The sequence below is a fragment of the Anolis sagrei genome, chromosome 3 (assembly GCF_037176765.1).
Source record: "Anolis sagrei isolate rAnoSag1 chromosome 3, rAnoSag1.mat, whole genome shotgun sequence".
Lineage (NCBI taxonomy): Eukaryota > Metazoa > Chordata > Lepidosauria > Squamata > Dactyloidae > Anolis > Anolis sagrei.
The window spans coordinates 227801626-228378341 of NC_090023.1; the positions used below are offsets into that span (position 1 = coordinate 227801626).

The 576716-nt window shown below is 38.6% G+C and overlaps 1 protein-coding gene across 3 annotated transcripts; it reads right to left on the bottom strand.

Moving 5' to 3' along the window:
• Positions 1–14996: 14996 nt before the first annotated feature.
• Positions 14997–460120, bottom strand: LOC132770706 (glypican-5-like). Of its 3 annotated transcripts, XM_060767937.2 has the most exons (9): positions 459526–460113; positions 417693–417857; positions 333210–333904; positions 286212–286345; positions 283649–283708; positions 281068–281193; positions 201541–201661; positions 119753–119903; positions 14997–20753 (listed from the first exon to the last, which is right to left on the bottom strand). In XM_060767937.2, the coding sequence occupies exons 1-9, from the start codon at positions 459710–459712 to the stop codon at positions 20563–20565; spliced, it is 1830 nt and encodes a 609-aa protein (XP_060623920.2). In that variant the 5' UTR covers positions 459713–460113; the 3' UTR covers positions 14997–20562. The 3 variants fall into 3 exon arrangements, with proteins under 3 accessions (XP_060623920.2, XP_060623921.2, XP_067322043.1); XM_060767938.2 differs by lacking the exon at positions 283649–283708 and having other exon boundaries at positions 459526–460112; XM_067465942.1 differs by lacking the exons at positions 14997–20753; positions 119753–119903 and adding an exon at positions 131048–131353 and having other exon boundaries at positions 459526–460120.
• Between the last annotated feature and the right edge of the window lie 116596 nt (positions 460121–576716).

Here is a 576716-nt window from a genome sequence, read left to right on the forward strand (position 1 = left end):
GGCTCCTTCTTTGGAGGCTTTTAAACAGAGGCTGGATGGCCATCTGTCAGGGGTGCTTTGAATGCAATTTTCCTGCTTCTTGGCAGGGGGTTGGACTGGATGGCCCATGAGGTCTCTTCCAACTCTATGATTCTATATTCTATGACATTGCAGTCATTTCTGCAGTCAAGCTGTATTTTTTTAAAAATAAATGTCTAATTTTTGAAGATTTGTGATAGCACCTCTTTGGCCACTTTTGGTGCACTGTTGCTTACAGTTCTTTTAGTTGTTTCCCTGTTTTCTTTATTTCAAGCTCTATGGTCTTCTCTATGATTTCCTTTCTGTAGTTTTATCTCTATGGCTCATCTCTATGTTTTATTTCCTGTTTGGAATCAGTCCAGATGGTCCATGCTGTAACAGAATGTTGTGATTATCAAGTTCTTAGGTATGTTGAACAATTTTAATTCTTGTGGTTCTTATAGCTTAATTTTTAACAAATTAATTCATTTTACCCTTTGTAGTTGGTCTCACCAGATAGTTTCATCAGGCAAAAAATTCTTGAATAGTTCCACTAATTAGATTTTTAAAGTCCTTTTTTAGGTCTACAATTTTCCAATGGAAAAAACATACAGATTACCTCTCAGAGATGTCTTGTCCATGTAGTTGGTATGATTGCAGCAGATTTAAGGACATCTTTTAATTCATTGTTTATTTCTTATATAAATGTAGTATCTTAAGAGATTAAATGAAGCTGCTTCTGCCTGCATCTGCCTGCATAACAACGTTGGTCCAGTACACCATGTCTCTCTCATCCTATTTCAGTGGGGAAGGTGAGATCCTTCAAGTCTTGAGGGATTTGTGTCTGTTCTTTTTCATTCTGAAAAAGTGTTTCTCAACTCCACTGATCCCCAGGGACATCCCAGTGCTCATCCAGTTCCCCAAGATACTGCTCACAGCTCCATTATTCTCATGGAAAGTTCTATTAATTTTATTCTTAACCATTGAACCTACTTCTCAAGATAGTGGCTCCCAAATTAGGTCTCTTTTAAACTTAGCAAAACTATAAGGTATACACTGGGCTGGATAAGAATTAACTCCTTATTGTGTGTGGATGGTGCATAGAAGGTAGATATAATAGAACCTGTCAAGAGATTCCGATTTAAACTAGGAAGACAGGTTCTGTTTCCATAAGAACTTCCTTACTCACATTGAGCACTTGAAGAGCCACCTAAAGGATTTTGACTCTTGAAGAAGCCTAATCATTTTTGTCATTTTTTCACACTGCTTTCTTAAGAAGCCAGTAAAAAGGTTTTGACTCTGAAGTGGAAAAACGGGAAAAGAAAGAAATTACTTTAGATTGATAGCCTAGAAGTAGCATGTTCTTGAAGATGTAGAGAAGCAGCATGGAATCACAGACTATATTTGTGCTCATATACTATGAGGGGAGTAGCTATGTCAAGATGTTTTAGCAATAGTCTTGTGGCCCCTTGAAAACTGAGAAATTTGATTTACCATACATTTTTCTAGTCTACAGACTACTCCACCAGAAGCACTCCATGATTCTGATAAACCAGGTCACAATCCAATAAAGCTTACGCCAAATGAAATTTTGCCAAATGAAGTGGGCCTGGATTCTATTGCTAGTCCTACTTCAAGCAGGTCTACTGAATTAGTAGCAATTATGGGTTTATTTATTTACCATTCAACAGTTCATCGAATGAGTGTAAACAACAGGATTGCCATGGCCTGCAATCTGTGAAAGTCTATTCCATATAGAACTTCTTAGATTTTACAGTGCTCTTTGTTGCTTTTATTAAATCAAAGGACATTATTATGTATGATCCAGTGCAGAACACAAATAATTTGGGCCTTTCAGACATTTGGAGCTACAACTCCCATAAGCACTGGTCAGCATGGTCAGTTGACAATGACAGTTGTAATCTAAACCAAAGTACCTGGAGGCACCAAGTTGCCTACTTCTGATTAAGACTAGTTATATTCTTAGACTGTGGAGAACTCAGTTCAAATATCTGCTCAGCATTGAAGGTCAGTGGCAATGCTGACTAGGGGATTCTGAAAGTTATATTCCCAATAAATAAATAAATAAATAAATAAATTCTCAAAACTAGTCAGGACAACTTGATTCCACATGTATCTTCAGTTCATTGGTTGAAACATCTGATCTTGTGGATCTTGGGTGCCTGGATCCAGGTTGATGTAAGCCCAGTTCCACAATGTGTTAATTGTGATCTGGCTCTCTAGGCTAGACTCCTGTTGAACTTCATTAGAACTCCTGTGGATTCCAGTCTGACACAGAAGATAATAATAGTAGGTGTAGTGAAGTTTTGGGATTTCATTAGAAAATTCCAAATGTATCAATGAATATATAGATAGTAAACAATACAAAATTAACATATGGGATGCAATCAGAGAAATAAATACGCAAGATATACAATATTTTGTTTTATAGCAGTTTAATACTATTTAGTTTTTTTTCCTTCACTGAACAAATACAAAGCCATATCTTTAAGCAAAATGAAGTTTAGACAAATATAGAATCAAGGTTTGTAGTAATCTTGGATTGGAACATTTAATTTCTTATCAAAGGAAAATAATTTTGTGGATGGCAAAGGAGATGGTTCCTTCCCCACAAATAAAATCAAATCGATGATATGCTGTTTAATAAACTCATCATGGAGAAGCTGAAACAAATTGGACAATAAACTGCAAGGAAATAAAAAATTTAATGGAAAACCTAAGTGCTTTGCAAAACGGCTGCTCATAACTAAGTCCAACTCAGTTCAGAAGCACCTTCAGGTAAGTGGTTATAGTGCTGAATATTAATATTAAGATGGTTGTACTGATAGCGAAAACTACTTCAATTGCCAATATGTTTTTAAAAAGTAGACAAAAAAATCAGACTTTCATCAACTTTTGACAACTGGATGTAAGGCAGGTAGAGCTTGCTCTATTTCTAAATGAGACCAGATGGCTCTTACGTTTTGTCATATTATAAGGACCTTAGAGACACCTCTAGTAAAAGGTTTTGAGTTCACTGCCTTCTGCTTCTCTTCACTAGTGTTTGTTTTCTCCTTCGTATAAAAATGACAGGTCTGCTCCAAGCAAACATGTAATCCATTTGTAAGTGCTTTTCTCAAAAGCAGGATTTTAATCCATAAAAATAAAACATGTATTTCTGGCATACTTTTTCAAGGCAGCACATTGCAAAACAATATTAAAACACGGTAAATTTAACCTCAGAACTGTTGACTTGATAGGTAACAAAGCGTGGAGTTTCCCTCTACTGATTAAAAGATTTGGTAAAAAAAAGTGAGGACTCACCTAATTTTCTCCAACACTCCCCCTCCCATATTTTCACATATCTGGTTATGACAGTTCTCTTCTTCCTTACTAAAACACTTTGAAGTCGTTGCAGGTATGTGTTGACATTGTTTCATTGAAGGGCCTTGGATTGAGAGAATTGCAGTTTACATCTGTTTAGTTTCTGTCCCATAATACCCTGTTTGGGACATAATGTTAGTCATAGATTTATGCCTGTCGGTTCTCTACAAGTATAATTAGAAACCTCCAAATTTTGTTTTTCTGCAAAAATTTGGAAAAACAGATTATAGATTTTTTTTACAGTCATGAATAAAATGCTTAAGACAGTATGTTTGTATATTTAGTACCCTGCAAATACGCTGGAATTCTGTTGGGAGATTGTGTATACATAACCTGAAGTTACATATTTGCAACTGCTATGAATTCATGATCCTTGCATGGCCCCTAGTTTAGCCAGTAGAATAAACAAGGGTATACTCCCCCGTGAACAATGAAAAAACTGGCTGATGTTCCCACCCAACTGTTTGTGAGAAATACCTGGTATGAGGGGATTTGTGTCCTTTCTCTGCTGCCATGCTAGAGATTGCTCATGGGGAGTGGGGATGAATATGGGAATGTCAGGCAGCTGCTTCTTGATCAATTAGGGAATGGACTTCTGTAAATCCCAGAGGCTTCTTATTGGCAAGTGTGGTGGTGTTTGGGCCACACTGGAATTCACTACTTAGTCATGAATCACAGCACTGCATAGTACACAATGGTTGTATAGAATTTTGGAGATTATTTCTAAAACAGCACATGACTTGTTGCTATGTAAAAGGAAGACAGGGGCTGGAATTCACAATCACAGTTATGAATGTGTAACTTAGATTGGTTCATATTCACATTCTCTATGCGTTCAATAAAGGTCTGCCAATCTGGACTTTCCATGCAGCAGCCACCGTGACTGACAGGGGTCTGCTCTCCTATTAATAAGTGCAGGTGGCAATTTGGCAGTCACGCAACCCATGAGCTAAGAAGAAGGAAGAAGCCAGTGTGAGTTGACTGCAGATGACTGATTTTAAAATTTTATTTTCATAGTAGTTTCCAGTTCCCTCAAATGTTGTTACAATATCTCTTCCATTGCTGATTCTAAATATTTTTAAGCAGAACATATTTTTGGTAGTTTTATCCTTGGCACAGTATTTGGATTTTCAAATTAGGTTATTTACCTTCCCACTCTCCCCCATACAATGAGTTGTCTTTGTCATTTAGAAGGCCAAAATCACAAACTATTCTACTTCAAAGTGACAAGTACTCAGGTGAATACATCTACAATCTATGAGAACAAGCCATGAAGAACCTAAGTTCTGCATAATCATACATATAGGGTTTGCAAGAACAAGTCATGGTCAAAATTGTCCAAAGCTTAAGCACAAAAGGATATTTGAGCAGAATCAAATGCCAGGAAGTCACAAAAGAGAATAATCTGAGGAGGAAGTTGAAGTTCAGGAAAGGACAGAGCACGGAATTTCTTACCCTGCCAGTTGTAGATTGTTGAGCCATACTTTTGCAGCAAAGCCTTAGCTCTATCAATGTATAGCTAATCATAAACCAGCACAATTGGTCTGATTACCACAAAACAGCTTCAGATTCCCTGATGTACAGTAGAAGGGGCTCTTGTTAGGGAGCCAAATACCTTCTTGCTGTGATCTCCTCAGGAAGAACAACAACGCAGACACAAAGCTATTCATTCCAACTGGAGGAGTTTTCTTTCTTTAGTTGCAGTAATAGTATAAAACAGTATGAACAATAAAATCTCTATCTTCATCCACCTACTCTGATTGAACTAACACAGTATTACGGCAACCTATATACAACAGGTTCAGCACTGGCCACCAGATCCCAATTACTATAACACCTGCAGTTAGGCCTGAGACACTGATCTTGTTATCACTTAAATAAATTATGTGTAACTTTCAAATCCTGACATTGTGAACAGGTTAAAAAAAGGCAACATGGTATAGTAGTTTGGGTGTTGGATTAGGACCCTAAAAACCAAGGTTCTAACTCTTGCTCATCCGTGGAGGTGCATTGAGTGGCCTTTGCCAAGTCACACTCTGTTAGCCTCTGAGGAAGGCAAAGGTAACCCCTGTTTGAACAAATCTTGCAATTCCTAGCTCCCCCCCAGGGGGTTGAGAAGGGTAGGGTACAAATATCTGAAATAAATAAATAATAAATTTTGTAATCATCCACCCCCAGGGTCACCTTAGGGTCTCCATAATCTGGAAATGACTTTATAGCACACAAAACAGTATAAAAACGCTCTCTTGATTTCTTTTGTTGCTATAAATATTGTAATGTTGCAGACTTTACTGTAGATCTATTTATTTAAAAATGCACCCTTTCCCAAAGTAGGATTTCAACTTGGTTGAAGAGTTATGGTTGAAGAGAAGGTCTGTTTTTGGTACTGCAAGGACCATAAAAACGTGCCAGGTGAGATCATCTGGAGAAGCTAGTCCATAATTGGTTGGTCACCAATGGGAAACATCTCCCCTTAGCAACCTTTTGTGTTGCTTTCCTCAGAGGGGGCACTAAGAACTGGGTATCTGAAGAGGTCCATAATGCTTGGGTAGACCTGTGATCTTATCTTGGTCTCATGTAGAAGAAGGCTTTATATATTGAACACAGAAACTTAAACTGATCCCAGCAATACATTACTAGATCCCTGGATTAAATATACCACCTGGATCCCTATTTTAAGAGGATGAAAATAATATCAGCCAGTCTTCCTAAACATAGAAAATAATCTGTGTCCTTAATAACCACTTCTCTAGAGACTGCTTTCTCTGACAAAAGAAACCTTGTTTTTTCTAGTTCAATCACAGTTTGTTATATGTGTTTTGTTGTTTATTGATTTTTGAAGATATTTAAAGAACTCTGTGTTTTTTCTTTTGTAGCACAAGGCACAAAATAGGGGAATTTTCCACATGAATACGACCCAGCCCAGTTGATTAATCTAATGCAGAGTGACAGGACAGCAGTCTGTACTTGTGTGGCAACTGGAAGGACAATCTTTATATAATCTTAAGAGCAAAACCTGCTTTTAAAAAACAAAACAAAGCAAAACAGAGGCATGAAATCAAAGCTGGCATTTTGTGGGTTTAAATACTCACTGTTTCCATGATCTTCTGCTGTGTGGAATGTAAGCCCTTCCCATTTGTCTGTTTTAAAGTTAATGTTGAATCTATCAACAATCTCAATAAATGCAAACTGAGGCCCCTTTTACATTGTCATATAATCCAGATTATCAAATCAGATAATCCTTATTATATACTTTGAACTGGATCATGCAAAGCAGATAATCTAGATTGTATATGGCAGTATAGAAGGGACCTCCGTTTCTCGCCCATCCTCAGCAACCAACACGCCTCCTACTTACTTTGATAGTTTAAGATAGATAACTTGTCTGTTTTTGTTGTCAATTTTCATCTACTGAAACTAGTTGTATATTTTGAAAGGTGCAAAACACCCATGTAAATATGGAGTTAGATTGAGATGAAAGCCATGTCTAATATTAGAACACAAGACCTGCTAGATCAGACTAATAGCCATTTGTGGTCAGCTGTGTTTGTCTGGCAACAACCATGGCGTGTGAATAAAGTTGAGCTTGGAAGTGTTCATTTTTCATGACAACTACCATGGCCCACCTTATCTGAGCATTTGGGAAGCTTGAGTATGAAAACACATTTTCATGCTCTTTTATAATGTTAGAGGTCACTAAACCTTTTTCATGTCACATCAACATAATTGCTCAATTGCATTGCGTTGGTAGCATATGCCAGTGTAACCACTAATCATTATATCACCACCATGTGAAGTTTTCTAGATGTTGTTGAAGGTGTATTAATGATCCTCTTCTCCAAATCACCTTGGGTACTCAACAACAATTGGAAGGCTTGTAGGCAAAGCAGTATTTCCATTAGACACCAGTTAGGGACAAGGGTGCCCTAGAGTATCTTTTCGCTGCTCATGAGCATCCAAACATGAAGGAGAGTATACTTTATTTCTTCATGCACGGAAGTTCAAGAGCATTTGGATACACTCCCACTCTCAAATGATGGCTGGGGAGAGAGACCACATCTGCAAGTGCCTCTGCACTGCCATCTTCCCACCAAGCTTAAGCAGTGGGGTAAATTAGTAACTTCCACTCCCTCTATGGAAACTATAAGTATGCAGATGGAGAACAAAGCTCCACTAGTATGCTGTTAGATCTCATCCTGAGTGCACTTGATGAACTGAATAACAAAGGAAGTATGTATAATGCAGCTTCCCAGCCTAGGAAAGATCAGGGAAATCTCATCCCTTGACTGCATTGAAGCAAATTTGTATAGTGTGAAAATATTATAAAGAAAATGCATGTTGTAGAGAAAACTTACGATCACCTTGATAGCAAGATGGAGGACGGCTCAGAAAGTTGTGTGGCTTAGAAACTGGTCCGTGCAAGGAATACTGGACAGGAAAGACCCAATCTTTTGTATACAAAGAATTGGGATTAATAAGTATAATTCTGCTTAGCCATTGCTACTCGTATGTTTTTCCCAAGGTTCAGAATATTTTTTATCAAGTCATCAATGTGAATACACCCTGCCAAAAAGATGTGGGCTGGAATCTTTCTGGAGGTTTGTGTGATCATAAGCAGAAGTGGGAAACAGCAGGGTGAGGATGCTCAGTGCCTATTTGTATTGTGAAGTTTTTAAAAATTGTGTCAGAAGTGACTTGAGAAACTGCAAGTTGCTTCAGGTTTTGGAGAATTGGCCGTCTGCAGGGACATTGCCCAAGGGATGCCCAAATGTGTTACCATCCTGTGGGAGGCTTCTCTCATGTCCCCATTATGAAGTACAGCTGGCAAACAAAGTGATGTACAATGGGCCCAAAGTGAATTGGGACTGATGTGTGATATCCCAGATACACATCATGCTCATGATGCACATTGGTCACACTTAAGAGTGACCAATTACATATCTTCACAATTCAATTACTAGGTTCCTTAGTGCCTCTACTGCTTAAGCACACACAGACATACTTTGAGTGAAAAATCATACAGGATTCTGGACTTCTCTTAGAATATGAAAATAGCAGTGATATACCAATTAAGAAGCCCCTGGTTTCAGTGGGTTAAACCGCTGAGCTGCTGAACTTGCTGATTGAAAGGTCACAGGTTCGAATCTGGGGAGCGATGTGAGCTCCTGCTGCCCCAGCTTCGGCCAACCTAGAAGTTCAAAAACGTGCAAATGTGAGTAGATCAATAAATACTGCTCTGGCAGGAAGGTAACGGCACTCCATGAAATCATGCTAGCTACATGACCTTGGAAGTGTCTACAAACAATGCTGGCTCATCGGCTTAGAAATGGAGATGAGCACCAACCCCCAGAGTTGGACACGACTGGACTTAATGTTAGGAGAAATCCTTTACCTAATCTTTACCCTATACCAATTAAGGCAAATCTGTCATGTGGATATCTGATCAACATTTGGTCAGATGGCATTGCCATTGCTTTCTTGAGGGACTGAGAGAGTGACTTGCCCAAGATCATTCAATGAGTTTCCATGGCCAATTGTGGATTTGTTCCCAGTTCTCTCTCAGCTGGAATTCAGCACTCAAGCCAAAAACATAATGTAGTTTGTGCTGCAAGCCACACCTGTTGAGATTCTCTCTGCTATACAATCACGATCCTTACCTGGAAGCCCTTTGGTTGTTTCTTTTCTGATCTAAGTTACTTACTTAACAACTGGTATGCCATAATCTTGATCTGTAAAAAGTAGGAAATATTTAGCTAGGTCTGAAAACCCCAAATCTGGCATTCAAGGATCCAGAGCTCTTTCTCAAGGCTCCCCCTTTTGCTTCAAACAGATCTAAACAGAAATATCTGTGAAGACCCATTTATGGATGTCCTTACTTAAAACATCACCTCCTTTCCTTTATGCCATCTTTTTATTGTATGCATACATTTAGAGAAAAATAGTAAGGTAGCCAGTGACTTGAAATCTCAGAGTTCATGTTAAGAGTACCCAATGTGCATTTTCTCCTTTCTTGTCCATTATGAAAATTTTGCTTCATCATTTCTCTAAAAACTTACTGAAATTGAAACTCATCCCAGTACAGCCTATGTAATCCTGGGAATAACTGGATCATAAGTTGTACCTGTTTCCTTCTGATCCCACTTCAAACCATGAAACTTCTAATATACTTGAGACAGTAATATCTACTGCATCAATAGATCTAAAGAAGGAGGTGCAGACCCATGTAAACTTATTCCTAGGTGTTGAAGGTGCTGTATGTTTCCTTCCCTCTCACCTTCCCCTTTTCTTTTTTCTTTTTCTTTTTTGTGTGATGACATCACTATCTCTTTGAATTCTGGTTTTCAGAAACCTCATAAACTTTGGTCCGATTTCCCATATTCAGAGCCTAATTTATCAAATGATGGCCCATACTCTAAATTGCCTACTTAGATATTTAGTAACATCTCTTTGCCAGACCTTCCCAAATCTGCTTTACCAAGCAGCAGCTGTACTGGGAAAAGGAGGTTTGTTCAGCTTCTGATCTGGATGCAAAGAAAATGTTTCCACCTTTCATCAGTGAATAAGGCTGCAAACATCATTGCAACAAGGGTCTTGTTTCAGATTCTCACAGTCTCACCAGCTGTCATCCTCTTTGTATCCCAACTGGCAGTTATACAGACTTCCTTCACCCAATGCAGCCAAGTGCTTAGGTGCCCCAGGGGCAATAAGATGACATAACCTTACTGAATATAGAGCAGTTACAAATCCATACCTATACATTACAAATCTGTAACTGCAGAACTGAATGCCAGATGATATTTTATGCATCTGTTTTGTTTAACATGTATTGGATTACTTATCAGTTATTGATAGATTTATTTTCTATTGCAGGCTTTACAGCAATATTTGCTATTCCCCAGCACATGGTTTTTATTATTCCATATAGGAAAACCTGCCCCACCCCCTCCAATAACTATGTCAGTGTGGTTCATTTGGACCAATCCCCCAGGACGTTTCTCCTAAAGTTCAGAAACATCTTCTGTTTCTGTATGCTCAGAATGAGTGTGAATTCACAATGTGTCTGAGACATCACCCTTTAGTAACCTTGAACCAGGTGCGCTGGCTTTCGAGTATTCTTTGAAGTCTGCTTAAAGCTAGAACTATCAATACCAAATTGGGAGGGAGGGAACACAGGAGAAGAACATAAAAAAGCACAATTATTAAAATCAAGTTCCTAATGTGGAATATAAAGAAACAAGCTATGACTCTTAGGATAGCAAGGCAAGTGGGAATAGATCTTTTGAAGTGAAGAGAATCTAAATTTCATAGTGAGAGAGTTCCAAAGATTGTGACAGCCACTTAATTAGGGGATAAATGCAGAACCTTCCATTTAAAATGTCTTTCTGAGGTAGCAGTTTGTAGATCAAGCATTCTTCTTCCCTAAGCAGGGGAGAAATGCTATGCACGTATCTTTTGATTTAGGTCATGAAATCTCCCCGGTCCAAGCTAATCCACAGGGTCTATTCTGCGTAGGCAGTGAGCTAAGAGTTTTACATCTAAGGAATGATCAGCCACTGGGAAAATAATCAGCCATTAGAGATACATTGCAGCTACAAAATTTATTCCTAGTGCCACTATGCAAAGCTTTATGTAGTATGGGTGAAAATATTTTGTATAAATGAAACATCATGGGGGGAAAGAGTAACTGAAGAACCCACAGAGTCAAGAGTTGAGTCATACAAGAAAAACACCAACAACTTCTGGTTGATCTCAGTATCACAAAACCTGCCAAATGTTTCTGTATTTGTTGTCTAGGTTCTGCGTCCTGGATCTGTACACAAGCACAAAGAAAGATCTGTTATTTCAGTTTCTGACATCTCCATGTAGGTCTGGAAAAGTCTGAAACATCAGAGAAATGCTACCAGCTAGAGTAGAGGCCACAAGAGCTAGATGGGCCATGTTACTGAAGGATTGTATTTTTCCATATGATTTGTTTGAGGTCTGCTAGTGAGGTCCTTGTCTCACCACCCACCACCCTTGCATGTACACCTGGCAAGAATTTGAGAGAGGCCCTTCTCTGAGGTTGAACATTTTTTATTCCTGCATATTTATTCTTGAAGAAAACAGACCTTATACAACGAGCTCTTTCTCCCACCCTGAACATTCCACAGAGATATAAACCCCAATTTTCCTAGTTCCAACAGACCTCACAACCTCTGAGGATGCTTGCCACAGATGCAGGCAAAATGTCAGGAGAGAATGTTTCTAGAACATTATAGCCTGAAAAACCTACAACAACCCAGCAACTAAATTAATTTCTATGAAGAGTTGTTTCAGAAATCAGAAAATCCAGAATATGATTTGAAATGAAATCCTGATTTCTTTTACAGGCTTTTAGTCCCCCAAATGTTTATGAATGGTCACAATCCACAATCCACTGGTTTTGTTTCACTGACTGGTTTGGATCTATTAGTGGAATTGGAGGTTAGCAATTTCTGCTCCCTCAAATATCATTTAAAATGCCAGGAAATCCTCTGAAGAAGGTTTTTAACACAAATCATAGAATCATAGATTTGGAAGAGACTACAAGGGCCATCCTGTCCAACAAAACAGAGAGCAATAAGAGGTGAAGGAAAGTCCCATAGCTCTGATGGATGGAAAGCTACGAGAACAGTGTTGCATTTGGAGCTCTGCTCATACACCAAAATGCTGATTATGTTCACATACCCTTCAAATTACACATCAGCAGTAGGACATGTATTGCCAAACAATGCCAAGAATGTTGTCCATATGGGAAAATGTATTGTGGAAGAATAGACAAGGTAGGAGAGGCTCAAACAATTTGCTTTTACAGACAGGCCCGTAGCCAGGATTTCGATTTGGGGGGGGGGGGGGTTAGTTTTTTTCAGGGGGGGATTTCGGGGGGGGGGGGCTGAGTCTGAGAGAAAGAGGGTCTACCCTAGCAAACCTTTTGTATCGTTACCCCAATCCCCCCATGCATATGGGATATATTGAGTATGGTGATCAGATCATGATATGAATAAACATAACAGTTTAAATAATCCAACGGTAAGGCCTTTTCGCGAACCACCATGAGAATTTCGGGGGCAGGGGCACAGAAGCCCCTCAACCCCCCCCCCCCCTTCCCGGCTACATGCCTGTCTACAGAGTAATATGGAATTCTGCCCTTTGATGAACCCCATTGCACTTTGGACAATAGAAGTGATTTGAGGACAAAGGGATATATTTTCAAGTGGAATGACAGACATTTAATCAGCATTTCTCCTAACCATGTAGAACAATTGCAGGATGTGTATTCATTTTGGAGAACTTGTCAGTGCTTTTGAAATGTTCATATGAAGTTTCTAAATGACTTTTTAAAAAGACTGATGTACAGTACTTTATTGTAAGACTTGTTCATTTTTCTTAACTCGCTTTACAAATGGCAGTTCAAGGCATTTGCTGTTCATGTCAGTCAGTGGATGCTCTAATTCAATGGATTAGACTCTAACTTGCAGAATTGCTGACTACTGAACAAGCTGTCTAGGACTTCTGGGAGTTGGAGGCCCAAACATCTGGAGGGCTGCAATTTGAGGATGCCTGCTCTGGTCTTTCCCTTTTAAAAGAGTTTTTTTTTTTTTGCATACTTGCATTTCAGCAAATCTCTGACTGCAACCCAAGTTTGTTTTCTATCTATCTGGGTTCTGAACAAGAATTCTGTGATTCCCATCAATAGGAGTTGTTAATAAAATAGAATATATTTATGTGTCATATTGAATAGTTGCCTTTGGGGTGAGAAGGGAGAGGTACAAGTGCGGTAAATAAATAAATATATAACGTTAAACCTTTGCTGAATTCCAAACCCAAACTGGTGAAATGAAGTAGAACTGTTTAAAGAGATAAATATTAGGATCTCCAGGCAAGTGTTGGATCACACTCCACAAGGTGGTAGTAGAAAAACCCAACAATGTTATCCACATTGCTATGAAAAATACCAATGGTATTTGCATGGTCTCCATGCATGAGCAAATTTTGATCCTGTTGTCATGTGCAAAAGCTGCCAATCCAATCATTAGAAAACCACAATAGAATGTGTACTGTCTAAACCACAGAACCACACAAAAGGCTAAAAATACTAACACTTATTCTTAGATAGCACTGAAAAGCATGGCACAGGGCTATAATGTTGAACAGCTATCAAAAGAAACAAATAGAAAGCAATCAACTTAATATGGTGATCAGGACTTCCTCCCTTCTTTTCTAGCTAGAGCAGGCATAGGCAAACTTGGGCCCTTGATGATAGTATGATAGCTGGGTCCCTGTGCTGTGAGAGTGATGCTAATTTTGTAATGGCGGTTATGAATAAGGGAAGGGAAAACGTGTCTGACCACATGGTCGAGAGAGGGGGCAGAGTGAGACCGGCCAGACTGAGAGACGTAGGGGGACAAACTCAGGAAAATAGTTCGTTGTTGTATTAGAAGGAAGGATAGAAAAGAGGGGAGAAATATGAGGAGTGGTGTAAAATCCATCTCATCTACTTTATTGACCAGTTTCAGACAATGGGGCTAGCCATGACTTTTTTCCAGGGAGATAGAATTATTGCCCAACCTCCTCCAGTTTGTGGGCAGAGTAGATGTGGTCTGGGAACAACATGGAAGCGTTTAATACTCTTTTGGGTCTGATTAGTGATTTCTATCCCATTTAAGGTCTTCCCAAACCGTTTCCCAAACTGTTGCTTCTCATTTTTCATTGAAGACCTGTTACATTCCTTCACTGCTATCTGTGTCCCCCCTTGCGTTAAATTGCTTCAGTGGTATCATCCTGTGTTCCGCAATTTGCGTTCCCGAAGCACCGTTCCAGAAATAGCGTAATGCTTGTTGCACTGGGACCCAGCTATCATACAATCACCAGACCCTCCAGGTGTTTTGGACTTCCACAATTCCTAACAGCTGGTAAACTGGCTGGGAATTCTGGGAGTTGAAGTCCAAAACACCTGAAAGGCCCAAGTTTGCCCATGCCTGTGCTAGAGGAGTGTGTGCAAAATTAAACTGCTGGAAAGGATTACTATTTCAGCTTGTATCTTGCTGCTGAAGCCAAAAGAAAACCCTGTGTTTTCTCTCTGTGGGCATTGCCAGATATGGGTTCATTCCCGATTCTGGTTAGATCTTAGTGTGCAGTTTCAGTCTTTCTTTAAACATGTTATGTTTAACTGTAGCCTTGTAAATAAGGTTTCAGTAGCATGTTTAAGTTTATAAGGCTTATAATTCTTTCTCTGGGTTGTCACTGTTTAAATTTTATCATGCACATTGGTACATATGGCAGGACCAGAGCAAGGTATTTTGTTGCCTACTCTTATTGCGTATGAGAACGTCTGCAGAATCTTTCTATTAACACTACTGCTAGGATACTATCTTCCCTTTCTGCCAAGAGGGTCAGGCTAGGATCGGGCCAGCTAGGAGAGTCCAGGGCAGATCAGGCGCTCTCTCAAAGCTTACTGCCCCTCCCTGCAGCAGCCTCCCGAAGCTTCCCTCTTCTAGACATTGTACCAATGTAAGTGTATGTGTGTGTATATTGAAATGGTGGCATAGAGAAGATCGAACAGGTAGCATTAGAAACCAAACAACATAAGGAGAGAATTATTATTTTCAAAATGTCTATATTTATTAAAATGTCCATTGTAATTAAGACAAGTATATATATTTTTCATCAGGGCAGACTTGATTAAGTCGTTATGCACTCTTTAAATAATTGGGAGGAAAGACTGCAAAATGACCTCCAAGAGATTTTAGATAAGCATTATGGTGCAGATTGTGATAGAGACAAAAAGTTACACATAGAGATTGTGATGGAAACAAAGGACTAGGATAAGCAGAACAGAAATGAACAAGCTTTCCTCAAGAACTGATTCATTCCCAAGCATACTTCTAATTAGTATTTTCTCAATGTCAAAACAAAGGAACTAGAATCATAGCTCAGAGCTTGTATTGATTTGTATCTCCTTTCATCTCTCAGGGATAGGAACAAATGGAAAATACTCATCTCACTCTAGTTGAGTATCAGTTTGACTAATATTTCTTGAAGGAAGAGTCATGTCTATCCCCTATGATCAAATTATAGGTGCTATCCTGACCCAAAGTGTTTCTGTAGCTCTATCAGCCAATGGCAGTTTATTGGATTTGTGTTCCAGTTTTCAGCAGAGATTTGACTAAGTTCTAAGGTCATAGTATCCCTTGCAACTCTACAACCATGGGAAGCTAGGAGTAAAGTAAAAACAGAACACATAAATGCACTCACCTTTAAAAGGTAATTGACACCTGTAGGTAGTAGAGAAGGATTGGTTTCCCCCAGCAAAAGACAGATCTATTGCAATGCAAGGTACTGAGGGAAAGGGATTTTGGTCTTGTTTGGAGGATTAAGCTTTCTAAAAGATGTGTTCATAAAGTAAAACTGCTAAAACTATTTTTTTTGACATCAATCAATCAGCTGCTTGCATTTTTGGATTTCCCTTGATGGGTGTGGTTGGAATGGGGGCACACCTGCTATTCAATTTTTAACACAACATCACTGATTCAGGTAGGTTTACAGTACTGTGACCTGGCTCTTACAAACTCAACATGAAATCCTGGATTCCTAACCATGTGACTTTCCTACATACATTTGAAAGTCAGAAACACAGATCAGTAAGACTTAGCATGGGCAAGAGCGATTCTGAATAGACCATTAAAAATCTTCTTGCTGAAAAACATTTTATTAGAGTACAATAGCAAAGAATGTATAAATTTAACAATACATTCCATCTCTCCTTTTCTCCCAAATTAAATGTTTGTTCTTTAGGCAACATTCCACACTCTTACTAATTAAGTGCGCAGAAAGGTCATGGTGGACAAATTACGCCTTCTCTTGCAACAGCCCAAGTGAGCAAATGTTAATTGCTTAGCAGGCAACAAAGGATTGTTTTCAGTTGACAGAGTTGCCTTCAGTGCAAATGGCGCTACTGCAAATTATTAGTTAATGGTTAAAAAGCTGGAGTGCTGTGATAAAAAATACAAGAATATGTACCTGCATGATGATTTTAATGCATTTTACAAAGAAATACAACAATTGGTTATTACTCTGTAATAGCATTTCTGTGTATTTCATTAAACTGCTAGGGAATTCTGATTAGTTGTAGTGTAGCTACCTGAATTAAATTAAGTCTCTCATCCTTTTATCTTTTCTGACAAATGGAAATCCCTGTTTATTTGCATCACTTGTCTTTTAGGGATCGCACAATGATACAGAGAAAGCCACTTGTTGCTTCCCTTCAACACATGCAATCTTGAACAAGCTAAACAATTACAAATTTATCTCCAAAGTGTGGTCTTACAGAGGCAGTGAAAATATTCCTTTTTTTACAATGTGAATTTCCAATAGTTGGATAACAATACTAATTTTAACAAACAGAATTTTATTTTTTAATTATTTAATTATTTAATTTTAATTATTATTGTTCGGAAAAAGAAAAGAGCTTGTCTAAGAAAACAAAAAAAACCACAGATACACGTCTAATACAGTATCAGTATAGGTGCAATACAGTATTTGATACAGTATCTGATAAATATTCAATAATGCAGTATTGATGATCAGTTAAGGGCAGTATAGAGTAGTGATTAAAGCAGCAGTTTTCAACTTTAGTCCTCTAGGTATTTTGAATTTGTTTCCAGAATTTCTCTGCATTGACTATATTGAATGGAACTGGGAGATGAAGTCTACATCATCTGGAGGACTAATGCCTGAGAATTCCTGGACTGCGAGTGTTGGACTGGGACTTGAAAGGGTCATTTAGCCACAAAACCCACTGTCTAGTCTTTTGTGGTCTCTTGCTCTCAATTTTTCTGTCAGTGACCTACATCACTGGAATGCCGAGAAGATGAAGAGGAGAGAAGAACACAACCTTGAGCTCACTGATGATAGAAGGTGTGGAAGAAATGTAATAAATAAAATAGATAATAACAATGATAATAGCTCAACAAAATGTCTTTCCCTGCCCACTTCAATTGTAGTTGCTAAACTGTGAATGCAGCTGGTGTTTTTTAAAGAACCTCTTTGTTGGGACATATGTCTGGGTGTGAATTAGAGAACAAGACCTTTCACAAAGCTCTCATACAACTGGGTGAACAAAAATAAATCCCATATTGTTAACTCTATGCACTCAAAATTACTCATCTTCACATAGAAAGTGGCCAGATGGCTGCAAGAGCTTTTAAAACACTTGATTTGTCTTCTGGTTTAGAATTCTTTTAGATGTACTGTTTCAAAAGTTTCATTCAGCTCCATGAAGGGTTCAACTTTATTACACAATCAAGCCAAAGATGAGCATTTCTAGCTTCCCCTAATTTTAATGGGATTGCTTGACTCTTCATAACAATCAGTGGAACAAAAGTGCTTATATTTGGCTGACTAATGAACAAAATGTTAAAAAATGAAGACACGTAAAGAGAAAACTATTAATTGCCCTTTATATCGGCCTTCTGAAATCTGGAACCTGCAGATGATTCTTTGGACTTCAACACCCCTGAGCCCCTCTAACCAGTATTGCCAATGGCAAGTAATGCTGGGAGCTGGAGTCCAAAGATAGCACAAGATTGTTAAAGGTTGGCATATATAGTCAGGATAAATGGAGCATAATACATAGAAAGGATGTGCATATAAAAGGTTCACTGAAGTGAATGGCTACTGCATGGGGGTCAAAAATGTTGTGTGCATCAAAACTGAAGCACCTTGAAAGGAAGAGTTGTTTAATCGTACAATATTTTTATCCTACATGTATTTGTGCACTAGAGTTAATACATTACACTGGATTTACATTTATGTGACTCAAACTGCTGAAATAATTGCTCTTATACTCCTCCACACACACACACACACACACACACACACACAAAAGTCCAAGACAAATATTTTACATTATATCTTATAAAACTGTACACTGTATTATTAATTACTGTGAAAACAATGAATCCGTTTTGTGAATTATTGGCTTTGTTAGCAAATATAAATCTGAGAAATAAATTCAACATTAATCCTACCGAGAACAGACCCAATTAAATGAATGGGATTTGATAGCTTCAACTAATGTCATTCCCGCTGATTTCTAGGTAGGGCTAATGCTGGATTTAGTCCCCTTTGTTATAACTCTCAGTTCTACTCAGCCTGCAGTGTATATATTTTCAATATCATTGTAAAAACAGCTCTCAAAAATACATATATTAGTCCTACCCTATCTCATGGTGGTTTTGTAACATCTTGTCACACTGTAAAATACATCAATTTTGTTTAATAACTAAAACAATTCATTAAGATGACATGTGGTGGACTGAGAAAATATATATTAAAGTAGCCTTCTCCTAACCTGGTGCCTTCCAGTTATACTGACTCCACCTCCCATCAACCCCAGCCAATACAAGTCTAGGTACCAGGCCAATGGGAGCTGTATTAGAGAGAAAGCAGCAAATAACAGAGTTTATCCTTCTTGGTTTCTTTCATGTTTATTTTTTCCTGACACAGAACAATAAAACATAACTGCCCAGCAACTATGAGTCATACTGGACATTCTTGATTTACAGTGCATCAGTGTCCCTTGTGGGTTAAAAGGGGTGATGGTTATTTAGATGTGTGTATTTTATTCCAGTTCAGCAAAGGCAACTCACATTCCTTTGGCAACAGGATTAGATTCTGCCCCCATCTGTGCAAAAGGGTTAAAGGTGGGATTCTTCCCATAGTGAGGCACTCTAAGGGCCCTTCCACATAGCCCTATATCACAGAATATCAAGGCAAAAAAACCCACATTATCTGAGTGTGGACTCAGATAACACAGTTCAAAGGAGATATTGTGGGATTTTCTGCCTTGATATTCTGGGATATAGGGCTGTGTGGAAGGGCCCTAAGATTGAATAGTGTTGTTTAGTTATTTATGATGAGCTCTAAAGAACTGAAAAGTGTCTCACATTTCCCTTCTTTCAAACAGGATTGAATTCCACAGCTGCCAATCAAGAGTGTTGGATTAGGGCTTTTGTCATCTTTACTGATGCACCATACATGCATGATGAACTGAATCAAGGATCATTCACTGAGACCCCTTCCACACAGCTGAATAAAATTCCACATTTTCTGCTTTGAACTGGAATATATGGCAGTGTGGGCTCTGATAACCCAGTTCAAAGCAGGTATTGTGGGATTTTCTGCCTTGATATTCTGGTTTATATAGCTGTGTGGAAGGGCCCTGGGGCAATAATGGTTATTGTTCTAGTACATTTTTTCCTGCATTTTTCTATTGTCCAGCTGTTGCGCAATCTATTGCATGTGGAAATTTCCTCACATGACTGTATTCACAATAGTTAAATCCAGCACAGCTATGTTTGTGGGATTTTTCACTCTAGTCATACCCCATTGGATCTTGGCATTAAATTTCAGCTCAACAACTACTTTTGTCTCAAAAATCTAACACAGTCCCCTCTTTCACTTTTCCATTTCTCAGATTTTTGCAACACAGTTGAGTCTTAAGCATGTAGCATGAAGACCGTGGGCACGGAAATGGTTCTGGATATTCCAAAATAACTCAAGAGGTATTTTTATATGTTGCTATATGGTTAAGGCAACTATACTGATACATTAAACACAGCATATGGTTTGTATATTGCTTTCTACATTCTAAACGTTAAAAATGAAAAAGAGATTCAAACAAGCAATGAATTTCTCAGAGTTTTATCCAACTTGTAGTGAGTGCTGCCCTTTTTGCTTCGAAGGTAGTGGTGGATCCCTACAGATAAAACTTAATCAACTGTACTTGAAGTCTGATTATTCAATGGAACTCCCATGAAAGAAGAAAGAGAGGAGAAATAGTGACATATTAATTTACAACTTTAACATTCTTAATTGTATCTATCACAATAACTTAATCTACTCAGGTTTCCTGTCTTCATCTTCTTTACATCTTGAGTAGATGAGATGTTATCAGTGCAACAATCTCTATACGCCATGTAGATATTTAGATACTTGCTGTTAGCCAGTCCTGCCTAATATTTAGCACTTCTTATACTAACATACCACATAATACTAGAGTGCACAATTTTAGAGAGTCATTTGACTTGGTTTCAGTTGAATAAGGCTGTGGGTATAAATGACAGTGAACAGAAATTGCACAGTTGCTGCAGAATAACGCAGCTATGACAAAAAATGCCACACAACTGCTGTGGCTGTTATCATGAAGAGCAAGGAACTTGACACTTGACTGCTCTTATCTCCTTCCGCTTTATGTTTAGGAGATGACTTTATAATCACTGTTGCTGTGTCGTCCATCTTTTTCACAGTTGTTGTGGATCCATTCCTGTCGCCTGGATTAGCTCCGAGAATATCTGATAGAAAAACAAAAAATAAACAAGCAAACATGTTATTTCCTTACTTAGAAGATAATGGCAATATAATGCAAATAAAATGTTGTCTTTCACAGTCCCACTGCAGTGATGTTTCCTGAATCCAAAATACACAGAGCATGGAAAAATTATTTTCAAAGAAAAGCATGCAAGTTTCCCTAAACTGTGGTTCTTGGAAGCTAGATGACAAAAACATAACTTCTGGAAGCCCTGGAAATAAAAAATACAAATTCGTTAAAGAAATGGCCCCTGACTTTTTGGGCACATGTGAAAAATGTGAGAACGTGTTGTATGTATCCATAGAAACACAGCTAGTCAATAACTTAAAAAAAGGGCACAAGGCAGACAGGTTAGGTCTGAGGTTACAAATCTTTGCTGTCACCTTGTTCAGCAGTTGCAATATAGTAAACTGGATTTACCTAACTGCTGGGAAGTCATCTTTACAAGAATTCAACATTTCCCTCAAAACCTACCTTCACAGTCTGCCAGCCTTTTAAACAAATAGAGGCATTCTGTTACTGTTTTCTGAAACAATTATAGTTTGTATTGCAATAGCAAATTCCTGGAAGAAACAGGTAGAGTGGGTTCCAGGAACATAAATGTAACTGGAGATCCTTATCTGCTAGTCAGTTACTGCAGAGAACTTATCAATACATTCTTCCTGGATCACAAATATCCGTGCATACTGTCTGGGAAGATGCCCCTCCCCCCATATCTCAGTAGTACATATCATGGAATAAATGCAGTCCCCCCCCCCCCTTAAATTCACCAAATATCAACATTCATCTGCTGGAAGACTGAATTGTTAGGATGTACTCAAGATTTGCTGTAAACAATGGTTTATATATAATAGCATGGGGAAAGTGGCAGCTCAGTTTCATTCATTGGTATTTTGATTGCAGACACAGTTCCTTTTTGGTTAAATGGGAATTCATTGGCGTGAAGGGGGAGAAAATAAGTGAAAAATGGACATTCCTTCAGATGTATGACCTTATCACATTACTCTGAGGATTCGCCATGCATCATGGCAAATCCATAGGGAGCTCAAAGGGGCAGTGAAGAACCCGTCACTCCACACCTCGCCTCTAACGACTTACCCCGATCCCCATCCCGTGGGGGAAGCATTGCCACCCAACTTCCCCCCATTGCTCTTAAGGCAACACAGGAAGTCTCCCATGTTATTGCAGCAGCAGCATGGGCCGCTTGCTTTCCTCTTGGAGCCCAGTTGGAAATTGGTGTGCATCATGGGAAGGGCTCTGTGGTGAAAGGGGAGAAGTGGTGTAGGATGGGTAAATCAGCCCATCTGATGAGATCGGTGGCATAAGCAAATGGTAACTGCAATAAAATGATGCCATGGACTCGTGTCCAGCAAATTATACATTTTTCATGATATTTCTCTCCATTATATTTTCTTGGTTTTCATGGCTGCTGAGAATGCCCAGTTTTCATTGTGACAGTTCCCTCCCATTAAAGTTTCTTCTTTGTGCTTTTGTAGACCTCTTCTTGATACACCCCTCCACACCTCCTCGGTGGTATTATTTTGGCTATGTAAGCATTGGTGCATAAGAAGAAGAAATAATTAAGAAGAAACAATGTAAATGGGTGGTTTTCTGACCACAGATGGCTTCTCTTTCCATCACTGTCATTCATTGTAGTAGAGGCCCTGTCCCTTCGCTGTCTGTTATATCTTTTTAGCCTGCTGACTTCAGCTCTCTTGAGTATGTTGATTAAATAAAGACTTCCACTAAGTTAAATGTATTCCTCTCTTTCACTTGCCCATATCCAGTGATGTAACTTGATTGGTTTCTATAAATTGACTAGGCTGGAATATTTTAATTCATTTTTTTGCCTGATATTAACTTAACCAAAACGTCACAGGTAAGATTGAATGCTATCAAGAAAGAAAACGGGGCCATTGACTTTTAAAAGCTTTTCCCTCAGTGCTGACTGCTTAATGCACTACATAACAAGCGTTAAATAATGCATTAGGAAAGCCCGCCTTTAACCTTCTAAGAAAAAGACTTCCACGTTAATTTTCTCTTTCACTATGGTTTCATAGCAAAGATTATTACATGGAATGGTATGCACAGCAATAGAGAATTGAAAATCTAAAAAGGTTAGATGTGCAAGCAGGGCATTTTGTAAACCACTCTTTAAAATTAAGTGCACGGTGCTAGAAAAATTATTGTATGCAGACTGGACCCTTATTTCATTGCCAAAACCAAAAATTAACAGTGTTCTTTATATTTAATGGGAATTATCTCTAAGGAAAAGAAAATGATGCAGTTATTTTGCATTTTAGGAACTAACATCTGGTAGAATATACAGTAATACTAAATCTCAAACCCACCTCATGCTATTACTGTAAACAATGGCTGAGCCATATATCAGTGATGGCATGACTATATTCTATCTCAATCCCCCAAACCCACGTTACAATCCAGCCACCCATAACAAGGGACAGAATTCTGCATTACTCCTGAACAGGACACTGAGGATTACCTGGCCAGCCTTCCCCTGCCACTCAGCTGCAGCCTGGAATCCACAGAACTCTTATCTATCCCTTGGTACAACTTCCTAAATTATATGGTCACTTTGGGGGGCACCCATGGTCATGGCAATGGCACTATGATTGTAGATGTGAATACCAAATAATGAGGTTAGTGTATCGTCCTAATAGCATGGCAGCCAATGTGTAAATGCCATCTATATTGATTTTTTAAATTTCTATCTTTATATCTTGCCCATTTATCAAGAGATCTCAGTACAGCAAACAGATCAAACAACCTGAATAAATTAAACAATCCCAGATTAAAAGCAATGAATAATTTACATAACTTGTTAAAAGCCCACAAAGGCCAAAATAGTTTAAAAAGCTATCCTATCCTATCCTATTTGATTTGTCATCGATCCACTCCTAAGTGATCAGTACTCAAGTTTCTTTGCAAATGAAAAACATCTTTAGTGAAGTGTTGTTGTTCATTCGTTCAGTCATCTCCGACTCTTCGTGACCTCATGGACCAGTCTACGCCAGAGCTCCCTGTCGGCCGTTACCACCCCCAGCTCCCTCAAGGTCAGTCCAGTCACTTCAAGGATGCCATCCATCCATCTTGCCCTTGGTCGGCCCCTCTTCCTTTTGCCTTCCACTTTCCCCAGCATAATTGTCTTCTCTAGGCTTTCCTGTCTCCTCATGATGTGGCCAAAGTACTTCAACTTTGTCTCTAGTATCTTTCCCTCCAGTGAGCAGTCGGGCTTTATTTCCTGGAGGATGGACTGGTTGAAGTAGAAACACAAAAATTGTGACTAATCAAAAAATTGTGACTAATCTCCTCAATGCCTCGTTCTTCTTCTTGTGTGTCTTAAAATAGTTCCTTACCTTGGTGACTCCAATGCAAACCTATCATAGGGTTTTCTTGGCAATGTTTGTTAGGAATGAGCTTGTTCCTCCCTTTCTTTGAGGCTGAGATAGCGTGACTTGCCATGTTATCCAGTGAGTTTTCATGGCTAAGTAAGGATTCAAACCTGGTCTCTAGAGTCAGAGTACAAAACTAAATCATCACAAAGCATATTGACTCTCAAGTCCTCAGTCCTTAGGGATAAGAAGTACCAGAACCATAAAAATACAAAAGGATCAGAATCAGAACTGCGCTCTAACATTTCTATCCTAGAATGCCTGAAAAACTGCATAAGGCCCAGTTCATTTGTTGACTAATTCAATTATTAATTTATATAGTAGTTAGTTAATTTTCCAGTTTTCTAATGGTTAACATTATCAAACCTAAAGTTCCAAGCTCTGGAATTAGGTCACATTTCCCCATATACATGTTATTAGCATTTTTAAATATCTATTTTAAGGATATGGAAAGTAAGGACTTTGGGACAAGACAACTTGCACTATAGCAATCCTTGCCTAAAGAGCTGTTGGGCTAAGATGATTGTTGCAATTTATTACTTTGAGACATTTTTAAGTGAACAAACACATATATACATATTACAGAAGAGACCTGAAGATTACAGGTGAATGTTTAAATCCTATGTTGTATTTTACTTATGTCTTTCGATGAGGGCATTTAAAAAGCCATTGGCTGGCATTCTGTTTGGTAACTACGATGTTGGAAATCTGCCTTAGACTGTCACAATTCATGTGTAATTATTATTGTTCAGAATCGAGCTATGGATCTCTCCAACTACAATTTAGGGACACTGATTTGGGAATAAGTAAAAAAAAACGGTGGTGCATGAAATCCAAATAGGATATATATCATACTGTCTGAGTATGTACTATGGCCTTGATAAGTTATCCAAGGAGAATAAAAGTCACGATCTCCATCTGGAAGGAAATGTAAGCATGTTTATGGTGATACTCAGTCACTTGATGAGCTCTCCCCTGATCAAAGAGACTGTTTTGGTTGACAGCTTTGTGAGAAAATTAAAGAAAAGTGCAACCTGGTGGAACAGGCTCTTAAATTATAGTAGATGCTGCACGACTGTTATTACATTTTTATCACCTTTGGTATCACTAGCTGAAATTGCTTTTACATATCCAAAACAAGGAGCCCTCAAAACAAGGTAATAGTCATGAAATGTGCAATTTTCCAATAGCACCAAACTATTTCCAAATGATGCATTATCCTGACATAATGACCAATACTAATTATTTTCAAAAGTGGCTGTAGGAGACAAATGGGAGAAATGAAAGATTATGCCTCTTAGGATGGAAGTGGAAATTAGAGAACCCTCAAACTGTCATGCCTCTAGAATTCATAATGCAGATCTGGGGTCCTAATGATTTTTTTCTGCCAAAGAATTGGTTGAGGAAGTCAGTTGATATTTATTAATGCAGTAGCACACAAGATTAATAAGCATAGTATGGACGCTCTTTTCTGCAAAGTGCTAGAATATGTATTTATTTGTCTTTACAACAGAAAGGTCTCAAGGGTTGGTTCTGCTTGTAGTTAATCCTTTCAGCTAATATAGCGCAAGAGAAAGATATATAATAAAGAAAGAAATAATAGGAAAACTGAATCTCCAATGTTAAAATTAAAAAAATTAATGGCGGTAGGAATGTATAAATTTATCAATTTCTCCACTCTGTTACCTTCAGTTCCTTCCTCTTTCCACACCAATCTTTGATTTTTTTTTATTATGAACTTCCCATTTATACATTGTTTCTCTCTTGGGTTCAAGCATATTTTTCTTTAAATGCACATTAGAATCCCCCCCCCCCCCCAAATACACCTTTTGTCTACAGCTCCTCATTTGAAGTACTGAGAAATCCACTGGGTAGCTATGCTCCGATCTGATAGTGATACAGATAAATTCGGTTTGTGTGGAATTACTGTGAAGCTCCTCAAAGGCTCAGGTCAATTTGTAAGGTGTCTATTTCTTCTGAAGTGTAGCGTGCGATTCTATACAAATTTATCTGAAGTCCAATTTAATTAAACTGGGCTTTGAGTTACAGTACAACTAACTAAAATGTTACTCCAGAACCAGTAATTTATTCATACACTTAAACTTCACGTAATAAACCCAAATGTAAGTTATTCTGGTGTTGCCTGGGTGTTGGAGGGGCCACTTGCTGCTTGCTTTCTCTCTTCCCCCTCTCTGAAAAGGCCCACAACACAATGTCTCTGGCAATTGTGGGTAAGCTCTCTTTGGACCCTTCCACATAGCCATATAACCCAGAATATCAAGGCACACAATGCACAATATCCGCTTTGAACTGGGTTACATGAGGGCCCTTCCAGACAAGCCCCATATCCCAGGATCTGATCCCAGGTTTTCTGTTTATCCAAGATTATCTGGCAGTGCAGACTCATATAATTCAGTTTAAAGCAGAAAATCTAGGATCAGATCCTGGGATATAGGACCTTTCTGGGGCCCCTTCCACACACCTATATACAATCCAAACTGAACAGAATTATCTGGCAGTGTGGACTCAGATATTCCAGCTCAAAGCAGAAATTGTGGATTATCTGCCATGATATTCTGAGTTTTATGGCTGTGTGGAAGAGCCCCGGAAGGGCTATGTGTTCACACTACCATATAATCCAGTTCAATGTTGATTTTATGCAGCTATGTGGAAGGAGTCTTTGAGGCTCTTTCTTTTCTTTTTCCATTTCCCCATATACACCATATCTCTCTCTCTCTCTTTCTGTCTCCATTCCTTCCTTCCTTTTTCCCTTTATTTTCTTTTTTCCCTTCCTTTCTGTTCCCTGTTTTCTCTGTCTTCCCTCCCCATCTTCCCCTTTCCATTCTCGTCCTTCTTTCCCTCCCCTTACTTCCCCCTCATACACATTTCACCTAGCAAGAGCCAATCTTCTTCACTCCCCTTATTTTCCTGTCACATGCCAGAGGACCACTTTACCTAGCCACAGCCAACCTGCTTTCTTCCTTGTCTTTTCCTCTGCTCTGGGATCAATCCAGAGCAGAGGAAAGTTGGATAATGAAGAGTATGTGTGTTAGATTTGGTTTAGATCTATCAAACCATGTAGGAGCTTTTGTGATACAAACCAACCAACCAATCATCAACCGACATTATACACACACATGCATACATACACATACACACACATCTCACACCAGAATCCTCTATGCACTATATTGCTATGTAACCAAGTAGCAGCCTCTCCCTCCTCATACCAATTTATCAGTAAGCAGCAGCTGCATTTGAAGGAGATCTGTTCCTTGCTCATTCAGAAAAGGCTGACTAATGTTCCAAGCCCCTCATGCAAGCATTCTTCATTGTGACAGGCAGAAACTGGGTCCCTCTTGCAATTCTTCCATGAAGAGAAAATTGCTCATATAGAGTGGAATGAGAATGTTAGTCAGATGCTTCGTGATATAGGAACTGAACTTCATCAATTACAGAAGCTGCTGGATGGTAAAGAAGAATTAGGGTTAGACCTATATATTGCTCAAAAAGGTATATGCAGGGATTATGAATGCAAAGCAGTCACAAATGCACAACTCTGTTATGCATTTGTAACCACTCAGCCAATATTTCTTACATTAGATTTCATTCATGAATCGATGTCAACTTGTCCCACTCTTTGACAAAACCAAATATTAGATCTCCCTAAAGCATAGCATATTACAGCCCCGCTTTGTTCATTTTTCACTAACACGAAGGCTTCTGATAAGACAAGAGTGGTATTTTTATTGTTTCTTTGTCATTTTAATAACCAAAAAAAGTGGAATAGCTGATAAAAAATGTGGCCACTCTTATCTTTTTAAACAAATAGTGTGAGAATTGTAAAAATGCCAAAAGACAAGTAGTTTGGTGGGCTAAACTGCTCAGTGTACATATGTCCTTAGTTAAGCTAAGGACTATTTTATTTTATTTTATTTTATTTCATTTCATTTTATTTTATGTAATGCTGGCTTGATTCTTTGCTCTTGGTGAATGCCACTCAAAATATCAGCTAAACAGAAATGCCTCTTGTTTATTTCTGCTCAAGTTACATTAAATAATAATCTTCAACTCTGAGAATATCCAATCACCAATTATTGTGTTCTCAACACGTATTCAATCTCCCTTGGTTTCTTTGCCTCTCCCTTTGGATGATGCTTATCCAATACAGGACTCTACTATCTCTAACTATTGTTGTAATACAAATAAAGCTAACAACCTCTTATATTGTGGGTCTTCTTTAGGGAACTGACACATGGAACGTATATATCATTTACAACGCTGTATTTTCTTCTCCTATGACAACACATAAAACAGTTTTATTCTAGACCTGTGCTGAATATTAAATTGTCTTTGAGGTGGCATAGTAAGAATGACTGCCAGTGTTTTTATGTGCTCACTGATATATAACTGTCAAAGCAAAAGATGGTGATCGGCACATGGAATAATAAAATTGCATTCGTTCAAAAAAAGGGGGCAGAAAAGACACATAAAAACTATTGTGTGGTAAAAAAAAGCCACTTTCTTTCTTCGGGAACAAATAAATATTTGAAAACCAGATGAAGATATTAAGTTGTATCATATGTTTTATAAACAAAAAATAAAGAGCAGTTTAGAGCCTGTTTGAAAGGCAGATTGAAATAAATGAATGCAAAAGAATGCAAACATCTGTCTGAAACATCTGTTTTCTTTTTTACCAGACACAGACTACCTGAGGTTTTAGACATTAAACCGATAGAGGCTGCTATCAAGGAATTAGAAGACTATGACTTGGTGTAGTGGTTTAAACCACTGAGCTGCTGAATTTGCCGACCAAAAGGTTGGAGGTTCGAATCTGGAGGGTGGGGAGAGCTCCCTCTGTTTGGCCCAGCTTCTGTCAACCTAGCAGTTCAAAAACATGCAAATGTGAGTAGATCAATAGGTATCAATCTGGCGGGAAGGTAATGGCACTCCATGCAGTTATGCCAGCCACATGACCTTAGAGGTGTCTATGGACAATGCCAGGTCTTCAGCTTAGAAATGGTGATGAACACCACCTCCCAGAATCATACATGGCTAGACTTAATTTCAAGGGGAAACCTTTACTTTACCTATAACTTGGAAGGGTAGTTATGAAGGAACAAGGCATGATCCTCTATTTCCAAAGTCAAGATTGCCCATGTCATTGAATTTCTGATTTCTGTGTATGGTTTGAAAGCTGAACAATGAAACAAGCAATCACAATTAAGAAGAGAATCATCACATTTGAAAGGTGGTGCTGGGAAGAGTTCTGCCAAAAAGACAAATAAATGTGTCCTAGAACAAATCAAGCTTGATCTCTCCACTGAAGCCAAAATGACTAAGCTGAGACTCTCATGATTTGAAAATACAATGAAAAAAACAAGGCTTATTAGAAAAGTGGTTGCACTGGTAAAAAGGTTGCATAAAAAGAGGAAGTCCACAGCTTGATAGACTCATTCAAGGAAGCCACTGCTTTGTGTTTGCAAGACAAAAGCAAGGCTGTCAATAACAGAGTTTACAGAATTGCCTTAAGTCAAAATTGACTTGATGGCAATTGACAACAAGAGACCTATCAGTGTTTCACTGTGTGGAGGTACAAAGATGTATGGCAAACCACCATGCATAAATATCCTGGCACACATGTGGGAATTCCTGTGAAAAGGAGGCCAACAAGTGGCCTTAGCTTTTTGGTGGCTTCCAGATGCTGCTACCACTAAGGAATCAGTGATACTACCTCCCATTACCACACTCCCAGACACTGAAATCACCATCCCACTTCTAATTTTGCCAATTCCACAAGCAAGAGGGTACTTTGCCCTGCTTTTTCATATGACTAATATGTGTGTATGTATGCACTACCATGTTCTTGCACACTGAAGAAGCTGCCAAAGCCCATTTTGCAGTGGCCTCCAAATGAATGCAGTGGTGGCAGCAACCGTGATCGTAATGTATCCCTGAATGGTTGCCAGTGGATCCTTCAATGCTAGGAAGCTGCTCTACACTGTTGTAAAACATGAAGCCTCTAGTTTCTTGAATATAATTTCCACTGAAACTCAGGACCTTTCTACACTGCCATATAAAAACCAGATTATCTGCTTTGAACTGGATTATATGCCAGGGTAGACTCATATAATCCAGTTCAAAGCAGATGATGTGGATTATCTGCTTTGATAATCTCGTATATAGCAGTGTAGAAGTGCTAAAGGAAGCGTTTAAAGACTGTGATATAAGCAAGCACCTGACAACAATGCTATCCATAGTTTGACTTTAAATTTCTTTTCTTCATATAGAAAAAGCAATAATCCAAATCCTGAATGTACTCAACTACAAACAATGTCCATTAAATTTAACAAGTGTTTTGGGGATATCAAGAATTTAGGTGTGGCTTCTATGGCTACACATAAATACTTGCTGCTAGTTGCAAACAGTAAGTGTTCCTGTTGCTCTGAGAACTAGGAAGTGGCCACAGGCCAAGCACTGGAGACATCTGCTAAATTTTATTCTACAGCTAGGAACTGAAACTTTAAAAAGAAAAATACTAGTAATGATTCAAAACACTATAACTGTTGACTTCATCCTAATGATCTCATTAGCTCTGGGCCACAAACAAGCTTCTCTTCAGCTAAAATGGGATAGATTTTGCTTTTTTGCTGGCAATGAACATATTTTCCTTTTAATTCGCATGGCTTAATGCACAAGTCAACGTGAAGGGTCATTAAATAGCTAATGGAGACCATTTGGATTGGAAAATGTAAACAATTCCTTCTTCATTCCATTTCCTCTTCCATGTTCTTCAGTGTTTGAGGCTAAGAAGAAAACATACATTTGATGTTAATTACTGTACATATGCAGGTATATAAGTTCAGAAATTATAGTAAAGAAATCAATGCAGGAAACCTAGTGTTTGATTTATCCATGGTTCTGTACCTTAAAACTTATCTGAGTTCTGTGTAGAGTAGAGAAGAGCAAGTGCTTAGTCCATCTTGGGAGAACCCAAAAGAAGCACAGACCCCCATCTATTCTCTCCACCGCAGCATCATTCCTGACCTTTCTGAATGGATGGGAAAATGGTGGCAGTAGATACTCCATGGCACTTTACCTCAAAGGTATTATTTTTATTTTGAGAGCAATTTCAGCAATAAAAAGGGAAAACAGACAACTCAACAAAAGGAGAGTATGGAAAAGGAGGAGAATCTCACCCAGACATCACTTTATTGCTGGCACAAAAGCAGAATAGACCCATTGCAGAAAGGAAAGTTGTATGATTGTGAACTATTGATGGATTTTGCTCATCAATAGCAAGGGATGAGTTAGCCATGGTAAGGAGGCGGATCCACAGTGGGATGCACATGACATAGTTCAATAGGGAGAGTCACCAAACGTGTTGGTCCAGTTTTAAAGCCGGCTTGCCTTTCTCATGCCATAAAGTCCAAAACATACAATTTCCAGAATGCACAGTGCTCTCTCTGTGTGCCTTTGTGCCACTCCATTCCTTTTCTGTCTTTCATATTCATGCATGGAAAATGGAACAGAAGGACAGTGTGAAGAGCCTATAGCATCTGGGATAATAGTAAAGACTTCTCACCTCCTGTAGATTTAAAGAAGGAAACCCTCCAGAGCTGAGCTCTTTATTGAACTGGGCTGGCAGAATGTGTTCATAGCAAGGATGAAAGAAAAGCGTATTCCTCAAGTATAGATAGTGATCACTTTTTGTGAGGGGGTAAAGAAACCCCAGGAGAGTAATACTTCAATATTTGAACTAAATGATTTGCACGGCTTCAATATCTGAACTAAATGATCGAAAAGAAAGCATCACCAGAAGCAAGCAAGCTCTGGCATGCAAAGTTTAGCTGCAGTTTCTCTCAGGCACTTGTTTTGGCAACTATTCAGTATTACCTTCCCCCTCATCCCACATTGACAGGTTTATCCAGTCAACCAGAACCTTCACTCTGTCACAGTTGACAGTTATTGATGGAGGGGTTGTTTAGAGCCTTCAGTCCATTGAATATTTGTATTGAGAATAGAGCATTTCATGTAGAAATATTAAACTAGTTAAAGACATTAATTATTAATAGCATGCTGTGAAACCAATGAACACTTCTCTCATCTAGCCGGATGAAGAATACCCAAATCAACATGAATGTAATGGAGGTAAACAACCACAAATGAAAAATAAACTTATTTTGGAACAAATGTTGTACAGAATAAATTTGCATGAATTCACTGCTAGTTTGTACACATTGATATGCTTGAGCAATGCCTAGCTGCTAATATGAAAGGGGAGGGAAAACCCATTTTGACAAACAGAACATTTTCAGTTGTTAGTTCCCACTTCCGGAATGACACAGAATGACAAGACTGTCATTGGGGTGCAGAAATGTTTTCTCTATAAGCTTCACAGGCAAGGGTGCTATAATGCCATGCTCATAACAAGAAATAGTGATCTCTGTTTATTTCATTCTTATATGAGAACAAAAAAGATATTTTTATTGAGTGAAATTAAGAATGTTTGTGCATTTTTTTTACTTGGAAGGCAAAATTGTGCACATCCTTTGTTTGACAAAAATATTTTGCTCATAAAATATTACATTTTGCATTATACAAATGCCAGTTGGCTTGTTATACCTAAAATACCTTGTTATACCTAAAAAGCACAGAACCAAAAATAAGATTTTTGTCACTGTCATTCATTCATGAATTTTTTCCCAATAGCTGACAATGACTCAGATGTTACATTGGGAATATTCCCAATGTAACATCTGAGTCATTGTATATATCTCATATACATACGGATGCTTGCCTGTCTTCACCTTCCAATGGTCCTCAACCTGTGGGTCCCCAGATGTTTTGGCCTTCAACTCCCTGAAATACTAGCAGCTGGTAAACTGGTTGGGATTTGTAGACCAAAATATCTGGGGACTCACAGGTTGAGAACCACTGATTTAGACCAACAGCCCCACACCAAACCACAGCACTTTTGTGTTGTTAGAGAGCAGGAGAATGAACAGGTATGCATACAGTTATTTTCTTGTAGTTGCATGCACTGTGACATGTATCTGCAAATATCTCCAGGGTCCTCAGAACATGAAAGTGATGTCCCTGTAGTGTGTCCAGCTAAATGAAAATAGCCAGATACATTCTTTCTCATCAACTTGTTATTTGACAACACATAAATTGTTTTTGGGAAGATGTGTTGTTCACAAGATAAAGCTTCTGTGTAGATGTGGATTTTAGTTCTTGAATTGTCAGTACAAAATTTTGATGTCTTCAACAACCAAAAACAAGACTTCACAATTTCTGAGGATGCATGCTACAGATGTGGGTGAAACATCAGGAGAGAATGCTTCTGGAACATGGTCATACAGCCCAGAATACTCACAGCAACCTAATGATTCTGGCCATGAAAGCCCTCAACAACACAAAAACAATTAGTTCAGATAGTGTTAACTCCTATGTCTCCAATTATAATTTATTAACATGTCAGCAAAACCAATTGATGGCATTTCTTGATGTGTTAAAACACTTTTTCTGATCAAGGATGAGAAATTGTGTAAATAAAATATTCTTTACATTCCTCTTCATGATTAAAGTTTTATCCAGGAGGCATGAAACTGGAAATGGACAACCTTAGAAACTAGTTCTGTGCACCTGGGGAGCCAGCTAGAAAATGTAATGTGTGCTTATGGCCTATTAAAGCAAAGTGACTGCAATACTAAAGTCAATGGAAAACATGAAACCATGGTTTAAAATTTACAAGAAGGAACTGTAGTGTAGAAAGCATTGAGGCAATTCATTTTGAACTAAAATATGTTCTATTCTAACTTTGGTTACTTAAAAACAGGATTTGAAAACATGGCTTTATTTTTGATTGCTTTGAATTCATTCTCAACTTAGGGTGACCCTATGGTGACTCTATCACAGGATTGTCTTGGCAGAATTTATTCAGAGGGAGGTTACTCTTGCCTTTTTTTTTGAGGCTGAGAAAATGTGACTTGCCCAAGGTGGGCATCAATGCCTGAGCAGGGATCCAAACCCCAATCTAGAGTCATAATTTCAACACTCAAACTGCTAACCATAGTTAAAATGAACCATAAGTATAAAGATAATAAATAGCAATCACCTTATATTATTGTTAAATAAATATAAGGGAACTGATGCCATATAAAGCTATTAAGGCAACTTCCATGCAGCTAAATAAAATCCCACATCTGCTTTGAACTGGAATATATGACAGTGTGCACTCAGATAGCCCAGTTCAAAGCAGATATTGTAGAATTTCCTGCCTTGGTATTCTGGATTATACGGCTGTGTCAAAGGGCCCTAAGATCAAATTTGAATCCCCTTATTTTAAAGACCATTATCTGACCTTCCCAAAAGAAGAAACAAAATAACGAGATGTTATGCATAGGATTGAACTTCTGTTGGGAAGACTTGCACAGCTCTCTACTCAGCCAAAAATTTACTGTAATAACTTAAACAGTTGCTATTTCAAACCAAATAAATTTCACAGGCTTGTTGTGAGGATAAAATGGGATTAAAGAAACGTCGAGGAGATCATTGGTTTAAAAGGAGGCAAGGGAAATATCCTGCATCACCCTGAAAATGCCATCATAGAATATTGTCTAACTATACGAAAACAGCGAAGCACATTCTCGCCCCTCCCTCTGTTCTTTCAAAACACATTATAATGGAGATTTATGCTAAATTTCCTTTGACCAGAAGCTGGTGACTTGGAATGCCCCTGATATCACTGTAAGAAGTTTCTCCATTGTGCTCAGGTTGCATTGTAGTAGGTGATATGTGGTTAGGGTTAGTGTGAGTTAGGCTTATGCCATCATAAGTCATGAAGAAGAAGCAGACAACATTTTGTTCTTGCCAGGTGATCTGTCTATGGGGGATATACAAGGACAGAGTAAGGAAAATTTACCTTTTGGGGGTATAACTCCATGAATTTCCCAGCCAGCATGGTGGCAGCATAGGATTTTGAGTGTTCTAGTACAAAAGTAAGGCTTTCTAATGGAAAAAACCACATTTATATTAGAAACGTTATGACTATGGGTACGAAGATGATTGTGCTTGCACTTAAAAGCCATCTCAGACCATTAAGAAGCACATTATTTTACTAGTTTTTAAAGAAGAGGTAAGAAGATCAACTTATAACATTTATTTTCAGAATGGTCTTTAAAAGCTGGTGAAAGTCATAATTAACTTAACAAAGAACTGATATATGTTTGTGTTGGGTTCTTTTAGTCTCTTTTTGCCTTTCTGTTTTATTATGTAAAGTACATCAATACACCTCCAAAGACATAAATTATGAAAATATCTATTAAGAGACAGAAATTCAGGGTACTTGATGAACGCATGGGGCAAAATAATAAATAAATGGAATGCTTGTGAATAAAATATGTGGTTCCCTATTTTGAACTCTTTTCAGAAAATCAACAAATGCAACATTGTCAAATGTATACTACAAAAGTATATACGACAATACATTAAATAATACAAAAGTATACGACAATCGGACAATACATTATACTACACAAGTTAACTGCTAGATAAAGCAACGACTTAACTGATTCCTCACGTAATACTGTCAGTCTGCTTAAACTAAGAATTTCATAACTATGAGGAGCCTGAATAAGCAACTCTCTTGGTGGTCTCACATAGTAACTAGAGCACAGATGGCATAACTGAGCCTTTCTCAACCTGCTGTCCTCTAGAATCTAATGTTACTCACAAATTGTGATCCATGCAATGATGCCATGCTGCAAGTTGTTGGCCGCCTGTCTGGTGAGTTTCCAGGAAATAAAGAAACAATTGTAGTCAATCAGCACAGCTAATGTCATACTGACACCTGGCAGATTGAGGAAAAAAGATCCTACTGGTTCACCACATTAGATAACAAAAGCGCTGCTTTAGATGTCCATGGGTGCATCTGCACTGTTGAATTAATACACTTTGACACTACTTTAACTGCCATGGCTCAATGCTACAGAATTCTGGTATTTGAACTTTGGTGAAACACCAGCACTTTTTGGTAGAGAAAGCTACAACTCCCAGGATTCCATAGTATTGAGCCATGGCACTTAAAGTGGTGTCAAACTGCATTTATTCTACAGCGTACATGCACCTTTGGACAATAACTCTCCTGGTCAGTATGACAAATATTCAGGGATTATGGGGCTTATAGTTGAAAACATCTTGAATAAACTATTATTAGCCTCATCACACTACAAAATGGATCCACTTTAAAGCTAGTTGCTACCTCCTGCAGAATCCTGGGATTTGTAGTTTAGGGAGGAGGATTTAACAGCTTCATTAAACTACAAACCCCAAAATTCTGCAGGAGGCAGAAACCGGATTTAAAGTGGATTCATTCTCTAGTGTGATGAAGGTTGATATAAAGACAGGTGAGACAGATGCATTTAGACCTCTTATTTTGTAAAAACTGGAAAGACTGGTCTTTGACATAAAAACAGTAATAAAATCTATGTATATTTTGATTGTTCAATCAAAACTAGGGTAAGAAATTTGACTAGCTGAATGATTCAGAGGGCAAACAGGGATTTCATTAGTCTCAGAGAAAGGAAAGGTAAAGGACAGTTTGATATCCAAGCCTTTCTAAGTCTGATGAACTTTGCTGTCAAGGCCACTCTCTTATAGGTATGCCAAGCTGTCTAGCATGATAAAAGAGATTCTCAGTCCTTTTGGGTGGATCAACCGATAAGGCAGGAAAGCAAATTTGGCTGAGAGCAGAGTGAACTAATGAATTGTTAAGAGTGTGCCTGCATGCATTATGGATCTTAGTAAATAAACTGTTTCACATCACTGAGCCAATAAGTAAAAGCTGCAAAATAATGGCTTGCATTCTGTATAATCAGCTAACCCCACGAGTTTGTGGTGCGTCTCTAAGAAATCTCTACTTAGAGTATCATGAAGGGAATGGAAATTAGCATGAGGGGAAAATTCTTCCCTGGGACTGTGAATTTCATAACGACTAGAAAAATGACCCCATTAACCCCACCTTCAGAGGCCGGTCTGTGGAATACTACCATGTTAATATCTATGCTACGAGATTTGATAAGGAAACAAATATGTCTTATTATGCAGAGAGCAACCAATGACCTCTTAAAATAAATTATGTAAATATGTATTAGGAGACTTTGGAATTGCAGATTACTTATGGATTATATAAGGAACTGACTAGCTAGCAATTTTTTAAAATATGGTATGCCAGGAAAGAATTAGCTGAAGATACAAAGTGCACTGATCTCTGTAGATGACAATGAACTGGTTTAACATTAGGCCTAAATCAAATTTTTAGGAACAATTAGAGGAGGCTCATTAAATCAATGGGATTTACATAAGTGTTACCAAGTTTCTGTTGATACAGCATTTCTACTCAATTTGGAACAACAATTTGATTTAGGTCACAATATAAGAGTGACCCACACCACTTTCTCCATGAATGTGAAACTGATATTTTAAAGAAAATGTATCTGATTGATTTGTTACTGGTTGTAAACTGATGGAAAAGATATGTTACTGAGGTTCAGGGATGCTTAAAAGTGGTACTTCACTTTAATACATTTTTATAATATGAAGTTTTTCCATTTACAATTTTAAAATGTAGGTGCCCATTTTTTGAGTAATTTTGTGAGTGCTTAATTCATATTTTGAAAAAAGACACAAACTATTTAATTCTGAAACAAATTCTTTTGATCTTATATTGAAATTATTTTAATGCTTTCTTAAAAACATGGTAATATGCCTTTTGGGCCCTATTTATCCCCATCCTTTAAAAATGTGTGAAATCTCATATATGGCGGGTATAGTAGAACCCCAAAGAAGGGAAACAAATGTAAAAGAGCAAGTAATGGAGGGATGTGAATGCTTTGTACCCCAGGCCACATGTGTCCCCAAGTAATCAGTGTACTCTCAGCCCCCATATTCCACACTCCCAGTGATTCCCAGCAGTTTTCACATAAGCCTTTCATCCAAAATATTTTGGAGTTGGGGTGGAGGTAGGGAATATAGAAAACTTGGCGCCATGACACATAGGCTGGATCTGCACTGCCATATAATCCAGATTATCAAAGCAGATAATCCACATTATCTGCTTTGAACTGGATTATAAGAGTCTATACTGTCATATATTCCAGTTCAAAGCAAATAATCTGGATTTTATATAGCAGTGTAGATGGGGCCATAGAAAGCACAAGAGCCTGTTCTTTGTTCAATTTTCTAAAATTGAGGAGAATGGGGGCCATGGAGGTATAATGTAGACCAGGCCTGCACATCCTGCAGCCCTCCAGCTGTCGTGGCCTCCATTTCCCAGAAGCCCTAGCCAGCTTTTCCAATGGCCAGGAATTCTGGGAGTTGGAGGCCAAAACAGCTGGAGGCTCACAGGTTGTGCAAGCCTGATGCAGAGGGTATGTGGCCTTTGACCCTTTTGAAATTTCCAATGTCCAATATCATCTGATACAAATTACATTGTTCCTTAAATTGTATGTTGCTCAAGATAAGAACTTAACAGACGTTATTATTATTCATGCAGATGGCTAATTCATACAGTCCATATTCTACAATTGTCCCTGTTTGGCAGAGGTAGTTTCAATTAATCCTCTGCTTCTCTACTTTCTCTCCTGGTTTTAACATGTGCTAGTTTCTTTCTCCTCTTCTCACTTCCCCCTTTTTCCCCCAGCTTACTTCAGTTGCTGAAAACTGAGCTCAAAATGAAAAAGCAGTTCAGGAGGAGGAAGAAAGTAAGTAAGTAAGTAAGTAAGTAAGGGGAAAGGGCTTATTTGTTTTTGTTTTTCTATCTTCAGACTTTCCTAAATGTAGCACTTGCATTTTGGATTTGTCTGCTCAATAGGTTTGTGTATTCTTGTGCATTAATAATTTTTGCTGTCTCGTTACGTGGTCACAACTTTTTCACAACACTCTGGTGTGGCTCAGCCATACATGTCCCAGTTTGTATCTGTGAAATATTGGAAGGTATACAATTTCTACATGCAAATTACTTGTATGTATAATAGCAAAATGCTGTTCACATATATAGTGTCGACCCTCCACTTTCATGGGAGTTAATGGCACTGCACCTCCTCAACAGTGGCATCTGCTGGTGTGATAGATTGGTCCAGCCACAGACCTGTTCTGTCATGTACTCACACGTTTGGGCCACCCAATGGGGGTGGGGAAGAGGATGGGTTGTGACAGGGGAGCAGGAGAAGGGAGGGTGAGTATTATGCTAGGTTCTGGGACTGATGACGAAACTGTCATTGTGATTAGAGAAAAACAGCTGCTGCAGCCCCTTCTTTGCTGCCTTCCCACCTCCACTCCCATTTGCCCTGGCTCTTTCCTCCTACTCCTCCCATTCCACTCCCACCTTTTCTCCCTCCCTGCACTTCACGCTCCTTCCACCCACCCAAGTAAGTGAATGAGTATGTGCCTTCCTAACTCCTTGGATTCCCTCTGTCCCATCCACTTCTTTCCCTGTTGCCCTGAGTGAATGTAGACCCTTTATTTGCAGCCCACTCCCCTCACTCCCCTGTCCCATCCCCACTCACTCAAGTGAGTGAGTGTTCAGAGAATGCTTGCATGTGTATTCCCTCTCCCTGCTCTTCCTGTCTCAACCCCTTATTGCCACCTGACCAAGCAAGTGAGTGAGTTAATGAGTAAGTGAGAAAATGTGCATTTGGCTAAGCTCAGCCACCTCATCACTTTGATTTCCTCCTAGTGACCAGTGTTGTTGAAGACCCTGTTAAAATGGGATAGGTTGCAGCAGAAGTGGCAGCAAATATGGTAATATATGACTAATCAAATCTGTGAATATATAACCCCAAAATGTGGAGGCATGTTTGTAATTTATTCTGTGTAACAGTTTCAAAGGTGTATATTTTGTTGCATGGAATAGGAATCTCTAGATCTGGATGCACAAATAATATATTTACTGCTTACATAAAAATGCTTTCTATGTTGGAAAATTCATAATATATGTAGCTGCTTGGGTTGGGAGGGGATAATGTGCATTTCCAAGACAGCTGGCTTCAAGTCTTCTAGCTCTTTGCTTCCCAGTAACTTCCCCAAGGGGTGGTGCAACCAATATTAGCTGCTCTATACTTCAAGAAAGATTTTTTCCATTGCTTAATCTCTGTATAACAGATTTTCTCACCCCAGCATTCCCTGACAGAAAAGCAACAGAGCAGCTGCAGCTGTCATTCACTGATGATTGTAAGAGTGAACTCATAATAACATCCAAGGGGAAAAAAATGTACAAAACCACCTATGATTCTCAGAGCAGAGAATGACAGAACAATGACTCCTGTCTTACTTCTTAAATCAAATCATTTTTGTCCACAGTGGGAATGACCACTGCCTTCCAAAAGCCTGTACACACGATCAAAGAAAATGGCAAATATTGTGTTCAGTAAATGACAGAGTTAAATTGCAAGCATCTCCTATAAAAACTGAGTTGACCCTGGGGATATACTTGGCGCTCATCCTACAGATCTGCTATCACTGTACATGAAAAGATGCAAATAATACAAGCCTGGCAGGCAAAAGAAACTGCTGAGGCACAAAAATGCCCAATCTGTTGAGTAGGCACAAAGATAAGTGAACTGCCAAGCATGCAGGCCAGGACAATGTGCCAGGTTCTCGATGTGTTTTGGCTCACAGCTCTTATTAGCCATAGCCAGCATGGCTAATGGTAAGAGACCATGGGAGTTCTAGACCAAAAGATTTGGAAAGCCAAATTATCTTTGCTCCTGAAATAAAGAGAAATATGTGATATGGAAGAAGAAGGGACTTCTTTGTTTGCAGTAACCTGCTTTTCAGTACATTTGCTATGAGGCTATTTGTTCAAGAATATGGGTTTCCCTTCATCAGATGTAAATCTGATATAGTTCCACTAAAGGCTTCTGGCCCAGCTTACCTGTCTGAATGTATATCACTTTATGAACCATCTAGGACTCTAAGATTGTCTGGGGAGGCCCTGCTCTCGGTCCCGCCTTCTTCGCAGATGTGCTTGGTGAGAATGAGAGACAGGGCTTTTTACCAGTGGCCCCTCGGCTATGGAACACTCTTCCAAGGGACATTATATCTGTCCCCTCCCTTCTAATATTTCAAAAAAAAAAGTCAAAACCTGGATCCACGGAATGACTGGACGATGCGATTAGAAAATGATTTTAGTAAAGAGATGCTGAGGACGTATGTTTTTATTGGTTTTATATGGTTTAAGTTATATGTTAAATGTTTTAAATTATATTTTATGTTGCTGGGGGCATCGAACTGTGCCAGTTGTAAACTGCCTTGAGTTACCTTTGGGCTAGGAAAGGCAGTATATAAATACGGTAAATAAATAACTAAATAAATAACGAAGCAACAATGACTATCCAATTCAAAGCTGACTTCCACCTTTCATTCTCTTCCAGCTCTAAGGCTGTAATTTAAGGGTGGAAATCTGTCCCTAGTTACTGGGGGATGAGCTTGTTAGGGGCATTTGGAAAAGTGTAACCATAGTGTCCAAGTGCTACAATTCCTAACCATACCAAAATTATGATTGTGGATAGGTTCACACCACAGGAAACACATGGCATTTGGACTCCCTATTGTTAGTGGTTTTCTTTTCCAATCCATAAGTCCCCACCAACACATTTCTAATGCCAGAGAAGGGTATTAGTCATCTGTTCTCTTCCCAAGGGCATAAAGAACTCATTTCATTGTATACTTTCATTTTTCTTATTTTCCCTAGGCATTCTTCCCTCTACTGCAGAATAACAGATGTTGGGGCAGCCACTCTGAATTTAGACTAATTTGCTAAGAAATTACTTTCTACAATTAAATGTTTGTTTCCTTGGCCAGAAGGTTTACCTTATTTATCATTAAACCAGACCACACCGATGTGTATCTGCCTACATTTATCCTAGGCAAAGCCAACATGAAACACTAATCCACAGTTCTGTTGGGAATATTCAGAATTTTTTTTAAAAAAATCAATAGAGGGCAGACATGTGAATTCTTTGGGGTTTCTTTTTCATGCTCATGAAGAGATTCACAGGTTTAAAAGGAAGTCTGCAGTATCTGATAAGTATCTCTTTTTTACAATGCTAGAGTGATTTAAAACCACCTGAAGCTTTTTTGAGGCCAGGTGGGAATCAAAATGTTATTGTACTACAATTCCTAGTTTCCTATCCAGTATTACCAATGGGTGATAAATTTAATATGTGTGGAGGGTTATACAATTCCCATCATTTAGAACATGTCAAAGGATGAGGGTATAGAATGCATCCACGCTGTTCTGTTACTACAATTTGACACCACTTTAACTGCCATTGCTTAATTCTATGGAATCCTGGAAGCTGCAGTTTTACAAGGTATTTAGCCTTCTCTGCCAAAGAATGCTCGTGCCTTACCAAATTAAAAATCCTAGGGTCACATAGCATTGAACCATGGCAGTTAAAGTGGTGTCCGGCTGAAATAATCTTACAGTGTAGATGCACTCGTAGAGGCATAAATGATGTGGATGCCAGTAATGATAATGCCATTTTGTCATACACTATAATTTCCAGTAGTGTTTACTTAGCAGATCACTAGCATGCCTACATTCCAAAGACACACCAGTGAACTAGATAACATGACAACCTTAGGAAATCAGGGCAATAAGTGATAAATGGTGCAATCTCATGCATATCTAATGAGAAGCTCCATTGAGTTCACTAAGTTCTCATCCTGAATCAGCACAAAGCACACTGATTAATTAATTGGAACCAAGTGAAGCCAAGCTGTGGATAGAGAAAAAAACTTGTTCTCTTGAGAATATATGAAGAACCAAGCTGGATGAGACCAAATGCACATCTCATTCAGGCTTCTGTTTGTAGAGCAATGAGCCAATTGTCTACGGAAAGGCCAAGGAATGATGTAAAGGGAATTGTATCTTCCAAAAAATTTTCCATGTGAAGATACACAGACACGCATTCTAAGTATACTTAGTTTTTCTCATGACATTCTTATCTATTTCCCTGTAATAGCTGGCAAATCAACATTATGTTGGTGAAATACTGTCATTTCTAGCTAGCCCTCTAAAAGAGTCAGAAAATAGTCTTCAAGAAATTTGTTGTATGTATCCAGTTTACAATGGTGTTATGCTGGTGCACCAATTTGCTTTTGCTGCATTAATGGTGTCACCAACTCCTTAAAGCAGTGTTTTGTCAGCTAGCTGGTAACTTTTTTCTTATTATGCTAGCAATAAGTACTATATTTGTACACACTGGCTACAGTTTTCTTTCTTTTCTGGGAGTCCTCCAGAGTGCAATGGCAGATGGCTCAGGGATTGGCACAGATCCATATACCCCCACTTTGAGTAGGACTTCTCTGCAGGATGCAAATATTGCATGTTCCCTACCCAAAGGACTTGCATTCTACAATAGACAAAGGAATGACTGTAGTATGTGTTAATCATAATGTAAAGGCACAAGCAGAGTTCCACAAATGTGATTATTTCTCTCATGGGCTAAAATTCTATTGCTAGTGCTAGCTAAAATAAAGATATTGAATAAATTGAATTTATTTACACATTGACTCATCAATCAGAGACTAGATGAATGGGTCTACTCTACTTGTATATAAAGAAAATATTTTAGTCATGTAGTGGCACCTTTTTGGATCTGTCAATACCATCAATGTATAGTTTTATTCATTGGAATTGCAGAAATAGCTGGGTGTATTTTTGATTACATGATGGGACAATGTAGAAGCACACTTGTGAAGAAGGAGGAGGAAGAGGAGCAAGAGGAGGAGGAGGAGGAGGAGAAACAGCAATCAGTTGCATCCTGTTGGCATTCAGCAGAAGGATGGTTAGTGCAACCACTATGCAACTATATGACTGCAAATTTACTGCTGATGCTAAGGTCCAAAAATCAGGATGACTGTGCAATTATAAAAGCAAAACAATCAATGGGATGAATTCTGTCTCTCTGTGATAAAAAAGGAGTGGGAGAACAAGCAAGCTATCAAAGTAATTGGCTTAGACTGAGCCAATGCTCATTACAGAGTGTTGAGATATGCAGCATAAAATAACTTGATACTATATGAATGCTCATTTTTTAGAAATATAAAAATGTATTAGCTAGGAGAAGAGTACATCTAGTGGTCTTCCTTCCACAAAAGATGAAATGATGAACAATTCAGTTTTATGAAACTTTATAAAATGCCAGTAATAACCTGTTGTGGGTTTCAATGTTAATTTTAAAGATCTGTTCATGGTGCTGAACCTATTAATGATATTTTTGCACAGAAATAATACTTTCCATGCAAAAGAAACTATTTCTGGTGCTGTATTTTGCTAAAAAAAATAATAAATGTTAAATTTGCACAGAATACATCTTGAATTGGAAATAGTCTTTGAAAACCTACTCACAGTGGGAACAAAATAGCAAAATCACTTCTTATTTCCTTCAAGAAAAAAATCCAGAAAATTACATCTCCAAGTGGGACCTGTTTACAGGGAACTGATGTCTCCTGAGCCACCTGGGCTTATTCACCCGAATGTGTGTACCACTGGAAAGAAAGGTAGAGTTCCATCCCCACATCTATTATGTGGTCTCCAAGAAAGGGTGAGAAGAAAAACAAAGCATTGGCTATTTGGAAATGTGGAAATTGGAATATTCTGAATCCACCTGATTCTGTTAAAAAACATCTGGACCATCCAAGGTACTGCCCTTTGCTTAAATTTTGCTGAACTATGCTGAGGCAAGGCAGTGGTTGCTAGATGGGATTGGGCCATTGGGCTGCAAAGAGCGACATAGTTTTGACTAGCAGCCCTTATGGGAACCAGATATTAGATACAGGGCATTGGATATGCACAAAAATGCCAAAAAGACTTGAAATCCTATGGCATATGACCAATGCCAGACTCCCAAACCAACAAAAAGAACAACAACGACAACAACATGGCCCAAGTATGCATTGGTCCCTGCTCTGAAACACTAGCTAGTATAAGAGGAGGAGAGGAATGGTGAAAAATGCAATCCACTAACACCTGGAAAGACACAGTTTGCCCATCTTGATCTAGTAATAAACTGAAGATATATATATGTATGAGATTTACTCTACACAAATTGCCTTTAGCATATGAATTGTTTATAATTGTACTCTGGTAATAGCATTTAAGCTGCTATAATTAAAATGTAAGCTTCTTTTATAGCATCTGAAATTTATTCCTTTAATTGTGCTTGGGTTTATATCATTTTTAAAAAGGCCTGCCAGGGTGAGGGGAGAGGAGCTGTAGTAAGCACTAAAACTAGAACAAACTCCTTCCAATAAAGAATAGAAAAGCAAAATAAAATAAATCAGATCTGTTTTAATTCTACTTGAGTAGATTTTAAAGTTCAGGGACTAAGCAAGCTTCAGATGGAATAACTGTTATAGAAGTGTTTTTTGGTTTCAAATGTCAGTTTTCACTATATCAATTGTCATTTGAGATTAAGGTTGGCTTTACAAATCAGATTTTATTTGTTATTAGTTTGAATATCATATCCTTTTACTACATGGAAACACTTTCAGGTTTTGATGAGAGGCAGGCCCGTAGCCAGGATTTCGATTGGGGGGGGGGGGGGCTGAGTTTGTTTCGGGGGGGGGGGGGCTGAGTCTGAGTGAAAGAGGGTCTACCCTAGCAAATCTTTTGTATTGTTACTCCAATACCCCCATGCATATGGGATATATTGAGTATAGTGATCAGATCATGATATGAATAAACATTGCAGTTTAAATAATGCACCAGTAAGGCCTTTTTGCGAACCACCATGAGAATTTCGGAGGGGGGGGGGGCTAAAGCCCCTCAAGCCCCCCCCCCCCCCCCCCGGCTAGATGCCTGATGAGAGGGAATGGTTTGGAACAGTTAGTCTACTATCCTTACAAACCCATTGAGGTTTGTAAGAGTAACTTCAAAGCAGTTATCCAAGGTGCTGAAATATATCCCTGGAAATAGGCTTGGCACCATGAACAGTTCTTTAATCCACAGCATTTCAACCACTTCATTGACACTGGAGCAACAAGTCATCCTTGCTTGAATCACATTTGATCACTCTTGTTAAACAATTGTTGCTGATATATACGAATCTTTAAAAGTGAAGGAAAAATGTCATTTCTGAAGCTATTTTGTTGCCAGTGTAGGCAAAACATGCTATTCTGCTCCTGCCTTTCAAACCCAGAGGAGATAAATTGCTACTATTCCATGCTATTAAGCATATGTTGCCACTCATACTGTATACCCAAGCACAGATTGTGCCTTAAAGGCTTGTTTTGATGATGAGGCCAAGTCACAGCATTTCTCCACATGGAGTCACAATGACTGTGTGTGTGGCACTATATCAATTTTGGGACAGTTGCACACCGTTCTTTACAGCTAGCTACCTCTCTCTTTCTCTCCCTCCCTCCCTCTAGTGACTGCTAGAGAAGTCCTTGCATCTAGTCACCTATCAAATTGGAAGCTTATATGAGAGCTTTCTTTTAACCCACCTAAGAGAATACAAATTGTTTACAAATAGAATACGATTGATCATTGAGTGTGCCCTACAATGTAGGCTGAATGAGATAGCTGCCTCAGACATAGAGTAAGACTTTAAGCAATTGTTAGCAAATTAATTCATAATGGTTGTATGATTACTGACACTAACAGAGAAAAGTATCTTTGTGTTAAAATATTTAGCCAAAAATCACTTGTAGAGAATGCCTCCCACGTCAGTAGGGAAATCCACTCTAGATTTTTATCCAATCTTTAAATGAGTTCTCCAAGATGTTGGAAATTATTCCTAAATGAGCTCAACCCAATGGGTAGCTCAATTAAAACTAAACCTAATTTGGAATGGACATACTGCCACCAGCCACCACTGCATTTTGGTATTACAGATTTTGTAGTGTGTTAGTGAGTGGAAGAGAATTTGGCCTTGTTCATTGTGTTGAATCACTTACCATTGTCATTGCTAATGTTTTACCTTCTTTTAAGTAGGACTAGACATCTCTATCAGAATTAGTGGATTTTCCAATAAATTCAATTGGAAGAAGGCTGTATAAGATGTGCAATTCAGAATCAGCAATGTGTATTGATTTGAGTGTTGGATTAGTCTAGAAGACTAGGATTCAAATCATTACTTGGCCATGGAAACATATTGGGTGACCTCAGACAGATCATGCTTTCCTGAACTCAGAGGAAGTCAAGTGCAACAGTCCTCCCTGAACAAATTTTACCCCAAAACTTCATAGGGGTGGCCTTAAAATCAGAAATGATCAGCAACATGAAGCCCTCCAAATGCTTTTGGACTTCAATTCTCAACAGCCCTTGCCAATACAGCCAAAGGTGAATGATGCTGGGGACTGAAGTCCCACAATATCTGAACAACCCACACACTCCCTAGCCCTGCTTTAGAGATTGTGATAAAGGTTAATTATCTCTTATCTGGAATTCCCAAACACTCCAAAATCCAAAACTGTCCACATGACTGGCAGAGATAGAGATCCCTTTGTTCTCTGATGGTTCAATGTACAACAACTTTGTTTCATGCACAAAATTATTTAAAACATTGCAAATGAAATTGGCCTAGGTGTATCAAGTGTATATGAAGCCTCTCTAGGTCTCTCTTAAGAGAAAGAAAGCAGGATATTAATCATCATCATCATCATCTAAAATCTGGTACAATCCAAAATACAGAACACTTCTGTATTTTGGAGAAGGGAAACTCAAATTGTATTTTCTTATATATTCTGCATTGTCCTAGGACTGCAGACTATTAAATCAGACAAGCACTTGTGACTATAATTACCCTTTGATAATTGGGATTATATTCCATTTTGTATCTATGGTGTCTCTCTAGAGCAAACGTGGCTGGATGTGTAGTGTTCATTAGGAATGAACTTATCAGTGTTTTGCTCTGACACCAATTGTTCCTGCTATAGCTCCTTTTCATTTTAAATGGAGCAATGATTCGCATTAGAAGTAGAAATAATTCCAGCGCTACACCCTAGAGATTAAAGGGACGTGATTTGTGTTGCAGTCAGAGAACATGAGATACACTTTGCTAATTGCCGATTACCAAAACAGCGCAGGCATGATCCGTAAACGGGAAATAGCATTAGCATCAATACCACATCAATAGAGAAAATGAAACGGCAAACAGAACTACAGCTGTAGCTGATGAGCCCCACTGTGACATTCATTATTTATTGCCGCAATGAGGGTTTGATTTTATTCAAATAGCTGAGCTGACTCTTTTGTATTTCATTTATATGAGTAAAAATGAAAGGAACAAACCATGGGGAATTCATTCACAACACACACACACTCAGAGGCAGCCTATCCCTTGGACTGCCTACAACTTGCATTCCATTAAGCAATATTAAGATAATTGGCCACCTAAGATTTTTGCATCTAAGATTGGTCCACTTTCACACCAGCTTGTGACAGCTTGACACTACTCAATGAGCGAGGTCACACAAATAATTTGTTGTACAGTGATTATTACATGAGGCTGTTCAACTCTGTACGAATGGCACCAGAGAAGAACTGTGAAATAGTCTTTATGGCCCTGCCTTTAGTAATAATACCTTCCTTCTTTGAGTGGGGAGGGGGGGGGGGCTTTTGCCTCCCCCTGTACCTCATATTCTTAAATCAAATAATGTCCTAGCATGGTGTTGTCCATAGATGGGACTGTGAAAGTGGAAGGGCAATTTTCTTTTTCTTATGAAAATGATTCAAATGGATAGCAAGAACTTGGAAAATTGGGAAATCTTCAGTTATCATTGTCATTGAGTGTCTGATGTTCATCTTTATCCAGCCCCGGCTTGTGAGACTTCAACCACTTATATATTGCAGTGGGCCCTTGGTATCTGCTGGAGTTTATCTCTAGGAACTTATGTGCATCCAAAACCCAAAGATGCCCAAGTCCCATTATATACAGAGGTATATTAAAATGGTGCCCTTTATAAAAAATGGTGAACATCTCAAATGAGTGCTGTAGGGAGCCAGAAGATGTGAAATGGCAGAAGGCTAAAGCAGAATATTCCTATGCATCAAGACCAAAAATGGCTTTTGGATCTCTCCCACCACCCAATATTGTTGACTGAATGAATCTCCAGGTGCAGAGCCCATTGATACTGATGGCCAACTGGACACAATTTTAGGACTGTGATATAATTTTCACTTCAATGTAAGCATCCTATGGAATCCTGGGATTTGTAGTTTGTAGCTGTTTGGCTGAGAATTCTAATATCCCATAAAACCCAAAAATGGTAAAAATTCAGTGTTATGAAAGAGACCTCCTTCTTCACTTTCCATGAATACATAACTTTTTGGGAACATTTGGCACATCCAGTGGCCAGGGGAAAGGGGAGATGGTTAGGGAGCATTACGCTATTGTTCTGAGGCTAGACATACAAAGAAACAAGTATCTTGCAGGATGTCCTATAGGTCCTCCAATGTTTCAGGAGGATGATCCTGTGCCCAGCTACAGAAACACAACCAGACATAGTCTACCCACTCCTGACCTCCCTCAAGCACTAAGTGGCTGGCTACATGGGGAGAAGGTCCAGTTAACACAGAGATAGCTAACAATACTTGGGGAAGGCAAAAGAATTAGTCAACCTGTCAGGTCCATGCAATATTTCAGCTACTGTTTGCATTTTCCCCCTGAAGCAGTATATTTCTTCACATCTTCAGAATGTACTCCTGGGGCCTTTCACAAATGAACACATGGTTTCATGCATATCCCCCCCCCCCCCCCCCGCATCCGATACTTTGCAAGCATTCCAGATGTATGGATTTCAAGGTGAAATTTCAATCCCATCCCATGGGCAATCTTGAGAGGTATGAAATTGGTATTTCAATTCACTGAAATATGAATCCAAGAAATCTCTCACATTTTGGTCATGAAACCTCTGAGGTTCTTTTCCTCTAAAAGGAAAGGGACACCCATAAAGTTATAGATATTCAATTCAGAAAATGCATCCTGACATACAGTAAATTGTGTAGGTGTGTTATCCTAATTGAATTGGCAGAGGCTGCAGTCCTTGGAAATAAATTTCACTGAACTTCACAGAATTTGGTTCTGAGGAGACATGTATAAGCCTACACTACTTTTGCCATAGAATAAAAGATGTCCAACTTGTTTTTTTCTGTCTTTCTTTGTCCATAAAGTCTGAATTGGAGGAAACTTAATTTGGGAGTCTGCACTCTGAAGGTAAGTCATTCAACTCTGGATCCTTGGGGCAATTCTCACACCATGCTTCCCTGCTTATTTTCTCTCTGGTGGAGCTCTTGTGTAATATACCCTCAGGAAATCGATACATGCCACTAGTAATTTATTAGGCACATGTCTCTAATCCTGCTGTTCTATGACATCACTTCCTGACCACATAGAACAAAAATATATAAAAGTAAATGGCAAAAATGAAAGGAATAAATTGGCTCCAAATGTTTATCCCTGCAAATTGAAAACACAAAATAGAGACAACACTGCTCTGCAGTTAAATATATGCATTTCCTGAAAGCTCAATTTATAAGCTATTTCCTATGCTAATGTAGGGAAATAGCTGTGAAAAGGATTTGTCTTCATAGACACTGAGTCATACCTTTTGCAGTTCATTTTTACTATTCCTGACTCTGGCTGTATCCACCCTGCAGAATGATAGCAGTTTGACAGCAAATTAACTGCCATGGCTCAATGCTATGAAATTCTGTGATCTGTAATTTTATGGGATATTTATCCTCTGTCAGAGAGTTCTGGTACTACAACAAACTATAAATCTCAGGATTCCATAGGATGGAGTTATGGCAGTTAAAGTGGTATAAAACTGCTACAATTCTGCAGTATGGTTGTTTTCTCTGAAAATGGCAATAGCTCTCCCTGGTTTCAAAGCAGGATACATGCTTCGGTCTACCTGAAATGGGTCAAAACCTGTAGTTGTTTGCATGCAGGGCATGCAATCAACTACTGAACTACATGATTATTCCCCTTTTCAATGGGGAGCAAATGAAACAATTCATCTTCTAATCAGAATTAAGATCCTTTGAAAATGGGAGTGGAGATGCCATGTCATAAATTTTGCCTTTCAGCTGTAATCCTCCATGTGAAATGAATGGTAGGATCTATGCTATTGTGATCTGAGCATATTACTGTTTATGGGTAGGCTGCTTGCTAAATTGTTTTGTGTGCTACATTATCCACAAATTGAGGTTTGGCAGTCAAAGCAGATTTTACCTGACTACTATGGCTGCAGAAAAATGAAGTAATGTTGCATACTTGCACAGTATAATCAAATCTTAGCAGGTTATGTCTGCAGAAAGAAATGAGCTAATGATGGAAACTGGAAAATTGATAGACCTGCAATAGCAACAAGAAATTAAAACAAGAAAACATGTAAGGAAACCCAGAAAAATACACAGGAAGTTAAATTGTTGAGGATGTTTTTCTTAATCAGAAAATGTGATTTTCTTTTGATTATTAGTGTTGATATTCAACCATATTTATATGACTGAGAACTAAAACAAGAAAACAGAGGGTGAATATTATGTATCATAAATTTAATTTAGTTGGACACCACTCTAACTGCCATGACTCAATGTTATGGAATAATAAGAATTGCAAATTCACAAGATCTTCTCTGTCAAATACTGTTGGTTCCTCACCAAACTACAAGTCCCATGATTCCATAACATTGAACCATGTTGGTTTATGTGGTGTTGAACTGCATTTATTCTACAGTATAGCTGCACCCTTACAAACATTTCACAAAATGCTTATTAAATACAGTCTACATATAATTCTTAGTCCCAATTAGAGCAAGCCCACTGATCCAATGGAAATTTGGTAAGTAAACACTTTCATAGTTCCATAGATTCAAAACATCTGCTCTAGTTAAGTACTAGCAATTGATTTTAAAATCTTTCAAAAATGTACAAATCAGAAAGTTTGTTTAAGCTGGATTGATAATGTAAAACAGTAACTCAACTAAAAATACCTTTGAAGGCTATATTTTCACATGCATTTTTAAAGTCCATATGCATTGCAGCCTTTAAATAAAAATACATATTAGCATGCAGAGAATGCCACACAGTTGCAATTCAACTTCAAAATTGAATAGACAGAAAGCAGAGCATTATGGTGCTAGTTTTCACACCATATTTGAGGGAAGAAGAGAAATACCCTATAGTAGAAAACATATCTAAGCCTATCCATCTGTTACAAATCTACATGTATGACCGCTGTCACCAAACATAATGTGTTATCTAAAGGGATCCTAAAAAAGACTGTACTAAGGTTTTGGATGTATCTTCAGATATTTCCCCAGTAAAGACTTCAGGTTTTTGTCTTTTTTTTCTCCAGGATACACATCTGTGATCTGATTTTCACCCCCTGCCAGGCACCGCTGGATTCAACACAATCTGTGGGGATTCTGGACACAAATGTGATGAGGTCCTTTAAAAACATTTGTTATTCACATATGGGTTGACATCCCACACATTTTCATGGAAAGTTGGAACCAATTGGCGAATCTTGTTTTTCCCCAAAAGATTACTGGGTTTGGTCATTTTGTATAGAACTTAGTGTGAATCATAATTTAAAGATGCTATAAATTAATTTTTTCACTCACTCACTCACTCACTAATTTATTTAATATATATGCTATCTTTCTCCAAATATGGGTCTCAAAGTGATACCAAACAATAATTATTTATTTAAATCATTAGAAAACTCATCAGCATCCACTGACAATGCCTGCTAGTTTTCCTTCCAGATATAGTCTTGTAACTGAGATTCTGAACTCTCCCATTGTTCTGACATCTTCACCAACGGGATAGTTGCTAAGGTCCAATTAGCATGTTGGCAGAATATAAGCCATCATATCTTTCCACTTCCTTCCTGCCTGTGCAACAGTATCTGTGAGCTCCTGGAGAGTCATAGAATTTGAAGAGACCTCATGGGCCATCCAATCTAACCCCCTGCCAAGAAGCAGGAAAACTATATTCAAAGCACCCTTGACAGGTGGTTACCTGAAATTTGCCTGTATAGAGCTTACTAAAGCCAAATTCCCTGGTCCAGAAACCCTAAAGAGAGTAGTTCTCAATCTTGAGTTCTGAGATTTTGGATAAGCTCTAACCATTGGCCATGATTGTCTCGGTTCTGAGACATGGAGTTCAACACCTTGGAACCAAATTTGGGTGTCACTATTCCTGGCTTCATGAACATTCAATCCTGTGAGTTACTTATTCCAACAAAACTCTACTTAGTTACACTAGTGTGTGCATCTTTGGAAAAGCTGCACAAATAGGTATCCAATATATACAAGCTTATACATTGTTTAACTTAACTGCATAAGTTGTAAGGTGGGCTTTTGGATGCAATTGCATCACTCCCACTGCATAATCACTGTAGAAGTGCTCCTGGGAATAGTACAGCTGGTCTTCTACATCCAGTGAAGACAAGTACCCTTATATTGATGGATACAGGATGCTCCATCTTCCTTGAGTGAAGAAAGATATCTGGGATGTATCTAGGTGCACCCTCACAACTGGTCAGATAGATGGGACTTTCCCAGCAACCAAGTGTGCAGCTAGAAGCAGGATTGGCAGTTGCAAGTCCTTGTCCCACCCTCCGTTGTTGGCAAGAGAAATAAAAATATCCTTCTCCTTATTCCCTGACTGGATGCTAGGCCTGGGTAACAATGGAAAAATTTGTTTCTAAAATCGATTTGTATTTGGGGTTTTTTTTTGTTTTGATATTTAAAATAATTACAAAATTTTCCCTTAAAAAAGTTCGGTATTTACGAAATTTCGTAAATGTGAAAAAAATTACAAAACATTAACGAATCGATTTCCGAAACAATAACGAATCGATTCGTTAATGGCGGACGCGACCGTGAAATACGCTAAAAAACCTCCAAAACCTTCTGAAGCTTCCCTCTCCCTCTGTTGTTGACTGTTGGTGTGATATTATAATTTTTTTTCACTAATTAAACCATAAAACTGGCCCAGACATGCGGAAATAATAACGAAACGACCTCAGAACAATAACGAAATGAATACAATAACGAAATACGAAGCATTTACAAAACGTGTTTAAAAATTCGTTTTTTAAAAAAATTGCTCCAGAATGGTTCGTTATCATTTTGTAATTGAAAAAATTAATGAATTATTAACGAATTACGAATTAACGAAATGAAACCGCCCAGCCCTACTAAATAGATATCCCTTGCTTAAGGGGGAGCAGTCAAACCAGGAGATGTCACATTTTATGCAAGGGTAACTAAGTAACTAATAAAATTAGCAATAGTTCTCTGTATTCAGATCAAATGTCACTTTCTACCTTTGCTTCTTTTTTGTCCTTGAGTTTGTTTGATTGTTTATTATTTGAAATGCTTTATTATGTTATGTTCCTTAGGAATTGAATGTTGGCTGATTTTTTGCAGGCCCGTAGCCAGAATTTTGATTTGGGGGGGGGGGGGGATGAGGGGGTGAGGATCTACCCTAGCAAACCTTTTGTATCATTATCCCAATACACCCATGCATATGGAATATATTGAGCATGATGATCAGATCATGATATGAATAAACATAACAGTTTAAATAATGTACCAGTAAGGCCTTCTCACAGACCACCCTGAGAATTTGGGGTGGGGGGTGAAACTCCTCAAGCCCCCCTCCCCCTCCCTATCCCTCTTGGGGGATAGGGAAGTATAGAAATAACATTTTTATTATTTATTTTCTCAGTCAACCAATGAAATATTTTGGCTATTGAAAAAAGGTTTCTGCACCACATTATTTCCTATTTTATGGTATATTGCACACACACATACATACAAAACTATGAATGCAAATCTACATTGCAAGCAATTAGAGAAACAGCTTCAGGAGGAAAGTTGCTAATCTCTATGTGAACTTTACTAGTGTTATAAATCAAGAAGAACAAATTACTGAAATTAATCATTTGTTTCCAAATTGATGTAGAATGCAAACAAAATAACAGTATGTAGCTCAGCAGGTTGCCTTTGAAAAGTGAGGCTCCATAAACAGGCTCCATAAACAGTATATAGTTAAAGCAGAGAAATACAGGGAGAAGTAGAGCTTTTTCTATAGCCCAAATTTAGGAAGAAACGTAACATTTAAAAGACTCTGCTGAAGGTCTTAGTCAAGATTTCTGAATCAAATCCAGTCTTGGACTAAATGTATCCTTCAGCATTTAACTGGATCATGTGGTGCAAAATAATCTACAGTTCTTTGAAAAGCCTCCTGATAAGGTAACCTTATCTTGGATTCATAGCACTGTCCTTGCCTCCGGATTTGTAAAAAGGATATAGTGTATTTGTTTCATTGGGGTAAGAACACATGAGAGAATAGTCTAGTGAAGATTAATTGCATTCCTTTTGACGTGGGATTCTTCACTAAATGTGTTTGTTCCCATCATTCTGTCTAACTAAAATGACAAGTCCTCTGATAAACATGCAGACTTTGTATAATTCATCAGGAATTTAAACAAACACTGTCTCGAACTTTTAATTCCCTTTTCTTTAATCCCACGGGCATGCTCCAAAATAACAGTGTCTGACACAGAAAAAAGCAAGGCTGTTTGGGGGATGTTAAGCCTTAACAAAGCTCTTTAGAACAGCAATTAGATAGACATCTTAAACACACACATACAGAGTGCATCTGGGTTTAATGGCCTGAAGCCATGTTATTAAAGGACCAGACATTGTAGTTTATATGACTTGGCTATTTGTTTATTGGAATATATAACTGGCTAATTTTGCAATTACACTGACAGGGAGAAGATGAGGCTGGGTGAAGGTCAGCTGGACCAGAATGAAAAGCAGTAGGAGCATTCATTTAAGTATGAGGCTCGCATGTCACCTCCCTTGACTCTCTTTTTTGTTCAGAGAATGCTGATACTCATATTCAGAACAAGTCATGATTCTGATGCATCCACACTCAAATCATGGAGGAAAAGATAACAATGCTCTTCAAACAATTATAAGCTTTAACCTAACTCCTATGTAGGCTTGTAAAGAGTAGCAGTCATTGCAAACTCATTCCCCTTAATTCAAACTCTGTTAAACAGTTGTTCCCAACCTTTGGGCCACTAAGTGTTTTGGACTTTAGCTCCTACAGTTCCTAAGAGCTGGTAAGCTGGCTGGGGTTTCTGGGAGTTGAAGTCCAAAGCATCTGGAGGCCCAAAGGTTGGGAAGCACTGCTATAAGTCATGCCTCTACAGAACAGAATGTTTACAGGGGCAGGTTCAAGTTCAAGATTCTCATATTATGAATATTATAGCTCCTGAAATCCATTGTCTTGGCACATCTCCATGGCTTGTAGCAGAATTTTGAAGGTTTGAAATCATGGATATGTTTTTCAATTCTGAATTGTTAAAACTGCACCTCAGTGAAAAAACATATTTTAGTCAATGGAAAATAAAATATGCCGAGGTCATTCTTAGGACATGTGTTCAAAATGCAGACATTGCAAAAAGAGAAGAAAGAAAGAAAGAAAGAAAGAAAGAAAGAAAGAAAGAAAAGAAAAGAAAGAGGCCAGGGGAGGATAGAGAAAAAGTTGTACCCAGCTATGTTCTTACAACCGGACACATAAAAAGAGTGGTATCCTTCTGGACTTTCTGATGATTCCTCAGAGGTTCTGAGCACCCAGTTGCTGGAAAACACCCAGATGTTTCTTTATTTCCTCCATTCTGTTCTGGCTACTAGAAGGTGGTTGTAGATCAGTGGTTCTCAACCTCTGGGTCCCCAGATGTTTTGGCCTTCAACTCTCAAAAATCCTAACAGCTGGTAAACTGGTTGGGATTTCTCGGAGTTGTAGGCCAAAACATCTGGAGACCCACATGTTGAGAACATTGTTGTAGAGGATGTCCTTCTGACAAAGAAGCAGATTGATTATGTGGGGAGATAGGGAAGAGCAGAGCTACATTTGGTAGAGTCTTACACTTCACCAGATTGATATAAGATCTCATTTTATTACCATCTTTTATTGCAGAATCTACTGCCACCTCATCTTGCCTCATCATAGAAGATGAGTAGGACCTCAGATATTTGGGGGGGGGGGAAGGGTTTCTTCTGTTATTAGTGGTCTCCTGGCTGATGAAGTGAGTAGCTTTGTTTGTAACAGATTGTATTGTTCATTGTACTGTATTATATTCTGAATCATTCCACTGTGCCTTGGCTTTAAATAAAAACATGTGTCAACTTCAAGAAATACATTCTCTAACTTATTAAAAACAACATTGTTATCTTGTATAATAACCTAGGTAACCTTCATCACTGGTAGGGAGTTCTTACACAGATCAGTGGATATCTAGACCCCTAAAGATTGTAGCCTTGTAGCTAAATCATAGGCACCCTGCCCATATTTTGTGAATGCTTTCTATACTGTTTTGGAGTCACAAAGAATGCGGCCTTCTGAACTCAAACCTTTACTGTTTGAATGTAATTATTTTTACGATCTAAAGACAACTACTGTAATTCAGCTCGCTTTCTAGTCAATACAATGAAAAATGCCATTCCCATTTTAGCAAATGGCAGCAGAAATGCAATACAAGGAGCAAAAACACTAATACAGAAATCAATATCTATTACAGCTTAAATTACATTTTAGTCCTTTAGCAATCCTTTAAAAAGCTATGGTTGATCCTGTTTGTATTAGAAATCATTTCAGTGTCTTTCAGGGTTTTCATTTTGTTACTTCAAAACCTGGCACTTAAAAGCCAACCTGCCAACTTCACCTCATCACCCCACTGCCTTCATCTTCCAAACCAATGTAGACATGCCCCCATCCTCAAGTCATTGCCTTGCTATATTTATATGGTATAGCAGCTGAAAACCTTGTGACATGCGAGTGATTGCTGGCATCCAGACCGTAATGAAATGTGATTGTGATAGCTTTATTGACAGAGATCTTGTATTACCCTTTTCTGTGTGAGATGTTAAGTACAGTTGTGATAGAAATCCAGGGCTCAAACAGAAATGTTTATCAAGTATCTTCGCCGTCTATCTCAGATAGGGTTTTTGCAAAATTTGCTCACATTTCCTAATGCCATTCAACACACAAAGATGTGGTGAATGGATTGAGTTCATTTTATATTAGTAATGATGGTTTGACTTGGCCTAATGTGTTGTGGATTTGCATACAATAGTTTACCATGTCAGTGTTTTTTGAGTTTTATACTGTTTCAAAATGCAAGTGCAATTTGAATTTTCCTAATTCAAATAATAAAACATTCTCTTTTTTTAAAATTTCATTTGTTTATCAAACAAAATGTATAAGTTTACATTCTTCCCTCTTTTTACAATATCTTAGACAAGAGTATGCCATAAAACATTCTCAATTGTGATATTGTCAAAAATAATTGGTTGTAAGATAATTGGTCCTCTTTTCTGGGTGCACAACATGAGCTGTGGGGCATTAGAGTTCTTTTCCCTTGGCCACCAATTGGCTGTGAAGGAGCATCAGGGATTTGGGCTGCCTTTTTGCAACTAGACAATGAAGAGCAGCTTCCAACTCAGACCGAATTCTCTGGCTGCTCTTCTTGTGCAAAGTCCCTACCCGTAGATCTATAAGGATACAGACTTTGCATAAGAATACTACCTTCTGTAATGTTTCTGAAATATGTATCCAAGTGCCAATGGAACATATAAGTTGAAATTGTCATTATGTGTCTCCAAGTCATTTCCAACATGAAAACCTTATGGCAGTGGTTCTCAACCTGTGGATCCCCAGATGGTAAGCTTGCTGAGATTTCTGGGAGTTGTAGGCCAAAACATCTGGGGACCCACAGGTTGAGAACCACTGCCTTAAGGTGTATCTATCATGGACATTCTTGGCCTGGTTTGTTCTGAAAATACTTACTACTGTTTTCCTCTGAGGCTGAGAAAGAATGATTTGTCCACTTAGTAGCTTCCCATAGCTGAGCAGAAATTTTAACCCTGGGTATGTAAAACCCTTGTCAAACTCTAAAAATACTATATCACACTGGATTGTGTAAGTCTGAATATTTATTTATTTCAGTTATATGCCACCCTTCTCTCAAAACAGGACCCAAAGTTCAATACTTAACTAAAAGTTACATTTGTCTAAAATAGCTTTCTGTTTTCCAACTCTCAGAAATCAATCTTCATAACACAGTTCAGAATAGAAGGCAGTTCTAAAACTACTCATGAAACAAACAGATACATCTACATGAAACAGAATATGGATGATCAAACTGGGGGTGTAGGTTTTAACTGGCCAGTAAAATCTACAAAACATTTAAGCTAAACTTTGCCTTCAGCTGTACTATTTGACTTCCTGAGGTTTTGACTGAGCCCATTAACAATGTCTTTACGAAACATTAGCAAATAATTTCCAATTAAAATGAAAACACCAGTTAATTGATTACATATACATCAACCAGTGCTATAAAGCTCTTATGATTGATTATGTATTTTTAATTCTTGTAATCTCTATGAAGTTAAATTAATCACTACTGTGGAATCATATTAATATTAGCCTCTTGTGACATGTCTCTGCTTGTTTACTATGCCTTGAGGAATCATAAAAAAATGATTATTAAAGTAACTGGAGTTGGTGTGGATCACAAGAACACTCTGATGAAAAGGAAAAGAGATTCATGCAGAAAATGTATCCTGAAAAAATATATTTTGAAATATGCATATTGATATTTATTAGAAAAAATATTCTTATTAGTCAGCCGCTTACTTAGAGTTAAGAGCAAAAGTGTGGAATATTGTAAGTCAAAAGACATGAGATATCAAAGTGCGACTGGGGCTGGCCAGCAAAACCCCCCCACCTAGACGGGGCTCTAGTTCAGTGTGCTTTGCATGTCGAAGTCTAAAATGCCTGGAGGGCTGAAGTTTGCCCTTGCCTGTTCTACCTACAAGGGATTATCCAGGTTGCAAAACGTAATGCGGATGGAGGTCTGATCAAATTGCTGGATGCATTCACTTAATGAGCACATTCTATAAGAAGAGCTGCCAATATCCTACTCAGCAGGCAACTGAAAGAAGATGGTAGATATTGATTGGTGCCTTTAGGAGGGGAAAGAAGAAACCTGTTTACAGTTCTCATTAGGACACAGCCTGCATATGTTCTCTGAATGGCTAGAGATGGTAGTAATAATCATTGTTTGGTCACAGAAACATGCTATTTTTTCAGCAAAGCTGTACAAAAGTTTTTCCACAGTTGCTTTTTAAAGTGCCACATATAAAACAGATTATTTAAATTGCATCCCCCTTTTTGTGGCAAGAGAAAAAAAAAAACCTAAATGTTGCCTACTGGGGTGATGCCTCATCTCCAAAGCTGCCTGCTCAAAATGCAGAAACTAATTCTCCTTGACGTGTTAAATGTCACTTAGTCACAATGTGTGATATTCTTTCTTGGATGTGAAATAAACAGACTGAGCAGCTGCAGACATTTTGTTCTACACACACACACAAAGTTCTTGAAGGGAGTGATTTAAAATGTGTAGGTAGTAAAGGCACAAAGTGATATAACTACATTTGTGCAGTGATGATGTCTTTCAGCATCAATCTGAAAAAAGCATGAAGTTAACTTGGTGAGCTAAATATCACTAACACAATGCCCATATTATAAGCAGAACTAAAAGGCAGACAAATCACACTAATGACATTCCACACTGTGATTTGGCCTTTAAAGTATAGGTTGAAAGTTTTTTCTTGAATTTGGGGGGGGGGGGGATCTTTTGCCACCACTACTAGTAGGTTGGACTATATTGCAGACATGGTCACATGGTCTTTCAAAATATTAGACTGATTGTTACAACATGCTACATAAAGTGAATCTGACTCCAACACAGTCACAGAAAATACTTTTTAAATAATATTTCAAATAGAGGAGTAAGATGGATTTGCAGCATATATGAAACAGTCTCCCTATTTAAAAACATTTCAGCTCATTATAATTACCATAACTATACAAAAATAGCACATGATATGAACTGACACTAGATGCAGGAGTTGCCTTCCTGGGACTACTAGTGGGATATTGATTAACAATCCTCTTGCCATATAATGATCAGGAGTTTTTGCTCTCAACCCCCTGGCTACATGCCATTTGTATTCTGACACAGAAAAGTTTAAATATGAAAAACAGCAACAAAAAGTTGCCATCTTTGAATAAATTCATTCCCAAAATGGCTCCAGCTCTCAAATCAAATGTATTACTGTTATCTTCAATTCTGAAAAAAGTATTCTTATCAGAATGCAGAGTTTTCTTATAGCTAATTCTGGTTATCATCCAAACTGAAAATAATGGAAGCTTATCTGTTGGAAACATGCCAAGAACTGGTTTATACTTCAATTTACAGGTTAAAGATTTACAAAGAAGAACCCTCCAAAACTTCCAATATAAAAACAATTTAGCAGTAGAATTTGCTGATCCCATCTGTATTAAATCAATTATGCCCAATGTAGCTTAAACCGAAGTAACATACTTTAAACTTCAGCCTAAAGAGATTAGGGAATTTCTATATAGATTTTCAAGAGAAATGTTTGAGCAGATATATGTTGGTCTGTATACCTCCTGGAATGTTTATCCAGCATTCAGTTCTTAAGTTTATACTCAATGGAAATATGTCACATTGTGTCATCTCATTACCAGTTTTATTAGAGGAAACTCTGTAAGGCAAGAAATATTACAGGACTTCTTTGTAAATGGCAATAGTACACTATTTTGGCAGTCACTGTTTTCATCTTTTGTTCTCTTCACCAGAGAGTGTGACTTGCCCAAAGTCACCCACTGGATTTCCATGGCCAAGCAGAAATTCAAATTGCATTTATGTATGTCTGTATGTCTGTATGTCTGTATGTATTTATAGCATTTATATTCCACCCTTCTCACTCCAAAGGGGACTCAGGGTGGAGCACAACAAATAAACGGTAAATATTCAGTGCCAAAACATACTAGACTATGGGTCCTCAAACTAAGGCCCGAGGGCCAGATACGGCCCTCCAAGGTCATTTACCCAGCCCTCGCTTAGGGTCAACTTAAGTCTGAAATGACTTGAAAGCACACAGCAACAACACAATCTCACTGAATCCCACACTTCCCACTGAAATACTAATAAGTTTATATTTGTTAAAAATTTTCTTCATTTTAATTATTGTATTGCTTTAAAGTGTTTTTTGCACTACAAAATAAGATATGTGTACGTGTGCATAGGGATTCATTCATGTTTTTTAAAAAAACACTTTGCTATTGAACTCTAGCAGTGATAGAAGCAGAGCTCAAACTGTCCAGTCAGATTGAACCTCGTTTCACCCCACTGGATGGCTACCCTTACTTGGTTTGTTTTTTGTTGCTGCGGCAGCCAGCCATGGAGCCCTGAAGATCTTCTGGCCATTGCCAGAGGTTGGCAATGGCAGCCGCATAACAGGGAAAGGAGGGAACAACCCCTCCTTTCCCCAGGGTGTGTGACACCTTTATTGATGTCAACACAGGTGTCTGGCAATATAAAGGCACATTCTACAGCTATATGGCTAACTGCCTCAGTGATAAAAAAGTTCAGATAAGTTCCACCCCCTTTTACCTTCACTGTGAAGTGTTACAGGGAAAAGGGGATGGTGGAATTGGCCTCTGTAGACAGCTGAACAGATTCAAAATATAGCTGGTCCTGCTGTCCATACCAACCTCCAAAGTGCAAGGTTGCTCGGAGTATTTCCCAATTTCTGCTATTATGCTATTATGTTTTTTTACTTTGCATTATAGGTTGAAGTCCCTCAGCATTGTATGGATGTTCAGGAATGACCTCTGGGGTTTCCAGTCAGTGTAATGGCCTCATCAGTCAGGGTTTGGGAAGCATCCTAGGAAACTTCCCTTCCAGTTCAGCAACAGATGGGCACACTGCCAATCTCACCACATTGTTGGACTTCCAGCAGAAGCCCCACTCACAATTGGAGTGGAAGCATCATACAATGCTTTCCTCTTGACATGGGAGCTTGCCCATGTTTCGCTGGCTCCAATGTAGCCAGCATAGAGCCTTGCCACTTGAGTGGCACTTCCCATGTGTGATGGGGAAAGCATCACTGTGAGGGAGTGGCATGCAGGGTGACAGATATGCCCTGTTGCCTCTTTGCTTCTTCACCTGGCTCATATGATAAGGTTGTTATTTTTTCCCCAGAAGTTCTTTTTTATTAGAACTAATCAACGAACCTCAGTCTTCCCTCATATCTTAAGAAAACCAGTAGTGATTATTGCAGGTGATTTTCTTAATACTATTTTTCCTACTCTTTGCTTTGTTTTATTGTTAGCATTCCTCCAATTGTATCTAATTTGTAAATTATTGTTGCAATTTTTTTTCAAAAAAGAAGAAGTGTGCAAGTATTAAAACAAATAAATACTTTATCCTCATTGCCTTGTAGATGATAAAATGTCTTTCCTATTAGCATAATTTACAGCTCACCTGTCGTTCGCTTGTTTATTCACAGTTTACATTTATTTTGACTATATTCTACTTTACTCTCGATGCATAAGTATTTTATGGCAGGAGTGAAGCAGTATTAGATAGCAAAACTATATGTGATATATTGAATGAAATATCTGAAATGATGATAAAGTGATTCAAGAGCAGCAGGAACAGACAGTGGTTTTAATGCTCGCTATTATTTTATGGATGCAATCGGAAGAGATTAGGGTTGCTCGCTGCAGGGACCTATTATGTGCAAATAGCTATGGGGCATGGAAAATACTGTACAGATGGCACTGAAATTAGAGTGCAACAACACAAAGATTTGGGCTAATGTCTCCATATTTCAAACACATGAGAACATTGCCAGCAAGGTGATAAAGATGCCTGTGGCTTTGAATGGGAAGTGGGGTGGGGAAGAAGATTGCAGTGCAGGCAGATCTACTAAACAGATCACAAATAACATGATATACTGCCGTTAGTCATGAATTTTGGCTATATCTTAATACAATCTATAATTATCTCAGTAGAGTCTATGAATGCCAACTTAGTGGCATGCAAATGCATAAACTAATTTTATACCTGCATGTGCTACATTTGGTCTCTGGTATTTCCTTCTTTCCGCCATCTTTACAAAAACCCCAGATCTGTAGTAATACTGTTGAAGCCCACGTCTCACAATTCCATGTCTACAGAAGCACCTGGCTGTTTCTGTATTCAGACATAAAATGACTTCAGTGGATTTTATTGGCTGATATAATCACAATGCTCCTGCAATTCTCTACTAAGCACAAAAAGATCATGGTAGTGGGGTGGAGGCTTCAGCAGATAGGAAGAGTAGATCTGGGTAGTGGTGGTGATAAATGGTTAGGCATAAGAAACTACCATGCTACACTGAGCCATGCGGAATTGCAGCCTGCATATGTTTGAAGCACATAATATATATTAGTAATAAAGAACAAGTGGCTTCTGAAAAGCACTTTTGTAATAACACAATTCAAAGCTGCCAATTGAGGTTTCTGGAAATTCCTAGAAAGGATTAGTTATGATACTCAGAACTGAAAGAAGAGCTTCAACAGAACTGAGTATCTTGCTTTCATGAGAGAGCCTTCAATTTTTTGATCCCTTGATAAACAAAGACTTTGGTGAAAACTCTACTTTCTAATGTTTACTGCTGTTTTATTTTCAAAGCTAATGGCACCAGAGGCCATATTTTCAAAATGTATTTTGCAGGTTTACATTTTCTCAGGCTCCAATATTTTGTAGCTTGCCTTCAAAGTTTCATTTCTCAAGCAAGCAGACTCTTCCCAGTCCAAAAAACAAGATTTCTTATTCTCACTCTTGCTGATTCATAGTGTTTGGCTTTAAAATGAGTTTAGGTTTTTAGCATTTTCACACCTAGAGAGCTGGCCTTGAGATGTCTAACCCTCCCCCCCCCTCCCAATATATAAGTTACCCTTTCAAGCCAAAATCTAATGAGAAGTGGCTTTTTGAGGGTATTTGTGAGTGATTAGCCAATGATTAATTAAAAAACAGAACATATCTTCATAATTCACAGTGTAAAATATGTCTCAGGACTTTATCACATGAACATGGCAAACTGGTATTGATGTAGGACTGTCACCTTTTTTGTGTTGTTGCATACAACCTATTGTTAGTTGGTCACCTCCTTTCCTGTCACTTACCCCATGAAAGAATGAGGTCAGATCCACTTCTGTGCTGGTATACTAGCATTGAATTGATTTTAGAAGGTGGGATTTTCTGCTATCTATGTTCATGTAAATGCAGTGCGACAGAGGCTTTGCACGATAAAGCCCCAAATCCAGTATACAGATCACATTTGGGATTTGACACTGGTTTCCTAAATAGTACCTTTTTTTTGAAATTTACCCTTTTCAGATAGATTCTTTGACACATTTGAAGAACAGGTAAATGGATAAGATGAAATGTAAACAAATGCTGTTATTGTTATCCATATTGCCATACTTCCCAGACTTTCATATTTGTAAGACCATAAATACTCTGTTTCTACTGTCCTAGGAACTGGTACACTATAGGTGCCCATTGCCTACAATTCTTTCTTTTTTCAAAATTTGCTGCAGACATGCAGACAATGGCTCCTGGCCTGACACAAGTCCATGAGGCACCACCTTGAAAAACATTACCCGAGCATCTGCAGATTCAACCAAATACACAAAAAGTGCACTTAAGACAGAATATATGGTCTTCCAGTATGATATCTCTATAGGGCTCAGGTAGCTATTGATATGAACAACTTTTTGTGGTTATATCTTGCTATAGTTTTCTTTAGAACAAAGTCCTATATGCATTAAAGATAGCAAAATTATTCTACAGTGTTCTAATATATGCTCTGGGAGGAGACTTTTCTCTCAAGGTCCATAAGCTTTATTATTTCTAATTTATTTTTAATTTCTACATTCTACTTCAGTTCTATTTTAAACCTCCCTTTCCCCTCTCCCTGACATTTAATACATTAATATGTTAAATACCCTCTTGATGGATTGTCCCCTTGTCATGGTGAGGGGGGTTGCATGTTCTGGGGGGGGGGGCACAGGGGAGGTTCCAGACCTAGCACAATCCAAAGACCTCAATGGTGGATCAGGTGGAAGATAACATGGTACATGTTGCAATGGCTGTGAAGGCTGCAATAGATTGAGAAGCCACCATCATAGTGTTAACCATGCTGCTGGTTGGGATCCCCACTCTGTGAAAACTGTGTGTTGATTGGTTGTGAATTGACCTCCACACATTAAAAAAATCTCACACATCTTCCAAGAACTTGGAAGCCCATCATACTGGGACAACAAGGAATTGCCTAAGTAAGTAAATATGATGACTATAAAGAAACATTTTACTTAACAGTTTATTTTTAGGTAGACCAAAGGGCAATTTATTTATGAAAATCCCAACCATGGTAAACACTAACTAGAGAATGACAAGCCATTGTATGAATATCTAGCATTTGCAAAGTATTAATACTGTATTCACAGTTTCACGTGGGCTATTTTCTGCCGTTTCTAATATATAACTTGATAAGACTGGCTGATGTACTCCTTGACCTATTAAGCATGATCACCGACAGTAACAAATTTACTGGATAGTATTGCTAATGATTCAGTAAATGTTAACACAGCCTACCACCATGCACTGACATTTATGAAACTTACACTGATATATTTTAGTTTCCATTGTGTTAGAGAAACCTACTAATACCTTTCACGGTCAAGTCGGCATGATGCATTCATGTTCAAATCAGCATGATGCATGATTATCATTAACAATGAAAATGCCACTTGTTAGGAGCCATTCACAGTCTGCATTGCTGGCCTTAATTTGGCCTATTAAATTTACTCAAGTATGGTAAAACCTTACAGTACATCATGTAGATAAACTCTTTCTTTCTACATACAGCACAGTAAAATAATATAGCTGTGTTTTTAGCAGCTATGTCATAGGAGGAAATATTTTTAGTTCAGTTTCCTTGATTTTCCTGAAATGTAAAAATGTCAAGAAAATCTAGAAAACATTTTTTTAAAAGATGCATTCTTGTTTAACGTAAATTCTGCCAATATAATCAGTTCTTTCCTTTAACTGTGTGCTCTTACATAACTGGAGTTTCACATTCACAGTTATACTGCATAATGGTCTTGTTGCCTTGAGGCAGAATAAAGAGTTGTTGCTTGTTTTGCTTGTGGCTAAATAGGGCAGGAAATAGAGTTTAGTTCATGAAGTCTTGCAAATACACTGGGAGTGTAATACATTTGTTGCCACTGCTATTTTTAGCTATGGATTTGGAACTGATGAAGCCACAATATTTACTAGGGTTTCTTTACTGAAGAAAATATTCACAATATAAAATTTTAAAGACACATCTAGGGTTAATGTTGGAATCACAGATGCCTTAAAGGGCCAGACTCAGAGTTAGTTCCAAAACAGAGTTCATTAAAGCAAAGGAAAAAGACTCAGAGACACTTAACTCAATGCCTCTGGTCAAAACTCAAAGATAAAACCAGTCCTGGTTCAAAAGGTAAACAAAAGTATAATCTGGATTATCCGGATAAAAGAACCAAATCAAACACAGAATTCCGAAGTCACACAAAGAAGGCACAGCATGCAAATGGTTAACAAAACAGAGAAGCTGCAGGGAAGAAAGTATAGTCAAGCGAAGTCCAGGGTCGTAGCAAGAGGAATCCAAAGTAGCAAAGTTCCAAAGTCCACAGATGCAGCGTTGTAGTCAAGCCGGTCCAAGATCAAGGAAGGGGGAAATCCACACTCACGAGAATCCAATTCGAGATGAAAGCACACACGAACAGGAGCAGCAACCTGCAGATCCCAAACCCAATGCCGAACATGAAACAGGCAGCGACAAGTCCAGACAGTACCCAATGCACGAACGTATACCAACACCTTGCCTTCTGCAAAGATCCCCCATTTCTGAACCCATTTTTATTACACATCATCATCATCATCAGAAGATGAACTGACCACCACCCCATGATTATCCCTTGCAGCTGCTCCCAACTCTTCACGTGAAGTCCTACGCCCATCCCTTCATCTTCTCCATCTCCTGTCAAGACTTAGATTCCCCCCAAGACTCAGTTGTATTCCCCGATTGCCAGTCTTCACTTCCAGAGAATCCCATAAATGTATCACTAGATGTTGGCTCCGCACAAATAGCTTGCACTTCTTTTACCTTAGTCCAATCCACAGTGTCATCCCTGTTTTCCCCACTCTGTGACCCATCATCCCCAGAGAAACCCTCAAATGATTCCTCATCTGTAGGTGCCGTAAGTATATCCTGAATCCTCTTCCTTTGTTGCTCCTCATCCAATTCCTGCTCTCGAGTAGCCCTCTTTCTTCCTTTATTCCCATCCATTGTGTCTCCCTCTTCTCCTTCACTCATTGACCCTTCATCCCCAGAGAACCCCTCAAATGAGTCCTCATCTATAGGTGCCACAAGTATATCCTGGATCCTTTTCCTCTGTTGTTTCTCACCAGACTACTGCTCACGAGTAACCCCTTTTCCCCTTCTGGAACCCATACTACTGCTTGCAACGTTACTTAGAGGTTATACTACAAAAGCTAACAAATATATGTAGGCATTATTTTTTTTTGCAAATCAGTCTTGCTAGCATTTGTTCAATGGAGGATTAGATAATATTTAGACCAAGATCCAGTACACTTTAAGCATCATGGAAATAACAAATTACTGATGTATAACAAATTATTCAATGATTTTTTTCATGTCAGGAGGGACTTGAGAAACTGCAAGTTGCTTTTGGTGTGAGAGAATTGGTTGTCTGCAAGGACATTGCCCAGGGGATGCCATCTCATTTCCCTGCATGGGGAGCTGGAGCTGACAGTGGGAGCTCATCCACACTTTCCCTGGATTTGAACCTCTGAAAGCATATAGCCTATAGTTTGCATAAGAGCTTACTAGTTCCCAACCACCCAATTCAAAAAGTGTGTGGAAAGGTTATGTATGTGCTTAGAGAATATGCTTACACAACCCCTGGAAAAGTACAAAACCTACACAATCTATTTTGCATTTGTGTAAAGTCTCAACATGATTTTGGCTTCGATATGAATTAGTATGGATAAGCTAGACAGCTACTATTTAGCAAACATGCATTCAATGACCATCTGAAATTGTTTTTACTTGTTAAGAAAGGATCTACAAGCCAAATCTGGAATTCAGTGACATTCTCAGAAAGATTGTTTGTGGCAGTAAGAGCCAAATATGATGATGCTCTCAGTGACCTATTTTTTAAAAAATTAGAAGCAATTCTTGAGATAGGAACCGCTATCTAGTTTGAAGGAGGATAATTGTAGAGTTTTCTTCCTACCTTTCAGTAGCTATTCTGGTCAGAGGAAGGATGGAGCTGTCACATGGCTGTGGTTGAGTAGTCTTAGGAAAAGTATTGTTCAGGGATGTACCGAATACCTCCTTGTGCACTGCCCCTAAAATACTGGCGTTACTTCTGTTTATACATATTATCATTATGTGAACTTAACAAAAAAAATAGCTGGAACACAGATTTTTAGTACATTGCCACTGGCTATTAGCTTCTAGTTCTGGTTTGTGTCAAATCGTGAAGCCAGCAAAAGCAGAAATGAAAAATTGACATCAACCTCAATAGGATACTTAAGGTGATGAGAATCTTGAGGTATAAGGACAATGAGCTCTATCTCTATTCATATTGTCAAACTACCGATTTGTAAAACCCATCCTTGCACCCTCCCTCATAAGTGTAATATAATAGTTAACTTTCAAAATGTTCTTCTATGATCAAAATGGCCTCACTACCTCTGAGGATGCTTGCCATAGATGCAGGTGAAACGTCAGGAGAGAATGCCTCTAGAACATGGCCATATAGCCCGAAAAAACCTACAACAACCCAGTGATTCTGGCCATTAAAGCCTTCGACAATATATGATCTTCTGTGTCAAGATAAGTGCATTCTACAGTGTTCATAAAGCATTTTAAAAAAGCACAAGTTAGTCCTTGTAGTAGACTAAACTTTTGCTATTAAGAGAATGTCATGAAAATCTATGAAGTCTTGGAAAAAATCAATGCAATGCAAACAAAGATAGATAAACCCAAGGTCTGCATGCATCTATCTGCCTATATATCAGTTGCTTCACTCCAAACCCCACAGGATTTTTTTTTTAAAAAATCTCTAAATGGTTCAACTAGAAAGTATTCCCACAAGCTTCAATTTATTAACCTCTCATTAATAATTAATCTATTGGCAGTCAAGCTGATTGTTATTTGGTATTGTACATCATCCAGCGTAATGTTGTGCTTCCAGACAGGCCCAAAACAGGGGACCTGTCTCATTTTTACCTGTGGCATTCAAATGATGCCTCAGGTGAAAGAGAATTAATTCAGAGAAAATTGGGTTTTCCCAGTTTGCCCCAGATAAATAAAACACCTGGAAAGATCTGGATCTTTCCAGGTGTTGGGCCTGTGGAACCTAATGGAGTGGGAGTGGGAGGGCATCCACCCCTTTCCCACCAGCCCTCTATTTCCCCCAAACAAACTAACCCAAGGTGTCTGCCAGCAGCGCAGGCCCCTCTGCAGAGTACTCCCGACATGTCATTTTCACACACACACCCCCAGCACAATGCACAAAAATGACGTCACGAGAACTCTGCAGAATGATGTGCACTGCCAGCAGGCCCCTCGGGTAAGTTTTTCTTTTTGGGAAATGGGGAGCTGGAGGGGGTTGAATGCCATCCCGGTCAACCAAAGGTTGCTGTGGGATGGTATCTAGCCCAGAGTTATGTTGGCATTGGGGACAGAAACCTGGAAGGAAGTGGGTTAAAATAACTTACTCCCTCCTGGTTTTCCACCCTGTCTGAAATGACCCCAGGACCCTGAAAAGCAGGTTCAAATCCTCTCTCAGCCATGGAAACCAACTGGATTATCACTGAAAGAGTATGGCATTTTTCCTTGACTTTAGGTTATATATATCCCATAACATGCTGACACTTGTGCACATTGGTAATGTATAAGAGGAGAAAGGATTTAGACTAGATGGGACATATTTTGTTGGGTGTGGATAGAAGAAACCATGGATACTGATCCTGCAGATGCCAGGTTCAAATTATACTAAAATGGTATCCTCAAGAAGATTTTGAAATGGTTTGAAAAATAGTGTTCCAGAAATAAGAAGTGTGATGCGGATCACTGTGAAGAAAGAGCACCAAAGCAGCTAAGAGGATACACTTCTTTTGTATAATAGAAGAAACAAAAGTGGGCAGATGAGTAGAGGAGAGACAAGTTACATTATTTATTAGTATGATGACTGTAGGATGGAGAGGAAGTGCACTTTAAAAGTAATGAGGTCTTATATATGGCTGTGGAGCTGCTTCTGACCTTCTTGAATATATGGGTAAGAAAAAGGCAGTGGTGGGCAGGGGCAACTGACCGCCTGGAGTGGCTTTGGTTTCCTCTCTTCATATAATGACTCTTGACTTATCCACAAGTTATATCAAAATCTATGGTCCAACACTTATGTCACTGTACCATGCTGAATCATCTAAGGACTTCATCACATTGAGATCTAAATGATGGGCGATAGCGGGGTGATTCACCAGACAGCATGGTCAATTCGGTGGGCAGAATGGGAACCGTGACCTCTCATTGCCCCCTTACCGATCCCATGAGGGGAAGTGTTGCCACCCAGTTTCCCCCTGCATTCACCCTGCTCTATGGACAGCATCCTAACGCGCTGCCAGGATGCTAGAAGCATGGAGTCCTGCTGTAAATAGCCCTACGTTATTTGATGGGCTCCGGTAGGCTCCGTGCTTGCAGCGTCCTGCAGTGTCCTAGGATGTTGAAATTTGTTAATGTGATGAGGTTTTAAGGCAACTTTTTTGTAAGGTGGTTTCTATTTTTTGGTATCAAGGAAAGGTCAGCACAGTAGACTAGACACAAGCTAAACCAGACACTTCATTCTGATCAAAAACAGAGGCAACATTAAATTCCCATTTCACTTTTCTTGATGGAGATTTTAAAAAAAAATTCCATAAGATTTTTCACTGTTTTCTCTCAGTCTCATGGCACAATCTAGCAACATCTAATCTCACTTTGATTACCAGAAGTTGCACTGAATTATTTAAAATATATGTCTCATCAGTTTCTCTGAGTATCCTTTCAATGCAAAAGCTACACATTCACATTAAGGGTGTGTAAATCTGTCAATTTTGCCTTTTCCCACATATAACAGTTTGCAAATGTCTATGTTCTGTGATACAACTAGTATGAATGTTTTGCTCATCCCTGATTAAAGTAAATCACAATGAAAAAGAGGGAGGAGGAGATGAGATGTGAAGAAGATGTGGATCATCTTAATCCAACTAACTAAATTTTTGATTTAGAAATGGAGCACATGGGGCATATTCACTGATTTTTTTAAATCAAAAGAAGCACTAAACAAATCTCTTCTATGGCTTCTTTCATGACAAAGGCCATCAGGTCAGGGTTAAATAATTTTTAAGATTTCCTTGTAGTTGCTGGAATTATGCTTACACACCTGCTGAGAGCATTAATCAAGGACACCGACACAAGGCTCACTCCTGCAGGTCTACTGCTCTCCCCAGCTTTATGAATTAATTGCTGCAGCAGGGATCTGGCTCGTAAAGTCTTCTAGGAACAAAGGGCCAGCTGCTTGTTCAGTGGCAACAGAATTTATATTAGCACCAGTCCTTTCCAGGGGAGCTGGCCTTACAAGCCTTCTCTTAGAAAAGGCTCAGTTCCCACTGTTGTGATTGGATTAATTCATGTTTTTCTGCATCATCCAAGTGGAGTGTTTTGATACAGTGTAGTCCCCAGTTGCATCTGGCTTACAAAGAAGACGAGAATCATGGTTTATGAAGAAATGCCATAAGAATACAGTTTATCTCTTTTGAGTTCCCCTGAGAAGAATTTTTGTGCATCAAATTACAATATTTATGTGTGTGAAAAGGCCAGGTGAGTTGCTCCATAATGTTTTTCAGGAGGCTATCACATCGCTATTATGACACTTTAACTTCAATTAAAACACTCTCTGGAGTTCTAAAAACACCTTGTTTGTAGTTCAGTGATGCCAAAGAGCTCTCTACCTGAGAATTCCAATATCTTTCCCCAAAACTCCGAATTTCAAGATTACATATTATGTTGTCATGATAAAGTGGAATAATAACACCATAACAGTGTAGTGTGATATTACCATACTGTACGGACCATCAGAGAAAATGCTATTTAATAATTTAATTTTATACAAATTACAATGGATTTAATTTAATAGCTTCCAAAGACTTCTTCACAGGCCTCCGTAGCCATGTCATTTTGCTGGCATTTGCTGGCAAAAGGGAAGGCATAGGACGTCTCATGGTGCCCTGTGTGCCCTCCCTCCTTCCCCCCCATATGGTGGGGACACAACATCATATGAGATAAAGGGCAGCACTGCACATTGCTTTGTTATCATATGGGGGAAAAGAAAAGGAAGTGTGGGAAGCTCCATTGGAGTTATCAGAAAAACACTTTTCTCTTCGTTGTGGAGGAGGAAGCATCTTGTCACATTTCCCCTCCACTTCGGGAGCAATGTGGGTGGGACCAAACCAGCATCATCTAACGATGTTTGGCAGGACCCATCTAAAAGAAGAAAAAAGGGCACAAAAAAGCCCCATGTGAAGAGGTTCCTAATCATTCTTTGCTTCTTTTCTCAAACTATTTAAAACATGTATTTATTCTGAAATGCGAATTATTCCCATGCACTCATTACCAACTTTTTGACACTTTGCTGGCTCATCTTTCTTGCTAATTCTATAATCTGCCACATGAAACTTACTTTATTCCAGCCTTCCCTTTCTCTTGAACTCATTTCCCTGTGAGCCTTCATCTCATCCTCTACCTCTTTTCTTATTGTAGTTATTAACTCAACTGCGGAAGAGTGCATTAATGTATGTTTAATTTTTGTGTTATTTCTAGATTAAAGTATCACCTTCCTCACTTCAAATGGGATGTATTCTGCCATACCTGAATCTGAGTTTTCCAAATAACGTATTATTTCTATAATGTGAAATAAATATTAAGAAACCAAAGAGACTATTAGATGGACAAGGATGTTTCTTTTTCTGTGTTTGGAAACATTTATGTCTTTTTAAAACTATCTTTCTGTCACCCCCGCCCCCTTGTGAAAGTCTCTATTTAAGGAAAATCTAAATACAGACATGGGAAAAAATCCTCTCTACCCAATGATGAAAGCCTTCTAATTTATATGCTGTCTGCATGGTTACTCCTACCCAGTAACCTAGAAAAATAAATAGCATCCTAAAGCACTCAGAGAGAACAACAGCAAAAGGCCATTAACTGTAAGAAACCCTAACAACTGCCTTGAGAGACATTCTAGTATCCATTACCTTCCTCTCATCCAGTGTGTGCTTCTTGTTTGTTGTAATTAGGTGCACTTTAGATTTATGCAAGAGTGCTTTTCAGGACAAGAGCACATTCTTAATCTTGTGCCGTTGGGTACAGCCAATATATATGAACTACTAAATTAGGAAAGACCTTTTCGGCACCAGCAGATAGTTTATGATTGAGCAGTTCCTATAGTAGTAAAGCAGCCATCTGGTTTGCTGGAATATCTACAGCCAGGATGATTTCAACTGATTTCTTACTCGATGGCAACTGAAAAAAAATTCTGAGAATCTTCTGGGAAGCACTGCATTTACTCATGTATAAGTCTAGGAATTTTAGTTTAAAAATAGTTCACCAAACTTAATTTATTTACAGGTTCTGTACCTTAACTCTTAACAAAAAGGAACTACCACCTTCTTGGAGTAGAGTGGCAAAAATCAAAAGTTTACTCTGTCCTGGAAGAACCATCAGATCCCTCTAGTCTCTCCACTGCAGCACTGCTTCTGGTCTTTTCCAATGCAGGACAATGACAGCAGTAGAGGCTTGAGACATCTGAACGCTATAGCAGCACGGGTGGTTTTCCATTCTCCTTGACTTATCCATAGTCATATCAAAAACCATAATTTTGACCTCAAAGTATTCCCTTGATTTATATTTGAGGTGAATCTATTGATGAGTATATGCTGTAGTTCATGTTCAGGCTCCAGTGATAATAATGGGAGAGAACAGAAGAAAATTGGAGTATGTCCAGGCAAATTTCCCAGTAGAATGTTTTCTTTCTAGACGTTGACTGTTACACAGCATGCCCATTGATTTCAGCCATGCAGTCAATACTGCTGTTGCAAGATGGAGCAAGAATTAGAAGCAATTGCTATTTGTGAGAAAATGAAATAAGAGATATACACTGAGATAGTTTCAGTAGCCCCATCACCTTGTGGTTGTCTCCTTTGGAGTGTCATGGCATCCTCATACTAAAGGGCAAGGCCACAATGAATATGGAGAATGGGACTGCTGCTCTTATTATGGTAGTCAACAAGGATGCCCAAGTCCATTTGAATATCTGAGGCTACATATTTATTTGTATATTTGTACCTGCAGAATGTTATATTGGGGTACAGTATGGAAGCAGTATTTCCACAAGAGGGAATGGAGAAATCTTTTTAATATGCATGGATTATTCTGCATCAGAAGGCACTACAGTTTTAAACAATGTACCCCAAGGCAGGTATTTGCTCACATAATATAAAAATAAAGGAAGAGGGATACATGTACCTTTGTTGCACCATAAAGAAGAAAGTGTTAGCAACTTTTAATTGCCACTTAATCAAAGCATTCAAAAAATAAATGATCCTTTAAATAGCTTAAACATTATAGGCTTATTTCCCTAAAGGGCTCAGCAATAGTGGGCCATTTCATGATAAAACAACTTCTAAAGTGTGTCTCGTTTCAGAAGTATCATGAAATCCACAGTGGGATGAGTGCGAAATAATTAGAAGTAGATGGGTGTGTTAGGAACATCAGTTTTGCAACTAATATATAAAAAAAGATCTGGAACCACCTTCCTTTTCAAATGCTAGACTTCTAAGTGACATTTGTAGAGAAAAGGACAGGAATTCAAGTATACCAACCTTTAAAAAGCTACCATCTCAATTGGCTTAGTGGGTTCTCAATTTTTGTGAAGGCTAGAGGTGTAGGACTTTTTCAAATATGGAAAATTAAACAAACTCTTAGCCTAAGAGGAAGTTAGTCGCAAACCTCTGTATAAGTTAACCTCAACATATCTATTTGTGTGATGTTGGAGAAGCAGGAGGGTGAATGGGATGCATCTAGCTATTTCCCTGTAGCTGGATATGCTGCAAGGAGGTCATTGGCAGAGGCCCTCCTGAATGGTCTCTGCAGATGCCTGTCACAGTGTTTCCAGCTACTGGAAAATAGCTGGACACATTCCCTTTGTTCTCTGATAATATAAAAATGGGCATGTTGTGGGGCTATGCTGCTTACAAGGTGGAGTGTTCTGTGAGATTTCTTTTGCCTCTCGGTAGATGGCTGGGGGCATAGCTACATGAGACACATGCATCTCTTAATGCACAACCTGAGTAACTGCTGTCAGGCAGTCACAAACATTTTTATGTGAGGTTGTGTGAGGAAATCTGGAAGAACAGATTTCACGGCTGCCAAAAGTGTCCAAGGTTGCACTGCTTTGCCATAGGGTGTGGGGAAACTGCTGTCCCACACCCTGCATTGCCAGGCTCCTCTGGCAGCTGATCCCATGGGGAGAGCATGGTGTGTGCATGGAGCATGCAGCTTCTCCCCATTAAAGTAAATGGGAACATGGGAAACCTCCCATGTTGCTGCAGTGGTGGCGGCATGCCGGTTCTTCCCTCCTTCACCCATGGAGCCAGCACAATGCTGTATGTTAAGAGTTGGCTGGCTCCATGGGTGACCAGGGCTAAATCAGCGCATACTGCCAATTTTAGCTCCGTGTGACAAGGATGTACCTGTGTTGAAGTTGTTGAAGCAAAAATATCTCAAAAACTAGTCCTTGTGTTCTACAGAAACTGAGTAACTTTAGTTTTGGAAAAAACATGTGTCATGTGATACCTAACTTTAATACTTCCCAATCTTTGATGAGATTGCTCCAGTTCCTTTGCTCACTAAAGCCTTACAGGTCTGAAATGGCTGCTCTAAGATTTAGTAGTGTCAAGCAACTGGAGAAAAAGCAGTATATGTATCCCGCTCAGGATGTCAGGTACCATATGAATAAAACATACTTTGCCCCTTGTGAGTTGTTTGATCTTCCTTCACTAAAGGAATTGATGGAATATCTTAATCTAGCCAATCCTCTTTAGAAGGTCCATACAATGCAAATGTGAGATCTAATATGCTGGTTTCCAAATAAGAAACGTAATGCTATGGTGTATTTCCCTTTATGAATGGTAATAATGATAGCAAACCACATTTTCATACAACTGTATCATGTACATGAGGGACACTTTATAATAAATCAGAGCATGCTTTTTTAAATAGCCGTAGTCCAAAAAATCACACACATAACAGCATAGACTCACTTTCTAGCATACAGCTGAGCAATTAATCAAAGGATCAATAGGGAGGATGACCCTTGGGCTTCCTTCCAAGTCTGTGATACTATAAAACTGACAGAACTTGCCCTCACTAGAGTGTTGCTACGGGATTCGTATGCAGAAATCTGAAGCAGATGTGCAACCTTCAATTCTATATGTCAGGACCTAGCTGTTCGAACTCAATCTGCAGTACTTTAATCAGATGATCATCATTTGTTAAGGTATCCAGTTATATAAGATGGGGTCTGCAAATGGATCATCTTTACTGGATAAAGATTTCTGTCCCTGTCCTGCCTGTCTTATTGAAACAACACCAAGTTTTGTAATAGATATGATGTCAAACCATTGCCTTCTTGCCAACAAATAGGGCTATTATTGATATGGGCTATGAAGTCAGCTTACACTTGTGGTGATCCTATGAAGGAGAGCCCTCCAAGATAACCAACTATAAATAAACCTGGACACATTTTACAAATTCAAGGCCAGGGTATTGTTTGCTTGTTTATTTCCCTCAATCCACTAGTAATATATATTCATTTTCACTTCAACTTTACCAAGTTTATTTATTTACAAAGCTCTGCCCAAACTATTAGAGATGTATTGGCATTCACTTCATCCAATCTCTCTGTAAGCAAGAGGGCATTTTTAATAAGCTCTTCAGAGATGGAAATGTCCTTTGTGGTATGTAACAAGGCAGCACAACATCACACTAACTGGTGAAAACTTTTCAAACTTTTCTTTACAATGTACACTAAAGTAAACAAACAAGCCCAAGGAGACATTACAACTAGAATATGAACAATATTAAGCAAACAATAAATGTAGCTTTCAATCAGTTTGATAGTCATACATAAGATAACCTTCCGCTGCTTGAAATCACACTCTTATCGACAGTGCACCATCACACCATCTAAGGACCCCATCACATTGAGGTTCCCAAGCAGGGGGACAGTGGGGCATCCTTGGGGGCAGCAGTGCAAATCCAGTGGGCAGTGGGCAAACCCATCGGTACACGCCCTGCATCACCCCCTTCCCCATAATATGGTGGAATGCATTTCTGCCCGGCTCCCCCCCCCCCCCAATGTTGTCCCTGTTCTATGAAATAAAAACATGGGAAGCCTCATGTATTCTCAGAGTTCCATCCTAGGACATTTCCAGGACTGAGCCCTGCCAGAAGTAGCCCTGCATTGTGTGATGGGGTCCATTAGGCTTTGTCCTGTCTCCATCCTAGAAGCGTCCTACAACACAGCTAGAACCCAATGTGATGAGGTCCTTAATGTCTCAATTTGGCAGAGATAGCTCTGATTAACTCTTTATTGTGATACTTTTTCAGATACTTTTAAAGTGTCCCTGTTTCTCTCCCATTTTCCCAAATACCTCCTTTGTCTTTAGCATATTTCATTGGCTGCAAACTGAATTCAAAGTGCAGAAGTCACATGTGCTATACTAGCAAGAGAGACAGGAGAGGAGGAGGTGGAATCTTGCCCACCCCTGTAGGCTCAGGTGAAATCAAATAGATGCAGCATCTCCTAGTTTATGTTTCTGATAAGGGTATGTGTAGATGTCTACCGTTGACATATGAAAACAATCTGAATGATTCCACTAAAAGTTTAGTGATTGGTATGTGCATTGCAGCTGTATGAGATTACATTTCAATACAAGATCAAATTATATAACTGAAAAATGCATCAGTATGGACAAACCAGCATAAAATCAGTGATTAGATATGCTCTTATTGCAATAGTATTTTGCTACATAAAATGCCACTTCAGATAAATACCTGAAAAAATACCATGTTTTTAAAAGCTCAAACCATCTTTTTACACACCAGAACATTTTAAAGCTTGCTCTAAAATAAACAAATTACTTGGATGAAAGTCAATAGAACAAAAAACAAAACAAGGCTTTTAGTACTTAAGAGTGGGCTTAATACTGGCATATATGTATATAATTTCCCGCACAACATGTTGTCTTTTTATTTCTTTGCTTGTTTCAGACCAGTATGTTTGTTAACCTGTAAACTGTAATTTTACAGCTATTAAATAAAAATGCATTTAAAATATTTAAACCCTTCTCATGGGATTAACTAAATGTTTTAAATACCTATAATACGTTAAGTGTAAAACAGAATGCAGTATTTTCTCTCTGTTATTGTATTTACAAGAATAGACAGCAATGACTACCATTTCTTGAGGAATTCATGTCTTCATACCAACATTTCTTCAGGTTGAATTCTGAAAAAATGATTTAGTCATAAAAGGCAGTGCATATATGATCACACCTCAATCTTTTCCTAAGAAGGCAGCTTGCTTCTTAATTGTTTTTGCTCTAGGATAAAGAAGTAAAGAAGAAAAAATATATTTGGCCATAGACTAAAGGTAGAAAGGAATAGGAAAAAAAATCACATTATAGATGGATAGATTCAATCAAGGAAACCACAGCCCCAATTTGTAAGACTTTAACAGGGCTGTTGACAATAGGAAGAGGCAGAGATCTCCTATTCATGAGGTCACCAGAAGACCTCATGCCTCTGACACGATAAATAAATAAAATAACTAGAAGAAAAAGCCAACTTCACACCAATTAACAGCATGTAAACTGTGGACAGCAGATTATCAACCTCATCAAATGGGCAACATTGCCTTCAACTTCACGTGAGGCATCACGCAGCATTTATCTACTTCCAGCAGACCTCCATGCCTGAAGTGGAAGTGGAAGTGTTGCAGGAGGCAGCGACAACAACACAGGAGGCTTCCCATGTTGCATAGGAAATAATGGGGGTGGTGTGTGTGTGTGGGGGGGGGGGTGGGGGTGGACAGCAACACTTCCCTCCTTGGGATGGGGTAAGGGGGATAGTGGGCGATGTGGGGTGATGGGTTACCCCCGCTGGGCTCCACCGGATTTTCCACAATATGTTGCGAATGCTGGCCTTAATTTGACAAAGTCCTTATACTCCAGAATCTGCACTGCTTCTCTATACTAGGTGCTTATTATGTGCTTTCAAGTCAGCTCTGCTATTGTAAGGTTTTCTTGACAAGACTTATCCAGAGGAGGTTTGCCATTACCTCCCATTGATGTTTGAGTTGCCCAAAATCAGCCAGTGGGTTTCTAGGGCTGAGCAGACATTCAAATCCTCATCTCCCAAAGTCCTAATTCAACATGTAAAACACCACACAATGCCTCATATTCTATGCCCTGTTGTGCCTGGTATACATCTTCCATCTATCTACATACTGTTGCTTACAGAACATTTCCAGACAGTGTTCAGATTTCAAAGAGAAAATCAGTGTCTTCTGACATGCCAAAAAACATATCATCTAGGTCAGCGCTCAGTGTTTGAAATAAGGTGGTGGTTTACTTCAAAATTGATTTAATGTTCTTATGAATGTTTTGGATAATACCAAATCTGAGAAGCTTAGAAATAATAAGAAAATCTTAATACCCCTTTGCCATCACAGAATAAGCATTCTTTTTCCTGGGATGTTGGGAATATATACAACCCATCAGAGGTTGTTGGTTTACAATTCCTGTCAGCATTGCTAGCATAGTCAGTAATGAGTTAAGATGAGAGTAGTTGTTCAAAATATCAGAATGCCATAGATTACTCCTCCATAACATAAAGGATACAGGAATGGGAACTGGTCGAAGGATAGCCTTCCTTCTCAATTTGTAGGTTATGTTTTTATTCAAAGCTGACTTTCTTGTATTTCTTCCCCATGAAGCTGAATAGTAACATAAGGAAAAATAACTGTGTTCATGAGTACTGACAAAATTATTTTTCATTTTGTTAATACTCAGCTTAATCATTCAGGGTGGTTCTATACTAGGCATGGGCAAACTTTTTTGCCTTGGGGCCGCATTGTGGGCCAGCCAGGCACACGATGTGTGGGACAGGCCCAGGAGGGAGCTGGGTAAGGGTCTGGGAATGGGGCGGGGCAGGAGGGAGCGAGGCAGAGCCTGGGTCATCCTCAGATTCTGGCATAAGGACAGGGCTGCTCACCCCATGCAGTGATTACCCCAATCCTCCTCCCCAATATTTGTCCCTCGATCTTTGGACTGTGCTCTCAATTTATGCTTGGAGGAGGGCAGGACAGGTGACATCTGAGAGTGCTCCAGAGGGCTCTCAAATGCTACCTTCCTTCCTCAAGCCATCCTCCTGGCATAAGAACAGGGCCGCTCGCACTGTCCTTATGCTAGGAGGAGGGCAAGGCACACATTGGCTGAGAGTGTTCCAGAGGGCTCTCAGTTGCTGCGTACCTTCTTCCCCTGTCCTTTCTGTATAAGGATGCAGAAAGGAAAATGAGGAGGGCTGGTCGTAAGCATTCCTGTTCTACACAAACGTTATAATCCAGTTTGGAAATGGATTAAAACAAATTGGTTTTGCATACAAGAATTGGACATGGGGGAAAATTTAACAATGCAGTTAATGCAATTTATAATCATCAAAAAGCTAAAGTGAAAATAAATGGACAAATGACACAAGAATTTGAGATATCAAAGGGTACTAGACAAGGATGCCCATTGTCCCCATTGATCTTTATAATGGCAGTTGAGATCCTAATGAAGAAAATTAGAGAAGATGAAAATGTTAAAGGAGCGAAAATTGGTAAATTTGAATATAAAATACGGGCATTTGCAGATGATTTGTTAGGAACGATTGAGGACCCAGGTAAAAACTTACAAAATTGGCTAATAAAAATAGAGGAATTTGGGAAAGTGGCAGGATTTAAAATGAATATGAAGAAAACGAAACTTCTATTTAAAAATGTAGAAAAGGAGAAACAAGGAAAGATCCAAGAACAATTTGGGGTAAAGAGTGTTAAAAAAATTAAATATTTAGGAGTCTGGATTTCAGCGAGAAATGGTCAACTTTTGAAGAATAACTATGAAACAGTTTGGAAGAAAATTCAAAAAGACTTACAAAAATGGAGCTACCTAAACCTATCACTCCTGGGTCGAATATCCCTAATAAAGATGAATGTTTTACCGAAACTCATATTTTTGTTTCAAAACATACAATAAGAAATCAGACCCTATTTAAAAAATGGAAGAAAGATTTATTAAAATTCATTTGGAAAGGGAAAAGACCAAGGATAAACTATACAAATCTAATTGACAAAAAAACAAGAGGTCTGGGCTTTCCGGATCTGAAATCTTATCATGAGGCATGTGCTTTGTTATGGATAAGAGACTGGATGACTTTAAATAAGGAGAAATGCCTAAATTTAGAAGGCCATGATTTGAGAGTAGGTTGGCATGCGTATATCTGGTATAATAGAGAAACTAAGGAAAAAAACTTTGGAAATCATTTTGTACAAACCTCCCTACTAAGGACATGGTTGAGATATAAAACTTTCTTTTACAAAACTACACCATTATGGATCTCGGCAATGGAGGCCCATCAAAGGAGACTTTTAGGATGGAGAGTATGGCCAAGATATAAGGATATTTTGCTCAAAGGAAAAATGGAAATTAAATCTTTTGAACAACTTAAGAGTACTTTTGGAAATATAACATGGCTACACTATATACAAATTAAAGAATACTTTAAACAAGATAAGAAAATTGGTTTTGACTGGGAGGAAAACACATGGGATAAAGTTTTAAAAACGGAGAAGAAAATAGTAACAATACTCTATAACAAATTGTTACAATGGCTAACGGAAACAGAACAGGTGAAAACATGTATGATTAAGTGGGCAGAAAATTTAAGAAGGCCCATTCAATTCAGGGAATGGGAACAAATATGGAACAAAAAGTTGAGGTATACATATGCCATGGACTTAAAGGAAAATTGGTATAAAATGTTCTATAGATGGTATCTGACCCCTAATAAATTAAGTCATATGTACAAAAATGTCTCAGACAAATGTTGGAAGTGCAGTGAACAAATCGGTACATTCTACCATATGTGGTGGACATGCAAAGAAACGTCTAAGTATTGGTCATTAATACACGAGGAGATACAAAAAATATTGAAAAGGAAGTTTAAAAAGAAACCGGAGTATTATTTATTAGGTTTTACAGACTCAGACTTAAAATTGGAAGAGAACGAAGATATACTATTGACATATTTTACTACTGCAGCGAGGATTATTTTTGCCAAACATTGGAAAAATGAACAGATTCCTATTATTGACGAATGGATGGATAAGGTTAAAGAAATAAGGGATATGGATGAATTAACTTTTTTGATGAGAAAAAATACCGGAAAATCGTTAAAGAGAACAGATTGGACCCTTTTTTATGACTATGAAAAGAAAAACACAGAAAAGCATTAAAGGATAAGAATATACAAGCTAGTTCGAGAAGTATCGAGAGAAGATCCTGGAGTGGAAGTCATTTTAGAATGGTGTGTGTTTTTGCTTTTTTGGACTTTTTTTTTCATTCATTTTTTTCCCTTCATTTTTGCTCTTTTTTTCTGATTTTTTTTGGCCTTTTTTTCTGGCCTGTCTTTGGGGGGCAAGTGGGTTTCCTACTTTTCTATTTTCTTTATCATTGTTCTCCCTCTTTCCTTGTGTTGTTGTGTAAAATGTTTAATAAAAATTATTTTTAAAAACAAAAAAACAAATTGGTTTTGCTATGCACTGCAGTACCAAAGTACTGTATATTCATTATATGTATATTACCGGAATGATTGCATCTATTCCCTTATTTTTCTACATGGCTAATTTTCCTGAGAAAATCCATTTGGTAGCCTAATTGCACAGATCTCAAATTGCACCCAGGCACACACTGTGTAGGACAGGCTCAGGAGGGGCCTGTCACACAGCATGTGCCTGGCCACCTTCCCTCTTCTGATCATAGAGTTGGAAGAGACCTTGTGAGCCATCCAGTCCAACCCCCTGCCAAGAAGCAGGAAAATTGCATTCAAAGCATCCCTGACAGATGGCCATCCAGCCTCTGTTTAAAAGCCTCCAAAGAAGGAACCTCCACCACACTCCGGGGCAGAGAGTTCCACTGCTGATCAGCTCTTACAGTCAGGAACTTCTTCCTCATGTTCAGGTGGAATCTTCTTTCCTATAATTTGAAGCCATTGTTTCACGTCCCAGTCTCCCGTGAAGCAGAAAACAAGCTTGCTTCCTCCTCCCCATGACTTCCCCTTGCATATTTATACATGGCCATCATGTCTCCTCTCAGCCTTTTCTTCTGCAGGCTAAACATGCCCAGCTCTTTAAGACACTCCTCATAAGGCTTGTTCTCCAGGCTCTTGATCATTTTAGTTGCCCTCCTCTAGACACATTCCAGCTTGTCAACATTTCCCTTCAATTGCAGTGCCCAGAATTGGACACAGTATTCCAGGTATGATTTGACCATGGCAGAATAGAGGGGTAGCATGATTTTCCTGGATCTAGACACTATTAGTTTCACAGAAACTAAAAGTTATTGTTTTGGAGTAGGTAGTCTAATTAAATGGCAGAAATAAAAAAAATGGCAACTGTGGAAACAGACTACATTCTACTATATATACAACTTTTCTTGCAATCTTTTTTTGCTAGTTGCTCAGGTCTTGATTTACTTGTAGGATTGGTAAAATGATATGATAAAACAGCATGGCTTACATAAATAAAACCAAAAATGAGCTGCATGCTAAATATAAATTCAACCGATACAACTAAGCTAATGACTCCAAATATTTCCTTGGGCACTAATTAAATTTACTGACCAGAACAAGGCAGATTGTAGAAACATAACTCTTGTTTTATCATGTCTTTTTAAGGATCCCAAGTGCTGTTGCAGTGATAAAATGATATGATCTAAGAACTACAGCACAGCTATATAAAGTGCATCCATGCCAGCAATTCTTGTTTTCTTTGTGCAGAGATCATTTTTGTGACCTTCGAACCATTAATACTGTCTATTTCTACATAGCCCACAATCCTGAATAATATAGTATTGTTATTGTTTCTGATCCCAAATATTTCCATAAAATGCATTGGATAGGAAAAAAAATACACTGGTTAGAACTGGGGAAAGTTAATTCTGGATTACAATTTCTAGAACTCGCAGCCAACATCCCAGCATAGAACTGATGGGAATTGTAACCAAAAGTAACTTCCCCAAGCCCTGTTTTTACATCTGTTATTTTTTGAGCAACTTGAACTGTGCCAGAATAGAATCATAGGTGGGTGGGGTGGGTCATTGTGTAGTACTTACTTACTTACTTACTTAGGCGATCCCTCGTTGTCTGAGTAAGATTATTCTCCAAGTTTAGTGTCCTGGCGGTGGGTACGTGGGTGACTGAGGAGCCCTATTCTTGACCTGCATGTTATCTCGCAGTGACGGCATTGGTTTCCAGGTGGAAGGTGGTCCCAGTCGGAGTTGGCTTGACACACCTTCCTCTTGGCACATTTCTCTCTTTGCCCTCCATTCGTGCCTCTTCAAATTCTACAGCACTGCTGGTCACAGCTGACCTCCAGCTAGTGCGCTCAAGGGCCAGGGCTTCCCAGTTCTCGGTGTTGATGCCACAGTTTTTAAGGTTGGTTTTGAGTCCATCTTTAAATCTCTTTTCCTGTCCTCCAACATTCCATTTTCCATTCTGGAGTTTGGAGTACAGCAACTGCTTTGTGAGACTGTGGTTGGGCATGCAGACAACATGGCCTGTCCAGCGGAGTTGATGGCAGAGGAGGACCACTTCAATACTGATGGTTTTTGCTTCTTCCAGCATGCTGACATTTGTCTGCCTGTCTTCCCAAGAGATTTGCAGGATTTTTTGGAGGCAATGCTCATGGAAGCATTCCAGGAGTTGAGTGTGACATCTGTAGACAGTCCACGTTTCGCATGCGTATAGCAGGGTTGGGAGGACAATGGCTTTGTAAAAAAGCACCTTGGTCTCCCTACAGATGTCCTGGTTCTCAAACACTCTGTTAGAATGTTTGAACTTGTGTAGTAAAGAGCAAATAACTCAATTTATATGGCAAACTACAACCATTGTGGGAAAGTTATAACATAAAGACAACATGCTTGTTTTTCAATGGAGTGCCTAGTTTCATTAAATCAGTGGTTCCCAACCTTTTTTTGACCAGGAACCACTTGATCAGGGACCACTCTCCAGCATTAGTACCAAAAGGGTTACGAATCAGTTTTTGGTCAACTTTAGATTTGGCTTGGTTATTTGGGGTGTTGATTCAGAAAACTGGATTTCTGCTCTCCCACAGAAAACCATATTTAATAATCTAGAGCTGATGTGGTCTATCCAATGTAATTTTCTGAATCAATATCCCATAAACCCCAAAGAACAGATATAAAAACGAAGACACCAAGAATTTTTTTTTTGTTTGGGCTGTGTTATTATCAGTGGATTTTGTTAATGCTCATGTTAAAAAAGAGAAGGTGAGGGGGCTGATGTTGAAAAACAAAACAATAAACAGAACATGAGACCCAAGAAACTGTCCCTAACAGCTTCAACAACAACAACAAAAACAACAACAACTTTGGGGAACTAAACAGGGCTGCTTTCCAATTAAAGCTCTCGCGTTTGGCAATGGGGGTAACAACAACAACAACAACAAAAACAACAACAACAACTTTGGGGGATTAAACAGGGTCTTACAAAGGGCTACTTTCCCAGTACAACTGATGTGTGGAAACTAATAATAAAAAGAGTTACTTTGGGAGACTCTCCTTCTCTCTCTTGCTCTCCTCCAATGGTGCCAGGGAAGCCAAGAGAGGGTGCGGACAATGGCACTGGCCTCCTTCCTTCCTTCTCTCCCTTTCCTTCTTTCCCTCTCACTCTCCGCCAATGATTGCATGCACCTCCCGGCCACGGACCTTATTTTAGAACTTGTGGCCCACAGGTTGGGAACCACTGCATTAAACAGATATTAGCATAAGGCTGAATTGTTTTCTTAAATCTAACAATAACATAACACTTTTTTTAAAAATCCTTCTTAGAGTTAAGCCTGAAAATGATTTGGTCTTGGTTTAAAGCTGTGATTTTAGAGGATACAAATAAAAGATGACACAACAGCAAGATGCAACTGTGTTCTATTATACACAACTCTCCAGGATGTCAGGAAGATAATTATACAGTAACCTTTTCTCACAACCTAGAGGCTATTTTGCTATCTGGAAAGCATTTGACCATTTTGCAGATTTAGGAATACTGTTTCCTCCCAGAAGCTTAATCCATGCAGAGCTGTTGAGAAGAGAGGTACCTATTAAGGAAATGCACACTGAGGTCCATGGGAAACTTTATAATAAGCTGTTCCAAAGTCACTATATGTCAAATCCTCTTCTTGTGGCTCAGCTGATATCAAAGTACCATCAAGTTAGAAATGAACCGAGATTTTCATCTGGTAGGACATTTCCCCAATATGACCTACAGAGCATCAAAGAATTCTAAGATGCTACTGCACCCTCCTCCATGATATGACACTTCAGTGGCACACTATCATCATATTGAACTCTGAATAAGTGTCATTACAACCAAAGGTGAGATGAGATTAGCTCCTGGACACCTGCCAAAAGGTAGGGATGCTCTTTCTGGATTTCTCTGTGGCTTGATTTGCTTGTTACTACACACATCTTTTCAAATGTTCCACAATAAATGTTATTAGTTTTTTAAATAAATGGAATGGTTATGTAGATAAAGCAGAGATTACCATTATTTAGGGGAAAAGTTACCCCACTTATGCCCATCTCTTTAAAAGGTTCTTTTTGACAATTTCCCATGTTACTTCTTACCACCATTGCTTACTGAGACACGGAGCTTAAATTTGGCAATACATCTGAGGAGCTGTACTAACAAAAGAGAAAGGTTCCTTATGCAACTGGCTTCAGTGCACATTCATATTTTATCATATGTATCCTAAGAGGATAATTTTTAAAGGGCCGGAAAATAGTGTAGAAGCACCTTTCTTCATGGGAAGTAAAAACGGCAGTGTGCATTCAGTAAGATAATAATGAAAAATTCAGAGATATCAAAAACTGCACAGCAGCCATATCCCGGAGCAAGATGCCACCAACTTCCACAGTCAGAATCTGTTGCCTCTGGTGCTCTTTGAACTTCAAAAATCCTCTTATTTTGTTAGAGAGGCTTTCCTTAGCAGGATGTTCAGAGTGCAGGTGTCAAACCAATACTGGGGGCAAAACATGATTGCCATAGCTAGACCTAAAGCTGAAGCCAAGGGCACAATGACTGTTCTGTCAGTAGCCAACCAAAACATGTTTCTTGGATGCGATGTGAGCTTGGGAAGAAAAAGGAAGCAGACGTTGGTTGGGAAAGGAAATAAGAAGTGGTGGATAAGAGGCAATATTTAAAGAGCTGAAATTTGTGGGTAAGTGAAGATTCAAACCAGTATGGAAGCGGGAAGCTGGTTGGAAAAGATGGAAAGCCAGGGGCTCTTTCACAGAAGACAATTATACCACAATGATTGTATTTAACAAGGGATCCTGAGATTTTTGTTTTGTTTTGTTTCTTTTTTTGGTGTGGTGAGTCACTTCATTTTTCCGGCTGAATATTCTAAATAACTATCCCTAAATTTCAAAACCCAAAATTTCTTAGGACTTGTTATAACAACCACAGTCAAAATACAGTGGTTTAATTGAGTTATGTGAAAGGACCCCAAGTGCTACTTAAACCTTTGCTTTTGTTAGAGACCCCAGTGGGAGCCATGGGACATGTCAAATACCAACACAGTTCATTCCACAACATGCCTCTTAAGGCGCATCATCAAAGCAACCCATAATTTGATGTTTCCTTTATCATGCAACTGCTAAATGTATATGAAGAAGTAACGAACCAAAAGCTAAAAATGGGTTACTTCTTTTTTCCCCTCTGTTTTTTTAAAGGACAAGTAAATGTTAAAAAAAGTTCTCTTTTTGTTCTGGTAGGTGGTAGTTAGCCAAACTATTCCAGCTCCAGAATGAGGAAATATTTAAGTTTACAAGTAAGTTACTACTGCAACGGTAACAGTAAAAAAAAATATGTTTGCACATTTTCATAGGTGAAAAAGTGAATACAATGAGTCCTTGGTATCACTGCAGTTCCTGGTCTCCCCACAGATACTAAAATACATAGATGTACAAGTGCCACTATATACAGTGGCATAGTACAATGGTGTCATTTATATAAAGTCAGAAAATCATCCTTTGCTTTTTTTCTTCTTCAAACTATGGATGATGGAATCGTATGCAGAATTTATGAATAAGGAAGACCAATTGTGCAGTTCTAGGCAGCTTTAATGGAAGTATAGAGTGCAGATCAAGAAAAAGAAAGGTCCTATAGTATTCTGCTGTAGGCTTGCTATATAAAGAATATTCACATCCCACAAGGAAGGCTATATCAACACATCTTGACATGTTACAAGAGATTTCAGGCCTTTTTAAATGGTTCCCACTGTAGAGTCTGTATATATATTTCATAATGCATCTTCTCCTTGAATGAAGCACTATTCAAAAATGCATATCATCTTTGTTCAACAGGAATTACACTCTGGAAGGAAGTTGTTAACTGTGATGACATGGGAGGTAAGGGCGATGCAAGAAAGAAGGTTGAAAGGTTACACTCACATACTTTTCTTCAAATACAGGTAATCTTACAAATGTTAAAAAATGTTCTTAAGTAATGCTGCACATTCCACAACAGATCATTTGGAGACTAATAGCATTTTATCCAGACAGATTACATTTTTCAAGACAGTTTACATTACTGCATTATGCAATACAGAATAACCTTTTTTTTTCTTTACCTACTAGAAGAACTGCTTTTCTTGCCCTGGCTGTATTTGATCAAAGCACATTTAAAGTGTACTTGCAACAACTCTACTATTATTGCTGTCTAACACTTAGTTACTCAGAGATAACTGCTACATTTTTCCAGCTAAGAGGACACATAGCTGATTACAAAACTGTCCCAAGCCAATCACATCATATTATCCCATGGGGGCACGTTATTCCACTTGTTGATCCATTTATGCCTTCAAATACGAAGATTAATAGTCTTGGTTGGCATTAACTGTGGTGCCTCCAAGGGACATCTTTGCTTCTATTCCATTTATTTTGCTTGACAATATCAAATTTCTTATTTGTCCCAGACAGCTCATTTGAGAGGAGCCATACTTCTGAGTGTGAAAGGTATTAATGTGCTTAGTAAATACATATTTCAACTCCCCCTGCTTTCTCTTCAGCTTGCTGTTCCAAAGAGGCAAAGACACTTATAATGGATTCCCTGACTCTACGATATGTAAAAGGAAGGAATCTTTATTTTTTAAAAAGACCACATAAGATTTTCTATCAGAAAATGCTTAATAATAACTTCCTGATTTGAGAAGAAATACTATTGAACCTAAATACTGTAAAGGAACCCTCTGATATAGGAAGCTAAGCAGCAACAGCTCTGGATAGTATTTAGATGGAAGATGGTCAACTAATATCAAGTACTGTGTCTCAGCAGAAGGAACCAGCAAGTATTCTTTGTCAAAGAAAATCCTATGAAATTCATTTAATTTCCATAAGTTGACAGGCAACTTGAATGAATTCACACACAGTACTGAGCCAGAAATGGGATAATTTAAAATAAATTAAAATAAAACAATCCAAACTCCAGTAAAGCTTTATCTATCATCACCCATACACTGCACCCAGCTTTCATATATTAAGGCAAACAGAATGGCCAAGACCCTACATGATCACATAGCTCTGCATGCAGTTCCACATCCTCCCATAATTTAGTATCTGTCAATGTCAAGGAGGGACTCCTGCTGCTATCAATGAGCAGCAGGGGAGGAAAAAAGTAGGGAGATGATATAAAACATAGAGAAGCATTGTTTGAAGGGGGAAAGAAAAATGTGGGTGCACTCTCAAATGGAGCGCACCTGCATCTACCTTTCCCCAGGAAGTGAAAGCAGTAGCTTATCTGCTCCTCCTACCCTTTCCTCTGCTAAAGCATAGTGAGGGCTTCACAACTGGTGTTTGGATGGAGCACAAGGGTGAGAGAATACCCCTCTACACATGTCCATAAAGATTCTTACACAGGCATAAGTCACTAAAAGGCTGCTGTATTATGTAACCAAAATTAAATGGTCTCTAATGCTAAGCTTATAGAAACACCTTATGTCAAATCTTAGGCGCCATTCAGAAAGTGTTCCCTACTCCTCACCAGTTTTCCTGCTGCTGAAATACTCTAGTGTAGGTTTGCACAACCTGTGGCCCTCCAGGTGTTTTGGGCTTCAGCTTCCAGAATTCCTGTCTATTTCACAAGATGGCTAGGGCTTCTGGGAGTTGGAGGTCCAAACACCTGGAGGGCTGCAGGTTGTGTAGGAATACTCTGTCTTAGTCTAGTAGGTTAAAGGTAATCTTTGATCTCCATTTACTGTGAAAATATTCAGAACATGTCTTTCAGCCATTGCTCTATTGATGTGATGCCAATGCTACCAAGAGTCCAAGAAAGCTGGAGCAGGAATCTCTGGTCTGTATAGTTCTACATTGACAAGGTATTTTGATTATATCAATAACACAATGATCAATCAATCCCGAGGTGGTGGTGGAAGGGGTGCTGAACTTTCCAAATCTTCATTTTCTCTCAACAGTTTTTCCTATTTTTTTTCTCTAGGGGATTATTCTTAGTTTTAGAGAAACACAGTATGGAGAGAAAGCTGGACCAGGAGACTCCTCTAATTTAATTTCTATCCTTTCTCTATGCAGATCTAACTTGGATCACATCTACATTAGCCCAAAGTCTTGATTGCAAGACTTGCTTTTTATTATATGCATTAAAATGAATGATTGGCAATCACTGTGTAAAAACTGGCATGATTTTAGTGGTATCAATGCTTACATCAGTTTGTGAAGATGCTTTTCTAAGCAAAACCAAATGTATCTTAAGTTGGACACAATAAGCATTCTCCTTGGGTAGTAAAGTTATACACTGCTCCAAATAATTATTACTTTAGACATTGTGCATTCCAGCATATATTGGTGGCTTGGAAGGTTAAATGGGTTGAAGGATTGAGGTTAATTGAAGTGGTATTGTTGCTGGGAGATATTGCCATGGAAATGAACTATGTGAATATACAATTGATGTACTCCTGGGTATTTAGCATCAATTAATTCATGCAAAAATGAGGAAAGAACTTTAAAATTATTTTATTATAATAAAAACATTGCTTCATGTTGCTTTCTCTCATTGCAAAACCTATAATAAGATGCACTAATGTGAACTTGAGGATACAGTGCTGACAGAATTACATCCAGCTGAGACAGCCCTACTTTTTCTTCTGTAGCTATGGACAGTATCAACAGTGTGAGAAATCATACTTTTTGTGACTTAAGCCTGCACTGAGATAAATTGGATAGGCAGATTAGAAAAAAAAAAACCCAAATTAGAGATAACTACTCTCAGGTAACTCAACTTGTCTGTCCTCCCTCTGGTCAGAAAAGAGCACTGTAATCAGAAAAGCACTGAGTTTTCTATCCTTCATGAGGCAGATACAAAGAAATGACTTGTAAAAAGTGCATGGGGATTCAACATCTGATTGCCTTTGTGTCATTGGGAGATCACATTCATTACCAGTCCATTATAACCTCAGATATTAGAGGCAAGCAAAAAGAAATGGACCAAGAGGGTATTAAAAAGTAGCCACATTTTTGTTTTAAAAAATCATCGAAAGGCTGAAAATGTTTTAATGAATATATCTTTTCCTACATGCGTGCTGTGATTATAAATCAAAGAACGGTGGTAAAACGTTCAGTGGCTATGCTCTCACTTGCTTATAAAAACTCCTATCTTGCTTATGTTTAGCTGTGACACTAGTAATTTCTCACAAGAAGAAAGGTTTACTGGCCTTGTCCTTTGACAAGTGTTGGGAAAAAGTTTGATCACAGTAATGGAGAAATTAGCATGGCCGATAAGATATTCTAAAATGTAACATTCTTAAGATAACTGTCATCAGTGATTGGTTCCTCTTTATTATATATGTCAAGCAGAACAATGAAACACCGATGCCTTTGCAATTCCATACTTGATTCTGGAATGGCATTTTAACTTGAGTGATCATAGTATCATTAAATAGAAAGTTTCAATGTAGGGCATGGAAGGGCAACTGGTATCAGTGAACCATCTGAAACTCCTGGAGCTTTTCTGTTTCTCCAACTTCTGAACCCACACTTAAGATGAGCATAGGTTTGGGGCACCTTTTGCTGCTAAACCATGCAAAAAAAAATCTATTGAATGCAAGGAAACATACAAAATATTCTCACATAGAAGAACAGCCACAGCTCCTGCCAGCAAGTGTTGTGTAGCCACCCTTGTCTGCTGCCAGCTGATGGAGGCCTTGCAGCTCTTGCCGACAGGCATACTGGTGGGTGAAAGCTCACTGTAAACAAGATGTGTGAGGGGATTACAGGTGATGAGAGAGAACAGTGTGTATGTAATGGTAGGTTTGCTGCCACCACCTCAAATTACAGTTTGAGGAATTGTCTTGTTGTAGTACTTGAGGCAAAATGTCCCTATACACCGGCTCTTCCTTTTGGCTCCCTTTCTTATGACTGAACTGTGGAGATGTGGAGGCTGACTGGATCTAACTTTATCTGATAGATCAAGGCTGAGGCAGATTAACAGTAAACTAGATAACAGGTTTATTGAAATATTTGAAGCAGACAACTCATTACTGAGAGGTACAATGCGTAGTTTGTTTCTGAAGCACAGACTTATCAAGCAAATGGTTTCTTTAGAAGGAGTAACTTTTCCTTAACGTGAGTTACTTTCCTCACACTATCCAGTAACATGTAACACTGCATTTCTATGACCAGCCGCCCCTGGCTGCCTTTCAGAGTATCTAGGATTCCCCTGGACTACTCTGAACTGTAGGGAAATAAACCCACATGTATTCTGTCCTAATACAAGTAAAAAAAAGTCTTCACTTTGACTACCCTATTCAAACTACACAGAAGCCCTTGCTCTTTATTATTCCCTAACAGTCTAATTCCTAGCTCACTAAGAAACTCTCTTCTCCCTGTCTGAAATCCTCATCCTTTCTCTCCTAGATCAAATCCTTCTCTCTCCCTTCTGTCAGAAATGACAGCCTCTTTACACTATCCTTCAACTCCTCCCCTTGGGTCTGAACCAATCAGGAGTTAGCTGACTCCTCCCCTTGCCTCTCTGCTTATACCAACATGTCAGCTATCCTGAGCTGCCTTCCCAACATGGAGGCCAGCTCACTGACTTCCAGGCTGTAGCCTATGAAGCAAAGGTATGAGTTCATTACACTCACCTATTCATGCACATCTCCCCTCTAAGCTTTGGAGAGGTGATTTGGCAGATAAACTCATCCATCTCGGATTAGCCCTTTCTTCTGAGCTACGGAGTGATGAGGCAATTCAGCGGGTGTTGCCCTCTCACATAACAGTCACACTTGTGAACTAAGAGTGTGACTATTATGCAAGAAATTGCACAAAACCAAAAATGGGACCCCAAAAATCTCAAAGTCACACATGCTGTTGGATTATATTTCCATTATCCTCAGTCCTCATGGATAATCAAACATGGTGATAGTTGTTGTTCTATAACATCGGGGGACCCAAATTGGGTAAAAAGTAAAAAAGCACTGACCATTATGTAAATATATATATAGTTGGACCTCTGTATCCATGCATTCTCCATTTATGGATTCAATGGCCTTTTAAATGCCTAGCTGTTTTAACGTCTATATGTTTTATGCTTTATATGCTTAATTATTACATAGTCTTATATTGATGTATGTTATTCTTGAGTTATACTCATATTTATTTATTATATGTTTTTATTTTGGTTTTAATTCATTTGATTTGTTATGTGTCTTATTATCAGTTATGTTGTTACATTTGCTGCAAGCCACCCCGAGTCCCTTTGGGAGATCGGGCAGGATATAAATAAAGCTTCGTTCATTCATTCATTCATTCATTCATGTGAGACAAGTGACTTTTGGGCGATCTGGGTTTCCATAAGATCTCTAACCTCATGGAAGCCTGGAATCTCAGGGAAGCCCTTCCTTTTGAAATATTTGTGGTGGGATTCTGTAGACCTGCTTCATATGTACTTGAGCTGACTTCATAAAGGAGAAAGTTTCCCCATATTTCTGCTTAAAAAAAACTGGCAACCTTAGCTGGGGTGTGTGTGTGTGATGCTTTTACTCACTGGAGCTTGAACCCTCTTTCAGCAGCTCTATAATATCTGGATTTGAATACTTGAACTGTCAAGTTAATTCCCTTTGACATAAAAGAAGACCAAAACAAAATACCTCCGCTACTTCCTTCAGAAAAACTTCATTTGTCAGGGAGATAAAAACCCAGAAAACAACGAAATTATTTTAATGGGATAGTTTTAATTACCAGCTCCTGAACAGTCTTATGTCTAAGTTTCTTTCAATTCAGATAATAAGCACTGCTTAGGAAGAAGGAAAACAATGGAACACTTCAGTAAATCATTTTCTACCTTCATCTTGGAGAGAACAGAAAACATTCTTGTATCAAAAAACTTTTTGTACCCTCCCCATTCCCTAGTGAGAATTAACTCTACTATTTATTTACATCTATATCCAATAAAATAATGGGGAAATATAATTATTCCAAAAAGGCAGTTACATTACATTTCTTTGAGATGTCAGACTGCATAATCTGGTCTAAATCCTGATGACTTTACATTCAATTCAGGCATAGATATGTCTCACTCTGAAAATATTCTGTTCCCTCCAACAAGTTTAATAACACAATACACTCTACTATCTTGTTTGTATAATTGCGTTTGATCTCATCCTTGTTTCCAGCATGCTGAAGTACAGAATCATTTAGCAGTGAATGGGTATTTAGACTGCTAAATTTAAAGCTGCTATAGTTCCTAAGATACTGAAACAATAATCATGGTTTCATTTAACTGACAAAACCTATCAAGTGTTAGTTGCTTCTTCCTATTTACTAAACCACTGTTGTTTCACGGTTTTTTAAATGAACTATTCTATCCAAATACATTCCAGGGGTATAGACCTGTGAGCAGGTGTGAGAGCATTGCCTGAACTATGAGCTCTGCCCTGCAATGAAATGTTCTTTTACCCATCCATTTTATAGCATTGGAAAGAGTAAGGTATTGAAATTTGTTCATACCATTAACTTGTACACTTGCCTTGTTCACATTCACTTTGTAATATTGCCCATCCCATTTCTGTGGAAGCCAAAACTGTATTTCTAAATGGCCAACTGAAGTCTTAGGTTATTGCAATGCAAGAAATTTGAGAATCAAATATTTAATTTGAGGGTGAAGAATTCTTTTTGGAGAGGTCAATGGTTCCAGTGATAGTATCTCATTACTTTGTGATCCCTGGTTGAGTTGGATTGTGTAAAAGGCATATGAGGTAGGATTTTGAGGACCTGTCAAATTTTTGCAAACAAATTTCACCCTGTTGCATCAAAACCATAAATCATGATGTATTCCTTCTTGGGCTTTTATCACAGGTGCAACTCTCTTTTTACCAATACAAATCATCCTGCAGACAGCGGATGGTTACATATGCAGTAACAATCATATTTGTTTACCATGACTGGTTGAAATCACACATGAAACAGCTAAATTTTCATTGGTTTGTGTGCCAATCCACTGGTTACTTAGTCATGCCAACCTTACCACTATTCAATCCTAGTTTGAATTAGAAATAGAAAAAAAAATTAGCTGGATCACAGTCAGGTTCAATTCACATTTGGGGATAACAAACCCATTAGATTTAACTGATGAACTGACCAATTTCAGGTTGTCATAGCAAAAAATCATACTGAAGGAGCTATAGATTGAGGCAATAAGCAGGCATGAAAAGGATAATGGTTTCTGGATATCTTGAAACCACCAAAAGTCCCTCTTTTGTTGTGAAAATGTTTGCTAAGTAGGCCTGTAGCATTTATTAAAAACTCTTTTTTATCCGTATTGGTTTTATGTTATACAACTTCAGCATATATTGCTCATTGAGAAAATGCAGGAATACCACATAATTTCACATTCTTTTAAATAGGAGATTATTCGTGTATTTTTAGTTCTTTCTAAGTAGTTTACTTTCCTAGCAGGCTTAGGGAAATGTGATGAACAACAGCTTATAAACTCCCCCTGCTAGGATAAAAAGATGAAATGGTATGCTTTTGTCACTGAAAAACATTTGGCTGACTCTAAAGAGAGGCTCTAGGTGTACTACTATATTGCTAAGGGAATCAGTTTTGCGGCAGATGTTCTTTTCTTTATGATGCTGTTATTTTGGTATCTCACTGCCATACAGAGGAAGAAGAAAGCAACTCTACACAGGAGTATGTATTGTTATAACATTTACACTAACTGCACCAAAAGTCATCCAATAAAGACTGTTCTGCCTTTTAAATGAATGAAGTAGAGACACTTTACATTGGGAAGCCCACAATTGCTTAAAAATTACCTCCCAACGCTACTACTAAAAAAGGTAGATCACAAATGCATTTTTTAATGAATTTTTCTCTAGATATATTTTTGAAGATTGGGATATTTGGACATGCCTATATAATTTAATTCCAATTTAATAATTGGGTGTTTTATAATAACAGATGGCCAGAAGGAGTATGGAAAGGCTGCTTGGGAACAAGGTACTTCCATGCTCATACCAAACACCACTTGTGTTCCCCAATTAACTTTGGCTGCATGGATCTCAAAGTATGAGAGTATCTCAGCTCTTCCTACTCTCTCCTTGCAATAGGTTAAAAACCAAAACATGTACAAGGTAGTATTCATAGAGTGGAAAACTAAATGTGTTGCAAATGTTTAGATAAGCAGCCAACTGTAATGAGTTTGCAATGGGCTGGGGAGGTCTCTGAAATCTGGTCTCCAGCTGACAATTGAGAGGTTAAAAAGAGTGAGGAGAGAGTCAATTTGTGAATGGATGGCTTCTTCTAAAGTGGCACCCAACTGACTTAGGTAATAGATGTTTCAAGTTTGTGTGATTCATTCCCACATAGTTAATGGAAATGCTTTGGTGCTAAATTCCGGTTTCTTAGTCTGGGACTTAATACAGGTAGACATCTATCTGATAAGCACAGATCAGTATACAGTACTCTTGACTAAGCTCACTCTCATCCATTAAATATTTGCAACAATTGGGCTGTTCCAATCTCCCTTACACACATTTCAGGGAGGCCATCTCATTTTTATTTTCACTCATTCTCATTATCTTAAATTACTACAATAAAAAGGAAGATATAGAAAATCTCATTTATACTAGACAAATTAAACTTGGACCAATTTAAATTTGCTGCAATAATCGGTTTCTTATGATGGTGCTATTCTTTGGGGATCTTGGCAGATTTCGGAGCACTGTCAGCCAGGTCAGGAGGAAATGGTGGACCTGGAAGGCAGTGCTGCTGAGCAGAGGTTTGATATGTTGCTGATGCAAGTTAAAAATAATAAAGAAGATGGAATCTCTTGAAGTGAAGGATAGGACAGAGAGTAGAGGACATCTGAGATATAATGATGATGATGGCATTTGAAAGGTAATTCTGAGAGTGAAAGAATGTATTTAAAGAAGACTTTACACTTGAAATATCTGGCATCAAAGATTTTTAAAGGATTCAGTCTGATTTCTTATTTGTTCTTGTTATATAGAGGAATAAGTTGGTGTTAGTGGGACTTAACCCTAAAGGAATTTTTTCAGACTAGACCCAAAATGTGAAAGATACATTATATTTGTCCACCTTTTTACTTCGACAAAAAGAAATATGAACAGTGAAACCAGTTTGATTGGTTTGGTGCTTTCAGCTTTTGAGCTCAGTCACTTTACCATAAGTGGACTTGGCAGTTCTGTTGTGACTAACCAATTTCACATTGTCCTTCCACTTGAGTGTGATAATGTTAGATTGGAAATTCAGGGATCTAGGGACAAATCTCAATCCATGTGATTCTAGTCATTTTCTTTCTTACTAACCAACTTTGGGGGATTGTTGTGAGAAGAAAGTAGGGAGGTAGTTGTCCTACCAAACACAAATTTTTGATGGGAGCACAGAAGAGGGCCCTCCTGGAGGCTGCTCCAAAACTGTAGACAGGTCAGACTGGTGTCCTCCTTGTTGTCCTTTCAAAGGCAGCTGAAGATCTTCTTGTTTTGGGAAGCTGCTTTGCAGGCTGACTGAAGTCAGAGAAAGTATCTTTGCTGTGCCATTTATATTTTTCCTTTTAACAGTTTGGTTTTTCACCAATTTAATTTTATTAATAGTTGAATTACATTTTATTTTTATCATATAATTACTTATATTGTTTTTGTATTTTATATTATTTTGTTTTCTGATTTTCTGTTGTGTTTTTGTGTTATATTGTATTTTCTGTATTGATAGGCGTGTCCTCATGTAAACCGCCACGAGTCCTCTTTGGGGAGATGGCGGCAGGGTATAAATAAAGATGATGATGATGATGATTATTATTATTTATAAGCTGTCTTGAGGCATGAAAAAGGGCCGGATATAGTTGTTGTGGTTGAAGTAGTAGCAATAGTGCATATTTAATGGTTTTAAACTGTTGAATTATACATTGTTTGATTGTATTTTGTTTTAACTCATTACTCTAAGTTACCTTGGGAGTAATAAGGGCTATATTGTGTGATTCTGACTGCACAATAAAAATAAAAATAAGCTTATTGTGGTATAAAAATACAAAAGCATTATCTCTTATCTTACAAACTGTAATGAGGCTGGATGGCCATTTGTCAGGGGTGATTTGAATGCAATATTCCTGCTTCTTGGCAGGGGGTTGGACTGGATGGCCCATGAGGTGTCTTCCAACTCTTTGATTCTATGATTCTATGATTCTATGAGAATGAGAAGTCAATGTAAAGCTTTCTAGTGATGTAAAATTGTAATAAGGGAAAGTACATTTAATGAAACAGCCCCACTTTTCTACTGCAACGTGTTACTTTGGGAAATATCACAATGCTGTTCACAGCTGTTACGGTAAGGAGGGAATGTGTCCATGTTACTGGAGCACCCATGCTGTTATTGCCTTCCTCAGTCAAATTATGCACATTTGGAGAAGAAAGGGAAAATGTGTTCCTCTTTCTCAGATAACTAGGCTTAACATTGCCTATATTTTCATTTTATACTAATATGATTTCACTACTCCTCAGAGTTTGCCAGTCAGATTGCTAATGCTGGCTTAGATTTAGCTAACTGACACGACTAGTTAGTGTAGAATGTGGGTGAGAGGTAAACATTTGGATGAATACAGAAGCATATCTCCTGTGGAAAAATGACGTTGATCCACATTATGATGCAGCTCTGGGGCCCAACGCTGTACTTGCAAGAAAATAGGCACATGAATGAACACCACATTCTTCCCCTACCCTCTCACCAAAAGAATAAAACAGGAAGCCATTGTGATGTTTTGACATGGCCAAATATGATTGGCTAGGTTCTCCATCATCATATTCATTACTGGTCTTACTCAGGCAAAGAAGAGACCTTTAGAAGTAAATCAGCACATCTGTCTTGAGAAATTGGAAAGTGCATTCATCAGGATGGATTGCAAACTTCAAGAGAAACCACTGCTAATTCTTCTATGAAACCATATTATACAAACCTACCATCACATCATCTTCTAAGAGACATTGATAAGGCACTGTTTCTCACAATATTCAAATTCACAAGGATAAAGTAACTAAGCAGAAAACCTTGAAAAAAGTATTGAAACTAACAAATGGGCTTCTATCCATAGACAATCTACTAGAAAGTCCTTTTTGACTGACTGCTAAAGAATCTAAATCATATTATGAGACTTCTAATTTTCATGTCAGAGCATTGTGTATTTGTCTGGGTGTTTAACAATTATGCAGAAGAAAACCTATCACTTATTTTGATATATTTGATATAAGATCAGCAACTGCATTTATGTTGTGAAACCTTCTAACAGCAGAAGCAAGCAAAACCTGTGATAACGTATGTATTTGGCACTGTGTAACTAGCTTCGGCTGGTTCAACTGGAATGTGTTTACTTTTCTTTCAAAAGATAAAAATGAAAACAATATGAAAGAGGAGTTGCAATGTATGGCCCACTGATAAGAAAAAATGCCACTGTTCCAGTGCTCCCCTGTATTCAGCATGACTTATTTGCAAGTAAATGTATTTAGGTCTGAGATGTCAAAATAGATGTCATAATCATGTGGCAACATTACATAGGGGACTTGAATGGGCTTTTCCTCAAATGGATATGCAATACTGCAGGCTAATAAATCAATCTTTAATAATATCCAAATTTAATTTTAGAAGCAATTTTAGAAGCAAGGTGGGAGTGCTTTTCTAGTGCATCCATTAGCATTTTTCCTTGCTGCATGTTATTTAAGAATTTCACAGTCACTCAGACAACGAGGGATATTTAAAGGCATTAACACTGGCAATTTTCTCTAATTTCTTTTCCGCATAAATCTCCTTAAGTGTCTATGTCGTAACATTTTAGAAGACTAAAAACCTTGCATTCTGAGACTTTAATGGGGAAATGTTAACATGCATACAATCTTAACACTCCCAGTTGTTACCACACATTGAACATGACCTTAAAAGAAAATTATTTCATATCTGAAAAGTCATTTCAGAAGTTCTATGAACTGAGGGCTGGGATAACATTTAGATTTAACAGTCATGATTAGGTAGACTGCAAGGATCTGGTGCTTGCTCGTATCTCTTTCTATGAGAACACTTTGCATGACTGAGATTCATTTCATTATCTCTCTCCCTACCTCCATCCATGCAATGCCCCATGGAAATATTACCCTTTCTACCATGAAAACTGCTTGTGGAAAAAAAAAAGGTCTCCATGTTACATTTAAAACTCTGTTTATTTAAAGGAATACTGGGCACTTACAGTATTTAAATGTAGCAAGATCATTTAAGCCAGCAGTAGTTTTCTCCAGATGTTGTTGGACTAGTCATTATAACCAATAGTGAAGAATGTTAGGAGTTGCAGTTGAACAGTACCTGAATGGCTACGTACATGTCACCATGTGGTAAGCAGGCTGGCAGACCTGCATTCCTGACTGGCTTCTCTTTCCAGTTGGGAGCCATTTATTATGGAACAGGAGCAACATTGGTCTTTTGGAAAGATTGAGGTTCTGTCTACACTGCCATATAATTCAGTTTTGATCTCATCTTATCTGCTTTGAACTGGATGATATGGCAGTAAAAAGCAGAGAAGATGGGATGAGATAATGGATTATATGGCAATGTTGATCCAGCCTGAATTAGTTTGTGTCTACAATGTATAGTGGGAAGCAAGGTTAAAATACTAAAGGGGATATTCCCTGTATTTATGAGCTCAAAAATTTGAGAGAAAACAGACAAGTGGAAGTGGAGCTGGTAGAACAGCATGTGTCTTTTTCTCAGCTGTGTCACTGTGTCTGCATGTGAGGCTCAAGAGATGGAATAAGAAGAAACCTCGAGGAGAGGCGGGTAAGAACTATAACAACAACAACAGTAACAATAATGACAAAATTACCATCTGTCAGCTGCAAAAGGTCACCCTACTTGGATCTGCACACATTATTTGCTGATACATCACACAGTCCTAGATATTTGACATGTGATAGAATACAAAAGCCAGCATAATGATCTTGCTTGCTGTGTACTAATCTTGTTGTGTATACTGTATAATAATAACAAACCATAACTCAGTGTCCATATTTTCATACAAAATTCCCCAAGTTAAAAACATTAAGAATGCACTACTGCATCCAACCAAAAGACCAACCAGTCCAGTATCTTGTTCAGGGCATTCATAGAATCATAGAATCATAGAATCAAAGAGTTGGAAGAGACCTCATGGGCCATCCAGTCCAACCCCTGCCAAGAAGCAGGAATATTGCATTCAAATCACCCCTGACAAATGGCCATCCAGCCTTTGCTTAAAAGCTTCCAAAGAAGGAGCCTCCACCACACTCCGGGGCAGAGAGTTCCACTGCTGAACGGCTCTCACAGTCAGGAAGTTCTTCCTAATGTTCAGATGGAATCTCCTCTCTTGTAGTTTGAAGCCATTTTTCCACGTCCTAGTCTCCAAGGAAGCAGAAAACAAGCTTGCTCCCTCCTCCCTGTGGCTTCCTCTCACATATTTATACATGGCTATCATATCATTCAAATGTTAGTTTTTAACTATATCATCTAGAATTCCCCGATAACCATGGCCAGTGTGGGAGATTTGGGGATTTGCAATCTAGAACAGTAATGTTCCCAGCCTCTGGTAGTCAACCAAACATCTATAAGAGACCAAAAGCAGAGCATAAGTGTACATGACAGATTTTTGTTCATTTTCTCCAGGATCTATCTCTGATACTACAGGCGATGTCTAGCCACTACGACTAATAACCATCAGTTGCCTTAGACTCTATGAACGTTCTTGATACCATTCAATTTGTTAGCAACCCATCATAACGGCTGTCAGTTCTCAGGATTGTGGATGAATGGTCAAGGAACAACTGTGCTTTCCTGGGTCTCCAGGAAAGCAGTCTTGAAACGGCACAATGGGTATATGAATAGGGTCCCCTATAATATTACAATCTGGAGTCACCCAGTGAAGCTGAACAGTGCTTTATAAATACTGAGAGTTCCATGACTAACAGAAAGACAGGTAAATGGTTTTAATGAATTAATTTCATTATAAATTACACAAGAAAATGTATTTGAAATTGCATTGTTTGGATACAGTCCTACTCCTTATCTTTGGGAGTAAGTCATGAACATTATGGGATTTCTGAGTAAAATGCACATAAAATAAAACTGCATTCTAGCTATTTTCTGTCACGGCATTATATTACATCCATAAGAAGCAAACAAAAGCAAATTCAGTAATATGTGAAACTAGCTTCTTTTTCCAGCATCACGAAGGGAATTTTTAATTGATGATTTGATATTTAACAAGATGCAGAGACTTTGCACATGGTTAGTCAATAGTTCACTGCTTTACATAAATGCTTTACAAATGGTGACAGTAATTACAATTCCTGCAAATGGTTATTATCTGTCTCTTCTAAATTTTCCAGACTAAGTAGAAATTTCATGCATACTGAGTACATTTACACTCGCTCAATTCATTCTCCCCACAAAATGGCTTTATAAGGTAGGACTAATATTAATTCCAAACTACTATTTAAATATTATATGCATCAATTTATCATAAGTTAGATATTAAAGAAAGTGAGTCTGCACTGCAAGCATATTCAGTGTTTGCATAATCCTTCAGAGAAATTTATTGCATTTTAAAAAATTTGCATATTCCTTTGCAAATTTTGATTGGAAATAATCTGTGCAATGATGCTTTTTCAATGTGTGCACATATTTATCCATACTGTCTTTTAATGTTCCATCTTTGCCAATAAATATTTTTCTAGTTTATAGAATTTTTACACACTTTGCAAAATACACCATGATTTGCATTTGTAAAATAAATAAATAAATCATAGAATCATAGATTTGGAAGAGACCTTGTGGGCCATCTAGTCCAATCCCCCACCGAGAAGTAGGAAAATCACATTCAAAGCATCCTCAACAGATGTCAGTTTTCTTGTGTACCAACTCATTTTTTTAAATACTGAAAAATGGGCATGCTGAGCATGGTACCTGTCTTTAAAGGAAATAGTGTGGTTGTAACATTTAGGAAAATCACCCAGAATCTCTATTAACAAACTGATAATAATCCTTTTCATTCACAAATGAATTCAGATGACTCATCTTCAGAATCCAATATAGGATCTCCCAGAAGACATCTTGATTATGCATGCAAGAGCCAGAATTATGCCTCCATTAGAGAGACTGAAAGAGATATATATATATTAGGCTTGAGCGGTTTCGTTCGTTAATTTCATAATTCGTTATGAATTCATATTTAAATTAGCTTACGATCCAATATTGAGCCATGCAGGAATAGTGTGAGGAGTAAATTAGATTCGAAACAATTTTTTCAATTTATTTCGTAATTATTTTGTAATTATTTTGTAATTATTTCGTAATTATTTCGTAATTATTTTGTCATGTCTGGTGCAAGTTTTATAGTTGTTGTTTGTTTTATCACACCAACAGTCAACAACAGAGGGAGAGGGAAGCTTCAGAAGTTCCCCCTGTCCCATTTGGAGGTTTTTTTAGCATATTGCGCAATCGCGTCCACCATTAACGAATCGATTCGTAATTATACGAAATTTCGTATATTTCAAAAAATTTTAAAGGCAAATTTCAGAATTATTAAAAAAAATGAAACGCAAGGGCCCCCTAAAAACAAAACGAGTTTAGAACCAAATTTTTCCATGGTTACCCAAGCCTATATACACACACACGACACAGAGATCCAGCTAACTTACTAACTTTCAGAGTTTACATAAGCAAAAACAGTACATAAAATTCTTCAAGTCTACAAAAGATCTTTGTCAAATGGACCCATGGTCTAACTCAGAAAATGCCATTTTTATATGTCTGGCTCATTGCATTCAATGATAATTGACTATTGTACAAGGTTTTTTTTCATGAAGCAATAGCAAAATTGTTGTATTTGTTTGTGTACAGCTGACACTAGATGTAGGTGGATCCACTCCATGGAATGCATATGAAAGGGCTTTTTTTTCATCAGTGTATTAACTTATTTCAGTTTAACTGCATCTCACTTGTTAACTGAGCACTGGTAACGATGAAATATTTACTTATACATGTACTTTGAACAGCTAATATCTTTATGTGTCAGTTTTGGACAATAATTTGGTGGAAAATAGGCTACAATTTGTCTTTGGAAAAAATTTGAATGATTATTTTTAGCAAGTAAATGCAAATAATTACAAGAACAATGTAGGTATTTCCTATATGAGGAATAATACGATACTTACCTGATCACTGAAGCAACCTGAGCATAACTTCAAGTATAGATTTAAGGCCTCATTTCTTCAAAAATATATCCAATTCAGGAGTTCAATTCTTCTATTACCTGTATACTTCTAACTCTCCAATATATACTAGATCTATTTGTTTTTAAAAGCTATATCTAGCTTTTAAAAACAAATTCTCTTCCTGAGTAGAAAAACTGACCAGGTAATATTCACTTGTTTAAACAAAATACAAACCCATCTTTGATCAATAAAAATGTGCTATGCTCTCAGGAAGCACAACATCAGGAAGTGGGAATTTATTTACCTGAAATGAAAAACAGATTGTAGACTTCAGGGATATATCCATTTTGGAAGATGAACAAACTGTAGAGTTGACACTGGGCACTTGGGCATAAGAAAAAAGGATTTATCTTCAGTATCAGAATGTAATTCAATATTGGTGTCTTCCTTGCAGGGTTTTATGTCCCTGCTGGACTCCCATGTGGTTTTCATTTTATTAGCCAACAGGAGCAAATGCAGGAAACAGCAGCAAAATAGTTCAGGGGATTGGGACAAATGAACAGTGAAGTCACACCAATGACACAGTCCTCAAATCAATTACTTTGTTGCTGAATTTTGTAGGATTACACCCAAGGCCCAGAAGTAAAGCCTAACTGTTGTATGTTGACTTGGAAGTTTTAGTTACTTCGGAAGGTTTCATTTTCATACAAGGACTGGAGTCTTCATCAGTAAGCAGCTACTACCTAATTAGATTTGTCTGACAATTGCTAGGTTTTTTTTTTTAGTTTGGCCTCTTTCTCTCCTCTTTCCTAATGAAGATTGCTATCTCCTCTCATATTTCTACTTTACAATTCAGTTGATACTGAAAGCTCTACATATTGAAGCTTTACCTTGATTAACAACCAGCCTGGAAAATAGTTCTGAGCATCTGAAATATTGGTTGTCTCAATAAAATTGGGATTAGACAAGTGTAACTTCCAGTCTGCATATAGAAATGGCCTCAAGAGTTTATATGTGGCTTTTCCCTTAAGCTTCAGGTAGAACTTATCCAAAGTAGTAGAAAAGCACTCAGCTCTTGATGCTTTTATATTTAACAATTATTCCTGCACGTGGATTCATAATGTGTACATACAAACAGAAGCATATAATACTGAAAGTATAAATTGGATTTATTAACTGAAAATAGAAATATATCTTGCCAATAGTTGACAAGACTGACGAGATCATCTGAGCATCTATTTAGCAACTTCAAATCACTCATTTGTTCGAATGGTTTTTTAATCAGCAAACTAAACTTGGATTAGACAAACCTTCAAATACTGAATGACTTCAAATATGGAACTATCCCCTATAATATATGATATAAAGAAATCAGTAAAGGAATTGATCACTTCCCCTGGAAAAAAAGCCAATACAGTGCTACTGGCAACTACAAACTTTGCAAGGAAAAAGGGTGGGAAAAGAAAAAAGTTTGTCTCTTTCCAGTTCTGTAATAGGGCTGGTGGTTTTCATCTCAGTAAAGTAGTGGTTCTGTGTTTTAATATAAAACATTAAGGAGCTGACTAAAGTGTGAACTCTATCTCCAAAATAGCTTCAGAACAATGGACAGCTTTATGGAGTTTCACTGAAAGCCTAGAGTAGACTCATTGTCTTACTGAGATAGAAGATACCAGCTGCCACTGCAACCTTTTCTTTCAATAAAAAAGAAATACACTTTCCATGGTAATTTATTAACTTTATTTATACCCCGCTAACATCTCCCGAAGGACTCGATGCGGCTTACAAAAGGCCAAGGCCCTCAATAAAACAACAACATAACAAATACTCATAAAGCAAAAATAGACTCCTAAAGCAAAAATAGTTGTCTAGATGTTAAGCAACAGAAAAGTAAATAAATATTTCTTTTAAAAATGTCAAGAAATACTCGAATGACACAACAGTCCTAAGTGATGGATGATGGATGATCACCCACTGCTGACTTTCCTTGGTCAGGGCATGAAGCAGGGGACATTCCTTTCCATAAAGGATCCACTGGATCTCCAGCTTTTAATATCATTCCATTGAAATTAAATTCACCATACTGCTATTTTAGGTTTATCAACTTGTCCTTGAGTATTAAAGGAATTTTGGATTCACTGAATGCAAGGTTACTCCAATATGTACCCAGGAAACAGAGGGTCACTTGCCACACAGTATCACCATGTTGACAGCCATCTGATGAATTTAGGACTACACTGTAAGTTATTATTCAGAATAGTTCATTTAATTGCTACGAATAAATGCTGATCCAAACTGAAGGGTGTCCTTTCTCAATGGATTACCAGAATTTTCACCACAAGCTTTTTCTATGATAAATCCCTGATGGTGATCTCTTTCCAAGCAGAAAACAGGACCATTTTGATGAGACATTTGCAGAATAATTCATTGGACTTGAAGATAATTGATTTGTGCCAAGAGGGAGTTTGGCTGTTCACGGTTTGTTAAATTATTTTAATATTCAGTTTGAATTTCATATCTTTTACTTGCTGACCTCTATTAGATTTGTATGCCTCATTGGTACTGCTCCCTACTGTTGCCTACAGAGCTGTTTGAGAAAATTATTTTTCTTTGAAAATATATATAGACTAGCAGGGGGGATCTATTGCCCAGAACTAAAGAAGCATCTATTTTCAGAGTTTACAAACTGCTGTTTAAAAATATCAAAGCCATCTGTAGCCATATGAAAAGCAATGAACATTTCCTGCGGTGGTGAAATCTGTCCTTAGATTATTTAACAGTGTAATACCATAAATAGAAAAATGAAAAATAGCTTTCCTCTCCTGATGAACATATGGACACAGTCCATTTGCAGCACAAGTATACAGCCTTCATGTAGGTTTAGCTCAACAGTAAAGTTAGAAAAATGTTAAGAATTTGGGAATGGCAACTCCCAGAACCTCCAGCCATTAAAATCATGCTAGCTGAGGGATTCTGGGAAGGATAATAATTCAAAAAGAACTTTTTCCAAGCTCTGTTTAATAGTCATACATAAAGGAAGCCTGTGGTTAGTTCCAAGTAGAAGTGTGTTGCATTGAGCAAAGAGAGGGGATTTGATGAATATCAATAAAGGTTGCAGAGAAGTCTCACTCCACTTTTAAGGTTCCATTGCACAGCCTATCAACTTGCCTGCACATAACTATCAACAGACAGGGGGAAATGCATCCATCTGCTATGCTGAATGCACAGGTGCAACCTTAGCATTAGCAACATTGAATAAGAGACTTCCCTAAAGGAAGGAATGGGCTGAAAGGAACTTATGTTTCAAATAGATGTATTTGGGTTAAAATCACTTTTGTTTTATTTTAAGATGAAACTTAAATTTAAATCCATCACCATTATGCATCTTTGCCAGTGCTTTGGGGCTCTAGAAAGGAGAAGCTTTCACAACCTTTTCAAGAAACAGATACAATGATTGACAGGGCCGGATGAATCACTTCTTTGGTGGATTCAGAGGCAAAGGCTGATGTAGGTATGGGTAAATTCTGGAGATGGGGTAGTAAACCTGGCTGCATCCTGCTGCTGGTGTATTACAGAATTCCTCTGAAAACAAGGTGTATAGAGAACACATACTTGTTTTAGATTCTGCTCTAAAACAATGTGTGAGGTTCCCATGTGCCTTGTTTTCAAATACATTTCTAGTTATGCTGCCAAACTTTGGCACTCTAGGGAAACCTTTGGTGGTGACAAGGGCAGCTGGTGATGGCAAGAAAAAATATCTGGGGATCAGGTATGGGCAAACTTTGGCCCTCCAAGAGTTTTGGACTTCAACTCCCACAATTTCTAACATCCGGTATCTGGCTGGGATTTCTGGGAGCTGAAGTCCAAAACACCTGGAGGGTCGAAGTTTACCCATGCCTGCTCTTCATGTTATCCACCATGACAGTGATGGAAAACTCAGGTCCACTTCAAATTACTCTGTGCAGGATACTCTAACCGTGGTTTTTTGTGACTGCTTGCATTATAAAACCTTTTGTTATTTATGTATGTCTTTAAACTTTTTCCAATTTATGGAAACCCTAGAACAAATCAATTACGTAGTTTTCTGGGACTGAGAGTGATTCACTCAAGGCTGCACAGTGGTTTTCATGGATGAGTGAGGAATCTAACCCTGGTCACCAGAATTATAGTCCAATGCTGAAACCAGTACAATCCACACTGTCTTACACTATAACACCTACAGCAGTGAATAAAGACTGGGCTCTTGGAAAATATGTCCTAGTTGGTAAATCATATCTGCACAGTGAAGAAATATAGTGCATTGGTGAAGTGACATCTTGGTATCAATAGCAACACTTCCTCCTGTATCTCTGAATGTGTTCCTGTTTCTAAGCAGACTGATGTATGCCTCTCTTACCTCTTATCTTCCTATGATGGGTGGAAATTTTTATTTTGTCTAACCAAAGAAAGACTGATCATGGTTCATCAACTCTAGGAATCTTCTTAGCATATTCTGAGTATTACAAGTATGCTGATATGTGTAACAATATTGTAGGTAATGGCTAGTTTGCATAGCCCTTCTCTTCCATTTATGGGACAGGCAATAACAACAATATGGCTAGTGTGATAACAGTCTGGATTGGAAATGAAATTCTTCAATGTGCTATCCATTTATGTGACTAGAGAGCCATGCATATTGATACTGTCCAGCATATGTCAGTGTGGAAACTCTGTAAGATGTAGTCCAAAAAGTAACTTCTATGAGCTCTTATTGAGACCTTGTGATTGTTAACTAGCAAGATCTGAAATGGCATTGTATTTGCAGTCATTTGAACATGGGTATAACTTTCTACACAATCCTGGACTGCCTTCTACTACACAGCAAGTTATTTTAATCCAGACCATAGCTCTGGAAGCAAGTTTTTTAAAAAGTAAGAAAGGGGGGTGGTTATTTACATACTTTCTACATAATCCACACGGGGGCAAGGCCAGCATGGCCAGTCTAGTATCCTATTGATATATTATGCTCCACCGGTCATGTTGTGGGATTTTTCATTTCCATTCCTCTTCATTTATGTTCCAATCTCCCATACCCAGTCAGTTAAGCTGTCTGCTTTCCCATAAACAGTGCCAAAAGTAAACCCATTCTGCTGATAATTGCACTTGATTAATCTGTAGTTAGTGGGATGGTAATCCTTCCATTCAACAATCTAAGATGCCAAATAAGGGGCTAAGGGGAAAGTTTTAAATTAAAGTAGGGCATTAAGTTCTTTCTGAACGGAATGAACAATTGACAGTGGCATGACACTGAAATAATTTGTAAGGATTCTAAAGACAGAGTCAGAAACAAACACCTTATTAAACACAGAAACAAAAAGACCTGTGTTTCCAGAACAATGTGAGATATGTAGAATTCTAATGATAGAAGTCAGGGAAAATGTAAGAGCATTCAATGATATGCTAATCTGCAAGGAAGCTGGAGACCTACAGAGATGAGGGCCCATTACCTATGGCATGCTTTTAACAGATGTTCTCCTCCTTGAATATTGATGAAATAATCATTACCAAAGAAGAAGAAAAATTAGCAGCTGTACAATTACATATTTAGATACATACATGCCTTAGCACAACTTAAGAACATGGCACATGGGACTGAAGACTAATTAAGGTGACAATTTATACGGTATATTGCTGTTGAGTGGATGCATAGAAGTGTTAGCTGGTAAGAGCATAATGAGGCTTAAAAGGTTCATGGTACAAAGAGGGAGAGAGATAAATAGACATAGACCTAATAATAGCATTTGTGAACAACGAAAGAAATACAATAATTTTCTACAGTTGTTGATATGTAATATACATTAGGCAAGGAGATGTCAACCTCCCCCCCCCTTCTGCCCCAAATAAAGTACTCCTGTACATTTTTGCTTAATAATATTGTAGACCAATAGGCTACAATATTGTGTGATTCTGGCAGTTGCAATCCAAAAAAAGGACGCCCTTGTTTTAAAAAATATATTAATGAAGAACCTATTCCCCAAACATGGATCTATATGTAAACCACTCAGAACCACCAGGGTACAAGCCATAGCTACTAATTGGGAATCTTCGCAAAAACAGAAATAATATTTTAGAGGGGAAAATTTGGATAGCTACTTTAAAGTTTGGGACCCAGATCAGATTCAGGGCCAGGATTTCTGCATAAGCTATTCTTGCCATGGGGTTCACATGTGCTCCATTAATTTAAAGCCTGGCATTCCAGAGTTGTACTCTAGAACTCAAGCTGCTGTATCCTGCTAGCTTTTAAGGACATTTGCCGTTAGAAGCATCATGACTTGTGTTGAATCTGGCAATGCCTGGTAAGGGACGGGGAACTCCTTGCCCCATATTGCCCAACTTACCCTTAATTCCATCACATGGGGGGGGGGCATGAACTGCCTGGATCCCCTCCCCATTGTTGCTAATGCAACACAGGAAGCCTCCCATCTGATGAATCATAGAATCATAGAATCAAAGAGTTGGAAGAGACCTCATGGGCCATCCAGTCCAACCCCCTGCCAAGAAGCAGGAATATTGCATTCAAATCACCCCTGACAGATGGCCATCCAGCCTCTGTTTAAAAGCTTCCAAAGATGGAGCCTACACCACACTCCGGGGCAGAGAGTTCCACTGCTGAACAGCTCTCACAGTCAGGAATTTCTTCCTTATGTTCAGATGGAATCTCCTCTCTTGTAGTTTGAAGCCATTGTTCCGCGTCCTAGTCTCCAGGGAAGCAGAAAACAAGCTTGCTCCCTCCTCCCTGTGGCTTCCTCTCAAATATTTATACATGGCTATCATATCCCCCTTTTATGAGGTCATAAAAAGCATGCCAGACCTACCCTTCAAAATAAATAACTTTCATTCAATGCTTTCCCAGCTATAACAATACATATAAACAGAAAAAGGGAGATCACTGATAGAGAAAGGAAGGGAAAATCTGGACCAAAAAAGCAAAAACAAAAACTGCTATAGTAAATAGGAAATGCCCCTTACCAAGAGACAATTGCACTACTATGAGCACCATCACACCTATGTTTTTGGGGTGACGGATGTGTGCTTCCATGTCAATGTGTTGTTGAATTTGCAATAGGTTTCTGTTCCAACTTAAAACAGTTATCCAAGGTGTTGAAACCTAACCTGCTCAAATATATTCTGCAATTTTAAGGAGTTCCCTTACAATTGGGACTAAAATCCAGAATGTATTATCATTCTACCAGCTGCGTAATATCACTGCTTTTGGGGAAAGGGTCTATAAAATCTAAAGGGTGGCATGTTTCACACCTGTAGCAGACCTGTTTATGAAATAGTTTAATTACTTTTGGCTCAACAGTACCATTAATTATGAAACTTTTAAATGTCTACTTATTACACAGAAATGCTGAGAAATCCCCAAAGAGCTAAAATGTGTTTCACTCAACTGTATAGATTCAACTGAATATCCCTGTGTGAGTCTGCAGTTGTAATTAAATATATTTTGCATAAATATCTAAATGGTGGTTTTAGAGCTAATGATTGCTTTTGCTATAAACGGCTTATTGGCAATTATAGTAAACAAAACACTGGCTTTTAAAAACATCTTAATGGAGGAGATTAAAGAAACATAATGAAATGCATTTATAATAGCTTTAGATACATTGTTTTAAGGAAAATGCTTGGTAGGTGCATATTAACAGAAAAGAATGTGCCTATTCGAATTTGATACCAGTTAAACAGGATGCGGCTATCAATGAACTCAACCTTCTATTCTCATTAAGAAACATGAAAGTACCATCCTTTAGAATGGATGCCATGCGTGCCTTACCCTATAGTTCTACATCACTACAATACTATTAAAAAAAAACCATGGAGAGGCTACTCCACGAGCAGTGGTTCTCAACCTGTGGAGAAGAAACCACCTATAGTGGTAGTTCTCAACCTGTGGGTCCCCAGATGTTTTGGCTTTCAACTCCCAGAAATCCTACCAGCTGGTAAACTGGCTGGGATTTCTGGGAGTTGTAGCCCAAAACACATGGGAACCCACAGGTTGAGAACTACCACTATAGGTGGTTTGTTCTTCACTGTATAGTGAAGGCACAGTGGAAGTTACAAAAATCAAAGTCCAAAACATATGGAAGACTGAAAGTTGACAACTGATGATCTGAACATGGTTGTTTCCAATAATGTTGGTTTGTTCCAGTGGAATGGAAACTAGGACCAGTACAATTTTCCCTTACCGTATTTCAACAGTTCCTTGTATGTTTCTTACATCTCAAGAAGCCTGGAGGAAAATTTGGGGCCACATAGTAAACTACTGTGGGCGTGAGTGGGGAGGTTGGAAGGTTAAAATCATTTGCTTACACTTATTCAGCTATTTATTAAGTTTATGCTTGTGGATCACACTAAATACACTTGTTCTTACTACATCCTGGAGGGCCCAGGTGCACCCACATCTGGAAAATAACAAAGAAATAACTAGTTGACTGCACTAGAGATGTGACAAATGTCCCACCACATGGACATAGACCATGATTGTAAGATATCTAGTTTAGGAAAGTTTAGGATAGTTGTGTAATTGTTACTGCCTATCTTTAACTAGATATCAGAATAGCATATTTGCCTGGCTTTATTTTAAGGGTTTTTTTCTTGATATGTGTATGTGTACTAGTATTAAAACATGTACTCTACTAGCCCCATCCTTTTTCTTACACACAAACATACATACACATTAGTAGTGGTATTGCCATATAGATCTAAATTATGGACTACAAAGTAAACAAAATGGGTAATTATAAAATCAGAGGACAAGCAACCATCAACATATCAGGAAATAACTGACATTAAGCAAAGTAATAAAATATGCACATGTTCCAGAAAAGAAAAAACTTACCTAGGACACCATAACTTATCACAAACTTACTACTGAATATGAATATTTACATTCCTTCAGTATGTTCAGCTGCATAATAGTGAACCTTTCATTGCTTTGTTGTGCTCAGAAGAGATGTTCCTTGTCCAATATTAAATCTACTCAAAATGTTCTAGTTGCTTGACCTTGTTTCCTTATGCCTGGACCCCACTGAACCTTACAATGATTGCGCATATTTTTTTTCTTATACTATATTAAATCATTCAAAAGAGCCTAATCTGAATATAATGTAAATATAATGTTAATCTCAACTAGAACAAACACATGTAGTCAGCAGAAAGAGTGCTGCATTAATTCATTGGTTGAATAGTTATGTTCTCATTTGGGAATAACTACTGGATTGCTGCTAGAGGTGAGAAACAAAAACTCCAAGATATTGTTTGACTCCAGTTTCAATCAACTCTAGCAGGTATGTGAGGAACACTAGAAACTGCAGTCCACAACATCTGGAAAGACATCTATAGTAAAATTAAAGATATCTGAGGCAGGGGGGAACAATGAATCCCACCGCTGCCACCAGTATAGTAAAAATTAGCTGCAGACCATAGGTTAAGTAAATCAATGACCGATGTTATTGGTAGTATTAGCTGCCACCACCTCAGCTTTATTGGTCTGAGGAACCAAAGGTGTGAATGTGTTGTAGGTAAAGGTGTGTTTGCCCTGGGTATCTTCTATTACTCCTTAACTGGCTGACTGGACTTTAAAAGTACTTGACAGACTGAGGCTTACACCAGCTAAAAGTGAACTAGAAAAAGTTTATTGAGCTTTAAACAAACATCTACTCATAGAATGAGCGGTACAGAAGCGTAATTCAGTTGCAGAGACTTAGTTAGATTAAACAGTTAGTTCTACTGACCATAAAGCTTTTAAAACTGTGAGTTTCCTTAAACACACTGTTCTATCCTTAGAAACAGTATCTCTTAGAGAACAGACTCCTGTCTGTCTCACACACAGGGCAATAAGATATCTTAAACTTCTCCTAAGTTTAATAAGACAAATCTCTCTTTTACTGGTCCTCTCAACACAGTAAAACCCTAGCCTTTGTCTCAACCTTATTCCCTAACCTTAAGGCTCACTTTAAAAACTCTTCTTCCCTGTCAGAACTCTATCTAGCTTCCTCTCCTAAAAATTCTCTCCTTCTGTGTCTGATGTCAAGACATTTCTCTCTCCTGTCAAAAACTGACAGCCACTTTCCCTCTCTCAACCGACTCCTCCCCTAATTGCTCTACCCAATCAGGAGTCGGCTTGACTCCTCCTCCTGCTGCTGCCTGTCTTTCCAGATGAAAGCTACTGATATTCAGGCTTCGGCCTGGTCGCCTAAAAGGTAGATTTCACTACAACATCACTCCCTGATTTATGCCAATCACTCCCTGATTTATGCCAATGTATCCTCTGAACACAGTGATTATGCTTATCTAATTGCCACTTTTCTCTTCCTCTTAATGCATATTCACACATTCCAATACTTGCTCACTATTTAGTTATCATCAAAACAATTTATTCATGTCATTAGCTATGAAGGTGGGGAAAAGCTTCTCTTCCCTGCCATGTTCTTTTTGATGATTTACATATATTGAAGCCACAGTGGCTAAAGCTCTTGTGATGTTACCCCATTCTTACACAGAATATGCAGTATCAGCTATAACTTCTAGTACCAGAGGGACTATGGAGAAAGTGGTGAGGAGATGAAGCACTTTGGAAAACAGAAGTCATAATCACTAAGGTGGGATGTTCTTCCAGCTCAATAAACTATCATTCACTAAACTATTGCAGTTCAAGACAAATAGCTTCAAGTTAAAAGCTGAAAGTGTCTTCTTTGATACAGCCCTGCTGGATGCTTCTAAAAAGGCACAAAGGGGGACCTACAATTGAACAAGTGATTAGACAGTTGGCCCTCCACTTTCTCAGAAATTAGAGGGAAATGGCACATTTTAAAATGCTTGTTTTTAATCTGAGGAAACACCACTCTAGAAATCTATATGACTGTATAGTCAACTTCTGCCATAGGTTGACCATATAATCATAGTGGTGAACCTGCAAATGCCTAGAGAAATGTTCTTTTTAGGAATCACTAGGTCCTCTGGAGTGACTCCAGACTGACTTTATGGTCAACTTCTAGTGGAAGATGACCATAAAGTAACACTGAAGGATTTAGAGGGCTACCAGAAATTTAGAGGGCTAACTGAACAAGCATGTTGTTTTTTTTAAAAGAGGCAAACTCTGTGTTTGGGAAATGTACATTTTGACAATTTGGTACCACTTTAAATAGATCCAAAGTTTACAGCATTATACACACAGACACAAAATGAAATTGTTGAAATTTTGAAAAATCATATCACTGTTAAAACTAAGGAACCCTTTAATTGGATTACTCCCACTTTTTCTCTTAATTGCATTGAGATATGCAAAACAGATTTACAGCCAGAGGCCTAAACACATAACAGTACTTTAAAGTTAATTACAAAATACCATTATAATTTTCTCAAGATGGAATTTTTGCTCTTAATGATACAAATCCAAAGCATTCACTACAATATATTTGGTCTACATTTTTAGTAGACATGGTTTGTACTGAATCACTGCACTGTTAGTTATGAAACATAATTATTTAGCTTCTCCAGCCCTTCCCACATCCACGGCAGCATCAGGGGGTGGGTGGAATGTAGATTTCCTATGCTGTGCTTATGCTGATAAGCTTCTCTATTAGCCAAGTTTTAAAAGCATTTCATTTTACACTGCTGAATGTTGAAATGACAATAGAGTCATGGAACATTCTGGCAAAGCATAGTACATAAATAATGCAATAGTCAATTAAAACATATTTAGTAGCACCTGGGCGCTGTTTAATTTATACACAGTTGCAGTGAAAACATGCTATATAAATCACTTAAAATGTAAAATCTTGGTTGAATGTAGCATGGAAATGACATACAGTATTGGTCAGAATAAACACGAACAAAGGAAAAAAATTGAATAAGGAATTTTTGATTTAAATACATATTTGCTTTTCCCAAGTTAAGTACAGAACATAAAAAAAACAAACTAGTAATTATTCCCAGGCAAAGATATAATACTTAAAACAAAAACAAAAAAACATGCAACTGAGATTTTAAAATAAAAATCATAAGTGAATGACGAAACTTGGGTTTGAGCATTGTATATACAGATTCCTACTATGTCCAGAAAAGCAATACTATGTGGTGGATCAAGTGTGATCTGTGGACCCCGATGTTCATGCAATCAATTGTATGATAGTGATCCCAGACATCTCTTATATCCTCTTCCTTACTCAAAAGGAATGGGGAGGGGAAATCTATTTATCACCTCAGAAACTCTCCAGGAGTGGAAATTTAGCTTCTAATCAAAACCATGAGAAAACATCAAATCGTATTTCTGTGTTTGTGTGTGCTTATTTTTAGCATTTGGAAGATATATATACTCTACTATGGGTCTTAAGAAATTGAAAACCATCATTTGGATCTATCCGTGTTGCCCATCTTTATACTGGGAAGCAGGATAGATAGATAGATAGATAGATAGATAGATAGATAGATAGATAGATAGATAGATGATAGATAGATGATAGATAGATGATAGATAGATAGATAGATAGATAGATAGATAGATAGATAGATAGAGTTGTTAAGCAACAATGTCATTAAATACTTAAGTCATAATAACTGTGCCCAGACATGGTTTAGAGCAGTGGTCCCCAGATGTTTTGGCCTACAACTTCCAGAAATCCCAGTTAGTTCACCAGTTTAACACCTGGGGACCCACAGGTTGAGAACCACTGATTTAGAGCAACCTAAATGAGTCTAATGTGGGCTGATGTATAGTATTTTCTTCATTTAACTAAAAAATAAATAAGAGTTAAGCCTCCACTTTTAGTTAGCAAAAGTTTTCCGTTTTGTCAAAAGCAGGGATCATGATTTAATCCTAAGTACTGCGAGTTTCAACAAACCAACATCCCAACACATGGTTGGACATTAACTTGCTTGGAAACATTTATAATTTTCTTGCCAATGTAGCCATTGAGACAACAAATCAAAGCAGCCCCCTTCCCAAACAGTTTTGGCATGGCCAGTGAGATTAAAATGCAGTTATTATAAACCCATATCACCCCACACTTTCAACAAAATAGCAAGTTGTAATGAAGTAAATTCAGAAGCCAAAGTTCTGAACTCCTGTTTTTCATGGGAAAAGAATGAAGGTGACATGTCCATCAAGAGGATTCTAGACTTTCCAATGAAACACTAAACCATGGCTATTTTTTTGAAATCAAAATATGGCCAATTTTGTAGACAAACACAGCACTCAGGAATTTCTTAAGCAATTATATGCAAAATAAGTAATCCTACCTTTCGTGTAGGTTTTGTCACCTGACCCTTGACATCCATCTTCATCATCACAGTCTCCGCTTGATTCCACCCCTTCATTCATTCCTTTTCCACTGCCACCTTCCCTGGTGCTCCATCTTTCTGATTTTAAATGTGTCCTCTCAGTTGCCAGCTATGTGTAAAAAGATACATAATAACATGTTGATAATGGTGTAATGATTTTTTACCATTCAAATTGTGAAGAATGAAAATAAGACTAATAGATTCATGATGTCATTGTATTGTATGGTGGTTACAAGCCATTGGCATATCAATGCTACTGATGCAGTAAACCCACTCTAGTCAGGACACAAAAAAGATTGAGGTCAAAGTCTTGTAAATTTCTGTTATTCCATCAGGAACAGTATAAAATCCCTGAATGGGAAATGTCCAATAACTGAGGACAAGAAATTTTAGTTTCCTGGATGCAAATCTAGAGCTGGAAAATCTCATCTTTCTTCCTGTCTTGCCAGCACCAATCTTTTTGCTTGATCTTCTCTTTCACCTGTACCTGTCTACTTGCTGGATATACTGAATGTTGAATCAATATACTTCTTTTGGGGTATTAGACCCTATGGGTTATTTATTTATACTTTCAGAACCCAGCAAGTGTGTTGATCAGATTTCACACAATGGTAACCAAAATTCAGCAGGAAAACCCTAGAAATAAAGCTAGCTGTGATTGTGACTCCTTTCACAGGGAACCTTTACATCATTCTGAATCACCAACAGAAGGGCAAAGAAAAGATCAATATGTATTGATCTGTTCTGAATAATTGAATGAATCTGGATTTAAAGCCCTGAGGTTCTGGCACCAGTATTAAGGAAGGATTCAGAACAAAAGACTGATAGCCAGGAAGCATTGCTTGTTCCTGATATATCTATATCTATATTGCTGGTTGGATAGGCTGGACTGTAGCATGGTTGTATGACTGGAAGAGGAGAAAGAACAAAGACTGAATGGCTCTTGGGAAACTGGTGGGGTGATAGGACACTATGTTCCATTTATCCCTTTTTTACCGTTTCCAGCCAACACTTTAAGGATAAAATAAATGTTTTGGAGTAAATGAACTAAAGTGAAATGTAATCTTTGGGAAGTTGCCATAACAGCATGCGAAAATTAGAGCCAAATTCTCTGTGGAGCCCTAGCCAGATTGGCCAATTGTCAGGAATTCTGTGAGCTGGAGTACAAAACTGAAGGAGGAACAATGATTGGGAACTACCGAAGTCATATCTGGGGCACACTAGATACAAAATTGTGTGGATTTTGTATATATACATCATTATTAGATAGATAAACAAAAATAATAATAATTGAAGGGATGAAAGCAGGAACACTTGCATGGTTTTAATTCTAAAGACAGTTTAATTTTAATATAACTTTCTGATTGCTTTCATCATATGTAATTTTATTTAAATCTCTTTTTATTCTATAAGCCACTCTGAGTCCCAGTTTTGGGAGGAAAAGATGGTACATAAACAGAATGGTTAATTTGTTGATTGACTGTTCTTCTCTCTTCCTGACTGAGTCCTGGCAAAAGTAGTCTCCATTTGCATTTCAAGTCTTCCACTGGTAAAAAAAAGATAATTATTACTGAAATCTTTCAGATTTAAAATTTTCTTTGGCCTTTTGGCCAGTTTGTTCTTCTTTTGGGATGAATATTTTGATGGTACAACTATCCCATTTTCTTCAATATAAATATATGTATAATATAAATGTACAACATAAATTTGGAAGGATTATCAGTTTTTCCCTGTTTTTCAAAGTTCTTTTTCCCTATCATAAAGTAGATTTTTTTTCACAATTATTTTTGTATTACAGTTCCTTGTAGTACTGATGTGACTCACTAGCTGTGTTTAAAAAAATCTTACTGAAGACCAGTTGGGAATCTGCATCAGAAAAAATAGACAATGAATTTCTTGTGCTAGAAGCATTCAGATAATGGAGGAGGTAGGTGGCAAGATTTGATTCATAATGACTCCGTTGACATGTATTTGCATTACCCATCATTCAATGAGTCACTGCAATCTTTTATGGGAGGTAACAAAAGTATGCATCATCAACAAATGTTCTTTTCTTTTGGAGAAATATTGGGTAATTATTCAGCCTTATTTTACAAAGTTCATAGTGTCACACTTTCTATAGATTATTTCATTTATGAGTATCGGAGGCATGATTTGTGCCAAGAAGACAATATTCAATTGTTGTTCAATTTTATTTTTAAACAAGCAGCTTGATGTTAATCATCGCTATTATTCATGATCTGAAAGCCTGATGTCATGCAAGAATGGCAGAACAAAATTGCTTTCTAAAACCTTTCAGTACATGATGTAGGGTCACTGAATTGCCTCACAGACTTCTGCTTTCTTTGGGCTGAAACAGTATTAGAAGGAACCACAAAGGTCATTCAGACCAAACATCTTCAAAAGCAGAACATTGAGTGGACAGAAGCCTAGAATAACTTTATACATGTAGTGGCCTGATGCTTTACAATCACTGGTGGCTCATGGTATTAGCAGGGAGGTCCTTTGCTGCTTGCCACAATTATGTATTTAAGCATCCCACTCTGCCTGGACCATGGCCACATCTTTTAATAACAGGAATATAATTATAATGATTTTTTTGTTTCTGAAGAATCAATGCATTATAAAAAGGTAAATTTCTAGTGCCTTTTGTCAGTGGACAGTATTTTTATTTATTTATTTATTTACAGTATTTCTATCCCACCTTTCTCAGCCCGAAGGTGACTCAAGGCGGCATACAAAATTGGTAACAATTTGATGCCACAACATATAAATATCAATTAAAAATATTTAACATAGCATAATAAAAATCCATATAAAACCATTAAAACTATAATCATCAATGTCTTCCAGTTAAACTCATTATCCATTAGCATTGTTTAAGCCGTTCCTTGTTCGCTCTTTCATAGTATCGTGTTTATCTATTACGCTGCATTTCCAAAAGCTTGTTCAAAGAGCCAGGTTTTTACTTTTTTCCGGAAAGTCTGGAGAGAGGGGACCAATCGAATATCCCTAGGAAGGGAGTTCCTGTGAGAAGGTCCAGCATCCCCCATAGGCAGGGGAACATCATAAGCATGTTCATCCATTCTGCTGGTTTTCTTATGATAAACAAGTCTCAGGCAGCCGTTTGAAGTTCTCTCAGCAACTCCTTTATTTCTAGCATGCCAGCAACTCAAGTCCAATCGAGCCTCCTGTTCCCCTTCCACTCTCCCTATTCTATCCACTCCTTCCCTCCCCCCTCCCCCTCCCTCCTTCCAATTAGTCCACCTGTGTCTCCTTGCTTGCTTTGATTCAGTGTCCTTGAATCCTGCAGGTGTTTTAAAGGAACAGCTTCTTTCCAACTCTAGGGTGGGACCCTCCACTGGCTCCCCTTTACAGTTCCACAGCTGAGGGCCCACCAATGAGAAGGCCCTGTCTCTCATCCCTGCTTGTGAACCTGTGCTAGAGATTTTCATCTGATCAGATCCATCCTCTTCTTTCTTCTTTTCTACACTCTTTTTGGCATGTCTTCCAGCAAATGAAGAAGACACAGTGACATGGCAGAAGAGCTGGAAATTTGTCAACATTGTCAGTGAATGTTTATTATCTGTGCATGTAGCATCAGTGTTTGAAATGTACACTTTCTCATGTCTGAAATTAAAAAATGTGCAGACACAGTGTCCATTCTGTAGTTTCACAAGAAGATAAGCAAATGTATTGATCAAGACCAGATATATTGAATGTGAACAGGGATGAAAACCCCGATCATTACATTTCCTAGTCTAAGTACTCTTTCACATGCCACACTTGCATTCAGTTAAACTATTGCTGCATAAGAAGAACACTCAGTCCTAAATTCTATTTAGCAATTAGTTTTCAAAATGTCTTTTATCTTGCAGTAACCTTCAACATGAGTAATCACAAGGTTTTGTACTTAAATTTCTCCAGAAGACAATCATTGCAAAAATGAGAACAAACCAGACTTACATCTTCCTCCTTGTTAATTATCTACAAGGAATGAGTGGAGTCTTGGCTTTTACTTGCTGATTTGTTCATGGAGGCCAAAAAGACATTTTGGCATGGGCCATTTAGTAACCAAAAGCATGATCTTTTAAAAGGACTTTGGCATTTAATTTTCTTTTTAATCTGCTGTAATGAATTATGTATTGGCATCTAGCAGAATGAGTAGATGCTGCTGTTTTGCACCTGTTGGAAGAGCACACCCTTCTGCAAAGTCATATCGAGCTTAAGTAGTTTAAGCTTAAAAATAGAAAAAATGGAAAACTGCCTCATGAGGAAACTTGTAATGAAGTTCTCATCAGGATATGAGAGGACTGGGGTCACCTGTACCATTAAACTGGCATTTTTGTAGAGCTGTCTTGGCATTTTTGTTGAGCTGTCCTGGCATTAATATGTATTCTGCATCCAGCAACTGGAACTCTTAAGTATACCACTCCTTTAGGCAGATATTTCTCCAAAACTTACCTATGCATACATGGTCTCGATTACATGCTGAATAGTGTTTTATTATCTTCCCTCATATTACTGTAGAGTACACCATATCCTGCCCTTCTCCCCATGGGAACTCAAGGCAGCTAATATCTACACAATCTAATGACAATTTAAAACAAAGTAAATATAAAAAAAATAAAAAAAACAATTAAATATTACTGTGTGGATATAAAGTTAAAATACAATTAGTAAAGGTAAAGCTTTCCCCGACATTAAATCTACTCTAGTCTGACTCTGGGAAGTGGTGCTTATCTCCATTTGTAAGCCGAAGAGCCAGCGTTGTCTATAGACACCTCCAAAGTCATGTGCCTGGCATGACTGCATGGAGCGCTGTTACCTTCCCGCTGAAGTGGTACCTATTGATCTACTCACATTTGCATGTTTTCAAACTGCTAGGTTGGCAGATGCTGGAGTTAACGGCAGGAGACTCCCTAGATTAGAACCACCAACCTTTCAGTCAGTAAGTTCAGCAGCTCAGCAGTTTAACCTACTGTGCCAGCAGGGTCCCCCTGGTACAACAAATACAAGTTAGATATCTGACAGGTCTGTAGAGAGAGACAGTCCTTCAAAATCCCAGGACAAAAGCCATATACAACTTTATAGGTCAAAATCAGCACTTTGAATTGTGCCTGGAATGGTTTGCCAGGCGCCCCAGATTTTAAGGGACAGTTCCTTATTTTGGGAAAATGTTCCATGTCCCAGGGTATCACTAGCCAGGATGTCCAAAGAAGAAGGGAAGTAGGAAGAGCTCAGGGAGGAGGGAAAGGGAAGGGATGGGCCCCTCATTGGCTGAGGCCCCAGGACATTTCTGACCACTATTCAAAGGCAGCCCCATATAGAGCACATTGCAGTGGTCCAACTGAGATGTAACCAAGGATTTTACCAATGTAGGCAGATCTGACTTCTCCAGGAATGGGTGCTGTTGGTGCTCTAGCTTTAACTATGCAAAAGCACTCCCCATCAATGCTGGGGAGTGCCGGGACTCTAGGTTCAGGGCTAAATCCAGGAGTACTCCCAAAATACGAACCTGTATTTTCAGAGGGAGTGTGACCCCCATCTAGAACAGGCGGGATCCCTATTCCCAGATCTGTCTTTTGACTAACCAGGAGCACCTCTGTCTTGGCTGGGTGATGCTTCAATTTGTTCACCCTCATTACAGCTGCAAGGAACTGGTTTAGCACAGGAACAGCTGATTTATGGACTATAGGGTGAGGAATTCTGGTAGACTTGGAGATTAGGTTCAGTTCCTGGGTGTTCCTGTGAGTGGAACTGCCTCCTTCCAGTATGCACAGCCAGATGTTATCAACATATACAGTGAAAGGAAACTGGTGTTATACCCTTGCCTTTTGTTGGTGATATGTGAATTTAGCTAGCTAGGGTTCTATTCTTGGGGAAAGGGTGGGATATGAATAAAATCATTGATCAATTTGTTGGATTTAGAGTTTAAAACAATACATGGGGAGATTACATGCCTTGTTGTTGAGGAAAATATGCTTCTTGGCAGGTTTTAGAAGCACGATTCTCATCCTTTAAAAACAGGGTTACATCTACTTTGTCTCTATAATGTATTTTATTAAATCACTGTAGTCTGGAAAACATCAGTGTACCACTTTGGTTTGGAGAAGAAGTCAGGGCCCTAGGTCTGAAAAAATGGCTTGAATTCATATGGGACTATCATAATTCTGGAAGACCCATATGATACCTAAGTTATCCATCAGATATTTCAACAGTTATATTAAAGTTCCCTGATATTATCCAAAGGTTATGAGCATCCCATACTGTCAAATAATACTTTCTCTGAAAAGGAGGGAAAGAAAATCAATTTTTATAAAAATAGTTCTTTGAACAGTCTTGATATTCTTGATAAAATGCATGGCATTCATTTCCCTACAAAGCATACACTGCATTCCATACTTATTCTTTTCCACATCATTGTTAACGGCTGTAATTCCAGAATCGCCTACTATAATGTAAGGCCCAGTGAACTCTGCAGGGACTTATATCTGAGTAAACAGGTATAGATTCTGGCTGTTAATCTTTTCATCATCTTGCAGACTTTCAAGTCTTCTACTTCAGAGGCTCTCTATCTGTAACGTGATTTTTTTTAGAGGTAAGAGATAAAAAAGAAGTTATATTTTCATCTATGGGAGCTTTGGTGCCTGCAGGATTCCTATTACTCTATTTCAGTCCAGATTTTAGGTAGCAGGCGCTTGTTTTAAAACAGAGAGGTGATCTATCCAAGGCTTGGGGGCACAACATACCATCACTAGATCACAGAGGAGCTCCCTTCCTTGGGTGACTCTACCCCCAATATTTAATTTTTAATGTTGATTGATTAACTGATTGACTGATTAAAAGATTGGGGATATATTTTGTAATAAATTTTCTTGCATTATTCATATTCCATTCTTTCCTAAAAGCTGAAAGTCAACCATCCAAGCGCTTCATGAGGCCCAGGGCAGATATTTTTCAAAACTGAGTGGGAACCATGAAGTAAATCAGATGTTACTTTGAGTTTTTAATAATGCTTTCCAAATTTTAAAACGGCCCAGCAATGTTGTCACTTGAATCTCTGAAAGGTTTAAGGCAACATTTTTATTATTTTTTATAAGGATGAGCTTTTTATAGTAGTAGAACTAAACACATATTTCAAAAAACACACATTCACGTTTATATTTTTTTGCACACAAAAGGAATATGGTTTATTTAAATCCAGTTTTCAACAAAATTAATATGAAAGATTATTTTTCATTATAAGCAGTTGTTATGGATGGGAGCTACTTTGCAATATAGCTGTTGTTGTTGTTGTTGTTGTTCTGTACCTTTAACTCACTCCTAATGTATGGTGTAGCCCTATCCCTAGCTATTCTTGGCAAGATTTCTTCAGAGGATATTTCACATTGCTTTCCTCTGCAATGGAGAGTGTGTGACTTGCCCAGGGCCATTCAGGAGGTTTCCATAGATGACCAAGGATTTAAATCCTGGTTTCCCGGAGGTCATGTGCAACACCGAAACCACTATACCATGTTGGCCCTGATAAAATAAAACAAAAATATTTATTTGGGAGGCTTTCAGACAAAGTAGAGGAGGCATAAGGAGTCTAAACTGGTGATGTTGCACCATACATAGACAGTGTGATATGCTTTTGTGAACTACAATACTCAGAATTCCCTAACCAGCATGGTGGTCATGCTGGCTGGGGAATTCTGGTTATCACAGCCCAAGAGAAAACATTATTCAGGCACTAATGTTTACAGGGAGAATGTTGCACCAATGCAGCCTATCCTTTTTTCTTGCTCTCATGGAACTCTACATTGTTACAGGAGTTTGTGACATCAAAGGGAACCCTTAGATTTCAAGAAAGGCTGCTCCAAAGAAGGGGTGAGAACCCTTTGAGATTAGGTTTCAATTCCCATAAGTCCCAGTAATCATTAACAATGATAAGAATTGAATTGTGTCTCAGACTCCCAGAGACTGTAAGGCAGGGATGTACAGGTCTGCATCATCATGCAGGGAGCTCTATGGTGGCAGATACAATGTTGAATAGGGGAAATATGTTCCAGATTTTCATTTTTAAAAATTATACAAAGTATTGTACCTTATCCCCAAATAGTCTGCCACCATGAATAGCTCCTTTAAGATTAAGTCTAAATCCAAGAGTGGATTCATCACCTTATTTTCCTGGGAGCCACCAGATGCCACTGCATTTTGAATTATAGTTCCCTGAATCGCTCAGTCAGTACGGCCAGTGTGGGTTAGGAGATTCTGGGATTCACAACCTAAATTAGTAATATTTCCAAGCACTGTTTATATATAGCATAAAAACCATTTGTTTCCATATACAGGTAGATGTCATTTGGAAAATTATAAAAGGATTTCCAGAGTCATAACTTTAACCCAGCTGGAAAGTCTACACAGAATTTCCTGACATTTTCTGCAAGGATGAGCACATGCCTCATTTACAGAAGATCACCTTTTCAGTGCTAAAAATTTCCAAAGGAGAAAGTCTCAGGAAATAGCACAACCTCTGCCTGAGCACTTGAAGAGCCAGTACTAGTCAGAAAAACCATGCTGAATAAGCAGATCAAAGGGATGGCTCACCTGAATATGATACTGTATTTCTGACTGAAGAGATCTGAAATGCTTGTTTCTCTCTCATTTCTGCTAGGTCATTTTTAAAACAACTTTTTCCATCTGATCCACTCAACTGGATTTTTTTTTTGCCTTAAGCTATACTATGCTACATCTGCTTACCCAGTATTAGTCTTTATCAATCACTATGACCCACTGCCATCTTTTTTTAAAAAAATGGTTTTGTCAGCTGTTTTCGATATTTTTTTAATAATAAAAATCAAGGCTGCTGGGAGTTATCAAGCATTATTTGTTCACTTTTTCAGAACAGGTACATTGATATAAGCTGTTGAGAGTACAGGAAAAAGTGATGGATCCTGCTTCTTAGACAAGCAGCAACAGTAAAGCTTATTGTATTTTCTACAGAACAACACAGAGGTTATCAAAGGATAAATGCTGGGTATGTTTTTATTTTATTTTATGGGATTCCTACTTGAGCCTATCAGTTTGAGTGATAAGGCTCCTTCGCATTGATAATACACATTTTAAAGTAAAAACTAAAGGTAACACTTGATCAGACTTTTATTAAAGTTTATTACAAGTAGAAACTAGGCAGCCAGAAGTGAACACCACTGAGTTCAATGAAGCATAAACCTACGTAGCTAGCCATACAATTGCAATCATGTGCCATAAAAACAAATAGTGAGATTATATTATTCCTGTTTGGTTTTAGAAGCCAGTCTATATTTATTGTGTTTTAATTTTTGTTCCATGTATTTTAATATGTGTATGCTTTACTATGTGATTTTAAGGAATGTATTTTAGCATAATTATGTATTTTTACTATGGTGATGATTATGATTATTATTCATGAAAGAATTTCAAGGCAGAATATAAGCTACTGAAAGAAATCATCATCGTCATTGTCATTATCAACTAGGAGATTATAAATAGAAAACCTTTGGGGTATGAATGTGGAATATCTTTGGAGATGGAACATAAATATTAATAGTAATACTGATGTCCACAAAAAATTGTAGCATCCTTTCTAGTATTCAGGTATGATTAGCAAACAATAGAGGTCTGTCTCTCAGCCTGGTAGTTTCCAGATGTTTGAACCTTAGCTCTCAGAGGCGGCCCAACCCATTAAGCAAAGTAAGCATTTGCAGTATAGTTGATTTTGCCCAGGGGCGCTCTTGAGGCGCTATTGAGGGAAAATAGACCTTAACATATGTGAGTTGTAGTTACTGGGATGAATAGTTCTCCTAAAATCAAAGAGCATTCTGAACTCCACCAATGATGGAGTTGAACCAAATATGGCACACAGAACTCCCACGGCGAACAGAAAATATATATCATTGTTGGGGGGGGGGGGGAATACTGTTTGCTTACCGTTGAAAATTACCTAGGGCCGCCTCTGTTAGCTCTCACTATTTTTGACCACCAGTCATGCTGTCTGAGGCAAATAAGAGTTATATTTCAAAGTATCTGGAAAGACCAGGGTATGGGAAGGCATGAAAGAGGTTGGTTGTTGCTTTCATGCTCTGATGTGTTTCTTGGAGGTCCTCAATTATCCATGATTAGAATGCATGGACTACATGAATCTTTGGTCTAGCCCAGCAAGATGATTTCCAGTCTGGAAAAGGATCCATATTGTCTGTGGTATTATGAGAGCTATAGACCAGTGTGTTACCAGTATCTGTTTGGAATATGTCCCTGAATGTACCATGGAAACAAAAAACTGTGAAAATAGCAAACCCTATGGAAAAGAACAATTTCCACCAGAAGTTACCATGCAGCAATGCCTCACAAATTCCTATAAAGATATCCTTGCTAACAATAAACACCAAGCTAAAAAACAGAAACCTGGTAAGCATGGTTTTATACTATTCCAAATTTCTAATGAGAAAAATGTATCCAGGACTGTGCCACACCTCCACCCTATCGAGTCTACATGGATAGGAGGGCAAATGGATTTCTAGAAGACATTTATGAAATAAAGGCTGATCAGCTTTGATTTGTGATAAAGCTATCCTTCTTAAGCATTCACACCTGCCAGCTTTAGTCTTCTAATAACTGGGCAAGAACATTCTGTTTGATCAGACTTAAGAAGTGTGAAATGAGAAGCGTCTGCAATCAGGAGGCTCGTTTCACTCCATCACTCCTTGAATGGCACCATTTTGAGAAGGCATGTTCTGGTGGGTTAAGTGAGTAAACAGCGGCTCCCTCTAAATTGTCTGATGGAGGCGAACAAAACGTCTCTCCTTTTTTGTGCTCAGGCGGCAATTACTTTCCTTGTTTGCTGAAGGAAATGTTCAGGACATGCTCGAGTGCATGTTAATTCTCTTCCACGTGTTTGGATAATTATCTGTTTCCCAGCTCTGCATTAGGGTGGATCATTTTCGTGACAATTTGAAAAGTTTGACATTTCTTGCTTCAGTGCGAGAAAATAATCTTGCCCTTTCTAGTGACAAAGTCTTGGGCAATGTCAAATTAATAAAACCACATACATTGTTCTATGCTGTGCAGCTACCAAGAAAACAAATGGCTTTATCTGAATATCCAATTATATAAGGAAATTCATATTGAACAGCAAGTCAATGCACTTTTACCTGAGACTAAATCCTATTGAGTTTTCACTAAATTCAGTAGGGTCTAGTTTTGAGTACACACTAATAGTATTGCACTATAAATTCATGTCAACACTTAACATTCCCTGGATCTGGTCAGAAAGCCATACAGTCTTATCAATAAATTTTGCAAATTTGTCTTCAGAATCTGAGTAATCAGTGTTTTAGTTGGAGACTTGTACAGAAAGGAGAATGTTTTTAAGCAAGTCTGAAAAAACATGGCAAAAGGTATTGAAAATGTTATGGAACAAAGGTTTTCTTCTTGCTCTCTTTCTCCAGCATGACAATGTGGATGACGAATCATCAGAATCAGAGGTGACAGCAGAGAAAAGCAATGGGAAAATGCTAAATGGCCAGAGTCAGTGTCCTTATAAAGGAAACAAAGTCATCATATTGGCATTGTCTCATTTCCTTCATAAGGTATTTCCCTCCAGACAACTCAGGTTTTAGGTTCTTAGTCTCAGGAAGGCAATCACCCTATTTGATCTCGCCAGCCATTATGCTCCATTTCCTCTGGCCACTTGGTTGTAGGGCCTGGGTCTGCCATTCACAACGTGCCACTCATTCTGCCTGGTGGCTCCCATGTTCAGGCTTCCGATGCCTCCTACCTTCCACTCTGACTGTTCACTTGTAATAATGCATTTGCCCTTTCCCACATCTTGTGGTACTCCAGCATTTCACTACCCACTTTATTCAGCACAGTGCCTCACCAGATGTTCAATGGCATTGGTGGGGGGTGGTGGCAAAGATCCATTGGATGGTTATTGATAATGTTCCCAAGTGATAGTGGGAAGCAGCATACTTTATTCAAAAAACCCAGGGCCCTTCATGATTTGTGAAGTGATCACGTTCTTCTGTTTTCTCTTTTGTTTTGTTTACAGGTTCAAAAAAGCATGCAAGTCAGCCAAGAAATGGGATTAATTTCTAAATATTTTCGAGTATTCCTTCTATTCTCAATTTAATGGCCGTATGGGGAAAAAATCTGTGCACACACAACTATGTAAAATATCCTTTTAAACACCATAAAAGGACAGGATAGGCCAACCAACACAATCCTAGTCTACCCATGGGCCATGCCAACACACTGATGGAAAGGTGGAAAGGCACACAAACAATACGACTGCTCAAGAAGGGTCACACAGATGTCATGCTCTATTGCCCTCATCAGATGGGGGAAGAATCAGCAGCATGCTTCCCCTGTGGGATCACCTTGCGGGTAATCTGAGCGATGCAAGGGGTGGAGTGACAGGGTCCCCACACTCCGCGGCAGTGGTTGCCGGATTTGTCACAATGCGTTGCTATTCCGGCAACCAGTGTGAAGAGGTCCTATATGTTCTGTCTCACTTGCAGAGGCAAAAACGGTGCACACCAACATCTTCTTCAAGGTCAAACAGACAAAATATCCTCCAGATTCAAGTGCGTTAGGGAAGAGAGGTTAATGCTTGCAAAGCATCATATGTGAATCTGAATCTTTCTTACAACATGATTTCATTGATCCATACAGCCCATTGTTGCATATTACAATGAGCTCAAGGGTCCAAATTGCTAGGTCTTTCATAGCTAAGCTGCCAGAGATCTTTTAACTAGAGATGCTTGAGACTGAAACTGGAACTTTGTCATGCATGCTACCCACTAAAAATATGGAGACTTATTCATCAATTCAAAAAGGTGGCATGAGACTGTATGAGTGGGGACATACTGTACATCCCTGCCACTTGCATGTGCCATATGATCTCCTTTGGGTGGCACGAGTGCAATGTATAGAGAATTGATGTCTGCAAATAAAATTCCACACTGTCCCTGAAGAGGCGTCACTTGTCCAGAGAAGGGGTCACATGATGTGTGTGATCTCACAGGAGGAGTTTGGGATACTTCTCTGCTCTGGGTTTAAATTCTTTCATTCATGCTTTCCTAAATGCTCAAATGAAAAATAGAAAAATATGTAGAAGAGAAAAGCTGTAAAGACACAACTGAATTATATGTGCTAGCCTGTTGCTGCATCTTACTACTACAAAAAAAAATACCCAATGTAATAAAATTATACTACTATATATCTAAATATAAAAGTTTAATATCTTGTTAATATGCAGACATATATCAGCACAGCCAGGAAATATAGTCAGAACAAGCAGGTCCAGACCAGGCAAAGTTATTCTGAAAGCTGTATTTTTGTCAGGCAGATTTCCTGTATTAATAATACTCAGCAATGTAAAAAAAAAAGCTGTATTTGGGGAAATATATGACGGCTTGAGGTTTTTGTTTTTTTAAACTATTAAATAAGCAATTTCTTATCATGGGGAATAAATGCAGACCTAATCAACACTGGAATTAAAACAAATCTACATTATTTAGCCTGTTTATTTAAATATTCACAAATATCAGATTGTACGCTAGCTCTTCAGATGGATATGCAGCTTGTATGGAAAGTCACAATTATTTGTTACAACAAAGGATCATTTATGCAAAAAAAGATGAGGGCTTCCATACAGTTAACTTGTCAGTAATATTAATGACCCACTTTTACATTAGGCAGCCTTGATTTAGCCTCAGGCAGTTCTCTTGCAGCTACTCATTAAATGCCAAGAAAGAGATGGCACAGAGAGATTATGATTTAAATAAAAAACAGTGTACTTTACATTTCTCATGTTCTGCAGTGAGTAATAGCTTTCCTTCATTCCCTTTAGTTTAGGGGCTTTATCTTGAAGCCATGGCTTCATTGGGTACTTCTGCACCTGTGGTACATTTGTGGGCCTACCATGTACCAAAAGCAAGGCCATAATAATTTTTACTCCTTTGTTGTGATATTTTAGAGTGAAGTTTATTATAAAAAATGGTGTGTGACTCCAGATGCATAGAATTTAACCCTTCTGCTTGTTTCTTTCCTTTGTATTACCTCAATTTGATGCATATCAGATATACTGGATTATTATTATTATTATTATTATTATTATTATTATTATTAAACTTTATTTGTACCCTGCTAGCATCTCCCAAAGGACTCGATGCGGCTTACAAAGGCCAAGGCCTCGATACACAACATAACAATACACCTAAAGCAAAATTAAACAATTAAAGCAATATTAAAAACAACACAACAACAGCAGTAAACAATACACCAAAACACAATAAAAACTGGGCCGGCCAGAGTAAAGGGTACAGGATTAAAAGTGCTGATGTGACAGGTGATGTGTACGGATTATAAGGCAAGTGCAGTGTGCAGTGTGCGGCAATCTTAATTCTAATAAAGTGCTTCTGGATCACAATTTCATAATTCCACCCCCTCACACACACACACCAAAGTGTAGTCATAGGCCAACACACTGGGGGAGGGTTGAGTTGGGTAAGGTTATTTATTACTTGTATTGCTAAGTTCTCTATGCACTTTGCAGTTTAAGAAATTAATATTGTAATACAGTCCTCAAACTCAGGGTAGAAAGGAGTTCTGAGTGAATTTTTTTTTAAAGAAAACTCTGGTTTAAATGGACATCAATGCACGGGTCCTGAAACCTTTTAAAGTAGAGGGCCGATTTATGGTCCCTCAGGCTGTTGGGGAAGCAGACTATAATTTGAAAAATAAAACAAAACATGAACTATTTCTCATGCACACTGCACATATCTTATTTGCAGTGCCAAAAAACAATCAAATACAAATGAAAAGCATTTTAACCAACATAAACCAACCAGGATTTCAATGGGAAGTGTGGGCCTGCTTTTGGCAGATGAGATAATTTAAGTTAATTAGGATTGTTGTGTGCCTTCAAGCCATTTCAGCTTAGAGCGATCCTAACTCTAAAGTTTAGAGCGGGACCCAGACAAATGACCTTGGAGGGCTGGATCTGGGTCTTAGTTTGGAAACCCCTCTGTAATATAAGATTATACTCCCAATGTGTATTTAACCCTAAAATATTGAATATTTTAAATGCCAAGGAACTAGCACATTCAAGGGACCTGGGAGAGAGGATGAAGGAGTCAGAGAGTAGTTGCATATTCACACTAACACAACCAGCAGACGATGAAACTTTTTCGTGGGGATCCTGTTTTGATGGGAAGTTCTGAAACTTGGCCAAGGTTTGGATGGTGCATATATGCATTGCAGAGGGTAGCTTTGACCTGATTCCAGGATCTACAATATTCTCAGCTTCATGGAGGAATCATCCAGTGTTGTGTGTTTTCATATCCCTCCCTGCCACAACATGCATGTGTAAATTGTCTGAGCACCCATTCATTTAATCAGCTTTGTTGTGAGATGTGATTTACACTTAGGTGCATGGATGCTGATTATGAGCGCTATTCCGGAGTATCTCTTAATTTTGCTTATCCTAGTTTAAAGGCTTTAATATGTGTGCATTTTAATATGTGTATTTGATAGAAATATGTTTTAGTATGTGCTTTTTATGGAATGTGTTTCATTATGAGTTATTTTAACTATGTTGTTTGTGCCTTGTTTTGAGCCCTAGGGAGAAGCAGACAACAACAACAACTACAATAATAAATCAGTCATAGTAGCAGTATTTCACTTGTGCAGATTTGATTATTCATGGATTTGATTAATTTGTTCTCTCTAGGAATCTCTGAAACCTCCAGCACAACATTATGGTCAATGCCTGGCAGAAGTTTACTATATAGTTGGGTTGGAGGATCTAGAGATTCCTAGAGAGATTATTCTATTAGAAGTTAACCATGCAGTCAAGATGAAAGATCTAGGTAGGTGTTCTCTCTGATTTAAGAAAAGGTGTTTTTATCATAGTTTGACCACTTTCACAGAGATCCTGTGCCCAGTGAATGTGAAGTAAATACTTTATTTCCTTTTCAAAATATGCTGTCACCCTGAGATTCTTCTCTTCTTCACCCTTCCACTGGGGACTAGAGATTAAGGGCCAGGTTTTGGTAATCTGGGTGAAATCTTGAGATATGGGAACTCTAAATCACTGCAGATATTGTCATTTACTTTAGGGAACTTTCAAAGAGTTTTACCAAGAAATACAATTCATGCGATTCCAGCTATCATGGAATAGAATGCTAGCTAAATAAATATTGCCAGATTATAGCTACAGGGCAGAAGTAAATAAATGTTTTTCTTTTTTTTAAAAAAAAATCCAATTATGACAAAAACCATAAATCAGAATTGTATGTGCCTCTTCTTTCTGGCATTCTTTCCTGAAAGACATCTATTTCAGGCATCTACTAGCTTTGCCAATCAATTTGTTCTAACAGTGATGGTATGTAGTTCTACACAGATACTAAAATCAAGTTAGGAAATAGATTATACTGAACCATTCTGCATCAGAGCACCTACACAATCGCTACAGGAATCCATTCAAGGCTGGGATGGTGACCACAGGATCCACTGATTGCAGGTGGAAACTGAACACAGGAACCACAATATACGGGGCTTTTCCCAGTAACTGATCTACTGAGATGTGCCGATGTGCATATCCATGTCCATTTGGAATCATCCAGGTTTGGAGCCCTGAATGGGATATATTCTGATTGGCTACAGCAGGTTTTCTGGTTTGTGTTGCCAGCACGGTGTGTACAGTGCTTCTTCTCCTTTTTTGCCATGGAGCCACCAAAGAAAGTACATGTTGGGTTGCATGGCAAAAGGGGAGAGGAACCGATGTAGGATGGGCAAATTTGCCTATATAATGGGGTCATACATCAAATGCTTTGTCATAATGCTATGGAATTGTGCAATTTGTAGTTTTGTGAAGCATTTATCCATCTCTGTTGGAAATCTCTAGTCCCAGGATTCTATAGAATATAGCAATGGCAGTTAAAATTGTGCCAAATGACTACAACTCTGCAGTTTGGATGCTCTCTATGAATGCATCTACACCATAAAATTAATATTGTTCGACACCAGTGTAACTGCCATGGCTAATGCTATGGAATCCAAGGGATATTAGTTTTACATTATTTTTAGTTTTCCTTGACAAAGAGCATGGGTGCCTTACCAAACTACAACCCCTGGGATTTCAAAGCATTGAGCAAGGGACCTTACTTCAGAAGCTCTGCTTGTTCTTAGTATTGGAGAAAGATACACCAGGCTATTCAAAAAATACTAAAGATTAACTTCCCAAAACCCCCGGAAACATATCTATTAGGAATACAAAACGAAATCAAACTGAATAGAAATCAAGAAAAAACCCTATTTCTGCTAAGCACAGCAGCAAGACTGGTGCTCGCTAGGAGATGGAAACAAAAAGAAGCCCCCAACTCAGGAGGACTGGATCTTAAAAGCTTTCGACATCATTCAAATGGATGATCTATCTCAGAGAATTAACGGAACGACCAGAAGAACTGACTGGACAGACTTTAAGGACTACATAAAAACAAAAGAAGTACCAATAATAATTGACCTGACCTGCATCTAAACAAGGAATAAGAAGGAAGAAGAAATACCAGCTAGAAGGATGAATGAGGGTGTATTCTTATTGAATAAGAAAATTTCCTGGATTACCTTGGGAAGTCACACCACAGAATGGAACTGAAGACTCAAGGGCACGAGGGTGGAGGGTGGAATGTGAAGGGCTGTTATCTGGTGTGGGGCACGAACTTCCTACCCTCCCCATACCATCCACCCCCCCCCCCCTCATACCCTCCCTCCCCAGCACGTTTGCTATCACCGGACTGTTATAAAACATAAAACTCAATAAAAAATTTTTTTTAAAAAAAAGAAGCTCTGCTTGTTCTTGAAATCTGATCAACTTCATATTCTACACTGCTGTAGGCCATTTAATATTTGCATATTTGCATTAATTTTAATGTCTGCAAGGTGACAGTTGCCCTTTATTTAACATTGAGATGCTGCATTAAAAAAGAGGTGGGGGAACAGCACTGGTTAAATGTTACAGTCTTAAAAAACATTTCAAATTTTCAGACCTCAAGATTAGTTTTCTTTAACCCCTGAGCATCACCCTATGTTTCCAGGGGATCCACTGGCCTCTCTGTCTCCAAAATATTTTGATTCTCACTCCACAATGCTCCTTCTCCAGACCCACTCCCTTCTTCAGTTGTCTTCAGCCTAAAACGCATCAATTCTCTCAATACACTCAAGCCCTTATGTAATTTTCCAGCTTTAGATCTATTTATATTTGTCTAAAGTCTCAGACCTGCAAATATAGGAAACCTGGGGCTTGTAAGTGAACAACCAAGTTCACAAGTAGCAATGCAATCCTGGAAAGTATTGTGGAAAATAAGTTTTTCTCAGTGTGAAGAATTTTTTTTGCTATGCTGTTTTGAGCAAACACCATTAACCCAAATTTTCCTGCAATGTTTGCTCAAGAGACTACTTTAAAATAAAATGTCACTTGCTGTAATTTCCTTATTAAGCTTCCCCAGTTACTCCATCATTCAATATATGGATGCATGGAGAGATTAAACAGATATTACATTGTTTATACAGCACTTAATGAATCAGTATATTTTTAACAAGGAAGCATAGACTAATTGTACTCATTAGGTAGCAGTATTTTCTTGCTGCATTCCTGAGAATTTTTTCTAAAATGCTACAAAACGAGACACATTCAATGTATATTAATGTATGTATGATGTCCGTGTGTGCGGACAGAGTGGGGAGTGAGTTTTCTAGAATAACCAATAATGTGAACCTTAATAAAGGAACTTCTGGTGTCAGGTTTTATCTTTTGGAAGGCTTGGATTAATATGAAATGCACAGCTGAGGTACCTGTGGTTTGAAGTGCTTGAGTGACTCTTTTAATTGCCGCAATCTGTTGTTCTTCTCAGATCTATTTGGAAAGGTGTTCAGTAAGGCATGTGTTTTGCTGATGAGCTGTTCTACGTCTTGTAAAGCTGAAATGTTTTGGCTCGTGTCAGATGTTGGCACTGCTGATACTTAAAGATTTAAGAAGAAGAAATGAAAGGATGAAGCCTGAATGCTAACAAAGAGAGAAACACAAATACAGTAATAGCTCTTTGAAGTATTAGCATGAGGTAGGTTGTTATTCTGTGGTATGCTTTCCTTAAAAAAACAGAACCCAGAGAACTGCCTGAAGAAAACTACTGACATAAGGTTTGTCTATGAAAGTGGTTCCCAACCTGTGGGCTGCGGCCCAGCAGTAGGCTGCAAGAATGAAAATCCGACTCACGAACCTCCTTCCTCTTTTTTGAATTTAATCTAATTTGATTTATTTCCACAGAGCTGACCAGCCCCACTCCTTTTGGTACTAATGTTGGAAAGTGGTCTCTGGTCAAAATGGTCCTCGGTCAAGTGGGCCCTGGTCTAAGTGGTCCCTGGACTAAGTGGGCTCTGGTCAGGTTCCCAGAAGCTCTAGCCAGCTTGTTCAATGGTCAGGAATTCTGGAAGTTGGAGGCCCAAATAGCTGGAGGGCTGCAGTTTGAGAATGACTGGTGTAGAGCATCCCCTGTGTTTAAACCACATTGATATTTTAGACTCCCACTTGTCAACTAAAGCATTTCCAAGTAATCTTCATTAGCTGACAATCCTGGCAGAGTGGTGAATGTCTAATTGTTCTTGATTGTGTATCAGTCAGGATGACTAATTTTAAGGAAGAAAAATAAGATAGAGTAGAAACTGTTCATACTCCAAATGATATGCAATTCTAGTCCTACTGTTTTTGACACTTAGAGTGGAAAGGGCAATGTAAGGCTTGTGTTCTTAAAATCAGCACTAAGTATATTAAAACATATTATAAATATTTAATATAAAACAAATACATACTACTTAAACTGACTTCACTAAATGTTCCTGGCTCTAAGGCATCCAATAACTTCCTCATCTTTTTTTCTAACCAGTGGTCTAATACACATTGAATAGAAGGAACATAAGAAAAGTCCATGAAATTTCATGTTGCAATCCCAGGTGACAGCAGGATTGAAGAGAAACAACTGGAAAAGCTGACACAATATGAGGATTTAAAGCCCGAACTGCAAAGACTCTGGCACAAGCCAGTCAAGATGGTCCCAGTGGTGATTGGCACACTGGGTGCAGTGTCTAAAGACCTTGGCCTGCACTTAAACATAATCGGCACTGACAAAATTACCATCTGCCAGCTGCAGAAGACCACCTTACTGGGATCTGCATGCATTATTCGCCGATACATCACACAGTCCTAGACACTTGGGAAGTGTCCGACATGTGATCCAATACAACAGTCAGCAGAGTGATCTTGTCTGCTGTGGACTCATCTTGCTGTGTTAATAACAATAACAACAACAACAACAACAACAATAACTTCCTTTAAGAATATGGAACACTGCCACCAGTTGAATCTGACACTTCTGAATGAGACCATTTGTTTTCTTCAAAGTACAATGATAAGAACAGTTGGGGATCTATTGTATTTCCTTCTGCTTTCAAAGGTAGTCAAGGTGTTAATATTCCTCTCCTAGCTTTCTCCAACTATATTTTAAGACTATGCTCTTGACCTGTTCAAATTTATGTCAATTTATTCTATTGCAGACAGAAAATGCAACTCCCACATCAATAAAAAAAATTAAATGAAATTCTCTCCGGTAACAATAAGATGTGATCAGTATCTTCTCAGTGCTGAATGAATAATTCCACTAGCATTAAAATAAACAAATTTTAAACCCTTACTCAAAGAACCTGAAGTCAGCCCTCTAGGTTAATTAGTTTCTTTGCAGCTTTTGGAAGTGAGCCCCTTCAAGCAGAACAAGAAAAGTCAATAATGGTTTAGACAAATGATCAAGTGGCCTGATACGGACACAACCTGCTTCCTTTAAGTCTGAAACATTTTACCAGCAGTCTGTGCCCTTCCATTGCATGCTTTGAGACTGTCATCATCCTAAAGTTCTTGACTTTACATTCCATCTTTATGTCAGAATTGCTTACACTGCACTCCTTTCAAAACCCATTTTTCATTTTTCCCCATAATCTCAAATATGCCTACATTTCATCAAGCCACATCAAACCCATTTTTGTTGCAGTATTATTGCTTGTTGGGTGCTTTCATGTTGTTTCCAACTTATCATGACCCTAAGATGAATCTAACACCAGATTTTATTGAGAAGATTTCTTCAGAAGAGGTTTGCCTTTGCCTTCCTCTGAGGCTGGAAATGTGTAACTTTCCCAGTATCAGCCAGAGGTTCTCATAGCTGAATGTATATTAGAACCATGTCCTCCAGAGTGAAGTCCAATGTTCAAACCACTACAACACAATGGATCTCTGTTGCAGCATTAGTGGAAGTTTATTTTGTACTTTTGGCAGGCTCAATTCTAAATGGTACACAGCATGTTCTCGGTAAGAAATATGACAAATGCCCTCTGATTATAATCTGATGGTGAGAATAATATGTGATTCAGTATCACAATAATTAATATCAGCTGAACTTCTGCATCAGAACATAGCTCTGCACTTGGAGTTCCACATCTCCCCTATATCCATGATAGCCCACTGCTGCTGTTATATTATATATTTTTGTATAAGTCAACCTCATATATCAGACAAGAGCAGCTTTTAGATCCAAAATTATGGATTTTGACAAGACACATAGATAAGTCAAGGGACATTCCACAGAGAGGTGAGAGCACTAGTGTTCCCTCAGGGGGGCAGCCACCTCTGGCCACTAGTGCCACTTTTTAAGCCATACATTGCACTGTGGTGGAGAGAATGGCTTTTTTAGGTTTCCCCAGAATGTATGAAGCATTCATTTTGTCACTCTAATTAAAGAAAGGGGTGGTTTATTTTTTGATATGAGTTAAGGTATAGTACCTGCATTAACCTGTGAAAAAGTTGACCTAGGTTTTTTTAGTTAATTTTTTGATGAACATTTCTAGACTAATACGTAAGAATACATATGCCGGGGGAAGTGGAGACAAATTAGATAAAGGAGAAGCAACAGGTCTTAACTTGGTCTGGGAAAAAGGGAATTGGATACAATCTCAAATGAAGTGCATCTGCTTTTTCCTCTCCTTTCAAGCTGAAGGCAGCTGGATATTCATAATACGACTTGCTGCCTCCTCCTCCTCCTAGAGGAGTGCCTAAAACAGGACTGATATGGAAACTACTCGTAGATTATTAAAACTGTTTTTTTCTCTTTTGCCATATATCACATTTTCAAATTTCTACTCTGAACTAAGGATGGATGACTTTATCTCGGTTATACTTTTAAGACTGAACAGAACTTTAAAAGCTATAGTTTGTTCTATTTTTATTTCTTCACTACATTGCAATTTTTTAATCTGTGAAAATATGCATTTATATTTATTTTTAGGTAAAGGTAAAGGTTTTTCCCTGACATTAAGTTCAGTCATGTCTGACTTTGGGGGTTGGTGTTCATCTCCATTTCTAAGCTGAAGAGCCGGCATTGTCCGTAGACACCTCCAAGGTCATGTGGATGGCATGACTGCATGGAGTGTCATTACCTTTCTGCCAGAGCAGTGCCTATTGATCTACTCACATTTGCATGATTTTGAACTGTTAGGTTGGCAGGAGCTGGGGCTGGGGAGCTCACCCTGTTCCCCAGATTTGAACCGCTGACCTTTCAGTCAGCAAGTACAGCAGTTCAGCGGTTTAACCCACTGTGCCACCGGGTTATTGAAATCAATATTGATGTTAAAACACTTTCTTTTTTTACTGATTAACATATTTATTTTCTAAAAAATATGCAAAAATTAGGTCCCCCTCTTTCTTTAGCTTATTATTGCAATGTAAAATTCATATGATGACAACTTGGCTCTGGCATGATTTCTTACTTTAATGCAACATTAGAATATGTGGTCTAGATGGCAGCTCCCATTTTTTATCAGAACAGGTATCAACCAAGCAAATAAAGTTTCCTGGCAGAGGCATGGGACTATTTGAACGTCCAAATCTTAGTGCTCCTCAAGCTCCCTTTTTTGTTTTCCAGTCCTCAAATACATTCAACTACCACTTTATTCCCCATCCCAGCTTCACTTATTTCATGTTTCCCTGAAGTCATAAGACTGTGTTCCAATACCTGACACACGACAAAGCTGCCTGTATCATTGTGTGAATCAGCTAACAAAATAGAAGTGGAGAGGCTATAGCTTCCTGAGTTCTTTACTTCATCATCACTATCCCAATATCATATGGATGATGGTGGAAACCCTCCTGCGCTGCTGTTAAATATTTTCTCTGCCCTGAAAGACCTCTTTGAATAGTGCATAAGTTTCAAAATTGCATAGGGAATGAATAATTTAACACATCTTAAAACCCTGAATATCAGTAAATGATGTTAAACACAGGGTTTTATTTCACCCTTACTTTTGGAAGTTTAAAAAATCCATGTCATATGTAATTTTTCAGACAAAACATAGTGTAATTTCCATAGAAAAGGAGTCGGCATTTGATTTTTCCTCATAATATAAGGTCCTTCCTATATGAAATCTCATGGTACAATATACCATAGGTCCAAAGAAAAATTGAGGATCTTCCTGCCTAACGGGGTAAGTCTCAATAAAACATGTGCGGTGCAATCTTCAGATCTCATATTTTGTATAATTAAGCACCGCAATGATATTATGACTAGCTATAATTGCATTATTTGTTTTGATCTTAAATTTGCTGGCATTTGAAGAGAAAGATATAATTTAAGAAGCCTTAGAGCATTTGTAGTTTCCTTTTTTATTTGGGTGGAATTAATGGTACAAAAGTAGCTTATTTTGTACAGTTAATAGCACCCAAATATGTTAGGCATATGGAGTGTCCCAAAATCAGTCTTGGTTATCTCCAGATAGAAATATGTCAGTCTGAAACCAAGGAAGAAGGTCACACTGTTAGATGGCTCAGCAGAGACAACCCAAACCATAGAAGTCCAAAACTATCTTTGATATTACAGCTAATGCTTTGCTATCTCTATATTTTATTTGTTTAACTTTAATATTATGTATATAAAAATTGGATGGTTTCCTGTTAGTGGCATATACATATATCATTTATTAAAAATTACACACGTGTATAGAATTTTTAAAATTATTATATATAGAGATTCACTACCACTTTCAAGCAACAACCAAAACTCCTCCAAGACTCAACTTTCTCTTATAGCCACAACTTCTTTATGGTCACTTTAAGGCCAGTAGAGAATCAGGGATGTTGGAGAAGTATCTAGTTGTGTTCATACATCCAAATACACAGTGCCCTCCATAACTGCCCAGGTGTACTTGGATATCTCAGAGCTTCTCTAAGTGTGGGTCCTGGAGGTTCTCTAAGTGTGGGTCCTGAGTAAAGAAAACAGGGGGTGCATAATTGTTCTGCCTTATTGGAACTCTTTGATACAGCTCATAAGATAGGATCTTAGCATTACATTAGGATGTCTTTGACAATTAAAAAAAGTCGATATAGTTGCATTACAAATAAATAAATTAGTTAAAAAACAAAAGTAGAGTGAGCAGATTCCTCCAGGTGTTCTTAAAATATTCCCATTTAGCCCTTCCTAATATAGCCAATGGTCAGGGACTAGTGGATTCTGTAGTCTAACAAGATCTGGGAGGCCATGGGATTCTACTTATGCCCTAAAAGTATAAAATAAAGCTTTCTATCTTATTTTCTTTCCCTGACCAATATTTGCATGTTCTTCCCTAGAACTTAATATCAGACTATGTTTTTTATGCATTCTTTCTGAATATATTACATCTCCATCTGGTGTCTGTCTGCAGCACTAATCTTGGCTCTACCATATTTCGAATTGGTGGCTGAGATATTTATGGGTAGGCATTTATAGCAATGAGAGCCAGTGTGTTGTAGTGGTTTGGGTATTGATCTACAACTGGAGACCAAGGTTTGAGTTCCACGATAGGAATCCTATGCTAAAGGCAAGGGTTTAGTATGAATCAGAAATGACTTGAAAGTGCGCCAAAGGAACAATATTTAAAAATAGGTTTATAACGTGTATTGGACAAACTTAGGACATGTGGGATATATACCTTTTTTTCTAGATTCTTGAGATCCATCAATTAGATCCAAATGCAAAGTAGTTGAACGGAGAGACAGAACTATTCAATGAGCCTTTAAGCTATATTCAAATCATAGAATCTTAGAACTGCAATGTTGAAAGAAACTCAAAAATAAACAGTTCAATATCTTGTCAGTGCATGATTCTAACTCTAAAGCAAAACTGGCAGATAAGAAATGCCCACCACTTATCACTTTGTCACACCTGGGGCTTTTGGCCCCTTGCTACACTTTGGGGATGGGGATGCCAAGTGCCATTGCCCCATTGTTTCCTGAAGTGGTGAGGAAGCATCACAAGTAGTGTTTTTGGGTAGCTTTGACACAGCTACCCACATTTTCTCCCCTTTTCACCATTTGATAGGGACAGGATGCCAACATGCCCACATCCTTGTCCCGTTTCTTCCTTGTGATGGAGAAAGAAGGGAGGGTGCATGGGGTGCCACAAGCCACTCCATGTGATTACTGGCAAAACAGAACAAGATAGTGTGTGTGTGTGTGTGTGGGGGGGGGGGTGTCATCTGTATGATGAGGTCTTCCTTGAGGGAATCTATTTCACTGTCTAACACAATGGTTCTCAATCTGTGGGTCCCCAGATGTTTTGGCCTTCAAGTTTCAGAAATCCTAACAGCTGGTAAACTGGCTGGGATTGTTGAGAGCTGCAGGCCAAAACACATAGGGACCCACAGGTTGAGAACCACTGGTCTAACAGCTTTTATTGCTAAGACATTCTTTCTAATGTTTAAACAAAATCCTCTTTCCGAACTCATTGGTTTATTGACATAACCTCCAGAATACCAGAAAACATGGCAGGCATTCAGATAGTTGAAGATTGATTATCACGTCATCTCTCGATATTCTCTTCTCCATGTCAAGCCCCAACCTGCTCTTCATAGGATTTGATATAGAGACCCTTGTATATGTTCTTCAGAACATATTCCAGGCAGCTTTGTCAATATTCTTTTAGAAGAAGGCAGCTCATCAATATCATTTTTAAACTGTGGTGATCAGAAGTGTATATAGTATGCCAGGAAAGGTATAGCTAAAGCAGACTAGAATGGTACCATTACTTCCTTTAATCTAGAGGCACTATACCACAGTTGATATAGTTGATACAGCCTAATTTGTAATAGCAACCACAGCAGATACTTCTTGTTCTTCTTTTACAAGAGGATGATATGGAATATTTTTTGGCTGACTCCAATTTACAGAAACCTCACCTCCACTATTTTTCAAAAGTTACAGTAAGAAGTTTTAAGATTACATCTTCAATTTCCTCAGTGCAGTTCATCTGGCCTCAGAAATCTGAATTAATTTAAAGCAACTTGATGTTCCCATATCATCTCTTTATCTATCTTGGGCTGCATCATTCATTCTGTTTTCACCAGGAATTAGTTCCAAGCTCTGTTTCAAACATTCTGTTTTGAGAGCTTTGGAAGAAAAGGAAAGGTATAAATGTGATAATCTTGGTGCATGAACTGCTCAAATTTGATATTACTTGAAGTCACGGATTCTGACTTATATATCAAGGGCTAGTATAGCTGTGTGAAGACCCGATCAAAGATAACTGATAATATCTTATAGGTGAGGCTCACTAAGGCTAAGAAATTTTATGTAGATGTTAAATTATTGGATATCACAAATCCTTGCTGATTGACTGCAGTTTCCAGAGATATCTATTAGGAGATCCTAATCTAGATTTAAATCTTAAAGCTTTTCTCTCCCAAAGAGTGACATAACATTGATGTCTTTGTTTCTTTACTTAACATTAGAACATTCTCTGACCATCTTCTGAATTTGAAACTTTTAATAGATGCCCATAAGTTACTGAGAAATGTTCTTTTACATATTTATCACAACATTCCAAGGCTAATTTGTCAAATGAATATTTTTGCACTGCACAAAAGTTCATAATTAGCACTTTTATCCCTTCAGTATACATACAAGAGTAAGTAGAAAAATATCAGAAAAAAATCAAGACATATTTCCTTAGGACAGCAAAAACATAATTAATGAAACACTCACACTAATAGTAAGTCACTATAAAATAACCTTTGCTCTTCTGTTGCCAATCTGAGCTGAAAACTGAAAAATATTTTTATTATTTAGTTTTCTATCCACATAGTTTCCCCAGGCACTTTAGCCTTAAAAAAAGATACTTTAGAACAAATGACTGTTTCTTCTCAAAGCTTTAAAAATAGTTAAACTTTACAGAAAACAAGAGCTCATAGTTGTTTAAATGGTAAAATGGAGTGCTGTGTGTGTAGTTCAATAACTTTTCAAACAGAACTATGGTGTACCAATGTGTATTAGACTAGGGACCTCATCAGATGGAGGTCCATAAACGAGGGGACAATGAGGAATCCATCAGGCAGCACCCTGCATCACCCCCTTACCATCCCACAGTGTTTCTCATGTGCCTCAGCTTCATTCTGCACTGTCCCCAGCTTAGTCAATGAGAACATGGGTAGTCATACATATTCTTAGGGCAGACTCTCAACACACTGCTTAGATGCACCCATGACAGAGCCCCACCTGAAGTAGTCCTGCATCATGTGATGGGCTCCATTGGGCTCCCTCCTGGCTGTGTCTTAGCAGCATCCTAGGATGGGGAAAAATCCCTGTCTGATGAGGTCCTAGATCAATGTATACTTTAAGAAGCACAGTATTGCCAGTGTTAATAACACAGGAAGAGAGTGAGAAACCAGACTGATTTCCCAGTTCTTCCTTTTCAGATTTTAAGTGATTGGGCCTATCAGTTCTGACTGTAGATAGAATATTTGCAAATGGAGGCCATATACGCAAGCCTCTGTTGCTAATAAAGAATTTGAGTTGATGCTACTAGTCACAAAAGGAAGATACTTTGCAGGTTGCTGAGGGTTTCTAAATATTAAACACACTTTACAACTAGATATTTCACCAGCTGCCACACATTTCTAAGTATTAAATATTTTAAAAGTTTCCCTTCATAGCTGTTGAATGTCTCCATTTTAACTCTTCATACATTTTTTTCTGGATGTACTGATTAAACCTTATGAGAACTCAAGGGGCTGTTAAAACCAATTAAAATTTGTTGAGCCTTGCCATCTCTTCAGGCCAGAACATTTAAACAGCCCTTTTGAAAATACACCTAGCAAGATGAGGGGAGGGAAAAGACATTACAGGATGGTTCGAGTGGGAAGCCTGGTTGTGTGGAGCCATATATCTGTCTTCTCTGAGAAAGCAGTTTGCTGAAAAAGGCATTAGAAATCTGGCTGTGCATCTGTCCACTAGGAAAGAAGACAGACTCCTTTCTTTGGGGAAAGAAACACAACCAGGTTTTGGGTGCTTCTCTCTAAATAGGAAGGAAATTTACTTCTTTCTCTTAGTACAGGCTCAGGGTAATGCACAATGATATATGTTTTGAAAAACCATTAATGCAAACATTGAAATACCTAGGTAAATACTTAGGTAAAGGTAAAGGTTTTCCCTTGACATTAAGTCTAGTCGTGTCCAACTCTGGGGGGTGGTGCTCATCTCCATTTCTAAGCTGAAGAGCTGGCATTGTCCATAGACACCTCCATGGCCATATGGCCAGCATGACTGCAAGGAGCGCCTTTGTGTCCTTAATTAACCCCCATTAAAAAACAGAAGTTGAAAATACAAGTTATAACATAATTAAAAGACATTTCAAACACAATAGAATAAAGATCATCCTATCCCTGTTAAAAACTCTGCCTGCTGCCACTCAGTGTTTCCTGAAATAAAGAGGTCTTCATCTGCTGGCAGCAGGAAAGGGGCCAACCAAAACACTTGGGAAAGAAATTCCACAACTTAGGAGCAAGTACTGAAGCCCCTTTCACACAGCTTAATAAAATCCCAAAGTATCTGCTTTGAACTGGAATATAGGGCAGTGTGGACTCTGACAACCCAGTTCAAAGCAGATATTGTGGAATTTTTCTGCCTTGATATTCTGGGTTATATGGCTGTGTGGAAGAGCCCTGAGATAGTTCTCTCTTGTGTCCTCAACAGATGTGCTCAGAATTGAGATAAAGCCTTCCCTTGCAGAAACTAGAGCAAACGTTTTATGCCATTCTCTTATGATACTCATTTTGAAAAGGAAATGAAAAGTAGCCCAAAAGTAGTAACACCCTGCCAAACAGAGTGGGTTGTGTTGTTGGAGGTTTTTCAGGTTGTATGACCATGTTCTAGAAGCATTCTCTCCTGACGTTTAGCCTGCATCTATGGTAGGCATCCTCAGAGGTCACAACCTCTGAGGATGCCTCCCACAGATACAGGCAAAATGTCAGGAGATAATGCTTCCAGAACATGGCCATACAGCCTGAAAAACCTACAACAATCCAACAATTTCTGGCCATGAAAGCTTTTGACAATACAGAGTGGGTTGTTTTCAAGCAACTATCAAAAGTACAGTAAATTAATAGCTCATTTAACACTGCAAAGGAACATTGGAAAAGACTGATTTAAAAACTAGCTTCCCAAGCACTGATAGTATTTTCGAAAGCCTTTGGGAAAGGTTGATTTGAAGATCGACCTTACTCAGCCCAGGACATTAGACTGTGAGTGAGCCTCAAGAATATTTTCCAAGAATATTTTCACCACCAGTTGGCACTTTTCCACTCTTCTCACTTCTCTGTTTTATTTTATATCATAGGCCCTGGTTGGTTAGTCATGCTGCATCAGTCTATTATCAAGACAGAGAAATTTCTGCACAGAGGAAGAAAATCAAATCAATGTTGTCTACTTGAACTAAGAGCCAGCAGGAATAGAAGCTTTTGCAGCAGAAGCAGATCCTCCCTCAAGTAATTCAAATATATAAAAAACCAATTTATTCTTATAAAGTATGAAGTATGGTACTAAAAATTTTGCAATGGGATCAAGGAGAAAATCTGTCATTGTAAAAGTATATTTATAAGACACTGTAAAAGAGAAGGTGCCAGCCAATGCATACTATATGGTGTGTAAATGTGTTATAGAAACCCGAGGAAAGGAAGTTATGGATATCAATTTCATTCCCCTCTCCCCCCATATCTGGTGTCTGCTTTGTGCTGAAGAACAGGACAGTATTACCAAATGATTCCATGGGGTTTGCTTATTCACTTGCATGCTGAGGATAGGAGAAAATGACAGGAAAGACTTATATTTCCTCTCCCATCCAAATGGGCTTGCGAGATCCATCTTGCTTTTCCTTGTAATAAACATTTGTCTGAGTTTAATATGGCTTTAAAAAGGCCAGGCACAATCTTGCTTTAAAGTAAGATAAACATATTTTCTGCTTGGCAGAAAACAGATAACATGAGCACACTATATTGTATTAATATAAAAGTTTGAAGCCACTAACATCTCTACCCTAGACAGGGCTGTTGTGCCCCTTCTATGCTGCCATATTAAATCCAGATTACCTGCTTTGAACTGAATTATATGAGTCCACACTGCCATATAAACCAGTTCAAAGCAAATAATCTGGATGCTATATGACAGCGTAGAAGGGGCTGTATACAAGCTGTATACAACTTAGACAAGCTGTATACAATTCCCAGATATTTCAGGGTCAAAATCTGAAATGTGCCCTCAAATTCTGATTTGCAAGCCTCTGGGGTGAATCGGGGGGCATCAGGGCAATCTTGGCATCCCACGCCATACCTCACTGCCAGCTGATGCTTCCCCATTACATGTGGGGAAGCATTACCACATGCTTTCCCCCTGAGATAGCCCATTTTTCCAAATGGAACACGGGAAGGCTCCCCATGTTAACAGCGCTGCATCCTATGATGCTTCTACCACAGTAGACCCATGGAGCCCTGCTGAAAGTGAGGCTACATCATGTTATGAGCGGTGTGGGGCTCCGTGAGTCAATTGGGCAGAAGTATCCTAGGACACTGAATTTCCATCATGCGATGAGGTCCACAAATATGAACAAGAAACTATTGAATGGTGGAATAAAGTCAGTGAATTGTGGAAACTGGAACACTGAAAACCTAAACAAATTTATTCCGAATGTGGGCTAAAACTCATATAACCAGGAGAAATGGCAATGCAGAGAAGCTGCCACGTTTCCCTATAGGGTTTTAATGGTTAGATCCCTGGTGATTTTATATAGGGCACCCATGACAGGTCCTAAGTCAAAACAATAATGCCTACTTAAACTAACTTTTTTTTTTCCAAGATGGCGCTGTGAACACACACAGCACTGCCAGCTCCTGGGGCGAGATCCAATTGCCCCCGATTTTTCCCCTCACGGCCTCCCCTTCCCAGCTGTTTCCGGAGGAGGTGAGTGAAGGCCCGTTCAGCCGTCTGCTCAGCCCCCCCCCCAAGCCATCGGGAGGGGTGAAGAAGAGGGAGCCAGCTGTTGCTGCCCCATCCAGCCACCGGCCCTTTCGCCGTACCGGGGAAGGGCCGGCTGAGCTCCAGGCCGTGCCATCTCTGCCCCCACGCCATCGGGAGGGGTGAAGAAGAGGGAGCCAGCTGTTGCCTCCCCATTCAGCCACCGGCCCTTTCGCTGCACCGGGGAAGGGCCGGCTGAGCTCCAGGCTGTGCCATCTCTGCCCCCACGCCATCGGGAGGGGTGAAGAAGAGGGAGCCAGCTGTTGCCTCCCCATTCAGCCACCGGCCCTTTCGCTGCACCGGGGAAGGGCTGGCTGAGCTCCAGGCTGTGCCATCTCTGCCCCCACGCCATCGGGAGGGGTGAAGAAGAGGGAGCCAGCTGTTGCTGCCCCATCCAGCCACCGGCCCTTTCGCCGCACCGGGGAAGGGCCGGCTGAGCTCCAGGCCGTGCCATCTCTGCCCCCACGCCATCGGGAGGGGTGAAGAAGAGGGAGCCAGCTGTTGCTGCCCCATCCAGCCACCGGCCCTTTCGCCGCACCGGGGAAGGGCCGGCTGAGCTCCAGGCTGTGCCATCTCTGCCCCCACGCCATCGGGAGGGGTGAAGAAGAGGGAGCCAGCTGTTGCTGCCCCATCCTGCCACCGGCCCTTTCGCCGCACCGGGGAAGGGCCGGCTGAGCTCCAGGCCGTGCCATCTCTGCCCCCACGCCATCGGGAGGGGTGAAGAAGAGGGAGCCAGCTGCTGCCGCCCCATCCAGCCACCAGCATTGGAAGGAGCCGACGAACTCATCAGGCTTCGCCTGCAGCAGGAATTTGCAGCCGCCATCTGACTCTTTTTCTCACTATTTTTATTTTCTTTTCCTACTTTTTCCTTTGGCTAGTTGTATTTTTATTTTTATTTCATTAGTATAATCATAGTTAGCTATATGTTATATGTTTTTAATTGCTGATTATATTAGGAGGTGCGAGGAGCAACAGGAGTATTGATAGGAGAGAACAGGATTGCCTGAGATGGTGTGAGTTAAGAAGCCCAGGAGAGCGCATGAGTTGTCCGTGATAGTAGCGAATTCATAGGAAGGTGCGGTTGAGTTGTGTGTGAGAGAATGTATAAGTTTGGTTTCAGTGGGCTGAGAGAAATGTGGGAGGATGTGAACAGTGTGGGAGTTGTGGAATGCCTGGAGGACTGACTGATTGTGCTGTAAGTTGGAGGTGAGTGAGTACTGATAAGAGTGGTTGGTGCTAGTGGTGAGAGAGTGAATTATTGACATAGGAATGGCTACAGCGGACCCTTATGCGAAAAATGATATTTTGCACTTTTACGACCTCCTGAGGGACTCGTTCAACCATGTGTTGTTTCAGCTCAGGTTTTTGAACGAGAAAATGGACCATCTCCTTAGAGGCTTTGCCTCTTTCTCAGGAATTACTGTGCAATCTAACCCTCCAAAGACTGAAAACTCTCTCTGTGCAGACTTAGCTAAGGACTTGTGCCGGAATGGGGAGGAAAGCACTTTAGAGCATTCGGATCATAGGGTGGAAGGAGGGAGGGAGGGAGGGATTAATGATGAGACATCTGAGGGAAAAGGAGAATCTCTGGGCACACATAGGAATGGAAACATCCGGGAGTGGCAGCGGACTGTGCTGGCTACTCAGAGAACGGCCAATAACACAACATCCGGCCTCATGGATCAGCCCACTGCACTTTATGATCGGAATCAACATCTCCCCACGGACAGTTTTGCAGTGGATATTGCCGATCTAATGATAAACAGAGGCAGATGGACCTCCAAGAGGGCAGTCTGTAATTCCTTGGCCCAAATCCTAGGTAAAAGATCACAGGATATAAGACTAAAAGCCATAGTGTGGTTGTGGAGGGATTACCAATCTTCTGACCGCTCCACCCGTCTTCAAATTTCACCTGAAGACAGCACTTGGCTTGGTGAGCTAATGGCTAAACAACCTGGCCTAAAGAAATGGGGCATCACTATTAGGAGGGTAGTTGTGGACCCTCACATTCGCCCCTTGTTTGATCCTGGGGCTTTGTTCCACCACACTCCACCTGGCCCCCAGGCGAACTCCACAACTAGCTCACCAGTTACGGCCCCCCCTCCTGGTTCGTATAATTTTGAGACCCCATCTGCCCCGGTCGCCTCCACTCAGCCAGTCACACTTCTCCGCTCGAGAACGCTCCCTTTATTCAGCCCACTTAGCTCCCTTGATACCTCTCTATCCACCTCAACATCAGAGTCATCCCTACCAAATGCCCAAGGGAGATTATTCCCCAGCCCAACTTCCTCCCCTGAGAGCTGACTAGATTCTGGTCGGGCGGGGGGGGGGGGAGGGTTCCAGAGAAAGGGGGTGCTATCCGAGTTGTGTGGGGAAGGAGATTTGCGGATCACAAACATCCCAGGGAGAAGCGCAACAGAGTCTTTGCGACCCTGGAAAAGGTGGGTAGTGGTAGGCTCCTTGGCAGCCCCCTTGGTCTCAAGGTCCTGTTGATTAATGCCAGATCCGTTAATGGTAAGACCGCGGCCATCCAGGACTTGATCCTGGATGAGAGGGCGGATCTGGCATGCATTACCGAGACCTGGTTGGACGAGGTGGGGGGTGTAAACCTTTCCCAGCTGTGTCCTCCAGGTTTTGGAGTGCATCAACAGGCCAGACAAGGGGGGCGGGGAGGAGGGGTCGCAGTGGTCTTCCGGCAATCCATCGCCGTGACCAGATGCGTTGTCCCGCAAGCTTCTGGGTTTGAGTGCGTCCACTTGAAGGTGGGGAGCCGTGACAGTGTGGGGTTCCTGCTGGTGTATCGTCCACCCCGAGATCCAGCAGCTTCCCTGTCTGAGTTAGCGGAGGTGGTCTCTAATTCGGCCTTGGTCTCCCAGCGCCTGGTGGTGCTGGGAGACTTTAACATCCACGCCGAGACCACTTTATCTGGCGCAGCTCAGGACTTTATGGCCACCATGACGGCCATAGGACTGTCACAGATAATATCCGGCCCCACGCATCAAGCTGGGCACACTCTCGACCTTGTCTTTGTGGCGGACGACGAATTGATCAGAGTGGAAGATCAAAACATCCTTCCAGTGTCATGGTCTGACCATCATCTGATCACATTTAGACTTACTGCGACCCTAAACCTCCGCAGGGGTGGAGGACAAATTAAGATGGTCCGCCCTAGGAGACTGATGGATCCGGATGGATTCCTGAGGAATCTTAGGGTTCTTCCTGCCTTGGAGCCTGGCGATTCTATCGACGCCTTGGTAACTCTCTATAACGGGGAGATGGCCAGGGCGTTAGATATGATCGCACCCGAACGCCCCATCTCGTTGCGTCGTGACAGGCCATCTCCTTGGTTCACCGAGGAGCTGGCTGTGATGAAGCATACGAGAAGGGGGCTAGAGCGCAAATGGAGGAAATCTCGAGATGTGTCTGATCGAACACGGGCTAGAGCCTCTCTTAAGGCATACTCCGTGGCCATACGGGCGGCCAGGAAGTCATTCACGACCGCTCGTATAGCATCTGCAGCAAATAGATCATCGGAGCTGTTTCGGGTCGTGGGAGAACTCCTCCACCCACCTGCGGTGGAGGAGGTCCCTGACGACCCCGCAGCTCGGTGTCGCGATTTCGCACACCATTTTGCAGATAAAGTCGCCCAGATACGTCTCGAGCTCGACTCCAATTCCATCGCAGTGCCAGGAGAGGTGACGGAGGCACCTGCTTGTCCAATTTTGTGGGATTCTTTTAGGCTTGTTCTTCCTGAAACCGTGGAGGAGATTATTGGGGCTGTGAGAGCGACCACCTCATCTCTGGACCCATGCCCATCTTGGCTCATTAAATCAGCCAGAGGGGGGTTGCTTGACTGGTTTGTACCGATTGTCAATGCATCGTTGGAGCAAGGAATTTTTCCATCTAATTTGAAGCAGGCCGTGGTTCGCCCACTTATCAAAAAAGCTTCCCTTGACTCCACGGTGCTGAATAATTACAGGCCGATCTCCAACCTCCCCTTTTTGGGTAAGGTGCTGGAGAGGGTGGTCGCCTCTCAGCTCCAGGGTTTCCTAGACGATACCAACTACCTAGATCAGTCACAGTCTGGTTTCAGGCCTGGTCATGGCACCGAGACAGCCTTGGTCGCCTTGGTGGATGACCTCCGCAGAGAGCTGGACAGGGGGAGTGTGACCCTGCTGGTTCTCTTGGACATCTCAGCGGCTTTCGATACCATCGATCATGGTATCCTTCTGGGTCGTCTCTCCGGGATGGGCCTTGGGGGCACGGTTTTGTCGTGGCTCCAGTCCTTCCTGGAGGGACGAACTCAGATGGTGAAGCTGGGAGACGCCTGCTCGGACCCCTGGCCTTTGACCTGTGGGGTCCCGCAAGGCTCTATTCTGTCTCCCATGCTTTTTAACATCTACATGAAACCGCTGGGAGAGGTCATCCGGAGTTTTGGAGTTGGGTGCCATCTCTACGCGGATGACACACAACTCTACTACTCTTTTCCACCTAATTCCAAGGAGGCTTCTCAGGTGCTAGACGAGTGCCTGGCCGCTGTGTCGATCTGGATGAGGAAGAACAAGCTGAAGATCAATCCCGACAAGACAGAGGTCCTCCTGGTCGATCGTAAACCGGATCGGGGTATAGGGTGGTCACCTGTGTTGGACGGGGTTACACTCCCCCTAAAGCCACAGGTCCGCAGTCTGGGAGTCCTCTTGGATTCTTCGCTTACACTTGAGGCTCAGGTGTCGGCGGTATCCGGGAGGGCCTTTGCGCAACTGAGGCTTGCGCGCCAACTGCGACCATACCTCGTGAAGGCTGATCTGGCCGGGGTGGTCCATGCCTTGGTCACCTCTAGAATGGATTACTGCAATGCGCTCTACGTGGGGCTGCCCTTGAAGACGGCTCGGAAACTTCAATTGGTCCAGCGGGCAGCAGCCAGGATGCTAACCGGGGCTCATTATCAAGAGAGGTCTACCCCTCTGTTCAAGGAGCTCCACTGGCTGCCATTTATTTTCCGAGCCCAATTCAAGGTGCAGGTGCTCACCTACAAAGCCCTAAACGGTTTGGGACCACCCTACCTGCGTGACCGCATCACCATCTACGAACCCACACGCTCGCTTCGGTCATCTGGAGAGGCCCTGCTCGTGATCCCACCCACGTCGCAAGCGCGCTTGGTGGGGACACGGGACAGGGCCTTTTCTGTGGCGGCCCCCCGACTTTGGAACGCCCTCCCAAAAGATCTCAGACAGGCCCCCACTCTAGCCGTTTTCAGAAGGAATTTAAAAACTTGGCTGTTCCGTTGTGCCTTCTCAGACTAGGAATCCCCACCCAAGTCCTAGTAGCACCTTAGCATAACTAATTGTCGCTGCACACTGCACTTTTAATCCCACGTGCCTCCTGCCATTTCAGCACTTTTAACCCTTGTACCCCAGTGCGCCGGCCGAACCAGTTTTAATAATGTCTTGATGTACTGCTATTGTTGTTATTTTGCTTATTGTTTGATTTGCTTAGTTATTGTGGTGTTATGCTATTTTGTTTATTGCTGATTTGCTTGCTATTGTGATGTTATGCTCTCTATTGTATTGTTGTTTTGAGGCTTCGGCCTGTGTAAACCGCATCGAGTCCTTCGGGAGATGCTAGCGGGGTACAAATAAAGTTAATAATAATAATAATAATAATAACCCAAAAGGAGACTGTGGAAGGCCCATCATCAGTCATTATGAAATATTTCCACGTCCATGCCATTGCTGCCAAGACTTGACCCCAGGATGTCTTATGGGAAAATTGGAGCTGTTTCCTACAATGGTCCAAATGGCATGATAGGTTCAAGTGCCTGTCCTATGATGTACTACCTTCTCTATGTTCCTGGCTTTTGGAGCACCAAAACTGTATGAGAGCAACATTACTGATTTTAATAATTCTAGTTTTAATTGTTTGGTTTTAATTGTAATTTTTTATTGATATACAAGTGTATGGCATCACATTGCTGCCTGTTATAAGGCCATGCTGAGTCCCCTCAGGATGAGAAAGGTGGGATTAAATATGGTAAATAAATAACAAAAATAAATAAAATGTTTTAGCATTGATCCTGGAAGTCCTTCTGCTAGAGGATAATAGCATGAGATACAAGCCCAAGCTTTAAATCAGAGGTAGGCAATAGGGACCAAGATACCTTAACATCAACCATAGTTGCAAAGAGGATGCAACTGAAACAGGTAGTCCAAAAAGCGAAACATTTATGCATGGATAACATCAACTTTATTTGTTTTGGAAATTAGTGCACATTATTACAAAAGCAAGCAAGCTGCTTAGGGTGAATACATTGCAGAGTGAATTCAATTTGACAGCATTTTAACTGCAAGATTTCAATGCTATGGAATCACAGAAGTTGTAGTTTTACAAGATCTTTAGCCTTCTCTGTTAAAGAGTGCTTGTACCTCATCAAATTACAACTCCCGTGATTTCATAGCACTGAGCCATAGAAGTTAGTGATGTCAAACTGCATTATTTCTACTGTGTGGATGCACCTTAAGAAACATGCTTGTTTTGTAATCAAGCATTTGGCTGATAGTTTGAAAAAGGGAATAATATACTATGTTGGAAGGGGAACTGTGATATAATCCGATCCACTATTTAGCAACACACTGCTTAGGATCATACTTATGACTCTGAGGTCCCTTCTACACTGTCATATAATCCTGCTTTGAACGAGATTATATGACTGCCATACAATCCAGTTCAAAGTGGATAATCTGGATTTTATATGGCAATGCAGAAACAGCCTGAACTTAAAAAAATTAATAATTTGGCTAAACAGTATAATTTTTCCAGTGGTGTAGGGCATAGACTTCCTATGAGAATATGGCATGTCTCATTAAGAGCCACATCCACGTAATGAGATGTATTCCACACTGGGCATGCATATTCAGCAGCAGAGTAGCAAAAGCGCAAGGGCAGATGTCTACATTGTATATGGCTGTGATCATCAGGTTGTGCCAGTCAGCTTTAGTAAGATATTATTTCTAGCATCCACCTGTATTACTAAGAGCACCAAAAGCTTTGGAGAGCTTCTGTTCAACTATTTCAAAGATCTCTGCTTGCGTGGTGATGGCATGATCTTCAGCATAGATGAGACTCTCTGACCCTTCTGGTAGTGGCTGATTAATTGTGTAAATGTTAAACATTGATAGAGCAAGCACACTCCTCTGAGGCAGGTCATTCTTCTGTTTTCGCCATCTGCATCTCTGACCCTGGAACTCAGCAAAAAAGCTCCTGTTTTGTAGCAGATTTCATTTGAAGCAGGTGAGGTGGTATTCCTTTGTGATACTATACATTTTTCTCAGGAGGAGGCAATGATTTACAATATCATAAACTGCTGACAGGTCTATGAAGGCAGCTTCTATAATCTTCTGTCTTTCAAAACTATCTTCTATGTGCTGAGTCAGGTTCAATCAGTGGCTCAAGCAGTGGCTGAGACTGGGCGAGAAGCTCCCTCCTGGGCACACAGAAGACTGAGCAACTTGGAAGGCACTGAACAGACTGTACTCTGGCACCAGGAGATGCAGAGCCAACCTTAAGAAATGGGGTTTCAAAGTGGAGTCCACTAAATGCGAATGTGGAGAAGAGCAAACCACAGATCACCTACTACAATGCAGTCTGAGTCCCGCCACATGCACAATGGAGGACCTCCTTGCAGCGACACCAAAGGTACTCGAAGTGGCCAGCTTCTGGTCAAAAGAAATTTAGCATAATGCCAACTTTTTTGTGATTTTTCTATACATTATAACTGTATTCTCAATTTGCTTCTGACACAATAAAAATAATTTAATTTAGCATTTATTTCATAGTTTTACTGCTTTTCCACTGGATCATAATGAATTGGAAAGATTGTCAGTTGAGTAGTGGGGGTGGGCAGGGGGGGGGGAGAAATATCTTTTCTGGAAGACATTTAAGTTTGATAAAAGAAATATTGAGACTATAAACCGCACTGCAATTTCACAGCAATAAGAATAGGGTCAATTGGAGTCATTTAGATTTTCAGCATCCACTGTTTCAATCCTTTGTAAGTGAATACATTAATTTAGAAAATTACATTCTTCCTTATTTTAGCATTCAGCATAGAAACTAAATTACAGAATGTCAACCTGAAACTACTAAACAAAGCATTTGCTAGTCCTCAAAGTATAAAAGAAAATGCCACATTTGACATCAAAATTTCAAAAACAGGTACTGTATTCTTAACAAAGATGACAAGTGTTTTCAAAACCACTCAGAAAATATACATTTATTCACCTACTTTTTATTAATAAGTGACACAATTCTAAATCATTCATTTGATCTCAGAAAGTGAGAGGGGGGAAGCACCAAAAAGTGCTATTCTTTTCTTACCTTTCTTCATTTTGTCTCATTCTGAAAAACAAGACAAAACTGAAACAAATTTGCCTGGCTTTTTATGTAACACAATCAGGATAATTTAAATGAGAAGTGAACTATATTCTTTTCTTTTTCAGTTTCCCAATAGAGCTTTGTTTTTGTTATATAATGCAATGGGATACTTATGTGGTTTCCAGATTTGTGCACATATTAATTTCTGTACAGCCAATCCTTCAGTTCAGCATTAGATCTCTCCCTATAACTATAAACATTATGGGCATATCTCTGTTAATAAAGCATTTGACAAAGAAGCTTATTTTATGAGAGCCTTACTCAGGGCCTTGTTTTATTTTTGTTTTTTCTGCTGTTTTTTTTGTCTCTTCGATATTGGCTTTAGGAGGATTTTAAAGGAAAGTTAGAGAAAGATAGGTTTTGGTATTGGGGCTGCAGCAACACTGCAATAAAGTCTGAGTTGCGAAAAATGAGATACGACTGTAGTGTAGTGGTGTGCTTACATACAATAGGAAAAGTAAAAGCCTGCCTCTAAAATCACTTACTGAGCATGTGTTAAGTGCAAAATAGAAAGAAAAAACCTTCACTTGCCCAGGTTACCCTGTCCTATTCAAAAGTCAGAGATCTATTTACTTCACCACCAAAATGGAAATCATATGAAAGGTAGAGGCTGTTGAAATAATAAAATAGATCCAGAGATGTATTTTCAGAAGAAGCTTTCAATGGTGTTAGAAGATTCAAAATGTTTTTGAATGTATGCTTACCTGACATGTGCATAATATTAGTTTTGAATAAAATCTTTGCTGAAATGTGTTAAACCACTGTTGTTTTTTGTGGTGTAGAAACTTTTCTTTCCATGTTATTTCTATGCCTAATACCAAAGTCTCTGATAAAGAAGTAAAATCCAAGAACAGAACTACTTTGTTAACTGACACACCTGCATATAAATGAGAGAATTTTAATAGCTTCAGCTCTTCATGTAATATTATTAGAAGAACCGAACATAGCACATATGGCTGGCATCTTTTTACTGAGTTATGGTAATATAGGTGCAGTTTATGTTACTGTAACCCCTTTTGTTATTTTTAAAGTTGGAATTCTTTACCAAACATGCAATGACAAAATATTCCCCTCACTCACATGACCATTTTTAGTTCATCTACACTGTAGAATTAATGAAGTTTGGCACCACTTTAACAACCATGGTTCACATGGCATCATGGCAGTTGTAGTTTTAGAAGTGTTTTAGACTTCTCTTCCAAAGAGTGCTGGTACCACATGATATAAGAACCCCCATGATTCTATAGCATTGAGCCATGGCACTTAAAGTGGTATAAACTGATTAATTCTCCTGTAGAGATGCAGCTTCCGTGTCATATGCAGTGTATGTCTCGAGTGCTCCTTCAGCATTCAGATTAGCCATGTATTTGTATAACAGAATGTTCATAGCAGCTCATGTTTTCAAGTTCAGTGTCTGCACACAAGCTTTGAAACTGAATAAGTGTTGACAAAAAGTCCAGAGCAACCAAGGCATCCCATTTACGAATGGAATCCCCAATTTAACATTTCTGACTTTTTTTATCCACGTTGCCACCACTAATTAGATTAACATTACTGTTCTATAAACTTATTGCCATTGTTTAGTGTTCTTTTAATTGCAAGTTAAATTTAGCTAGCAATAAAAATCTTAGATCTGGATTTCCAGGGGTCAAGGCGTTATCTCTTATAGAAGGTGCTAATCTTTCGTTTTGCTTCTGGCAGTATTTAACTTTTCTGTCAATACATCTTCTTGTTCCTCTCAATGTGAGTCAATATCTGCTGAATATTTCATGCTACCACTAACTGTTGAGCACCAAATAAATTTGCTTCCTGAGGCAGTAAGAAGTGAATAGAGGAAATATAAATGATCTGTGAAATACCTCCAATGCCACTTGAGTTTATATCCACAGGTGAAAAAGCACAGATTTCCACCTTGTTCCAAACTGTATCTTGTGATTACATACTATCAACAGTAGACTCTGCAACTGACATTGTCAGTAAAAGACAAAATAACAACCACCACCAACTACCAACATGCGGTTTCTTTTATGACTGCTACAGGCAACAGCTCTCAAATCTGTAACTCCAGAATTGCTTCATTAAGATCCTGCTGAGTGAAAATGCTCAGGGATCCTAAGAACAATAAAAATTGCGATGCTATTGGCATTTCTTTTGCCATGCTAAGGTATGTTGCATTCTATCCATCGAAAGCAGAAATGCCTAAGAGTAATGTCATAGCATCACTGTCTACATCTCTATAAAATAATTATAAAGGTTTTATTGATAATACCTTTTGTATTCTTGAAAAAGTCTAGAAATTTAGTTTAAATTGCTTTAAAAATTTGGATCAACTTATGTATGGATCAATGTAAGTGCTGTGCCTTAAGATTTATCAAAAAGGGAACCATGCCATTATCTCAGTAAAGTGCTGAAAGGCAAAAGCTAGATCCATCCTGAAGAACGTAAAAGAAACACTGATTCCTTCTACCCTCTCTGCCATGATACTCCTTTCTGGTCTTTCTGAATGCCTGAGTGAGGAAATGGCAGCAGCAGCTATTTATCTGTATTAATCTATGGGCATATCTACTCTGACCATTTAATGCAGCTTCAGGCTGATTCCACACTATATTGGCTAGGAAATGCACATCGCCAAAGCATACTGCAGAGTGAATTAAAGTGTTTCAAGTTCACTGAGCCAAGTTGGAAGAAAATCCAAATTAAACCTCTTAATGTGCATCAGAAAACTCCAAATGTAAGCCACAGCACACAACAAAATAATTTCCACAAAGTGCGAAGCATATTGTAGACAGGAGCATATTTTAAATTTGAAATTAAGGAGTACTTCTAAATTTAAAATTTGATGTGGGGGCATGGCTGCACAGCAAGGAGCTAACTGACTCCTTGTCACAGGTAATTGATTACCTCCACTGCTAACTATCACTTCTCAATATTTCTTTTTTGAAGATCAACTATATACTCTGATACAACCTCATCTTCCTTTCTCTTTTAGTTATGGAGTTTGAAATGTACTATGATTTTACCTGATTTAGCTTTTGAGTTTGCAAAATTTTCTCAAAGAATTCACAGGTGAACCCCGAAATGTTTGTGGCTAAGCAACATCAGCCTATGCTCAGGGTAGCAAAAATTATTAAGGAGGTAATGATGCAGCCTGCAGTGAAGGACAAGTATCCACTCTACTTCTCTTCTCCCTCACTGACTTAATTGATTGCAAACTGCACTCTGAATTCAGTTTGCAGCAACTGAAGTAAGCTGAGCAGTACAAGGAAGAAAGAAAAAATGGGTAATAAGTGGGGTGATGTGGGATTAATCGGTATGTTGCCTGTTAAATTGGGATGGTTGAAGGGTGTATTCGTCACTTGTTTTAGTATTTATGAGAGCCGTCTTGAGGCCCTAAATAAATAGACAGATAATTTTTTTTCCTTTCTCCCGTATTCAAAAAATTCATCCTCAAGATTCGGAATATGAAAAATCTTGAGGATTTTGCTAGATACTTCAGAAATAATGATTTTTTTTTGTTTCTAGAGGAATACTGAAACATATTAGGTGTTTAAATTTGAGACTGAGTTTTTCCAATCTTGAAGTTTTGGTTTCTCACAAGTTTAGGGACCTCTTCATATGGAGGAAATTTTGGTAGCAATTCTGATTCCATAGCAGCTTTGCCACAGAGCCTGCTGGCTCCCATCACACACTGGAGAAGTACTTCTAAGTGGCTCCATGGCAAAACTGCTTCAGAAGATTCCCATGGTTGCACTGCTCTCAACAGTTAGCAGATGCTTCCTCCCATGTGCAAAGGTAGGAGGGGAAGCTAGGATGGTGTGAGGCATGGGGCAATGGGTTCCCACAGGCACTGGATGAATACCACCAGAATCACCATGATCTGCAGTGATTCCAGCAGCACCTCTGAAGAGGTCCTAAATCTCTTAAATCTCAAGTTGCAAATCTAAAGAAATTAGCAATTTTTGGTACATTGTTATAAAAATAATCTGTAGGAAACTTGTCACCCATCACTCATTTATCTCCATTAATAACTTAATTATGCAGAAAACAGTGACTCAAAAATATTGCAGATGAATCCCTGGCTTTGGATTTATTCATGATCTGATCTTTCTGCAACTAGTGTCTCCAAGATTTATTTGTCAATTTTAAATAAAGATAGAATCTCATGCTATTTTATAAGCTCATAAGCAGTTTGATGAAAAACACGGTAATTAATACCTGATTGCTAATGAGGCTACAACACAAAAAGCAGACATTGTTGTCCTTAGGACAAACACAACATACTGACGACTTGGAACTGAGCTCTTGCTATTCACTTGTAGAGGAGGTGAGATCTTTTGGATAGCAATGCATAAGACAATGATACTATCACAAAGTAATGCAATAGCCTGTACCATCACTATTAAAAATGTTAACAAGAACATTTACTCCTTATTCATGGATTACCCATTGGTATTTATTGCATTTTGGCTTTCTGGGGGGAGAGATTTGGAATCAATCTATTTTAAGAATTTTTTGCTTTAAATGTATAAAAATATCAAAATGGCTCTAAATATCAAAATGGCAGAAATGCAAGATACTTCACTTAAGCAGAAAAAATGAATTACAAAGATACAGAATGGGAGATGCCTGGCTTGATAGCAGTGTGTATGAAAAAAATCTTGGAGTCCTCATGGACAACAAGTTAAACATGAGCCAACAATGCCATGAGGCGGCAAAAAAAAGTCAATGAGATTTTGGCCTGCATAAATGGGAGCATAGTGTCTAGATCCAGGGAAGTCATGCTACCCCTCTATTCTGCCTTGGTCAGACCACACCTGGAATACTGTGTCCAGTTCTTAGTACCATAATTGAAGGGAGATGTTGACAAACTGGAATGTTTCCAGAGGAGGGCAACTAAAATGATCAAGGGTCTGGAGAACAAGCCCTATGAGGAGCGACTTAAAGAGCTGGGCATGTTTAGCCTGAAGAAGAGATGGCTGAGCAGAGATAGGATGGCCATGTATAAATATGTGAGGGGAAGTCATAGGGTGGAGAGAGCAAGCTTGTTTTCTGCTGCCCTGGATACTAGGACACGGCACAATGGCTTCAAACTACAGGAAAGGGGATTCCACCTGAACATGAGGAAGAACTTCCTGACTGTGAGAGCCGTTCAGCCGTGGAACTTTCTGCCCTGGAGTGTGGTGGAGGCTCCTTCTTTGGAGGCTTTTAGGCAGAGGCTGGATGGCCATCTTTCAGGGGTGCTTTGAATGTGATTGTCCTGCTTCTTGGCAGGGGGTTGGAGTGGATGGCCCATAAGGTCTCTTCCAACTCAATGATTCTATGGAGAACATATAAAGTAAGACACAATATGGAATTAGTGGAACATTTCTTTTTCAAAAGCAGTGGTTCATGCTAGTATGCATTTTTTTTAAGTTCCAAGATTTCACTATTGTGAGAGTAAGAAAAAGCCACAAGCAGCATAAATAAATGTTTCCATTTTAGGTACAGCTTTTAAATGTTTTTGGCTTTCTTTCTCAGAGCACGCCTCTGTTGCCTAATGGGTCCTATTACAAAAACGTAGTGGTTTTGTACTGATGAAGGTATTTGAATTACAGAAACACCAACAACACAGCACAGACATCAATAAACTTAGCATTGCCTTAGATCCTGCTGTTGGGCTTTCTAGTTTTTACCCATCTACTTTTGAGGAACAAAAATATGGCAACATACAGGAATGTAAAGGCAAACCTGCACAGTATTCTAACTTCTAAAAAGAAATCTGTAAGTACTTTATGGATCAATACTGCTCAGACCATTTATTTTGTACAGAAAAGCAGCTGCCAATTAATATTGTAGTCATGAAGAAGATGTGCTGTGGATGAGCTCATTAGTCTGCTTCTTTTCCATGCCTTTGCTAAAGTGAACATAAGGCCACAAAAGCTTTTGATATTACACATTTGCTGTACATTCCAGACACAATAAAAAGAATTCCAATACATTTTTTTTTTAAAAAGTGAGTTGCTTTGAGTCTCCTTGTGGAGAGAAAAAGTGGGGTATAAATAAACATAATAATAATAAATGCAACATTCACACTTGCCTCAAGCAGGCAAGAGTTCTTTCTCCCACCCTGAACATTATTCCACAGATATATAAACCTCACTTGCCTAGTTTCCAACAGACTTCACAACCTCTGAGGATGTCTGCCATAGATGTGGGTGAAACATCAGAAGGGAATGCTTCTGGAACACAGCCATACAGCCCAGAAAACTCACAGCAACCCATATCCTCTTATATTCTATGTGTTTAGGCCAGACACATAAGTCCTACCATTTCAGTGGCACTATTGCTGTTGTACATCTTCATTACATTGAACTTAATGTGTGATAACTGGGGCACCACCTGTTAAAGTTCATACAGTATTCTGGAGCAATTCTGTGGAATGATTTAAAGATATCTTTCCCCATAGTTTGTTGACAATTTCCACAGAAAGGAGGAAACCATGAAAATAAACAAAATCTGGCTATCAATATTTTTAAAAACCCTCTAAAATCAGGACAGTAAATAAAGGGCACAAACAAAAACTGGGGAATTCCAGACAAAAATCAATCAGGGGCAGCTAACACCTCCCAACAAAGGATCCTCCAAGCAACAATCAGCCAGGCTTTGAAGCTACATCATTAAATGCTAATCAAGGTGGCCAATTGCAACATTCACATTTGCCTCAAGCAGACAAGAGTTCTTTTTCCCACCCTGGACATTCCACAGATATATAAACCTCACTTGCCTAGTTTCCAACAGACCCCTCAACCTCTGAGGATGCTTGCTAGAGATGTGGGTGAGACATCAAGAGAGAATGCGTATGGAACATGGCCATACAGCCCAGAAAACTCACAGCAACCCAGTGATTCTGGCCATGAAAGCCTTCAACAACATATTAAAAATAATAAACCTAATAATAATAATAATAATAATAATAACATCCCTTTACATTTTTGCTGCAACAGACTAGCAAATCTTCTCTTAAACCCCACGTTTTTTCTCCCCTAAAATGGATTTTCAAGTTATTTTTCTTCCCTTCTGCACCAAGAAGTATGTCACGGTATTGGAAGTATAAACCAGCAGGTCACTAAAGTTCAGTATGTGTTAATTTGAAAATTACAAACTGGATCTATTTGAATTAGCAATTGCAAAACTGGATTATACTAAGCATCCTTAGGTGGTGCCATGTTTCTAACTCCAGCATTTCAGAAAGAAACAAGGTCTCAAAACTACACATTCTTATAAACTGTGAATTTGGGGAAAATAGATAACATAGTTTCAAAAGCTAGGAAGGCTATATTCCCATGCTATCAATGTTTACATTTTAGCAAAGTAGCAAATGTTGGGAGGTCAGAGTGTAACTGTACCTACAGAACACACTATTACTGAGATCACCAGTATGCAAATAGAAGGGAAGAAACTTGAAAGTGATGTAAATTGGTAAGGATTCCTGCACCCTCATGAATATGGAGAAGGAATGTACAGAATCTTAATCTCACTCTTTCCATTTCATTCTTGTGTGCTATGCATGTGCCCCTTTCCCTTATAGTGAATACAGAGATTCTTTATATGAAAGGCTGCAGAATTTTAATGAATTGCAAAATATAGCTAATTATGAGGGGAAAACATCTTCTGCACTTTCTCATGCAAATTAGACAAATTAATTGGTGTTCAGGGACTCCTCCTCCCTCAAAATGCATGAAGACCTTGGATGGAACAGTGTGCATGTGGAAGGAGTAGAAAAAAGTGTCTAACAATTCAATATATTGAGAGTAAATAAAGTTGAAAAGGAAGGGGCATCTCTTTAAAACAAGTTACATAATTCATTTTAAATATGTTGGACAATTCTTTTGATCTCTCCAAAGCCAACTCACTGCTTTTGCAACTTTCCCATGATGAAATTCGAATCTTGATCCAAAGTCCTTCACACACAACTGTACATTGCTGTCTCTTAGCTTGTGTGTTTGTTTGTCATCAATACTAGTCCATGCTTGGACGTGATGCTCAAGAATAGCCTGGAAGGGCTCACACTTGATATTTTTATTTCACTCAATGGCACTTTGACCTCAAGCTGCCATCTTGAATTTGTTACCAAATCCCGGGGGTTGATTCAGTTTTGAGCACTGATTATGAAGGAGTGGGCTGTGTGGGAGAAAAGATGTCCACTACAAGAAAAACCTAGAGGACATCAGTTTGATTTTAAGTTTAACTTTGGGAGCACAAGGGCAAGTCCAGATATTTTATTACCAAACACAGGAAAGAACACAAGAAGCTCACTTCAATAGGTGACTAATCCATCTCCTGAAATACATTCACCTCTGAACAGCAGTAATTTACCAGGGTTTCTGGCAGGATTCTCGGCCTTACCTGGAGACACCAAGTTTCAACTTTTGATTTTGGAAATGCAAAGCAAATGCTTTACTAATTACTTACTCCCTCCCCAATGCTTAAATTCTGAAAGAAATTACCTTTACAGTCTGACTTGTGATTTATTTATTTCGTATCAAAAACATTGCATAAATTAGTATAAAACTGATAAAAATAGAAGGAGCACAAACCAACTGCATTGTCTGTAGCCTCCAACAATTCTTCCTCTGTACATGAGGCAGGACATTGTGGACAAGCATACAGATGCGGAGTTGTCTGTTTTGCTCCACAGTCACACAAGGAGGAGTATTCTTTTAGGTAGTGCCATTTTGCCAGGTTATTTTTTGATCTGCCCACCACTTCTGAGTCTGTTCAGGGACTTCCAAGTTGCCCATTCTTGGTTTACCCCTGGAGGCAGACCCTCATGGGGGGGCCATCCAATTGCTATGTTCACCTGCTTTGCGTGGACAGACTTGTGCCAAACAGGGCAGTAAGACAAGGCCAGGGCTGATGTTCTTGAAAACCTGGACAAAGTGTGAGCTTGGAATAAGAACTTGTGATGCAAGCTCTAGATTTTAACTGGGTGGGGATCTGTGATATGATGGCAGCTCATGTCTATACAAACAGATTGCCGCCCTTCTCCTGAGCCTGCGATATACTACCACCTTCTCTGGTTTTCTTCCATGGATATGTGCATGTTCCCCCAGCCAGGAAAATACATAGTTCCATCAAACAGTTCCATCAAGATGACTTTATTGATTAAGAAAATAATCATTACATCCAGCCTCACCACCACAAGTACCTAAAACCTAATGCTTGTATAGATTCTGAAATCTGAGTAATATGAGGCTTGGTGAGAAGCAAATTACTAACATCAAAGCAATCTTCAGATCAAATTATCCAGGAGGCATGACCACAAAAGAAAATATTTGAAATTACAGACCAGGTTTTAAGCAAAATGGGATATAGTGGTATGAGTGAGATTCAATTCTAAATTCCTTCTCCAGGAAAATAAGCTGCATGCTTCAAAGAATCGTTTTATGTTGAATTAGACAAATTTAATTTGTCTCTTTCTCTTGAGGAATGCTAGAATCAATAAAATAGCAAAGGCTTGACTACTAATATTCAATGTGCATTGAGGCACATATCACGCTTTTTATATTTGGGGAAAAAGAAGAGAGTGGCAACACACATGAGAGCTGTGACTCCTTGTGATTCAGCCAGAAGAGAAGACTAAGGTTGCGAGCAGTAAAGATGTCTTTACTGTGTGTCTCTTTTCTGGTGCAGGACAGCAATGAACCAAGGCTGTCAAATTCAGAAAGGCAAATGAAGGTACATTTCTTATTCCATACTTAGTTTCTACCTGGGCAAAGTGTGAGCTTGGCATAAGAACTTGTGTTTTCCAGAGGCAACTCTGATTAACTAATTCACTAATTAATCTTCACAGTATCCCCTAGAAGGCAAATACTGGAGGGGAATTTCTCCTCTTCAAGAACAGGACGAGTGAACTGTCAAGATGTAATGAATTCCAACATTTAAGGGAAATAAGATCTCAAAATGAAAAATGAACATGAAAGCGATGGAAAAATGATAAATGCTACATTTTTATCAAGGTAACACAGTTCAAAGCAATGCAAACTACTGTTGATATTAACTGAAGAGAAGAGAGAATGCCCTACGGATATTACAGCTGGCTTAAAAAACTGATTGATCTGAATGTTGCATTTAAAAAGATGCCACATAATGTTTTGACTGACAAGGAACAAGTTTTGTTCTGCTTTTTTAAAAATGACAAGCTATGAATCACGAACAAATGGCACTGTGAAAATGATAAATTCCAGAAGATTTTAAAGGGCGATGAGATAGATCCATTAGCTAGCATATTCAGAGCATGAAAATATGTGGGTAAGGCAGGCGTGCTGATCTGCTGCCAGTTTGGCAAAAGTGGTGAAGGAGAAGAGTTCTACAAATATCAAACTTTGGATTGCTAAAAAGACAAACAAAAAGTTCTCTAGAGCAAATCCAACCTGAACTCCCCAAAGAGGTCAAGATGAATAAACTGAGACTATCATGTCCCCGGTGGTGCAGTGGGTTAAAGCACTGAGCTGCTGAGCTTGTTGATAGAAAGATCGCAGGTTCGATTCCTGGGAGTGGCATGAGCTTCCGCTGTCAGCCCTAGCTTCTGCCAACCTAGCAGTTCGAAAACGTGCACATGTGAGTAGATCAATAGGTACCGCTCCGGCGGGACGGTAACGGCGCTCCATGCAGTCATGCCGGCCACATGACCTTGGAGGTGTCTATGGACAACGCTGCCTCTTCGACTTAGAAATGGAGATGAGCACCACACCCCAGAGTCAGACATGACTGGACTTAATGTCAGGGGACTACCTTTACCTTATCATACTTTGGTCATATCATGAGAAGACATGATTCACTAGAAAAGACATTAATGCTTGATAGGTTGAAGGCTGTAGGATAAGATGAAGATGGAATTCCAACTGGATAGACTGATTCAAGGAAACCAAAGCCCTGAGTCTGAAAGATCTGATCAGGGCCTTTGATGATAGGACAACCTGAAGAAATCTGATTCATAGGTTCACCATAAGTCAAAGTCAACTTGATGGCAGTTAAGAACAACAATACATGCAAGAAGAGTGTGTGTGTGTGTGTGTATATACACACTACGCTGAATGCATATGTGAAAATTACAAGGAAGAATAAAGATATCAAGGTGCTTTGTCCAATAATCCTTTTCAGGCATTTTATGTCAAATATCTACATTTCTAGAATGCACAAAGAATAATGAATAAAGATTTCGCTTTCAATTAGTCCTCTAAATATGAAGGCAAGAGCAAAAGTGATGGGAAGCCACTGAACTCACACTGCTCCAATACACAGACATTTGGATACTGCCCACTTTATCTGTACCTGAAGAAGGCTAACTGGACATGAATATTTTGGAGAAAGGCTACAGCTTTGTAAATGTACAGCTGTTGTTACCTGATAGATAGTACTGTTGCATGCTTACACTGTAGAAGAATGCTGACAGACTACATTTTATTTTGCCCTTTTGAAATTTATTCAATATTTCTTTCAAAAATTTGAAGGAATGTAACATTTTATAGTGTTTTCAATCCCTAAACACAATTCTGAATTGTTTCATAGCACTGTTTTACACTGTATATTTCTTTCAATGTGCTCTTCCATCTTCTTTGCCAACTTGAGTTTGGTTTAATGATTTTAATATAACTGAAGGGCAAATGCCACAATTCCACAGTACACTTCAATCTTAATAGCTTAGCAAGCTTTCCTGAGCTATAATCAATCATATTTGCTGTTGATTAAAATTGTATGTTGCTTTAGACCTCAGGCATGCACACTACCAGGGTCAGTGCTATTGGCTACAAAGGAAGCAGAATCAGTCCATCAGGGAAATTAAAACCTTCCTAGAAATGATTATTACAAAGCTGATGTTGATTAAAGGAAACATCATGAAATAACTCAGGTTTTGAATCCAAAATTTATAACCTCTGGAGGAGAATATGACTGTCAAACAGATTATCCTGCAAGAGTGGAATTTATGACAAGTGTAATTCTCTCAACTAAAAAAACGTGTTCTAGTAGAGAAATTATTCCAAACCTTTTGCAGTTCATGAAAAAAAGCCTTTCTTGATTCCAATGTGTTCCTGAGAAGGCCTTAAGTCATTGTGGTAATACCCAAGAGAAAGCTAATTGGTATCTACCATTTATTGTTACTTCTGTGAAGAGGATTCGTGCTGTAGCAGGAAAAGTGGGTTGATGCCCCACAGCATATCTACCTCATACGGCTGTTTGCATGGATTATAAAATTAATCGTTGCACGGGCCTTTGAACACGCAACGAATTCTATAAACGGCATGTTATAATCTCCTTAAATAAGCAAAAGCCCAGCAGGTGAGAATTTAAAACCTGGACAAAAATACTGCAGCTAATTAATGTTCTCAGACAAAGTTATTGAACACTGCATACTTCTGGCTAGACAGAAGATCAGTGTCCATTCTCTACCCACACAGTGTTTGCTAAAACAAATGTTAAAAGTCTCCATTTTCCTCAAAGGCAGATGCACACAGACAGTGAATAAGGCCACTCAAATGTTTCAATCAAAAGCTCCACAGGATTCTGCTGGCCTTTATCCTCATGTATGAGCAAGAGCTTCCTCTTCACTTTAGTGTCAGGAACAAACAGCACAGTTGATGCCAGAGATGATCATATGGAACCTCTACTCAGAACTGAAAGGATTGGAGAAGTTCTTTTTATCTCTGTTATTTTTCTTTTCTTTTTAAAAATCTAGCTGGCTTCAAGCCTAGGCATGCACACTGGAATTTGACTTATACTGTATGGTTTTGGGGAAATGCAGATGGTGAAATGGGACCAGTGCTTTATAATCCATGTCTCATTGAAGGTATTTAGGAAGCTCATCTTGTGTTTTGATTTGTCATTTGGTCTCTATTAATTTTCCACTATTCCATCTTGTTATATTTATGTCTTACTTCTCCCAGTGTTCATGCACTCCCCTATTATTTAAAATGTACATTGCCATCTTTGATCAACTCCACAAACTGTAACTTCGCACACACTTCTTTCCAATCATATCCAATACTTCGCTCTCTCTCTCTGTATATATATTGTTTCCACCAGCTCACTTATATATTGAATCAGGATTCCCTCTTTGAGAAGGAATAATAAATTTCTAAGGAGTTTTCTAAAAATACAAAAATTGACTGGACATTTCCATTATTTTCTCTTCCTAAGCAAGAAAGTACACCTCCAAAGCATTTGTAAATTATCTGAATATTGCTTGTCAAAGACATATCCTTCATTTGTCCCAACATGGCAGGAGCAGTCCCATTTAAATATCTGCCATCCCACCTTTTCAGCTGCTTTTAAAATATCCCAGCATCCCTCTATTCCTCCCACTAATCCCCTTTATTCTGGTTTACCTCAGACTAAGTATAAACATAGTCTGCACTCATTTAACTCAATATGAGGGAAAGGGGGAAAGCAAACTGCTGCAAAGTCTCCTAGCTTGTTTTTCTCCCTCATTAGAGTGTTTGCTGTCTTCTTGGTCACATGACTCATTTTGCATCTGTAAAATAATGTGGGGTATGCAAAGCTAGGTGTGCCTCAGTTAACACTGAAGACTCTCATGACTTTGGTGACAAATTTCTATTTTCACAGGAGAATTTTCCAAACTTTTCAGTCTTGCATATAAACTAGAAATTATGCAGGAAAATTCCCCCATCAGTTTAAGATCACATTACACATTAAGTTAAAGACCTAACATGCAGCTGCACCCCACTTTTTATTTACTATGGATGTAATTGTTTGGTAAATTTGTTGTTGAAGAGAGCAATGCATGAATTTAGCAAGTTTCTTTCTGTTGCAAAAAAGTCTTGAAAACTTTACAATTCAAATGTTATTAGCAGTTCTAGAGGTGCAGGTAGTATCTTTGCACAGAAGGCAGTGCTTTCTACAAATAAAATAATATCTTTGCAGAGAAATATTATCTTATGTGCATAAAAAGCTATGCATGTGCAGAAAATACTTTTTCTGTACCAAAAGATTGTGAATTTTGTGCACAATAAGTCATGAATTGCAAATATTCTGGTCAGTTTAAGATCTCCTTTCAGGGGAACCCTTCAAGAAACCTAAGAATAAGTTTTGACCCCCCCCCCCCCCCCAGAAAGTACTATTCCTTCAATCTATATATTTTACTCAGAGTTTAGTATTCCCTAATAGGGTAAGGACAAAACACATGGGGAGGGAAAGCTTAAACATTCTGCTAATGCACAGCTCTCCAGATATTTGCTGTACTCCCAAACATGGTACAAATTCAGTTTGTGGTGAAAAGAAATATTCTAAGAGGAATGGGTGTTGGTGAAGAGCTATATAATGTTCTTTTCTGCCCATGGTAAGAGCCCCATGCATGTGTTGTTAGAGAAAAAAGTAATGGTGCAGCAGCATGCAATTACTGTAGTGCACAAGTTGACCTTTACATATTTACTGTAGTGCACAAGTTGACCTTCAGCACCATGCCAGCTCAGCGGTCAAGGTGTATAATAAAATCAAATCTGCTCCCATTCATAGGTCTCATCACAAACTGAATTTGCACCGTGTGTGGGGATGCTAATTATGACCTATAAAGAACTATATGGTCCAGATCCAAGCTACATCCCCTGGTAAGAAGCTGCCCAGACTTTGAAATCATCAAGAGAGCTCCTTCTCTCAGTCCCATTACTTTCACAAAAGGACTCTGGAACACCATTCACACAGATGCTAGAATGGTGGTAGAGTATGTGTGTGTGTGCACGTTTTTTGGATAGCATAGGGAAGATTTAACACCCCTGTGGCGTTTGTTTTGCTGTCTGTGCCCCTGTTCAGAAGATTTCTCCTCACTTCCTGTCTCTGTGATAATTGGAATGTGAAACAATGGGCTTGTTGTGGAAACAAGGATTAGTGAGAAAGCTTCAGCAGAGACATCTTTTCCCCACTTCTTCCAGGAGTGAAGTTCCCTTCCAAGGGATAGATTTCTTTCACTTCCTGTTGTCTCACCCCTGTTCGTAAATATGTGTCATTTGAAAATCAGATGTTTGTAACTTGGGGAATGCCTGTAGTGAATTGTTTTAACAGTTTTTAATTTATTTTTAAATTGAATTTTAACATAATTGGTTTAATAATTGTTCTAGTGTAATATTTGCTTTCTGCATCTTTTATCTGCAATTCTTTTAAGTTGTGAGTCACTTTGAGTCCTGAAATAAAAGCAGGGTATACCTGAATGCAGCAGCAACAACAACAAAAACAGTTGTTATTTGCTAATACTTCTAGAAATCCCAATCATGCATTATTTGACTAAAGTTGGAAGAAATCAATATATTGCACTTTCCTCCATTTCCCACAATTTTAACACAGGCCATATAAGGGAAATGTTCCTTTTTCAAATTTTATTTAACATGTATAACTTGAAGAAATGGGATCCCTGACAGGTGGCAAAAAAATCTATTGGCATTACTGCTGAAGTTTTCATATATCTACCACCACTCTAAATTCTTAAATAGCTACGATTACTCAAGAGAATTTATTCCCACAGAGAATCAAGATCCTCAAGTTGATCTCCATCACTTTTAAAATGAAAGGAGTATATAAAGTGGCTTGGGTTTAACAACCTCATTTCAATACAATAATTACTCCTAAGCCGCAAAACAGATGTCTCTTTTGAAGGTTTGCAGTCAATCTGAACACTTCATTTTTATTTATTGTATGCACCTGACTCATCTTGTTACCTGGCTGACTTCCAGACACATTTGCAAAAATAAGTGCTAAAACACCAAAGAAGTGTCTGTTCTCACATGATAGCTATCAAAATGTTGAATAGCTTGTAATACATAAGACCTTAAAGTTAATAATTGCATTGTCACCATTTTGTGGATTTATAAAACAGAAACCAAGTAAAAAGCACATTCAAGCTTGCTTAGATTAGGGTAGGAGTTATGTGCCCATCCAGATGTTACTAGACTACAGCTCCCAGTATTCCTCACCACTGACTATACTGGCTAGAAGACCCGCAGTCCAAGAACATATGAAAACCTGTATTATACCCACTCCAGCTTAAATTCAAAATCATTTACTAGCTCTTTCATCAAGGCTACATGGACCTGCTGATGTCACTCATGTGTCATTATTTATTTCCTAAATGGAAATTCCTCTTACTCTTTAGTGATGCTAGTTTTATCTTTAATCAATTTTGATCAAGTGAAAAAAAATCCCGCTTAAAATATAGCTAAAGCAGATTTAAGATCTTCCATTTATATGGAGTATATGTTTGTGAATGATAGTTTTCATCACAAACACATCTAAATGGGAAATATAATTAAATATGTTGATTTTCTGCTTTCAAGTACTTGTGTATTGTATGTGCTGGATATAGTGGTTTGTGTATATCTGATTAAATAAGAAAGGTATTTAAGTCATGATGTAATAATAATAATAATAATAATAATAATAATAATAATAATAACTTTATTTATACCTTGCCACCATCTCCCCAAGGGGACTCGGGGTGGCTTACGTGAGGTCAAGCCCAACAATATAGCAATACAAATATACAACATAGGAATAAAACAGTAATATATATATATAAATAAATAAAATACAAGAAACAATATAAATAAGCACAACAAACAATATAAAATCGCAATAATTGAACACAAAAATGTTTTAATCACAGTGGGCAGGGCCGGTTGCAAAGATTAAAAGTTTAAAAACACTGGGTGAGAGAGCAATGTAATGTATCTGGTCAGGGGATCCGGGGGGGGGGGGGGGGGAAACAAAAATAGGGTTTAATTGCATTAGCCAGTAAAATAAAGAGCTTTCGAGGGTATTTTTTGCAGGTCAGGTCAGGGATTTTTGGTCAGGTCAGGGATTATTGTTCATTCAGTCATTGAAGACACACTGGAACAACCAAATGGGGATAATTACCCTAAATATCCTAAAGATGCTTGATTCTCTCTATCTTGGAAGTTAAGCAGGGTCATCCCTGCAAAGAGATCTTGTGCTAGCTTTGAACTATTACAAGATTTCTTTGCATACTTATCCATACTAGAAGATATCTGGATACAAGGGTTGTAGCTTGGTCAGATTCTGAGTGCTCAGAAGATGAGGAAGGGGATGCTGGGATAGATTCAGAGGGCCCAGAGGAGGATAGAAGTGGCTTGGAGAGAGGTGTTTTGGAAACTCCTGACAGTTCCCATGAGAATCTGCCAAAACTACAGGCTGAGAGAAATGTGTGAGAGAAATGTCTGTCCAAATCCAGGCACTTGGATCTTCAGAGGCAGAGCATACAACAAAGACAGATTCGCTTTTTCCAGAGGCATAGAGATAAAAAGAGGAAAAACAGGCATGTGAGGAATGATGTCATGGGAGGCATTAAGGTCTTTTAAAGTGGTTTCAGTTGGTACAGTCCTTTGTGAGACCAACATTGTATTCAGGTGAACAGCTCTCGGTTTTTGGTCCTACATTTTTTGGAATTCATGTATTCAAGTTTCTAAGCTTGTTCCTATTTCTAATTCATGTATGGCATAGATTGGCTGCCTTGGATTCATGCTATCAGGTTTATGGATATACAGTATCTTTGGATTGACTCTTGAAACTATATTGAAAGGATTTGGTCTCTTGGCTATCTTGGAAATAACTTTTGGAACTTTACTTCTCTTCTTTGGATTTGCTTATTTTTATATACTTTTTGCTAAATAAACTTTTACTTACTGTGTGGTTTGTGGTGAAAAGGTGTTTCAGGGCTCTAGTGCAACAACAAGGGTTAAGCAGGCCAGCAGAGATGCTTGCTGGATCTAGCCACTCTCTCTCAATCTTACACAGCCTAACTACACAAATATATACATCGTCTGTTCTAGAGAAGAACATGAACTTGGATGTTAGTCAGATGAATGTTGCTTTGGATTGCTATATCAAATTTTAAGTGGTTCTACCAAACACTCCATCTGGGCAAAAGATAGGTATATTTATAGAAGACTATATTCTTCTAAGTTATATTCTACAGTTTATTCAAATGTCATTCCTATTAGTAATGAGGAGGGCAATCTGGGCAAAACCTCTATAGATGTCCAAGCTCAGATAAAGTGTATTATTCTCTCATATGTGGAGGCTCACCTCTGCCCTGAAAAGAGCCTTCCTTCTAGTCCTATATCCAATTCCTTCAACCATTGCTTTTTTAAAAAAAATCAATGAAAGAAATGTATATTTTCTATGAGTATCCCACTGTGAAATTCCACACAAATAAGGACAACATACCCAATATATAAATTTAAAGTCAATTTACAGAAACTGGCAACTGTATATGCTCCATTATATTCTCTCTCAGCAAATGGCTGATATTGTAGAGCCAGGGGCAAGTATCAGTGGCGCAAAACACTCACCCACTCAACCAAATTCAAGATTTCCAAACCCAGGCAAGTTATTTTATTACTGCAAATCCCAGGAGTACCTCTCCCCATCACTGGCAATAAATATCCAATCATAAATCAAAGAACTAAGCACCGAGGACCACTTCACATGCACAGCTGGAATTGCCACCCAGGGAGTGTGGGGACCTGGCATCCAGCACCCCTCACCATCCTGGCTTCCCTCCCTATCACATGGGGGGAAAGCCTCTTTAAGCCAGCTAAACTTGTGGAAAGACAGGGAGCCTCCTGTCATGTGCTGCCGGCAATTCTTTGGTGGCAGCAAGGTTTTCCCCCCACTTTTGACATGGAGCCACCCTAGAAGTACTTTTACTGTGTGTGATGGGAGCCAGTGGGCTCCATGGTAAAAATGGAAAAAACTTTTGCCACAGCTGAAATTAAGCCCACACGAAGAGGTCCTGAATGTCTGTTCAAGACACACACAAAAATCCAATTTGGCCATCTATTCTTTCTCTATACAAAAACCACAAGACAACCAATATTTGTGTTGGTTATGAGATCTTCAAAAGATTAGACAGCTCTCTTGACCTGTGATGGACATGTAATATTTTACAGGTGTGTGTTTGTCTGAGGTGTCTGTGTATAATGCAAAATCAGTCAGAAGGCTTTTTCATCCAGGAAATGTTTCAAGAAAGCAAGCTTTCTCCCACTTCCCTTCCCCAATTTCAGATGACTCCTCTTACCTCACTTACATCAGGGCTTCTAAAACTTTTTTCCACTCCTGGCCCCCTTCTGCCCAATATTTTTTGAGACTCCAGGTATATAGGTAAATAGATACAAAAATCAAACATTTACTGATAACAAATCAAGCATTTGCAGGCCTTGTTAAACAGGCAGACACACATGATATATGACCTTATCAGATGGTCACTGGCATCACTCTAGTTCATATAGGGGTATGGGGAATCTGGCACTGTACTCCCCACATTGCCAGGCTCCAGCAGAGGGTGATTAGATGGGAGGAAGTGTGAGCATGCATGGTGTGCGTGGCTTCCTCCCATAGATTCTATGACAACACGGGAGCCCTCTGGCAGCAGCATGCACCAACTCTGTCTTCCTTCACCCACAGAGGCACACCAGCATCGTGTGATGGGAGCCAACCAGCTCAGTAGGTGACCTGAGCTAAGATTGGCTGCCAATTTTAGCCCTTCATGATTAGGAGGATAGTTCCAATTGGTTGCAAAATCTTTCCCAATTTTCCAGAGAAGCTTTTTTAAAGGAGGCAAGTGATTGTGAGGACAAGGAAGAATGGAAAGGAAATGCTAGTTGCACATGGAACCAGCAATAGAGATATAGCCTATTGAGAATTCTATATGCATCTTGTAAGCCTGAGGTCACATACTTAAAACTAAGTATTTTAGGTCTGAATTCTATTTGTAGTTCTGACTGGAGTAGAATGGATCAATACTTACATAAATCCCATTGGTCTACTATCAACAGCGTGCCTTCAGTTAAGATAATATCCCTTCAAAAGAAAACTGAAGCTCACTTTAAATGACTTTTCAAAAAATGGAAGAGTAATAAAAATTGCATTAGATGCAAATGTTTGATAGCAACTATTTAAGTCAATAGTATCTGAATGATAAAATATCCAAATGGTCCTTACCCTTTTGAGATGAAATTATTTCTAACCATTTCAATGGGTTTTTTTTTTTGCATATATGTTGTTTTTCTATAGATCTGTGAGCCTTCCCATTACACCTTGATGCATACATAGTGAGAGAATGGGCACTGTGCCATGATGCATCATATAAAATTGTGGCCTTGAGTCATAATATTGTTAATTATGGTGTGTGCAAACTCTTTGATTATTTTAATTCTGGACTTCACTGCTCAGAAATATTTCTAATAATATTAAAAACAGTTCTGCACAGTTGTTAGCTGAGATAACACTGTTGAATTCTTCTTGAAATAACTATATTATGAGGTGGATAAAAGGATGTCCTAAAGCTTCTTAATCATGGAGATGATTAATTTTGAATAATCAGACTGAAATATACATGTAATAGACAGATGTCAACTCTGTGATTCAACCCTCAATTAAACAATTTAACAGTTCATAATTTAATGATGTGTTCAATTATAGAAAGAATATTGCAAGATTAAATTAATGTGACATCAAATATAAGTGTCAATTCTGAGCTCTTCAATTTATATTCCCCAGAAAATGAACATTTGCAATATGTAGAGCAGCAAGGTAGAAGATATCTACTGTCTACTCAGTAAACACACGTCCATTGCTGTCAGATGGGCTCGTTCCAGTAACTTTCCTTTTCTAGCAATTGGTTCTTGTAGTTCTGTCTATGAAGATGAATGTACCATGGCCTACACTATTGGTGTCACTCTGTTAGAGGAAATGATATCATGCATGTAGACATCTAGTTCTAGAACACAGTTTGGAAAAGTTAATTTTTGGAGGTGCTCCTGACCACAAGCTCTCACCTTGTCTGTGTTCAAATGGAAAACCAGTTCAACCTCCAGTTGCACAATCACATGTTGATTGTGTAACTGGTTAAAGAATTGTTTGCACAATCAATTATACAACCAATTGTACAACTGATTGGTTGAAGGGTGGCATGTTTGGAGACCACTAGAATAAATGCACTCCACTATGTACTCAAGCTTTCCCCAACTCCATTAATATTTCATATATGCAACCAGCAAGAGAGTGGCTGACTGTATTTGATGTGGCTCGCATTGTATCTTTGCACACAATGGAAATCATGGCTGGGATGATGACATAAATATGGATGGCAAGGGACATCATGCAAAGCTCTTATAAAATGGAGAAGTCTTATTTCAGAAATCATTTATAGTTATTGCAATTGGTTGTTTCTGCAATGCTTTCTATGACACTTGTTCCTCACTCTGCCTTCCAGGATCTTAGCTTTAGTAACATCATTGTATCACTTATCTTCATTCTATGTAATTTACAGGAAAATATGACTGGACTCTTAATGTTGGTATTTACTTAGGTTTATAGTTATACAGGGATAGTCAAAATGCATAGGCCAATAAGCCATTCAATTGAATGGCTTATTGGCCTATGCATTTTGACTAACCCTGTATTATTCTAGCAATTATTACAATAAAATTACTGATAAGGCATCTAATTTATTATGATAAACTTGACAACTTCATATATTAATTAGTGTTTTCATAAGTAGTTGGTGAACTTACCAATGTTGAAACTTTAATTTATACCTATGTTTTTGCATGCTGATACTCAATATGTGATACAAATGGAACTAGTCTACAGTGAATGGAATACTTATTATATAAATATGCATTCATTTACTTAATTGCAGCCCACTTTATCCTGAAGGTTAGGATGCAAGGTGGCTTTCAATATAATTAAAACAGGTTCCAAGGAAAACACAATAAATTATGCATGTACTATTAAAACACCAATTAAAATCATATAAAATGTCACACTAATAATGGAAAAACAGTAAAATATTGGGGAGGGGGAGCAGGAAATCCAGCACATCTTATTATAACCTCTGTTTGTATAAGGCAGTCAATTGTTGAAGGCCTGCCTAGATAGAAAAGACTGCCAGAGGAACATCAGAGAAAAGGAAATCTTAACCTCTGTTGAAAGGGAGGAATCATCAAGAAGATACTGAGTACACCAAAATATGCATAATGACATCTCTTATATATCTCAAAGTACTCTTATTCTTTAAATAGTTTGGATCTAAGCTATACAGGTATTTTCTGGCCATAACCATCCATTCGAATTTTGCCCAGAAACAAACTAGCAACCAATTGAGCTGTTGTATCAGGGCAGCTATGTGTTTCACAAATAGCCCCAATCAACTCAGAGTAGTCTAGCTACAAAAGTGTGGACTAGCTGCAGTTTCTAAGCACTCTTCAAAGACAGAACTATGTACACTATATTCCAATGATCTAAACAGGATCCAGAGCTCATGTGTCTCTGTGGTCAGATCTGATATCCATAAATGAATGCAATTGGCACACCAATATCCATTTTGCAAATGAACTCATGGCCACTACCAAAACCTCAAAATTCAGTTTCAGGACTGTGAGACTGCTTTTCAAAAGGAACACAGCTTCATAAAGCAAACCTGTATAAGTTGGACCCCCTCAACCATGTGAGATAAACATCTCTTATTTGTATTGCCCAAGAAGATGACAGAGCATGGCTACTTGAAAATCGGGAGGCATTATTTTATGGGCCTACAGCTCTCAAAATACCCCATTTAGCACAGACAGTGTTGTGGTTTGTGAATCCGATGTTTCAGAGGATGAGGAAGGGGATTTTGTGGGGTCTCAGGAGGCGGTTTGGGGGGATGTAAATGGCATGGAGAGATGTGTTAGTTAATTTTCTGGTAGTTCTCAAGATGTTAAAGAAAGAGAAATCTGTTCCCATAAAAATCTGCCAGAGTGTGCTTGTGAGAGGAATGTGGGGTAGTGTGAGTCTTTTCCTTGGTCAGAGTGATTGCAACTGCACCACAAGAATGTGAAAGAGAGACAGACTTGCTTTCCCCAGCAGCTTTGAGATAAGCAGCGAAGAATCAGGTGTACAAGGAATGATGTCATGGGAGGGAATTGAGGCTTTTAATTGGGCTCCAAGTGTACAGCTCTTTGTAAGAACAACATTGCATATCAAGCAAAAACAAGTCTTGAGTTCTGTGGCCTTGCTTTAAGTGTCCAAGTTTCTGGATTTTGTATCTTGTTCAGGTTCTCTGGGTTAAGTTTAAAGTTTCTCGATTTTAATTGCTGTTTATGTCTTCGTGGTTTTTGGCCTGGTTTATTCTCTATTTTGTTCTCAAGTTCTGGATATAATTTTGATCAAGTGTATGGATTTTACCTTGTTTCATTGGATTGCCTTGAAGTGCCATTCCAAGTTTTTGAATTCCTATGGTTTGACTCATGAAACTGATTGTCACCTATACTCAGCAACTTCGGAGTTTCTGTATTTATGTTTTGGATTTTTTATTGTTCTTTTTGATTGTGCTTTTTCTTATCTTTTATATATATATTTAATCGTCTTTACTTTGGATTTTCCCATCCCTGCATGGTGTCTGGGTGAAAAGATGTCACACGGCTGGGACGTAACATATAGCCCCTGACAAAAAAACTTTCTAAACTTAGTACTATTCCTTTTTCATAAAGTTTCATGAGCCTGTTTAGTAACCATTAAAAGATGTCCTCTATGTGTTGTAGATGAAACATAGTAGTTTCACAGCCATAGAATTTATTTACAAACTTGCAATAAAGTCATAAATGTAAAACTAGCTATTTTAACCTTCAAATCCAGAAAATCACAGAGCTAAAGAAAGACAAGTAATTTCAAAATACAATAATCCCTTTAAAATAAAGTAAACGTACTAGTTTTATTTCAACAACACAAAATTCAAATGGATTATTATTATTATTATTATTATTATTATTATTATTATTATTTCCAGGTCAAAGATACATGTATTTTAAGGTAGCTGTTTCATTTTATGCCTATGCCTATTAAGCATGGGAGGGGTACTATGAGGTATTTATTGATGCACTCCGATTTGTATAACAAAGGAATATACCATTTCACTTTCCAAAATTAAACATAGAAAGGAATTTTGAAATAAACATTACATAGAGTTAAATATGTTTTAAAAACTGAGTTTTAATTATCAGTTCATTGAAAAAATACACTATTAAAAACTGTGAGAATCTGTAGGATATTCTATTATTTCAAGCATGGGATGGCTGCTTGCTAAAACAAGGTGCCTTTAAAAATATTCTTTTCTTCATCAGTCATGACCCAAGGCATCAGCACCATGGACAGTGAACTTGAGCTAGATAAATATGTTTACAGGTCTTTCTTTGAGTACACCCATATTAAAACTCTTGGATATATTCTTTGTTATCACATTGTCTATACAGAAGTTTTGTAGGGAGAAGCCATGTCTGACACGAGAAAGGAAGGATAAAGGAAAGAAAGTCTAAACATTCATTTTTCAAGTTAAATGTCCACCCCTTAATTTTATCTTGCACTCTGGAATAATGATTGAGAAGACGTTCCACTTTCATGGATTGCAGACGGTACTCGAAGTCGAGGAGAAATTTTAAGCTCGGCTTTCATCTTAATTTTTGCTCAAGAATTGTCAATGTGTTCCAGGAATCTTTTGGCACTCTTAAGGTTGGGGCTTTAGTTATCTGCTCCCTTTTTGCTGCTCTTCAGTGGCTTGAAGGGGGAGGGCTGGCAGGAAAGGTTAGGCAGCATTTTACGTGGAAGATGAATAAACATCATGCTGAATCAAAGCCTGGAAGATATGGTGCCACGCTCTTTGAACAGAGGGGCTCCTGTATCCAAATTGCCCTTGCTTGGTCATTTCCCCCATCTATACATCAAATGCAAACTATTGTTTGATTGAAACTGAAATGTAAATGGCTGAGAATGGGAGAAGTGTCTAGGCAATGAATAGTCATGTCTTGAATTACAGCCCAAATAATAGGTTTGTTTCCAAATATAAATATTTGGAAATTGTAGGAATGAGCAGTGGGATCATAATCTTATAATAAACATTGAGACACAAATGGTCTGTAGCAGCTTTTTAAACATGAAAATTGTAAAATGCAGGAGGAATTGCTGTATAATATCAAAATTTGTGCTTCCTTGGTAAAAACCTTTTAAAAACAATTCATAAAAGCATTTGAAATGTAGAATTTTTTTTACTGTTGGTGTCAAGAATTTATTGGACCAAGAAGGTAGTCAATTAGGAAGTTTATTTTTTAAATGAGATTATACAAAGACCATGGAATCATGAAACACATTTAATATCTTTCATACATCATCATATATTTTCAGTCCTTGGATATTTCAGGCTACTTTTCAAACAAGTGCAGCCAGGCCTGTAGCCGAGGGGGGTGGGAGGGGGGTGGGGTAGGAGTTCACCCGTCCAAAAAAAAAATTTTCAGGTTAAAAAAAACCTGGTTTACTCATGAATTTTAACTGGTTAACCAAATCCCCATGCTAAGTCTATGAGATGCAAAAAATTAAGAGTCCCTCCAGAACTGCAAGCACTATCTCAAGCAAATATTGACAATTTATTCACACTGTCATTACTTGCAGCAATAGCCGATGTAGTGAAGCAACCAAGTTGGGGGGTGGGGTGTTGAATGCTCTCATTAAGGAGGCCAGACTTGGTGGAGGTGGTTGACAGGGGCAGAGCTGCAGGCTATTGAAGGCTGCTCTGCCGCCTGCTGTACTCTTAGCTTCAGCATGACCTGTACCCCCCCCCCGAAATTTTCAACTCCCCCCCTCAAAAAAAAATCTACCCTCCCCAAATTTTCAACCCTCCCTGAATTTTTTTTCTGGCGATGGCCCTGAGTGCAGCTGTTTCTAGTATCTCCAAGATGCTAGAAAAAAGTTAGTAAAAATAACTAAAAATGTAAAGCAGCCCTCTAAGCATCTTGGTGGGTTTTTTAGGGATGCATATTTTGAAGATGACTAGTTTCAATCTATACATCATTGTGGTGCATAAGGGCAGTTTACTCCAGAACCTTGATAAAATTATCCAACCATCCTTGAATCTAGAAGATTTATCTTACAATGTTCTGCAACAAGAATTTGTCAACATATATTCAGATAGAGACTCCATGAGATAACACAGCCCAAGTCCTTCACTGACAGTGCCAAACTTTGCACCTTTTGCCATTTATAATTCATTCTGGTCAGTCTATCAGCCTTAAATGCACTTTAAATGTGGCACTGATTCAGTAAAACAGAAATCAGTCTTCTCTATATTATCCAGTTATTACTTTGCTCCTCTGCCAGTTCACTTCTGTAGGAAAGCTTTTTTTTTTTTAAATCAACTGAGAAAGGCTTCATGAGTGAAGAGCAAACAAATTAGAGAACAGAAATACTATAATGACTTTGAACACACTGAAATAGTTGAATGCTTCAAATTCATGAATTTACTGTTAAGGTTAAATTGTTGTAAGACGGCACCTCTCCTGAATTTCTGCTCACACAGGGTCCAACATAGATCCCTCTCACAAACTCTGTACAATGTCATTCTCAGGTACCACGTCTACACATGGCACCTGGGGTTGTATCATTTTGCTGGTAGTTGCCAGCAAAAGTGAAGGCACACAGAGCGGCTCATGGCATCCCATGCGACCTTCCTCGTTTCTCCATCATATGGTGGGGATGGGACAAGGCACGTTGGTTCCCTGTCCCCATCATATTGCATATTGCCCTGTCACCCTTTCCTCCATCATATGGGGAAAAGGAGAGGAAAATGTAGGTAGCTCAGTTGGAGATGCCCAAAAAACACTTTCCTCTCTGTCATGGAAGAGGACGCATCTTGAGACACTTCCCTTCTCTTCAGGAGGACTGTGGGTGGGGCCAAGCCAGCGTTGTCTGATGATGCTAAAAAAAATTTAAAAGGGCACAAAACGTCCTGTACGAAGAGGTCCTTACTTTCATTTTTCGAGTTTGGTAGAAGTTGAAACCAACTTGATGACAAGTAACAAGAGCTACAACCCAAGAAATCACATAGAGGAAACAAGAGTGTGGAAGAAGAAGGAGAGAAATCAAGCTGGGAATGGTCACCTGGACCAAGATAATTCAAAGTATCTATTTGAAAAACATCACCCTACTGTCACCACAGGATCTTCTAATTAAAGTTTCAGGACATGGTAGAAGATAGAGAAGCTGAAAGACTTGACACTTTGTGGTCTCTTACCTGAACCAATGATCAACAATTGATCTCTGCTATCAACCCTACCGTACTAATGGAGATGGTTCAAACTCTGAGGGTATTTTGAACAAAGTGACCTCTGCTAGGATCTCTCCAATTTCAGCACATCCACTCATGTGTGTTAATGGGGAAAGATATCTTTAAATCATTCCACAGAACTGAACTTTAAGAGGTAATTCCTCAGTTATCACAATTTAAATTTCATGTAATGAAGGTGTACAACATAAACAATGCTACTGAAATGGTAGCACTTATGTGACTGTCCTAAACACTTGCTGGGTTTTACATAGGGCAGCCATGCAATGTGCAGAATATAAGAAGATATGATTAGAATCTGGAGTCTTCCAATCTACATTCATTTCTAATCAGTCAACTGGATATGTTGTACTTATCACAGACATATTTTTCCTACATTTCTGAATTTGGAGCTTTGCCTGGGTGCCACCCACAAAGGTCTTAGAATCATAGAGTCATAGAATCATAGAATCAAAGAGTAGGAAGAGACCTCAGGGGCCATCCAGTCCAACCCCCTGCCAAGAAGCAGGAATATTGCATTCAAATCACCCCTGACAGATGACCATCCAGCCTCTGTTTAAAAGCTTCCAAAGAAGAAGCCTCCACCACACTCCAGGGCAGAGAGTTCCACTGCTGAACATCTTGCTTGTACTGGCCTTTAGTATTATCTTTCTGTCTCCTACGATTAATTCTATTTTCTCTCCTTCTAGAATCATGGATCTCTCTGCTTTGGTCACAACTTTGTGAAGTTTTTGATTGGGATTTTCTTGTTCTAGTGTAATCTTTTTCTAGACTACAAGAAACTTCACTTAGGTTTGCTACAAGATCTGGCCTATCCTTGAAGATGAATCCTATTTCATAGGCTCCATCTGTACCAACCATTCATCGCAGTTCAAAGCTAGTTTCAAACTGCAGTAGGCAGACAATGAACCCCTACAAAAGGACATGAAAGAAAGTCCTTAATGTACATCAGTACTTTGCCATTTGTGTAATCACCACCCAGGCTCTCAAGCTGGTTACAGGATTTCCTATGTGGTCATCTGCACAACAAAATTACTTTCTTCAATACTAGTCTGAAATTGCATTAAATGAGCAGTGTAGATGGGGTCTTAAATAGTTTGTTCAGGTAAGAAAAAAATCAACATGCTGAGGATATTACATGACAGCCTACATTAAGTGTTAGCCGTCAGTAGGAATTGAATGTAATCTGCATATTATTATGGACTTCACATGATCTACACAAGCTGCTGGATTGTATCCCCCAAATAGGCTCGGCATCTTAGATAGATGGGGAAAATTACTTTAAAAGTATATAGTTTCACACTTTTATGAAGGGATGCCTTCAAGAAAAAAAATATAGAAATCAGATTATTAAATGGAAGCTTTCAGCATCTCTCCCCATTTCTTGATTCTCTTCTTCCTTTTCTACTCAATCTTTTTTGTTGCCTATATATAAAAGTGCACCGTTCAATTTAATTCACTGTGCATTTTGATTCAGTTAATATACCCCACCATGAGGTAGAGTTGATGGTTGTAAAATGAATCGCAGCAATTTTTTTTTAAAAAAATCTTTCCTTTGCTTCTTCCATGTTCTTCCTGCTTTTACACCAGAGTAAAATTAATTAGCCACCAAATACACATGGCTGAGTCATATTAAACAAAATTCTGCTTATATCATTTGTCATCATTTAAATAATGTACTTGAATAATGCACATTTTAAATCTTTAATTAAACACTTCAGCTGGGGCCATTTCTAAGTAATGGAATCCTTTCTTGGTCTGTCTAAAATCAAAGAAGTGGGCAGGTAGAAAGTGGAGAAAATAAATAAGATGGATAAACAGAAGTATCCCTACTTAACAATATTTGCAGTAATAGCAGTTGCTACAAGCAGAAGAGAAATCTTAAAGAAGCAGAAATTATGTCACCACAACTCCTCCCCCCCCCCCCCCCCGAAAAAAAAACACCTTCCCGGCACATGTTGATGCTATCAGAAAAATATGGAAATACCTGCATGTTAATTGTTAGGGATTTTATAACACATTTTTACCTTGCAGGCAGCACAAATAATGTGATTTTGGGATTGCTAAAGGAAAATTTATCTATATTTGCTATGGAAATGTCCAATTATGGACAGACCAATGCAGGGGCATTGGTCACTGCCACAAGAGCATGCCCTACACAGTTCCTGTTGCAGTTTTAGATCACTTAGTACCCTTGCATTGCCCTGAGAGAAAGGTCATCATTTAGGAACACTTCTGTATATCCTTCCATGTGCAATCAGGATGATCACTGATGCCTCTGGAGAGCTCATTTGGCTTAGCTCACCTGTCTGGACTCACCTAATATAATATTCAGAGGGGTGGGGCGTTATCCATTCATTTCTTAGCCAAGCTACTGTATACGAGTATACTCATATATACAATGACTTCATGTATTAGTTGAGGGAGCTTTTGGGGCAAAAATAATGGGTTTTGATATGACTTATTAATAAGTTGAGAATAATTCCATAGGGAGGGAAAAGAGCCAGTGGCACTATATGGATCCAGTTGCTTCCATTTTCCTGTCCAGGCATTGAAAGAAGTCTAGAAGTAACATTACACTTGAGAAGGAAGTCAGTGTTTCTTTTGAATTTTCCTGGGACAGACTAAGCTCATACCTCTTGTCACTGGCTGTGCTACAAAAAAACTTACATTGGCATGAGTTAACCCAGGTATTTGGGACTCATACATGAGTATATACAGTAGATTCTAAAGTATGTTGAAATAAAATGAATGCACGGAAGATGCAAAGTACCATTTTATTGATTATAGACAGATGGTGAATAGATTCTGCAATAGAAATAAAAGCAAAGACAGTTTTCTCTTTTCCCTCCAGCTAAAAGCACATGAATGATGCATATGTCATCTCTGGGGATATATGGGGCCACTTATGCTCCTTGTCCACAAAATCTCTCAAATGATTATTTAACACTCCCTCATCTAAGACTAATAAATATCTCAATGGTTTGGGACTGTGTATCCCATCAGAGCTTACTTTCAAGAAGCCAGAGTACACAGAGAGGCCCTTCCTTGAGATCAGTGGAAGTGAGAGAAAAACGTTTCCTGTTTGCAGAGTGCAATAGGGAAGCTAGCACCACCACATATCAGCTACAAAGATGTTTGGGATGTGGGGTTCACCTTAAAACATGTACCAAGGTTAAAAGAAACCCATGCAGAGAAGGCCTGCCAAAGTAATTGCGACAAAAAGACCAGCAAAACAGATTCAGAGAGACGATATGTTCGGAAAGAGTTAAGTGCACAAAATACCTCCAGCAGAAGAAGCCTCCTCCATTTTTTTCTTGGAAATTTATCTCCAGAGAGGGCCTTGGGAACCCACTTTCCCAGGGCACTAGCATAGGATGGCCATTGAAAAGTTCCTCTTGGAGCAAGATGGGAGTTGAAGCTTTTCTCTCTGTGTGTTTCTCAGCCAATAAAAAGCCTGGTGGTATCCATAATCTGATTGGCTGATAATGGACACAACCGGTGACTACAATCCCCAAATCCTCTCTTGCAGTATGTCTTGAAACTTAAAATAATTTTTAAAAATCAGTAGATTGGTGATTGTTTTGAAACTTGGCAAGCCTGCAGTTGTAAATGGGGTATACAGCCGAGGTAGGTTTCATACAGACAGGTTTTTAAATGGCTGAGTATTTAGCCTTTAAAGTTTTCCATTGTAGTCAGTGGGCCAAATCTCTGCTGAATGAAGCGGCATTACCCTTCTCCTTTCAGGTAATTTCTCAGTAAACAAAGTGAGGGGTCAGACAATAATGGACCCAAAATGGCATGTGTTTTGGCCCAGATGCATATGCCTAATAAGTATGCATAGAATTAGAAGTGTAAGAGCTGAACTGCTTGCAAAAAATTAAAAAAAACATGACCATTACAATTGGCAAACTGCTTATTTTGTCCTTTGCAATGTGGACGAATATCAAAATGCTGGGTTTTTTTTTAACAAAACCAAAAAACTGATTTTCAACATCTCTTGATTACATAGTTATAATTAAAATAAAGCTGATTTCCGACCAAAATGTCATCCAAATATTTTACACTACTACTATTATGGTAGATTAGATAGCACTAAAACTATCTAATTGGGGAAGGGCAATATAATATAGTCAAGAAAATAATCATAATATATGTTTTGAAATTCCTTGTATCTGATCTTGGCAAGAACGGATTTAAAATGGAGAGCCCCTTATCACAAACCTTCTCTGTGACAGTAAAAAAAAAAAAAAAAACCTCTCAGGCATCATCAGCCATTTTCCTGGCATACTGTTGAAAACCACAAAAGTGACTGCTGATTATAAGTTAGGGCTAATTCAGGAATGAGGATTCCTTTCAGCCTCAACTGGCTACCTTTCCCCTAAGTGAAATCTGTTCTCATAGTCAATTAAATTGGCTAGTAATACTAGAATAGCTTGGATGAGGATGGATAGATAAATTTGTTTCCTGCTCACTTCTCTTTCTCATAATATTCCATTCATGTTTGTATTCTGTACTATTTGTATTTTATTCTGCAAAAAAGAAATAAATCCAGTTCCAATTTATGCATATAACAAAGTACATATCAAATCAGTTTACTTCAGAATTCACAAACACTGAATTCCATTTTTTGTTGTTGTTTATTTGTTCAGTCGCTTCCGACTCTTCGTGACCTCATGGACCAGCCCATGCCAGAACTCCCTGTCGGCCGTCCATAGGTATAGTTAATCTTGCATCACACAAAGAAGGAAAAAAATGACATCAATTTTTTCCAGAAGGCAGCCAGGGGAAGCAGGGAGGAGGCTAGATACCTTTGCAATTAGCTATGAACTAACACAAGGATTGAGGGTCACACACAGCACATGCAGCAACAACAAACTCAAAATGGGCAACATTTGACACAGTTCTAATCGTGCCCTTTGAAATAATGCCAGGTTACTTTTGAGAGCTACAATTCCTTGAATTTCACAATCAGACTGGCCAATGACACCATTGAGGTATCTACCCTCCACTTCTCTTTCAACAAAAAGAATAAAAGACCTTATCCTTGACTGCTGCATCTCTCTTTACAATCAGACTCTTAAAAATAGTAATCCAGAGATGAGGGCAGGAACGTCAGTAAAAAGAGGCTGATCAATTATTCCTCTGATGTCTGCTTTTGTGACCTTATTCTCTCCTTTAGAGACTGCACTATGAAGCTAGGGAGTTTGTCTGACCTTTCCTTGCACTTACATCATAGCCATTTCTTCCCTCTAAAAAGAATACATGATTTATAACATGCCCACAAATGGCAGCACACTGCTTCACAGCTTCTACTCTTTGTATAATACAATTACAGTCAGAATAATTCCTCAAGAATGGATCAGCAACCAGAGCATGATGAATATTTTTTATTGTGAACAGCTGAGAAAGAGATATGGCTATAATGATACTTAATTGAATAAAGGTTTGGCTATTTAGGCCCAGCCTACCCAAATTGACTGGCTATTCTAGAAAGGTCATATTTTAAAAATGCTTTGCAAGTGAACATTGAAAGTTTGATTCCTTTTTACAGGTATTTGATTAGCCTTTTTCATTGCTCCCATGATTGGAAAGAGGTACTTGCCTCACAGAAAACCAATTAGAGTCATCCAAACTGAGGGTTTTTTTTGCCTGCACAATGATTTTATTCCGTGCTCGAATCTTAGGAATACAGGATGCGAGTCAAATGACCTTCAGGTTCATTTCTGCAGTTTAATTTGGAGGCAGGTACATTTTATTAAGAGTGATGTATTCTTTAATTTTAATCTTTCCTTTATCTTTTAGTACTTAGATGCCCAAACCACAGCATTCCTTTTTGAATGTAGCTCTTGTGGCTCTGACTCAATATATACTTCAGATTTATTAAGATTAACTCTTTTTAATGAAAACATACAGAGACAGAGCATGGAAAAAGTATATATAGAAAAGCCCGCCAGGGCAAATAATTCTTTAAAACGTTTGCAAGAGAAATGGCAACTATATATTCTTGGACAAGAATAATATGCTGGTCTTTTTAAAAGCAACCTAACACATAGTAATACAAGATGTGGATTGGGAGTTTTGATTTAAAATGTTATACTTGTATTTAAATGAGACAATATTTTACATGATTTGTGTCCTGGGGAAAAATATTCTTGTTTTTAAACTTTGAAGTGCATTAGTGATTCTTAGTTTAATTATATTCAAAGGTAGTATAGTTTCATACAAAACAAAGAGAACATCTATATTTCTCAGGTACATAAAATCACATTCTTAGCATTAGATGGTGTAGGCACTCAATACATTTGAGACAAGCTGTTAAATAAAGAGTCTATAGAGCTTTTAAATATATTACTTCCTTAGAAAAGCAATATGCGAATCCACCTACAATTTCCTGCCTCTGATTAGTAACAAATCTACCTGCTATTACAAACGTCATGAGGTAACAAATCCATACAATTTGTTACTCTTTGGATGATGTTGCATGTAAGCCTGATTCTGGGAACAAAGTAAAATAAAGTCAGCTGAGCTGATTTCAGAGAAAGGTCGTTAATTTGCTTCTGGTTTTAATGACAGAATGTGATGCTACAGACATTGTAATGTGAGTGGATTGAGCTCCCCCTGTCAGCTCCAGCTCCCCAAGCGAGGGTATGAGAGAAGCCTCTCACAATGATGGTAAAACATTAAAATATTCGGACAGCTCCTGGGCAACATCCTTGCAGATGGCCAATTCTCTCACACCTGAAGCGACTGGCAGTTTCTCAAGTTGCTCCTGACATGAAAAAAAAATACTGTAATCTTTTACAGGAATTAATTTCATCACAAAGCAGTAAAAGAGAAGCTGTTTGATCAAACCAATTCTTTTGTTATACAACCTTTGGCACACCTGATATTTTCTCTATTGCAAATATCAATGAAATGAAGGCCAATAAATATACTCTGAGGATCAGAATTCACCCATTCAAACAAAACTTACTTCCACATTTAAACAAAAGCAATGAAAGGAACAAGAAGCAAAATTCATATCCACACATGTCCATGAAATAGAGGTACTTTGCTGTGTACAAATTAGTTCCCTTTGTTTCTCTTTATCAGAAAATGTGAGGTGTACATTCAAGCTTTTTCACTTTGTTTAATTGTCCTGACATGGCAGACCCATTTCCACCACCTCCACAGGGAATTTTGGTCTGATTGATCACTCTGTCCAACTAACCCAGTATGTGGCATATCCAATTACATCAGCAACTTAGCAACTTCCTCTCTTATCAATTAGACAGAATAGATTCCTCCCCTTATTTTATTCCTCAGTGAATTCTAATTAGATTCATAGGCAGTTTCTCTTTTAACTTGCCCTGGAGGTTGCAGCCTCGATGCCATCCATTCTGAGTTCACTCAACATTCTCCTCATTACCATGCACTAGATCGCAACAGTCTGATGTCTATGGTGATCAAGGTTATATTTGTGGTTCTTCATTCTAATTTGATCATATTTTGTTCCTTAAGAATGGTATATAAAGAATGCTGAAGTCATCAAGTCAAGAAGTGTATCTTATATTTTATTTTCATATGAATAACAAAACTATGGTCGGTTGTCTCTCCAAATAAAGAGTGAGACTACTTCCCTGATTCATAGAAAATTGTATACATGCTACTATTAATTCAGATTTGCATAGTGAAGGTAAAGGTTTTCCCCTGACATTAAGTCCAGTCATGTCTGACTCTGGGGGTTGGTGCTCATCTACATTTCTAAGCCGAAGAGCTGGCATTGTCTGTAGACACCTCCAAGGTCATGTGGCCAGCATGGCCGCATGGAGCACAGTTACCTTCCCGCCGGAGCGGTGCCTATTAATATATTCACATTTGCATGTTTTTAAACTGCTATGTTGGCAGAAGCTGGGGCTGACAGCAGAAGCTTACACCGCTCCCCGGATTTGAACATGTTACCTTTCAGTCAACAAGTTTAGCAAATATAACATTTAACCCACTGCGTCACCAGGGACTCTAGCAGATTCTCATACATGCTTTAATTAATGTGCTAATAGCCAGACATACCTGATGCTAAGGACTTTCTAAAAATGCCTTTTTAAAGATATGCTAGAGACAAGATACACCAGTTCTATACAAGGCATTATAGATACTTTTGGAGCATAAAGCTTAGCTCCAATAACTAGTCCCAGTTAAAGTAGATCTGTCAAATCAATAAGGTTTAATTATACCAATAAGAGTTACATAAATGTTAACCATCAATTTATTTGATAGGTCTTCTCCATTAGGGACTAACAATTCAATTTATACCTAAGATTAAAAAGGTTTTTTTTACAAACAGAGGACAACCCTACACCTATACTACACTTAAGTCAATCCTCTGATAAATGGCTTGTAGCTTTGACTTTAGATAAACATTAACTTTATTAATCTGTTTTAAAAATATTTGTCATAGCTATGGGGGCTTGATCAATTTGATCAACGTCAGGAGAGAATGTATTTAGAACATGGCCATACAGCCCAAAAAAACCTACAACAACCCAGTGATTCCCGCCATGAAAGTCTTCGACAATACATAGACTCTATAATATTGAAAAGGAGTATATCCAGCATACATTGGGTGTATAGAGAATGATGCTGTAAATTTACCATACATAGCATGTTGTAGTTCAGCGTGATGGTAACGTTGCTAATACTGGTAGGAGGGTGAAGAGGGCTGCGCAGGTGTTGGAAGAGGAGCAGCAGCGAAAGAGGATTAGAGAGATAATCATGGCTCCGAGTGATTCTGAAACCTTTGAGGGCTTCTCTGACTGTGAAATGGGGGATGGGGAGGAAAGCAGGGGAGTCAAGCAGGCTACTTGCGAACAAGAGTCTGACGAGGAGATTCAAAGGAAGCGTATCCGTGATATACTTAACGCTCCTACAGAGGACAAGGACTTCATGGGGTTTGAAGGGAGTGATGGGACTTGGAGTGACATGGGGGAGGAGGATGGGCTTGATTGGACCCGTGTACAGGAGATTAGGGATATCTGTAACCAACCCACCTCCAGCGATGACTTCAAGGGGTTTACAGGAGAATGGCAACCGGGGAGCACTTGGCAAGATCTAAGTCTTGACAGACGCTGGCAGAGGTAGAGGGATGGACGCTCGGGTTCAGCTGCAGGGAATGGGGCAGCTGAGAGCAATAATGAAAGGGTGAGGAGCACCTCATCTTCTGATGAGGAACTTTAGGATAAAAGTGGGTTTTGTTTGTATGGATCTTTGCAGAAGGCAAAGTGTTTCTTTTGGGGTGTGAATCTTTGTTCCTGCCACAATTCTTGAGCTTGGGTCCTTGGACTACAGATTCCTGTGTTCCTGTGTTTACTTCTTGTGATTCCATGAACGACGACTTCTACTCTACCGCTTTGACTCCGGACTGTTTTGGACAACACTTTTTGCCTCTTGGACTTGGTCAACTTGCCTTTGGAATGTTTTTGGACTCTGTTTTTGCCTCTTCCTAATGTGCTTTTGAACATTTTGTGAACTGTGTGAGTTTAAAGTGGATTGCTGTACTTTTTTGTTAAACCGGATTAAACATCAAGATAATCCGGGTTATATTTTAGTTGCTTATATCACCTTGTTTTTGATACCAACTCGTTGGTTGAGCTTGAGGCACTGAATTTAGATGTTTCAAAGACTCTTTTGTGAACAATAAAACTGTGTTTGGACCTTGTACTCTGTGTTTGGCTTTACTGAGGCTTCTGGGTCTTGACATAGCATGAGCCTACACAACTCTACACAGAAGTAAGTCAAATTACGTTTAATAGACTTGTTTCTGGGTAAATGTGTATAAGCTTGCACCCTTAATCGTCTTCTGAGTGTCAGCTTTTATTCATAAATTAATCCAACTTCAAGCTAAAAACCTTGAGAAAATGGCTACATGTGTTTGATGTCCTGCTGAAAGCTTAAAAGGGAAATTTAACTTCTTTGATGCTTTCATCTCTAAAGAAATCTCACTAAAATTATGATCAAAGCAATTAATAGTACTTAACAACAAATCATCTTAAGGCAATAATAAGCATTCTGCTGAATCCAAGCAATCAATTACATTTTACAAATCTTCATATGGGGCGGGGAGGCAGAACTTTATTTAACTTTTTTTCCCCAAAAGGTCAATGAGATGTCAGTAGAAGCACAACTCATATCAAGGAGCAATTCGGTGGTTATTATATATTATATATTATATATCATAGGGCTGGGAGGTCTTTTGGTTATTGTGGGATACATGGTTATATTTGGTTATTGTGGGAACCCATAAAGTGTACACATCACATCACCTCTTTCCCTTCAGTGTACAACACTCTCATATGTACATATAACCTAAACCTTTTCCTCCCCTTCAAGCTACCACAGAGCACATGTTTCAACCTCTTTTTCTGGCTCACTGAGATCATCTTCAATCCCCTCCTGATTCTACTAGGAAATGGGGCATGCTGAGATGACTTCCAGCAGCCCAAATTAACTGGGTGTCACCCCTTTTTTGCAACAGAAATGGCTGATTATGCTAGAAAAAGAGGTTCACAGAACATTATGTCCCTTGTGTGGCACTATTCATGCCAACTGATCATTTTAGGTATAGCACTGAAGAACACAGTTTGACCATTTTTGATATACCGCATATAAAATAATGCATTTATTTGTGGCATTGCTACAAGACACATCTCTTTTTAAAGGTGTAATGAACACTAGTAGTTTTCCTCATCCTTGCTGATAATGGGTACATGGAGATACTCCTCCAAGCATATGTTCAGTTGTAACAGAGTTGTCATAATTTGGGCCTTTTTTGGGAATAATTTTCCTGAAAACATTTTGGGATCAAAAAGATGTGTATTTTGTGCAATATACATTTTAAGTTGTTTTTGCTTTGGGGCAAACATTTTCTTTTCTGTATCCTTTCTCCCCCCCCCCCCCCCCACCTTTCTTTCTTTCTTTCTTTCTTTTTTCTTTTCCTTTTTTTGCAAAATAATCATTGTGGTAAAAAAAAAAAAACAGACCACTGAAATGCACAAAAGCACTTATCAGCTATTAGGATTTTTGGGAGTTAGGGGCCGGTGCATCTGGGGACCCACAGATTAGAAGGCATTGCCTTAGGATCATGAGAGGGGAAGGGGGAAGCCCTAGTGGGGTCCTTAAAGAATTGGTACAATGTGTTATTTGTGTATGGAGTTGTTATGATTTAATATGTTTAATGCTTTTAAATGGTATTCATATGCTTATTGTTTCTAGTAATTTTATGTTATGTTTTATATGGTTTGTATAATTGGTATTGAATTTTTGCCTAGATGTATTGTATTCTGCTCTGAGCCCCCCGAGGGATGAGAAGAGTGGGATAGAAATGAAGTAAGTAAGTAAATAAATAAATAAATACTTGCTCAGCAGGGAGAAAACTATCAAAATTGTTTGGAAATATGAGAATAGTGTAAATAAAGATTTTGACATTTTATCTCTGTACCTATATACATATCTATATAGAATGGAGGTTGCCATTTACCCCCCCCCCCCCCCCAAGAAGGACAATAATAGGAAGACTATAGGCATTGGGAAAAGCAAAGGGGATACGAGTTTGGCCTCTGTCCACCCCTGTGTCATTAGCTAAACAGTAGCCCTTAGTTTGTCCATATTTTTCTATTTTACTTCCCTAGTTCTTGCTATACTCTGTTTTCAAGGCCAGGGTTCAAAGAAGTCCAAATGACTTAAATGGTATAATTAACATTTTCCTTTTGTATGCCAACATACTCCTTTATTTAAAGAAGGCACTTCTGAAACTCTACTGTTTTTTTAAAAAAAGAAGGTGTGCCAAGTAGTATCAGAATAATCCTTTTTGAAGGGACAGGGATCCTTGAATGTACAAAATTAATCATGTTCTCTGTCATCAAAAAGTACTCTTAAGATGACCTCGGCTTAAATCCCAGAACTGAAAGCAAAAGAAATTAATTTGAGCCAGGAGTTTACATGATATACACTGTTCATCTCCACACTAATCCAGACAATCAATATTACAGCCAGGAGCAGTTGTCAAAAGTTGTTGTTGTTGTTCATTCGTTCAGTCGTCTCCGACTCTTCGTGACCTCATGGACCAGCCTACGCCAGAGCTCCCTGTCGGCCGTTACCACCCCCAGCTCCCTCAAGGTCAGTCCAGTCACTTCAAGGATGCCATCCATCCATCTTGCCCTTGGTCGGCCCCTCTTCCTTTTGCCTTCCACTTTCCCCAGCATAATTGTCTTCTCTAGGCTTTCCTGTCTCCTCATGATGTGGCCAAAGTACTTCAGCTTTGTCTCTAGTATCTTTCCCTCCAGTGAGCAGTCGGGCTTTATTTCCTGGAGGATGGACTGGTTGGATCTTCTCTTGTCCTTCCTATTCTGTTGTCTTCTTCCACTTCCATGCATTGCTTATTTAAAAATAGTTCCTTATCTCTTCTGGCTAACCTCTGGAATTGCGCATTTAACTGGGCATATCTCCCCTTTTCACTGTTTCCTTTTGCTTTCCTCCTTTCTTGGGCTACTTCCAGTGTCTCAGCAGACAACCATTTTGCCTTCTTGGTTTTCTTTTTCTTTGGGACGTACTTTGTTGCCGCCTCCTGAACAATGTCGCGGACTTCTGTCCATAGTTGTCAAAAGTTACCTATTCTTTAATGGTGAATGATTAGGGAGGAGATGCTAGCCTGTCATTACAAACTCTGTAGATGCCATTATCAACACGTTCCTAAATTGGACAAGAAAAATAAGCTTACATTCAATGAAAATTGACTGATGCTAAATCTAGTAGGTGGCCCTGGCTAATTTGGATTGACACCATCTATGCAACTTGAAAAAGTAATGCATGAAAGTACCATAATAGCATTGTGGTACCATAATATTTTCAGCAGTGAGTGACTGAAGCGCTACACAGACTATACACAGCACACAGTGCCCAAGTAAATCACTTAAGCAGGCACACATTCATCATTTTTCTGGCACACCTACTGGGAGATCATCTTTTCTTTTGAGCTGGGAAAATTTTAAAAAAATCACCTTCAGCAAAACTTTGTAAGCTACCTTCTGTAGATCAACAGGTCCCCACAGGGCCTTAATTTGTGCAAGCTGTTTCAAAACCTTAGGCACTGAGCCATCAAAAATACAGTTCAATTCCATAGAAAGTACTCTGGGGATAGTATGTGACAAATGTAGCACTATAGGAATAATGAGCCATGATCAACATCATAAGCAACTATGGAATTTGCCTGGGCTTGCTGCAAAATTGCTTGGTCAGTCAATACATATTTAAATATATAATAGTTTGTTCTTTGCAAAATCCTACTGCTATGTCATTCATTTCATGGTTAGATCATTCACATCCAGGTTTCTTAAAGGACTGAATAAGAAAGTTAACTCTGCTGAGGTATTTGTCATGCTTTGAATGAAAGAATGGAAATGAGCAACCACCTGAAATTTTTTACAAAAAAGTATTGCTCGCTCAAAATATGTTATTGTGAGATTCAGTGAAACATTCAAAATAGAGACAATATGATTTTTACATTGCTGTCAGTAGTGCTGCCAGTTTCATGGGCTGGAGGACAATTTTCTGCAGTTGAGAATCAGTTGCACTCATAGAATCATAGAGTCGGAAGAGACCTCATGGGCCATCCAGTCCAACCCCCTGCCAAGAAGCAGGAATATTGCATTCAAAGCACCCCCGACATATGGCTGTCCAGCCTCTGTTTAAAAGTCTCCAAAGATGCAGCATCCACCACACTCCGGAGCAGAGAGTTCCACTGCTGAACAGCTCTCACAGACAGGAATTTCTTCCTAATGTTCAGATGGAATCTTCTTTCTTGTAGTTTGAAGCCATTGTTCTGCATCCTAGTCACCAGGGCAGCTGGAAGCAAGCTTGCTCCCTCCTCTTTGACTTACTTTCACATATTTATACATGGCCATCATGTCTCTTCTCAGCCTTGTCTTCTTCAGTCTAAGCATGCCCAGCTTTTAAGCCGCTCCTCATAGGGCTTTACGTTTCCACATGAATCATAGCCCTGACTGTACAGGCCAGGCAGGAATCATATCAGCTAATCCCTACTTTCAGAAAAAGCTCCTGAAGATATCATTGGCAGTGTAGATTTCAACTTGGGCAAGGGGGACAAGGGATTAATCATATCAGCCCCAAAACTCAACTACGTACAAATACTGAGCAAGTAATAGGCAAAATTTACAAACTCTTCTTAAAACCTAAGATGGAAGAGCAAGTTAAGGATTGTATGACAAAATGGGTTAGAAATTTTGAATGTAATATACAAATAGATGAGTGGGAATGGATGTGGTCAAAAGGTTTAAAATTCCATTTGTGTTATGATTTTGCAAAATTTTTAATAGATGATGTATTTTCTGTACATGATACCAGATAATAGTCTAAAATGTCTAAAGTTTCAACAAATGCTTTCTAGAAATGTGCCTTTATATTATATATGGTGGACTGGATAGGTGAAAAATATTGGGCTAAAAACACAGTCTTATGTAAAAAACATTTTTTAAAAAAAAGATTAAGATTCAATCAAAACTTGAATGTTTTGGGTGTAATGGATAATCAGTTAGAAAGGAACCATGGAGTAATTATTCAGTATGGCTTATGTGTGCCATGGTTTTGTTTTGTTTTTGTTTGAGCTTGTGGGGCTGATTATCTGAGAGGAACAATGCCTGCATAAAGCTTTTAGCATTTGCTGTTGTGATTACTTACTTGATTAAAATGTTGCAACTTATCAATTAAACTGCTGATGTGTGGGTCCAACCCTTTGACTTTCAGTTCTGGATTATCAATTTGTGCCTTCAGTCCATTGGTCACCACTCGGTTTGTGTAACTGCAATTGAAAAGGATAAGCTGCAGTTAGAGACAATAAAAGTTGTAAAATGGTTGTTTAAGTTGAGTATAAAATGCCTTTTCAAGGCCCATGCCTCAGAAGCATATAGCAAAAGCATTTTCACTTGTGGAGGAGAAAGAAATGGTCTGAGCCCCTGTAACAATAAAAGCAGTTTCTGGGGGGGAAACGTTTTCATACATAATGACAAAAGTAATCCCCAATTAGTACATATAAATTAGTAAAAACATTGTGAAGCTTCCCAAAAAAAAAAAACCCCAAAAGAAAATCAATTTAAAACATAATCTATTTTTTACATAGAAAGTAATTGTGTAAACTAAAATCATAATAACTTGAAGATAAATACTTATTGTGCAAATCATTGTTCTATGTGATCTGAGTTGTAAATACATTCCAAAGAACTGTGATTCGTATGCAAATTCACAAAAACGATCCACCTTGAAAACTTTCAAAATATATTACTTTCCACAGCCAAAAGGCCTAAAATTGTTTATCTGTGATTCAAAGCTGAATATATTGTAAAAGCTGACCTAGCTGAAGAAGGTGAATCCAGTAGCAGCTAAAGTGTCTGCATGATGAGGGTTCCCTGTAGAGTGGGCTTTTGGTATCTAGCAGGGTTTGGTTCCAGACCCTCCGTCACCCGATACAAAAAAAATGAGTAAAATGGTGATCCTCATATAAATTAGCTAAATAAAGGTTTGTTTTTTGGATTTTAAAAAATCAAGCTGTGGATGATTGAATCTGTGAATACAGGATTTATGAACATGGAAGACCAACATTGTAAAATGCTTTCGTAAGCTTCTAAACTAAGTACTGGAGTTTCGTGGAATTCTACCATATTCCTTTACTTTGGAATCAAAACTAATTATTTCTAAGGCCCCTGTCACACAGCTGAATAAAATCCCACATTTTCTGCTTTGAACTGGTTTACATGGCAGTGTGGACTCAGATAACTCAGTTCAAAGAAGATATTGTGGGATTTTCTGCCTTGGTATACTGGGATATAGAGATGTGTGGAAGGGGCCTGAATGTTCTGCTATAAAAAGAAGCAAAATTTCAGGGGGAGGGAGAAGATTCTTAATTGGGAGGGGTAGCACCCTCATTTCCCACCTCACTGCAATACTTGAACTCCTAATCTCCTTATGGTCTTCCTTGTTTTTCTGAAACACATGTTCACTAACCAACTCATGAATAATGAGACCAGACACAAGAAATGGGATGAAACAAGGACATCTTTATTAACTGTTATCTCTTTAATTTTTATTATTATAAGCAAATCTAAGTTGGAGGGAGGGCAACTAGTGAAGGAGTGGCTGGGACAATTGGTCTTACCCAGATCACATACCCCAGTCTCCCCTGGATGAAAACACTGAAACTCGTGGTTGCTCACAAGCCAGTCAATACATTGGAAGGCTAACCAGAATGTGTAAGTCCCCAGGTCACATGGCCCCTGGGCTAAGACCCAGAGATCAACTGCAAGGTCAGGAATTTTATCCCCAACCCAGGATCATATAACACAAGAAGCAGTTCCAAATTCCCATCCTACACAACTGTTCCAGAAGGTGCATCACCAGATCCTATCTCCCCCAACACCTGCCACGAAAACCTAGTTTACTGTCAGCGTTTGGATGTAACTGGCATACATAATATGGTAAACTGCTGAATCATTCAAGCCTAGCCACATGATAAAGTGCTGTGTCACCCTAGTCATCAGGCAAGTGGCTGATGCAATGAGAGAGAGTATAAAAGCAAATATCTCCAATGTGCTCAGTGATGATGAACTGATGATGGATGATAGTGATGATGGATTGATGATGGACAGAGAGAAAGAGAAAGAAAGTATGTATTGTATATAGCTGTATTATTTATTTCTATCCCGCTTTTCTCCCATGATGTGACTCAAAGTGGTGTACAGCATGTAAAATCAAGACAATTACAAACCAAAAATATGAACATGAACCTCGACAAATGAGAAATTAACAATTTAAGACATCAAAACCTTATCAACTCCCATTACCCATGAAACCTGGCATAAAACTAACATAGCAACATAAATTAAAAACATACTAGTTAAAACCCATATAATGTTCTGCATCTATTGAAGATAAAGCCTTCCTACATAAGGAAAGAACAACTGTGTTTGGAGTCTGTGTTGTTCTTTCAGTGTAATTCCTACACTACACAGAGGGAACTTGGATCCTAGCTGGACTGGGGCTTGGAGTTGTTTCCAGTACTCTGCTAAGGTGAACACACCACCCTTGTCTGGTCCTCCATGGCAGTGTAGGGCAGAAAGGGGCTAGATTGGTATTTCCTAAATCATCCCAATATCTGTTGACAGAACAACCAAGACTGTATCAATCAGTTGCAATAAATATGTATAAATGAAACAATTAAATAACAATCTACCTCAGCCCTCATTTAATGCATGCCAGTTGTAAACAACTTAGGGAAGAGTAGTCTGTGAAACATCGAAATGGTTCATTTTGTACTCTTCTTCAAGAAATAAAGTTTGAACAATTTCAGACTAGAAGCTAATTCCTTAAAAGTGACACAAGTGTCCTTTATCACCTATTTCTTTTGATGACGTAGATGTCTATTTATACTATATTTTTGTTTTGTGTATTTTAATATGTATTTTATGGAAATATGTTTTAATATGTGCATTTTATGGAGTGTTTTAAATGATTATGTATTTTGATTATGTGTTTTAGCAATGTTGTAACCTACCTTGAGCCATGAGGAGAGGCGGGTAAGAAATAAAATTATTATTATTACTAATATTACTATTACTATTATTACTACTATTACTATTACAATAGTGTTCATAAAACAGTTCCACTTCCTTTTAAAGTGGAACTTGTTAAGTTGCAATGCTCTTAATGATACATCCAAGAGAATTCACTAATTTTCCAAGTCAGTGAACCTGTAAGAGATATGCAATATCTCATGGTACAAATCTCAGTGAGCCCGGACGTTATTATGCATCTTTCAGTAGATCACAATCACCTTGGGCATAGTACTTATGCTATAATATATTAGAATGTCTGTGCACAAATGACCAACAGTTGTCTCAGATAATTGTATCAGGTCCTCTTCATTTTGCTTTGTTCTAGCACATTATTCCCCTCTTTGTTTTGTTGTGTTATTACAGATCAGCGCTTTTCCTTACTTGATATCTACAGGTATTCAGCTAAACTCTATCATATACAAAAGAGAGACAAAAGTCATCTGACTGGGACTATAATATTGATATTATTTGAAATGACTACTAATATTTAATGGATACTAATGAGAATAGCCACTTTCACTTAGCAGAATACATCAAGATATACATTTGTGCAGCATATGTAGGGCCGATTAAACTATTTGACAGCTAATATGGTACAGTGACCAGAGTGTTAGACTAAGGACATCATCCCATCCCATTCCATGACACACTGCAATGTTCAGTGGGGCTCCATCGTAAAAGGGAAGGCAAAGCAGAGTATGCCACCATGGCAGCAACACAGGAGGCTTCCCGTGTTGCTTTGGATCAACAGGAGAAGCTGGGTGGCAGTTGCTTCCCCACATGTGATGGGCCTCCGATGAGTTGGGCAATGTGGTGCATGGGGTGATGGGTTCACCATGCCCTGGATGGGCACTGCCAAAATTGTCACAATCTGAGGCAATTCCGGTGGCCTTTGTGAAGAGATAGAAAGACTAGGATGCACATTTTCACTGATCCATCAAGCTCACTTGGTGATCGTGAACATCAAAACCAGAAACAAAATGCTTCCAGGCAACAAGGCTTTCTAGTATCAAAATAAATCTCTTCCAGCCCACAAAAAAACTCCATGATTCCAGTTTCTTCAAGACCACCCCCATGTTTTCTCTCTATTCAAGAAAAGAAAACCCATTCCTACAACAACATCAAGATTCCAGTTTTTACGCCCCGCCTTCCAAACACACCCTTCAATGCAGACAAAGGAAATATCCCACCTCCATGTTCTCCTCTCCAAGAAGGCAAAGGAAAGCCTTCCTTTGAGCAATATCAATACTTCACTTTTCTTCTCTCCCTCCTCCTATACATTTATTCATATCTGGAAAAAGCATGGTAAATTTCAAATGTTGCTAATGGGGGCAAGGCAAATTGGGACTTGAATACACTAAGTACACTTTATACTGTGCATTCCAGGCAGAGTTAAATAGCAGATCTAAGTCAGCCAAAAATAATTTTGGTCTTTCATACACAAATTATCATTTTCCAAAAAGTATTAAGAGAGGCCTATACCTTATTTTTAAACACACAAACATATACCAATATATGTTTGGGTGTGTGTATGTGTGTGGGCACATGGTAGTTTCAATGGAGGAGCCACATTTCATATTTAGCATCATTTTGTAATCATTATACTGAGCATGCAGTATAAAGATTTGCGGGAGATCTAAGACCATGAAATACATCAGTGGAAAGCCTCCAGTTTCCTAATAGCCTATTTTATCACTCCACAAACAGTCTGTTTCTTACCTCCAAAAAAAAGGGGAATTCAAGATTTATGTCACAAAAGCATCTGATTACTCTTACAAAGTCTCTTGATTAAATACCTTATTTCCATTAAACTTAAAAATCTAAATAACTAAGTCCATGGATGTAGCTATTTGAAGTCTACAAACTAATTTGCATTTTATACAACTGTAAAAGACAAGGCTATATTTTGGTATGAACAGAGCTTGAAAATGGTTTTGAAACAGGCCCATGTAGAACAGCATAATTTCTTTCAAGCTGTGTGCTCTTTCAGAGGCTCTGAAAAGGCTGTCCATCCTTTGCTAAACATATGCAGATTAATATATTTAAATCCCTTCCGGCTCCCCCCCCCCCTTTTTTTTTTTTTTTTTTTTTTGCAGAGGAACTGCTATTGACCACAGAGAGACCGCTCTGGAATCGGTAATTTGAAGACTGTTACCCTGAGATATGTGTGATTGAAGGACTTTAGGATAATAGCTTTAAAACACTCATGGGGAAAAAATTAAATATTAAGTGAAGTACCATGATACCTAAAGATCCAAAACAGTTGGGGTTTTTTTTAAAAGCCTAGCACAAAATTCAAAAAACAAACAAAAATAATTATCAGAAAAAGACAAAATATAACAGAAAGCAGAGGGATTTTAAAACATAATCTGTTAATTGCTAAAATGAACTATTAGAAATTAGATTATGGAAATATCAAAATGGGTTTATGTGTAAAATAATTTACAACTGTGCTTTATAGTGTTTAACAATGAAACACTATATTTGACGCTTATTGGAAATACAGTATTCACTATTCACACAATTCATAGAAAGAGAAAAATGCTAAAATTCTTCAGAAAATATTGAAAAAAGATGTGTGTGTGTGTGTGTGTGTGTGTGCGTGCGTGCGTGTGAATAACCAGCACCAAAAAATGAACAACGTCAACATAGGAACATGACATGCATTACATTTAGGTATTATGAAAGACTGTCAAAAGTGGAGTTTAGAAACCAGTATTGAATGTGACAACTAAAACAGTATTAAACATTTCTATACTTAAATGACAAAGGAAAAAACTAAAATAAGTATTAAAACCACCTAAGACTGTGACAGCATCTTGCACTAACAAGCTATTGCTGCTGCACAAAAGCTAGTGACTTTGACAGTAATTTTGGGGTGCTGGTCAGCCAGAAGGTAATCAACATAAACCTTATGGATCTTCCTGATGAACTTTTAAAAATTGGACTTATAAAATGCTTTTGAAGGTCTCAGTAAAAAAAAAGTATAGTAAAACGTGCCCCACAGTTTCCACTGTCTCAGCCTCACAGGGACATAGGCGTTCATTGTATGGTACTTTGTTATATCTTCCCTCCAGTAGAGCTGAAGGGAGTACATTGAATTTAGCCTATGTTTTGGGATAATATATTGCCTAAGTTGTTTCTGAATGCATTGATGAAAAACTGCACCGCTTTATGACAGGTCTGAAAAAAGAGGAGTTACTCAGCAAGACTAAAAGAAATTAAATCTATGCTGTGGGAGAAGACTCTAGTCCACAAAAATTACCCAATATTTCTTAGCCTCAAAGGAGCTGCAGGTTGTTGGTATCTTTTCCCTACAACATAAAAACTCAGCTCTTGGAAGAAAATAAGTAAACTCAAAACATTAGGCTTTGAACTATTTTGAAAGAAAAACAGAAACTAATGGTATAAACTTCATTGTGGCTTAAAAAAGTGTGATTATTAAAGAAATCTTCTTACAGTAACTTGATAGAAAGAGTAGAGAAGAAAGGATTGCAATATCTTTAAATTTAAAACCTAGCTCTGCAATTTGTACTTAATAGATAGCAATCTACATATACAGGAAAACATGAGACATTGTAGAATTATTTATTGCTATATTTATATTGCTTGATTTCTCCTGTTTGATTTTTTTTTAGTTTGAGAATAATTCTAGTCTCAGAGGTTTAATGGTAGATTGCTTAAATCGAATTCAGTTGATGGTAATTTGTTAATCTGGCAGCTAAACCAACATTAATTCTACCTAGAGCAGGCTCATGGAAATCAATAGTAAGTAAGTAAGTTGTGACCACAAGTGCAATTCATTTCACTTTAAGTAGGACTTAAGACCCTTCCAGACATGCCTGGATCCTGGGAGGAATCTCAGTTCTTGCAGGAATTGAGGCCTCACACCTCCATCAAACCCTGGGATTTCCAGGGATGGTGGTGATGGTGACTACATGCTTTCCCGGGTCAAACAGAGGTTGACTGAGAAGGACATGGAGCTTGCCCTCCATGCACCCCCAAAACTTCCCTGAGGGGCCTGGCTGCATGCTCAAATTCCTCCCTTGAAAGCTTCTGGTGCTTAATCAATCTGGAGTTAACTAGGAAATCCCATTTTACTATGGATTACTTCAGGTTTACCTGAGGCATCCTTTGGATGTGTTGTCAAAGGCTTTCATGGCCAGAATCACTGGGTAAGTTTTTCATTCTGTATGGCCCTGTTCTAGAAACATTCCCATCCTTTGGATGCCTCAGGTAAATCTGAGACAGGTCACAGGTTATAGGCCTGTCTGGAAGGGCCCTTAAGTCTGTTTGCTTCTTTTAGATTTTGTTTTTTCTCTATTTTTGTACATACTTTTATTATTATGTGCCTCCATAAACACAGTAAGAAATGCATTGATTGTGACAGACGTATATTTTTGTTTTTATTTAGAGTGAGTCCAGTGCTTGATAAGGAAACAAACAGAAGTAATTTCTATGCACTTTAAATATGCATTGAGATTATGCAGTTACACTGAATTATTATAAATTAACTTTGAAAGAAAGACCGGAACCCCAAATCAAAGTTAATTGCACTTCAATCCTATTTCTGTTTCTTGCCTAGAAATAACATATTAACAGATACATGCTAAAAACTACTTGAAATCCAAAATACATGGTTCACTGTACACTGAGTGGTGGATTTTGCTGGAAGGGACTCTTAATGTTCAGGTCTCCATTAATATTTATAAAAAAGTAGATTGAACTTTGAAATAAAAGTTACTTAGCTTAGAAAAGGCAGAGGAACGAGAGACCAGATTGCCAATATCCGCTGGATAATGGAGAAAGGCAGGGAGTTTCAGAAAAACATCTATTTCTGCTTCATTGACTATTCTAAAGCCTTTGACTGTGTGGATCATAATAAATTGTGGCAAGTTCTTGGTGGGATGGGCATACCAAGCCACCTTGTCTCTCTCCTGAGGAATCTGTACAAGGTCCAAGTAGCAACAGTCAGAACTGACCATGGAACAACAGACTGGTTCAAGATTGGGAAAGGCATACGGCAAGGCTGCATACTCTCACCCAACCTTTTTAACTTGTATGCAGAACACATCATGCGATGTGCGGGGCTGGATGAATGCAAAGCTGGGGTGAAAATTGCTGGAAGAAACATTAACAACCTCAGATATGCAGATGACACCACTCTGATGGCCGAAAGCGAGGAGGAGTTGAGGAGCCTTCTAATCAAGGTGAAAGAAGAAAGTGCAAAAGCTGGGTTGCAGCTAAACATAAAAAAAACAAGATTATGGCAACAAGAATGATTGACAACTGGAAAATAGAGGGAGAAAATGTGGAGGCCGTGACAGACTTTGTATTTCTAGGTGCAAAGATTACTGCAGATGCAGACTGTGGCCAGGAAATCAGAAGACACTTACTTCTTGGGAAGAGAGCAATGTCCAGTCTCGATAAAATAGTAAAGAGTAGAGACATCACACTGGCAACGAAGATCCGCCTAGTCAAAGCCATGGTATTCCCTGTAGTAACCTACGGATGTGAGAGCTGGACCTTAGGGAAGGCTGAGCGAAGGAAGATAGATGCTTTTGAACTGTGGTGTTGGAGGAAAGTTCTGAGAGTGCCTTGGACTGCGAGAAGATCCAACCAGTCCATCCTCCAGGAAATAAAGCCCGACTGCTCATTGGAGGGAAGGATACTAGAGACAAAGTTGAAGTACTTTGGCCACATCATGAGGAGACAGCAAAGCCTAGAGAAGACAATGATGCTGGGGAAAGTGGAAGGCAAAAGGAAGAGGGGCCGACCAAGGGCAAGATGGATGGATGGCAACCTTGAAGTGACTGGACTGACCTTGAAGGAGCTGGGGGTGGTGACGGCTGACAGGGAGCTCTGGCGTGGGCTGGTCCATGAGGTCACGAAGAGTTGGAGACGACTGAACGAATGAACAACAACAAGCTTAGAATATTTCCAATTAGGTTGAATAGAGCTTTTTTCAAAGATGTACATAATTAGTTTTCTTCCAACTTTTGCTTAAATGAATGTACAGAGAAATTGTTTTTTTCTTCTTCAAGATATGCATCATAGTCGATAAATATGGGACTACAAAGTCAACCCTTCTCTGTGTTATGTGACTCTACCTAGTCAAGCTATTGCCAACTGAAATGCTGTAAAGATATAAATAAAATATTGCATTTGAAAAATAAATTTCAGAGCACAGAATTTTTGGCAGATTTTCCTGGATTCTTCTCGTTTTAGGAATGCATTATTGCCTAGGTAGGGTGGTCTTTGATGATCGTGAGATTAGACTTCTGCTCCTGAGACTTTCTGGAGGAAACACATACACTTTCAAAAATGGGGCAAGAGGAGAATAATTACACATATTTAACTGTTCACAATTATAGATTTTCTACTTGCTATATTTATATTGCTCAGGTAACTTTATTTCTTGGATGTCTAAGGTCTATTTCTAATGGCTCAACTGAAGTTTTAATTTTCTGAGGGGAAGTTCATTTCATGTAGAGGGGCTAAGGCTTGAGTCCCCTCTGGGGTAAGAAAGGCATGATAGAAATGTTGTAAATAAATAAAATAAATAGGGTGCCACATCCATTCTTTTTGATATCTTGAGATGCTAGAATATTCTATTGAAAAAAATACCTATCAGTTACAATGCAATTAAAGAAATCTGTGGGGACAAAAACCAGCACATTTTTCATTGTTTCTAATTATTTTTAACAAGATCTGTATTTTATAAGACACATGTTTGTGCTTTAAAATATTTTTAACAAATATTTTTGTTTAATATTTGTTAAATAAAAATATTTTTCAAACTAATAAAATTTTCACACAAAGACTCAAAATCCCAGGTAGCATGATAAAACCTTTGAATTTTTTTTATCTGGGAATGCAAGCATGAAATACGATTTTATAAAAAATAAGCTAATCAGTATTCATAAATTCCAGAAAAAAGCTATCAAAAATATTTCAAGAGGAGTCTCCAAATGTGGTAAATGAGCACAAAATAAGAAACACATTCGCCTCTAGCAAATACCTGATCAAATTGGAAAATATTCAAAATGCACTATGCTGTCACTCAATAGAAGGAATACTTTTTCCAGGGCTTTATATTTGCATCTTTCACCAGTTCTAAATTCAATCTAAAAAGGAGGTCAAATAGAAATGAACTTATGCTGAAAAAGAAATGATTTAGGAAGCTAATATACTTGGCCAACATTTTTCAATCTTTCCATTTATGGCTGATTTATGATTTATTAAGATTGCTCTCTCATACAGTTTAGAATTTCCTTTTTCTACTTGATTCTTCAGGATACTCATATTGTCAGGTTTATATTTTAAAGTTTGTTGTCACAAATGTGAATAACATCACAGGTTTAACATTATTCATTGCAAATGAAAATATATATTAATTACAGAACTAAATAAAAAGGTTCTAAATTTAAGAATCCTTTTTGAAACCATTGCATTACCAATACTTCCCTGCATTGAATAAGGAACTCATAAAATTATGCAAACTGAAACTACAACCCTTGTGTAAATCCCAATAAATGTGTTTTCTATCATTAGGATTAGGAAAAGGATTAAGGCCAATAAGTGTATTCTCCTAACTTTTGAATGGATGTTGACTTCTGGCATAAACACCAACAGATTTCAAGCTATGTGACTAAAATGAGTTAAATGGAATACAGGATTAATACTTTCATAGATTTTCAAACTCCTTTTTTGTTATTTAATAGCTCAATACATTCTTAGCAAAGCTCTGGAGATCCATTATTAGGGAATGGGAGAATGCAGATGGTGCCTGAAAAAGACAAGTAAAGTGAACACTCACTTTTTGATTGTATTTATTGCTTCCACAACCATAACCAGCAAGTGACTCATGAGAGATTACCAAGACTCTAGATGACAATGACAGCTTTAATGAGAGATTCAAAAATTACTCAAGTTGTTCCTGGGGTGGCAGGTGGTGCCGACTCAGTTTATTTTCTCTGGGCAAATCTGAGTTCACAGAAAAGTCACATTCTTCTCTGGTACATGGACCTCACTGTGTTTGATTTCAGAGATTAAAATCGTCTGGGAATGCCCTGTTCTTGGTCCCGCCTCCTTTGCAGGTGCAACGGGTGGGATGAGAAACAAGGCCTTCTCACTGGTGGCCCCTTGGCTATGGAACTCCCTCCCTAATGACATTAAATCAGCCCCCTCCCTCCTAGTCTTCAGAAAAGGTAAAAACTTGTCTGTGGAATCAGGCTTTTGGAGAATAGCGCAGTGCAATTAACAGATCTGGAATATATGGAATGACTATGGAATGGCTTGGACTATAATTATAGATGGTGTGATTTTAATGTGGAATGTAATTTTTTTTAAATGTTTGGTATGTTTTTAATTTTAATCTAATTGAATTGTAATTTTTTGGAAGTGTATATGTTTTAAGACATTGAATAATTGCTTCTATGTAAGCTGCCTTGAGTCCCCTTCAGGGTATAAATTGAAGAAAGGCAGGGTATAAATTGAAGAAAGGATAAATAAATGATAATTGCTCTACCAGTTCCTATTAGATTTGCCGGGTTGAATACTAGGTAACTCTTGTGTACCTTTATGGTTAACAGATCATGGAGTGAAAAAAATGTACCTCAAAGTTTCACCAGCAGAACTAGATGGCCTTTCCTTCTGCACCCCTTCTTTAACCCATCTTGTAGCTTCTGCACCCCTCTCTCCACAAAGACATTTACTGACTAGGAAAGAGCAGGGATGTGAGTGCAGTTATTTTCCTCTAGATGCACAACATGGAATAATGACATCAGTGCTATGTGCCCAGCATGGCTTCTCTACTTTTCCCTACTACCACCACCTCATTTTCCACTGCACAATACATAGCCCTGTTGGCAAGTGGGAAGCAACAACTAAAAGAAAAATGGGGTCAATGGAAAACGATAAATGGAAAATAAATTGTGCCATTCCTTCTGATGGTTGTTTACAATGATACTTTCTGCTCCAGTCTCTTTCTGCCCCAGGCTTTCTGATTCAGGTTGAGTATGGTTCACATACTAAATGTACTAAAGGTACATGGGCCCTGTGCCATACTCAGCCTGGGTACTCCAGTTCCTATGAAACCTAGGGGAAGGTGTTATGGAATAATACTTTGGGGATTATGGGTGGTGAAGCCACCCTAGGGATGATCACATGTGGGGAATGTGACCTAAGCCTCCCATTTCCCAATTTACCCTCCAATGGCTTTCTGAATCAAATGCAAAGTCCTTCAAAACCTGCTAGATCTCTCTATCTCTCCTCCCTCGAGCTGCTTGAGTATGGGGATGTAGGAGCAGCGGGGGGGGGGGGGGGGGGTTGTCGCACATGCGGAAAGGGTGGCATTTTCATTGGTCAGCCAAATCAGTTCTTCTGCTCACATTCCTATTCAGAAGTGAGAGAAGAGTATGGCCATTTTAAACGTTTATTTTTTCCTTGTGTTGGCTTATTATGACTCTCTCCCCCATTGACCTCCAACCTAGCTTTGGTGGTGAGCATTATCAGACATACTTAATTAAAAAAGAAAATCAATATGGTTACACATCTGCTAAAATCCAGGGTGTTGAAAAATACGTTATGGGGTTTTATATTTCTTTTTTTTGTCATACTATAATTTTAGGGAATTGGTTAAAATTTACTGGAAAAGTATTTTTTTTTTTTGCCATGCATTATCACAAGGGCCTTCCACACAGTCCTATATCCCAGAATATCAAGGCAGAACATCCCACATTATCTGATTTGAATTGGGTTATCTGAGTCCACACTCAGATAATGTGGGGTTTTCTGCCTTGATATTCTGGAAAATAGTGCTGTGTGGTAGTGCCCCCAGACTACACTGTCAAACAGCAGACTGTGTGCTACATTGCAGTGCAGCTTTCATGTGTATACATGTCCATTTATGCACAAAGAGAAATTTGCCTCTTTTGTCTTAGAGACTTGCCCTCTAAACATCCTGCAGATGGAGCCATAGCCTGACAAATGTGAGCTCTAGCATTTACTTGAGATGCATAACAAAAAATTAGGGACATCCTAATCAGTAGGAAAAAAATGAGATTTGAGCCATAGAACACAAAGTCACACTTTCAAACAAACTATGGGTTGGAAGAGGCCAGCTGAGCTGCTATTTGGCTGAGGATAATGGCTGCCTTCTATTCCAAAATCATCCAGGAAGAAAAGAGACAATGTTAAGGTAAATTTGTCATGACTGGGTGAAAGCTAACATCTGATTTATGTTGTATATGAACTGAGCTGCTTATTGAATAAAGCAAGATGCACAGTCCCCCATCTACTTGGGACAGGAATGACAACAAGTACTTTTTCACACAATTTGAAGTTAATTGGGTTGTTGAAGGTTTTTCGGGCTGTATGGCCATGTTCTAGAAGCATTCTCTCCTGACATTTCGCCTGCATCTGTGGTAGGCATCCTCAGAGGTTATGACCTCACAACCTCTGAGGATGCCTGCCACAGATGCAGGCAAACAACAGGAGAGAATGCTTCTAGAACATGGCCATATAGCCCAAAAAACCTTCAACAACCCAGTGATTCCAGCCATGAAAGCCTTCGACAATACATGGAAGTTAATTCATTACATTCACAGCCACAAGATGTGGTGATGACCTCCGCCTTAGATGACTTTCTGAAAGGCTAAATATTAGGGCTGGGCGGTTTCGTTTGTTAATTTCGTAATTCGTTATTAATTCATTATTTTTTTTGATAACGAAGCGATATTGAACCATTCAGGAGCAACTAAAAAAGGAAACAATTTTTTCCAATTCGTTTAGTAATTGTTTCGAAATTGTTTCGTAATTGTTTCAAAATTGTTTCGTTATTATTTCGTTATTCTTTCCGTATGTCTGGTGCAAGTTTTATAGTCGTTGTTTGTTTTATCAGTGATAAAAAAAATTATCACACCTACAGTCAACAACAGAGGGAGAGGGAAGCTTCAGAAGTTCCCCCTGTCCCATTTGGAGGGTTTTTAGCGTATTGCGCAATCGCGTCCGCCATTAACGAATCGATTCGTTGTTTCGAAATTGTTTCGTAATTTCCGAAATTTCATAAATATTGAACTTTTTAAAAGAAAAATTTCAGAATTCTTTTAAATAACGGAACGCAAAACCCCCCTAAAAACGAATCGAGTTTAGAAACAAATTTTTCCGTGGTTGGACAGCCCTACTAAATATATATGTACATGCTAAACCAATTGTTTTTTTTTCTCACAAAATGACTACACTTGTAGGTAGAATACCTTTCAGTGTTCGATGTCAGGAACAAACAACTTAAGCTGGTGATCATAGGAAATGACCCTAGACAGAGCCAAACTATTTGTCCATCTAGCTAGTTTACTTTGATAATAACCAGCTCCCAAGGGTTTAAGGTTGTGTTCTTTCAATCCTCACCTGATTCCTGTTTATCTTTTTTAAGTGAAGGTATCAAGCATTGACCCAAAGCCATTTTGATTGTTTATGTATGGGTCTTCCTTCATATTTTGTTACTTGTTCATATCTTGTTACTTGTGGCATGTGTTTAGGCACTACTGGGCATTTATAAATGAATCTCTACCTAAAGATCATTGCAGTTCTGTCTGCAGGCATCATCCCAAACTTCAGCCAGAAACAAATGTAATATGACAATATAAAATGAAGTGCAGTGCAAAACAAATGTAATTAATCTGTCTATCTCTGTATCTTCCTGTAGGTTGCAATAGTTCAGCTTTTAAGCTCACCTACTAGAACTGCAGAGCATGTGAATTTACATCATTATTCTTTAGGTCATTTTTCATTATGGAGCAGACATTCCATTCTGCCCATCTACTTCTCTACTTATTAGATGTTCCTTCTCTGGCTTTTGTCCTGGACATGAGTGTAATTATTATCAAAAATTAATAGGTTCCATGTAGAACTTGATATTCAGCAATATAATGATCTGTAATGTATTTCTTCAAAGAATGCTTGAACCCTTTGTTCAGGCTTCGGATGTAAATACAAGCAAGTGCTTGAGTGTGAGAGTCTGTGGCATTTGATCAATATTTTTATTAGTTTACATTTTGAAAAGTGAAGCATGTTCCCCACATCAAGAGAAAAGTTTTGAACTTGCCTTTTCGTGTAAATGTAACACCATCATTACTTTGACTCCCTGCTATGCTTAAAATCTGTGCTGAGATTTTGTAATCATCTCCAAATTTCTCAAAGTAATGATGGTGTTACATTTGCACAGGGAAGGCAAGTTCAAAACTCAACCTTGTATACCTGAAATAAGGCAAACCCAATATATCTGAGAGATACAGAAACTTCACTTTTATTAATATTATACAAAAGCATCTACTTTTAGCAACCAGGATTTTTTTTTTACTGTTAACTATATTATAGTTGATGAGAAATAGATTACCGTCATCAGAGCGAGCCAGCCAGCCAAATGACAATCTGCTTCAAATATAGGACTCTGAGTCTGCAATCTGATCTTGGAAGCACCTGTGTGGTGCCTCATTGTCTTTATGAAATTTCATAAATGTGCAAGCATCCATACTAATGGAGGAGTTGAATGAAGGGATTGAGCTCATACCAGCTCCAGAGATGACTGCAATAACTCAGGCACTATATTGTGACTTAAAGACATTTCTCCCCGTCTTTCATATTCTAACTTGTGCTGAACCAGGAGGTATAAAAACACGTGATACAAACACACACACACACAAACAAGATCCTTCCAATTGGATAGCAACTGGGTCATAGGAGGAGCAGCATCAGAATTCAGGTAATTGCTTTTATTTAGACAACATTCAAATTCCTTCATCACTAGAACAACAAGACAGCACTTTTCCACAATGAGAAGAGCTAGTTATATATGCCAACATCAAGGTTCCATGATGCTACTAATCCAGAGCCTCTGAATAACAGGTGGATGGGATCATGCTTACTAGGTGTGGAGATGGCCTCATAGACAAAAGAGTCAAGCCTGTCTACTTGATCTACTATGGCAGAAATGCAAAGCCTCCTTTTATCTCTTCCTGACTTCAGACTACAACACACTGCCAGCACTAAATGAACTTGGTATTCAAAATGATGAGAGGTATAACAAATATTTGACATTTTTATTGGTTTAAAAATATTTTGAGTATCTTTCCATCCATAGTTCTTGTCTTCCTTGACTCAATTACACATAACTGGAGAAATAAACACATGCATTTGTTAGATGCAAATATTATATTTTCAAAGTTAGACTGTTTTGAATGTGTACTTTTACTGCCATCTCTCTCCAAAATATATCAGCCCTTGGTGCTGACCGTACCTCGCGAAGGCTGATTTGGCCGGGGTAGTCCATGCCTTAGTCACCTCTAGGTTGGATTACTGTAATGCGCTTTACGTGGGGCTGCCCTTGAAAACGGCTCGGAAATTCCAACTGGTTCAACGGGTGGCGGCCAGGATGTTAACTGGCGCCCCTTACAGAGAGAGGTCAACCCTCCTGTTTAGGGAGCTCCATTGGCTGCCGTTTACCTACCGAGCCCAATTCAAGGTGCAGGTGCTTACCTACAAAGCCCTAAACGGTTTGGGACCTGCCTACCTGCATGACCGCATCTCCGTATATGAACCCACGCGCTCCCTCCATTCATCTGGAGAGGCCCTGCTCACAATTCCACCTGCGTTGCAGGCTCGTTTGGTGGGGACGAGGGACAGGGCCTTCTCTGTGGTTGCCCCCCGACTTTGGAACACCCTCCCCAAAGACATTAGACTAGCACCCACGCTAGCAGTCTTTAGGAAGAATCTGAAGACCTGGCTATTCCGATGTGCCTTCCCGGAATAGGATAACCTCCAGCACTACGTCCCAGAAGCACTTTATTAGAGCTTAAGACTCTCTGCACATTGCACTTGCCCAGAATCCTCACCTCTTACACCCAGCACAATTTTAACCTGTATCCTTCATTGGCCTGGCCCTGGTTTTATCGCGTAATAGTGTAATGTTTTGTTGTTGTTATTGCTTATGTTTTTAATTTGCTTGTATTATATTGTTATTGTCTGTTGCTGTTGTTTGAGGCCTTGGCCTTTGTAAGCCGCATCGAGTCCTTCGGGAGATGCTAGCGGGGTACAAATAAAGTTTAATAATAATAATAATAATAATAATAATAATAATAATTGGTGGAAGGGTGAACAGAGGAATACCTACTACTTCCCTTCTTATAGGGTGAATTTCACCAACAAGGAGAATTGAGGATTTGCTGCTGTTCGGTTGTTCTCACTAAGGACTCAAGACTCAAAGTGCCCTCTCTCTGATAAGCAGCAGTAATTAATCTCCCAGCAGTACGATAAAGGGAGTGGAAATGAAAAGTCTTTTATTGGCATTCTCATTATTTAATGATAATTAGACCCTGGAGTGTCATAACTGCCCCCAATTTTTATTTTACAAACAGGAGGCAGAGTCATTGCTCTTCCTACAGCTGTCTTAAAATCTGTTGCCAGCCGGCAATTGAACAGAGAGGTAGAAACGCAAGGACATACCTCTGGTTCACATGACACAAAATGACATAGAATCTGGGTACATGCAAACACTGAAGCATTTGAAGTTAAATTATCTTCCCTGCAAGGTTTTCATTTCAGGAACTCGTAGGTGCAAAAGTCCCACTGTATACAATAGCATAGTAAAATTGTGTCCCTTATGTTCAATGGTGAAGTCAAAGTTTGCTTTTAGAATTTTGTGGGGGATATTTTAAGCCACAGGTGTTTGAATCTGTGGATATTCCAGTTCTCAAAGAATGAAATTTAATACTCCTACCTGAAGAAAATCCATTCAGATGAATCTGATGTTAATCACAACTAAGTTCAATGGGTCTAATCAATGTTCAGCCCAAAACATTACAGCAATCAAATCCAATTTTAAGTTGCAATTCAATTATACAAGTGTTAGAAGAACATACCCAATCAGATGGATATTCTGTGATGTAACAATGACTTTCAAAATGTGTTGTCTTATGTGAGCAGCATAACTGAAGACAAACAAATTCCATAGCTCATGTCTTCAAGGATGGGAAAATCTGTTAATTTTACTTTCTCCTGCAGTCAAATTTTTATATAAAATTCTGAATATAAAGATTTTTTTTCAAAAAAACCAAACAAACAAAACAAAAACAACAAACAATCATACCCCACAATTTTACTTAATATACACAGGCATAGCTATTCCTCCATGAGGGCAGCATTCTGTTGGTCCTCTCTCATATCTACAATGAGAACTCTGATGTCAAGGAGGGGAGGAGGGGAGGGGAGATACCTAATTCAATGTTACAACTATGGTTAATTAGACTTGTGTAGCTAGAGAAATCTTTTCATTTTGATACCTTCCGCCTTGATTAAAAATCCCAAAATCAAAATGCTGGTTCTCTCCATTTTGAATACAAAGACATGTGTGTAAAGTCATATCCAAAACAAACTGATATCTCATTTATCTTTCCTCCTCTGACAATTCATTTAAATCAGGATCTAATAAATTCTGTTCTTCAAGCATGGACATTAACAACTCTTGAAGAACTACTCCCTAAGGCCAAGTACCTTCACAAAAAGTTTTCTCCCCCAATGGCAGTAAAACTGTGAGTCCCCAGGTATTTTGGCTTTCAACTCCCAGTAATCCTAACAGCTGGTAAACTGGCTGGGATTTCTGGGAATTGTAGCCCAAAACACCTGGGGACCCACAGGCTGAGAACCACTGGGATAGACCATCCATTGGTTTCTGCTTACCATGTTTATACACCTGGCTGATTGTAAACTTAGTGTATGTGTGTCAGTATATTTGCATGTGCCTTCAAGTCACCTGTGACTCCATGAATTTCACTAGATTTTCTTAAGCAAAGAATACTCAGAGGTGGTTTCACCAGTCCCTTCCTCTGAAATAAAGCTTATAGCACATGTATTGATATCCCTGGACCATTTGACACAGGAACAACATCTGTGACAAAATGTAAGGCTGCGACTCTAACATAATAACTTTTCTTCTCCTGTGTGATTTTGAACTTTTTTGGCTGATGAAGAAGCCAACAAAGCTAAAAAACCAATTTTCTTCATTTTGGTTGGCCAATAAAAGCATTGATGTTTTGTGGAATTGGCTATTTTGTTGCATTTTGAGGCATGACCAATATAGCTATTCCAGAATATATTTCCTAGATCACCTAGTATTTGTTGGTGAGCTCCCACCCAACTACTATCAATGGCTCGCCTTGCTGAGTTTCCATGATTAGACAGGATATGGAACCTCCTCTATTCAGGTGTTACCTAGGTTAGCCAGTGCTAAACCAGGTTTCCATTCCAGCATGCTTTAGCTGTCTTTGTTTTCTACATTCTTGTGAAAACAAACAGGTCTGAACAGGTCTGACTCCTTCAAATATCCTGTTGCTACTGTTGCTAATGCTGGACTAGATGATTCAAGGTGTGGATACTAATTTTGCTGAACACTCTTCTTTGATAATTTAAAAGAGGAATGAAGGTAGATTTTAATTTCAATTTACAGATGAATATGCAATGCATTTTCAATAACGATAGTCACAAAAGGGATTCAGCCAATTTAATTTTCATAATACTGTTTTATAATTAGTACCATAATCACTATAAGGAGAACAATAAAGTGTAATTCTGAAATGCATCTAAGGTTGAAACATTAGTTTAATCTTGTTTTTCTAGTAAAACTATAGCTTGTTCTTACTCTGACAAGATCCTGTAATATTGATTCTGCATATTGAACTGATATTCTTTTTTTAAGCCTCACTATGTCCATTAATATAATGTTGTTTGAATTGCTATATGGCAGACTACAGAATGCCCTGTGGAAATCAGGAGATATTTCTGGGAAGAACCAAAATAGCCCGGTGCTGCAAACAAATACATAATATTTAAGCGTGGAGAAGTGAAGGGGTTTCTTTATACAGCATAGTCTAATGTATCAGTTTATACAAGAAATATTTGTTAAATAAGTTATCCTTTTGTGAAACACGACATTGAATATTTAGAAGCAAGCTGAACCTTGAGCTCCTCCTAGTGTTGAAAAGCTCCATAGCCATTACATTTGCTACATTTTCTTTTGCCAAAGGGTCTCTGCCCTCAATGCTCCCATTTTAATGGAAGGCATTATTTTCCACGCCTGCTATATACAGAAAATAAATAGCAGAAGGTGGGTAGGGTAGATTCATTAGTGAGTGTAGATAATGCAAATGTGAACTTGAAGTCCGTTTAAGTCATATCCAGAAACTGGAAAACTATAAAAGAGCTAGGAAAAAATCCAGACCAAAGAAACCAACAAGCTGAAGAATACATTTAAATCTTTGTCTCCACAGATATGCCAATAACTATCACATTTTCTTCCCCTGAATAGTTTAAATTAAATCTTAAAGGAGGGATAGACATACTAATAATTATGCAATCCTGCATACTTATGTGCCATCAAATGCCAACTAGGATTTTGTTCTCTACCCATTTTTAAGTGCAGGAACTAAAATTCATTGTTTCTTCAGATTGTGCAGTTGACCAAAATGCAGCTACCATATAGTCTAGTTTTTGATTTCTACTGATTTGGCAATACACTTCTTTACACAAGGGAGGCTTTGAAGCAAACGTGATAATCTCTATTGCATAACACCTAAATTATCCTGCTTCTAGTCTGCCTCCTCCCTGTAATTAATCTATCCCTGCTATGGACAAACAAAGCCCATCAATAGCTGCCAATTCTACAATGTTCCTCTTCCATACTTTGTGTTATGGGGCTGTCCTGTGCTTGCATACTAGCATTGAAGTGACATCAGGAGAAAGGATTTTCGTTCCCTCCCTCTTCCTTCCGACTTGCTATTCCTGAGCTGTATTACATTCACAGTTGTATTTGTCTTTTTAAAATTAACTGTAGTTGGAACTGTGACATTGCTTTAAAATTATTTTACAAAAATTATGGAGCAGTGGACAAGGATATGTGGAAGTATGGGTGTGGGCACAACTGCATGGATAGAGAGATGTGCAATAAAAAGGATGCTCCAGCCAATAATTAACTGCAATTGGGAAGCACATGACTGGAATGGATTGATGGCTTTGTCCATACATACAAAATCTCAATCCCAAATTGGGTATAGAAATGCATGGTTTTTTATAGTTGAAGACATACAGAAAAAAACATTTCGGTGACAAACATACAAATCAAATATTTTGTGAAAAAATGCAGATTGTGGAAGAGATGTTAAAAATGTGAGAAACTGATATGAACTGGAACTTGATGGATCATTCTTCCCTATGCTTATTACAATAGAGGATATGTCTTTACCAGAACCGTAATGTATTGTTATCAGATTAGTTTCAAATGTCTCCTTCCTCTTTTAATTTAAGTTTTAAATGTCCCTATGCCTTCCCAGGCAAAGACACACTTAGCTAGCAACAGCGAGATATATAGCTTACAGGATTGTTCCTGGACGATTTATTGGTGAAAAAAACTGTATTTCGGGAGAGCGAATGACCTCTATAACCTCCACTGGTTTTACAGCATCATCAATCAACACAAGAGGATGGCAAATATTTGAACACCGATGAGATGAATTGCCACATTGGTCTCTTCTCCCAAGCAAGGTGACACATAAGCTGGACTGGTTCATGATGGCATCAAGTGTTCCAGGCCACACACAAGGTCGCCCAACTAGTGGGATGGTATGGATTAATCATCAATAAAAAGGCAATAAGAGACAAACTGGATCTTGGGGGAAGTAACTTTTCTATTGTAAATGGAGTAGAAATTTTACTTCTTGTCTTTTGTTGATTTTTGCCCTGGTCCCCACTTGAAATATAGTCTATAGCAGGGGTTCCCAAACTAAGGCCTGTGAGACAGATGTGGCCTTACAAGGTCATTTACCTGGACCCCACCCTAAACTTTAGACTTAGTGTCACCTTAAGTCTGAAAGAATCTGAAGGCACACAAGAACAACAATCCTAACTAACTTGACTATCTCATCTGCCAAAATCAGGTCTATACTTTTCATTGAAATAAGTTTATGTTGTTTAAAACCGTTCTTCATATAACACATTGTATTGTTCTGTCATTGTTTTTTGCACTATAAATAAGATATGTGCATAGGAAGTTGTTCGGGGTTTTTTTTCAAACTATAGTTTGGCCCCAGTCTGAGGGACTATGAAATGGCCCTCTGCTTTAAAAGTTAGAGGACCCCTGGTCTATAGCAACTGCACTGATATTCCTCTAAACCTTTTCCACTCACAACACCTTTCTGCCCTGAGAAATTTTTACATGATTCCAGGTATATAGGTATTAAAATAAGTATTTTAAAAAATCAGACATTTGTTGATAATAAATCAGCATTTGCAAGGCTTGCTAAATGGACCGTTTTCTCTCTTTTTATGAAGTACAGCTACAGCATTTTCTACAGAATACACTGTTACCACTGCATGTTGCTAACATATTTGTGTAGTAGTTCAAAAAACTTTTTCAAGAAAATACGTGAACCCAAGATTGACCTAATTATTATTTTACTGACACAAAAACACAGTATGTCACAGCAAATGAGATATATATGCTGGATTCCTCCTCCTCCTCCTCCTCCTCCTCCTCCTCCTTCCTCTTTTTATTGGAGCACCATTTAGTCTCAAGAGTCTAACCATCTTGACTGATAGCATAACATCCAAGATAAAATATAGTCCTATGATATCATCACTTTTCTTATTCAGTATGATTTTTTTTTAACATTTTGCCTGGTGAAGAAGCCAGAGAAGCTTCAAAAGCCTGCATGATGCATTTAGTAACTGTGCCTATGTTCAGTGGTCTCAAGTGCAAGGGGCAATTCCAACATGGGTTGTGTTATTCATAATGACTACTTTCCAGAATTGGCCTACATAGCACTGTAATCATGGTGCTTACACATTTATTTATTTATTTATTTAGCAGTTTTGTATACCGGTCTTCTCACCTCCATTCGAGGGACTCAGGCCGGTTTCCAACATCAATATTACAGACAGTAATTAAAACACCATATTCTAAATCACACTAAAACATTAAAATAGCAAAATACAGTCATATAATTACAGTGGTCAGTTGTCATCAAAAATCATTATTCGTCATCATCCATCCATATCACAGGATCATGGCTCATTCATCGAATGCCAATCCCCAGAGCCAAGTTTTCACCTGTTTCCTGAATGTCAAGATAGAAGGAGCAGTTCTGATCTCCAGTGGAAGGGAGTTCCAGAGTTGAGGGGCCACCACTGAGAAGGCCCTGTCTCTCGTCCCCACCAGCCGTGCCTGTGAGGCCAGTGGGATCGAGAGCATGGCCCCTCCAGACGATCTTAGCAATCTTGATGGTTCATAGGGGAGGATACGTTCGGACAGGTAAATTGGGCCGGAGTCATTTAGGGCTTTATAGGTTAAGACCAGCACTTTGAATTGTGCTCGGAAGCTGACTGGCAGCCAGTGGAGCTGGCGCAACAGAGGAGTAGTATGCTCCTTGTACCCCGCTCTTGTTAGTAGTCTGGCTGTCGCACGTTGGACTAATTGAAGCTTCCGGGCAGTCTTCAGAGGCAACCCCACGTAGAGAGCGTTGCAGTAATCTAAATGGGATGTAACCAAAGCGTGGACCACCGTGGCCAAGTCAGACTTCCCAAGGTACGGGCGCAGCTGCCGCACAAGTTTTATTTGCGCAAAAGCTCCCCTGACCACCGCTGAAACCTGGGGCTCCAGGCTCAGCGATGAGTCCAGGATCACTCCCAGGCTGCCACATCTTTCAACTCTCATACAGGATTCCAAACATTGTTAACAATTCCCACTAAGAAGTAATAAAAGAAACATCAAAGGCAATTCAAAAAGTACAGAATACATTTTGCCCCAAACTAAATGATGCTGGCTAAATTGTCTAGACCAGTGCTCCTCAAACTCTGCTCCTCCAGGCATTTTGGGCTTCAGCTCCCACAATTCCTAACAGCTGAGAGTACCTTTCCCTTGAAAAGGAATGGCCCTGTTTTTAGAAATGGACCTCTAGGCCAATTGTATCTGAAAATGCTCAAAAATACACTATCTTTGACATTAAGTTGCTTTTATAAAAAGTCAACTAACAGTTCAATTTTTGGCTTATCTGTTGATAAGTGTGTGTGTATGGGGGGGGGGGGGGTTGCCATATCCTCCAACATTTCAAAGCTGAAAATTGAGACAACATGTGGCCAAGGAATGTCAGGGTGTGATGAAGAAGGCAAAAATCATTAGCTAGGAAGAATACACACATTAGAAGAGGCTGCCCCTCCTCTCATCCCACTGAGCTAAATGAGTGAACACTACTAGTTCATTTTCAAATCCATCTGCAACAGATGGAGTAAGCTGAGGGTAAAGGATGAAAATAGTGGAAGTAGACTGACCTGCTGACATGACAGTTTTTATGGAACTGATTGACTGCTCCTTGGACAATGACTTAAACCGGTGACTGTTGACTGTTGATTGCTTTTATACTGTTTTATACTGGGTTTTTTTTTGCTATATTGTTGTTTAAATTATATATTTATGTTTTTGGTTGTGGGCACCAGGGGATGCCGGTTTGTTAGCCGCCCTGAGTCCCTCTGCGGAGGTCGAGATAGGACGGGATGGGGTATAAATGTCTGAAATAATAATAATAATAATAATAATAATAATAATAATTGAGGTATTTTAAAATCCACTGAAAAAAGTGGGGTGACAAACTGGAAGATTGAGAAAACAAAGGTAGGGTGAATTACATCCTATGGATTTAAGTTAGCATTTGATGTAAGAGTTATTTATGCTTCCAGTACAAAATCGGATCCACAACACAATTCTGTTCATGTTTATACAAAGTAAATCCCTCAGATTTCAATTGGTTTTCTCTCAAGTACCTGTGCCTCAAACATCCATTGACTCAAATCCTACTGATTTTTCCCAATGGCAATAGAAACAAGTGGTGAAGGGTGAGCCAACACAAAGATGAATCCAAGTAAACCAGTGGATTTATTCTTACCAGGATTCAGGACACAGACAGAAACAGAGAGCAGCAGAAATCATATTACAGCAAGAAATAATTAAGAAATGATATTAGAAACTGTAAAAGAAATGGTCAAAATGTAAAAGGAAATGTCCACTATATTTCATCTCACACCATCCCACATAACTACACTCTTCCAGTTCTCCCTTTGTCATAGTCTGTTTCCTTCCTCCTGTTATCTGTTTGTCTTTTCTTGCATTCCTTTTTTCTAGTCTTCCTTTAAAATTTCATTGGCATTCAAGCAAGTTTTTCTTCCTTTATTAGAAAGATCTGTTCCCAAATTGATACACACATATGTGTAATGGTGTACTGATAAGCCTGCAGTGCTGAGCTATCTTTGTGGGAGAATGGCCAAGATACCATAGTAGGGTTTCCTTTTCAGGAAATGTCATGTGATTCTTAGAAGAAACAATGATATTTTCTAGCAGAAACAGTGGGGAAAGAGGTCACATACTTGCTCTGTCCCATGTACTTGTTTCTTTAAAAAATAAAAAAATCAATTTCTTTAAGACCACACACCTCCATAACTATTTAAAAAATGAATGCACTGTGTTTTTAATTTTGTGTCTGTTTTTCAATTATACTATGAACCAGTTTGAGACCAGTATTGGGGAAAAACAGGATATAAATACATGAAATTAAAATAAATAATGTAACAACAGGCAACCACAGTGAACTCTTGGTATCAACTGGGGTTTGGTTTCAAGACTACCCTCTCTCTCCAATTAAATACCAATATCTGGGGATGCTCAGGTTCCATCATTTACAATGATTCAGCAAAATGGTGTCATATAAAATATCAAAATGTAGCTTTGCTTTTGGTATTTTTTTTAAATAATATGGATGCATAATCCATGGATATGGGGAACTGGCTATATTTGCACTTGGTGGAGATGGCAACCTCAACTCTTTCGTACTAATTGCAACATGCTTTCTATATTTTGGCTTTTAGGATAAAGCATGTTTTATTCTGATCTAGATCTAGGGCAGGCATCTGTGAAATCCTGGAGGGCTACATCTATCCACTAGGGCTGGGCGGTATCGTTTCGTTAATTCGTAATTCGTTAAAAATTCATTATTTTTTTCTTAACGAAGCGATAACGAACCATTCTGGAGCAACTTAAAAATGAAACGAATTTTTCAATTCGTTTCATAAATGCTTCGTATTTCGTTATGTATTCATTTCGTTATTGGTTTGAGGTTGTTTCGTTATTATTTCCGCATGTCTGGGGCAAGTTTTATAGTTGTTTTTTGTTTAATTAGTGAAAAAAAATTATAATATCACACCAACAGTCAACAACAGAGGGAGAGGGAAGCTTCAGAAGTTTTTTTAGCGTATTGCGCGATTGCGGCCGCCATTAACGAATTGATTCGTTATTGTTTCGTTATTGTTTTGTATTTTTTTTACCATTTACGAAATTTCGTAAATATCGAACTTTTTTTAAGGAAAATTTCGGAATTCTTTTAAATATCGAAACGCAAAACCCCCCAAAAAAGAATCGATTTTAGAAACAAATTTTTCCGTTGTTACCCAGGCCTACTATCCACCATGCACCCACTAATAATTTCATTGTCAACAGCAGTTGAAGGCAGCCCAGTAAAACTCACTTTTCCTTTCCTTCTTCCATGGATAGATCTAGACAGCCCCTGTCTAGACAATGTTTTGCATAATCCCGAATTAATTTGCCAGAAACCAGAAAAACCCTGGTTTGTGGCAAATTAATTAGACAGTGGATTTATCCTGCGCCTTCTTGGAAGGCGTGGGATAAACTCACTACTTCTGCAGTCCAGACACCATTCCCACAATTTTTCCAGACTAACTAAATCTGGAAAACTGTGGGAATCCCAACCCCTTCGCCCAAAGCCCTATTAAAAGTAAAATAAACTTACCCAGCCTCCATGAAAGTGTTTCCGGAGCTCTCCTGGCACATAGAAATGATGTGCCAGGAGAGTGGGGGTGGGAGAGAAACTCACTCCCCATCCCACTCTCCTGGCGCATCATTTCTACATGCCGGGAGAGCTCCAGCAACACTGTAATGGTGGCCGAGTAAGTTTATTTTACTTTTTAAAGGGCTTTGGGGTAGGGGGGTAGGGTCTCCAGATGTTCTTTGGGGCCAGTCCCAAAAGAACATCTGGACACCCACCCCAGAAAGTGCATGTTTTCTGGGATGGGTGTGGACAGGCCCCCAGGAACATCCACTTCTTAAAAACATGGATGCTCTTGGGATAACGGTCTGGCTAGAAAGGCCCCCAGTCTGCTCTCCTGCTTCCCTTTAAAAACTGAAGAAAAAAACACTACACCCACCAGTAGAAATATTCTAATCTCTAAACAGTTGCTTATTTTCTGGTGTTCTGGAGATCCTGGGTATGCTATGACATATTGTTTAAAGTTGAAAGACACCAGATCATCTCTGTGGTCATTTTAAGATGAATGGAGCTGATCCGAGATGGCACATAATGTGGTGCTAACATGAAGTCACTGGATAATCCGCTTTCTCAAAGCTCCACATTTTTCAGGCCTAAGTAATCAACTGTGCCACATCCCATTTGGGAAGTGGATGGCATCTGCCTTGCACCTCCTCTAACTTACCTTAGTGATGCTTATTGAGGACCAAAATGGCACTGAACATTCCTTGGCACTTGGAATGTTAATACTCAATACACTGAGGAGACTGGAGTAGAAGAGGAGCTAACTTTTTATTGTCAGATGATTTCTTTACCCCTTTTGTACTTCTGTGTTGTGGATTGTGAAGAATCTGATGCTTCAGGGGATAGGGGAGGGGATTTTGTGGGGTCTCAGGAGCGGGTTTTGGGGGATGGAAGTGGCATGGAGAGATGTGTCAGTTAATCTCCTGGGAACTCTCAGGATAATAATAATAATAATAATAATAATAATAATAATAATAATAATTCTTTATTTCTAGACTGCCCTCTTTCCCTTAATGGACTCAGGGCAGTTTACAGACACAAAACAAAAGTGTGAATCTGTTACTAGGTTGGAGTGGCTACAGCTGCACCATGAGGACATGAAAGAAGGACAAACTCACTTTTTCCCACAACTTCGAGATAAGCAGTGAAAAAGTAGGTGTATGAGGAGTGATGTCATGGGAGGGAACTGAGACTTTTAAGTGGGCTTCAAGTGTACAGCTCTTTGTGAGAAAAAGGTTGCATTTCAAGTGGAAACAACTTGTTTCTGGATTGTGTGTCTTGTTCATGTTTTCTTGGTTAAGTTGCAAGTTTCTGGATTGTAATTCCTGTTCAGGTTTTCATGGTTTTTGGATAGATACCCTAGATATGCATTAGGATCTCTGATATTTTTCTTCATCTCTTCCCAAGTTATTAAAAAACCTTATAGGGGAGAAGGTGAGGAAAAACACTGACTTCCATCCCTCTGTAGTTCAAATAGAGGTCAGCTGTACCAGCACAAGATCATCACTATTATACATATTGCTACGTCTCTACAGACATCACTGTTGTCTACATGGTGTTAAGTTTGGTAAAATAGGGTTTCAGGGAATCCTTGGGCCACAGATTGTTACATACTATGCCTAAATGTCCAGGTTTCAAATTAAAATTCAAGCCAGCTTGCAAGATACCTCATACCCATTGCTGTTTTTAAAAATCAAATAAGACATCACACAAGCATAAAAATTGTACGAGGAAGTCAATAGGAGGATCCAGACATGGTATTAGGGACATTTAAAACTTTTGACTACATTATGATCCCAGTCCAAATGCAAATTGTAGGGTGATCAGTCTAGATCTGGACTATAATAAGAAGGAAGATATGCTGTTCCACACCATTCTTTCCTCCATACCTTTAAAAAAATTCACACAATTGCTAATTCCATAAATGACATATCATCACTTATGGTCTAGTTTGGTCCCCAACTAGACACACAGTTTGGCCTGAAACTTCATTATAAATGTAAACATATAATGCTGTTTAACTGCATTGAGCTTTATCATATAAATTTCAAATTGCAATATATTGCAGTGTAGATGGGGCCACAGAAATATATACAGGGATATGTCTACATCTATGATTGCATATGGTTTTTGTTTGAAAAGAAAAAAAACATGTAGCTTTGCCTACAAAAATGGATATATAACATAGTACAATATTCCATCAACAGATTTTCCAATACAATCAAATTGCATATTCTCATGAACTTGCTTATAATCTGTTTCCTCCCTCATCTTCCTAGTTGCTCAGCTGGAGATGAAAATTATTGTAGTTTAATGTTGTGTAGCATCTGTATAACTACAAATTAATCAGTGACAAAAAAGAATAATGATAATTAGTTTCATCCTATGTGGCATTTTTGTTACCTAATAATTGTTCAAGCAGGGACTTTCATAAGCGCCTGCACATATATAATGTCAAAACACCATTTCTTCCATTTTTCTCTGTTAGAATTTTTACAATATTCAATAAGATACATGAAAATGTTTGCAGTTAATTGAATCATTTTTGATGTACTCATTCTGTATACTCTGAGATAACAGCCACATTATTAAAATGTACCTTTTTACATATTAAATATAGTGAATATTCACACTTCAAGGCATGTGCTGGCAATAATGTAATTTAAAAAATAATAATCTTTGTGTAACTGCAATAAACAAACTCATGAAGAATGGAAGGATAGGTCTATATATTCTACAAATAGCTGAATTTGGAAGTCAAGAGAAACTAATATTTTAGACTACATGTTCTAAATAAGTCCACCCAGCATACCTACTGGTTATATTCACTGGGGGATTCTGGAATTTATAGTCCAAAAATAATGGTCTGCATAGGATTATACTCAGGAAATACAAGTAAATCAAAATTGACATGCACTGGTTTATTTCAGGGATCTGTTACAGGAATGGGTTTCCCCTCCTTCAGTAGCCCTTTCAAGGGTTGAGAGTCGCCCTTCAGTAGCCCTTTCAAGGGTTGGGAGAGAAGATGCATGATGCATGTGAGAGGAGAGGGAGGAAACATTCAGGTGCAGAAAGGTCAGTCGCACAACACTGGATACTATCCACAACTGCTGTGATGAATTAAATAGACCAAAACAAATTACACAACTGCTGTAATTTGTTTTGCTCTACTTATAATGGACCAAAACAAAACTGTGCATTTCCGAGACCACACCTCAAGTAATCCAGCACACGTTTGACAGCAGATATTCTCAGTTTCGCTTACTGGTTTTCTGGACTGGATGAATACTCAGTCTGAAAACAGAGAACATAGGATTTATTTTGTTTCAAATTTTAAACAGATCACCCTGGGTTATGCCACAAGAAAAATAGGCTCGAGTTATCCTTTGATTTTTCTATTCTCAGATCTCTAAGCTCACAAAGCATACTACAAACCACACTGAATGTAGGACAACATGCTTGCAGACTTGTTCATTTTTGGATAAAATACATAAATATGTGCTTGTGTGTGTGTACACACACATACACACACACCCCTATGATACTGCAAGTCAAATGTACAATATTGTAATTGCCGGGGATCCACATTTACAGCTATAAACAATGAAGTATTTCCGAGGTGCTGCAGATCAGGATAATGGCAAACTACATCTGCAGCATATTCCTGGTTGTAGGGTTGCCTTGGAAGAAACAGTTATAGTAGGATTCCAAGGAGATCTCTTCAGCTGCCAAAGAGGAAACACTTTGATTGAAGGACTGCCAGGTTACATAGGTAGGTTTGCAGAAGCACTGTTAGTTGTAACTATGATGACAGAGCGCTGTCATCCAAGTTACAATGATGACAGAAGACTTCTGCTAAGGTTAAAATGACATGATTCTTAATATCTCGATGTGGCAACAGGATGTGTGAGAGTTTAACATACTAAAAATAGGCCCTCTTTGGAAATACATTTAATGCATTTCTTCACCACATGCTAGCTAAATAAAAATGGTGCAACACAATTTCTTTTGAAGAAAACACATATTCCAGAACAATTTAACATTCTGAAACATAAAACTAAACCAGTGAAAAACTAGCAAGAACAAAAAAAATGGTGATCACCAGTTTATTTGTTCTTGCAACTGGTAGACAACATTATGGAACAACAGTATAATAAAAGTGGGATAAGTGAATGTTTAACTGATTACTAGCTTAGGAATACATTGGAAAAAATGTTAACCATTGTAATTTTTCATTCCTGGGCAAAAACCAAAATATAAGTGTTTTTTTATTGTCATGGTTTTACAAAGTTTTTGTTCAAAACAATATGTTAGTGTGCATGTGTAGCTTACTAATCTTCCGTTGGAATGTCCTCCATTCTCTTTCTCTAGACACCACAAGGCAGTAGTACTTCACAAAATTATGTGAATTACATGTCTGGACTACCAGTGTTTGGAACCTTGCAATTCTATCTTTCCCAAATCAATGGCTCAGTAACATTATGGTAGTGAAATCATGTGTATGTGGACATATGGGGGAGACATATTACTACCTACCTACTTTAGGTTTTGTAACAGAACATTGCATAGTTCTGTTTTTTTTCTGGAGTTCTGAAGTGCAGTGAAAATATTCCAGGCCATAACACTTTCCCTCTGGTGACTAACTTAATATCTAAGTTTCAGATTTTGATGAATGTGTTTTTGAATATGTTAAACCTTTCTGTCTTGGTTCTGGAAAGTTTCTTGAAGAATCCTCCTCCACTAATAATAAATCTGAAGTCAGATCAGTTCTCCAATTAAAGGACGAAGCCAAAGAATGCATCTGGCTCTTTTAAAAAGATAAACCTTGGCTCTCCCACAATAGCTATGAAGGTATCAGAGTTATCGCTGTCCAAATACCAGTTGAAGACTGATATTTTGGGAGAAAATAAAGACCCCCCCCCCCCAAATAAACCCAAATACTCACAGAAACATGCTTTCCTTCATCAACAAGCACAGCATTCCAAAAAGAAGCAGGGCATTTCTCATATGATTTCTGAATACCAGAAATGGTCCTCACACATACACTTTACTTGAGACAAGAAGCCATATTTAGGACTGAAGATGTAGAAAATGAATGGGGAAAATGGTCAGGCAAGGCTTCATTTCATCATTCTATATGTTTAACCTATATGATAAAGGTATTATATGTAAAGCTAGATTAGACTCAGAGGAAGAAGGCATGAAAATCGAGTAAAGAACACAGACAATTTAAAATATGCCAATGACACTATAATATTAGTAGAACATAGCAAAACTTTTCCATAACTATTGAAGAAAACCAAAAAAGAAAATGAAAGGCAGAAAACAAAATGAAACAAAATGACCACAGATGATTCATATAATTTCAAAGTAGACAAGGAAGGCATTTGAAATAGTTACAGTCGTTAATCAGAATGGAGACTTCAGTCAAGTAATCAGAAAAAGATGAGAACTTGGAATGGCAACTATAAATAAATTAGAAAAGATTCTGAAGAATCAGGATATATAATTTAATACTACAGTCAGGAGTTTCCATATAATTATATTTCTCATTTCTATATATGATTGTAAATGATGGATAGAGAAGAAAGTTGATAGGAAGAGAACCAAGTCAGTTGGAATGTGGTACTGGAAGAGTTCTGCAGATATCATGGGCTGTCAAAAAGATAGATAAATCAGCCCAAGAGGAAGTCTTCCTTAACACTCCCTAGAAGTAAAGTTCTACTTTGGACATATTGTGATAACCATTACTCACTAGAAAAAACAATATTCGATAAGACTGAATGCATAAGAGAAGAGGAAGACTGCGCTATATGTGGATTAAGTTAAAATCAGGGAAGCCAAGTCCTAAGCAGGGTTGTTGATAACACTATAAAATATTATTTTTGTTTCTGGGTTATAAATGCCATTTTCTAATTGTTTATATAATAAAAACATGGAAAAGTTGGTTAAACTGCAAAAACTTTGTTTTTGTGGGACATCCAGCAGCACATTTTGCCATGGTTTTTCAATAAATATCTCCTCGAGTCTCAACCAATTCAACATAGTTTGTGGCAGCCACAATAGCAAAGTTTCTGGATTATACTGCACAATTAAACAGAAATAACACTTTAAAACCAGAACCAGATTTTTTAAATTGTTACATAGTGTAATAAAGTGACTTGAAGCTTTCTCATTCATTGGCTCACCATAAGGCAATTCTGGCTATAAAACAGCAAGTAGAAAAACATGGCCTATTTTGTCAAAATATTATTGAGCAAGAGGTTTTTCAAAAACCTTTTCCATTGTAACACAAGTTAAACTGAGAGATACTGGTAATTGAACTGAATTGCTAATTAAACTGCTGAGCTATGAGGCCTTCACACATTTGGTGTTGGGAGAAGGGAAAGAAGAAACTCTGGATCTGGTTTTGATGGATGTGCTGCAAAAATGCTTTTCACTGTGTTTTCCTGTCCTGTTATACCTCTACAATAAATAGCAGTCTGTAGCAGTCATATCACTATGCCAACAAGGACACCATTGTTACCTCTATTGGCCACCTGTAAGTTTGTCTTTTCGACAGTGTAGTATTGAACTGGAACATTGTGAGAATATCAAAATGGTAGCTTTCTATTTGCTGGCTGCTCCCATTTGGCAAACTTGAGACAAGACATAGTATGGGAGTGGATGCAACAGTAGTATTGTTGGGTTTTCAGTAGCTATACTGGTTTCTGATTAATTGTCCAATTAAGAACATAGGCAATATAACGGCCCATTCCTCCACCATTCCTTAAAATTTGCCTTTTAGTACAATGAATTGCAGAGTGGATATGGAATCTAGTAGGTAAAAAGCAACTTACCACATTACACAAGATGCCCTCAGTGTAGCTAATACCACTTCACTTCAGTCAGACATCAAATCTTGACTATGACTTGACAGGATTGAGAGGAGAATTGGACTTGTGGGCTGGGTTCTCTCTACCCCGCAACGTGATGATAGTCTTTATTCTTTGTCATTTCATTTGTCATTACATGCGGAATAATTTATTTTGGATTTTTTTGTTTAATAAGCAGAGTTTTGGGTAGCTCTTGTAGAACTGGTGGAATTTTAATAGGAAGCCACCCAATCCTAAGTGTAGAGAGAAATATTATCATCTGGCACATATTTTTCCTCTGTTGTTCAGACTGTTCAGTCCATAAAAACAATATCATGCATTTATATAGCATCTTTATCCAGAAAAGCCAAAGAGTAAAATGCTTTATAAAATGTCAGGTGGGCAACAAGCAATATTACAAATGGGGAAAAGTGGGCTTAAATCCATTTCTGCACACTATCTTCTGCATTGTTGATCCTGGAAGATGAAAAGGAAAAAAAATCCTCCCATGTTGAAATAGAAAACACTATCTGTACAGAAAACAGCATTTTGCCCATGCTGGTTCTTTTTCTTTTAATATGTTTATTGAATTTTAGTTCAATAGTCCAGCAAACAAACAATAGCAATTCATTCCACAGAACATCACAGAAGGGAAAATCAATGAAAAACAGTCAAATGCTTCAAACACTCAAAAGTCTTGGGACCTTGGCACCATATTGTTCAAGAATCCTATGGACATAAAAGCACAGCATTCTAAAGGTGTGCATGCACTTCAGGAGGCAAGATGAGATCTTGGTTTTCATTAAAAACAGCAATAAAAGAATACTAGGGGTACTATAAAATATATCAATTGGGTTTGTGTGTCTTATATCTCTGATCTGGTACATCAACTTTTCCATTAACACCAGGCATCACACCCTAGTTCTCCAGCTATTCACTGATAAAGAATATGAACTTTAGCCATCTCCAGTCTAGGGGATAAATAAATAAATCAAATTAATATTTCTCCATTAGAAAACTCTCCTCCTCCCATTCCTCACCATCACGGTGACACTGTGTCAACTTTTAAATGCACTCTTGAAACTATTTTACTTTAGAAGGCATTTTTTAGTCATAATGTCCAGTGATTTTGTTTGCTTGCTTTCTGCTAATGTTCTTATTGTTGTCATTATGCTGTTTTATTGCAGTTGTATGTAGTTTTTCTAAGACTAGCTTCTGAAAAAAATGACATGCATGTAATAAGGCATTCTTAGTGTGATGACCTGCAGAATTGCAAAAAACAAGTCAATGTCTGAATAAATAAATATTCTCTCACAACCCAATTTACATCACAGACTGACTACAATTTAAAATGGATCACTGTCTCATCTTGATATGTTTTATGGTATATGTCATTTCATTTCATATGCTGTCTTAGTAAAGCTTTTGCATATGAAGAAATATTTCAACAAAATACTGAATCCTAGTTTCTGACAGAAGTGTCAGTCTCCCTTGAGATGTTTCATTCTACACACCTTTGAGAGAGAGTTTGATAACATTACATTTTAACTTCTACTACCAGAATTCTCCAGGCAGCTCTAGAATTCGGGTGGTTGAAGTCTAAAACAATAATTTATCAGTGGGTTGTTCCAGGTTTTTTGGGCTGTACGGCCATGTTCCAGAAGTATTCTCTCCTGAAGTTTCACCTGCATCTATGGCAGGCATCCTCAGAAGTTGTTGGCAGCCACAAAAACAAAGTTTCTGGATTATACCGCACAAATAAATAGAAAAAACCCCTTTCAAACAGAAACAGTTTTTTTTTCCAAATTTTGTTACATATTGTAATAAGGGGACTTGAAGCTCTCTCATTTGTTGGCTCATCATAAGACACTTCTGGCTTTAAAATAGCAAGTAGAAAAACATGGCCTATTTTGTCAAAATATTATTAAGCAAGAGGTTTTTCAAAAACCTGTTCCATTGTAGCCTTAGTTAATCTGAGACATCCTGGTAATTGAACTGAATTGCTAATTAAACTGCTGAGCTATGAGGCCTTCACACATTTGTTGCTGGGAGGAGAAGGGAAAGAAGAAACCCTGGATCCAGTTTTGAGGGATGTGCTGCAAAAATGCCTTTCACTGTGTTTTCCTGTCCTCTTATATCCCTACAATAGGTTTATCTCTCTGTAGCAGTCATATCACTGTGCCAACAAGGACACCACTGTGACCTCTATTAGCCACCTGTAACTGACTTTTTGACAGTGTAGTATTGAATCACAACACTGTGAGATAATTTATATATTTTTTGATCCAGATATTCCTTGAAGACTCATGAGCAGAGTTTGGAATACCACCCGTGATACTGGGAATAGGAGACAGGATGAAAGTCTCACCCTGAGCAGAAGACACAGGATTTGGTCTCTTGTACAGTGAAAAAATTATAATGCTAATTGTTGATGCATTGTGTAATGCATTGACATCTCCAGTGAAGAAATTATACACAAAATTTAGCTTGGCTCCTTAAAAAAATGAAGTTTTTCACATGCTTTGTTGTGGTTTATTCACAACTAATAACACCAGTTAACCTAATCAACTTTAAACAAATAACACCAGCTAACCTAATCAACTCCAGGGAATGAATTCCGAATTTTAGTGGAACAAATGAAGAAAGAATTGGGCTATAGACCATTACACAAGTGGTAATAAAGATAAGGCTGATCATAATGTGTTCTTTTCTGGCTTATTGGTCTTAATTACTATTAGGGACTTTAAAGGTGAACTACTGGTGTAAAATTAATAATGATGCTTTGATTTAGAATGAGTTATGCATATAGAATACTTAGAAATTGATAGTCATTGCTACCTTTTAAAAATAGCAACACAATTTCTATTAATTTCAGTGCCTGGCTCATAATAGTCAATTTGTATAAAGATATTGAGCACAACAGTTGAATCATTAGGCCAGGATGAAAATACAAAAGACAGATGAAACCTATGTTTCTGGCCAAAGGTAAAGACCATTCATGTTTTAGATAACTTGAAAAAAAGGAAAACCTATGAGGAGGGAAGCAAAAGGCAATTTTGACACATAACAGACCACACTGATGAGCTAGTCAAAACCTTTCATAGCATCCAACAATCACCACCTTAAAATTGGGGGATTGTTGTTGTTGTTGTTGCTGTTGTTTTTATTTATACCCCGCCTTTCTCCCTGCAGGGATTCAAGGCGTCCAACACTCCACATTAAACAAGTTTAAAAGGTGCAATACAAAAGTTAAAAAGCTATTAAATTGTAAGTGTGGTAAAAACATTAAAATACAGTAAATGCATTAAATTGTCTTTAAAACTCATATCTTTAGTTTCTGTTCATGTAAAGGACATAAATGGTTTGCAGAATGGTGAGAGGTCCTTTTATTCTTCCATTAAAAACATGAAAAGGGATGAGTTTTTGTCACCTTAAAGACAATTTGACAACCCAGTATATTTTTTTTAAAAAAACCCTCATAAAACAGCTGGATTTAACAGTGGTTGTTTCCAGTGCTGTTGTATACTTCAGATCAGAACCGTAGCTATGTTCTTAGCTTACAGGTCTTATTCCTAGATCCTATGCCTCATATCAAATATGCAGACTAGGCTGTCAAGAGTTTAAGTCGCCTAATTAGGCTGAAAAATGTGGTATAGAAATAAAGCAAATAAATAAATAATAAAATAAATAAGCTAGTCCTCCACCTTTCATCCTCCAGTTGTTTTGAACTTCAACTCTCAGAAATCCTAGCCATCTTACCAGCTGTTAGAAATTGTGGAAGCTGAAGTCCAAAACACCTGAAGGATCAAAGATTGGGAACTACTGCTCAAGGCTGATCCCTATCAGACATGCTACTGCCCATCAGTACATCTCTCCTGACAAGGTAAGATTCCCCCCCCCCCTCCCCATAGATTCAGCTTGCTCTACAATCAGTGGATCTTTATGGCCAATGTCCTAGCCTGAAACTGGTTCCTGGGATGCATATGGAGATGCTCCACAGTGAAATGGTTCCCTTTACTCCACAGACTGACTCAGTTTAAATGACTGCATAGAACTGGCTGCAGATGCACCCTAAAAAAAACATTAAATTGACAAGGTATTATGGACTAAGAGAAAATCTCTGTAAGATGATGTATAGATGATACATGACACTAGAAAGGCTAGCAAAAATGGATCCAAAATTTTAAAATGTTTGCTGAAAATGTCAACAAAAAGAAGGAACTTTTATCATATGTGGTGGACATACCCTAAAGCCAAAAAAATCTGGATTGCAATACACAAGAATATTGAAAATATCCTAAAAAGTAAGATACCACTAGAACCAGAAGCATTTCTGCTGGGATTTACAAATGCAATATTGTCAAATTCTTTAAACCTTTTCTATATATGGTGACTGCAGCAAGGATTGTCTATGCCTATTAGACAAGAAAAAATTCCCACTCGCTCAAGATCTATGGATTACAAAAATGATGGATCTGGCGGAGATGGACAAATTATGTTAATACAATGACCAGACTGTGCCACATTTGAAGAGTGTCAGCCTTTTATTTACTTTTTTAAAAGAAGAGAAGAACTAAAAACATAATGTTTTTCATAAGAATAAGAAATAATCACCTTAGGGTTGCCATAAATTGGAAATGACTTGAAGACACAAAACAACTTGACTTTCTAAGTTCTGAATGCTGACACCTAAAAATGCTTGAGAGTCTTGAACTGAGGATTCTGACAGTACTCCAAGCACATGATTTCCAAACAAGCAGGCAGAGGGAACTAATGATGTACATAATTGGAACTACAGATGGCCAGATGGTGAACTGAAGCTATCAAGTCCATCAAGATCAAGTGACATGAGGAGCCAATACAGGCCCATCCAATTTTATCTAACTGCCCTCTCTGGCCTGGTTCCCCACCATTGCTCCATGGAGACCAATTTGCTAGACTGACCTCGGGCTGTCTTTCTGCCATCAGAACAACTGCCCTATGTACCAGGCTATAGCTCTGTCCAACTTTCTACTACGGGTTTTTAAAGTCATCAAGGTTGAAGCAGGTAAGTCCCATGTGTAGTTCTCTCTCTATAATGTATAGCAGCATATCTACTTCTGCAGGAGCTAGCTTTTTAAGGACTTCTGTAATCATGTCTAAGGAGTTAACTTCAACTACTTTAATAGATTTCCCAAAACAATAAAAATATGTTTCCCTCCCTTTTCCTTATTATAAGCACCCAGAACAGTTGTTTTGTGTTTTTGTTTTGTTTTTGCCATAAGCTTATTTTAATCAGCTAGCAAACTTACCCACTATTCGTATATAGTTCCAAGCCTCACACACTATCCTACATTCAGCTGGAAGAGAGATTTTCCTGCAACTGACTTAGGCACATGGAGTGGTGAACCAGTGTGGTAAGTGCCAAATAAAATGGAGATATTTTTCTGGAATATTTTAAAATTCTTAAGCAGTAAATGATAAATACATAACAGCAAAACTGTACTTCCCGATTATTGTCAAAACAAACTTTGAGACCAAGGACACTTGCACAAGGATAGAACAGGAAACTGTGCATTTGAAAGCATTTTAATATTTAAAATTGTAGATTTTTCTTGCATGGTTCAAAGAGAACAACCACACCAAGGAGCTATGTTTGGAATTAATATGGCCAAAGAAAATCTGCTGATTGGCAGAGAGCACGATGAAGCTGACAGCCAATTTTTTTCTGGGATTGTTTCAAAGAGTCATGCAGTACTTGGATTAAGAGCTTCCCTGAGGAATGGATCTGTCACTGCTGATTAGCTACTCAACATGATCCTTTTTTATTACAGAAAAAGCCGAACTAAACCTTACTAGTGGTTGACACTATTAGACTCTGGCCGTCACCACACTGCACAATTCTTATTCTTCTTTAATGTCTGAAAATAAAGCGTTCTTCTAAAAAATGTCTCAGGAGTAAGTAAAAGCATAATCATTTGCCAAGGATGTCCAGATGACTCAGTTGCATATAATTATTTTTAACTGCCAAAGAATGCATCCAATTATTAGTCTCAACTAAAGCAGATTTATCACACTAATGGAATTTACATAGGTGTTAACTCACTAAGGACCTCATCAGATGGAGCAGGGGGAAAACAGGAAAAGCAGGGGAAAGCGAAGGGAACTCTCTTAACTTGTTCCCTCCCATCTTTCTCTGTCTTCAGGAATGGCCATCCATCCACATATTTACTGTGCTTTTTTCATCTTCTCCCCACTTTACCTCAATTGGTACCTGATTCCTGATAGAGTTCTTCAGGCTCCATTTCCATGTGCTGGGAAATGGAGTATGACTGAGTCCCACCTGCAGTGCCTTTACATCATCCGATCACCTCTGAGGGACTCCTGTGGGGTTCCATTTCCCAAGCACATGGAAACAGAGCCCAACGACCACGGGATGAAGTCCCATGTTCTCATTGATTCAATGAATCTATTCTAGATGGGAATAATAATTGGTTTTAGGACTAAAATCCATATTTTCCCCAAAGCAAAATCACTGTGTGGAAACTATGGTTCTCACTACTGTGCTGGAGTTATAGTGAAGGCCACAGAGGTTTCTCCAGCTAAATAAAACCAGATTCCCCATCAAATCACAGCTATCTCCTGAGAAGGAAATCCAGTGTGATGATGTCCCAGGGACAAAAAAATTACTTTATTTGTTACTTTAGAGTAATATAAATTTTAACTGCCTTCCAGTTGCATCAAAAATATAACTCCAAATGTTAATGTTATTGTAAAAATGTTGGTTTCTTAAGAATACAATAATAAATCATCCTATCCTTCTGTTTCTCAGTAGAATGAATGCACCTTAAGAAGTAAAATCAAAGACTGCCAGTGAGTTTTGTTTAGGAATTATCTCCCTTTCCAGAGTAACTTAAATATGGGATGCAAAAGGAAAATGTGGCATGTCTGTTTCATTGATTAATGAAGTGGATCTTCAAGTGATGAAATGCCTATGGCTTCTGGAACAAGCTACTGCTGCCACCATAAAAATACATAACAAGCTTAGACACTAAGAATTATTACCCCATATGCAACTATTTCTAGACTTCATATGCCATTTCACAGGTAGTCAAGAGAAGATTTTATATATGATGGGTAAACAGGTTACTGATCATTTCAAGAGAGAATGGAGGATCATAGGACATGGGTTTTGTATACAAAAGATGGAAGAAATATTTAAATTTAATCAATGATCACTCCAAGAATATTAATGAATTTGAACAATAAGGATCTCTGTGATTGTAGAAGTCTGAAACAATTGATAGTGCAAAAGGAAATTAAGACAGAAGGATACATTATTTTAAAATGTTAAATCCAATCTACATTCCTGTGCAGTTAATTTGCATACACAACTGAGTTCAGTGCCAATTTCTCTGTAGCAGGATATTTGCAGAGAAAGTACAAATAAAAGTATCATGCATATCTCTGTGATATTTGTCAGTAATAATATATATGATGTCTGTGATTCTTACCAATAAAATGAATGCAGGTTTATGTTCTGGAAATGTATTTATTTATGTCTGGAAGCAAATGGATCTTCACATGGATTCATTATAATAAATGCCATTTGTATCAACCAGAAAATTCAAATGGGAACAATGTCATGCTTCCTGCTTAGAGAACTTGTCTGTATTTCCAGGTGGTGTTTAATTAAAACAGATTATGCTGAGACATCACACTCACATATTTCCCTTTGTTGTTTTGCTGTAGTTTAGTGGTGGTTGTTTGCAACACCTGGGGTAATACAAACCAGATGGATCACCTGAGGCATTCACATGAACTGTTATGGCCTTATGTTTGTGGCAAAGCATAACTTGGACCTCTAAAAATACTTTCACTGAATATAATACCATTTTCATCTGATAGAGTTGAGCATCCCTTATTCAGAATTCCAAAATTATCCACGTGGATAGCTGACATAGTGACACCTTTGCTTTCTGATGGTTTATTGTACAAAAACTTGGTCACAAAATTATTTTAAAAAATTGTATACAAAATTGTCTTCAGGCTACCTTTATAAGGTGTGTATGAAACATAAAACAATTCCTTGTTTAGACTTGGGTCCCATCTCCAAGATGTTTCATCATGCTTGTACAATATATGCAAATATAGGTATTATAAATTTTTAAAAAATCCAAAATACTTCTAGTCCTATGCATTTAGGATAAGCGATACTTGAACTATATTAGTATTAAATATTTGAACAAAGAGTTTCTCCTCCTTTTTCCTATGTAAGGGAATACTTTATTGAAACTTATATTTTTTTATTATCAGCACCCTTCAGATGCTTCAGGTTATAGAGGTGACCAACCACAGTCAACATGGTCAATGGTACATGATGAAGATTGAAGTCACAAACATGGTAAAGATTATAACTTTGGGGGTCTGGGGACTGTAGTCTTCATCATTATCAGTGAGAAAAGCTCCTATATTCAAACACACAAAACTTCATAGAGAAGGGAATTAATCAATAACCTCTTACCACTCTATATTCCAATTAGCTTCAATGAAAATGTATCACTATAATCACAATTCCTGTTTCTCTAATACTTTTATACAAAACAAGAGGTGACGGTAGAGCGTGCATGATTATCACTGCTGCTAATCAAGTAGTCTCAAGAGTTATAATAGCAAAGAAGATACTAAGTACATATGTTGCTGGCAGAAGATCTCAGGTTCAAATGCATGTTATTTCCAATTGAGAAAGAATAATTTCATAGGAAAGACCACTCTTTGAGGACCTGGATGGCTATTGCTTACCACAAGAAGACAATATTTAGCTAGATCAGTGGTTCTCAACCTGGGGTCCCCAGATATTTTTGGCCTTCAACTCCCAGAAATCCCAACAGCTGGTAAACTGGCAGAGATTTCTGGGAGTTATAGGCCAAAAACATCTGGAGACCCCAGGTTGAGAACCACTGAGCTAGATGGACAATGAGTCTGAACCTTGTACAAGGCTACCTCCTATATTCTTAAGGATTCTGAACATGGTGAGAGGCTGTAACTTCCCTTGGGCTCACCAATTAATGCACTCTCTTTAAAGCAAAAGAGGACTACTGTGAGAGGACACAAGGTTTCATTATCTTCCCAGGAGACCATGCTGAGACACAGCCACAACCAGAACTGCCAACCCCCACCCCACCCCACACCCCTTAAGTTACATGTAGTAAGCCTAAATATCTCCATTTTCCTCTGTAGTTCCTCTAAAAATGGGGATGGGAAATTCATTTGGAGGGCCATCTATCAGGAGTGCATTGACTGTATGTTCCTGTACAGCAGGACGTTGGACTGGATGTCTCTTGTGGTCTCTTCTAACTCTACAATTCTATTTTATTCTATTCTACCTTATGATTTTGAAAAGCTAATTGAGCCCAAACCCTTCCCAGAAGCTAACATGACTAGACCCAAACTACTGTAATTTGTATATATCATGTTAGTACGATTCGTAGTCAATAATGCTTGGAAAGGTACAATGCAGTAGGAAATGAAAAAGATTGTGTTTCAGGTGGATATACTCATTCCAGTAAGTTCTAATTTTGCAAGTTCAGTGAAGGGCTGTTGAGAAATGGGTGACTTGGAGGTCTTTTAATCAGAGAGTTACAGTAAACTGAAGTCAGCTTTACATCAGTTAACAAGTGCTATTCTGACAGAAGAACAACGTGTTGTTTCCTCTGTTGGCAATTAATGGATGACAGTCAAAAAGAAAAGTAACACTTTCAGTTGTGCTGCAAAGACTATACAATATGGTAGTCCTGATTACCCAACACTATTATGGAAGCTATTACTATGTGTCTGACAGAGTGTGCAGCAGTCATTTCCTTGAAGCATATTGTCAGGTAAAGAACTACAGGCAGAAGGAGGTGAAAATTACTTTGGAGTGTATAATACTTTATTGTTCTTTGCAGTAAAAGCTTCCTCTCCTTGAAGAACTGCATCTATTTAAATCTCACAGGACCAAAATATTTTCCAAGTCAAATTTTATCTCCCCAAAAACGTTTATCTGTACAATATTCCATATGTCTACACACCTGGCTATTAAGGACTGTCATTCCAATTGACAGGGGACTGCTTTGCATCACAGCTTGTGAGGACTTTGAAAAAAATGCTTCCAGATCACATCTCTCATCACTGAAAACCCAGCCACCACTACTCATAAATGTCTGCAATTAAAGTTATTTGTTTGGACTTCAATTTATCCCATTCTAACGTTTTCCATAGCCTTTGAAGGCTATCCCAGTTCAGACAGTGTACCTTATAGGCAAGTTTGTACTTTAGTACTTCCCATTTTAGAAATTAATCATAGATTTACACTAATCATAAATTACATAGATTTACACTAATAATAAGTGAATTTTATGCTGAAACCCAAGGTTAGCTGAAGGGTACAAACTTGAGAACTGTGGCGAGAAGGATGCACGAGGAAGCAACTGTTCCAGCATTCTGACTTCCTGTAAAGCAATAATCCATCATAATCCAGTTCTTTTTAGTATTCTTTTGACCAATCTTCCTCAACCTGACATCCTCCAAGTGTGTTGGGAGACAAATGTTGTTCATCACCATTAACCAGTATAGCAGCAGAGAAATGGAGTTGCAATCCCACATTTCTGGAGAACACCAAGTTAGGGAAAGCTGCTTTTTTAATCCTTATTTTTCTTTAGGACTTCTTTGAGCATAATTGCTTCTAAAGCCTCTACAAATTTTTGCTTAAAGCACTGTGCTCAACATAAGGCACTAAAACCCTCACTCTTCCCAGAGAATTCTGATCTCACACATATCTTAAGCATTAAGAATGTAGATCTGAAAAGTCAGGAGGAGAAAAGTGCACACCTTCCTTTTCTGCAGTGAGGCCCAATCCATGCCCACCCCTACAGACAAATTAAACAGGACAGCCTCTGTCCATTGCCATTCTTTATAATCCATTTTGCTCTCTTTTAGCACCTGTTTTTGACAATGAATTGTATTTTTAAAATGAATACATATTAACATTCCGGAACGGGTGAGCTTATTAAACTCTCAGCTGTACTGCCTCAATATTAAATGCAGCTCTATCACAAACAATCCAAACAACATTTTCCAAGTTGCATTCAAGTTTAACTACTGAATAAAATAAGGGAGACATATATGGGGTGTGGAACAAAAAACATTAAATCACTTGAATTGGGAGCTTTTACTGAGTTCAATGGCAAAAACCTGCCAAGGCTGAACATGAACAGTAATCTAACTTCCACCTGCAAAGTCATACCAGCAGAGAAATTATTCAAACTTTTCAAACATTAGGCTTCATCCATTTTGTTTTTTTCCAGATTACTTAGAACTATCTAAATGGAAATTGTCTTGGTTTCCATTTGGAAAAACCTAGCACTCTTCTCTTTAGCTAGTATTAGATATACTGGTGTGAACTCAGGGCTGAAGAGACATATGAGGATAAACCAGATGAACGAAATGGAATCTAAGGAATGCAAAGGATATATTTTCTTATTCAGATTCAGATATTAATATAAAAATAGTAATGAAGAAGATATAGTACTTTTCAAGTGTTGTAGGGTCTTCACATTATTGGATTAGTAAATCTTACAATAGGTTCGGGTAGTAAAAACAAAGGGAGAATGTTATCAAAGTGCAATTACACTTTAGACTTAAGGCACTTTGATACCACTTTATCTGCCATGGCTCAGTATTATGTAACCCAGGGTGAGGCAACAGCACTCTTTGATAGTGAAGGCCTGTAGACCTTATAAAACTACAGCTCCCATGACATTGAGCCATAGGAGTTAAAGTGGTATCAAGCTGTATTGATTCTACAGTAGTGGTTCTCAACCTGTGGGTCCCCAGGTGTTTTAGCCTACAACTCCCAGAAATCCCAGCCAGTTTACCAGCTGTTAAGATTTCTGGGAATTGAAGGCCAAAACACCTGGTGATCCACAGGTTGAGAACCACTGTTCTATAGCATAGATGCACCCTCAGTGATGATTTTTGGTGAACTTCTCAGATTTCCACCTGCATCTTAATCCCATTATTGTTTCAGAACATTTTGCAACATTTTTGTGTTTTCTTTCTTTTCTAATGCATTTATTTGTGAAATTCATTTAATTTAGGCAACTTCTCCCCACTGACTAAAAGATGTTTCTGTGCATGTTTTCACATTTCTGCACATTACTATCCCTATTTTAGAAAACACACATTGCTCTGTGTACATTTATTTCTCAGGAAAAAACCCCCACACATTCTTCATAAATATATGAATGTTTGAGCTGTTTTAATTCCTCAGAAGTCTGAGGGGTTGTGAAAATTCTACTTTTGTCAATTTTTAAAAAGTAGTTTCTGAAATTTCTTTGGATTCCATTCCTGAAGTTGTTATACTGACATTATCATAATCACAAACCATTAGTCAGGTTCACTATCAATGATGGAAAGTGCAGTCTAAATATGTATGAAGAACTACACATCCCACGAACATCTCACATCAATACTGCATGAAAGCACTAGCACCACTATCTTCCTTGGGAACTGAGAGCAGCACAATAGAAGCTTTTCCAAGGTCATTAATTAATTTGTGCCATAGTTTATAAGAGATATGAACTTGAATATTCTAGTTTTACTTTATTTTTTTATTTCCAACATTTCTAACCTGTCATTCTCAACCCGAAGGGGGACTCAGGGCGGCTTACAACGGCAGCAATTTGATGCTGACAACATACAGCACATTACATACAACATTATACAAAAGACAAAACACTAGATTAAAATACATTTAAAACATTATTATCATGTAGCAGAATCCAAATCTGATTTAACAACTGACAACCCAGTCCAAAACCTGTCATAGTCAAAATTCCAACATTATGATTACTGCCAAACCTACTGTCCAAAGCCCTGATCCATGTTTTGAGTTTCTTTAATCTCTTAGTTCTAAAATCCTTTCAGACATTGCTTGTGCAAACTCGGTTCTCTGTATTTTTGGAAATAATTTTAAGAAATTAGTTTATTCAGATCCAGTTTTGTAGAAGATGTGGAAACCAAAAGAACAGGTTTAGTATTAGTAATGTGCGGGTAGTGAGTTCGGTTTTTTGAAAAAAAAACTTTTTCAAGATTTTGTATCTGTCAAAGTTGTCTCTGCAAATGTGCTCCAGACATTGTTATTAATTTGGTAACTTCATTTTTCTTTCTCCCATTCTGGACAGAACATCCTAAGAAAGTTCTCATTAGCAGCATGAGATTTGACAATATCTCTCCTTGTCAGATCTCACTCACCTCCCTCCTAGAGTTACAGAAATTACTTTTCTTTGGGGAGCTGACACATTATTAACAACATATCATGCATAATTTTTTGATAAAATAGGATATTGCCTCCAGCATCCTTTTATTAAAAGGCTTAACCTTATACTATTCGGAGATATTAATAAAATACTTCCCCATAATTACCAGAAATAAAAAAATTGAATCCAAGATATCACTGGAGCTTTAAACTGCGGCAGTAGCAAACAAGTTCCATTGATTTACAGTACAATCTCCTGTATATCTACTCAGATGTAAATCTGGTTTAGTTCAATAGGACTAACTCCAAAGAAAGAGAGCACAAGATTATAGCATAAAGGTCACAGAAAGGCCCATATTTTATGCTGCTAGTTATTGAAACCAGGAAGGTTTTTTTTACCTCACAGGAAAAAGGAGCTTTAAAGGTTTAAGAAATGAACTTTTTCCCCATTCCAAAGAATATAAAATTGTAACCTAATTTTTAAAAAAGCAAAGCAAAATGAAAAAGGCAGTATCTCACCAAACATTTCACAGTCCAGTTGCTCTTACAGATGGCCTGGTGCCAAGAATGCATGAATGTTAGCCAGATGTCTTCAACAAATGGTTTTAATGACAAACTTTCATATGACTATCACTTGACAAATTCCCATTAGACATGCCTGACATTGCTCCCATGATGTAAGGTAAATAACATTAAGCTACATTTTACAGATGGGGCAAGGAATTGTGAAATGTAGTAATTTCACTACACTGAGGTGACCGAGGGCCAAAGGAGAAGTGGTGTTAAATTGTGTGAAAGGAATGGCCAAGCACTTTTAAAATGTAAATAGTTAGAGCAAGGCGCAATATCAAGATGCAACAGACATCCATTACAATCCCAAAGAAAATACTATAGTTCACTTGTTATCAGGGAATATGTTCCCACTGTTGGTCACAGAAGCTTCTCTCATGGGGATAATAGCTGCTCAAAGCGGGATGGGTTTCATCATGACTACTGGTGTGAAAAATGTTAGTCCCTTCCCCATATGATATGAAGAGAAAGCTGAGTATAAGCTGGAAAAACTTTGTCACAAGTTCTGAAACTCCCTTTTTATATACATTTGCTTACAATCTGTTGCATCCTTCTGTGTCTTTATTTCATTCAGTTTCTTTCACAGATGTCACAGAGGTACTTAATCTTTTCACTATTGGACTATTAGGCGACTTGATGATGCAGTTTTAAAAGTGAGTCTCTTACATCAACCAATAATATAATGCTACCACTGCCATTTTGTGGAGTTTTCTGTTGCAAATTCTACTTGTGTGCCATTTGAAAGTCAATATCCCAAAATATGCCTTAACTTCTTATATCTTGATTTCCTACTGCCACCAATGTCAAAGGAAATCTAGCATAATGCCAAGTTTTTCACTTTGTTTGTGGGTTTTTGTGTACATTCTAACCGTTTTCTCAATTTGCTTCTGACACGATAAATAAATAACCAGTGTCAAAGCTTGGAAAGCTGCTTTTCAAAAGGAATTCAACCTGCTATTTATTATAGTGATTGAAAAAGTAATGCATTATCATTATTTATTACAGTATTAAAGAAATAATGTGTCATTCATTGCTTTACTCACTGTGGTGACTTATTAAAAAGCGTATTGTCTCAAAACAGGATTTTAAAAAAAGAGAGGTGCATAAAATATGGGGGGGGGGGGGGGGAGGAATCAAAATATTTCCCAAAAGCATCTTTTAAAAACAACTCTTACAATTAACTATAAAATGTTATTTCTTAGACTTGTAAAGTAGCATTGTTCCCATTTGTTACAGTACATCATTACCAAGAAGTGTAACAAGTCCAAAGTAACTTGCAACTTGATAATTAATAATTTTGTATTAATTACTTAAGAAAAGGTTATCTGCTAAGCAACCAGCTCCAGGGTCTAGGATTACAGGTATATCTTAAAGAACTTCAATGTGTATAAAAGTTAAAATGAATATGATATTGTTTATTTAAGATTGATTATTGGTGTTCAGTCCATAAATGCTAGATGTTATCAATGTACTTCACCTGAGAGATGGCCAATTGCTACGAGCTGGAAGACTTCATTGGTCTTCTATGTGACCTAGAAGGGTTGCAATCTTTTATTTTTTTAAAAAATGGAGTCTTAATTTTTATCCAGTAGGTAGTCTGAAGTGGTTCTCTTAAGTGGAGGAGTGCCACATTTTTTCCTCTGCTAAACAACTCTTACCATCAAGAAGTTCTTCCTTATATTTAGGTGAAATCTTTTTTTCCTCCCATTTACATCCATTATGTTGACTCTGCAGGGCAGCAGAAAAGAAGCCTGCTCTGTACCAGAGAGTCATAGAATCATAGAATCATTGAGTTGGAAGAGACCAAGTGGGCCATCTAGTCCAACGCCCGCCAAGAAGCAGGAAAATCACATTCAGAGCACCCCCGACAGATGGCCATCCAGCCTCTGTTTAAAAGCCTCCAAAGAAGGAGCCTCCACCACACTCCAGGGCAGAGAGTTCCACTGCTGAACAGCTCTCACAGCCAGAAAGTTCTTCCTAATATTCAGATGGAATCCTGAAGGACCCAGGGAGCATGTTATAATTTAATGGTATTCAGTCATATCTACAGTTTCTGGTATATGTGGTCCATCTGGGAACATATCACCCATGAATATGCTCTTTTTTTTTTTTACAGTATGACCTGCTGTAGTACCTGCTGCTGGGGAGAAACAACAGCAGTGGGTTTGACAGGGCACTCTCCAAGCAGCTCATTTGTAGTTGCAGTTATAGCAGTGTGGCTTCATTAAATGCTGGATAATACATAAGTCATGATTCAAGGGTTGGGTTGTGCTGGCCTTGACCTGCTGCCTCATTGTGGATGTTGAGGAAGCAAGAGAACCAGGAAAGCACAGTCTTTTGTACCACACACCAGCAGTTTGCAGCATTCAGGCATTTTCTTTTGAAGCAACTTACATCTTTATGGAGAAATAGGCAAACACAAATGTAACTATAAGTGTAACAAGTTATAAGAAGTGTTAGAATTACAACTGTTCATGTTTACATTTTAAAAGCAGTTTTGGAATTCGGGGCTGGTGTGAGAAAAAGAATGTTAGATCAGAAGGACCTCTTGGCGTGATACGGATCCAGAAGGATTCTTACATCATATCACACCACCAGTTGTCATTATAGATACTGGGGAAGCTGAAAAACATCCAACACAGCAGGGAATTATAAACATCCCTCTCTGCTGTCCCTACTACTTACAGAGTTGCTTGTGCAGCCATAGCTGTCCTTCATCACTTCTAACAGAAAAGAAAAGAAAATAGTAAGAATAAGCCCCCAAGAAAGACAGAAAATATTTGAATCACATGACTAAAAGTGCAGTAAAAGTGTTCCCTTTAGAGAAGGTGGGGGTTTAATTCTTAATGTACAAGATGTGAATCCATACATATCCTGCCAAAATTTTCTTAAGTGCTTGTTCTTTTATCCCATGATTCATTGAATTATAAATTATGGCTCCCTCACAGGTGTCACGGTTAAATAAAAAATAATGGAAATGTTTGCAAGGCCTCTTTGAGTGAAACGATCTATTACGAATCGACAGAGAGCAGATAGAACAGAATGGCAAACATCTGTGGTACTGGATATGGAGGCTGCTTAATTACGCTGTGCCAGTTTTCTCCTTGCCATCAGCGTTTGCCGAGTGGGAAAGACCAGCAGGGTTCCGAAAAAATCACTCAGCAGAATCCCAGCTGGAACTCTTAATATCCCCCTGGCCTTTGAGAACCGGATTCTGCTCGCCAACAATTTAACAATAGAATTATGGTGTTCTTTTCTTATGTGCAAGCACAAAGGGTGTTCTCAGATGTGAAGCAAAGAGCCATAAAGCAGCCTACATTTCTTTGCTGCAGGACAGTCTTAAACAACTGAGCTAAAGATGCTTTTAAAACCCCATTCAAGCAAACAAATGTATTAAACAGATCCCTTCCCTAAGCAACTGACTTGTTCCTTTGAAATGTAAGCATTTATCAGATAATGATTCCTTTGTGTATAACAGTTCTCTGCTTTTAGTATCTATTGCTCCTGGCTGCAAGAAAAGGAAGAATGTCTTATCCTTGCTGGATCAGACCAAAAGTCCATCTAGTTCATGTAATTTGAAAAGTTTCAGAAAGTGAATACGTACCAGAATTTATCTGAGGAGAGAATGCCCTGCATCCTCCCTTGAATGGGATGGAAAAAATATTCTTTATGGGTTGCTATAAGTTTTTGGGGTTGTATGGACATGTTCCAGAAGCATTGTCTTCTGACATTTTGCCTGCATCTATGGCAAGCATCCTCAGAGGTTGTGAGGTCTTTCTTTAATAATATTCTTTATTTTTAGTCAAAAATGTGTTATCTGACAGTCAGGAAAGGATCAGTGAGAATTATTTTACAATTTTTTGCAAAGTAATTGTAATTTATCTGTTGAATTGTTGGTATCGAATTGTGCCGGTTGTAAGCCGCCCTGAGTACCCCCTTGGGGGTTGAGAAGGGTGGGGTAGAAGTGTCCGAAATAAATAAATAAATAAATATTCAAGTTTGCTCCCTCCCTCCCTATGACTTCCTCTCACATATTTATACATGGCTATCATATCTCCTCTCAGCCTTCTCTTCTTCAGGCTAAACATGCCCAGCTCTTTAAGCCTCTCCTCATAGGGCTTGTTCTCCAGACCCTTGCTCATTTGAGTCGCCCTCCTCTAGACAGATTCCAGCTTGTCAAAATCTCTCTTGAATTGTGGTGCCCAGAATTGGACACAATATTCCAGATCAAGTGGTCTAACCAAGGCGGAATAGAGGGGTAGCATTACTTCCGTGGATCTAGACACTATGCTCCTATTGATGCAGGCCAAAATCCCATTGGCTTTTTTTGCCGCCGCATCACATTGTTGGCTCATATTTAACTTGTTGTCCATGAGGACTCCAAGATCTTTTTCACACGTACTGCTCTCAAGCCTCCATTCTGTATCCTTGCATTTCATTTTTTTCTGCCTAAGTGGAGTATCTTGCATTTGTCACTGTTGAACTTCATTTTGTTAGTTTTGGCCCATCTTTCTAATCTAATCTGTTAAGATCGTTTTGAATTCTGCTCTGACATTTCTAACATTTCTAACATGAGGAAAATACTCCAGCTGTGCAAAAACACCCATAATTATTTGTCATCACATGTGAGAATGAAATAGGAGAGGATTTACATTCCTGGCTCCAAGTCTATCTGAAATATATGAAGACATAAATACGTTACATGCATACACAAAAAGGGAGAACCTGCATGACATCATTAAGAATCCAAAGTAACCTAACTGCATGAGAGGTGTAACCTGGTCATTAAAGAGTTTGAAATATTCCCACCGTTAAATAAAGCAAGTCATTTCCACAGCTACACTTTTTCTTTCTTTAGCTTTTAGTTTCTAATGTGTCATATTTCCAAGCGTTTGGTCAGGCCACAGTGTGAAATTAAACTGTTTTCCTCAAAAATGCAGGGAATAATATTTATGAGCATCAGTGCTACTGACAAGATTGTAAATGTATTGGTATTGCCTTTAATCCATCTTCACACATTCAAAAAAGCAGCATGAAGCTGTACAGACAGTTCACACTGTATGGAAAAGATATTGTGCATGCATCAACTGCAGCATGCACCTGTTAGTTGGAACATATGAAGAGATTTATGTTCAACTTGCCATAACTTATGAAGGAATGAGAGTGGAAAGGGAATACTATTCTGCTAAGAAACTTGATCTGTTCCAGATCAGATTCCAGCAATGAATGAAGTTTTAGTCAATTTAATGGTCTATTACTTTTGAATTTCTCATGTTCATACAGGATTCCTCTTACAGTTAACTGATGGAATGAAATAAAAAACTATAATATGCCATTTTTGTTGCTTTTCTTTCTAATAATGTGGCTAACTAATTCAGTGGGAGGTAGTTCCAGGAACAGAAAATTTCATTTTAGCAACCAAATGAGATGTGTAATCTTTAATAAAATCAATCATACTTGCATTAAAAATGTTTGCTCATTTCAAAAATAGACACTTTAAAAAATCCATACAAACAAAGCCAAAAAGCCTAAGTGAAACATTTTGCCATCTGGAGTAGTTCTTTGTTGAATCTAGAGTTTTATTTTTAAAGAGAGATATATTTCCATTTCAAACAAACTAATAAAGGAAGAAGAAAACATAAAATGAAAGATACGGACATGTTTTAAAGGAAGATAGCTTTAGCAAAATATTGATCACTGAATCCAATCAGACCCTCTCAGAAGAAACCTTTTCTGGCCTGTTTTTTGTTATTGTGTATTCAACCCAATCCAGAGGTAGGGGAAACCAGGAGAACTTTGGTAACTATGCCGAATTATTATTCAAAGGGTTTTTGGTATTTATTTTAACAGAATGAGACAATCTACATATACAAACCCTTTAGAGCACAGCTTGCTATATACACCATAACAACTATGTGAGTTGAGCATCCAGGATAATACAAAATTCTGTTTTTGGAAAGATTACTTAATTACAGTATAAAAAAGGCAAAAAAGTCCAATCCATACACATACATAGTAAGTTTTAAACATGCTAACTTCTGGCTGCCCCTGACTCCAGACAACTGTGCTTGTTTGATACGTGTGAATATTGCCTTCCAGTGTTCCATCTATAATACTAATATACAATATATAGATTCAACTGGAACATGTCACAAGGAGGGCATGATGATATATCTAGGAACCAGTTCTTATAAGAAAATCTTGAAAAGAGAGTGGAAGCTTTATTTTGCCCACCCATCAATGAAATAACACCAGACAACTGTGTTGGGATAAATATGGGCAACTTTTATTAAAGTGTTATCTATTAAAACTTTCTTCATGAACTGCAACCAGCTAAGAGTGGGGGTTCGAACTTGATGGTGTGTAAGTAGAGGCAGTGGCAATTCCAGACCCATTTCTCAGCTGACATTGGGTGAGACACCTGGGTTCCCTGCATAACTCACCATGAGCCCTAATCAGGGCAATCGCCTAGGAAAGCTGCATAGAGTATTCAAACCCCAGTTCAGAAACTTCAGGGATTAGAATTACCTTGCAGCTCCAAGGCCATTTCTGTTCACCCACACCTCGGTTGATGAACTCCCTGGTGGAGGTTTCCATTCCTGGCCTTAACCAAAATGGGTGCCTTAAGTGCACACACTGAGATGTAAATTGTATCCCCTTATTCTGCATGACAGCCCTATTTAATGGCACCACCTAATGCCAATCAACCCATTAATCCCAACAGTGTAGGATAGGCAAAAAAAAAACCCTATGAAAGGAGGGAAAAAATACCTCCCCGGCCCAAATGCGACCCCTTGGTGTAGGGTGGGAGGGTGTGCCAAAGTTTGCTAATCCAGTGCTGAGTTGAGAAGGGTGGACACACAAAGTGTTGTGCTCCACCCCCTTTACTTGGTCTCTTCACTGGGGTGGGCAAATAGCCCTCCCCTTCTAGGCATGGCCAGAAGGGAAAACCCAATTCCCAGTAGGTTCAGGCAAAAGCAAACTCCTTACTTGTGCCTTCTTCCTCATCAATAACTTTTGCCATATTAACCACACTCTGATGTTCTTTCCTCCAACACTCATATGGACAGCTAGTGTTAATTAGAATTTATATTGCCACAAGTTTATTTCTTTTAAATAAAGAAGAGTGTGTCCTGACGTAAGTTCCTTGTTACACACACTTATCCATCAAGGGATTTGTTTTGCATGTATTACTTCATTTATACACTGCTTTTCTTTCAAAGATGTCTAAAACTGTGTTTTAACATGTTCAAAAATTACTTGACCTTCTGTATCTGTGGATTCTGTGCCCATGGCACCAGCTATCCATGTCTTGTGATTATTGTTTTAAAAATCTAAGAAAAAAACTTGATTTTGCCAAAAAACAAACCTTGATTTAAAATCAAAGAAATTGTGAATGCCTTGTAAATATGAAAGTGCACAACTATGTTGGGTGTATGTGTGTTCATTATCTTTGTTTTATTAAAATTTCAGTTAATAAATTGTAGCCTCAAGAATGTTTTCAGTGAGAGAAAGGAGAAACAGTTGCATGCAAGTTTCTGCAAATGTTAATTTCCTTTTACCTTTTTTGCTACAGACATATATATCAAGACTTTTTAAAAAATCATGAAATGTTAACAGCATGCCTTTCCTTCTACCTGACTAGACTTATAGCAAGACTGCAATAAACCAGCCCAAAACATGGAATAGAAAGAATTTCACAGATTATTGATAATGCTTGTACATTACATAAACTCTTTTCTTTAAGTCCCAAGGAATAATTTATGGGCCTGAAATAATTCAGTGACCTGGTGTTTGGAAAATATTCCCATTATGCAGGAATTGAAATACTTTGCTCTATCACCTTAAAATATGACTCTCTGAAGAACTGAAAGTGAGACATAGCAGGAGACATAAGAGAAAATAGGTAATGATCAGGATCACAGACAACCAAGTTAAAATCCAAACAGACATGCTCTTGTAAAATGGCTTAAGCTACACAGGGACATATCTGTCAATAGAACCCTAAATACGCCCACACAAATCCATCTGTTACACATTTTGGGAGGAATGCTTGTGGCTGTACTGAAAAATAAGACTATATAAGCATCTTGCTGCATGTATGATATTGCAACATCTAACATCTCCTAAGAGAGCTACATATCTGTGCCTGTGTCAGATTGTAGGTACAGATGTATAGTTTATAGTCCACTACTGGAGTTGTGTATCAGCCAAATTAGACCTCCCCTTTAGAATCTGTGCAGCAATTCTAAGCAAAGGATACTTTAACATTAATACTACCATCATGGGTAAGCATTTTTGTTTGGTTTATTTGTTTCACATGAACTGACCTAATTTACATTTTATAAACCTATTATCAGATTGAAATCCAAAATATGTATTGGAGTCCATGAAGGGAGAGCAGATGTTCTTCAAAGCCTTCAGTCCAGTTCACCAAATGTTCCTGTTTCTATTACAGTTCCCTCTGCAGTTCTGGGCAGATAATAACCCCTCCCTTTCCTTTCATTTTTTGGAAAGAGTTGGGAGGAGGACAGTAATATGTTATGCTGTCTGCCAAGCTTTCTTGTTGGTGCTTCTACCTCGCTTGGGTCCATTGCAGGGAAATAAGCTACTAGGCTCAAGCCAATTGCTTTCAGTCTCTGTGTTACCAAGGTTTCAACACTTAATTGCATTATTAGAATAGCTACTCAGCCCAACTCACAGAGTATAGCAAAGGATAAATGTGTATTTTAGAAATGTTGACAAAAATTACATTACCAGAGCTACCTGTGGCCGAGGTGCAATGGATTAAATTCTTGTGCTGGCTGAACTGCTAACCTGAAGGTCGGTGGTTCGAATCCATGAGATGGGGTGAGCTCCTATCTATCAGCTAGAGCTTTTCATGCAGGGACATGAGAGAAGCCTCCCACAGGATGGTAAAACATCCAAGTGTCCCCTGGGCAATGTCCTTACAGATGGCCAATTCTCTCACACTAGAAGTGACTTGCAGTTTCTCAAGTCACTTCTGTCATGGAAAAAAAACCAGATTGACCCTATAAGCAGTATGACTTGAACACCCATTCCTTCAAGTTTCTGCTGTAGGTCAGAAAGTAAAATAGCTCTGCACATAAAACAAAAATATTTTCTAATCAGTGATATCTGAAAGTATCCTGTCATTTAAAAGAACTGCTGCTGTATAATAACCTCTGCTACTATCTTGCTAGATCTTTGTATCATATATGGCTGCCACAGTGAATCTTCTGAATAAAAGTTTTGAGCCTTTTAGGCTATCTGAAGAATGATGTCACATTAACTGCTTTTTTGCAGAGAATGCACCAAATTTCTCCCTGTGTGGCAATTCTTTTAGAATATGAGAATCAGTGCATGGTTCTTTGGGGAGCCAGCCTTCATGCACTCTCAGATTAAGGCATTTGTCACAGTAGAAGGGTAGCACACCCATTATTGTGTTTTACAAAGGCAGCAGTAACTATTCTAGTTGGTGTGTGAGTGCAGTTTATCACTTTTCCTGCTTTACACCTGAAATGTGAATTTTCAAATTAAGTATCTTGTTAACAGAGAGCCATAATGGTGCAGGGGTTTGAGAGCTAGACTAGGACTTGAGGAAACTGGGATGAAAACTCAATGGCAAACTCGCCTCTGAACAAATGTTCTTAAGAAACCCTGTGATGGATTTCCCTTCAGGCAGGGCCAGCCCGAGGTAATTTTCAAGTGTAAGCAAACAGTATTTTGGTGGCGCCCCCCCCCCCCCCAAACCAATCACTGAAAAATAAAAGGTAAAAGGTATGGCCATGTTCTAGAAGTATTCTCTGCTAACATTTCACCTGCATCTGTGGCAAGCATCCGCAGAGGTTGTGAGGTTGTGATACTTGCCACAGATGCAGGCGAAACGTCAGGAGAGAATGCTTCTAGAACATAGCCATACAGCCCAAAAAACCTACAACAACCCAGTGATTCTGGCCATGAATGCCTTCGACAATACACTCAAGAGGAGTGCTTGGGAAGAAGGGGAGGAGGGGAAAAGCCGGGCAAATCTCCCTGCAAAGTCCCTCTGGATTGAAATATGCCTCCTCGCCCTGCAGTGCTTAATATCCTCCTCCTAATCCGTTTCTATTAATGTGCCCAAAAGAGATCTGGGGTCTGAAAGAGGAGGAAGAGAAGATCAGCCTGGTGGGTGGGGTGGCGGTAGAGAAGCCAGCAAGGAGCGCCTCCTCTTTCTGCCCCTTCTGTTTCTCTCAATCTCTCAATCTCTCTCTGTGGCTCACATTGGCTCACATTAGCTCCATCCTGCCTTTCATTCGGACCCAGGGCCTTGGAGAAGGATGGGAGGGTGAGAAACCTCATGGGGGTCTTCTTCTCGAGCTTGGCCTCATCCCCATCTAGCCCCAACATGTGGATGCAGGAGAGGCAGGTGCGCAGCTGGAGGAGCTAACCACCGGGCGGTCCTCTTGCCTCTCTCTCTCTCCCCGCAGGAGACCAAGAGATGCCCATGGACAAGGCAGGTCCGCTCCGAAACCAATGGAGTCAGCCCCGCATGCTACCTGCCCTCTTGCTCCTCCTGCTCCTGGCCTCGGGGAAGACAGAGCAGGTCCTGCCAGAGGAGGGTGAGGGCGCAGGGTGCCTCCTTGCCATCAGTGGACAGGAAGATGCTGCTGGAGCTGTTGCTCAAAGCCTTAGTGGAGACGGACAGCGGCCTCCTGCAGGTGCCCTCGCCTCCCCTCGGGGCCGAGCAGGTCATCACCTGGTGGTACACCTCCCCTGCAGACGGGGGCACCTCAAGAGTGCCCCTCCGGGATTCACGCTATGCACAAATGCGTATCTTCCCTATTGCTTCAGCTGCCCTACAACAACAGTTTTAATAAAACAAGTCCTTGATACTATTTATTGCTCAAAGAAAGCCAAAGAAGATCTTCAGTGGGGCATTGTTAAGGCTTTAGGGACCAATGGATAGTCACAGTGATACTCTCACAATTTGGCAGAAAAAAACCTTTTGAATTCCCAAGCTTCTTGATCCAAACAACTAATAGCATATGCTAGGCTCTTTGAATGCAAGCCTGTCACCTAATTTAGATTTTCTTGAGTTCCTCACTTCAGATATAATGGATGGTTCGTGTAGTCTCTTTCAACTCTATTATTGTATATGGTAGAGTTGAAGGCAAAGTACAACATTCTAACAGGCTTTGAAGATGGTTTCCATCCCATGTACGGACACAATTGCAGACCAGATTTACCATTGTAGATGTAACAGTGAAATATGACTTGGTCAAATTAACTATACTAAGGAGAGGAAACCATGGGGCTTATATTGCCCTAACACAAAACCACAGTTTGGATACATATATGAATCGATTCAATATCAGGTGATGAAACAGAGAAAGATCTTTTCCAGAGCAGCCTTATTTAATACAAACTGAGTGTGAAACTATGAACAAGCACATAAATTACAAGCTAATGAGAAAACATCCCAAATACATCTCCAAGTAGACTGTGATAAATCAATAACAGCAATTATGAAGCAAGCATGGGAATGACCAAGCAGATCAGATAAACACTTTACCAAATATATGAAAACCTCAGATGTCTGTATGATTCATAGTTCATTTCATTACAATCCTCAGGCTGCTCTTCTCTTATCTGAATTATTTCAAATACAGTGGAAACAATTACCTGGGAGCGCATAAATGGAAAGGCATTACAACCATAACATACCTGAGAAATCTTTTAAAACTTTGCTTTTCCACCACACATTGAGCTAATTTATATTTCTGCTGACTTTTTTTCTCCTTGGGGATTATTTCTAAATGCTTGTATTAAAATGCCTTTGAAATACAAATTCATCCGTCCATTTAGATGTGAATTTACACAACAATACCCCTTTCATAGTAGGTGGGAAGAAACAAGACAAATGGCAGTTTATTCCCATACATGGATAATCAACTAGTGAGAAACCATGGTAACCATCAACTTAAACAATTTAAAGGAAAATAAATTGGTGCTATTTGTAGTCACCATTTGTACACCACAGTATACATACTAATGTCTGCATCACCATAATAAATAACATGCTTCATCTTAAAGCATGAGGTACATTGCAGTGGTAGTGGTGGGAAAACCACTGACAATTTTTTAACCTAATCATCATGCCCCATATTCAACAATTTCCACAGGAAGTAAATCTGTGCCAGAGGTGAGAAGAACCTAAGAATTTTTAATTCAATACGAGAAGATGAATATCACCAACAAGGACTAGGCATTTTGAGACTCTTTTAGAGAAGAAATTAAGATTTTCATTGCAGAAAGACACACAGAAATAGTCAATTAATCAATAGAAACAGAAGATTGTCTAAACTATTTTATATATCAAAGAAAAATTTAGCTACAATCCTATATGCCTAGGAATGCTTTGAAATCAAATGGAAATTGAAATTTCATGTTTTTTTCAACTTTGTTTTACTAAAAGTTTTGTTTTTCTTATGAACAGACACGAGTTTCTCTGGGCTGAGAGGGGTGGTATATAAATGTGGTAAGTAAGTAAGTAAGTAAGTAAGTAAATTAAATAAGTCATTCTCAAGAGGTGTTAGGAAGAGTCAAAACTCTCAAGGATAAATGATCTTCCCATCAATGGTAGTACCTTTCTATAGTGGTGGGATTGTGTGCTTTTGTGAAGTGAGAAGCTAAGCTGATGACAGCAGTGCTGCTGATAGAGTCCACCACACCAGACAGCTTTCTTTGGAGGAGCCAAACTAATTGTGCCAACTAGTTACTGAGCAGCAAAACTAGTGGAGTGTGTCACTGGGATGGGATTTCTTGGAGAGAACAGCAAAGCCTCCATAGTTTACTATGTCCAAAAGAAGGCATGATAAACTCTCTTTAAATATCTGTTATTCATGACAAGAAGATCAAAAATGAAGAAAGAGATAGTGGGTCAGATAGCATTGAACAAGCTACTGGAGTACAGCAGAAGACAACTGAGAGTAACATTGTGGTATCAAATGTGTAATGCTTGTTAGAGCACCATGATTCCACATAAACTGCCATGGATACACCCTATGAAATTCTGGTGTTTGTAGTTTGCACTTCCCCCACCTAAACAACTCAAAAGTAAATTACACATGTTTAAAGTTAAGAATTAGGCCCTTTACACACAACTGAATAAAAACCCACATTTTCCGCTTTGAACTGGAATATATGGCAGTGTATACTCAGGTAACTCAATTCAAAGCAGATATTGTGGGATTTTTTGCCTTGATATTCTGGATTATATGGCTATGTGGAAGGGCCCTGAGTCACCCTATAATAAACCTTGATGAGTAATCAAAATATTAAAAAAATATCTGGCTAAAAAATCCTCTAAATTCAGGAAGTAACCAAATTGGCCATAATGACCAGACTAAAATATTGCACAAACCATTAAAGGTGTGAGTGTGTGTGTGTGAGGGGGGGGGGATCATGTGTGTGTGTCTGTGTGTCTGTGTGTATACACACACACACACACACACAAATTAGAGCTGGAAAATCCCACTCACAAAACTGTTAATTGTAAGAAATTCCTTTCCCGTAGCAAAGGCATAACTACTTTACATTACAATTATATTGAATGAATTCCATCATATTTTGTATTTTATTATAACCTTTTAGTTACTTTGTATGGGGTAGGGCTAACCTTAACTGAAAGATGTGGGGATAACCCATGGCCAATTCTGCCTTCTATTGTAGTTGGTGTTCGTCTTATGCATTCTGATGTCATATATGGTGAGGTGACAACAAAGTGGACAGGAATCCAGCTAGCATGCAGATGTTAAAATACAGAAAATCAAATATAACATAGAATGACTACATTTGGGATCCTTAAAAATGTAACTGGAATCAGTTAATTTTCAAACACAACATTCTGAAGTATACATACCATTGAAAATAAAAAGTAGGCATACAAACCCAGGAAGCAGTCTGCATTAGGTTATAAGGAGGTGACGGGAAAACTGTATAATTCAGATAGACTATCCTTTGTTCATTCTAAAAGTCTGTTTGTAATCAGCTGCCTCTGCAGGTGATAAGAGAGTTTTGGGTCTTTTGCCAAACCTCAGTGTGTGGCCACCATATGAAACAAACTAATTCAGTCAATTTGAAAATTAAAAGGATGCCTGGTTTGTAAGGGACGTAGGGAGGGTTGATAAGTATGTACACTTGCCTGATATGGAAAAAGTAGTTTTAAGAACATATAGTTACTCCCATAGAAACCCTTGGAGGCAAGAATTCATCTTCTAGAGTGTTAATTCTATTTCTCCTTATGAAAGAAGAACTGTACAACAATACAGAACCAAACAAGCTATTAAGGAAAATGTATAATCCATTTTACCTGTCTCACCAATCAGACTTGAAAATGAAGTCTGTGCTTCCCTTCCAATGATCAGTCCCAAAACAAGTACCCTAACTGTAAAATACACAACTGAAGACAATTATGTGTTATGATGGACAGATATATTTCACCGCTTGATGGTGCCCCACATGTAAATATGTGCTAAATGTTCCATCTATTGTGACTTCAGGCTCTGATTCAAATCGAGAAGTTGGTAGTATTAGCTATATTAAAGTAGAATTTTTTGCTATTTTAAAATAGGGTAAATATTATTCAAATAACACTGTCAGTGGCTAGTATTAATTGTGATGGCTGAGTAGAGAAAAATGCCTCTGAATGTCAGTTCCTCTAAAGTGGGACAGGCTTTTTAGGACCTCATCAGATGCCCAAGGCCCCAGTAAGATCCACCAATGATGCCAGCTTTAGAGTCCTCAAGGTAAGCAACTGGATCTGGGAACCATATGCAATTCTAAGTTCTCCATAATACCACTTGATGTAGGGTCACCGTGGGATATTAAACGTGAAAACCAGGTACCATGTTGGCGGCTTGTATTATTTGCCTTTCCAAGACACCTTCAAAACTGAAAATATCCTTGGTTATAATTCTAATGCAGCCACTTACTATTTATGTTGATTGCAAATCTCACCTTATTCATTCATATCTATAGAGTGAATGAATCCTTGTATACCATAAAGGATATGGGTTCATGTTTAGAGTGCTTTATTTGTTCTCAAAGAATGCTTAACCACATTTTATCCTGGATTTTACAGGATCCCTTAAACCATAATGTTAATGTACATTTATGAGAAACGGTGGTTTAAGAATCAAGCAGTGCACAGCTATAACTCTTTAATCAAAATGAGAGTCAGTGAGTTGAAAAAAAACTCTCATCTAGAACTTTAGCTGAAGAAAATTTCAAAGGAACAAAGAAAGGAGGAGAATGGAGAAAGACTTGGAGAAAAGTAACAAAGGTATCTTCCTGGGCCAACAAAAACTGATTTTTCCAAGGAAGATTGTTTGATTCAAGCAATAATGGATACTTCTGAATGGCTGGTACATTTGATTCAAGTAACAAGGAGTACTTCTGAAACCCTTGAGAAGTGGAGATACATAAAAACTAAAGAAGATCAGGGCAAGGAGAAAGTGGTGTTTAAACTTGTTTTCTGGCACTATATAATTTCTTTTGTTCACCCCCATCCCTGGTTTTCCTTGCACAAGATTCAAGCAGCAGGGAAAAAAGATCTTATAGCCAGCCTGCTGGTTTCTCTAGCCTTTTAATTTATCACAGAATGCCCCTGGGTTCCAGCAGTAATATACCTGGGCTTAGAGGCATAGTGGAGGAATTTAAATGGTTGCCTTCAGCCACATAAATAGCAGATGTAACAATCCAAACATTTTAATTCCATTCTCAGAATAGGTCCTAGAAAACTCTCCATTCCCTCTAGCAGCTGCACTTAGTCATAACTAATCAGCAGTCTTTCAGGGATGGTTTCCTACTATTGCTACTCTCATTCAGAAACCTCCACGAACCTTAAATGGCTCCTGTTAATAAAGCAAGAAAAATACTACCCTATTAAAGCATAAATTGGGCCCCTTCCCTAGCAAAGCTTTTTGAAGATGACTTTTTTTTCAAAAAAGCACAAGACAAATTAAACATCCCTTCTCACCTCTCTCTAATACTCTGCCCTACATCTTGCAATGCTGGCAATTACACAACTCCACCGTTGTGTGAGGATGGGAGGAAACACACCAAAAGGCTCTGGCAGCAATACAATCAAAGCAGACATTGGGGCACATATCTGAGCACAGCTTGATGTCTGAAAGAATTACAAAAATACTGCATGGATTCAAGACATTACTGTCTCCCTTCTTTATGCCTAACTATGCCAGATGCTTCTGGCTTGTTTGCAAATATTTGCAAATAATTGGACAAAAGGTTGTTCTCAGTTCAGTTTAGGGCAGATTGAGAAAATCTCTTTGTTCTATGCATATTTAAAATGATACATGTTAGATTACAATTCTTTTGAACAAGATTTTGTAACTATTTCAATGATTTCTGAAATACCAATATTTCATATCTTTTCCTCTGTTTCAATATAGGGCACGACTAGTATTCAATTTCTGTTTGTGGGCCTCCCATTGGTATCTCGTTGGCCACAGTTTTGACATAATGTTGGACTAAATAGGCCTTTAAATAGATCCATCTTAGCTCTTATTCTCTTATGAGGCTGCTCAAAAATGTTTCTTTTAATGACAGCCATAGTTTCTCATTCAATATCTAGTACAGTACTGGCACATATTTAAGACCTCCCTGAACCATCATGCAAAAGATTGTTTATGGGATTGTCTATACCACCAAAAAACAAACAGACACAAACAAAAAGCAAAGACAGCTGCAATCAAATTATTTAGCTCCAGACTGCTCCAAATTCAACCAGTTAATGCTATACCTACCTGTAATATACGGCGCTAAAATGGTATTGCTGTTCACACCACAAATTCAAATCAGCACTAATATGCAATTTACTCAGGAGTAAGCAATTTACTCTGCCCCATTGTTTAGGCTGGCTCCTTCTCTGGTCATTTTATCACCATTATTGGGATATGGGCACTACTACCAGTCCTCTGGGCTGTCATGGGCATACTGTTGATTCACTACCTTGTGACACAGCTGCTGGAGTCCCCACACATTATTGCGGGAGGCATGGGGAACCTGGCAGCCCACACCCCACATTGCCCGACTCCAGAAAAGGGTGATCCCATGGGGGGAAGCATCGATTACATGCCCCTCATGGATTCCACTGTCAACACAGGAAGCTTCCTGTGTTGCAGTGGCAGTGGCATGGGCTAGCTTCACCCTACTTCACCCATGGAGCCCCATCGGTGTCATTTGATGGGAGCCAGCAGGCTCCGTGGGTGAGCTGGGCTAAACTGACATATGCTGCTGATTTTAACCCTTTGTGATGAAGTCATAATTCAGGATGGCATGTTCTCCACAGATGCAGCAGCAGATGAGATTGGACATGGCCTAGGCAAGGGGTGGGGGAACAGTTATTCTCTACTTGCTTACTTATGGGTAAAGCATTCATCTCCTAATTGGAACAGGGATTGTGGCATCCACACACACACACATACACACACACACAAATAAAAGGATGTTATACAAAGTATATACATCCTAGCAAGTAGGACAAAATGGCAATTTGTCACCCCAGCAACTTGTCCCTAAACCACCCCATTCTAGATTGTCCATATGTAGGAAAACACAATAGATCAAAATCTCTTGGGAAATATAAAGCAAGAAGTGAGTTTTTGTGTATTATATCAAAGTCTAAAATAAATGCTTTCACTGTCAAAGGAGTCGTATGTCATGTGTCAAGCTCAATCAGCTACAGCCAATTTGTATTCAATTACAACTTGCCAAAATTTCCCAGCCAAGCTGACCAATGAGCAAGTTAGTCGGAAGATTCTGGGAGGTGTAATCAGAGAAACATTCCTAATTTTTGTCTAACTCATTCCTAACTTCTGTCTAACCCAGACCTGGATGTTGTGACATATCATGTGTCAGTTGCAGTCTGCAGGTGTATCACATGAACGTAAGGAGAAAAGACAAAAATCTTGGAATTGTTTGTTATTATCTTGCAAATCATATAATTTTAAAATGTTTGTCACCAACATGAAATGTTTGGAAAGCTCTGGTCTAATCTATGATGCAGTAACAATAATTCCCTACCAATATGCTTTCACCAGTATGATAGAATTTCCAGTAAACCTGTTTTAAAAAATGTCTCAGTGTGAGTATTGGTGCTACAAATTTAGGAGGTATCATTCCTCAAATATTATCATAGTCAAAAGCTGATAATTATACAAGGGCTAGTGAAAAAAGAATGCAGCTATTATCAAATCATAGTTAAACTGCATACAAAACACTTTGTTCCATGGAAGCAATTTTCTTGCTGATTCGTAAGTAATGCTGGTTATGACCTTTAAAATCCTATATGGTTCAGGTCCAGGCTATTTCGATGACATCTTCTTGTACAAACCTGTCCAGGCCCCGAGATATTCAAGGGAAGCCTTTCTCTCAGTTCCACCCCCATCTCAAGCCTAGTTGGTTGGAACGGGAGAGAGGGCCTTCTCAGTGGCTGCCCCTCAACTCTGGAACTCCCTTTTTCCCAGGGAAGCCAGAATGGCCCTCTCCCCTCCTTCCGGCAGCAGGCTAAAACATTTTTATTCAGGCAGGCTTTCAAAGAAGAAGGTTTTCAAGATCAAGTCAGGGGGTGCTGTGGTTTTTAGCTTTGATTATGTTCTTATTGATTTTAGTTGTGAAATTTTAATATCATCTATATTAAATTCTGTTTTAATGTTTGTATACTTTTAGATTTTAAATTATATTGAAATGCTTTTACTGTAAGCCGCTTTGAGTCTCCTTGTGACGAAAAAAAGCAGGATATAAATAAACAACAACAACAATAATAATAGTAATAACTATGTTGTAATAACTGCAACTGGCTGAAAGGAATGATGAGATCAAAAAGCAAAAGAATGCAAAGAGTCACAAAAACTATGCTGAAATATGCAAGAATGAAAGATGTGAAAACTTGAATGTACATATAATGGAATCATAGAGTTGGAAGAGGTCACAAGGGCCATTCAATCCAATGCCCTGCCATGCGAAAACACACAATCAAAGCACTCCTGGCATGTGGTTTTGATTTCTTTTCCAATGCTTGCGGGGAAAAAAATCATTTTTTGAATATGTCCTAAAACCCTTCCCCCAAACAGGCATGGTACCAGCTCTTTGGGAATTCTAGGAGCTGCAATCAAAAATATATAAATTTCCCAAGTTCTGATTTCTTTTGAAAGTTCCCAATATGGATTCCATGGATTCTGAGCATCCTCTCTGGAAGAAATAGTCTCAAAAAGTAATGCGCTCATATTTTGATCTTAATTGTAAGTATCTGAAATAGGGTCCAGGCAGACACAGACAAAGAAACTGACCTACCTGCACATTTGGTAGCTGTCTGTCCGGCCATCTGTCTGGTCATTTTAATGGCTACAATGGAAATGCACATGTTCTACTTTTCCTTTAAGGCAGAAAATGCTGAGATGTATTTTGCACTTAATGATCAATGGCTGCCACCACCACTCCAATTATTCCAAAACCTAGAATCCAGTCCTTCATTATTTTAGGAGGGAAAAGTGAGCGTTGAGTCAACTCTCTTTCAGTAACTATGTAATGATATAGACAGAGCAGCCAAGCCAGCTTCTGGATAACTCTGACTTTTGGTATAATCATATAACTCAACTTCTGGCTATACTGAATAATTTTGTTAAAAGACTCAAATCATAGCAATGGAAGTAATCAGAAACTTCATAAAAGTGGGGAAAAACTTTTGAATAGCTCCTTTTTACAGTTGAACCGATTTTCTGAGTTAGTTCAATTATTTAAATAAAATAACCCATTCTTTTTCTGCAGTGGAGGGGAGCAACAGATTTGCTCTAAGCAAGGGACTGCAAAGGCAAAAAATTCTTTCTTGTCTGACAATACTTCTTAAGTCCATAGAAATGGGTTTGAAAGATGTAAACCTGAATAATTGTTTCTTGATCTTTCTTTCCTAGGAAAGCTTCAGCCTACATGGTCATAATTCCTGTAGGCTGGAATTTGGCTTCCCCACAGGGGTTTTGGTTTTTAAACACTCATGTAATATTCTTTTTCTTGGACCAAGCTTAAACTGTATATAGCTCTGAAGGTCTGGAACTGGGGAGCATGGAGACAGGGTGCCCTTTATGCCATGGGGAGGAGTGGACAGGGTTACTACCAAAATTTGAAAGATCACAGCTTGGAAAGTTTCTGTTTGAGCTTGTGCAGGTGCAATAACTCCATATTGTGTGCATTCACAGAGGCCATGGAGAAAAAATGTACATATGTGTTCCTATTTTTGTCTGGGAAATATTTAGTGGAGCATGCTGTATGACAACTCTTGGCATATAACAGCAACATTTTAGCATTGGGTTGTAAAAGGCTTACCACTGCTGTTCCTGGGCTTTCTGTATAACACACCTTATGACTTGAAGAAGAATTAACATTTTTGTGTATGAAATAAGATCTTAACATGAAGGAACAGAAGGCATCATTGCCAAAGTCTGCAATCCCTCAAAGCATACACAGCAGAAAAAGAGGTCAGCAGACTGTCATTTCTCTTAATGTCCCCTATAGAATGATGATTGAAAAACAAACCTCTCTATTGTTCTTGTCTCTCTTAGAAGGCAATTGAGAATGGTTATCTTTTTCTCCTTAACATTTTGTCCACATGGTTCAATCATTCAGATATTTTACATGCTAAATGCCATAATGGTTGGGGGGGGGGGTGTTCATGAAGAGAATTCTGTATGCATGAATAGAACTTGTAAAATTAAGTTTTGGACATGATGGGTGGAAGGTTTTCAGAGGTATAAATCAAACACACAAACATCATAATTGCTGGGCTCCAAGCCTGGAAATAACTTTGACCACCGCACCACACAAGAATCCAGGAATATAAGCAAATGGTTTATTGTAAAGCACATAAAAAGCATATAAAAGATCAGGAATAAGAAAGGAAGATCTATAATCAAAAAAAGTTTAGCAACAGGTGATAACCAAACAAATGTCTCATAAAGTTCTAGAGATGGCAAAGTCCAGGAAGAGCCATAAATCACAAGTACAGCATAAGTCCACAAGCAAGATGGTATAATTAGTAAAAAAAATTGAACATGAACAGAGACATAGAAAACTTCTAGGATAATAACATCTAAAACCAAGGCTTGACATGAGCCAGGAACATGAGAACTCAGGCTTAGCTTCTCACTCTAACACAGTATTAAACTTGTTGTTTAATAGACACCCATGAAAGCAATACTTTCCCAAGCATTTTCTCCACAACTTTCTGACTGACACAATCTATTTTTGGCTATGATTGGCAAACAAAGACTTTTGTTGATCGCCTTGGCTACAGGTGGTTTCTCCTGGGAACTCTCCTTATCACTCAGTTCTTCACTTGATTCCTTATCTGCTGTTGCTACTTCTGGATCCCCTGGCTGGTCTCAAGGCCCTGCACTTTCAGAGCCATTTTTTTTCACAGAGAGAACCATCATTTCCAAGACCTGAATATACAAGACTTGAGGGCCCATCGCTTTGTACCACAGGAAAGCCCACAATTCACTCTAAATCATTAGTTAAACCATCAGTGTCTAGCTGATCTACAACAATAATTCCAACTCATCATTTATTTACTTAAATGCTTTCTTCACCACAGCAACATTTTTGGATTCCACATGCTTTGTTTTAATGCAGCAGGCCACAATAGATAAGAACTGTTCAGATCTAGATCTGCAAAGCTCTCATGCAAGCCAACAAAACTTAAGTCAAAATTTAAGCTATAAATTTGTCCTACACTTGTTCTTTATGTGCTCCTGCATAAACACACCTGATGGAAAGGAACAAATGGATAGCAAGTGATAGTATGATTTGGTGCAAATTTTTTCACTGAATTGCTGCTACTTCCAAGATTTGATTACAGATTTTTTTTCTAACCAGTTGCTGCATTTTCAAAGACTATGTGGTTAATCTTGTCAATTGAGGATGGTAACATTTAAAAAAAAGAAAAGTAGGATCAAAATCTATAGAGCATGCTGTCATCATTTTTAATTTTAAAAATTAGACTCTGATTTTGAAGCACTCCTTTTCTCTCTTTTCCTTACTACTCTTAGCACACTTCAGACAATAGATTGTTACAGCTTGAATCCCGAGGCATCCAGAAATCCAAACCCAGGTCTCTGTAGAACCTCCAGTGACAAACTGGATCTCAAATCGTTTCAGACTTTTGCTTATTTTGAGATAATATTTTCTCATTCTGAAGTAAGGATGTAAATCTTGAAAATTTTTAATCTCACAGGTATGAATTTTACCATTTTTCTTAACTACATTTTTCAAAGACTAGGATTTATTCTGTATCCAAGATATTTATTTGCCTTTTTGAAAGGAAAACATCAAAAAATCTCAGAATCTATTCTTCTTAGGATTGTTGAATACTTGAGAAAGCCATCATTTATCCACTTTGGAATATTTTTGCATATTTTTTTCCTTCTATTCTGAAGTAACTATATTATGTAGGTCAGTGGTTCTCAACCTGGGGTCCCCAGATGTTTTTGGCCTACAACTCCCAGAAATCCCAGACAGTTTACCAGCTGTTAGGCTTTCTGGGAGTTGAAGGCCAAAACATCTGGGGACCCACAGGTTGAGAACCACTGATGCAGGTAGTTATTTGGCGTATTCATTTAGTGTAACATAATATTTATCTCTCACTGCAACTATTGTTTATATTTTATTTATATTTTGATTCTATGAGTGGATATGGGTTATTCAGTCTTACTGAGACATTTGATGTTGATGTCAAAAAATCTTTTCACATGATTTCATATACATGCTCTGAGAGCCTACCTGGTAACATGCCCCAGCTCTCACTTTCTTGTGGATTTCGCATCTTCTGTTCTACACAGTGTGAGTTAAATAAATACATACAGCAAGAGACTTTTTGCTACTCAAATAAAGCCAAATATGAACTTTCTACATGAAAGTACCAACTACAATAAATAATGATGGATTCTTGATTTTGTATCAGCAACCAGATAATTCATGTGCATAGATGGATCTCTCATGAACTCTGTTTCCAAGTTACTTCAACAAAAACAAAAATGGAGAGCATAATTATTCTAATTTCATTGTTCCTTTATGCATTTCATAAAGTTGTCTGCAGAGTAAACCATATTTGTTTATGGCATCCACTAATTGATACTTATGCTCTTTAGAAAAAAAGTAGCATTTATAAATAATGCATGACGTAAATATGAAATGAAATAGCATGACACAATATTCATAAATAGAACATGTCAGTCATTAAAGAAAGCAGATTTAAGTTCTGCAAAACAAATCAGTACATTCAATTGTACTTATAAATTTCACATTAAATCAAAACTGGCAGCTGCTACTATTTAAGGACCATATGGGAGTAACATTTCATTTTACTGGAATAACATTAGTCACTACAAGGGGAGAGGTTGGCAAGATAAAAAGAATATAAAAGATACCTAACTTATTTAATAAGTAAAAATAATCATAATTTCAACCGTTCTGCTCTAAATATTTTAACCCAGTTGCTTAAAGTTGTTACAATAGTATAATGGTTAAATGTAGCCCTGGATTGAATTTCACTTGTCATAAACTAGCCTTAGTGTTTCATTACAAAAAATCCTCTTATTCTTGAGATCTGTTTAAAGCAGTGGTTCAACTTGTGGGTCCCTTGATGTTTTGGCCTTCAACTCCCAGAAATCCTAACAGCTGGTAAACTGGCTGGGATTTCTGGAAGAAGAAGGCCAAAACACCCGGGGACCCATAGGTTAAGAACCACTAGTTTAAAAGATTACAGAGTTAACCTATCTGCCTTGCTTTGATTCATGGTGATGATCAAGATGATCAGAGCAACACTTTCTTCTGTGGACTAAAGGATTTAGGAAAACCTTGGTGGTTTGGATCAGGGTATGGGAGGTGCAACCCTACTGGGTGACATCATCGTGTGTGAGAGAGAGAGAAACTCCATGAATAATATTGCTGTCATGCCTTTTTCTCCCCATTTTTGTTACAGAGAGAGAGAGAAATTGAGTTAAATCCTTACAATCCTTCCAAAGCTGAAGAAAATCTCAGTTTAAGCTCACTATCTTTCTGGAGTGAAGTGAGAAACCTCAATTTATATGGCATCCTGCCAAAAGTGACCCCTTGAGGAAAGGGGAAGGTTGAGGGTTCGGAGCTCACCCCAATGACCTCTGGGGTATTTTTTAAAGAGTAAAGTTTTTAAGTGATGTTTTCAATGGTGGCCTTTTGCAGACTAGAGAGAAAAAAATAAAGGGAATATTTAGGAAATGATATCCTTTGAAACTGCAACTGCAGTGAAATCTAATGATCACCTTAGGAAGAGTGCAGAATCCTCACTGAACTTGATGTGAATCAACTCCTATGATAGCACCGCTATGGGATCAAAGGAAGAGCCCAAATACAAGAGGATTGGCACAAGAGGCAGGCACTCAAACTATTTTTGCTTCATGTCAGTTTCATATCGATTAAATCCTTACATATTTCCAGAGTTTCCATGAGAATATGACTTGTAACTAGAAAGAGCCTTGGTGTGACCATGCAGAATGCTGGATTGATCTGATCTATCAGGGCTTTTATGTTTTCAAAATAGGTCTATCAATAGGCCTATTTCAAAATCTCCAGTTAAGAGGGGGTTTTGTCTGTTCCCTTTATACCTATCAACATTTCTTGATTAGCCACTGCTGGGGAGTAGCATTTCAAATGAGAAAAACAGTCCATCTGGACTCTTTAAGCATTTATCACTCTCTCCCTTTGACTATATTTTAAATATGCCTGATTATAGTTTTTCACTAGGTGTCACTTTAGTACTATAAGGACAACTAACAGCCCTGTTCTGATGATGGTTGAGGGGGGAAAACAAAATCCCTAAATTCAGCTAAACTATATTAAGCCATTATTTCTCAGGAGACATGGATTGATCTCTTTTAGCTAGGAGCAAAGCTAAAAGAATGTAATGTACAGGTGGTCTTTTCATCCCTCCTCCCTGTTGTAAGACACGGACCCACAAGAGCCAGAAAAATAGTACAGGTCAATGACTGGCTTAGAAAATGGTGTCAGGAGGAACGCTTTGGCTTCCTCGACCATGGCCTGCTTTTCCAGGAGGATGGCCTACTGGCAAGGGATGGGGTGCATCTCACACAAGTAGGAAGACACCTTTTTGCTCACAGACTCGCAAACCTCATTAGACGCACTTTAAACTAGGTCCACTGGGGGAGGGGGACAACAGCCTTGCGAACACTACTTTACCCATAATGTCTGGGAATTGCCAGAAGGCTAAACGGAGGGCTGCACAAACACAACAAGGACCAAGTACCAAAAGCACAATAATCCCAATTAAACAGCTCAAGGGAAGATCTCAGGGGCTCACATGTCTTTACACTAATGCACAGAGCATGGGAAATAAACAAGACAAACTCCAACTTTTAGCACAACACCACAAATATGATATCATAGGGATCACTGAAACCTGGTGGGATGACTCCTGTCGCTGGAATGTAGATATCGAGGGGTATAACCTCTTTCACAGAAACCGAACAAAGGGGAGAGGAGGCGGAGTAGCCTTATATCTTAAAAACTCTTATGCTGCAGAAGAGATTCAAGACAGCAATCTGGGAAACCAGCTTGAAATCATCTGGATAAGAATCAAGGGAACTGGGACTCAAAAAGATGTCGTTGTAGGCGTCTACTACAGACTCCCAAGCCAGGAGGAAGAACTTGACGAAGTCTTCTGCCAACAGTTGACCAAATAGGCACAGAAAAGAGATGTAGTAGTCATGGGCGATTTCAACTATCCCGATATTTGCTGGAAAACAAACTCGGCCAAGAGTACAAGGTCCAACAAATTCCTCACTTGCCTTGCAGACAATTTCATGGTCCAGAAGGTAGAAGAGGCAACAAGGGGATTGGCTACTCTTGATCTCATCCTAACAAATGCGGAGGACCTGATCGATGCGATCGAAGTGGTAGGATCCTTAGGGGCAAGTGACCATGTGCTCCTGCAATTTGAGGTACAAAGGAAGGCCAAAACTAAGACAAGTCAAACCCGCATTTTGGACTTTAGGAGAGCTGATTTCCAAAAAATGAAGGAAACGCTGAGCACAGATACTAAAAGACAAGGGAGTTACGGATGGATGGGAATTTCTCAAGAGTGAAATACTCAAGGCGCAATTGCAAACCGTGCCAACAAAGAGAAAAAATAGGACAAGTGCAAAGAAGCCAGAATGGATGTCCAAAGAACTTCTAACTGTGCTAAGACACAAAAGAGACATGCACAAGAAGTGGAAAAAGGGAGAAATCACCAAAGAAGAATTCAAACAAATAGCCAACACCTGTAGGGAAAAGGTCCGCAAGGCTAAAGCAAAAAACGAGCTCAGACTTGCCAGGGACATTAAAAACAATAAAAAGGGCTTCTATTCTTATGTCAGTAGAAAAAGGAAAAACAAGGAGGCGATAGGACCTCTTCGAGGAGAAGATGGGGCAATGCTGACAGGGGATAGGGAAAAGGCAGAACTACTTAATGCCTTCTTTGCCTCGGTCTTCTCAGAAAAAGAGAGTCTTCAACCTCAGCAAGATGGAGTGGATGAGGGATTGGAGGACATCCAACCCCAAATTGGGAAAGAAGTCGTCCAGGAATACCTGGCCGCTCTTAATGAGTTCAAGTCCCCAGGGCCAGATCAACTACACCCCAGAGTATTGAAGGAACTAGCGGAAGTCATTTCGGAACCATTGGTAACCATCTTTGAGAGTTCTTGGAGAACGGGAGAAGTTCCAGCAGATTGGAGAAGGGCCAATGTGGTCCCAATCTTCAAGAAGGGAAAAAAGGATGACCCAAACAACTACCGTCCAGTCAGCCTCACGTCAATACCGGGCAAGATTCTGGAAAAGATTGTTAAGGAAGTGGTCTGCAAACACTTAGAAACAAATGCAGTCATCGCTAATAGTCAACATGGATTTATCAAAAACAAGTCATGCCAGACTAAGCTGATCTCTTTCTTCGATAGAGCTACAAGCTGGGTAGATGCGGGGAATGCCGTGGATGTAGCGTACCTGGATTTCAGTAAGGCCTTCGACAAGGTCCCCCATGACCTTCTGGCAAGGAAACTAGTCCAATGTGGGCTAGGCAAAACTACGGTGAGGTGGATCTGTAATTGGTTAAGTGGACGAACACAGAGAGTGCTCACTAATGCTTCCTCTTCATCTTGGAAAGAAGTGACAAGTGGAGTGCCGCAGGGTTCCGTCCTGGGCCCGGTCCTGTTCAACATCTTTATTAACGACTTAGATGAAGGGCTAGAAGGCATGATCATCAAGTTTGCAGACGACACCAAATTGGGAGGGATAGCCAATAGTCCAGAGGACAGGAGCAGAATTCAAAACGATCTTGACAGATTAGAGAGATGGGCCAAAACTAACAAAATGAAGTTCAACAGTGACAAATGCAAGATACTCCACTTTGGCAGAAAAAATGAAATGCAAAGATACAGAATGGGTGACGCCTGGCTCGAGAGCAGTACGTGTGAAAAAGATCTTGGAGTCCTCGTGGACAACAAGTTAAACATGAGCCAACAATGTGATGTGGCGGCAAAAAAAGCCAATGGGATTTTGGCCTGCATCAATAGGAGCGTAGTGTCTAGATCTAAGGAAGTAATGCTACCCCTCAATTCTGCTTTGGTTAGACCACATCTGGAATATTGTGTCCAATTCTGGGCACCACAATTCAAGAGAGATATTGACAAGCTGGAATGTGTCCAGAGGAGGGCGACTAAAATGATCAAGGGTATGGAGAACAAGCCCTATGAGGAGCGGCTTAGGGAACTGGGCATGTTTAGCCTGAAGAAGAGAAGGCTGAGAGGAGATATGATAGCCATGTATAAATATGTGAGAGGAAGCCACAGGGAGGAGGGAGCAAGCTTGTTTTCTGCTTCCTTGGAGACTAGGACGCAGAACAATGGCTTCAAACTACAAGAGAGGAGATTCCATCTGAACATTAGGAAGAATTTCCTGACTGTGAGAGCCGTTCAGCAGTGGAACTCTCAACCCCGGAGTGTGGTGGAGGCTCCTTCTTTGGAAGCTTTTAAGCAGAGGCTGGATGGCCATTTGTCAGGGGTGATTTGAATGCAATATTCCTGCTTCTTGGCAGGGGGTTGGACTGGATGGCCCATGAGGTCTCTTCCAACTCTTTGATTCTATGATTCTATGACATCCAAGGAAATGGCTAATTCTTAATCAATTAGAGAGGTAGGGAGGAATAAGCTATTTCACTTCTATGAGAAGAGTCTGCTCTTGCTTTGCACAACCAAGCCACAAGAGGGGAAAGAAAGTACAAAGTCATGTCAACAGAGCTGGTTTAGTGATGCCTCACTCTTAATACCAAAAGAGAATTTCTAATGATATTCCATCACTAGAAAATTCAGAGAAGCAGCCACGTACTTAAGGAGGGTGGTTAACGGTTCAGCCCCCCATGAAATGTGTCAGGTTAAAAAAACCTCGTTTACTCATGAATTGGTTAACCAGTTAAAATTAATGAGTAAACCATTTTTTTAACATGATACATGGGGGGGGGGGGGGGTTGAAACCTTAAAACCCTCCTCGAGCTACAGCAGCAGAGCTGGGAAAAGGAGAGAGAGCTAGCCATACCACTTAAAAATTCAAGCAGTTGTAGTTCAGGCATTTGTAGTCCAAAAGAATAAGTTTTCTCAACTCAAATCTGTACCAGACTTTTAAGAAAAGCACACTGTCATATGGCCACAACATGAGACCATAGTTGCACAAAGTGTGCCTCCTGCTTTTATTCTGGAGGGTCAGCATGTTGGAAGGAGCTCCCTGTGGTGCAATGGGTTGAACTCTTGTGCCGGCTGGAGTGATGAATGACAGGTTGGAGGTTCAAATCCGGGCAGAGCATGGATGGACTCTCTCTGTCCATTCCTGCTTCTCATGCAGGGACATGAGAGAAGCATCCCATAAGGATGGTAAACATCAAAACATCCAGGCTTCCCCTGGGCAATGTCCTTGTGGGCGGCTAATTCTTTCACACCAGAAGTGACTTGCAGTTTCTCAAGTTGCTCCTGACATGAAAAAAAAAAGCATGTTGGAGTCCTTTGAGTGTTGGACTGGAATTCTGAGAGACTAGAGTTTAAATCCAGTTACCCATGGAAATCCACTAGGGATCTTGGGCAAGTCATTACTTCCACAGGCTAAGAGGAAGGCAAACACAAATGCCCTCCGAATAAATTTGACAAGGAAACCCTATGGTGGGGTTGGCATAAGTTGGATTTGACAAGTTCACTTTATGGCAACCCTACCATAAGGTTTCCTAGCCAAATCTATTTAACAGCAATCTAATATTCCTAAGGTCCATAGAGGATGTGGGGAGCCCCTCTTCCTCTCTCTTGCACACAATATACCAAGCTTCAGGTAAAGAATTTCCATAGTAGAAGTGCTCACTGTCATTAAAGTGTGATAATGATTATATTAAGCACCCAAAATGTGTTGTTTCTAGTTCAAAAGTAACCCTTTTGCAAAACCTTTTGCGATTTTAGGCTACTGATCAGAATGTCCTAGTGAAATGTATCCCACCTCACTCTCAACTCAAGACTTCTTTTATAAAACAATCCTTAGTCTTCTCAAGTCACATTTTTCCAGTAAGGTAAAAAGAACAATAAATGAATCTGAAGCAAACAAGCCTGGAAAGAATTCCTTAAGGATCTGTAAACAGAATGCACATCAAGAAAGCATGCACAGAGAGTGCCAAATGTAAACACTCAAAGCTTTCCATGCTGTGATGCCATCAGGGACAGAGATGATCTTTGCAAAGGTTACAAAGGTCACACAGTGTTTGTTACATTTATGTGGCTGACTCTGCCATGTCAAGTTTAGATCTGGATTTGGACCAAGCCAAAAATCAGTTCAGCGTGACGTCTCAAGACAAGACATTAATCTATGTCATTTCTCCCTAACCACAGACCAATACAGATACAATTTAGCTTTTCACTTTGGGAAAATGAAGCAAAATCTATATAGTGGGATTGCATGCAATATCTTCCAGGGAGCATCTGGTTTCCAAGGCACTTTTAAAAACATCAGACCCAACTCCATATTAGGAGGATTATGAAAAATTAACATAGTAGCCACCAAAAACTGGCACTGCTGTTGCCACCATAAGTGGCTACACCAGGTTCCACTTATGACCCACCACTTTGCCAAGGGACCCCCAATCAGGACCAGACCTATCCTTTACCTAATTTTACCCTCCCTTTGCTTGAATTTCCCCATCACTCTATAACCAATTTTAATCATAGTTAAGGATTACATCAGGTCACATTTTAATCATGGCAAACACTGACCTGCTTCCCTTTTAACTAGAGATTGCTAATTAAATCCAGTTGCAAATAATGGTTTGGCATTAACTGTAATTAAGTGGTAGGTCATGTTCCATGTATTCTTCTCTAGTTTGTTCTCCCAACTGTTATGTTTATCATTGCCTGACTCTTGTATAAATTACTGCTGACTTTTTTCATAGATTCAGTTGGTTCTAAACCAATTCAATACCTGCAAATCTGTTGTTTTTACAAAAATGCTTTCAAAGTGCTATACAATGGGCTCTTGTTATTCCCTGGAGATTATTTCTCCCATGGATACCTAAATCCATTGTAATTCAGTGCTATACAGTGAGCGCTTGGTATCCACTAGAGTTGGCTTCCCCATGAATGCCCAAATCCATGGATGGTCAAGTCCATTATATTCAGTGCTGTAATAAAATGGCATCCCTTATACAAAATGGCAAAGTATGATTTCCTTATTGGATTTTTTAAAAAATGTTTTCAACAATCCCACAAACAGATATGGGCATTAAATAAATAAATAAATAAAATTGCAACACATTCTTTTTTCTAGTTTTGGCGAACTATAATAGTCTAATAACCAGCAGCAATTTACCCAACATCATCATCAGGAACCAGAGTTTAACAACTGCATGATACATATTTCTCTATCATATAAAAGGTTCATTCAACATCCACAAAAATAAGATATCCCGTGTTATAATATCAACTGTGAATATTCAAGTCTTCACAAAAATCACAGCATCATCAATGCTTGTGTAGTGATCAGACTGACTATCAAAGTGGTCAAAATAAAGTAAATGATTAAAACAGTCTGGTATGTTTACTTATCTTTTTAATACATCTCTAAATCTTTGTGTTCTATTTATATCTATAAAGCAGAATACACTAAAAGCAGTCTTTTGCCAAAATTTGAAAATGAACACACAGCAAAAATAAATATGAACTAACCACAATAACTGAATAACTCACAAAGATGTGATAACAGCCAAAGATCTGTTCTTTTGAGCTAATTATCCTTTAGCACTTGTCAACATACACTATACTCCAGAAGGCAGGAGAAATATTTCTTTCGATTACAACTCCATGATCAAGAAAGATGAGAAATAAGGATGTTCAACATATAGGGTTACAGATTTAATCAACATCAATGGGGTTTTATTGTACCAAATGTATGCGGTGCAAACGAACAGAATATAAGCCACAGTTATTCTCGACTAAATGAATCAACAAGAAATAAATGACAAACGGAAATGTAAATAACTGGTTTTGCCCCAACAAACATACCACTTGGAGAGAATTATCAGTGAAATCTATTTCTATAAGAGAAATCTGAATGCAGAATGCAGATACCAATTAATTCCAATTACATATATATGAAGAGTTATTGCCTTCTGTCCCTTTGTATCGCAGACTGGATAGTACATGTTTTGGTCTCCCCAATCTAGACATCCATTGCAGCACAAATAAAACAAGGATCATTTTGAAAACTTGCATAGCATACATTACTCTTTGAAAAATGAGTAGAAAATGGGAAAGATTAAAATACAAGCCATAAACAATAAGAATACCACTTTTCACAGTTACCTTTCTACAACATCCTCTCCATTCCAGCAAGTTGAGCTGTCTTTCATCACAAGGTCCCCATCACAGAGCCTTTCTGTTAAAGAGGCATAAAGAGTTCTGGACCGTTTCATGTAGGTGATGAATTCCCTGAGAATTAGAAACACATCATTAAAACAGAACGTTAACAATAGCAAATTGGCATTTTAAACTGCTTACTAATCTGGATAATGTGTAAATCATATGCACAGCACACCTTTGCATTTGAGCAACAGGTCAGCTCTTTCTCTAACAATTCATGGTGTAACTATTCTACATAAATACATGCACAATCTACTGTAAGATTCTTGTGCTGAAAAACAGCCTTAGGAAGGAACTGTGGAGGAACTGAAGAGCTGATTATTTTTTCTTCCTCCTTTATGTTTCTGCTGAAAATTATCACCTTGATTTACTTTCTCCCACAACTAAATTCCAAACCCAGTTTTTTCAAACTTGTGGATTTTTAATACTTTGGAGCTTTGCAAATCCCTGTCTGGAATCCCCAGGGGAGAGATTGTTTACAGAAAGCTGAGGCAGAAACATAGTGACTGGAGAAAAGGTATATTTCATTATATACTTCTGATATAAATTTCAAAATATACACATGTCCAAGACCTCCTTTAAGGCCTCCCCCAGTTTCGTGGGCCCTCAGTGTCAATTGTAAACTTGGCCTAAAATGACCAATCGTTCACCCTTCCCAGGAGTCAATGTAGCAAGAAGCCAAGTATCTGCTAAATTTTTGATTTAGTACTTTCGTTGTTGGACTGGCTGAGGGAAGCAGATGGTAGAACAGTGTAAGTTCCAGATTTTGCATGAACTCATTCCTCTTAATGCATGCAACACTATGCCATGATTGAACATTGTGCATAAATGCTTTCTTAATATGTCCAGGAAGGACTAGGCCAAGATTTAATATTCTATTTAGATCCTTCACCTCCCCCCCCCCCCCCAACAAACTACTAACTCATAATTTTAACTGTAGTACAACCATCATGTAAAGAGAAAACACACATTTGTATATTTTTAAAAAACATCGAAGGAGTACCGGTAAGTTATTTTATTCTGCAGTTAATTTCTAATTTATAACTGCTTCAGGCAATTGAAAACATGTCAAAAGAGATGCAAGCTCATCCTTTACTGCCTGTTACACTTTGGCATTACAAGAGCAAATTCATCACTGAAGTTGGACCATTATTTTTATGTGCTAGTGAACAAGGTGAAGGATGCTGGTTTGGTATGGCCAAGTTTGCAATTTGTGATTTGAAAGAAAAATATTTCTGTCAGTGAGCTATGTGGTGAAGTTCTAAGACTAGGCATCGGACTATATTTGCATTAAGTGATGGAAAAGATATTATCAGTAACCATTCAAGCATCCTGTTTTGTATTTGCTTCCATATATATTCTGATACCAAAGCAAGAAATAACCCAATATTCCATGAGTCCAAAGAGGCAAGACTGTGTCATTTGTAATATGAGTACCAACAATTGACGATATAAGAGGGGGTCCAATTCCTCTTTGGAGGGACCCTGCTCTACATGCAAGATGATGTTTATGCCATTCCTCCTTTTGGAATTGCTCTGTTATGGAGCCAGCTTTACCTGAAATGGAAGTCAATCCTTTAATTGAAATAATAGTTTCTCCAGCCTTACAACTTGGCAGCTACTTCCAAGCAATTGATTTTAGATAATAAGAAAAAACAGGACCCTGATCGTATCGTAATGAATTATTATAGCAGTTTTACTAACAACAGGTGCTTGTGCTCTTGTCTGCTTCTATATCCAGAAAACCTCAGGCAGCCTTTGTACTACCCTTGGTCCCATGTAAGCCACCCCGAGTCCCTTTGGGGAGATAGAGGCTGGGTACATAAATAAAGTTGTTATATTATTATTGTTGTTGCTTTGATTTGAGGAGCAAGGTCCGCCATATACTATGCTGCCATAGAAAGCAAAATATCCTGATCCAACATCATCCACATCAAAAATAACACCTGGCTCAGAAGGGTGGGGCATCATCATACTATAGCACTGTATAAAATTGGAAGTTGAGTATCCATGCATTTTGGCACCCACAAGAGATACTGGAACAAAACCCCAATGGATATCAATGTTCAACTGTGTTATGATTTATTTACCTTCCCTTAGCCATGAAAATAGCAGATATCCCATCCCCCAGTCATGTTTCCAACAGATAAAAAAAACTCATCATTTTAAATCTGGAACTCAGATACTCCACTTTACAATAAAGTTTGAGCACATAGTGAACACAAAATTCTTTCTTTTGTTGTTTTTTTCTGTTTAAAGTGCTAGTTCTAATGGACAAGCAGTGGTGAATATATGGTCTTCCAAATGTTATTGGATGGAAATGCCAACTGTCTCACAACTTTCTGTCTTGGATATGGTTGATTGGAGTCTAACACCATCTGGATGATTACCTGTTCTCCATCCCTGATTCAGATTTTAAAAGTATTTTATCATAACATTGAACAAACCCTACTATTCTCAGGATGTGTTTGGAGAGCTCATTTCACAAAGAGACAAAGGTATGTTGGCTTTGTTTCATTCTTACCGGGACATTTTTTTCAAACTTCTGGATTTGTCATTCTTTGAAGCTTTCAGAGGCAGAGAACTGGATTGGGCCAGGGAGAATAGTCAGAAGAGGGGAGGGAGAAGGGGAATTCAGGCAAATGAAGAAAGAAATAAGAAACAAAAAGTAATAAATTATTTGAAAGAAAAGATAATCAAGAACATGCACAGGATTAAACCAGAAAAGAACAAATGCAATTAAAATATGCTTCAACCTATTTTTTAAAAAGTGGCACAGCCCATCCATAGTTTAATCATGACAAGAAGGAGCTCTTTTCAGTTTGGTGATTTAAGCTATTTTTTCTCTGAGACACAAAAGGAAAGTTATCCTTTTTAATAAAAAAAAACACCCAATAAAAATTGTTATAAATGAAATTTAAAATGCTGAAAGTAAATTGACTGTATGTATCTGTCATATCCAAATGTCACATAAAAAAGAGTTACTGTATACATGTGAGAACAAAGAAGAACAAATGATTTGTGGATGAGAAGTACACACCAAAATGCTTAAGACAGAAAAAGCATTTGTTTTCAGGGACATAAAATATGAAATCTAATAGTTAGTCCCAATCAGAGATCTAATTAATCAACTGAACATCTATAACATGCATAAGTATTGATTTAGCAAGTTGCCAGATCTACTATAGTTGGAACTAGCAACTGAATTTGAACCGTTGTTTTGTCTCTAGAAAAATTATGTATTGCTCTTTCATGTGCACAGGGAAGGTAGTGAATGAATGAATAAATTAAGTAAGAGGAGCAAAAATTCAATTATATCAAAAGCTACAGGTTCAATCTATAGCATCCTTAAATTGAGCTGGGAAAATGTTTATAGTGATGGTTCCTGTCAGAGGAGATCACAGTGAGATAGATGGACCAATACTCTGAGTACATGATGTCAAGGGAACCAAAACCCACAGCAGTATCTTATGCTCTTATCCAAGCACTATAGATATCTGGAATGTGGGTGACATAGAAGAACCATTAAAAAAACCTTAAATTTTCAGATATATTTTAAAGAAATAGGTTCCCAGAAGCCACTGCAGGGAAGCCTATGAAATGAGGAGGCATATAATGATAGAAATATTTCCATGTATCATTAAAGTTCAAAAGCGAGTCACAGGTAATATAATTACAGTGAAATCTTTATATTGTATTACTTCAGCTGTTCCTTTCTCCTATAAAAGTTCAAATGTTTTGCTTTTGAACAGACTACAGGCCCAGTTAGTCTTTAGTGGGAGGATATATTAAAGTGGAGCCCAGATCTCTTTGCCAAAGACCTTGCATTTTCAGATAGCCTGAGCTAGGCTTATATTTTCTAATCAAACAATACATTCTGCATGTATTGATTAGGGTGCTGGTTACATGGATTCAATATGGTAGCTCTCACTTTTCCAAGAATCTCAAACCTTTGCAATATTCCTGTGTTGAAACTCTCAGAAATAAGTGAATAGTATTTTCAAAGTTTGCATTTCTGAATTGCTTTTGGAGAAAACAGGCAGGGGAAAGTCGCTTGCTGTACATATGCTGGAAAGATGCAGTGTCGAATATATATAAGCAAACAACATGCAGATTTGATGCAAGTTTCAGCCATGCCAGCATTATCCTCATACAGACAGGTTTTGCAAAGTTAAAAAGGTATTAGGAGAGGAAAATAAATTTAGATGGTGATAAAACAGAAACTGGTATCTGAGCAGACACAAGAGCAACAAGGGATAGAGGAAATAAGAGAAACATACATGAAATGCTTACCAATTTGGAATTGATAACATCATCATCTTGGAAAATGATAGGGAAGTAAAATTGTCCTACTCTGTTAACACTCCTAAACACATTGCTCACTAATTAATTGCTATTGAGGACTAGAAACTTCTTGATTTACAGTGCTGTAAGTGGGGTTTGCTTTCTTGGATTTGGTACCAGTCTTTCTTTCTCCATTTATATAATGGAAATTGGACAGTACCCAAGTAGAGTTATGCTATTCAGAAGAGATAGCTAGGGGTACATTGTAGGTGCTATCCAGCTGCCATTTTAAATCCAGGGAAATGGAGCAAACTTCATTCTTTCAGACTTCCAGTGTAAGTACACTGAAGAAGTATTATGCTCTGCTAGCCCTTTAAACCATGGTCATGGTCATGGGAACTAAAAATGTATAAAGAATTAGCAGAAAATGGCTCTTCTTTTCCATTAGCTACTGCAAGAACCACACTTTCCATGAACAGAACCCAACCTACAGGATCTTTGGATCCACCTGTGTGTACAGTGCCATATGGACAATTTCACAAAACATCCAGTTTAAAACTGGTAACATACTGCTACTATGAAAAACAAAATCTGTCCCATTAGGTGGTAAGGGAAAGCAATGACCAAGTGTGCATTACTGGTGTTCACAATTCTGAATCAAAGTCTTCTGAAAAGAGTGGCTATGGAAATGAGCGCTGGATAGTAGAACTGTGGTAGCCAGAACAACTGGATAAAAACAATTATGACTTTAAGAAACATCAAGATTGGACATATATGGAGAAATGTGGTGTCATCCGTGTTACCTCCTTTTATTGCTCAGAGAAGCCGAATGTGTCATTGTGAGAGATGGTGACTCAATTATTTCCTTTGCTTGAACAATGTTGTCTGGTAAAGGTTTCACACTCTTTTCTTCAGGCTGTCCACACACTTTATCTACCTGCAGCAAGAAAGATGGGAATGGGAAGTAAAATTACAAGTTAGTGTTTTGTTTTTTAGAGGGAATCTCTGAGAAAAGTCTCCCCAGATCTTACATGGGGGGGGGGGGACTTCCATATGCAGAAGACCACATCAACATCGGCATTTCTGTATTGTCATTTCTTTCAGAATCTGACTAACATGAACGCTACAAGTCTAATGGGAGAAAATCACAACACAAACTTTGCCATTGGCATTGCTCTTTTGACATAACAACATCAGTAAGATTATTACAGCTACAAGTAATCTTACTATCCCCAAGGTAGTCCAAACTGTATTCATTTTTTATTATAATATTTTTTATCTTTTCTTTCTTCCTTAAAGGAACTCGCCTTTACAGATCCCTAAGAACATAGCTAGCTTCTTCTTCTCACTGACTATTCTGTCTTTAGTCCAACTCTTCCCTGGCTTTGTCAAATCCAAACTCTATCTGACCTGTGATTTTGTTTCATTCTTTTCACTTACAGCCCCACTTCTTAAATCATAACTTGCTACTTCTGTCAGCCTTGCTCAGTAGTTCCCCTCATACCTAGGAATTGGGGAGTGGGAATCTAACTCAAGGGATAGTGACCTTGGTGGATGTGGCAGAATGGCAGCAGAAAAGGATTAAAGTAGTAGAAGAACAAATCAGAGGTCTTGGACCCAGGGTATAAAAAGGGTGAGTCAACATGTTAGAAGAAAGAAGGTCAGAATGATGTTATGCTGATGAGGCAAAAGGATGACTAAGGCCCTTTCTACACTGCCATATAATCCAGATTATCAAACCAGATAATCCACATTATCTACTTTGAGCTGGATTATATAAATCTACACCGACAGATAATCCAATTCAAAACAGATAATCTGGATTTTATATGGCAGTGCAGATGAGACCTAAGAAAAACAGAGTAGTACTCTGAGCCAAATACTAGGGGCACATCTAGACTGACACTTATTTCAGGGCTGATCTAGCATCATAAATGTCCCCACAAGGACTTCCACAGCTGTTGCAGATGTTGGAAGGGGTCTCTACTAACCAGTGACACAAAACATGGGACCCCCTGCCCAGTGAAGCTAGAATGGTCCCCTTGCTGCTGTCCTTCCAGCGGCAGACTAAAACCTTTTATTTGGGCAGGCTTTTTAAGAAGGTGGTTTTTAAGATCATGTCAGGGGCTGCTGTGGTTTTATATGTTTTTATGGATTTAATCTGAATGGGTTTTTAAAAAATACTAATGATGTTTAATGCTGTTTTAATATTTGATATTTGTATATTTTAAATTGTATGATGACGTTTTTATGTTAAACCTCTTTGAGTATCCTGTTGGAGAGATAAAGTGGGGTAACAACAACAACAACAACAACAACAACAACAACAACAACAATGTTACTGGGAAGTCACCCTAACCCCCACTTTTTCCCATGTAGTAGTAGTAATAGTAGTAGAAATAATAAATAAATAAATAAATAAATAAATAAATAAATAAATAAATCTTTATTTATATCCTCCCCTATCTCTCCATGGGGACTCAGGGTGGTTCACAGCAAACATTCAATGCCATAAAGTGCAACCAGAAATAAAACAACCATAAATCCAACAAAGGACATTAAATAACAACATGAAGCAATAGCAAGATATCACAACAAGTTAGAGGTCACATAACTAGACATCTAAGTAGTCTAGTTATTGCTTTCCCTGACGTCAGTCAGGTTGGCAGGGTGCTAAGGGTACTCCCTGTTGCTCTGGCTGACATCAGGACAAGTGACAGGGAACAGGCAGGTATCTTCTCTTGACCAGAGATTGCCACAACATGGAAGTGTGGTGATGTGGATGGGACTGCCATCCCATGTCTCCAGGTCACCTAACGCCTGGGACCTATGTGGTCAGTGTAGTGGCCAACAATTCATTATGCCAGAACACAGAATCCAAGGCCCTGTGGATCCAAGCTTCATGGCAGGAAGCAAAGAGAAAGCAACTACATGTGGAACTAACAGAGCCATGAAAGCAGAAACAGGCAGAGACTTAATTCATCTCTGAGCTTTAAGTACAGTAGACCCACTGAATCAATGTGAACATGGCAAGGCAATTGTTATATGAATCTCGGTGATTCAGTGGACTTTTGATCGGGACTGGAATATTGAATTTAGGTTGGAGTCACAGATTCTGGGGTGATGCCAACCACCACAGAAAAAGCAGGAGCAGCTGAATAAAAGCCCATTACTTAAGAGATTGGCACTTTTCTGCAATCACATTTTAAGCCTACGTCTGACACTAATAATAAAGGCCAAAATTGAAAGTGAAGACTTACTATAACAGATAAAGCACCTGTTTTATGATATCATACATTTGCTTTTGCTATGCTCTTTTATTTTACACGATAATAAGTAGCTACAGTAGGTGCTCTTGTCCACTGATTTTTCTTAACTATAAAAATCCACATATATGAATTATACCACACATCCCTTGCAATTATTGTAGGAACCACCATCCCACAGCTTACCCAAAATAGAAAGGAAAACTAATTTAAAGTCTTTTGAACTCATGGGGTACTTAATAATTTCATATTTAACATTCTTACAGCTATCATCAAATTTCGAAGTCATTAATGCAATTTCAAGTGAAATTCATTTTTTAAAAATCCTAGCAATATGGTGAGATAATGTTCATATGATTGGATGTTAAAAGGATAATGACAGTCTGAACAAACACTTCAAGGAGTAATAATTCTTGATGATCATCTCCCACCTTGTTAGTCATGATATTTGGCTTTGAATATTGATAATGATCAAAGGTTATGCCGAAGGGTATAATTGCTCTAGTCCAGTAAGTATGGAGAAATCTGTTGGGAATCCTTTAAAAGCTCTCAAAAATATTGGGTAATACTTCAGAAAGCTAACATACAAAATCAGTTGCAAAGATTTCCATTTTAATTCGATTTCTATTTTCTAATTTTGGAAATTAATTACTTTGGGGTACAGAATTGATTGAACTTCATGGTTTTTAAAATGAAATTAAAATAGCCCCCAAAATATAAGTGAAGTTTCGTTATCATCTTTACTTGTAAATCACATATAAGAAAAATCTGAAGACTCTTCAAAATTAAATCATAAAATTGAGTGAAACAGCAATTAATCAAAACAAGTCCTACAGAAAACATCCACAAGCCAAGTTCTTCCATTTTAAATCATTTTGACAATTTGCAGCCTGGTCTAATATAAGCAGTCGGATCTAGTACAAGATATCTTTGATTCCTAGTTTCTGATCTAACATTGACTTAATATAATTTTAATATAGTTTTTATTTTATATGCATCTTTCACGTTTGAATATCTTAACAGAAAGTTAGACTAAAATAAAACAAACCAACTCTCTGTGTATTTGGCATATACATCTGTGAATCACAAAGTATGCAAAATGTATTATTTTTCATATTGCTTTGTAACATGTATTATATATTACAATGTGTATCAGTTTCCTCAGATACCAAGTAACAATTAACAAGTTTCAGCTGAGGGTAGCTAACAACTGTGGTAAAATAAACTGTGGTTATTGTTAGAGCTACAGTTCATCACCAACGGATCATCTACACCAGTGGTTCTTAATCTGTGGATTCCCAGGTGTTTTCGCCTTCAATCCCCAGAAATCCCAGCCACTTTACCAGCTGATAGAATTTCTGGAAGTTGGTCAAAGCATCTGGGGACCTACAGGTTGAGAACCACTGATCTACACAGACTGCAAACAGCGATACTGATATGGAGTGAGGTATTTTAGATCATAATTGCCATGGTCTGCAAGACAAGCCCCGAGCGAGCTGGGGGGCTGGCAGATGTCCACACTACACACCTCTGATCCAGACCAGTGGTTGAGTGGAATCCACACAGCCCAGCAGCACCACAACCAGTTCAACGCCGCTGAACCACCACTCTTACCTTATGCCATACAGTACCCTTTGCAGTGACCACCACAGACTAAAATGGTGATGGTTATCACTTGGTGCCTATAGTGATGATAGCCAGAATGACAAAGCAACACAAAGGGGGGGATAATCACCCCTTTCTTTCTCCCTCCCTTCTTTCTCCTATCACTTCATCACTCACACTATAGTTATTATTTATTTATTTATTTTTTTGATGCATTTATTAACCGCCATTCTCAGCCCTTTAGGGCGACTCATGGCGGTGTACACACATATAAAAGACAATTTACAAAGAGGCAATTACAACAACATATAAACTACATAACAATTACAAAAACTACACTAAAAATCCGCTTCGTCTCATAGTGGAATCATAACCAATCTCATATTCCTTGTTCCATTCCAGTCATCTTTACCACATTGTTATAGCACTTAATTAAATGCCTTCTCGAACAGCCATGTCTTGAGGCTTTTTCGGAAGGACATGAGGGAGGGCGCCTGTCTGATGTCTGCAGGGAGAGTGTTCCACAGCCGAGGGGCCACCACCGAGAAGGCCCTCTCCCTCGTCCCGCCAAGCGTGCCTGTGAGGCAGGCGGGATCGAGAGAAGGGCCTCCCCAGACGATCTCAAGGTCCTCGTGGGCTCGTAGGCCAAGATGCGGTTCGAAAGGTATTTTGGGCCGGAACCGTTTAGGGCTTTGTAGGCCAAAACCAGCACCTTAAATTGGGTCCGGTAGCAAATCGGCAGCCAATGGAGCTGGGACAACAAGGGCGTTGTATGCTCCCTGCCACCCGCTCCAGTTAGTAACATGGCTGCCGCACGCTGAACCAGCTGAAGCTTCCGGGCCGTCTTCAAGGGCAGCCCCACGTAGAGAGCGTTGCAGTAGTCAAGGCGGGATGTGACCAGAGCGTGTACCACTGTGGCCAAGTTACTATAGATGTTACAAGTTACTATAGATGACAAGAAATGATCATCATTTTTTTGTCTGGTGGTCACTGTAAAGTTCAGATTGATGACACAAGGTAAGTGCTATCCCCTGTCTCTGACCTGCCTGAAAGTGGGATGATGGTGTGAACAACCACAGACACTAGAGGATATGTCAAAACTTACACTGACCCAAAATGTTGATGAGATCCTAAGTTTCAAAGAAGCTCTGGAGCAACCTGTGGCCTTTCTAAATGCAGAACAATGTGAATGGACTATGTGTGTCCTGTGGACACCATGGAGTCCATTCATCCCCAAGCCAATTCATATGGCCCATGTAGATGGGCCTTCAGCTTCCTCTCAAAAGAAGCAATGAATAATTAGAATTCATTGCTTCTTTTGAGAGCACCTGATGAACCAACCAGGACATAGCATATTATTTGAGAACACAGAAATTATGGACCACTCTAACAATTATCATGTCAGATTACACAGAGAAGCCATTGAAATCCACAAGCATGTGGACAACTTCAACAGAAAGAAAGAAACAATGAAAATGAACAAAATCTGGCTACCAGTATTATAAAAAAACCCCTCTAAAATCATAACAGTAAATAACAAAACTCAAACACAGGGGAACTCCATACAAGAAACAATCAGGAACAACTAATCACCTTTCAACAAAGGATTCCCCAGGCAGGAAAAAGCCACACCTAAAAACTGTCAAGCTATCAAATGCTAATCAAGGTGGCCAGTTGAAACATTCACATCTGGCTCCAACGAAAAAGAGTTCTTTCTCCCACCCTGGACTTTCCACAAATATATAAACCCAATTTTCCTTGTTTCCAACAGACCTCACAACCTCTGAGGATGCCTGCCATAGATGCAGGTGAAACATCAGGAGAGAATGCTTCTAGAACATGGCCATACAGCCCAAAAAACCTACAACAACCCAATTAGATTTACTTCTTTCTGCTACAAAGGAGACTTCAAAATATAGTCAGAGAATAGAATTTCTATACAGAAAATAATATGCCTCGATAAAATTTTTCTTCCTCAGAGAAAATGTTTCCTATGTAGAAAATACTGCTTTCCACACAACTCGCCTACATAAAAGATTTGAGCAGGTTAAGTCCCCAACTATAGCATTTTCTGTACAGGAAATAATATTGCTGCATACAAATATTTTTTACACATAGAATTATGTTTCCTGTGCAGAAAACTCAATTGTCTGTGCAAAATAACCAGCTGTGAATTTTGCACAAAATAAGTTTTAAATTAAAAAGAATCTTGTCAGTCCAGGGTGTTTCTCATTGAGTTTCCTCGACATTTAAAAAACTCCAAATGTTTCAATTTTTTTTTGTCATGTCAGGAGCGACTTGAGAAACTGCAAGTCGCTCCTGTTGTGAGAGAATTGGCCATCTGCAAGGGGGACGCCTGGATGATTTGATGTTTTTATCATCCTTGTGGGAGGCTTCTCTCATGTCCCCGCATGAAGAGCTGGAGCTGATAGAGGGAGCTCATCCGCCTCTCCCCAGATTCGAACCTACGACCTGTCGGTCTTCAGTCCTGCCGGCACAGGGCTTTAACCCACTGCAACACCGGGGGCTCCTGTTTCAATCATTTTTGAATACAAGAAAAGAAAATGCACGACTCACTGAAAAGATAATAATGCTATAATGTAGACAGCAACAGGACTGTTGAGAACTTGAGCAAGACTGTTGAGTCCAGGATCTGTTTTCATTGAGTTGTAGCCCAGTTTAGTTTATCCCCTTTGGTGAAGGTATCCCAAAAATGTGTGTGTGTGTGTAACTCTGGAAAGTAGTAGATTGTATGGTATAAACTACTACAAGTTGCCTTATTTATATAGTCAATCAGCACCAAATGTGTCCCTCACTCCCCTGCCCTCTCCAGTACATAAAAGCAGCCTTACAACCTTGACCTTTGTATTTGCCTTTCTACAGAAATGCCAAAGATGAAAAGCCCCTTTTGCGCATTCTCAATGGGAGATCATGAATAGGATGAGCATGGATTCATTGATCTTGCAGAGTTTGACTAAGAGCAGCTTTGGCTAATCGGTTTGTGAGAACCTGAACTGCAAAGGGGATGAATGAAAGCATGCCTCCTATATATATAGGAGGCATGCTTTCATTCATCCCCTTTGCAGTGTGTGTGTGTGTACATACATACATATATATGATTTTATCCTGCCTTTCTCCCTATGGAGAGTACAATTAAAACATTATTTATATAAAAGTTTTAAAAGAATTTAAATGAACTGAACCTGTAAATAAGCTACCTGTTAAAAGCAGCATCAAAATAACCACTGAGACATAATAATGAGAATATAAGAACAACACTTGACATTAAAAGATCATTCTGAAACAGTCAAATAGTAATCAAAAGCCTGTCTTTGTTTGCAAGAGGTCTTTTTCCAGGATTCTCAAGAATTGTGGTGGTAGTGAATCAAGAGAAAGCTCTCCCAAAAGGACATCAAAGCAGGGGCAGAAAAAAGGAAAGAAAGAAAGAAGTTTAAAAATAATTAAATAGCATTTCAATTAAAGGCAGAAGATTAAACAAATTTATTATTTATTTGCGGCATTTGTATACTGCCCTTCTCAACCCCGAAGGGTACTCAGGGCAGTTCACAATATTGGCAACAATTCAATGCCATCAATAAAAACAGTATACAACATCAAAATTGACCCTCCCCTGATAAAACATTAGACATTATTATACAAAAACACTGATCATAAAAAGATACATCTTGTTTTCTAAAACAAAAATATTAATAATGTTTCCTTAAAAAAGGGACCTGAATGTATTGGCATAAAATATCAATTCTTATCACAATTTCAGAAACTCTGTCTATGGAATAACATAAGAATAATTTGGTTTGGTTAACCTACAAGTGGGCAGAAGTTTCAGCAGCTAGCCCACATCACTAAGAAATTCTGTTTACATTGTTGGAAATGTTGACCCTAGTGTTGAATTAAATATTAAAAAGCCACCTGCCATTACAATTAATCATCCATCTCAGTACTGATGCCCTCAGTCAGACGCCTAAGCACAAGATGAAGTTCTCAAAATTACATTACTATGCTTACATTTCACTATGTAAATTAGCTTAGGACCTACAAGTAATTAGATCATGGGACTGAAAGATCTTCATTCCACATTAATTTAAATAAGGAGAAGATTTTCCCTTTTCTGTTTTTATATTAATCCATGGAGTCTTTCTACCAGAGGTTCTTTGTCTGAATTCCAATTTAATTGCAGTAAGTTAATTATGCACAGCTTGCCACAGAGTTCAGTTTCTTGTATTGATATGCATCTTTTTGTTCTAAACCATCTGTGCAAAAATATAAATTGACTAGCTGTGCCCTGCCACGCGTTGCTGTGGCCTATAGTAAAACTTATCAAAGTTGAGGTAGATATCTGGACTATTATGAAAGAGAGGTCCCTACCTATTCCTTCCCCCTTTCTCTCCTTTCTTCCTTCTCTACCTCTTTCTTTCTTTCCTTCTTTCACTACTTGGTTTCATCCTTCTCTCTTTCCTTCATTCCCTCCCCCTTTCTTCCTTTGCCTTTCTTCCCTCCCTGTTTGCTTCCTTCTTTCGCTTTTTATTTCCTTTTATTTCACCACCATCATAACAATAACAATAATGCAATGCCTTGCCTCCGGGACCTGGGACCTCTCCCATTCCCCCTAAAAGGGTCTCAGAGGAATAATAATAGCATCATAATAATCATAGAAATAACAACCTTTACCCGCCACGCATTGCTGTGACCAACCTTCCCTCTTTCTCTCCTTCTTTCCCTCCTTCCTTCCTTCCCTCCCATCTTTCCTTCTCCTCTTCCTTCTCTATCTCCTTCCTTCCCCCTTTTTCTTTCTCTTCTGGCCTCTTTCCTTCCTTCTCTCTTTCCTTCTTTCCTTCCCTCCCTCTTTCTCTACATCTTCCCCCTTCCTTCACTCCCTCTTTCCTTCCTTCATTCCCTTTTTTCTTTCCTTCTCTCCTTCCTTCCTTCCCCCTTTTTCTTTCTCTTCTGGTCTCTTTTCTTCCTTCTCTCTTTCCTTCTTTCCTTCCCTCCCTCTTTCTCTACATCTTCCCCCTTCCTTCACTCCCTCTTTCCTTCTTTCATTCCCTTTTTTCTTTCCTTCTCTCCTTCCTTCCTTCCCCCTTTTTCTTTCCCTCCCTCTGTCTCTCATTTCTTCCTTCTCTACCTCTTTCCTTCCTTCCCCCTTTTTCTTTCTCTTCTGCTGTCTCTCTTTTCTTTCCTTCCATCTTTCCTTTTCTTCTTCCTTCTTTCTCTAACTTTCCTTCCTTCCCCCTTTTCTTTATCTCCCTTTCTCTTTCTTCCTTCTTTCCTTCCTTCCTGTCTTTCCTGGATTTTGACAGGGCGGGAAGGGGTGCGGTGGGGTTTGGAGGTGGCGTGAAGTAAAAGGAGGTAAGATTGGGGCAGGCGAGTGATGGAGCGTGAGGTTGTGTGTGTGTGTGTGGCAGCGGGGGGAGTGATGGAGCGTGGGGTTGCGTGTGTGTGTGCGGCAGCGGGGGGGAGTGGGGTTGCGTGTGTGTGGCGGTGGGGGAGTGATGGAGCGTGGGGTTGCGTGTGTGTGTGCGGCGGGGGGAGTGATGGAGCGTGGGGTTGTGTGTGTGCGTGCGGCGGGGGTGTGTGTGTGCGGGAAGCGGCGCGGCGGGGCTTGGAGTGGGCATGGCTTCCGCAGAGGGAACTGTGTGCGCGCGCCAGGGAACTTGCGGCTGGGCACCAATGCGCATGCTCAGTTGTTTTGCCGTTTTGTGAGTGTGTTGTTGTGTTGTTTTTCATTTTGAGTAGATATGTTTGTACCTTATGGGTTGTGTTATGGGCATGGCAATTTTGGTTAAGTTTCGTTGGGGGGTTTGTGAGTTTTGTTGATTTGCCGTTTTGTGAGTGTGTTGTTGTGTTGTTTTTCATTTTGAGTAGATATGTTTGTACCTTGTGGGTTGTGTTATGGGCATGGCAATTTTGGTAAAGTTTCGTTGGGGGGTTTTTGAGTTTTGTTTCCTCGTTGGATGCCCCTAACAAATTTATATATATAGATTAACACAAACAATGGTGAGATTGCATTTGAGAATGTATTGCACATACTAGTATCAGTCTGTTTTATTAATGAATTGAAAATGACCCAACATGTCTCTTATCTATTAACACATGTTAGAGCAATGACTCTTAGGGTGGTCCTGTTTCTATCCCACCCACCTCCAAGGGAACTATATCATTAAAAACATGCCACATTATCACGGGGTGTCTACACCACTGGAGAAATTACACTGTTTAGCTTTTATTGAACCACCTGACATCCGCCAGGAAGTAGCAACCAATAGTGAAAGGACCACTCCGTTTGGGTATCAGCCAGCATGCCAATGACTTAAATCAAGAAATAGTTTTTAAAGATCTACAGAGACACTTGCTGGAACACTTCAGCAAGCAAGAGTCCAAAAGTGGCAGGCTGAAACCCAGAACCTCAATCCACAGCTGATACCAAATAAGAGACTCCCTCCTGGACACACAGAAAACTGGGTGACTTCGAAGGTGCTGAACAGACTGCACTCTGGCATCACAAGATGCAGAGCCAACCTTAAGGAATGGGGCTACAAAGTGGAATCCACGACATGCAAATGTGGAGAAGAGCAAATCACAGACCACCTACTGCAATGCAACCTGAACCCTGCCACATGCACAATGGAGGACCTTCTTGCAGCGACACCAGAGGCACTCCAAGTGGCCAGCTACTGGTCAAAGGACATTTAATAGAATACAAAGTCTGCAAAAATTGTGTTTTGTTTTGTTTGTTTGTTTGTTTTTAATGCAATACAATTATTTGACATAATAAATAAATATATTTAAGAAACAGGACAGAGAGGACATGTGATAATGTGTTTGCATTTGTCATTTTATATATACATAGGCAAATATTAAAAAATTCCATAAACTAAATAGAACAATCTTACATCTGATGAAGCAAACTACAACCACTTGACCTGTATTCCTGCTCCACTTGCCCAAATGTTAATTGTGGATGGGCACCTTCCAGGTCTTTGTTTTGTCATTTAAATTAGATTTGGGGAGGTAAAAGGTAAAGGGTAAAGGATTCCCCTTGACATTAAGTCTAGATGCATCCAACTCTGGCGGGTGGTGCTCAACTCCATTTCTAAGCCGAAGAGCCAGTGTTGTCTATATATGCCTCCAAGGTCATGTGGCTGGCATGACTGCATGGAACACAGTTACCTTCCTGTTGAAGTGGTACTTAAAGATATACTCACATTTGCATGTTTTTGAACTGCTAGGTTGGCAGGAGGATTTTGGGAGGATTGTCCTTAAATTGAGAATATTCTTATATTGAAGAATCTGTTCTGTAAAGTAGGATGCCTGGCCACATAAGTTACTCTCCTTCTTATATTCCTATTGAATTATTCTCAGAGTGAAACTATAGGTTGCATTAAGAATATGGTGTGCATCTCTGTGTCTGTTTTTGTTTGATTCTAAAGGAACTATATGAGGTCAAATCTGGACTGACACTATTCCGCATGGATAGCTCTCCTTGCATCTGGAGGGTTTTTCCCCTAAGCACAAAAGATGGGTAAAATTTTGTAGGGAAGCATCAGGGAGCAAATATTAACTTTACTTTTTCAACCTGTTTTTCCTGACTAACTTGAAAGGTAAAACAAAACCAGAGCCAGAGCTGCACATAATATACATTTTGATTGATTTGGCTTTTCTTGAATCAGAATGGTACAATCGTTTGAGAGCTGGGCTGATACTCTGAGAGACTATGGTCTAAATCAGGCATGGAGAAATTTGGCCCTCCAGGTGTTTTGGACTTCAACTCCCACAATTCCTAACAGTCGCTAGGCTGCTTGAAATTATGGAAGTTGTAGGCCAAAACACCTGGAGGGCCAAAGTTTCCCCATGCCTGGTCTAAATACTCATTTAATTGTGGAACCCCCAGAGTGATACTCTCAGCATCAGAGAAAAGCAATGGCAAAACTCAAGTGAAAGGATCTGGCCATAAAAACCCTAGGATAGGCTTGCCATTAGTGAGAGCTATATAAATAAGCACACATCATCAACAACAACAACAATGAACAACCCAGAGAGGCTAACCAATCTCAGATTCCCAACATTTTGCCTTAGCTCAAGGAAGACAGAGGGCCCTTCCACACTGTCCCTCTATACTAGGATCTGACCCCAGATTATCTGTTTATCTCAGGTTATCTGGCAGTAGGGTCTCATATATTCCAGTTTAAAGCAGATAATCTGGGACCAGATTATGGGATAAAGGGGCAGTAAGGAAGGCCCAGAAGCTGATTCCAGAAGGTTGAGAAGGTTTGTAAAATTTGTGGACATCTAGGTCTGCTTACAGCTTTAATATCTGTGAGCTACATTGGGTCTCACTTTGGGAGAATGACAACATATAATTCAAGCAAAGAAATAAATAAACAACAACATTTCAGTCTGCTGAAAAGCAACCATCAGCTTTTAATTAAAAAAAACCTTCTTACTCCAAATTGTTACCATTTCAACTGAAATATGCAGAAAAAAAATATTACTGAAAAAAACAGGGAGGGAAATCTTCCTCTGCTATTTTTCCTACTCTTTGGCTTTCTCTCTGTTAATCTGTGGTGGCGTATAGGGAAACTTGAAAATCACATTACAGTGGGACCTCTTTTTAAGAGCATCCCAATTTAACAGGATTTTGAGTTAAGAGCTGTCACTCAGCCTGAGTTTCAGTTTGACATATAAGCAGCCTTTTAGGTGACCGCATTTCTGTGTACGAACCCACATGACCTCTTTGAGCATCTGGAGAGGCCCTGCTTACGCTCCCACCTTCATCGCAGGCGTGATTGGTGGGGACGAGGGAGAGGGCCTTCTCGGTGGTGGCCCCTCGACTCTGGAATTCACTTCCCAAGGACATGCCCCAAGTCTGGCAGTCTTTAGGAGGAGCTTGAAAAAGTGGTTGTTCCAGTATGCCTTCACAGAATACGGAAACTCTCAGCAATATGTCCTCCAAATGCACTTTATTACTGACTTAGGATTGCCTGCACGCCCTTATACCTCTCTGAAAACCCTATCCCAGTTATATTTTATCTCTTCAGACCCAGCATTATTTTTTAAATTTTAATTATTACATTTGGCCCAGCCACAGGTTTTTAAATGTTTGTTGTGCTATTGTCAATATTTATTGCTTATTTTTTTGTTTATGAGATTTATTTTAACTGTTTTGTACTGTTGTTTGTTATTGCTTTTATTATTGATGTATTGCGGGCTCGGCCTCATGTAAGCCACACTGAGTCCCTTGGGGAGATGGTTGCGGGGTATAAATAAATTATTATTATTATTATTATTATTATTATTATTATTAAAGAGCTAGCACCAGAGGGAACCCTAGTGCAAGAGTACAGAGCTTCAAGGGAACAGCCTCCATGCCTCGTGCATCATGCTCTGTCTGCTTTGGGACATTGCTGTCTACTTTGCTCATGTCTGCTTTAAGGAGTTTGAGTTTGTTGATTTTGTGTGGTTTTTATTCCTGGTATGTTTGGCTTAATAAACTGAGAGATGAGAAAAGAGAGCAAGAGAGGGAGGGAAGTTGGAATTTGTACAGTATGAAGAAAATTATGCTTCTTCCTCTTCACTTTGTGCTTCCTTGCCACATCTTTGTGCTTCTACCATATTAATGTAAATGTGCATTGATGCTTTATATGTTATTTATAGAGTACATTTTCTTATTTAAAAACATGTAACAAAATGGGGGTAATTTTCGGGGGAGGGGCAGAATGAATTAATAGCATTTCAATGTGAAATTCTGTTTTGAGATAAGAGTGTTTTGAGACAAGAACCCAGTCATGGAATGAATGAAACTCTTAAGTCAAGGTACCACTGTATATTCTCACTAGAGGATTTGATAACCATTGTTATAGTCCAAAGCAAAACCCAGCATTGTGGGTCCTAACATTTCCTCGCTACTACACCACTGAAAGCCATATCATATTCTATGTGGTGCCACAAATACACTGTGCATTCACAGAAGCTTTTGTCCTGGAAATAAATCTGTGTGCTTATTCCATGCCCATGTTAGATTGATATACTGTAAAAGTGCTACAGCTTTTTGTTGCCCTGTGGATCTATGATGTCTGACCTTCCAGAAATGGGATTGGAATTCATGGCTTGTTCAAGAAGCAGACAGTCAGGCTGTGACATTTTCAACTGCTGCAATCCATTTCTGTTTGTCATGAGATAATCACAGTGATCATATCATGTCAGGGGTGGAGGGGGTGATTTTGCAAGTGTATATATAAAGTTTTCCCAACAGTACAGAAAGAAATCTCACATTAATTAATTAAAACAAAGTACAAAGGAGAATAAAAATGAATGAAGAAATGCTGCATTATGAATGACACTTCCTCTCCTTTGAGGTAAAAGATGTTAGTTGGATTTTGTTTTCTCCTTCAGTTGCAAGAAAATGAGTATCACAAACCTTGGAATGCCCCAGGTACCTCAATGGGCAACCTTTCAAGTGAAGTGCAAACAAGCTGTTACAAAAGATAATATCAACACCAAAGTTATCCCACAACATTATATCTCCCAGATAGACAAAAGGTCACACAAAAGAACCTGGAAATGATTGAAGAATCTGCAGGATTTTGTGAGTTAAGTTTGTTTTCAGAAGGTTTCCTCTGTTCACTCTTTCAGGAAATATTACTTCCTATATTGACTGAATGAGATTTGGTCATTTTTCTCCCTAACCACCCAAGTTTATTGAGTTTAAAAACAAACAAATAAGAAAGATGATCGAACAAGAAAGCATTTCATGTATGTCTTGTTCTGAGGAGACAGATCAACCAAGAGAAGAGATAAAACTTTTGGCTAAAATTGTCAACTCTTCTTTCTTATCCATATAGCATCACTACATTTGCTAGTGTATTTAACACCGAGATGTCAAGGTCAAAACTTGCAAACAAAATGTCTTCCCTGGTGATGAAGATGTAATGTATCAATACAGTTAAAACAAACTACAAAGGAGAATAAAAACACATATTTCAAGGCAGGATTCTTACCCTGAGATTCCTCCCTCTTGCCATGAGGATTATAATGGAATATCTTGAGATCCTATAATCATGGTGTTAACAGAAGACTGATGTCTTATTTCTTATTTACAGAAAGAACTACACCAAAGAATTAAAAATTAAGTAAAAAAGGAAGAACAATGTCAGGTTATTTATATTTATGAATCTGTTCAAACTGAATTACTTCCTTTATCTCTATATAAATTACCATGTAGCATTTCATGGGATTTTCAGATTACTATTATTTATTATTTATTTATTATTTATTACTTGCACTTATTTACCGCCACTCTCAGCCCAGGGGCGACTCGTGGCGGTGAACAACAACATAGAAAAGACAATTTACAGTAATCAAAAACAATACATAACATGCTACTACTACTTGACATATACTTATACTAAAAATCCGCTTCGTCATATCATGGGTCATAGTCAGTCTCATAGTCGTGGTCCATTCCGGTCATCATTGCCAAAAGATATAGCACTCAGTTGAAGGCCAACTCGAAGAGCCAAGTTTTCAGGCTCTTACGAAAGGCCATAAGGGAGGGCGCCTGTCTAACTTCAGTAGGGAGGGCGTTCCACAGCCGGGGGGCCACCACCGAGAAGGCCCGCTCTCTCGTCCCCGCCAGGCGTGCCTGTGAGGCAGACGGGATCGAGAGAAGGGCCTCCCCGGATGATCTCAAGGTCCTCGTGGGCTCGTAGGCCAAGATGCGGTCTGCAAGGTATTTTGGGCCGGAACCGTTTACTAGACAGGTAAATGATAATGTTCCAACTCATTTTATTTCTAGGGACATCCTGCATTTAACTTAGCAAGTTTGATCAGGGAATGAAGATATAAATGGAAGAAATCTGATTTTTATGCACCTCTGGTACTCACTAGGATTGCCATGTCATTTTGTTCCAAGTTTTATATTTGGTCTGTATTCTGTGAAATTCAACACAACATAAGCCTAGTATGTAGCACAATCCACAGCCACAGGATCCTGTCATTCTTCTTCTTTTCATAAATCATTTCTTCTTTGGTGGTGCACAATGAATTTTTTGATGTTATATATGGCCTCCTGCCCATACCTATATTACCCGAGGAGTGAAGTATTTTTCCCTCTGGAATAAATTGTATGCATATACAGTATATGTATTTCATATATATAGGACATTCAAAGGAATGATTACGGAAACCACAAACCAAGAAGAAAATCAAATAAAGCCTTCCTAAATTAATTTCTAAACCATTTTAGAAATCAAAACGTTTACTTTTTAAAGCATTTTTGTTGTGTGAAATCTTTTCTTTAAAAAAAACAAGAAAATGTGCAGAAAATGGTCATGTTGCATAACAATATAATGTTCTGCACAGAAAATTGTTCTTTCTTGCACCGAAAATTCAGTTATGTACAAAACAACCATGCATGCATTTTACTGAACAAATCCTGAATAACAGACTTTGACAATTCTGCTTTTGAACAGTTTCTCACAGTATAAAAATAATAACATGTCTCATTCTTCTGAGAAGAAAATTAAAGAATTACAACCCTCCATTAATTATTATGAAGTGGACAGGTTAGCCTCCAAAATGGATAACATTTTTTCTATGTATGTAAAAAAAGTAAAGGTAAAGGCTTCCCCTTGACATTAAGTCTAGTCAAGTCTGACTCTGGGGGGGGGGGGGGGGGTGCTCATCTCCATTTCTAAGCCAAAGAACTGGCATTGTCCATAGACACCTCCAAGTTCATGTGGCATGACTGCATGGAGCGCCATTACCTTCCCACTGAAGTAGTACCTATTGATCTACTCACTTTTGCATGTTTTCAAACTGCTAGGTTGGCAGAAGCTGGGGTTATGAATGGGAGCTCACCCCATCCTGTGAACCTGAACCACCAACCTTCCAGTCTACAAGTTCTGCAGTGGTTTAACTCGCTGTGCGACCACATGTAGCTCCGAAAATTATACAAAACTTTGGAATATCTTACTACAAGATCATATAGAAAAAGCCTCTGATGAATGTATTTTCACTCTGAATTGTAAAAGAACAATGATAGCAATAAGAAAGATGAAACTATTTTTATCCACTTTTTTCTTCTTCCCATATGTTGCTTATTGAATTAAGTCCAAGACCACCTGTACTAAGGCTAAAATGTGTGCAACATTGTCAACCCTTAGAGGTCAGGATATGAGAGCTCTTTAGCAAACATAGCATATTTTAGTTCATAGCAATACTTTGGTATGGTAGCAATACTCTTTTAAAAAAAATGAGAACAGTCTTAATATACAAGGATGTTTGTAATAATGTAGAAAAAGAAATAAATGTGAAACATGCCAAGCAGTCTTCTATTTTTTTAAGCCATAATTTCAAGCCTTAAGGTAGGATATGAAACCCCAGAAATGTAAAATATGAAAGTAATAAAACATACAACTGCTCGGAGTTTGATAAAGATCTTTTTGGAAGTGGGAGGGATTGGAGGATTTCTTGTGACCTTTGATGATGAATCTAAGCATTGCATTTTGGTGAATGCATTTGAAATGAAACCTAAAATAAAAACAGCTGTTTGAAGAACATGCATGACAAACATTTTCACTGGGGAAAAATGCTGCTTTGGGGTTATTTTGTTTTGGTTTATCATAATCAAACGGGTGTTCAGTGAATTTTACTTCAATACCAAGCCATTTGCAGTAGTTGTTAGTGGCATCCAGTACAGGCAACCTGAGTGTCAAACAGCTCAAAATGATATTGTAAGAGCCAATTCTACCAATGTAAAATTAATATTTCCCAGTAATTGTGATGTCCTTTCCATTTTTAAAAAGCTAGATTGTTTTAGCGTCTTGGTTTAGGCACCTAAGAATTATGTAGTAGTTATAAACAAGCAATGTTTTCCTGCCTAAATGATTCTTAAAAACCAAGCCAACCCAGAAAGAAAGCACTGTTGTGTTACGGCTCCTTTAGAGAACAATTCAAAGAAAAAATGGAGGAGGCACAGGGAAGTGTGCAATGGTCCCAATTCCACAATCCCGACTGTCTCTACCTTCAGGCCATTACAATTGAATGGCTTGTTCTTCAGATCTTCCACCGAATGCATAACATTCTTGAGGTTTAAACAGTAGGGATAATGCCAGCATATTCAACACTGCACTCCTCTCCCAAAAAATTTCTCAACATATGGGTACTACTAATTTCTGTCAGAAGTTTAAAGCAAAACCAGGCATGATAATGTGTCAATGTAATCAATGAAGGTGCTTTGCATTTTGTAAATATCAGTCATCAAGAAAGCTGAATGGGTTCAGGATTCCTTCTGACCTTGCAAAAAATGCCTCCTCAAAGTTCGTTCTTTTACAATTTGGGGGGGGGGGGGGGTAGTATATGTAACACCAGCCAACAAAAAAAAATCTTTGTGTCTTGGTTTTTAGGCCTGTTCCTGGGATAATTTAAGACATTGATTCAGAAAATTGCATTGGATAGATCACATCAACTTTAGTTTCTGAGTTATGGTTATTGTGGCTTTCTATGGGTGAGAAGTAGAAAACTGGCATATGGCATATATTTTCTATCTCAAAAACTACAGCGATAGGGGGAAATTGGAGTCATTTTTGGAATCAGCAGGTCAAATACACCCAGAATCAGGTCTAACACCCGAGGCACCAAAATGTATGTTGGCCAGTGTAATTGCTGCTGAATCTGATTTAGTTGTTTTAGATGACATTCATTATCTACAGCCTACTTCAGAATACTTTTGGTATAGATTTGGGAAAGTCTTATACAACCTTAATGTAAAAGATAAAACTGATGATTGGCTAATTGGTTTGCAAGAATGGAGCTGGGTTGAGTTATCTTGTTGTCACCAGTACTGATCATGGGAGTGAGCTCCCAGTTTGTCTATGCAGAACCAGTAGTTCTTTGAAGAAGGAACCAGAATTGATATTATTAGACTAACAGAGGGTGAAAAATAGTGTTTCATTGTTGAAACCTCAAAGTAATTGTGAGTAAACTAAGAATTTACTCGGTTATCCAAGAGTGTAGCCTTACTAAAGATTTTAAGGGGAGGCTATAGAAACACAAAAAATAAAAAAACCCTATAATGTGTCCTTTTGAAAACAAAAAGACACTTCATTCCTGCAACCTTTCAATTTATAAAAAAAACCCTAAAACATCTGAGCATTTGCAGTTTCTTGGATGACAACTCAAAAGTTAAGCATTCCTTTGCTCAGCGCCTGTACAAAATCTTCCTTCAGCCCATATATCATTACGGCCTATCAGGAATTTATGGCACATTAAGATAGACTGCAGGGATTTCACAAAATAACCTGAAATGATTCCTTATGAGAAAAAAGAAAGAAAAATATTATGCTCAAGTTTCAAACCAGACACTAGAACTTCATTGATTGAAACTTGAGCACTGGGCCAATATTATTTTAGCAACAGTTGCTATACATTTTAGCCATATTTGCTATTTGGCCTGAAATTGATATTTTGATATTGCCTGATAATTGTCTTGAATTCCTGAGTCCACTCTTAAACTGAAGCAACAATCTACGTAAATCAAGTGCCCTGATGTCAGTCAAAGAGGCACACAGGGGCCAGTACCCAATGGAGTAATTTTGCTGGTAGAAATGAGAAGGTTTCCTCTCCTGCTTCCAGCTCCTGTATCCCATACAAGTAATCTCAAGATGGTTGAGCACCCTTCAATCCCCCAAGCAGATTGGCACACTATGGAGGTTACATGGGCATGGAAAAAAATCCAGATACTATCCTAAGCATAGCATCTTTTTTAGTCCACACATTCATATGTTGTGTTCCATTCAACTACAAAGCAGATAATGTGGATTATATGGCAGTGTAGGGGTCTAAATTGTATCTGTCTTCAACACTGTCTCTCATCTCTCGTGTAGATTTTATAGTGTAGTCAAAATACTTGGTTTGAGACACATTTGGAAATGGGAATTGACTGGTTTCTAGGTGAATTTTCCTCCATCTGTCACAGGGACTAACTTCTGAAGTGATACCTTGCAGGAACAGATTGCCATGAATTACTGCTCTGGCTTGTTAATTAATCCTTTATTACCTATCTCAAAACAGGTACATTTAATTTGAGAAAACAAAAACATCTAATTTTGTACCATTGTAGAAGGTACAGATTGGAGAGAGAAGTGAAAATTTGAAAATAAGGACTCATTGCTTCTTGAGCTGGGGAACATAAAGTTCCAGTTTCAGAAAGAGACATTTCTACAACAAAATCACTTCTCAATCTGTATCTATTTTGAGTCACACAAGTGACCCCTGCCATTCTCAGGGCAGATAAACAAAACACTTCTTCTGTTATCATCTCCTGACCCTCTGCTGGGGAAAAGGAGGTCCAGGGCAATTGTGGTGATGGGCTACAATTGAAGTTTTGGCAAAACAACTATAAAACTTGCACCAGACATATGGAAATAATAATGAAATAATAATGAAACGATTTCGAAACAATTTCAAAACAATTACGAAACAATACGAAATAAATTTTAAAAATTCATTTCGATTTTTAGTTGCTCCTGAATGGTTCAATATCGGATCGTAAGCTACTTTAAATACGAATTATTAACAAATTACGAAATTAACGAACGAAACCGCCCAGCCCTGCTAGGTAGTTTTGATAGCCTGGAGAGCCAGTAAAACAGGGACATTTTTGTTTTCTAACTGTGCTGTCCTTTTGATCTTGTCTCAGTTAAATTTGAAATCCACATTCTGCTCCCTCAAATCTAACCTCACAGGTTTACATTAGGACTGCGCCCTTCCTTATAGATATAGCATAACTGCAGTAGGTTTGTCTCCAGATGCAGAAAAACCTTGAGTGACACAGTGGCTTGTACCACTTTATTATCACATCATGCTTTCCTGTTTGTCTGACTCAATATTCACAAACATTTTCCCATGATGTTAACATATAAATTCTTCATATATTTGGTTTTCAATTTAGTCATCCACATACCTTGGCAGTTCACAGCAGTGGAAGGCCAGCCAGAGAGTTGTCATTAACAGAACAGCAGGAGGCATACATCAAGTACTTGGAGAATATGGAGGATCTCTTTCCAGCAACCCTAGCCTCCAAGCAAAATGTTACATCAGTTTCTTACTTTAGATAATAGACCTGTCCTACCCTCTGGAGAACTAAGAAACAAACATGCAATCTACCTGCCTGCTTTAGTGTACACATTTCACATTTCTGACTAGATAATACAGCTTCCTTAGCTTTTACAGACTGACCAAATTGAACTGGTGTAGTTTAGTGAGAAATATGTAGAAATTATCTAAGGGAATGCATCTTAAATTTATGAATTCCCAGTTTGAGATCAAATGTTTCCTACTTTGTTGAGTTCAAAAACCCCAGAATAAATATAGTATGTCCCAAAAAATGTAATACATCCTTAACAGCTAAAAATTCTGGATATACATATATTTGGCAATGTTTTTCATATGGCACAATTTAATGTGCATTTGAACAGTTAACTTTTACAAATATGTATATTATTTCACTCTTTTTTTCTCAGATGTACAAATGCTCTTGTAACTGTTTCTAGAGATTCCTTTAGTCAAGTCTGTTGAGTCCAATGAATTTCATTCCATTCACAGAAATATCTAGAGAGACTGAATTCATTACAGATACTATGATGACAAACCATTTGGCTGACATCATTGTTAAGATAGTGAGCTACACCGTGATTATGGGCCATGGCGGTGTAATAAATTATTCTTTCAAAAATGTAATACATAGTAAAGTATTATTTACTTATTATATTTCTATGAACCCAATCGTCAAACCTTTCTGAATAGTCACAAAACAATTCAAATGGGGCTACTTTGTTCACAAAAGCTATTATATGCCTCCAGATTGTTTTATGCTGAGGTCAAGTTTTTTAAAAGATTTTTTTATTACGGTCAGAGAAGTAGAGTATAACACAGCTTCCTTTCCTTCTGAGGGAGCTTAGAAGATAATATAGGTGACATATACAGTTTGTGTGTGCATGTATGTATGTGTGAATATATATCTATATAATGCAGCTGTGGACAAGTTTGCATAGGGACCACCAACCACAGCGCCCAAACATGAATCAAGGAACATGAAAGGCACTGCAGACTAACTAAATGTATGGGATGGTACTCTCTCCCTCCCCCAAGCCCCAGGTTTATCTCATAAAGTTAGAGAAAAGGTACCTGGATGTCATAAGTTCCCTTCTTGCACCCTCCTGGCATGAGGAAATGATGTGCCAGGAGATGCTTCTTTTTTGACTTGGGTGATGGTTGAAGTTTTTATGTAGGTATCTATCGGTGTGTGTAAGTTTTCTGTAAACTGTGTGGAACAATTGCTGATTGGGTTTGCAGGTGACTATGACATTTAGAAATAGCAGTTTTCCTTCATTTTCTTTTTCCATAGTGAATTGAAGGTTTGGGTGGATGCTCCAACCATCATCCAACCAAAAAAAGCACTCCAACTATCACCCAACCATTACTCCAACCATCACTCAAGTCAAAAAAAGAAGCACAAATAAAGCTCTGACACACAATGCAAAAAGAATTTGTTAACCCCACCTCCTTCAAGGTGAACTGAAGCACCTAAAATGGGCTCTACGGGCCAATGGAGACTCCACCACAGACATCCGAAGAGCTGCAAGGCCAAGAACAAGTCATGAGAGTAAGGATAAAGATCCCTTCAGAGGAAAAGTGTTCTTACCATACCTTGAGGGAACTACTGACCACATAGGGAAGCTGATGAAGAAACACATCTACAAACTATCTACAGTCTCACTACGAAAACCCAACAAATGTTATGGTCAGCAAAGGACAAGAGGGAACCTCTCACCTCTGCAGGAGTCTACCCTATATAATGCAGCTGTGGACAAGTTTGCATAGGGACCACCAACCACAGCGCCCAAACATGAATCAAGGAACATGAAAGGCACTGCAGACTAACTAAATTAGAGATGTCAGCCATAGCAGAGCACTTTATGAACCAACCTGGACACAGTATATTACTTGAGAACACAGAAATGCTGGACCACTCTAAGAACTATCATATCAGACTACACAGAGAAGCCACTGAAACCCACAATTTCAACAGAAAGGAGGAAACCATGAAAATGAACAAAATCTGGCTACCAGTATTTAAAAAACTCTAACATCTCCCAACAAAGGATTTCCCCAGGCAGTAATCAGCCAGGCCTTGAAGCTGCAAGGTTTTGCAATGTTAATCAAGGTGATTAATTGCAACACACACACTTGCCTTAAACAGACAAGAGTTCTTCCTCCCACCCTGGACCTTCCACAGATATATAAATCTCCCTTGCTTAGTTTCCAATATACCTCACAATCTCTGAGGATGTCTGCCATAGATGTGGGCAAAACGTCAGGATAGAATGCTTCTGGAACATGGCCATGCTGTCTGGAAAATGCACAGCAACCCAGTGATTTTGGCCATGAAAGCCTTCGACAACATACCCCTTCATTCATCTATTGTTTGACATACTTTTTTTCTGCTCATCAGAAATACTGTTGTCTATATGTGCTTCTGTAGGGGAGTACTCTGTGAAATGAATCTCAGTACATTCAATAAAAAATCTATTAAAACCCATGTACAATATTTCCACATTATTGAGAACAAAACTTGTGCATTGCATACCACTACAAGTCCATGGCATTCATGAGTAGGAACACAGCCCAAGGCAATATCCAAAGAACAAGTTTATGAAATATCAGTAATTGACAACAGCAGAAAAATGTGGGAAGGAATGCATACAATGCTTGAAAACTAAAGTAAATTTATCCCCTGGAAGCCTCAAAACAATTTGGCAAAGATGTATAAATACACATAGAATTTATTCATTTGCTCATCTTCCAATGTGCTCAACTGGGGTGGGCAATCGTTGTGGGTTCTGGAGCCTATTTTCTGCCCCTGGGACTTTTCAGAAGCCTCACGGACTTCCAAAAGATGAGATGGGTAAGTAGTGGTGGGGGAATCAGTACTTCCAAAGCCTTCCAGGAAAGACAGTTAACCTCTTTTTGTTGCCAGAAAAGACATGTCCCATACAGGGTGGAGGTGTCAAAGTCCAGAATAACACTTTGGAAGATTCTTAGGGCCCCAGGGCCCCCTGTGTAGTATTCTACATTCTGTCAGCAAAGGCTTTTTGCAATCTAGTCAAAGCAAGTAGGACAAACTCTATTTCACTGAACAATCAATGCAAATCTGACATCAAAAACAGTGGTAGAAAAATGTAACCCCACCCCAGGATGCTCTGCCTTGAAGTAACCACTGCATAATGAAAAGAGACTCAAAGAGAGACTATGATTCAACTCACAAATGAGTAAATCATTAGAATTTTCTAGTCAATTTATTAGGAGGCCTTCATTAAAAGGTTCTAGGCAATCACCAGGTTCTAGGCAATCACAACCATTCATACCATAATAACTCTCCTAGTCCTTTATATGCTAGATGACTTTTGTTTTGCAATGTTTGCATTAACTTCTTATGAGTGGAAATAATGTTTTTCCCATGTAAATAAGCCAAACATATGCTAGGTGGGAGTGGAATCTTCCTAAGTCACAAACCCTGCAATACTTGATATGTATGGTTTTACTCACCTACACTCCAAAAATATCACCCCACCCCAAGTTTCTGGGTCATTGTTTATCACTCTCTTCTTCCTGCCATTGTTCATATCTCCCTCCATCCTGGAGAGCAAAGAACATTCCAGATTCAATGCCCGAATATAACAGCAATACATTCATACTAACAAAATTTAAACAACCCAACATATAAACATGAATTATAACTTAACAACTAAAATTAAATTAAATTAAAGAGGAAATAACATTAACCATGTATTGAACTTTTCAATCAGTTAGGATTTTTCAGTCGAGCCAAGTGTCACCCATCCAGTATCTCTGAAATTCATTTTTCTGCCTAAATCTAGTACCATGCATTTCATCCTATATACGCACACACAATACTGTATTTCTTGTATTTCTTGACACACACTCCCATACACACTTTTCCAGGCTCTCCTAAATGAGTACATTTATTCCAACTTTTCTCAGTTTAAGGCAAAACGTTTGTGTGTTATTCTGCATTCATAACTTTTGCATTTGACCAAATTTCTTGAGCATGTCCTCGTGTTGCCTGTCCACATTATTTGGAGCACATTCTGGTGTGGCTTGGTTACATATATCCCTGCTTTAATTTGTGAAATATTGGAAGGCATGAATTCTGGTCAGCCAAAAGATACCATTTATTTCAAAAATAAAGACTGCTTTCAACTAGGACTGGAGATTTTCTACCAAAATGACTGAATTGTGGAATTTCTTCCATGTGTGAGGCCAAGCCTAGCCATTTATTTTGCCTCTAGTTATTATTTTTATTTTATTTTACATAAATGATTCTAAGAGGATTCCTGATGAATGAAGACATGTAAGCAGTGCACTGTAATGAATTAACAAGGCATGGAGCTATGTGACAGCCAACATTTCGCTGACAGGAATTATTTCCAAAGTTTCCTATAATCTGCCTCCTTGCTCCAAACACAAAACCCAGAGCAATTCAATGACATCAAACTCCACTCTGGCTTTGCTAAAAAGGGAAAATAACCCGAGCTCCATTGTGGATTGACCAAGCAAGGACAAAGAGTTGATGAAATCTGCCAGTGTATTTAGAAGTGTGATCACTGGGCAAATCTTATGTATCCATTGGCATCTGTTACTGTCTACTCTGCTCTCACCCAATTGTGTCTACCTCATACTTTTAGAAAAAGATTGTACTGAGGATTATAAATAAATATTAAACATAGTTTGAAAAACATCTTAAAAAGAATAGTCCAGGCTGTTACAATCCTCTGGGAACAACAAGCTCTGATGTTGTAAATGAATCAAAGATATTGTCCTAAGAAACAACATACGTCTCATGTCTAAAGGAGTAAGTGGACAGTTTAGATTTCAAAAGAGGCAAAGGACAGATACCACATATTTATATATTTTTATATCTTCGGGTTTTTGTGAGCTACTAAGCTAAAGATCCTTATCCTACAAGGACATGAAGTGTCACGTTGAATGAATAAAAAAGTTACATACCAGTTTTGGAAAACAATTGTACTTTAGAACCAAAATAAAGCATACTTAGGATAGGTGTGATTTATGTTTCTGTGAATGAAAAGCATCCTTTAAGGCAGTGGTTCTCAACCTGGGGTCCCCAGATATTTTTGGCCTACAACTCCCAGAAATCCCAGCCAGTTTACCAGCTGTTAGGATTTCTCGGAGTTGGAGGCCAAAAACATCTGGGGACCCCAGGTTGAGAACCACTGCTTTAAAACAGCAGTTGAAAACATACAATGAGAACAAGGAAGAATATTTAACCTCATTTCCTTTTCTGCCATTTGTCTGTGCAGAACTGTATCTGCTAGGCTTGGGCAGTTTCGTTCGTTAATTTCGTAATTTGTTATTAATTCGTATTTAAATTAGCTTACGATCCAATATTGAGCCATGCAGGAATAGTGTGAGGAGTAAATTAGATTCGAAACAATTTTTTCAATTTATTTCGAAATTATTTTGTAATTATTTCGTTATTATTTTTGCATGTCTGGTGCAAGTTTTATAGTTGTTGTTTGTTTTATCACACCAACAATCAACAACAGAGGGAGAGGGAAGCATCAGAAGTTCCCCCTGTCCCATTTGGAGGTTTTTTTAGCATATTGCGCAATCGCGTCTGCCATTAACGAATCGATTCGTAATTATACGAAATTTCGTAAATTTCAAAAATTTTAAAAGGAAAATTTCAGAATTTTTTTAAAAAAACAAAACGTGATGGACCCCTAAAAACGAAACGAGTTTAGAAACAAATTTTTCCGTTGTTACCCAGGCCTAGTATCTGCCATCAAATTCAGATGTCTTTTCCACAGTGGGAAAATATATGGTAGGTGCTTTTATGGAAGTTTTCACCCTGTCATACTAACTATTGTGTATATTGGTTGCACCAGATTTTAATTGATCTTGAACTATACTATGACCTCTGGATGGTTTTACCTATCCACATCTGACAAAATATGTCCTCTTTAGGAATTTTCTAGGTTCTCAAGGCAATTTATAGTATACTTTTACCAGAAGTTATCACAGAGTCACCATGCATTTTCTAGGGATACTCTATAGTAATTTCTAAATGGAAATTGTTCATTTTAATAGGATTTGCTGTTATCTTTTCTTTTTTGCTTTTATTATTTTTTATTTTTTGAAAGTACACACACATACATAGAAACATACAATCTTCCAAATTCAACAATCAAAATACAAGTATTTTCCCCAATCCCACCATCTCCCCATTCCCTCCCAAAAACCTCTACCCTTGATTTCTCATTACATAATACAACGATACTGGAATATTATTGAATATTTATAACCCAGTATGTTCTACACATCCATCTGTCTAAGGTTCTTTAAAATATTGATTTTGTTTTGATTTGCTGTTATCCACCGTTTCCTGTTTCCATAGTAAGTTCAGGAATATATACAATACCCTGGAGGCTGTCAAGTCAACACATACTTCAAGCAGTATAGTTCTCTTTTTTTAGGGGGTGGATTTTATTCAGAGAAAGTTTGCCATGGCATTCCTTGAAGACTGAGGCCTTAACTACACTGTCATAATAATGCAGATTGCACTGCACTGCATGGTCAATGTGTAGAGTCATACAATTCACTTCAATACAGTTAAACTACATTATAATGGCAGTATAGATGGAGCCTGAGAGACTATATAATTCAATACAAAACCTCATTACAGTAACTGACCAGCACAAAGTGGGGCACAAGCGCCCTGGGAGGGGAAGCACAGCTCCTCAGTGAAGCAGTTATTAAAAAGTAGATTAGAAAACAGCTTAAAAACACATTTTAAGACACAGGTTTTAAGACACAGGTTATTGTAACAGGTATGGAACTGAGGAGGAGGGAGAGAGATTGATAGGAGGGCTCAAAATACTGGGGGGGGGGCACTAAAGGGAAGGGGAGGGGCACATTGCAAGTCTAGTAGTGTTTCAGCTATTACATGTTGCTCTAAGAGACTATGACTTGGCCAAGATCATTCAGTAGATTTCCAGAGCTAGTTCTACTTTAAGTGTCATAGCTGTATCCTAAGCAATCCTGGGGTTTGTTGTCTGCTGAAGCATTAAAGCTCTCTCATTAACAATTCTATCATAACACTTTGCGGACTCATAGCACTTTGTGTAATGTGAGAGTACCAAGTCCAGTACTCAAACAATGACACCATGATGGCTCTTGAACATGTAGTCTCATAACTCTAATTGTCACTGAGGTTAACAAAGTAGATGTGTTCCTCAATATAACTTGTTCAACAGAAAATTTGGTGTTGGAGGCAGAAATAACAGGCAAAACATGCTATCCCTTGAAAGAACAATAGTTCAATATCTTTCAGCAAACTTTTTATTCTAAATTTAAAACTATGCAAATGTGAAATGAAGCAACCAAGTGAGCTCACCCTTGCACCGGTAAATAAAAAAAAATATTCCCAACCTTTAAGAGGGTTCAGCCCCCCCGCCCCTGAAATTCTCATGGTGGTCTGCGAAAAGGCCTTACTGGTGCATTATTTAAAATGTTATGTTAATTCATATCATGATCTGATCACCATGCTCAATATATCTCATATGCATGGGGGTATTGGGGTAATGATACAAAAGGTTTGCTAGGGTAGACCCTTTTTCACTCAGACTCAGCCCCCCCCCCCCCATCAAACTCAGCCCCCCCCCCCCCCCGTCCCCGAATCAAAATCCTGGCTACGGGCCTGGTCACTTCCATTTTCACTTTTCTTAGGATATCCATTTTGGGAGTTTAACATGCAGATCTAAGGCCTTTTAAATCAGTAGCACTGGTAGTGCAGTTTTATTGGCTCTTGTCTTCTCTCTCTGATTTGCTCTTCACTTATATCCAGCAAGGGCAGTTGCTATTTGCCTTGCCTGTTGTACACTCAGGCACACACTGCAATTGGCTGGAGAATAGCCCTATTTCGAATTCTTTCTTAGCTCAAGTTTTATTGCCTTGTTTACTGCATACACCCCGCATGCAGCAATGTGACACAAAAAGTCTGTCTCTCTTCAGCCCTATTTTCTTAGCCTCTTAATACCAGTGGTGTTAAAAAAATAAACAAAGAAAACTTCCAGCTATAAATAGATATTGAGAAATGGGATATTAAAAGACTATAGAAAGGAGCTTCATTGTCAAAAGCTTTGTTAAGTGAGGAGACCTCAGTCTGAAGCCTGAGCAACTACCAGCCACTTTTTCCATGTGTGAACTATGTGAGCTTGTGTTTTTATTGAGTAATTCCCATCCATTCAAGAAAGTGTGGAGCCAAGCCAGCAGCAGCTCAGCAGAGAGCGTCTTTCTGGCTCCACTTTGTCAGCAATCTTTTAGAAGTTAAAACTCTACCACTTAGTTACTTTGTATAAGGTATCTGGCAACACTCCTCCTAGGTCTAAAATAGCAACATAATAAATAACATTATACTAAAAAACCAAAACGAAGAAACCAATACACAAGATTGACATTAACATGTTATTCATCCATACACAAGAATCATAACAAATTTCATGGGGGGGGGGGGGAAGCAAATGTTTTCTGTGCATTAGAGGCTACTTTATTATTTGGAATAATTCAGAAAATCAGATGTCAGAAGCTCATTTCTCATGTTTGCCCTTGACTGCAGCTATGCCCTAAACAATGAGCAATGGCCACATGACTAATTAATAAATATTCCATCATAATTAAAAGTAACTGCTTCAATTTATCTTCAGAAGTATTATAATCTTTCATCTGATTCAGTTAAAATAGCGGTGTCAAATTAATTTTCATTGAGGGCAACATCAGCCTTATGGTTGCCTTTAAAGGGCCACTGAATCCATTGATGGAGAATCCAAAGATACAGAGGGCCAACAATATTTTTTACATAGTGATTAGCGATCTTTAGTTTGGGTCCCCAGATGTTATTGAACAATAACTCTCATGACTTTTAATCATCCACCACGTATATTTGCGGATAATGGGAATGCAACCCAACAGAACCTGTGGCTCTGAGGTTGGGGAAAGCTTACAGGACATTTTAAAGCCAGACATCATACTTACAAGCTTTGTATCTAAATTCAAACCCCACTATCCTGACTAAACATAACAAACTTCAGCTTTCCAGATGTTACTGTATCACAGCTCCCATCTAGTCATGACGATGAATATAGGAGTTGTAGTCCAGTATCTGGAGAACGTCATAAAATGACACGGCAGGCCAGATTCAGCCCATGGGCCTTGAGTTTGACACATGTGAATTAGGACCTCCAAGATTGTTGTTGTTTATTCATTTAGTTGCTTCCAACTCTTCGTGGCCTCATGGACCAGCCCACGCCAGAGCTCCCTGTCCCTCCCAGGTATAAAGAGGAAAATCCAAATCTGGTAGATGAATACAATATTATTTTGCATCTTAATCCTATGATAGAAGAACAAAAAAAGTTCTGCCATCTCCTTGTGATCATTTTCATAGAGTTTTCCTCATTCATGCACATGAAATGAAACTATATACAATAATGTAGTAGCACTTAAGTTCTACGAAAGGACTGAAGAGAATATGAGATACTCACAGCTTGAATTATACATATGTTCCAAAAATACTTTCCATCAAAAGCTTTGCAGATAGTAGCTGAAAACCAAAACATTTAAAAGGATAGGAAAGTATTCCAAAACGTAGATCTATTTCAAAACTGTGTAAGGATTTGCAGTCGCTTCTTTATTGATTTCTATGTTTTATAAAATCTTCCCAGTAGGCCATGTAACATATTTGGAATTCTTTGCATGAACAAATACAACTTGTTGTCTATTCATAGACAGTTCCTGTTGAGATTCCCAATCATAGTTCACTGCCCTCAAGATTTGAACAAGATGAAAAGTCAAGCTTCAGTTGATATTATCCATACAACGTGGGCTTTGAAAAACAGTCCAATCATCCAGATGAATAGGGACACAATATCTCACCTCTCCAAATCCAACTTTCAAATATTTCATGTTTTACACTGCCAACATCAGTAATCTTTCTTCTTCAAGGTACAAAGTAATCCTGCCACTACATCAAATTAATTATAAATGAAAAAATACAGGTAATATTCTAGACCCCTAAATTAAATGATGGACCTCATCCCCCAATAATCCTGGGCATTTCCTCTCTAGAGAAACCTTCATCCATCTGCCTAAAGTTGTTTCTATGCACAAGATACCTTCAAATCCCAGTCTTAATTTTTTAAAAGGTCAAAAAGAATATTGAAAATCTCTACAAAGTTTTTGGGATGAATTCCTTAAATCACAATATTCAGTTTTATATTCATTATCACTATGAGGCAGACTCCTGCTTTCAAAGCTATTCGTTTCCATGCATCAGCCTTGGATAGGCCTTTTTTTAAAAAAAAAAATATGCTGGTTGTTTTTCAAATTGTTTTCGAAATAAAATTTAAATTCAATTGTACAGTTCAATCCAGTTTAATAGGCAATATCTGAATTAATAGGTTTTATATACATTAGATATGAGGAATATATGAACTTCAGTATATTTTATCATTCTTTGGCCTATGCCTTGTTGTTATATATGTCTCTAAGGATGGAGTTATAGTCCCATAAACTTTTTTTTTCTATGATCAGCTTGGCAGGGTTAGGAGAAATTGAAACTGTCCTTCAGTACAGTTAATAAAGGTGCTGCTGTCAACTATCACTCACAAGAAAACTTTCCAAAGCCCACCCACAAAAGAGGGCACTCTGCCCAGGACTCCCTTAAAAGCTGTAGTTGGCACTGTCAGACACTGTCTGTGCTTCCTTGCCTGAAAAATGTAAAATCAGCTAAACACCTACCTAATACATGGACCAGGACAGATAATAATAAATGGCTACCAATCACTCCATATATATAATAGTAAAGATGACCTAATTTTTTGAGACAGAAAATCCAAACAACATTCCATCCTGATGATAAAAATATGTAGATGCCAATTGGCAATTCACTTCTACCTCATATGTAAACTCGCTGAATTAACAAATATAGCCCAGCCTCCAACTTCTGGTGTTCCAGATTATGTTAGATTCTATGTTGCCAGCCAGCACAGGAAATGGTGAGGAATGATAGAAGTTACAATACAACAACAACTGTAGGATGTATGTTTCCCAACCTGGATTTAAGCCTAAATGCAACAATGCAGAAATAGAAAGAAATCTCATGAAGATGTACTAACTGCTAAAAGGAGTCAAGAAAAATGCACAATGAGGATGACAAACAGTGTTTTTCAGTTAATTTCAGTTCTGTGATCAATGCATGAAGTCTAGAACAATGCAGTATTACAAGACCCTCTGTTTTCAAATATTGGAAAGACCCTGAGCCAGCAACAGAAGCTTAGGTCCCATCTTCACTGACCATTTAATGCACTCCAAGTCAACTCAAAATGGTGGCAGCTACAAAATGCATGGCACAAATGTGCACTGCAGTGTGGATTTAAGAATATATAGCACATTACAGAAAATTCCAAGAAAGTCCAAGTTAAGCCCTTTAATGCATTGCAGCAGACTTCAATATATCCCAGATCCCAGTGTGAAATCAGTTCTGCAGTTTGCAGAGCACATTATAGGCACCCGTTCTTGCTTAAACTCTTCATAGAATTCAGAATGAGGGGGAAAAGGGGCTGCTGAAAAATGTCCCAAGGGTATGGCTGGCTAGCAGGGGGCTAATTGACCCCCTGGGAGGAGTAATTGATTATCTCTATTCCTAATGTTTTAAATGTCTTAACTGTCACTTTCTTCTTTTTCCCATCTCCTATGCCTCTGGAATGCTGGTACACATCTCTCATGGAAATGCAGGGGGGAGGGGGGCACAGAGAAATTTGAGCCCATGTTCTGTGGTTAATCACCCATCAGGTCTCAAACCACTTCCAGACCAGTCAATCTATCTGTGCAGCAAAACTTGTTCCTCCCAAACCAGTTCCAAGCTGCATTATAGTGTCAGTGTAGATGTGCCCTTAGTTTCCTTTAGATGAGAAACTAACAGACCTTTCTTAAGCCTTAGTAAACAATTTGTTACATTAGAGCCGTAGCAAACTAGGATTTTGCGAGAGCAAACTAAGCCAGCACGAGCGATGCTCCGCCTCTTTCTCCGCCTATTTCCCTTTGCTAGGGCAGCGTTGTGAGCAAACGCTTGTGCCGCAGCAAACTACAGGAAGCTTGCGCTCGGGCTTGCTCCGAAGCCCCGCCTTTTTCCCCCCAAGGCTGCTCTCTCTCTTGCTAGCGTGCCTGTTTTCCATTGCAGAGGGCAGGGATGCGAGCGTACGCTCACAGTTGAATTCTGCCAACTGCGAGAGTACACTCACATCGCTTCCCTAGCAAGGGAAAACAGGCACACTAGCAAGAGAGAAGCAGCCTCGGGAAAAAAGGCGGGGCTTCGGAGTGAGCTCGAGCACAAGCTCGCTCTTGCTTCCAGTAGTTTGCTATGCCTCTTAGAAGAAATCTGACAGTCCCATAGCAGAAAACTATTTAGTTTCTCAAATGAACAAATAGAGCTTTCCCAAGGACTATTGGTGTTTTGCCAAAGGGAAGCTGTCGTGTGTGATCTGGGTTAGACCCACTACCTCACTGCTCCCACAACAACAAGTTTTGTTCACCACCAAGAAACAATTTAAATAGGTAATGATAAAAATTCATCCAACATCTGTTATCTGGTTTCTTTATTGCTGCAATTGGACAGCAACAGGGTTTTCTCAGACATATTTCATGTGCTTTTAAAAACAAATACACACTCCTAAAATTCATAACAATGCCGCCAAATTATAATGTGTAAGAAACACAACATAAAGGGGACATCACCAACAAAGTTATGGATTCTTTCCTTCTGATTGTTAGTCCAGCAGGCTGTAAGGGCATGAGGACAAAAGTCCAGGCTGCATAATCAGTTTCACTTCACTTGACTGGTTTGTTTAACTCTCTCACAGAAAATATGCAGCTCAATTTAATAATATTTACTATATTAAGCAATGATTTTCACTACTGGCAACTAAACAGTTAACAAATCCTAAAAGGAGCAACAGAATTAGTTCTTGCTAAAACAATTTTATGGTTCTTTCCACTCCACTGGATATAGTTTGTATGGCTGCCTGGAATCTATTCAGTGCTGTCAAACATCTAACACTCCCATAGCTAGGCACCTTACAATGAATAACAAGCAGCCTAGCTGCCAATATGCTGGGACTGCATTTTTCATCAGGGATTGGATCCCACCCCAGCAACACTCCACATCCATTATTTGATGCCTTGTTAATTTATGAGACCAACAATTTGTCACAACAGACAGAACTGCCAAAACATTCCAAAATAACCGTAGCCACTGAAACCCACAGCATACATTAGATCGCAACAAACCCAAAAGCACAGCATTCTTAAATGCATTTGGTATTCCTGTCCTGTCACTTATTTCACTGGAGCCCCCGGTGGTGCAGTAGGTTAAACTCCTGTGCTAGCAGGACTGAAGACTGACAGGTTGCAGCTTCGAATCCGGGGAGAGCGCGGATGAGCTCTCTCTATCAGCTCCAGCTCCTCATGCGGGGACATGAGAGAAGCTTCCCACAAGGATGATAAAACATCAAAACATCCAGGCGTCCCCTGGGCTTGCAGACGGCCAATTCTCTCACACCAGAAGCAACTTGCAGTTTCTCCTGACATGACAAAAAAAACTTATTTCACTTATCACCACACAGGTCCCACCAGAAAGGAGGCACCTGTTCACCCACACTGCATGGATGTTTTCTGGTTTCATTCATATATATATTTTAATGCTCTGTGAAGCAGGTCCAAGGACAACACTGAAGCCTGTAGATTGTCATTGAGTGAAGTCACTAGCCAAGACTATTTCCTTTGTATGCTTCTGGGAACCTCCACCATTTGGGGAAAGGGTATTTCATGGATTGAACCCACAGAACTACCATGCCTTCCACTATTAACCCTGAATTTTCTCAGATCAAGATTGGCCAGTTGGGCGGGGGGCATAGCTAAGCAAGGTAAATAAAACATTTCAGAATAATATATATTCAAGTTTCCCTGGTAGCATATGTTATTAAAATTATTATTTGTTCTAGTTAGATATTAATGACAAATTATGCTATTTTATCTGTGGCACCTAAAGAATGATTATCTACTCCTACACTTGTTGACATCACATGGCAATTGCATGAATTTCACAGACTTAAGGGAGACAACCCACATTTTCTTCTTCATATTCTCATAGAACTTTAAGGAGTACCTTATGATGTTCAAACCACTTAATCAAGCAGTTCATTACTAGTTGACAAGTACTTTTTGTTGCTCTGAATCCATCTATACAAAGTAGACTGAATCCCATTGGTGTTGTACCCACATGTCATTTACCTTGCACGTGTAAATATGTACCTGACTAGCTATTACACAACTGATGTAGTCAGTTCATAGTTTCATAAGTGGAATTCCTCAAATGGAACCATTTCACATGCAGTTTTGTATTCATGGATAGTGTGTAACTATTTGTCAGTGTCTTCAATGTTTTATTCACTAGAATTGTGGAGAGACAAAATTGTGTGTTCTTCATTTCACAAGACAATCACAAGTATATAGGCATCATCCTGGTATTTAGAAGAAAGATAGCATGTTATAACTGCCACATAATTAATTGAATGTAGTTTAGCACAACATAATCACAATGAAGGATCTTCCTCAATTACATCTCTCATAGGGCAAGGAATGTAATTCTGATTTGGAAGCTTTCCTGGTTTTCAACTTTCTACATTTTCATGTTTTCTGCTATTTTTCTCAGAATGTCTGCACTGATGATATAACTAACAGTATAATTTTGCTCCTGAAATTCCCTCTCCAGCTGTAGATGTGCATCTCAAACCACTTAATTTATCATTTCCAAATCTTTTTGTGCTCTCCTGAAGCTAAATTCTGAAAACCTCTGAAAAAGTTATATGTTTTTCTTTAAAATATAAGCTGCAGTAGACATTGCATGATTCATGTGTGTTTTAAACCTGTGATAGTTCTGCATAAATAATTGTCAACCAAGCCTAACAAATCCAGTGTTGTTTTTAAGAGAAATGAGATAAAGTCACTTAAACTAAAATAAACATGTATATTCACTAAGAAATAAAGACAACCTATTGACCAGCCTGGAAAGGTTTAATTCACGTTCTGCCTCATAGCTGCTTAAAAGGAATGCATGATGGACAGCTTAATATAACTAAACTATTTAAAAATGTATAAATGGTTATCTTACACCTTTATGTAGTTGCCACCCTATATTTGCTATATTTTATTTTCCTCTGATCTCATTGTTTATAATCCTCATCCTAACCATGCATGCATGGTTATTTTCATCAGTGCCTTGAGGCTGTTACTGGATGGCTGCGTGCCAGCAGGTTGAGGGTGAATCCAGCAAAGACAGAGGTCCTATGGCTGGGTCAACCGGGCAGTGGGGATATCCAGCTGCCTACCTTGGATGGCGAGGCACTACACCTGTCATCATTGGTAAAGAGTCTAGGAGTCCTTTTGGACACTCTGCTGACGATGGAGGCCCAGGTCTCTGAGGTTAGCAGAACCGCCTTTTTTCATCTGCGGCAGGCTAGACAGCTGGCCCCCTACTTGTCCAGGGACAACCTAGCTACGGTGATCCAGGCTACGGTCATCTCAAGACTGGACTACTGTAACACCCTCTACATTGGCCTTCCTCTGTCGGTGATCCGGAAGCTCAAGTTGGTACAAAATGCAGCTGCTCGGTTTCTTGCGGGAACTCCGATGAGATGCCACATAACACCAATCTTGCTAAGGCTGCATTGGTTACCAATTGAGCACCGGATCACTTTCAAAGTGATAGTACTCACCTTTAAGGCCTTGCATGGTCTGGGGCCGATGTACCTGAGGGAGCGCTTCACCCCCTACCAGCCCCAGAGATCCCGCCGATCTGAGGACCAAGATTTATTGGAAATGCCCAGTGTCAAGACCTTGCGTCTAACAGCAACCAGACGCAGAGCCTTCACAGCAGTGGCACCATCACTCTGATTTTAGCCTGTTCTTGTAAGCTGCTCCGAGCCCCAGGGGAATGGCGGCATATAAGTTTGAATAAGAAATAAAGAAATAAAATGTGTGTGAGAAACAGAGAGTATATGTATATGTCCCTACAACTTCAGATAATACTTCATGTATCTGTTGATGTGGAACTTAGCCCATTAAAGCTTGTTTGGTCATAATATAATAGTTAATCTTCTAAATTACAACAAGATTTTTGGCTTTATGTGCAACAGGTTATGTCCTCTGTAAAATGTTTGAATGCAGTTCCCAGGCTAACAGTATGGTGTACTGGCTTCACACTGTTGGACTGCTGTCAAATTGTTGGATTGCCAATTTCATTATCCACAGCTAGTTTGACTAATGGTGAGAGACTAATAGGACTGAAGTTTGACATTAGATGACTCATGTAGTCTCTTCCAATTCCATGATTCTACTAAAAATAAAAGAAAACATGGTGGTGCTGGTTACTTCAGTATCACATTGAGTTCAAATTTTGTTAGTACTGAGTACCTTAACAGTTCGAGAATTGTAAGCAAAGACTTGCTTGATTTATTTGAATTTGTAGAATTACCATATTTTAATAAAATGACTTTAAAGTCAATCTAATATATCACTTTTTCCTAGTGCAATTCAATACACTATATTATTGGTAATTTTGAATTATTAGTTCATCGGATGCCAAAATATGCCTGATGTCTCTTGTGCCATCATTTTTTATTTCATAACTTTGTCAAGATCAATACTTATGGACTGGAGTGGCTTTCATATTCACAAAGTCATCTTAATCTCACTTTGGGAGATGTGATTTATTAGCAGCCCAAAGCTGTTTAGTACTTACACTTATTTATTACGGTCAATGACCAGCACTAAAAATGAACAAACATTGGAATAGAAACATATACATTGAGGTATTAAGAAACACTGTCAAAAGCAAAATTAAACCCTAATATTGAATATGAGAGTTATGTTTAGTAATGTCAAAATGAAGTAAAGTCTCTATATAAATAAAAAATTATAGGGCTAGCCCGAATAAAAGTGTGAAGCCAGAATGTCAACGACACCTGTCTGTAAGGGTTAGTTCACTGGTGAACATGGAGATGGAGATTGGAATATCCATGCTCATTTGATTATAAATAAATAACATGAAATTAATTAACAAGGAACAATTTACAGATAAATATTATCAATAATTTATTGTCCTTTTTTTCCTGGGAAGCACAGTTTTGGAGAGGGCTTGGTGATTTCATTGTTAGAGCCAACCATGTTTAGAAGTAGAACATCCCTCCAAAATCCTCCATGTTAGTGGAGGTGGCCTCAAGGAATATGATCTTGTATTGACATATTGAACCAATGATCGCCAATCTTAAACAAATGTCATGACTTACTTGACCCTTGTAATCCAATATTTTATTTGACAACTTTTCCATCAACCAGGAGTCCCACACCACTTTCCACAATGTTTTCTACTTTAATGTTAAGTGGAGTGAGGGGAAGCAAGTTGACAAAAATGTTGTTGATTACTAGGGCTGTTCTATTAAGTCTTAGATTTACAGAAATATTCCCACACTGTAGCATAGCTGCACTCAATTTCTGAAAGTTAGCACATTTAAATCACTGATTTTTATTTCCTAGTTGAAACTTTTATACTCAAGGGGAAAACTTTGTCAAGCTAACTTTCTCATGATTCAGCTGCTTTTTCCATAGAAAATTTAGAGTTTGGGAAAACAAAACAAAGCATTTGGGGAAGCTGTAATCTCAGTAAAATCCCCAAAAAGCAGTTCCATTCCACTGAAGTATACTCGTAAAAGACAATCTGGAATCCTATTTACAGTATTGTTTCCTGTGTTTGACTATAGCTCCCTGATGTCAAATGTGAGGTTTGTAAATCAGCCAAATCCCTTTTGATAACATGGCTTTGAGAATTATGGCAGATAAAGACTGAAAGGCCATAAGCAAGAGAGGAAGACACAGATGGGTTTGGGCAGAAACCAGATAGATGGGAATTAGGTGTACAGGGATGAATATATCTGCATGACATTATAATGCAATATGACAGTACTTTAAACTGTTATGGCTCCATGTATGACAGGTTGGGAATTGTAGTTTGGTGAAGCATTTAGAATTCCCTGCTAGAGAGCTCAAGCACGTTTCCTATAGCACTAGAACTTTTTCACAGGTGATTCTAAGGCCCCATCTACACTGCCAGATAAAATCCAGATTATCTGCTTTGAATTGGATTATATTAGTCTACATTGTGATATAATCCAGTTCAAATGAGATAATCTAGATTTTGCCTAGCACTGTAGATATGGCCTAGGTATCTCATGATGAAACCATAATTCCGGAATGGAACTTAAATTGCTGTTAACTATGTTGTGTGGTACACTTAAGATATAAGTCAGATCCATACAGAAGGGTGCATACACAGGTGGCATTAGAAGGTATACAGTACCAGAAGTAGATGTGAGGTCAAAAACAGGATGAAGTCACTATCCAAGGAAGCAGTTAAGAAAATGAGTAGGAAGAAAACTGGCTTCACACTTTTGTTCAGGATAAAAGCTACAACAATTACTCATATAATACAGGGAATTTCAAAGGAAATTCCTACTAAAGTCCTTGGTTTGGAATGGGGCATCATGTGGAGACATCATTTTCACCACAGTAACCATCAAAATACAGCACCTTGATTAGATATAGGAAGCTGACACTGTGAGTAGGAGAACTTTACCTCCTCAACCAGGTGGGGATTTAGTTTTTAGAGGATGTAGAAACTAAGCCTTCTGCCACAGTGAAAGAGCTTCTTTTTGACACAAATATTTCGAACAAGAGTAAGATAGAAAGATAATTTTTCTACTTTCACATTTTGCAACTGGATTTTTAGGGCAATCTAATAACATTTTATGATGTGCTCACTGAAGTCACATTTACTCAGCTACAGGTTGTTTGACTTGATTTGGAAGAATGAATGAATGATCCATTTTAAAGTTTTCTCTCTCTCGAAATTATGTGGTAAAGGACTGCAAAATGACACAGGTTAATTGCGTCTCACTTATTTGCTCAATGTAGGTTTCACAGAACCCATTTAAGATAAAGAAAGAAAACTTAAAAAAATAATCTGATAGAGCAGTGTTTCTCAACCTGGGGGTTAGGACCACTGGGGGGTTGTGGGGCGGGGGGGGGGGGTAGAAGGGTCAACAAAGACAATCAGACAGCACAGTATTTTCTGTTGGTCATGGGGGTTCTGTGTGGGATCAATTCCTTTATTGGTGGAGTTCAGAATACTCTTTGATTGTAGGTGAACTATAAATCCCAGCAACTACAACTCCCAAATGTCATGGTCTATTTTTCCCCAAATCCACCGGTGTTCACATTTGGGCTTATTAAATATTCATGCCAAGTATGATCCAGATCCATCATTGTTTGAGTTCACAGTGCTCTCTGGATGTAGGTGAACTACAAAACTCCAATGCCCACCAAATCCTTCCAGTATTTCCTGTTGGTCATGGGAGTTCTATGTGTCAAGTTTGGTTCAATTCCATTGTTGGTGGAGTTCAGAATGCTCTTTGATTGTAGGTTAACTAGAAATCCCAGCAACTACAACTCCCAAATAACAAAATCACACACACACCCCCCAATCCACCAGTATTCAAATTTGGGCGTATTGGGTATTTGTGCCAAATTTGGTCCCTTGAAAGAAAATACACCCTGCATATCACATATGTACATTACAATTTATAACAGTAGCAAAATTATAGTTATGAAGTAGCAATGAAAATAATTTTATGGTTGGGGATCACCACAACATGAAGATTAGGAAGGTTGAGAAACACTGTGGTGGAGCATACCAGTGTTCTGACATTTGAACAGTAGGCTTGGGCGGTTTCGTTTGTTAATTTCGTAATTCGTTATTAATTCGTATTTAAATTAGCTTACGATCCGATATTGAGCCATGCAGGAGTAATTAAAAATCGAAACAATTTTTTCAATTTATTTCGTAATGGTTTTGAAATTGTTTTGAAATTGTTTTGAAATTGTTTTGAAATTGTTTCGAAATTGTTTCGAAATTATTTCCGTATGTCTGGTGCAAGTTTTAGGGTTGTTGTTTGTTTTATCAGTGATAAAAAATAAATTATCACACCAACAGTCAACAACAGAGGGAGAGGGAAGCTTCAGAAGTTCCCCCTGTCCCATTTGGAGGGTTTTTTAGCATATTGCGCAATCGCGTCCGCCATTAATGAATCGATTCGTAATTGTTTTGGAATTGTTTCATAATTTTATGAAATTTCGTATATTTTGAACTTTTTTAAAGAAAAAAATTGGAATTCTTTTAAAAAAACGAAAAGCAAAACCCCCCTAAAAACGAAACGAGTTTAGAACCAAATTTTTCCGTAGTTACCCAAGCCTATTGAACAGCACTCTTATTTTGAGCATTTGTTTTAAAAACCTTTACCACCAACAAATAACTGAAAGGTCCCATGCACCGTAACATAATTTCCTAACTAAACAAGCAGGTATGGTCAAGAATGACGAATTATTGAGAATTTCTACTTTTTCTTTAATCTGATTTTATTTTTTTAGTGGAAAAGCATGCCTCTGTGCTCTAATCATCTCTGCTCTGGTAGCTAAACAAATAAACAGGAGGCGAGCCAAGCTCAATTTTCTTTACAATTTTATAACTGTTTGTAACTTTGTTTAAGATCCAAAGGAAACCAGCACAAATAAAGTATACAGCAAGAGTGACTAGGAGGAACTGTCACGCAAAGTAGACAGCCTCCACTGTCTATGTAGATTTTTTTTTGCTTCAGTTTTGTTTTCACAGTTCAAAAGCTTTACAATTGACTTCATCCAATGCAGAAAACATTTTATATATCTACTGGGAACAGAACAAGATTATTGAGCTTGATGACATAATTATGTCAACTACAAAGAATTCTGGGATTATAGCTGTAAAGAAACAGGATTGCAAACCTCTCTGAGAACATTCATTTAGATGGGAAAGAGCTAATGACTCCATTAAAACAAAAGTAATGCTTTCTATATTTAAACTTGCTTATACAGGATTTAAGCAAGCGTACAAACAATGTTGTTTCTTGGAATCAGTATTTCACAACCATTAGTAAGCTTGGAAAAATTCTCCCTAAGACTTTCAACATAAAAAATGTTTCCTCCAGAACCAAAACAAAAGAAATGTCAAAGAACAAAGGCAGAGTACCTATATGTATCTTTTGGAAGAAATGTGATCAGAAATTCCCATGATCGAGCAAATAACACAATGTTTATTTTTCTGAATCTCCTTACTTTATGAATTACTTATTTAGAAGATGTAATAAGTTAAAATGCTATAAAACTAATTCTACATTAGAAACATAGCTTAGCTGCTGGAGACCCGGGGACAATTGACAGTCCTCTTTGATTGATTGGGTCCATCTTACCTACCAGTGTTAATGGAAAGAAGACTCAAGAGGAAAGGAAAAGGCAACAGGCACAGTGATAGCTATTCTAGGTCTAGAATTCTAGAATTGAGGGATCCCTCCTTCCAGCTGACTCAGCTGCTTGATGCACATTTATCTCTTTTGCTCATTGTTGCCCACTCAGCTCATGCTTCTATATGTGCCTCCTTCTCCTTCTTCAAGAACTTTATCACATGTGGCAGGCAAACTGGCATTGCATCTGAACCATCACCTTTGATGATAGTCCCTCTAAATCTCGTCTGCAAAACATGTGCCCCCCCCCCCCAGGTGTTTTGGATTTCAGCACCCAGTATTCCTGACCATTGGACAAGCTGGCTAGGGCTTCAGGGAATTAGAGGCCAATACACCTGGAGGGCTACAGGTTGTGCATGGCATGTGTATACTGCTACAGGGTTTTCCTTATACATAACCTTGGGGATCCACCTTGTTGTTGCCTGGCTGAAGGGAGGGGTACAGACCAAGAGCCTAATATCTACTCATGAGGATCTGGAGTTCTGACCTCGAATGTAGAATTCATGGTTGAGGTATTATGGATGTAAATAATATTTAAACACTTGCAAAAATAGTAGAAAATATTTTTCAAATATAGAAGAACCCTGATGTGAAGAATTTTGGACTGAAGTGAATGTTTGCAATTCAGGAATTATTTCATGCAAAATTCACGCACTTGGCAAAAAAGCTGATTTTTATCCATGTGCAAACTTGGCACAATATGAATCACCAAATAATGAACAGTATTCAAAAACTGCAGTTTTCAAATATTTCCTTGCTGTGGGAAGAACTGCTAAAATTACTTTCTACTTCCTTTGAGAAGAAATAACAACATCCTATACAATTATGTTACATATTGTCAAGGGATGGTAGAAACAATCAGCAAATGACTATGACACTTTTCTCTGCTATATGCCATTTGCTTCATCAATTTACTACCAATAAACTTTACCTGATGGTATTGACATGTGTGAGTTTTTGATATCATGTTTTAGGGCCAGTATATTATTATTATCAAGTATGAGTAAGAATATTAAATATCTACAAGGGTTTCAAATCTTAGCACAATACATATTAAGGAGGAAGAGAAAAAATGACTCCCTAAAAGTGATGGCAAGTGTCAACAAGAAAGTCAACCTATCTAGCACAACACAGAATGTGTACTTTCTTCCAGTATGACACACAATTAGATTCCAGCAAATGACACTGAAAATAATGGTTGTGATTGCTGATGCTGCAAATCATGGAGGGCCTACATTAGCTCAAATAGCTGGGTGGATGCCAACACCATTGAAGAAATTGCTTGGTACATTACAGAGCTCAGGAATGGTTTAATATCCTAATGGCAACCTTTCACACATTTCAAGCAGGTAATTCAGGCTGGCCTGTAGGTTACTGGAGATTATTCCTGTAGTCCAATTTAGAGCACCTTCCTTTTTTCTTTTGCAAGTGCAGTGATCACGTCTATTAAGTACAGTAAATGCTTTACTTAACCTTCTTCCCCAAGAAAGTAAAAATAGCCAACTTTCCATTATTCACTGCCAAGTACTCAATTAGCTAAAAAGAAATTCTTTATGTTAATGCACAGGCTTCACCTAGTGATTTAAAAAATGTTAACCATTTCCTAAAAAGTCAGTATGGCTGTTAATGTAAACTGCCTCAAGGTAAATGAAAATTCCCACTGGGGGCCTTTTATTTGAAGGTTGAATAATGCCAGGTGCACAGGTTGCTTCAGAAGTAAATTTCACAGAAGAAAAGCACACTTTCCTGAAAATGATGGGACTGGGGGAGAGAAACAGTGCCTCCCACCCGGTATTTTGGGATGTATTTTTTTACAAAATTAAAGATTAATGAAGCAAAGGAATTGAATGGAATTAGAAGGTATGCAAAATGACAGACTAGAAATATATCCGCTTATCCCTATATGAGCAACTCCCCTCCCTCCCCAAAAAAAGTCAACCAAAAATTAACAGTATGAAAAGACATATAATCTTAAGCTCTCTTAACAGGAATGATTAAATAGAAATGTGTCTCCAGCTACAAAAAGTTTGCTATATGATTCAAAGCAGCAAATCACATCTGAGAGACATAAATCATAATCTATGAGCAAGTAAAAAAAAAAGAAAGATAAAATCCTATTAGTGCCAAACACATTCCCTGCCAAGAAATAATCAATAATAAATTATTGATTACTGCAACGCTCTACGTGGGGTTGCCCTTGAAGACTGCCCGGAAGCTTCCGATGGTCCAGCGCTCGGCAGCCAGGTTGCTAACGAGAGCGGCACTCAGGGAGCATACCACTCCTCTGTTGAGCCAGCTCCACTGGCTGCCAATCTGCTACCGGGCACAATTCAAGGTGCTGGCTTTAGCCTATAAAGCCCTAAACGGTTCTGGCCCCACTTACCTCTCCAAACGCATCTCCACCTATGAACCGACTAGAACATTAAGATCGTCTGGGGAGGCCCTGCTCTTGGTCCCGCCTGCGTCACAGGCGCGCTTGGTGGGGACGAGAGACAGGGCCTTTTCAGTGGTGGCCCCTCGGCTATGGAATGCCTTACCGGCAGACATCAGACAGGCATCTTCGTTGCTGGCATTTCGGAGAAAGGTTAAGACCTGGCTTTATGAACAAGCTTTTGGTTAAGCAGTGCAACCAATCAAAGGAAGACGGTAAATGGAACATAGGAATGGCACAAGGATTATGAGAACGGATCTGATTTCAACTGAGGCGTTATGTTTTGTTTTGTTGACTTGTCTTGTTTCGATTGTTAATTGTTGTGGATTGATGCTGTTGATCCTGTTTGTTGCATTGTTATGTTTTAATTGCACTGACATTGTTTGATAAGTTGTACCATGTAAACCGCATTGAGTCGCCTGTTTGGGCTGAAAAATGCGGTATAGAAATAAAGCAAATAAATAAAGCAAATAAATAAATAAATAAACAAATAACAAATTACTGTTCTTTCATGAAACTCAAAATCAACTTTGGAGCATTCACTTGGCCAGTGTCCTTTGATAAATGTGACAACTCTATTCTTTCTGCTCTGTCAATTTAAGAGGTTCAAATCTACAGCATAATTACCCTGAACATATTTTACCAATTGAGACACCACTAAATTGATACTTCCTTGCCAGTCCAGTGATGTATGGGCACGCTGTCCATCCCACAACATTAATGGACTTGCAGTGGAGACCACATCCACAATTGGAGTGGAAGCGTCGTACAATGCTTCCTTCCCAACATGGGACCCTTTCCGTGTTGTGCTGGCTCCAATGGAGCCAGCACAGATCCTTACTGATCAGGCGACACTTCCCACATGTGATGGTAGAAACGTCACCATAAGGGAGTGATGTGTAGGGAAATGGATTTGCCCTGATGCCCCTGTTTCTTTCGTGAAACGGGATCCTTCGCCTGGCTCACGTAATAAGGTTGTCCATTGCCTTCATTTGCATGTGTTTATTAATCTTTTCTATATTTTCTGGCCTAGATTTCAATTATTTTAACTTTTAAATATTGTAAAAAATCTCTGTGCTCATATAATATTTACTTTGTGGCCACAGGCAGGCCCGTAGCCAGTATTTCGTTTCGGAGGGGGGGGGGGCTAAAAAAATTTCAGGGGGGGGGTCGGGGGGCTGAGTTTCGGGGAGGGGGGCTGAATCTGAGTGAAAGAGGGTCTAGCCTAGCAAACCTTTTGTATCTTTACCCCAATACCCCCAATAGTCCAAATTGCCAATTCTAATCTAGTAGCTAGCTACTATTTGTTAGTAGCTTACAAAGTTTGTAAAATGGGATGAAGTAGGTTGGGATTATTTTTCTTGTGCCTCTTCTCCACCCTCAATTCACTTTAATCTAAAGATATGTAGGCAGCTCATCTAGCATGCCACATAATGCCTTCACATAGAAACAAAATGTTTACTTCTCATCTCCTCCTCTTTCATCCTTCTAAAGAACGAAATCAACAGCAGCTGTACCTTAGGTACTTTTCACACACACAATAATGTGCAATTTTGAGAGTCTCAGCCACACAAAAGGGCATACGTCCCAAAGTTAGAACCTGATCTGAACCGCAAAGCACCACATAATACCTATGTTGAATCTGCACTACACAACTATATTATATCATTTTCATAAATTCTTAACTGCCATGGCTCCATCTGATGGCATCACAGAAGCTATTTTTAGCAACCTTTCTACTAATAGTCTGATACTCACAAGCATTGTGGAAGGGAAGAAAGCCCTGTCAACAATTTAGTTTGGCCTACGAAGCAATAAACAATTGGATACATTAAGAGTGCTAACAGGAATTTGCAGAAAATCCAGGTACACAATACTTACAGTTGCAGACAGCTGTGGTCCATTTAATTGTGCATGTAAGATGGCCTCATTGATTGAATAGCGGATACCCAAAAGTGCCAATTCCAGATCGTGAGCTCCAGCCATTTCATTGCTGAGATGTTCCAGGGTATAAATATATTCCCTCCATGGAATATCCAATTCAGATACACTGGCAAAACAGCCCCTCATTACATTCAGACAATACCCTTCGCAAGGCCTTATTAATGTTAGGCCCTGGCAATGAGGGCAATACTGCATCTTCACAAGTGCTCGGGTACATTCCTTTGTCAAAGTCACATGCTCAGTGGCATTCAGGACTTCAGTGCCCATCCCAAGGGCTTGACTGAATACTCGGTTCGCCCTGAGAGACTTGGCTAACTCTGTAACCACTTCTTTAGAATAGCGTCCAAATGGATTTACATCTTGCCGTGTTAGGCGCAGGCATTCTGTGTACTCTTCTGATAAATCCATGATTCCTGGGTTTATTAGGCGGCTGTAAACCAAAGGGAAAAGGCTGTCAAAGAACCGGAAAAAGGCTCTTTCCACTCTGGTCTGTGCACCCAAGAGATAGAGAGAGATGTCTGTAAAGAGCTCCTTGACAGGCTCTACTGCTTCCTTCGACATGGATCTGTAGACAGTGTCAAACAGGGAAGTTGTATGGTTCTCTGCAAAGCGAAGCAAGGACTCAAAGGCCGCTGCAGAAAAGGAGATATTAAAAGGTGAAGAGAGAAGTCAGTTCTTTCTTAGCACCCACTTAGCACCCACAGAAGCACAGATTATAAAACTGTATGATTATACATTGCATCCCAGGTAGTTTACAAGATTACTGACTATTTTGTTTCTGCTCTAAAGATTACAATGCTTGAAGAATGGAAGAAACTAACTGATTTTGATACTTTAAAATTGGTGGTGGCTTGCAGTTCAGTTGTTGCCTGTTATTGACAAGAGAGTAAAGGGTCTTAAATATTGTCAAGACACCGGATCTTATCAGATCTTAGCAAGCTAATCAGGATCAGCCCTGGTTAGTACTTGGAAGAGAGATTGCCAACAAATACTAGATGTTTTAGGTGACATTTCAGAAGATATTGCCTCTCTTCCAACACATATGTGCACTGCAATAGCTAACACAAAACTGGGAATTTCTTAGCCCCTTCTACATTAGGTTCACAAACATGGTTTGTACTTTAATAGACTCATGCATCTTATACTTGGTACTCCAGCTTTGAAATGAAGGAAGTGTGATGGAAGTTTCAGCAAACAGGGAAGTAGAGGAGCTACGCAAGTGGCTATATTTTCCACCACTATTTTGGACATTTTTACGAACATGATCTCAAGAATAACATTTGGCAACATTTAGGAAACCCATTGCCCGCTACACCACTTCTCCCATCATATGGGAGAAAGCGTCACCATCTGGATTCCCACCATTCTTCTCAATGAGAACATCGGAAGCTTCCTGTGTTCTCTGGGAAGCATTCTAGGATGTTGCCAGGATGCTTCCTCAATGGAGCCCCACCAGAAATTGCCTTGTGTCCTTTGATAGGATTCGTTGGGCTCCATCAAGAAAGTTTCCTGGAATCGTCCCAAAGTACATATGATGAAGTGGTCTGAGAGATACATTATGATGAAATAACCTGGCAACCGAGACATCAAAAGCTTACCTTGCTATTTCCCCTCATATCTATTAAAGAAAAGCAGAAGAAGACAACAGAACAGTGGATAGACTGAGTTGGAAAAGTCATGACTGTCTGGTCCTTTGCTGCATGACGAAACTTTTTCAGTTTTCAGTTGGCAAGGGAACAGTGCTATGTGTCTGAGTAGAGTGGCCACACCACAAGTCAAGAAAATCAGAGGGCACCAAGTTAAATCATGTGAAGCAGACTGGATATTGTTACAGTTTTTTAAAAGAGCTCTAATCATTCCAACTTTCACAATCTTTACGAGATTGTAATAATTTATAGTACTGAATGGTTTTCTAATCCTAGGAAACCTGAGGGGGGGAGGGAAATCAGATTTGTATGAAGGCTTGGTTTGCCAAGTTTCAGCTCGAGGCAGCTTTTTACAACTGAGCTGTAAAATTTGGAAAATGGGGTTTATAATGGAAAAACTGACACTGTGATAACTGTAATATCGTTAACAACACCACTCTGCTCCAATAAAACAGTTGGTATTTGCCAAGACATCTCTATTTAATTTTTTTTCAGTTGTAAGTAAAATCCAAAGAAATTTTATTTGATGGGAAAGAGGCAAGCCAGTCATTTGAAGCAAATAATATGAAATGAATTTCACCAAAGTTATACACACACAAAGACTGTCAATTCCCATGCATACATGCATATATGACACCAATCAACTAATAGTCTTATTCTTACTGTACTTTATAAAAACCGAGGGTTTTAAAAAAAATTTAAAAAACTATGAGTCGTCTTCCTAATTGTTTTTCTACTTAGAAAGGGTTCATGAAGCAAATACAAGTAAATTCCTGATATGGAGAAGTAATGTCACATATGTTGTTTTCTGTGTGTCATCAGAAGAAACAGTAAGGTTATAATTAAAGGAAACTGAACTGAAGTCACAACACATTTTGGTTAAGACTCATTTGCTATTAAGCATATGTACATACTTGAGATGCTTATGAGTCAGCATCCGCTGTTTGGCTGGACTAAAACAAATGAGAACAGCCATTTCTTTACAATCTCTAATCCTACAGGCATTTTGTTTTTCCATAGTTACAAGGCACCATGAAATGGTTTCAGACAAGCAAATTGCTGGAATGGCATTCCCAGTCTTCTAATTAGGAATAATGGCACTGTGTGCAGATGACTAAATTCTAACACAAAGAAGAATTTCCGCTCTGTTTGTACAAAGGAGACAACTTCATCTTGTTTAGAGCTTTATTAATGATATACACCCAATACACCTTCCTGGAACTCTTGATAAGCAATTTATTACTCAACCTTGTCAGAAAAACAGAGGGTGCCAGTTTTGATTAACAAATTTTGGATATTTAAAATGAGAAGTGACTAACTATGTATTCATTTTAATTAGGGGTCCTTAAATTTTTCTGAAGTCTTAATTAGACAAACTGTACCCCTGCCCAACTAAAAAGACATAACATTCACCGAGTGGTAGCGTTCGCTCATGAAAAATGTGGCATAATGGTGGTTATAGATGTTATGAAAACTTTTCTTTAAATTCACCTTTTCCAACCTACTTTGACAATCCATTATCTCTTAACATAGCCCCCACTGAAATCTTGGAATATTAAAATTAACCTGCATTAAAGGAGCAATCCTTTGGTTTCTTGTAGGATATTCCAGCAGACATAGGATATAGCAGATTTTAATTTCCTAAACCAGAGAGTCCATGCCCCCTACCACATTCAAACATTTGTGGTGCTTTTCTCCCTGAGCTCAGAAAAAAATTACAAATGGACAGAATGTAGGGGTTGGATTTCCAGTTCATGCTGCTATAGTCTTATAGCAGAAGCCCAACACCATACAATTAAATTCTCCTCATTCTGAAGAGGAGGAATTTCCACCGATTACAATGTGGAAGCAAATAAATGAGAAAACCTAACTCCCTTCTTCCTTCTTCCCAGCCTGAAGGAGCTTAGCAGAACTCTTGCAAGGAACTAATATCTGAAAATTCCAGTATCTGAGACAAATCAACAGTTCCAGTATTTAGTGTCTACCTCAGTATAAACAGTGTTGTTCCAATAAAGGTTATTGTAAGGATTATTGAGTTATTCAAAGAACAATGGTAATGATAGTTTATTATTATTGCTATTAGTCTTGGCCAAAATGTTTTGAAACAAAAAACTGGGATTAAAATGTCCTTTCCAATGTACCAATGTGTTTGTCTTCAGAGCAAATTACTTTCTTCACCACAAGGAAAGTATGTGGATTGCAAACAAGTAGCAATTATTATGTAAAACCCACTTGGTATTGTTAACCGATGTCACAAAATCAAAGCCTGTCTTCAAATGTATAGTTTAACAACGTCATCAGAAAGGGCAAAACTGGTAGCATTTGCAGATTTTTGCCCAGGTCATGCACAGAGCCATCCAGCTTCCATCAGATGATGCCAGCATGACTCTGTGGGTGAAGGGGGGTTGAGCCAGTGCATGCTGCCTCTAGGGCAACCCTGGATAGCTCCCATGTTGCTGTAGAATCCATGGGGAAGCCATGTGCATCACGCACTCATGCTTCCCCCCATCTGATTGCCCTTGCCTGGATCCAGGTGATGTTGGACATGGGGCACCAGATTACCCATGTCCCTCTATGAATCAGAGTGACACAGGCAGCCATGTGACAAGGTTGTAAGTGAGAGATAAACAAAAGGGTAGAAAGAAGGAAAAAGTTGTGAATTTCCAACAGTTTGGCTATAAAAAGAAAAAGTGGGAAACACAGATAAAATTAGAAAGAACAAGCTAAGTACAAGAAGAGAAATAAGAGTCTTGGAATGAAAAGGAAAAAAAAACTACTTGGAGAAATATTAGGTAAGTGAGAATATCATACACAAGAAACTGCTAACAAGATCTCCATAAGCAACAGGTTGACTCTTATGGGAAAAGAACTCAACTTTTTTCATCTGTTGCCCCACACACAGCTGTCTCTCAGCGATGCTTTCCCCATCACATGGGAAAGCATTGCCCTTATGGAGAGGCCCCTTCCCATGTTGGGGTGGAAGAGTCCGGTGACGCTTTCACCCTGATTAGGGGTATGGCCTACTATGGAATGCCCACAAAATATATGTTTTTGCATTCACTCAAATGTAAAGTTTTGCAATATATCAGAGGTTCAACTGAATTTCAGATAATTTTTAATGTTAGGTCTGTTTCTTAATTTTGATTCGACTAAGTCTATAATTTTAAAACAGATGGGAAAATTTTCACAGGTGCCAGTTTCTCTTTTTGTATGAAAATATAAACTTTAAAAAGACTGTAGCCAAACCTTTGAATTTTCAAACTATATATATGGAGTGCTGAATCTCTCATGAAATATTCTTACAGGTCAAAGTCATCCTGCAAGGAGAGAATCCTGTTCAAATAGTTTATCATGTACTCAGTCAGCATGCTTGACATTGCAGCTGATGTTGCATCTGTGATGCCCAAACACAGCTGATCAAACACAGCTCACCTCTGGAAACTTTACATCTCAACTGCCAGTCTTTTAAAATTAGCTCTTGGAGATGAGCCAGATCATTACAAGATTCCACACTTTCTTTGACTAGGCATGGGAAGCATAAGGAACCTCCATGCTGTGCAGCTAATGAGTTAGTACCCTGGAGAACTCATCTGATTCCTAACTGAAAGAGACAATAAAAATGATGCAATGCTTAACTCATGACACAAAAAAGATTACCCCCAAATTATATACTTGTCTCCTACATGGCAGAATTATTTAGAATACTTTAGCAGGAAGTGCTACATGTCCAAGGGAAATATCACAACCAATATTGAAAGATTTTGCTTCAGAGTCCATCCCTTGTACAAGTTGCAGATGGAGTGGATTAATTTGCTCTAAAAAGAAGATTAAAACTAAGGATGTGTTTTGAATTTTGTTTCTCAATGGTCTCACTCCACTTCAGTAGATTTAAGCTTGTTTTACACCTGTGTAAGTCATAACTAAATGCAAAGCATTTCACACCCTCTATCTTCCCTGGTAGGTGGAACAATATAAATGGCTGCATAGTTGAATCTGCAGTATTAAAAATCTTCTGAAAAGTTAGGAAAGTAGATGACCAGTGCAAAGGCAATGTTATCATTAGCCTTGATTATGACTTCTACTTATCAAGAAAAAGAGAACACAGTCTTCAGAGGAAGAAATACATTTTGGGTCTATCTATACTTTAAAAACAAATTTATGAGATGTTCAGATTGGGTGAGATGTATATAGCACAACTACACTCATATTTGTAGTGAAATATACATTTTCATGAGCAGGCTAGAGAAAGCTTGAAACTCATGATACAAAGGAGAGGCCAGCAAACCACTGAAGGGAGGGCCTTTGAAGGAGACTACTGATTATATTTTGCTTAAAATAGTTGCAAAAGGCAATTATTTTCCCAATTCTACAGGCCTTTTACTATTTATTGGGAACATGAGCAACATCAGCATTCTGACAGCAAAATAATTCTTTATGCTGGGACTGCTGCATTACTCATACATGCAGACCACATACCTAATGCCCTTTGACAAGAGAGGACCACAGTTGAAGCATCAGCAGCATATAAGGGTAGAATTGTGGAGGGCTGCAGTGTTACCAGAACATTTGAGATTATTTGGATTCAAAACTCTCTGTGCTAGCTAGTATGCTACGTGCTCCTTCTACTTGTTAAAATCAATAGAGCTGGAAGGGACAGCAAACATAATCAAGTCCAACTTTCTGACATGCAGAAAAACAGAGCTAAAGCACTCCTGAGAAATATCCAACCAACTTCTGTTTAAGAAAGACAATCCACCACCCTCTGAGAGTGCATTCCACTGCTGAATAGGTCTTATCATTAGTTATTTCTAATGTTTTAGTTCCAATTGCATAGAGAATTTTTCTCCTTGTAATTTGAATTCATAGTGTGTGTCCTTGTCTCTGAAACAGCAAAGACAAGCATGTTCCTTCTTCTACATGACATCACTTCATATATCTAAAGATAGCCATCACATCACCCATTAATCTCTCTCCCTAAATTGTATCTCACAGGGCTTCATTTCCAGTTTTACCATCTAGCTTGTCAATGTCATTCTTGAACTGTGGTGCCCAGAACCGGACACAATATTCAGGTAAGGTTTTATCCAAGCTAAACAGAGTGGACTATTGCATTTGGAAGCTATACTCTGTTTTTGCCCTAACTACTATAACATGAATCAGGAGGGAGATGAGACTTTAAAAGATAATAGTGGAGCTTCTAGCTCGATGTAGTGAGTAAGACCTCAGAAAAACATACAACTGAACAGTTTCTTCACTCCCCAGGTAAGCTATTACTTGTGCCTTCTCAAGGATTATCCAGTTTTCCAGAACATTCCAAGGTAGTATTCCATTACTTTTGCATTGCGATTCTTTGAAAAGCAATAAGCATTGGGGGACTTGCACAACAAGTAAAGCATCCTTTAATAAAACAACACATTTTGTTTAATAGTTCTCCAGGAGTCTCTGTCATCAAGCAAACAAAATTTCGACAGAAAAAAACAACACCAAGATCCAGTTTTGTTGTCCCCTCATGGTCCCCCATTTCCCCATCTAGTCCTTTCTGCCAAGTGCAATATTTGTGCTTCAAACTCTCCAGCTTAATTGATGAAAGATGGATTAACACTGAATAGGGAAAGATTCCTGTGGGCACACACATGTAAAAAGTGCAAACAGATGACATCACTGTGCTTACACTAGCCTCAGTGAAGAGCTGAAAAGCAACTGAAGCGCACTAAAGACCAACAAATCTACTAGTTGTAGAATGACCAGTTTTTAAAAAGCAGACAATTTCAATTTTTTTAATTTTTAATTTTAAATGGATGACAGGAGCAATTTCCATCTCTGTCAAAGTAATCAGAGTTTAATGCTAAAACTGTACAATATAGTACATAGGAGATAGCCATACCTGTTCTTGGAGATTGGTGGAGACCATACTCCATATGTGCCTATCTTTGGAAGCAATATGGATGATGACCAAAAAAAAGCAAAGGTGGTCCAAACATTAATAAGAGCAAGCCAACTACCTCAGATGCCATATGATGGGATATTTCTGGACATTTGTGACCCCTTACACATGTTCTCTGCACCCTTGCACCCTTCTATTGTGTTCCCCTCTATTGAAGGATAAAGCTGTATGAGTCACTTACAACAGGCTTTCTTACTCGATCTAGGATGATTCCAACACAGTTCAGGAATGGAGCCTGCTGGATTCCATCAAATGATGCACAGCTACTTCCTGTGGAACTCTATCCCGAATTGTGCTGGAAGCATCCTATGCCGGCACAAGGAGGATAGTGCAAGGGAAAGTCGGGCAGCAATGCTTTCCTCCATGTGATGTGGAAGGCAGCACTGTGGGCAATGTGGTGAGGGCAACAACGGGTTCCTCTGTTGCTTCACTCCGTTGCAATGCCTAGCAAATCCCCCTGCTGTTGCCCACATTAGTACACTTAATGTGATGAGGTCTATAGCCTGTCTCCAGCACTCATAATAACAGTCATCCCACCACATTCATTAGTTGTAGGAGCACAATACCCTCATAAATAATAAAATTGCTATTATTTTACATAATAAAACGGCTCCCTATTATTTATTTATTTATTTATTTATTTATATACCACCCTTCTTCAAATACAGAGATTCACTAGGAATAACCACCTTCTTCAGCGTGACTACACGATCAACATCCACCACATCATACTGGGAAAACAGAAATTCCTAGAAAGTTGTTCTTCTAGGAATCTCTAGGTCCTCCAAAGATGAGTCCATGATAAATTATTAGTAGACCATATAACTCTTCTGGAGGACTAGTGGTTCTTGATCATGGATACTCAAATTTACAACAGTTCGTGGATTCTCAAATTTGATAATGGATACTGAAATTTGATCATGGATACTCAAATTTGATCATAGATACTCATATTTGACACAGTTAATCCACACATGTGGAGGGCTGACTGTTCATGACCTCCACCAGCAGTGTCAAAGTTTAAGGTGCCCATCCAGCTGTTTTCTGTACATGGAATACAGGGGACACTGTCTTGTACTTCTTTTCAGGCTAAAAATATCATTACCCAGTTTGGAAAGGTCCCTTATTGTGTACTGGTCACAGGCTGATGGACTAGTTTCCTGAGAAAGATCCTCTCACAGCTGTTTTCATTTTTTTATTTGTCTGAAGTTCCACTTTGAAAGAGTTATTTTCCCAGACCTTTTAATTAAATAAAATGAAAATTGTACTCTCTGGGATAATTAAAAGTATTGACAATTACTGGATTTTACTGCTGCTTCATACTGTTTTATGTTGATTTCCTTATTACTCACTGAATTATTGAGTGCTATAGATTTAATTTATGCTTTACGTTTATAAGCTTGTGTGTTTATATATTAAATGATTAGGTGTGCGTTAATTGACTTACTGGTAATAATAAACTATAAAACATAAGCAATATCAATTCAAATACAAAATATATTTCCTATTGAAAAGTACATAATACTTGGACATGGGGTCATAGTTTGTATGAATTCCATTCCTTTCATATTTACTTGGAATAAAGTGCATGACAAAATGGTTTCCAAATATTTAAAGAATTTCAGCTGTAAAGTAAGGCTGGATCTGCACTGCCCTATATCCTAGGATCTGATCCCAGATTATCTACTTATCCCAGATTATCTGGCAGCATGGACTCATATAATCCAGACCAGATACAGGGATATAGGGCACTGTAGATCCAGCCTTAGGCAGGACTGGAAATCTTTGTTCTTCTAGATCAGTGGTTCCCTACCTTCGGTCCTCCAGTTATTTTGAACTTCAGCTTCCAGAAATCCTGGCCAGTTACCAGCTGTTAGGAATTGTGGGAGCTGAAGTCCAAAACACCTGGAGGATCAAAGGTTGGGAACCACTGTTCTAGATTATCCTGCAATCTATTATCATTGGCCATATGGAATCCAGGATAGGGAAATAACTATCTTATTGAAAATGATTCATGCATTTTGATAGGCACACAAGGATTTTAAAAGTACAGATTCTAAATGTAACACTACTAGATACATTTCTGGGCATTCGTTAATTAACAACAACAACAACAACAACAACAACAACAACAACAACAACAAACCTGGGAAGAAATAACTTAGAAAAAATTGGATAGATTCCTACACTACTAAAATGGAGATGAGGTCAACATATTTCAGCAAATCTTTTATTCAAAACTAACAATAAATGTGTGTGAATTGAAACAATCAGGTCAACAAGGTTTTGCAGAGATAAACAAAAATATTTGAAGTCTTGAGAAATCATCCAGACAGTACTCTTTCTTTCATCATCTTCAACTTTTTTCATCATTTCCATTTTGGTGCCCAAGCTTAGAGCTCTATGGATTTTTTGGTGTGTTTTTAACATCCTGGGGATAGCTGTTTAAACGAGTTAATTCGGTCTCTGCGTTTTTCTCTCTTTTGTTCTTTATGCATGCTCAATGAGGGATTACGGATGCCGTCTATGGTATGTAGGATCACATGACTACAGTAGAATCAAGCAAAGTAGAATTCCATTCTTTCCCAACTCAAGCTGTTTTGTACTGTTTACTATACGACATACTGCAACCCAATATGTAAAGTCAGTTTTCCTCCAACCCTCTTTCACCATCCTCCAATTGCAGAAGCTGGTAAAAAGAACTTGATGGAGAATGAAAAGGAAAAGGGGTTTGCTCAGCATACAAAGACTTTGTAAGGGCTCCATATAGGTGCAATGCATTTAAATCAGCTGGGAGGATGACATACTTTTAATAAACATCCTTTAATGAAAGCACGAAGTAAAGCAACAAGTCTTACCCTCTGGAAATCAGTGCTATTTAAAGGTAGGAAATGTACAGATATGTAAACAATCTTATGTAGATCAGAAAATTAATGTCAAAACAAGTGCAGTGACTAATGCTGAAATTCTAAACCCACTCATCAGAGAATAAGCCTCAGTGAACCCTGGCTTTCCACATAATATGGCATATCACAATTAATTTCTTATACACATGTTATAGCTACATTATGAAAGCAGGATTATGCTATGTTATAAGATTTGAAAATATTGTATCTGTTCTGGGATCCTGTAGCTGTTTTAAGGAAAGCAAAATCAAAACGAAACCATGTACAGGCAGTCCCCAAATTATGAACGAAATAGGTTCTGTGGGCTTGTTGTTAAATTGAATTTGTATGTAAGTCAGAACAGGGACTTTTTAAAGTGTAACTTCAGATATATATATATATATATATATATGTGTGTGTGTGTGTGTGTGTGTGTGTGTGTGTGTGTGTGTGTTGTTCATTCGTTCATTCACTACCGACTCTTCGTGACCTCATGGACCAGCCCACGCCAGAGCTCCCTGTCAGCCATCACCACCCCCAGCTCCTTCAAAGTCAACACCCCTGTGGTGCTTTTGCTATCTGTTCAGAAGATTTCACCTCATTTTTTGTCCCTATGAGAATTGGGTTTAGTTTTTTTTTTAAATGGCCTGTTCTGAAAACAAGGAATGGTGAGAAAGCTTCAGTGGAGACACATTTGCTAATGATAACTCTTTCAGGAGTGAATTTCCCTTCTTAAGAGTAGATTTCTCTCACTTCCTGTTTATTCAACCCCGTTCCTAACTATGAGTCATTATTAGTTGGATGTCAGTAATTCGGGGACTGCCTGTATTGGCATAATGAAGCAACTGTGCTCTTAACTTTATGGCTGGCTAGCATCTGCGTACACAAACAAATCCAAAATCTAACATTTTTAAGTATAAAGATGTTTCAGACCTCTAAATGACAGGGGACATTTACTTTGATGATAGAAATCAGTATATCAGTGTTTCTCAACCTTCCTAATGCTGCAACCCTTTCCTACAATTCCTCAAGTTGTGATGACCCCCAACCATTAAATTATTTTTATTGCTACTTCACAAGTGTAATTTTGCTACTGTTAGTAATCATAATGTAAATATCTGAGATGCAGGATGTATTTTCATTCACTGGACCAAATTTGGCACAAATACTCGATACGGCCAAATTTGAATATTGGTGAGGTTGGGGGAGGGGTATAGATTTTGTCATTTGGGAGCTGTAGTTGCTGGGATTTATAGTTCACCTACAATCAAAGAGGATTTTGAACTCCACCAATGATGGAACTGAACCAAACTTGGCACACAGAACTCCCATGACCAACAGAAAATCCTGCAAGGGTTTGGTGGGCATTGACCTTGAGTTTTGGAGATGTAGTTCACCTACATCCAGAGAGCACTGTGGACTTGAACAATGATGGATCTGGATGAAACTTGGCGCAAATCCTCAATATGCCAAAATGTAAGAACTGGGGGAGTTTGGGGAAAGTCAACTTTGATATTTCGAAGTTGTAGTTGCTTGGATTTATAGTTCACCAACAATCAAAGAGCCCCTTGAACCCCAATGAATTGGGCCAATTTTCCCAAAGAGAACCCCCATGACCACCAGAAAAAACGTAACAAGGAATATTCCTAACAGTTCTATCCTTGATAACCACTGAGGCTTAAAACACTGAGGCTGGATTTACACTGCCCAATATACCAGGACCTGATCCCAGATTTTTTGCTTTGAACTTGATTATATGAATCTACACTGCCAGATAATCTGAGATAAGAAGATAATCTGGGATCAAATTCTGGGATATTGGGCAGTGTAGATCTAGTCTGAGATACCCATTTTAAAGGAATAGTCACCTGCCAGAACATTTTTTTTTAATTTCAAGATCCCCCTCCCAAACTAATTATTTATTTCTTTATTCAGTAGTTCACCCTTCTCACAAAATGGAACCAAAGGGAGCTAAATGCATAGGTTTAAACAAAGTATAGCTTTTAAAATTGTTATAATAAGAGGTTTTAAAAACAATTAAACAGAACAAAAGTAAAATATTGAAAGTATAACTGAGTATTGCATTCCCTCCAACTCTTCTGCAACTACCAGTTATTCTATTAAAAACTATGCCTAAATCTCTATGTCTTTAACAATAATGTCACATTTGTTTGTTTATTTAACAATATTTTTATTTATTTGTTTAGTAAATATCTGGTAAATATGCTTCAACTCCTTTATCTACTGTACAATCTCAACAGCCATGGCTTCACCTAGCATGCTCCAAAACTATTCTGCCTAGAAGTCTGCAGCCATAATGGCCTAGGGCCAAGGAGGATATGAGCATGTTTCTTTATTGTATTTACATCCCACTTTTCTCCTAAAGATAGAATTCAAGATAGCTCAGAATGATATTAAATGCATTAGAATTAGAAATAACACATCAAACAAGACAGACTATTCAAACAAAGATTTGCTTCATGAAGCTCTGGGTGATCTCCAAATCGTGCTTTTCCATTAGGGTTCCATGTAATTTTCAAGTGTTCATGTATGATACTTCATTTTTCTAAGCGATACTTACTTAGTTTCACCATCTGCTATTAGTCTTGCCTTGACATTCCACTCAATGAGTGATGTGAAACACCATGCATGACTAATCACCAATTCCTCATTAATACTTATCTCTCTTGCTCTAGTTTATTTCAGTAATACTAATTTCTTTTATATGTCCATGGCCCCTTAATTTTACTGTAAGAACCATTATCTTGAACTGCACTTGCAAATATATCCGAGTATACAACAAAATGTGGTATTCAGTCTGGTTCAGTAAATGCTGTCCCAACGCATTATTCCCACAGTTTACTGGGGATGCATTAAACGCATTATGCATGATTTCAGCACCATCATTTTATACCATATTAAGGTGGTATATGCAAAAGCCTTTCCACTTGTGAAGAATGGCATGATTGATGACTCAACATGTCAAAAATCTCTTAGGAGATAAAAAATAGAATGTTTGGAAGAAAGTCTCTAGCCTTCTCAGTGTCAGAGGAGAAGAAAAATGATGTTTATCTACTAAATTTAGCATGGATATTGATCTCAGAAATTCCCTTTTCCTTTTCTACTTTTATCTTAAAGAGTTTCTGTAAATACATAGGCTAGTCAGCATAGGTTATATAAACAAATATCTGGTTCTGTTTATTATTCTGCATAATTGTATGTTATTTCATATACTGTAATTGGATGGTAATTGGATATTTTTGTAAAAGTAATCATGTAGACCGAGGCAAATTTGCAGAAGACGAGAAAATGCCAGAACCACGATATGGCATAATCTGTGGGATGCCAGCTTTCTTCTGCTGGGAGGAAAAAAGAATAAGAACAAGGATGGAGGGAGAGAAAGAGACCTCTTTCCTAGACTGTGGGCTGATTTGAAAATCCTAGAAAGTCAAGCCTTTGTGAAATCACAAAGGTTTATATATTTTACACCTTCAAAATACCAACTCAGCTATTGATATAAATACAAGTTCATGAACTGCTGGAGCCTGAATATAGAAAGCTTTCATACCAATTTCACTACTGGAGATGGTATCATGCTGTTTCGGGGTGGATTTTACAGTGTCAGGATATGGAAATGGTCAAGAATGTCTGATAATGGCAGAACAAATAGACTTCGCAGGCACATCTAAAGCTAAAGTAGGAGTCTTTATAGTGAGCAACAAGAGAAGAATACAGAAAGAGCAGGACAGGGAAAAGGCCAGAAATAGATGCAGGGGGAAGACAGAGGAGTGATCCAGAGAAAATACAGTGGAGCAGTCTTAGTAGCAAATTACTAAGACTGAGAAAACCAAGCATTATGAATTAAGAGGTGCGATGTGATTCATTCTTTCTCCGTATTTCTTACCCACCTCTCCTTGTGGCTCTAGGTGGGTTACAGCATAGTCTTGACTCTCAGGCTCCGGGAGGAACTCAACACAAGTCATGACTGCATCTTTCTGCAGTTCTCACTTTCCTAAAGGTGCAGGAACAGAGACTACCACTTTGAACTTTGCAAGAACTCACTCAACCCGAGTCTGTATGATCCCGTCCAAGAAAGTCTTTGGGCAAGAAGCAAGGCGATGCACCATCCCACTACATCCCGGACTACCACTTAAATCTTATTCTGGCACTCCTAAGTACTGTGGGACCTTGGTATCCACTGGAGTTTTGTTCCAGAACCTCATGTGGTTACCAAAATCCATGATGCTGTAGTAAAATTGTCTCTTATATAAAATGGTTGAATCTGTGGATATAGAGGGCTGGCTATATTGCATTGCAGGTTTCAATATTGGAATAACTCACTTCAGAAAAGGAGTGCATAATGGCACATATTTCCCATCCCCATATTTACATATGCTTGTGTAGATGCTCTCCCATGTATGTTAGAAAGCATAACTGCTGATGCCCTGATACATGCACTGGAGCTCTGGTCTTAAATTAAAATGGGTCCATGTCATTACACTTGTAGTCCCATTTTTGGTTTCAATCATCCACTGACATTCATTTGTACAAGTATGTAAATGTAAATGACCCTTCAAGCAACCTTAATATTATGAACACGCTCAGTGCAGTCTGTCTGTATTAATACACTTTTAAGAACAGTTCAGAAAGGTCGCCAAAAGACTTGGTCAGGAATTTGAAGTTGGCAGTACTGGATTTTAGGATGTTAAGAGAGGTTAAACATTAATTTTCCCTCGGCTGTAATTTGACATGTAGAAAGAAAAATGGCATCATCACTGGGGTATGGTTTAAAAAACCAGCTGTCTCATTTGCTGTATGTTTCCATGACAATTATTCACTAGCAATGGAAAGCTGCCATAAAGGTCAACAAGGCAATCATTCCACTATACCTCAATCTATCCATTAAAGATTAAGACATCTGTATCTTTCATTATCCATATGAAACTTTTCATGAATTATGATTACTGCACACAATATTCTAATATTTTGAAGTATGTAACTAAGCGACATTCATATTCAAAACTTATTTATTTACTTAGACAATTTTGTTCCCTCCTTTCCCCACTCAAGGGTCCAAGGCGGCTAACAACATTTATAAAATGCAAACAATACAAACATTAAAACCAGTCCACAATAAAACCAAATATTTGACAGTGCTGAAAAACATTAAAATCTATATATTAGCATAAAACTATGCAATTCTAAAATCAAAGGTTCCTAAAAATCATCCGGGTGCCAAACTTGGGATGTGATTTATTTTTATCATGTCAGAAGCGACTTGAGAAACTATAAGTCATTTTTGGTGTGAGAGAATTGGTTGTCTGCAGAGACATTGCCCAGGGGACACCTGTGGGAGGCTTCTCTCATGACCCTGCATGGAAAGCTGGAGCTGACAGATGGGAGCTTACCCCATCTCGCAGATTTGAACCACTGACCTTCAGGTCAACAGTTCAGTCAGAACAAAGGTTTAACCCATTGTGCCACTGCGGTTCCCTACTTGGGATATGATATCTGATATAAAGAAATGTATAGAGAGGAGCAATTCAAAATATACGCATGTGTGTGAACAAAATAATATGTATAACCACAACTAATATCTCTACTAAATCTATCCAATATACTATTTTTTTCAGAGGAAGACATATAGACTTCGACTAAGCTCAATTTTTTGGCTATTAATGATATGACGATGGCAGGAATTAATTCACCCATATACCAACAGCTGAACTCCCCCACTTTTTTAAGAAAGAAAAAACGGCAACAAAAACAACAATAACAAAATAATGGTAAATGGTTCCATAATAAGGAAGGTTGGCTTTCACTAATTTTAATTGTTAATTTACCCAAAATCTCCACTGTAATGCAATTAGATTCAAGTTGTCAATCACTTACCTTGCCACTTAATTTGAATAGTAACAAATACAGCTGGATCAGATATAGGACTAGTGCATACATTTGTATGATAAGAATAGACAACTCAATCTATTTCCAGCCTATATTCATTTACTATGTGTCAGTTCCATCCATTTTTTTTCATTTCTTTGCACTTATTTTAATCTATGTGAATTCCAAGTCATTCTAAAGACATTTTAAAACATGTTTCCCCTTGAAGTCCATGTTTTAAAATGTATTTTAAAAGGTGTTTGCGCTGTTCAAATTCCAGTAGACAACCAAATTCTGATCCATACAGCACTCCTTATGGGAATGGATCAGATAAATTCATGTCTCAAACAGATGTCCCAGTAATGAGCCTCTCAGTCTCGGTGACAAAGTGTCAAGTAAAAGGAAATACAGCAAGTATGTCAGTTAAGGATCTATGAAATAAAAAGATATATGCTATCTTTCACATGGATCATCATTAGTGTGCAAATCATTATAATTCTTTAGAACAGGATAGGAAATATGTAGCCTGAAGGGTCCCCTGTAATCCAGAGGGACATGTTCATATACCTCGGTTCCTCCCTTTCAGAATCTCTGTGGCAAAATAATTGTGGGGGTGAAAAAAGCTTCCAATGTTTCTTGCATTGAGCAAATAAGAACTGCAATTATAACAGCAAACATATAATGCATAACAGCAAAGATAATCCAACAACATGTACTAACAATAACACAAAAATAACTTTATTTCTAAAATACATTTGGTTCAATGCAAAAGAAAAAAAAACATGACTTGACTTGATCTGACCATGCTTTTCAACTAAATTCAGCTCCAGTGACCTCTTTTAAAAGTTGGCAATAAAGGCCTTTCACCTGCAGCCAGGAATGGACTTCTGGCCACTACAGATTTTACTTGCGAGGAGTAGACTTTTGAGGTCAAAATGTTGGTCACTTCCAATGGTGAAATATTTATATGATCTGCAAATGAGCAAAGGGAACTTGGGAGAAGAGTACATCACCATCTTACTACTGCTCTCTCTTGCCTGCCATGGGCCAATGCCATTAACAATGGGCCAAGGCAAGAAGAAGAAGAAGAAGAAGAAGAAGAAGAAGAAGAGGAGGAGGAGGAGGAGGAGGAAGGCGGCAGCAGAAGCCGAAGAAGGCAACAGCAGGATTGACGAGAAGCAACTGGGAAAGCTTACACAATATGAGGATTTAAAGACAGAACTGCAAAGCCTCTGGCACAAGCCAGTAAAGCTGGATCCAGTGGTGATGGGAACACTGGGTGCAGTGCCTAAAGATCTTGGCCTGCACTTAAAATCAATCAGCACTGACAAAGTTACCATCTGTCAGCTGCAAAAGACCACCCTGCTCGGATCTGCATGTATTGTTTGCCGATACATCACACAGTCATAGATACTTGAAAAGTGTCTGAGGTATGATCAAATACAAAAGCCAGCATAGAGATTACCATGAACCTCACAACCCTGGGGATGCTTAACACAGATGCAGGTGAAATGTCAGGAGAGAATGCTTTAAGAACATGGCCATACAACCCAAAAAACCTACAACAATCCATAGTGATCTTGTTTGCTGTGTACTAATCTTGTTATGTATTGGTGTAATAATAATACTTGATTTGTATCCCATCCTATCTCCCCGAGGGTACTTGGAGCGACCTACAACACAATAACAGTGCAAACCATAAATGATAATTAATTAAGATAAACAACAAAATTAATAAGTCAGCAAAAGCAATGCAAAAGAATATAAAAATAAACCAATATATTAAATTGACACAACATCATTCGTACATGAAAATAAAAAGTGGTGATATTATATAACCCAATTAAAAGATCCCAGTCACTGGTGTGGTTAACAGCCAAAGCCCAATTAAAACTTAGTCCCATTTAAGTTCTCTGGCAATTATATATTGCATTAACCATTGTCAAAGGCCTGTTTAAACAACCAGGTTTTCAATTCATTCTGAAAAGTTGAGAGCGTGGAAGCTTGCCTAATCTCCCTGGGGAGGGTGTTCCAAGTCTGGAAGCCACAACCAAGAAGGCCCTCTCCCTCGTCCCCACCAACTGGGCTTGTGATGGAGGTGGGACCATGAGGAGGGCCTCCCCAGCAGATCTTAATGCTCAAACAGGTTCATAAGCACAGATGGTGTCGCATAAATAGGTTCGACTTGAACCATTTAGGGTTTTGTAGGTAACAACCTGCACTTTGAACTAGGCCTAGAAACATATAGGCAGCCAGTGGACCTACTTTAATAGAGGGGTGGTGTGTTCCCTATGATTCACCCCAGTTAACAACCTGGCTGTAGTTCTTTGCACTAGCTGCAGTTCCTGAGCCATCTTCAAAGGCAGCAGTAATCCACTCGAGATGTAACTTTCTCTAGAAAGAGAAAGCACAAGTAGGCTTCATTCATGCAAATAGTTTCTAGACTGCAAATAAATGACCTGCAAGACTTGTCCAAAAGTATTGCTCGATTTTCCACCTCTAGATTACAATTTCTTTCAATAACATCCTGCATATTAAAACTCATACAAATTATATATATTGTGTGGATCCGAATTTGAAAATATATCATTTAAGATGACATATAACTCCACACTTCAGAAGGCTTGGGAACAGGAAATCTTCTGTGCTAATGAATGTTCATCCCTCTTCCAGACAGAGTAAAAATGAAGATATGAGCACTTTACAATATTTCCATATAGAAAATAATCTGCAAAAATATCTCATTTTACAAATTGTTCTGCTTTTCAAGAGACCATTTGCACCCAATACGCACAATTTGAACAGGAAATCCTGTCATTTTATATAGATGCAGCCATATATTGTTTTATATGTATAAAGAAATATCTTTTTCAGTTTGTACTCAGTCATTCTAAACTAATCAAGCTTTGAAATGCATTCATTTTTTTTAGTTAAAGGCTTTTTGAAAATCCTGACTCAAGGCTACATGCAAAAATGCAGATATGTTGTAATCCCAGAACCAGTAGCTAATATACAAGTCTCTATGGCTCTTAAGTAGCTATAACTTATGGCAGGACTGCACCCTAAGGAAACAGCTGAGTACATGGATTTTACTACACCATTTCTGGCCACATGTGACAAATGAATCGACTACAGCACATACCTTCCATGAAAAATAAATGTCATAATTCTTGAAGCCCCCACCCGACCCTCTGCTCACCAATGATGCCAAAAAAAATCTTTTGTTACCATCAAGCAACTAACAGCTTTGGAGAAAAGTGTTTCTTCCTTTTTCAAAAAAAGATAGCTGAACTAGTTGCCAGATATTAACAGTAGTGAGGCACAGATGCCACAGTCGTATGAGGGGCATTTAATGTTGGTGGTTTCTGAAGATCAAACAGATTGCTGATCACACATGCCTGAGCTTTGAGAGAGATCATTGGGTATTCCAGATGCATTGCAAAGTGCTCTCTGTTGCGTACTTCACAGAATGGAAATCAAGACCGATGCAGAGGACTCTGTTTCATAATAGTCGCATGTGGGTAAGAGAAGCCATGGGGATGAATTATGCCTCTACAGTGAAATACCATAGACCTGCTTAATGGGTGCCAAGCTGGCCTCTGTCATGCTGCTGCATTACATATTCATATATTTTCTGGCAGAGGAATGCACTCAAGTTGCCAGCAAATACTGCAGCAAAGTATTTTATTTGCCTCTCTCCACTGGATTGTAAAGTATTATGGGGGAGGAAAACAAAGAAGCAGTTGGAGTTTTGTTGTTGTAGCTAGTTAATGGGATGATGTTACTCTCTTCTGTCAGTTCCATCAAGTTCTAGCAAAAGAGGAATATGATCTTGGCAGCACAAGGTTTTCTAAAGACTTCTGGGAACCTTTTCATTAACAGAGCAGCAAGTAGATGAAAGTCTCTGGAGATACCCTGCTTGACCCTCTGATTAGAGAGTTCAACTGGCAGTAAGGAAAGTAATAAGCTCATTCCAGAAGGTCATGAACCATTTCATGATTTCCAGCTGACTTGGTGAGGTGGTTCATCATTGACCCATGCCTGAATTCTCTCTATGAGGAAAATGGGGCTCTGAATTTAATAAAACCATATCCTTTTCCTCCCCTGCTTCTTTAAAAGGAGCTCAGAAATTGCTCTCTTCTTTTGGTCAATGCACAATACCCCGGCATTTCTGAAATCTGTCTGAGGTTTGTGGAGGAAAAGGAATGAGGCTGAGGACAACAGCTATCCTCCCCCGCCCCTCCATAAAACTCTCAACAGCTGATAAAAAGGAGGGTAAGTGCACATTTATCAACCAGTGAAATCTGAGGAAAACAATATTTTCTGTAAAAGAAGACCAATAAGGCAACCTTGTGTCACCCAACAATTGTGAATTTCTAGCCCAGAACTTCCAGCTGGCTTGGAAAGGAAAACATTATGTATCCGCCTGCCAAGATTTCAGCTCTCAATGGCATGGAGAGGGAAAGGATCATCACTCACTCTGGCAGCCAAATGCAGAATGAAGGAATGTTCACAGTCACTGTGTTTCTAATTTCATCAAAATAGGCAGCCACAAAAGCCTCTGTCTGGTGTCTTGTGGTCCTGAATGGTCCAATATGAACTATACTCCTAACTCTGTCAGACCAGTGATTTCAATAGCCCATCCTTCTTGGTGCTTACTTTGTTAGTGGACAAAATGAACATACATTAATAGGTACCATGAGATAATAGTTCATTCTGTCTTCTGGTTTTTATTCCAAACAAGGCTCTGGTCCAGAGGATGGCAGAATACAAACATCAAGAATTTATTTTTGATGCAGTTTATAATGTGCTTAGGAAAACTGATCCTAGGGAAGAGGAGGGGGGGAGTAAGACATGCTTCATGTTTGTCTATAAATTGAAATGAGAAGAGGCGAGGTAAGCTTGTCTAATAGCACATCTTTATGTATGTTTAATTGTCTTATTTATCAAAATCCAGGTCATTAGAGCTTTAGAGACTCCCTGGCATTTCCAGCCAGTTCCCAGGGTGCCACTGTAGGCACTCTGGAGTGAACTGGATTTCTTTGATCCACATCCTGAATCAGGTTAAATGGCTGTGTGGAACCACACTTTTTCCACCTGGAGAGTTTTTGGTGTGTGTTTAGTTCTTTAAAAGTCTGGCTTTTAATTCCTGTGCATTCAACCATGCTTGCTGTACTGAGCTACAGGGGCTACCCTTTTCTCCTTATAGGCTTCTCAATGAAAACAGCTTCACAGTAAGATGCAATATCATATCCCCCATGCTCCATAAGTAACAGTAACAACAATAGCAATAATAATGCAATGTAGGCCCTGGCCGGGCAGGCTGAATTTGGCTAGTAGAGAAAGTGGGGATTTAGTTTAGTGTATTTTTTTTACAATAACTCATTGACATTTGGCAAATTATGTCATACATTTGAAGACAAGAATGGGTGATTATAAGAAAATGAATGTGAGATTAAAACTGCTGACAGATTTGTCCATCCCTAGCACAGACTGCAATTTCATGCCTTGCTGATGCCAAAGGATATTTTGAACTCAGGCAGCCATTTGTCAGACTGTTACCCTTTTCTAATGTATCTTTTGCTGAAAGAACAAATACGTCTTCAACTTCTTAATTTGGAAGGCAGGCCATTGCCGAGTAAAATGAATGCAGGTACTAGAGAAAACCCACACTTCAGCAATGTGTAAAAAGGGAGGGTGATCTTGTGCAGCAATACATGGCATGTGAGCTGGAGTATTTTATGCCCCTCCCAGTTCTTGATCTGTGAATTCCTGGGAGGCACCCATATCTCTTTCCAATGCCACTCCTCCAGAATAAACCGAGAAGGCTCAACAGCAGACCTTACAGTGAAAGAATATCAAGATGGAAATGTGATAACTAAGTATGAATGGGTGAGGGAGTTGTTCTTCATTACACTTGAATACTGTTTTATTTTTGTTTCTTTGAAAGGACACACAAATTTACGAGGTCTAAAAAAAAGACAGTTTTTCTGTTTTTTTCCCCATAGTCCCATGATGGTGAACCTATGACACGTGTGTCAAAACTGACACGTGTAGCCATTTTTGATGACACACAGCCACATGCAGCCACATACACAGAAGAATGGGGTTGCATCCCATTGCTGAGGCGCACGTCTATGTTAATTGATTGCTTGATTTGATATGTCTTGTATAATGTGTTTTAACTGCTTTTTGATATTGTTGTGTTAACCTTTACTATGTAAACCGACTTGAGTTGCCTTTTTTGGCTGAGAAAGGCAGTATAGAAGTAAAGCAAATAAATAAATAAATAAAGGACATTTCATCCTCAGCTCGTGCACCAGCATTTTTCTATAATGCCAAGATATATGACATTATAGAAAAAAGCAGGTAAGTTAAATAATTAGTTTTTGGTTTATTAAATACAGTTATATATTACAACAATATATTTTTGTTATATTGGTTTTTTTCTCGAAGTGACACCCGACCTGAGCTATGCTCAGTTTTTTGGCGAGTTGTGACACACCAAGCTCATAAAGGTTGCCCATCACTGACACCATAGTCCATCGCAATTTTAGCTTAGATCACAATGGAAAAATTGAAATATGTTTCTGATTCTCCTGTATAATATTGGGGAATGGAAAGGGTATTTTGGGCAGGTACACAAAGAAAAAAGAATTAAAAGAAAAGGAAAAGAAAGCAGAGGAGTGGGAAGATGTGGTCAAAAAAGCACTGTCTACTCATATAAACACAAATACACCCTACTTTGGATTGGTGTAGAGATATTGTATTTTTATGTGAAACTGAGAAGAAGGACAAATATAGGAAGACATTCCACATCTATAATCTGTTGCCCAGCATGCCTACCACTCCATCATTGTTCATCATAAGGGCAACTCTGATTATAGGCTTTATAAGAATACTTTGAATTCAAAGAACACAGATCCAAAGGCCACTAGATCCCAGTGTGGATAAATGGGGATTAAATGCAGAGACGGAAGAATGGGATAATATCTGCTAGCGACATTCTCAATTAGGGGAGTTTATCAAGCATATTTAGCTTTATCATAGGAGGCTGAAAGGATAGTACAAATCAAAGAATGTGCTTTTGCATTTACAAATATAAATAGGTGTACATTTAATGATATTTAAGATGGTAAAATTGTGAGATTTCATCATAAACATATAGAAAAATCTTGCATTTTTTAAATTAAAAAAAACACAGAATTAAATGTGGGAGGAACAAAAAATGACATATTATATTCATTCAGCCCTGCAAACTTTTATAATTGTTAAGCAGGTCAGCACTTCCCATTTTTTAACATCTATGCATAACAAATGCCTCCCAACATTTCATAAATGAAATCTTGGACACATGTAGCAAAGTAACATCTGAGTTTAGACAAGATAGCAACAGTTAGTTATTAATGATGGAGAACACAAATGTCTTAGTTTTTGCCTTGGATGACTTCTCCTTTATCTACTAAATTCTGCTGGTGAAAATGAGTGACAATGAAAATCATATTTATTTTAGAATTCAACAGAATTTGCACTTTTCTTCAAATCTGGGGTGGGGAAAACCGGATGCAAGTGAAAGTGAAATTAAGAGATTTTCCGAACCCTATAAAGTCCCACACCCTACATCCCTTTCTCTTCAGACCCCATCTTTCTACACTGACCTGGAAAATTGGTAGTGGGCTTCTGTTCACATTCACTTCAATACAAGAGAAGCTGTGTTCAAGTCTTCAGGTTTTTCCAATCAACATTACCTTTTTCATAATTACATAAGATAAACAGTGGATAGAATAAGTGGGTGTAGCTTGTAGATATGTAATTTCTGGACAGAAGAGTGAATCAAATTATCATATGGATGGTGAGAACAGAATCATCCTCCTGCCCTTATGAGCTTATGCTTTTCCCCTCCACTTTTTCTGCTTCTGTACTGAGTTTACAATGTTTTTAAAATAACAGTAGCTTCTTATGTAGTGGACTTTAATACACCTAGATCTTATAATTAATATAAACCAGGCTTTTAAGCATTACACATTTTGGAGTACAGTCACTCATTTTATTAATCCACTGCCAATAGTCTCTTCAAAGACGTTTCTATGTATCCTTTTAATGTTATTATACATTGCGTCTTCATCACGTCTTAGTTTTATTAATTTCATACTCTGATGGTTTTCTTATGACTGTTATTAAGCCTAAAACATAAATATATTTTCAGGTTTGCTTCAGTTAATTACTGTAGTGCTTTCTCAGAAGTATGTCTCTCTTAACTCAACAGAACATGTTTCCAAGGAAGGATTGCAGCTTTTGAAGTGTTTGAAATTTAAAAAGACAAAGTAAATTAGTTTTACTGAAAAGAGATTCAATGACTCTTCCCTGAACTCTGGCCTACCAGTCGATTTCAGTTTCTATAACTTCACAGAACTACCAGCTAACCTTGAACAAGCAAATCAATCTCACATGGGAACTTAAAAGTGATTTAACAGTAACTCATAATTAATCTCTTCCTGTATTATTGTCTTCATGCTCACTTTAAAAAACAAAATAATTCCTTAAACCCCTTTTTAGGTAAACATGACAGAATTAATTGAATATGTGGGAAGAGTTAACACGTTAGACTCTTCAGAGGGAAATATTCTAAAAAATAGAGCCTCCTCTATATATAGATGCTCTCTATGCCATCCTTAATTTGAAAAACAGGGGTTTTTACTTTTGTAGAATGACCCATCTACAAGGGAAGAAAAAAATAATGAGGGGAAGGAAATTCATCTGCTCTCTCAGTTTGCACAATTAATTTAATCATTTTTTTAAATGGACAGAGTGTGAGTGTGTGAAGAAGCTATAAAGTGTTGAAAGAAATTATGTTTTGAGACATTGTGTTGTATGACGAGATTGCCTAAAGAAATGATATAATGTTTACCTGTACCATGGTAGTTCATAAGTAACAAATGTTTAGAAAATTCAGTTTTTGACTGACTCATATTTGTTTTTGGCCTATCCTGGTGCGGAGTTACCAAACATATTAAAGGAAACAAATAGCACAGAAAGGTTAAAGTTGTATGCTGGCAGCAGCAGATAATAAGGTTTTATATATAAAAAAGTAGAATCATGACATTAGTAACATCACTAAATTGATACATCCTTTGGTTCTTAACAATGTAGAGGTGGGATAATGGTAATAACTTAATAAAGGATATTGTGAGATATTATACTGCATGGGGAGATAAAGATGTAGCCAATCTTTGTTTGTTTTGACCAGCCTTTTGATAACCAACCAGTTGATTTTGACTGTCCCTTAGTAAGGCTTCCAATGTATTAGGAAAAAAAGTGGAGCCCAGTTCACAGGCAACCATTAGGCCTGGGTAACAATGGAAAAATTTGTTTCTAAAATCGATTCGTTTTTGGGGGGTTTTTGCGTTTCGATATTTAAAAGAATTCCGAAATTTTTCTTTTAAAAAGTTCGATATTTACGAAATTTCGTAAATGTTGAAAAAATTACGAAACATTAACGAAACAAATACGAAACAATAACGAATCGATTCGTTAATGGCGGACGTGACCGCGCAATACGCTAAAAAACCTCCAAATGGGACAGGGGGAACTTCTGAAGCTTCCCTCTCCCTCTGTTGTTGACTGTTGGTGTGATATTATAATTTTTTTCACTAATTAAACAAAAAACAACTATAAAACGTGCCCCAGACATGCGGAAATAATAACGAAACGACCTCAAACCGATAACGAAATGAATACATAACGAATCCGAAGCATTTACGAAACAAATTTAAAAATTCGTTTCGTTTTTAAGTTGCTCCAGAATGGTTCGTTATCGCTTCGTTATAAAAAAAATAACGAATTTTTAACGAATTATGAATTAACAAAACGAAACCGCCCAGCCCTAGCAACCATTATTCCTGGGATGATTTGGGGGGGGGGGGACTTCTGGAGAGTACATGGTGCCTCCCAGAGAGCCTCTGCAAGTGAGACCCATTCCTTGGGAGAACCACTGGTGGCTAGCGGCCAATGGGAGTCAGGTGCTTTCTGTTGGCTCCTCATTGGCCAAATGCAGAGGACACAAGAGCCAGCTCTAAGGGGTGGAGAAGATCAATCTCAACTGTATCTCCAGCTCACCCTCCTCTTCTTTCATATTTGTCACAACTGACCATTGGGCCATTGGCATTGATCCTGGATCCAAATTTAAGAACAGTGTATATGGGTACTGGCAAACAGAGGGGTTTCTTCTGAGGGAACCCTGGCTCCTAAATGAGGTGGGATCAGTGCTTGCCCAGATTGGGGTACACACCAAATTAGAAACTCAGATATTTTGAGACAGGCCAAGATTGGGGTGGCCCAGCAGCTGTATCAGGAGTAAAGTAATACATTATGGCAACATGCCACATGGAAGAAGGGATGCATGACCCAGCAGGTGCGTCAACCCTGATATGCTATAATTAATAAAGTTGTGGCCTTATTTAATCATATATCTGGTGTCTCGGCCATTATTATGCCTATATAGCTGACATCTGCACATCTGGATATCCTATTGTCAAATCAAATAACAAAAATATTTATGTATTTCAAAGAATATTGAAATATCTCATCTGAGTGCCTAATGTGCCATACTAATACTTATGTTAATAGACATCATAGTTAAAACTTTTATCTTCTTTTGCAATGTAATAAATAAAAATATTAGAAAATGAAAAGGATGTATAAATAAATCAATTTCATAACAGAGTCTAATTAATATCTGTTCCAGTGTTTTAGTAGGTTTAAATTTGAACCTTAAAATTACTGATCTGACAGCTGACTATTTGTACAGATTTTGCCTCCTTCTAACTGTTTTCTGAATGTCTGAAAATACATTACAACAATCCCATAGAGCAAGAGTCTTATTTTTTATTTGACTTGCAGTTGCAAAGATTCCAAAGAGCAAGATAAAAGAGCTCTCACTACCTACTGTTGGATAAGGGATGATATAACAGGTAGAAAGATAAACCATGTCAGATCATTCTTATGTGGACACGTAAGAGTCTGAATCAGATTGGGTTTTTTGCCTGTCCTAGGATGCTGCTGAGATGCAGCCAGGATGGAGCCTGCTGGAGTCTATCAGATGATGCAAGGCTAATTCTGTTGGGGTTCCATTCTGGCTCAATGCACACTACATCTCGGCAGCATGATAAGAGACAGTCCTGTGTTCTCACAGACTAAGGTAGGGACAGCAGGGGACCAAGTCATGGAAAGATGGGAAATGGTATGGGATGGTAAGGGGGCAATGTGGGAAACTGCCCAATGGTTTTCCCCAGTGCCCATAGACTCCCCTGTTGTCCCACAGCATATGGACCTCCATGTGATGAGGTTCTAATTCTGCAAGATTCATATGAAAATGTATTCATCAAGGTTCATGTGGCCCAGCATTCAAGTACAATACTAACATTAAACAGTGGAGCCAAAAACCATAATTAAGTGGAAGGAGTTGCACTAGATAGGATGTACTGACAAACTGATTTTAGGCATACAATGTTGTTAACGGTAGTGGAATGATTCATCTCATACTCCAGATGTTGTTGGAGTGCAACTCCCAGTTGCTGCTGACTCCATAGTCAATGGTAAAAAATGCTGACAGAAACAATCCAATAATATCAGAAGGTTTGCATGATTCCTATCCTGGTTTAAATGTATAGCAACATAACTGCTGAGACTGCATAACAGAAAATGAATATAAACCAGAAATTAAATGAGAAAAAAAGGTAATTTGATTGAAATCTTAAAGAATGACTCAGATGCAAAACAACAGGAGGAAAGGAGAAAGAACAAATAAACATTTATAAACCTCAACATGAAATCCTATGTCTGCATTCATCCATTACATTCATCTCAAAATTACTGCTGGCCCATGGACATCTAAAATTCTTTACCATGACCTTAACTAGGCAGTCTGTTATGCTCCATTTGACTGCTGTAATGTATACAACTTGAACACACCTGGGAAAGCAAACCTTGACCTGACATTATTCTTTTAGTCTATTCAAAAGCTATGGCAAGACTGGTCTTCTTGTATAAGTTCAGGGTCAAGTCTATATAACATTCATTTATAAAGCCAGCACTGGACAAGAGTGAGGTTCAAAGTTTGAATAATCTTGAAAATTTCTATGATCCTGTTTCATTTATCTCTGCTCTTCAATCCCTGTAGTGTTTGCGCTCAGTGTGTAAAAAGCCAATCTCCATCCAAGAGTCTTCTTTGATTGCATATGTTACAGGCTAGGTTCCTAGGACTTATTTAATATCACATGACTGAAAAATGTATGGATATCTCCTCTTTTCTGTTTTGGTGTGCTCCTCTAAAGTGCCTGCTTATGTAGCTGTGTCATGCAAATGTGAGGATTATAATGTTGCTTTTGGCTCATAGGGATCTATTTATACCACATTACTAGAATGATCCTGGTCTCTTCAAATAGCTTAAAGATCACAGGGAACAAAAATAGCACCACAGAGCAGTGTCTGTATATCTGGATGTGTTTTCAACATCATGAGGAAGCAAGAAACTGAGGCCAAAAGAAAGATCAATAGAGGTGTGCATTATTTTCATTAGTCCTTGTAAGTCATATAAATTCATTAAATTTGTACTTACTAGGTGATATTCGACACGTGGGGGTGGCCCACGCCAATAATTTAAGAATCAAAACTTACCCAATACTTTTTTTGCATTTTGTAAAAGCACAGAACTCTGGGAAATGTAGTTTGGGAAGATGAGGAGTTCTATGGCAGTGAATGCAAAAGACCCTGCCCTAAACTACATTTCCCAGAATTCTGCTTGCCCCAATCAGAATTCCAACAAATTGTTGAATCTGCAAAGTTCCAATACATTGTTGAATCTGCAAAGAGGGGGACTGAATAATACTTCAATACAAATAAGTAAATCAGTGCTGTGCTAGGAAGAAATCCCTAAATGGGTGACCTTTGGGTGTCCCAATTCAATAGGGAAAGCATATTAATTAGTTTAGAGGCTGGATGGCCATCTGTTAGGAGAGTTCTGATGGTGCCCTTCTGCCCAGAAGAAGGGGGTTGGAGTAGATGGCCCTTGGGGTTCCCCCCCAACTCTAGGATTCTATGAAAATGCAGAATTGTTCGGTATTGGTTTCTATTGGTTAATATATGAGAGAAATTAAATGAGATAGCTTTGTGGCTTTTTTAAAAAAAGTTTTTGTCAAAACTTTAAAAAGTTCCCTAAAATCAGTAGATGCATGAATATTATGTTGAGGGGAATGATCCCCTGATATCTCGTGTCATTGTATAGAAAATTCAAGGAAATAACTTTTGCAGCTTTTAAAAAATGTTTATAAAAACTAAAACTTCCCCCAAGATCAATGGATATGTGAAGCATTCTGAAACTTGATGAGTAAAAGTGTTGTACCATTGTAGCAAGTTTCACCCCAAGAGATGTAAAAATGAGGGAGAAAGGAGCCTCTGAATTTCCTCAGTTATAGTAATTATGCACAATTATTATAACGAAAAAGTAACAACATTTCATTACTTTCTTTATAGTAACATTTCCCCTAACCATACTCTAGAAACACTTTAGTAATGAAACACCAGTGCCCCCTAATTTTGTAATGACCTTTGAAACATTTTTAAATCGATCATACATGCCTAAAGATCAAGGCTGACCATTGTAGTGAGACTCGAAAACCAACAATATAGGATTCTGCAGCCTCTCTCTCCGGCTACTTTACATTCATGTTCCAAAACAATTAGTGAAGAAAAGAAAAATGACTGATTTCGGAAGGAAAATAATCAAACACATCAAAAGCATTCATTTAAGTTAAATGTTAAGTATATTTCTGTCTTTGAAACCATTAAAATATACAGAGAAGACAAAAACCCCAGAAAACAAGCCCAAAAATTGATTAAATTTTTCTTACAAAGGTGTGAAACTAAAAGGAGCAAATTATATGACACATTCTTGGCCAGGGATAACAATGAGGAGACGAGGGTAAGGAAATTTATACCCACTGGCTGTGCTCCTGAGTCTTGCCATGGATATCTAAACCAGCTTAGTTTGTAATTGCTTGTTCCATTAGAATCCTCTCTACAAGAACCCTTTGCATACTGACCATCCTATTCATATTCACAAGCACACATGAAGAAAGGGATAGAGAAAGCATAATGGACTTTAAACAGATACATATAAGAGTTGAACAGTCTATTTTCATGATGTCCAGTTTTTCAGAGCATATGGTAGACAGAGGCTATTTGTATGTACAGATCTGTGCATACAGGCACTGTACATGGTTCAGATCCTGAATTCATAAAAGAAGACAATTTCAACATGTTTGAAAAAGTCCACCCTTTCTTATTCCCTGCCACACATCCTCCTGATGTAGTAAATTAAGGTTGCATGAAAATAGTGATACCAGTAATTCCATAGCACATGGACTTGCATCAAATTCCAGAATTTTGTAAAAGCTAAATATTTATGATAGGTTCTGAGATAAGACAATGAAATGTTATTAATGTCTGATTCACGCATTAACACATTCTTATATGGCACCTACACATAAAGGACATTGCAAAAGAAGGGGGCAGAAGCAACAGCTACTCCAGAACTACTCCATAAAGACCTCAGAGTGAATGTTTACAAAGTTTTCAAACTTCTATAAGTCTTCATCTGACAGCATCACAAAGGTTTCATCACTTTTGAATGTCAATTCTAAGACATTTCTGTAATGCTAGTATACATTAGCTCTATTCAGGCATTCAGAACAGGGTTCAACTGAATGCAGATGAAAATGATATAGAGTAATACCACTCTGCTCAAGTGTCACTCTCATCATATGGAAAGGGGATAGTCTGAATTGGATAGTGACCTCTAAACACGTAGCATTTTTCCACAATTGGAAACCCTGATTTTTCAAAGGTCCAAACATCTTGGAGACTCTTCACATGTAATGGAGGCTCTTTTCAGACTGTCCTCCACCCCAGCCCAAAGAGAGTGATTATGCTTTCTCTATCCCTTTCTTCATGTGTGCTGGTGAATATGAATAGGATGGTCAGTATGCAAAGGGTTCTTATAGAGAGGATTCTAATGGAATAAGCAATTACAAACTAAGTCTACTTATTTGATGCTAAGAACTTATTCCTTCGTCTCTAAGGTGCTACAAAATCCTTTTGGATACTGGTATTCCAGACTAATACAGTTATGTCTGTGAATAGGACTAGTTAAATGCATAGATGTAGGGCTAATGTCCAATATAAACCAGATGTGAGAACTACTGTGGAATTTCTTACAGAGAAATGAATTCTACATCGAAAGTGAATGCAGTGAAAATAATTCATCAGGCTTGAAAACTGTAAATTATGAATGTACAGTAATTAAGAAATATCATCAAAATGCCAATTTTAATGATGAAAAGAGATTCTTAGATTTCTTACATTTTTATATTGAAAAAAAATCTACCACACTCCCCTCAAGTCTCAATACAGGAAGAATCAGCTTAGCTAGACCAAGATGAGTTATAGATGCTTCATTACACTCAGTATCAGAGATTTCCTTCAAAGAGTTGATGGATCACCCTCTAGACTGATGACAAAAGTAAATCTCAGTATATCATCCTCTTTCTTATTTTCAAGAGCCTCTGTGGACTTGTCTCATCCAAGCCCTCTGAATTAATCTCATGTTGCATTTCAGCCTATTCATCATGTTTCTCAAATGTTGGACATCTCTTCCTGTCCCAGCTCCTAATTTCTTCCTGTTGGCAGGTATATTACATTACTCATACGTTCAAAGTTTAGAGCAACCTCCTACATACAAATTCTACCTTGCTTTCTTGAAAATGTCTGCAATTAAGTCTTTGTCCCAGAATGATTTTTGTAACTTTTCAACATGTGTTGACATACTGTTTGATTGCTGGGCTCATGCTTTAAGTGCTGTCTTAACTGGCCCTCTATAGGTTAAAACAAATATAAAAATGTTGATAATTTTAAAAGACAATATGGGGAAAGTTCTTACTATGTTACAGCTCCCAACACTCCAAACCAACTCAGGGGTACAATATCCATTGTAGAAAAGCAAAGGAAAAACTTGAAAATTTGCCTCTCAGTCCAACTATATTTAGCATCTAATTGCTGAATTTCTTTTTTTTTTTTTAGAGAGAGAGAAAATGATTGCTAAATTTCTTTTAAAAAGCAAAAAGTATTTTAGAAGGTTTTTTTTAAGCAAACAATCTGCAGAATAACATTTTGTAATATATTTAATTTTCATTACAAACCAGGGAAGCTGGCAAAACCACATAGAGAGAAACAAAACAAACCTTCACTGGTATATTTAGCACCCAATGTTTCTGTTCTCATGTGCACACTTCCACTGCCATTCATATCACCTCTGAAAATCAAATATGTGACAACTTATAGTGTCTGTTTAATAAAGCTGCAGAATCAGTCTCTTCTAGATAGGTACATAGGAAAGATATTGGTTGTTTATTGCCACTGATGTCTGGCCCATCAATCCAAAATAATTTCCTCGGAAGAAAAGACCTTTCATTGCAATACAACATTGGAGTCTTCCCAGGGGAAAGATAGGGGGCTTTGGCAAGAGTTCAAGTCTGGAGAGACAGCTGGAGCAGAAGTGAGGTGGACAACATGGCCAGAAACATGACTGGATAAGGAGTGAGCAATGCTAGACCTTCTTTGACCCATGAAGCAATGGGGGTACAAATTAAGATATTGCCCCCTTCCATGAAACTTTCCAGCAGTTAAACCTATTTTCTAGTGACTAATAACACAATCCTTTGGTGTCCCTATTCCCCTCCCTCCTACAAATGCCTTTGCGTGCCCCAGTGGAAATTATTTCACTACACCCTGGGATTCGGGCAGGGCAAATAGGCCTAGGAAGCCTGAGATGGTTCATTGCACAGGGCACCCACCATACTCAGTCCAACACAGATACCACTTAAAATGGGGGTTTGGAGCCAGGCTAATTGAAGAAATAATAAAATTGTGAAGAGGCTAGTAGCCAAACCTTAATCAGGTACCAACAAAGTATTTCTAAAGTAATCACATCTGCCCACTGTACATGAACAGTGCCTTTAGCAGCAGCAAACATTTGGTTCTATGTTACTATAAAAACAGAGGGTCCAACATGGAGGTCATTACATGACGTGAGGACACTTCTGATGGGAATTCATGGGGCTCCATTTCCTAAGTGCATTGAAATAGATGACCATAATGCCCTCTAGGGAGAGTGAGAATATTTTGCTTTGTTATTAGATGGGGCCTTGGACCATTCAAGGACACAAAGAAATGTGACCATAAAGTCACACCTGTTCATTCCCTGTTTCAAATTCACATGTCATTTGGCACTAAAGTAGATGTGGGGGTGGGGTAACCTGGTTAAAATGCCCTCATGCTTCCCAGAGGGAATTTTTGGGAATTTGCAGCCCAAAAATGGCTTCTGGGGAGCTCTGAACCTGAGTGGCCATACTTTGCACACCCACCCAGGTCCAAGCAGTCTCATTTGAGGCTGACTCAAATCAAATCATTTATTTTGGTCATTGACCAGCACAGGAAATAGAAGTCACATTTTCATACAAACTTGGTATGTTTGGTACATTAAAAATATAAATATAACTACTGAAGCACAATATGGGTGAGGGAGTGGAAGGCGAAACAGGGTAAAAAAATACAATGCACAGATCCATCACCAAATTGTAGATTCAGGGAAGAAGATTACTAGACACATAGTTAACTTTTGGACTAGTTATTCCCTGACGGATTTTGTATGCTGCCGCACAGAACTTTCCAACATTGTAGGTTGTCGCTGAATTAGTATCTGCAAGTAGCAGGGAGGTATAAAATTGTCCTGAATGGCCTGGGTGCTTGTATATCAGAGGTAAGATAAGCCTGGCTCGGATATCCCTGTAGAACGGGCACTGAAGGAGCACATGTTCTATTGTATTGTCGAAGGCTTTCATGGCTGGAATCACTAGGTTCTTGTGGGTTTTTTCGGGCTATAGGGCCATGTTCTAGAGGCATTTCTCCTGATGTTTCACCTGCATCTATGGCAAGCATCCTCAGATGTAGTGAGGTCTGTTGGAATTAGGACAATCGGTCTATATATCTGTGGAATGGCTGGGGTGGGGCAAAGAGCTCTTCTCTGCTGGAGCTAGATGTGAATGTTTCAACTGACCACCTTCATTAGCATTTGAAGGCCTGGCTGAGCCTGGGAAAATCTTTTGTTGAGAGGTGTTAAGATGTGCCTGGTTGTTTCCTCTCTGCTGTTTTGCTGTTGTAATTTCAGAGTTTTTTAATACTGGTAGCCAGATTTTGTTCATTTTCACGGTCTCTTCCTTTCTGTTGAAATTGTCCACATGCTTGTGGATTTCAATGGCTTCTCTGTGTAGTCTGACATGGTGGTTGTTGGTGTGGTCCAGCATTTCTGTGTTCTCAAATAATATGCTGTGTCCAGGCTGGTTCATCAGGTGCTCTGCTATGGCTGACTTCTCTGGTTGAAGTAGTCTGCAGTGCCTTTCATGTTCCTTGATTCGTGTTTGGGCACTGCGTTTGGTTGTCCCTATGTAGACTTGTCCACAGCTGCATGGTATACGGTAGACTCCTGCAGAGGTGAGAGGATCCGTCTTGTCCTTTGCTGAACATAGCATTTGTTGGATTTTCTTGGTGGGTTTGTAGATTGTTTGTATGTTGTGTTTCCTCATCAGCTTCCCTATGCGGTCAGTGGTTCCCTTAGGAGCCGCCGGTGGTGCAGTGGGTTAAACCCCTGTGCCGGCAGGACTGAATACTGACAGGTTGCAGGTTCGAATCCGGGGAGAGGTGGATGTGCTTCCTCTATCAGCTCCAGCTCTTCATGCGGGGACATGAGAGAAGCCTCCCACAAGGATGATAAAAACATCAAATCATCCAGGCGTCCCCTGGGCAACGTCCTTGCAGACGGCCAATTCTCTCACACCAGAAGCGACTTGCAGTTTCTCAAGTCGCTCCTGACACAACAAAAAAAGTGGTTCCCTTGATGTATGGCAGGAACACTTTTCCTCTGAGTGGATCTTCAACTTTACTCTTGTGGCTTGTTCTTGGTCTTGCAGCTCTTCTGATGTTCTATTGTTTCTACATGATTCGAGTCACAGGGGCAGAGTGTCTCTGGGAAAGGGATCTTCTGGTAGCACCCTTCGAGTACAGCTGATGGGAGAGCATGGCATCAAGCCAGGGTGAAAGCCCTTTGATGAATAGGAACCTCTAAGTTTGTTAAATATGCCATAGGGGAGGCAAGATCTGCTGTCTTCATTGATAAGGAAGGTTGGAACCAAGGCCAGATCTAGCTGGCACTCTGTGTCTGTGATACGTTGTTTAATAAGTGCTTTGGCTTGATTGTAATCCATAGTGAATAGTAGATCTGGAGAAAATCCCAATGAGGAGATTTTGGATGCTACCGCCTGCTTTCATGTGGATTGGAAGTCATCCTCCATGGTTAGTGGGGCAAGACCAAGGGGTGTACGGGATAGTCTGAGCCAGAGGTTGAGTATGGCCACCTACACCCTGGCCTCCACTCTCATAAAGCCCGTCTCTAGTCGCAGGGTAGCATTAGAAATGCATTTAGGTACCTGCAAGGCCAATCTCAGAAACTTTGACTGAACCACCTCTAATGAGGCAAAACTGGGGAAAGGGCCCAGCTGAGCGCCATACAAGAGTTGGGCTAATGGCCTAGCTTCAAACAGTTTGAGCGCTGCTGGTGTAAAGTGGCCCCCTCTTGACTTAAGATATTTAAGAATGGCAATTGAGCTCCTCTGTGCATTGTTGGCTACTTGCTCCCCATGAGCTCTTCTGCTATCATTAAATTGGAGAACTACACCTAGATATTTGAAGGATGTAACTTGTTCAATTTTATGACCATCTATGCTCCAAGAGTAAGTCCTGGGCCTAGTAGCGAAAGCCGTGATTTTGGTTTTATTGTAATTAAGTTGGAGCTGATCTGTGTTACAATGTTTTATTAATTCTCTCAGAGCTCTTTTGAGCCCAATGGGTGTTCTAGAGAGTACAGCATCATCATCTGCATAAAGCAGGATGGAGAAGTGTCTTCCCGCCAGCTTTGGGGGGGGGGGGGTCGTTATTTTGAAGCTGGTCCACTATGGAGTTTATATAAAAGTTGAACAGCAAAGGGGCCAGGATACAGCCTTGCTTTAAACCCTTGCCTGTTTCAACAGCCTCAGTGAGGTGGCCCTGTGGGTTACATCTTACTTTGAGTGTGGTCTTTTTCATGAAGTTGGCATATTAGATATAATAGACAGTGATCAATTGTAGAACTCTCCAGTTTTTCCCAAAGTTTAACTCGCAAGATGGAATCAAATGCTGCTTTAAAGTCTATAAAAGCAGCATATAGTGAGGTTATGTTTTGGGAGGAATATTTTTCCATAAGATGACTCAAATTATAACCCCCTTCAAAGCTTGAGAGGGATTCAGATCTGAGAAAATATTTCCAGTTAAAATGGGCAGGCCAGGGTTTGATGATAGAATTATAGTAGGATCTCAAGGCTGGTGAACAAGATGTGATCTGGTAGCCACCCCTACATCAGACTTCACTGTTATAGATCTATTTCTTTCTGACCATTTTCTTTATATTTAGTTATGACCCCCCCCCCATTTTAAAAAATACTATAGGCTTAGCAATTAACCTTGGAGCTCCCAGTGGTGCAATGGGTTTAACCCTTATGCCAGCAGGACTGCTGACCAATAGGTCAGCGGTTCAAATCTGGGAAGAGCAGATTGAGCTCCCTCTCTCAGCTCCAGCTCTCCATGCAGGGACATGAGAGAAAACTCCCCCAAGCATGGTAAAACAGACGGCCAATGTCCCTGCAGACGGCCAATTCTCTCACACCAGAAGTGACTTGCTGTTTCTCAAGTCACTCCTGACATGAAAAAAAGCAATTAACCTGACACCATAAAAATGAGGAATGTTACATTGAAAAAAACCCAATGTAATGTGAGGTATGTGAGATTCATCATAGCTGTCAAGGAAAAGAATTATTTTACTCTCAAGCTTCCTTTAAGATTTGAGCTTTTTAAGCATATTTCAGTTCCCTTCTGCATGTGTTTATTCCTTTTGTGGCTGGATAATGCAATATTTTAATGGTATGCTTAGTTTTATACACCAACTAAAACAAATGCTGTCAACCTCAATATATATTTAGAATTCTAAGAACTTAAATTATTTATGAGCTAGACTAAAATTTTATTCAGAGTACCTAACACACAATCTCATCTCTCTGGTCTCCATGCAGTAACACAAGATGAGAAACTGTCTTAAGTCTACTTTTAATAGTTGAGGTATTTCTTCTTAGTAAACCTTTTTGCTATCTCATCCCATTTAAAGAGACCCTCAAGTGATAGATTCACAGCAGGATAAGCCAGATGTCAATATTTGAAAAAGACCAAAGTTGAATATAGGACATTGGCTGTAATTCAGCAGAAACGAGTAATAGTGGAAAGTTTACTGAGAAGATGGAGGCATCAAACAAAAATGACTGAAAAGTATTAGAGAACAGAGAAAATTTCAGGGATAGGGTTTGGGGATCATCACACCACCATTTGTAGAAAGTACAATTATTGGTTCTTCCTATTGTATGACTAGGAGTGCTTGTCTTTTCCTGAGATACAATGATCTGTTGAGGACATGGCCTTTAAAGTGTGCAGTAGGTTGTGATTTGTAGCCTTCACCATGAGCAGGGCTTATAGAGTGTATAACTGCTGGCACAACTGGGAGGTGCAACAGTAGTGGTGCTTCTAGAGAGGAAATCAAAATAATATTTACTTATTTACCTATTCATTTATTCATTTCATAGCCAAAAATGGACTTCCCAACTTTTGGGAAATATATTTAGGAAGAATAAGGCAGAGGTGAGAATTTTGTGTATTGGAAATTTAGTGTTCCCAAAGTTTTAAGACATTAAGACATTTTTTGCACATAACCATGGGATTGTTGCTGTTGTTGTTAAAAACAAGTTTTGGTACAAAAATGGAAATAGTGTTTTGTTTGTGTTTGAAAATAATGTTGTTGTTTTTTTAAAAAAATCTTCTGGAAATAGCTTATTAAATGCAAAAAATGTATTCCCCCTAAATTATGGATTTTTGAACACACATCCCTTATATTTCTGCACAGAATGCTTTAAAAGAACACTATGGAATGTACAAAGGTGGAATGCAGAAATAGTCATTTTCACCTGCGGCAGTGAGAAAATGACATAAATCACAAGGGTAAAATATTTGAAGATTTACATCCCTATTCAAAATGATAAAGACCATCTCACAGAGATTCTTACAATCTTTTCACTAGTGCCCCAAATACTTAAAGGAGAATTGAGAATTGTATAGTGCATGGGTGGCTTGAAAAGAGGGAGGAGAGAGGAAAAAAATATAATTCTTCAAATTGATTATTTTATATTGAAGGTCAGCATTCAAATGTTTATTGTCAACAAAACATGAACTTAACATCAGATTATATAAATAGCAACATTATCCCTCAGTGCCATGGATGTCAGGGACAATTCAACTGCATCTCTTTTCATGTACATATGTAATATGGTGTGGTTGCTCAGCTGTAGAAAATGCTTATATAGGTTTGAGACATTCTAATTATGAGGATCCACAATGATACTCATAATTTTACTTTTGTATATCTGAAAAAAGACCATCTATCCCCATGCTGTCTAGGGGTCAGAGAAAAATTCACCACATTTGCAGAGGCTGTTTTTTGGGGGGTGGGGTTTTTTTTGGGGTGGGGGGGGGTACTTATGAAACCAGAACTGATGTCAGGCAATCTCCAATTCAATTATCTCTCTCTCCTAAAACTAATACAATATGGTGGAACTGCCCCTATAGGCTGTTTCAGAAGAACATTCGTTCTTAGTCACCATCTTGGGTACTTATATCCTACAATGCAGAGCTTTCCAAACATTTCATGTTGGTAACGTTTTTAAAGATGCATAATTTCACTACAAAGAAATTCAGTTTTACTGGCAAACCAGAGGTTAAACCAACCCCTTACAAGAGATATGGACACATACATAATTTGAAATCACGAAATGTTTGGGGACACAACATATCATGAAAATGTATATCTTTTAAAATATATGATTTATTGCTTATTTCACATATACTAAGAAGTTTTTCATTACATTTGCATGACACACCTACATAGTGCAGCTGACACACTAATGCAGTGGTTCTCATCCTGGGGTCCCCAGATGTTTTTGGCCTTCAACTCCCAGAAATCCTAACAGCTGGTAAACTGGCTGGGATTTCTGGGAGTTGTAGGCCAAAAACATCTGGGGACCCCAGGTTGAGAACCACTGCACTAATGTGTTATCACACACAATTTGGAAAGCTCTGTTATATAGTGTAGGAATACTCAAGACAATAATGAACTAGCTATTCACAAATGCATAGGCATATGTGCTTCATACATAATGTTTCTGGGCACATTTCCACTGATATTACCTTCCGCTTGGCATCACCTTTATAGTTATAGGTCCCTGTGTAAAGGGGAGACAATAGAGGGTCCCGCCCTAGAGTTGGAAAGAAGCTGTTCCTTTAAAATTCCTGCAAGAAGCAATGATGCTGAATCAAAGTAATCAAGGAGAAAGGTGGACTAATTGGAAGGAGGGAGGAGGAATGGAGGAGTGATATAAGAGGGAGAGTGGAAGAGGAATAGGAGGTTTTATTGGACTTGAGTTGCTGGCATGCTTGAAATAAAGGAGTTGCTGAGAAAACTTCAAACGGTTGCTTGAGACTTGTTTATTGTGAGCAAACCAACAGAATGGATGAACATGCTTATGATGTTCCCCTGCCTATGAGGTATGCTGGATCTTCTCACACCCCTGCACTAGGATTATATGAAATTGTCATTGGAGAGAATAGCTGGAGAAGCAACAGTGGTTACCGAATGGGTAATAGTCATGTGTCTTTACAGAAGTTGCATGAAGCTATGGTGTAGACGCTTAACTCCTGCCACTAACTTTTATGTCAGCATCATGGTTGTTATATTTTTAATGGTGTGACATGAAGAATGTTCGGCAGACTTTTAAATTGTAATCTCAACACTTCTTCTAACATGCAGCAATTAGAATCAAAACATGGCACTAATGAGAAGTTTTCTACTAATGACAACTGCTGTTCAAAAGAGGGAATTAAAAAACAAAACAGGACTATGATTGAGATAGGAAAAATTAAACTTTCCATACACTCCAGGACTGATCAAAGTATCTTCTTCACTTTTCAAACCAGTGTGTTCACTAATATCATTAAATGAATACAGTCCCTAATAAACTAATATGAAATGAATGCAAGTATTAATTGCACCTTTAACCCAGATTTTTTTTACTTCTATCAATATTTGATTAAAATTGGTAGACTCAACATGGTAAAGTTTTTGTTGATTCAATCACTTCCAACTCTTTGTCACCTCATGGACCAGCCCATGCCAGAGCTCCCTGTCACCCGTTGCCACACCAGCTCCATCAAGATCAAGCCAGTCACTTCAAGGATACCATCCATCCATCTTGCCCTTGGTCAGTCCCTCTTCCTTTTTCCTTCCATTTTCCCCAGCATCATTAGCTTCTCCAAGCTTACATGGTAAAGAGAGTGGCTTAAAAGAGCAGGATCTGAAGTGCTATCAATCATTTACCATCCCTACCCAAATTCATATAATATCTCAAAAACAAGCAAGAACTGGTCTTTTCCAACATTGTTACCAAAAAAAAAAAGAAATCTTTCTACATTTTGACAAAATATTAGAAAAATGAAAAGGTTGGTGAAGATACTTAGAATAAATTTTGGGATGGGGAGGAAAACTCAAATCACAAACAAAGAGAAGCACAAAATGCTTAAAACTATTTTGTTTGAACACCGCAAAAACCACATTCAAGAAAAATGCAATAAGAATTAAAGAGATCTTCAGAAGTACTTGCGTAGCAACAAAGCAACTAATTGCTATGTGCTCAATTCGGACAAGGGGTTACAACTTGGTCTAAACTTCTAAAGGTGCAAATAAAGCAGAAATTATGACACACATCAAAGTCTTTTCATAATTATATGGCTTTCATCCTTAACCTAAAGTCTTATCAGTACATTTTAAAATATTGTAAACATGGTCACATTTCCCATTATGAAGATCATGTTCCACTCCTTATTGTACCCTCCTTGCTTCTTAAGGCATTAAATGCCTCCAAAAGAAGATATACATACATAAAATTTTATCTTCCCCTTCATTTGATTTTAAGGCCATTGCTGAGATCTCTAAAATGGTGCTGTTTTTTTAATGACTCATGCTCATAGAATGTTGTGTTTTCATTTGACATTTACTAATCCCAATTGTCTAGCCAAGGTAGCTTTTGGTTCAGGCCTATTAACAGAATTGAGTTAGAGTTACAACATAGTAAAAAAAAAAAACCTCTGTAAAGTTTAAAAAATCCACCAGGGCTTAATTCAATCCAAAGTCTCAACTTTACATATTCCAAAGCAACCACACACACACACAAAAACCACAAGAAAGTGCTTCATTCATTATCAGATTATAGTCTGACCCAGCACTGTCCTGTCTGCAGGCAACAGATCTCTACAGTCTTAGGTAAAAGCTGTTATTATTACCTGCAACCTGGTCCTATTGAATTCTGCCTACTTTCTGCAGAATTTGAATTATGATTTCTACTCTGCTCTGGGTGTTCTTGCTGATATCATCATTTGATAAACACTGGTAATCCAACACAACTGATCAGAAAGGATTAGGTAGCAGGATTCCCAGGTCATTGTAGGGCACTAGTGACCAGGTAAGTCTCAGCTTTAGCATTTCTCATTTGATAATTTGTTCCAAGATGTGAAATGATAGACACTGAAGTTGCCAGATTTCAGGAAGCCAACTTAACTTTCATGGAACTGCTATGTCTCTAAGCAGCAAAACAAATATTGCTGTAAGTGGTTTTGGTGGAGATTATTGGCCAAGTATGGGAGACCACCCTCATTCACTTCTTAATTGTGCCAGAGTTTTCTGACTTAATATGAAGGGTATATGTTCATCCCAAAGCCAAGAGTCAGGGATGGGGAGAAAACTGATAGGTGCATGCTCATTATTCTATTTGGAGCAACATAGACTAGGGATGTAATTTATCACCATGTTTCCTCTCAAAGGAATAAAAAATAATTTAACTAAAATCTTTCCCACTATGAGAAAGTCAACATAAATCATGCAGTTTTCAGTCTATTTGCAATTTGTTTTGGGCAATGTTTGCAAATTGTTGATTTGGACAGAAAACATCATTTTCTACACAAAGATATCTCTGCATAGGAAATATTTTTATTTCCTTTGCAGAAGTTGCTTTTTTCTATATAGAAAATAGTTTGCACTATTTTAACATGTGCATTTTAATGGCATTGTGTTCTGTGTGCTTTAACTATGCTGCACCCTACCCTGAGCTGTGAAAAAATGTTTTATCCTATAAAAATATTTGCAAGTAAGTTGTTCACCAAGATGTTCTGAAATGCAAACAATTTGTGATAGCTGCACATCAAGTTCAAATGGCAGGCTTTGCATAAAACTTTTTCTTGTACAAATAATTTCTGCTCAAAAAGTCCTGTAATAAATCATATCATTAAAATGTGAAATAGCCTCATAATCACATCGAATGGGAAGAGCACTTTAGACATAAGTCGTCACTACACACAGAAACAAAAATAAGCAACAGCTTACACCCCTACTTTTTGAACAAGTATTTCTGTTCAAGGAAAAGGAAGAACTCCTATTTAGAAATCGGCATCTTCAGAGTTTTACCATTCTCTCAACTTGTTTCAAATATTGTAGTTCCAAAAAACTATGAACACCTGTCTGTGAATAGTATATTTTTCAGTGTGGTTGTTCAGAGGTAACCTGAAGAGCTCCTCATATCTTCTGAAATGATAAATAGCTCTGACTTTTCTAAACAACTTGAAACAATACATCTGTTCCATAAATGGACAAGAAGTGGGAAGCAGCACAAGCAGTCCAAAATAGTCAGCTTAGACATTGTTTGGCTCATCTAATGGACTAATCTTATCTAATCTTTATTGGATTAACCAGACATGCTGTGCTGTGACATTCCAAGATAAAATGCTAGACTACCAGCACGATAGTTTTAATTTTGATAATGACAGATTGAGTAAATTACTTGATATGTTCTATAGACATCTTGCCTGTCATGTCCAGCATCTGACATTATTCACACAACACAATACTAATAAAGCTTTAATACAATTTATCTTCTTACATTACTTGGCTTTGTAATTCATCAGGAACATATGGATCCTCTAAATCTGGAAGGTTTCTCACCTTGAAAAACCTACAAAGTGTATAGATTAAAAATACATCTTCCATCTGTAGATGTTTTGTTGAATTATTTGTAAACAAAGACCTGTTAGTATCTCAAAATAATGTTATATGTGTGCACCCCAGGCAAATCCTTGTCATGATTGCCTTCCACCTGAAAATCTATGTCCTGAATGTGAGAGCCGTGTGGTTCCAGAATAGGTCTCCACAGTCACGTATGGATCCACTACTAAAACTCTACCTCTGCAAGACATTCATACTCAGCCACAAGTGATTGCCCATGATGATGATGGTGATAAAATGGTATCAAATTTTAGGAATTCCCAAACTCGAATGTTTAAATTGGTAGACCTCAATTTCCTTAAGTTCAAGCCAGTCCATCAGTCAGAAAATTTGCAATCTAATAATATCTTGGGTGACAAGGTTTGAAGCCCTTGTTTAAGATGGTAAGAGTTGTTCAAAAATGGAATATGCTGCATCAGAGTTTTTAAAACAGAGACTGGATGTATCTGCTGGGAGTGCTTTGATTACATATTCCTGTGAGGCAGGCGTTGGGCTGGATGGCCCTGGGGATCTCTTCCAACTCTATGAGTCTATGATTTTAAAATATAACACATTTTCTTCTTTTTTTGAAAAAAGCAGGTGGAAATGGCTATGTTGACTATCTTGAAGAAATTCCCAGTACTCATAAATGTACTGCTACTGGATCTAAATTCACAAATGTCACAAAACCACACTGTTTCATTATATTTTCATATTCCTTTACATTTTCTCAAGACTTTGCCTGCTGTGCTGACAATTTCTATGCCTTGTTTTCACTCAAAAATGACAGACTTGAGTATGTGAAATTCCCTTTCACAATTGCAAGGTACAAAACTACATTTTTTCCTACTGTTAAAATAACTTGAACTGCACTTTTGGCCAGCAACCATGCAAAATGAATGCTCAACCATGACATTAAAGCTATGTTTGTATTGTACAGAGACAGAGCATTTATATTACAAGCCACTGATAGCAGCAACAATTGGCGCACACATCACAGCACTAGGATTAAATTCCTAACTCTTTGGTTCAGTGTATTGTGACTTGCAAACTAAAATTCCATTCATTTCAGCTAAAGCATATCTCAAATAAGTGTATTTATTGTATACATCAATTGTAACTTGCAACATCGCAAAATCGTGATTAGTTGTGTTTGACAGGCTTCCTCTCTGTCTTTTCCATGATAAATTGAACCTAGTAATTGACCATGATCTACATTCTCTCCTCCAAAACATAAATAGAGATGTTGTAGGCTCCAGGGGGATGGGAGAAGAGAGACATGACCTTATATCTCTTCACACAGGACATTGTGAATGTACTTGTTTTTGTGGCTGGAGCTTGGGCAAGGTTCTCTCTCCTCATTAAGGTTTCCTTTCCCTTATAGTCCAATTACCTTCACAAGCTCTGGTTAGAACATGAGAAGAACCTTCACACAGAAGGCTCCCAGACTATGAACTCTCTTGCATGGGGAACAAAACTGCTTCTCAATTTACTATCTCTGTAAAGAGAAAACCTTTTTTATTCAAATAGTCTTTTGAACATTAATTGGCTGTGTGGGTGGATCTTTCCACATAGGGTTCTGTACTCCTTTCTTTTTCTTATTTTTCAATGATTTTTTTAAAAAAATGTTGATACAATGTCTGGCTTTAATTTTATAGCTTATTTAATTATTTTGCAATTGTTTTTATAGATTTGCTTTAGTCAAATTTTGATTTAACGTTGTTTTTATTTAAATTTCAACCTGTATTTTCAGGTGCCTTGATTTGGAAATGGGAGATAGATGGAGTCTACATGAAATAAACTGGTATGGGACCCTCCAGCTACCTTTAGCAATTGTTAGAGCTGGTTGGTGTTCTTCTACAGACATAGCTTATATAGAGAAAACTGAAGTTATAAAGTTCTATATGGCCCTTGGAGTACATCTCAGAAATACAATCCATCTCAGACAAAAATTATATGTTCGTGTGTATGTGTAGAAACTCTTCTTGAAAGATTAGATACAAATACAAAGTATCTTTGGTCTCCAAAAAGTTTGCAAAGATGCGACACTCACACACCTGAAGCTCCCAATGCTGTTGCACACCTGTGCACCTCAGGCCATTTTCTGCCTTTGGTTCGTAATAGAGGAGCATGGAACTATAATTTTAAAAGCATGCATAGGGTGCAAAAGAATTTGAAATTGACTGCAGGCATCCTAATCTGTATATGAATTATAACAGCCAATTTAAAACTCATTAAGGGTAAGGATCAAATTATTAGACATCAATCAGGGATGAGCAGAAATGGGACAAGCAGAGCATTTTGCAAATCCCCATGTTAGATTTTTGGAGAAGGGTACTTAAAAAGATGTGCGGGAAAATATGTTCACAGTGAAGATATGTCACTGCAAACAGCACTAACAAAAGAGGTTTGCTATCCTGGACAAGTGATACCTTTCTATTTTGCTTTGGTCAGACCTCAACTGGAATACTGTGTCCTGTTCCAGAGGGAGATTGACAAGCTGGAATGTGTTCAGAGGAGGACAACTAAAATGATCAAAGTTCTGGAAACCATGCCCTATCAGGAGTGGTTTGATGAGCTCGGTTTATTCAGTTTAGAGAAGAGAAGGCTGAGAGAAGACATTATAGCCATGTTTCAATATTTTAAAGGATGATCAACAGTGGAACCCTCGGCCCCGGAGTGTGGTAGAGGCTCCTTCTTTGGAGGCTTTTAAACAGAGGCGGATGGCCATCTGTCAGGGGGGCTTTGATTGTGTTTTCCTGCTTGGCTGGGGGTTGGACTTGATGGCCTGTGTACTTCCAACTCTATGATTCTATAATAACAGATTTTCTGTACCTTTCCTCATGGGATAACATGGATAATGACAATATGTTAATACAAAGAGAGACAGTAATAGATTTTGCATATTTGAAGTAATTTGCTTTCAAGTTTAACCATGAGGTCAAACTGAATCTCAATCCAGAGTAGTTACTGGATAGTTCACCTTCTAGCCCGGTAGTATTTTGAATGAGCTTGCACAGAACATTTTCAGTTCAATTTGAACATTGACTCAGGGACCACTTTTTAGTTGTGAGCAGACCAAAAGAAAACTTGATGTTGCCAAAGGCAGGACAAACCCTGCATGTGTACCCATATGTGCTCATGTCTGACTCGCATATGTAAACAACATCTTAGAACCAACTCTGTATACCTACTCACAAATAAGCAGGACTGACTCACGCAGTCACACTTTCAAAACACCGGGTTTCTGCATGTCTGTACAAACATAAATAACTTTACTACGAAATGTTGGGAAGTCTCTGGATGTTTGTTCAGAAGCAAACTGGACAAGCCACAGAAACATGAAGAACTGAACCACACAGCAGCTTCTAAGTCCACCCCTTCTTTTCTGGGTGAACTTGGCTGGAAGAAAGTCCAACTTTGACTCAGCAAAGGATCAGAAATATGAGCTTTTGTGGAGGATGGGGGCTTTTAAATGCACAGATGCTAACTAGAGATATTTGGAGAGCTTGGATATGGTGTCAGTATGCTGGATGCAGGCTAAATTCATTCCTAAGGGGTCACCAATTGGGAAAATGCTTGGATTTATCATTATTACTAGAGATGTATGGCCACTTTGTCTATGGCTACTTTTTATCAGTATAGGATAATATACTGATCCTCAACCTATATGGACAAAGTTAGTCTTGTTGTGGCTGTTGGTTGCCCCCTAATTGGAATATTGCAATGCACTATATGTTTGTCCGCCACCAAAAACCATCAGGGTATTTTCTGTATGTGTGCATATATGCATTCCAGGTCCCTGTTGATGATTATCTTTAAAAAAAAGAAAAGAAAAAGGCCACAGAATCCTGTAATGGCAACAATAACAGCTTCCCATAAAAAAAAAAAACAAGAAAAGAGGCTGTGATGCCACCTTTACTAACTGTGAACCATCTCCACAAGAAACTGTTCAAATAATAAGAATAATTAAGAAAAGAAATCAGTGTTATCAAATATAAAGTGAACAATTTTGAAAGACATGTTTTTGTTCAAATCCGAAAAGCAATGTAACATATTTTAATATAAAATAAAAATAAATATGGATTTTTAAATTCATGGACCAAAATCCAATTTAGTTTCTAGTAGACTTAATCAATAGGATTGTACATAAGTGCTGACTTACCAAGATTCCATTGATCCAATAGGTCCACTCTGGTTGAGATTAATTTACACCATAACTGTTTTGATAAAAAAAAGTGATGTCTGCAGAAAAAGTTTCATATACTTGGCTGAAAATCAAGTCATTAAGCACATTAAAATGACCTGACAGGATCCACATAGAGGTCTACTTAGTCCAGAGACCCCAGGAAGCTTACAAGATGAACTGATGGTAATAACCTGTTTCTTATTGTTTGTCCCAGCATCTGGAAATTGTAAGGAATTTCTGTGATGCACATTCCTTTAGGGTAAGGAACACATTCAAACATAGTAATGTGATATAATTTACACTGAAGAGAATCTTATTGTGCAAAAGGCACACATGCATGCCTACAACAATAAATATGAACACATACAGAGAGCTTTCAAAATGAAAAACTCCACAGGTACCACACAAAGAATCCACAGGAATTTTAACCTCATTATGATTTGTAAAAGGTAGGAGGAGAAAGAGGGTGCTGACACTGCATTCTTATGTGGGAAATTGGAAAACAAAGGAAGAAACTGAAGCCAAGAGGGACAAGTGTGACAGAACATGTGGAGGTGAGAGAAATAGGTTTTATGAGAATTAACTCATAGACTGCAGTACACTGCAATGCTAAAGTTCATCTAGTGTTAGGTTTTTGTTGTGGAAAGAGTATGAAGGAAAAAAAAAGACTTTGGAGGAGAAGTGTGGGAATGTATTTCAGCATTGGATCATTCAAAACCATTGTGTGTTTCAGTGATTAGTCATACACCTAAAACGTAATTTAGAGAAAACCCATGGAACCAAGCATTGTCCTACCAAGTTCTCATTACCTAAATTGGTTTATTCCAGTTGGAATTAACAACCAAATTCAGAATCAAACACTTTCTTCTCTTGCATGTATTATTCCAATTCTTTTAAGGTCATATGGCATTAACCAAGTGTTCTGTAGTGGATAGAGAAGTGGTTTTCAACCAGTGCTCCATAGACCACCAGTGGTCCGCAAGAACTAAAATATGGTTGGCGGCCTCACCATTACTACAACGTTGCAACAAGAACGAGTGGTCTTGCAAAACCCTCTTATAGTGCCAAGACTTATTAAATATGGGATTCTGTGGGCGAGCAGATGGTGACCACTGGATAGCATATGTTCTGTATCCGAAACTAGGGCTGATGTGGTCTACCCAATGCCATTTTCTAAATCAGCACCCCAAATAACCAAACCAAATCTAAAGTTGGCCAATAACTGATTCATAACCCTTCTGATATGAATGTAAGAGAGTGGTCCCTGGTCAAGTGGTCCCCGGTCAAATAAAGGTTGGGAACCACTGGGATAGAGTAACAGATGAGGACTGAAGAGTCCATGACTGGCATTGTGACAGTCTTTATTACACAGTCTAACCATTTTCATAAGGTGATTATGATGATAAAATGTCATGAAAAGTCTTGAAAAACACATACTGAATATGGCTTCCTAAGGGTTTCGCAAGGGATACGTGTTTTGCCTTCTTGTGCCCAAATTGATAAAATAAGCCACAAAGGTAAAAGTCATTGTTTCTAATGACAGTACCTTTCTAAAATGTAATTTTACACAGTGGCTGATAATCTCTTCTAAACCCAAGACACCTTTTCCCAGAAAGCAAGCCCATTAATATAGTAGCACTTGCTTTGATTTGAGAAGTAGCATTTGCAGGAGGAAATGATAGAGCCTGTTTATCAATGTCTTTTAAGAATTCATCCATAATTACTAATCTGCTGACCCATAACTTAATCATGTTGGAAGCCATGAATCTCAGAGCCCCACATGACTTTCTAGTCTCAGAGCCCTGAGTCTTATGAAACTTTGCTATATTCAGTCACACCTATACTTTTCATTAGTGTAAACCAGGCATCCTCAAACTGTGGCCCTCCAGCTGTTTGGGCCTCCAACTCCCAGAAGCCCTAACGAGCTTGTTCAATTCTCAGGAATTCTGGGAGTTGAAGGCCCAAACAGCTGGAGAGCGGCAGTTTGAGGATGCCTGGTGTAAACTATCAGTCAAAGCAAAATTGGCCCATCTTCTTCATTGTAGCATCTTATAACATAAAGCTTGAGCAACAATTTGCCATGTGAGTAACTGCATCTTCCTGCATCTACTTCACCAATATAAATAATAATAATAATAGTAGTAGTAGTAGTAATAACAATAACAATAACTTTATTGATATCCCACCACCATCTTCTCGAAGGGACTCGGGCGGCTTACAAGGCACTCCAGGGTGCACATATTAAAATGTTACAAAAGTATAAAACAAGACACATAAAATTATAACAATAACCTCCCCATAAACAAATGTAGCATAAAATCAAAACAATATAATTTTGAAACAACAGTAGATAAAACTAACTAAGGTCAATTCACAGGTGCTAAGTGTCAGCTTCATATGGGCCCATTCAGCCTACTCAAGGTCAAAGGCCTGTCTGAACATCAATGTTCCATCACGCAACCAAGGTCTTCCAGACTTAGTTTGAAATCCTAAGATCATATGAAGTCTAAAAGATTCTAATCATATTGATTTAGGATGAAGCCTCACAGAACTCATTGCGACTCTCAGAATGTGTACATAGGATTGCACTACAAAGCTACAGTCCCATGTCCATTTTTGGGGGAATGTAAACTATAGAAATCACTGGAGCTTATTTTTGTCTGAACACACATAGATCTAGAACTGTGTCTATTTATGACTGAAATCCAGTATTGTGCTAGTAATAGTGCAACAGGATTTGCTCCAACAGGAGTATGGGAAATGTTTTGTGTCCTAATTTCTAATCATGTTAACTAGAATATATAGTATGCCAAGTACTGAGCCATTTTCCTACAAATTACAAGTATAGCTTTTTAATAATAAGATATACACATTTTTTCATCTCCAATATATTTTTGTTACTAAAGACACATGGTTAATTATCCTGATCAGTGAGGCATTTTTATATTCCAATTTGAATTTAGTTTTTTCTTATTTTATTGCACATCAAATGTACTGGACAACACAATAAACTGAAATGTGTAATCTTTTTATGTAACATACATACATAACAGAAAGAATTGCACATAATAGACTTAGACATCACTCTAATATTCTTTCTGTGTTTAAAATCACAACTTTTCCCACATCTTTTCAATCTGGTCTTCTAAACTGTTTCTATTATAATGTTTTTTTTGTGGTGATCACAATAATTTTAATGGTTCCCACTCCTGCACTAAACCAGACTGCCTGAATCTATCAACATTAGAAACCCCCCTCCCCCAATATGCAGCATGAGCATGCAGAAACTGCAAAATAGGACTGAAAAGTGAACATGTTGTTAACAGAGGCAAAACTTTGATGACAAAGCTTTGTTTTATCAATACACAGAAAGTATTCTGACATAAACTCTATGGCTGCAGGTCTATTCAGACAGATTATAAAGTTAGATAAACTATCTATTGCTGCAAGTGATTGCAAGGAAATGAAGAAGCTTAGCTGGAGCCAAGAACCTTTAGATAAGATTTATGTCACCCTTCCAGGTTTAAATTGTTACCTGCCTTCCTCTTGAGTGACGTGCACCAGGTGTAACACCATGAACTTTAATCAAAATACCCCAAATTCACAAAAGTGATAAATGAGGACATCTGACACATACCTACCAGACTAATTTTGAATTAATGTTTCCTTCAAACTATAGAGGCCTATCTTTTTTGTTCTTCATAGAAGACAAAAGAAAATAACAAAAGAAAATGAAACTTTTGCAGCATTGAAATAAACATTACACACTAAGGATTTCATCACATTGAAGTCCTTGATGTGGGGGACAGCAGAGGGACCCGTAGGGCAACAGAGCAAATCATGGGGCAGCAGGGCAAATCTGTCACCCAGTGCCCCACATTAGCCACACCGTCTGCTTGCTCAACACATGCTGGAAAGCATACCTTTCTGCCGTGCTTCCGCAATGTGCCCGTAATTTCCAATCTGAACACATGCAATCTCTCATGCTCAGATTTTCCCTTCCTACTACACATTGAGGAGACAACCGGCATGATTCGTTGCTGGCTGCATTGGTGATTGGTAGAACAGGTAATTTTTTTTATTGTGGTGAGGTCCATATGCAGATTTTCATGCAGTGAAATAACACTTATATCAAGCCCCCCGGTGGTGCAGCAGGTTAAACCATTGAACTGTTTTAAAAATTGCTGACTGAAAGGTTGGCGGTTCAAATCTGGGGAGTGGGGTGAGTGCCCACTCTTAGGCCCAGCTTCTGCCAACCTAGCAGTTTGAAAACATAAAAATGTGAGTAGATCAATAGGTATTGCTTTTGTGGGAAGGTAACAGCGCTCCACGCAGTCAGGCTGGCCACATGATCTTGGAGGTGGCTATGGACAATGCCGGCTCTTCGGCTTAGAAATGGAGATGGGCACCACCCCCAGAATGGGACACAACTAAACATAATGTCAGGGGAAATCTTTATACCACTTTAATGGCTATGGCTCAATGTTATGGGATTATGAGAGTTAAATGAGGCATCGGCACACTTTGACAGAGAAGACTAAAGACTTTGTAAACTTTCAACTCCCTTGCTCCCACAGTATTAAGCTACGGCAATTAAAGTGATATTAAATTGCATTAATTCTACAGTATAGAAACACACTGAGTCTAGTGTTTTTTACACTTTCTTTCAACATCCACCCACTGCTAATGCTTCTTTTAAAAAACTTCCAGCTATGTAGAAGACAAAGATGAAAGGAAGGATCTGGGTGGACAAAACAAAGACTTTGTAAGAAGCAGACATTTCCACTTTTCCCCAGCAGTATATATGGTTCATGTTAACCATCTCATGCTTTCAAACAGAAGTAAACTGGCCACGCCTGTATGCCTCATGCAGTTTGGTGAGGCACCAAATATAGGCATGCCTCACTTAATTAAGACCCCCATTGAACTGTATTATATGAGTCTACAACACCATATAATGCAGTTTAATGCAACAAAGATGCATTATATGGCAGTGTAATTGGGGCCAAAATCTCTGGCAAAGAAGCTTCTGCTTACTATCAGTCCATATTGAGACCAAGTCAGAACTTCAATACCTTTATGAAGAAAACAAATCCTTTACCATTTATAGCCAAGAAGATTGATGTCTTACTATTCTCATTCCTAGCTGTGAACTGAAATGTGAATTGCAGGGCTGTAAAGGGATTTCTGATTTATAGCGTTTATTGTGCTTTGAGTCCATGTCAATGTCTTTATTGATTCCATCAGTGCTAAAATAATGGTCTTCATCAGAGATGAAAACAATGTTAGGCATCAGCATTTAAAGCTACTTTGCAGTCTATTACCTATTTTCCTCCTGTTGATTTCATTATTTGCTTCAGTAGGAGTCATTACAGGTTCCAAAACCATAAACTGAAGCCAAGGAGAATAAAGGGCATTACTCTCTTGATGTTCATGTCATATTAAATGACAAAAGCACAGATTGCCTCAATGCACAGCAGCAACATATTGGGAGGAATAAGATTCACAAAAGTCAGGCTCTGAACCTGCAGAGGCATACAACTCAAAAAATAACAAACAGTTATTCATCTTTGCAAAAAAAAAAAAAAATCCCAACAGGCAGATGAATACACTGATGATTTATAAACCAATAGTTTTAACAGATCGGTTGCCTCACCACAAACTGAACTGCTTACTTCCTGGATCACTTTTAAGAAAGTTAGACTGGTAGGAATAAGGCCTAGCAACTCCTGCTGTTAGAGGGTTGGTGAATCTACTCTGGGGCCCCTTCTACACTGCCATATAATTCAGATTATCAAAGCAGATAATCCACATTATCTGCTTTGAACTGGATTATATGAGTCTACACTGACAAATAATCAAGTTCAAATCAAATAATCTGGATTTTATATGGCAGTGTTGAAGGGGGCTGGGTAGCAATGGTAGCACTTTTACAAATACGTAGACTTCAAGAAAGTAAGAACTTTCCTAAATATGACGTCATTTTAAATAGTAAATGTAATGTTTTAAAATGTTTTAATATGCATTAATTTTATTTTTTAATTTAAATGTTCATTTGAATTGTATGTTGTTTTAAGTCATTGAATAGTTGCCTATATGCAAAGCCACCTTGAATCCCCTTCGAGATTGAGAAAGGCAGGGTATAAGTAGGGTAAATAAATAAGAACAGACACAAATGAACACCTTTGATTAAAGCAATTTAAAAACTATACAGAGGCTGGATCTACACTGCCATACAATCCAGATTATCAAAACAGACAATATCTATTTTTGCTTTGAACCAGATTATGAGTCTACACTGCCATATAATCCAGTTCAAAGCAGATAAAATGGATTTTATATGGCAGCGTAGATCCACCCTGAGGTTCCTCTACCGACGACATGCATTAAGTTCTTTCTGCTAAAATGAAATCCTCTTCCATCTTGCTGATAAGACACACATAACATAGAATGAGCAAGCCAAGGAAAGAATTTTCAAAGAGATAACTGTGTTAATTTGTTTATGGATTCAAACTATAAAAAAGAGATTACAGCTAAACATGACAAAGAACTTTCTGATAGCAAGAGGTGTTTGGCTGCCAGAGTGCAGTGGAGTCTTCTTCTCTTCTGTCAGGAATGCTTTGATTCTATGTTCCTGTGGCAAACAAACTGAAGTCTCTTAAGCTATGAACTGTCTCCAGAGTTTGAAAGTAATGTGCATTCTGCATTCAGAAGAAAATATCCTGGGGACAGAGGTATTTTTCCTCCTGAAAGATGATTTATGGGTTTTTGTTTTGGTGCTTTTTTGGTTATACACATAACTCGACTGAACATGAACCTATTAATTTATGCAACTATTGTTGCATAAGTAACTATTGTTACAGCTAAAATGCATCTATTCATGCCAAAGAACCAAATCACCCTGCTTTAGGCAAGAGGAGAGTGGGGAGGAAATTACTGTTTGTTAACGGTTTTTTACTTGTTGTCATTATGAATTTAAAGAAAAATAAAGAAAATTTACACAAAGGCTAATTTTTCTTCTTGTCCTCTTCCTATGGCCCACACACCTTGGCAAGTTAATTGTCACTATATCTAAGAATGGGTTTTGAACATCTCTATTGCTAAAAGAGAACAACATAAAGGGAAAAGAGACCATATACTCGGGAAGTGTGGCAGGAATTATGGTCATTTTTATGCCCCAGGAAACCTCTCATCATCATCATCATCATCATCATTTAATAACTTATTAATCGCCCTCCATCCGAGAATGCTCTAGGAGATTTACAGCTAAATTACAAAAGATAAAATACATACATACATACAATTAAAAATTAACAGAGATCGAATGCTCTAGTAAAAAGCCAGGTCTTAAGTGCGAGAGTAAAAGGCCCTAAGTCACCTCTGGAGCAGCGTTTCTCAACCTGGGTGTTGGGACCCCTAGAGGCATCCCAAAAAGCAGTTGGAAGCTGTGGCCACTGTCCCATAGGGAGTCAGGTCTCAATCTACAGCATGACCTGGTTTAAATAGCTATGTAGAAGCATCCATAGGTAACAAATATATACCATGCTTAGCAGCTTTGATGGCACACCTCTCCTTAATACCAGATTCACCATTCTATGATTAAGTATCCTGTTTGTATTTTTGGATGCTCTGCTATTTTGGGAGATTTCCCTAACAGTCATGGACTGAATAATGTTGTATTCCAGTTTAGCTGACATGGCAACATCCCATGGAATCCCAGGATTAGAAGTGTAAGGAGGGACATTTGGAATACACAGCAAGAGAGCTGTAGTGCCTCACCAAAAATGTTACTATTCTATTTAAAAGGAAACATAGCATTACATTAAAGTTAAACATAACATAAAACCAGAGTGGACTTCCTGTGTTTGACTTTCTGTGACTGGCTTATATCTTGATGTCCAAATCAGTCAATTCACCCAAAATATTTTGGACTAATATCATGCAGACCCAATCCAGACAAATTTGATTCAGATCAATCCAGTTTGTAATTGAAACTAGTCAGGTGCATAGTCCTTTTCAGAGCCATGTGATCTTATAATTGTGATACTGACCAATGGCTTATACTGAGAATTATCTCTACAATTTAGTGAAAAGACAGGGGGAGAGGGAGAACTCAATGCAGCCAATATATTTGAGTTACACCATTTATTCCAAATTTTCAAGTAAATGGCTGGCATATTTAACCATTTTTGCATGACTGAAGGAGAATTGTGTTTTATGTTACAGTCTTTTTTTTTTTTGCTATGAAATACCATGCTTTGTCTTCATAAAGCAGAATACAAGTGGCAATATTTGCTATGAAATATCATGCTTTGTCTTCATAAAGCAGAATACAAGTGGTATGTTCTATATGGCAAGACACCTAAGACTTTTATTTATTTTTCTAAGAATGAAATATTTTACTTTCTACCAATATTACTTTTGAAAAAAATCCAAGCTCCTATACTAGAACCGAGACAGTAGAATGAAAGACCTTGGCATCACATTTATTTTGCAATATAAGGTATTAAAATGTGCCAGTAAAGTGAAAAATAATGGCTTCCTCCCAAAAGAACCTCACAATGCTTAATTCATTACCTACCACCTACTTTTTATTGAGCTAGCCAACAACAATAATAATCTTCCCACTGACATATAAAATAGGGCACATAGAAATGCCCTGAAGGGACATACTGCAATTTCAGGAAAATAGTAGAAGCTTAAACTAATTCACTAATTATCAATTTTTCCTTTGAAGGTGGGGAAAAGGTCAATAATATACTCAAGGATGCTCTTTAAATGTATTTAGTTTACTTCTCTTTTCCCCCCAATGGCATTCATTTTCATAAATTAAACAGGAAGCCATTCTCTGAACTTTTGCAATTTTTGCACTGCAAAAAGAAGACATAAACTGTGGCACAGCAAAAACAGTAGAATATCTTCCCAAGGGAAGTGCATCTGAAGTCAACATTGTACTCTTCTTGGTGCCATATAAAAATGACTTTATTTGCCCTGGCATTTTAAATGTATGTTTCTATATGTTTAATTGGTTGAAACAGCTGGTGATATAGGCCTGGATCCTACTGCTCAAGTTTCCTATGGACAGTCCTGATTAATTCCCTGTCATCCCATTTTTTTCCAGTTGCCTTTAAACTGTCCTAGTTTCTCACTCCTCTTCCCCCATCATGAAAACCTGCTCACCCCATGTCTCAAGAGCAAACAGCACCATCAACCTGAAGTGTCTATCCAGATAGTGGAGCTGGGAAGGACAGATGGTCAGGAACAGGCAATACAGGTTGAGGTGAAAAAAAGAGAGAATCCCACCTCCATGACAAAGAAGGAAGAGGGGTCCCTAAGTCCTAGCTCTGCAATGGTGACCAGGAAAGTGCTTTAGATTCAGATGAGCATACAGAAGGCTGCAATGTTGGCAGAAATTATCCCTTCCCACATAAGCACTGTTACTGCTAGCATGTCCTCAGCCTAGTTCTCAGGTGGGCAAGTGGGCACCATCATTGTGTCCTCCGCTGGGATGTTCTCTAATTTGGAGTAAAAGAGCTTGAGATCTTTAGAACATTGGACTGAGAAACAATTGTGCTATGTGATAGCACTATGTCAGTGTTGTTGGGACTTTTTTTTTTTTTTGCTCATCCAGTAGTAAATTAACTGGACTACTGTATTTCGTCAACTGCAATATGCCATCAATAGTAAGATGCACCCCAATTTCAGTAGCACTACCACCAACAAAAGTATGGAAGATACGCCCACAATTCTAAGATGCATCCCGTTTTTAGAGATGTTTATATTAGGGGGAAAAGTGAGCCTTCGAACTGAAAAAAATACAGTATTACATTCAAGGTCTGCATATACTTCCCTGAAAGGTATGGTCTAACATTTCTGAAATCTAAATAAACAATTCCTGAAAACCTTTCTTATTCATATAAAACATTTTATTTTTGTTAATGTATAAGAAAATGTGTAAGAAAATAATTGCATAGGTAAGTGAGAAGAATTTTACTTTCTGTCAGTATGAAATAGTTGGGGAATGTGATTCATCCAATTTTGGTCCTGTTTTTGTCTGTTTATTCAGAAACTTCCTGATATTGGGAGGGGGAGGGGGGAGAACACCAGTCCACTGGTGGCACTGGGGGGACTTCCAAGGCTTCCCTTTCTGTCATTTTAAGGGCTATGGATGAAAATAGCCACACTTGGAGGACACATTTACCACTAGAACACTTCCAAGTTTCTGAACATTTGGGACATCCACTGATTTTTAGGAATTTTTAAAAGTTTCTATAAATAAAATCTCCTTTAAAAAAACCAAAAAGGTATCCCCTGGTATTTCTTAACAGCGAAGATATAGGAGCAGCAGCAGGGCATCATTCCTGTCAACTTTCATAAAGATTTTCTATATAATTCCTATATTTATTATATAGGGCTGTCCAACCACGGAAAAAAGTGTTTCTAAACTCGATTCGTTTTTAGGGGGTTTTTGCGTTTCGATTTTTAAAAGAATTCCGAAATTTTTCTTTAAAAAAGTTCGATATTTACAAAATTTCGGAAATTACGAAACAATTACAAAACAATAACGAAACAATTACGAATCGATTCGTTAATGGCAGACGCGATCACGCAATACCTCCAAGTGGGACAGGGGGAACTTCTGAAGCTTCCCTCTCCCTCTGTTGTTGACTGTTGGTGTGATAATTATATTTTTTTTTCACTGATAAAACAAACAGCAACCCTAAAACTTGCACCAGACATGCGGAAATAATAACGAAACGATTACGAAACAATTACGAAACGAATTGAAAAATTCGTTTCATTTTTTAGTTGCTCCTGAATGGTTCAATATCGCTTCGTTATAAAAAAAAATAACGAATTAATAATGAATTACGAATGAAACTGCCCAGCCCTATTATTATATATGTAAGAGTGTGAGTGTGCAATGCAGTAGTTTTGCTAGCACACACAAACCAGAAAAATAGGAGAAAGAGTAACAAAACTGTTTTTTGTGTGTTTTTAAAATATTTTTTGAGAAAAAAGGGCTCAAGCTTATGACTTTGCACAGCACACACACACACACAAGCCATAATAATAATAATAATAATAATAATAATAATAATAATAATAACAACAACAACTTTATTTGTACCCTGCCACCATCTCCCCAAAGGGGATTTGGGGCAGCTTACATAAGGCCATGCCCATCAATACAGTAAACACAATATAACACAAAACACAACAAAATCAAGAAATAAAATAACATAAAATACAGAACCAAGAATATAGTAGAGTGAGTGAGTCAATGTGACGGCGCGAGTGGTGCCACCTATATGTAGAACTGTACGTTGCAGGATTTGAACTGTTGTATCATGCCTGATTTTGCCTTTTTACCCTGTAAATGTATAGTTGGAATGATTGGTTATTTATAGCTGTCAATCAATATTGCTTGCACCAGTTGAATTGCTCCTCCTGCTCAATTGTTGACCCCACCTCTTCCTAAAGAGCAGGACAGTGTTTCTTTTTCCATTCCACCATCAAACTTTCTATCAGATGGACGTGAGAGAGAGACTTGGCTCTGAAGCTCTTGATTAAGTTACCTCTCAGCACCAATTCTGAGGTTCTTACCCTTGAGACTTATGCTTCATGTTCAGATCAACCTGGACAACGTTGAGAAGTCTCAAGCGCCTTCAAACCAGTTATTTGGCACCAGAGGAAGGCTTTGTGCCTTCAAAATATAGGCCATTGGAATTGGGGTTGTGATTATTCCGATATTCACAGCTATTGAGAAAGAGGGACCTGGAAAAGCTTCTCAGCTGCAAAACTCCTTGGACCCAAGACAACCAGAAACTGTAATGTATATTTTCTTTTACCCTTTTGAAACTTCCAGCTTATTGCCTCTTTGTGAACAATTAAACCTATTTTGAGTCATCAGTGTTTTGGTCCTTGGGAGTTCCAGTTGCAATAAGCAATCCCCTGGGGGAAAGATGTCACGTCCATGCCTCTTTCACTGTGAGTTATAGTCCCCAGACATGACGACACAGTCAAAGAGGTGAACTAGCAAGATAGGGATTTTTGTACTTTTTAAATATTGGGGGGGGGGGGCTGCTATACTGGTGCAGGGCTCTCACACACAAGCCAGATGGTAGGGCTGGGAAGGGTATAGCAAAGAGACTGAGAGTTAAAGAGGGGGGAAGGGATTTTTTATTTTGGTGTGTGTGTGTGTGTGGAGGGGGATGGGTGGCAGGGAGCAACTTAGGCTGCTGGTGTAGAACAGAAGCCAGAATGCAGGGCTCAGGAAATTCTCCCTGTGAAGACTCAAGGAACTCCAGAAATTCCATAAACCTATCCCACACTCAGTCAACTTAAAGGAAAAAAGGCCTAAAAATACTTAAACAAATACCAAACATATAAAAGCCCTTAAACTCACAGCCTCCCCTCCGCCCAATGCACAGCCACCCACTCCTCCATAGCAAAATTACTAGTAAAACAAAAGGACTAAGAAAGACATGAAACTATGAGAATTTATTAATGCAGAAGGAAAAGAAAAAAGAATTCTCAAAAAGTGATCCCTATTCCCTAAGCAAGTAGGTAGCACTAGAGCAGCAGAATTGAGAGACACACAGAGCAATCTCTCCCTCTCAAATGACAGGACGCCACAGAAAAATGGTGGAGCTCACCCTAGTATAAACCAGCTTTACCATAACACACATTATTCCCTTTCTTTTTCTGGTAATGCTTGGGCTGAGGAAACTCTCTCCCCCCCCCCCCCAGCCCAGTACTTGCTCACAACTGCTCTTCTCACGTGGTAGCTGAATACAGCAAAAATTGGCTGCTGCATGTCTCATTATTACCATTTTCCAGCTGATCTACCCATCCACTTCATATCAAGGGATTCAGTTACTGATTTTAGTCAAATCCGCCAAATCCAGAAGGCTGAGGCAATATCATGCACACCCCTATTAAACAGACCTTTGGCCAATGTCTACCTATTTTGGGATTGCCTACTATCCTGACTCATGACAGCAACCCAGTGGTGATGTTGAGGACCATCTACATTGCCCTGAAAGCAGTGCACCAATGAGCCACAGTCCCAACCCCTTCCAACACATATGCTAAACACATAAGAAAACATGATAAATATTGGCTCCCCAATAGCATTTCATGTATATAGCATGAGAAAATAAGATGTTTCCTTTTAGAATGGACAGATGCAGTTCTTAAAAGGATATATGTACGCTTAGGAAGAATTTGGTGGATAAAGATCCCTGTTGCTCCTGCAGTGCTTTCTTATATATATATTTACTATGTATAAAGACCGTTGGATTTTTCTTACTATACCATGGAGGGTTCTACTTGCAATAAAACTTATTCTTGGCAAATAAAACATTGCTGTAAGAAAGTCTGAGGATTCGACTTTAGAATTCTCCCAGTCAATGAAATATATACTTTGAAATGGTATACAATCAAACTTGACCACAGACAAATGGAATAATCTCCAGAGCACTACAAAAATGGGGAAAATGATATAGCATCTAGAGATACAACCAATTAGATGAGATGCAATAATGATTCAATGAGGCATTCCTATTAGATTTGCAATGTGGTCACTTATGAAAGCTAGTGATCCTGTTATGTTTCCTTTGAGCATGATTTATGCCACAGATGTGCTTCACAAAATTATTAGGAGGGGTGACTTTCATCTGCAGGGTGTTTCATAGTACTCCTATATAAAATGTATCTAAAACCATGTGTATATGCAGGCTGCTGCTTGTTCCAATTAGTTTCTTCTGGTTATTGTTATCTTAAAATACAAAGAAATCTAGGAATAGATCCATCACTAATGGAGAAACATTTTGGAATGTTGAGTTAAACTGAATACTGGCATAAACAAAAGTAACTGCTTTAAATATCTTTGAAATATTCAAAGACATGTCATGTGGAAGATGGAGTGTACATTACTTTTGCTGCTACAGAAACTAGGAACCTCATCACATGAGGAATTTGCCCCATCCTACAACATTACAAGACAGAGCCAGGACAGAGCCCGTCACATGATGCAGGGCTACTTCTAGTAGGGCTCTGTCCTGGTTCTCTTGGCAGCACCATAGGACTGAGCCCTGAGAACATGGGTGGCTACCAGATGGAGAAGCAGGGGATGTGGGCAGTGTGGGGTATTTAAACACATCCCCCCTCCCAGTGCCTGATGGATTTGCCCCACTGCCTGGCAGATTCCCTTGCTGTCCTCTGGTGTTCTAGGACATCATTCCATGTGATGATGTCCTAGAACATAAACCTATGGATTCAAGCCTCAAGAAAAATGATTCCATCTAAGTGTTACAAAGAACATTATTGTGGTTGTTGTTTACTCACCTATCCTCATAGCTTAAGGCAGGGTACAATAGAAGAGCTATTTGACAGTGGCATAGCATGTGTGAGAGAATGGTAGACATTTTTGTGGTCTTTAACCTGGAATTGGATGGACCTTGTTTAGGAATGATTCATGGCAAAGAGCTGAACTATATGGCCTTGTGGTCACTTCCAGCTTGATACTCTGTTAATTTTATGAATTAAAAAATAAAATCATATATAGAATTTATTTCTAGAAATAAGAATATCTGTTTATCCGGTGAAAATCTAATGGACTTTTTTGCTCTCTGACATCTAAATGGATCAGCACAACCAGAGATATGTCGGTATGCCATCGGAAGATGGGACTCCCAGATCAGAAGATGGTCAAAATGCTACTGAGGAGAAGCAGAGGATAAGTTCAAGTAGCCCCAGATGTGATGACACAGCTAGTCCAAAGCCAAAAGGAAGGCTAGTGGCCAATGGTGATGGAGGTAAATGATGAATCCAATGTTCTAAAGATCAACACACTATAGTAACCTGGAATGTAAGATCTATGAGCCAGGGAAAACTGGGTGTTCTTATTGGTGAGATGTCAAGACTAAAGATAGACATTCTGGGCATCAGTGAACTGAAATGGACTTGAATGGGCCACTTCACAACAGATGACCACCAGATCTACTACTGTGGACAAGAGGAACACAGAATAAACAGAGTAGCCTTTATAATTAAGAATCCAAAAAGTGACAGAATGATCTCAATTTGAATTCAAGGCAAGCCATTTAACATCACAGTGATTCAAATATACGCCCCAAACACAGCTGCTGAAGAAGGAGAAGTAGATCAGTTCTATGAGGATCTGCAGCATCTACTGGATAATACACCAAAAAAGACATTATTTTCATTACAGGAGACTGGAATGCTAAGGTGGGTAGTCAAATGACAACTGGGATCACAGGCAAACATGGTCTGGTACAACAAAATGAAGAGGGACGTAGTCTGATATAATTTTGCCAGGAAAACTCACTGTGTATAACAAACACTCTCTTCCAACAACCTAAAAGACGACTTATCTAACACACCAGTTAGATATGATTTCACTCACATCCCTAGTGAATATGCAGTGGAGGTGAAGAACAGATTTAATGGGCTAAATTAATAAATAGAGTACCAGAAGAACAATGGACAGAAGTCCACAATATTGTTCAAGAGGCGGCAACAAAGTACATCCCAAAGAAGGAAAAAACCAAGAAGGCAAGATGGTTGTCTGCTGAGACACTGGAAGCAGCCCAAGAATGAAGGAAAGCGAAAGGAAACCATGATAGGGGGAGATATGCTCAATTGAATGCACAATTCCAGAGGTTAGTCAGAAGAGATAAGGAACTATTTTAAAACAAGCAATGAATGGAAGTGGGAGAAGACAATAGAATAGGAAGGACAAGATACCTCTTCCAAAAAATTAGAAATACTGGAGGTAAATTCCAGGCAAAAATAGGCATGATCAAAAACAAAGATGGAAGGGACTTAAGAGAAGCTGAAGAGATCAAGAGAAGGTGGTGATAATATACAGATCTTTATGGGAAGGACAATAATATCAAGGATAGCTTTGACGGTGTGGTGAGTGAAGTAGAACCAAACATCCTGAGGAGTGAGGTTGAATGGGCCTTAAGAGGCATTGCTAATAACAAGGCAGCAGGAGATGACGGAATTCCAGCTGAACTGTTTAAAATCTGGAAAGATGATGCTGTCAAGGTGATGCATGCCATATGCCAGCAAATATGGAAAACACAAGAATAGCCATCAGATTGAACAAAAATCAACTTATATCTTCATACCAAAAAAGGGAAATGCTAAAAAATGCTCAAACTTTTGTACAATGGCATTTATTTCACATACCAGTAAGGTAATGTTCAAGACCTGCAAATTAGACTCCAGCAACACATGGAGCGTGAAATGCCAGATGTACAAGCTGGATTCTGAAAAGGCAAAGGAACAAGACACCAAATTGCCAATATCCGCTGGATAATGGAAAAAGGCAGAGAGTTTCAGAAAAACATCTATTTCTGTTTTATTGACTATTCTAAATCCCTTGACTGTGTGGATCATAATTAATTGTGGCAAGTTCTTAGTGGTATGGGGATACCAATCCACCTTGTCTGTCTTCTGAGGAATCTGTATAATAACCAAGTAGCAACAGTAAGAACAGTCCATGAAACAACAGACTGGAAAAGGAATATGGCAGGGCTGTATAATCTCACCCGACCTATTCAACATGTATGCAGAATTACATTTTGCAATGTGCGGGGCTTGAAAAATCCAAGGCTGGAGTTAAAATTGCTGGACAACATGCAGATGATACCACTTCGATGACTGAAAGGAAGGAGGAGGAGAAAGATGAAAGAAGAAAGTGCAAAAGCTGGGTTACAGTTAAACATTTAAAAAACATTAAAAAACTAAGATTATGGCAACCAGACTGATTGATAACTGGCAAATAGAGGGAGAAAATGTGGAGGTGGCGACAGACTTTGTATTTCTAGGCACAAAGATTACTGCAGACACAGACTGCAGCCAAGAAATCAGAAGACGTTGGGAGGAGAGTAATGACAAATCTCGATAAAATAATTAAGAATAGAAACATCACACTGGCAACGAAGATCTGCATAGTTAAAGCAATGGTATTCCCTGTAGCAACCTATGGATGTGAGAGATGGACCATAAGGAAGGCTGAGAGAAGGAAGATAGACACTTTTGAACTGTGGTGCTGGAGGAAAATTCTGAGATTGCCTTGAACTGTAAGAACATCAAACCAGTCTATACTTCAGGAAATAAAGCCCGACTGCTCACTGGAGCGAAGGATATTAGAGGCAAAGATGAAGTGCTTTGGTCACATAATGAGAAGAAAGGAAAGCTTGGGGAAGACAATGATGCTGGGGAGAATGGAAGGAAAAAGAAAGAGGGGGTGACCAAGGGAAAGATGGATGGATGGTATCCTTGAAGTCACTGGTTTGACTTTGAAGGAGCTGGGGGTGGCCACAGCCAACAGGGAGCTCTGGGGTGGGCCGGTACATGATGACCCAAAGAGTTAGAAGCGACCGAACGAATAAACAACAAATCTCACATCTATATACACCTAACATACTACAAAACACAATTATTGATTGTTGTTCTGATTCTATTCACGTATCACAACTTCCCAGTTTTGTATGGGAATCAAGATACACATCTGTAGGAATACTGACATACAGTAGATCCTTGGTATGTGGTGGAGTTTGATTTTAGGACTCCTTGTGGATACTGAAATCGGTGGATGCTGAATTCACATTACATACAACAACATAGTAAAATGCTTATATAAAATATTTGTTTTTTGGATTTTTTTTCATATACTCAAGCTATGAATGATTGGATCTGTGATTCCAGTGGATACAGAATCCATGGATACATAGGGCTGTGTGTGTGTGTGTGTGTGTGTGCGTGTGTATGTATATGTGTGTGTGTGTACACACACACCAAGAAAGCAAATCTTCTGATAAACTGTTTTCTTAGTAAAAAAAAATCCAAACAGTTGGGCAAATACCAGCTTAAAAATGCAATTTAAACATTGTGTATTTTGAGAGGTTGTTCAATGACCATTACCAGTTTCTTTTATTGATCCATATCTGTATCATATGCTTTAGTTTATTTATTTATTTTAAAAAACTCCTTAACCATCTGTTGTTTTGAAGTGCATCCAAATATCCAGTTTCCATTTACACCATTACAGTTCTTGTAGTTACCATATGGTGAACTCTATGATTACTCCAATATTTTATGAGTTCAATCCATAGACTTCCAACATTTTTTCAGATTGCCCAAACCAGAGAACATGACAGTCAGTTCATTTCCTATGTGTTTTGTTTCCAATTCAGATGTGAAATGACATTAATAAAATGGAAGGGATGTCCATGCTTTCGTAACCATTCTACCATCAGAACAATTTGAAAGTACTATTAAGAAGTATTAGGTATATTAGGAGGCAGATTTTGGATACAGAACTATGTTTTTATATGACCTGTGAATAAGTTAGGGTCATTCTGCAGAGAGGAAAAGCATCCACCTATCCTCAAGGGACAGCCATCAAAGCATATGATCCATGAAATGGATCAATAACATAAACTGATAATAGGGATTGGACAACCTCACAATATATCACCACCATTTTCCCACCAAGGCAATAAAAATGTCCAAAAAGGGTGCTGTGCTGGAAAAAAAACAGAGAATAGAAGGCATCGGTACTTCTTTTAAGTCCCTTGGAGTTTTCCAATTGATACAACAGTCTTCATAAATTGATACAACAGTCTTCATAAAAATGGAAGCATGTAACTTGACTTTTGGATCAAAGGTTTTTATAACTTTGAATATAGAAATGTCTATCTCAGTTTAAATCACAGCAAACTGCACATGCATTGAACTACATTTCTTGTGATAAACAAGTAAGTTTATTAGCATAGTCAAAAGGATAGTTGATACCACTTTAGACATTTCGAGGTCAAGGGTATTTTGGCTGCACAAGCTTAACTGGCCACTCGCTCATAAAATAATACCAGCATTCATTGATGCCACCTGCCATATCTTCAGGATTTTCTATAGTTGCACATGTTGAAGGAATTTTAAAGGTCATAAAAGCAACACTCAAAATCCAATTTGACAAACAGTTGAAGCAATAATCTAATTCATAGATACACATCAAGCTTGGCACTTGTAAAGCACACAGCGTTTAGAGAATAGTAGCATGTGGATTTCTAAAGCACACTGGGAGGGTTCTGGAGGACCGGTTAAAGGATTCAGGAGTACTCCATCAGCAGGGAGAGGGTGTGTGTGTGTATGTATGTGTAAGGAAACAAAGAAAGAGTTAAACACAAGACGGAAACAACTCAGGTGACTTTTTAATTATCACAAGTCACTGATTAAGTTATTAGGTTTAGAAAAGGCATTTTTGAAAACATTTTTAATACCATGATAGGGATGTAAATCAGTTGCCAACTTGTTTGCTCCTTCATTCATTCTCACCCCAAGGTGAGAATGAATGAACATCTACACTGACCGCTTAATATGTAGTCTTGAAAGTGCAGTGTTTAAATGACTCATGGTATGATGTAGCAATGCAAATGAAATATTTTTGAAAGTAAATACTTCAAAAGAGAGACCGTAATGCACATCAGGACATTATGATTTCCCTGCTTCTTGGCAGGGAGTTGGACTGGATGACCCATGATGTCTCTTCCAACTCGATGAATCTATGTAAATGTAAATCACATAGCCTGGTGAAACTGACTAAGGGGCAAGCCCTCTGGTGATCTGCACATGCATAATAGGGCAGAGGGATTTGAAAAACTGTGGCTTGATGTCTGTTCTTTATTCTCAAACTTCTATTGATTTGGTATAAATCTGTGGAAACTACATATGGAAGCAAACCTATGCCATTTCCTTTTTGGGCACATTAACATTATATTCACTCCTTATTCCTGGTGAATTTTTGCTTCTCGAGTTCACAGAAATCAGTGCTTTGAACTCTATAGAACACCAATCAAGTAGTCCTTTCACTAGGTGTCTGCACTATAGAGTTATGCCGTTTTTATACTATTTTAACTATCATAAAAAATTCCACAAAATCATGGGAATTGCAGTGAGGTATTTAACATTATCTGCAATAACAACAACAACAAAACTTTATCTATATACCGCTCTATCTACCTGAGGGTACTAAGAGCGGTTTCTAAATAACATAATCCATACATACAAGGAAAACAGCATAAACATAAAGTTAACAAGACAATATAAGCATTAAAAAACCACAAAATAACATATATATTTAAAATAATCCTGCCTGTTCAAGGCAATTTAAAAGGCTGGACCAGTGCTAGTGCAATTTTAGAGGGCCCGGGAAATTAGATAGAATCTATGGCTGTACATTTCCAGGGCCCAGTTGAAGAACATAGCCTGTGTAATTGGTAGAAAAAGATGTGGCCAATTTCAACGGTATCTGAGGCTAAGCTAGAACTAGTCATTCTCAAAGGTTTGTTTAAACCACCAGGTCTTCAGGCTCTTACGAAAGGAGTGGAGGGATGGGGCCAGTCTTATTTCTCTAGGAAGGGTGTTCCAGAGGCGGGGGGCCACCACCGAGAAGGCCCTCTCTCTCGTCCGCACCAACAGTGCTTGTGATTGTGGTGGGAGCGAAAGGAGGGCTTCCCCGGAAGATCTTAAAGTCTGCACCAGTTCATAGAGGGAGATGCAATTGCAAAGATAGATATGGCTCGAACCGTTTAGGGCTTTATAGGTCATAACCTGCACCTTGAATTTGGCTCGGCAACTTATCGGCAGCCAGTGAAGCTGTTTTAAAAGGGGCATTGTATGCTCCCTATAGTTTGCTCCAGTAAGGAGCATGGCTGCCACCCGTTGTACCAGTTGGAGCTTCTGAGCCATCTTCAAGAGCAGCCCCACATAGAGCGCATTGTAATAGTCCAATCTGGATGTAACCAAGGCGTGGACCACACTGGCCAAATCAGACTTCACGAGGTATGGTCGCAGCTGGCAAAGGCCCTCCCAGCCACCGCTGACACCTGAGCATCAAGTGACAGCGTTGAGTCCAGGAGGACCCCCAAGCTACGGACCTGCGCCCTCAGGGGGAGTGTAACCTCGTCAAGCACAGGTTGCTACCCAATACCCCAGTTGGCCCCACGACTGACCAGGAGGGCCTCTGTATTGTCTGGATTAAGCTTTAACCTGTTAGCCTTCATCCAGTCCATCATAGCAGTCAGACACTAATTCAGGATCTGGGAGGCTTCCTTGGAGTTTGGTAGAAATGAATAGTAAAGTTGGGTGTCATCTGTGTACAGATGGCACCCAACTCCAAAACTCTTGATGACCTCACCCAGTGGTTTCATGTAGATATTAAAAAGCATGGGGGATAGAATGGAACTTTCCAGGACCCCACAGGTCAAAGGCCACTGATCCGAGCAGGTATCCTCCAGCTTCATCAACTGGGAGAGACCCTCCAGGAAGGAGCAGAGCCACTGCAGAGCAATGCCTGCAAGACTCATCACGGAGAGCCACCCCAGAAGAGTACTATGGTCGATGGTATCGAAAGCCGCTGAGATATCCAGGAGAATCAAGAAGGACACACTCACCCTGTCAAGTTCTCTTTGGAGGTCATCCGCCAAGGCGACCAAAGCCATATCAGTGCTATGGCCAGGTCTAAAATCAGACTGTGATAGATCTAGATAATCGGTGTCATCCAAAAATCCCTAGAGTTGGGAAGCAACCACCCACTCTAGAACCTTGCCCAGGAAGGGAGGTTAGAGATAGGCTGGTAGTTATTCAGGAACAAGGAATCTAGAGATGCCTTTTTAAGCAACAGTCTCACAATTGCACTTTTCAGGCTCAATGGAATATGATCCTCTCCCAATGAGGCATTTATGATCTTCGAGATCCACTCGACCAATCCCCCACTAGCGAGTTTGACCAGCCAGGAAGGACAAGGGTCCAGGGCACAGGTGGTTGCTCTCACTGCTCCAAGAATCTTGCTCACGTCATCAGGCTGAACAGGTTGAAATGAATCCATCTAAACCGGACAGACAGGTATCTCCATTACATCCATGGACACTGGATGTAACAATAGTTTAGCAGCATGCACTGGAACAGTGGTTTTTTTCAACATTTGGTGTTTGGAACCAAATCTTAGAAGCCCAAGCCATCACAACAACTAGTAAGAAATTATGTGTATTGAAGTCCAAAAATATCCAAGGGGATTTGTGTAATCCCTTAAATTACTACACTAAAGCAGAGGATTCTAAGCAATTCACCAAATTACAAATCTAAGGATTCCATAGGATGGACCCATGATAGTTAAAGCTATATGGAAATGATATAATTGTGCAACACTTACATACTTTCTGCTGAGTATCTTCTTTCTTCTTCTTTGTCTCAATCTTGTCAACTGTTTTTTTAAACTGAGAAACAACCCATACAGATTAAATATGCTCTCCAAATTAGGTCGCGATACGACTTGTATTGCGACCTAGTTATCATTCAACCTAAATTGCTATACTACATTACTATTCAGATTTTGTAATTCAAACTGAATTGTTTCTGTTCCTGTTAAATTGCTCTGTTTTCATTATATTTCCTATGCTATTATGCATTTTCATCCACCTTATTGAACCAATTATTCTTTAATCAGCCCATATATTGGCCTCCCCCCCCCCTTCAAATTAGGTTTTTTTTGTTGCTTGATGCTTGTCTATTATTGATTGTTATGTTGTTTTATGCTTTTAAATTGTATTTTGTTACTGCTTTTCTTTTAATTGTATGTTGCCTGGGCTTGGCCCCATGTAAGCCACCCTGAGTCCCTTCGGGGAGATGGAGGCGGGGTAGAAAAATAAAGTTCTTCTTCTTTTCCTAGCTGAATTTCAAAGAATCCTTTCACAATTGCCATGTGGAAAGAGTTACAGTTCTGCAGAGTCAATAAAAAGATACCTGTGCTGCACCATCCACACATATAAAATGGTATTACAATTTTAAAAATGATTCTCAGTAAATTATTCTTTTGCCCAAATGCTCACCATGCATGTTCATGTACATCTAAACCAAGCTGATTCAAACTGAGTTACATAGACTTCACTTTACCCATCACTATCTCTAAGCAAAGGATTTGTGCCAAATGCCACTGGCCAGCCTGCATTCAGTATGTCAGTAAGGAGAAGAGCTATACTTAGTAGGATTACATGTGTCGAAAGGCGGGCTGTAACCAATTCTCTGACTAAGAGCACTTGCATTTAGGAATCATGACAACCTATTTCGAAGCAGCAGTTTTAGCTCTCAATCATCACACAGCAAGTAATGGAAACCACAGCTGAGACTTCTCTATTTTTAAATAGCTCATTGATTTTGGATAGATTCCATCCACAGCACTGTGCTTCAACCTCATTTAGTAATTAACAACAAACCAGGATGGATATCTTTAATCAAAGCCTGTTTGGTTTTAAACATGTCACAGGAAATTGGCATGGCTAATCAAGCCTTCCCTCTGTTTATGCCAGACATTTTTTCTTGAATTTGTAGAAGTGTGTAACACAAAGCACAGCACAGATTTCCCTTAATGGTGCAGTTGTCAGGCTCAGAGACCAGTTAATCTATGTTGTTTCATTCTTAGTCACACTGGAACACACACAGGGTGGGTGTGCATGCAAACAAATACTGTTCTATTCCCTAGGCCATAATCCAAGTTTCCAGATTTTAAAGAATTTTCTATGCCTTCAAATGAAATCCTTTTATTTCTTCCTGGTTAAACAAGTAAAGCAAACACCCACTATCAAGACAGGATCCATATATTGAATAGTACATACTTTATTTATTATTTATTTATTTCCCATATTTACCCTTCCCACCCCCTAGAGGACTCGGAGCAGCTCAAATATATAGGCAATGATTCGATGCCACATGAACATACATCCAGTAAAATAAACATATACATTAAATCACCACTAAAAACATATAAAACATTAAAAACCACTTATTTAAAATCATGCAATAGAATACCATAGTCCGAGGCTGTTCCAGTTGCCATTGCACTATTCCATATTCACTTATTGCACTGGTAAATTACTAACTGAAAGCTTGGTCCACAACCACATTTTTAGCTTTTTCCAGAAGGTCAGGGGGGAGTCTGCTGATCTGATTTCACTAGGGTGGGAGTTCCATAGCTGAGGGGCCACATTTACTATAATACGCTTGAAGAAGTCATGTGTAGATTGTTCAAAAATCATTTTGTTCTTTAAAATAAGAAAGATTTTGGAATGATAACACTTATGTTAAGAGAGTAGACTTCAATTTTCATGGAATCATGAAGATAGAACACAATTTTCAATTCAGTGGACAGTAAGGGATACCCAGATACCTAGGCTTGGAAAGTTACTTTTAAAAATATGACTCCAGGATCCCCCTGTAAGTGAGCATGGCCACTATAGTTTTCATATATAATATTGTCAATTATTCATACAGTAACATTTTCATTTATGAGAAGCCTGCCCCTGTCACAGGTCTGGCCCTTGCCACTTTTTCCTTCTCCAGTGTTTGTGAATGAAAAGCAACGGAAATAAGACAGCCTTTTTAATAAGTAGGCAAATGAGTAAATGAAACAGTGAGAGTGCCAGCATGTCCATGTGTGGATGTATATGTGCACATTAATTTTAAATTGTGGCCTTGGGTGCCAGTTTTGGGGAAAGATAGGTTGTATATGTGTATATGGATAAATAAATTCATCTTGCATATGTTCTTGGGTGTTATACCCAAAATATTTTGTTCAATGTGGAGGACTTTCCAACATGGCTGCACCACCCTTTCTCATCCTTAATGATTCTTTGAAGTTTGGTAAAATGCTAATAGAGGGCTATCTTTGTCAGAGCTTTTCTTAAAGAGATAGAATTTTTGTTAAATACATGTCACATGAAATGTCTGTAATTCAGTCAACTTCAGCAGCAGTAGAAAAATAATGATTTTTCTTTCCTTTAAGAACAAATGAGTTAAAAGAGAAATGTTCCAAATCAAATCAAATTCCAATTTGTCTCAAACAGTTGAGTTAGAAAAAACCTCCTCGCATCCTCTAATACCTGCTAATTCTCTGACTAAAGCCTGGGATAGGTTTCAAAGAACCACAACTTGCCTGTCCCTGGAGAAAACTACAACAGAGAGAATAAATTGCCAACACTGGGATTCTCATTACCTCAAATTACCCTCAGAATAAAAATGACAAGAATACTGCCATCACACTCTGATTTCACACACAGCACCTGTTACCCACTCCATTCAAAGAATCTGCAAGGGAGAATTATCTCAGGGCCCTTCCACACAATAGCTATAATCCAGGAGAGAACGAGTTAAGAAGTGGGGTGGGGGTCAGGTGAGGTTTGCACTAAATGCATGCTCAATTGCAGTAATGGAGGGAAAACCTGTTTCAAAAAAGGTTCTTCTTGATCAGTTCTGGGAGAAAAAAGCGAATTTTCCCATGACTGTGTGGCCCAGGATTTCCCTCTTTGCCCCCTGTAGAGACTGTGTCTTGCCCATGCTGGTTTTAAAAAGCCCAGAACAACTGATCAGCTGTTTGGGCTCCCACAAAGACACAGCTGATTTCCTGCAGATATAAAGAGAGAAGCAGAGAGCCATTAGATGTCTCTAAAAGTATTTATTTCAAACTTTATTATATTAAATAGATTGTAAATAAGCAAGAGGGAAAGAGGGAAATCTGGCAGATTTTTTTTTTAAAAAAATCCTGACTTTTGTGCTGTTGCACATAGGGATCTTTATGTGTTTACATTGATATATTTGCATGTGCATATATGAGGATCAGCCCATAATTGAGTGATTTAAAATAACTTCTGGCATATGCTCCCTGCCTGCCCTCCATTTTATCACACAGGAGGACTTTGAGGATGGCAGGGAAAATAACCCAGGACCAGCAGGTCTGTGTTGGGACCTGGTCTGAAGTCTCAGGTTTTTTTTTTAATCCCTCTTTAAAATCTGAATTTTGGCACAGTCTGGAAGTGCCCTCACATATCTAATAGGTTTACTTTCTCGATCCTTATTGTCTTGTTCATCCAGGAGCATTTTTTCAATCTCCAGATGTGTACTTGTGAATCAGTTAACAGTCTAAGGAAATTTGTAAGTTGAAAAGGGTGTTGAAGATAATGAGGTAGGCAGAAATAGTAGCCATAGTACCATGCAAGACAGAATGACATTAGGCCCCATCTACACCATCCTTATATCCCAGGATCTGATCCCAGATTATCTGCTTATCTCATATTATATGACTGTGGAGATTCATATAATCCAGTTCAAAGCAGATAGATTGAGATCAGGTCCTGGGATCTAAGGACCATGTAGAAGGGCACTTAGAAAGATTTAGAAATGAGAGGCTGTGTCCATATGAGATGTATAAATGTGTGCAAAGCAAATGCAAGCAGAACATTGGAAGCCACAGGGAGAGGTTTGGGGGAATATAACTAATATCATTAAGATAAGCATCACATTTTTTAAAAATTAATGTTTCCAGGACAGGATAGTAAGGAGCTGAAAAAGCAATTATGTCAAGAAAGGAAGCTGAAAAATCACCAAGTCCAGAGGGTATCCACCTGAGAGTTCTTAACGAACTCAAAACAAAAATGTGGATTCTCTAACTAAAATATGTAATGTCCTTACAATCTGATTCTAAGAATAGAGAGTACCCAATATAACACTAGGCTTGAAAGAAGATGTTGCAGAGTTATGGGAAACTACAAACCAGCGAGCTTAATAGCTGTTCCAGGTAAATTGGTATAAAATGTTATTGATAGGGTTGCCTGTTCAGTAATACCCCAGACCTGTCCCAGAGGCATTTGTCCCTTAACCCCCGAAATAACGAGACTGGATAACAATAGTTTGGATTCAAATTTGGGCAACTTTATTAAATGTTACCTATTTAACTTTAACTGAACTAAACTATGTGTCTTGGAACTTGGTGGCCAACCGAGGCAGCGTCCTCGGCTATTTCGTGTGTAATATCTGTGTGCCCTGGATCCCCAACCGGGCAACCTCAAAGGTAAAAGTCTGGAGAAGCCTGTCTCAAATTATTGATATCAAACTCTCCTATTTCTGGGCCAAGTGATGTCCCCTCACCCATTTGGTGACCTCTAGGTGAGTGTTTGTTGTGTAACGACCCCCATCCTTAAGGGGTGTCTTGTGTATACCTCAATGTCCGTGTTTTCCTAAGCTATTTATGCTAGCCTATTTAAACGCGCACCATCCCAGCTAGCCCCTAAGAACAGTATAGGGTAGGTGAAAAAAAAACCCAGAAAATAGGGGGCAAAAAATTCCTACCCAGTCCCAGCAGGCAACCAAACATTATACTGTCCATGGGGGGGGGGGGCATGGTGGGCTGAAGTCTCACATGACTGAGGGAGGAGGCCAGCCGAATAGCTCAGCCAGCCTCTGCTCTCCTTCCAGGTGGTTCCACCGGAACCACCCATTCTCCATTGTTCAGGGGGAGAGGCAAATCGCTCCCCCCACCAACTTCGTTGGTGTGGAGAGTCCCATATAAGAAGCAATTAGTGACTTTTAGCTTTTCACCAAAATGGGAGAGGAGTTTGGGAATCATTCTTTCTTTATCCTGGTCTTGGTGTGCATCTACAGAGTAGAATGAATGCAGTTTGGTACCATGTTAACTGCCATGACGCAATGCTATGGAATCCTGGAATCTGTAGTTTGGTGAGGCAGCAGAACTCTTTGGCAGAGAAGGCTAAAGAGTCTGTTGAACTACAATTTCTATAATTCCACAGAATTCAACAATGGCAGTGAAGTGCATTAATTCTACTCTGTAGACGCATCCTCAGTCTTCATTACTCTCATAAATGCTTTTGAGCATTACTGGTATGTTCCTTGTTGAGAAGAGTTGAAGAGAACTGTGACTTTGAAATGATATCACAGCATCCACTGCTCTTTTCTCATGCTGGTTTTCCTTTTCCACTGCAGCTTTGTAAACATGGAGAAGAGGAGAAGAGTGGAGTAGAGAGGATCAGCTGGTATTGGGAGAAAGCTATCACTGAACCATTATGAGCCGAACTGAAAACTCAGAGAGTTGTTTGGACCATCTTATTATAGCTTGGGGTTTCTGGGCTGGGGAAGTTTATATTTCAGTACATACATAAAAATGTGCTGCCACTGCTTGTAATATACAAGTGCTATTTTGAAGAAATTGATAATGAACCCAAATATGTGGGAGAAATTTCAGCACTGACGTAAGTCCAGCTATGTTCAACATGTCAGTGACAAGCGGCACCTTTGCTGTGGTTGTCGGTCTGCATAGCCACAAGTAAAAAGCATGCCAGATACAAAAAAACATTTTTTAAAGAATACAACTGATTTATTAAGTGTTTGCCCTAGCAGCGGTTTGTTAATATTGCAGATCTTTTTATAAAATGGAGAATTCAGCAACAGCACTAAGCCTTACCACATGTATGAAATGGGCACTAGTCCAAAAACAACAATATCGATGTGCAGATGTGATGTATTTAATGTAGCCTTGTATACTAATCATTATATGTGACTCTGGCAGCTGTTAAAATTGTCCCATTTCAGCCATAATGGCAAAAGGATTGAAATAGTTTTAAAGCTGTATTTTACAGTTTAAGCCCTTATAGTCAAAGAATTTAGAAAGGTGTTTGTAGGTCCACATTCTTCTAAGAAAAGTATTATGTCAAACCGTTTTAATAGCAGTCTGCTGGCAATAGTGCCTTCCTTTAAAGTTTTAAGCCAATACCCAAGTCTTTCAATTAACACTCTCACAAGACACTCCTAAGGGTACTACCTTTCATTCATTTAAGTAGAACAAATGAGTATGGCAGGTATCACGGCATTGGCTAACTATTATTGCCCACACGAGACTTAGTAATTTCATAGAGGGAGGAATATCTATTTCTTTGTTTATTTAGGATGAATTTTCAAGATGCTGAGCACGGAGGTCATGAAGACTGTAAGAGAAGCCAAGCCACTAAATTAGGTCAAAGTTATATACAACAGTGAAAATCCCACTGTTTGTTTTCAGAATTCTTTTGCTTGTTTTCAAAATGCAGTTGTTTGTTTTCAGAATTCTGTAATCTTGGCCAGGTTTGCACTTTTAATTCTGGATGTACACTGTAACACTTTAGTGGCCCTGCATGAGACAAACAATGCTGACAATGAAATATTTTGATGGCTTACACTGTGTTGCAATTTAACCCACACTACACTTCAATTCTTAAGGTGGGTCATAAGGAAGATTTCTTAATGATTAAAATACTTTTAACAAATGTGCTGCTAAAACAGAACCCAGAGTCACTTTTTTGTGATACTCAGTTCTTGGGTTTGTTGGAATGATGCAGAATAGCTGGGGAATAGCCACCAAAAATACCTGCCACAAACACCTGCTACTGGTTAATGATGGTTTTGATCCACCTTACTTGCCTGAATGTATCTCCCGATTTGGATTTTTAAATTGTCTGGGAAGGCCCTGCTCTCGCAAATGTGTTTGGACGAGACAGGACCTTCTCAGTGGTGGCCCCTCTCCTCTGGAACACCCTTCCCAGCGAGATTAGGTCAGCTCCATTCCTCTTCTCCTTCAGGAAGAAGCTTAAATCATGGTTCTGGGGCCAGGCATTTGGGGAGCAGACTTGATGGAGATTGTAATGTTTATGTGAACTGACAATGGACAGGCTCCGACAAAGTTTTGGGATGCTGAATTGGATTGGATTTGGCTACATGGTTGTTAATAATGTTTTAAAATGGAGTTTAACTAAATTGTTTTATTTCATGTGTAATGTTGTGATATTTTATGTATGTATTCTGTATATGTTGGCATTGAATTGCTGCCGTTGTAAGCCACCCTGAGTCCCCCTTCGGGGGTTGAGAAGGATGGGGTACAAATGTTGGAACTAAATAAATATGATAAATAATAAATGACTTGGAACCAGCGGCAATTGGTGGCAAATTTCTCCCAGATTTTTTCCATTTTAATTTCATTTAGTGTTATCATAAAATCTACATTTCTTTCCTTGTATGAGGCTGTTTTGAGACAAGTGGATATATAGTGACCCTTTCAATTTCAAGTTGCTCATTATAAGCAAGTTGCTCAATTTAGGATTGATACCAATTTAATACATCCCAGATGTGATATAAACTACATCTGAGTCTTGTCACCTTGAGATAAATGAAATGTTGCTTACTTGTGTTATTCCTGTTCTGAGCTGGCAAGGGAAGGAAGTCACTCTGCCCTACCTTCTGGACTAGACAACTCAGCTGTGACATACAGAGGGTCAAATGGGATTTCTTTTTCAACTGTCCTTTTTAATATTGCTCTTAGGATTTGTTTTCAGAAATACATTATATTAGAACAGATTGAAAGGGTTTGGAGAACTATTGGTTGGAAAAGTTGGGTAACTACTCCTAGGATTTTTAACCTTGCCATTCTAGTTGTGATAAGAGCTTTCCTACCACTTCTTAATATAATGATATCCTGGGAAGTGGTTTCCTTTCTGAACATCTACTAAAGGTAATGGAGCCCTGATTTCCATGACAGGTGTGTAGCTGAGAACAAGAAGAGCACCTTGAGATGGGAATGGGAAGAATATTACTTTTTCATTGAAAAATGAAAAAAAGTGTGGCTCCCCACTCCCTGGTGGTGAGAATTATTTATTGTTTGTCAGATACTCTGCATCCATTTAAAGATTCCTTTGTCATCATCGAGTTTTCTGAACTCCCAATCTTGATAGTGGATTTAGGCAAACTTGATGTCAACAACCCACTTAAGCATTCTTAAGTTATGGACTCTCAGGATTTTTATATGGGAGAATAAAATGGATCTTAATTAGCCTGTAGGTAAATTTATTATTATAGGCAAAATAGTAAACATGGAATTATACACCCCCATTAGAGTGGAACACAGACTTTTCAGTGTCTAGACACATTACTTATTTGTTACTTAACATTTCATTCTAGGCATAAATCTTTTACATCTTCACTTTCTTTCACATTCATCTTAACAACAATCACTAAGAGGCTTTATATATTCATAAGGAATTGAACTTTTATGTCCTCTGCTTTCACTCTAGCAGGCATTTCTGTACCTAATAATATAGGAAGTTAAACTTAACATCTATGAATAAATGTATAGACATTATGCACTGCTATACATATCAGTTTATTTCATCTATTTTCTATCTATCTATCTATCTATCTATCTATCTATCTATCTATTATATATCAACCTATCTATAATCTGTCCCACTGCCACATCCTTTATAATTATAGTGGGCATTTATCTATTCAAAGAAGAACTTCATCATTATCATAGCCTAGCTGTGCAGAGAGGTTTTGCTTTCCTCTCTTCTTTATTTTCAGCATTGGTCCCACTTGCTGGTGGGGTTAGCTTTACTGGTTCCTGGTGCCATTTCACTTGGTCATGCACCTGATCAGGGTGTATGCCAGCAGTCTTTAGATCATTGTGCAACATGCTTTCCTCTCTTTCTTACTAGCATGGCCAGCTAGCTTTAGATGAATAAGACTATTATAAGCAGCCAACTTTGGTGGAGACTGTAACTGTCTGACCCAAGAGAAATGGGAGTCAGACCCAAGGCATGACATTGTCCATCATGCCTCAAGACATAGAGCAGTGGCCTTTTCCCTCACATAAGCTACCTAAGGGCTGGAATCCCCCACCCCCTAACTGCCATGTAAGGAAAACTGACCTTAATTTCCAAGTTGCTTAACTACACTAAGCAAGTGCCATCTCACTTTTTGGGAGAGAAGCCAGCAAAAGCACAACAGCAAATAATGCTCACTTTCTCCATAGTGTAAACAATTGTAACATTATACCAGCCACCTTCTACTACTTGGTAAGACTGAAAGAAGGCAGTTTGAGTTTAGCTCTGCAAAGTGTAGTTGAAGGGCCCTATGTTAGTGGATTTTACTCAGAATGGTACAGGAGCTGTTCAAGATGCTGGACCTATTCAGAAGGAAAGGGTTTTAGTGCCTTTTGTCAAATCCTGGATGAAAACCTGAAGCAGATTTATAACCCCTTTATCATTTAAGTCAGAGTATGACACCTACCCATTGCAAGAGTGTTCCTTAACAAAATAGAAATCGACACTATTGGAATGTGATAAATGTCTACATTTGTGCAAGAATACACAATCACTCAAAGATATTTCCTGTTATAAATTACTTATGCACACTGTGACTGTATGCTCATAGAGGTTTGATTGAACCCCAAATTTCTGAAATCAAACAGGGTAGAGATAAAAAATAATCTCAGATATTCTCCCAATAATAGGAGAGATAAACAGAAAAAAGAGAATATTAAATAAAATTAAGGGATGTAGAAAGCATTGAAATACAATATCCTCATTAAAATGAATGTTCAATAGAATTGAAGTACAAAAGGGGTGGGATGGGGGTCTATCAGTGACTCATTTGTTCCTGAAAGTATTGCATATTGTTCAGGTCTTAAACTAATTTGATATTCAGCTCAATCTTCAATAGTTCCACCAGCAGAAGTCTCATGAAAAAGCGAATGAGGCTTATGTCAGACGATCCGTCTGAGGCATGCAGCCTTTAATGTTTTATAATGATGCCACACAACAATAAACCAAACTCAATGCAGGGAAAATGACTTGAGGATAAAAAGAAAAACGAAGGATCCCCCGCTTGAGCAACAGAATGTCGATACAGTGTCATCTGAAGAAAGGAATTAGAGAGCCTTTTGAAAGCTCAACAAACCGAATGAACAAATGAGCCTTTGAGGATTTAAGAAGGCAAGGCTGAAACCCTGGCATGTTCTCACCTCAGGTGGACAAAGGAAGTTTATAACCATTTACAATACAATAATTTAGATGGCCATTTCTGAAAAATGCTTGTAAATTCAAGCTACTTTGAAATGTCTAATGACTGATTCCACTCAGTCAAGCAATAAAGCTGCTTGACTGACCTCAAGGTCTGACAGGTTAATCTATTCTGACCTTTGCTTTATTCTATAATGATGCTGAAAGATCACTTGAATAACTCACTGTCATTCAACAATGGCTCCATATTTCCCCTTCAGCACAGCAGAGAGCTCAGATGTGACTCGGTGCCAGATTTTAAAAACCATGTGGGATACCAAGCCTGTTCTCTTCAAGACTGTGAAATAAAACAAATTGCTTCTTCCTTCCCAGCCCTGCCCTTCTTTCCTCTCTCCTCCCCACTGCTTTACAGGTCAAAACAGCAACACATTTCTACAACTTATTAGTATGCATGCACACACATATACATACATATATAAAAACTTTGTCCCGCAATACTGGGGGAAAAGATTGTAGAACAGGTATTATTTTATATGCTCTATTACTCACTGGAGTTATCTGTCAGGCATTATAAACACACATAGGCCCTTGCTAATCCCTAATAAGAATAAGAAAATGCTTAATCATATTTTGTTCATTTATTACAATTGATAATGCACATCATGTGTCAAAATTTCCACAATAGTGTACAATAAATTAAATAACTTTCTGTGTGTATTACAGTTTTTAAAAAACCAAGCATTTCAATAAAATTGTTCCCAGAGGGTATCAGTTGGGAAATATTAGCCTGAACAGAGAGGTCTTCAACAATGAACCAAAATGAAATAGTATGGGAATCTCAGTTGGCAGGAAATTCCATAAGATAGGAGATGATAAGATGAAGCCCTTATTTCTGGTGGTCTCCAAATAGATTTTAGACCCTTTTAAAACTACCAGAAATCTTTCTTCAAAGAATCTCTGACCATAATGGAGAAGGATCTTAAAATGTGGATGTTCCACTGTTCTTTTGATTAGACGGTTCCCCAGAAAATTTTGGCTCCCAGCTATGACCCAAAATCTAGTCCCTGTACTTTACTACTGTCCCCTGCCCAGAAATATAGTGCTCTACCTCATATTGCCCTCTATCCCTAATTTTTGTCACCTGGCACTTGCACTTTATCAGCCCTGTCCTCACAACTGTTTGTATCAGGCTACTGGTTATGTGCTCGATGGTTGTTTTTATATTGTGTTCTGCTGTTGTTTGTTTTATGAATTTTCATGTGTCATATTTTAACTATGTTGATTGGGCTTGTCCCCATGTAAGCCACTCTGAGTCCCTTCAGGGAGATGGAGGTGGGATACAAAAATAAAGTTGTTGCTGTTGTTGTTGTTGTTTCTGTATTTTAACCCTTTTTGTTCATCTTAGGAAGAGAAAGAATGGTGAGAAAATGCGGCACTATTTCTTACCTTCTTTTTTCTCCTGCCATATTGCATTTACTTTTTTAAAAAGAAATCAGAACCAGAGCAAAAACTTGAAGGAGCTGGGGGTGGTGACAGCAAACAGGGAGCTCTGGCATGGGCTGGTCCATGAGGTCACAAAGAGTCAGAAACAACTGAACAAATGAACAACAACAACAACAACAACAACAGATAATAGAACATTACCAAAATTGTTACATACTCTTCACTTCACACTCACTTCTGAAACTGCCAGAAATATCCATTCCTTGCAAATAATCAGCAGATAAATGTGTTATATTCCAGTCATAAAACATACCACAGGCTAGAATAACAAATGGAACTGAGAGGTAATTATTTATTTATTTATTTGCTTTATTTCTATACCGCGTTTCTCAACCAAATTAGGCGACTCAATGCGGTTTACACAATATTAATTAACACAGCAATAACAATTAAAACACAGCATACACAATCGCAAACAAACAACATTCATACATAGTGCCTCGATCACAAACAAGATCCAGTCTCATATCCTTATGCCGTTCCTATGTTCAGTTTACCGTCATCCTGTATTCAATGTATTCATAAAGGTATTCATAAAGTTCAGAAAACAAATCAGTTAATACCACAGGCTAGCATAACAATAATATAAATCATAATTCAGTTCAAAAAATACCTCTTCCCACTTCATAACATGAGGAAAAATCAGCATCCTGGCATGCTGCCAGGATGCTTCCTCCTCAGAGCCCACTGGACGTTATGACATGACATCAGGCAACTTCCGATGGGGTTCCATGGAGGAAGTATCATGACAGTGTGGCAGGATGCTTTCCTCAGAACACGCGAGGCTTCCTGTGTTCTGCAGACAACAAAGGGGGAGGGGGAGAGAAGCCAGGCGGTGAGCCTCCCCCCCCCCCCATGTGATGGGGTAAGGGATGCAATAAGTGATGTGGGATGCGGGGCAATGATTTCCCTCGGTTGCCCCATGGATTAACCATCCTGCATGGCAAATCCCCATGCTGCCCAATAGAATAGGGCCTCAATGTAATGAGGTCCATCAGAAAACCAGTTTTACTGCATATTATAATGAACACCGAACTCACTCAGACTAAGATGCTGCAACCTAGATGTGACAGATATTAAGGTCTTTACTATGTATTAGCTAAAATCTGAGTAGAACTGGGCCCCTTTAGACTGATTTCTGAACTTGTTGAGCCACAGAGGATTTCCCATCAAACTAAGAGAACCAGAACTTGGCTTGCATGTCAAACTTTAGAGAGGTAGAGAGTCTGGTTCCAAAACGAGATCTTTTCTGTGGAAGATATGTGGGATAAAAGTTCACTGACTTATATATGCACTTTCTACTTCTTGGACATGTTTTATAACAGATTCTCCAATCAATTTATTTTGCAATAGATTGTATCTTTGACAGTTACTTCCTACTTCCTAATACTATTATAGTGCATTATTTTAAAAAGACTTGATTGGATGTTCAGGTTTTGTAACTCCTAGCACTTACTTCTATTCTTCTGAAACCTCAATGGTGGGATTGGAAAGGGGGGCATCTGTGAAATGTTCTGTTTTAAACAAATTGCCCATGAGCCACAGAAAGAGGGAAGAAGAAGTAAACAAATGTTTAGAACATCCTTTCTATATGAATTGCTCACCTATTTTTCTGAAACATTCCAAGTTTGTTACCTGGTGTCAGCTCTGCATAGTTAGTCATTATCACAGTGCACAAGGAACATAGGAGGGCTAAGCATATCCTTGTATGGATGCATTTAAAATTGACAGACAGTTCTTGTGCATGGGTTCTTCCACCAATATAAACATGGAAGATATAATCCTACCTAAAGTGGTATTAAATCTGCAAATTTTATCCAGCTGTGGCATAAAAGAAAAGTTATAGTCATTTCTTTATTTTCCATGACATCAGACTGTCTGATATTTGAATCTCTACTTTGATTCAGGACCCCAATTTAGGTAGGTTGGCTTCCAATCAGTCCATGAGGAAGTAAGCCATTTTGGAAAGAAAAATAACTGATTTGGATCAGAAGCAAACCGAGGAGTTAGTGACCATCAGGTATATTGGCTGCTATGCCCCCATAATAACTAATTAGACCCACTATGTTTGAAAGATGGCTCTTGAATACCATAGGCTGAGATCAAAGGGCAACAAGTCTGTTATTTCCATAATGTGATTAGAAATTTACAGGAACAATATATTGTGGGAATTGGAAACAGTGTTGGCTTTAATGGACAACAGGCCTATCCAGCAGACATGGTCTTATGAATGTACATACATATGGAAAAGTCTCTTCACAATTTTGTAAATGTTCCTACCTTGAAAAGCCGTGATGTGACCAACAATCATATATTTTAATTCAAAATTTAGAGTCTGAATGTTCTCCATCCTCTCTCTTCGAACAGCTGCTTGATAGCTTTCCTCCATCTTCTTAGTGCAACAGGTTGGTGCTCTCTGTTGGCAGATCTGCAAATTGGAGTCCGCTGCCAAAAAAAAGAAAGGATATATTTCTTTATTAAAAAAAAAAAACCTCTCCTCAGTAACATCTTTAATAAATAGCAACAAAGACATTCCTTGCAAGCAAAATAATTGCCTGGCTGAATATACTGGAAAAGATTCAACTCATAAGTAATAAATGTTCAAACTGATTGTACACCTCAAGGGCACAACTTCTGACTACAGTTTGACTCTGCTTCAGCTAAATTTGGAGAAGCCCACATTATCCAGGATCAGATTTACTGTAGCTAGTGTTTAAACCAGAGCCTATTTCAAGCACACACATTGTGTTTTTTTTCTTGAAGAATAGAGAAACAATCAACATTATACCCAGTTTTTATTATTCCAGATTTTCAACCTGACAAAATCACCCCTTAGCATGTGCTGAAATGATTGTGCATCTAGTTTGACATCTCTCTATATCAACACAGTTTTAGAAATGTTTTAGAAATGTTTGGGAGATATATGAACTTTGATCTTGCCTCAAGCATTTGGGATGGGTCTCTTATCCTGCTGACAGTGATACAAGAGTCCCTGAAAAACCAGCATTATCGCAAAGGTAGATACTTTTATTTAGATTTTAGCAAATTTGGATCCTCAAATGTTAACAGAACAGTGGTTCTCAACCTGTGGGTCCCCAGAGTATAATGGGAATGGAAATAATGGGAATTGTAAACCAACAGCACTTTTTGACTATGAGGTTACAGAAATGTTAAGGAACATTTAAAGTCAGAGATCATATCCACAAGCCTGGTATCTAAATTCTGACTGAACAGAACAAACTACAGCCTCCCAGAAATTACTGTATTACAACTCCCAGCTGCTCTAGTTATGTCTAGTGATGAGGAACACAGGAGATGTAGTCCAGCAACTAGAGGGCCACATAAAATGACAAGGTGGACTGGATTTGGCCTGCAGGTCTTGAGTTTGAGATATGTGCCATAGGAACTCATCACATATAGAATTTTCCCACAGAGACCATGACATGATGTAAGGGCACTTCTAATGGGACTTCATGGGGCTCCATTTCCACAGCGCACAGGATTTGCTGGTACATGAAGTGATTTATAGTTTCCAAATCACAATCTCCCCGAATCGCTGCAAGCTGGATAGCAAGTGTCCCAGAAGCAAGCAAAAAATATAGCAGAGTCCTTTCACAGCAAACACATGTGCTTCAACCCATCCATCAGCAGAGTCCAACTGCTACCATCCAACCTTATCTCTGCACAGTGTTTAGTAAACTAATGGATTCAGGTTTTCATCCAAAATATCACAGTTGTAATATATAACAATTTACAAACAGGATACGCAGATCCACTTTCCTTGTGTTTGCAAACAATCAGTCATCAAATAGTTGCACATAGCATAGGCAGATACTCACACCGAGTCACATAGGAGAAACCACGATGGATTCTTTCACCCTCCTTATATAGCCACCTGCTGACAAGTCATCAATAATGGACACTGGCTGATGCAATCCCTTTACAGTAACCCTTACCCAGTTATTACTCAGCCATTACCACAGCCCCTTAGGTATTGTATCATGACATTCACAGTCATTACCCAGGTGCTATCAATCACCCACATGTTCATCAGATGGTAATTTTTTATGATTATAAATGCTTTGCTATTTTGAACAAAATCCTCCTCTCAACAGGAGGACATGGCGGACTGAGAGGAGGCCCCCTCTCTCAAGGCCCCGTCCCGTGCATATCCTCCCGGCCCAGCCCACAATGTCCCTTTCAATCTCCAAAATCTATTATGTGATATTTCGAGGCCTAAAGTGGGGTTGATAACTTGTGGCTCTCTAGATGTTGCTATTCTATCAGTCTTAGCCAGAGTGGTTAAATATGTAGGTTGCTGAGAAGTGCAATCTAGAGGAGCCCAAATTACTTTCTCCAATATTGGAGCATTTTGTCCATTTTGTTTGAAGAAGAAATGGTATTTCAGCCAGTTACGTTTATGCAAACAGTTAATATTCACAGAAAAAACAGGGGGAAAATCAACAGTAGTTGGTTGCTGAGATTCCTTATGCCATTGAATTACTGAACAAAGACACAGATGGTTGTAGAGAATGTCTTCGGATGCAGGGGTAAAGGGCTGTAAAGATGACTCCTAAACAGAAACAGCACAAACTCTGTGCTTGCCAGACACTGCCTCCCAAAACAGAGTGTGTTTAAAGACAAAACAGAAATCAAGCCACATTCTCACCATGATGCCTTTAACTCAGTACAACTATCATACTGTGATCTTGGAAATGTCACATTCTTCAATATTAACTTTGGGAGAGAATCTTTAATTACAAAAATCTAATCTCAGATTTTCTTTCCTTTTTTCCAACCCCTTACTGTGCCCGGCTGCTGAGAGTGAGAATTATTACAGTATTGGAACCTTTAATAGTTCTAAAAAGAGCACAATAAATGTATGCCACTGTATTTTAATGCAAAACCTAGCCTCTTATCAAATGAGTGGAAGACCTAGGTAACGGGTGGAAGAATCCAGACTGTGTGGCAAGCTGAATGGCACACTGCTTTACTACTGCAATGGAATGCATACCAGATTTCAAGCATTCATCAGCAACGATACATCTGTGCACCAGCTTCCCAAGCTGCTGGGTCAATGCACCCAATGACCCACTTTTTTGCAGATCCTTTCTTTGAAGGGGGTGTCAATGAAACAAACCAAAACAGTGATCCAGCTAACATGAACAAGGACTTTCACAAAGATAACTTTCCCAAAGACAGACCCTCATTTCATTATGCACCAAATCTCTCTCTCTCTCTCTCACACACACACATATACATCAAAACACAGTCAGCCCAAATCAGCAACTGCTGGGAAATAAAGCCACTCAATGTGGAACTTATTTGAAAACAGAAAGATTAAATCCACACAGTAAATGTTTTTGAAATATCATGCTTTTATAGGGAATAGCACCTAAGAGTGATATACCATTCTTAGATTCATGTAACATTAAAATATTATATGAAACCTTAAAGCCATTCTTTAAGAGGCATAAGAATAAGCAAAGATCAATGGTTAATTGTAACATGGTGAATGTCTATGAGTGTATTTGCACTTTTAGGGTGCATCTATATTGGATGATGGTGATGATAAATTTATTTGACATTATGTTTACTGCCATGGTTTAATGCTATGGAATCACAGGAATTGTACTTTTACAAGGTATTTAACCTTCTATGGCAGGGGTCTTCAAACTTTTAAATAGAGGGCGAGGTCACAGTCCTCAAACTGTTGGAGGGCTGGATTAAAACTTGAAAAAAACATGAATGAATTCCTATGCACGCAGCACATATCTTATTCGTACTGCAAAAAACACTTAAAAATAATACAATAATTAAAATGAAGAACAATTTTAACATATATAAACTTATTAGTATTTCAGTGGGAAGTGTGAGCCTGCTTTTAGCTGATGAGATAGGATTGTTGTTGTTGTTGTTGTTGTTGTTTTCAAGTCATTTCAGACTTAGTTTGACCCTGAGCAAGGGCCAGGTAAATGACCTTGGAGGCCTGTATCCGGCCCTCAGGCCTTAGTTTGAGGACCCCTGTTCTATGACAAAGAGTACTGGTGCCTCACCAAACTACAACTGTCAGGACACCAAACTACAACTCACAGAATTCCATAGCATGGAGCCATGGCAATTAAAGTGGTGCCAAACTGCATTATTTTTACAATGTAGATGAACCCCTAGTTTTAGCAGCCTTACAACTCTGTCATGACTCCAACTTGAGGAATTTTTGAAAATATACTTTCATGAAGTACTCAGAATATTCAGCTAGACTTTTGTACAGACAGTCCTCTATTACCAAGATTCTGTATCAATAGATTCAACCATCCATGGCTTGAAAATGTCCCCCGTCCCCCCAGTATATAACATTATGATCATTCACTATGCTACAAGGAGAAAATAACTTGGGTTATAGTTCTGTTATTGGATAATGGAATTATGGTAAAATAGTTATAGTAAAATGGAAATAAAAAGGAAGAGGGTCCGACCAAGGGCAAGATGGATTTCACATGGGCTGGTCCATGAGGTCACGAAGAGTTGGAAATGACTGGGCAAATAAACAACAAGTAAAATGGTTGGCATTTTGCATCTATTTTCTTGCAAGCTGTATTTCAGTGTGGCTTCATCAGACGTTTGGCTTTATTTCCCTGCAGTTGGTAGTAAATAAAGAAGGCTTACTTTCCCTCTACTCTGATCAATCTTGCCACTAATGGATGCAGAATCTAGAGACAGAACAAATAAGGAGTATTGTGGTGGTAGGAGGACAGCATACTGATTAAGAAGAGGAGAATGAGTACTACTACCCTGACTTCACAGAAGAGTGTTGGCTATTTCTGCAGACGTCGGCCCCATGTACACTGTTGAAGAAAGTGGTTTCACTGTGCAGATGATTACAGAGGAAATCCTGGAATTCGTTTGAGGGTTGTTTACACAAACTACAGAGCACTGATGCACACTAAGGGCTTTCTTTCACATGCTTTTGTGGTAGTTTGTTGCCTGACTGTCACAGATGGAATCTAGCTTTAAACTGCATTAAATGGTCAGTGTAGATGGAGCCTTCCTTTGACTAGCTGCAGTGAAAATTAAAATCTTCAACTCTGTTGAGGCCACACAAAATTGGCACTAGAGAGGAGTAGCAGGAAGAATGTAGAGTGATATTTAGAGGAGAAAAACTATAAAACACATGACTATAAGACATGATATCTGTGTAAACTGTAGCATTCTGCAGAAATATTAGCACAGTTTAATAATTAGCAAAATGAATATCAACAATATCACCCTATCACACAAGGCCAATATTAGATAACAATCCACAAGAATTTTCTTGCTTAAACTTGGGAACATCACTCAGATGCAGATGCAGCTATTCATTTCCCTCTTAACATAACTTCCCATTTAAACAATGATGGAAAGGACCCAGTTGGAAAAGTACAGAGGTGTTGAAAGATCTCAATGGTAAATTCTTTGAGGGGAAAATGCAGAAGGTGGGTATGCTCAGAAAGACTTAACGGTAAGGAATATACTGATCTCGATCTCTTCCTTACCATATAGTACAGGATATAAATATTTTAACGAATAAATATTGAAATAAATGTTGCAATTTTCAGGCAACAGCAACCAGAATTCTCTTGGTAATTTACAATGGATATGTCAACATATCATCATCTCTTCCCTTCCCAATCCCCACCAAACAATCCCTTAGATTTAGTGTAGTTTCCAAAACTTAAAACAAATGCAGATACAAAGACAGAAGTAAAAGCTTACCAATAACTTAGTCTTAGAACACAATTAAATGAAAATTGTAATGCAAAGAAATGATTAATATATGCTATTGAATATAGTTCTAGAATCTTGTATATTTTGATTACAAGTATAAATCAGTTTGTTTTACATTATATTGTAGTTTTGGTTTTTTATCTGGATAATTTGTTCTACAATAATGTTGCATAGTTTTATAATTATTCTTATTATTCTTTCCTTCTACATGTGGATTTGCCATTTTATATAATGGCACACTATATTACTAAGCCATTGTATATAAGCATTCATAGGTTTTAGTATTCATCGGGGCTCAGAAACCAAATTCCAGGAGATGCCAAGAGCTCACTACACAAAATCTAACCACCTCATCATGCAGCAGCCCAAAGTGTCCCACATGGCTCGGCTTTGCAACAGGGTGTGGGGAAGCCGCCAGCCCATGCCCTGCATTGCTGGGCTTCTCAAGCAGCTGATCTCATGGGGGGAAGCATGGTTTCCAAGTGGCTTCCCCTTCCATTAAAGTCAATGGTAACAGAGGAAGCCTCCGTGTTGCCATGGCAGCATGATGGTTCCACCTTCCTTCACCCACAACATCGTCTGATGGGAATCAGCTGGCTTCATGGGTGACTGGGGCTAGATTGGCAAATGCCACCAATTTTAGCCATGTTTGATGAGGTCGATACATAAAAGTCTTTCTTTTACATAGTTTTTGGAATTGCTTTGTGGCAGCAAATATGTGAATGCCTTGTCTTACACATTTTAGTCATCATTCTGTAAAAAATCTTCTATACCGTGCCGCCAACCCATTTTTCTGTGGAAAAAAAAATCCTTTGAAACCAAAAGTTGAGAATTTTTTTAAAAAAAATCTGTTTTTAATATTCTGGGTCTTCTCATTCCAACCATTTATAAAATTCTATGATTCAAAAATAGCTGTCTTATCGAGAAGCAATAATCTAGGTTTTCGTTATGCTACATATTTGAGTACTGTACTGTACATTGTTTCCCAACCACTCCGGTTTCTCCTTGGAGAAATGAAACTTACAAATAGCAAGGAATGGGGATTTATTGGACAATATGTTTGTATGAAATATAGACTGTTTTGATTTCCTGGAAGACGTGATCATTTTTGTCTCAGGAACACCAATATTTTACCCAAAGCAAGGCCAGAATGTATCACTTCTATTAATTTGTCAACATCTTCTGATGTTGTTTTTACAATTCATATACTTTCTGATTCTTCCTGTGCCAAAGAAATGGAGAGGATTAGTATTTTAGTACTGAGGTGCAATTAACCAATTACAGTTTTCTATCTCAGCCTGGCAGTCTATATTGACTAGAATGTATTTCCCCCTCCCCCTTACACCATATGTTTCAAGATTTAAAGGCTAATTAACATGATCAGTTTTGTCTTCACACAATCCTCCCAGCATTTTCCCAGAGATGCATTAATGAATGAGGATTCTGTTTGGGAATGCAAGTTTCCACTCCACCACAATCAGGGGAATTGCTCCTCAGATACGGGAGCTATGCTCCTGGAGGGGTTGGTTCGTAGATTTAAAACTGTCTCACTGGATCAAACCAAAGTCAACCAGATTTCAGCATTTTTCTGCCAGCTGTGAAACCCATCTGCCCATTCCTACCCTCAGATTAATTACAATCATAAAGAAAGTCATTTAACTATGAATTTGAGCTAGGGATTAGCCCCTGGACCTTTTTCTGAATACCAGAGTTCAGCTGCTGAATGTTTAAGGAAGAAAACACCCTGCCTTTCTTGGTGAATACTATGATCTCACAAACAATACTTGGAGATTAAAAACAGGATTTCCAGGTCAACCAAAATGTCTAACAGCCAGGATGACACAGACACTCTTTTACGTTTTGGATCTATAAAAGAAATGCTTTCTGAATTCTTAGCTAAGGATATTTTAAAAAGTGATAACGTTTTTGATTCCTGTTGGTGCAAGGGTGGAAAACATGTGGCTCTCTAGATGTTGTTGGACTCCAGTTCCAATCAACCCGAGTTTGTGTACTCCATAACAAGGTATTATGGGAGCTATAGTCACATATCCTCATTACTAAATTAGCAGGCCTTGGTTCCTATGTCAAAGTAGCTATATTTCAATTTGAACTGTTCTTACTATCTTCGATTTGGGACTTTCATTATCAAACAAAATCAGAATTATCGTCCACTAGATGATTGGAGATTTTTTTTAATTTGTGCATATACACCAAGAAATTTGTGTTTCTTGAGACAATAGACAAGTTAGTGTACACACAGGTGAACTTGCTAGACTATGGACGCTGATTTCCCTACTGTGTATACTGACTGTATTCTCACACAAAGGTAGGATCACTTTTGGAAGTAAGAGAATAAGCCATATGGAACACATTGTTTTGTCCTTAAACCTCTATGTATTATTTTCTTTGCCCAATGTTTGACACAAGAATAGATTCCTAATTTTGTCTTGCATTTGGTTTGATGTGGTATAACGCCATCAGACTCACAAAAAATGTCCAACCAGACACCTAATAGAAATCCCTTTAGACCTTGACTTGTCCCAATGGGGATTCGGAGTGGCTTACATCAAGCCAAGCCCAAACAACAATTACAATAAAGAACAACCAAACACAAACCGAAAATGCAAACAATAAACATCATAATTACATAAAACATATGAATATACAACAATATAAAATTACAGTAAACACAAACACAGTGACAATGGGCAGGCTACATGTAATGGTTAAAAGAAGAACTAATTAAAACTGGTTAAAAATGTGTAAGATTACTGAACAAACACTATTTCTTTCCAAATCTCTCAACCACAGGAAGAATAAATGTCATGATCATCTACAATGTCATGTCGTCAGTGTGGAATATCCCAGAACCTGGATGTTTTGGGGCACAAAGAGGCAGTAACATTTAAATTAGTAGTAAAACACAGATTACTAAAGTTTTTTTTTTTACTAAAGAATTCACCAAAGTTTTCTTAATTCTCCATTGTATTGTTCTTTCAGAAAAGATAGAAATATTTTAGTGGGTGCATGAACTCTTGAACTCCTCTTAGTCACTGCCAGAGACCAGTCTGCTCCCATGCCTTCTACAGCAGGTCTAGCACTAATCTGAGCAGAAGTGGCATAGCTAGTTAGTAGCCAGCTGCATTAAATCACTACTGACCAAGAGGTAATGAGTTTGAAGCCAGCCCAGGTTGGAGTAAGCTCGTAACCATTAATAGCCTAGCTTGCTGTCAAGCTATACAGACTGAAAGACAGTTGCATCTGTCAAGTAGGAAATTTAGATACTGCTTTATGTGGGGAGGCTAATTTAAATGATTTGCAACACCATAAAACCTTCGAGCAGCATGCAGAAGAATGAGAAAGTACTCTATCAAAGGAACCAGTGTCACAAGTAGATGGTGAAGCAGTAGCTCCCCCTGTGGCTGGAATTATTATTATTATTATTATTATTATTATTATCTTTATTTATACCCCGCAAAATCTCCCGAAGGACTCGATGCGGCTCACAAAGGCCAGGGCCGCCGCCAACAACAAAATACAAATATAAGCAAGTAGAAATACCTCCAATATTGTGGTTCATTTGATTCATTTTTTAAAAATAACATCCCCTTAGTAGATGTATGGGCAGAGTTTTGCGGCATGGTCTTATACCCATCTTCCTCATCCATGTTGTGTCCCCTCATGTAGATAGGTAACTGTCGGAGATTGGGGGCTGTCCTGTACACAAGTAAAGCCCTGCCAACAAGAGCCTTTGAGATGGCAGCATTACTGTCCAGAAGAGGTCATAGTTCATTGATGATATCTCTGAGTGAGTTGGGAACTGTATATTATTCTTTTTTCTTGATCTAATTTCGAAAATTTGCCGATGTTTGTTATTAACCACCCTGAGTCCCCTCGGGGAGATAAAGCGGGATCTAAATAAACTATTATTATTATTATTATTATTATTATTATTATTATTATTATTACATGAGCACTTATAGGATTCTGACATCTTATGTTCTGTAATAGATTAGATTTGTCTTTTGTGGGCTCTTTTTCTTCATATAGTGCATACTGTTACTGTTTTGTCATTATCCATCTTAGGGTTTTCATGGACTGTTACATTTAAATAGAATAAAACAATTAGAACAATAAATTTTCCAAGATATAGATTGAATAAGATTAGGAAAAATAAGCAAGAAATAAATGTCTATTTAAAAGGGAGGGAAGAAACAATACTAAAAAATTAATAATGTGCAACAGGATAGTCCAGCCTCCTAAATCTTAACCTGTAGGGGAAACATTAACTTGAGAAAGGGGGAACACAGCCAATATGAATTTTAAATTTTATCATACACCAATGTTGTATTTTTTAAAAAGACTAAAGATGTTGAGATTTGATCATCTTCATGTGTAAACTTTAAAAAATCTACTTGTAAAATGAGTAAACATAACCTTCTTTCTTGCTTTGGTACATACTCTTAACCCCCACCAGCATTAATGGGAATTATGCATGCATAATGAATGGAGAATAGACCTTCGAATGAATAGGGTCCTTGTTAGTAAAATGAATAAATTTAGCCACCAATGTTTAGAGATATGCTGAAGTATCTAGCTTAAATCATTCCTGAACAAAACTACCATGACGGGTAAGTATTGACAAATTCTAAAAGCCTCTTTTTCAGGAGGAATTTGTATGGATTTTCTACTTCAAGAAATGTCATTTTCCTCCATCAGTCCAAAGCAAAAATTTAATTAAATTAAAACAGGCTCTTATAGTACATTTATATGACAAAATGCTATAAGAGTATGTTGTTGAATGGCAAAAGAACATATTTGTGAACACGTACGAACCTGAAGCAAGGTCTAGGCTGATATAAAGGTTAGGTAAAGGTTTTCCCCTGACTTTAAGTCCAGTTGTGTCTGACCCTGGGGGTTGATGCTCATCTCCATTTCTAAGCATCGTTTGTAGACACCTCCAAGGTCGTGTGGCTGGCATGACTGCATGGAGCGCCATTACCTTCCCGCCGGAGTGGTACCTATTGATCTATTCACATTTACATATTTTCAAACTGCTAGGTTGGGAGAAGCTAACGGTGGGAGCTCACACCACTCCCCGGATTTGAACCTGTGACCTTTTGGTCAGCAAGTTCAGCAGCTCAACGTTTTAATCCACTGCGCCACTGGGGGTTCCAAGCTGATATATGTACCCAGATTTTAAAAAAACTTATGGCCTTAAAGAGCACATTTAACTTGAGCAAAAGAGGAATATAAACAGAGGAGAGACTATGGGACACACAAAAGATCTAAATCCAACATCTTCTTTGCTTGGATACCATTAAGAGATCTTTGCACATTTAGCAAGAAGATCAAAAGGTGATCTATAAACCCATTCAACTGAAAAAAATTACAACTCTAATTAAAGATGGAAAACTTTCTAACATATGATTAAAATGCAGTGTGCATTGCATATGCAGATAAATGCATTTGCAAATCTTCATGTTAGATTTGTACAAAGCTTTAACTGTAATTAGCTGTCATGGACACCCATAACCTTGCCATGTTGCATGTGAATGCCTGCAGAGAGCTAGGCCTACCAGGTCACCCCAGTTCATATGTTTGTTAACACCCTTAAAAAATTCTGTCATGTTAGTAAGAAGACTCAGCAGACCAATTTAAGATTTTCACTGGTGGTATTTGACCACTGTACTATGTCATTTATGTATCACAGATGTATTCATTTTTTGCTCCAGTATCACAGTAGAATACTTGCAATAATCCTGAAAGTCACGGTAACTGGTCTATAGTAATTAAGTGAATTTCATGGGGGACTAGAGATATTAACTATCTACTACACCAGGAGTGTGCAGCTGTAAGGGACTATGGGCTGCATCGGTCCTCTTAGGAAGCCATAGAGGGCTTCATCTTCCCAACAAGAACCCCCACACATCATTTTTGCCCCCCCCCCCAATTCCATTGGGAGAATGGGAACATGCCTGCCATTTCAGAGAAGATGGACCATTTTAAACCAAGGCAGTGTTCCTACAGAAAAGACAAGGGTCAATGAACAAGACAACCAACTGGATTGGCAACCGAATCTTTTCCCAACACTGGTAACCAGACAGCATCCTTTCATTATACTTGAGGGTGACAGGCTAACATGAGAGGTCCAGGGACTCTTTCTCCCAACACTGTGCTCCTCAACCAACTGAGACAATCACTTAATATTGCCTAAGGGTTAGGCTTTCCTGGCAACTGGATTTCCTATTAACTCACTTGTGTGCCTCACCAATTCTTTTCAGTTGAATCAGAGAACAAAATGTAATCACAATTGTATGCGTAAATATAACATAAAATGACAAAGAGATGACTTGTACATGTGTCTTGTACAAGTCTCAATCATCCCTGCCAAAGAGCTTTGTTCGTAAACTTCCTCCTTGATTGAATCATCGGCATTTTTCTGGCATGGGTGACTTAAATACCTTATGGGTGACTTAAATACTTCCCCGCTTTAAGCAGCACCTATTGATCTACTCGCATTTGCTTTCGAACTCCTAGGTAGGCAGAAGCTGGGCTAAAGGCCAGGAGTTCACCCTGACCTGGGCTTCGAACTGCCCAAACTTTCATTTGGCAAGATTTATTGCAGCAGGCAGTTAAACTGCTGTGCTAAAGCCTGGCCCTGTCACTGTCTCAGGCACCCATGTGGAAAACATTGGCTTTTGGAGTATATACTAAGTGTATCCATGCAATTTAATATTTACAATTTGACTTATACTATTGAAAGATCCCATGCTTAGCCAGGGTAGTGTGATGAATTAGACTGGAATTTGCCATATTTTATGTCCAGTTCCCATTGAGAGTTTGCTTGATAACTTTCAGCCAGTAAACCTCTTCTTCAGCATGACCTACCACACTGGATTTTATGAAGATAAGGTTAAGAGGGAAACAGCCATGCACATCACCTTGAGCTCAATGAAAGAAAGAAAGAGATATAAATGCAACAAATAAATCAATAATAAATTAAATGTAGTTAAATAGGGACTTAAAAAGTTCTTTTTCTTAATTATTTTCATGATTAATGATTGGACCTAAACTTATGTAGCTTTATTCAAAAACAGTCAAATACTGAATTGATTATAATAGCTGGTAATAGATTAGAATTGTGTGTGTGTGTGTGTGTGATTCAATACAATTATGAAGATGTACTGCAGCAATGTGCCTTAGAGCATGATCTTGGGTGAGGAAGGAAAATCACAGTAGCACTTTTACCTTACAAGATTTTGTTACTTGATGCCAGAAGGAATAAAACAGTAACTGAGGTGTAAACATTCAAGACACATGTACATGAGCAAATTCTTATGTTGCTTCTCTGGAATCATTATTTCTAAATAAGGACAACATAAATGTAAGAAAATGGAACAGGACCTTGGAAAACACTTTTAACATTTGAACCGAAACCTCATAGCATTGTCAGTCATGCCCCCCCCCCCAACCTCCCAAAAAATCTGAGTGTCATTTAGTTTGTACATTTATCATGAGCTTTACCCCATTTACAACTCCCAGAAAACAAAAGTGGACCCATCCTTCAAATGATGCCAAGGTTGGTATATCTGCAAGGTTTCATTGAAGTGGAAGAAATGTATTTGAAAATATCCATGAAAAATGTGAAAACCAAATTCATACATTTTGGTTGAAAGGACAAAAATGCAACCATATTAAATATGTGCTGACATATTTTCAAAAACGTGCATAGAAATATACATGTAAATTTTCTTTTCTTTTTTTGTCCATTTTAATTCAAATTTTAAAAAGAAAAAATGCAAATAAAGAACAACAATACTTATACACCCATAAACATAGACATACTTGAACAACAATTACATAACTAACTATACAAGGAAATACATTTGATTTTTCTCTTGGAGGTAGAGAAGGGACTCACCATCTAAGCCAGACCCAAATATAACAAGATATCAAGGTGAAAATCTGAGAACCTCACAGAGCTTCAGTTTACAAATACACATATCCCAATAAGAATGTTCTGAAAAGAAGGGTTGGCATGGAAGAAATCCAAAACTAAACACTTCAATAACTGGTGTGAAGCTGGCTATTCAATGCTAATCAAGGTCATCAATTGCAACATTCACGCTTGCCTAAAACAGGCAAGAGTTTTTTCTCCCACCCTGCACATTCCAGATATATAAACCCCACTTGACTAGTTTCCAACAGACCTCACAACCTCTGAGGTGCCTGCCATAGCTATGGACACAACGTTAGGACACAATGCTTCTGGAACATGGCCATACAGCCTGGGAAACTCATAACAATCCACGGATTCCAACCATGAAAGCCTTCATCAACACAACTGATGTGAAGTTTGCAATTCTTCTACTATTGAGAGAATACCCAGTAGAACCCATTATTGAAAAACAAATGCTGAACATATGCCCATTTTGTCTAAATTGAACAGAATGTGTTGAAGCCACATTCTGTTTAGCAATTGAATGTTTTGCCTTATATGTTGGAAACTGCCCTGAGTCCCTTCAGAGAGATAGGGCAGTATACAAATAAAGTTGTTGTTATCATCATCATCATCATCATCATCATCATCATCATCATCATTTTATTGACACAAAAACACAGTATGCCACAGCAAATGAGATCTATAAGCTGGATTTTGTATCACAATATCACAAGTCGAACTCTTCCCGTGTGTCTAGGACTGTGTGATATATTTTCGAATGATGCCTGCAGATCCAAGTCAGGTGGCCTTTTGCAGTTGACTGATTGTGATTTTGTCAAAGTTTATTGTTTCCAAATGCCGGCTGAGATCTTTTGACACGGCACCCAGTGTGCTGATGACCACTGGGACCACCTGTACTGGTTTATGATAAAGCCTTTGGAGTTTGATTTTGAGGTCCTGATAATGGCTGAGTTTTTCCTGTTGTTTTTCCTCAATGCGACTGTCACCCGGTATGGCAACATCAATAATCCATTTTTTTTCTTTTCCTGCCTAATAATAATTATAATTTTAATAATAATAATAATAATAATAATAATAATAATAATAATAAATAATTTTCCTGCATAATAATAATAATAATAATACTGCATCATCATCATCATCATCATTATGCAGTCTTTGGGAAAAGCTCCAGGGCTAGGCGACTCAAACTCGTAATCCATGGGCCAATGCTAATCGATGAGCCATCTGCTGCTGATCCACCATCCATAAGATTCCAGTAAAAAGATAAATAGGCAGAAATATATTGTTGATATCTGGCCCATTGGAGAGGGAGGGTTGCCAGTGCCCTAAATCAGTTACTCTGAGCAACCCTAGTTTTTGACAGTGGAAAGGTGAATCCACACTGAGTCCAAGTCTGAATTTTAATTTAAATCCACAGGGAAAGAGGTGAGGAAACACATCTCCAAGTGCTCAGTTGATTGCCTTTATTTATTTTTTAACTTGGAATAGCCCAATGCATTTAAGCTTATGTATATCTTTCAATGACCTTCTTCAGAGGATGTATAAAAAAAATGTAAGATTAAATATCAAAAGAACAATATATGCTAGTATAATGCTATCTCTCTACAAAGGGTATCAATGCTTTTTAGTGTTTTGTACACTGCATAAACCCTATACACACCAATATACAAGCTAACAGCAGAAGTTTCTGGAGCTGAAAACCTGAACCAAAAATAAACTAGATTCAAGATATTTTAGAATTAATTTAGAAGATTGTCAGGAAAAGCAAGATGAGATAAGGCAGAATGAAACAGCTCATGCAATCAAGTTAGAGCAGTGGTTCTCAACCTATGGGCCATGGCCCAATAGTGGGCCGTGAGAATGAAAATCCGGTCCTCAAACCTTCTTCCTCTTTATTTTATTTTATTTCTGCTTCTTTCTGCAGAGCTGACCAACTCCATCCCTTTTAGTACTAATGTTGAAGAGTAGTCCCTGATCAAAGTGGTCTCTGCTCAAAGAGGTCCTCAGTCAAGTGGTTCCTGTTCAAAGTGAGCCCTGGTTTTAAAAAAGGTTGGGAACCACTGGGCTAGAGAAAAGTTCTGGGTTTGTTTACAAAAGTGGGATTTTTAATTTTACATTTCTATCTGTATGTTTTTATAAAGCCCCAGAAGAAGGACCTTGAATATAAATTATAAATATAAACATAAGCCACAATGTAAAATCACAGAATAATAAAAATGGAAGAGACCACAAGGATCAACCAGTCCATGTAGGAATAAACAATCAATACACAAGTTGGGCTGTTCCAAAATAAAAACGAAGACTATCTCCTGAACACTTGAGAATGTAGCTTCCCCCCCCCCTTTTTTTTTTTTTTAAAAATGGATTTGGTTAGATGTTCTACAGTATCTGCCTCTTCCTAAATTGAAATGAGCCATCCAAGGTGCTGAAACCCGATCTCAGTAAAAGATCTCTGTCTTGGAAAGCTGCTGTAATCAGATTCAAGCTCAGAGCTGATTCACTAGATTTGCCATCTCCATTGACATAAAAATTACTAATTGTGTATGGGGAGTGTGTGTTATATGCTTTTTTCCCCCTCTTGCCACAGTGAGATAGGCAGATATTTCAGACAGTACAGGAATATTTCTGACTGGCAATAATGTGTGAGAAGAAATCCAATCCTCCCAAACTATCCCCTTCATTCAGACACTACAAATAAAATGTGGAAAGCAGTCCCACATCTGCAATTCCAGTACTGTTTGGATAATGAATCCATCCATCCTTTTTAACACAGCCTAGATTAAATGAGGAATGTTGAGGTGGAATTTCAACTTGAATCTATTAAACCAAAACCCATCTTTCCATAACTAGGTTTAGCAGCACAACGCAGACCATTAGGAATGTGAAAATCTGCCACTTTTGTTTTCATTGTATTCCTCAGAATCCCACTAGTATTTTCAAGCCATCCCAACTCTATATTAGGATGTGAAACTTTACCCTTATCCCTCCACAAAAATCTCTGCTATTTTTTGTGAATATTACAAAAAGCATGCATTGCATGAATACATTCCTCGTTAACTAAAGTGTATTTGTAAGCATTTTTGAAATATACCCACTTTTAGCAGAACAAGTTTTTCAAATACATGCATGATTTCATTCACATTTTGACAGGCTGAAATGTTCAACATGCCTCAAAAATGAATGAGTTGATGAAGCAAAGGGACACTTCATACTGTTACATTTGAAAAATGTATAGCTACAGCAGCATTTCTCAACCTGGGGGTCTGGATACCTGCTGAGATTGTAAGGGGGTTTCAGAGGGGTCACCAAACACCATCAGAAAACATATATTTCCAATGGTCTTAGGAATCCCTTTGATGGAGAAGGCTGAAGATCTTTCCACCTGTCCTTCTCTTTCTTTTTGGGAACAGACAGTGAATCCTCCCACCAAAATCCCTCCTCCACTGTGATTGGCCAGCCTCTTAGCTGGCCTCTCAGCCAAGGGGAGGGCTGTTTCTGAGACTCCAACCAAGGAGGGGGGAGCAGGCGTGTCAGGCACATAGAAGCATGGTGAAGATGTGCAGATGAGGGAGACTGTATGAGGCTGGAGGGAGGTTCGTGTCAGTGAGTCCCTTTAAGGTATGGCGCTTCTGTGTGGGAAGTTTGGCCAGTTCTATCATTGGTGGGGTTTAAAGGGCTCTTTGATTGTAGGTGAACTATGAATCCCAGGAACTACAACTCCCAAATAACAAGCTCTATTTTCACCAAACCCCACCAGTGTTCACATTTGTGCATACTGAGTATTCATACCAAGTCTGGTCCAGATCCATCATTGCTTGAGTCCACAATGCTCTCTGGATGTATGTGAACTATAAATCCAAAACTCAAGGTCAATCCCCACCAAATCCTTCTGGTATTTTCTGTTGGTCATGGGATTTCTGTGTGCCCATGTTGGTTCAATTCCATCATTGATGGAGTTCAGAATGCTCTTTGATTGTAGGTTAACTATAAATCCCAGCAACTACAACTCCCAAATAACAAAATCAATCCCCCTGAACCCCACCAGTATTCAAATTTGGGCATATTTGCTATTTGTGCCAAATTTGGTCCAGTGAATGAAAATACATCCTGCATATCAGATATTTACATTTCGATTCATAACAGTAGCAAAATTACAGTTATGAAGTAACATCAAAAATAATTTTGTGGTTGGGGGTCACCATAACACGAAGAACTGTAGGGGTCACAGCATTAGGAAGGTTGAGAATCCCTGCTCTACAGGGAATTGGGACCTGTCCCCTATTTTATTAATCCTACAAACAGTGAAACCAGAAGTCTCAAAAAGTAAACATATGTCCTTACTGCACTAACAACTTGGTTGATAAATCAAACTTAATTTTGTGCTCACTAATCTTAAAATCTATGCAATATTAGAAATGTACCAAAGCTTTACTATATAGTATTTGTAAAAGAAATTACCTTATAGCTTCAAAGAGAATCTGATAAACATAATTTTCTATATGTTGTTAACCTACCTTAATGTTTTTGTTTCATTTTTTACAAATGAATGAATGCATTAAAGAGTGAAGCAAAAATGCTACAGAAGGCTTTGCATTGTCATGAACTTCTGCCAGTTCTAAAAGATTAATGAGTCTTACTCATTTTAATTTATTCTTCTGATTTATATGGTGGCCACACAACAGCTTTTTTCCATGGATCATATTAGTGCCTTTTTATTAGCGAAAACTGACTGAAGCTCCATTCTGTCAGTAGACAGCCAAATAGTCTCAATGTATTACTGCAGGAGAATTGAGAATATTTTGCCAGGAATACTTGTTTCTGGTACTGACAATTATGTTCCACATATTTTTATCCAATGCAACATACCTATTTGAGGAAACAAATAGCTTCTAAGGTTCTGATTGTTCCATTTAAACTTTGAGGAAAAACAAAGTTAGTTTCTAATGTGCAACTGATAGCCAAAGGCTATCTTACATCTATGCATTTAATAGGATTTACTCTCAGGTAATCAGGCATACGTTGTAGCCTAAAAGTATAAAACTGTTACTGTGGCTTTCATCTTACTTGTGGAGTTCAATTAACTTCTCTCTTCTCACCCCCACTACTCTCTATATATACAGTCTATAACTGCCTAATCCTATAATATGGAGTTACTTCCCTAACATTCAACTTACAAATAGCTCCAAACATCCATCTGTTCAAAGCTGCCTTTTATCATCTAGAACAAAGCACTGTAATTCAATCTTTTCAACTTGCCCTGCACACAGGCATTCCAACCGGAATGTATTTTGGTGTTGTTGCAAAACCATCAACTTGGTTTGAACCCAAGATCACTAATTGCTCCTATAAAACAGAATGACTGGTTTTCTTCTTCTGCAACTTATTACATTCATCAGCATCTGTCCAAAGAATTTGGCCAAAGGTATGGCAGCACTATTATTATTTGAGACTCACATAATCTTGTGTTTGCAACTACAGTAGAGTCTCGCTTATCCAACATAAATGAGCCAGCAGAACATTCAATAAGTGAAAATGTTGGATAATAATGAGGGATTAAGGGAAAGTGTATTAAATGTCAAATTACATTATTTTACAAATTAAGCACTAAAACATGTTTTACAACAAATCAACAGAAAAGGCAGTTCAATACACAGTAACATTCTGTAGTAATTACTGTATTTACAAATTTAGCACCAAAACATTGCAATGTATTGAAACAGTTGTGGATCTGGGTAGGAGGCAGACTGCACTGGATAATACAGAATATTGGATGAGCAAAGGTTGGATAACTGAGATTCTACTGTATCACGAAGACTCAGTGTTGTTCTTAATTTAATAATCATTTCATTTGTGAGTAAATGTTAAGTGCATTAAAGATTCTTCAGATAACAATAAGTTTAAGGTAGCTTAAGGAATAAAAGAAAAAAGTTAGGCCTGATTTTTTTCATTGGTACTGTTATTTAGAATCTGATCGAAATCTCCTTCTGCTCTCCTACACCCCTTCTCTTCTTGTAAGTCATTGGTTCCAATGCTATTATTTTTTGGAAGCATGATACAAGGACCTGGAGGTCTCCATCTGTTGGTGGTAATTCTATAGATACAAGTGTATAAAATGGACAGCACACAGGAGGACCTATAAAACAGGCATCTGGTCCCAAGTTATAGACTTAAGTTTTGAAGGAAAAAAGAGATGGATAAAAAAGAAACTGAGAGAAATGCCTATAGATGCTTGTAAGATAATGTAAAAAAAACAAACAAAAACCTTGCTCAGCCTGGTGCCTTCCAGATGTGTTAGACTTCAAGCCTGGGGATGATGAAAGTTGTACTCCTAGCACATCGGGGGTATGTCAGGTCAAGAAATTTGACCTAAATCAGATTCAGAAGGGGACAATGTATCTACATAGTCCAGAAGTAACACTGGATGACTTTGTGATGATGACTGGGTTCAGGCTCTGGCTTTACATCCTCTTTAAACATCTGGCATCAGCTTTTGGAAGATCATATCTTGTCTTTTCAGACTCTCAGTGCCCAAACACAGAAGACACAAGAGATCCACAATCAGGTGTCTTGAGTGCTTTTTAAAGCAATATAAAAAAGTCACATGAGTTTTTTTATCTTGATCAAAGCAATGCAACTGGCAATTGAGAAATAACATGTTTCCCTATGACATTTCCCTGATCTAAATCCCATGTTCAGGCTCCAAAACTTGCAGTTCTGACAATAGAAAACAAAATGATACATAAGGAAAGTCACCTGGTACAGATACGAGATTCATCCACCATTGCTATTCTGCCCTCAACCTTTCCCCAACATACCTTAGTGACTAACTTTCATGTAGCATTTTGTAGATCAACGTCATGTGGCTATAGAGTAGCCCACAGGTTGCAAAGGCCCCACGGCCCCAGAAGCCCACTACCATTCCACTAAAGCCACCCCCAATCCTCCATGTTTCTTTTTAAATCACCAAGCAATTTGTGCCTGAGTCACATGGAAAGCTGACAACTTGTAAAAAAACATGCCAAAATACCCCATCCCACAAAAGAACACCAGAAACCGTTTCCCCTATTTTTCTGTTGCCAGTCCCAAATGCATCCTATTTCTCTGATGATGGCAGGTGATGGCCATTTGCTGTTGCTATTTTGACAAGCCCTATTTTAGCTTGCAATGGGGGATTTGGCTTGGGAAACACTGAGAGAGACCTTGCCCCCACCAGTTTATTTATTTATTTACAGTATTTCTATCCCTCCTTTCTCAGCCTGAAGGTGACTCAAGGCGGCTTACAAATTGGCAGCAATTTGATGTCACAACAGTCATAAAATACAATTAAAAAACATTTAGCACAACATTATAAAAATCCATACAAAAAAATCCCATTAAAAACATATAATCACCCGTGTCTTCTTGTTAAATTCATTTTTCCAGTAGCATCGTCTAGCCGTTCCATGTTCACTCTTTCATAGTTCCAAATTTATCTATTACACTGCATTTCCAAAAGCTTGTTCGAAGAGCCAGGTTTTTCCTTCTTTTTTTTTTTGGAAAGTCAAGAAGGAGTGGGCTGACCTAATAACCCTAGAAAGGGAGTTCCACAGCCAAGGGGCCACCACTGAGAAGGCCCTGTCTCTTGTCCCTGCCAGATGCACCTGTGAAGGAGCAGGGCCTCCCCAGACTATCTTAAGTTTCTAGATGGTTCATAAGGAGAGATACGTTCCCACTCTAAACTCAATCAATTCAATATGTAATTATTGATTTAGCAAATTACTATTGAATTCAATAACTACTTTAATCCAGTGTAAGACCTGCATTTAAGTCCTAGGATCACCTCTTAAATTAAACAAAAACTCTGAAATATCATCTTAATGGTTTATATAACAGAACCAGAATCTCTTTAGGGGAAAACATTCAAATTGGTGAAGTACTCACCCAGAGTAGGAATGTAAAGAATATGTGAAAATCTCCTCACCCTCCAATGATAAAAGGTGTCTTGACAGAAGTCTTGAAAATTCAGAAAACATACAAGATTTTTTTTTCACTCATTCATGATAGCAATAATGCTTTCTCCCTTCTCAAGGTCACCCCAATTCACTCAAGAAGCCACTGTTCAAAACTAATCTCTTTCCCCATTGTTAAGCAAAGCACACATAAGCAGCCAAACACAGAAAGACGTGATTACTGATTAGAAGGATGCGAACAGCCCATCCATGGCTTCCACTTATAAACAATGAAAGCAACAAGGTATTGAACAATCAGAACAATAGTCTGTGCAGGAATGAATAAACACCCTGGTTTACACAAAGATCATTCACACAATTCCTGGACATACAGTCAGGGATTTACAGGCCACAGTAAGAGACTAAAAATGAAAATTGAATTAAATTACATTAAAAAAATTCAGTTCATTAGCCAACGTATGCACTAAGACAATGGCTTCATGGAGCACAAGAGATCTCACATCTAAAAAAATTTTTCAAGAGTTTTGAATCCAGGGAAACTTATTTTGGTAAACAAATTTATTGCTTTCACACATCAACACGTACTGACTACTGTAAATATATGAAAGATCTGCATCAACTCAGCCATCTTTCTTGATACTACTATGATGTATCCCACTCCCACAACTGTATAAATATGCTTTTCCAACAGGGGCTTTAATATTACCCTGTACTGCATCTAAAGAAATAGGTTTATATTCACGATGACCTATGCTAAAATAAAAAATAGTCCTTAAGATGTTACCACATTCCCTTTTTTATCTCCTTTCTCCTTTTAATTAATGCAATGTGGATATCTGTGTATTTAAGTCTCACAAATGTGATGAATTATCTCCATCTTTGGAGGTTTCGATATAAATATTCTTTCTCCACCTCTTGAAACTCACTGTGAGATTAAATATCTCTCAGATTGTAGTACTGCAGAGAGTGGTGGGCTCTTCTTCATTGCAGATCTTCAAACAGAAATTGGATGACCATTTTCAGAAGTCTTTAGTCATGCATTCCTACATGGCAGGGGTTTGGACTAGATAGCCTTTGTGGAGCTATGATTTTATGAATGTGAAAAATGTTTCAAAATATTCTCACACAGGGGATTTAGGGCCTCTAAAACTGCTTAAAACTGGATTATATGAATCTACACTGCCAGATAATCTGGGATAAACAGAAAACCTGGGATCAGATCCTGGGATATAGGGCCCATCTGGAAGGGCCCTTGCAGACAACCATATAACCTAGAATATCAAGGCAGGAAATCCCACAATATCTGCTTTGAACTGGGTTATCTGAGTACACACTGCCATATATCCCACTTCAAAGCAGAAAACGTGGGATTTTATTTAGCTGTGTGGAAGGAGTCTCAGTTTTCTGTCAAAGAGAGTGAGAATGGTTAAAATTGTGCTGCTTCTGCTGTTTCTGGAGCTTCACAACACATACATTTCTTATAGCTTTGGAAGGAAGCCACAAGCCAGCATTTCTCTTGGAAAGCAATGTGACCAGGACTGCCTTTGTTCACCTTCAACTTCTCTCAGTAGATTATATTCAATGGTTTGTAGCTCAATTACTTCACAATGAGTCTATATAATGGATTGTACATGGGACTCCCTTTGAAAAATTTCATTATATGTATCACTTTTAATATCCATTGTTTTGTTGTTAATTCTTTTAATTTCTCCTTTTGGGCATATGTTATTCTTGCCACCATTGTTAAATAATAGGATAATTTGTCTTCGTTTTTTTCTATTTCATAGTCAGTAATTCCAAGTAGAAAATACTCATGTTTAAATTGAATTTACATACCTAATATCTTTTGGATTTTCTCATTTATTTCCTTCCATTATTATTATTATTATTATTATTATTATTATTATTATTATATGTCCATCGCATGTATTAGAAGGTCCTGGTGTACTCTTAGTGCTTCCAACATTTGTCTGTGGCATTTTGGTAATATATTCCTCTTGAACTTCAGATGGACAGTACAAATCTCACTTTTTTGCCTGAACTTTGGCCCCTGAAAACATAGTTTTGGACAGTTGTCAGCGTACATGCAATCTGAAAACTGAAAGTATTTATTTGATTTGTCTTTAAAGCATGATTTTATCTGTTGTAAACCACCCCAAGAGTGCTGGTGGACATATTTACTAAAGGACAGGAGGAATCACAGAGCTGGAAAGACTCCTTCAGAAACAGAAAACAAATTATCTTTAAGAATCAGTGACTCCATTGTCAATAAAATATTGAAATTCCAAATATATTCTTGTCATCTTAATTCATATGGCCAAATTACATTATGTGAAACTTTCCAGAGTTGTGGTCATCAACTATTCAATGCTTATAGAGTCAGAGCTGTAGCTTCCTTTAATGTATCTACCTCAAAATACATCAGAAACACAATGTGTCAACAAAGGAGAAACCATGATAAGCTGTGGTGCTTCACTATGGAAGTTTTGCACATGAAGATGGAACTGACACCCATATTGCATTACTGTTAGAAACCAGGCAAAAAAGACTTTCTGTCTGTCAAGTGATTTTAAGATTGAAGTGTTTATTGTTTTTTATATTTTTTTGAATCTCTGCATCACATTAGGACATTTTAATTATACTATTTTATTGTTTTATTGTATTTGCATACACCTATGATATCCATTTGGATGAAGAAAAAGTGTTCCACATTTGTTGAACATCAACAATCTTGAATTAATTTCTTGAATGTCAAGAAATGGGACATTAACCAAAATTATATGTCAGATACACTTGAATTTAAATCACATTTCAGAAGATAAAGTTTTAATCACTTGTTCTGATGGGACAAAAGCTTTCCAGAGCTAGTAACATAAGTGCATTGCACATCTGGCATATGACAGAATTATGACTTTTGACAAAATGCCATTGTGTGCAAAATGCACTCCACATCTATAAAAGAGACTTTTCATTTTACGAAAGTGCTAACTAGGAAAATCAAGCATATCATCCATTATATAGAAATTTTAAAAAAACCATGGATAAACTAAGCTAGAAGATTCTAAGCCAAAAAAGCAACTTACTGCATGAATAATAAAGAGAGTAAGAGTTGGTGATGACAAATATTGCAGAAGCTGAAAAGCACAAGAGATAGAAAGAGACAGTGAAATTGACAAAAAGAGGGAGGTAAAGAGGGGAGGGAGAGGAAGTGAGGTGGAGGGAGAGGAGTTTAGTTCATAACTTACAAATCTTTAAGTACTTTAATAACTAGCTCAGTTTTGAAGGTTACTTCAAAAGTCATCACGGTATGCAGCAAGAGCTTTTGTTTCTTTTTACTCAAGGCCATTTTTACATGCAGAACCCAGAACTATTTCTAAAGAGCTTAACATTGGCAGACTGTAATTATTTCTGAAAACTTGGGGTATAAACCAATGTATATAACACATCAAACTAATCATCACCATTGTCACCATCTAGATGACATCCGTAATAATTTGAGTTCTATGAAAGCAGAGTAATGTTAATATAGTACACTTCTGATTAATAATTCCTGAAGAAGCACAACTCCACTACGAGAGATTGGCGGGGACAACCGTAGTTCCCATATTCTTCCTTGCACCCCTATAGACTCTTTGCATTCTATCTTGCATCCCACAATTTTCTTTACATTAGACGAGAGTGATGGATGAGATGGAAAATAATTTCACTGAACTTCTCAAGCAAGACTTGCTGGGAGAAGACTTGAACTTGCACATTTTCAATGTTTGCCAAGGTGTCTCAGAAAAATAAAATAAGCAAGTGTGCAAATGTTAAAAGGTGATTGGTTAAAATGCACAACTACACACATGTGAACAACTACATGCATGCATACATTTTCTGGTCAACAGTCAAAATGCATACATTATACTAATGGAAATAAATGCAGACATATGGGATCATGAATTACAAATGTGTACGTAGATTCAAAATAAAACAAACAAACTATGACCTCCTGCAACTCAGTGCAAAAACACAAGCACAGAAAACATGTAGGATAATTTTTAATAAAAACAACGAGATCAAGACTGAGATTTTTTTTTTTACTTTCTTTGGTGGAAGATAATGTCCCATCACCAGTGTTGGGGGGAAAATCCAGCTACCAACCTGGATTTTTTCAGCATTGGTAATGAGCCATCAGATTTCTACTTCAAATTGGAAGAGAAGATATCTTATTCTTTGACCCAGGCAATAAAATATTTTGATTCATCCCTGCTCAGACCTATAAATACTGCCTTGAGGCCTCATTCAAAAGTCTCTACAAATTCTTCGAGGTGCTTTCATATAACTTTCCCTTACTGAGTGTAATTTCCAAGGTCTGCACTTTTTCAGTGAAATGCATATAACTCAAACACATCAATATTGTTCTGTAATAATAATATTGTCCCTGCAAAAGTGTCTGGATTCTTGTTAACATCTGAAGTTGATGAAGAAAAAAACTTTATAACACATTCCAAAGTTGAAAATGTTTTATAATCTTCCAAGTACATGGCAAGCATCCACATGTAGAATTTAGGTTTTCTTTGGTTTGGCTCAGAACTCAAAACTGTCATCTCAATTTTATCTATTTTTGTACAAATCTTACAAATGTGGCTACTAGTTTTACCACTAGTTTGCATAATCTACTGATCTGCTTTATGAACAGACATAAAATGGAGGTGGTGTGGGAGCAATCAGAGCTCAGGAAAAAATATTTCTAGAGTCCAACAGCCAGAATCCCTTAGCCAGTAAGACCAATAGCCAAGCTGGCAATGCAGTTCTGCATGTTCTAAACTAATACCAAATCCATCACTAAATCTGGAGGAATATATTCCCTCTAGCTGCCCTCACATCGGAAAGGTTTATCTGGGAGTACAGGTGGAAGCAGGAGGCAGAAAACCTATCATGTAGTGTGAACTTCCTTATCTTGAAATACAAACAAGTATAAGAAAAATAGCTAATATGGCCTTCCTGGCTGATTAATTCTGCCAAGGTGAGACAGATGCCATCATTAAGAGAGAAGATGAGTGTCTTTTTATGGTAAGCAGTTGTTCCTTAGTGTTTAAATGAGGTAGTAATGAGACCATTATTAAAGAAGACTCTATTGTTCAAGCATCCAGAGTTGGAGCTAGCATTTTTGGCTAAGGTAATTGGGAGTAATTGGCCTGATCACCTGGACACATTTCAGGTGAGCTTTTAGCTGGCATATGGAAATGAAATGGTTTGGGGCACCTTGGTAGACGACTTACTGTAGGGACTGAATGGCATCGTTTCTTCTTCTGTGCTTCTCAGCAGCTTTCACTAACATTGACCATGGTATGTTATTGAACCACCTGGCAGAATTGGGCACTGGGGACAGTGTACTGCAGTTGTTCCAATCTTTCCCTTAGAACAGAAGCACAGGGTTATATTCAGCCAACCTTCTTATTCAGAAGCTGTATGAAATAGGTCATTTGGAACTTTAGAGGGAGGTATCAACAAGGGTGCATCAATGCTTTAGAATCAGTGTAGATGGATACCGCTTTAACTATCATGTTTTGATGCTACGGTAGTTTCCAAAGGTCTTTAGCCTTCTCTGCCAAAGAATACTGGTGACTCATCAAATTACAAATCTCAGGCTTCTATAGCATTGAGTCACAGCAGTTAAAGTAGTTTCAAACTGGATTAATTCTATTAATTCTTGAGATTGTATAAACAGAAATTAAATCCTGACAAGTCATAACAAAAAAATCTAGCTCAAAAACTGGGAATCTCTTCTGGGAGAGTCTGAACTTCCCAAAAAAGGTGAGCTTTATTGTCTGAATCTCCCTACCTCTGAACTGTTTCTGAACTTCAATATGGTGCCTATGCTTTCTTGTTTCTTTTTTCCACATCAGTGTTAATTTGCAATCCTCTCATCAGTGTTAAGATTTCTGTGTTGACCTGATTTGGCAAGTCATTCATGGCTGTTCTACCTCATGTTTTGGGTATGGTGATAAACTGAACATGGATTTTAGTACAAACCACAGAAATAAGCTACTCAGTACTCACTAGTGCATGATAGCAAAATCACACACTGAAACCTGACATTGATTGCCAGTAGTTTTAGGGGTCCATGTCAAAGTGTTGGTGTTAAATGTCATTAAAGCCTTTATATCTGCAGTTGATTTATTTCATCTGTTTTAAACTTGTAAAACATATTGAGTTCCAATTCTGGGAGGTAACACATATAGTAATTATAAAGGCAAAACAATTCAGGACTTGCCTATTTAAAAAGACACCTTTCTGTCCAGATGAATTTGTCTGAGTATTAAAATCTTCAGAAAAGGCCCCACAAAGAATACCATCAGCTGCAGAAGACTGGATGGCTGAGCACTTGAGAGAGAGCTGTCTCCTAGGTTGCTTCTGGATTTTAAAATGCATTCTCATCATATTAGAGGTCGGTGTACAATCACAATGCTTTTAGAAAAACTCCTCAAACTGGTCTTTGATGTTACATTAATTGCTTTTCATAATTTTGACTTTATTATTATGATGATCTTACTGGTTTTATTGTTCAAATGGTTTTAATTCTATTTTTAGTCACCTTAAATGCTATAGATGGTATACTCCATGCAGGCATGTAGCGGGGGGGGGGGGGGGTTGCGAAAAGGCCTTACTGGTGCATTATTTAAACTGTTATGTTTATTCATATCATGATCTGATCACCATACTCATTATATCCCATATGCATGGGGTACTGGGGTAACAATACAAAAGGTTTGCTAGGGTAGACCCTCTTTCACTCAGACTCAGCCCCCCCCCCCCCCCCGAAACAAACTCAGCCCCCACCCCCGAATCAAAATCCTGGCTACGGGCCTGACTCCATGCATTCTTTTACTTATTAATTCATTAAAACTAGAATGATTAGAAATTACGCTGCCGATTCTAGCCCCATGGGATGAGGTCATTAGGCTGAAAGTTTGTATGCACCAAAAATAGGCTATCTGCACCAGCATTTCAAACAGACACACCAACAACAACATTTAAGGACCAAAGTGCCAATTTCTATTGCCATAACCAAAATACCTAACATTCATAAAGTTTCAGCTAAGCTTATGGAAGCTTTTTGGAACTGCTCAGATGCTGAATTCAGCAGGGGAAAAGATCAAAATGGTAACTTAATATAAGAGGAAAAATCAATCTAATGGTCTGGCGTTTATTATTTATTAATGCTCTCAGATTATGTAACTTGAGCATCAAATCTGAATATTTATAGTTCACAGACTCCAATTAAGCCAGACTCTCATTTATAAGGCAACAAAGTTAGTTCTTTAAATGTGTTGTCCAGATGTTAATACAAGCTCCCACATTAAATCTGATAAGTAAAGATTAGGACTTGCTAGAACATTGGTTGAAAAAGATCGCCCCTTTGGTGCAATGTGGTTGACTCAAAGACAAGTATTCTGGAAAGTCTGTATTTCATTTATTACATTTTTATCCTGCCTTTCCTCCAATAGGCTCAAGGTGGCTATGACTTTTTCTTTATCATTTCTTCATGTTTAGGGAGGACCACTTCAGCTCTATTGACCTCTTCCTGCAAGGCATTTTACCCTTACACCAACCATGCAAGGTACATAGAATCAAGGGGAAACCTATACAGTGAAATCACTATGGTAGGTGTCATCAGATGTAGTAATTAATGGCGTCTCCCACACGGATCTCCTATACCGTACTATACTACAATATCATAGCAAAATACTGAAAAAGTTTGGGTTTTGATTTGGCTGCATGATAATAATAATGTTTTAAATGTATTTTAATCTAATGTTTTATCTTTTGTATAATGTTGTACGTAATGTGTTGCATGTTGTTGGCATCAAATTACTGCCGTTGTAAGCCGCCCTGGGTCCCCCTTCAGGATTTGATAAGGACGGGGTAGAAATGTTGGAAATAAATAAGAAATAAAATCAGTAACTACAAAAAAAACACGACAAAAATAACTCCATGCACTTGTAGCACATGCAGACAAAATTACAAGATTTAAAGCATCATTGTGAATGGCAGTTCTGACAAATATCCATGCACTTTAGAATGTAAAGCAGCATAGAGTTTTAGATCTGTATATATATTGATGAAGTACATAGAAGATGAGCTTATGAAAAAATGTTTTGTCATTCTATCTACTGGGAGATTTTCATTAACACATTTTCGCTGAATCATTGCACAACAATGTTATAGATAATCATTTTGTTATCATCTCTTCTGATGGGAACACCTAGTGTGGTTTTCACCTCCCTCACCCCTCTAATGACACTACTGTGTCTATGCTTGGTGCTTTAGAGAGACATGGGCAGAGGCTATACAAAACAAATGGTTCCCTTTCTCCAAGTTCCTGACATTTTTGCCACAGAGATTCTGAGAAAAAGGCTAAGATCTGACAATTCAGATGAAATCCTGAAACCAAGCAACCATATCTGACAATAATAATAATAATCCAGCATATATATCTCATTTGGTGTGCCATACTGTGTTTTTGTGTCAGAATAATAATAATAATAATAATAATATATTTCTAACTCGCACCTCTCTCACCAAAGAGGCATTTTTTTAAATCTCCAAGGCATTCTCAATACAAACTTTTCTTGCAGCTGTTCAGGCAAATATCTTACATTTGCACTCAGAAGCTTCCAACAAGTAGCAACCTTGTTTTACAGTTGTTAAGTTAGTGATCTAATATGTTTTAGGACTTCAAACACATACACACAGAAAGACTTCTCCCCTGATAGTACATCTAGACACAACATCTTCTCGCTTCTTACAATTAGAATGCTCTCGGGGCCCTTCTACACAGCCATATAACCCAGAATATCAAAGCAGATAATCCACAATATCTGCTTTGAACTGGATTATCTGAGTCCACATTGTCATATAATCCAGTTCAATGTGGATTTTATACAGCTGTGTGGAAGAGGCCTAAGAGCTAACAGAAGTTGTTGCCTGTTTTATTCCAAATGAAACTTGTATGTGTGTTTGAGTGTTAATGCAACAGGATTCTCCTTTGAACACCTATTTACATCAATGCTCGTAATCAAGCTGTATGATCTCTATGCTTTTCCTCACCATGGCTCCAATTTGATTTAATCTCAGATCTGAGTTTTATGTGGATGAATATCTCATGGACTTTTAAAAACACACACACACAATCTTACAAGAGTTTTGTAGTATTTCAAAATATACTGGCATAGAAAATTTCAGTTCAGGCTAAGGGCAACCCCTGACCCTCAACACACACAGAATGAATAATAGTATATTGATGCTTGGCTCAATTACATCAGGCAATCCAATATCTTCATTTCCACTTGGATGAAAATGACATTTATTTAAGTGGATGTAATTGGCTTACCCAGCTGACTTCTACATCCTGAGTCTCCAGAACTTTAGGATATTAAAAATATTTTTATAAAGGAATGTTTCAACCAGATTAGCAAATGGGCACATCCAATTTTCTAATGCAGTATCATTTTTTTCTGTGCAGATGTTTCAAACACCATCATATTCTGATATTTGTGCCTTCATTACAAAGTCAATTCCCTCTCATTTTCTCTGGACAGCCCCCATTTCCCAGCCCTTCATGCTGCAGATGCTACAGAATTATGCAGTTTTCTTTTCAGTGTTGGCTACCCTCAACTTTTCCTCCAACGAGCAACTACTGTTGGTGTTGAAAGACATATCATCTGTTGAAACACATATCATCAGCTGTCATGATGTATACACACATAAGGATGTCATTTTTGCAGGAAAAAACATAGTTACTGCAAAAGCTTTTAGTTTGCAAACAATGGATTCACTCTAAACTCTCATAAAAGCCACAAGAAATCAATAGTGCATGTATCACATTTATTGCTAGAACTATGACATGGCCTTATTACTATACCCTCCAGTTATCTTTGCATAGTTTCTCAGTTAATTATCCCAAATGGGATATTACTAGATTGACACATTTCAATCTCTCCACAGGTTCTTTTCCTCAATAAAAAGCAGCACCTGGAGGCTTCTGATAGGAATTAGAAAAATGCTTGTCTCTTCCCATATATAAGAGTACTCTTTCTCTATCACACACATCACATGAGTAGAGAATATATCAGTCATTGCACTGCATGACTGATACATCTGTAGACAAACACACAAATATTATCTAGTATTAAGAAAACAACAAAAAGGATGGCTCATTCTATGTTTACCTTGATGTAGCATTTATATACAAATTTAAAATCCACACATTCTTTGTAAGAAGAAAGCAGTGCTATTGCAGCCACACAATTACAATAAGAACTTAATCAACTCAAAGAAGACAACATCAGATAGGAGATGCTTCTGCCTGACAACAAATATCACTAAAAGCACAGGCAATATATATGAAGATCAATAATCTTTTGTATACTGTTTTCTAACCTTAATTAAAGGGCATGCCAACAAAGTTTAAAAGCATACAAACATTTCACATCTGTAACTGTTTATTATTTTCAAGATATTTAATGGACTAGAGGAGAAAGAAGAATCTTCTGAAAAGATTCACTTGTTAGAATATAATCTATAAATGTATATCTAACAATAAATTTCATTGGGTCCACTGAAGCTTTCCAGAAATAGGTGGCTATAGTAATGCACTGAAGGATTGCTACTTATATTCTTATAATACACAGAAACCACTGGAAAACTAAATATCCATAACATTACTGTATATATTTGAGTATAAATCTGGAAGCTTTATAAAATCAACCAAAAACTATGGATCTACTGGTTCACGGACCTCCTGCAGAATTATGGGGCTTGTAGTTTAACATCTTCACTAAACTGCAAATACCATAATTCTGGAGGAGGCAGAAACTGGATTTAAAGTGGATTCATTCTCTAGTGTGATGAAGTAGCATGAATCAATGTAAGTATTACACCTCTATTCATATAAAAAAGGAACCATTGCCTTCTCTAAGTGGAATGCTGGAAGGCAAGAACTTAGTCAAGCTGGGGAGAGCCTTTAAAAAACATTGACCCCCCACCCCCCTACCACCACCACCTCTCTCTCTGCCACTACCTTGCTTTTGACCTTTTCAAATGTCTGAGTGATAAAATGGCAGTGGCTGCAACTTTTGGTGCTTCCCTTCAAAGAAGTGCTGAGAGTACAGAGAATTGGTGCTTCTTTTAGGTTCTCCCAGAAAGGACTATTTTTTATTATAATTTATTTATTTACTTCATTTATACCCCGCCTTTCTCACCTCACAGAGGACTCAAGGCAGCTTACAACTCTAGCAAAATTCAATACCGCATAAAATATGACAATAAAACATACCCCATCAACTAAAACAATTAAAACACTTGAACAAATAAAATACATATAATAATAAACAGATTAAAACATATAAAGTGCATAACTGGATTCATCCATAATCCTTGTTCATAATTGTTATTCAAACTGTGTCAAATTCTGTAATATCTCATTTCCAAATGCTTGTGTAACGAGCCAGATCTTTAGCTTTTTTTCTAAAAACCAGAAGACGTGAAGCCTGCCTGATGTCACTGGGGAGGGAGTTCTATAGCCAAGGGGCCACCACTGAGAAGACCCTGTCTCTCATCCCCACCAATTGTGCTTGTGAAGGGGGTGGGACTGAGAGCAGGGCCTTCCCAACAGATCTTAGAACTCTAGTTGGCTCATATGGGGAGATGTGTTCAGACAGGTAAGTTGGGCCAAAACCATTTAGGGGTTTATAAGCCAAAGCCAGCACTTTGATTGAAATAATATTTACCATTATTTCTTGCCACTTGGAAACCTGGTCCTGAAGAATAACAGTGTTACGCATTATACATAGTCTTTGCATGGGCTTGGCACACCTCAGCTTTCTCAGGAAATTATTCTGTACAGAAATACAACTTGAGTTCTTTGTACAGTTATAGAATTTTGTAAAGAAAATATTTTTAGAGATAAAAAAATTGAAGGAACAACAACCCAAGCAATCTCACACCAAATAGAGCTACATGTAAATAATCTTGCATAAAACTCCTTCATGTGTTTTTTTGTTTGTTTTGTTTTGTTTTTTTGTCATGTCAGGAGCAACCGCTTCTGTTGTGAGAGAATTGGCCATCTGCAAGGACATTGCCCAGGGGACGCCTGGATGATTTTTGAAGTTTTATCATCCTTGTGGGAGGCTTCTCTCATGTCCCCGCATGAGGAGCTGGAGCTAATAGAGGGAGCTCATCCGCCTCTCCCCGGATTCGAACCTGTGATCTGTCGGTCTTCAGTCCTGCCGGCACAGTGCTTTAACCCACTGCACCACCGGGGGCTCCTTCATGTGTGAAACTACTGGAATTTTGTACAATACCACCAAAGCAATTTTGCACCTCCCCAAAACAGCCATATTTGGGAAGTTTTTGGCAAGACTGCTGAAGGGTTTTTCTTTTCTGCACAAGCAGCCATGATTCCACAGGCATTCTGCACCCCAGATAATCCAAACTTTGTTTCTTCACAGAATAACTTTACAAAACATTTTGGATGTGCACTTACTAAGCAAGAACTGCACAGAATTATTTATTCTCTCTGCTGAAGAGGCAAGACTGTTGAAATTATTAATCCTCACTCTGAGGATTAAATTGTTGAATATTTACATCTTGCAGAATAATTTAGTTCATGAGATATATAAAATAGTTCTAGATATTCTGGATAAGGGAAGATACCCAAAATAAGAAATTTAGCATTCTCCAATCTCTGCCTTCGAATACAGGCTTTGTTTGTCAAGTGTTTTGTCTACAGTACTGGGAACAGTGCGGCCAAACGAAAAACAAATGGATTTTCCAAATAACATACTAAGAACTTCTTCTTTGTCCTTCTAACCACAAGAAAAATGTGGTGCTCTCTATTGCTTTGTAAATTGCTGACATAATTTAGAACGAGGCTACATCTCCAATTTGTGGAGAATATAAAAACTATGGCATCATATTGGTCGTCTGGGAGAAGCAGTGGCTTCTGCCATTTAAGGAGAGGCATGTCCTGTCCAAATGGATAGGGTTTACAATTATATAAGCACAATACTGAATTCCAGACAGCATTTCTAACTTGGATGCTTTTGAGTACTTCTGATATTTAACTTAAAACGTCTCTACTTTTAATCATGGGAAGAAGTTATTTATTTTATTTCTGTAACTCAAACACATCTGCTTTCAGATTCAGAAGGAGGTATATTTAGTTAGTATGAGACAAAGAGCTAAATTGGGTACAGTTTTATTTTTACAGTTTAGACAAGGCAATAAGGTTAAACCTACCCTTAGCTGGATATGACTGCTTTTAAAAAGGTCAAGCTTGCTGAGATCATTTGACATCCCCCATAATAATTTGACATATTGATTAGTCTTGGAGATCAATGCATGCTCAGTGCCACCAAGTACCAACAAAACAAGGGTTTCTCACAAGTAAACTAAAACTCTATTACCCACACTGAGCAGTAACAGTTCAACCAATATATTGTTTACAAAGTTACTAAGCTGACTACATATTTTGCCCTTTAGCTTTTTTTTCTTAACCTGCTTGAGGTGGCAAAAAAATGCCAGATGTCATGAACTTTCCAGATTCTCCATTAATGCATTGCTATAAAAGACAAATGGCCTGCCCAAGCTAATGTCCACTCAGGGACAAAAGCAACCAACAAATGCTTCAAAGTATAAAAAGCAAAGCGCAAGTATCTATAATGTGCCTAACAGCTTAATTGCTTTCTGAACACAAGCAATGTACACTTAACTTTTGACACTCACAAAACAAATGATCTTTCATAGATTTTGATAATTGATGTACTTTCACACAACACACACAGTATGTTTACTGCTATAATACAAATGTTCAGTCAGTTCTAGGATTATTCCAAAAAATAAGATGTTTGTGTCATCAATGGACGGTTCTTGTCCTATGGACATTTCTTGTCCTATTTATTTACTTGGATATATCTATTTACTTTGGAAGTGGGCTTCATCACCTGAATCCTGAAGCAACAATAATCAACAATGGGGGGGGGTATATATTATGAGCACTAAGACAACAATATTCATCACTTAAGGGAGCCTATGCCTCAACAGCACTCAGACAACAAGATTCAGCAACAGCATTAAGTGATGCACAAGGACAGGTTATTTAACTATCTAACTACATACACTGTACAGGATAGCCTGTGACAAATCTCTTTTAGGAGCATTCCTCCTATCTCTAATGGTTTTGAGACATTGTAATTGCCCTGTTTCTTTGACTCTCTTGAATATTTTATATAAGTGTTAAAGAATAAAAAATTGCAGTCATATAAAGTAAAACAAATTGATCTGACAACAAATCAAACCTAAACGCTCATAGAAATTACAGTAACCAAAAGAGGCTATCATACTTTGGATTTGTGAAATGTGACACGTTAGAAAAGACAATAATACTTGGTAAAGTGGGTGGAAGATGACCTAAATACCTTAAAAGCATCAGATCCATTCTGATCATGGAAGCTAAACAAGGTCAGCCTTAGTTACTACTTAGGTAAAGACTGCCAATGAATACTAGGTGCTGTGGCCTACATTTCAGAGAAAGGAAGAAGGGAAACTACGTCTGACTATCCCTTGCCTAAGATGTTGTTGTTGTGTATCTTCGGTTGTTTCCAGATATGATGACCCAAAGTTTATGGAATATTCTTAGCAAGATTTGTTTGGAGGAGACTTGCCTTTACCTTCATCTGAGGCTGTGAGAATATGGCCATGGGTTTCCATGGTCAAAGGGGAATTCAAACCCTGGTCTCTGGAGTCATAGGGCCCTTCTATACATGCCTAAAAACCCGGAAGAAACCAGGATAAAAGTGGAAAGTGTGGGTGGAAGTGGGTTAACAGCTGAAAAACATGTGTTTAAAAGCTGCACTTAAAACTTGATTTGGCCCAAAAGACTTCTCACCTTCCCATGCAAAACATGTGACTTCCTTCCCATCTTCTGTGTGGACTGCTCCAGCACACGTGTTTTAAAAGCCCAAAACAACTGATCAAGCTGTCAAAAAATGGAGCCATGGACACACAGGTGACTAAAGAGAAGCATAGTTGGAAATCAATTAGAATTCTGCAACCATTCCTTTCTTTCTTATAATATTAAATAGAGCTTGAATTAACAGTTGGGTGAAGAGAGAGATATGAAATCAGCTTGTGTGTGCATTGGATCTCCGGGTGTGCACACATGAGGAGAGAATTTTAAAAACTTCTGCGAGATGACCCTCCATTTTGATCTGCTTCAAAGGAAGGTGTGAAGATAGTAGGGAAGCATTTCCCAGAACTGACATGTCTGTGTACGGACTTGCTGTCAGGTCCTGGGATTTTTTGGCCCAGTTTTTAAACCAGCATTTTTATGCTATTTGGAAGCACCATAGTTCAGTGTTCAAAGCATTGCACTACACTGGCTCGCCTTGCCTAAAAGAATCCTATAAAATAGAAAAGTGACTTTGAGGCAACATATGAAAATGTGGGTGGGAGTAAGAAAAGAGGAAGACTTCAAAACAGGTGGATAGATTCAGTCAAGAAAACCACAGCCCTGGGCTTGCAAGGCAAACAACATTTGATAAAAACAAATTAAAACACGATCCACCACTCACTTGACTGTCATCAAGCCCTACTGACAACAACAGGGCTTAATTTTGAGTTAGCTAGAATTTAAAGATGAAGCAGTCCCACATTATTTCGTCAAACAGTGACTGAATCAAAAAAACAAGCTTAATTTCAAAGTTTATGGGATTACTGTTAATTCGCGTATTTTAAAATACTGTTTTAATAAGAAACTTCTATAGGAGGAGAAAATATCTGTCAGATACCTACAATCTTCTGGGGAGAATCTTCTCTCTGCCCTACTACCCGCTCAGGTACGTTTGGTGGGAACACGCAAGAGGGCCTTTTCAATGTGTCCTCCTCCAACACTTTGGGACTTCCTCCGAAGAGAGACCAGAATGGCCCATACTTGTTTGCCTTTTGCAAGCCGCTAAATACATTTCTGTGCCAGCAGGCATTTGGAGGAGGATGAGGTGCTTGCTGATGGAGAGATTATGGGTTGAATTTTGGGGGGAGGTGGTAAGTTTTAATGTAATATAAATTGTATTAAATATATTTTAATTTTATTGTAACTTTATATCCACACACTAATATTGAATGGTTTTTAAATTTTAATTTAACGGCCCTCCAAGCAAGCATTCTGGCCACATGAACTTGGAGGCGTCTAGGGACAAAGTGAGCTCTTCAGCTTAGAAATGGAGATGACCACCACCCCACAGAGTCAGATGCCACTAGACTAAATGTCAGGGGAAACCTTTACCTTTGCTTTAATAAAATTTGTATTTGCGTTGTTTAAAATTGTCTGTGTGGTTGTTAGCCACCTGGAGTCCCCATGGGAAGAAAGGTAGGGCATAAAGCTAATCAACATCATCAGTGAGCCCCCAGTGGTGCAGTAAGTTAAACTGCTGAGCTGCTGAACTTGCTGACCAAAAGGTCAGTGGTTCAAATCAGGGAGTGGGGTGAGCTCCCGCTGTTAGCCCCAGTTTCTGCCAACATAGCAGTTTGAAAACATGTAAATGTGAGTAGATCAATAGGTACCACTATGGCGGGAAGATAACAGTGCTCCATACAGTCATGCTGGCCACATGATCTTGGAGGTGTCTACGGACAATGCTGGCTCTTTGGCTTTGATGAGCACCACAACTCAGAGTTAGACATGACTAGACTTAGTGTCGGAAAAAATCTTTACTTTTACTACTATCATCATCAGTTTTCTTTTCCTATTTAAGTAAGTTTAAAAGGAGAGAAAGTAAATATTGTATACATCATAATACCAATTTCTGTGAAAAATGTTAAACCAACATTCAACACATGCAGACAGCTTTAGCAACAAGAAGCAGAACTGTTACTTTTAATTAGAAGAACAGTTTCCTTCTGACTTTCTTGGCACAAAATGTGCTTCCTTCTGTTCCACCTGTAACCAAACTAAAACCCAATGCGATATATGGTTTTTTTCCCCAAAAACGTCTCCACTTTACAAAACTCTTGCAACAAAGTGGTCTGGGTTAAATTCTTTCTTGGCATTGCTCCAAGAACACAAAAATAATTTGACTCTGCATTTCTAAACAGGTAACCCACCCCACTCCCCATTTCTAATTTGCAATAAACTCAGTTTTCTATGCCATGTGCTGGGGTCCATGGCTTAGATATGCATATAAAACTGGACTTACTGTAGCAGAATTTGGCTGCTATAGGAAACTGTTACTGAATTCCTAGAAAGTATGGTAGAGAAGGGAGCACAGCTTTGGGGGCTGGGAGGAGATTGAGTTTCTACTTTGGGCCCTATTACAGTAGAGTGTTATATAACTATATTCCGCTTTAACTGCCTTGCCAACTTCTGTATGGAATTCTAAACTCTGCCTTTTAAGGAGAGGCATTTGGAAGTTTCGGTCAGAATGGTATTGAGTCTCACTAAACTATATATCCCAGAATTCATGGAATGTTGGCATGGCAGTTAAAATGCAATATAGTGATATAACACCATAGCTATAGCTAGGGCCTTGAGTTGCTCCTTGTTGGAGGAATAAGTTTTCATTTCTGTGATTTCCCCGTCCAAAGATGCAGGGCCGTAGCCAGAAAAAATTTTCGGGGAGGGTTGACAATTTCGGCGGGGGGGGGGGGTTGAAAATTTCGGGGAGAGTTGAAAATTTCAGGGTGGGGGGTTTGAAACCTGCCTCTTAGCTCACGCTGAAGCAAATAGCACAGCAGGGGGCAGAGCAACCTTCAATAGCCCGCAGCTCCGCCCCTGTCAACCACCTCCACCAAGTCTGGCCTCTTTAATGAGAGTATTCAACACCCCCCCCCCCCAACTTGGTTGCTTCACTACATCGGCTATTGCTGCAAGTAATGACAGTGTGAATAAATTGTCCATATTTGCCTGAGATAGTGCTTGCAGTTCTGGAGGGACTCTTAATTTTTTGCATCTCATAGACTTAGCATGGGGATTTGGTTAACCAGTTAAAATTCATGAGTAAACCAGTTTGTTTTTTTAAAATCTGAAACATTTCGGGGGGGGGGTTGAACCCCTAAAACCACCCCCTCGCTACAGGCCTGCAAAGATGCGAGTCCCAAATTGAATCCTGAAGAGTGCTGAAATTAGGACAGGATGCCCTTCAAGGAATGCCACTCCTGGGCTCTTCTGCACCCCAAAACCTCACACCAATCGACAGTCATCAAGTGAGGCTCCCCATAGCCTTCTAAATCCCATAGTGATATCTCAACAACATAAAGCTGATAGAAAGGGTTGGCGCTACAGATGGAGAAAGTTACTCTTTTGGATTACAATTCCCCAAGTCCACAACCAGCATAAAAATAAGGTTTCAATTCTCTAGCTCAGGCATAGGCAAACTTTGGCCCTCCAGGTGTTTTGGACTTCAACTCCCACAATTCCTAACAGCCTCAAGCTCCTTTCTTTCCTTTCCACTTGAGCAGCTGGGGGGGGGGGGGGTTAAGGAACCTGAGGCTGTTAGGAATTGTGGGAGTTGAAGTCCAAAACATCTAGAGGGCCAAAGTTTGCCCATGTCTCTAATTTATAGCTTCCCGTAACTTGAACATTCAAGCCTCCTTTTGATATATTCCCCATAATATTAAAGATAGGAATGGGTGGTGTGATTTTTGGCGATTTTATACTTATTGTTATCCATATTAGTTTGCTTTACAATACAAATCCTAAGAGAGATGCATGAATAGCGTACCAAAGGCCCAGCACTGCGGAAAGGTGCTGAGGAACAGCAGCCCCTGACATTACTATGCCAAACAGAGCTCTGCCAGTTTGTGCCCACAAAAACTAGGTCAATCCATGTAGTTACACAGAAAAAACTTCGAACAACTCTTCCCAAATCTCATTGTGGGACGAATCTGCCATACTGCTACAAGAGAAAGAAGAAGGCACAGCTGTCCTTGCTTCCAACTACTCTCTTTGCTTCTGTCTCTGCTCAACAGTGGGGCAAACAGAGCCAGCAATTGCCTTCTTTATTTGCCTGCTCAGTTTCTCTCTCTTTCTCTGGGTGGGGCACAGAGAAGAATGAGCCTAGACACAGTGGCCATCCATTCTTCCCATCCATTTGCCCAAAAGTCAGTCCCAAAGTACTGGGTGGCCTTCACCACCTTGAGGCCAGAAGTTTGAGGATCAAGGTCCCAAAGAAAGAGCCAAAGGTTGAGCAGCCAGACCTAATCCCTATTACCAAAGTGCTCAGCAAAGGTTCACAAGGGAGGAGAATGGGCTGATTGTTCAAAAAATGAAAAGGGGATCTCAACATTCTCACTTCTCTCACTTGTAAGTGCAGGTAAATGGCAGTGGAATGAAGCCTATACTGAGAGATGTCCAAAGATTAGATGAAATCACACTAATTCAAAAGAAAACAGAGGGAGAAGCAGGAAGAGCCTCTGGAGAATAGCTGCCATCGCTGACCCAATCTTTCCTGCCATCATAAAATGGGGAACAAGGATGATTCCTGGATTGTTGTAGGTTTTTCAGGCATTAGGGCCATGTTCTAGAAGCATTCTCTCCTGACGTTTCAACTGCAGCCATAGATGTAGGTGAAACATTAGGAGAGAATGCTTCTAGAACATGGCCATACAGCCCAAAAACCCTACAACAACCCAGTGATTCCGGCCATGAAAGCCTTGAGCACTACAGAATGACTCCTGGCTGCTTCACTCACTCACTCGAGGCAATTGGGCAAAAAGGGTGCCTTGTGAACTCCAGTACTTATTCTCCAGTTCTGAACAGTATGGCTGGGTAAGTGGTTATGATGGTGGTCCCTTCTTCTCACTAGGCTGATCTCTCATTGGCTCTTTGGGTTGCAAAGACTGGGCTTGGAAGAGTCATCAAGCTGGGGTTGTTATATGGTGCTCCCCCCCCCCTTCCCTCTCGCCCCCCTCCCTCTCTCCAACAGGCCAAAGTGGCAATGAGTGGGTCCCTGGACTAAGCCTGTTGCCCCTTAATTCCCCTGAGAGAGCCACCTGTTTGAGCAAGTTAGCATTAGTGGCCCCTTGAGATCTCCCCCTTCTTGCCTCCTTGTGACCCAATGAAGGAAGGAATGCGTGGGGTCGGGGCAAGTGATGGTGGGAAGAGCTGCAGGGCAGCGTGGAAGGGAGAAGGCTGGGGGGCTGGACGAGCCCTTCCCTCCTTAGGCATCTTGCAGAGGGGCTCGCTTCTCTCCCTGTAGCATATAGGGCCAAAACCGGACCCGAGGCTTTCGCTGGTTGCGCTTGATTCTCCCTAAAGGCTCTCCCCGCTTTCCCAAGGCAGACGTCTATTTAAAGCGAGTCCCACCCGCGGGGAAAGGCACCAGCCAGACAGCCTGGCATCCGCCTTGGGGTGGAGGGACGGGGGCGTGGAGAAGAGGAGGCTACTAACCGGTGGTGGGCACATCGGGAACCAGCTTGAGGGGCCCGATCTGTCGGATCTGAAAGGCCGTCCTCACTTCGTGGCAGCTGGGGTTCTTGAGTCCCGAGACGCCGCTGAGTCCAGCCGCAGCCACGAGTAGCCAGAGCCCGAAGCGCCGCCAACAGCAGAAAACCCCCGGGCTCCTGTCACCGGCCATTTCCACATGCCCCGCCGGGGACAGAAAGCAGCCAGGGGCGCCCGGAAGCAAGAGCTCGCTCTCTCCCCTCCCTCTGGCAGGCTCTCACGCCGAAACGGGTGGCAGCGGCGCTCTGCGGGAGACAACTTTCTCCGGGCAAACTTGGGAAGAGGAAGAAGGGAGGGAGAGTCCCGCTGGGACGCCGCCTTGCCCCGTCTGACGTTCCAGCCTGAGAATGCGGCTGCCGCGCTGTCGGAGCGTTGCCGGGCTCTTCAGCGCTTCGGGTGCGTGCCTCTTCCCCGCTTCGCCTTCCTCCTTCCTTCCCTCCCTTCTTTCCTCCCTTCCTCCCTTCTTTCCTCGCAGCTCCGCTCCCAGCGCCAAACTGCGCTGCCTCCAATGAGCGCGCCCGGCGGGAGGGGGCTGCGGTCCTGCCGCCCAGCCCTCCTTGGACCAGAGGGTCTGCCAGGGGAGCGGTCGCCACGCTCATTGGCTCCCGCTATAATTAGACTTCTTGACATGTTTTTCTTCTTCTAAGGATGTCGAGGAAATCTCCTTCAAGCTCTCTTTCCACGGCAGAGATCGGGACCAAGAATCATAGACTTGGAAGAGACCTCATGGACCATCCAGTCCAACCCCTTGCCAAGAAGCAGGAATATTGCATTCAAAGCACCCCGACAGATGGTCATCCGGCCTCAGTTTAAAAGCTTCCAAAGAAGGAGCCTCCACCACACTCCGGGGCAGAGAGTTCCACTGCTGAACGGCTCTCACAGTCAGGAAGTTCTTCCTTGTAGTTTGAAGCCATTGTTCCGCATCCTAGTCTTCAGGGCAGCGGAAAACAAGCTTGCTTCCTCTTCCCTATGACTTGCCCTCACGTATTTATACATGGCCTCATCATATCTCCTCTCAGCCTTCTCTTCTTCAGGCTAAACATGCCCAGCTCTTTAAACCTCTCCTCATAGGGCTTGATCTCCAGACCCTTGATCATTTTAGTCGCCCTCCTCTGGACACATTCCAGCTTGTCAATATCTCTCTTCAATTGTGGTGCCCAGAATTGGACACAAATTTTGCCTCCTGTGTTCTGTGTCATTAAAACGTTATAAATGAACATATAACAGCAGAAGTTGCGAGAGATCATAGCCTAAACTATCCTCTACACCAGGCATCCTCAAACTGTGACCCTCCAGTTGTTTGGGACTCCAACTCCCAGAAGCCCTAACGAACTTGGGTTGTTGTAGGTTTTTTGGGCTATATGGCCATGTTCTTCAAGCATTCTCTCCTGATGTTTTGCCTGCATCTATGGCAAGCATCCTCAGAGGTTGCACGACCTCACAACCTCTGAGGATGCCTGCAATAGATGTAGGCGAACTGCCAGCAGATAATGCTTCTGGGACATGGTCATACTTACAACAAAAAACTTACAACAACCCAGTCATTCTGACCATGAAAGCATTCGACAATACAGAATTTTTTAAGTTATATGATTTAAAAACTACACGTAACCTACTACAACTACAAACACTACAACTAAGTACAGGCAGTCCTCAAGTTACAAGCAAGATTCTGCAGGATTGTTCTTAACTTGATTTTGTTTATAAGTCAGAACAGGCACATTTTTAATTGTAACTCCAGCAATCCATCTATATATCTAAATAAAATCTGACTTGTATGGAAACAAGGATTGGTAATAAAACTTCAGCAGAAACCCCTTTCCCCCACCATAACTTTTCAGGAGTGAATTTCCCTTCCTTGTGATATTTTTTTCTCACTTCCTATGGTCTCATCCCTGTTCTCAACTGTGAGTCATTTGTAAGTCAAATGTTTGTAACTTGGGGAATGGAAAACACTTGAATAAATGTCACACATACGTGCTAAAGTGTGTGTGTGTGTGTGTGTATATATATATATATATATATATATAGTTTAACAGCATTATATTCTCTGCCTGGTGTTTTTATTTTCTCAGTTCCCCGCACTCATTAAAAGAAGAAAAACCATTAATACTTCCTTTTCTTTCTCTTTAAATTAAAAAAAAAACCAACAACAGACGAATGACTCAATCTTTGCTGAAGAAATGAATTAAACACGCCTCGATCTTTCTTCAAATTGATTAGAGATTTCTCCTTCATCAACATTGTGAGTTTGTCCATTTCTGCTAGTCAAACCCTTGTGCCGGAAGGACTGCTGATCAAAAAGTCAATGGTTTTAATCCTGGGAGCAGGGAGAGCTCCTGTCTGTCAGCTCCAGCTTTTCATGCAGGAACATGAGAGAAGCCTCCCACAGGATGGTAACACATTCGGGCATCCCCTGGGCAATGTCCCTGCAGTTTCTCAAGTCACTTCTGACATGAAGAAAAATGCAAAAACAAAAACACATACATTTTCATAAGCCAATTTTCTTATGTTGTGGTAGTTGAGTTTTTTCCATCTTTGAACAATCAACTTTTTCTTTAAAAATAATAATAATCCCGAATCCAAACAGGGTGCTGGGCTTTGTAAAATTCCGTTCACAGGGTGATGGGTTTGTCAGTACTTTTTATTTTAAAAAATACCACCTAAACTGGGCATTTCTTCACAGTAGTTTGATTTGCAAACAAATACTAATCACTTATTATGGACTGAAGGCAACTAGCAAACATGGTGTTTATAATGCACTACACCATGGTTCTCAACCTGTGGGTCCCCAGATTTTTGGCCTTCAACTCCCAGAAATCCTAACAGCTGGTAAAGTGGCTGGGATTTCTGGGAGATGTAGGCCAAAAGACCTGGGGACCCACAAGTTGAGAGCCACTGCACTACCCAAATGCATGCAAGAATGTGAATTAGAAAACTTAAACTGGGATAAGTAAAAATGGGAGGCTACTCCAAAATAGGGTCTGCATCAGTGCGTAGGTGTAAATCAGATTGCATGGTGAAACTGATTAAAGAACGGGGCAATTCACACATGCATATCCTGGGGTGTATGGAAAAAACCCACAGATCCTCTACAGCTATGAGGCCACTGTTACTTGCAGATCCTGGTACCGAGTGGGAGCCAGCTTCTCCAATGCATATAAGTACTTCCATTTGCATCCCACATTAAGCTAACATTATTGGTAGACTGAAAAAAATGCCACCCGAGGTATCAAAATCACAGGTCCCTGAAGAACAAAAACGTGAAAAGGCAAGATCTAAATCAATATATACTTATTTATAAAAACATTTTTGCATTAATTCCCAAGCAAGGCATTGTAGTAATAAAACCATGTACTTAATCTACTGGAAAGCCAGGTTGCAAGAGGTGGGGTGGGGAATGAACTATGCTGCTAAATGAATTACCCTACCAAAGGGCATGACTGATTTCTGATATTCTGTCTGAAAGCACTCCTTGCTACAAAAATTCATTGCACGTTCACTTGCTCAAGATTAAGATGTAATTTTTCCTCCCACAATCCAATTTAGCTTTGTTCATTCTAAGCCATATTTATTCCAGCTGATGCTTTATATTATAAATCCTATTGGTTGTGGCTTCTGTTTTACAACAACAATGCTAGGTAAAGGAAGCTGTGTTTTCCTAAACCATTAGACTACTGCAACATGCTTTATGTGGGGTTGCCTTTGAAGACTGCTCGGAAGCTTCAAGTAATCCGACGGGCGGCTGCCAATCTGCTACTGATCAGAATTCAAAGTGCTGGCTTTACACTATAAAGCCCTAAACTATTCTGGTTCAGCTTACCTGTCCAAATGCATTTCCCTTTATGAGACAGCTAGAACATTAAGATCTGCCAGGGAGGTCCTGCTCTTAGTCCCATTGCCTTCGCAGGTGCAATTGGCAGGGATGAGAGACAGGGCCTTCTTGGTGGTGGCCCCTCAACTGTGGAACTCCCTCTCCATTGAGATTGGCCCCCTCCCTCCTAGCATTTAGGAAACAACTTAAGACTTGGTTCTTCAAGAAAGCATTCGGTGAATGACAGGAATACAGAAACATGGAAGTAGTTAAAGATAACCTTGGGATCAATGTTTTATGTTGTGTTTGTGATTGCTGTTAATAGTTTTATCATTTTAATGGTTTTAATCTCTTGTTATATTTAGTTGATTTGAAATGTGATGTTTTATATGTGTAAGGCATTGAATTTCGCCATTGATTATGTTGTCAACTACTTTGAATCTCCCTAGGAGTGAGAAAAGTGGTATGCAAATGTAATAAATAAATAAATAAATAAAATAAAAATAAACAAATTAATTACTAATGACAAAAGTATAAGCAGCTATTTAACTAACTCAACCGTAAAACCTTCAAATACCAAACTGTAGTCCATCTTTGATCCACATGCCTTAGACCACTGGTTCTCAACCTTTGGTCATCCTGTTGTTTTGGACTTCAACTCCCAGAAATCCCAGAATCTTACCAGTGGTTAGGAACTGTGGAAACTGAAGTCCAAAACACCTAGAGGACCAAAGGTTGGGAACCACTACTGAGAGGAAGGCAATACGAAACCTCATCTGAAAAATTTAAAAAGCCAGGAATTTTAGGATAGAGTCACCAGGTGTTGAACCTGGGAAAGGGAGTGGGAATGGCTTGCTATCAGACTACTTGGTGCAGACATGGTCCACATAGGAAAGAGGTTCCTTGGCATCACATAGATCATTGCTCTATGTATTATTTATTAGTTAACTCAGTTTTGGGGAAGATAGCTCTTACATACCTCACATATAAACCCACTTTCCTAGTTCCAATAGACCTCACTACCTCCAAGGATGATTGCCATAGAAGCAGGCGAAACGTCAGGAGAAAATGCCTCTAGAACATGGCCATATAGCCCGAAAAAACCTACAACAACCCATGGGATGTATGTCCTGACCATGAGGAGTCAGATAACCATACTGTCACAGCACCATGGTTGTCTCAAGCTCTTTAAGGCCTAAATCCAGAGTTAAGTCCCAAGTAAAATTACTAAGAACTTATTTGAACTATTAACTTTACATCGCATAAATTCCCTGTGGGATTTTGGCCTTGGTTTTGAGGCACAAAATCCAGATGGTATTCCAACACTGAAAAATTAACACGTGGAGCAAGATCTTCCACATTTCTTGCACTGTGCAAATTACATGTCAGTGTAGTTACATTGAGGACTTTATCACATGAACCTGCTGTATCATAACATTCAAATTAGTGTAGATAATGGATATATATTGAATGGAGAATTTTCAATATCACAACTCTCTTCATTAGCACTATTGCACTGGTTCACTAATCTGTGGTCCTGTGATCAGTGTCTGCACATGCCCAAATAACACCACTTTCATGTAATATTCCCCTACCAGCATAACTTGCAGTTCATTTTTAAATGTTTTTAACATGATTGCACAATTATATATATATATACACACACACACACACAGAACAAAACACCCTGGGAATATAGAGGGAGAGGAGGAGAATGCTGCCCACTTACTTCTGGCATAGAAGTAGAAGGGAGTCATTTATTTATTTGATTTATTTATTTCACACTACCTTTCTCCCAATATAGAGACTTAAGAAGGTTAACAATAAACATAGCACTAACATAGGCAATGGGAAGATGGTAGCTAGGGATGGGAGAATCACGGCTTGTGGGAGGCAAGCCAGTAGTAGGATGCACAAGGTTTCATATTTAGCTAGCATCACCAATGGTGGCAGTCCAGCTGCAATGCCAGTTTGATTGACTTGTGTGATAAAGTCTTGAGTCAGATAGTTGCACAACCAATTTGCAACAAACATGAAGGTCTTGAGCTCATCCATTTGTACAATAATCAAATCATCTTGCTTTCCAGTCAAATGCTTGGCAAAGGATTGGTTGAAGCCTTTATGCAACTCTGAAAAATGCAAAATCTTACAAAACATTGTATAGCATCTAGACCAGGCATGGGCAAACTTCAGCCCTCCAGATGTTTGTACTTCAACTCCCACAATTCCTAATAGCCTATCAGCTGTTAGGAATTGTGGAAGTTGGAGTCCAAAACACTTGGAGGGACAGAGTTTGTCCATCCCTGATTTAGACGGTGGTTCTCAACCTGTGGGTCTCCAGATGTTTTGGCCTTCAACTCCCAGAAATCCTAACAGCTGGTAAACTTGCTGGGATTTCTGGGAGTTGTAGACCAAAACACTGGGGATTCACAGGTTGAGAACCACTGATCTAGGACCTCTCTGTCTCTCTTAGCCTGGGTCTCCTTACCACCCAGCAATAGAGGCAGCTGTTTCATCTTAGCATAAATAAAGGATGCATCTGTACAATAGAGAGCTCCAAATTTTCAAAATACACCAGTAAATCTCACGGCAAACATATTGGTGCAGAATGGCAGCAATGGTTTTAGATCCACACATATCCATTGTCTCAAATAAATAGCTACCACCTGGAACAGAGGGATATGGGTAGGTTTGATTCCCCTTGGCCATGTAAACCTTGTAGTGTGTTTATTGTCTGTTTCCACCAACTAAAATATTGTAATTAAGTCCTGATGTCCAAGGAATATATTTCTGTAGCAAATGCAGTGTGAGGTTTTCTTTAGGTCTGCAGCAGTTATACAACAGGGTTCCGTGCTTAAAATAATACATCAATAAAGCACATGATGGAGTCATCTGTATGCAGTCATTATCAGCATCATTCACGTATTTGTGGAAGTCAAATAAGTTATCTGACTTTTTATTAAATATTCATGAATCTCTTGACTCTCTATGTTTAACATGTTGCCCAAAAAATTGAACCCCGTTTTCTTTAAATGCATAAACATTTCTGTTCCTTGGAGTCAAAAATAAAAGAAATCTTAATAGTATTGATATAAAACTAGAGATATAGTTTCCAGCTATACAGAAAATGGCCTTAAGACAGTGGTCCTTGGTACTGTTGTGATCCTTCCTTACTCAGAAGTAAGCACTGCTAAATTCAATAGGAAACCCAAGCACAAAGCCGAAAAGTTTCACATGAGTTGTATGAATCACACTCAGTAGTCTCCCCCTTTGTTGCTCATTGGGTGTCATTTATTTTATTCATAGAATAATTTCTGATTTGCCCGGGGTGACTTGCAATAAGCAGGTGCATTTTGTGGTACAAAACAATCACATCAGAAAAGGCTTTCATTTACTTTTGAATGAAAAAGAAGAAGAAAGCCTCTCTGAGGTTCATTTTCACTAAAACAGAACCTTTCATAGCTTGAAGCCAACAATGGGGTATATAAACACACACACAGGATTCCTTACAAACAGACACTCCATCCCCCATGCAATAATTCTGCAATGCTAGTTTAGTAGTGCCATTTTAGTCTTAATGTGCTAAAAGGAAGGGTGCTCATAGGTAATGTTGGAGAGGAGGAAAAGAGCTTAGAAAACACAAAACAGAGAATGGGACAATGGAATGCTTGCCATTTCTGTCTTTGTCTTTGGAAGCCGCCTAGAATCCCTTGGGGGAGAGAGGATGGGCTGGAAATAAAGTTGTTGTTGTTAATGTATATAACGAAATAAATCCTGTATGTCTTTTTTGAAAATGCATTCATTTGTGGGAAATTATGACACAGAATTGGAGAGTTTTTGTTTATTTGTTTATTTGTTTTTACAAAATCCTGCATGCTTCATTGCCTTGGGAGCTCTTTTGAGTTGAAAGGTCACAGAGAAATCCATAATATAATCTTACAAACTTTATTGTTTGGCTTTTGTTCATGATATCAGACTGTCTTTTATTCACCTTATTGGTCTCATTTAAGTTCCTTTTTTAAAAAATTACCATTACTGTCAAAGAAAAAAAAGGGGTTCACTTGCACTCACATTTACAATAACTGCAATAAGAAATATCACTGCAGGTTATTTTCTAAATTAGTGGTAATAGTCTAGGAATTAGAACAAATTCTACTAGGCATGAAAAGACTAGCCACTGACTTATTAATTCAAGACACAAAACCAAAAAGAGGGCATCAATTTGGATAGAAGTCAAATGCGCTGAGTTATAGCTAGAGATTTAAATCTAGAAATAGTATTCCTCACCAAAGTGTGGAAGGCTGGGACCCAATGACCTGTCTGCTGTGTGGGTGCTGACTATTGATAGACAACATCAAGGCTCCTGCTGTCTTTTGTTTACAGCTTTCAATCCTGACACTAGAGTTGGACTGGAAAGTCCTTGAATAGAGGATGTATTCAAGTACAGTCTTTTCATAGTCCTTGAAATAGAAGACGTTTCCAAGCTAACATGACAACACAGGATTCAATTCTCAAGCAGCTTTATGGTGGTGCAACCAGGAATTATTCTAGTGCACAGATGGGTATTGTGTGACTCTCCAGCTGTTGTTATCTAGCCAAATTAGCCAATGGTGAGAAATACTGTGAATTTATTTATTTATTTATTTCATACACTTGTACCCTGCCCTTCTCACTCCCGACGGGGGACTCAGGGCGGCCTCACAGCAAGCACCATTCAGTGCCATCACAATCATAAAAACATTAAACAAATTCATTAAAACAACATTAAATAAATAGTTGTTAAAAACACGCCAATTAAAACCAAAGTCCGGGTCAGTTCACTGTCACTTCAAATTGCTTATGTCTTCTTCTCACTTGCCGTTATTCAATCATCAAATGCTTGGTCCCACAACCAAGTCTTGAGTTTCCTTCTAAAGGACAAGAGGGAGGTGGCCAATCTGATGTCCCTGGGGAGGGAATTCCACAGATGGGGTGGGGCATTGCTGAGAAGGCCCTGTCCCTTGAACCCATCAATCGCATTTGTGACGGCGGTGGGATCGAGAGCAGGGCCTCTCCAAATGATCTTGAACTTCGTGATGGTTCATAACAGGAGATACATTTGGACAGGTAGTCTGGGAACCACATCTAACAACGTGTGGAGGGCTGCACAATTCTCATCCTTGTGGTAATGTAAAAGCCTTTTACCAATGTTGCAGAAAGAAATATCCCATAATTTCTCATACAACAGTTTTGTTAGGCTATACAATGGCCTTTGGATGCAGCTTTCAGCCCTGATCCAATCACTGAAGAATTCACTTATATTGCTATCTGGCTGGCTACCTTCATCTTCCTCGACTTCCATGAAGGTACACTGATGTAACATTCCACACTGCCATCTTCACCCTAGAAGTGCACACAATAGCAAAATCTCTGTTTATGTAGCTGGTATTGGTAGCCTGAGCTGTTATTTTCTTTTCTATGACAAGTGATCTTCCATTGGAAGTAGATATAAAAGGAATAGGAGCCAACATGGTAGTTCAATTTTGGACCAGGATTGGAATCCCAACTCAGACATGAAAGTTCACAAAGTGATCTTGGGCAAATCATACTCTTGGGCAAATCAAACTTTGCCAACAAAATCTGCTAGGTTTACCTTTAGGTCACCATAAATCAAAAAATTGTTTGAAGGCATACAACTTGTTTGAAGGCATACAACATAAAGGCCCATGGATTTGCCATGGGGGGCATGGAGAACCCATCACTCCATGCCACACATCACTTGCCTTACTGTGACCCCATTCCACATAGGGAAGCGGCTTTCCCTCATTCCTCCTAAGGCAACATGGGAAGCCTCCTTCCCGTTTGCTCTCCTCTTTCGGCATGGAGCCCAGCTGGAAGTACACATGTGTCATGTAATGGGTTCAGTGCTGAAAGGGGAGAACAAGGGGCGTACAATGGGCAAAGTAGCTCATATGATGAGGTTGTATGAAAGGAACATGCATAGGTACAATTGCTATACCACTGCCTTGCCTGTGAGACAAGGGTCAGCAGAATCTACAGGGGCCAGCTACAGGAGCTTATACATGGGTTCATGCAATGCAGGGACTTGTTTCTGATTATGCACATAACTGGGCTGCATAGTTCAGTTCTATCCTAGGGATGGGATTCACCATTATCAATAATAGTACAGCACCATTCTCTTTCTGCTTCCAACTAAAGTGTTTGTTTTATGCTTCTGAAAACAGCAGCAGCAGCACCTATATTGATGAGCCTAACCAGCATTTTCTACTCTTTGTGTTTTTCTGGATTTAACAAAAGTAGTTTTTAATGAAAAATATGAGAAGTGAATGTAAAATAATCATTTCTGTTGGGACAGTTAATTTTTTTTAAAAAAGACATCAAAATGTACTCTGGGTAATGTTTGAGAAACTTTAAACCAGCTATAGAAATGCTGGTATTCAGAGGATGGAAACCAATATTCAGATGTATAAATGAAAAACATGAAAAATCAAAGAGCACTGCTAAGGGTAGAGAAGTAGGGTAAGTGACTTTTCACTATTGCATTTTCTCTCCATTATTCCCTTTCATTTTGAGCCTTGATCAAACGGATAGAACAGGATAAGTTACAAAAGGTCATAGCTATCCAAAATAATTCACTTGTTCCTGTTGTCCTCCATTTTTCTACTACTTACTATCTTTCTGCAAACAAAGTTATTTTTATTTTATTTCCTCTGCCTGATGCAGCATTTAACAAATGTAAATTTCATTTCTATGCTCTCCAAACTGTGTAACACTATTAAGTTTTGCAGCACTGCATAGAGAAGGTAATACTGTTCTTTTAGCAAGGAGGAATATGTATTTATTTGACATATTTTTTTTTGAACTTAGAAGATATTTGCTGCATTGGGGCCTCTAGACACAATGAAAGACAACATAACATGGACAAAGAAACCTTGTGACAATGCTAAGGATTAACTGGCAGGAGTCAGACACCAACTTTTATCAAGGCAAGTAATAGCGAGAAACTGAACAGAGCAAATAATATGAACTTGAATATTTATAAGGCTTGCTAGGTTAGGGTAAACTCAGGCCTTCAGGTTTCCAGTCCAAAGCTTAGCCCCAGTGATGCCATTAAGTATTATGCGTTGAGTACCAACCAAGTTGGAGAATGAGCCCTGTCACAACGACTGCAACGGCAGCAAGAAGCTATCTATGGATGTGTCAACAAAGTCATGCAATCTGGATCAGAATGTGGATTACGAGATCTGGTTCCCTTCCAAGTGCCTACACAGATGCTCCAGAAACCAGCTGCAGCACAGCCTATACAAATCAACTGGCTGTGGATCAATTCAAACCCAATCCAAACTATCTTCTCACAGAGATGCACTGATTAAAAAAAATTCCCCAGTGCTTGACTGAAAGCAGAGCAAGGCAAAGCAGTGAAATCAAGTGCTCCCATGGGAACACTGTGCATTCCCTGCAAGGAGGGAAGTGTTTTTTTGTTTTTTACTTTCTGACTGTGCAGTGTATCTGGTTTCTCTCTCCAACTGCTCCAACATTAACCCTGTTTACCAGGCTTTGTTGGTCCAAAAAAAAATGGTTCAAAACTCAATGGCTGTGCTTAGCCACACTACCTCATCCCTCTTTGCATCACCAGGGAAGGGAAACCATGAGATTTTAAAACTGTTTAGGCTTTACCAAAGTTGCTTAATGGTTGTGAAAATTAAAATAACCTTTGGAGACATCAGAACATTATGGAATATTTCTGAAAAAAAGTTAAGTGGATCAAATTCAGATTTGCCCCTCCCACTTTTCCTGCATGGCTCAAAACTGCTTCGAAAGCACAAAGTCGGAAGTTTTTTATAACTTTTAGGCTCTTCCGAATGAACCTATCCACCCCTACTGTTTACATGAGTGCACCATATTTGGAATATGGCATTTTCCTGTGCAGTAGTTACACATAGGATGGCTTCAGATTTTATGGTTTGATCCAGTATTTATGTGGTTTTTTAATCATGCTGTTTCTGGCAGGATTTGTGTTGGAAATGGCATTGAAAGGGACTTTTTTCTAGACACCTTGACCTTGAACTGGCTTCAAATTAAATTTTAGTGCCTGTATAGAAGAGCTCTATATCATCGTTGTTGTCATTGTCATCATTGTCATAATTTTTCTTTGTCACAAGCTTTTTGTGCATTGGACTTTTTATAATTATAAAGGATTTTAAAAGAACAAAATACAAGCGAACTGTAAGCACAGAAATACTTTCTTTCTTTGCCTGTAATATATGTTTTCTAATACCTGTAATATATGTGGTTTTGCTCAAATATATGAGTGCTATCCGATCTACAAAAAGCAGGCATTCACCAGTGAACATCCTAGAAAATGGTTTGTCTTGATGGGCATTACCTTGGCCTCTTGAAAGCTGCATTTTCTGCCAAAATGGCACTCAAAGGGTTAGCCTTTGGAACATGCCAAGTATTTTGTAATGCTCTGATCATTATTTGAGGTAAATACAGCTTTAAATTGCATTGGTCTGAAAATTGATTTCTGAGACTGCAGCCAATTTGAAACTTTGGCAGCATATATATGAAAACTCTGAGCTTTTGAATTTATCAAAGCAGAAAACAAGAGCAGCACATAGTAAAATCCACAACTTTAATATGGAATTGGCCAGAAATCATTGTTATCTCTAGAAATGTCTAAAGAGTACATCATAGGCATGCAGCTCATCTGTGTCGATAATATCATCTCACATAAACAGTGAATTGTGAAAGGACAGATGCACCAAATACCTTTTTTCACTAATTATGTAGTAAAATCAAAACATTATATTATGAAACAAGGTGTTATAAGACCATAACCATGCTGGCAGACTAGAAAGCAGGTAAACTGTTGTTCTCATTTAATCTAACGCTGCAGTTGTTTGTCACTCATAGAAATGCACCCTTTAGAATAATCTGTCTGTGTTTGATACATTAAGAGCCTTTGAGCAGACCCCAAAGCATCAGATGCCTTTGGTAGGAACATGGGAAAGGACCTTCCAGGTTCTGAAATGCCCTTCATAGAGAAATTAGACTTGTTTTCTTCACATCATCAGGTAGTGATTTTGTAATTGCAACAGGCTTCTGAGCTCTGACTGACATTAAAGTAAGTACTTTGCATAATGATCACAATGGCTATAATAGTAATGGATCATGTTAGTGACTTGATCCTCACATTTGAGATTTATTCATTTGCAACATCTATTATGCTCTTTATTAAGCCCCAGTTCACCATCATTTTCCCCTCAAATTCTCACAACAGACCCAAACAGCTGCAGCCATCTCCTCCCAACAAGAGGTCTGCACTTCCATTCTCCCTGGTCAGCCATTAATTGTGATGTGAAGGAGTGGCTACAGCCAAAAGCCGAGGATTTGATGGCGAGGAGGAGCAGGCATGTTCAACTTGCTTATTGGACCTCATTCCGCTTCAAGACCTATAAAGGATGAAGGTTACAGGAGATCTACCTGAATTCAATCTGGCATTCTAAAATGACAAAAAGAGAGTCCTGCTTGTCAGTGGAATATAGCTCCCGAGAAACTTTCTGAAATTAAATGTGGTCTCAGACTAAAATAAATTCTCCACTCTTACTATAAAACTCAACATCTAAATATTGTTTCCCCTCACCCTCAGAGTCCAGCCTCTAAATTTACCTGTGCTACCATCACAGGTCTCTCTAAGAAACTCTAAGAAATCCAAAGTTCTTGTGTTTCCCCAGTAGACTCAAAATGGGAAAAAAAAGATTATTCACACATGAGGACCTTGGGAACCTCTTAGCATTTCTCATATCAAATTTAACTTCTTATTGATGCAAAGAGTTCATAAGTATCAATTCTGACAGTAGTAATTATCAAAGATTTTAGATCAGACCATATTCCAGCACTGTCTGGAGATACCAGAGGTTGAATCTGGATATATATTGAGGCCTGTGAAGCCTCTGAGGATGAGGGTGAGGATTTTCTTGTTGAGCCTGGTGTTTCTGTGGGAGAAAGCAAAAGTGGTCTTTGAGACGAAGGGAATGTTTTGGCTAGATCTGTTGTCAGGGAAACATGCAGTGATTCCCATGACAATTAGCCAGGGATTGACTTTGAAACGAATGTGGAGTAGATAGAAGGGTTATAAATAACCCAGCGTTTACAGATCAGAAGATATAGTGCAAAACAGAGACAAATCCGATGTTCCCAGAAACTAAAAGATAAATAAAGAGAACCCAGGTGTGAGAAAGAGTAATGTCATGGGCCAGAGGGAGTATTCTTAAGGAATTGGAGTCAATGTTCAGTGGGGAGATCAGTGTTGGATTTTCATGTGTCAAGTTGCCTGTCTTGGAAGCTTCGAGTTAGGAGTTCTGTTCTTGGGTATATGCATCTTGTTTTCCTGTTTAAATTCCATGCCTCCTATTTGAATTACAAATCTTGTTTCAAGTTTCAAGCATTTGAGATTCTAGTCAAGTTCAAGTATCAAACCTTTGGATTATGGTCATGTTCATGCTTTGAAACTTTTGGGTATAATTCTAGTTTAAGTGCAACAACCCTTGGATTACAGTTTCTTACATTCGCCTTAAGTGATTTTTGGGATTCCTATTCAGAGTTGATCATTGCTTTTTGTTAAGTTTCTGGAAATCTAGCTCATTGATGTATTTTGAAACTGTTATTATACTGTATTATATACTCTTTTCTTAATAAACTTACTATTCTTGTTCATCTGTGTGGTGTTTGGGTGAAAAGGGGATCAAGTAGGAGACTGGGCGGCAAGAATACGTATGCATTCACAGAGCGTGCTGCTTTACTATTCTTTTTAAAACTATAATCTTTCCACTTAAGTAGGACAGGAAACATCAGGAGGCTGGGAACAATGTTGGAACTCTCCTAAACCCACTACAAAACCACCACTACTACTATGAGCACCAGTGCTCTTCAATTTTCTACTGCCAGTTTTCCTTTAAACAAGATGTCAACTCTTTACTTATTTAATGTAAGCAGAATCACTCTTTCATGATCCTCTGAGGAGTACAATTTTGCATGTAAACATAGTACAGAGAAGGTATACACCGTATTTTAAAGGAAAACTAGGCTTGTTGCTGCATCTGATAGGGCAGTTGACAATGCATGAAGGCCTGTCTGTGGCCACCATGTTACACTGTCAATTTAAGGTGCACCAAACACCTAAATAATTCCTGTTTTAGTTTTTCTGAGAGGGTCTTTCAAGTTCAAATTCTAGTTGTAAACCATGCAATTCTCCTTTCCACCACAATGCTGTCACATTGTGTGGTCCTACGGATGCAATGACATGTGTTATTTTCTTGAAGTAGTAAGTATTCTGTGCAGTGTCCATTTGCTCCAAATAAATTCACTCATCTAAATTAATTTATTTTAATATTTTTCAAAGGCAGCTCAAGAGTTACCACAACATTGTGGGCAGACCTGTGAAAACATATGTCATTGTTTCTTTTTTGGCAGAACAAAATGATCTAATTTTTGTTTAACTGGACATGGGAAAAGCGGGATTTTTAAATAATGTGTCAAAGTTTGAGCATAATTAAAACTAATTGCCTGCTGTACTGTAAGTGATGCTACTGGATTTTCAAATGCTCCTTGTTACCATGGGATGGTTTACTTAATGTCATTCTCTCATAAGATGAATTCTGGGTTGGTCATAATTATACTGCGCCAGTTGTTTATTTTTCCTTCCAAGCTTGTTGCCATAGTCAGAGAGGTTATACGTAAAGACCAACGCTTTATTAGTAGTGCAGAACAAAATGTGTCTATAGTACACGTAATTTACTGTGGAAATGATCATGCTTGAAATTTCAAAATTGTCATTATTATTTATAAAAAAGGTGTTTTCATTTCAATTTGTTTCAATGAGATTACTCACATTTCAAATGCCTTATTCAGGATGGGAATCATGTTGTGCTCCAGATTCTGTAAGACTGCAGCTTCTAGCTCCACTCAACACTGGCTATGCTGGCAAGGACTGCTGGGAGTTGCAGTTCAATAACACCTAAAAGGTCACATGATTTCCACACTTCTCCCCCCTCCCAGCTTAACTGCAGTTTCTAGTCCCAATTGGAGTATGTCCAATCAATATGATTTACATAAGTGATGATACCATTCAACTGTTTTTAAACTTATTGTCAGGTACTTTTAAAGCAAATGGAATGAGAGCGACTCTATCTAGGGCTTTTTTGGGGGCGGGGAGAAGAGGTCTGCCATTTCCAGTCATTGTCTTCCTTTAAGACTGAGAGGATGTGACTTGCTCAAGGTCATCCAGTGGGATTCAAGCCCTGGGCTCCTGAAATCCTAGTCCAAAACTTAAACCACTGTGCCCTTCCTAAATGTTCATAATAACATTGTATGTATATTTGCCTTTGTTATTACACTGAGTTTTCATGACTGGTCAGGATTCAAAGAACAACCCACACCACAACATATTACAACTAGACAGAAGCCTTAACAACATGAAGAAACATTTCATAAGTGGTCAGCATTTTTATTCAACTGAAAGAAATGCAAGACACAAGCTTGGAAATAAGTGCTTGGTTCAATGTTTTAAACACTGAGTTGGGCCATGTCTGGGATAGACATTTTAGTAACCTTTTAGTAGGCTGGTATTTTTCACTAGGACAATCTCACACCCTGATATCATGCTGGCACAAAAGCAACTAGGGATCATGGCACCAGGTAAGTGTGGCACTGTGACATGATTGGGACTATTGATGCATTTTATCATGGGTAGCAGACTGGCAATGGGTTATGCACAGCATTGTGCGGTAGGAATTGTCACCAAAGGTGATTGTATGGCTGCTATGCAAGTTTTTCACTTTTATGCAATAAAATCCTTAGTTTTACCCTACTGGTACATGCCTGTTCATTGAATCCTGCCTCTGTAACAAATCTGTATCCATCTCTAAGATATACGATTTCATGTTAGAGAACATCAACATACCTGCTGTCTTCATCTTCTTTTCCCTTGGCTCTACAGAAGTACAAGTTCTTTGAAAGAACAAACCAGTGACTTTCAGCTCAGAAAAAAGGCCAGGTTACATAGAACAGCCTTCCTTTCATGGTTGAAGGAAGATCGACAATCATAAAAACTAGAACCATATGATGTTAACATTTTTGTTGTGTTCATGTTCAAGATGGTCATTTGTCATTTGTCAAGTTAATGTTAACTTGACACTATTTATTATAATCCCTCAAATATGAAAAATCATTTCATGCAACAGCACCTATGAGGAGAAATTGGTGGGCAAGATTTTGTCTGTTTTTTGCCATCTGAAAAGGAATAACATATTTCTCAAATTGCCTATACACAGGCAACTCAATTTCTGTTCAATTGCCTCTTATATCCCATTGCCCGTAAGGCCCCTTCTCTGACAGAATTTATGAATATAACTTAGTTTTGGGAAAGCTAGGAAAATGCTGTTTAGTTAAGCCATTTTTCCCTTCCTGGCAGCAGAAAGAAAGTTGATATCCTTAGAAAGAATGACTCACACATACTGCTGAATTTCATTTCCTCTTAAGTAAAAGAGATTGTTGATACTTTATCCAAGGCCAAGGGTTTGGATAGTCTACCTGTCATCTATCTCATTCTTATCTAAGCACATCTGCCCTTCCCCCTTTTTCTCTCTTTTGCACTTTACCTTATCCTGCCAAAGTGATACTGTTTGAATTAATGGCACTGTTGTTGCATCTGTTCTCTTACATTTACACCCTCTATAAAAAAAAAAAACAATCATGCTGGGAAGAGGATAGAGGAGATGCGCATGCAGAGTGGCAAAGGGGTGTTAGAAATAATAACAAATAAATGCATACACATTTTGTGTTGGACTGCAGAGTGGAAAAGAAAAGGGGGAAAACTACACATTTGGTTTACTGTGTAGATGGCAGTCTGAGGGATGGAGATGCTAATACCCTAAGCATCTCTTTACTTCCAGGTCAGAATATATTTGGATAATAAATGCTGAATGAAAAAAGTTTGCCAAATTTTTAAAAGTAGGGGAAACACAAAAACTGTACATATAAAGCCAGATCATTTGATAAATTGTCACTCATGGTGTCACAACATGAAAAGGCAGTAAGATGTCAGCCAGTGTTAGATGGGGGTCACATGCCCCATAAAAATGAAGGTTTGCAGTTTGAAGGTACTCCTGGATTCGGCTCTGAACCTGAAAGCCCAGGTATCAGTAGTGGCCAGGAGTCTTTTGGACAGCTAAAGCTAGTGCTCCAGCTTCACCAGTTCCTAGAGAAGTCGGATCTGGCCACAGTGGTACATGCCTTGGTTACATCCCGGTTAAATTACTGTAATGCTCTCAACATAGAGTTGCCTTTGAAAAGTGATCAGAAACTTCAATTGGTTCAAAGAGCAGCAGCCAGACTGCTAACTAGGACTGACTACAGGGAGCATACAACCCATCTGTTGCAATAGCTCCATTGGGAGCCACACACTTCTGGGCACAAATCAAAGTGTTGGTTTTGACCTACAAAGCCCTAGAGGACTCCGGTCCAGGTTATCTGAAGTACCGTATCTCTTTCTATGAACCTGGAAGACATCTACAATCTACTGGGGAGGGCTTTCTCTCTGTCTTACCATCTGCTCAAGTGCACTTGTTGGGGACAAGGGAGAGGTGGCTGTTCCCAGACCGTGGAACTTCCTCCCAAGAGAGACCAGGATGGCCCATCTGTGCTGGCATTCCACAGTCAGGGTAAGACCTTCTTCTGCCAGCAGGCATTTGGAAATGATAAGGGACAGGCTTTGGGGAGGTGATAGGTGGAATTGGGGAGGTGGGGACTGTAAGTTTTATAGGCTATTTTAAGTGTGTTTATTATATTTTAATCTGTTTTTACCACATTGCACTATTTGTTTTTAACTTTTGTATTATAGTTTTAAAATTTGATTAAAGTGTGGTATTGTTAGCTGCCTTGAGTCTCCATAGGTAGAAAGGTGGGGTGCAATTAAAGGTAACTATAATAATAACAATAATAAATAATCTAAAGTGTAGAATGAACTCAAGCTTGCATGTTCAAAAAGAGGTAAAGGAGGACTCAAACAATGTTTGCCTAGCCAGGAGAGATTCTATAACAGTTCATTAAACAGGCAGTCTGTAAGCACTTAAAAAGAATGCCATGACCACTAGAGGTGAACAACGGTCCTCAACAATAATGCCAGACTAGTCCTATTTCTTTTCTGAGGTAGAGTTATAACCTGGGCAGATAAAGAGACTGCTATTGATGTAGCATATAATGATTTCAATAGGGTCTTTGAGAACATCTTCCATGCTATTCTGTCAAATAAGTTAGTAGAATATGGGCTGGACAAAGTGCTATTAAGTGAATTTGTTATTTGGTAACCAACCAAACTCTAAGGGGGCTCACCAATGGATCCACTTCACCCTAGAGAGAATAGATGAGTGGGGAGCCACAGGTTCGGTTCTCCACCCAGTTTTAATTAAGATATTTATAAATGACTTGAATGGTGGCATAGAAGCCAAGCTCATCTAATGTGCAAGCTACATTAGATGTAAGTGCAGCCAGGGCAAGCTACAAGTAATTAAAAGGTGTGACTAATATAATGGAGATCAGAATTCAAATTGATCATAGCTACAAAATGAATTTTAACAGAAAGAAATGCAAAGTAGAAAAAAATGAAATGCATAATATGGCATGGTGACACCTGGAAGACTTGAGTTCAAAACCTGGCTCAGATGGAAAAAGACTGGATGACTTTGAGCAAGTCAGAGTTTCTTTTTTGCAGAGGAAAGCAAGGGCAAACACCTACAAATCTTGTTAGCAAAACCTCATGAAAATGTTGCCTTGGGGTCTCTATAAGTTGAAAATTGCTTGAAGGCCCATAATAACAAAATAATAGGATAAAATCAAGTCATGTCACTTTATAATAATAAGACTCATTCAACTCAATACCAATCCAATAAGCCTTTATTGGCATATATAACAAGACAGTATAAAATGCAGTATAAATTATAGAATAGGGAACTTCACATTTGTTACACATTCAATTTACAGACTTCATTCAGGAACCTTGCCACTAAGAGGCAATTGTTAAAATCTTGGCAGTTTAAAAGAATAATTACTGTCTGGGTCTGTATGGTTTTTCATAGAATCTATAACTTGTAGTAGCAAGCTAAGATCTTAGTTCCTGGTAGAGTGGGCAGTCCAGAATAATATGTGAGATGGAATCCAGCTGCCCTGTGCTACAGGGACAAAGCTTCTTGTCGCTCAATAGAAATGCATTGTCCACCAATTTCAAACCTAATTTTCTATTGTAGCTTTGTGTATGCATCTACACATTCGCATAGGGGTACATTCATATTCTATTTTCATAAATACTAGTTGTAATGTCATTTGAGGGTTAGGCCTATTGTCATGGTCTCTCAAAGCTAATGGATGGATGGTTGAATCTGTTCTCTTCCATACATGCATGTGAATGATTGTCCATGAATGTTCTGGCACTATGCAGTGAATATTCTCACACACAAATGTTACAAAGGCATGTTTCAGATTACAGATAATGGACTGCAAAACAATGTTTTCCAGGTATAACTAAACTATAATAATCAGTCCACATCTGGTTTTCGGCTTCTGTCAAGGTTGCAAGGTTGTTGGGGTGTGTGATTAGAATCCTTCCTTGGGAGAAAAACACCATTTGTTGTGTGTAGAAAAGACTATTCAATTGGGGTAGAAATAAAACTGAGCTATTCTTCAAGTTTGAAAGGAGGCCATTACCTGTATTACCATCATTTTTTCTGTCTGAGCAGATTTCTTAGTTTCCAAATATTGCAAAAGACCCTGCAGCTTCCTCTTCCTGCTATAAAGTTTCAGGGAGTTTTAAACTGAAGATTCCCCTAAAAGAAATCTACAGACAGAGATGTAAGTGCAGCCAGGGTAGAGATTATGATTAATTGTAACCACAGTGTCTGTCTGAAAGCATTAGTTCATCTTTTTGATTGAAAGCATTTTAATATAGCCTCTCAATGGGGACTAGATATCAGATCATATTTTCTCTGTTAAACATACACAGATTTCCCAAGCAAACAATGAGCACAAAATCGATCTTCAAGACTTCTTTTAAGAATAATTGTTCATGCTGACAGCAGAGTAAGGTAACCCCTCTGTGAATTCTACAAAGGAATCTCCCATGGAAATAAAGAATTGGATTTAAATAAATGCCTGATAAAGCAGCAAATCAGTCAATAAAGGAAATACACTTAGATCTCTTTGGTAGATGACGTATATGCTCCTCTAGATGGGGCAAATTTATTGGGAGTTTGTAATGTTTATTGTTATAGTTATTACATGTATGCTTTTTTAATCCAAACAATGTTTTGGTAGCCCTGGACTATCTTTTGGAAGTTCCCAACATCAGCTGCAGCATTTTATTCTCACCTCTGAGTGGATTTTACTTGAGTATAAGCTGAGTTTTTAAGCCTTTTAAAGGTTGAAAAAGCCCCCCTCGACTTATACTCAAGTCAAAGTTATTTATTATTTTAGTTGTTGTTGTTCCATTTATTATTTTACTCTATTATTATTCCATTTATTATTTTACTTTATTATTATTGTTATTACATTCATTATTTTATTATATTATTCTATTAATTAAATTTATTATTTTGCTCTCTTTATTATTATTGGAAGGATACGTAAGCACATTTACACTGAGGAAGATTAGAAGAATGGTTTAATTAGAGTTTGTTTGTCTTATCTTAAATTACAGTTTTATGTAAATATTGAAAAACATGTAACCTATTGATGCCTTAATTAACGTAATTTTATTGGTATCTATTTTTATTTTGAAATTTACCAGTAGCTACTGTATTTCCCACCCTCTGCTTATACTCAAGTCAATACATTTTCCCAGTTTTTTGTCGTAACATTAGGTGCCTCGGCTTATATTCAGGTTGGCTTATACTCGAGCATATACGGTAATTTCTGAAACATACCTAATTCTGAAACATATCCTTGTCTTCTGCTTACACATTCTCTGTGTCTATATTGCTATTGAATATGTCTTGATAGTTTGGAATGTCAGACTTCGAATGAATCTCTACAGAAAGACAAGCTCTCTTGATGTTGTTATAATGCATCTATAGCACTATGTACTGTAACATCGTAAGTTTTACTTTTAAAAAAATCATTGGAAAAAATACTCTTTCAACTATAGCAATATTTCACCACAACTTGCTCCTGGCTGGCAAAAAACAACAAACCATCAACCATCCTTTGGAAGATCCCCAGGTAATGCAAAACAGAATGGAGTGATTGTGTAGGGGGCAACAAGAACTTCCATCAAAACCTAAGGAATGATATTAGAAGAACTCCTGCTGCTTTACAAGAATCCGAAAGAGGAACTCGCTCAACCTAAGATACATAACATAGAAAAACTCATATTAGAGATGTAAACAATCTCAAAACATGAATAGTAGGATGTAATAGAATGTAGCAATAAAATGAAATGAAAATAATATATTCAGCCCATATAATAAAAACAGATACAAATAGTATCACAAAACACAACATACTGTTGACTGAGATTAACATACACAAAGTAAGCAATACCAAAAAGTTAATAGAACCTTCCTAAAAATAGACCACCACATACTGTCTGCTCAAAATCAATGAAGACACACACAGAATTCTCTACCACTTACTTGAGAAAATCCACAGGATCCCTTTTGGATTTTGGATTCATTTGCATTTGTTAAATTAGATTATTAAGCAAATGTATCATACATGGTACTTTTTGGTGTAGTTTATATTTCATGTCTGCTTCTGTTCTTGGTGGATATTTGTGATATTTTTCCTATTTTATATTGCTTGTAGATGTAATTTTCATTTTATTTTATCACTTTATTCGATTACATTGCAGCAAAACAAATTAAAACATAGTTTCCCAATAATTCCTCTCCCTCCCCCCCTCCCCCCACAGGGCAAACAAAAGCCTGCTAGTAAAAGTAGTCTTATGCATTATTACCATGGGGTAAGGAGATATAAGGTGCTAGTCTAGAAGGCTAAAGGATTAGGGTACAGGTGCCACAGTTTAAACAATACAAAACATGTTTATTCTCTTTGAATAATGTTCTACACTGGGCAAAAATATTTGTGCTTCTGTGATTCCCAGAACTCTGATGAAATATGAAATAACTGGTGTTTTTTTCCTCTTCTTTTATTTTAATATTACATAGTGCTTATGAGGAATAGCCAGAAATCAAAAGCATGGGAAAATTACCTTTTTGGATGACATTTCCCAGAACCTCTGAGAGCATGACACATGGATTCTGGGTTTTGCAACCCAAACAATAACATTCCCAAGGTCTGTCCAAGAGTTAGAATGGGAAAGATATAAAGAAAGAGAGCTATAACAATCCTTTATCAGTCAGTATAATGAAATACCTATGAGAACAACTGTCTTGTGGGTTTAAACATGGAAGTGTACAACTCACATACAAACAAAAAGGTTTTGTGGGTGTGATATTCTACATCCCTTATCTCTCTGCCCCCACTTCTTTGAAGATGAATCTCTAAGTCGCTCTTTTCTATGTAATTAGGCACCTTGTTTGAATATGGTATTTCCATTGTGTGTCATCCAAATGGACTCACATTTGACAAAATGCCAAACACCACATATTACAATTAAAAGAGGTAAGACCATGAAATCCAGGATCTAGAGTTACCTAACTGCACAACTAGCAATGATTCCACAGAGAGCACATGAATTTGGCACAGAAATGAAGGCATTTAAGTCACATTGGCTATATTTGTTCTGTTCTGATATTTCGTCTCAAGACTTAATTTTTTCACATTTGAACTAGAGATAAAATTATACACAGGAGCAACCACTGGTGTTATTCCATATGAGCAAAATGCAGTGGGAGTAAACTAGCAGAAGTGAATAAATAGTAGAGACCTGTCTGTAGTATTTTCTTGATAAATGTAACAGATTCTGTTTCTCATCTCTTTCTATTTACTACCTGCATGTAAATCCACAGTATAGATGTGGATGATTCCCAACAAGTGTATGGCACATTATACACAGCTGATTTGGGTTGTTGCTGGCATTTGGAAGTATGTGTACAGGTGTGGGTCTTGTTTGTGCATTCATACATCACACCAAGATCTACATCTATTTGCTAGTCCCAAGTACAGTAGCCCCACTGAATCAATACTAAACATAATGCCACCCTGAGAGCCAACATGATGTATTGCTTTGAAACTCCAGGTTTCAGATTGCCTTTGTGCCATGGAAACACAACAGGAGACCTTGGCACATCACACTTTCTCAGCCATAGAAGGTAACAATGGCAACTTCTTCTAAACAAAGATTTCAATGACCATAATCATAATCATCATCTTTATATCCTGCCACCATCTCCCTGAAGGGACTTGGGGAGGCTTACAAGGCATTCCAAGGTGCACATATCACATACAACAGGTAAAAATGATACACAAGTATAAAACAGTGGTTCTCAACCTGTTGGTCCCCAGATGTTTTAGCCTTTAACTCCCAGAAATCCTAACAGCTGGTAAACTAGCTGGGATTTCTGGTTGTAGCCAAAACACCTGGAGACCTACAGGTTGAGAACCACTGGTATAAAACAAGTCACATAAAATTATAACAACAACCTCTGTCAACACATATGTAGCATAAAATCAAAATAATACAATTTTAAAACAACAGTAGATAAAACTAACTGCCATCAATTCACAGGGTGGCAAGTGTCAGCTTCATATGGGCCCTTTCAGCCTACTCAAAGTCAAAGGCCTGTCTGAACATCCATTTTTTCAGGTTGGAACGAGATGATTGAAGGGTGGGGGCTAATCTAATCTCTTTTGGGGGGGGGGTATTCCAGAGCCGGAGGGCCACCACAGAGAAGGCCCTCTCTCTCGTCCCTACCAACTATGCTTGAGACAGTGGTGGGACCGAGAGAAGGGCCTCCTCTATTGATCTCAGAGCTCCCGCCAGTTCATAGAAAGATATGTGGTTTCAAAGATAGGTTGGACTTGAAGCATATAGAGCTTTATAGGTAATAACCTGCACCTTGAATTGAGCCCCAAAACTTGTCAGAAGCCAGTGGTGCTACTTCAGCAGGGGTGTGGTATGTTCTCTGTAGCTAGCTCCAATTAGTAATCTGGCAGATGACCATAGGTTAGTCACCATATGTTCAAGTCAACCTGAAGGCAGTTAATAATAAGGCTACACATTCCTAAATATTATTGCTTCACTTGTTGGTCTGCTGTAGCTGGGACTAACAACTGGCTAAGAGTTTAAGCCTAAAGGAGAGACTTCTATTTAGGTACTATAGAATATACAAAATGGTACTTTTCATGACATGATACTATTAAAACATGATGTTACTACTTTTTTTCCTGGCTGCATTTCCCTATGTGGCAGTTGCTGTGGTTAATGAAACATATTGCTCACCACTGAACTCAAATTTTAGCTATCTTTAGTAGGATCATATTTGGTTGAGTGAGAAAAATCTGTGCTCCATCCCGTCTCTTTTGTTCTCAGCCTTCCATGACAGGCCTAATGCTTCTAAAACCCTATACAGGATGTAATGAGATGCAAGTCTTCTCCGCCTCCATGGTTACTATTTACTAACAAAACTGATGATGTCAGAAATTTAATTAGGTTGTTTCTTGCAAAGAGATTTTAAAGCATGAAATCATTATAGTGTCTAATCTTTTCTCCCTTTAATTTCTATTCCTCCTCCCTCTCTTTAAAAATACAGGAGAAAGAGCGAACATCCCGAAGCCCCATTATTTTCTTACAATAAAACCAAGAATTTTCTATGCTTTGCCAGGCTTCATATACTAACAGGTTTAAGAGTAATTAACACACGCTGCCCCATACATACAGACTTTTTTCCCCTTCCTAACCAGCAGCAACAGCTCTCACTGGCAATGTTTTTGCTGGAGGGGGTGTGTCAATGTTTTCATTATAAATCCTTTCTTTGAGGATTTAAATCTTGGCATTACAAAAGATTGGCTTCAGGCTAGAAAACCTGACTTATGGGCTTGAGCCAAAGTTGTTAACTGAATGTTGTCTAGGAGCGCAAGAAAGCCCATATTTTATTACACTGGATGGTTCCTTTCTTCTTCTTCTGGACTTGAAATACACCTGCATTGCACACGTGAGCTACTCCTTTTCCCAAGTTCTGAGATAATGACTCAGGCCAGCAAACAGAATTGCACCTTTGTAAGCCTTGCCTTGACGAGGACATTCGAACTTGAAATAAGTTAAATTTTTTAAAGAGAGATGATACTGGATCAACCTGTTATCAAAGAGGATTAATTCCTAATTCCTGACGCCAATGCATGAATGTATTGGCTGTACATGCTTTCCTGTACCAAAGAGAATGAAAGATGTGTGACCCTCTCACTTATCTTATATTAGAAATAACAGTAAGGATTCCTCTATATGCCATTGAACTTCCCAAGTGGAAAGATGAGTAGGCAGTGTGTTGGGTCCCTAGTGTTATTTCCCACATACATGATCAGAGATGACAAGAGGGCTCCTTCTCCCTTTGTTCCCTATTAGTAGAGTGAATGGAGGAGCAAAGAGACATGGAAAGCAACTGGCCTGGATTGGGACTACTAGTTAGCCAATGGATCAGGTAGGCCTCTCTCCTCCTGGAAACCATTATGAAACAGCATGGTAGTACTGGATTTCACAAAGTGATTGATGGAACTGAGAAAATGTTCTTGGATGTTCCCTCCAACATCACCTGGAGGGCAAAAAAGAAACAGGTGACTTTGATGTGCTTGGACTTAGATACACTCTTTTATTTTATTTTGTTTTGTTTTATTTATATCCTGACATTCTTCTGGCATGGAACCCTGTCAGATTGTGTTTAATTATTTAATATCCCACCATTTTCCTAGCATGGGACAAAATGTGACTCAACTAAAGTGAGTCTGTTAAATGTGAGAAACTTAAAGCCTTCGACAATACATTGAACTTAATTCAGTGTTGATTTTACCAGCTTCTCAATTATTTAAGTGACTTTTTTTGTTTATTAGGACTAACTGCATTTAAGTCATACATTTTAGACTGCATCATACCCTGGGATGCTGTTTGTAACATAAGCAAGAGTGATTTACTAATATCTGCATGTATTTTTAATGTCTGCTCAAAAAATATCTCTCCCCACCAATGCAGCAGACCCCATATTGTTGTTTCTTTAATATGGTTTAATTGAATGTATAGTTATATGTTAGAGTTGCTGATATACTAGGTATGTATGTATGTGTATGCATATGTGTGTGTGTGTGTGTTGTAAGACATTGAATTTTTGCCATGAATTTACTGGAAACCGCTTTGAGTCCTCCTGGGGAGAAAAACGGTATATAAATGAAGTAAATAAATAAATATATGTTGAACATTCCCCTCACTTCAACCCGCAATGAAGAGTGAAGACACCATCCTCACAGGTCCTCAATGTCTTTATGTGTTTTCACTGGAGATCCAGAAGAATGTTGCTGTCTCTCTTCTCCAAACACAAAACAGAAGCCCAACACTTCCCTGGCTGTGTCCCCTTTTCTCTGGCCACTTGTTGCCTTTGAGGATAGACCATCATAAAGAAAAGACCAGTTATATAGATTGGGACAAAGTCACAAAGGTGTTTCTATATTTAATAACTTTATTTTTCTTTTTAATTTACAATACCATAGCATCATATACCGTACAGGCAGTCCCCAAGTGACAAGCAAGATAGGTTCTGAAGGTTTGTTCATAAGTTAAATTTGTATGTAATTTGGAACATGTACTTTTAAAAGTGTAACTCCATATATGGTATTTGTTTTGCTGTCTGTGCCCCTGTTCAGAAGATTTCACCTCACTTTCTGTCCCTGTGATAATTGGATTTTGAAAAGTTTGGTTGTTGTGGAAACAAGAATTCGTGACAAAGCTTCAGTGGAGATGCCTTTCCCCCATAATTCTTTCAGGAGTGAATTTCCCTTCTGAGGGTAGATTTCTCTAACGTTCTGCTTTCTCACTTCTGTTCTTAACTATGAATCATTTGTAAGTTCAATGTTTGTAACTCAGGGACTGCTTTTATATACAGGACCCCTTCATGGCTTTTGGGTAGAATTACAGTACACTGGTGGTGCATTTAAGCTTCACAAGGATGATGTAGAGTTGGAGGATACCTCAATCCCTATTCCCTGACAGGTAGGAACACACAATTGTGGCCATTTAAACTTTTTTCAAAGACTTCCGAAGAAGTGGAGCCCGAGCAGGGAGTTTGTTCCACTGTCAATCAGCTCTATCAAGAAGTTCTCAGCCACTGATAGCCATGCTTCATACCTTGGGATTTTGAGAACAAAGTCAAGATACAAATGCAATCTACAAATGTATAATTCAGTTACTTTACTACTGCAGCTCCTAAATTTCCCAGTCTTCTTTCAGGAGTAGGTGCATATGTAATATCCTCCTCTTTGGAACAGAAGGCTTCTGAAGAGTCAAAATCAAATGCAGGAGGGCAAAGATCTTTGCTCTAGAAGTTTCACATTAGCTACATCGAGTGCTTCTAGCCCCGAGGAAGAACTTCTTAAGCCTTGTGCTCCCAGTGCTTAAGCCTGCTCTTCTTTGTTGTCAAGGGGGATGAAAAGATTCAGTGAATGAGATGTTTAAAATTCTAATTGATAGGGATATGATCACACATAAAATGTCTTCCCCAGAGGAATGAAATCAAAGAAATAACTTCAAAGTTAAATAAGGTAGAAAGCAAACCCAAGAGAGCAAATTGACAGAGAGTAACCAGAGGATCCAAAGAATAAAAAGACTTTGAATATAAAACTGATGAAAGGCAACTTGGCAGTAGACCATGACACAGACATTTCTGAACAACTAAACAAGGAAGAATTCGCGTAGTTCATCCTTAAAGTCACATCATCATCACCACCAGCACCATCACTATTCAAAACATAGTGTGTCAGTTGCATACCTGGAAGTAACTTTTTTCGGCAGCGTGCATCAGTAGTAAAGTAAAAATGGCTTATTTTTGTAGAATGCTCCTTATAATCATAGTAAGTATAAGAGACTATAACCAAGATGTGTGGTTAGTCACAATTAAAGCTTACACATAAGTAAATTCCACTGACCCAATGTGTATTCCCTATTAAGGATTAAAATATTATTTGGATACTTGTGTACTCATGGCGTAAGTTGAAAACTGTCGGGAGAATCACGTCTATCAAAGTCTCTGCATGGTATAATTCTCTAAATCAAGATTTGCCTCCTGAACCTTATTTTAACTAAAAACCCATTTTGCCAAACTGGAAGTGACCTTTTGATATCTTGTGGATTTGATAGGAGGAGTTAGAGAAGGTGGCATGGAGGAGTCCAGGTGTGAACGAGAATGCTGCCCAGAACCTCTAATATTGTCCATTTCTGATATATAGGAAGAGCTCTGCTGGGTTGGAACAGCAATCTTTTTTATTCACATTCCTGTATTACAGTGGCCAATCAAATCACTCTGGAAAGTCTTACAAGCACAACATAAGGATAATGGTCCTCTCCAGTTGTGTGGTCAACCAGATACCCCTAGAAGGCAAAGCAGGCAGTCATGTGGCAATAGCCCTTACCAGTGGTTATCCCCCAGCTACTTGTATAAAGAGATAGGTTGTCTCTGAACACTATTGTTCTTGCACCCCTATTCATTCTGCTGTTTTCAGGCACTAATGTGTGTGCGCGCACACTTTTAACTGTAAAGTTAAAGTTTACTTTAACTGTAAAGTTAAAATAAAGAACTGCTGCTCTGAGATCAAAGTGAAGAGACGGCCCGGAAGGAAGTTCCATCTTATCTCCTGCACTGTGCTTAATATAATATAATATAATATAATATAATATAATATAATATAATATAATATATAATATATTGTATATACATATAATATTGATAATATTATAATGTAATGCAATATAATACTACTAATATTATAATTATATATTTTATATTATATATAATATTACTAATAATATTACAGTATAGCGTTATAGTACAATATAATAATATATAATATTAGTATTGTGCTATGGTAATAATATAATATATTGTATTTTCCTATTACTTGTAAGCCACTCTGAGTCCCCTTCGGGGTGAGAAGGGCGGCATATAAATGTCGTAAATAAACAAATAATACATAAATTTAAGTCACCAGCCAATTTATGGCAATCCCATAAATTCCGTAAGATTTCGTAAGCAAGGAATATTTAAAGGTGTTTTTTTCCGGTTCCATCTTCTGAAACATTTCCCATCTCTCATTCAAATCCTAACTGGGCTGACTTGCTTAGCCTCCAAGATCAGACAGGATCTGGTGCCTTTGTTGTATTTAAGTTCTTTGCAACCATGTGTACATTCTTACAAAATATCCTAATGCAAGAATATCCTTTGGAATTTTATATAGAAGTTGAACGTGATTTACATGCTCAACATGCAGTACTATGACACATTTGTAAATTTTCCTTGTGTGCATATGTATGTGCTTTGATCCATAGCATCACATTTAGAAGCCTTCAAACAGTGGGAGGAAAACCCTCAGAACTTGAATTTTGACAGCACTAATGTAGAACACATTTTTCTTTTATGGTGGATCATGAGAATTTCTGTCTAAATTTGAAATGTTATATGAAGCCAAACTATCACCCTGATTTTCGAAAACAGTGTCATTTGTTTAAGATTTCTCCAGGATGTTATAGATAAGATCTCTTAAGCATGTTGAAGATGCACATATCTCTGTCAATGTGTTTGCACTGCCATCCATCTTCATTATTTCCTCCCCAGGTGTACAGACACATCATCCATATAAGCCATTTCAGGTGCTTTTAGCACTCAGGGCTAGAACTAGAAGTGGGAGGTCATGTAATGTACAACACACACAAACCCCATATATGGGACACCACCCACAATCAGGTGCCAGCTGTTCATATCACTCAAATTTTAGATGAACTGTTGGGAGATCACAGAATTAAAGAAAGATAAAAGAGCAGCACAGTCCTGTGAACTCTTCAAGATGTTCTATGTATGTATGTGTGATCAGTAGTTTATAAGAAACCAGGGAGAGCAGAAAAATCTCACAAAGAAATCATTGTGCTGATGTTGATTCAAATGTCAACTTATAATTCAATGAATGCCAAGGTGATGTGATTAGAATGCTGAACTAAGATGAGAAAAATCCAAATTCAGATTCCCATTCACCCATGAGCCAATCACTGTCTCACATTCTGAAATGTGGTCAACCAAGGGGCAAAGTCATTAAAACATGGAGAAACAGATTCTATGAATGTAATAAATATCAAAAATATTTCAAAGGCTTTAACACAGAACAACTCTTGCTATATTTCTTTCACTGTGCATGACTAATGCTATGCTACATATTTGAGGCACACTTAGAGATGGAAAGCATATTCAAAAATATTTTTAAATGGCTAAAAAATCCAAATAAATATATATATTGAGTGTTGAGAAACCCACACAAGAAGAATTATGTATTTTTGAGAATTTCTACAGTTTTGGATTAATTATATACAGCATTAAAATACATGATTGTTTTGTGCAGAAAACAGCATTTTTACATAGAAAATAATATTTTAATGCAGAAAAATGGGTTTTTTTTTTGTGTCAGGAACGACTTGAGAAACTGCAAGTCACTTCTGGTGTGAGAGAATTGGCCATCTGCAAGGACATTGCCCATGGGATGCCCAGATGTTTTGATGCTTTACCATCCTTGTGGGAGATTTCTCTCATGTCCCTGCATGGGGAGCTGAAGCTGACAGAGGGAGCTCATCCGCACTCTCCCCAGATTTGAACCTGTGATCTGTCGGTCTTCAGTCCTGCCAGCACAAGGGTTTAACCCATTGCACCACCGTGGGCTCCAGAAAAATCAAGTCATTCATTCACATAAAATTCTGTTTTCTGTATAAAAAATGTTGTAATGGGGCATTTATTATGTATAAAATTTATACCAGAGTTTATTTGTATAGACAATATCAATTTCTTTGCAGAAAATTAAATGTGTTGCATAGGAATTAATATTTCTACATTAAAATATTTTTCCACACAGAAGACGCTTCTTGCTACAGAAAACAAAATACAAATTTTGTGCAGAATAAGTTCTAAATTGCATGGTTTCAAAAGAATTTCTCAAAATTGCTGAAATTGCCTGTTGTTATTTACAGAAATGATTTCAATCAAGAATTACATTCCACTATGGACAACGAAATACGAAAGGCAATAGAAAACCAAGCATTTACCCAAATAGATTTAGTACCTCAGTTTCCTTTGTTTTTGATTGCTCACTCCCATTTCTAGTCCCAAGCAGAATTGACTCATCAAATCAATGAGATCTACATATGCATAAATTTACCATTCAGCAATTAATTTACTTGGGACTATTAATTTAAGGCTTGGTAGGGGCTGGACCTACTTCTTCCTTGTCATTATGGACCTCATCACATGCAATCCCACCCACCAGTTTGAAAAGACTTCTACAACAGTTCCCTAATGAATCATCATGGAGCGCATCAAACAATGCAGTCAGACTTCTGCCTATTGTCCATCAGGAAACTGTTTTAGAAGTGTTTCAAAAGGGGGGAGAATGAGGGGACAGGAGACATAGATAAATTGCCTTCTGAGCTCATGATTCATGTGGAAGAAAGCAGGGGAAAACATGTGGGATGATATCTGTCAAATTTGCCTGTGTTGAATCACTTCAGTGACTTGGAGTAATGAGCAATCCTATGGCTTGTCTCCTACCAAGCATTGACATTTCTCTCCCAAAATCCTGTTTTACAAGCCTGGCATGATAATTTTTTGATTGATTTAATCAAAAACATGAAATTTCAAGATATCACCACTTGGTATTTTTCTATCATTTCATCTTCATGACTTTTTAACTTTGGAGGGAAAGAGGAGCCTCTGAACAGAAATGGTGTCTGTCTTAAAAAACAATACTTTCTGTCTTCTCTAAGTGGATGGTTGAGATGTGATCCTGTGTGATGGGGGTAAGTAAATTTTTTGTCTTCTATAAAGATCAAATGCCATGCAAAAAAGACAATTCCATGTGCAAAGAAGATTTTCACCATTTCCCCCCAGCTCCATTTGATGAAGTCCTATGTGATGTCTAACTTAAAAAGAGGAGACATAGTAACTTCATTGGGACTAAAAAGGCAATCTTTTTGGATCTATAAACTTGCTGCTGTCCAAACTCCCATCAAGCAGCAAGTAGTTTCCTTGCCTGATTGCTTGCTTACATTCTTTCTCCCAGATCATACAGTGCAATTGTTCTCAGCCATTTCTTTGAACCACAGAATGAAAAATGCATATGCAGTTATTATGTGCCGATCCAAACCATTTAGTTTGGGATCTCTGCCATAGTAATTTGACTTGTTTTCTTCTTGACTGAAAACACTGACTGCAAAGAAAAATGAATTATATCACAACAGGGAAGAGGGAGAATGTATAAGTTGAAGGCCAAAGGTTACATTCTGTTCTCCAGGAATATATTTATATAGGCTGGTTGTCACTGATGTGATCAGCTGACCCAAACCTTCCATGTGGCATTCTGCTCAAAGGACTCAAAAGACAGAACCTTCTCCAAAACATAGGGCAGGGAGGAGGAAATGAGCAAAATTCCTTAGTCTTCATTTTCATGCGAGCAAAAGACATTTAAAGTGTTGAAGAAAGGGCAGTAGAAGGGACCTGGTGCAAAGGTCTCAGACAGCAGCAGTGTGGTTTATTGCCATTTCTTGTCTCTGTGAAATTCCAATCTATACTAGCTTAGATAAATAAACACAGGACTAAGCAGAGGGGTATGAGGTAGGGTTGTGGGATGTGGAGAAAATGAAGCCAGGAAATAAGAAAAAAAAGAACAGGTGGATCCAAAGCATGTTCAGGTACAAGAGGCACAGCTCTTTGACCACAGCATTTTGGTGTCTAGGTGCCTTTTCATCACTCGTGGATAAACTTTGGGTCCCTCACATAGGTGTTTTCCTGTTGTAACTCAAAATAATAATTCTGAGTTAGATATTCATGTGCATTAATTGCTATCTGATTTGCTCTACTTCATAGAGTTGGATTGAACACAATTAAACACCCCTGATAGATTGACATCCAGTCTCTCTTTAAAAACATACAAAGGAAGAGACTCTACCACTTTCCAAGGTAGTGTATTCCACTGATGAACCGCTCTTACCACCAGGACATTTTTCTCAATATTTAGGTGGAAGCTTTTTTCCTGTAGTTTGAATCTATCACTCAATGTCCTCAACTTCATCAGATGGTCCAAATTCAGCGGCATACATCGGGTCCTCTTCAGTTTTGCAACAGAGCCCACTAGCCTCCATCCCATGACATATGTCTACTTTCAAAAGGGCTCTTTGGCAAAACTGAAGAGGAACTAGTGTACACTGCCACCATGGCAAGCTTCCCATGTTGCATTAGGATCAATGGGGGAAGTCGGGTGGTGGATGCTTCCCCCCTTGGGATGAGGTAAGGGGGAAGCCGGGTGATGTGCAGCAATGGGTTCTCCCTGCCTCCAGCTGGGCACCACCAGATTTGCCATGATCCATGGGAATTCTGGCAGCAAATGTGATGAGTTCCCTAGTCTCTCAAGCAGCAGAAAACAAGCTTGCCCCTCCTCTATAAGACGTACTTTAAAATATTTAAACACTTCTATCATATCACCTCTTAACCTTTTCTTCTCTAAGCTAAATATAGAATCATAGAGTTGGAAGATACCTCATGGGCCATTCACTCCAAACCCCTGCCAAGAAGCAGGATTAAGCCACTCCTTATAGAGCATGGGTTTTAGACCTCTGCCCATTTTATTAACATTGAAATGTTAGGTTTTGACCTAAGACAGTTGCATGGGGCATAGCAACTATCCTCCTCTGGCACATTGCAGCTTGTTAAAATCCTTCTTGAATTGTGGTGCCCAGAAATGTACTCAGTATTTTGAGTGAGGCCTGACCAAAGCAAAATAGAATGGCACCACTACTTCTCTCTGTCTAGACACTGTAATTGTGTTAAGCAAACCTAGGAATTAGGTTCTCCATTGGTTCTCTTCCATTGTTCTCTCCTGCCCACAAATGTTTACAAATGTGTGACAACAAGAGTGTATGCACTCAATATATCCCCATCTCCTGTCCCACACCCTTACTACAGAAACAGACAGTCTGGTATTCTTATGTAGGTTGCTTGTGCAAGTTTCAGTCCTGATTTACTAGATTCCAAGTCACATGGGATGTTTGACCAGCATGGGCTCTCCACCACAAAGATTCACTTTCCAGTTTGAACAATGGGAATGCAGCAGAGCAAGCTGATTTTTTGCACTTTCCCCATCATGCAGTTCTAAAAATGCACATATCTGCAAGCATCTGAGACCCTTTACACACTGTCCTTATATCCCAGGATCTGCTCCCAGGTTATCTGCTTTGAACTGGATTATATGAGTCTCCACTCATATTATCCAGATTATCTGGATAATCAGATAATCTGGGATCAGATCCTGGAATATAAAAACAGTGTAGAAGAGACCTGAGAAAGAGCCATGACTAGAGTAATCTGGAATGTTCAGAATTTGGGGGGAACTACTACTTCACTACAACTTTTTGAGGACTGCAATACAGAAAGGCCAAAATAATGTTCTGGAAACCTATGTATTGACATTTTTTTCTGCTTTTTTCATTTTGTTTACTGATTTTGTGAGATGCTTTGAAAAAAATGAAAAAGCAGCATATAACTGAACTTGCTGAATCCCTCAGTGTATAAATAGTACCGTAAATTATTTAAATATAAGCAGTGGCGAATGCATAGTTACAGTGGGAATAAGAAGAAGTATGTTTTGGAATTCGAAATAAGTCATTTAGTAAGATTTGTTAGTTTCCTGGGGAAAGTTCATTTTATGGCTAAAAAGTTCAGGAACAAATGAAGGCAATGTGATGCTTCATTTCAGCTCTTCTGGTTCCTTGCTGTAGACATCATTTGGGCAAAAACTGCTATGCTGGGTTTTGTTTTGAAGTGAGCTTTTAATGCAGAGTTGTGATTTAATCTGTGCACAAATATAAGCAAATAGGTAATTGAAAGGACATATTTCAATGCATAAAATTGTATATTGCTCATTTAGATGTAAACATATATTGCTGCATCTTTGTATCTAAACTGATGCAACGAGACCTTTCATTTTGTCATTCACACTAGTATAGAAAGAAATATGTCTGAAATAATAATAATTGATCTAGCTGCTGTTGTTGGATTTTTGCTTAGCAGTATTGTTGGCTCTTTTTCACTCAGAGTAAGCAAGCTTATTGGTATTCCAAACCTGACCACTGTCATTTAGTGTCTTCTTAGCAAAGAGGGCAGGCTTCATTCAAGTCTCACAGTATTTTCCCACTTCTAAATAGCCACAAACAAGTAATATGACAGCTACTAAGAAAAAGTAAGAAATAAAAAAAGATGTATTTGACTATCTTTGTTTTTTTAGTTTACTATTTCCTTAGGTTGCCTAGTTATACATTGTTTTAATCCTTTATTTGTTTTTGAGCAGTTCTGACAGAGACAGAGAGACGGTATATTCTATATAGCCCACAAAACACAAGCACAAAAAATGACCATTAAATCTTGACTTTTCTCATTAATTTAAACTGTCTCATTTTGAGGTGTGGCTGCGACTCCACAGGCAGCTCTTTCCAGAATGAATAAATCTTTCCCTTCACTCTATGGTGCATTAAGTTGCCAGTGCAGCAGGTGGTAAACTGCCAAAGATTGTGGCTTTCATTTCATGAAGGATGAATGCAGAAATATGATGACAAAATACCCCTGTGAACAGGAGAAATGCAGCCTCATTTCAAACTATTTTGCAAGATCCGTTAGTTACTAGCAATGAAATTTCATTTCATGGAGAATAAACTCAGTGGAAAATTAGGAATTGTTATGTTTGATCTGAATATTTCTTTGCATTTTCCTTCTAAAAATTACCAACTTACTTGCCCTTTCTTGTTTTGATCCAGAACTGGTCCTGGTATAATATTTTCTGCTCCAAATATTCAAGGACTGAAGTCAAGCAGTGCACAGAATTTATGAGATTATTTTTAAAATGTGCATCTCCTGGGTCATGTTTTCTTGTCAGGGTGAGGTGAATGGTCTTGGAAACTGGCCAGCTATCCCATGTGGAATATTGCAAGTTGATTAAATGGGCTATTAGCCAAAGCAAACTGTTCAGTTCACATTTTTTTAGCTAAATGTGGGGTTCCAAAGTTTCAATCCGCAGAATTTGTACGACTACAATGCACAACACAGGCAGGCAGCTTTATCAGTAGTAAAAGTGGTGACTATTAGCACTTATATAGCAGCCCCCAGTGGTGCAATGGGTTAAATCCTTGTTCCGGCAATACTGAAAACCGACAGGTTGGAGCTTCCCATCCGGGGAGAGCATGGATGAGCTCCCTCTGTCAGTTCCAGCTCCAGCTCATGAGAGGACATGAGAAAAGCCTCCCACAAGGATGGTGAAACATCAAAACATCCAGGCGTCCTCTGGCCAAGTCCTTGCAGACAGCCAATTCTCTCACACCAGAAGCGACTTGCAGTTTCTCAAGTCGCTCCTGACATAAGAAAAAAAGCACTGGTGATCATAAAGCTGAATTGATTTAACAGTTTCCTAGTGTGACCAAGGGCTCATATAAAAATATATTAGTCTATTGACTCTTTTTTCATGTCAGGAGCAAACTTGAGAAACTGCAAGTCACTTCTGGTGTGAGAGAATTGGCCATCTGCAAGGACGTTGCCCAGGGGATGCCTGGATGTTTTAATGTGTTACAATCCTTGTGGGAAGCTTCTCTCATGTCCCCACATGGGGAGCTGGAGCTGACAGAGGGAACTTATCTGTGCTCTCCCCAGATTCGAATCTCCAACCTGTCGGTCTTTAGTCCTGCCAGCACAAGGGTTTAACCCATTGTACCATCGGGGACTACATCTCCTAAACTCCAGTGCTGTTGCTGCAGTTCTGTGGATCTTTAAAGGCGAGTCCTCTTTTCTGAAGAACTCTGTGTGTCTTCTTGTTTAGTGCACATCCTGAACTAATAGATTGCCAAAGTAGTATGGAAGGAATTTGGCTTCTCAGAAGAAGGGGGTTTGGACAAGTCCTGTTTCAGATTCAGCAGCTTCTGGCTAGTGGCTTCCATGCTTCTGCAGGTCATGGCAGTCTTGGGTTGAGCTTACTCCTCCCTGAACTTGAGGCTGGAACCAAGTCAATTGCTCTCTCTTGCACTATCTCCCCATCTTATTCTTGTATTGTTCCTTTAGCCAAGTTCTCTTTTCAATATCTCTTCACAGGACACCAGATAATCTAATCTGTCTATATGGTGTTTGCTTAATTAGACTTAGTTTATAAACTTACGCAACTGGAGATTATGAAGTAATTTATTGAAGGATTAATTGTGAATGTGAATCTCTACTTTTGTCCAATATAATTTTCCCCATATTATAATTATTGGGGTTCCAGATCAGTCTTTCCAGGTACATGAAAACCATCCATCCAATCTCTGGCAATAATTATTCTGTTACAGCCTTCAGAATTTTAAGACTTGCAATGTTCATCTACTCCTTCCTGGAGATAGAAGGGAAAAGTCTGTCAACAAAGCTATATCACTATCATTTTTGCATTAGGATTGCGTGGGCACAGAGCAACTATCAGTAAACTATTTAATATAATGGTATGCTTGAGTTGGGCCCTGGGTATTGTGCTGCTATCCCTTGTGCAATATAAATGCAATCAGCTATGCAAACCCTGCTGAATTAAAACTGTGGGTGCTCTGACTCTCTGCAGGAACTGTGCAATAATTTTGAAATAAATAATTTCTTTGAGACAGAGTGCAATCTATCACAGCAGTGTGTTATGTCTTGAGGTTCAAGCACTAAGAAATATTTATGTGAAAGAAATTCTTCCTGGAGCTGAATTTATTATGCTAAAGCAGCTCAACTGATCTAGCCATGTGTTGGCTATTATTTAATAATTCTGAAGGAAGAAACTACTTTAGGACAAGATATATGTCATGCAATGTGTGTGCTGTTAATTGTTTAGCTCAATACCACCAATATCCATGTTATTCACAGTAAATTTTTACAGTATCCAAATAGGTATATTTATCTCATACAAAAACTTAGCCTTACTTAAGGATTTCATTATGATTCCATGGCTAGGATTTTAAAAAAATGTTCTAGCAATAACCTGTTTTAGAACCCTGTGTTAAAATCATTTATTTCAGTTTGGCAAAAACCCAAGGTCAACTTTGGTTGTCTCCACATGTATCTTTATTACTAACAGGTTATTCAATTGAACTGGCTTTAACATATTAGTATACTTTCATGGAAGTTAGGAGTATAAGATCCTATGAAAAATATGAATAAAATATTGTTATTTTTCAACCTGAGAGAACAACTCTCTAGGAATATCTAGGTCTTCCAGGGTGACTCTTTGGTCAATGTCCACCAGAGCATAACCACAGAATAATGCGGGAAGACATACAGATACCTAGGAAAAAATCTCTCTAGGAATGCCTAGGTCCTCTGCCACTAAAAAACCTAGAATTGCCTACAGAAGGCATTTTAATCAAATCCATAAATAAAGAAATCTGGAAAAATTAAACCCACTGTAATTAGAGACAAAACATTCATCTAAAAGATATCATGGGTCACTTATCATTTCAGGAAAACAACAACTGGAGAAAGACAGAGTGAAGGACAGAACAAGACCTAATATTAAATCATCCTTTCCAAATACAGCTGTTTGTATTGTCATTGGATGAATATATGACCCTATTAGAAACACTGAAATCTAAGCATTTCTTGCATTGGAATCACCAAAAAAATGTTCTGTAGATAGGTGGCTTCCAGAGCCTTAGGGGTCATTTGGTAACAGTATGCATTTACATACTGTTTAACACGTCATGGATGAAATCTGGGATACATGTGGTCAAGCAACTTCAAAGTTTGGTCAAGATGGGAAAAAGTTATTAATCCGAGGACTGAAACTGATAAGCAGGAGTATTTTTCACCCAAAATGTATTGTCCTCAAAAACTCAAAGGTTTTGCCCCGAAACCTCCATCTTCTTTTGCTTTGATTTCACTGAAGGACAAAGTTTTCAGGCCCTGCCTAAGTTTTTACAAAGTGTTGACAAGGAAGTGAATGGGCAACATTTCCAACTTGTAATGTGGACCTGTTGTTGCCTGTCTCACGGCAAAAGATAATGTTAATTAGCTGCTGACAGCCCAAACAGAGCTTAGGGAGATTACATTTAAGTTGGGCTTTTTATGTGAAGAAAACAGTAATATAATGAAATAATTACATACAGTGAACAAAAGACACCACCATAACAGATGCTGCTTCTGCCAATATAATTTGATTAATTGCCTCTACTTTCCCTGATATGAAGAAAGAATGCAAATAAGCCCAAAGCACTGTATGAAGGGATGTAGTCCTTTCTCTTTCCTGGCACAGTCACAGAAATCATGCAAGGATAAGATCAACTGACTGAAACCTGACCCAATCACATTGCTTCCTGAGATAAAAGACAAAATGCACAATAGCCATTGGGATTGACAAATGAGCATCATGTCAACAAAGGCAATGGGATAGAGTCTTTCATCACACCCAAAGGCAACAGGCCTATGAATCAAGGAGTAACCTCGTTGGCCATATAGCAAAATACTACAAAATCCAAATACCACAAAACAGTGATAACTTGATTGGCTCAACTAAAAAGCAAAACATGTTACACATACTTCCAAAGCTTCACCGGGCTCCTTCTTGGGAAAAAATGTTAAAAATCACACAGAAGAAAAGTGATGATGTTAAAATCACAGGTCTACATTTTATCCCAAATCTTACTTCTGTTATCAGTTAAGATGGTCCTGGGGAGTGGTTCCCATCCCAACCTTTGGTCCTCCAGAAAACTTAGCCAGTTTGGCTAGTTATCAGGAATTCTGGGAGCTGAAGAGTGGCACTACTGATCTGGAGGGATATCAATGCAAGTAGAGGCTGTTATTTCACCATGTGAGAACTGGGACCAAAGGGTAGTAAAACACGGGCAATAACATGTCAAAGTTTTTAGTAGCAGCAAAGTAACTTCCATTGAGATCCAGGCTATCTCTATCCTAACTGCCTCTTTCTTAGGCAAAGAAAGGCGAATTTTCAAGAATTCTCTGTACTGTCACATCTAGGTAAAACTTAAGAGCCATATAAGGAAAACTTGCCATCTGAAGTCCAAATAGAGGTAGAAACCTCTAGAGTTAACTTCTAGTCCATTAGCTTCCTCTTGTTAAGGTTACCTTGTTGTGGCAAACTTTAGTATTTACAAATCTAAGAAACATATTCAGAGGTATATATTTTTCCTAAAGGAAAAAGAACTGATATTTTTATTGAGTCAAATAAAAAAACAAAATGCACCCTGCAAGCTTTCAAAGCTTCATTGGCTTTTTCTTCAACCTGAACATACAGAGTGTTTAAAAAAGATAAACCCAATTTGAAATCTTTATATTCTTTCAACCATGGACCACCCATGAATGAAACTCTTACCACTTGAAGGGGTGGGCCATAGAGTTTCAAAGGGTTACTGCTAGATGCGTCTTCCAGAGTGCAAACAGCCCTTAGCCTCAGTTATTTTCAAGATGTTGCTCCCACAACATAAGACCTACTGAGATGTTCTCAATTTGTGGAGTAACATTTTAGATTTGTTTCTGGCTCAAAATGTTTAGTAAAACTTGATAACTTGATAATTCATTAAACTGTTTGTCACTTTTCATGCAATTGTAACATGTAGCCATCATAAAATATATTGCTTTGAAACTGGATCCATCATTTTGAAACACCCTCTCCAATAAGACAACTTGCCGGTACAGCTTCAACTCTGGAGCTTGGCTGAGAGAATACATTTGGGTAGTTTCTGGCTCCTATTGCGTGGCAGCCTTCTCCCAGGCAAAATATTCCTTCTTCTCTTGGTGTGAAAGAGCAGTTAGCTGTCGCCTGGTTACAGATGAATGCTGTTGTGAATACAAAAAGTCCTTATGTTACAGAGTTCTAGATATATTTTTCAGATTTCTTTTCCTAATTTGATGAAAATTTGACCAGGCAAAGCCAAAGCTGTAGTTAGCCATCATTTTGTAATATCACTGTAAGAAAAAAAACCCAAATACTTTCTGACATATATATGCTACGTTGTGTTTAAGGCAGCCAACCCTATGGCCCCTGAGAATCAAGAGCAGATCAGTGAAATGTCACTTGGAAGCATAACAAAAAAATATTTCTTGGGATGAAGTTATTTGATATACTACACGACAGGTTGTCATGTTTTTTTAACCACTGATAAACTCACAAGTTAAATGAAGGTACTGGTGTGAACCTTGGAAACGACTGTGTTTAAGAATCCAATAGGAAGTCTGATTGATATATCAAATGAGAAGGGCTTATTCTTTGTAAAAGGCACAGAAAGTGAATTGGCATATCTTGACAGGCTTCAACATCATCTGTTTCAGATTTATACATTATATCTGTATGCCCAGCACTCATTGGAGGAAGGGAGAGAAACAGTGATGCATATATTTGTGTATCCACAAGCACTCCATTGAAACTACATCTTAAAAGTAGTATTTTTGTAGTCAAAATATGATAATTTTTTTATAAAGCTTTAGTGACTAACACTTATTGGATTACCCAGCATACTGTTAGATTTGGCTAACTATACTCCTCTTAAGGGAAAAAAAATGAAAGAGCACAGGACACTTTAAAAAGACCATGAACTGCTGGTATTGGAAATGTTGATACTCCAAGTCAGCAGGCTTCAGGAAACAGGAGTCTGCTGGAAAAGAAATTAATTTCTTTCCACCAAAGCAAAGAGACCAAATCTGAAATTTATTCACTAAAAATAAAATCTCAGTATTCTAAGAAATTTACTTAGAGATAGATATTTAAAGAAATGCAATGTTATTAAGAAATAAATTCCTTTAATCTTATATTATATTTAAAAAGAAAATCTGATGAAAAATCCCTCAATGGACTAAACCACAAGAGGCATTTCCACATTTAAGAACAGCTAGGAGAAAACATTTGACTTACAAACAATTATTAGAAAAATGAGCAGCAAAAAAGCTAAAAACATTACAAGAGTTACCAAAAAAAGATTCAACAATGAATTGGTTTCACTACAGTCACCTACAACAGTTAGATAAGAAGGGGGAATACAAGGGTTGAACAAAACCTTGAGAAGGGGAAGTTTGAGAGATCTGGTCTTCAGGAACTATCTGGGAATGTTCTTAAAATTGACTATAAGAATATTATCATGCTGAGAGAATATGGTTAAGTCAGAAGAGCTTTGGAAAATATATTTGATGCAAATACAAAAACATGATATATACTTTTTTCTGCGAAAAGGGGGAAAGGGTCCAAGGGATGGTGATAGCCAATCCGATACACTCCATCTCTCTCTATCTCTCTCTCTCTCTCTCTCACACACACACACACACACACACAGAGAGAGAGAGAGAGAGAGAGAGAAACAGAGAGAGAACACTCAGACCATGACTTGACAATAATGCTGTTAATGCCCTATAACAGTCTGTATTCAAAAATAAGCATGACTTTCTCTCTGTGCTATTTGATCATAAAGATGTGTCATAATTAATCTGTGTTTGTACATTCCCTGCAATAGTAAGACTAAAAAGAGTGGGTCACAAGAGATCACAAATTTCAAGTAGTGGCACACAGGCTGAGTGTTGATTGGACTAGGACTCTGGCTGACCAGAGTTTGAATCCCTGATCAGGCATGGACTTACTTAGGCGATCCCTCATAATTTGAGGATGATGGGCCTCCAAGTGTCGTATCTTGACGGTGGGGCCATAGGTGACTGTGGAGCCCTATTCTTAATCTGCATCTTCTGCCACAGTGAGGGCATCGGTTTCCAGGTGGAAGGCAGTCCTGGTCAGGGTTGGCTTGACACGCCTTCCTCTTGGCACGTTTCTCTCTTTCGCCCTCCATGGCATGGAAGGCCACTGGTGTCCTTAGGTAAATTGTACTCTCTCCAACTTAAAGCAATGGCAAACTCTTAGTAATAACTCTTACCAAGGAGGCTCAGTGGTAGGTTCACTTCAGGGTCACCATAAAATGGGAATGGCTTGAAGCTACATTCTCATCAATATCTATGTTACCAGCTAAGGCTTGAGTACAATGAATAAAGTATTGTTCCTATAAATTATTTCATGGTATTTGAAATAATAGATGGAGCTTAAAATGAGAAGAGAGTTTTGATGCTGAGCCCACACCCTTCTTTTCCTTACCATTGCTGCTTTCTTGCTGACACACAGTCATCAAGAAGAAATAGTCTAGATGAGATCATGTCATAGCAATCTCGATTTGACTGTTACCATATGGCATTGGTAGTTTTGTTGGCTCCTACAATAGAAACAGATTTCATTTCCCAGAGGCTCAGTGGTTCAATTTAGGAATATGAAACGAAAACATTCAAATTACTGAACCAAAAGGATCTACTTTGATTTCAAGGCAGCCAGTGGAATTGAGCATGAAAAATGAAATTGGGAATTCTTTTGGTAACTACTCCTATTAAGTATGACATCAACTCCATCCCTAAGAAGAGGAGTACTGACACCTAGATCGCTATGTAATCTGATACCTGTCTTATGGACTAGAAGGAAGATCACTAGATTGGTGTTAACAAGGTTCAGGACACTTAAACCTGCTATTTTGTTTTAATATGATCTGAAATCATACAATCAACAACATCTGCAAATCTATTTTCAAACTATAACCCCCTGGTGTGCTTATATTAGAGATTCCCTGGTGATTACTCTTATACTTCGGTCTTCCATAGACATGCTCATATGTTTTGATCCAGCATATATAGACGTAGACATTTTGAGTATGAAGAACATCTGTTTCATGAATTTGAAATCCACATAAGGAAGAACTGAGTGTGCATGAGACAAAAGACTCTTTAACTGAGACTTCATCATCAGAAATGGGGGTGATCAAAGTGGGAATGACCAAAGTGGGCAATTCAATGGAACTCCCTTACCTGGTTCTTTATTTTTGCTGTTAATACTTTTATATCCCACAGTTCCCCAATACCCAAAGCAGCTAACATTTTAAAATTAAAGCTGAAGGTAGACTTAAAGACATAAGTAGAAGGTTCATAAAACTGTCAAATTCTTCCTAAAATAAAACCTATTACAACAAATCAATGAAGAGCATAAAGGTACATTAATAGCACACTTTAAAGTCCCAGCAGTTAACTTCTAAAATCTGTTGGAATACAACATTTTCTTGCTGACAAAAATGAAAGCAAGTTGGTAGTCATCATAGCCTCCCTAGAGAGGAAGATACAAAGCCAAAGAGAAGTCAGTGCCATGGGAAAGCAGTTTCTTATGTTCCTATGTAGGTATCAGAAGTGAGAAAAGTGTCTCTTCCAATGATCTTAATGGCCAAGAAAATAGGAAAATACAGTCTCCCACATATTGCAAGTATATGGCTTTTGCTACTGAGCTATGTCCTTGGCAGTCAATCTCCTTTTTGAACGTTACCTTCAGTGACCATGGAAATTTGCCATATATACACATAGAAAACCTTTTGGCATGACACATTTCCCACTCATGTGGAAATGCTCTATCTGTGTTAGTTGGTGTGCATATTTAGCTGCTTCACTGCCTGAGTTGATGAGCAACAGGTTGTTTGACCAATGAATGTATTACGAGTCAGTGTGGTTTCATGCCCTTGTCCATGCAATTTGATTCAAAATCTGATTTGGTAGTTCACATTTGGAAACAATCTGTTCTGATCTTGTTCCATATCTAAATTGAGATTTGGGGATCCAAATAATCTGTTTTCCCCATTTAATTATGTTGTAAACCCAGAAATACATAACTATTTTCATTTACCTCACTTCCACATAATGTTTGGAAAGCTTCTAAACATTCTAAAGAGGGGATTAAACCAGTTTAATTCCAGACAGATAATTTCACTTATTTTATGCTAAACATCTCTCATGGGTTTTGCTTTTCAAAATGAAAATGAAAGCATTTTGAAAAGCTGTTGTTGGCTGCTCTTGGGACCTCATCAGACATGCTAAATTTGGCGGCGTACAACACTCCAATTGGTACTCACCAACTTCCTGCGGGGCTCCAGGGTAAAAGTGAAGAGGGAGTGTTGTATGCCACTGTGGCAGCAACATGGGAGGCTTCCTGTGTTGCATAGGGAACAATGTGGGGAAGCCCCATTTTGTATTAAACATTTCTTGGGTTTTTGGCTTTTCAAAAATGAAAAAGCTGTTGTTAGCTGCTCTTTCTTGCAACCTCACAGATGGGCTAAATATGGCAGTGTATGCCAGTCCTATTTCACTTGATCCACAGAGCTCACCAGCTCCCATTTCATGATGTCAAATTACTTCCAGCGGAGCTCTACTGTAAAAGTGAAGAGGGAGTGTTGCATGCCACTGTGGCAGCAACGTGAGAGGCTTCCTGTGTTGCATGGGCAATAAAAGAGGGAAGCTGGATGGTAGACAATTCACCCTGTGGGATGGGATAAGGGGAAGCCAGGTGATGCGAGGCATGAAGCAACAGGTTCCCTAAGCCCCTTACTGGGATTTGCCAGATTCACCATGATTTGTGGTGAATGTGGTGGCTAATGTGACTAGTTCCTTGGTGAGTCACGGCATGCTGCTTTTGTCTTTACAACATTCCCCAAAGTACCAGCAAGGTAAGTTTATCTAAATTATATAGCAATTATAATGAAACGACAGCATATCTGAAAAGAGAGGGAGTTTTAAAAACATTTTTCCTTCCCTCCTTTGTTCCAGCAGTAAGTCAAGTGATAAGATGTAACAAAGGCGGTGGGGAAGAGGTCATGATAACATCCTTTATTTCTTACTAGCAACCCAAATGGTGAGATCCACTGACAATGTTCGTGCTCTTCTTTAAGATACCTAGTAATCAAAGTTGCCATTAGAAACCCATTATCTCCCCTCCTCACCCCACCCCATTTCATTCAAAGATGTTGTCTAAGTCTGGAGTGGTGTGGCTCAAAATGCTACTGTTATTTATTCTTGCCACTTCTTTCTCACTGTTGAAACTATTCTATTATCTCTGCTCAGAGCAACACACTACTCAATATGAATCTTAAAGTGTAGACTCTCATAAAAGGCAACTTTTAAAGCTAGTGTTCATTTAATGTTTACAGTTAAGGCAGACAGCAAACCTGGGCTCTTCTCCATTCCTGAATTATTCACAAACTTTTATCTGCTCTGATTCTACCAAGTAGAGCCCTTCTGCACTGGCCTACACAGGGGGACAAAAACTTTGGTAAGAGGGTGGCCAGACATTTACCCTGCCAAACCAGTGTTAGCATGGGTAGGCACAGCTTCCTGGCCGTCTGCCCTCCCTTCCTTTCCTGGGTTTAAACCAGTAAAAAAAGGCTACTTGCAGAGCCTGGATGCTTGTGCGGACACCATTCTGGAGAGGAGAGGAAGGAATTCCCTCTTCAGAGTTTTCAACCTAGGAAAGGGGGAAGGAGGGGGGGGGATGGCTACTTGAATCCATGGATGGTAATCTCCACAGACACGACACCTCCAAAGATCCAGACCTTCCTAGAAAGTCCAGATGTTTGGAGGCTTTTTAAAGAACAAGGAATAAGCCTGGATTTGGGAGGGGGATATAGTATAGAAGAGAGTGGTTTTCTTTGTGATTGCAATGTATGACAAGGAGAGATTTAATCCTTCTTCAGCTATGACCCTGAAAAATTCACCTCTCTGCCACAGACATAGGGAAGTCAGGGTTGGTAACACTATTGGTGAAATCATTGGCTCTTTTCCTTGTGTGCAACTGGCCCATATAAAACTTATCCTCCTTCATGTGTAACATTTAATTTAACCCCATGCCCCTATCCTAGGCTCTCACACAGCTCTTTTTCAAGAAGTTATTCATGAAGTTAGAATTGTCACATATTCTGAGTTGATCGAGACAATGCCATAGCTAACTGGTGTAGTATACTATTTAGTATACAGTGTCTCTATTGGAACTTAAATATGTAATGATTGCAAAAATATGCAATTGTTTACTTTTCAAGGATAACTAGAATTCTTTAATTGGTATCTACATTTATGTTCTCAACCCATCGGGCTTCTTTCTTGTTTCTTCCTTGGTCAGCTTCTGGTGTCTTTACTCTTAAAATAGTGAAAAAAGGCTAACTGACCAACAGCAGAGGAAAATCGTTCCTGTAGCACCAAGCCCTACTAAAATAATAAATACAATTTTGTGCAGGTAATTCAATTTGTTACATGACCTCCTCTTTGCAATCTAGCCAGGTGCCTTGAATTAGTGTAATGTACATCTAGTAAGCTTAAACCCAAGATCCCAATCACATATCTCATTGTCCTTTATTCCTTGAATTTGGGTGGCTACCAATATTTGCAATCCCAATATTCACAATCCCATATGCTCAGACTTTGTACAATTGAGAGATTGAAAGCAAAACTCGCTTCATATTCATTAGTATGTGCCTCTGTGACTGAAATGGTCAAACACATATTCGTCACTTATAAAACAAGCTGACTTTAAATGGCATTGAGAGTGAAGGAGGCACAGATCAATTGTATGCCAATCTCTGTTCTTTATTTTAGGTAAAAGCAATCTGCTGCATTTATACATTATTCCAGAATTCTGCAGAAGCCAGAACGCAGTAAGAATGCAGAGGTGCCCCTTAATGTTGAGATAAATACTGTTCGGCTAGTTGTTGGCCTTTCTAGGAAGTTGTGTAAGGGTGCTATGCTAAACAGGGTTGTGCAAGCAGCATTGTACTGCAAAACAGGCAAATGTAAAAATGTTACTGCCTATTTCACAATCTGTCATATGATAGCACAACTAGTACAACATTTGGTACGGTCTAACTCTGGTGTGCCTCCAATGATGTATATTCACACTATTTAGGTATTGAATGGGATTTTGATCTTTCCTGGGAGTAAGATCCACTTAATTCAATTGAATCTATTTCTAAAGAAAAACATCTACTGTAACATCCTTACTCTGATCTTTGTGCTACAAAATTATATGAGCAGAACATTTTTGTGCAGGGAGACAAGTAACAACCTCCCACTTGTTTAAGGAGGAGCTCATAATTTGTTTGCTTTTTGTTGGTTGATTTGCTCTCCCCAGGTCCTGCATATATCTGCATATTAAAGAAAGCACCGTGATATCATATCCACCCTTAAGCCCGCAGTGGAGGACACAATCCTTTCTTCACAGTGGGGTGGTTACATGTGCTTTTGATTTAGCTTGAATACTGGCAGAACGAACCAAACTGTGTATATTCATCAGGGGGCTTCTTCATATAGCCAAGAACCACTGAAATTCAGTACTTTGTAGCCACTGCTTTATTGAAATACCAAAATGTACACTGCTTGCTCTGTGGACTGTATTTCTTTCTTCACTTCCACCAATTGTGCTTGCAAAATGGTCCAGCCTGGGAGAGATTTATACTATTCTCAAATTATGCGAGCTTCTCTTCTCCCCTTTGAAGCCATTGGGAAATTGGAGAAGCTGCATTCTTGCAAGTTAAATGATCCCAAATACAAAACAAACATGCACATGCACACACACACCCAACTAAGATGGAAAACACAGAGCTTAATGAAAAGGAAGACTCTTAGTGAAGTAAATGAAGGACAAGTAGGAATTCATCTCCAAGACAAGAAATACAAGGGGGTGTGGGAAGAATTGAAGAGGACACACTTTGACAGAAAGCTGGCTTCTTTGAAACTGTAAATGAGACAGTATCCTGCCAAAACCAATGGCACAGAAGCTCATTTGCAATCTGCTCCTGACTTCGCTGATGTTTTCCTCTCCTCATTTATCCCTGCTATGAATTTCATCAGAATATATATATATGTATGTGTGTGTGTGTAACTGCTGTTGAGATGACAGAACATTTCAAGAATACAACCTATTTTGTCTTTTAAAACCTATGGGATTTTAGTTGTTAGCTCAAAACTCTTATAGTTTTAATTTCTCCTCAACAGACTTGTAAATAGGCCTTTGCAAGAACAGAATTAGACCTGTTATTGTTTAACACCAGTAGTCAGATGACTGTATTGGATTAATAATCATGTCTGTAATAAAATATTTGTCCACCCTCATTCTCTCTGCCTATAGTTCCAAAATGAAAATAGGCTTTAAAATGCCTCTAGAACATGGCATATAGCCCGAAAAAACCTACAACAACCCAGGCTTTAAAAACTTAGTGGTTTCTTACAGCTGGAAGAAAATTGCTAAAATTAATCATTACCTTCTTTGAGAAGGAAATGAGCCAAAAATATTTTTCTACAAAATTATCTTTGCAGCTTTATCAAGCACCATGCTTCTAGGGATAACTCTCACAGTACAGACAAGTATCCAGTTTCCTGATTCAGTCTATGTGTGACAGTTTGGCTTAATGGAGATTTTTCAGTATGTTCAGGAAAGAGAGTGGGAAAATGTTTTGTTCATATCCTACCTTATTAAAATGTGATAGTATCCAAACTCACTCATTACCTCTCTGTTGAAGAGAGGATGACCAGAAGCACACAAAAAGGTGGAATTAAATTTGAAACACCTGGAAATTCCAAATGTTTGTACCTTAATTTAGGGCAGGTAGTCATATAAGCTTTAAATCTGGCAACAAGCAGCATCTTTATGCAAGAGTAATTACTCTCAATAACAAAAAATAACAAGAAAAACAACACTATAAATCCCACTTGTCTCTTGTAGATATAAAGCTAATAGAGGTTAAGATAGCTCTGCCAGGTCCAAAAGAGACTAGCAAGGTAGGATAAATCAAAATGAAAGGCCCCCATAATCCTTCAATGCACACGACTGTAAATCAGAAACAATTCCATAAAAGTAAGAGGAGTTTTGCCAACAGTACATGCTTCATCACTTTCTCTTTCAGGATGAGTATGTGAGGCAGGATAAGCACCATTAATAAAAGTCTCATCAGCTATTTACAGCTGCCTGCCTAGAATATTCAAGTTTCAACTGCTTAATGTTAGAGGATGTAATGGTAACTAAATCAAAGGAATATCTTATGTAGACAAACCTAAGAGATTCTGCTTGCTGCCACCATCAGTATGTTTTATTACTGTTGTGGCAAATGCAGATCACATATATACTGGTAAATAGGTTACAAACATTAAAGATGTTGTCCATATTTTTTTCCCTACAGCACACATGGTAAAGAGGTGGAGTGTAAAGGTCTGCCCATAAAGTTCATCCTCTGCATAAATATGTATATATTTGAGGGGATAGTATGCAAAGCTATGTCCTCTGAAAGTGCTGTAGTTTCAAACCATGTGGGCAAAAGTATGATAGCTGTGACCCTACGCTATGCTAGTTGCATAACGTGGCTCAGAATTAATGAAGGGAAGATGTGCGCGAAACATCGTAGCGAGTGAGAGACCCAGCTGCGACAGGATAGCAGTAAAGTAATTTAATTCAGGTGGGAGAGGATAAGGGTGAAGTAATGTAAGACTTATTTAATGTGAAATGATAAACAATGGCTTATGAAGATGGTAAACAGGATAAAAATGTTCCCTCTCCCCCTTTCTGGTGAACAATGTTGCCACGGCCCTGACACAGCTGCATCTCTCACTCGCTACACTGTCTCGTGCACATGTTCCCCTCATTAATTCAGACCTTCATTGCACAACCAGCGTAGGGTCCCAGCTATCCTACTTTGTCGCCCGGTGTATGTATGTGCTGCTACTGCTGCTGCTACTGGGAAGAATCAAGAAAGCTAGTGAGACAATGAAGATTTGGCTGTTTTCAGTTCAAGTAGGATCAGAGAAGAAATGGGTGTGCACTCACAGACGGAGTGCATTCTCATCCATTCCCCTTGTCTGCAGTGCCTCCATCCTTCATCCTTGCTCACTACTAAGTAGGAACAGCAATGGTTTCTAATAGGATTTGACAACTTGGGTTGGGAGTCAGTGGTTCAAACATTGTTCCAAAAGGCTGAAAAATAGCATCTTTTACTCAATCTGCAAAGAAACATGCATAACTTATGCTCAATTGCTCATACGTGTCACCAACACAATTGCAGCCAAAAATCTGCACACAGTATTGGTGGCAGTGAATAATAGTACAACAGAATTAAGAAGCAGAAGCAGATGGTTTCTCATCTTTAATGTGACTTTATTGCAAGTTTAGACCTTGGGATGCTTAGCTGGAGGATGGAAGATAATTTGGTATAGAAGCTCAAATTGATACTTGATGAATACACATAAGAAAAGAACAGACCGAGTAGACCATCTTGAAATGCTGCTATTAGCAAACAACTCACTGGTAACTTTTGAAAGTCAGTAAACCTGTTAAGATCTTCTGGGAAGGCCCTGCTCTCAGTCTCACCCTTATTGCAGGTGCAGTTGGCGGGGATGAAAGACAGGGCCTTCTCAGTGGTGGCCTCGCAGCTGTGGAACTCCCTCTCCAGTGACATCAGAACAGCTCCTTAGCTCTTAAGCTTCAGGAAAAACCTTAAGACTGTTAAGCAAGCCTTTGGCAATTAATATGACCTATAAGTATGACAGAAGAACAGCAAAGCAATTGATTTAATATTTACAAAGCTCAGTTGGTGCTCAACTTTGGATAAGTTTTAATTGTTTGAAAGATCATTTTAATTGAGATGTATATGTTTTTACAACCAGGTCCTAATCATGTGTTTTACTGATATTGTTATTGTCTGGATCTGTCATTGAATTATTGCCATAGTTTGTAAGATGCCCTGAGACCTCCTTTGGGGGTGAGAAGGGTGGGGTATAAGTACAGTAAATAAATAAATAAACTGCCTTATGTGAACTTTTTGTCCATGTAGTCCAACATAATCTACTATTGACTAAGGACAGATATATATTCCCATTAACCATTAACCATTTTGTAACTAAACAACAAATGTATTCAATTTGTAATCTCAGAGACTATTAATGAACTCATTAACTTATCTTACTGTTTCCAACCATTAGAAGTAAATCACACATTTCAAATTTTCTTTAGTCTTTTCAACTTATATGCAAATTAATGATCATAGCTAAGTATTCATTTCTTTGAAAAATGCACACTGGCATGCTTTTAGACAATCAATGGTAATAATGAGTAAAAATGCAAATATAAAAGGGAAAAGGCATAAATGCATACATTAGGTAAAGCACTTTAATAAATATGCATGAATTGACATGTGGGAAGAAATATTTTTTTTCAATGGTAATACCAAACACTTCCAAATCAAGACTGAGGCCCTTCTACACAGCCATATAATCAAGACTATCACAGCAGGTAATCCATATTATCTGATTTGAACTGGGTTATATGAGGCCCATCCTACACTGCCATATAAAATCCAGATTATCTGCTTTGAACTGAATTATATGGCAGTGTAAAATCATATAATCCAGCTCCAAGAAGATATTGTAGATTATCTGTGTTGATAATCTGTATTATATGGCAGTGCAGTAGGGGCCTGAGCCTACACTGCCATATAATCCAAAGGAGATAATCTGAATTTTACAGGGCAGTGTAAAAAAGGGGCCCGAGAGATTTATTACATCCCTATTTTTAACTAGTAGAACCCTTCCACTTCATCAGCTACTATAAACTGATTCTTTCTATCTGCAGATGTAAGAGATTGAATTCTTATTCATTTTCCTTCAAACATGCTTTATAACACTGACGTATGTTATATGCTCAGATATAATGTCTTTTCCTCTGCCCTCCTTTTACCATTGAAGTGAATTATATGGCAGTGTAGAGTCAGATAATCCAGTTTAAAGAAGATAATGTGGATTATCTACTTTGATAATCTGGATGCTATAGCAGTGTAAAGGGGCTATGGTTGCATTTTAAATCAAAACGTGTTAAGCCTTAGATCACTGTGTGAAACATAGCCTCCAAAGATGAGATTGGTGAAGCAGAGAAAACTAAATACTTTGTAAAACACCCATAGTTCCATCGCATAGTCTCATGGCAGTTAAAGTGAAGTCAAACTGTAATAATTCTACAGTGTAGATGTATTCTTAGTTCAGCACTCAAACAACACCAAACTGGCTTATTGTATCCTATTTCCCAAAAACAGAAGTTATAATGTGAAGCATTCCTCTCAGTCATAGCAACAAATATTATTTCTGGTGTACCAGTATTCCTACTGGAAGGGAGGGGGAAATCCTGTTTTCATGGCTGGTTGCTGCATGTATGAAAAAGTCACTCCTGCATTCTTCTTCCTCTAGCCCTGATATTGCGCACAGCTGTTACCACCAATACAAATCATCAGCCAGCTGCCTTTCCATACCACTGCAGCAGCTGAGCCAAGACCTCCCTAAAGAAAGCCTTCACAGCTGCACATCCTGCTGAATCCTAGAATGTTATGGTCTTTTACTGGTCTGCAGCTCACCTCTTTCAATTTCTCTGCAGCTCAGCCCTCTTTGCTCTTTCCTTGTTCTTCTCTTATTTGCTTGTTCCCTCCTTGTTCCTTTTGGATGAATATGCAAGTGTACCATGTGCGCAAATAACTACAAGCTGTCATTACTCTTTTTTATGCATGTAAAGATCTTGTGGCCAATTTGTAAGTGTAGAAAGCTCTAGCATTGAAGAGAGGAGTTGAGGAAGGAAAGTGGCAGGGATAGTATCATTAGAAGCTGGCAGTTTGATAACCCTAATGGCAACCCAAGAGGGATGAGCTGCTCTTGTGAAATGCTTTGGAGACATCACTGTTCAGTGGGCATTGCAGTGGAAAATCCTGGTTCAAAAGCAGTGATGTGATTTGAAACAGAATGACTAGTTCTGATTATTTCTTAGTCAAAATATATACATGTGTAAATGTGTCTCACCTGTCTCACTTAAAGACCCAGCATGTTATAATGATTTGAACATTGGACTATAACTCTGGAGACCAGAGTTCCATTCCTCACTCAGTGTGACCCTAGATGAGTCATACTCTCTGAGCCTCAGAACAAATTTTCCTTAGAAATCTCCAGGATGGGTTCACTTAAGGGGTGCCAGATGACCCATGAAGGCATGCAACAAAAACAGCAGCAGTTCTTTTTCACCTGGGGACATTTTCTGTCTCCCTGTCATGATCCCAATATCTGGTGGTAGGTAAAAGTATGATAGCTGGGACCCTATGCTGGTTGCGCAATGCAGGTCTGAATTAATGACGGGAACACGTGTGTGAGACAACCCAGCCAGTGAGAGGCGCAGCTGCATCAGAGTCGTGGCAACATTGTTTGCCAGAAAGGGGGTGCGGTAACATTTCTATCCCGTTTATCATCTTCATACGCTGTTGTTTATCATTTAACATTAAATAACTCTAACATTACTTCACCCTTATCCTGTCGCAGCTGAGTTAAATAATTTCACTGCTATCCTGTCGCAGCTGCGTCTCTCACTCACTCTGTTGGCTTGTGCATGTCTTCCCTTCATTAATTCTGACCTGTGTTGCGCATGACTTCCCTTCATTAATTCTGAGCTGTGTTGCACAACTAGCACAGCGTAGGGTCACAGCTATCATACTTTTGCCTGGTGTTGTTGCTCTCCCAACTCCACATCTGACCAGTGTTTCCTCCAGCCACTCAATAGAAACCATGTTAGATGGCAGAGTACATGGCACATCCATATTTCCAGACTCTCCTTCTTCTCTGCCCCCCTTGCCTCCTCATCCTCACCGACTCTGGTCTCTTCTTACTTCTCTTCACTACTACTGGTCCACTTTTTAATGTCCTCAGCCTCTGTGGCTAACATTTTTAACAACTAGTTTGGGCAGATCTATGTGAAACAGTTGAATGATATCACTGTTAAAAGTAGGGTGTCCCTGTCCTTCACCTTATTTTGCTGCTTCGTTGTCTCGAACTACTTTTAATGAACGGTTAATAATTCCTCCATATAGTTTGTAAAAGGTTTGCATAACTCTCTATAATCAGCTATAAAGACACAACTCATTATTTGCTTAGAAGTCAAACTTTACTAGGAATAATCAGCTGAATCCACATTATAGTAAAAACAAAACTATGCTATCAGTGTATCAATTAATTGTTACTGTTTTTAACTTTTCACATATTTATGGTTTTATACTGGTGTTATTGATATTGTGGCATCGAATTGCTGCCTATGTTAGCTGCTCTGAGTCCCCCCCCCCCCTTCCTGGGGGGTTTGAGAAGGGCGGAGTAAAAATGCTGTAAATAAATAAATAAACATGATTCAAAGGATGCATCATCCTATGAGTTGCTTTCAGAGGCAATCTTGCAGTCAATACTCCACAATTGGCTAAGAAATTGCATCAATGTAACTCATAAGACATTCCTCTGCTAAATGTATTGAATTGTAACCCAATTTTGAACACTGCCCAGGTTCCACAACAGCTGCTTCCTAATCAGTCATCTCTAGTCATATCCCAAATATCTAGCATTTGGCAGCTTTAGTGTAGAATGCTCTTTTATATGGAAATCCATAGCAGCTTAATCTGGAGTGAAGCCTACTCAAATATTTTAGGAATAAGTGAATCAACAAATACAACTGTAGCTTTGTGTGCCAGCCTAGTAGCTGATAAGAGAAAAATATAATGAAAAAGATTTTTGTAAATAGGCATGTTTTCTAACAATGGTGATACTGCCTGTTTGCTAAAACAGCAGGACTACTCAGTGAATATTTGCGAAAGTCAGTAACTGCTATATAAAATGTTCTTGCATCCAATGGAAAAAGTCTCTTCATTTAAGTTTTATTCTGCTTGGTTTTAATTACCAAATCAATATGCTTTGTATTTTAATTAAGATTTCAAAATGAGTATCCTCAGTTATTTTTTCAATGAGTATTGGAGACTATAATAAAATATTGCGGGGAGGGAAGGGAGGACAGGGGGGGGGGGGAAATACCACCTTGTCATATTTTCAGACTTTTTTCCATTTTTCAGCAGCCTTAAACACAGTTGCCTTTGCTCCTAGAAAAATTCCTTCAGGCCCTTGATCATTTTGGCCTACTTAACAATAACCTTCTTTCAGGTCTGGTGACTGAACACAGTAGTCCAAGTGGTTGCACCATAAAACCTAGTAATTATAGTATGATATTGGCATTTTGGTTTTTGATTCCCTTAAATACACTATGGTTGAATGACTAGATTATTTATTTATCGTATCGGAAGTGGACAAAGGGTACAGTTGTCATGCATTTAAAAAACACAAAGCTTAAAAACTTGGCATTATATTTTAAATGTCCTTTGACCAGTATCTGGCCACTTGGAGTACCTTTGGTGTTGCTATAAGAAGGTCCTCCATTGTGCTTGTGGCAGGACTCAAACTGCATTGTAATAGGTGGTCTGTGGTTTGTTCTTTTCCACACTCACATGTTGTGGACTACACTTTGTAGCTCCATTTATGCATCTCGTGGTGCCAGAGCACAGTCTGTTCAGTGCCTCCCAAGTCACCCAGTCGTCTGTGTGCCCAGGAGGGAGTCTCTCATTCAGCGTCAGCCATGGATTGAGGTTCTGGGTTTTAGCCTGCCACTTTTGGACTCTTGCTTGCTGAGATGTTCCTGCAAGAATCTCTGTAGATCTTAGAAAGCTATTTCTTGATTTAAGGCATTGATGTGTTGGCCGATATTTGAACAGGGGATGGGCCAGAAATGTCACTGCCTTGGTCCTTTAATTACTGGCTGTGACTTCCCGATGGATGTCAGGTGGTGTAATACCAGCTAAACAGTATAATTTCTCCAGTGGAGTAGGCATAGACATTCTGTGATAATGTGGCAGAAGCGACCAGAAGCGACTGTAACAAGTGAATTCAAGACTCAATCCCAATTGTTGATATTTTAAAAAAAGGAGAATCAAAGGAATTGAGGGAGTCCTACTAGACTAGTGGGACACATATGTATGAAAAATAGTGTCGGAATACTTGAAGTGTGCTAGAGAATACTCCAGAGAAAACAACAACAAATTTTATTTCTGCTTCTCTCGGTAGCCAACAAATTGTTTGTGGACATTTTGCTAAATAGGTTGGTAAAACAACAACACACATACATACCACATTTAGCATGCATGCAAAATTCTATGCTTATTACTATGTGCCTTCAAGCAAATTCTGACTGATGATGACTCTATTCTAAGGGATTTTTAGTGAGATTTATTCAAATGAGGTTTGCCATTGCCTTCCTCTCAGCCTGAAAAAGTGCACTGTGATTTGTCAATTTGCGAGCATAAAATATTATTACAGCTATCATATATGTTTCTCTTTATTTTCAAAAGTTTTCATGGTTGAATAGGGATTTGAACCCTTATCTGCCAGAGTCCTAGTCCAAGTCTTGTTACATCCCGAATAGACTACTGCAACGCTCTCTACGTGGGGTTGCCCTTGAAGACTGTTCGGAAACTTCAACTAGTCCAGCGAGCGGCAGCCAGATTGCTCACCGGGGCGACATACAGGGAGCATACCACCCCCCTGCTATGCCAGCTCCACTGGCTGCCGGTTCAGTTCCGAGCACAATTCAAGGTGCTGGTCTTGACCTATAAAACCCTGTACGGTTCCGGTCCAGTGTATCTGTCCGAACGTATCTCCCGCTACGTCCCACCTCGGAGCTTGAGATCATCTGGGGAGGTCCTGCTCTCGACCCCACCACTCTCACAAGTGAGGCTGGTGGGGACGAGGAGCAGGGCCTTCTCAGTGGTGGCCCCTCACCTGTGGAACTCACTCCCTGGGGAAATCAGAGCATCACCATCCCTCCTCTCCTTTAGGAGGAGGGTGAAAACTTGGTTGTGGGACCAGGCCTTTGGGCAACCAGGCAATTAAAGACCAGCAGGATGGACAAAATGGGATTAAAAGCGGAACTATGAGACAGCAAACACTGACAATGTAAGGGAGGAATTTAGGTTTGTATTGTTTTTATTGATTTTATAAATTTTTACTGGAATAATGCATGAAGCCGTTATTAACTGTGGAATTTACTGTAAGTGTGATGATTGTTGTGATGATTGTTGTGATATTGGCATCTAATTGTTGCCTTACTGTGTAAGCCGCCCTGGGTCCCCTTCGGGGTGAGAAGGGCGGGGTAAAAGAACCCCAAATAAATAATAAATAAATAAGAGAGAAGCCAGTACGCCACACTGGTTCTCAAGAATTGATGTTAATGATAGTATATTTCTGGTCTTGCTTTGCCTAGGGTTTTAGTGTTGTATTGCTTTGACAGATATTTTTCCTTCATGTCACCTTTATTTTTCACAGCAGTTGGCTAGAGGAAATTGGGAATTGCCTGTCTGTAAATATAATGATTTGTATTCAACAAAGAGGCAAAAGCAGCAAACACTGCATCATTCAGAACATGGTTGGATAATCAAAGTCAAATTGTGGGTGCAACTGAGTGAGTCAGTGCATGAGGAGATCCTTATGACTCAGTGCATGAGTAGAGTCTTAATATATTTAGTATGCCCACTTGCAGTGCAGGGTGTATGTCTGGCAGCTTAAAAAGAGAATTAAATCAATATGAAATTATTTTAAATTGTAACATGTCAATAGTTTACAAGTGGGGTTAAACATTTTCTTTTTTGCAAATCATTTTATTGAATCAAATCTACATATAACAATTGAATAAAAACATACATTAAAAACACTTCAGACTACCAAAAAGGGAAATATTGCACATACCAAACAACCAAATAGATATCCAGTTCAAAAACAACCAAATAGATATCCAATTAAAGACAGGAAAAATATCTAGACCTTAACACATACCTACAGAATAACTAAACTATTTATTTATTTGCTTCACTTGTATACCACTTTTTTTACCCCAGCAGGGGACTCAAAGCAGTTCCCAACACAATTACGGCAAAATCCAGTGCCTCACATACAGAAACCTAACATAACGATAATTACATACAATTATCAATTAAATCATAAAACATAACATCATTTAACATTAGAACTTGGGATTAAAAACATATAAATATAAACAATTAAAATCACACAATCAAACAATCATAGTCCAGGCAGTTCCAAATATATCTATTGCACATAATTCTTGATCATTCCTTGTTCTGCTCTCTGCCCAAAGGCTTGGTCCCTCAAACAAGTATTTACCCTTTTTCTGAAGGCCGGGAAGGAGGGCGCTGATTTAATTTCATTGGGGAGGGAGTTCCAGAGCTGAGGGGCCACCAATGAGAAGGCCCTGTCTCTCGTTCCACTACTCACAAATGTGAAGGAGGTGGGGTCGAGAGCAGGGCCTCCCCAGATGATCTTAATCTCTGAGATGGTTCATAGAGGAAGATAGGTTCGGACAGGTAAGCTGGGCCAGAACTGTTTAGGACTTTACAGGTAACATCAAAAGGCAGACTGTTTTAGCACCTTAAAATTGTTTTTATCACCAGCCTGCAAAGTTGCTGGTTTCATTTAGTATTCAAAGATATAAAGAGTGAGGAACATTTTGCTTTACCCTTGGAAATTTTCAAACATTTGTTTGCAGTGTACATCTTCCATTTAAAAACTTCATTCATGCATATCTATCTATCTATCTATATAGGCAAGTCAGTTCAAAGGGGGATGTGAGTCATAACTTTAACAGTTTAATGATGAAAATGTAATTTTGGCAAGTGTTATTTTTCAGTTCAGATTTTAAAATCCATGCAGATATTAATTCTGTCTTTTATCTCTCTCTTTCTTCCCCCATCCCCAATACTTTTCTGGGTCTATCGTTCCTTTTTCATAATTGTTTATTAAAGGGGTTTTTTTTAAAATCATAATCAAATAAAACAAAATGGCAGTGGTGTCACTGGTATGATGCACAATGAACTGCATCATACCAGTGATGCAGTTCATCCAAAATACCCACTGAAGGCCAGTGCCTGATTTAACCTGATCTGGTACAATTTTGACAACTTGAGCAAGTTAGAGTTTGGAAAAGTACCTTTTAAGCCAATGGCTCATAACTGATTAGGAACTTCATCAAGCTCTCTGAACAGAAGTAATATCAGATAAGAAAATTTCCAGCCTTTATTCATAACTGCAGCATCTATCTTCTTTTTTGAGAAGAGTGAAGTTTTAAAAACCTTAGCAAATCCCTTGAGGATTTTCAGAGCTCTGGATACATAGTTGTGGGAATATGGTGAAGAATGGGCAGATCTTTGAACCAAGCACATTATGATCTAAGAACAGTAACCACTGGAATGAAAATATTTCGAGAGGAATATTAAATTAATGCCATTTTTCTTCAGTGTGCTGCATCTTTGCCCTGACCTAACCACACATATGAAAGTAAAAGTTAGTTGTATGACAGGAACCTGAAATGCAAAAGCTTTAAAATGCATAAATAAAAAAATATCTTATCCAGTTTTTACCATACTCCAGCTCTTCACAGGTTATACATTTTTCATCACAGATTATCCCATTCCCAGTCTGACCTACTAATAATATCCTAGTGATTTTGAACTCATACCTGGTCCCTGTTCGAACATCAGATTAGGAACACTGTGAACACATTTAAGCCCTGTGTCTTTGGACAGGGCATCCGACCAGTGCAGCTGGACAAATAAGAGGGACCAACATTGCCCTTTTTACTTAAATCCCAGTTGGTTCAAAACTTTGTTATCAGAAGACTATTAGCATATTTAATAAAATAGCAGCTGCTGTTAAAATCTTGACATTTACCAGAGCTATCCATTAAATTAATGGCACTCTCTGTAGCGGTCCACACCCCTTATGTACTGCAAACCTGGCAGGAAAGATAAATAGAATGATTTAGGAAATGTCACCATCTGAATAGGGAATTGTTGCAAGCATGTTTTGATGATTCGTTGATGGGTGAGAAAAAAAACAAGCTAAGCAACAGGTCTTAGATGGAGAGTAAACCTTCATTCTTAATGCTTTGGGATGTAATGTTCAGTGTTATGATACCACCTGGGATGACCACTGACATTTGAGCACTGCAGGGTGTAGAAGTTGTTAAATCCCAGTCCTGTCTTCTAAGCTTTTACTACCTACCATTTTCTTGTCAGGAAGCTGTGCCAGACTCAAAATGAGAATGAGTGACATTTACCTTGTGAGGAAAAAAGAAGTTATATAGCTTATAAACAAGGTTCCTACATGAGGCACATTTAAAGCCTTCCTCAATTTGGTGCCAAATCAGTGGTATAGGACTACATAACTTCCATTATCTCTAGCCAGGGAGGCCACGTGAAGCACAAGAAGCACATTTCCTGTATTGATTGAGGACCTTGCCTCTCTATTTGGCGCATAAGTGCTGTCTCAGAATAGTAGTTGCAAGTACATCATACCAGAAAAGTACATTTTGCAACATTGAGCTCAAGTACTACCAAAGGTCACCCAAGTGCAATGCTGGATTGAATCACAAAGTGAGGTTGTCTGATGACTATGGAGCCTAGGAGGTTTTCTTTAAATTTCTCTCTTCTTTCCTAATATCATGTTATTATTGTTTTGTTTTGTTTTGTTTTGTTTTTTTGAAAAAAGATCATCATTATTGTCATTGCTTTAAATTTAGTTGCTTTCTCATTCTACAAATTTGCTATATCTGACCTGGACTGTGAGCCCCTTGCTCTGGAGTACTTCACTGAGGGTTCAGGAAGGAGCAACAATGGTGCTCAGTAAATCAGTGCCTGAAGCTTTTTTTATCTCTTGGCATTTAGAAACTGCTGGGAAAACAATTATATTTCATTGCTTTTATTTTAATATGTACAAGTCTGAAAGTTTTAGCATTAATATCCCTTGAAAAAAATTGCCCACCTAATACTTCATACCAAAAGTTGCTAATGCTGAATCCCCGAAGGAAAATAAAGATACAAAAACTCGGTTATTTCCACACTTCCTTGGTCTCTGAAGCCCATTTCTACTAAATGTATATCACAGAAAATACCTAGAAACCTAGACTGAGAACAAACTTCAAAGAATTATTTTTTGTGATACAATGGTAAGATTTATCTTAATATTAATGGAGACCTTCAGCCGCTGGGGTTGAGATGCAGTTACAGTCAGATCTGAAGAGAAAAAACTGAAGTGAATACAGAGTTCTATCCCTTTTTCAGAATGTAAGCACTCCCCATGTTGCTATATGTATTTACTTATACATTATAATATAATGTTAATATGGGTTATTATAGCAAAAGGCTAATTTTAATATTTACTCTGTTAAAATGCAGTCATATCACAATCATTTCTAAGCAAGTCCCACTGTCAGAAGATCACTTGCATATTGCTCACTTGCTGAAACAGCTCCATTGTCTACCAGTATGCTTTTGGATCCAAAGCAAAGTGCCAGTTATGGAGTCGAAAGCTGAATTGCAACTTAACAGCAGCCTATCTGAAAGACCATATCTTCCTATAGACATCTATCCATGTCTTCCTTGCTCAAGGGAGGTGTTTCTATCCTACTATACTCACAGGCTTATTTGGTGAGGATATGGGAGAAAGCTTTCTAGGAAGTTGCTCCAAAACTATGGAACTCTCTCCCAAAGAAGCCTGAGATGGCCCTCTCTCTGTTCTGTTTTTGCCAGCTGGCAAAAACTTTCCTGTTCAAACAGGCCTTCCGCCTTTACCTGGTTGGGACAAAAGAATGTACAGTGCTGACCTGTCCAGTGGACTCTGGATTCAAAAGCTGTGGATCTACTATTTCCACCACAAATATCCTATACATAAAATGGTGTTACACATAACTGCCATTTAAAAATATGGGATGCGATTGTCTACATTTTTGACCTCTATATGGGTTCCCAGATTTAGAGGTCTCACTGTATTATGTTATATGCAACACAGTGTTTAATATGTATTTAATTATTTTATATTAATCTGAATGACTAATGGTTTGGAAACTTATGTGCCACATATTGTTTTAACTTTTTTTTTTAACATCAGCTGTAGTTTCTGATACAGAACCTATACTACCCAGTAGAGGGGCCGACTAAGGGCAAGATGGATAGATGGTATCCTTGAAGTGATTGGCTTGACCTTGAAGGAGCTGAGGGTGGCAATGGTCAACAGGGAGCTCAGGCGCGGGCTGGTCCATGAAGTCACAAAGAGACAGAAGCGACTAAATGAATAAACAACAAAAAAACACTTGAGACCCGTAGCCAGGATTTTGTTTCGGGGGGGGGGGGGGGGGGCTGAGTTTGGTTCGGGGGGGGGGGGGGGCTGAGTCTGAGTGAAAGAGGATCTACCCTAGCAAACCTTTTGTATCATTACCCCAATACCCCCATGCATATGGGATATATTGAGTATGGTGATCAGATCATGATATGAATAAACATAACAGTTTAAATAATGCACCAGTAAGGCCTTTTTGCGAACCACCATGCCTGACTTGAGACAAAATGTAAGCCTGCGATTCCAGTATCACTTTTTTTCTTCTGTACATTTTCCAACATCTTTGCCTGATAAAGAAGCCAGTGAAGCTTTAAATTCTTGCATGCTGTATTTTGTGCTTTAGTTTTCCATAAAAACGCACTGCTGCATTGTGTATTTTTTTATATAATTTACTACATGACCAACATGGCTCATTCTGAATCAGATTTGAAAAAAGTAATTAGCTACCAAATTAACTTGCTAGAAAGATTAGTTATCTCCTATCTCAGGATATTGGCTATATTGGTACATACAGTGTTTTTCACTGACTTATTGAAGTGAGGGAATGCCTCCAAGAGAGTGCTTTGATTGTGTATTCCTGGACAACAGAAGGTTGGACTGTATGGCACTTGTGGTCTCTTCCAACTCTATGATTCCATTTGAACAGTGGTTCCCAATTGTGGTCTGTGGATCACAAGAATGAAAATATGGTCTGGGGCCTCACCATTCCTACACTGTTGCCTCAACACCACATGGCAACTAGAGTGACAGGTCTCATGAAACCCTCTTATATTACCTATGCAACTGAGATGTTGGGAGGGGAGAGGCTGACTACCCACAAAAAATTGCTACTACCACATCAGCTCTAGATTATTAAATATGGTTTTCTGTGGTTTTCTGTGGGTGAGCAGACATATGTTCTGTATCCAAAACTAGAGCTGAGGTAAATCTACTTCTATACTGCCATAGATCCAGGCTGGATCTACACTGCCATATAGTACCAAAAGTTACAAATCGGTTTTTGGTAAACTTTAGATTTGGGACAGGAAGGTCTTTGCCATATAATGCAATTTCAAGATTAATGCATTGAACTGGATTATATGAGTCTATACTGCCATATAATCCAGTTCAATGTCGTTAATCTGAATTTTGAAACTGCATTATATGGCAGTGTAGATCCAGATTCAGTCATGTTTTTAAGCAAGAAACACTGCTAAATCCAGAGCACCAGTTGTGTTTCAGGGCTTTGCAATTTGGAGGATCCCTCCAATACAAAATCTTATGCCTGGAAGCTCAAAATGGGTCTTAACTATTGATAGCAGAGGCTATGCCTTAGTATCAGTTTAACTATAGTGACCAAGATGAGAGAACTATGAAAACCTGAGCAGCCTGGCAGGGGAGGCTCAGTAGAAGTGGCAATCAGTGGTCCGTTTTTTAATGGCCCTCTGAATATCAATTTTAATAGCATTTCTCAAACCTGGGATTTTTCTGTCCTGCAAAATAAATTCACAGCATGTATAAAAAATAACCAATCCTAACATAAAAGAAAGCAATTATTAAAGCTTGGTATTTCTAGAACTGGAAATATACCTTGGATACCTGTATTCACTAAGACTCAAAGGCTGTATTGTGGGATTATTGTGCCATTTTGCTGTTCTTTTCCATGGATATAAAGGTGCTGAATTTCAGAGATAAACTCCTGCTTTGGATGAAATTGGCTGAATGGTATGCAGGTAGCCACCCACTGTGTAAAAACAAGGTGCATTGGGATGTATAGGCTTCTCTTTTTACACTCAACAGGGGATATATACCAGTGAATCAATTTCTGTCAGGCTTCCATTACAAAAAAATAATTAAATCTCATACCAGACTGAAATCAGATCTATATCTGAGACTCTGACAATGTTAATACTAAAGGAAGTTTTTTAAAGGCTATGTTAATTTCATGTCCATTGAAGAAAAGTCCTGGGAATTAGATAGGAGTTGAGCTCATACGGGGAATTATTCACATAACAACTGCAGGCAACCACTTTCTGGACAATAAAACTGTCTGTGAGGCAACTAAGAAATTTAAGATTCAACAAATCCTTCACTGATTTGCAGACAAATTCATTGTACAGAAGGTGGAAGAAGCAACAAGGGAATCAGCTATTTTAGATCTGATCCTAACCAATAGTGATGTCCTGGTAGTAGAAGTGGCAAGTTCCTTAGGTGAGAGTGACCATGATCTTCTGGAATGTGTTATATAGTGGAAAGGAGAAGCCAAGCATATTCAGACACACAATATACATTTTAAGAAAGCTGATTTCAGTAAACTTGGGGAACTACAGGGTATGATCCCATGGTCAGTAATACTAAAAGAGAAGAAAGTAACAAAATAAATTTCAACAGAGAGCAATGAATTCTGTTGCATCCTTGTCTAAGATAGAAGGTGAACTTCTGTGTTCAAGAATCCATGTGATTTGGAAACTTAGAAGATCAAGATTATAACTTGCACAAAAATCTACATAAAGATACAAAACTGTCAGTTTAAATTAGGGGTCCCCAAACTAAAGCCCATGGCCAGGTGTCAGCCTCTAAGGCCCTTGACCCGGCTCCCACCCTAAATTTTAGACTGAGGGTCACCCTAAGTCTGAAATGACTTAAAGGTACACAACAATAATAATTATCCTGTCTAACTTGACTCTATCATCAGCCAAAAGCAGACCCACACTTTTCACTGAAATTCTGGGAAGTTTATGTTGGTCAAAATTGTTCTTCATTTTAAATATTGTATTGTTCTTTCTTTCTTTCTTTCTTTCTTTGCTCTTCAAATAAGGCATGTGCAGTGTGCATAGACATTTGTTTTTGTTTTTTAAAGGTATAGTCCGGCCCCCCAACCATCTGAAGGAATGTGAGCTGGCCTAAAACGCTTGAGGACCCATGGTTTAAATGTTCAACCTTAAGTGAATGGAATTAAGATGGGGATATATTGGAGTGTATACACCTCCTGTCAAACACTTCTAAACATCTAGAGGCAGAAGGGAAAATGGAAGAGAACCAACATAGAATCTAATTCCTAGTGTGCATAAAGAGGAGTAGGGTGCCTAGATCAGGGGAAATAATTGCCCCATTCTATTCTTCTTTGATCAGACCTCATGTGGAATACTGTGTCTAGTTCTGAGCACCAAAGTTCAAGAAGAATATTTTTAAAATTATTTTTATTGAGAATAAATTGTCTCCAGAAGATTGGAGAGTGAGGGAGCTAATAAAATCACGATAGGTTTACAGCAAAAGTGTGAGACCAATATATGAAAGAAAAGTAGGAAAGGGAAGAAGTGGGGATCAAACAAAAGAAAAGAAAAAAAACAAGGAATGTAGAAGTTGTAAATTACTTCCAGATTGCTTCAGATTATGATAACTCTTTTTGTTGCATTTTTCCATCAGATTGTCATCTAGTTTCTCTCTAGACATTAGCCTTTGATACTTTATTATATTTCCTGAATATGAATTTCTACACTGTCTTTTCTAATAAATTTGTTTTTGTCTTTGTATATTATTGTCTGTTAATTTTTGCATAAGTCCATATTCATTATGTCCCAAACTTTCAATAGCCAGTTTTTAGTTGTCGGTATTTCTTCAGTTTGAGCTAGTTGAGCTAGCTTGATACTTGCTGCTGTTATCAAATAAGTGAAGATTCTGTTTGTATTATTGTCCATTTCAAAATCCGTTAATCCTAGTACAAATGTTCTGGTTTAAACTTAAAGCTGATTTGCAAAATTGATTCTATCTTTTTGTGTATCGACTGCCAGAAGGATTTGATTTTCTTGCACTTCCACCATAGGTGTATAAAGGTACCTAATTTTTTCCCGCATTTCCAACATTTTTCACTTGTTCTACCTTTATTGATCTTTGCTAGTTTTTCGGGTATTAAGTACCATCTGTAGAAAAGTTTATACCAATTTTCTTTAAATTCTGTGATGCTAGTTTTAATTTTGGGGTCCACATCTCTTTCCACTCTGATATGCTTATCATTCTCCCTATGTCTCTGGTCCAGTTTGTCATAACCTCTTTTACCTGTTCTTCTTCTGTTGACCATGTTAGTAATTGTTAGTAAATCTTTTTAGTTAGTTTTCTATCTATTTTTAGTATTTTATCCCAGAACGTCTCCTTCATTTCAAAACCTATTTTCCTGTCTATCATAAAGTATTGTCGAAGGCTTTCATGGCCTGAATCACTGGGTTGTTGTAGGTTTTTTCGGGATGTATGGCCATGTTCTAGAGGCATTTTCTCCTGACGTTTCGCCTGCATTTATGACAAGCATAGTCAGAGGTTGTGAGGCCTGTTGGAACTAGGAAAATTGAGTTTATATATTTGTGGAATGACCACCTTGATTGGCATTTGATGGCCTGGCAGTGCCTGGGTGAATTTTTGTTGAGAGGTGATTGGCTGTCCCTGATTGTTTCCTCTCTGTTGTTTTGCTGTTGTAATTTTTGAGTTTTTTAATACTGGTAGCCAGATTTTGTTCATTTTCATGGTTCCCTCCTTTCTGTTGAAATTGTCCACATGCTTATGGATTTCAATGGCTTCTCTGTGTAGTCTGACATGATGGTTGTTGGAGTGGTCCAGCATTTCTGTGTTCTCAAATAATATGCTGTGTCCAGGTTGGTTCAACAGGTGCTCTGCTATGGCTGACTTCTCTGGTTGAAGTAGTCTGCAGTGCCTTTCATGTTCCTTGATTCATGTTTGGGCGCTGCGTTTGGTGGTCCCTATGTAAATTTGTCCACAGCTGCATGGTATACGGTAGACTCCTGCAGAAGTGAGAAAAGTTTGTATGTTGTGTTTCCTCATCAGCTTCCCTATGTGGTCAGTGGTTCTCTTGATGTATGGCAGGAACACTTTTCCTCTGGGTGGATCTTTGTCTTTACTCTCATGGCTTGTCCTCGGTCTTGCAGCTCTTTTGATGTCTGAGGTGGAGTATCCATTGGCCTGTAAAGCCCAGTTTAGGTGGTTTAGTTCATCTTGGAGGAGGTGGGGTTTGCAGATTCTTTTTTCATGGTCTGCCAAGGCTTTAATGGTGCTTCTTTTTTTACTTGGGTGATGGTTGGAGTTTTTATGTAGGTATCTATCTGTGTGTATGGGTTTTCTGTAAACTGTGTGACCCAATTGTTGATCTGGTTTGCGGATGACTAGGACATCTAGAAAAGGCAGTTTTCCTTCATTTTCTTTTTCCATGGTGAATTGGATGTTTGGGTGGATGCTATTAAAATGATCCAGGAACCTGTTTAGTTCTTCTTCTCCATGGCTCCAAATGGTGAAAGTGTCATCCACATATCTGAACCATATAGTGGGCTTTTTGTTGCTGTTTCCAGGGCTTGTTTTTCAAAGTGTTCCATGTAGAATTTTCTATGACTGGACTGAGAGGGATCCCCATAACTACTCTATCTTTCTGTTTATAGAATTCATTGTCCCACTGAAAGTAGCTGGTGGTGAGGCAATGGTGAAACAGAGCTGTGATGTCTTCTGGGAACTTCTGGTTGATTAGTGCAATGGTGTCTGCTACCAGGACCATGGTGAATACAGACACCAGCCCTCTCAGCCCAACACTCATTTTAAACCATTTGATCCTGGATAATTCTTGGCAAGTTCAAAATGTTCCATTTTTTTTTTTGCAGGTTGATGGACAAAGTAGTAAGATCATAACACACACAAGTCTTGGTTTCAGGAGTGTGTTCTTTTTCTCTGTCCTCCTAATATATCTGTTGTGCTGTCAAAATGCACCAGACTGACATCTGGGTTATTCCTCCCCCTCCAGGGGCTAACATTTCTATAGTGTTAGATATTTGACTTAAAGAAACGCAGGTGGATACCTCCTGGCTTCCCCTGGCTGTTAATTTGCCTTGATGGGATGATGTAGTGAATTATATTTTCAGACAATTGGCAAGAAGTTTAGTTATTAGGCTTCTAATCTACCATATACACGATCTCTCATCTTTCTCTCAGGTGTTTTGACAGTTATATCAGCTATTTCCCTCTGCTTAACTTTAATGGGGGCCAAGAGAAAATCTGCAGAAATATAGCCAGAATAACATACCTGAACATCTGTGCAGCTGATGTTTCACCATATGAGCCCTTTTAGTGATAAGAATACTTTCTTCCTGAGAGCAGGATTTTTTTCCTCTCCCCAGAGAGAACTAAGCAAGAACCCTCTCCCAACCTATCAGTATCACCATAGTATCTACACACCAAGTTTTGTAGATTCCTTTATTTTAGTCCTAAAAGTAAAAAACTAGTCTAGTGGCGGCAGCAGTAAGTGTCACTTTCTGTACTTATGGACATGAGCTACACATTAAGCCACAGTAGCATTTGGTTGAAAGGGCATGGGAACAATTCATTTATTTTCTGGGTTGCTATGAGTTTTCTGGGATGTATGGCCATGTTCCAGGAGCATTCTCTCCTAATGTTTCACCCACATCTATGGCAGGCATCCTCAGAGATTGTGAGGCCTGTTGGAAATGAGGCAAGTGAGGTTTATATATCGGTGGAATGTCCAGGGTGGAAGAAAGACCTCTTGTCTGTTTGAGGCAAGTGTGAATGCAACATTGAATGACCTTGCAGATTCAAAGCCTGGCTGCTTCCTGTCTGGGGGAATCCTTTGTTGGGGCGTGATTGATTAGCTGGCCCTGAGTGATTCATGTCTGGAATTCCCCTACTTTTTTGAGTGTTGCTCTTTATTTGCTGTCCTGCTTTTAGAGTTTTTTTAATACTGGTAGCCAGATTTTGTTCATTTTCATGGTTTCCTCCTTTCTGTTGAAATTGTCAACATGCTTGTGGATTTCAATGGCTTCTCTGTGTAGTCTGACATGGTAGATGTTAGAATGTCTGTTTCCTTTCTCCATTTATGATACTTAAATTGATTGCTAGTATCATTGGGTGACTTCATTTTATCTCAGTGAATAAATCAGGCCTGCCAAAACATTACAGATTCTCTGGTGCCAAAACAGTAGGTTGCATGCATTGGGATAATGAACGCAATACTGAATACTTCCATTTGCAATGACCTTAAAATGGCATACAGAGGTGCAGTGTCTGTATTTGTCACCAACAAAATTGTGGCTATAGCATGACTATTAATTTTATTAGAAGGAAGAAAAGTTGAGTTGAAGGAGCAAATGTTTTTTTTTAATATTATAGATAGATTAAGTGGTGCCTTTGTGTACTAAAGTTGTTTTTTTTCCATGTCAGGAGAGGCTTGAGAAACTGCAAGTGGCTTCTGGTATGAGAGAATTGGCTGTCTGCAAGGACACAGAATCATAGACTCATAGAATCAAAGAGTTGGAAGAGACCTCATCGGCCATCCAGTCCAACCCCCTGCCAAGAAACAGGAATATTGCATTCAAATCACCTCTGACAGATGGCCATCCAGCCCCTGTTTAAAAGCTTCTAAAGAAGGAGCCTCCACCACACTCTGGGGCAAAGAGTTCCACTGCTCAACGGCTCTCACAGTCAGGAAGTTCTTCCTTATGTTCAGATGGAATCTCCTCTCTTGTAGTTTGAAGCCATTGTTCCGCGTCCTAGTCTCAAGGAAGCAGAAAACAAGCTTGCTCCCTCCTCCCTGTGGCTTCCTCTCACATATTTATACATGGCTCTCATATCTCCTCTCAGCCTTCTCTTCTTCAGGCTAAACATGCCCAGCTCCTTAAGCCGCTCCTCATAGGGCTTGTTCTCCAGACCCTTGATCATTTTAGTCGCCCTCCTCTGGACACATTCCAGCTTGTCAATATCTCTCTTGAATTGTGGTGCCCAGAATTGGACACAATATTCCAGGTGTGGTCTAACCAGAGCAGAATAGAGGGGTAACATTGCCCGGGGGGTGCCTGGATGTTTGATGTTTTACCATCCTTGTGGAAGGCTTCTCTCATGTCCCCACATGGGGAGCTGGAGCTGACAGAGGGAGCTCTCCCTGGATTCAAACCGCTGGTCTGTTGGTCAGCAGTCCTGTCGGCAGAAGGGTTTAACCCATTGTACCACTGGGGGCTCCTTTTACTAAAGGTAAAATGCTGCTATTTTCATTTCAAATGTATTTTTTTCTGAAAAAAAGGAGGAGAAATTTATCCAAACATTCAGGGCACAGGCTAGTGTAATAACTCTTGTAAAAAAATATAGGGGAATTGTTACTCTTATTTACTCTTGCTTTTCTGGTCCTTCTTTTGAACATTTTCCCCACCCCCACCCTTAAACACACACCTACACCTCAATATTTCTGGGAAAAGAACGAAACAAAGAAATATACATTTTAATATTAATGTTTCTTTAAGATGTTGTTAAGTTATAGAACTGGTGCAAAGGATTGTTTGCATGTGTACAAACAATATTTTTTTCTAGAAAAGGTTTGCAAAATACCCTATTCTTTTAGGACACCATCAGACAGACCTTCCTTTGTTTGTCGAAGAAGGAAAATCTGGGGAGGAGCCAATGCAATCTACAGAATTTAAAAAGACACATCTGAAAATGCTAAAATAGTGATTATTTTATTCATGGAAAATTCTGGTGTGTTTCCAGCCTGTGTGTATTCTAAAGGCCTTCTTCAGGAGACTATAGGGAATTAAACTTCAGACATTTCTGAATTCTCAGACCATTTACTGGACATTATCTGCTGGGCATTGATCTGAACAAAGGATTGAGCTGAAGTCTGAGGATACTGCCTTTCACTTAAAGTGAACTTTAAATTAAGCCTCAAGCAGTATAGCAGCCCATGCATTATGAAACAGGTGACTACTAAGTGGAATATCACACTATAATCCAGCAGCTGCCTTTGAAAATCCTTTGGCTGGTTTCAGAGCATTCAGGCAGCTCTGGAAGCTGGAACATCTGACTGTCTTTCAGAGCTTGCAGACCACCCACCTCTCATGCTGAAAGTCACCCCCTTTTTAAGGCACCATGTCAAGCTCAAGTGCTCCAGTTCAAGATCTTTTCATAGGACATCTGAAAGGCCTCTAGAATAAGATGAATGGAGTTATAATTTAGGATTTTTTTTTTGTTATTTCTTAGAACCGTTCCAGGGACTGGCAGCCAAAGGTTCAAGGACTGATATAGCTCCAAGGAGCATCACTTTGAGTGCAAAGTTTTAGGTCATCATATCTGATTAATATACTGTATGCAGGTATTTAGTATTTTTGTGAGTTTTCCCAAGATGAGCTAGATTTATTAGGTCATGACAATTTTAACTGTTCTCATTATTCCCCCCCCCCCCATTTTTTTTTCTAATCCTGGAATGTGTGAAGCTATATTTCCCTTCTTTTCTATTTGTTGTTGTTCTTACTAGAAAAATAATGTTTTAGGGGAGAAGATATATCCATAAACATGAATTGACACATCAGCACAACAATTAGCAAGATCCAGAATGTTATTTTGGTGGGACAAGCCTTATATAATAAAACTTGTGTAAACAGAAATGTATTTACTTGAAAAGGAGTTCCAGAGCTTTGGGGCAGCCACTGTGAAGGCTTCTTTTATGTTTCCACCAGAAAGAGTTGGGACCAAGAGAAGGGCCTCCTCGGAAGTTCTCAAAGCATAGGTTTGGGGGGAAAAAAATCTTCAAATAAACTAGGAGCCATATAGGTCTTAATAAACCAAAACCAAGACTTTGAATTGTGTGCAAAAACGAACCCACAGCCAGTGAACCAATTACAACAAAGGAGATGTGTGTTCCTTGTAGCCAGGCCCTATTAGCAATCTGGCTGCAGCAATTATACAGCCATCTGAAGTTTCCAAACACTCTACAAAGGCAGCTCCATATAGAGTGCACTGCAGTAATCAATCCAGAAGAACTAAAGCATATATCACCATGCACCCCAATGTTTCCTTTTGATCATTTTTTTCCAGGCACAACTAGAGATTCTAGTTATATCCTATGAATCTCTATGCAATTTGAGCTGTCTTGCCATCCCTGTGGCTTTTGGCACTGGGGACACGAGTGGTCTTTCTCTCCAGTCAACTTCAGAAACTGACCAGTATGTAGGCTTCAGAAGTTGGTTGCTGACAGTCATCACTGCTGCTCTGGTCTCTCTGTGGCTTTGGGGGAATAGCAATTTAGCTTATCAGCCACCTCTGAAAGCCAGACACTGTGTGGGCTTTGAGAGGTGGTTGGCAATGGCCATCGCTGTTGCTCTGCCCTCCCAAAGGCCAACACATAGGATTGAGAATTTGGGAGGGCAGAACTGCAGCAATGGCCCTCACCACCACTGTCCATGATCCTCACAGCAGTTGGCTTTTAGAGGGTTCCTCCTGAATTGCATAGCTGCTATGTGATAACATTAATGCAGCAACCCAGAGTTTGGGGAGAGTGGTGATGACTGTGATCACTTATCTTTTCATGGGAATGCCATGTGCACATTCACACAGCAGCCCGGGCTTCACGAAGGGAGTGGTGACTGCAATAGTCATTCCCTTTCTCCTGAGATACAGGCTTTGGGAGGTGAGCAATCACTTGTCCCCTCTTTCTCTTTAGGCATGGGACTGCCGTGTGAATGTGGGTGGGCTAAGCAGCACGTCTTTCATATTCTTGCCTCTTTCAAGGAACTTCATCACCTCCACAAGGAAGCCTTGTCCCATCTCTGCTGTATTTCTGTTGTTTCCACTTTCATGGGGCTCCTATATCCCTAATCCCCCAAATGTGGAAGACCAACTGCATAACTAAACTATCAGTAGATTTTAAAGTAGTTTTTAAGGAAACCATGACTCAACAGCTATAGCTACAATGCTTTTCATATGCTTTTCAAATTATTTTAAATCCAAAAGGAATATAATTGAATTGCATGTTTATTATAAGTTATTGTGCTTTAGTTTTATCTTTAAAAATTGAACAATTTTGGGTCCCAGTATTTTTATTATTTATGTATTTACTGTATTTTTACCCTGCTCTATCTCATCCCTGAAGGAGACTCAGAGCAGCTTCCAAAGTTTTGTCAGAAAGACAGAATGTAAATAGTAATAAGTCTTCTAAATTATTATTTATTTTAGTAATACAAAACAATAGCTTTTAATGTTCTCAACTAGAATTTCAGGTCCAATATGTATGTTATTAAAAGGAAATCCTGCTGCATTCCAATATAAAGTCTTTGAGTTACACACATTTCACTTTCAATGTCTCCTAGTTAAGAACAGGGTGAGACAACAGGAAGTGAAAAAAATCTACCGCACAACATGTCAGATTTTTCAAAATCCAATTATCATAAGGACAGAAAGTGTGGTGAAATCTTCTCAGGGGAACAGACAGCAAAATAAACACAAAAGCAGTATTAAGCCTTCCCTATGCTATCCAACACACACACATAGAGGGAGTTGCACTTTAAAATTTACAAGTTCTGACTTACATACAAATTGAAATTAGGAAAGAACCTATAGAACCTTTCTTTGGGACTACCAGTAATGGCTTCCTAGAAAGTACGCTTAAAGTAATATCCTTTCAATGCTATCCTATGCATTGTTACAGTTATTTTTGGGGAAAAGGTATTAACTCCAGAAAATGCCTGCATGGTTCAGGCTGTACATCTCTGATTGCAAGACAGATTTAGTGAGTGTTTGTCTTTGTTCTGCTTTGCAGTCATTCTTTTGGGGGATAACTCAAAGTATTTCACACAAGGTCTCATTAAGCAAAAAACCTTTTTCCCACATACAAAATCTGTGCTAGAAATAAATTGTCTTGTTCATCCAAGAGCTGAAGTGCAACTAAGTTGGATATGTGTTACTTATTAAAAGGCGGTTCAAAGACAAGTATGTAGAAGTGTCAAATTTGGCAAACGTGACTGAGAAGTCAGCTTTCCTGGTAATATGAAAGAACATTTGCATTTTCTCTCTCATGATTATTAGAAATTTTTGCAAGTTGGGGCGGGAGAGAGAAAAAGAAGTCTCTTTCCCAAAAATCACCTTCTCTCAACAGACTGGAAATTATAACCCATTGTGTACAACACCAGGGACTGTTGCCATGGAAGTGTGGTCAATGTCAAACTTATGACTTCACTTCAGGAGAGAAGACAGGATACAAGAAATCACTCTCTAGCTTAAACAAATACTACTTGATGAATAATTAGGGAATATAAAGGAGGACACAAAATGAAAAAATCTGGAAATGGATCTGACATCTCCCAAGTTTGTAGCAACACAATTTGTTGCAAATACCATTACAAATAATATGGAAATTGTTCAGTTACTTGTAAATATTTCCTTTTTTATATCATGACAGTGTAATAAAACACTGCAGTCCCTTGTGCACTCTTGGTGTACTTTTATTGTTTTACTTTTATAGCTACTATTTGAATTACTTTTGGGGTTACAGGTAAAATACTGGTGGAGGTATATCACGAAGTTCAAATGCTGTTTCATGTTCTTTTCTGGTTTTTGAAACTATAGGAATAGGGCAATGTGTTTTCTATCTCAGTCTGATAGCTTATACATATCATTTAGCTGTGTTTTTAAAAGTAGTAGTTATTAGTTATTTTAGTTATTTTAGACGTGCTTAAGGAAGTAATGGACTACTTTTAATTAAAGCATATTAAACAATAACTGCAATGATAACTGTAACTATTTTTTTCTGAAAAAGGAATTCCCCAAAGCTCTGGTTTGTAACTGTTTCATGTAGCACTGGTCCAGTCTTGTACATATTTATAAGAACTATTCGTTTGTTTGATTTTTTTTTTAGCTTATAAAGCTTTAAATGGTTCCAGCCCAGCTTACCTGTCCAAATGTATCTCCCTCTATGAACCATCAAAGAGGCTAAGATCTTCAGGGGAGGCCCTGTTCTCGATCCCACCTGCTTCGCAAGTATGGTTGGTGGGGACGAGAGACAGAGCCATCTTAGTGGTGGCTTCTCAGCTCTGGAACTCTCTCCCCAGTGAGATTAGATCTGCACTCTCCTTCCTGGCCTTAAGAAAAAGAACAAAGACATGGTTATGGAACCAAGCTTTTGACTAGTAATGCAGTACAAAAAGCAAATATGTTCAATCGACATTTGGAATGGCCCAATCAACAGTTGGATAATGTGATTTTAATGCTTTTCTTAGGTGTTTTAATTCTTATATTTCATGTTTCAAATGTCCTTTTATATCATCTTATGGTGAATTGTCCTATTGATTTTATGCTAGTTATATGTTGTTGATCTGAGTTTTGGTTTATGCATGTAGGGCATCTAATTTTGCTGTTATTTTTCTGTAAACCACTTTGAGTCCCCCCAGGGGTGAGAAAAGTGGTATATAAATACTGTAAATAAATAAATAAATAAATTCTCTACTATGGATTTTCTTTGTGGAAAGGTGCCAAAGCCAAGCATATTCAGATCAGAGAGTATTTTTTTACTGCTAATGGAAAGAGTAAGGAGTCATACCATCTGCAAGCAACACATTCTATCTACACATCTATCTGACTAGCTTGCATTAGAACTATAGGTGTCGTGCAAGCACTGTAGCTTTCCCATCATTAAAAGCAGTAAACAGCATTCAAGTAAAGTATTGAATGTCAGTAATGATGATGAAGAAATTTGGCTGGGAAAGAGTTAGATATTGTTGGACACATGTTACCATCAGTGCTAGTGTAGAAATGAAAGACCCAGACATATGCTTTCTAAAATTATCCATGAAACTAAAACCAAGGGCAACATGTTTAAAATATTCTTAGCTCTAGCCTGCAGGCAATCTCCAATGGACCAGTGAAGTTCTCTTCTGCTGTTCTGCTGCTTGGAATCTGCCTTTGATATTAAGAGGGTATAACCACTGGATTTTGACACCATCTCTTTCTACCCTATTCACTCCTGCCTCTATTGAATTTTTAACATTGTTGTCACAGTGCCACTTGGCATCGTTTCAAGGAAACATTTTTGTAAAGGAAAATAAAGTGGGCAAAAGAGTCTACCCTTATTATTACTTGGTATGGGTGGCATTTGGAATATCTAGCATTTCTGATAGTTACATAATTTCAAATCTTTCTAGAGTTTTGGGGAATACTACTAGTTCTAGTAAAACTTCAGAATTTCAAGTCATACAGATTCAAAAGACACCAATTTGACTGTTTTGGTTCATATTTGACTGAGTAGCTTCCCTTTTCAATCATGACAATATCAGATGCAATGGAAGATACAGAAGCAAGATAAAATATTATTGTTATCTTTTTCAAAACCTAGAATTTGGAAAAGTGTCATAGCTTTATATTCTACATGTTGCTAACCCTATTAGCTTGGATACAGGGACTCTGGATGTTCTTCATTCAAATTTTCCTAAATAATAACCAAAATGACATAACAGTTATCATTTTGATTCCTTTCAGTGTTTACTTTGCCTCATGCTCATGGTCTAGTTGTAGTCTATCACACCACTTATTTTTTAAAAAGTTTCTACAATTAACAACAACAAAAAATAATATTCATCTTTCATAATCTGGAAAGAAGCAGCAAAATTATTTTTCATTTACTTTTGTTCACCCGATAAGCTCATCCTCACCCTTTTTCTTATTTATGTCCCAAACTGTGCCAAGCGTCTTAGTTGTGCACTCTCTGTGTATGTACCCAAGAGAGAATGATGTTAAGGAACACATTTCAGGTAGTAATTCACTTTCCCAGTCAAATGTGTGGGGAATTGAACTCAGGTCCAGAAGGTCTTGTGGTAACAATCACTTTCATTACTATAAGGACAAATTTTGCAATTTGAATTGTTAAATGCAAATATTTTATAGGACTCTTTCCTCTCCAAGTTAGTGGATAAGCCTTGTACAGGCTTTAAAAGCCTTGCACAGACTTTAAAAGTCATAATAAACCATTAAGTATTGAACAGTCAAATGCAAATATTTGCAGGACTACATCCTGCTTTGGGAAAGTGAGAATTCAGTGAGTTAGTGGATTGTGTTTGGTGAGGGATACAACCTTTAAAAGTCATAATAAACCATTAAGTATTGGATGGGTGTAAACTCCAATGGGAAATAGCAGCTGGGCCACAGGTGTGTAAGGAAGCTCCCTGACCCAAAAATGTATGATAATGCTTTCATAAAGTATTAAACTGAGAAAGAAATTTCTGCCCAGAATGCATCTGAAACACTGTTGTGTTGTGTACTGCATGACCTTGGTATTTTCGGGAGTTTAGTTTCAGAATGCCTGTGGTTACCAAAATCAATGAATGCTCAAATCCCATTATATACAATAGTGTAGAAAAAGGATGTTCCTTATATAAAATTGCAAGATCAAGGTTGCCTTTGTTTTGAATATTTGAATATTTTTATGCCATAGTTGAATCCATGGATGCAGAATCTGTGGATACAGAGAGCTGACTGTAGTTTCCCAGTGGGTGTGTTAGTGTGCCATTATCCAGGCACACATGGAGTCCTCTCTCGCACTTTTCACATGATGAATGGCAGGGTGGGGTGCTAACAGGGTGGGTAAGCTCAAAGCTGCAGTGTCTGTCATACAACTGATAGCGCAAATCAGGATCTTACTTACTTACTTGGGCAATCCCTCGTAGTCCGAGGATGATGGTCCTCCAAGTGTAGTATCCTTGGATCTAATATAAGTATGGAAGTACATTGCTTCTTTAACTGTGGCCTTCAACCCTAAATGAGGTCTCCTTAACTCAGTGTTGGGTTCATGAAAGATTTGGCAACAGTAAAAGATTTTAGAATACCATCCATTTACACAAATCTGTTAGCAACAACATGCAGTATTTACAATTGACTCTGCAGAAAATGCTTCAGCTGTACTCCACAAAAAGGAAAAACACTTTGTTTGGCAATTCTTGCAAATGCTGGTTTATTATCAGAAAATCTTTCATTTTACATCTATTTTATACAATGTTATACCCTGGGGCATGTAAAAATTACTTGGGTGGAAAGTGATCACAAGTGGAAAAAGTTAAAGAAGCCCTGTGTAGCATATATTTTCAATAAATGTGTATAGGATCTTGTCTTGCATCTCTTGTTTTATGAATTGACAGTCTTTTTAGTAGACTGAGAAGTATAAAAGCCAATGACAAATGTGGACAAGAATTGCATACTTAGCATCTTCATGACTCTCTCTCCCTCTCTCTCTCCATATATATATATATAATTGGAAGACTTGGGCAAAAGGAGAGCATCATAAATGAGCCAAAATATCTCCTTCGTGGCCTGAATGCTGGTCTGAAACTATGTGATATTTAAATAATCTTTAGTATTGTACAGGTTGAATTTTATTTTTAAAAATTATTTGGCTTTATACCCAGTATCCCCTGCATGAATGCAGACATGTATTTGCCCATTTCTTACCATGAGGCTAAATTCCATTTCTGTTTTATCTCCATCATTTAATTAATTTGATGTTTATCAATACCTTTGGAGATATCCCTCTCTGCTTACTGTTTTCTCGTCATTAATTACCTCTTACTAGATATCTGATAATTGATATTATCTTTTCAAAAGAAGAGATTTCTAGTATTGGTGGTTTTACTCATATATGTATAAAACCTATTGTCGGATAGAATGGTAGCTGAGAATAATAATTTTGTTGCAGCATAATAAGCAAAACTATAAGCATCTCACATCTTGTTCTTTTGTTTTGCCAAAACTAGCACTATTGGCTATAGGAATTAAAAGAAATATACAAAGTACCAGGACATCTCTAGTTTTCTTCCCAGTCTTAATAACATAGTTATACAATGTATTCCTATTTACCAACTCATTTGGCCAGTGACTACTGAGATCACCCCCCCCCCCCCCCCAAATACTCTTAAGTCAGTGTGGTGTACTGGTTGGACTATGATTTAGGGTTTGAATCTCCATTGAGCCATTAAAACCTGCTGGGTGACCATTAGTCACATTCTCTCAGCCCTAAAGAAAGGCAACAGAAAACTTCCTCCAAATTAATCTTGCCATAAAAATCCTTGAAAGAGATCATCATGTCAGAGCTGACTTGAAGGCAAACAGCAATGATAATCACACTTTTAGCATGATTAGCACAATTACAGTTTAGTGGAGCTAGAACCAAAGGTGAAATGGTGTTCCTATGTATGACTATGTAAATCAGTGGCTCTCAACCTGTGGGTCCCCAAGTGTTTTGGCCTACAATTCCCAATCGCTTTGAACACGACTGTCCTGCTTCTTGGCAGGGGGTTGGACTGGATGGCCCATGAGATCTCTTCCAGCTCTATGATTCTATGAAATCCCAGACAGTTTATCAGCTGGTAGGATTTCTGGGAGTTGAAGGCCAAAACATCTGGGGACCCACAGGTTGAGAACCACTGATGTAAAGAAAGTAAGGAATGACATGCTACCCATGAACATATTAATGTTTGAGGAACATAATGGACCTAATGTAAATGTTTGTGCATGGGAACTCTCAGAACTTACTTTCAGAAGTACATTTCTCAGGCCAAGATCCTGATGGTGACTTATGCTGACATAAATAAAATTATTCTAGAAGTCAAATCCTAGCAAGGGTTGTGTAAGTAGTGAAGTGAACTGTACAACAAGTAAACGCAATGCGTTGTTGTCTGTTGCTTGAGAACTAATATAAATCTAGCTTATTTAACTAGATTAATACTAGCTAAACTGGCATCATTTGATGTTTCATGTAGGATCTTAATCCTTCAGTTCCCTGGCTAGCAAAGGGCCCATCCAGACAGGCCTTTAACCTGAGACCTGTCTCGGTTTTACTGTAGGTATCCAAATGATGCCTTTGGTAAACTTCTGAATTAATTAGATACCTGGTAAGATGTGGGTCTAAGCAGATGTAGGCCTGGGTGGACTGGGCTTGGGGACCGTGTCATGTGATTCCTGGGCCCAATCCACACAGCCATCTCAGTTTTAAGTTTTTAAAACTTACCAGATGCCATTATCTTTCTCCTCATGCTCTCCTGGCCCAAGGAAATGATGTGCCAGGGGATGGGGTAAAATCCTTCCTATGTCCACCCCCCGGTCATTTCCCCATATCAGGAAAACACAAGGAGGAATATAATGGCGCCCAGACAGTTTTAGAAACCTGCTTCAGCGCACATTTAAGTCTAGTGTGGAAGTGTCCAAAGTCAGCAGTTGTACTGGTTAGAATATTTGGAGACCTGTAGTCCCAAACGCAATAATTTCAAGGTCTTTATGCCAACATACTAGCCTGAGAAAAATGTTAACAGCTTTTTCCAGAGAAGTAATAAGCTTATTTGCTTGTATACAATTTTTCTGGGCACAGCCTTCCCAAATCATTTGGAAGGCTCTAATTTGGGGTGAAATTGTGGAATGGAGCAAAACAATAGAGGTTGGAGTTTTTTTTAATGAAAAGTCCTGCTATCTCACATGGCAGAACTACACTCCTCATCACTGTAGCTCTGCAATCCTTGCTGCATTATAACTCTGCAAGACATGTAACTTTGGCAGCAAGTTCTTTCATACTAAGAGGAGGTCTCCTGCAACCCCAGCAATGAAAACTAATGTCTAGGTCTACCCTTATTCAAAGGTAGATCTTGCTTGTTCATGTCTTGGACTCAGATTATGTTAGTTTTCATGATGTGGGTTCTGGCTAACTGATCCTAATGATGTCAGCTGGATTTAAACTGGGTGGAACTCTGAGTGTTACAAGACTCTATTGGGGAGGGTGATGATAGAGCTGCAAAAAAATGTGTTGCAGTAGCTCTGAAGTTCAACTTGACCACTTCCAGAAGACATGGGAAGATTATCAGATTTAAGACAGCTTTCATACACATCAACCTTTTTAGCTTCTGAGATGTTGCTGAGTTCACAACCACAGTATACATTGCAATAGCCCCCTATGTAACATGAGTTCCTATGTTTCTGTGTTCCAGTTAGTATCACCAATTTTCTCTGATCATGTGACATTTTTCATTCTTAATGTAGCTGAAAGAGTTTAAAGAGCATTCTTAGAAAACAAGACAACAATGTTTGTTCCTGTCACTACTATTTGCTGCCCTCTTCTGGCACCCACTTAGCAGCACTATCAGTGTATTCATTAATGCCTCCCCTTGCTAATATCAAAATTGTTGTGTGTTTCAATTTTCAGATGTCATGGCAGAAGACATGAAGAGCGCACATTTGAAATTGCCCAGTATTACGCACCCATTCAAAACTAGTGTCTCTGCTCTGATTATCAGTGTAAGCTGACAAAACATTTCTTTTAACTTTGGTTTGTTTTTTTGATCAAGAAGGTGATAAAAGTTTAAAGAGAGAGAAAAGGAAAAAAAAGTGGGATCCTGAATATGGCAGCTACTAGCTAGCCAGGCTGTGTGAAAGTATAGAATGAGAGGGCATTTGAAACAATTTGGAACATTCTTAGGTGATCCAGAATAACAGCAAAGTGTAGAGCTTGGAAAAGTTAGTTTTTGGATTACAGCTTTCAGAATTCGCCAGTTAGCATTAGTACTGGTCTGATTCTGGATGTGCAGCTCAAAATATAATTTTTGCAAGTCAAATTTTAGGTTAGTGGATAGAATGTTTGACCATTTTTCTCTGATCATGTGTTTCTCAACCTGGGGGTCGGGACCCCTGGGGGTGTCATTAGGGTGTGTAAAGGGGTCACCAAAGACCATCAGAAAACACAGTATTTCAGTATTTTCTGTTCATCATGGGGATTCTGCATGGGATGTTTGGCCCAGTTCTATTGTTGGTGGGATTCAGAATGCTCCTTGATTGTAGGTTAACTATAAATGCCAACAACTACAACTCCCAAATGTCAAGATCTATTTTCTCCAAACTCCACCAGTGTTCACATTATATTCCTCCTTGCGTTTTCCTGATATGGGGAAATGACCGGGGGGTGGACATATTAAGGGGTTGTGGCATTAAAAAGGTTGAGAACTACTGGACGAGGACCATGGAAGTCAGGGGTCTAGTCTTCCACCCATGAAACTGTTGGGGGTAATGAAATTAATAAGGCAAAAGCTGAACAAGTAAACTTATGTCTAGCCACAGATACATCGGGTTTAGCAGATAGCAAAACAAGCTTATTCTTTTCTGTAAAACTTACAAAAATAGTTTTACTTAAAAATTATTTATGTATTATCAACACATCATCCCAAGGAGGAAAGAGAGAAAAGAAAAATGATGGATATTAGAATGATGAAGGAAGAGTGGGTGTGGCAAATGTCATACACACAAAGTCATCACATGTGCAATTTATCAATTAGTGTAAGTCCCTTGTCATGTAGTTTAGGGGAAATTCTCACTTTGTAGGATAGAAACTCCCCGAATACCTTAAAAGAAATTTGAGAATTGTCATCTAGAAAGAAAGCATCGGTTTCTTGCAGTAATTACTATTTATTCAGCCAAATCTCCCTCACAAGGTTGGTGTGGGGAAAAAACTGGTTATTTTGCCATGAGTGGGATAGAAATGTAATCAATAACAAATTGAATTTGGAAATGAGGATGCTGAATCCAGACCTTTAACCCTATGTGGCTGCTTTAGATAGCTCACTGAATTAGTTCCCACTCTGAAATGATGGACCTCAGCCACCATCAAATTAATTGCACATGTTCGAGGGAAAAGCTGAGGGCACCATATAGACAACCCGTCTTTGTTCATGTATTTCCCCAACAGACTTCATTTCCTGTTATTATTGGACTCTGAGAAAAGCTGGCCTGAATGTTAGTGCTGTCAATCATGAACAGCAATGACTAGCTGGTACCTTCCATCATTTCTGATTTTCTAAAATATTTATTGGTTTTGTCTACAGATTATGGGTGAATCAATGCTGACATGGATTTGATTTTTAAAATGAAATTGGTCCAGCTTTTGGGATGATGGCACAATCAGCACAAATTATTTCTACTACCTAAGCAGCCATGCTTCGAATAGTTATTCTTGAAGGAGCTTCAATGGAGTAACAGGGACATTACATGAATAAATAGGATGGAGGGTTGTAGTCTTTCTTTGTCTCTGAAGACAGAAATGTAGGAATTGCCACTAACATGAAAAAATACTACTTATGTTCTGATGATTCAACATTGATGATCTTATTTTTTATTTAAAATGCAGTTATTTGTAATGATATCACTTTGAGTCATTGCACAGGATAGTTGATGCAGGAGCCAAAAGAGGCAAATTTAGCATTTAGAAGTATATGTGAGAAAGTACTACTCAGTATATTCTACTGAAAAAATCAAATGTTTTCACCAAAAACAATATTTTGAACAATATATTATACAAATGAAAATTAGTGTTTCTTATTAAATATGTTCAATTTGCACATTTGTACATGGATTCTTTTTTTTCTTGGACTGATGTGTCAACCAAAGAGTTGAAGGAGCTCTATGTCATGAGCATTGTACATAGAAATTTTGCTATCCTAGGATACATCTACACTGTAGTATTAATGCAGTATGATACCACTTTAAATGACACAGCTCAATGTTATGGAATCCTGGAAGTCATTTCCAGGCTGACTTTGCTTAGTCCTGACTTGGATCCAGACTAGACTATTTCTCATTGGACTGAAGGTAAGTTATGACTAACTTGTTGTAACTTTAAAGGTATTTAGCCTTCTTTGACAAGGTTCCTTACCAAACTACAAATCTCATAACATTGAGCCATGACAGTTAAAGTATTACCCAATTATATTAATTCTACAATGTAGATACACACCTTTTTGGGAAGCAAGTAATTTTGTGTTAAACATTCTATTCTCTATCTGTGATTTGTCTTGTAGTAGTTAGGGGCAAGGCCCAAGCTTGAGGACATATATATTTCAGAGTCCCAGTGGTCCAGGTGAGCCCAGAATAGCCCCTCTTTAAAGAATACATTGCTATGACCAAAAAAAAAATGTAATCTTCAAATATTCTTGCACTAAAACAATGGTTGGGAACTCAAGGCTTCAAGTAAGATTCTGCCCTCATTACATCCTTTCAAAATATTTGGGTGACCTCTTCAGTTTTCCAATTATATAATGTTTTCTAAGCATCTGCGATGGCATTTTGGTCCTACTCTTTTGAATTTGGGGCCACCCATCACTGGTATGCAAACCCTCAATTGCAACTCAAACACATTGAGTCAGAGCCATTATGTCACCCTTTTTCTGTATGACAATTTGGGATACCTAAAGACAAGCCAATTTTGAAAAACATTTCACAAGTCAGCAAAACAACTAATGTATACATATGAAAAACTCAAACTTATCACTTCCCAGTTTCATACTGGGAATCTTTAGAGAAGGCATTTAAAATGTCAGTATCTTATTGGCTTTATATAAATATGTAGAAACTCTCCAACAGAAAAGATGGCAGTATTTGGGACTCTTTATAGAAAATTTAAGTTCTGGTTGTGAACTCCCCATTGGCACTTCAGTGGCTAGACGAGATGGACTTTGAAGCCAGCATAGATCTGAGTACATTTTTAGACATGCAGAATTAATTGTGCATTTATTTTGGTCCAGTGAACATGTACATCTAAATAACAAGCAAACAAAGCCACTAAGCACCTTTTTCTTCTCTTTCCTGAATTCTGCAACAATATCAGCACACCAGTTTTAACTAGTATTTGTGAAACTGGGCAGCTTCGGGCTTGGATGATTTCTTCCCACAAAAGGTGTTTTTGCTATCAGTCATAGGATTCAGGACAGGAAAATAGCTGAGATTTGATGTGCAAACCATGAAGCACAAAGAACACTGTCCAGAACCATATCCAATGCAATCTGTAGCTGATTAAAACCATCACAGGAAAAACTGAAAGTTGTTCCATACAGCATTCATGCCTGAAGGAGGGAGACATGGAATCAGTGGCAAGACAATCTGTTTTCTATTTTCTTAGATGTGAGCCCACAACACACACCTTGAAATTCTTTCAGATCCTATCAGGGCCACCCTTGCTGTGCAACAGACAGTGAGCTGTGAGTCTGAGTTCATATGGAAACATGGCAGCGAGTGCATTGAAAAATTCCCACCCCTTTTTTTGTACTAAGATATGCAGTGGGAGTGTTATGCCAGACCTCCCTTGTCTTAACACAGGTATCAACAATGTGACTTGCTTGCAGTCTCCTATGAAAACCATTTGTTGGTACACTTTATTCTTTCCAGTTAAAATCACATTAAATCTGCTTATTTAGAACATGGAAAATAAGTCATGTCAGCCTACGAGTGGGTGGCATAGATTTAAAAAACACATTAAAATGTCCCTGCAAAAGGAAAAAACAACCAAGCCAAAATTAAAGGGGAGGCAACAAAAATCAATTTAGTTTTTTAAATGACTTTGTATAATTGAAAACATGCTTAGGTCATAGATTAAGAAATATTTTACAAGGTGCTTGCTGTTTTTTATACAGCTGTTCTCAAAATGCACCAGTTTTGTGAATTACACACAGAAACACACGTTGCTAATATTTGATCGCTTTCTTTGTAATTATAAATAGACAAAAATAAGAAACAGGAAGCCAAAGTCTATGGATTTAATTTGAATTTAGTGGCATAGTTTCTGTTTATCATTTGAAAGTGTCTTAGGAATTAGGAGATGAATGATGGAAAGAGGAATAGTTTATAGGTGCCACCATGCTTACATAAAGCAGGAGTAGGTAACCGGCAATCCAAGAACTGGATGCTATCTGTGGGATACATGCAGGCCAATCCCTAATTTAATTTAAGTGAACAGAGAAGATGCATAAGGATCAGAAGAAGGAAAGAGGGAGCCAGAAGGTCAATATAAGCCATCAATTCAGGTATCTGACAAGTAGAGAGGTTTTGGGAAGGGTTCACCAATTCTTCAGACCTGCCCCATGGGCAGCTACACTATTTGCTAACATGATATATGATCACAAATGTCCAGGAAAGATAATAGTTATCACCAGGTGTCTTTGCTGGCATTAGGAAATGGACCCATGTGGCCTGAGAGAAAGAAGAGACAAAGAGGCCGACATGGGCCCGCTCTGCCTTCCTTTCTTTGTGCTGCTGAGCACCAGCCTGCATGGACAGCACCAGCCTGAGTTGACAACAAGTTGATTCAGATTATTGCTGATCTATCTATTCATACTCACCCCAAAACTTCAGAGTATCCCCTGAATATAGGTAATGTGCGGTAAAATCTAGTTAACCCAGTTTACCTCATGATGCAGACTGAAAATCCTGATAAATTGTTTGGACATCCAGGAGCAACTTTTGGTCCAAACTGGGAATTGGGCCAGTATAGATAAGCCGTAGGACTTCATCAAATGGAGCTGAGAAAAATGGGGAAAAGTTGGGGAAATTGTCTTCTTTGAAAGAATTTACTTACCCCCCATAACACAGGATCGCCTCCTCCCAGCTCAACCATCTGCTTAGAAAAGACAGGAGGCATTCTTTACAACAGTGGTTCTCAAGCTGTGGCTCCCCAGATGTTTTGGCCTTCAATGCCCAGAAATCCTAACAGCTGGTAAACTGGCTGGGATTTCTGGGAGTTGAAAGCCAAAACACCTAGGAACCTACAGGTTGAAAACCAATGTTCTACGCCATTTCTCTCCATGGGCTCCTCTGCTTTTCCTCCCAATCCCCTTACTCTCTAAGAGACAAGAGTCATTGTTCTTAAGGTACCCCCCCCTTTTTTTTTCCCCTCTGGGCTCCTATCATTTCCCTGCAAACTCCTTATTCCCAAGGAGACAGGAGGCATTGTTCTTAAGACAAAGTCCCCTTATTTTATTTGTTTGTTTATTTATTTATTTGCCATATTTATATCCCGCCCTTCTAACTCCAAGGAGGACTCAGATTCTCTGGGATCTTGTGCTTTCCCTCCCAAACTCTTTACTCTCAATGATGGAAGTCCAAAACAAAGTTAATAAACTAGCAGCAGCACAGTTTTGAAAGATAAGATTACTATGAAGGAAAAAAATGACAGGAAAAACAAAGTGGTGATATTTTGAAATTTGCATTCAGAAATATTCTTCTGTATTATGAATCGTAATATGGTGATGGTGAAACATCATAAATACAATGGAAATCATTAAACAATTATATTCTAGCTCTAAAGTGTTCATCTGAGGAAAACGGAAAATTAAAGACTTGGGTTAACAATGTTCAGAAATGTTCCCTGTGAAATGAATACAACAATGACTACACTAAAGTTTCATAAATATGATATAAATCATTAGGCAATTAAATTCTAATTCTATGATTTTTTCCAGAGGCTATTGGTCACATCACTCCATTTGCATCATTAAATGTACATCATCAATATTGTTAAGTGCATAGTCACTCGGTTTCAAGGGAATTGCTTTGATTTTGTAATCAAACTAACAGCCACTTCAATCAATTCCTACTCTAGAGGACAAAAAATGCACTGAAAACAAAATATTTATGCTGCTACCTTGTAGCGATGCTATAAAGAATGGTAAACCGGTGGGTAGACCTATCACATTGATTCTGGTGACCTTCTACATTATTCACACGGGCAATATAATACAGAGATAGAGAAAAAGTAGACAAATATCAGAGCATGTTTACTCATCCATTACTACTCTAAGAGAGCCTTGAGAGACACAGAATATGGAAATGACTGCAATTTTAATAGACTAGCCACAGAGAGTAAAAGAGTTACTGCATGCTTTCATGTGAAAACAAATTCCTTCTTTTAGATGGTCAAAGCAAACATTAAATTACCTGGGGGTTTTTTCCTTGTGAAGGCTATATCTGATGGCAGTGTATGTCAGTGAAAGGACAATCTATTACTGGTAAAAGAATGGTGCTTAATTCGGCTTTTAACCTTGTATGCCCCACTTCCAACAAATCTCAAATCAGATAGAAATATAAGTCTCCCAGGATAACTACAGTTATACTGGCTGGAATCCAGCCAAGCAGTTTGGGTCTGCTTAGCCTAGTGTTTATCAAACTGCTCCTCCAGATGTTTTGGACTTCATCTCCCAAAATTCTGGTAAACTGGCTGGGATTTCTGGGAGCTGAAGCATTCTAAACAAACACTTTTCCATAACCCTCCAATCACAAGATTCCATAGGACTTAACCATATAAAATGGAATCTTGCTGCATAAGCAGTCCCCAAGTTACAAACATCTGACTTACAAATGATTTGTAGTTAAGAACAGGAGTGAGACAACAGGAACTGAGAAAAATCTGAAAAATCTGTACCTCTAACAACTCAACAAGGTACAAATCCCATAGGATGGGGTCATGGCATTTACAGTCATGAGCCAACATGGTGTAATTGGTTGATCATTGGATAATGACCCTGGCATGGAAACCCATGGGTGACGTTGAGTAAGTCACATCTCAGCCTAAGAGGGAAGGCACAGGCAAACTCCCTCTGAATAAATCTTGTCAAGGAAGCCTTGTGATAGAGTCACCTTATGGTCACCATAAGTTAGAAATAACTTGAGGGCACAGAACATAGTGCTCCAATTATGTATTGAGAATGGGACCTGGAAGCTTGATGCCAGTGTACTCTTAGCTTGGGGTAGGATCCTCAGATCTCCTGCAGGTTGGAATATCTCAACACAGGGTTAGGAATTTCAAGGTGAAATTAAGTTAAGTTATGATACAGTATAGGCTGGACTCTGTCTGTCTGTTTATTCCTCAGTTGTTAGACATGGGTTCCTTCCATTTGAATGGCATACTCTTTACAGCTATGGTTGATTCTTAATGCATTGTGTTCAATGACACAATCAAAGGCTGTTCCTTGTAATACAGTGGTTCCCAACTTTTTGGGCCTCAAGGTGTTTTGGACTTCAACTCTCAGGAAACCCAGCCAGCTTACCAGCTGTTAGGAACTGTGGGAGATGGAGTCCAAAATGTCTGGAGGCACAAAAGTTGGGAACCACTATTGTAATATTAATTAAACATAACATCCCTCCTCCATGGAGTTCAGATATTCTGTTCTGAGTCCAGATCTCCTTCTCCCCCCCCCCCCCCGCCCCTCCCAACATTGATGAAATCCTTTTCTCTAAAGTTCCAAATTGTACAAAAGAACCCATTTTTGGCTGGATTGTAGCTGGGAAGCAGGGAGACAACCCTTCATACTGTCTTTTAATTTATCAAAAAACCCTCTGCTAGCAGCAACAAGACACTATGCAATAAGTATAGTTTTCCCCTTAGTAACCCTGTTTTGACTACATAGTTGTTGTAACTTAGTTAACAGAATGAATGTGAAGTTGAGTAATGCAATGGTTGGCTGGTTTTAAGACAGATCCTTTCATGTACATGACATTCATCACTGTAATGTGAAGTTGTAGATTATGCTGCTGAAATACTGGCTTTTCCTCAGAGTAAAACATCCAGCCCCATGTGTTTCATGGAACCAGTGAAATGCTGTATTTACTTCTCTGGCACTCCAGAACCCCTGGTTTTGGTTCTAAAGAAAATAATTAGCTGTTGAAGACCGATATTCTGAGATCCAGTCTGCCATAAGGTTTCTGATACAATCAGCTATGAAGGTCATAAAAGGGCACACAGTGATCCTTCTGTGAGATTGGCTTTCTTTCCATTGCTTTCTCCCCCTGTCCCCAGTTGATTTGCTGTGTTATTTCAGTGGAACTATTCTCATGGCCAAGAATTCTTCTGCTCTAAAAGCATCCCTATTTATATTTGTGTTTCCAACCTCAATTCCTCCAGCTTCCCGTGGCTTTTTGCTTAAGCTACAATTATCTCTGCTCTGTCCAAACAATACATCTTGCCTAAAGTTTGATTTGGATATTTCCATGTCAACATAAGAGAACATTGTTCCTGTTTCCACATTGATTCTGCCTCTCCATGACACTGGAATGTTTGAAATGGTTTACTTTCAGCTGAACAAGGAGAGATGGATAGCCAAGAATGTCTATCAAAAATGGTGGGTTAAAATCTGATATCTGGTTTTGGTAGCACATCTGTACAGAGGATTCTCTGTGGTAGCATTCACTGATAAATATAATGAAAATTCATTGTATTTTCAGTCAAATACTATTTGAATTCACAGGTTTCTGGAATAACAGATTTGCTGTCTGGGTTGCGATGAGTAGTCAGGAAGTGGGTGGACAAAGTGTTTGTTTTGAAATATCCAATTTGTACACTCATCAAGAACTATATGGAGCTGTCATATAGAAAGTTAGCTAAGTATTCAGACTTTACAGGTCTGGTTGGATTACAATTCCCATATTCACTTACTTGTGGCATAGTCATCAGGGCTAATGGGGATCAAACTCTAAAACATCTGCCATCCTAATTGCCAGTGGATAGTCACAGTTTCATGCAGAGAAGATTTTTCTCAGTCCTTTCTGGAAACAGCAGTGTTTGGTATGCAAACCACATGGTCTGCCCCTGACCTACAGGCTTTATTCTGACTGAAGGAATAACTTGTTGATCACTGATGCCCAAAACCTAGAATAAGCAAGCATTATACTGCAGACAAATTTGTATTCCAAACCAGATAATTATAGACTTCAGTGGCATATCTAGTGCTGAACATATTGATTGTATCATGGCATGTTTGAAAGCTCTGGATTAAAAGGTTTTTGACTACAACTCAAAAAAGAAAAACACTTGATGTTTTGATTTCATGACAGCATTAGAGAAAGGTCCTAAATAAATACTTCCATTACATGGTATCAGAGATGAAAATATGGGGGAAGGGGGATAGGACCCCGCCCCACCAATATTTGCATCACAAATAAGAATTCTGATTCATAAAGAAGTTTTCCTTCAGACTCAAAATTTCTAGCACTGCAGAGGAAGAGAGATTGAAAATCACTTCCAGCTAGAAATATTATATTTATTCCCACTGTGGTCACTATGACTGCTCCTTTTCTTAGGATAGCTAAATAGTAATTTTTAAAAGCTCAACTGAGGTTTTAAGTTAATACAATGCTACATATTTGGGGACATGGGAAATATCTCATTTGGAATGCCGCATTCTTACTTGAGGAGCCAATGCCCCCATTTAGCACCTCACCATAGCATTAGCTATACCCCTCCATGAAGGGTATAGACTGAAAAGAAGCCTTGCCAATGGTTTTACTGGGGTAAATGATGGACTACAACAAACTATTTTCCCAGTTTCTCTGAGCAATTATCACATAAACATAGCTGTTTAGCATTATACTGCCACAAAATCTGGACTTTCCTTTCCATTGCCAGATATGGAGATGACAGAGCACCAAACTTCTATACTGATGTTCCAGCACACTTCTTCAATGAATACAATTTACCATCAGAATTACTCTTTCCATTATTGTTCCACGAAAATTTTGGGCTGATCAAAAATCAAGCAAGGAAAGATTGACAGCTAGATAGAGATGTACAGCCTTTTCAAAGACGTATGTTGGTAGACCAAGTGCCAATTTATGACATGGAGGACTGAATATGACAACATCACAAAACTTGGTAACCCTGTTTGGTGTGTCTAACAAGCAGATTTTTTTCCAGATAATACAAACAAGAATATCTTCTCATTTCCTCCCTAAGCATTACTTAAACCGAGGTGGTTTACAGCCCCTGAAACTATCTGATCTACTAATTGGTAATGCTATCAAATTTTAATCAGTGATTTTTCTACTGATAAGAGGAAAATATTTTCAGAAAGGGAAAAAAGAGAGGAAGACAAAGGGAGTTGAGGAGATGGAGGGAGAGAGAGAAAAATCTTGCATGGCACTCTCATCTCCTGAGATACAGATAGAGATCCTTTCAAAACAGTACAAGTCTCTGTACTCCTCAAAGGCCATATACGAGTGCAGAGGCTCAGTTGATCATTTATTTGCTATCAAACTCATATCAATCAGATACCCATACCAACCTGATATGATGTGGTTTCTACTGCTACCAGAGGACCAATTCAATGGCATTTGGGTTAGGAAGCTAGATTTATTGGGCATGAGGTTTACCTGGCTTGGAAAAGTCTACAGGCAGTCCCAACTTAGGGTGTATCTGCTCTGTAGAATTAATGTAGTTTGACACCACTCTGGCTGCCATGACTATGGAATCATGGAAGATGATGTTTTACAAGGTCTATGGCCTTCTATAAAATAGTGCTGTTGCCTCACCAAACTACAACTCACATTATTCTTTGCCACTGAGACATTGGATGTAAAGCAGACTGATACTGCAGTCTACAATACCTTTTACTGTGAGTCAATTTTAATTAGAAAAACGTTTCTCGCTCTTTTTCTGGGAACTGTTAAGATACAGTTAGTGTATAAGAGTAAAAGGCATTTTTACTTAAGCAAGCTTTAGCTAAATAAGCATGCACAGAAGTAAAGCCTCTAATGAGGTTGGGTGTCCATACTTTTCCCTTGATTTTTAAAAATGTTTTCAAGTCAGGCTTTAACTTGCTTTTTCAGTTAACTGGCCATAGTAATCTACATTGCTCAGGAGACTCATTAACCACTATCACTTTCAATTGCTTTGGAGGATGACTGCCTATCTCTATGAGTCCTTATATGTTCCACATATTACACATCATTCTCTGAGAGACCATGTCTCTTCCAATCAGCCACCAAACCCACTACCTTTTATGAATGAAATCTTTTATTGCAAGCTTTCTCTGGTTCTGTTTCTAAATAACTGAACTGTTAGCAGGGGGAGTTCACATTCTTGTAAATAATTCAGCCCTTTTAAATATCTGGATGATTGAAAGAATTTTTCCCCTCTTACAGATCCAAACTCTTAGGGTTTGAATCTATAATTGGTTAACTGAGCAAACCCAAAGGGAGCTCACCAATGCTTCCTCTCCATCCTGGAAAGAAGTGATGAGTGGGGTGCTGCGGGGTTCTCTCCTGGGTCTGGTCTTGTTCAACATATTTATTAATGGCTTAGATAAAGGGTTAGAAGACATGATTTTCAAGTTTGTAGACAGCACAAAATTTGGAGGGAAGACAGGAGCAGAATTCAAAATGATCGTACCAAATTAGAGAAATAGGCCAAAACTAACAAAATGAAGTTTAACAGGGACAAATGCAACTTAGGCAGAAAAAATAAAATGCAAAGTTACAAAATGGGTGACACCTGGCTCAACTTCTTGACTGTGAGAACTGTTCAGCAGTGGAACTTGCTGCCCTGAAGTGTGGTGGAGGCTCCTTTTTTGGAGGCTTTTAAGCAGACTTTGGATAGCCATCTGTCAGGGGTGCTTTGAATGCAATTTTCCTGTTTCTTGGCAGGAGGTTGAACTGAGTGGTCCACAAGGTGTCTTCCAACTCAGTGATTCTATGATTCTAAGAAAACAAGGAAGCCCATGCTTAGTTTAAAAATCTTAATCAGAAAGATAATAAAAATCCTATTTCTAATTAACAAAAGTAGATTTATTCCACACTTTAAACAAACATTGAAATAGTGGTGGACATGGCTCCCGAATAGGTTCAGCACCTTGGATAGCTCTGTCAAAATCTGGAATAAAACTCAAAATGGATTCATTTTATCCCTAGCATGGAAATGACCAGCTGGCCTTAGAGTCAGATTTGCCTCTAGCCTCTACAAAACAAAGGCAGCATAGTGGTGATGAAATAATGATGAAGACCCAATCGATGTAAAAAACAAATGAAACAATTTTTCATCCCATGGATTCAAGACATTTGGGAATTCCTTCTCCCCCTCAATGACAAGAAGATTATAATTTTCCAGAAAATACAGGTAGGTTTAATTGCAAAGCCCTTAATTTTCTCAAACCTTTGTGTAGTTCCCAAAAAATGTGTCCCACAATTTGTGGTAACCTTCAATATGATGTCTCTGCAATGTGTGGGACCCCTTCATGTGATCTTTTCCTTCTCATGCAATTTTTTTAAGTAGTCAGGGATGCCAACTTAGCCCCAGTTGGACAATAGAAGAAACATCCATCCCATCCACATTTCTGATGTGTCTTTCTCTGAGACATATTGAAACTATTACAATATAGGCTTCTTTCTAGGAAGAGAGGATTAAGAAGGTGAAGGAAAAGGAGGAAGTAAACATCAAAATCTGTAGATAATCAATACAGCCTTGGACAGAAGGTCGTTATGAAGGAGGTGGGTAAAACACAATTCAGGAAACCTGAAATGTGTCTCTTTTGGTCTATGCTTTCTCATCATCCATTCAACTGCAAGCCAAGTTATATTTTCACTCCCAACATGAATGCTTTCCATTAGGCCCCTCTGTGCTCTTAATGTGGTTGTAGAGGCTCACTCAGTCCATCCATCTTTCCATATCTCTTGAAAGAGCATATTGTCCTCCTTTTGAGCTGTGTTTGAACACTTAGCCTCATGTGTTAGGGCCAGCAAGATCACCAAAGATTGTGTGAGGTCATACACACCAAATATGTTCAGGATCTGCAAGTAAATGGAGCCAGATCACATCTGTGAAACATGTTTCTCAGCTAAAAGAGAATGCATTTTGGAGCATCTAAAAAAGAAAATAAAGGTTTCATGTAGTGATGTCACTATAAGTTACCTGTGGTGTTGGTAGAAAAGTGCAAATGATTTTTTTCTTTTGTGCAACCAAAATGATATAATCTGAAAAAATGATACAATTGAAAGAAATGTTTTGTATGGAAAGAAAGATTAACTCTAAAATGTTTTTGTCCTGAGAAAGCACAGACACATAAAAAGCTGCCTTCTACTTCATTGGGTGTTTGATCCACATAGCCTTCTCTCTCCTCTCCCTACTTCCTTGCCTCTCCCTTCTTGTTCTTACCTTAATGGCATCACTCCTTATCCTGAAGTTGGGACTAATGAGGTTCACACTGATTGGATGCAGGATTTTTTCCCCCGCTAGGGATTCAACTTTGAACTTTCTCAATGCAAAGCAGTACCTGAAGATATGAAGCCCACTAGCAGAGAGAAATGAAACATGTATAAAATGGGGGGGGGGGGTTACATATAAATAAATAAATAGAAGCTTTACCACAGTTTCTGAACCAAAATATACCCTGCAGTATAATAAAGCGTTACTCGGGCTTGTGTAACAGTATCCTTACTTCCATTCAAAAGATCAAACAGGGCAACAATATATACAGCAGGTTCTCTGAATTCACAGAGAGAACAAAGGGAATAAACAGTCCCTTTTAAACAGTCTTCAAAATATGCTTCATGCCTTAGAAATAATCAGGCTTCAAAAAGTTGGCAGCCATTTCCTCCCTGGCTGTTTCCAGTCAGCACTCTCTTCACTCTCTGAGATGAAAGTGGCAGTTAAAACCGTTTGGGTCAGTAGCAAGCTAGAGACAGCAGCCAATAAGAATTCTGGCTCCTGGCATGTTCAGCCAATCAGCTGCTGGCATATGCCTTTCCAGTCAACCCATATATATCATGTTGCCTTTTTACAAATCCCCACATAAGACATATTCCTCACATTATACAGCAGTTGTATCTATTGTGGGTAGTAGTGGTGGCTAGTGCCTTCTGTGTCTATTGGTCAGCGAACCCACTTTGGCCTTGATCTGAACTTTTAACATCTTTTCAAAATGCTGAACCCAACCCTCAAAATCATCTCAGTATATTGGATACTTCTGTAAAATTCCAAATAAAACGCATAGCAACTTCACTGCCCCACTGTTATAGGAGTTATCCATTACCACTGGACACCCACAACAATTCAGACAGCAACCCAGAGTGAGTTAACTGCTAACTTGGGAACTATCAAACATCCCTAGTGGGTATATGGAAATTATCCAGGTATTTCCTAGGAAACCCACATAAGGAATGGCCAAATTGTACAATATCTTCCATGTACATCCATCAAGCCTTTCATGTTTGATGTTGTTTAATGTTTCTGCCTAAAGAATGTACTGCTAATGAAAGCAATACGGAGGAGAAATCCCATGTGGGTTGCTTATTTTATTCACATTAAAATCCTGAACCTTCCTGCCATTAGGATACTTTAACCTCAAGGCCTGACCTTTGACAACTTATCCTGGTTCTCATCTTTTTTCAGTTAGCAGTAGTAGGGAGGGAAGTGTGTGGCATTTTGTGGTGAGCGCTTTCAAGCCATGTAACCAGGGTTGAGCCTTTTTCCCTATGCCATTGGACCCAGAAGAGTCCCAGGTCCTGAAACATAGGGTCAGACCTTCCTACAGTTTCCCACCCTTCTTGTTTACAGTGGGAAGTGTCTCCCAGACCAGTCTTTGCAGAGACACCCAGATTGTTTTCCATGTATTTATTTATCTAAACTGATTGACATGGCACCACATAAGAGTATGTTATGAAATAGTGATGAGGAAACTGCAGCCCCCCTCAGCAGGGAGCTTTGCCTCGTTAGGATTCAAGTCCTTGTCCCGGCACAGGGGGTAATTTGTCATCTCTACAACAAACTACTGAACAATTTTTAACACATGTGAGCTTTTCCCCTGAACTCACTCCAGCAGCTAATTTACATTACCTGCGTAATGAGCTTAGGTAATTGTACATTAATCATTCATGTTGATGATGATGCCTGTCAATTGATTATACATCCAGAATAACTTTCTAATTATCCCCTTTTGGGGTTAAATAACTCTGAATTTAATTCCACTGTTTAATCCTTGCCCACACAATTAATGAACAACAACTTGGTGTAGTATTGACAGGAGTCAAAGCTAATGTTGTTATATCTGGGTGCAAGGAGGTCTATTCATTAAGTGAGAGCCAAGTGAAAATTCTGGAATAATTGTCTACAAAAACAAGTTATGGTTGCATGTTTCATTTGTTTCTGCACATATGCCAGCAAGCAAGGTGTTTTGGTTTTTTTTACATATTTTAATCTTAGAGTAAATATTTAACAAGACAATAAAACTGCAGCTAGACATTTAAGAGTGTTGCTTTATAGGGGTTGGCCTTTTTTAAACCTTGCAGGCATCTTGTGATATACCTAGCAGTAGGGAAGAACTGATGCACTGTCATATCTATTATACTGTAGTGTCTAGTCGGAAACTAGATGATGCTTTAATCAGAAACATATGCTATGGAAATAAGTTCCATTAAAATAGTATGGTTTTTACTTAACAGAAGTGAGCTGTTACAAGAAATAAATGTGTACAAATATTTCAAATTGCAGAGATATGTGTTCCCGAGACTCCTCTTTCATGCTCCAGACAGCCTCTACGGGTGTCTTCCAACAACTTTGGAGTAATGAAGTGTCCTACATCTTTTCTCAGTAAATTTGATCCTTCCTTCCCCTGTAGCTTCACACAACTTGATTTGATGGCTCACATCCTATTCTGGTTGGCGTTTCCAATTCCATAGCAAAAGCTAGTCACATCAGACACAATTAGCAAAGCAGTCAGTCTGTTCTTGTAAACCAAATAATGAAAAGCAGAAAGTCTTCCTATTGTGAAGCTTTTTCATCCATCTATCTTTAAGTCACTCATGTCAAAGTCAATCGCCTGGGTTGTGGTTGTATCTCATGATTGGTAAGTTTCTGTTTGCTTCATTTCCTCCCCCATTTCCTACCTTTATAATCATGAACCAGTAAATTCCTAGTTTGAATTTATAGAACTTTTAGTTATATTTCTTAGAAGATTATTCTTCTGGGTTGTCATAAAGTTTGAGAAGTCGATGAGAATTATTATAGCTGACAAGATGTTTGGCTGGGGACAAGTGTTCCTCATTAAGCAGAAGTTCAGTTCTGTGCTTTAAAAAACAGCCTTCCTAGAGATTGTGCTTAAAGAGAAGTGGGCCTCCAACTTCTGTGCTGTGTGTATGTACATCGTAGAGGGCATCCAAACAATTTGGCAATGTTCTTATTGTCATTTGTGTTCTTGCATTCATTTTTGTGAACTCTAGGTTATGTGTTGTATTTTATATTTTGTGAGGCATTGAATTTTGACATTTACTTTGTTGTGAACCACTTTGAGCCCCCCCCCCCCCCGGGGTAGAGAAAAGTGTTATATATATATATATATAAATAAATCTATATAAATAAAAATGTAATGTTCATTTGTGGGATTAACAGAACTCAAAAACCATTGGAGGAATTGACACCAAATTTGGACACGATACACATATCAACCCAATGTATGTCTATCACTCAAAAAAAAACCCAATGAAAACAAAAAGCAAAAAGGACTTCTAAACTGCATGTCCACAAAGGAGAAACTGCATACCCAGAAAGAGACCCATGGCCATGCACCCTCCTCCTCGTGGGGAAACAGCCACCCATTAAAGCATGAGGAGCCAGGTGCGCGTGCACGGCCACACACACACACACAAGCAAGAGTGGGCACCATGGGAGTGGAGGTGGAGCTTGCCGCATGGAGCCCCTTCTCTTTCCCTGCTATGTCAGGAGGGCAGTCTCCTTTCCTTGTTGGAAGAGGAAGGGGCGGATGAATGGCAGCAGCAGCAGTGGAGCCCCCCCCCCCCACAAGGAAGAAAGGGAGGAGGAGGAGGAGGCGAGGAAGGTCGATGGTGCTTGACAGAAGGACCTTTCTTCTCTCCCTCACTCCCCTTCTGTCCTCCCTTTCCTTCCTTCCTTTCCTTTCTTTTCTTCCTTCCTTCTCCTTCCTTTCCTTCTTTCCCTCCTTCCCTTCCTTCCTGCCCCTCCTTCCTTCTTCCTTTCCTTCCTTTCCTTCTTTTCCTTCTTCCCTCCCTTCCTTCCCTCCTTCTTTCCCTTTCTTCATTTCCTTCCCTCCTTCATTTCTTCATCCCCCTCTATCCCTTCCCTCCTTCCTTTCTTCTTCCTTCCTTTCCATCCTTCCTTCGTGTCCCTCCTTCTTTCTTTTCCTTCCTTCCCTTCTTTCCCTCCTTTCCTCCCTCCCTTCCTTTTTCCTTCCTTCCTTTCCCTACTTCCTTCCTTCTTCCATTCCTTCTTTCTATTTAAGAAATAAATACAGTATTAAATGGAAGGAACAGTCAAGAAGTAACGAGAGAAGGAGGGAAAGGGGGAAGGAAGGAAGGAAGGAAGGAAGGAAGGAAGGAAGGAAGGAAGGAGAGAATGAGGGAGGGAAAGAAGGAAGGAAGGATGGAAGGAAAGAAAGAAAAAAGAGAAGCAAGGAAGGAGAGAAGGAAATAAAAAAGTGAAAGGAAAAAGAGAGGGAGGGAAGGAGAGAAGGAACAAAAGATAGGGAGGGAGGGAGGGAGGGAGGGAGGGAGGGAGGGAGGGAAGGAACAAAGGAACAAAGGAAGGAAGGATGTAACCAAAGAGCAAAGAAAGGGAAGAAAGAAACAGGTAGAGATAGAAGAAAGAAGCGAAATAGGGAAAGAAAAAGAGGAAATGAAGGGAAGAGGGAAGGAAGGAAGGAGAGAAAGAGGGAGGGAAGGTTGGTCACAGCAACACGTGGCAGGTACAGCTAGTAAATAAATAAATGTTTTCTTAAGTGAACTCTGAGCCTGAACTTCAAGTTTATTTTACTTGAAGCCATCCCAGTGGTGGGATACATAATCATCAAGTAAAAACACTCCTTTCTGTAAGTGTGTATTTTATTTAAAGTATTAGTTAAATTAAAGAGTTAATTAAACCTAATTAAAATTGTTCACACTGAGAATATTTGTTTTTGCTGTGTTCACATTCTCTTGGTAACTCTGTCTGTCCCTTTTCTTTGGATGCCTAAACTTGTATATTTCTACATACTGAACTGATGTTTTAAATTGGTGCAGTGCTAGGAATTTGCAGGCTGGAAGAACACTTAAATTGGAGTACAGGATTCTTACTTGCCTTCATTTTGCACCTCTATATTTACACCCCTACATCCTCCCTACCATTCCATTTGCAGAAATTGTCTGGACTGACAGTTGTATCTAGGGGACTACCAACCTGGCCTCCAACATTTGCTCCCTGAAATGGTAATGGTAGGGCCAGTTTTAAGCCACTGCTTTGTGCAATGCTTTGATATTCGGAATCTAAGTCATGTAAGGAACCTATACCAGCATTCTTCAACTTGGGTGCATATCAGATATTTACATTGTGATTCATAACAGTAGCAAAATTATAGTTATGAAGTTGCTACAAAAATAATTTAATGGTTGGGGGTCACCACAACATGAGGAAATGTATTAAGGGGTCGCAGGGTTAGGAAGATTGAGAAACACTGACCTAGAAGAGGTGGAAGGGTCAACAAATACAAGTCTTTTCACTGTACAGTTGTTACATGGGATCATTAGTCTGTAAGTTGGAAGGATGTTCCTGCAAATTCTTTGTTCACATTTACTACTGGATGCTGAAAATGGAATAGAAGCAGCTGTGATCACTTGTGGGATGTAAGAGAGCAATTGAAGTGTTTTTGAGAAGTATTCCTGTCTGTTTCATATAAATATTAGCAATTGCAGTCATCTGTCTAATTTTCTCATGGCTATAAAGATGACTCCAAGCATGTGAATGATGAGTCAGGGGATGGAAAAGGAAAAGGAGGAAGTTCTTGCATTATTAAGTTAATAGCTAAATTACAGGAATGAGAATTGCTTGCAAAGAAATATTTCTGCAGATAATTGAGCAACAGGAAAGGACAATACAGAGTGTGGTGGGAACCATCAACTCCATTTACAGTGTTTTGATTAGACATGCCAATGATTAGGCAAAACAGGTTTGTTAGTGCTTCTTTACCCATTCTAAAGAGATGTGTTTTTTTTTATTCCTTTCTACAGATAAAGGGTGGAAAGGAAGAGAAGAAATTTCTTGAAGTCTAAAGAGAAATAGTGAATTTTTAACCTTGTCAGTTTATGCATTGCCTGACTTACTGAGCAAGGCCTGTTGCAGTAGTGGGTGTCCTCCGGCAATTGTGTGTGTAGGGGGCTTCTTCTATCCAGAAGCCCCCTGTGCGGTGGGAAAGTTGGCCGGATAGCCAATTGGCAGTGGCCCCCGGCCCCCAGATTGGCTGGGCTGCCTTCCCTACTTGCAGCAACCTTAAAAGGCTGCTCTGGGCCAGCGCAGGCACCGTGCCTGCTTCAGCTGATCCTCCCACTCACCCCACATGCTTGTTATTTGTTCAGTTATTGTTAGCTTGTCACAACTCTAGGTGGTGTGTGACATGGGCCCTGGATCTGGCTTTCTTCCCCCCCCCCTCCCCTGGCAGAAGGGGGGAATGTTTGGTGGTTATAAGGGGTGCTGAGTTAATGTTAGCCTGGTATTATGCCGGCAGCACCCTGGTGAGTATAGCAGTATTGGTTAGCAGCGGGCTGCCTGATCATGGTCCAATCCTTGTTCCTATAATCAATAAATAAGTTGTGGCCTTTTTCTTCCAACTTGTTGTTGTGTCATCTATGGTTTTGGTGGTGGGATGGGTGTCCCCCATACACACGCAATAATCATTGTGCCTATTGTAGCACCATGATTCTATCCTGCAGAATCATGAGACTTGCAGTGTAGTCAGATATTAGAGTTCTCTTGCTGAGCATTCTTACTGCCAATCCTAACATGGCACTGGATGTTGCCAGGACAACTAAAGTGGAACCATATTTGGAAATACCTGAAAGGATGTCCTGTAATGGGTGAATTTGCTTTCTGCTGCTCCAGAGATTAGGAGCTGAATCAATGGATTCAAATGATAAAGAAAGGAGACATTGTCTATATATAGGAAGAATATCTTGATGGTAAGAATTATTTGACAGTGGAATAGACTGCCTCAAAAGGTGATATATTCTTCATATTTGAAGGTCTTTAAATAGCAGTTAGAGGCCCACTTCTCAGGAATGTTTTACTTCTGTTTTGCAAGGGGTTGGACTGGATGTCTCTTGTAGTTTCTTCTTATTCTATGATTATTTTATTCTAGCTTGATGGAGGCTGGTCCTTGGAGTCAGTAGGAAGAAGAGATTGTCTAAAATGGGAAATTCATGACCCCTACCCAAAACTAAGTCATCTATATAAATGGATATACAGCCTCCTGCTCTAAGGATAGTAATTTGAGATTGGAGTTCCTGACAATTAATAATAGGGCTGGCTTTTAGGACAAGTGGATATCCTGTAGGATTTCATGAAAGAATATTGTCAATGACAAGGATGTATGACTTTGTTGGGCAATACCAGTTTGTACAATAAAGTATTTCTTTTTCATGGAGAAAACACACTTTGGCATAATAAATTTGCATTTTGTGTAAAAGACACTGATTCCCATATAGTAGGCCATCCACTTTTGCAAGGTTAGACATTCAAGACCTCCACAAAAATGGAGCAAATGTGAATTTTAAAAGAAACACTTTATTTTTTTTATGGGAAAGAGTCGCCTTCGGGCTGAGAAAGGCAGTATACAAATGTGATAAATAAATAAATACATAAATAACACCTCCCTACAGGAATCTCTAGACCCTCCAGGGTGACTTTATGATCAATGCCATCTATTTCCTATTGGCTTTTTTAGTAGTTGCATCACACTTTAATGTGACTCAACTTTAACTTGCAGTATATTGATATCCTTATTACCTCTGATGTCTCAGAACAAGATGAATGGAGCATCTACCAGCCATCACTGGTTTGGTGTGCAGCCTGCAATTGATTAAGAAATGCTGGGCACCTGAAGAGGTCATGCCTTTTCCAGTGTGAGGTTGGAGCCATCAAGCTTTAAGATAGCCAGCTTCTATTTAAGGCACAGACTGGACCTGGTTTTCATTGGAGGAACATAGGGTTCATTTTCCAGCTATTGTACCACTTGGAGCTGTCCAAGGTGCTGACTCTCCTGTCTTACCATATTTTCTTTTGGATTTGAGCTATTCTGGCCTCCACCTGGCTTTGGATTCATAGATGTCCTTTGATCCTAAGCTATAAGAAATACATGCTTTGTGACTATTACCCCTCCCATACAGCTGAATAAAATCCCACATTATCTACTTTGAACTGGAATATATGGCAGTGTGGACTCAGATAACCCTGTTCAAAGCTGTTATTGTGGGTGATTCTGCCTTGATATCCTGGGTTATATGACTATGTGGAAGGTCCCTATAATAATTCTGGGTAGTAACCAAGCCAAAATGTATGCATGATCAAGAGTGTAGTAGAAAATGCTGAGAATGGGAGTCCACCTGTCTTCTAGAATAATCCTTCAAAAAGTGGGAGTGCTTGCTTGTTGCCAACTTAGAGGATGGTATCTGTCTCTTTGAGTCAGCATCTCCCAATGCATCAGAGATAGCCTGGTGGAAAAGGCCCTAAGCAAGTGAAAGGGTAGTCAACAGAGACTATAATCACACATGAGCATGCATTGTTCTGCTCATGTGAATCAGTAGGTGCCAGGCAGAGTGGTAAACAATATTGTGGCAAAAGATGAACCACTCCTTCTTATACCACTGAACCTCCAGCTTATTCCATATACTGAAGCCAACCAGATTTCAAAATTCACAATGAAACCATGTTCTTTGCAAAATCTGATGGGAGCTGAGTAATTCTGGGAAACCATATGTTCCACACATCTTTATACTCTTAACGTTTCACCATGGCTCCCTGTGGTTTCATAGGGGGTGGCTGACAAATGCTAACAAATATGAGGAAGATTAATCACATTAAATTACCATGTTTGAACATTTAAATTTATCAAATTGTCAACCCGTAGACAGTTTTACAGGTTTTTTATTTTTCTTGCCCTTTTATGGAGGTGGGGGTGGTGGTTAACTATTCTAAGGATTAAAGAAAATCAGAGTTTTCTCCTTATCAATCCCAAATTAACATTCAGTAAAATGAAAAGAATTAATAATGTTGTGATGCAGTTAACAGAATTAATAATAGTATGATGCAATTAATAATTATTGCCAGACTGCTGCTTGTTTCCACATGTGGATCCAAGGCATGGCCACATTTTAGTGAGAAAACATACTAGAATTTAATAGTATTTCCCCTAAGTAGTAAGTTACTCCTTTTCCTTAGAGAAGGCTTTTCATTACTGGTTTCCTTGCACTCCCCCTCCCCCCCAAATTGTTATAACAGAAGGAAAAGAAACTGACCAGTTAAGGAACAATTCTTCATTAATGCTCCTGACATGCTAAACAGGAAACAATAAAACTAACTACATCTGTAAGGAGGAAACTCCCAATTATCCCTAAAGAGGGCTTCTGTTAATTGAAGGTACTGTGATCAAACATTACGGAAGAATCTTTGTCAAGGGAGCAGTGTACCATATCAGATCCCAATTTCTATTTGCGACAACATCAGACACCTATGTCTTGTTCAGCTTTACTTTCCTACTCCAGATTTTAAAATATTACTTTGGGAACAACAGTTTGCATAATGATCCCGTTGCCTTGGTAAATACATCTCCCCCCTTTCTTGAGTTGTTTTGTTTGTTTGATTGTGGCATGTCTATGTAACATCCAGGCTGGCCTCCAAAACTATTACAATGTTCAGAATAAAACATTTAAAAATAATTAAAATCTCATAAAACACAATTTAAAAATATACTTTAGGTTAAAAGGAATAGAATATACCTATAAAAAGCTCTCCTGCTTGAATAGGAATGTCTTTGCCTGCCAGCAAAAGGAAAACAGAGCAATGTTCAGCTCTATGGCTTAGTAACAGGCAGTGTAATAAAACTTAAGTGTGCATGTCTTTGGGCAGCCACTTTGGAGAGGTTTTGAGATTTCAGCAGATCATTTTGGCTTCATGGAAAATAGATTTGCCCTGATGAAATGGTTACATTAAACAATTATTTACAATGATTGACTGGAAAGTTAATTGCAATGTGTTGCAGAGCCTGCATGATTTAGAAAACAAATCTGTAAAGGGCTTAGCACAGGAAAATAATTCTGTTTTCTACAACAAAAATGCTGTTTTTGTCTCATTGTAATCATGTTAATATTAAGTCCCCTGGTGGCACAGCAGGATAAACTGCTGAGCTGCTGAACTTGCTGACCAAAAGGTTGTCGGTTTGAATCCGGGAAGAGGGGTGATCCTTAGCATCCGCCAACTTAGCAGTTTGAAAACATGCAAATGTGAGTGGAGCAATAGGTACTGCTTCTATGATTCTATAAGTGAGATAGACTATAAATTACATCTAATTCATAACAAAGGATACCAATCATTTTCCCTTTGATACATAAGGGGCTTACTGATAAAAAGAAATGTCACTAAACTAGATGATAATGATGGATGAGAATAATTGTGATTATTATGATGAATGATAGATTATTTACTAGCAACACGGCATGCATGGTTCATTCAGGACCAAACAGCATATTTCTTACTGAGCCCAAAACAATGGGATTGAAGCATTTACTTTTTAACAAGTTTGCAGAATTTATAAATGTGCTGCTTTTACATGTTGTACAGTAGGTGGCGCCTGCAGACAACATACAATATTTGCAGTAATTAGCATCACTTGTCCTATAAATATGACTCTTTATAGACTTCGGTGTTTATCAAAGGCTTACTTAAGACATTACGATCATTCTATAGAGAGTGAAAACTCTTATATACAAGACAGGGCAAAAAAGTTATGTGCTTTCCATATACAAATAAATATGGACATAATGAATTCCTTTGAAAATTAGTCTGAGCTGATTTTAATTTGGGTATAAATTTAAAAACACATAAAGGCTATTTCTGGCAGTAGGCTTCCTGTACTTGTTTTTGTATGATTTATTTGTATTTCTATAAAAGCTTAAATGAAATTAAGGGTTTCTATAAACAGCCCCGACAACATGAAATATATGAATAGCTCCAAAACAGATTTTACAGCCCTTTTCTTTATTCCCCAGATATCTCAATGGTACAGTTATTACTGCAAAAGCAAATGTAGGAAATTTCTCCTCAAAAGTGGTAAATGGGTTCAGGTGTACTCCTCTTTGGTAGTTATCAAAATTCTGACCCTTGAACAAAACACTGTTGCCAGTTTCAGAAATATATCCCATTTATGAAAAATAAGTGCAAACAAGTAAACTCCAATGTGCTCTAATATGTTTGTGTGCCAGCGAGCAATACCATAAGGATTCAGTATGTTTGCTAGCCAGTTTAGTCTAACAAACACTGAGTTGAATATGAGCCAAGAGAGCTGCAATTAGTTTGTATTATGTAATCATAAGTGTGTGTGTAGAGATGGGCAGGGAACTGAAGCAGCAAATTATTATTTTTATTCACTTTGGGTCTCTTTTTAGAGAGATAAACCAGGATATCAATTACTTTTATTGTTGTTATTATTATTTGAAACACAACAAGATGAATCCACAGCAAACAAGATCGTTATTATTACTGTTATTATTTGCTTTCCAACCTCATGGCCCATGAAAGAGCAGGTCTACAGTTCCTCATAATTTAAACCTTGGCTATTGAAACCATTGTGTAATGATAATGTAAAGTTTGGACATGATGACATCCATCTGTCATTTGCAGACATCACCTAAACATCTTGTCTGGAAGCTTATTGTCCGTATCTTAAAATTGGGAGGCTGTTTAACCAGAGATTTGTGGGGAGCAGTGAGCAAATAATTCCAGATGGGAGTGTGAAAGCTAGTGGCCACTATTGTAACCAAAATAAACAACACATTTATTCTCTGTTGTATTGAAGTTGATGAGACATTGCCATGGGTCTGCCCCACAATGAACAATTCACCTCCAAAATGGCAACCTTACCAATCAGGGGAGGCAATGAAGTGTGGAAGGGGATTAATTGAGGGGAGGACCAGGATATGGCTCAGAGAAGGTATTTGGGGGAAAAGAGCAATCTGGTTCTGGAAATATAAAATGCATTAAATTGGGACTACAATTGTTAAAACAAGTTGCTCACTTGGGGCTTGCTCTACTATGCCATATTGGGTGTCGTGGATAGCATAGATGACTATTTGCTGAGTGAGGGCTTGGCTGTTGAACTGGAGCGTTGAACTGAGTGTGGACTCAGATAACCCAGTTCAAAGCAGATATTGTGGGTTTTTCTGCCTTGATATTCTGGGATATAGGGTTGTGTGGAAGGGCCCTGGGTTATCTGAGTACATACCCACATAATTTGGGATTTTCTGCCTTGATATTTTACAATATAGGGCTGTGTGGAAGAGTCCCCAGAAGTAGGAACTACTCAGCCTGCTGGAGAAATGTAAGAGGCTTATGTTGAGCTAACCATGTCTTCCTGTATGTGGAACTAATGAAAGAGAAAGCCAAGCTGAGATCAGCTGAGAAGAAGGCTTGCAATCGAGATCAGTTCTGAAAGCGGCATTTAAAGGTTTGCAGTGCATTGCCTGATTGCTGGTTGACACTTCCATATGCATGCCTGAACCTTGTCTCTCATCTACCTTTGGAATTTGAATTTCTCCTAGACTATGGCTCTTGACTTGTGGAAACTACCTCATTGATTGGCATTCTGGTATTTGGCTTTCACTCTGGACTCGACTTGGCTTCCCTTCCGCTTGTTCCCTTGGGTTCTGTTTCTGCAATGGTTTAATTGGCTTGACCTTGGACTGTAATACACTCCTGCCATTGTTTTGAGGTTGAGTCTCATAATAGCAGCCTCTTGAGTGGGAGAGGATGAGACATGTGAAAGAAGACTATAACATGGCATAGCATATCAGTGAAGATCAGTTTAATCCAGCTTGCTTCCATGTGCCATGGGTTCCATATCATTTGTAAATGTCATTCTAATTTGTAGTTTTACTTAGAAAAGGACTGCTTATTCCATATGATCCAATTCACTCCCCCCATTTGACATCAAAGGTTCTGCAGTGCATTTCATCATGTTTGGAAGCATGGTAAGTTAGGCTGAAGTACAGGGAATTTTCTACAGCAGCATCCAGTCAATACATGATAGTAGGATGGTTACCTATCTCTCTTTTAAGTGCAGAGTGCTACTAATATAATTTTAGGATACAGACTTTTTAATGTTTCTACATCCTTGTTCTAAAATTTGTTTTAACCTGTTCTGTTTATAAGGTAATTTAAAAAGTAATTCTTGGATTATATTCATTTTAATATTTATTTTATAACAAGTTTAATAAATGACATAGAAATCTGTGCCCAAATAAAGTAGGCTAATAAAAACTGAAAGCCAGTGTTGGACTAACAGTGCATGACCTTGGGCTGGGCACACTCTCTCTGCCTCTGAGGAAGGTAATGGCAAACTTCCTCTAAATTAATCTTGCCAATATAAACCTATGGTAGAGTTACTATAAATCTGAGTCAAGATGAAGGCGCATAACCATGACAAGTTAAGAAATGTTATTAGTTGCTCTGCACTAAAGGGTGATCTTGAGGGATAATATTCAGAATAAGAAATAGGGCAGTCAATTATGAAATGCCCAGAAACAAAACATGTGATGATAAAGAAGAGGATACCAATTTCATATATATATATATATATTGTTAGATACAAATTTAAGAAATAATTACTTTCTTTGAAACAGAGATACACTGCATGTTCCGTCTCCAAGGAGACTGGGTTTATTGCCTTTTTTGGTTGCTTGATTTGGCTGCCTTTGCCTTTCTTTTAGAAGCTGCTGCAGCTTTGCAAGTCCTGGAGTTGCAGGCAAAGGCGGGAAAAAGGGGAACCAGCCTGCAAACTCTTTGCAGTGATTAGCCTAGGGAGCAGCTCTTAGAGCCCGCCCTTCTTCCTGGGGAGAGTTTTCCTTCTTAGAATCTCCCTACCCTGTTCAGTTCCAAAGAAGCCTTTTGGATGTGCTGAGGGCCAAATAGGGCATCCCAGAAAAAACCACCGCAAAAACTATTGAGAATTAAAATAAGTACAATTGAGATAGTATAGTTAGGTAAGCTAAATTAACAACAATTGAGTATTAAGATAAGTTTAATTGAGAACTATTGAATGGAGAAGTATTGAGTTAAGTATAGTGAGATAAGTTTAATTGACTATTGAGAGAACAATTGTATTGACTGTTGAAAACAACTATTAAGAACAACTATTGAAATAAATATCCCCTTTGATGTTTAGACCTCGCAGTGGACTCCATTGTTGATTATCTCAATTTTCTCCAGAAAACCCCAGCGGTTCGCCCAGACATAGGGACAGCACATCATAGTTTGTTTTATAAAGTGTCTGGGTGTAACGGCACACTGCATGTCACTGTAGCCAGAAAGGTTTTGGCCAGATGACTCATGTCCTTATTCTGTCTGCTATCCAGCTCCTAACTGTGAATGGATAAACTCTTAACACCTCATCACATGGGGAGAGGGGAGGGTTGTCCCTTACCATGCTGGGGCTCCTCTTCAGCCACAGATCCACATGTATCTCATCAGATGACTCAGGCCATGGCCCTGCCCCATCAGTTGGTAAAGCAGTGAGGAAGCATTGAAAGAAGCTTCCTCACCACCACAGCGAGTCTCCTGTCTTTTGGCTAGCTCCAATGAAGCTAGCACACCGTTTTTATGCTTTCCTGTCTGATGGAGGAAGTGACAGGGTGCCAATGTGCCTTGCCCTGATTCTGCCCCCCTTCCCCATGTGATAGGGGAAGGAGGGAGGGTTTGTGGCCCACCGCGAGTTGCCATGCACACCTTCTGTTTTGCTGGTGATTGCCAGTGAAACAGGATGGGACTTGGGGGGGGGGGGGGGTCATCAGTGTGATGAGGTCCCAAGTCTCTGCTCTTCATTTTTAATTTGGTGTGGATAGAACAGAGATAGACTAGGGAAGTGGGATCTAATTCTTGCCTCTTAGGAGGCAGCACTGTTTCATTTTTTACCCCCAAATCATCTAAAAATCACAACTCAATTCAGTTGTGACTTCCTTTCTTGGAATTTTCTGGACATTTGGGAACTTGGTCAGAAGTTGGACAAATCATAAGCAAATCTGCCATTCTTTGAGGCATTTGGTTTTCGGGGGGCTTTTTTGTATCTCTCCAGGAGGTGTGCAATGACTTTCAGGAGACAGAGATGGTGTGAGAAACACATATCATCGATGGATTACTTTCCCCACATGTGAAACAGATAATGCCTTCAAATAACAGGCTGCTGATAATGGTTCAAATAAAAGCCTGTCAAGTAGACCACATGCTCAAGTTTCCCTTTCCTTCAGTGGGAAAACTGATATTCCTCCTCTTCCTTCATCTACATCTTCCTACCAGAGTGTCAGTGCTCCTTCTATAAAGATGATGCAAAACTGAGCCTTAGTTCAGTTCTTGTGGGTTTTTTCAGGCTATATGGCCATGTTCTAGAGGCATTTCTCCTGACGTTTCGCCTGCATCTATGGCAAGCTTCCTCAGAGGTGAGGAAGCTTGCCATAGATGCAGGCGAAACGTCAGGAGAAATGCCTCTAGAACATGGCCATATAGCCCGAAAAAACCCACAAGAACTGAGTGATTCCGGCCATGAAAGCCTTCGACAATGCATTGAGCCTTAGTTGTTTTCATGGAGCGGATAAATATCCCTCTCAGCTAACAGAGGTGAAAGTGCCTTTAAACAAAGATGCTGCTTTGTAGGTGATACCAGGAAGGAGAATACTAAACTCTTTCAGCTGGTGTTGTTATTATTGAGAGCAGCAGTGTTTGCATGAGACTGTGATTGCTGCATTGCCAGGGTTGTGTTTCCGTGGAATGTCCTCTTCTTCCTGGATTGTGTGACAATAAATACTGAGAATAAGGGACATAGCCTGCTGTTTGCATTCTGAGTGGAGCTGTGCACTACTGTGGCTTGGATGAACCTTGGGAGCCAGGCCAATGTGTGCGCTTTCAGCATATTAAAGCCCCTACATGGTACAAGAGAGTACATAAGGTACTCTTTGGAGAGGCTCCAAACAGTGTGGAATTTGATTTGGCATGAGGAGTGAAGAATTTGCATTTATCCCTGCCAAGCAAGTAAAAAGTCGAGTCAGGTCTTCTACTCCAGAAATTCAGGATGAGGAAGCAAATAAAATTGATTAGTTGTTCTGTTCAGTTGGAACTATTTCTCACTCATTGGACATATAGCAGAGAAGCTATAGGCATCATGGTCCTTTCAGGTTCTGTTGTTGTTTACATTTATCTATACTATATCATTTGTAACTTCGTTAGGTTTTGCTTTGTTTTAAGGCCTTCAAATCACATGTAGGTGACGAGTTTTAGAGAGGGAGAGGGTGAGAGAGAGATTACTGTGTATGGTGTATGCTTCACTTACCATTCATGATAAAGCTACATTTTATATTGATTTGAGGACTTGGCTAGGATTCTGGAAAACTAGAGTTTGGGCCCCCCATCCTCAGCCATGGAAATTCACTAAGTGACTTTGGGCAAATTATACTTTCCCAGCTTATGAGAAAGGCAAATTTCCTTTGACTAAATCTTGGCAAGAAAACCCTAGGGTGGAGTCACCATATACAGAATCAATTTGGAAGCACATAAGAACAACCTGAATTGTTTTCCTTAATATGATTACACTCTAAATAGAAGAGAAAAGAGAAGGAGGGGTATACACTGCCATTAAATATCTATGATTCTATAATTACCATTTTTATAATATAATTAGACAGTGGAACACATTAACTTAAGGAGACAGTGGGTTTTCCTTGATAAAATGTTTGAGGGCATTTGCCTGGGGGGTTCCTGCACTGAGGGGGATGTTAAAGAAATACCCCTGTAAATCTGTTTTCTAGGTAGAAGTCAAATGGTCAACTCTTTGCTTTCCAATTCAAGCAACACCTTGTCCTGGGGCTAATTTGGAGTATTCCAAAATCAGTTCTACATTATTGAGATAATGAATACGTAAAGAGTGAAGCAATGTAGCATTATTTTGGGGCAAGGCAGCTAAGAAGAGCTTGCCCAAGTCTATACTGGATACTCTCTAACATCCTAGTTTTGATCCCACCAATAATGATTGCTCAGTGCCTTGGATGAGGAGGAAAGAGTGGATCTGTCTTTCATAAAATTGAGAGGGAATAATTTCTGACTGCAGGAAATACTGTTTTAAGGCAGAAAGAGAGAAAACTGTTCATTTTATTGTCTTTATGAAGTCTGACTAGGAGTGATGACAGTGATTTTCTATTTCGTGTTTTCTTGGATGCAAGCCGAAGGAACATACTTATATTTAGTCAACAAGCAAGAGCAAAATGTTCTGCAAGCAAGAATGGGATGCCTAATGAACAGCCAACAGCTGCCATTCCAGTGGTGGACTGAACCAAATGCAGGGGTATGGGACCAAACATGCAGCATATTATCGCTTGCAGCACATGCTACCATTCACTAAGCCTTAGAAGAAGCATTTTGGCCTTTCAGAACAGGAGTAAAACCTATACAAAATCTGGGAAGCCATCATCTTTGAAAGTATCACTAAGAAAGGAGTATGCCCATGGGAGATACTAGGGGGCCTGTTTTAAAATCCAGGATGTCTGAAGTGGGAAAATTTTCAGATGCATCTACTGATACTACTTTATCATTGTAGTGTGCATTCAAGCCATTTTTAATTCATGATGACCCTGAGGTAAATATATAATGGAGTTTTCTTGACTAGGTTTGATCAGTGGGTGGTTGCAATTGCCAAATGGATTTCCATGGCTGTGATAAGAACCCAGGTCTCCCAGATTTTGAGTCCAACACTCAAACCACTGCATTGAGCTGGTTTTATACCATGTGATTTACAATGTTTGCAATGGAGCTTGTCACACAATTCACCCCCCCCCCCCCCAAAAAAAAAAAAAACCTCAGGCAAATCAGTCTTATCTGAGTAACATGTTGGCCTCTACAAAAGGTTCACAGCATGCTGGGCAAAAAGTGAGTTCGGATTTACATTCTCAGAGTCCAATAAACTTTTCTTTCCAATGTATAGTAGGGTAAATTCTAGCTCCATTAACTGTGTCTACAATGATTAAACACCACTGAGAAGTACCTTACAGACACTTTCACATTTAAACATCTCCTATATCACTGTTCAGGACGTTAGTGCACACAACCTGAATTTACTAAAGAAATTGTAATTCAAAGAAGTAATACTGTATAGTACAATTTCATTTATCCAAGGTCCACTTATTAAAGAAGAAATTGGAAATATTCAGAATAAAGACACTTCTTATCCAATATACACACACATCTGTAGATATGTGTTTTAAATTCCATTAGTGTCCTAAAATGTTAATTGTACAAATAGTATTTAAAAGCAGTTTTGTCTTGCTTTCAGCGATGTTTAGGGGTGGGAGGCAGAGAGAAATCTTTTCCCAGATGATAAATTGCTGGATATCAGATGAAGTTATAAACCTTGGCACTTGACTAGCTCTTGTGTCCTAGAGTGCTGGGGATTCATCTCAGGATATGCCGGTTAATTAGAATGAAAGATCGCAAAACTAATTCAGTTCCAGTGTGTGCTAGCATGTGTCATAGCTCCAGATGTTTTCTGTCAAGCTGGGTGCATTGTTTGAATTGTAACAAGGAAATTAGTTCAGGCTGCATGTGGCGTTGAGAGCATGAAACTGGGTCAGCAACCAGCGATAAAGCACTCACAGGGAGGGACACTTTACATTTCAAGTCAAAAACTGGGGATCAAGGATGACTGAAATATCCATTTTCTGCCAACTTAGCATAAAAGAGGATGAATGTCTGACTTGTGAACCACTTTGGTAGCTCCGTGTTGCTTGAGAATTTCTTTATATACATTGAGGTTAAAGGAGACTAGATCTATTGGCTGAGATACTATACCTTCCAGTGGGATTCTTTAATGGCAGTGTGATTCATTTCATTTCATTTGTCATTCGGGATGCATGTAGATTAAGTATTCAAGCCCACATCCTTGCAATAGAAGACAGGCTTTCTAAAAAGCCTCAGGAATCAATCAATAGGGAAGGCACAAGTTTTTTCATGGCAATATTCTCAGTGAAATATGAGAAAATCATCAGGAATGGTTAGGAATTCTGAAGCCCTCTATTTTTGCATTTCATTATTCAGGATCATTACTAAACTGACAATTATGAAATAAGTTTATTTATTTATTGTATCAGGAGTGAACCAAACACTCCTTGTGTTGTGTTATATTTAAAAAAAACAAAAACAAAAACACAACGTTTGCAAACTTGGCATTTTATTAACTGTACTTTGACCAGAAGCTGGCTACTTGGAGTGCCTCTGGTGTTACTATAAGAAGGTCCTCAATGTGCATGTGGCAGGGCTCTGGTTGCATTGTAATAGGTGGTCTGTGGTTTACTCTTCTCCACATTCGCATGTCGTGGACTCCACTTTGTGGCCCCATTTCTTAAGGTTGGCTTTGCATCTCGTGGTGTCAGAGTGCAGTCTGTTCAGTGCCTTCCAAGTCGCCCAGCTTTCTGTGTGCCCAGGAGGGAGTCTCTCATTAGGTATCAGCCATTTATTGAGGTTCTGGGTTTTAGCTAAATAAAATAAACGTAAAGATGTATATCCCTTCCCTTCATGACTTTTCTTTTATTAGCTTGCCTGCCTATGGTTTGGGAGACAGTGACTGATACCATATGGGTTCTTTGGGAATTCGGAACTGTTATGAATAGTTAGGACACTATATGGGAATTAAATGTCCATTCCTTATTCACACAGTCATTTCAACTGCCCCTCAAGGCTTTCAGAATCAACATCTCAACATCCTAAGGGCCATAGTGTTTTTGGGATTTCACCCTCAGATAGCTCCTTTAGAGTTCATAATAAATCCCAGTATTGATTCACTATCCCAATGTCATAGATGACATTAGGTGCCATTGTTAGATAGTGAATGAAGAAGAAATGCATGGTTGGAGTTAAAACTCTCTGCTCAATCATGAAAAGTGTTTTCCCCCCTCAAAATTCTTTAAAGTCTTGGAGATGCCAGGGCACCCCACCTGCAGCGCATACTTTTCACAATTCTGCTGTAACTCAAAGGATGGTGCCATTACTAAAACTACATTCTCCCTCAAGATCAGGCCACCATGATAAAGCTAAAAAGTTACCAGTACCGCCAGCAGCATGTTGATCAAGTATCTCTTATGGCTACAAGGTCTGGAAGGCACACAATGTTGCGTTGCGTTGCATTAAGTGGTCTGTTCCTCCTCCAATGAACAAGTTCCCTTTGGAATTGGAGGAACATAAGAGATGCTTTGTTAGCTGTGCCATTATTTTTATAACACATCTCCTTCTGTATGTATAGAACATCTAGGCCTGTGCATCTTTCAGTTGTGTTTTTGCAAAGAGTATCAACATATCTGTAGCAGTGAGTGGTATCTGTAGGAACCTCAAAGTCCCGTGCCTTCCGCTTGCAACTTTTCTTGAGACAGAAAATCCACAGGAAATCTCTTCACTGCTTCAAGAGTACAGCAAGAACAGCACGTTCCACCTCGACACTTGAAACAGTGCTAGGAAATTAATTAAAGTTATGGCCATGTAGCTCTAAAGTAGTTAATGTCAACAGATTTTTTAAAAGCCTTCTAGGTAAAAACATCTGTTGCTGTGGAGAATAAACTGGACTGTTGAGCAACCGAATCCATATTTCGTCTACAACTGAGTTCTAGGATTTAAGATGATTTATGACCTTATCTTCTTGGTCTTGAAGGAGATATGCCAACAGAAGAATTTAAGATAAGACATTGACTTTATTGACTTAAGCAGAAATGCTGATTTAAATTTGGAACCTAGAACT

Excerpts from the sequence above, each read along its gene's own strand:
- LOC132770706 (XM_060767937.2), bottom strand. The coding sequence starts at position 459,712 with ATGGCCGGTGACAGGAGCCCGGGGGTTTTCTGCTGTTGGCGGCGCTTC. Across the intron at positions 201,662-281,067 it reads GGAGAGGATGTTGTAGAAAG|TTACACAAACCGAGTGGTGA; the intron begins GTAACTGTGAAA and ends TTTCAATTGCAG. Across the intron at positions 20,754-119,752 it reads TGACAAAACCTACACGAAAG|ATATTCTCGGAGCTAATCCA; the intron begins GTAGGATTACTT and ends TTTTTCTATCAG.